A 576,716-nucleotide genomic window follows, 5' to 3' on the forward strand; every position below is an offset into this window, starting at 1 on the left:
TTACTTTAGTTAACTCTCAGTCCTCATTTTACTTTGGTAGATTTTGGATTGGAGTGACTTTGTACTGTGTTGATATAGCTAAAACTGGAATTGTGTTTCCTAGAATTCCCTTCCCGATACGGTTCTGCTTTAAGGTTGGCCAAAAGAGAAGCCTTCATGAGATCTGGAAGGAAGAAAGGCAGCAGCAGCTGTATTACATGCTGAAGGACAGTGTAGGAAACCAGGCACTGTGTCAGCTCATGCTCCTTGTTGACCTGCAGGCTCACCTTGTTTGGTTTGGGGCAGCAGTTGCGCGTGCAGATCCCTCAGCTCCTGCCAGACCTCCTTTATCCTCTCACACTGTGTGTGTACAGGTTCGTGGGAGGCTCTTTTGTGAAGCGTCTTTCTGCAGATCACTATCTGCATATCCCTTGTAGTGTAGAAGTTGGAGGTGGTGAGAAACAGATATAGGTAGAGACTGTCTTTTGGGGAACCACTTTATCCAGTTTGTCCCAGTTGATGTAGGTAGAGACTGTCTCTTGGAAGTCTAATTTATCCTGAGGATTCTAGTTTGTCCCAGCTGGCTACCAGTCTACCCAGCTTTTCATCCCAAATGCCAGTTCTGCTGATCTTAGTGACTTTAAGCCCATCGTTGGAGCAGTGGCAACAGGCTTCCATCGCCTTCTGTCAGCTCCCACAGCTGCATACAGTCTGGTCCCTGTAATGAATCCTTATCCCATATTACTCATATTGATTCTGCCTTTCTAGTGAGATACACACTTACTTTAATACATTTTGTAGAAAGAACCAAAGGAGTACTGAAGATTGGATGCAGATGGTGAGGAAAGAGAAGAGTCAAAATGACTAAATCATAAATTAACATGATAATTTTAGTAATTCTATTTGAGCTATTTCTTCCATTTGGCTTCTGGGACACCATCCTGTTTTTATTCCTTTTTCCTTATGCATTCTCAGTCTCCTTCGCTGGATTCAAATCACTTACATGACTCCTGCATCTGGAGTGTTCCAAGACTCAAGATTTAAACTTCTGTTTTCTATTTAGCTCACTTCTTTGATGAGCTCATTGAGGCTCAGAGGTTTAGTACCATCTGAATGCTTATAACAACCACATTTGTATCTCTAGCCCTGACCTCCTAATTCATGCCTAACTGCTTACTTGTCATCTCTGCTTTTTCATAGAAGCATCTCAAACTTAAAAATATACAAAGCTTCTGAATTCTTCTGAAACCTCTCTGTATACAGTCTTCCCCATCGTAGTCAATGGCAACATCTACTCTTGCAGTTGTTTGTGTTGAAGACCTTCGAGTCATTTCTAGTTTCTCTTTTTCTCTTACAATGCATATCTAGTTTGTCAGTAAATCCTGTTGGCTTTATTGTCACATGACAGAGTATTCAGCCACTTCTCCAAACTTTCACTTGCTATGACCTAGTTTAAGCTACCATCATCTTTCACCCAGGTTACTGTGACAGCTTTCTAACTAATCTCTACATCTACCTCTGTCCCTCACAGTATAGCCTCAAAACAGAACTAGCATGTTAAAATCAAAGTCAGATCATGCCACTGTTCTGCTCAAAATCCTACGATGACATCCCATCTCACTGAGAGTAAAAGAATGGTCTAAGGCCTTGCATGTCATAACCTCTGCCCCCAATCTTGATCCTGTACCACCACTACTGTTTTTCTGTTGCATTTGTCTCTGTGCATTCTCTTCCTGGATGCATGCAGGAGAACTTCCTTACTTTCTTTCAGACTAGCTCAAATGTCACTTCAATGACACCTTCTCTGGCCATTTTGTCTAAAACGGTAATTCCACACCTCACACATGCTCAGATCAACTTCTGGGCCCCTTGTCTGCTTTATTTCTCCTTAGTATTTATCTCTAAACCAATGTGTATTATATGTATTCTTATTTACTGTCTGTTCCCCTCCCCAGAATAATAAAAGATAATGAGGACAGGGATGTTTCTTCCCTACCCCTCTGCCACCCTGTCTCTAGAGGAATGCCTTGCATAGAGTGACCCTCAGTAAGTATTTGTTAAATGAAGAATAAATCATGAATAAAAGTATCAAGTCATCAATTCAATGACAGAAGCACACACAAGAAATAAATCAGGGGACAGAAAGGGCTTCAACATGACCTTCACTGACTATCCTGGACAACAAAAACAATTCTTGTCATTTTATACACACTTTTAAAAGATTTTGTATGGGATTTTTTTCCTAATTAATCTCAGTATTTATGAGGCATGTGGTAATTGAGAAATGTGTCTTCACAGTAATTCTAAAAGCAGATGGCATTCATTCATTTATTCATTCAGTCCACAAATATTTATTGAGTGTCTACTATGTGCCAGCAGCTAGATACAAAGGTGAATAGTGAAATATTCACAAACTTTAATTAAACCTTGGCAACGTGCTAGGCAGAGTGCGAAAGCACGGAGACAGAGAAACAAAAGTTACAGTACAAAGAGCTGAGGATCTAATAGGAAAGACAAATAAATAAGCAGTTACTAAACTTTGTGAAAAGGGCATAGCAAGTGCAAAATGGAATGTTTTGTATGATTTAAAATAGGTATGAATAATCCAGATTTAAGGGCTGTTATCAGGGAAGGAATTCTATCAAATGTTAGTGTCTGGCCTGAGTTCTAAAAATTATCTTGTTTCACTAGATAAACTTCGTTAGGCAAATGGCAGCAAAAAGATTATTTTATTCTTTGTGTTTAATAAATATTTGTTAATTTTCTAGTATTCAAATAACCTTGTATTTGGAAGTATTATTTAAATAAACATTAAATGTATGAAACTTTGTACATTATATTTTTTTATTTTTATTTACTACTAATTTAAAATAAGATGCAATGGACCACTCAGAAGTCTTAAATGTTCTTCCAGATTCATATGGACAATATGGAAAATATTTATGCCACTTATATATTTGAGAATCTCTGCTCATGGAAAATAACACTGTGGATACATATTATTGGGAACAATAAAAATAAAATATTACAGTTCTGTAATTTCTCTTTTTTCTTGAGGCTCGATAGGTGAGGAAAAACACAATTTTCTGGTCAATTTGTAATTTATTTAATTTTGTATTTAGTTGCTTACATCAAAACATTAAGTTTTTGGTTTTGAAATCCTATGTTCAAGTAAAATGCCTAAATGGAGAAGGTAATGTACTGTTTTGCAGAAGCATTGTATGTTGGAAAAGTTGTTTAAATTATACATTTGGTGCAAACCCTGGGGCTGCTACTTGGGGGACACAAATTAGAAGCAGACAATCATCAAGTTTAAATTGAATCAATTTTTCCTGTACTCAAATGGTGATGCTAATGTGCATATTTCACTCAATATTTTTATACGTCATAATTTTTTTTGAGGCAGTTCTATTTTTGTTCATATCCTGCATAAAACAACAGCCTCAAAATATAGGTCAGGGTGTTACTGATTGCTTAGAGCAAGCACACACTTGGGAAATTCCTTCTCCTTAAGATTCATCTAAAGAAAGATAGGTGTTTGAACTTTTTGACATTTTGATGTCAAGTTATAAAATCTCTAAAAGTCTATATGTTTTATATATGAGCATCAACTATAAACAATGAGCATCTGCTTAAATGCGATTCATATCTAAAATTTTAAGGATTATGCATTAACTTAGATCTTTTAAGAATACCACAGCCTGATAAAATCAGATCATACAGATAAAGCATTAGTTACCCACAAAAAATTTCACTTTTTTCTTATATTATAATGTCCAGATTAATGCTATTTATATGGACATTAATGTATCTGGACATTTATTAATATATTATTTGCAATAATATGACTCACCTGCTCTTCCAATTCAGGGCATGAGACTGATTCTTCTGTTATCTGTTCACTTTGATATTTTTCTTCTAATGAAGGTACATCTATGCTCACTGTGTTAATGTTCAGTTCTCCTACGAAAAGTATGCCTAGAGCCTAGATGATTAACTACTTCTTGAAAAATATTTTTTAAAGGAAAACATAAGTGCTGAAGCATATAGAATATTAAAAATATGTTCATTAACAAAAATAAATTAAAAATGAGAGTGGTTTTATATCTCCAGGGCAATAGCAAGTTATGCCTCAACAATCTGCATGAATTTATGGCCCTAAATGTTGTTCTATTTAGCACTCTACAAAACCTGTAGAATCTTATCAGTATACCTAACATTTTGGGGAGACATCGCTCACTAAAGGTGTTTTTCTTATTCCTTAACTTAAAAAATTTAAGGCATTATAGGTGTTTAATTCAGGTAACTGCAAGTATTTGATTTTTTTGCAGAATATATAGCAGAGGTATACAAATACCTCTATATAATGCTTTTCAGAGGAAAGGACTCCTTGACATAAAATAAGTGAAGCAACTGTTTTTAAGAATAAATAAAATATTTCTTTGTTTTGTATACTTTCAATAGCTTATGGTCTTCTCTTCCTTCTGCTACTCCTCTTTCTTCTCCTTGATACCATTCCTCCCGCTCCTATTTCTTTCTCTTTGTCATTATGATTGACTTCCTTCAGCTGAGACCTTGCTCATATGGTGGATACTGTGTTAGTTCTTCTAATGTCTTAACCAAAATAAATACATTTTGAAGTAAAATCAAGCACAGGATGGACTCTGCCCTTATTAATTCCTTGAATGGGTTAAGCACATAACTCTGTACGAATTAAGCTACCAGTTGATAAGTACACTATTTACAACATCAGAAAGCCTGCCTCCAAATTCTTAGAACATTTTCCCATAGGATAATGTAATATACCAGACAGAGTTTATCAGGGAATGTTGGCTGCTTAGGCAGCATTCTACTGCCATCAAAGAAACAGAGTCACCATCTGAATTACTTCCTTTCGCATTCTATAGTCACAAACTATCCTCGCCTTGGTTAAAAGAAAAAAAGGTATGTTTAGATACTGCACATCTCTACCTTAACAAAACAAAACAATAACCAAAACTAAAATTGGAGGGGTAGTGGGAGGGATCATATACCCTGTTGCTTAAATAGAGGGCACATCTTATGAAAAATTTAAAAATATGGCCCTATTGTGTAAATAAGGGAAAGAAATACAGGCATAACATCCAAGAAGAGGCCATACACGTAGTGATTGAGATCACTGGTTTTGCAGATTCTACAGAACTGGCATCAAATCCATGCTTCACGTTTAATCAGCAGAGCAACTTTGGATGAGACAGTTACCTCGCGAGTCCTCAGCTTCCACATACATAAAATGACAATAGTTACAGCCTGTACTGTCACTGGGTGTACAAAGGAATTAAATAAGAGGGCATGCGAGTGTTCAGCACAGTACCTAAACAAGTAGTCAGTATATGGTATCTATTGTTATTAATACGCACTAAAGCTAAATTGCTAAATCAATAAATATATAAATTTCTCTAACTGTGCAACTAAATATGTAGAACTTCAAATTACCCTTTCTAACATAAGTAAGTAGTGAAAAACGTGAATCACATTTTTTTTGGCATTTGCCAGAATACAGCTAGCTTTATTTTCTAAACATAACATCTGTTAAGAAGAAACATGTTTCCAACTACTCAATACATATTTATTGAACACCTAGGATTTGTCAATCACTATTCTAAGACCAGATTGGAGATAAAACAGTGGACAAGGAAGGTAGGACTCTTGCTTTCCTGGAGTTTACTTTCTAGTCAGAAGAATGGGGTAGGGCAGGAAAGCAGAGAGATAAGAAATGAGTAAATAAACACATAAGATGATTTCATGAAATGCTATGATGTCAAGAAAGCAAAATATTAGGGCATGATTGGGTGACTTTGGTTTGGGTGTGAGAGGAAAGGACTCTTTGAAAGTGTATTTAATTTGAGGTCTGAATGACAAGGAGGAGCCAGCTACAGCAAATTTACAGACTCTAAGGTGGAAACAAGTCTGCTATGTGCCTAAGTAAGAACAGGAACTAGGTCAATGTGTTTGGAGCTTACTGGTCTAGGGGAAGAATAAACCTCAAACAATTTGTTTTATGCTTCCATGTGTTTTCCCTTTTCTGGTTCATTGACCACTTTCTATTTAAATGGCATATTTATTCTTGATGTTAGAACAAAAGCATTTCCTTTTAATCTAAGATATTTACAGCATCCCAGAATACGCCCACCATGTACTCTGACATTATTAGGAAAATTAAAAATTCAACACAATTTATACATCAGAGGCAGGACAATTGTTCCTGGGTGTTTATAAAGGCTAGAAAATATTGTTCCATAGAGGCTTAAAGAGTTTATGTGAAAACTAATAATCCTCTATCTCAGTTGTAAGTTTCAGTGGGTCTATTTCCACCTGCAGTAACAGAAGTAGGAAGTGGGGGAAATGAAGAACATAGAATTGTAGTATCCTCGCCCCACTGGCATGCAAATCATTCAGCACTGCACCGCTGTACTGAAGCCTTTACTGGCAGGGGTCCCTGAGCAAATCATTTCCATTACTAGTCTGTTCTAATAACCCCTTTGCTGATTCAGCTACCTGAATGTAAATATCATAGAAATGACTAGGAAATAAAAGCCAATTTGAAACACTGAAAAGAGATCTAAAAGAAAATGGTTCCTGCATATGCCTTCATTTTCATAACTCTTTGTTTAAAAATCTGCTTATCATAGATAAAGTCTTTTGACTCTATCTGAAGCCAGTGGAAGAAAAATAATTTTTCACACATCACTATATGTTGCTTAAAGCTCCCTATCTTAAATTGACAGCTACTTCACCTATACTAACACAATACATATAGAAAAGCTTCTAATTCTTCATGTATGTGTATGTATTTACTCCAAGTGAAATTGCCACAACTATTAAAATAGCCACAGTGAATTCCATAGGATTACAGTTAAAGTTGTTCATTGTCTATTCAATAGAAGTCTTAGTGAGTTGTCTTGAGGTACATATGAGATCATGCACTGTTTATTTGTTATACACAGTGTTTTTTTTTCTCTGTCTGAGCTTCTGTTCAGTCCTATATTCAGCCCTCCTCCCAACCCCCAATAGCCTTTTAATACTACTAGCTGTTGAATTTAAAGACTGGCCTCTAACGAAAAAATCCTTTGTGTGATCTGTATGATGACAATATTAAAGTAAAAAAGTGAATGAGTAATGTAGTTCTTGAAATTCATTCCAAGTAATATTAGTGATGTAGTTTGAATGTTACTACTTTCATATCTAAAATACAAGATTATCTTAGAACTATGATTATTACAAATTACTTTAAAGCTGCATAATTATATATGTTAAAGCTGATAGGAGTACGTTTAAAAGACTATAAATTGCAGAGACATAACCAGCTGCCTTCAGAAAGAGTTTGTAATTAACAAACCTTCATAGTGTTAAGTTAAAATTTCATCACAATTAAACTTAAGGTAGTAAAATACATTTTAAAATATAAAGGCTTAAAGAAAAGATGTTCATGATGAAAACGTAGACTGAATTTGTGGCTATTACAATAAATAAGGAACACTGAATTATGCCAGAATAAATTGTATCACTGAGTGTACAAGTGGAATTTTAATTGGTTTCTATTGTTGTTGTTGTTGTTGTTATAATACATACATGACATCAATTCATCCTCTTCCAGTCTGGTATGAGTATGTGCACATTTTTAAAAAGCAGAAAGTTCCCTTTAAAATCAAGATTCCAGAAGTCTTTTTGCATTTGTGCTAATGATTCAGGTTGAACCTAAATAGGACCTGTTTAACCATCAGCAATATCTTGTTTGGTTTCTAAAAGGCATGAGTAGAAGCTGAGGTGGAGGTCACCCTGTGAAGACAGCTCAGTATGTGTGGGAGTGGGATGGTGGGGGGGGAGGATGGAGCAGGAGCTGATCATGTGCATTCGACTCACTTTTTGCCTTTAGCAGAAGATAACTGCAGCTATTTATAATGATGGCAATATTAATAGTTTCCATAAATACCTATTTTTGTACTTCTTTCTTTCTAAATATATATTTAAGTGCTTTTCTCTGTTTTATGTCACTTAGAATTGGCTTTATAGAATTTATAATCTAGCACAAGCACTCCAAAGGAAAACAACAATTTCTTCTGGAGTTTTTGCCGCCTTTTTCCACACAGTGGCTGCAAGGATGTTAGTAGAGATAAAAATTGAGAAATAATAGGCAGAGTATATGTTTTAGTTAAAACAGGTTGCTTGATTGAGAAAAAGAGCTAGCATATGCTATTCCATTAAGCCATCACAGCCAGGTGTGAGAGCTATTAAAGAGGTTACGAAATCTGTGGAAGCAAGACTCAAATTCAGAAGATGTAGCTTCCTGCTAAGCTTGAATGGGGCTCAAGTGAGGTTAAAGTTTGGTAAGTTAAAGAGAGGTGAAAAGGAAAACATCTGACATGAAACTGAATTTGGTTCATAGTATTGTCAATTGATAATGTTTATCATTTAATCATGCTGTAGTAAAGTTGCATAAAAATGCGAAGGGCAGAAATTTCACTAGGCTGATGATTAAGTAATATGACAGTTAGCAACCAAGTGTTTATTTTGAAGAACTTATTAACCCTAGACCAAGAATACAGTGTTTCTAGTTGGTTTTTTTTCCCTACTTCAATAAATGTTAATAATAAACATAACATGAAGTTCTTTTGATCCTTTAGTGTTTTACTTTATCAAAGATGTATGCATGTCATAAAAATTAAGTAGGGAAGTAATCTAAGTATACATATTTTTTAAAAAGACTAAAGGAGACCTGCCTTTCCATTCGATGGCATAGTCTTCCTTTAAATTGGAGAAGGATAAACTTAAAGGTAACCTCTTTTTCACTGGTCTGAACATCAGGAAACAAGGGCTTTGTCAGAAAGAATGGTAATTGTAGTGCCTCAGTCAATCCTGAAAACTGCTCTTCTATTAGCATTCTAGCTAATTTCAGCGGTCAGAATAGAGTATGGGAAAAGTGACCTTGAATACTGTATCTGGCCATGCTTATTTGGAATATTTGCCAAACTCAACAAATTTTGCAAAACTGTATGGCTCTGCACACTGAATGAAAAAAGCAGATAAAAGTGCTTTTCAGATCTCAATCATCTCTCTTATCTCTCTGCCAGCCCCTCTCTCACTGCCAGGCCCATCCACTCTCATATTATCTTTTCTCCTTCTCTTGGTCTCCTGGGCTCTTTCTCTCTCTCTTAATCACAAACAAGACATCTAGTTTTATAAGGTCCTGTAAAACATTACGGTTTCCCCCACTTTGTTACTTTTAACTTCCTTTTTATTTCCTCTCAATTTTTCCTAAATGGTGTATAAATATAAATACTGAAAAAGAACAAAACTATAAGGGAACAGGAGCTACCCTAAATATAAATAAATAAATAACTACAACATTCACCTGAGCTGGGCACACTACAAATTAGGGATCCTGGTCAAAGGAGCAGGAGAGTTTGCAGCTAGTTATTTTCTAGAGGTCTTCTAACCCAGCAGTCCCTAGAAGGCATAACTCCTCTCCCACTACTGTGCACTGATGGGTTTCATGCTGGAAAGTCACAGGTTCGCCTTGGTGTTAGTCCCACTCTTCCTGGTCCTCTACTGGCCCAACATTACGCCCTAATCAAACCTCCCTTCTAATGAGAATGCTGAAAAATCACTTCTGGATAAAAATGTAACCAAGATTTGTGAAGGATCATATCTATTCACAAAAGCTACTCTCCAAGTCTCTCTTCAGATGAATACTGGAAATCAGAGAATCTACAGTAGTCTTCTTAAATCCTACTAAGAAATCAAAGACCCTTAGGAAAACGCTGGGAGTTTTGAGCGAATATAATTCCCTTGCTGGCACTATAGGAATTAGAAAACCTCCAGAAACTTAGAGGAGTTTATCTGCTATCCTAGATATTAAATGAACTAATACTTCCAGTATGGTTAAGTAGGGTTCCAGTACAAGGCAGTCAGGAAGATTTGATGCATTTTAGTGAATGAATGGATAAAAATGAGTGAATGAATGAGAAAAATGCGTAATTTGAGGAGCTGAATAAATGAAATTCATAAAATGTTCAGGTTTTTCTTTAGTGAGAAATGGTGTTTCATCTCGTTCCCATCTGGCTTCTTTATGATCTGACATGCACATGGCCTTTGTGGTGAATGGATAGAAAGCCACTGTTTTCCTCAATTGTGGCAACAGTCTCTTGCCAGAACTGAGGCACCAATGTGCAGATTAAAGGTATAATTCCCAAAATTTGCCCTCCAGTCACCAGAATTACACCACCAGATAGTGGAAGGTCACCTTTCCCACTTCAGGTTCCATAATGGAATGGCACCATCAGCCTGTTCCTCTGCTGGGATTCCAGTCTGAGGTGGCTCCAGGCTCCAGTCAGCCCTTACTTCCCAGGTCTCTCTTTTTGTAAAAAAAAAGGGACATATTATATCAAAAATAACAATCAATATTGGAGATTTTCAGGGGTAACATTCATGAAAGAATTTGAAATAAAAGATCCATTTCTATTTTTTACGATTTTTTAAATCAACAATGATTACAATGATATTTATTCTTTTCCTCAAAATTTCAGTCCATGAATGTAGCTTTTAGAACTATTGAAAAGGTAAAATTAAATGAATCAAGGTACTTAGTGAACATATATGGAATCATATTTGTGAAAACCTAAATTTGGAGATATTAAATAATATGAATTTTTTCATTATACACATGTTTTTAATTTCAGCTTAATTGGCTATTGTTTGGGAAGAAAACATTGCTCATGCCAGATCTTTCCAGTTTTCTACATAACATATTGATTTATGGTTCATTTGGAGTTCATAATGGGAAGGTCATTACATTAATTATACCTTCCTCACATCCTTTCCAAGTGAAATTAATTTTTCCTTCCACTACAGATTATATTAAATCAATAAGATTATTGTTTTATTTGTATATTAAGTTTCTGAATTTAGCATGAATTATTTATACAGTATATACGACTATGAAGCACTTGCTTTTACATAAAACAATTTTATCCTCATTCATTTGTTCAGCAGTTTAGGCAAACATTAAATTCAGGAAAACTTAGGAAAATTATCCCATTTTAAACTTTAAGCAGGGTCAGGTCTAAATTAAACCAGAGACCTTTCCACAATCAGGGGTGTAGTGTGATAATCCCTGAGACTTCAGTCTGAGGCTAACTCACTCTCCCCCTTCCAGACCCATAAAGCCTTTGTTTTATCATCAAAAATTTCCCAATTTAGAAACTGAGGTCAATAAAAAGCAAAGTAAATACATTCATCACATATATTTTTAATGTATCCATTTCTCAGTTTTTCTTCCTGTTCCATATACAGACTTAAATAATTCTTACATAATAACAAAAATAGCTAATATTTACTGAATGCTTACTGTTTGACAAACATGATGGCTACTAACTTATATGCATTGTTTTATTTTATTCAGAACATAGACTTATGAAGTACAAATGATGTTATTGCCATTTTATAGCTGAGAAAACAATTCAAATAACTTGCTGAAGGCTCACAGCTAGTAAATGGAACTAAATACAGATTGGTTTGATTCCAAATCACTACACTATGTTTCCTGTTTGTGAAAAGCATTATATTTTCTATTTTTTTTTTTAATTCAGGGCTTTATTTTTTAGAATCAATTTAACTCATAATGAAGGTATGCATATAAAGGAAAATTTGTTGATAATGAAAATGAACATCTTTTGTTTTTACCTATAACTAGTGTAGATATTTGAAATCTGAGATAAATTTGAAAGGAGCTGACTCATCTAAGCATCATTTATCCTAAATCACATATACAAACATAAATGCATGTGTAGTTCATAATGTAATTAAGAAAATTTGCACAGTGATAAAATGATAACTTTTAGGAAAACAACATACTCCAGTGAGAATAGTTTTACCATTTCCAAGCATTTGAGATGAAAAGCATTTTCCTCCCTACCTCGTGATAATGGAATCCCAGCACTGAGTTGTCACGGAAGAAAGTCAAGATCAACATATTGACCAGAGATGGAACAATTCAACAAGAGGTAGGAGTGGGCTATGAGAAAGTTGCTCCTTTCAGGAAGTAAGGCTTTGTGACTTTGGGAGTTAGCCTTTCTCTGCCATTATTCTAGGAGTGGTTAGCATAGGGTCAGAATCGGGGACAAAGGAAGGGTGTTTTACAATCCTCTTGCATGCTTAACTTCCTGTCTCAAATCCCCTGTCACTTCCATATTGTTGAAACATGAATGTTTTTTGAATAATCTGTTCATGCTCCAGAATTAATAATTTCCTTAAATTAATTCTCTCAGCCCCACTTACAAGAGTATCATTATCAGGTTGTAAAAAATCTAAATCAAAGAAGAACCTACATAGAAATTGTAAATAATGCAAAGGGATAGTTTTCTATAAAAGTCACTTGTAATAAATGAGGTTTGAAGCTAAAATGCAAGAGGAAAAATCATTGGGGTGTGTATACATGGTATTTGCATGTGTTGACTTTGGGCTTTCTTTAAACTATAGTTTCAAAAGCTATTCTTTACATTTTCAAATACGGCTTTCACAATGTTTGGTATTTGCAGATATCTTTCTCATATTAAAAGAAAATGATGCATTGAAAAAAATGCATAAGACCTTAATGTATCATATATAATACCCAAGTTTTCATTTTCTCCTTCAATTTTTTAAAATTAAATTGCGGGTGTTAGGTTTTAAGTGCAAGCTAAAAATAATTTTCATTATATGTTTAATATTTAAAGGAGCAGTTTGTGGTTAAAAAACCATATTGGTGTGATGAATTATAATGTCTTATCTTTGTCTTAGGAAGATCCTCTAATTAATTAATTAGGGTGAAATCATTTCTTTGAAAATCAAGTTTTTCAAAGAAACTTTTTTTAAGACTTTAAAAAAATTATGTTTAGTTTAGTATAGCCTATAAAGTACTGACATAATTTGATAGGTTTGAGATATTTTTGTTCTTAGTAAAAAAATCTCCAAAGAAATTGATTTAAAGTTTTCTACTTTCTTAGATCTTGCAAACCAATATTATCAAAAAGAATATTTTAAAAATATTTTAGAGAAAAATATTTGTTGTAGACTCTCATCCCAAATCAGTGAGTTCTTATTTTATCCCTCTTGATAAATTACTTCTAAGCACATAAGTTGAATCAACCCTGAAAACAAGACTGAGCTACAGTGTCTAGAGGCTTGCCAAGATTCACTCAATATAAGACATTATCCGTATTTTTGTAATCTCTTGGCTTGATCAGTCATTTTTAACCTATTTTCTTTTTCTCCCTTCCCTCTGAATACAAGTTACTTTCAATATTTAGAGGTCAGTGGTTGATTTCTTCAACATTTTTATCAAAAGTGTTCCACTCAAGTAATAGAAAGTAAAACTGAGCAGGACCCTGTGGGGCCCTCCCGGGTACAAAAAGCCCTTCTGTGTCCCCTGTCTCTTGTTTGTAGAAAAAGGCTTTAGTCTTCTAGACCTTCCTGAGTTCCAAAGAGCCAACTCACGCAGTTATTAGTTATAGAAGCAATGGAATACAGAAACAAAGGAAAAGCAACTAAGCAAGTTAGTTTGAACAACATTCAGTGATTAAACAGACTCCTAGTTCTTCCTCAAGGAATATATATGACAATCTGATGCATAGCTTTGAGTTGTTCCTCAGAAACTCAGACCCATACCCAAGTGGAGGATGATGACAACATGCTGACTACAAGTATGTAGACCCCAGACTGGTTGAAATAGAGGTTGATGGTTAAGATTCCAGAAGCATCACCCTGTTACCTCACCACCAACCAATCAGAAGAAACTCCATGAGCTGCAACCCCCACCTCAAATGTTTCCTTTAAAAATTCTAACTTGAAAGCCATCAGGGAGTTCAGGTCTTTAGAGCAAGAGCTGCAAGTCTCCTTGCTTGGTGCTCTGTAAATAAATTCTGTACTTTCCTTCACCAAAACCCAGTGTCAGTAGATTAGCTTTGCTGTGTGGTGGGCAAGTGGACCCAAGTTTGGTTCAGTGACATAGGTATATTAATTTGTTTGAAAAGAATGTTGCAGGAAGTAAGGTCAAATGCTTTACTTCAAAATTTCAAACATCTGGGCAAGTAAATGACAATGGAATATTAAGATTGTTAGTGTTTAGAGTGCAGATTAACAAAAGTCTTACAAAAATGCCCATGCATTTATAGGACATATCCAATAATTTAATTTGAGGAATATAAACATTTTTTAAAAGTGTATGGTCATTGGAATATGAAAATGATTGTAAATCTTATCAAATGATTCAGTGGAAAACAGGTTTCTTGTATTGTACCCCATTGATTATAAAGAAAAGCCTAAATGTACCTAAATTTAAAAGACCTTGTGAATTCAGATGTAGTATTTAAATAGTCAACTACATAAGTTTTCATTGCAGCAAATCTTAACATTGGCTTCTTTGTGATGATTTAGGTGGGACAGGAAATCAGAGTGTGAGAGGACATCTAATTTGCATATACCACTCAGAATCCTGATTCACCAGGACAGGTGGCCAGAATGATATTTGCATGAAGACCTAGCAGACCTGCTAAGAAAACCATGAGCCTAACTCTTAGATGACTCTAGGACAGTGGTTTCTCAATTACAACAATGTTGCTCCCAGGAAATATTTGGCACCAATATTCCAAACTATCCAGATTACTTTGATCATAGGTACTTTAATTTAGATAAGATCTACTCTCAGTTTTATATCATCTATACTTTAATAATATTTTCATGCGTCTATGTGTTATCGAGCAGTTGGTGTGTTTGGCAGATACTTTGAAGTAAGTTCGTTTGATATTATTCATCTAAGAGTAAAAGAGCCAAATAAAGCCAAATTCAAAATTTTGTGGCACAGAACTAAGACTGGCCCTCCAAGTTGATGTTATCTGATTAATACAGTTGGATACAATTTCCAAACCAGATTCACATGGGGAAATGAATCTAGCACTGTGCTGAAATCAAACTCATTATGTCTATGACACTTTTCTCATAGGTAGAGACACCAAAAAAAAGCCTGTTAGTCCTGTGCTTTCTCTTTTTGGTGAACCAATTTCTACTTCTATTAATGATTATTACTGAAAATGTCATTTCTTTTCCCCCAATACACTGCATGATTTACTAGTCTCTCACAGATTTTCACGAGTGATATAAGAATCAGCTTCTCATCATTAGAGAACAGCAAACAGTCATTATAAAGACAAATTTGGATGATTTCCAGAAATGAATTGATGGTTGGACATTCACAGACCTTTATGGAAACTTTCCATTTTTACGGATGATACTAATGACATGAGGCAAGAGGAAAAAACAAAATTGAATATACAATAAATAAATCTTTTTAAGTTGTTTATATATTTGAAACACTTAAAATCCTGGATATCTAAAAGAAAACTCAATTCTCTCAAGTCTCTGAAAACTATTTCCTAGGTGTACAGTATTAGGATGTGAGGACCAGAGTTTTAAGGGAGTGAAGTCTACTCAGAATAGTACTTAGCAATGTTTCCTGATTACCTAGGTTAAAACACATGTTCTTTTTGTCTATATACTTACTCTGTGCTTCAATAATGCCCTGGATGTATCTCTGGCATTGTGCTTCTAAATTGTATTACTACATATACCTTTTAATATTTCTGTTTTGCTCATGTGACTGAGAATTTTGAAAAAACGTTGTTATTCTTCTTTAGACCTCTCGTGACTATCTTTATGCCTGGCATACATTTGATGCACATAAATTTTTATTGAAAGATAAATGAGTGAACATTTTTCATAAAGTTGGAAGCAACTTGTTTGTTTGTTATAGAATAGAAGTTTCATGCTTAGGGAAAGAAACCAAAGTGTGAAACAACTTTAATGGTGCTGGGCAATCCATTAAAAATGACTCAAAGGGGTGATCATGTAGCAGCATGATTACATCCTTCTGTGCATTATTTTCTTTTAATTTTATGTGTGTAAACATTACCTTCTAAAAATATATTATTAATTATCAAATTAATCTCCTTATTGTTTTCCCTGCTCTGTCTCTGGCAGTTTATTTACAACAAAGTATACAATGTATTCATATTATAATGTAGGTCAAGCGGGGAGGGTACAGCTCAGTGGTAGAGTGCAAGCTAAGCATGCACAAGGTCCTGGGTTCGGCCCCCAGTGCCTCCATTAAAAAATAATTATAATAAATAAAAAACTAATTACCTCTCCCCCCCAAAAAAACCCCAAAATAAATAAATAAAACTAAAAATAAATACATAAAATAAAATGTAGATCAAGTAATATCACTCCTCTGCTCAAAAGCCTTCCATGGCTCCCTAATGAAGAACCAGGTCTGCCGTATCTTGCCCCCTTCTCACTTCTCTGACCTCATCCACCTTGTGTCTCCTATTCTCTAAGCTCCCTCGGCTTCATCATGCTGATGCCACGCAGGCACAGTCCTGCTCGTGGCATTTGTCCTTCTGTCTGGGAGACCCCTCTTCTGGGAAATCATATGTCTTGCATCCTCACCTTCAGGTCTTTGTTAAATGCCACTTTGCCAGTGAGGATTTTCTTGTACCCTGTTTGAATCTTGAATTGCCACCATCCCCTGAGACCCTCCCCACTACACAGGCACAAAGTCCTGTTTCCTTACCCTCTTGCCTCTTTTTCTTACCGTTTATCATAACATGCTATATATTTTACTTATCTTTCTTATTGTTGTCTCATCACAAGGGAAGCCACCTCAGGGTTTCTTTTTTTCACTGTTATGAATCCTAGGCCAAGCACAGTGTCTAGAATTCGATAGACATTAAAAAAAAATTATTGAATTGATGAAAAAATGAATACTTGATAGCAGATACACTTTAGTTATATGTATTGTGTTTTTGATGATATTTTTATTTCTATATTTAAACATACCTTCAAAAATGGCATACGTATTTGATACATAAAGGAAATTTCTTTTGAAATTTAAATATTAAAACTAAAATTTCCAAGAGACTACCTTTTGCAAGGCAAATAGGAATAAAATATTCAACATTGATGGAGGAATATAACTTTTACTATACCCTGGACTGCTAACTGGTCTTTGGAAAGAAATACGTTTCTTTTTAATAGTGTTAAACCTAAAAAGTAGCTCTGTGTAAGAGATGGACGTGTCCTTTACGAAACAGATTTTCAGTATAGACCATCAGAGAATCAAGACCGTTAATAGTGAAATATCTATCTTTAAAATAACTTCATAGAGTATAATATGCACCAAGAGCTTTACAAAAAGAGCACCAGTATTGTCAATCTTTGTTTTTAACTGACAATGTATCATGCTAAACACTAAAATGTGAGTCAATGTCAAGGCAATGATGAATGCCTCTGTACATTTAATCTGTTTCCCAGGACAATAAATGATTTTCCAGCTTATCATAGGTTTCACGTGTGCCATGAGAATCAGCTGTGACCACCACATCATTAGAAAAAGGGCCACAAACTGGCAGTAGACAAACCAATCAGGATAACTTCCAAAGACTCAGGAAAGGAAGACTTAAGTCCTCCTGGCCCAACCATCCCTCTGGCCAAAGGATAAAAAAAATATTGTAACTGAGCAAAGCATGATGGACTTCCTAAAATAGTCCAAAGATTTTGTTTTGAAAATGAATGGGTAAGGGAAAATGTGTAGGAAGTAAGGGTTTTAGTCAAGCTAGCCATCTGTTTTCAGGCCTTTATGCTTTTATGAAGTTTTTTATACCTTTTTGATAATGAAAACAAGATGTGCATTCCTTACAAATACCTAATCTTACCCTGTGACCTCAGCCTCATCTACAATCAAACCCTCTACCCTCAGCCAAATTAAATGCAAACTCTTTCAGAACAAATATGCCTTTGAGTCAGGAAGACCTTTAACATTACTGTGTGCAGTTATTTGATGCCTGCACAGCTGAATATTAGTCATCAGTGCAGTAGGTTAACCCTTGTCCTGCTCCTTCAGATAAGGACAATGTTGAAGTAATTGGATCCAACACTTTGATAAACCCCTTAGTTTAGCTCAAACCCCCTAGGTAGTCAGAATATTGCTTGGATCACATAGAAAGCTGATATTGGTGCTATTTTCCAGGCCCAGAGAGAACACAGATCAGGAAAATGGAACAATATGTGTGGGTGTTTTACTTAATTGCACTAAAGTCTTTTTAGTGTGGTATATGATCATGACTTTTATATTTTTCTGGGTAATAATATTTACTAGTACTAATGCTTAAAACACAGGAAAGAAAGAAAAGAAAGAAAAGAAAGGAAAGGAAGGAAGGAAGGAAGGAAGGAAGGAAGGAAGGAAGGAAGGAAGGAAGGAAGGAAGGAAGGAAGACACTTCAACTCCAAAGCGACAGTGAGTTAGGGCCAGCACACAGCCAAGGGGAAGGACGCTCCAGGAGGTCCTGGCATCGGCTATCCCCCCACTACTTAATGTCAGTGTCCCCAGGCAGAAAATGAAAGAACTGGGCTGTGAAATGACCATGACTTAAATATTTTTGTTTCATATGTAAATATATGTCACGGAGAACATTCATTCCTCTTTTTAAATATTAATATTTTAATTTAAACTATCATTTTATACTATTTGTTTCCCTTTTTCTTTTCTTTTCTTTCTTTCTTTCTTTTTTTTTTTTTTTTGAGAGAGAGAGTCTAAAGCTAGTACTCTGGAATCTCCCTGAATTTCAGAAATATTATAGAAACTGAAATTTGATGAGCCACCAGAAAATCATATTTATAGAGAGGAAACAAATTCAAAATATAAAATCACTTTCTGTTAAGAAAGTGTCATTTTTTGAGTACAGGAAAAAGTCTTTGTTTTGTTTCTTAACACAGCAGTTATGAATAATCACCATCCTCATGTATCATCCATCTGCCTCCCTGCCCTGCTGCAACTCAGATTGTGACTGGGACTAGATGTCATTCTGAATAAAATAAAACCCACAAACATGCCAAGGTGCCTGGAAAAATTTTCTCTTAATTAAAAAACCTGTAGGAGAAATACACCTGGTAGCTGTTGCTTTCAGGGAAAACCTACTTATTATTTTAGTGAATTCTTGGATGTATCTGAAGAAGGCACCCGTAGGCAGCCATGGGTTGAACTTCTGGGATCCTCTTAATTGGAAGAATGAGGGAAATATTTTTAGAGAGATAAAATTTGGAAGGAAATAGTTTGCTCTTCGTCTAAGGAGAAATTCTAAATAAGGTTGCAGGGAGAAATAATAGAGTTTTATTTTTTTGGTTTTAATCTAACTTTTTACTGAGATCACATGTACTCAAGGATCAGAGGGAATGCCACAAAACATTTTCTTGGGTGCCATCAAACTATGTATGAACACTGAAATTGATTCTTTAAAATATATATATAAAAGGTGCACCTGTTTCCCCTGCCATCCAAATCCCACCTTTCAAATCATCATCTGTCTATTGTCAGATATTTCCCTTTATTATGACAACTAACAGCAACAACCCACATTTTCTTTCATACTGTAACATGAATCACTGTGCTCTAAGTTTTTGGTAAGAAAAGATGCATCTATATTCTTTTTCCACATCTCCTATTTGAACTGGCTTGCTTTTCTTTTGGTGGCTTCTAGCTGTCTTAATACAAATTCTGGCAAACGAGAACAGTTGAGCGCTATCCCAGCTGGCTTTCTAATCAGGTGTGTGTAAATATGAAGGCCATTCATCCGTAACAGACAGGTTACTTTTGCATTCTGTTTATGAGGGCAAGTCCAGCTTATTTCAGATTCTTGCTTCAGGAATTTAGAGTACTTTTAGAGCACAAAAGCAGCTTTAATACCCTCCCTTGGAAGACAGCTTTGGTTAGACCATCTTGCCCATAGCAGTGATACTGAATAATCTCCATGATTTATCTCTACCATTCACTTAAGAACAGGACGTATTGGTTTTATGTCAATATTTGCTTCTGTGAAATAATTATTTTGTAGCCTAACTCCTTCAGAATCTTATCTTTAGTATTCATAAAAGCTACTAGTAGTGATGTTCATTTCCTGACACTCCATAAAATCTATAAATCATTTCTGGCACCTCTTCACCTGCAAATTAATGCCTTTTTTCTTCACATGGATTTAGATCAATAGCAATATAGAGAAAGCAACTCTCCAATCTAAATACTTTGTGTTTGTGATGCACAATTAACCTGTAAATTACATGAGATTTGAGAAGAAAGACAAGATATTTGCCAATTTTCCCCATCAGTAATAAAATCAGCCTTCTTCATATATCACTACAAACAAACCAGTCATTTCATGAATCATTTCATGTATCATTTCATGAATGTCATAAAAAATTTTTTTCAAGTTTAAAGTGAGCAGAAAGTCCATCTTTTTAATTTGGGAGAGCAGTGACAATATTTGGCACATCTTTATTAGTGTTTTAAATAGTTTTAATAGCAGTTCTGCATAAAATAAAAAATATATATTTATCTAAGTCTCAGTAAGTCTCCCCCATTTCAATTTCTTCTATTTTACCTAATAAAGTAAAAATAAAGATAAATAATAATTATATTACAGAAGCTAATAGAACATTGTTCCAGTTTTTATTTACTGTTTCCTTGCTGTAAAAACAGGCTGGCAATGGTTTCTTGGATATAACACCAAAGGCACAGGCAACAAAAGAATGAATAGATAGATTGGACCTCATCAAAATTAAAACATCTGTGCATCAAAGAATACTACTATCAAGAGGGTGAGAGGACAACCCACAGCCAATCACATAGCTGATAAAAGGTTAATATCCAGAATATATAAAGAATACCTTCAACTTAACAACCAAAAACCCCAAACAACTCAATTCAAAAATAGGCAAAGGATTTGAATAGACATTTCTCCAAAGAAGACACGCAAATGACAAATAAGCACATGAAAAGGTACTTACCAAAGTTAATCATTAGGGAAATGCAAACTGAAACCTTAACAAGATACCACTTTACACCCATTAGGATGGCTATAATTAAAAACAAGCAAACAAAACCCAAAAAATAACAAGTCTTGATGAGGATGTGGGGAAATCAGAACCTCATGCATTGCTGGTGGGAATATAAAATGGTGCAGCCATGACGGAAAACAGCATAGTGATTTTCTCCAAAAATTAAACATAGAGTTGCCACATAATTCAGCAATTCCACTTCTGAATGTATACACACCCCACAAAATGAAAATCATGGACTTAACAAATATTTGTATATCAATATTCATAGCAGCATTATTCACAATAGCCAAAAGGTGGAAACAACCCAAATGTCTGTCAACAGATGAATGCAGTTCTTAAAAAAAAGTGGTATGTACATACAATGGAATAGTATTCAGACTTAAAAAGAAATTCTGACACTAGCTACAATGTGGATGAACAATGAAAACTATGCCAAGTAAAATAAGCCAAACACAAAAGAATTATTCCACTATTTTAGGTATCTAGAATGGGCAAATTCATAAGCACAGAAAGTAGAATAGGGGTAACCAGGAACTAGGGGAGGAAAGAATGGGGAGTTATTGTTTAATGCATATAGTATTTCTATTTGGGATGATGAAAAAGTCCTGAAAATGGATAGTGGTGATGGTTGTACAACATGTGAATATACTTAATGTCACTAAATTGCACGTATTTAAATGGTTAAAATGGTAAATTTTATGTTACGTATATTTTATCACACTTTTTAAAAATCGGACAAATTTGAAACAAAGTAGGCTGAACAGTACTTTGAGCTAGTATTTTCAGCTGCCTGCTTAAGATAGTTTTCATTTTAGAAAGTGAGGTGAGTTGAACTATCTCAGTTTGAGGAATTAATCTTCTTCTGTGTACATCTATAGTTCCTGTGTATTTTCCTGATTTTTAGTCCTTGTTTGGTTTTGACCCTGGACTACTGCCCAGGTACTTCCTTTTGCATTTTCAAAGCTCTTATTGTCATGGGAACAATCTCTTCTCTTTGGCTTTCATCTTAGATGTCAATCCTATTCCATAAGCTTACTGATCTTGTGACATGCTCTCTAGTTTTTCACAATATACAGCCTGATGTTGATAAATCCAATATTACCACCACACGACATGACCTCAACTGTTCAATGTTTGGATTCATAGAATTTATGTTCATATATATGTCGGTTAAAGGGCAAAGTAAACATAGAAAGCAAGCCATGGACATAACACTTAGCTATTGTTTCCTCGGTGGATTCATGTGATCTATATCAAAATTGGTAACTAACTTAAATATTCCTGTGAGATTTTAATGAATGAGACTCTAGTGCACCCCAAAGCACTCAGACTATTTCTCATTATTGCTCTCTCCCTGATATGATCTGTTCAATTTTTTTATTCTCTCATGAGACCCAGGGTTAGAGACTATATGTTATTCATCTTTATATCTCCAATGCTTAGCAAGGTGCTCACTAACTCTTGATTGAACTATACCATCTAATAAGATAATAATAATATTTTCTGTTTCATACATTTTCACATGCATTATTTGTTTTAACCCTTAAAAAAACTTTGAAAGTTAGGCATTATTATTATTAATTTACAAATGAGAAAATGGGAGCTTGGATAGTTTTGACATCTTAAAGGTAAACAAGCATCTGAATGGTAGAACCAAACTGCTAATGTCTCTTGATTTAAGAGGTGATGTATGTTCAGTGGCATCACATTTGCCTCCCTGATTATCATTCAAATAACACTGTTAAGGGAGAACATGTCATCCATATTCCTCATGTGTCTTTCCACACAGAGGAAACTGAATTCATTCTGCCTCAAAGGAGAGTGTGATCCACCTGACCGGTCAATTTGAGAAAACAAAAATTAAGCATTGTTTGCTTAAATTAGCTTATCTCTTTTTTCTTCTGGGAGCCAGATGCCTGCAGATAGCACATATTCTCCTCAGTACTTCAACCCATAAGTCTTACCCAGAATGAAGTGCTTAGGTCTGTTTAAAGTCTAGTTGTATCCGATCTTAGATGTTCATCTCATTCACCTCTTATGCTGAGTACATTCTCCAACATAGTAGTAAAGTAATAAATGCAGTAATAAACTTGATACTTTGTTCCCCATCTGCCTTCCTCTTTCTTGTCAATTTGTTCATATTCCATGCAAGTTGTTATTAGACCTCCCATAAAGGTCCAAACAACCTTCGTGAATAACTCAGGCCATTGGAAGTGTAGTGCAGGAGTATGCGCAAACATGTGCAGCACTCCATCACCGGACAGACGTTAAGTGGATACTCAAAAATGCCACTAGGTAACCAGGCGACTTATATTTTTTCTAATAGAACTGAGAGATACTGGCCATCTTACAAATGACATTTAGAATATGGGCATTAAGGTCAAGGAGAAGGTAGTATACTTTCTTGCCAATTAATGGATTCCAGGTACATAAAAAAAATTGTATCAGATCTTAGATGTTCATCATATCTGATCCAAACATTTTTTACTGTTTAAATGAAAAGGAGATTCTTCTGACATATTTTTATATGAAAATTACATAGAAAACAATCTAAATGATGATTGGTATGTCTTCCCAAAAAACTAGTAGGACACATGAATAAACAAAGTTCATTTAACAAATAAGTATTAGACACTAAATTATTTATCTAATTTTATAAAATACTGCTAGTTTAAATGTATTTGTTTTCTGCTAAGAATGTAAAAATGTAGATACTTCAATTTATTTACACTGACAAATTTCTTAAATTATCATCTTAATTCAAAAATTCCATTGTATCTGAATTACTCAATATATTTAATCTTGAACTCAGTGAGCTGGAACTAATTTTTCAGCACCAGGTTCTTCGTTTGTTTATTATGCTTGACATATAGCAATCAAAGGAGCTAATTTAGAAACCCTGTCAACTGAATGAAACCTTGCCAGGGACTTAATACTCCTCATACTAAAGTTTAGTGCAGGTGACAATACATTTAAGCAAACATTGCCGTATACCAATATGAAATCTAAAGACTTTTTGTTGTTGTTGTTTTCTGTTTTACTTTAATTATCAGCTTGGACTCCAGAGAAGTTAAGAGCTTTCCACATATATAATGTAATTTCTAAATCAGGGTTTCAAAAATTTTAAATTAACACATTAATTGAATTTACTTACTGCAGGACTGCTCTGAGTGGGTAGTCATTTTCTAAAAAGAGATAATTGGGGAGGTTCCCCCAAACTTTTTTGACCAAATATCGGGAGGACAAAGTTTGACAAAACTTATTTTAGAAACTATTATTCCAAATCATCAAGGAGTAAGAAGTATTGACATGTAAGCCAAATTTGCTTAACAATCTCAAGTGAAGCAGTGATTAGAAGCTAAGTGTTTAAACTTGGATTGTGTACACTTAATTAATGTCATTATATTATCATGATATATGTTACCTGTAATTGGAAGGTTCTGATGATTTCTTAGAGAATCTCAGCCACCTTCTTAATTCCAGTTTTCATATAGCCAAACCACAATCAGGTAGAGATATCATGGCTTAAAATAAAAGAATAAATAATGTAATAAGAAAATTTCATTAAGGAACAAACTGATGGCAAAAAGCATGCTGACCAAAGACTGCACCTCTAATTCAATGTAATATGAAAGCAATTTGCCCTAGAAACTTTTACCACTGATTTAACTTAATTTCTTCAGACAGAAATCTATGCTACTTTATAAAATATTTTCTCTTACAAAATGTAAAAAACAACAGACTAAAAATGTAACTACCATTTAAACATTTTACAGATTTTCTCAATACAGTTTTTAGCTATTGTAGTGGAGAGAAATATTTTTTAAAGATTGGTTTGTTAAACTGGCTTTTTGTGCTTGGTTGCTTGTCCATAAATCTATTTGCAGACTAGGGGGGAAAAAAAGCTATTCATTTTATTAACTATGTGATATATTTTTCCCTAAAATGATTAAAATCAGATAAGTTTTAAATAATACTAAAACCAAAGTTAAATTCCTTTTCTATTCATTTTAATTTTTTAAAAATTTCTAATGTGTAAATAGAAATAACTATGTAATAAATATGCTTTGTGTTTCTAAAAAAGAAGCTAATAAAGTATTTTCAAATAACTTTCTACTTGTTCTAAATAAAACAGTATTTCTGGGAAATGACCTAAAAACTTTAAAATGTTACAACTTCTATTAAGTGAAAAAATCTGGAGTAGAAAATTGATTTTCTTCTAGTTCTCACACAAATGAAAATGAAAAATTATACACATCTTAAGATAGCCTTACAGTCTATGTTCTCTCATGGAATTAGAGGACAAATAGGGAAAAAAGGCACCATTATGACTAAAAAATGCTTATACAAAAATAATATACTTGACTAATATTTTTATCAGATATATGAATATGCGATAACAAAAACAAACAAGTAAAAACACAGAATTCCTCTTAGGGAATTTCACACTTTAAAGTAATTAAATAAATTTTTAAAGTAGGTGTGAGCTCCTTAAATATAAAGTCAAAGATCTAATAGTTCTCTAAATGTAACTAAGGATAATCATTCAGAGCAGTCTCTGAGACAAATACTTCTAGTTGCCAACCCTGGCTCTGCTACCATGGATCAGTGTGACCTTAGGCAAGTTATTAACCTGTCTGAGCCCCAGTTATTCCATTTAATAAATTTAGCATAAAAATATTTATACTCTTTCTTCAGATGTTACTGTAAGGATTTAATGAGATAATAATAATAAATATCAATCATGCACTTAATTTGTACTTATATCTGCCAGCAATTATCTAAGATATAATAGGTATAAAGTATTTAGCAGACTGGCATATATTCAATAAATAAAAGCAAATTTGTCAAATAAATATAATTTTGTATACAATAAGAATTATACTTTTTCAATAGTGAAAATTTTGAATAAGATAAATATTATGTATTGCTATAATTTAAGATACGGCTTAATTTTAGTTCAATAATTACACATCTGACTATATACCCAAAAGAATTAAAAACAAGTACTCAGACATTTGTACATTGTTGTTCATAATGGTATTAATTCAAAACAGTCAAAAGATGGAAACTACCCAGATGTCCACCAACAGATGAATGGATAATCAAAGTGTGAAAAACATATACACATATACATATATAATGGAATATTATTCAGCCTTAAAAAGGAATGAAATTCTGACACACGCTACAAGATAGACAAACCTTGAAAACATTGTGTTAAATGAAATAAGCCAAACACAGAAGAACAAATATTGCATGTTTCCACTTACATTGACTATGTAGTATTGGCAAATCATACAGACAGTAAGCAGAATGGTTGCCAGGGGCTAAAGGAGAAGGAATGGGGAGTTATTATTTAATGGGCACAAAAATTCTCTTTGGGATTATGAAAAAGTTCTGGAAATGGATATGGTGATAGTTACACAACATTGTGAATGTATTTAATGCCACTGAATCATACACTTAGAAATGTTTAACAAGGTAAGTTTTATGCTATGCATAATTTACCACAATTTTAAAAAGTGTAAAACAAAACATGATTAGAAGAACAAAATCCCAAGGGTGGCAAACTGTTCAGAGATAACGTTTTCAAGGTAGCTTTATACTTATTCTCTACTTAAGATTTTGAGCACCTGATGTATTTCTGGCACCAACATGTCCCTGCAGGTGGATAATGGAAGATTCAGGAGGTTGTGATGTATGACACAGAGATTCATCTTTGGAGATGAAAGTTTTCCTAAGTTGCTGGGAGTGTTGTGGACTGACAGTTCTCAGTTCTCAGCCCTCTCAGGGAATTACCTTTGGCTGGAGAGCTACCTTTTCCAAGGTCAAATCCCATTCCCAAGAAAAGCCTTCACCCAATGGACAGATGAAGGGGGAGTAGAAAAGGCCTGTCTCCTTTCCATAATGTGGGACAACTTGAAAGGGTTACTGTCAGAGCTCCACATAGGATCAGCTGAGGTCTTTATTGAAACTGCAGTGTAGCCTAACTTCTCCCTCTGCTCAGTCTTTCTTCATTATCTGCCCTCCCATAGATATTCAAGTCAAGCATTCCCTACTAAACTTCTAATGTGCTCATTTCCATCTCAGAGTAACTATACACTGAGGACAAGAGAATACCTAAACACTCCCAAGTCATTGGTATAAGATCCTTGTTGACATTGGATCCTGGGGAACTAAAGGAGCCCCCTGTTGAAGAAGGGGCATATAGGGCCAGGTGTTAAATGCAGCCTTGGCCAAGGTCTAGCCTACAATGGTCCACTTAGTTCATTAACCGACTCAGTAATGTCCACATTTCCCAGTTTTATGCTTGAAATGGACATATTCAGTAATCAGTATAGCCTCTGTATTGTTTCCCTTGCCTGAATCCTGTAGTCATGTGGAAAGTCAAGTGGGACCCCTGAAACTGCTCTCCCAGCCAAGACTGTAAATTAAAACCAGTACCACACTGCGGGCGAGATGGCAGAGATTAGTACCCCTGGAGAAGGCAGAGCTTGTGGTCCCAGCCTATCTCCATTTAAATCACAAGTCTGGCGCCTACAAAATCGAGATGTTTCCTGGATACTAACAGTCAAACTCAATCAAGCAGTAGCCCTCATTGCAGTCACTATGCTAGATGTGCTAGCTTTACTGGCACAGATAAACATAGCCTCAGGTACAAAGCCTTTGATCTGGAAAATGTGTTCTTTTTTTACCCTTTTCAGAAAAGAGGAGCAGAAACAATTAGCATTCACTTGGAAGTGACAATAGTATCCATCTGCAGTCTTGCCCCAGGGTTATAATAACACTTTCTTCCTCTGTCAAAGAAATCTGAATGGGCTGCACATCCTGAAGAACACCCTGCTGGCACATGATACGGATAACATCATGCTAATAGAACCAAAAACAAGAAATGACAACTATGTTGGAGGCTTTAGTGAGACAAATGTGTTTCAGAGGGTGAGAGGTAAATGAAGTTTCAGGGGTCTGCTGTATTTCTGAAATTTCTAAAAGTCCTGTCACCTCAGGAATCTGGGCCAATGTCTTTGAAGAAAAAAGTAAATTATTGCCCCTCACAGCTTCCACACATAGAAGGAAGCACAATACCTAGTAAGCTTCTTTCAGTTTTGAAGGCAACATATGCCACAGCTGAGAATATCACTCTGGTCCCTATACTTCGTGACATGAAGAGCTGCCATCTGTCATTAGAGCACAGAACGGGACGGGAGTCCTGCCCAGACCCAGGCTGGAGTGAAGGGACAACTGCTGCTCAGGACACGTGGTCCTCAGACTCTGAGATACTGTAGGTATCTGGAGTGAGAAAAGATGATGTATGGGGTTTATGGTAAGCCCAGGAGAATGGTGATTATGGCCCCCTACCATTCTGGAGCCACCTCAGAGGAGAATACGGCTGAAAAACAGTTGCTGGATCCTGGTAAAGATAGAGTGCCTGACCAGGGGTCTTTAAGGGACTTTGCAGTCAGAACTGACCAACATGATCTGGTTCTGTCAGGTCCACCAATCCCACAAAGGGTAATTGACTTGGATCATGGGAAGACATGGCTGTGGTTACAATGGGGTTATAAGGAGGATCCCTTTGACGATTCTTGGTTAATAAGACAGTTCTTCAGTTCTAGTGGTTCAGGAGCCATTGTGGGTGGTCCCCAGGATGTTAAATGATAAGACGCCTTCTCAACAACTGATCTGCTTAATTCATAGCAGAGCATTCTTTTGACTGATTAGAATTTACAAATAATAAACACTCCACTTAAAAGGCTATCACCTTTAAGCATTCTGATAGTTGGTGACAAAGTACAGACTCAAAAATCTGATTTTTCTGTGTTCTAAATGTCAAAATTAGATTACTATTTCTATTGTTGTTCTTAGTTACTGCTTAAATTCCAAGCACTATTCTAGGCATTATATGTGCAATAGCTCTAACCTCAAAATAAGCTAGCAAGATAGATATCATTAACTCTAGTTAACATTCATAAATATTGAATCTCAAAGAGTTTAAGCATTTACACATAATTATCCAACTTGTAAGTGGCAGAGCAAGTTGGAACATAATTCTACAAATTATAAAATTCTCTGAAATTTTCATCTCTTCTTAAAATAAAAATTTGCCCTAGCTAAGAATAGCTGTGAAATGTTTCCATAAAAGTATAAAATTTACTTAGACTAACCAGACTGGCAGTTATGGTATAGTATTAGAAGTAGTGAAAGCAGAACCCAGATTGTAGAAAGCTAGAATAAAATGAAAGGTAATGAAGTAGCTACAGGAGAGCAGAAAACTCTCAAGAAGCTTGGTTTTATAGAGCTCATACGGTAGCCAGAGAGACATCTGGATCCAAGAAAGCTATTTGTAGTTATGTGTGCATTTTGTTTTGTCTTTTTGTAAGATAGGAAGAGTGGACCATGCCTGTATGCTGATTCAGAGGATTCCCAGAAAGGAAGAGATTGAAATATAAAGAAAATAAAAGGAATGATTGATGAAGGAGATGGAAAAGGATGGGATGTAGCTTATCTCTGATACAGAGTTACACTTTCTCATCGCAGTGTCCTTGTAGTGAGGTCTCTAGACCAGCAGCATTAGAATCACTTGGGAATATTAGCTACACAAATGATCAAGACCGATCCAAGACTTACTGAATCAGAAACTCTGTGATGGAACCCAGAAATCCAAGGTTTAATAAGCTCTTCAGGTGATTCCAATACACAGTGCTCTGTAACAAGAGATAAAAGTCAGGTGCAGAGGAAGGTGGATTTGCAGATCCATTAGCAGAAAGCTGACAGTTTCCATTTATTACATCTCTTGGTTCTCAGGCAGCTTCTACTTTCAGGATCTCCTCTTTCTACAGCCATCCCCACCAAAAAGGTGAGGATTTCCATTGGTTCCTGGTGGAGAATTAAGACTGAAAAGATGTGAGCCAGTCATCGTGATCACTGGCTAACGAGCTCAACAACAGGTTACACAGGCATCAACCAGGTAAACAGAGACAGAGCAGAGCAGATCCCAGAAACCATGGTAGGTCTGAGCATCTTTTCCTTTTAACTGATGCTGACTTAGACAGAAGAGAGGAGATTGTTTGAGGGACCAAAAGTCTGAGAAATCTTATTAAAGGAGAGTAAACATTACATAAAGAGACTGTTAAATTTTACTCAAATTAAATTTAAAACCAATTGGACGAGTTTTCCTCCTATTACCCAGAAAACCAGGGCTTTTCAGTTCAGATTCGAAGTAGGCAAAATAAAGGGACAATGTGTTTACCTTTCTTTTAAATTCCAGTGTGTGTAAATCTCTGACACAACGTCATATATTTAAGCAAGTAACTTCTTAATAAATTAGAGGGGAAAAAAAGGAGATACAATATTCAAGTTAATATCCATTCTCACATTGATATTCTTAGCAAAATTAACATGAATTAAAGTTTTCTGTGTATTAATGAACACAAAAATCTTGTAGAGGGTGAAAATAAATTTATTATTTTATTCTGTGACAGAAAGATAGGCATTATAAATGCAAAGAATAGAAACTGCCTGAATCAATGGAGGACATTAAACTTAAAAAATGAAATGGTCAAATGCTTTCTAAAGAAGAGAAATTGCATAAATATTATATGTTCAACAAATTTGCTTATAACTAAAAAGCTTTATTTGTGTATTGTGATATTATGTGTATATAAATTCTCAGTGGGGAGAACCATATGGCTTCGTTACGTACGTACATATCTATTATATACACATATGATATCCATATCACTTTAAATGGTTATGAGTCTTCAAACGTTTGTAATGCATGTTAACATGTGTGCAAGTTCTACACAGAGCTAAGCAAGAGTGTTAAAAGCAGGTTAATTCTGGGAAAATGCAATAGAACCTGCTATAGAAAGAAATGAATGAATACTAGATTGTACAATTTAAGGGACTGCCTACTGCCTAAGAAAAATCTAGCATATTAAAACCAGAACCTAAAAAAAAAAAGATGCTTCTGTATCAGATCAGAGTATTTGTCTTTAAACATAAGCATATATTCTTTGGAATCATAGAAGTGGGAGAGTAGGCAACATTCCATGTACAACTTGATCACAATTTACTTTCTAAACCCTTCCTTCTCTTCAAATCAATTTGCTGCATTTGATTTTTTTAGCTTGGGTGAATTTATAATGCATTTATAATTGCATTTGTGATGTAATGGGTTGGGGGAATTCTGATAACAAAAAAATTATGCTATCTAAAGGAGACAATAAAATTATATGTTGGTAATGAGAACTGGATTGCTTATACCATTTTGTACCCTGCTGCAATCTTACATCAAGCCCCTTTGAGCCACACATGCAACTCCTATTACCACTAATTGCAGTTGCACTACACAGGCACATCAAAAGAAAAGGCACAGACCTCCTTTGTGCTGTGCGTTTTGTGATTCTGTTTATACTATATAATGAGATCCCATTCTACATTCACATTTTAGGTACTGGTTGTTCTTATTCCAATATTTACCCATTTCCAGTTTTCCTCCTTCATTCTTTGAAACTCTTGGGGGTGTTCAGATAGACGCATTAAAACGAAAAGAGCTAATTATATTTTTCAAGATATGATTCTTGATTCTAAAATGAAAAGAAAAATTCTCACGAGGATGTATGTCTTTTTTATCTTGAGGATTAGTGTAGTTAAAAGCACTATTGGAACCTGAGATCTATGAAGGAATTTCCTTAATAACAAACATTTTCAGAAATTAGTTCATGATCTGTAGTCATATGGAGGTAGCTTTTTCTAGTTAAAAAATAATTATTTTAAATAAGTAATATGATGGTTCAAAATGAAGTCTCCTAGACTCTGTTGGGTGCTCTGCCCTAACGTCTCTGAAAAACCTCAGATTTTCAAAGTTTAATACTTTCTATCCTCTACCAACTTTTCAAGACCAAGGAGATACCCACACCAAGAGGTGGCAGAAGTCCATGCCACCTGCCCCCGCCCCTCTGCCACACTCCCTATCAGAGGTGGCATCACCATCCCGTCTACTGCACAGGCCAGAAACCAGGCAGGCGTCCCTGCTGGCCCCATCTCCTCTGCCCTGTGTTTCCCAATATCACAGACTGAATAGTTTTCTCTTCAAGAGCTCATGAGTTCAACAACTGTTCTTCTTAGCGCCATCATCAAGGATCCTCCAGGATCTTTGGCCTCATTTCTAGACCATGTCGGAGGCTCTAACCCGGGATCCCTGCATCTGCTCTGCCCCTTCCCTCTCTTTCCATGTCAAGAAAGGGTCTTGATGAAAATGCAAACATTGTTATACTTCCCTCCTGGTTAAAATATTTCAGTGGCTCCTCATGGCTTTTCCGATAAAGTCAAAATTACTGCAAGGCTCTGACACAACCTACTTTTCCTGCCATGTTTTGCACTTAAATTGCTCTTGGCCTTCTTTTCTTTCTTCATATTTAACATGTTCTGTTCGACCACAGGACTTTGCACATACTCCTTGCTCTTTGTGAAACCTCAGCTGCTCCCTTCCTACACACACACACACACACACACACATTACCCCCACCCTCTGTCTACTCCTTTAGGACCTCATCCATTCTACAGATTTGCAATTCAAGTATGACTTCTTCAGATGTTTCTGATTTCTCCTATCAGGTACATAAAATACATTCTCACAGCACTCTGCACTGCCATCAGAAGCCCGTCTTCCTTCCTCTCTTCTGTCAACAAACATTTAATGAATAATTAAATTATAGGACAGGCAGCCAGGATTCCAGGCACTGGGGAACAACAGTCAATTAGTCAGATAAGACCCCTGCTCTCAGGACCTTCTATTCTAGTGGGATACATGCAAAAAATAAACAAAAATGCAAGTCAACAAATAAGTACTAGGAGGCCCTTCTCCCAGGGTGGTAAGAAGGCTAGAGACTCCTGAGGGGAGGAGGCCACACCACCAGTGGAGATGGGAGGGGTTCCCTAGGAAGATAACTTTGCTGAGACCTGAATGGTAAATCAATTACATTTTCCTGGTGGATTACTAGATTAGTTTCTGCTTCTCCCACTCAGCTGCAGACTCCACGATAGCAACGATCATGGTGATTTTGTTCAGAAATTGTATGTCTTAGAAGATCCTCTAACAATACTTTGAATAAAGAAGTAAATATAAATATCACACGTTTTATCTCAAGCCTATCTGCATTTGAATCTCGTTCTTATTTTCGAATCAAATTATTAACACTCCTAACCTTCAATGTCCTCATCTACAGATGAAGAAAATAACACCTATTTTTCAAATAAAGTCTTATACATACATACATACAATCAGCTTGTGGTTTCAATTAACATAAATCCAAGGGTGTGGGTCCTTCCTGATGTGTTTCTCCTCTCATGTCTGAATCAAGAATGTGATTACTAAAAATTTAATGTAAAGCCTCTGGCACTTAACTTTTCTCCTTTGTTAATTAAAACAGTGATACCTATGTCTCATGGTTGTTTTGAGAAATGAATGAGGCATTAACTTATGAAAGACCTTAGTTCAGTTTCTGGAGTGTTATAGCCTTTAAATTTTATTTAATTTGACTAGGAAAAGCTTTCAGAGTACACGAGAGAAAAGGCACTCTAGAAGTTCATAGAATTAGTATCAGACAACAGTTTTTAAAAATGATTTTGCTATGAAGAGAAGGAATTGATTTAGATTGTTACAGTGTCTGTGTGTATGCATATATAAATATATACGTAATGTGCATTTATGTGTACATATATATGCATACACACACACATATATATGTCTATGTACTTCCTGGGCAATATTATACTTAACTGTAAATAACATTTACATAGATTATTGTTTTCAAAACACTTCTGTGAATATTCTCTTGTTCAATTCTCAGTAACAAACCTGTGAGGCAGGTATGGCAAGTTATAAGGAGGCTTCGTGCAGAAAGAGCTAACAGCGGGTAGCCAGGCTCTTAGGTTACATGACTTATCCTGTTACTAACAGCGAGCAGTGCCCTGATTTGTCAGCAGGTGTTGGTACAGAGCGCTCCACCTCTCAGCTGCTGGGCAGGCAGAGGGAAGAGGAGGTAACGCCATTGCTACTTCCAGACTATGGCCCTGGCAACACGATCAGTTGATGATGGAAGATAGATTATTTTACCCTCACATCCTCCTAGTTTTTTTTTTTTTTTTTAACAGTTCACTGCCTAAGCCTGCTTGGAACTCTACATTTATTTAATCCTTCCAGCAGAGAACAATCACTGTGAGTTTCCCCACTGACATACTTTTATTTGCTGAAAGTTCATTCTTTGCAGGTTGAGCACATAAAAATTTAAAGAGACAGTGTTAAAACGAATATAAATCACCTCCCCCAGCCCATAAAAAATAAAGCACCCCACCTTGAGAATGGTTTAAAAGTATTTCCAGGAAATATGTTTTTGTCTAAACACTTCAAAAAATAAAATAAAATCAAGAAAAGAGCTAACCTTGTATTTTCACAGATCAAAATGTTCATTTAAGTAGTATCTGCAGAAAAACAGCTGAGTGTCCATGACCCAAATGGTGCCACATTCGTCATGTTCTCTTCAGATCTGAAAAAAGGAGTTGTGATATAACTAAAATTGGTTGACCTGATTTTGAGTTTCTGTAATAACGTCAATAAAGCTCAATTAATCTCTAGTTTCAAGCATTTGTGAATATTTCCATTTTATACTGGATGTTTATATTTCTGAAAAAAACAGACAATGGAGAACAAGTTGTATTTGTAGATAGGAGGGATTGGACTAATGTGTTTTCCTACTTATTCTCTAATAATTTCAATGATTCCATGATCCCTGGTCATGTGATTAAAATTTACAAATGTTTTATGTTGATATCTCAATTTAGATAAAAAACAGAAATGATAAGAAATAATATTGTAATATTTTCTACAAGTTGGCATCAGAGAGGAACTTTGGACAATTGATTTTTCCTTGGTCCAGGCTGAATTCTAAAATTCCATGATGAGAATACGCCAAAGGTGAAAGGAACTTGCAGATGTAAGTGAGGTCCCAAATGAGTTGATTCTGAGTTAATCAAAAGGAAAATTATCCTAGGTGGACATGACTTAGATGAAAGCCTTAAAGAACAGTCATCCTGACACTCTTGAAAAAGCTGGCTGCCATGTTATAAAAGATGAGAGGGGTCCCCAACTGACAAGAGCAAGAAAATGAGGACCTCAGTCCTACAACTGCCAGTAACTGAATTCTACCAACAGCCTCTTGAACTTGGAAGAGGACCCTGAGTTCCTAAAAAGAATGCAGCCCACTCACACCTTGCTTGTCACCTAAGGAGACCCAGCACAGAGGAGCCAGCTGGGCCGTGCCTGGACTCTGACCCACAGGAACTGTGAGATAATAAATATGTGTTGCTTTAATCTACTAAAAAAAAAAAAAAAAGCTATCAATGAACTGTGACATCTCCGTTAGTTAGATCCACATTAAAATCCTGGATTTATTTACCAAGTATTTATTTAGTGGCCACTGTGTCTCAGGTAGTGTGCTGGGATCAGACACTGTGACAGATACTGAAGACTACATTTCTGAGTGTAAGTGACACTAAGAAAAACAATGAGCATCTCCCTGGAATTTCCTGGGTGATGGGAGAATCCTTTGTTCTAAGGAGGTGATGCTTGGTGAGCCCCCGGACGAAGGCCGGTCTCCAGAAAGATGAAGCCATGATTGGAGGTTTGGAAATTTCAGCCTCAGCCCTACCCCATCCTTGGGGGAGGGAAGAGGGACCTAGAAATTGACTTAACAATCCATCATGATAAAGTCTCCATATCCCTAAATGACAGGGCTTACAGGCTGGTGAGCACATCCATGTACCAGAAGGATTTTGCATTCCAATTCCATGGAGACAAAACTCCTGCAGTTAGCATCATTCATCTGGCTATTTATCTGTATTCATTATAGCATCCTTTATAAGAAACCAGTAAACCTAAGCAAAATCCGAAGTGTGACTAATCTAGGGACCTACTACTTGGCAATTGTTGTCTGAAATGGGGGCAATTTTGTGGGACTGAGCCCTTAATATCAAGCATCTGTGCTAATTCCAGGTGGTGTCAGAAAGAATTAAATTGTGGAACACCCAGTTGGTATCCATAAAGAACTGGAGAACTGTTTGATGTGGCAAATTCACACATTTGGTGTTAGAAGTGCTGTGAGTGGACAGTTTCCCTTTAATTAGCGTCTGTCTTTTCTTGACTCTTCCATCCCTACTTCATGCCCCGCACATCTGAGTCTCTGCCCCGGCATGATCAACGCCTACCCTGGGGCTCTTTCACTTTGTTTCAATTATATACACAGGGAATATTTTTATTAGGGGCAGAGCTTGTGTCCTGGATCACGACACAGACTTTTTACCACCCTCTTATATTATTTTACCAAATTTTTAAAGGTTTACATGTTACAAATTGCTCACGTGAACCTAGGATACTTATTTTTATCTGAATAAAATTTACTTTCCTAACTTAAAGACTCATTTCTTGCACGAATGGCCCCAGATTTCCCTGTGAAATCCAATCTGTTTCCTTTGACAGAAAGTCTTACTGGCCAAATCCCTCTGAAGCCAACTTTCTGGTCCTGGGGCCGCCTTGTTAAACCTGTCCTGTTGCCTCTTGGGCTGCCTCATTGTTGAAGTCTATTAGTATGAGTCATTCATTCCTCAGTCCTTTGTCCCTTGTCATTAAAAATTGCTTTCAGCATCTCTAGGAAATGAGAACCAGATGTATTGTAGTTACATTAGACATTTCTTGTTCTGCAACTAATTTTGAAACAAATTTGGGGTATTTGATTCTGGTCATTTCTGTTATAAGATAGAGTTTTTGAGATATTAACTTAAGTTTTGTGGGGGGGGGGTTCTCCCTATATTTCTTCTTTCTTCCTTTTACCCTAACCTACCCAAAACACGAAAATCCCTGCACTTCCTTGCCTTTGAGGGCATTTGAAGCAAGCTAGGAGAAAAGAGAGAGAGAGAGAAAGAGAAACATTTACTTCCCCCTTTAGCTATTTCTCCCTCAAAGCTTAAGGCCATGCTGGAATTCCTGCATGTGGTATTACAAAGTGAAAAGGCTTTGTCTATACCAGGAAGAGATTTTTCCAGGGCTGAAGTAAGGAGAGCTGAGAAGGCCAAGACTGTGGGTCTTGGGAGCAGAGGGGGTGCCTCTCAGTGTTACCAGGAGGTTGGCAGGTTCTCAGTGAGAAAGGTGAGCAAAGGCCTGTGCTCCGAGAGCAGCAGAGGCACAACGTACAAATCCCCCTGCACTGGGTCTTCACAAGCTCTTTCACCTGTGTTGAAGGTCCTTCCTTCTATTCAGCTGTCCACATCCCACTGCTCTATAAGCCCATTCTGATCCTCTAAGCCCTTCTCTTAACCTCCTGCCCTTGTGTGTGATCCCTCCATTGAACACTCCCCGATTTTATTGGTGTCACTCATTCAGCACTTAATCCTACTGCTTTCAGCCTGACATCTGATGCTTTGTATTCTTCAACTCTTCATCCGTTCATTTATTAATCTGAATTAAATTGCAGATTCTTAGAGTTAAGGACAAGGCTTTAGGTCTGACTTTGTTACAGTGGTACCCACCAACAGTTTATGGAAATGATGCATAATGGAAGAATATCAAAAATGTTCTAAGAAGAGAAATCACACTATTCTAGCTCTAAAATCAGTTTTGAAACACCTATAAAATAGAATTTTATGGTCAAATTATGATCATATTAGGGTTTCATACATAACAACACAATACGGCAGAATCTCATCTGGAGGCACAGGGTAGAAGACAGGAGAATAAAAGCATTGTTCCTCATACACGGCAGACACCTAGCATTATGCATTTCTCAAAATTCACAGGATTGTACAACACAAAGAGTGAACCCTAATGTAAACTATGGACTTTAATTAAGAATACTATAGTGATGTTGTTGTAACAAATATATCACACTAATACCAGATATTAATAATGGGGAAACTGTGTGTGTGTGTGCGTGTGTGTGTGTTTGCATTGTGTGTGTGCGTGTTTGCCTAAGTAAGTGGGTGTATGGAAACTGTATTTTTGTGTGTTAGGGGGAAGGTTGGGGGGAGGTAATTAGGTTCATTTTTTTTTCAGTGGAGGTACTGGGGATTGAACCCAGGACCTCGTGCGTGCTAAGCACACACTCTACTATTGAGCTATATACCCTCCTATCTCTCTGTACTTTCTGCTCAATTTTTCTGTAAACTTAAAAATGCTTTACAAAATAAGTCTATTAAAATAGAAAACACATTACAGAAATCACCCTTCTCTAGAGGAATGCTATTCCAAAAATATACAAAATCCAACCACGTAATTTTTTAAAGGCAGCAAAATTTGAATATTGCACCTTGATTTTTTCCAATTTTTGATGGCCCTTTTTCTCTGTATACTGAAATGGATCTTTTATTACAACAAGACAGCAGCAGTTGTTCACTCGCGGCTGGCCAGATGCGTACTACAGCAGGATCATCATATCTTATATCTACTTAAAAATCATGCCTATTACCTGCTAATTGCCATGTATTGATTTACTTAAGCATCCATGGCTGCTGTATGAGAAAGATAACACTTGGCTCTGGGGGGTCTGGAAATTCTTTACACTGTCAGTGACCTTGACGGAAAAGGGTAATTAATCTGAACCTCCGGGTGGAATTAAGAGACTTAAACCTTTCATTCTTTATGAAAAGCTTCATCTTTAGTGATGTGAGCTCACAGTTCTATTTACTGAGAAAACATCTTATATTAACTTATCTCCTTCTCTTTTGTGATCAGCTACCAGATTGCAGGTTTTCTATATCCAAGGAAGAGAAGGGGAGACAAAAAAAAAAGACTTGGTTACATAGCAAAGAATTGAATTTTCTCTAGGGCTGTGCCCACTCATCCACTGAGTAGCCCCATGGCAATGAACAGGCCACTTTATTTTCCTGCTTCACTTTTTCATCTGCACAATGAAATTATACAAGTTAGTACTTTTATGAGAGGAAAATGAAACAATAAATCTAAATTTTTAAAACTATGTTATAAATCCAGGGTTTTTTTTCTCTTTTTGGGGGGCACAGGGGGGTTTGTTTTTTGCAGGCACAGAGCCACCTGAGAGTTAAAAATATATCTAGGTTCTAGATATGCTGCCTCATTTTTTTGGTCTTCATTTGTCTTTTGGCTTCTTGTAAGTGAAAACATGCAGGAGATGTCAGACACTGTGACATAAACGTGAAAAAAACTTCACAGTGATGACAAATCAAATAGCATACATAAACTTTAAAAAAGGTAGAAATGTTTTGAGATACAAGTGTCCTTTAAGGTGTTCTAGTTATTGTTTGTTGATGCTAAATAGGAAAATGCAACAACCATTTTTCTTCTGATAGGTATTTGTATATGCTGTTGGTCTGAATGATACTTGTAATTTGCCAAATGACATTTGTTTTTCAATACAGAATTACTGATTACAATTGCTTCCAGCCAGGCAAAGAAAGTATAGGGGGCGTTGAGATGTGGTACCCAGCAGGAAACGTCTTGACTTTCAGATTTTCTCAGGCAATCTGTTTTAGTCAAACACAAGCGCATTTCTAGTCATTTTCTTTTCTGATCGGCAAACCACCAAGCTTATTGAGGATTCCAGAGCTTTAAGATTTCTGAAACAAGCCATCTTCCTCCCTATTGAGTATTTTACTTTGTAGCACTGACACTTCTGTCTGTTTATCAAATGCCACTTCCAGAACTGCTCTATCTCTTCCTCTTTTTATTTTATTTCCCTCAGAGCTTCCATAAGGGTGCATTTTTGCATGTACATATGTGCCTGTATTATTTTTCTCTTCAGTAAAAGTAAATAGCTACCAATGGATAATGGGACTAATTTACTGTGGAATAGACTAACATCTTCTGCACCTGTAGAAAACACACTGAAATTTATATTGAATTGCCTGACTGCATGTTGAGCAACAGATAGAGAACAGGGTTCTAGGGAACGGGAAAGGAAGCAAAGGGCTACCACCAGTCCCAGTTTTTAAATTAAGCACTTTGCTAGCAGGGTAGAACTAAGGGTCCCTTGGAATGTGGCATACATGAGCTAATGACTGCAGAACATCAGCGAGCCATGCCTTTTCCATCTGTGGTTCTTAGGAGTGAGAGGAGTGATGGAGGAAGGAAGGGGTGGAGGCCCGGCAGGGGGAGGCAACCACATAACAAGAGGGAAGGTACAATACATGAAGCAGCCCTCAAAGGAGACCTCTGCTGTCAGTCCCTTAGGTTTCAGTCTGCATAGGCTTTCACAGCTTCCTCTTCAGAGACTGCCAGTGTAATAAAGAGAGTAAATGCCAGTGTGGACAAGCACATGTGGTAGAAGCAGAATCCTGCTTCTCCCCAATACCTGGAGTTTTGATATAATTCAAAGACAGTGATTATCAAATTAATTTTCTATACTATACCATGTTAAAGGAGTATAATCATTAATTTTAACAGAATTCTGAAACGAGTTTGAAAACCACAAATTCACTGAATCTTTTTTTTTTTTTTTGGTTCTGCATTACACTATACAAGCATCTTAGTTAGAAATATATGTATAAACAAAACTTTTGCAAAATTCTTTCTTAGTCAATACCTACCTCAGGTGGGTGCAATTAGAGGATAAGAGAAAATCCCTTAGAACAAATGAATAGATGATTTAAGCCAGTGTGAAGTACCCAAAATGTGTTAGCAGGCAACTTCTCCTAAATTTTTTTTGGTATCCATAATATAGTTATCAAGATATGTATAAAGTGTGAAAGTCTTAAAAAATGTGAAAGATAAAATGAAAAGAGGATAACATGGTCATAAATGTTTGCTTGTTCAGTAAGTTTCCAGAAACTGGACTTTACCTTGGTTGATTCACCATGGTCAGGGTCTGAGCTGCATAACAAGAGAGAACTTCTCATCTTCTCTCATTTGCAGAAACAGACATATTAACCAGCACACAAAGGATGACACATAAACCAGAACATCAATACATTCATTACTTTACAACCATTGATTTGACCAGAACACTTGAGTTGGCCAACTGCAGTAGTAAGCTTCGCATCAAAACAAGAGAAGTAATTTATCTTAAGTGACAGTTAGCTAAGGCAGCCTGAGTTGTTTCACCTACCAGAGGGATACTCTTGCAAAGGACACCTTCATACTTGAGTCTGCTTAGCAAAGATTCATTCCATCCAGAGCAGGGAGTGGAATGGATGCCCAGCCAGTGTTTACTCTGAGAGGTTCCTTCTCTCATGCGCCCAAAGCTCAGCACCTTTCTGCTCCCACAGTCTTCTTCCAAACAGGTTCAACCAGGTCCATCTCTGTGTGGTAGATTATACATACAAGCAGCATTGTCTCGGGGGGGATTCTCAGATCTCCTGTGTTCTTAACATTAACTCACAATCAATGGGCAGTGCTTTGCAGGCGCCTGAGGTGCTGGAGGCCTTTCAGGTTCACGGGTTCATGGATTCCAGCTGACCGAAGAACACTCGAGGAGCCAAGGAGCCGTCGGTATCTCTGACGTGCCTTTATCGCCGAGCAGAACACACAGGCTTCAATGGCGGTGGCGGCAGCGGCGGTGGCGGCAGCATGTCCTGGCCGCTTTATTCAGCAAAGCAAACAAAGCCGCCATCTAGCCAACTACGTGAACCCCGAGGCTCACCCAGTGCGCTTGCGCAGCGCCCGTCATTACCAACAATACAGTGGTACTGCGCATGCGGGATAATATTGCGGCGCCACTAGCACCAGACGTCCAGCGAGGGAGCCTGTCGGACTCCATTTTCCCTACAGGCAATATTTTGATTTTCTAGCGCAGGTGGCTAATCATAACCATTCTAGTCGGATTTGATGAATTGAACTCTCCTGAGGGCAATCTTATTTATAAATATTGGGAGTGTCTCGCCATAACCCTATTATCCTATTTGCAGTGTGAGTTGGCTGGAAGTTTGGGTTTTTTTTTGTTTGTTTTGTTTTGTTTTTTAATTTGCAGATGCCAACATAAATGAAGGAATAAATATAAACACATGTATGATGTTAAAAGTTACACTTAACTCCTAGAAGTCAGGTTAGTACTGGGGGAGAAGCATGGGCTTTGGCATCTGATAGAAATTTTTATTATACCTCCAATACTTATCAATTCTTTGACCTTTATCAGGCTATTTAAACTCTCCATTTCTTCGTTTCTAAAATTGGCAGTAGTGGTAATAATAGTGGCCTTATGGAATTGTTACTAGGATTAAATGAAGCTAATGTTTCCTGGAAAAAGTAAGTGATGGGTAGATAATAGTTCTTGCTAATTATGAATAAACTGGTTATAATGCAAACTGATCAATGATCTAAACATAAACAAAAAGTTTGCTTTTTTAAACTAAAAAAAGTATTTTTATGGCTCTAGTCATAAATCTGGTGCTTTATTTTCAATCGTTGTTCTCAACTTTTTTTTTTATTGCAAGATGTATCTTAAAGATGTGATAATATAATAAAGAGACAAGGATCCAAATGATTTCATTCTTTCTCATAAGAAGAAGGGTTTATTCCGAAGTAACAAGTGTTCTAGAAGATTATAACTGTCTCATAGTCTCTAAACTTTTAGATCCAGATTATAGCTTTATTTTTTAACTATCTTCACTGTTGGGATTACTGCAAGGGGAAAACAGCAGAGTACACATCACCAACTTTACTCCCAATTCTGTGCAGAGAACATTTCTTGTTCTCCTACCAACACACAAGAATAATCACCTACTTAGCATTTCCTTCCCAGGCAACATGGCTCCTGAACTCAGGTCTGCTAGGTAGAAGAATTCTGTGAGTCTACCTTAAGACGGAACAAATTGGTAAAAGATAGACAAAGAGAACTTTGTGTTCTTCTTCTCCTAATTGTAGATTCTGAAATACTTCCCAGGTGGAAGGTTTACGTCTATAGCAGGATGAATTCAAGTGGTATCATATAATATTCTTCACTGCCCCTTACTCCATCAGTCATCAAAACTCCAGAAGATATTAAATTGCTAGGAAACTGGGTTTCAGAGACCTAAAGTTTCCATGATTTGTTTCAGGAAAATGGCATTGAAATCATATTAACAAAGCTAGGTTCAAATACTAAATAAATAAATAAATGAAGAACAGGCAATTTTTAGACCCATTTCTTTCATTTACCTGGAATATAACACACATTTAATGTCATTTTCTTAAAGATACCTACTATTAACCCTGCAGATTGTTTTACCCCTGTTTACACAGGCTCATTAACTCCCTGTCATTTTTCTTCCATGGCATACATTGTAATATTCATAATGATTTGGTTAGCACCTTAGTTCTATGTACACTTTCTGTTAAAATTTAAGTTCTTCGATTGAATTAAAAAAAGAAAATGTAGATAAGATACCAGTATTTTTCCAAGAATAGAGAGAAGAGCTGATCAATCTAGTTGATCCCCAGTCCATCTTGGATCCAGGGCAGTTGTGGAGATCACACCAGGAGAGCTTGTCTGTCTTCTTGTAGGCACTAGTATGAAGTTACTTAGCTTCAAATACCATCTAAAAATCCTCAGAAAGTAAATCATTGGTCTATTGCCTCTTCTACCCCTCATTAGACCAATGATAATGGCTGACTAGAATGTAAATAATAATAATTGGCTTATCCTAGGGTAAACACATGTTGGTAAAGAACAGAGAGAAGGTACTGGCAGACCAGGGCAGTTGCTACTCTCACTATGAGGTCCGTAAAAGTAGGAATTGTGTGTCTATGTGTGTATGTCCACCAGCAGAGCTGTCATGTAAGGCATGTTCAATAAATGTTTGTGTAATGAACTAAAAAAACAGATATGGAGGTACCATAGATGTCATTATTCATAAGCAAATTAGAGACCCCTCTGCATAGTCTTCCTCCCCAAAACAGCTTCTTCCTGGATGCCTGAGTCTACTATTAACAAGATATTCATTATGTTATGCATTGCCTCCCTCCATTTGCTCCTTAAAATTTGCATTCACCTTTAGATATATTTTAACCAATCCTCTGACATCTGTTGTAAATGTATTCATCAGAATGTTTTCTCTAGAACTGGATATTCGAGGCACCAGAATCTCAGAAAAGAATGAGAGAATGCTAAAAATTGGGGCTAGAGAGAGTAGAAAAAACAAAGGAACAACAGCAACAAAACGGCATAGAATTCTCACCAAAAGCTAGCTGGTATAAATATTGTGTATTTCTGGTTTTGTACACTCACAGTTAAAGATAAATTCTTAAATAATCAATAATTTTCTTTTAGACCTGAAACACTATTCTGGACTTAATGATATTCCAATTACTTTTCCCTGACATAATTAATATTGACACATTAGGGAACATATATTTTCAAAACTTATGGTCCAGTTTTGGTTGTTGGTGAATTTCAGCAGCTATGCCTTCCACCGTGCCTTGTCAAGGCCATGGCCTTCTTCTCTTTGGCAGTAATGTCTCAGGTGGGGTCTCATCCCAAATCAGACTCCTGATACATGGCTCTAAAGACCCTTGCTATGAAGTTCATTAGTGTTTAATATAACATAAGCTCTGTGAGAGCACAGAATTTCCTCTTGTATACAGTCTGTGTAAAGTGGTGCCTTATAAATAATTATTGCTCAATAAATACTTGTTGAATGTTTGATTAAGTTAGCAAATGAATACATTTACACTGAGAGCATTTCTTAGCATCATCTCCCATAGTTTAAGGTGTTGATCTAGGCTTATCACAGACAGTGAATGAGTGATGGGAATGCTAATGAAGGGTCTGGAAACCTCCAATTAATAGTTATTTCCCCCTCAGTCCAGGTGATAGTCTGCCGTTTGAATCACATGAAAGGCTTTAGAAACTTAGGTACCTTTACTGTTCAGAGTGGGGTTACATCAGGTAGCTCTAGACACCGCTATAGCACTCAACTCATAGTTCATAGAACTTCATAGTTCATGAAACTAAAAAAGAATTTAGTTCTAACATTACGGACAAGGAACTGTGGCACTAGATTTCCCCAGTGTCCCGGTTACAGTGTAAAAGGCAGAGAAGAACTGAAACCTAGATCTGCATATTGCTTTTCCAGAGCTCTTTGCATCCCTCATTGACGAGATGCCATCTCATCTAGATGGATAGAGTATACATAAATTTCATTTTCCGGATGAATGTTCTTGTTCACTGATACAGAAAATTGAACGATTGCTTTTTATTAAGAGAAAGTTTATGGTAGCTTTGCCAGTGATGACCACAGTAAGTTTTGGATGCCAGTGGCTTTTTTTTTATTGCTTCTAATAACTGTCAACCAAGAAAAACCCCCACATATATTGTGGAAAAATTAAAACTAAGAATTCGTTTACTTCATTACTGTACTTAAGGTGTTATCACTTCCTGGGAAGAAAGATAAATTAGAAGTTCGAGAAACTGGTTGCCACTTCAAATTCAATCTCTGAGTTATTAGGACAAGTTTTGAAATATTTGTTCAGATTTTTAAATTTCCTGTAACACTCCCCAACCCACTGGTTAACAATGAAAATAGCTGTCTTAGAACTATTAAACTAAAATATATTCGTGTATTCACAGTACTTGAATTAAGCAGTTGTTTGTTTTTTTTTAAACTTGAGAAGAGACTTTCTCTTTAATCAGTGTTCTCACTCACACTCGCTGTGGGTTCCACACCACAGCCTCCTCCCCAATCTCCTTCTCAACTATTGACACTTACTATGTGAAGGAAACTAGACTTCCTATTAGAGCACTGATGTGCCTAAATTCGATTCTTTAACCATCCCTGCGGGCCTATCCTCTCACACTCAGATATACTCTGTGCTCCCTGGTGTCCACCAGTTGTTTTCACAGGGTGTGATTAAAAACTACGCTGGCTGAAGCTTTAACCAGAGCAGAGCTTTCAGAAATGTCTTTTACTGTCACATCCATATGCCTCCAGCACTTAGTGAGACTTGTACTCCAGAACTCATTCCCCTTAGTGGGACATTTACATAAGCCAGAGTGTTATTAAAAAGTGCGACTGCACCAGATCAGGGAATTGTCCTCGCCCCCTCCTGCTCCTGCTCCTGCCCTGCAGGATCTCTTAACATCCTGAGGATTTCAGGCCCATCAGCCTCAAGGGATGTATGATACCACAGGTGTAAATTGCCTGAATTTTTAAAAATCTAATTAATCAGCTGTACTGAAGGAAACCTTAATAACTGGGAAATGGAACATATGGCTAGTATCAGAGTTACATATTCTTATGCCTTGTTCTTGCTGAGGTCAGGAAAATCTTATTCTTTAAGTCCCCAAAACCTGAAAGTGTCAGATATTCCTTTTCTGATCCTTAAACAGGTGCAGGCACAGGTGCCGATACTCTAAATCTGGAGTATAGATTTCTAGTATTAATGAAATGTTTCTTAATCCCTTCAGATGGAAAAGCTTCTTACTCTGCATCCATATATACACAGGTAACTCACGGCATGGAACAATTAAATTGAAGAGACTTTTGAGTGACTGTTTTGCAAGCCCATGCTCTAAGTTATGAGAGAAAACACAAGTATTTAAATGGTCCATGTGCATAATTCATATTTACTACAAAAACCTGGTAAATGAGATATCACTTTATCTTGAATCTTAAATTGATATTCAAACTGAGATATCCCATCGAAGTGCTGTTTCAAAAAATAAGCTTGGTGAGTAACAAAAATCCAAGGCTGACTTGGAAGAGAAGAATGTTAAAGCAGTTCATCTAAGGTGGCTGACATTTAACAACCTTATTTATTCCTTATTTCCATTGTGATGGAAATCGCACACGCAGGCTTTGTGATTCACACCTGGGTAGATGTGAGGCTAGTGGGATGTTCCCCTGCAGAAGCGCCACTGTGTTTCTATAAACATTTGACAGTTTCCCTCCTCTTAAGACAAAGGATAGGCTTTTCTTCACGTCCCGGAAGCACTTCCTATGAACACCAAATCTTAAACATCCATTTAGGCAAAATTCATACAATTTTGACAGCATGATAGATGTTAAGGAATGCCCAGGATTTGTTATATTTGTTATATTTTGCCTCTTTTTTTCTGAAAAAGAAATACTTATATTGTACTTTTGTTAGTCCTCTTACTGCTCCCTTGTCTCACCCCCATTCTAATCAGTAATTATTTACTAATTTTCAAGAATTCTCTTAGGATTCACAAAAATGCAGAGTTCCAGTGGCCCCCAATAAAAATGACAAAACTAGTGTCCTCAGTTCTACTGCATGGTTTCCATACTCCTAATTTCAAGAAAATATTACTCTACTTTTGAGAGGACTGTATAACCAATATCCCTGGTGGTTTTCCCATATTTTTAATAAAGAGGTTATTCACAATATGGATTATTTGTTACTAGTTCCCTCTTGCACAAAATCAGTGACTGTATATCTTTATTACCTGTAAGGATCCTGGCTCTCTAATTAAGGTCCTCCATGGTCATAGATTTCATCCTAATGTATATTTTAGTTTGTATAACTCCCCATTATAGGATCTGGTCTATTAAGTTTCTGACTGCACATGACTTAGATCTTTCGGGTATTCACAGTGCTTACAATGATTTTGGAAAAAGAGAGTAATGGAGAGAGGAAGAACAAATCGTAATGTATCTGAGTATTTATGTCTTGGCTCTGTGACTAAATACCAAATTACTCAACTGTTTTTAATCTCTTAATGCATAAACAGTGATAATAAAAAAAATTCCTCAAGTTTTCTAAGAGGACTATTTTACAAAATAAGTGAGATAGTATGTGTGGAAATGTTTTTAAATTGTGAAAGGATACACAGATAAAAAGTCACCTCATCATTCTATATTTGCATATGAGATAAAGTCCATATAGTTTGACTAAACATTCACATCTTCAGGGAAAGTTAGGTCTTAGAAATACTGTGAAATTATTGAAGCGTTGTCATGTGTATTAATCAGATTGGACTTTGTTATGCTGCACAATAAACTCAATCACAGTGGCTGAAAACAAAAGGTTTATTTTTCTTTCAAGGTACAGGTCCTTTGAGAATTGACTGGGAGTTCCAGAGCAGTCAGCTCACCCACCTTCTGGAACATTATATGACCAGGTCAAAAGGAAGGAGGATGACAGAGAGTCTTATGTTCTGACATAGAAGTAGTGCACACTATTTCCATTTGCATTCCTTGGCCAAAACTAGTCATATGATTCACCCAACTATTAGGGCCACAGGAAACACAGTCCCTACAAGGAGCGTAGAAAGTGGAGAATGGGAAATATTTACCTCTAATAACTATCTTAGATCCCCAGCTTACAGGGACTAATCCCATATCTTTCTTCCAAGTACTCTCCCTTTCAAATATTCAACTCGTATGTCATTTTTGTAGGAACCTCAAGGCTTGTTATTAAGATTCAGTATTATAATAATGTAAACACATACAGAGAATAATTTTATTTTCTAAAAGGCATTTCTGTTTTAACAAATGGATCTTAAACAACAACAATAAAACAGTAACAGCCAAATCTTCCGAAATCCGTTAATGAATCCTTACTCTCTGCTTTTAGGAATCTTGCAATTTCACTTGCTTACTCCTGAAAGAGATATTTTAAAGCAAGTGAGTCTCCCCTTCACAGTTCAGGTCACAACAAATTGTTTATCCTCTTTTATGAAACAGGAAGCTGGAATAGATGTGTTCCATTTTCATCATCATTTAAAAAGTTGAACCACTGCATGGATTTGTGAAGTGATCTGAGAGTACCGCCTCTGACTGGAAGCTCACAGGTCACCATGTCAGGGAATCAATTAAAACACTGACTTAAAAGAGTAGAATAAGAAGGTTAAATTGGAACAAATTTATTGCTTTCATTCTCTACTATTGTTCCAGCTATTGTTTCACCAGATGGTTCATATAAAGTGTTTGTGTGTGTGTGTGGTTTAAAATAGACTCTTTTTTCTTTTGCTGTTTTATTTTAAACTATTGTTTATTTAATAATCTTCTGCAAAAAGACAGGCATATAACAGTGATTTGTTTCATAATAAGTACCCTCTTTCATAGTTTTTAAACTTTTGTGATTTTTCAACAGTGAACATAAAACAAACCAAGCTAACTAAGCACAAACAATATTTGTGGAAAATTGTTCAAGATAAAGATTGACTAATTTTTTCTCCCAAGGAATATATAATATGACAAGCATCTTCCTACTTCCATGAAGGCAACAGCAGTTGGTTAGTATCCAGGACAGTGATCTCACAGTCCTCTAGTAGCTTATCAGGTAACAGATGAAGAGTCACATTAATGAGTTAAATAATGCTATGTAATGTTTGTAGACAATTAAATTGTGAGTGTGTGGGTGAGATAAATATGGCTGAATGAACATACATACACAACAGAAAATGTTTAAAAGGAGGTCTCTCTGCTTCTAAAGAGCAAAATAAACAAGTATCACAAGAATTCACCTCTAGTTTCTTTTTCAAAGTCTAGCTTCACCTTTGGTCAATAGTTTGGCTAGGTCAATATGTATAAATTGCATTCAACAAAATGTGAAAATATTAAGTGTTTAGCATTTTATTTATTTTTTTATTGAAGTATAGTTGATTTACAATGTAGTGTCAGTTTCTGGGGTACAGCAAAGTGATTCAGTTACATATATACATATTTTAAGATTCTTTTCCATTGTATGTTATTACAAGATACTGAATATACTTCCCTGTGCTATACACTAGTTATGGTTGTTTATCTATTTTATATATAGTAGTGTGTATCTGTTAATCCCAAACTCTTAATTTATCCTTCCCCTCACCTTTGGTAGCCACAAATCTGTTTTCTATGTCTGTGAGTCTATGTAAATGTCTATGTAAATAAGTTCATTTATATCATTTTTTTACATTCCACACATAAGTGATATCATATGATATTTGTCTTTGTCTGATTTCCTTCACTCTGCATGATAATCTCTAGGTCCATCCAGGTTACTGCAAATGGCATTATTTCATTCTTTTTTATGGCTGAGTACTATCAACAGCATGGTACTATCAGAAAAAACAGACACATAGATCAGTGGAACAGGATAGAAAGCCCAGAAATAAACTCACGACAAAGATGAAGAATATACAGTGGAGGAAAGAGTCTCTTCAATAACTAGTGCTGGGAAAACTAGACAGTTACATGTAAAAGACTGAAACTGGAACATTCTCTAAAACCACATACAAAAATAAACTCAAAATCGATTAAAGATGTAAATGTAAGACCAGATACTATAAAACTCCTAGAGGAAAAACGTAGGCAGAACACTCTTTGACATAAATCAAAGTGTTTAAAAATTAATAGAATTGCCCTTTTAATCAAGATACATCTGTGTTTAATTATTTACATATAAATTTCAAATCTTTTGAATGTCTGAGTTTAACAGAATACCAAAAAGTTGTAGAAAGAAAAGGCCTCATTTTTACAATAAATTATTTATTTTATTAGTATTACTTACTATTGAGTATATACTTTTTAGCATTTTTAGCATTAAGCATTACTCAAACTCATTGTTTACAGATCCCTAGGACCTATATGCCAGCCTCAAGTGTTTTTTAAAAAATACTTTTGTTTGTTTTTGATGAATAATTTAAAAATTAATATAAGTATACTCTTTATCATATGGGAAGATACCTAATGACAAAGTTCATGTTTACTTTCTTGAGAAGTTAAATTTAAATTATTACTAACATAGAAATTACTTTTTATGACTAGTTAGATAAACAGAGGTGAAATCAATGGATGCTTCCTTGAGAAAGAAAAAGGTTAGTAGGAAGGGGTGAACAACATGCCCAGTTTCTCATTCCAAACTCCTGTCAAATTAAATCACTACTTCTCCCAGGGGAAGAACTAATGTGAAGGTAGAGAAAGGCTAGCGGGTTACTCAGCATAGTTCCCTCCTAATGAAAAAAGAAAGAAAAATGACAAATATAGGGAAAAGTCATTAACCACCACCACATCCAATCTTCATGTTAAAAATAAAACAAAAACACCAATTTGAACAACGTTCTGTGCATGAAAATACCTTCTTAAGAACTATAAATATAGGTGAGGGATTACAGCACCTGGGTGAAGCGCAGAAATATGAAATGCATAGAGGATAGGAAAGATAGGTTACCCCCACCATCCCTCCTCCAAGTCCAGCAGCCCAGTGCAGAAATAGACATCCTCCTCATCGGAGGAGAGTGAAGTGGCACCCAGCTTCACCACACAGCCCAGCCCTGACCCACTCTAGCACAGGCTGACTCCTTCAGAAAACAATATAGTTTCCTAAAAAAATTTTAAATAAAGTTATGGTAGGATCCAGCAATCCCACTTCTGGATATATGTCTTAAGGGAAATAAAATCACAATCTCAAAGAGATATGTGTACCCCCATGTTCATTTTACATTATTCACAATAACAAAGATATGGAAATAACATAAATGTCCATCAACAGAATATAGATGAAAAAGCTGTGGTGTATACATACAATGGAATATTATTCAGCCATAAAAATGAAGAAAATTCTGCCTTCTATATGACAAAATAAATGGAACTTAAGGGCATTATACTAAGTGAAATAGTCAGAGAAAGTCAAATACTGTATAATCTTACTTATATGTGGAATCTAAAAAATCCAGATTCATAGAAATGGGAACAAGAATGAGATAAATAGGAGGGTAGGAGGTGTGTGGAGTGGGGAAATGTTGGACAAACTTCTGTCCTTTGGTGAATAAATTCAGGGATATAATGTATAGCATAGAGACTATAGTTAACAGTACTGTATTATATACTTGAAAACTGCTGAGGGAATAGATCTTCAATGTTATCCCTATAAAAATGGTAATTATATGAGGCAATGGAGGTGTTAACTAAGCTTATTGTGATAATCATTCTGCAATATACACATGTATCAAATCATTGCATCTTATAACTTAAACTTATACATGCTCTATGTCAACTATATCTCAGTAAAGCTAGATTTCTTGCACCCTCAGATTACCTTCTCTTATGGAATATATTTTCCAGTGACTAACATATTTGTGTATGCTGTCCAGAGCATTTCCTTCCCAGTGTAAAGGTACCAGGAATTCTAAGTTGTTAATCAAAATATTGTTTTGTGAATATACTCAGAAAAAAGAGAGAGAGATAATATCAAGGTTCATTTCATTTAAGCCATGGGTAAAGCCTAAGAAATTACTTGTGCTCTAGAACAAGTATACTGTCTAATGACTAGTCTGGTGATGTCCTTTGGGTTTAAGATTTCCCTATCTTGAACATTGCTGGATGGAAAAACATGGCCAAATCCTTGCAGATTCCTCTTTTTAAGATCCAGGTGAAACATTTCAATTCTAACATCCTTTATTATTATTATTTTTTGCTTCATAGCATTATGACAATTGTAATTATTTATTTGTAATATAAATTATTTAGTATCCAGCTCTTCCATTTAACTCTAAACCATGAGGTTGAAGACTGTCTGTCTTGAATTGTATACTCAGCACCTGGCTTGGTGCTTAGCACAAAATAAGCTGTCCATTAAGTCTTTATCAAAATAGTGATTGAATGAATTCATCTCTCACCCAAGTCTTAGGAAGAGAATATGTAGGAGGCAATGTTAAGCCTTATATTGGCTTCCGTGTGTGTGTCAATCTCAAATTTCTAAAGAAAAATAAAAAAATATGTATTTCATAAGTGTTAAGTCAGATGTCATTTATGTATTCTAGGCAATATTGAGATTAGCCACAATAACTTCCCTGAACCTGACTAGAAATTGTACACATTACCTGAATCATAACTTTTACTTTTATTTTTTATTTTATTTGAATTAAATATATGCCTTGTAAGTTCCTGATTTCAGTTACCAGAACATTCCTTTTCTTCCTGGGAAGCAGGAATAATGTGTTCTCTTTAATGCTGTCAGAGCAGCTGGTTTTGAGGATGGAATGTAAAGGGTCTATTTTTCTTCTTCTGGAACTTATTTCTAACCCCTGGCAATACAGCTAGTTTAAAAAAAAATTAAGCTTTGGTAACAGTATTTGCAAGGAACACGTTTAAACTGTTTAAAAGAACAGAATCTAAAGATATTATTAATAATTAATAAGCCATGAGAAATGAGAAGCTGTATAAATCATTCCCTTTTATCTATTAAGTTAGTGCTTCTCAGGACATTTCATATCACTTTGTTAACCTACTTTTGATATCTATGTGAACATAATAAAATCAATCCCCTTTAAAATATTTTTTGTGATTCAGAATTCCATTTGTCCTCTTTCACTCTGTAAATTAGTAAAATTTTACTGTAATTTTACTACAATTAAGGACAAAACAATAATGATAATTTTATTTCTGTATTTATTAGATCATGGCATCATTAAAGACAATAAAAACTATTAACAGAGAAAATTTATTTTATTTCCTATGATCAGATTTTTGAGAAATTGCTATATTCAGATATAGGCTTCATTAAAGGTTTTCTATGCAATCACTTTTATTGAGACATAAAAGTCAATAGATCAAATATATATAGCTTTAGAATTAAATTATTTAAATTGAATTATAATTAATAAACCTGTATTTTTTTCATAGCATTTGCTCTTAGTTAAAAATTCTATATTAGTATATGTATATATAATATGCATGTAATTATAATATACAGACAATATTAATTAATATATCAATGGGTTATATGTCACATTAAAAATTCCCTAGTAAGAATTCTGCTCCTTTCTATGTTGGATAATTAAAAGAGACATTTTCAATTTTTCATGACTATATTAATGAGGTTCACACTAATTTGTTCCATGTAGTCAATTAGCCTAGTTAAATTTCTCATGGATAATAACATGAGATTTATTGGAATGTTTTAAAAGACGCATGCAGAGGTGCACATATTTAAGAACATTTTTATTTTTTTCCCCACTACACAATCATACCTGAGACAAATATCACAGTTTAGGCATCTGGGCTTTGTGGCAAAAACAACAAGACTAAATATATTATAATTCAGTTGAAATAGTAAAATTGCTAGTTTCCTCTGATTAAAACATTGTAAGCTTGTCTCAGCTATGGGGAGGTAGTGCTGCTCAACTCAAGAATAGCAATGCATGGAAGTATAATAAATTCTCTAGATACAATAAATTATCCTTATTAGCAAACTTGTCCTTTTCATTGTTTCTATTTATTATTTTACTTTGTAATGAGTACTATAGTCAGTTTGCAATGTAATGAACAGGTTTATAATACCAATGAAAAGAATAGAGGCACAGTTTTTTAAAATATAGTTTTACATGGTATCTTTTATTGTTTAGAAATAAGAAGCAAATTTACAGTTCTAGAATGTATCACCAACCTCTTTAGAAACATGGCCTTTTCCACCCTTCAAAATACATATGAAAGAGTCTACATCTTGTTGAGTGTTATAGTATTAAAACATTTACAGTATTTGCAAGGCACTGTCATCTCCTAAAACATTAACACTAAGTAAATTTTCAGAAGAGTGGCAGCACTGAGTCATTGAATTATGGTTGTAAATATGCCTTTAGCTGGGGGACGTATGGTCAAGAAAGCTGCTTAGACTGAATATGTTGTTGTTAAATCTATTTGAAATAAAAAATGAATTCTATTATTGTTTTAGCTTGGGCTATAATCTATAACAATGCAATAACAGGTAATGGTAGATATATATCTGTTTCATGCCCACTAGAAAAGGTTATGAGATTTAGTAAATAGGAGAGGCACAAATTTCTATCAGCTGCACCGTGTAAAGGGCACTCACTAGTATTTCGAGGTAACTAAATTTGTTTTTTAATTTTCTGAAACAACATTTCTAAATGGATTATCTACCTACTCCATGGATTACTCTTTGACAGCAGCAACACTCTTTAACAAGATCTTAAGGCCTTTCTATTCCAGCCTTCAGATTGAGTGGAAATAAATATAATGACATTTTTAAATAGAATGTTGATATTAGAATGCTTTATTATGTAATAGGAAGCTAAGACTTTTATATCCACCTGAAGATGTTAATTATGCTTTCCAGGGGTCTTTTCTTGATAAAAAAAAAAAAAAAAGTGGAAAAATAGCCCATGGAAGAAAAGAGATCAAGTGAGAATAAAGAAAAAAAAAAAAATAGGCAGATGCCTAGAGAAAGAACTTTTCCATGAATTAAATACTTTAGTTTGTCTGAAAGCTAAATAAAATCAACTTGTCTCTTGGATTCTTTGCCTTAATTCCTCAGAAAAAAGAATTCTAGATAGGCCTCTGATCAAGTGTTTTTGGCAAAATTTATTATAAATCATGTTATTATTTAATAATAATTTTTATTTCTATGTGTAATTTTCTTTTTTTTTGTTTTTTGTTTTGTTTTGTTTTGTTTTTGTTTTGTTTGTTTTTTTGTTTGTTTTTTGTGTGTGTTTTTTTGTGTAATTTTCTTATAAATCAAAAAGTAGCCAAGTTATACACTGTTTCATTAAATGTGTTTGTCTTATATTTCACCCACTTTTTGTTTTTTTCAGATTCAGAATAAATTCTATTCAGGTAAGGCTTTGCTATATTGAAGACAATACGTGGTAACCTGTAGCTTTACTTTGCCAACATTATACTATTCTGGCTTATGCAGTGATGGACTTTGTATGACCGGAAATCAATTACACAAATTAGGTAAATTGAAAAGAATGGTAGAATTCTCATAATTATTTACATCGTAGAAAAATAGTAATTGTTAGTAATAGCAAAACTAATATAACTTCTCAGGTTTTCATTTTAAAGTGTAGAAAAATTAGGAACGTTGGACCTAGTTTTCCTAGAGAATTAGTATAGACATATTTTTGGATTTGAGCACTATATTTTAAGGTAAAATATTTAGAATTAGACAGAGAATAGCAGAATTCCAGCTGTGATTTTTTATCTTTCATGCAGCTGTGGCCCACCTGCTCCAAGCATCAGTGGTTTGGACACTGGGCATTCTTGGCTCTGGGATACACTTGTTGGAAAATGTTAAAGCAATTAATAGAGGCAATCAAAAATGAGAAGACCCAAGAGAATTATGTCTGTGAGGCTGTTGAATAAAACATGTCATCTTAAAATCTTTGCTTATTTTTTTCTGTATAATATTAGCACAATTAAAAGAACATGCTCAGTTTTGCCTGGAGTGAGCTATTTTTAGTCCTTCAATTACTCTTTATTCCAATAGTTATTATCATTAGTTAGCATTTCCATAGCAATATATGCTTTTTAACGCAAGTGTTTTATAACAAATTTTAGCAATTTCTCTCCTCGGGGATTTATGAGGTAAAAGTTAATTCACATGAGATTCACAGGAAAACACAGTAAGTTATATGGATACTACGTCTCATGTGGATACCACCTGCAGTTAGCTTTGCCACAGGCCACCATAGATTGCAGTTCTTGCTGAATCAAGGGGAGGGTAACTAATTTATGGAAGGTGAGTCACATCTGGAGTGAGCCTAAAATCCAGGCATAACCCTCTGTCCTCATTATCCGTGGTCTTGTGCCCTCCAAATATTATCATAAAGATTCAGAATCCAATTGACAATAAAACCATAATGTGAACATGTACAATCAAATATAGCATTATCACTAGCCTCACGTAATGCATGGGCCACGCCACCCTGGCACAACTGGAAGTGCTAGTGATCCCCAAAGGTCAGTGGAAACCAGGGCATCAGCCCCAGAGTTGGATAAAGCCCTGCTAAGGATTGACTTGCTGTTACCTGAGACAGGTTACATTGTTCTCTATTGGGATTTCTAATACAAATTTGAAATAGAAGCAATAATCAACATATACGTGTGTGTATGTGTATGAGTGTGTGTGTGTGTGTGTGTGTGTGTGTGCCAATGGCTGTTTAAAAGTCAAGCTTATTCATTAGAAAAAAAGAAGTCTCAAAACTCTTAGAAATGTGACTTTTAAACATCTCAAAGGCAATTCCTTTTCACACACGTAACTATTTGGTCTCCCGTATCAACTCCTCTCTTTTATCTTTACTTCTCAGAAGCTTCCGGGGTGCTAAATGTTTCCTGAGTTAGAGGCTTTCCCGAAAGACCTGCTTTGGTTTTTCTCCTCTCTCTCATTTTACATCAGTAGAAAGATTTGCCTATATAAGTAGGATACATCTTTTATCTCTTCCCTTGGTTTTCTCACTTTAATGAGAGAGTTGAGATTAGGAAACTAAGACTTACACAGTGATACTCTAGCTGTTATTTTCTAACTGAAAAAGATCATCTTTTGGAAATTATTTAATTTTTCTTTGTTGTCAAACAAAATGCCCATTTCTAGGGGAGAATGTATGTCCTCTATTTAGGAAGCAAAATGTGCTGAGTAGGGCAAAAAGTAAGGTATCTGGGCTTGGCACGTACTAATATCACCCTCTGTTCTAGTCACTGAAAATTGAAAACATTTCAAGATTCCCACTCTCCTCATAATTTTCTCTCTAATGGATTATTGTTAAAAAAAAAACTAATACAATCCATATTACAATGGAAAGGAAGAAAGGAAAGAAAGAAAATAAGTTAATATAATATATCCAATATATCAAGCCCACAATCATCTTAAAAGCTGATTTCAATAAATTACTATTGACCCATGTGACATGAGTCTGTTTCCAAAAACAGCTTCTATATTCCAAACCCTAAATTCTCAGCTGCTGTTACCACCTGGAGTATTGTTTTACTCATCTTTACATCTTTTATCTAAAATACAGAGGAAAGCTTCTGGTTTGACAGAGTATGGCCAAATCCACACAGACACAGAAAGTAGTGAAGGACAGTCAAGTTCTGTGAGTTCATGGCCTCCTGACACAATCTCCAGGATCAGTCCTTCTCTGCTCTAGAACCACAGCAACTAACTCTCGCTGGGAAGAGACCATGCACGGTTGGTGGGTTTTGGAAGCTGCACAGCTTGGAGAAGGAAGACTGTCCCCACCTCCTGCTGTCCTATGTCTGCCTGCCCAGCCGGTGCCCGGTCCAGCAGTAGCGTGGTGGGGTAGGGTACGGCGTGAGGGAGGGGGAGGCAGCAGTCCTAGCAGGGGGCTACCAGTCTCCGTTTCCGGATACATGCCCAAATCCACTCCGGGGAGACCTGCTGGGCCTCGGGGTTCTTGTCCCTGCTACCCAGCACATGTGTGGCTGAGGCCATGTCAAATTCCTGCACCAGGTTCCCATCGAATGCCACAAAGTAGCGTCTCAGACGACTGAAGTCTGGAGTGGAAGGCGGCAGGTAGAGCCGCACCCCAGTGAAGATGTCCAGCAGCACCTTTGCTTGGCACGGGGTCTCATCGGGGGCCTTCCGCTTCTCTCCCACTTTCACAGGGGAAGGCTTTGCAGCCAGCTTGGTGCCGCCTCTACCGTCGGAGCCACTCAGCTTCTCTCCTGCCTTCTTGGCACTGGCCGAGGGCCGCTTGGGGGAGGCCCTCGGAGCCTTGTGAGAGACAGCTGGCCCCGAGGTGCCCTCGTTCTCTCCGCTGCTGCCCCCTGTGGTGGAGCTCCCCTCATCTCCGGCCACTAGGGTGAAGGCCGCCTGCTCCTTGGACAGCTGGTACAGTTCCTTGAGTTGGGGGAGGTTAGTGGCAGACTTCCAGTCCTTATCATCACGGATTCGGGTGCAGCGAGGGAATCGGATGGAGATCCCGTCGGCTGTGTGAGCCTCAGATTTGGAGAATTCAGCCCCTGTGATCTCCCACACGGCAGCTTTCTTTGGGTCTGGGACGATGAAATCAGGGTAGTAGATCTTATTGATTTTCAGCCAGCTGGGTATCTTGCTGGGATCCTTGCTGATCTTCACCATGTCCAGTTCCTTCTGCAGCCGGGCAAGTGTCGCGTCGTCATGGCCTCCTGCACACTTGGTGACTGTGCACCACTTCTGGCTGCTCGGGTCATAGCAGCCCATGAGGAAGATGGACATCATGCCACCTTTGCTCCCTTGCCCATAGAAGGCCCCAAGGACCACCAGGTCAGCTGTGTCAGCCATGGCCCCCTCGTTCAAGTTTGCACACAAGCTTTTGCTGCTTCTAAACACACCCAGTGATGACCACTGTTCTGAGTTGTTTTCTCAGGTCCCTTTAGTACCAATTTAGACACAACACCCGGAACCACTGAGGGAAGTTCCTGTGTTTGTGCGTGGTTCCCCCAAGCCCCAGGGTCCTTCTCCTTTCTACTGCTATATGGTTGAGTTGTACTACTGTGTTTCCACTTTGGTCTCCATTTTTAAGTTCTCACTAGTTTCACTTATGACGCCTCAGTCCCTTTGAGAGACTGGACTCTATTTAGGTTGAATGATTGAGAGTCACTCTTTTCCTGCTCCTCACCAAGTCTGGAGACTTAGCTGCTACCAAGTGCCCTAACTGAGACCCTGATAAGTGGACAGATTTTCTAAATGGAACTACCTGCCATTGAAATTCCGCTGCCTGAGATTCTTATTATTTAATCTTCATTAACACAAAGAGTATAGTATATCTAGGAATCACTATTACAAGTGAATTGTCTCATTAATAAGCTCTCTCTCTCTGATTCCCTTATCTGCCTCTACATACTCCAGACTGTAAAATCCTTGACAGAGAGAAATACAGCATTCATTTTTTTGTACTCTAGAACCTGGCCCAGTTAATGCTATAGCTGAAGGCATGAATGAATCAATTTCCCCACATGGCAGGCTGAATCATGGTTCTCCAAGATGTCCCTGCCCTAATCCCTGGGACCTGTGCAGACGTTATGTTACATGGAAAAGGGGACTTTGAAGATGACTTTGAGGCTACAGGTCTTAAAATAAGGAGAGTAACCTGCATTATCCAGGCGAGGCCAATCTAACCACATGATCCCTTAAAAGCAGAGAATGCTCTCTGGCTGGAGTCAGATAGATATGGTGGAAGAGGGAGGCAGAATATGAAGAGCACAGGGGAAATCGAAGACTCCAAGTATGAGAAAGGTTTGATATGGGTGGCTTTATGCATGAACTAGATAGAGGCCTCTAGAAGCAAAGGGGGGCCTGCTGCTGACAGCTAGTATGAAAATGGAGATCTCGGTCCTGCAGCCTCAAGGAACTGATTTTGGCCAATAACATGAATGAGCTGGGAAACAGACTCTTCTGCAGGGCCGCAAGTAAGAAATGCTGCCCTGGTGGCTATCTTGATTTTACATAAATAAGGCCCCTGTGAGACTGTTGATTAACAGAAAGTGTGAGATAATTAAGCTGTGACCTTAAGTTTGTGGTTATTTTTTATAGCATTCATAAAAAACTAATACACTCTGCTTCTGGATTTCTCTGGTGTAATTCCTCAGTGTGTCTCGTTCCTTAAATCTATTCTCTTCCATATCTTCTTGGATATCACGCTTGGGGAGAATTGCTATTAGAGAGACCCAATCCAATGCAGGCCAATTTAATATAAAATATTTCTTTCCATTTAACACACTCATCACATATGAAAACTCAGATTCTCTACATACACCAAACTCTTACAGCATTCACTCCTTGATGCTTTTATTCCAGCAGTTGTCTGAAAGTTTAAAGCATATCAAAAACCACTTGGAGGGCTTGTTAACACACAGATTGCTGCACCCCAAACCCAGAGTTTCTAACTTAGTAGGTTTGGGGCAGAGATTTTTATTTCTATAACAAGTACCCAGGTGATGCTAGTGCTTCTGGTTAGCTGAACATTCTTTGAGGACCACTATTTACTAAAATCAAATGGTTTCTTTTGTTATAAAATATTAATCCCTTTTATTCATGCTTCTTTTTTCACCTATTGCCATACATAGGAAACATTCATCTGGGTATGTGCCCTTCCATAAGAGAGTAGAAAAAAAAATGCTATTCAAGCCAGCAAATTTTTCTGATGATGATGTAGGTTATTAAAATTATTTGGAGATAACTTGTGTCAATATTTCTGAAAAAGGAGGCTATTGGTATTTAAAGTAGGGTAATTCTCCATTGCATCATATTTTATTAAATGTCCAGTGTGCTACTTCTGGTTCTGTCCACCAGATGCCCATAGCATTCCCCAGTCATTTCCAAATGTCCCTGTAGAGGATGTATGAAACTAATTGAGAACTATAAATCTATGTTACTCGAGATTACATGCTATTCTTCCCTAATATTTGTAAGGATTTTCAAATTTTATTCTCATGTTTTATTCATAAGTCCAGTTTATTCTAAATATTTTAATTAATAGTATATGTTACTATACTAACTCCCTGAGGCTGCAACCAAGAAGAATATGTGGCTGGTACCAAGAACCAACTCACTCAGAAACATATTCCTTCCACTTTTAAGTGTACAGAGGCTGGAAAGTAAAGGCCACACTTACCAGACTCCCTGACATTCCCCTGTATGATTTAATTTCCACCAATGGTTGGATCCTCTTGACCTGGAATTGGAAGAAAGATATCTCTGAAGAGGAACTAAGCAGGAAATATCCATTTTATTCACTCATAGTATAGTAATAGTGGTATGTTCTGAAGCCAGAAATTGTAATAGTTTCCTAATTTATGAGTCAGCTTCCTGACTCCACACGTTCCTATCATTTCCAGATCAGAAGACTCTTGAGCTGTTCAGTTCCAACACACTGTACAGCATCAGGACCCTTTCCTGGATGTTGTTTGACTTTAGGACTTGTACCTCAATGTTCAGCCTTAAATCAGTTTCTGTAGCATTCCCCCAAATTCTGCAAACCATTTCATAGCCAGGAGTAAACCTCTTTATGTTTAAACCAGTTAGCAAGGAGTGTGCTCTCTACAACAAAACTCCACCCAATACAGAATACAGATAGAACTAAATAACAGTCAAGAGAACACCCATGGGTTTGCGTTTGTTTGTTTGTTTTTAAACCTAAAGTCAAGGTAATTCAAAGATAATTATTCCCAGAAGCACTCATGGAACAAAAAGGTTATAATAGGTACATAATGTTTTTTTTCCAGATAGAAATCTTGTGGTAATTCATGTAGGCAAGAATAAAAAATATTTGACTATCAGTGGGGTTGGAATTACAGATAAACTAATTAGTTTTCATCTTAGTAATTTCTCTATTCTCCCTCTACTTCCAGCTGTCAACGTGAAGCTTGTTTTGTCATTAAAGAATGATCTTTTTAGCTTTTTCAGGCCTTTCTGTCAACATGCAGTTGTAATTAGAATTTAAAGACTACCCAGATAGAATTTACCATTTTTTATTAGTGCCCCATGGTATTCAAGAATGTGGGAGAAAAGAACTAGATTGTACGTCTGGATGAATAAGGACACTGAACTAAATCACTGAATGTGAAATTTGGTTCCAACAGAGCCATGAGAGTTTATCCAGCCCCACCTGCCTCAACCTAAAACAGACACCACACACATGAACACAGTCACTCCCTCTGGCCCTGGGAAGGCAGGGACATTCTGGTGAGGTGGGTGAGCATTCTACATATTTTAAAACTGGCTTATATGCCAATCTATCTAGTGTTTAATGGGCAGGGTTACACTACGATGGCATCTGGTTTTCCCTTATGAATCAAAACTTAAAATTGAATGCTAGCTTTTTCCATAGGGGACCAGCACCAGAAAAACATTCAATTATGTCATGTTCAACTTTGTTACTTTTTCAGTTTTTCTTTTGGTGTTCTCCCTATTTTTACTAATATTCTAAATTGATCATTTAAAGTACACATATCTATCCACTTCTAACTATACTCCCCCTTTTTTTATTTTACTTTACACACTCAAACATGCACACACACAAGTACACCACAGTTATGCTCCCAGGAAACTTTTGTGTGTATAACAGATAGCTAAAATTCTGGGGCTTGAAAATGTGCATTACTGCAATACAAACTAAACTGAATATTAAATATCATTTCTTAAAATTTCTATTATTTCCAAAATTCATGCTTTAGCCTCCCACCATTCTGTTTGTCTTTCTTATTGACTCTTCTGCTGTTGTTCTGGTTCTCCTTCCATTGTTCTCTCTTCTGGCTCAATCTTCTATTCTTTTCCCTCCTCTTTTCTTCAGTGTTCCTTCTCTTTCTTCTCTGCCTCACTCAGAGTACCCCTCCCCCCAAACCAATCTGAACCAAACCAAAACAAACAAAACATGAACAACAAATCCTTCATTTTTCTTATAAATTAATTCTCTTTGGTTTCTATCCTTAAATTCAGTGACTTTTTGTATGTTCTAAGAATTTCTCTAAAGAATTCCAAAATCTCCATCTTACATGCTTTGATAATTGGGGTTGGGAGGTTGAAGGGTTGGAAGACTGTGGATGGTATAAAAGGATTCAAGGAAGCTGTCATGTTTTCCAGTTACATAGAGGTTTACCTTTTCAGTTATTAGTATTGGAATAACAATTTTTAATTGTATGTTGAGATAAATATTTCAAATTGGGGAATTGAGGGAAGATATATAACTATAGGTTTTATATTATAGGAATTGTCAAATTAATTTTAGCTGATATTGGATGAGTGATTTCTTTAATTATGTGTCTTTCCATAAGCAGCTCCAGTCAAATCTTTATATCTATCTATGAAAATATTTTCAAGATATGTTTCACACCAAGTAAATTCGGAAAGGTTATTAACACCTCAATTTATTATTCTAATGCTTTAATGCTTTTTACTTGCTTTATAAAGTTTAGTTGTTTTTCTGCCTTCTTGGTTCATTGTATCTATCGCTGTCCTGTAATTTCTCATGTTGCCAAAATCACATTCTGTTTTCTAATCACACAGCTTGACAGTATGTCATTCTTCTTCACTTCAATAGTCCATTGCAGCTGCCTTTGGAATCCTCACAGATAATGAACGTGAACCTAGTAGACACGCTCCTCAAGTCTGGTGATGAGAAGGGAAAAGTAAACCATCTCATTCAGGAGCTGACATTATTAACTGAGAATTTCCTCATGTCTCATTTAATGAGGTAATTCATGTTCCAGCACATCCAAAACTATACAATGTTATGTAAATGTTGGTGATTATTTATAATAATAACAAAACACTTTCCTTCCTATTACCATATACTTCAGAAGCTGATTCAAAAAATAAGTGGAATGAACTGTGATTTCCTTTCCTAAAGGCTGGTCAGAAAAGACCCTAATAAAAGCCTAGTTTTGATGGTAAAATATAGTAGAAAAGGCATCTATGATAACAGTCTTTTTCAAGGATTTTGGGGATCTGGGAAGATACTTCCTAGATAAAGATATAAACATAAATCATAAAATGGCTACCCAATGAGAATGTTTAGTTCAGGCTTACATTAAAGAACTAGCTGCCATAATTCATTTAAAACCAAGTCATTTCACAAGATTTACAGTGGTAGACATATTTGACTTTTATTAGATTTTCAGAAAAAAAAAAAAAACTATGTTACCTGTAAAATAGAGCAAGGGAAAAAATAAGTGGGTGTGGAAAGCAAGCAAATATTTGTCTTAAAACCTTCAAAGTTGCCCCCCAAACCTAGAGATATCTGGTAGGGCCATTGGCAAGGGGTTGGTAGGAAGGGCAGAAAGTTTGGGAGTGGACATTTACCAAGAAACTCATGAAAGTGTCAAGGAGAAGAGGTATCAATGCATGCCCTAGCCTTTCATCTACTGGGAATCCTGGAAAGTCAAGATACCACCATGGCTAAGTATGGGGAAACAGCCCTAAAACAAACAATCAACCAGAAGTCTTCAGAAAACATTTTGTTGGGTTTTTTTTTTTTTTTTTGGCAAAACAAAGCAGTTAATATCTGTAAAATAACTTAAAGTGTTTTGTAAAGACTATAATTTGTCTGATTATTTCTAAGTTCATTAATTCTCTGGGCGGGGCTTTCGCTTCCTTTTAAGTTTATGTATGAAAGTAGTGCCAAATCCAAAGACCATACAAAAACAGCAACAACAGCAACAGTCTGGTTGAAAGGAAGCTATCTGGCTAATATTCTAACTGTAAAATCTTCACGGCTCTGAATAGGCAATTTATTGATTGTTGGATTTTTCCCCCCTCTTTATGATTTTTCTCTCTGCTGTTTTGTCAACATACTGTTTCAGTTCCAATCTGAATTTTGGGTACATGTCATATCCTGAAATCTTCCTTTTGACTCAGTCCTAAATCCCCTTTGGAATGTTATGAATGCTATTTAATGTGATTATTCCTGATCTAAAAAACTATAGCATATAAGATTTTTATGATCCATTCAGGTACAGATATATCCAGGTCTTTTAAAAATAAATTGCTTTCAGCTGTATAAAAAATTATACCATAAAAAGATGAATGCAATAAGAAATAAACATAACTAGAGCAGGGAAAAAAATCAGGAAAGGGGAAGTTCAAAGATAAATGCATGAAGTAATCAAATTAACAAGAATGTTTTATAATGGCATAATTAATGAACTGCAATTTTACATTAGTCTCCAGCAAAAAGAAGTATGGAGAAGGAAGGGCAATTATGTGCTAATGAAGATTATGATAATAGAGTAGCAATATTAGAGAGCTGTAATGGAATTAAATTTTGTAAAGGAAAATTCCAGAAAGGCAGCAGATAAAGCAACATAATGATATGAGCTAGTCAATTGTTCTGAGAAAATTGTACCTGTTAACTTAACTACAGTATTAAAATTTCAATTTTACTTATAAAAATACACAGGTAAAAGGAAAACATTATCATGGTATAAATAAATTAGTCATTTTAATTCCTTTAGGTGTTATAATTTTCAAGGCTTTTATTTTTACTTAAAAAAAATGTATTTATCCCAAAACAACTCTGATAGAGGTTTACAGATGGGGAAACTAGAGGCTCATAGGGATTAAATAATTTTACAAAGGTACACATGTCTGTTAAGCAGAATCAGGCCCATTGATCCCAACTGGAGTTTTCCTCTCTTGATGCTCAATTGTTTTTCTACATTACTACTTAACCTCAACCTTGGGTGTTAACCTGAACAATTTCCTTCCATTTACATTTTCTTTCTAATTGTATTTAAGATGAATTTAATCCAACATTGCCAGACTTTCTAATGTTATGTCATGATGAAAAAAATCACTTTTAACTCCAATTTATTTGTTATTAGAAATGAAAAGATGACATACTCTAGCACTATCTTTTGGCATTTCTCCTTTTCTATTTCTAGAAGACAATAAGTCATCACTTTTTGAAAGGTAAATTGTAGCTAGAAGGAAGTCAGTGATATGTAATTGGTTCTTTCAATAATACAGTAGTCACTCTTCACATATGTTATAACAGTAAAATTATTCATGCTTTTATGAATATAATTTCTCTCTTTACAGATAAGAATTGTAGTACAAAGTTTGATGGCTTCTTAGGGGTCTTGTTTTGGTAAAATAAAAATATAAAGTGGAAAAATAAATTTTAGAAAAATGAGATACAGCTAGGTAAGCAGATGAGGCCATTTGCTGTTTAAATTATCAGTAGCTTCCAAAATAAAATTGCAATTTAAAATGAGCTAATGATACAATTTCTTTGTACAATTATTTCCTTGTTTAAGATTTCATACTAAGTAATAAGTGAGGAAATTTAAGAATATGATGTATTTTTGTTGAAACATAGAGGAATTAGAATTTGAAATGAGTCTTTAATAAGCGATTAACTATCTTTCATCATACAGTTGCCTTGAGGTGAATGGTCTATATTCTAAACTAGAAAGGTAATGAAAAAGAAAAGCCATTGTTTTCCTCACATAATGCATTGCACATCAAAGAGAAATAAAATTTAACAATAAAGACTTTACTCTTAGGTGCTTACAATGACAGACCTTGACTGTCAAAAAATGTCATGATCATTGAAAGGAAAACATTGATTAAAAGAAACGATAATATATGAGCAAGTTATTCCTTTGCCTCTGTGACTACCTCTGTAAGCATTTTAATTTTTTGATGAGGTTTTGAATTAGCTTTTATCCAAAGAATTTAAGATACCACATATAAAAGTAAGTCTAAACCATTATAAAATTTAAAACATTGAAACAAAAAAGGGAAATGGAGAAGAAGGATAGTAATGAAAAGCACCCAGCATGCGAAAGAGTATTGAAGAATCCTACTAACCTGGTAAATATCAGTGGGTAAAGCACTGCTGTCTGCATTTTGAGTGAATATGTTTCACGTGAATATTGCTTTCAGGTTTTTCTCAGGAAAAAGAGTGACTGAGAGACTCAAATTGGACACTATGAGAATTGATTTTTTAATGCCTTTTTAAGTCTCTTTGAAAATGAATAGGTCAATATAATTCCCCTTTGTTTATTAGGAAGACGGCAGGCAGTCAGACCTTTGAGCAGAAACAACAGCAGAAATAAAGAGTTAAACAATGCCCTTTCTCTTGAGGAAGACTTAGTGAAGGTGAGGAAAATCACGATTTCTCTTGATTTCAAACAGTTTCTATCCCGGGAGAAGCTGGTGTTAAAGGACCTTTCTAAATGTTACAGTCGCTTGCATTCAAATTTGATCACACAGATGCTGGCTGTTTTGGGGGGGAAGTCATCCTCAGAAGTAATGTGTCAAGATTTTCCCTAAATGCCCAAGCCGAACATCAGCTGTGGCTAAGCTTTTACATTTTTTCTTGCTGGATATGAAAATCTCTCAGCTCATGCCCGGAATTATCACCTTGTTACCTAAATCAATTTAAAGTAAAACTGGAAAAAATAAACGTCATCAGAAATTGCATTACTGTGAATAAGGCTTGTCACACTGGATACAAAGAGATAACCAGTGCCCTATCAGGCCTATTTCCACTGGCTTAATCTTCTTAGAATTTGGGGCCTCCGAGTCCACTCAAAACAGTTCTGCCCAAGAACAACCTAAGGGAAGCACTATAGCCGCCTTAATCCTGACAATTTTTATGCTAAGAATTTCTTCAGTGAAAAGCACAATGTGCAAGAGACTGTAATGTCCATCTCTCGCAGATCCCAAAATAGAAAGCTGACTGCTTTCTAACTGCCCTGCATCTTCCTCTGGATTTTTCTCACAGCTTTTATTTCTTGGACCTCTGCTCCAAGAAAATATTTATTTCAAAATATATAAAATCTCCATCAGTACACCTTGAATTCCATGTTGAAATATTTAGGTAGGCTTTACTGATTTTTACCAAGTTAGTAGAATTCTTGAATACTGTCTCCTGTCCTGGACGCTTTTTCTCTCTGACACTTTTTGGGTTCACTATGTGTGTACTCCTATTAATTCTGATAGCAACCAGATGGGGTACATATTATTTGCTGTATTTTTTGAGATAAGGGTTATTTAACTTACTTGAGGTCACAGAGCTAAGAAATGGGGAAGCCAAGTTTGAGATCACATTGTCTGACTACAAGGCTGGGCTGTTTCCTATAATTAGGTTGCCATGCAGAAATTTAGGTGACAGTTTCCATAAGCACTGGATTATAAAGAACCTAGTAACTGGATAGAGATTAGGAAAGTAGATTTATTAGGGAAATACCATTAGATGGTGCTCATGAATTTAAATTCAAATCAGTTGTCAAGATTGCATGTATCCAAGGAAACCATTTCACAAACAGAATTGTATGAACTTGGTATCTCATAGTGCCTACTAGAAAAAAGGTCACTTAGTAGCTGCTTAATAGCTGTATTATAATAGGTATGTTCTTAATATTTTAATTGTATAATAAAGTGCCACTCGTTTCTGTTCCCCCACCTATAAACACTTGTCTGCCCGTATTCACCACTTATAACCCAATTCAGGAATGCATCTCTGTTCCCTCATATCTTCACTACATGTAGGTCTACCCCTTGTTAACTTATCTCTAACTCTCTGAAGTAGCTGCAAAACCTAGAACTTCTATGCCAATCTAAAACTTGCTAAAAAACAGATCGTAAGGCATTGGCTTGACAGCTCCAGTTCCTGGTACAGAGCAGATACTTAATACACTTTTGTAGGGTTGTTTTGGCGATAGAGGTGCCTCACTCCAACCAGACTGCTAGGCAAGGAAAGATGAGCTAATTCAACACTTAAATGTATTTTTTTTCCATAGCCAGTCAGATAATTGTGTTAAGGAAAAAATTTGGGGGTGCACTATTCTTATTTCATGAATATTAACAAAGAAAAGAAAAAAAATATGGGCAAAAGAAAAGATATAATAAAACCACTGACACAGGAAAAAATGAGGCACAAGACAATGGCCATGTCCTGTCTCAGACAAGTTCCCTGGGACACTCCCCACCAAGGGAGGGTCCTTGGCTTTGCACAGGAAAGAATTTAAGAGCAAGCCATAGTTGAGTAAAGGTAGATTTATTCAGAGAGATATACACTCCATAGACAGAGTATAGACCATCTCAGAAGGCAAGAGAAAGGACACAAGGTGTGGGGTTGGTTGCTTAGTTTAAAGTGAAAATAGATACACACACCATACACAGAGTGCGGGCCATCTCAGAAGGCAAGGGAACCAGAGGCTGTGAGGTGTGGTGTTGCTAGTTTTTATGGTCTTGGTAGTTTCATATGCTAACAAGGGGGAAGATTATTCCAACTACTTTGGGGAAGGGGCCGGGATTCCCAGGAATTGGGCCACTGCCCACTTTTTGACCTTTTATGATCAGCCTCAGAACTGTCATGGTGCCTGTGGGAATGCCACCATGTTAATATATTACATTGAGCATATAATGAAGCTCAAGGTCTACTGTAGGTCGAATCTCTTGCCATCTTGGGCCTCAAGGTCTACTGGGAGTTGAATTTTCCACCATCTTGGTGCTAATTGCTGTGTTATTCCTTTAATGGTTGTGCCGCCTCCTCTTCCTTCCTGTCTCACCACCACATAAAAACTGAAATGTTACAGTAAGTGAAAACTGACCAAAGTAGTATATAAAGTTGTCAGTAACAAACACAGTACAAATTCATTTTCTCAGAATAATAAGATGATATTTGCAATTTTAAAGCAAATATTTTTGTATCATCTTATATGGCTATATAATTGCTATTTGCTTTACCTATAAAATAGATTTACAACTTATCATGTTCAAGGTAATATTTATCAATTCTAAAATGATTAGTGTAGTCTAAGATTAAGTTTTCAAACTGTTCATTCCCCAGAGTCCTGGAGTCCAGAAGAAGGGGACAAAAAGGGAACTCCCACAAAAAGGCAGTTTGGAGGAGGGACATCAAGCTCTACATTCATGTTTCAAATGTGTCCTACACAGAAATCTACCCAAAAATGGTTTAGAAAAAATGGTTTTGCTTCTAGTATTTTAATTCAATTATGAAGGTTATATTGTCATAAAAATGTTATTCAATCCTTCCTAAACTCTTAGTACATTGCAATTCTCTTACAGATTTAAAAACCATTTGAGTTGTTGTTAGTGAATGTTTAATAAAATATTTGATAACATTTTGAGAATATTTAATGAATATCAAACTGAGCCTGATATTTCTGAAAATATTACATAGTTCATGAATTATAGATGTTTCCAAATATGCATATTCATCATCTGCTAAATCTTAGAATTTAACAGATTGTATTAATAAGGCATCAAGCTATATGTTGTCTATGCAATGACAGTTGAACATGATGGTTAAGAGCCCATGCTCTGTAAAGCCAGTTACTTTTGGTTGTAATGAGTGATTTGATGTGTTGACTTGATGGACCATGGGGTACTCAGGTTAAACATTACTTCTGGGTGTTTCTGTGAGGGTGTTTCTGAATGAGATTAGCATGTGGATCAGTGGACTCAGTAAATTGCCGTCCCCAATGTAGGTGGGCATCATCCAATCTGCTGAGTGCCTGAATAAACAAAAAGTGAAAGAAGGAGAAATTTGCCCCTTGTTTTTCTGCTTCAGTGCATGAGCTAGAACATCTCATCGCACCTTCTTTTGCCCTTGGACTGGGACTTATACAACATTGGTTCCCCTGGTTCCCAGGACTTTGGATTTACACCAAATTACACCACCACATTTCCTAGGCCTCCAGCTTGTGGACAGCAGATCTTGGGACTTACCAGCTTCCGTAATTGTGTGAGCCAATTCCTCATAACAGACCTCCATATATTTCTCTCTTCTATTGGTTCCGTTTCCCTGGATAACCTTGGCTAATACATTGGTCAAGTTACGTAATCTTTCTATGTCTTACTTTACTCCTCTATAAAATGGTAATAATAAAACACTCCCCATATAGGTTTGTTGAAAGATTCAATAAGAGAACAGATGTAAATCATTATTAGAATTTAATGTTTTACTCAGAACAGTGTCTTGAAAGCATAATATCCATCATTTTGAGAGTGTTTGCTATTTGTTAGGTAGGTAGGTGTTAGCTGTTTTATCATTATTTGTTTATTTATTCAAAAGAAAATGATGACACTGTGATCATTTACTTGTCAATCACCACTGGCAGTAGGGTATTAAACAGTGTTAGAGCAATCAGGCACTTATGAGATTACAAGTAATGTAACAAGGTCTTTTAGTGATAAGGAATGCTTAGCTGAAGGCTTGTGATTATTAGTCATTTAATAATAAACTTTCATGTGCTTTGGTTCTAATTTACTTTATCCTTTAAGAAAATAAAATATATAGGAAATTTCTCTTAAAAATAAAAAACTCACCTTTGTATGAAATTGGGGGAAATTTTTAGATAACAGGTCAGTTGTCTTCCATTTAGTTGAATGAAGGTGATTTTGCTTTATAGGATCAGCATTTTGCTCCTCATGGTAAATAATATGGCAATTTTGGGACATCTATCTCAACCAGAATTATTATCTCATTAGTTTTTACAATTTCTGCAAGAAAGTCAACATTATCAACTTTCATAATAAGGAAATCATATGGCAAAAAGTCTTAGTAATCTGTCTGTTATTTCAAATCAAACAGAGAGGCAGAGACTTTAATTCCAGTAAGGTGGTTATACTCTTATCACTTTATAAATATTACAAACTAATAATTACTTTTCTTCTTGGAAACCTAGTATCAACGTATGTGTAGGTCATCAAAAAGAAATGATATGTTGTTTACACTCCAACCTGTAAATTGTTCTCCTTTTTTCATTGCATGTCTGCCTATCTATCCACCTAGCTATATATCTATTTATCTTTCAATATTTCTAGTAGCAATATTTTCATTTTTTTCTTACTTAAAATTGTAAATCTGAATATGTTAAAGACTTGATTTTAATTTATATTTGTTTGTAGTATTTTATATTACTTCTTTGCCTTTTCCAAAAACAAACAATATTTTTGGTACATTTTTATTTGCTTCCTTCTGTATTCAACTCAACCTGAAACCATTCCATGCTGTAATTTTCTAAATCATTCCAAGTATGTCAAAACTTCTGCCTAATACACCTCATATAAAACTTCCTTTTATTGAGAAATAAGGGGTTTTCAGCTTTCCCTTTACAAACTGTTTCTGTTTTCATATATAGAAGTATGTTTTTAGGTAAATTTTTTGTTTGCATTCTTAGCAGAGTTGGATGGATGTTAAGATGGGGATTATTTTTGAAGTGCCCCTAATTAAGGTTACTAGACAGACTTAGTGCTTCTGTGGGTGCATATGAAGCCAAGGACAAAGATATAAATGCAATGAGATGGAAACAAATAGACCAATGTATTTTTATCCTTCTTTTGCCATCCTCCCTTTCTCCACACCCTTCAGAAGCTGAAAATGGTTGAGTAAATGATAAAGCAAAACACAATGTTCTACTTAATTTAAACAGAATTTTCCTGGGATATTGAAATCACAGCTTTCTCATTATTTCATACCAACCACTAAGAGCTATCAGACATACTTGAATGTTCATTAAGAATTCTGAATCACCCATCAATGGTGTTTTAAAGCACAACCTCTGCTTTTTACTGCTATGTTACGAGAGAATAGGAACTCTGTCTGGTTTGCTCACATTTTATAGACTCATCACAGCCATTCAAAGAGATTTTTCATGATGATGATGACGTGTATTCTCTTCTTTATGTGCTTCATGCTTTTACTACCAGTCACGTGCATTCTTCCCTTCAAAGAACTGTGTGGTGTTGAAAACTGTTACTGAAAACCTAAACCCACTTGACCCAACCCTCTTAACACAAAAGAGTGTCTTTCAATGAAGGCTAAGTATTTAATAATAAATAAGGATAGAAAAGGGAAAACACTGCTGCTTTATTGGCCGTATGTATTCATGTGCATAACTACATATGAATGAGAGTAGAAGACAGTCTTGTTTCCCTTTGGATAAAACAGGAGAAAATGTCCTTACATTTTCTCTCTCCTTCCAGCACTTTTTTCATTACTCACTATATGGAGGTTAAGGTAAAGGGAAACAGTAAAACATACACTCTCTGTGTACAGGTTACTTTGAGTTTCTAAATTTTATTTTGTGTAATTCATAAGGCTCCTTTTTTTAAGTTGAATATAAATTTATTATGTAAATTATTGTTTATTGTAGTATTTAATTCAGGGACATGTCCTAATAAATACTTTTTAATTTTATTCTTCTATGGTTTTAAATTTATACACACACACACACACACACACACACACACACACACACACACATGATTCCTTGATGTTTAGCACATTTAACTGGAATTTGAGCATGAAATAAAAATATTTAAATTGTTGAAAATAAAAGTCTTAGAAATTATAGTCATGTAGTCTTAAGAAATTTGAAATTATTTTAACTAATATGATCTTGAATCAATTGAATTGTATATTTGATTAATTATTTGGTTAAAGAAAAACAGTCTAAATAATCACTAGGGAGATAACATTTTAGGCTTTCATATTGGCAGATAGCATACTGACTGATTTATAAAATTAACCTGATAAAAGCAAATTAGAAAATGCAGATGGCATTCAACTGAAGATGAAATCTCAAGAGTTTGGAATTGGGGTGGCCATGAGCCATTTGGTTTTAAAAATTTATTTTCAGACTTTTTTACTATAAATTTTTGTTATAATAAACCTGGTTGGAGGGTTAAAACTACTTTTAGACTTCTGGTTTTCATTTTCCCATGTAAGGAGCTTGGAAGTTGTCACTGTGTCCCAAAAAGAAGTAAAAAGCTGAACAAACTGACAACTCAACATCTCTGCTTAGATCTGTCGGAGAAATGAGGTCTCAGGGCAAACTGCTGCCTCCGAAATTGGAGAGACAGACAGGCTGGATACAGAAAAGCAGAACTTATTGGAGAAGAAATATCCAAGTGAAAACCTTTGCAGGAACCAATTCTGGGGTAGAAAAATCTAAACTATAGTTGATGAATTGTTGGGGGCTCAGATTAGACAAGTCTATGGGTTAAAAACACCACTGGGACCCAGTCATAGGAGAGTCCTCACACGTTTGTAAACTTAGTTCCAGGAACTCTCCTTGATTCTCACAGTGATGAGTGGAGAAAAATTCCCTCATGTTTCTGGCAGGAGAAAGGTAAAAGAAACAATTTTGAAATACACCAGAGCATGGTGTTCTTCTTAACAAGACCAGCCCACACAAAACTATTTTACCAGAGCCTAACCTATTGGAATTTCATCAGAAACCAACTGACCTGGAGTAAGAGAAATACTCAACTCGAGCCCTCTTCAGCTTTCCAATGGGGAAAGGGAAATACCCAGTTTCACCCACTTCTAGTCTTCCTGTCCCACGTAAGGCAGCAAAAAACAAAACAAAACAAACAAAACAAAACAACCTAAACAAGAAGCACTTGTTCACAGACCAGGGGTACAGGCTAACTAGAAGGCTGCAAACTAATCACAGGACTTGTAGAATTCTTCCTCTCCCCTATACCTTACCATCATATCACTAAAGCCTATTTACTGCCATTCTCTTTACCCAGTATATCATGTCAGGCTATCAAGAAAAAGATTACAGGTCATATGATAAGGCAAAAAACTGTTTGAATAAACTGAGCTAGCATCAGAACCAAGGTTGCAGTATACAAGGTTAAAAGTCAATCATTTTCTTATATACTAGCAATGAAAATGTGGAATTTGAGATTAAAAACACAGTATCATTTATATTAGCACCAAAATTTGAAATATTTAGGTATAAATCTAGCAAAATATGTATAAGATCTATATGAGGAAAATTGTAAAACTCTGACAAAATACATCAGAAGGGACTAAGTAACTAAAGAGATGTTCCATATTCATGGATGGAAAGACTCAATATTGTTAAAATGACAATTCTTACCAAATTGATCTATAGGTTCAATACAATCCCAATTAAAATTCCAGCAAGTTATTTTGTGGATATTGATAAACTGAATCTAAAGTTTATATGGAAAAGTAAAAGGTCCCCCAACAAAAGCCATTTAATATTGAAGAAGAAAAACAAATCTGGAGCACTGATACTACCATACTTCAAGGCTTACTATAAAACTACAGTATTCAGGGCTTAGTATAAAACTAGTGTGGTCTTGGTGAAAGAATAGACAGATAGATCAGTGGAACAGAATAGAGAGCCAAGAAACAAATCCACAGAAATTTAGTTAACTGATCTTTGACCAAGGAGAAAGTCAATACTATAGAAAACAGATAGTGTTTAACAAGGGATGCTGGAGTAACTGGACATACACATGCAAAAATAAAAATGAATGTAGACACTCTCTAGAACATACTTAACTCTCAAATGTTCGGTATTTACATCAGCTTAGTAAAAACTAGTAACAGGAAAACTCTGTGGCCATATGTTTACATATTGTATTGAAGATTTTCATTGATAGAAAAATAAGCTAATATAACCAACATTTTATCTTATTTTCAATACACTTAATGAATAGATCACAGATCAGCCATGTATTTGCAAATAAAGTTTTATTGGAACACAGTCATGTCCATTCATTTATATATTATAGTTTTAAACTAAAATGGCAGAGTTAAATAGTTCAGGCAGCGACCACATGGCTAGCAGAGCCTAAAATATTTACTATTTGGCCCTTTTCAGAAAAAAAAAGTTTATAATACATTTTTATTTGAAAATCTTGTTGTCTTCCACTGAAGAGTGAGCAAGTCATGGATGGTTCAACCAATGCAGTATTTTCCCCTCCTTAATTTTCTTTATAACATTGAGAATTCCACACTTCATCTCAGAAATGTTTATGATGAGTTTGAAGAGTAATCTCAATAGGCAGAATATGAGCTAAATTTTGCAAACTGCATAACCTATACTGAGAATGAGGAAGGGAGAGGTATGGAAAAGTCTATACTTGCTATATTTAACTTACATAATAATATATTGTCCTACTGTTAAAGATAAACACATTGAGACCTAGAGAGGATATGTAACATAAAATGCAAAATGCCATGCAACTGATCAGTGGCAGAGCCAGGATTCAGACCCAGGTTCCTCAGTTTCATAGCTTGCACCCTCACTTCCATATCATGCAACCCCCTGCATCTAACACATGTAGGGAGATAGCACAGTACTTGTTGGTGCCAAGTGGTTGTGGGTCTAGGTCCATGAAGACTATCATAATTCCAGTGAAAAATTTATTATTCAACCTTTATATAGCAGGAGATGAGCTGGAAAGGGGATGTTCTTGTGTGGTTTTCCAGCATTTCTGTGAACTAACAAGGGGGGAACTCAACCCTCTAGGAATAATTAGAAAATAGAATCTCTTCTCTTCTCACAACTCTTCTTTCTTACTTTTCCAGGGAAAATAGGTGCCTCTTCAGCTTTTTCTAGTGTCTGTTTTTCACATTGGCTTCTTTGTAGGGAGTACAAAATCTTTTCCTGCTTCTTTCCCTAAAGATGTCCTCTTGGGAAAAGCAGCATCATACAACTGCTCTGAGTGTGACTGGGGTGTTAGTTCAATTGGGGGAGGGGCTTACAAACAGCAGGTTGAAGTACATTCACTACTTTGACTTTGTCACCATTCTCTCCCTAATTTGGAGGAAATTAGGATGTAATCTAACTGCCCACTCAAAACTCTAGAGTCAAAGACATTACCACATGTACTTTTTGTCACAGAAGTGCTACTTTCAGTTCTTAGACAGGTAATCTGCTCTTATTGAGTCACAGGATCTTATGACTGTAATGGGGATCTTAGAAGGCATTTAGTTTAATCTTCCTTGCAGTGCATAATTTTACAGTTCTTATCTACTTAAATCAGGAAATTTATGTATGTTTCCCATAAAACTGTTCTACAATAAAAAAAGTTATCAAACATTTACTCTGCTCATAAAGTCACAGTTCTTGAAGCTTTGCAAAATTATGATCACCCTAAATGTGCAACATTCTAACTATGGTATTAGAAACCAGCTTTGAATCCTATTGAGGCAGGAAGGGTAAGCACAACAAACAAGAATTGTATATATTTATTGCACTGCTCTTTGAAATCCCAATTTTCAAGTACATTTTTGAAGCAAAAACTAAAAACAAAAACATGAAAGAAACAAAAAAAAAAAAAAATGAAGGAGGCAACTTGAAGTGGCAAAGTCTTAAAAGTCTATCCTCATGGCTCCTGTGTCTCCCAGGAATCTTCTTTGGCTCACAGGTTACTCTGCCGATAGAAAGTCTTCAGTGATCAATGCTGGTTTATTGACAGAGCCAGCATCACGGGCATGTGACCTAGGCAGTTTCATTTAGTTTAATACTTATCTGTCTCCACCTCAAAACTGTTAACAATTTTTGAACAGGGAACTCCATACTTTCATTTTGCATTGGGCACCACGAATTAATGCAGCTGGTCCTGGTTCTTGCTAATATAGATGTTTGCTCTATATTAACATTACTCAAATAACATGGAATGTGTTTGTATGTGTGTTTTGTTTTTAGAACAAGTAAGTGACTTTTTAAACCAATTCCAAACGAAAACATAACAAACAATTAAATTACACTAGCAGTGAATATGTTTTGTGTGTGTTTTGGTTGGGTTTTAGTTCATTGCAATTCTAAATCTTCTTTGAAAAAGCAAAAATAGAAAAAATCTTTTCCACTGAGTTCAGACACATAAAAGAAGAGCATAGATTCATTTTCAAAACTGAAACGAATGAAGTTCTGGAGCTATAATACTTATGTCCAAATCCAGGGTAAATCATTTCTAAGCTATGTGATTTTGGGTAAATTAGTTAAATTCTCTGTGTCTCAATTTTCCCATCAATGAATACAGATAATAATAATACTTATTTTGGTGGGGTTATTTGGGGGAAAATGAGATATATGTAAAACAGCACAGTATTTGGCAAAGAGAAAAAGCTTACTACTGAGATACTACTATTCCCAAATGCCCAAAGTTCTCTAATATAGTGCTTTATATGTGCTAAAATAAATAGTAAGAAAAACTAAAAAGATATTGAGATGTAGCCAAGGACAACTTTTCATTGACAAAGATTCTATAATTGATACTTATTCTTTCAATAGTGATTCAGTAAATAGGGACCTTAGAATATTGACATTTTTATTGCCTATAAAGCCCTTGGTTTTTCTTAAAAGAAAGGTATACATAATTTTTTAGACATCAGACAATATTATTTATCTCCTTTAAGTAATTTCCATTCATTTTTAAAGCATCAACAAATAGAGAGGATATAAAAAATAACCCCCAAACTTGATCCAAGTGATATTTTTAGACATCAAATTTAAAAGGTTGACTCGGATATATAATTAAAGATTGAAACATGTTTGTGTGTGGCCTGAATCTACTCTGTACAAAATAAAAACAACTTAAAACCCTGCACTAGGAAATATCAAGAAGTTTCCTACCCACTTGATAAAAAGTGCTGGAGGACTAGTGATCAGCGGACCTTTCTGCGTGGGTATGAGATTTGATACAAAGGCTTTGAAAGCACGAAGCCTCCAAGGCAAATGAGAATAATAATCAGAATCCCAATCATAAGCCTAGTAACACAGGGGTGATTAAATGTCACTCTCTGGGGAAGAAATAGATTGATTCTGTTTCATAAAGGGGAAAAAACCCTACATCTTCCTCAACTATGGCATTAAAGATATGGCTAAAGTTAGGTTTCAAGCGGAGACTGGTAAATTGAAGAGAGATAATTAACTGCTTCTCTGAGGTGTGAGCCCTTACCACATGCAGTGGTGGCTGTATTGACTGAGCATCTAATTTGGTATCAGCACATTTTAGCTTCTGAATAGACGTGGTCTTCCTTTTGTTTCCAACGTGCTAGCAACCACCTAATTAGATTCTGTCCTCACACCTCCCATCATCACTACGAAAAGGGCCCTTCTGTCAAGCTCGATATACTATCTTTTAATAGCAGACCTCTGTGGACTGGCAACTTTCTGGTGGCCATCAGAAAGGTAGCCAATGCTGGGGACCTCCCTGTGTCTTCTCTGCCTTTAGCCAGCTCCATTTCTTTAACTCTAATAAATTGGTTAAAAAAAAATTCTTGTCAGGGGTTGCAGTACTTTCTCTTCCGTGAGTGTACAAAGTGCTCCGAAAGTCACCAAATAGGGGATGTTAAAGGCTGAAATTCAGTATTTATTTACATATTTATCACAAGCCTATTCTCATCTGTATTTTTCTCATTTGACCATTGTTTAGGAAGGAAAGTATTGAACTGATCATTTATTCATGTTATCTCTTGTAAGGATTTTTATCACATTGTAATTATAACATATATATTGTACTATTTAGTCATTAACACAAAATCATTCCCATAGAGGTAACCAAATATCCACTTCAGTATAAACAGGTTTAGTTTACACCACGGCAGATTTGAGATAGGACAGAAATAAATATATATCCACAGTATCCACCCACTTCAAAGGTGAGCAATACCTCAAAATAATATGAATAATTTAAAAAGCTACTCAGGTAAAGTATTCTTTTTTCAGCTCCTTCAGGCGAAGGTATTAGTCGACTTGACTTAATCACTTTGGGTTGTTGATTCACACAACCTGAGGTCAAAAAGAAAACATGAACAATCATAACTTAAAAATTAATGTATTGGTTAGAATGATAAATGCACTCATTTAATTGGTACAGTATCGATGTTACGTCAGTTCTCTTTCTCTATTTCAGGATGAGTCAGTCATATAGTGGAAAATCCCCGTAGTTTCATACCTTAAGGAACCACATGTTTCTTGTTTCTCCACACTTCCTTATTGCCGAAGGAGAAGTTGATTGCTGCACATTTGAGAATGTCTGTACGAGCCCAAGTGGTACAAGTTTTAAATAATTTGTATTTACACTACCCATTTAAGCAAGGCTGTAAAAATATGAACCAGGTTTTGCTGTTGTTCTGTTCTTTTGGAAATAAAGTAAACTGAGACTTACAGAAAGATGACTGGTTGGGCCAATTCCACACTGTAAATTATAAAAAATTAGGAGCACTGAGTCCTGGTCAAATACCTTTTCCTTTAGGCCTTAGTGCACAATGCATGCTACAGTATTAGCATATTAATTTTCAATGATATTGGTCAGGCATTAAAGTGAAATGAAATATGCTTAAGGCATTAGCTGTAAATTCAGTGAACATGATACTTAAACCAGTTATACAAAAGGAGAAAGAAGGAAAGACAGAAAAAGTAGAAAGAACAGAGAGAAAACACAAGGGATGGTACCAGAGAAGCATGGTTTGAGCCTGATGTTTGTCAGCTAAGGAGGAAACAGTGCATGACCAAGGTACTCAGAGCATGTACAATCTGGTTCTTCATAAAGTACTGAACCTTCCTGATGATTCTGCGTTCTTACAATTTCTCTTTTCTACTCAGCATTCCAGTTCCTGGGTGTCATGCAGATTCAGTGTTTTAAGACTGTGTAGAGTCTCTACTTTATAAAAAAAAGAGAGAAGGACAGAAACATTAAAATATTCTGGGCTATAGGCACTAGGTCTTTTAAAAATCATAATTAATAATTATTACCTACAATGATATATGTGGATATTAACTAAAGCTATACATAAATATGTAAGTTTTAAAACTCTTAACATTTTTAATTGCTTAAGCTTTTTAGACCTGACAAAATATTTGGTATCATTAATAGTAATCCTAGTAGGCTTATAATTGGGATTGCAATTGAGATTGGGCTCTGTTGGAAAAGACTTTATTTGAAAAAAAAAAAAAACTCTTTATGGAAGGAGTTGTTGAAATACATTGGGGTTCACAATTGGAAAAGACTTTATCTGGAAAACAACCTCCATATGAGTGGAAATAGTCTCATATTCTTAGAGTGCTTTTGTTTCTTTTGTGCTGGAACCTTGTCTCTTTCCACAATAATCACTTTTAATTATCTCTTGCTAGAAAATTTTTAAAATAGCAGAATCTAAGCCTTGAACTAAACCCTTTACTTAGATTATTATTACTACTTTTCTGTAGTTAAGGTTCAAATAACTTTCTTTTAAAAAATAAGCCCAAAGTGTCCTAATTTATAAACCTCAATTTAAAAAAAATCACAGCGGCTCTTGTTGCACATATAGTAAAGTTTCAGATAATCTGTAAAGATTATGAATCATCCTGATCTAATGCATTAGAATTTTTTAAAAGCTGATATAGCATTTGAACTTCCATTTGTGAGTTCTTGGATTGGATTTGGTGCAAGTCAGGCAGTACAGTGGCTTATACAAATCCTTAAAATTTATGCTGCTGGAGATTGATATCATCACATGAACCTATGACTTCTGCTATTCAACATTACTTTTCCATTTTAAAAGCATAACCTTCTGATGTGTGCAGGCACAACATATCTGCAATTATATAATTACATGATGCATATGCATAATGTTGGAATTACAGATGCTTCTCTGTGCTCACAGAGCTGACAGTGTGAAAAATGCTACTGTTCTATCTGTTCATTGTAAGCAGCTAGAAAATTAAAATGCTCACGACTCTTCTTAAGCCATTAACCAAAATGGTCAACAGACTGATTTTTATTGCTTCTTCTCTTGGAAACATTTAAATAACTGTCCAATTAAATTCAACAGTCTGCATATGTGTTTATTATAGTAACTTTAGGCTAAAACATAGATTATTGGTTGTTCGAATTTTTTGCTAATTCTACAAATAAATGAACACCTAAATAAATGTCAGTTGACCACTTCTTTGTTAATTCTAGATCCAGAATCAAATACCAAAAGTAGAAAGCCCAGATCAAAATATGACAAGAACAAAATGAGCAATAAATTTCCCAATCAAATTCCGGAGAGAAAAAATAGATATATTAAACTGATGTTCTGGTTCAGTGGCAGTAGTATTCCAGTGTCTTTTGGTTTTCTTTCAGGCATTAGACTTTTAAAAGAAATCTTAATGCATGGTGGTTGTTGTTTCCTTTTTTCAATTAGATGCAGTTCAAATAAGGTGATATGCTATACAGCCTCAAATGAGGCTTCTCAAAAATTTCTTTTGTAGATTAGAGGAAACAAAGGATATGTGTATGTGCCCTCTGCTGGCAAAGTTAAGATCATAGTTTCTTTCTAGAGACAATAGAAACAAAATGTTGGAAGCAGAACAGCATATTATATTCAAAGACATTTTACAGAAGGAGCAAAACAGATTTGAATTAATTAAGTAAATGTCTCGAAAGAATTGCAGGCAAGTTTGGTATTGCGGTTTACAGCAAGGCTAGATGAAGTTACGGGAAAATAACAATGTTATTTTTTACTCTTCAAAATTTTATATTAATTTGTTGAAAAGTGATGATGCTTACACATCTAATCTGGTTAATTCCAATAAGATTCTAGAAGACAAAATAAAGCAAAATTACTTTATAAGATTAATTCAAACTTTGTAAGCCTCCGACAATAATTATAGTCTATTTGTCTCTCAATCTTAAAACCAGATAAATTTGGTATTCCTAGAATCAGCAGAATATTGATCTTTTCAACTGAATTGACCTGATCTAACATTTCCATTTTTTTAAAGTCTTGGAAATGATATTAAAAATGAATTTGCATAAGCTTATCAATTTGAAGAAGCAAAATTTAAGGAAAAAAATATAGAATAAAGTAAAATGAATTTGCCCCAGGAATTCTATAAAACATTGACAAATGTCCTCCAAACTGAAAACACTTGCAGAGAATATAAATGAGTAATAGGGATGTGATCAATGCATTAGTGTCAGCTCAGGAGAGTGTGACAAATGGGTCCTGGAAGAGTTGATTTGGGGCCTCATGTTGGTCTATCTTCTCTTCCAGTGCCTGGATGATAAAATGCAGAACATATTTTTTAAATCTGAAAGTGACATTAAGGAGCTGAAGATTGATTCAGTCCGAATTTGGAAAATGGTGTTTCGGAGGTAAAAGGTGCCTCAGGAATTAATCTAATCAAAGCCTTTTATTTTGCAAATGAGAAAATTGAGGCCCAGAAAGATTAAGGTCATAAAGATTGGAAGAAACCATAGGTTAATAAAGAAATCATCAGATACAGAATGTAGTTCAATAAAGACGGTTGTGGGTCTGTACATTAGGAGAGAAAACAAATAAAATATTCCATAAATCTGGAAGAAAATGGCTTGTGGTCATAGTTCATGAGAAATTGACCATGAATCATTAATCTGAGAGTATAGTATAAAATTTTTTCTTAAAAAATCCAAACTCTACAGTATTAACAGATTGAAGAGAATTCAGAAAGGAGGGAAATGTCTAGCTAAAAATATATAAATGTGTATAAAGGGTCAGGGAATCTATTCCTTATGCTGCTACCAAACAGTTAAAAACTTTGATCAGTTACTTAATCTATTTGACCCTCAGTTTCTAACTGTATAAAATAAACAAGTCAGTTAAGTGATCATTCCTTCTCATTAGCTTTTTAGGAACTGCTCTAATGGCAGGCACACACCTACTGAAAGGGGGGTTCCTGAGGGGTACATACAATGATACATTATTTTTAATTAAAAATTATATAACTTTATAAATTTGAAGAATAGTTGCAAAACTAACGAGTCAGGAAGAAATCAGAGATTTTTAGAGAATTCAGATTAAGGGAGAAGAAATAGAAAAAGAGAAATGTGAGTTAGCCATGTCAGCACAGAGTTTTTATAACTAGAATGTCAAATACTCCAATTCTTTTATTTCAGTTGTGAAGAAATGGAGAATGGGAAAGTTAAATGATATGATTGAAGTGAAAAGTTAACAAATGGCAGAAAACAAAAATTTAAGTCCAAGTCACATACTTGCCCCTAATAAAGTAGCAAGCTGTACTCTGTTACTGTGGCTAGAATGATAGACTTGAAGCATAGAGAACTTAATTCCGAAGCATTCTCTCTACCTCTTTTAAGAGGAAAACAAACCAACCAACAGACAAGTTAATGTCTAGCATCTAGCAATCTGGATAATAAATAGAAATTATTTGATGACCCATTTTTTATATTTTAATTATTCTTTTTTTCATTTTCACTTCACTTGCATATTTTCTTAATGGCATTGCATATTTCTCCTTGTTAGTTATACATGTAGTTAATTTTTGAATGTTAAATAAAACTTTCTAAGAGAGAGTAATGAAGTCTGTTTTACAGAAATATTTTAAGTTTACTATATAGCCACATTTATAGTCAATGAATCAGAGTATAGCAGACAGTAACACTTCATCTGTGGGTTTATTTCTTACTGGCCTGACACCTTTAACAGCCTACTTATTCAGGTTTCATGTTTCTGTTTCCTCAGAAATGTATATGTATATAATCTGCCAAAAAGTAATGTTGAGGAGACAGGCAATGATTTTAACATATGTGGAAAATACACATATAATAAACTCTCCAGAACAAAGGCGCATGCCTGTCTTGATAAGTGAAAAATCATAAAGGACCATTTGCCAGATTGAAGAGTAATGCTGCAAGATGTAAAAGTGTCTTGAGATGAGGAAATACAGCAGGGGTATGACACAGTTGGATCAGAAAAAGGACCATGCAGATGGAGTCGAAGTTCTGATGAATATAACAAAATACAGTCAAGCTGTGTACCAAATGAAGGGAATGGGAACTCCAGGGGTGACAGCTTAGCATTAGATGGCAAAAGCACATAAAAAGAAAAGTACTGATACAACTACTGGTATTCACATTCTTTGGAAAAGCTGAAAGTCAGATTTGAAACAATGTGTAAAACCTATTAACAGCAGAAGGTGCCTTACTGAGCGAGGCATGATCAGATCTTCACACTTGCAGGCTGTCCAGGCCATTTGCAACCAACTGTAAACAGTGGTAAAATCTAAGTAACACTGAGGTAAAGGGAAGTAATGGCTGCTATGTAGGAATGGAAAGCAAACCCAGTTGTAAGTCCTCCACTTAATAATATACACCGGGCTGAAGTTTCTAGAACATGGTAAGACTTCCTCTTGGGACAGTCATTTCTTTCAGAGGGATTTGGATGGGAGGCATGCTCTGTGTAGTATAATTTCAAAAGAGGAAGCTGACAAGTTTTACTGCCAGTGAAAATGTTGCTAGTGGCCAGTTTTAAAGGGCCTTTTCCAGTGCACTGTGTAAAGACAATGTGACTGCTTTTAATATCACTTCAAATATCCAAGAAGTGCTCTGGGGAACCACAGCTGGCCATCCACATCAGAATTTTATAGGCAGTTCCACGCTTTATTAAGATCAAGGATTCTGGGTTTTATTCCCATTCTTTTTATTGTCTAAGTTATTCTGGTTTCCTATGAAGTTCAGTGGTGCAGGTTAGTTATTGTAATACTCACTGCTAGTAATTTTCATATTTCTTAAAAACAAATTATAATTTTCAAGTAAATTAAAATTCTACAGTCAGAGGTGATTTTCATTTTTAAAATGAAACTAATTTTATCAAGTATTCATACATAATGGAAAAAAACCATAGCTTTGTATATTCAGGTAATCTATATTTACAATACAATTTTCTCTGGTAGATAAATATACAAGGTATTAGAGAACTTTAGAAACAAAGTTCTATTGGTTTTGATCAACAGCCTCAGTTGTTTCAAAAACTGATGATTTGTTCCTGAAAATTGTTCCCGACTGTATTTCACTGATGGTTTCCAATCAGCAACTCTATCACACTCTCCCTCTGGTCTAGCTCTGTCCTTGTCCACGTATCCACTCTGGACCCCTAACAGCTGAGCGTTTCTCTCCTCACATGTATAGAGCTGCTGGTGAGAGGGTGGCTCTGGAAGAGGTAACTCACATGAGTGACACAGTGCCTGGGTGCCCCCAAACTTTCAGCTCTTAATTTGAGGCTCCATTTCCTGGCAATTAGGTAAAATCTTCACTCTCTTGAGAAGAAACAAAATGAAGTTCATATTTTAGGATATTCTCATCCATAGTGCTCTAATAGGTATGTAATAAATTATAAAATTATAATTAACCTGCCTATCTTGGTCTGTTTGGGTTACTAAAACAAAATACCATAGACTGGGTGGCTTCAACAACAAACACTTACTACTTGCAAGCTTCTGCACAGCAAAGGAAACCATAAAAAAAACAAAACGACAACCTACGGAATGGGAGAAAATATTTGCAAAAGATGAAACTGACAAAGGCTTGATCTCCAGAGTGTATAAGCAGCTCATATGACATAATAGGAAAAAACAAACAACCCAATCCAAAAATGGGCAGAAGACCTAAACAAGCAATTCTCCAAGGAAGAAATACAAATGATCAACAGGCACATGAAAAAATGCTATCACTAATTATCAGAGAAATGCAAATCAAAACTGCAATGAGGTATCACCTCACACCAGCCAGATGGTCATCATTAAAAAGTCCACCAATGATAAATGCTGGAGAGGATGTGGAGAAAAGGGAACCCTCCTAAACCACTGGTGGGAATGGATTTTGGTGCAGCCATTATGGAAAACTGTAAGGAAACTCCTCGAAAGACTAGGAATAGACTTACCATATGACCCAGAAATACTACTCTTGGGCATATATCCAGAAGGAACCCTACTTCAAAAAGACACCTTGCACCCCAATGTTCATAGCAGCACTATTTACAATAGCCAAGACATGGAAACAGCCTAAATGTCCATAAACAGATGACTGGATAAAGAAGATGTGGTATATTTATACAATGGAATACTATTCAGCCATAAAAATGACAACACAACACCATTTGCAGCAATATGGATGTCCCCGGAGAATGTCATTCTAAGTGAAGTAAGCCAGAAAGAGAAAGAAAAATACCATATGAGTTCGTTCATATGTGGAATCTAAAAAAGGAAAAAAACCCATAAATACAAAACAGAAACAGACTCATAGACATAGAATACAAACTTGTGGTTGCCAAGGGGAGTGAGGTGGGAAGGGACAGACTGGGAGTTCAAAATTTGTAGGTACTGACAGGCATATGCAGAATAGATAAACAAGATTATACTGTATAGCACTGGGAAGTATATATAAGATCTTGTGGTGGCTCACAGCGAAAAAGAATGTGACAATGAATATATGTATGTTTGTATATAACTGAAAAATTGTGTTCTATGCTGGAAATTGACAAAACATTTTAAACTGACTATAACTCAATAAAAAAATGTTAAAAACAACAACAACAACAAACACTTATTTCTCACAGTTCTGGAGTCTGGGAAAAGAAGGAATGATTTTCTAAATTTTTGTTTCCAAAACAATAATTTCTAATCACATTTAATGTCAATAAAAACTTTCATTTATATAATAAATAATAATAATAATCTGTATGCAATATAGCTTAAAAAGAACTACATTTTATTTTAGGACTGGAAACAAGTCATGCTATCTAATATTTTGGGCCCATCCAGATTACCTCACTTTACCTTAATTAGCCCTTTAAAGCCCTATCTCCAGATACAGTCACATTCCGAGGTATAGGGTTTTAGGAATTAGTATGAATTTTGGAGGGTTCACAACTTGGCCCATAGCAAAGTTTATGTAGAATGATACTTCTTGGTAAAAGCATTAGAACAATTAGGAGTATATTAACTCTTTAATATATTGGAAGGCAATGTATTAAATCTTCCTCATAAAATCACCAAACTATATATCCTCATGTCATCTCTGAGATTGGTCAGTCCAACTGCCCATTTAACGTGGAAGAAAGGGAAGCCTGGCAGGTGGACGTGACTTATTCAAATTCACTCTGCTGCGTCTTTCCATAATAAGTGCTTCATCTGTGTTTCATTCACTGATGATCTCAACACAAGTTAGTGCACACTTCCTAGATTTTCAACACTGTGATACACGCTGTGGAGTTTGTGGCAGGCATAGGCAGAAATAGTCCTAGTCCTTGTGAAGCTTACAGCCTCAGAGGAAGTAAAAGTATTACAGAATAATCATGCCAAAGATATTAAACCCCACTGTGATAAATAATTCAAGAGAAATCCCTAGTGCTGTGAGAACCTGCAGTTCGGTGACAATGTAATCAGGAAGATTTTTCAGCAGAAGGAAACTCGAACTGAAGGCTGAATTATGAGCAGGAATTAACCAAACAAGGAAGGCAGAGAACGTTCTGTAGAAAGGCCCCCCGGGGCGGGAGGTCCACCAAGCCTTACCTGATGTGCAGCTCCCATTACCTCTCTGCCCTCTCTCCACTGCTCCCCCTTCACCCGCTCAAGCTCACTCACTGGGTCCTCCTTGCCATCCTCTGGACAGCATCTTAACGTTCTAGTTCTCCTTCTTCAGATATCTTCTCAGCCAACTCCTTAATGTACATCAGATCCACATTCTCAATGAAGTCTATCCTGCCCACCCAATTTTCTATAAGACTAGAACTTGCTCCGCTACATCCTCCAGGACTGCTTTATCTGGCTTGATCATTCTTTCTTCTCCCCATAAGATATCCCTTTTTCATACAGTTTGTCATTTGTTTAAATACCAAATGATACCAAATACCAAATGATACCAAATACCAAATGTTGTGCATTGATGGACTTTTCAGCTAGAACACAGGCTCTGTTGATGGCAGCAATCTTTGCCTGGTGTATACCAAATTTGGGGAATGTATACCAAATACCACAGACAGATACATAGTAGTCATTCAAGAAATACTTATTGATTGAATTGACCGATTTATTGATTGCTGAAGCAAGGCTTGTGTCTGGAGCATGAAGTTTAGAGAGGTAGTTAGGGGCCAGACCTTACAGCCCTATGATATTTTGTAACTAACAGAGAGAGAGAGCTATTAAAAGTTTGTGAGAAGGGGAACGTGAGCAGATTTAAATTTTGAAAAAGTACCTCTGGTGTTAATTGCTGGAGTCAAGAAAAATTTAGGAGGTAAATCCTTGGTTAAGTTTACTCCTAGGTGTTTTGTTGTTTTTGATGCAATGGAAATGTTTATGCCAGTTATAAAATTCCAGTTTTTGAAGTGAAAAAAAAAGTGATTGAAGGGCCACAAATGGCAAAATATCCTTCTTTTCTGTGGGTGAGTTGTATTCTGTTACATATATATATACTACATTTTCTTTATCCATTCATCTATTGATGTGCACTCATATTTTAGCAATTATAAATAATGCTGTTGAAAAAAATAAAATAAATTACTTACAAAGCCAAAAAAACTAGGAGGTAAAATGTTGATTACATGAAGAATGTATGTGTAGCCAAGAATGCATCCTTTTTCTTGATTCCTAGTCCATGTTCTTTATATTACAGAGGGAGAGAGAGAGAGAAAAAGACTTTATATTCAGTAGGTTCTCAGCTTAAATCCTGATTTCAAAACATACTAAGTGACTTTGGACAAGTAACTTAACCTCTGAGACCCTCGAATTACCTTCTGTGCAAAAGGAGTAAAACTTGCTAACAGGCAGATTTTCTATAAATACTAAATTAGAAAATGCATGTCAAGCTCCTAGTAGTCAACAATTAGAAGTTATTCTTAGTAGCATCTTTCTCTGAGGAATAACTTTCTCTAGGGTAAAAAAAGCTGTTTTATAAGGTTTGATTTGCATTTTGGCTTTTCTTCAAAATGTCACTTGCGAATATTGCAATATTAAATGTCGTGTCGCTACTTCTGTCAGAGAAAGTGTTTACTGTAATTGTCACCTTCAACAATGCCTACTGTTTATGGTAGACTATTGCAGTAATGGCCTCCAATTGTCACCTCCCACACTGACTGCAGACTTGGCCACATGACTTGCTTTTGCAGATGCAATAGCAAACATGAATAAGCAGAGGCTTGCAAAGCACTTGGGATTGCCCTCTTTGCTGCTCCTGCAATCGCTGTGACTGTCCCCTGTCAAGAAGTCCATGCTGGCCTCCTGGAGGAGGAGTGACCGTATAGAACTGAGATGTGTTATGTCAGCTGAAGCCCCCAAGCTCAAGCACACTGCCAGTGGCCATTTTCAAAAAGTCATCCTAGACCAAACAGCCCAACCAAGACATTATGTGACCTCAGGGGTCACACAAGTGGATTCAGACCAGAAGAACTGACTAGTGGATCCCATGGCTCATGAGAAAGAAAAAAAGTGTGTTGTTTCAGGCCACTAAGTTTTTGAATGGTTCATTGTGCACCAAAATCATTTAATTGACATATTGTATCTCCAGTCCCTACCAAGGTGCCTGGAACATAGTAGATGATCAATAAATACTCCAAGAAGTCTGAATCTTTTCTTAATGGCCTTAAAACGCTGTGTGGTTGGATTAATTGCTAAAGCTTAATGTTTTGAATAAGAAACAACTTTTATTCAGCAGTTAATACAATGAGCTATCCTTTTTCTGCCTTGACAAATATTGTTTGCTTAAACTTGTGTGTGATTTATAAGCTGTAAAGATCAAGTATCATTTTGGTTCTGTGTTAATTTTAAAGTTTTAATTTGCATGAGCTAATTACTAATTATGAGTGTCAGGAAAAATATTTTCGCATACACATCCACATACTCACTTTAAAATGCATGTATGTATGCATGTGTGTATACATGTATATATGTGGGGGTATGTGTATATAGGTATGTGTATATATATGCAAGTGGTTACATTGCACATCGTGAAGATTAAATAAAATTTTGTTATACAGTTTGGAGAGCAGCCACAGTTGAGACAAAAAGTTGGCTAAAATCAGCTGTGGAGAAATTAGAACATATCTTGAAGGCTGACATCTCACTCAGCATAAACATAAAGTACTTAGAGTACTTACTATGACTTATAAGGCCCTACATACACTGTTACATGTTACTTTCTGACTTTGTTTCTAACTATACACCTTCTCATTCTCTCCACTACAGCTCTGATGGTCCTCTTTTTGTTCTCCAAACTTTACAAATATGCTTGCCTCAGGGCCTTTGTACTTTCTAATCCCAATGCTTAGATAGTTTTCCCAAATAGTCATATGGCTAATTCACTCACTTCCTTCAGGTTTTTGCTTAATAGCCACTTTTGCAACAACACCTTCCCCGGTTGACCTATTTAATTTCTCAACTGCCTTTCAGCATGTCTCTGATTTCTCCCACCTCTCTGATTTCTATTTTCTCCTTAACACTCATCTCTGTATCACATCCTATGTATTTTACTTATTTATCTTCTTTATTGTCTACCTCCCCACACCAGAATACAGCCAAATAAGGGTAGGAATTTTATCTGTTTTATGCTCAGTACCTAAATAAAATGGGCTGACATATAATAAAAGCCCACTGATATTTGTGAAATAAATGAAAGACAGGGGTTCTTATTCCTAGGTATTTCAGAGCCTCTGTGAATTAGCTGGACATTTTATAGAACTTTGATGTAAATGTAAATATAATTGCAGTGTTATTGGGAAAAGGTCCATAACTTTCAGCAGATTAACAGATTGCTTGGAATAGGTACCCAAAATGTTGCAAATAATTGATCTAAAGAATTTAAAATATTTTTAGAAATGGAGAGTTAAGAGTTATTGCAGCTTTTTGAGAAGGGGAGAAGCAGAATAATGGAACTAAAGGATGATTAATCAGACAGAATGATGGATTCAAGTCAGGATAGATTAAAGACAAAGGGACAAACAGGTGGTTGTTGTAGTACATAAGACAAGAATTAATGAAGTCCTGAACTGGAAGCATGGTTTTGAGGAATGAAAAGAAGCTTTCGATTTCATTATGTGCAAATACTGTCAGTAACTGTTACCATGCTGCAGTGTGATAGCATTGCTGAAATGGAAATCAAGTATCATAGTAAGAAATACATAGCCTTTTTTAAAGCTAAACCAAACTTCCAATAGTGCGATGTTGTGGACTGAGATAACCTCACTGCATTTAAAAGAGAAAGCTTTTACCACAATGTCCCGACCAATTTCAATCTTAATCCAGAAGTCATTTTTCTCTCTGCCTATCGATGCCACCATGAATGCATTTGATGGGGAGAAAGATAATGAGACATTATTTACTTAGTCCCATTAGAGGTACTGGAATAAGACAAAATAGCACATTATGTACCAGTTTCACTCTTTTAATTTGATTAGCCATGAATATATTTAAATGTTTTCATTTTCAGCTAGAAAATTAAAGTAACATTATTTGGGAAATATCTTAATGGAAATTATTTGAAATGTCTCACTGAATTATTCCCTGTGGCAGAGAGGAATAAACATGTAACCTTGAGAATAGACCTCTCACATCAAGTTAATTCTAAATCTGGTGTTTCATGTGCATTTTGTGTTCTCATCAATAATTTATCTGTGTAATTTTGGTAGAAAATAATACTTAAAATTATTCATTGGTTAAATTCTCATGGAAAAATTCTTTAAGGATATTGATAGTATCATTATAAACCCCCAGCACTGGATGCTATGTTTTAGAAAAAAAAAAAAGAATTATTTTCGTTTTCTCAAATTACTACAAAAGGGCTACAATGTGGTGAATCATGAGCTAATATAGTTAATAACTGGAAATTTAAAACTAGAAATGCTAGCTGCTATTATCTGAGAAATTGTTAGCACAGCAACGCAAGTCAGCGTTGGGAAGCAGATGCTCTTCACGCCAATTAGATTCCTTTCACACTGCTGTGCATTTGATGCCCTTACTACTCATTCCTACAGCCTGAAGTCAAGTGTCCCTTCTCTTCCTTGATCGAGTCTTAGATTCTATCTTTCCTCTTGAATTTACCTGTCCAGGTGCTATAGTCCTTCAATTTCTACAGTTTTATACGTAAGTGATCCAATGCTTATGTCCCTTATACTATGTTCATGGATGTTCTTCTAAAGGAGGCCCCCACCCCTAAACATGTATATATTCTTTCCTAAATGGCTCACACTCCTGGCCCTTCTCCATTCTCATCAGTACTTCTCCATCTCAGTGAGCTCTTTGCATCTATGTCCTAACTGCCTTCTCATCTCTCAGCATTCAATTCACCTTCCATGTTGCTGGAAATATGATCACACTTTCTCGTCTCCATTACTTTTATAGGTTGTGCTTTTTCATTCTTTTTTTTTTTCCCTGAAATAGCATGCTGCTCTCTCTACCTGCTTAATGCACTTATTCCTCATCTTAGTTTCATTGACTCTCTTCTCTTGCCTAAGCAGGTTCCTCTTTTCTCATTTCTCAGTACTTTGTGTGTTTCTACTGAACATTATCTCATTATATAGTACTGGTTAGACAATCCCTCGGTCATCTTTTATATCTGGTGTCTAGCATTGTGATTGGTGTGTAATTTGATTTTGCAATCATAACACTGTCAACCCAACACGATTCTAATGATGGAAATTCCAGGTTGCACGTGTGAGAAGGTCAAGAAATGTCTTTCAAACTGTGCCACCAATGTTTAATGCAGGCTTAATCACAGCTATTCAACCACTACATTTAGGCAACCTCAACCTGCCCTTGGCCAACTCATTTTCAGGGTTCTGGCTCCCATAATGAGGCCATGTGGATATCTAAGAATGAAAGAAGAGAGAAGGGAAGGTTTTCAGGAATGAATCGAGGAAACTGCTACTTGGCTTCTACAGCCTCATACATAATGGCTTCTGGAACAACAGATAGCTGGGCAGGAAAAGCACTGGCTCTCAAAGGAGATAAACAAATGCCAACCATTTCAATCCTTGCTGTGACTATGCAGGTAAAAAATAAATAAAACAACAATACTAACAAAACCCCAGCCTTTAACTAAGAAAAGCTATTTGGCTCCCTTTGTATCGAGGAAATTTTAGCAGACAAGACAGCTGCCTTCATCCAGCTATTGCTTTCTGGGACACAGATATTGGACCATACCAGGAATTCTTGGCTGCCTGACAAGAGTAATCTCACTGTCTGCTCGAGCTAACCACCTGGAAATGGAACCTGCTTGCTAAGATGAGCCACCTTATGTGTATACATCCAGGCACACTGGCACAGGAGCCCTGGTCCAAAACCAGGGTCCCTATATCTTAAACCTGGAAGCATACAATAGGTCCAGATGCTGGAGTTACAGAGAGAGCTGTAAGTTTCTGGAATGAGACCCTAATACCTCTGAACTAATAGTAGACTGAATTTCATTTGTTAAATGGTCAAGTTTCATTGAAAAAATGAAATGATGATTGTTATTTTAAAATAATGGCGTTCAAATATTGGGGAATGTATATATTATAGATGCTTTCTAAATTTAAGCATATTCTCTGTATTTTACATAAAACCAAATTTGAAATGCACAATAAATCTACTTTTTAAAAACATATTCCACATTACTAGTTTTCTTTTTTGATTATGATTTTTATCTTCAGCAAAGTGATATACCTGGTAGCAGGACTTCCATATCTTACAGCAGAGAAGCAATGAAGCCATTTCAATAACCGTTCTATTGAAAAAATTGTTATATTTATCCTCCCCTCCCCACAATCTAATGAGAATTTGAAGGACAATACAAAAAATAAAGCATGTGCTAGATTCAGTGATCCCCCTTCTCCCTTTCCCTCCTGGCCATATCTGTAAATCATGCTTCATATACAATTTGAGAAAAATAAGAGAGAGACTAAAATAATTCATATACATAAACATAACAGTGTAATCTTTGGTCTTTAAATTTTGCATACCATGTATTTTATCATGCTGGCATTTGTTTGTAAGTTTCTAAAGTGGGTCTGTATAGCTCTAATATATACATTCTAAAGTTAGATTGCCAGAGCATCACTTAACAGAAATAGCACCAATTAAGGAATCTGTTTCATCTAAAATTTATCTAGCTCTACTGCACTACGTAGGGAAAGATATATTCTTGGTTCTTGTCCTCAACCTTTTATAGAACCCTGCTTCCTTCTGAAAGTGTTCTGTATTTTTATTTATTTATTTGTTTATATATGTATTTATTTATCAAAGTATAGTCAGTTATAATGTGTCAATTTCTGGTGTACAGCATAATGTTTCAGTCATACATACTCATTTTCATATTCTTTTTCATTATTGGTAACTACAAGATATTGAATATAGTTCCCTGTGCTATATAGAAGAAATTTGTTTATTGTCTCTTTTATATATAGTTGTTAGTATTTGCAAATCTTGAACTCCCAATTTAACCCTTCCCACCCCCTTTTCCCCCAGTAAAATAAGTTTGTTTACTATGTCTGTGAGTCTGTTTCTGTTTTGTAGATAAGTTCATTAGTGTCTTCTTTTTTTCTGTATTTTTAAAAGCTTTGGTCGGTGTTACAAACTTACATGGTAACTATATTTCCATTCTAAGTAAATAGCTTAACATCAAAACATATTAGTTGAGCAATACTTTCCTTGATAAAGGAGGAAGAAAGAAAATAAACCTAAATCTGAAATGAGAAGAGGATTTGCCATTGTGCTCCGATACCAAAGCCACACCAGCTTCAGTGGGCAACAGCAGAAATGTTCTCATTATAAGATTTTAGTGCTGGCATTTGTGGTGCTTGTTGGCACCAGCTGAGTCAGCCTCAGCAACAAGCAGTGGTGACAGAGGTGAGGTAGGTGGCAGGGAGGAGTGGCGCTAACATGATGAAGACGTTTCACATGAGTTCCTCAGTGATGGAGGTCTCAGAATAGATGACGTATAGAAGGACACATGTGAGCCACTTCTTGAGACTCCGCCTTGTATGCAAAAAAAGTCTTCGAAGAAGATAAAGATACTATACTATGTAAGAAAAGAAATTTTCACAGGTTGAGGTATGGGGAAGTCTTTCTGGCTTATACATGAGTTAACTTGAGTTTTAGGCTAACTTAAAACCATCTGTTTGTGACCTATCAAACAGGCATTGTACCTCTGCTTTAATTATTAAAGAAAAGGACACTCTGACCAGAAGTGAAAAGTGTCCATGTTAAAAATAAAGGTTAAATGCCCCTCTTCCTGGGATGCCAATGCTACTACTCCTCTGAAGATGGTAAGACCCCCTTCCCAGGTGCTAAGGCCGTATTGACTCATTGTGTACGTGCTGGTCTGTTTTTTGTTGTTGTTTTGTTTTTGTTTTTGAACTTTGAAGAAATGTATCCCTAATTTGTTTAATATTCTTTATTCTGACAAGATATAAAACTGTGCTGAACCATGCTTCTCTGGAGCAGTTTCTCACAGTAATCTGGGAAGCTGGCTTCCTCAGTTTGCCTCAGCTGAAACTCTTTTCTATTCCTATTGTAGACTGTTGATTATTTTTATCAACATATGTTTTAAAGAAACAGTTTTACTTATCCCGACCATGACGCCATGCTTCTATCTAGACTGGAGTAGCTAGAAGAAATGGAAGTTACATTTGTGAATTTTTTTTTTTCCTAAAGGAAATTAGACTGACAGAAATGAAACTTAAAATTCTAAAAGTGATTTTTTTGGAAAATTATTTACCTTCAAGAGGCCATAAAATCCAAAGCCAAAAGAATCAATGTCTAGTTTAGAGATTTCTTTCTTTAGGAATCAATGTAAGATATTTGTGAGAGATACAGAGACACTTTGAGTGCTCCTAAAGTCACAGTCCAAGTTTGCCTTCACCATAACCCATCATGAATGTAACAGTCACATGAAGTCTACTAAACAACACTGCCTTCCCAGTTGATAGTTCTCTGTAGAACTTTCTTTACAGACATGTATTCATTCTTCTCCTTTTTAAAAAAGTTCATAGAGCAGTTTTAAGCTGATTAAAAGAAAAGAAAATCCTTCTTTCTCAAGAGATCTTACAGCTACTAACTGAAACTAAAACTTCACTCTTAAAGGGAAGAAAGGACCAGTAAGAGTAGATGGAAACACTTTACCTTTCACGTACTTATTTCAACTCAGGTGAGTTTCATAGTAACTAAAAGCAATTTCATTTGAACTTCTCAGTGACCTTTATGAGACTGGGTATTGGCAGCTGGCGGTACCTCCTGGAGGAACTGGCCGTATTTCAAAAGCTCCAACATAACTGGCCCTCCTTCCAATAACCTTCTCAGAGTCACAAGGTTAAGTGGAAACAGAGCAAACCAAACATTCACAATGGTCTTTCTTGGACAAGGTTAAAATCTTTTTTTGTTTTTTTGTTTTTGTTGTTGTTTTGTTTTATTGTGTGGTTATTTTTCATAACAGGGAGCTCTGTCTGAAATTCTGTCGATTTAGAAACTTCTAAAAATACAGAAAGAGAACAAAGTCAGTCCAGCATTATGTTTATATTCTGTGCTGTTTATAGTCACTGTAAGAGACTCACAGAAAGCAATTACAATCTGAACACAAATATGCCCATTTATTAAGTCTCTTCATGGTCAAAACACTACAAATCATAGGGCTAAGTGTTGAATGTGAGAAAAATCAAGGGTGCTTTTTTTTTCTTTTTCTTAAATGGCATGAAAGTCATGGGGCTGACAATGTATCATTCTATTCCTCCATGATTGGTAATTATTAGAATATACCACAGTAGATTAATTGGAGGCTTTTTTTTTTTTAATCCTAGGCATAGGGAAACTTGGCTTGCTCCTGGTTCTGGTCCACTGTGTTTTGCCATCTGGATGGCCACCAACTGTTGGAAGTGCTCCTTTCCCCTCAAAGAAAAAATAAGATAAAAGCTTTTGAACACTACCTTATGCCTGCTCAAACATCAATTTCTGGCTATCCGCAGTAGCTCTTACCCCCCTCCCCCTCACTCATTTCCCCTCCCTCCAACTATACTGACAAGGAGAAAGAAAGACGGGAATCTTACATGTACCACATTCCCATTATGCTCCCCAGTGTGGTGCCATTAAATAGTACCCTGTCTGAGTGGGTCTAATTGGCCAGTATATGGTACTTTCTATTGATGGTTTTTAGTCACTCCAGAGTTCTATGTACTTACATGTATATAATTCATCACATGAAGGTCATTTTATTCAATCTTCTTGTTCTGCCATTTAAATAGTTATTCTATGTGAATTTCGATGTAATTCACTGGTTCGGTCGCAATTTCAAGCACTTCAGAAAGACAAAGGGAAAACTGAAAAACGCCACATTTGTGAACTGGTTTACATTCAGAAGGATTACTTGTCGTTTCCCTAGACCACCAGATGTCAGCCTAAATTGAAGAACGGAAAAGAAACTGTGTGTCATAGTGTTAGTGTCTAGTGTGCCAGATGGAGTTTTACACAACCCTGCAGGAAGAGTGAGCCAGCAGTCGTTAAAATTCAGTGTTAGAAATAACACAAGTGACACTGCATGCACTGTAGCATTTTTTGATTATGGAACTTAATTGTATCATAGATCACTGATAGCTTAATTTATGAGGATTGATTTTGTTAATTCAAGCAGTTCAAAAGTCACTGTTACAGCTTCAGTCTATTTAATTGTATCTGACTTAAGCTTTACTCATGCTCTCCGAAGACAAATGGCTGCACAGAGGTAATACATTTTTTTTCTGCTGTTTATCCATTTATTCCTACGTGTATCACTGACCATGATTTACATTTCAATGAGTAGTATTAGATATAGGAGGCAGATTTTTCTTTTTGCTCTCAGTTGAGCTAAAAAAATGCAAATATTAAGTCGTGTTAAAGTATGTCACTTTTCACAACATTGTAAACCAATTATACTTCAATTAAAAAAAAGAATAAAAACAGTAATTGATAAAATGTTAAACAATGAAAAAGAATAGATATGTCACTTTTGATTTTACTACCATGGGAGAACCAGCAACCACAGAAGGTTAAGATTTTCCTGTCAAAATTATCATCCATTTTTTTCAGACTGGGAGATTACATATTACAGATTACTTCTTAGGACCACACTGTTGTGTTTGGGGCTAATCTAATAGAAGTGGTCTGCTATATCTTTCATTAACACAGGCAACATTAAACATGTAGGGAAGTTCCGTTAACGCTTGCATTCAGAAAAGCTGTCAGGAGTACTTCTAATTTTACCTATCTTTTGAATTTAACATAGAAGCATAAGTAATAGATTAAACTGAAAAACAGAGGAATGAATTTAAACAATTGACCCAGTGTGTGTGTGTGTGTGTGTGTGTGTGTAAAAGAGAGAGAGAGATGGATGGACAGAGAGAGAGAGGAAAGGAGAGGAGAGGAGAGGAGAGATGTATGTTTTGCCTGGTAGTTTATTCAGGATTCAGTCTTGCTGAGCTGGTTCTCATCACTGATGTATCAATGAAATGAGGTTTTCCTCTCTCCATCCCTTCACCTTCTCCTTGAATTTTTAACCCTGACGTTTATTTGAACACCAGTAGCCAAGTTCTTATCTTTTTTCACCCCTCTGAGCTGTGAAAGCCAAATTCCCTTTGAAGCCAATGATAATGATAATGATAATGATAATAGAACCTCACATTTGCTTATCATTCTGAAAATAAAAGAGCTTAAAATACTCTACAGACACAGCCTTATTAACCTCATAATAAAGTCCTTTTTGACATAGTGAATGCAAATTTGAAAAAGGTTAAAGCCCTGCTCCGTGGTTGCACAGTGTACCAGTGGCAGGATCAAATCACACTCCCTGCTTTATCTCAACAGTGGGTTTGACATCTGAACTTCATTTTAAAATCAGATCAGCAGGAAAGAGGAGCCAAACAAGAAGCTGGCCCTTTACTCAGTTTTACTTAATCCTTAATAAGAAAGTCTTTTATAGTGATTTTCTATAGTAGAAAATAAAACCCGAAGACAGGTTTGGTTATATCCTACTTGTTATGTTTGGATATTTTGAATCTCAAATATCTAATCCATGTCTTTTATTTGTAGCCAATATTGAAATAACCCTGAAGCATATTAATCTCTAGCACATTACAAACAGCCTAGGGTACATATTTTGTATTATTTCCAAAATAAAAGAAATCTTCAAATGGTAAAGATAATGCTATCTAAAAGAGGACAGAGTGTTCTCACTACTTTCTCAACACAACCACGACATACAGAAAAAGTAAAGAATAGGCTTGATTTGATATTTGTAGTTTCAGAAATAAATTACAAAGAAAATCAGAGCCAGAACGCCCAATACAATCCTACCCAAGTTATTCACACCAGTAGGTGTGGAAGTGACATAATGGGTCCCATTACCACAGGTGTGATTAGAGACTGAGTCTGAAGATACATTTTCAGGCAGGTAGAGAGGTTTTGCTTTTGGTTTTGGTTTTGTTTTCCTATCCAAAGTGGCACAAGAAGATTTAGGGGTTTCTCCTTGCCTGTCTGTGTTCTCCAAAGTCTCAAATCAAAAACAAAACAAAACAAAACAAAAACAAAAACAAAAACAAAAACAAAAAAAAAAAAGAAAGAAAAGAAAAGAAAGAAAGGAACATAAACTTCTTACTCTGTGCAAGTCACAAAATGGTTGATAATAGTTGGACTATTCTGTGTTGCACCAAGTAATTGTTGATTGTTTAGACCACAAATAGCTTTGAGAATTTCCCTGAGGACTTCTGTTTTGTAGATGAGTTCATTCCCATACTCCACACAGCTTGATGCAAATGAAAACTGGGAATGCAGAGTCTCTTCCCTCCTTTCCCACTCAATCCAGCAACAGCACAAATCCGCCACAGATAGAAATGCGCGACGGTTTCCCTTCCTGTCAATATCACATGCCAATCATAGCTCTTCTTCTTCCAACTCTCTTTCTGTCTATTCTCTCAGTCAAGGAAAACAGGTCTCAGAAATGGCTTTCATCCCCTTTACTCTCTGCTCACCCACCCTCCACATTATGCATCTTGGAAGATAAAATCTGCAACTTTTTCCCCCCTTTCCATATGCAATGCTCAACAAACATTTGTTGTTAGGCACTGAAGAGGGAGTTCAAGGTGAGTTCTTCCTCCTGGAGCAGAGAATTCAACAAGGACAGCGGTGGTTAATGCTTTATCAGAGTAATAGCACTGCTGGGTGGACCTAGCAAAAGGAACAACCGATTCTTTCCTGGATGTGAAGATGACTTTGGGAAAGACCTAGCAAAACAGCCTTGAAGCAGGGGATAAATGTCCCTCTGTGAATACTTTGGGAGTCATTCTACTAGATATCAAGGGCAGATATGCATAAAAATCAGGAGGATGTTGAGAGATCCTTATTCGGAGAGTATTCTGGGGGAATGATAGCCCTCAACACTGCCTTTATCTAATTGTTCTACTGTAGCTTAGAAACCTTCTTTGAAAATGTGTTCATTTATTACTTAACCCTTACTTAACACTTAACTAAGCATTAGACTGGAGGAGGGGGGGATATGCAACTGTCAAATAGCTGAGCATTATAATTCAATTCTCTTCCATTCTTTATAAACCTCACAACATTCTATTTTTATTCATTACCTTCTATGATTTAGGGAAAGTTAGCAGCTCCATCCTCTACTGTCCATTAGAGTCAACTAAGGAGCTAAAAAAAAAAAAACCCCAAAAAACGAAAACAAAAACAACCCATACCTGGAGCAATTGGACCAGTTAAAGCAGATATTCAAGTTATTTTTGTGTGAGAACCTCTGGTGTAGGCTGTGTAACTGGTCTTTCATGTTGGGCAGAACCAAGGCCACTGGAAAGAATTTGCAGTTCAAAACCCTATCCTGCCCCAGGGCCACGAGTGTGGGACAGTTTAACCTCCATCAGTCTCTTAAAGCCCTAGCTACTTTTATCTTTCCTGGGTAAAATACTTGGAATATCTGGAATATCTTTCACTGGGTCCCCAAGGACCTCAGGATAAAGTTAAAATTCTTCACAGAGCGTTCAAGAGCCTTCATTAATTTCTCACTAGATGCATATTCATCCTGAGCTGCTGGTGCTACCTTGCACAGACACACACACAGACACACACATCTTTTTGCCCAGTGATGTAGACACACTTGCCATTCTCAGAATGTGCCAGGATCCTCAAAACTTCCAGCTTTGAATGTATCTTCCTTCTTCCTAATCTGGTCTTAATCCCTTTTCACGTGGCACCTGTGCATGAATAACTCCTTCTTTTAGGCTCTGAAAACAAGTATTTCTTGTTCACACCCCACTCCTCAGGGTGAATTAGGTTCTCTACTTTCTGTGTGTAGATATACTGCAGTACTTTTTTCACTGTATTATAACTGCTAACTTTTCATTCCTCTCCTCACTAGAAGGTGAGCTGTGCTGAGTGGGCAGGAGGTTACGTTTACTTCTGAAAACCATTGTACACGATGCTTGGCACATAGCAGAATCTCAAATGGTTACTGAAAAAACAGTGTATGACTTCACTGAGGCATGTTACTATCCCAAAATATTTCCAAATTCCTGCACTGTTGCTGAATGGTTTTTAAACTCTTGGCACATTAGGGAGCCAAATTTGTGTAGCATGTTTTAGCTATTGCTAGACATATGCAAAGCTTTCTGTGAGTAAAACCCTCAGTTTTAGCATTATGTTATTTTAAAAATTATTCTATAAGTTTAAAAAAGCTGAAAATATGGACTCAGGAAATGTTAAATAATGTAGTGATTTCTTCTTTATATCAATAACAATTAACTGGATAACTTTCCTTTATTTGGAAAGAAATTGCATGCTGAGAAGGAAAGATCTTTTCTTTGCACTTAATTCACTGTTGCTGTTTCAGGCTTAAGGTAAAGGGAAGTGAGAAAAAGAAATTTATTTAAATTGGATAAGCAATCTGCAGATCAGTGAGAAAGAACCTAACCTCCCTTGAAGAGCCCTTTTCTTCAGGTTTCCCCCATTAAAAGGGTAAAGGAGCATTGCAATTGCATAAATAATGCTAATTAATATTTAATGAGTGATTGACCAAATGCCAGATGTGAACCTACCGTGACCAAAACCAAAGAAATATCTTTCAGCAGTTTTCACAGTCAGTGTCTTTTGGGAATCGTTTTTCAAATAGGTTGTTAAAATAGTCTTAGTTTTCATAATCAGACATTTATCTTCTGCTTTTATATTTAGGTAAGAAGTAAGAATCTGTTGGTTTGTAACCAATGAACCAAAAATTGTGTCTCATTGGCAGTACCACATTGTGTGCTTCAAAACTTCTGGGAGCACAAAGATAATTTAAATCCTACTATGCCATTTTGTCTGCTGTAGAGAAATATTCTTGTTGTGTAAGGAAACTTTTCTGTTTGGATAATTTTCTTCCTTACTATTTTATCTCCATCAGTTGCTTCTAGCTCTTATATTACCAGGCGGATACTGCCAAGGTGCCACAATTAAATTTTTCATTCTTAAGTGTTGAAACTCGATTTTTCCCCTCCACACTTCACTTATCCTAATTTTTGTTTAGAGTATCTCCACACTATTATTTTCTCCATTTCTCCCAGACATTTTTATCTTACTCATTATGTATTTTTCACTAGGAAAGGACTGTGGCAGGTTGGATTGGCTGGGAAGCAGACTCTAAGATATATTTTTGTTCATTAAGTTTACTAGAGTGGTTTCTGGATTAACAGTTGTGAAAAGAAAGGAGGAAAGCAGGACTGAGCAGAAGGAGACGTTGAGCTGCTTCAAAATCATGCCAGAGACCTCAGCTCAGTCAGTCAACTAGTCCCAGCGGGAGCCCTGAAGCTGAGATGGCCTGTCAGCGTTCCTGAGTTTAAGTGAGAAGGCGAGGCCTATGTACCTCTACATGGACCAACTGTCAGCTCTGGGCTGCCCGAGACTGGGCACATGGCCCTGGTCAAGAAGACTGTCTTCACCTGAGCCAATTCTGGGGCTCACAGAGACAACATTACCAGTGGCTAGGGGAGAAGCTCTTCCTTCCTGACAGGGCATCTTGGTGACACATCATAGTGCCCACTACAAGACCAAATTGGCTTTTAGCAAAGAAAGGTAGACCAATACTTCCTAAAGCAATGTAATGATTTTTGCAAAGTAAGGACTTTAGATAATACACTGATGTATGGCATAAAACTGTCCTTTAGAAAACAATTTGAGGGACAGAATTAGGGGAAAGAGAAGAGCAGAGAAAATGAAATGGGAGTGAGAAGGACTGAGTGAGGTAGTTTAAGTATGGGCACTATGTGGAGTAAAGTGCCAATGAGAAACCCCAAGTGGCAAGGTAGCCAAGTGGATTTTAAACACTGGTTGTCAGTATCTGATTGGAAGACATTGGTGTTGCTTCAATGTAAGTCTCCCTCGACCTCCTCAGTCCCACCAAAGTCTTTATTTAAGTTTACTTCGTGTATGTGTGCTGCATGAATGATGTAATTTTAGTGGGAATTAAGGTACAAACTTGAGATTTATTAATGGGTTGACATAGTGTGTGCGCAAATAGGAGACCGGAACCAGAGTAGGTTTCAAGGGTGATAAAACTCCATGGATTTGCTACATGGATTATAACTGTGAAAATATACACGGTAGTTTTAAAATAGTTAAGCAATGAAATATTGGTAATTCAGAATTTAGCAAAGGAACAGCTTTTTGAACTCATTTGCCTCTGAAATAGCAAACACAATAAATACATGAGTACACACTGGACAGATCCATACTGCCAGAATTCCTCTTCTTGCACGGATGTTTGTGTCAACAATTTATTAAAGGCATAGAGCAATGAAAATTGGATTGGTAAAATCTGTTTGAGAAAGAAAACCATTGAAATTTTAAGACTGAACCTAGAACAACTGGAGAAATAAAAAAACAGACAAACAAAAATGCTGTGCACTTTTATTTATTAAGTACCTGCTGTGCACCAGGCTTGAGTGAAGTGTCTCAAATCCTTATGTAATGCTGAATGGTAGATGGTCTCATTTTGCGCGGAGGAGCCGAAGGGTTAGAGGGGTTATGTCACTTGACTGAGGCTGCACAACTAAGATTCAAACCCAGATTGGTCTGGCTAAAGGCCCATGTTTTCTCAATTGCTGAGAAGTTTTGAAACTTTCTCATCAATCCTGATAAAAGGAAATGGTCAGTCTGACTGACATGTTTTGGCAAAACCCTATGGTATAGATTTTGTGTTATTTCCAAAATCCTATGCAGAATATAAATTATCATAAAATGAAGAAACGGAAGGTGAAAGAATGAAAGGGTCCTCACAGAACCATTAGGGTGTTCAGGTGTTTTCAATGACTGAGTAAGACAATATCAGTGCTTAGCAAGAACTTCATTGTAATTATACCTGCACATTATTTGAATTTGTTATAAAACATTTGCTCTGGTTAGTAAGTTATAACGTGTTTATTCAATTATCCAATTCCAATTCCATAATGTTTCATCAATGATTATCAGTGTTATTTGGTTGACCTTGAGAGAGATACCTATACTCATGGGCTAAACTCATAACTGTAACCACAAAACCGGTGTAATGTGGGCTGATCAGGAAAGTAGCATCCTTTACCTAGTGATGTCTGATTCAGATCAGCCTATGCTTTGTTCTATTATACCTTAAATTTATAGATGTCAGAAATACCTTATTTCTAACATATCTATTAATGGCTATAATAGAAAAAAATTGATTTTGTGTGAATAGCTAATCACACTACATCTCTATACTGGCTAGATAAATTTGTTGTGAATTACCATGGGCAGGTTTTATTTAAACTGGTTGATAAAAAAAATGAATCTGTGTGATATGGAAATACAAGATTATATTTAAATCTAATTAATTGTGGAATTCTGAGAGTTAAAGGATATACTCTTTTAAATTTTTACAATATTTCTTCTCCAGAGAGGCATTTGTAATAGCTATCTGGTGCTCTTTATGTAAATTTCTTTTGATTCTTATGCATTCACCTCCCACCTCACTACTTCAGTACAACTATCCAATAATTTTGTATCCACTCTTCACAGAACTACTTGATCATTTTTTTTCTATGTTCGTGGACTTTCTGTCCTTGTGACTTTGTTTATCTCATTCTAATCTGCAACTCATAAAAATTAATTGAGCAGGGGTAACCCTAGAATAGTTTCCTACCACAAAGCCAGCATCAATGTCTTCATCAACAGAAGATATTACCGCACAGGTTAGAGAGAGCAGATCTTTACCAATCAAATCAGGGCTGTCCCCTCTAGGTTCTAGCATCACAAAAGCTTGACTCTCCAATTACCCAGAGTCTGGTCTCAAATAAGCTTTCTTTTTAGGCAGGTTTTCTGTAACAGATCCCATGACCACAGGACTCTCCCTGGGGCAGGAGCAAGCACAAAGGTGCTTTGTCTTCCTCTTGAACAGGATTCAAGGCAACAGCCCTGGTTTTCTTTGCTTGTAGGTTCTCCAAGCTGTTCAGCATGACAGGAGGAAGCAGAGTGTGTCTGGGGTCCTCCCACCTGTCACAGCACTCAGAGTCAAGGGGAAGCCAACCTTGGGGTCCCTCATCCCACTTCTGAAGTCCTGCTTACAACTCTTAACTGGAATCATTAAAAAAGCACGCTTTCCTTTGGGTATATTTGTGTGGTTTCCTTGGTGTGATTTCCTGGTAAGTACATCGAAGAGTAAAGGCACATTATTCGGTCTCAGAGGAAGGACATGTTTAGGAAATATCAATACATACAAATTAATGTTTCTACAGGTTATAAGAAGAAAAAATGCTTTTTTTCTTTATGTTTTACATATGTAAACGTCCTATATAGCTTGTCTTTCTTACAGGACCAACAAATATTGATTGCACTCCTATGAATAAACACGAACAAATGACAATGGGACTGAAACCCCAAGAAGGAAGTGTGTGTTTTGTCAATGAACTACAGCCTTTAGGAATGATTGCTTTGTTTGTGTACAGTGTGTGTTTCCTTGATTATTTCTGCTACATTAGGCTTTTTATCCTCTATCCTTCCAATTTATCTGGCAAAAGTTGCCAAATGCTCTGTGTTTTCCCCTTTGTCATTTTCTGAATTTATGTTTGTCTTACATTTAATTTTCATTGTTCATCATGTAGTGCAGTCTTTTTAACTTCTCTTTCTAATTCTGAGGACGTGCTCTTTATAATATTTCTCTCCTGTGTTCATGGTTTTATAATCTTTCAACGTTTCCTTCTAACTTTTAAGGGTTTTATTCCGTGCTTAGTCACTTTCATCCTTTCCTTCTCTCTTTTTTCATTCTCGTTTTTGGGTTTACATTCCTAGACTGTGATCCTGCTGGGCAGCCGCCTGTTACAAAACACAGCACAGGAATCTCCCGGGAACCGGCTGTCAAAATTGTCTACTTGGCGATCGGTTACAATGCGTGGCAGGTGGTGTGTGACTGATCACTGCTTGAGCAGAAATGTATTAAACTGATATGTGGCCACATTAGCGTCACCTAAACAACTGATTCTAGATAATAAAGTAGCCATGGAGCAGAAAAAAATTAGATGAACAAAAAGCAAAATTACCAATGAAATCACATAAAATGATGGGGAGATTTCAAAAGATGAGTCAAAATATTCATGTTTTATTATTCTGAGACTTACATTTTCTTGTGCTATGAAATAATTTGGTGTATATATGTGAGACAGCATAGACTATGAATAGACCTGTTTAAACTGTGATTCAAAAAATATATTTTCTAATTCACATCCTTGTATTTCTGTTCCTTATTCTCTCTCAATATTCACTATAACGGACCTAGATACTCGACACCAAAAGCAGTTCACAGGAAAGAAAACATGTGGCATTATGAGAATGGAGTGGGAAGCGATAAAAACAAGTAGGAATGTTCCCAGGATCCTAATGAATCCTGGCATCTCATTTAAAGAAAACAGGTCCCTGTAGTATAATGACATGGCATTCTACATTTGGGCCTTAATAAAGTCAGAAACTATTCCTTTGCATATATTGAATAAAGAGGATCAAGAAATTCAGTTTTGGAAAAGTAACAAAGGAACCATATGAAAAAGAAAATCCTTTTCTAATCATTTATTCTCCTATAAAACCACTAATTATGCTTAATCACAGAAACGTTTGATTAAAAGACAACCAAATGGAAAATAACAGGTGTTTGTGAGATTATGGAGAAATTGGAAACCTCGTACTTTGCTGGGGGGAATGTAAAATGGTGCAGTCACTGTGATAAACTGTTTGGCAGTTCCTCAAAAACTTAAAAATAGAATTACTGTATGACCCAGCAATTGCATTCCTAGGCATATGCTCGAAAATTGAAAACAGGTACCAAAGGAAATACTTGTAAATAAATGTTCACAGCAACTCTGTTTATAATAGCTTAAGGTGGAAACAGTCCAAATGTCCATCAACAGATGGATGTATAAATACAATGGATACATATACATACGATGGAATATTTTTAGTTAAAAAAGAAATAAAGTACTGATCTATGCTACAACATGGATGAACCTCAAAAATATTACACTAAGTAAAATAAGCCAGATGCAAAAAGTCACATTTTAGCATGATTCCATTTATATGAAATATTCAAAATAGATAAATACAGAGTCAGAAAGCAAATTGGTGGTTGCCAGGGGCTGAGGAGAGTATGATTTCTTAGTGGGTACGAGGGTTTTCTTTGGGGTGACAAAAATGTTTTGAAATCAGATACATATTGGTGTTGTACTACATTGTGAATGTACTAAGTGCTCCTGAATCGTTCACATTTTTACCTGGTTAATTTTATGTTAAGTGAATTTCACCTTAATTTTGTTTCAAAGGGAGAGAACCAAGTAAGTCTTTTTTGGCGATCCAAGAGAAAGGTAAAATTTTTCCTGACAATGTGATGAAATACATATTTTCATAAAGCTTTAATAATCATCTCACATTTGCATGAACAGATGAAATTATAGTTTTATAACTTCAGAAAATTTATTCATCATTTATTTATTTAACAAATATTCATAGAGTACCTAGTATATTCTAGTTATATTTTAGTGTCACTTGATTCATCCTTCTGGGGCAATTTTTTTTAATGCAACATTAGCTTTTTGAATAAAAAGAAATAATCATGCATCTATTTTAAATCTATTTGCATGTAGTCATAGACTTTAAGGGTAATTGTCAAAGAATAATTTACTTAAAAGTTGAATAAAATTGGAACTAGAATCCAGTCCATCATGTCTGCTTCCCTTTTTCCTTCCCACAGTTTTTCCTTTTCTTACTTCCTTTTTATTTCAAAATTATTAAATCAGGTATATGAGAATATTCTTAAATGATAGCTACAGAAGTTTAAAACATTATGGTTTTGATATGCTATATAGTATACTTGAACATAGCTGTGTGTGTATTTTAAAGATGTTTCTTTTTTCTCTCCTTAGAAGACCAATGATTTTCTGATTTATTTAGAGCAGAGTTCCGTTTTTAAACTTAATCTCATGTAGAAGCTCAATATAGAAAACAGATAAAACTGGAGTTGATCGCTTTGAAGCTGCCTCTCCTTTGCCCTTCTGCAAGTAGCCTCTGACCTTGGAACACAGTTTGAAAACCGTTACTTCAACTAGTTCAATATATTTAATGACATTTCTTGTTTCCCTATTTCTATATAATTTGTTGGGCCTGTTACTACAAGAAAGGAACAAATTGGGTATTTTCAGTAATACATGGACTCAGGGATTCCTCCAGAATGCATTTAGTAAATTACTTCTAGTGAAGTAATTTGTACTTTAGTAGGCTGAAAGAGATCATGAAATTCAGAATTAAAAACAGCCTATGTCTCATTCAATTCTTTCTGTTGGGTTCGGGGCATTCTGTACAGTTTGGGTTTTTAAGGTTGTTTTTGTTTGTTCGTTTTGTTTTCTTTCCTATTCTCATCAGACTAGGTCAGGGATCACATATTATTGGTCCCTCTCCCTAATTTTTTATTATTAACCTTGCAAAACATCTGCCAGCTATATCTTCATCTAGGCACACATGACTTCAAAACTCATCCTTGGGAAACGACCAGACAAAACATAATTAATTACAGCCATAAGAGGTAAGGACTGCATTCATCGATCTAATTACAGCCACCAGGAAGAATTCATTCTAGCATCTCCATAGGGGCTGGAGGAAGACAAAAATTGAGTTTACTGTAGCTGCTTGTGTGATAATGTATCAAGTGGCCTATTGAGACAACTGTGTACTAATTAGGAATTCAGGAGCTGACCAACATCTACCCCTATGGAGTCCTAAGACATCTATCTTCTGCAAGCATCAGAGACTGCTGCTCTTTCCGCAAATTAGTAGAGACCAGGAAATTACAAATGACATTACTTGCTGCCCACCTGTGCTGTGATTTAGTTGTGAGTCCCATGATTCAACACAGAATGTGTACTTTTGGAGAGGTCTAAGTCCTTCTGCCTCCCTGCTCCCTTTCCTCACCCCACCAGCAGCACACAACTTTGACTAATAATTCTGGAAAGTATCCATACTATCCTCTATGCACCACATCCTCTTCGACTGCCCAGCTTCTTTCTTGCCAATATCCATAATAGCCTTATCCTATTCTCTTTTTATTACTCAGTTTTGCCAACTCAGCTACCTTTATCCCTCCTTTCTTTTCATAGAGTGCCCGGATTAATGGAAACAAAGAAGTTCATACTTAGATACATAGTGAATATGCAGAACACTCTGGAAAGAGAAACTTCTGTAAGCTTCCAGAGAGGAAAAGAAAACCAAAAAAAGGAGGGACACTAATAAAGCTTAAGGGTCAAAACAACTTTGAATTTCTTCGTGGTCACGTTGAGAGCCAACAAGATCATGGGTCACATGCTAAGACTGCTGAAGGGTAGTTGTTTTAAATTGAGAATTTAAAACTAAACCACACTCAATCAAGGATGAGGATAGAATAAAGATACATTAGTCATGCAGGGCAGCAAGGAATTACGCCCCTTGCATTCTTTCTACAAATGCTGGAGAATTTGATCCATTGAAACAAAGGACTAAGACAAGAAAGAGGAAAACACTGAATAGATTCTGTTTGGAAAGACATGGAAGAAATCTCCAGTATGGAAGTTCAAAGAGTCCCTGGATGGCAGCTGTGCATCAGGCCAAGAGGACAATGAGACAAGATTGGAGTCAAAAAAAAAGAAACTGACAGAATGACTCATAAATCTGATCATTTAGGAGATTTAAATAATTGGCAAAGGATTTGGGATTCAATTAGTAAAGAATACAGTGAAAACTAAGCAAACAAATGATTAACTCCAGAGAAAACGCATCTGTACCTAACATTTGCATAATCAACATAATGTAAACAAAAATATTGATCTAATCAAACAAATGACACAGCTCTATTGGGAGGTTTTGTGATGGGAGGGTTGTGTATTTGTGGGGCTCATCTTCCACAGTAGCAAGTGATCAAATGATTGCTAAAACTGAAATATCAAAAAGTAGGAATACAGACATGTTTATGAAAATCATGAAGTTAAATGCCACAGTAATCAGCTAGAAGTGGTGAACATCATACCCATGAGAAGGAGGAATGTGGGAAAGGCATCCAGGGATTGCTGCTTCATCGTTATCAAACTTAATGCACTTAGTTCTTTTTAAAATTTCTGTACATGTAAAATTTTAATAAAAATGAAAGGAAAATACAATAAAAACAAAACCTGAACAAAGACTAATGAGGTCTAACCCCTGTAAGTCATAGAACTTTCAGTCTAGTAAGGGAAACGGATAAATAATAAGCACATAAATAGAATAATGGAGTAATTTCTGGAAAGCGCTAAGAAGGAAGCAAGCAGGGTAACTGACAGAATAACGGGGGAGGTTTCTTCCTTCCTTGGGTGGTCAGGGACAATTTCTCTAAAGAGGTAAAATGTAAGTTGAAATCAGAATAAAAAGCCATACATGGGAATAGCTGGAGGTGGGGTTGTAGGAATGTTCTGTGCAGAAAGAAATGTCGATTAGGAAACTAAGGCAGGGAAAACTTGACATTTTAGAGAAACTGAGGAAAATCTTGAGTGTGAATTAGGCATGTGATGGAGAGTTTGAGATGAGTCTGGAGAAAAAGAAAGGTGCTAGATTAGGCATAGATTTCATTTATAAAGATATATTTAGAATGTTTAAGCAAGCAAGTAAACTTATCTAGAGATCAGCTTAGCTGCCTTGTGGAGAATGGTTTGAAATTAGTGGCTTTCAAAAACAGAAAATTATTGTCACAGTTCTGGAGGTCAGGAGTCTAAAATCAGTATTATGGGCCAAAATAATGTGTCAGCAGGGCCATGCTCCATCTAGAGAATTTAGGGAAGGATCTGTTCCTTGGAAGGGCTCTGGCGTTCCTCGCTTGTGGCTGCATCACTCCATGGTCTCACTGCCTTTTCCTCTTCTGTATCAAATATCCCTCTGCCTCCTTCTTGTAAAGACACTGTGATTACATTTAGGGCCCACAGATAGTCCAACACAATCTCCCAATCTCAGGATCCTTACCTTAAGCACATCTGCCATATGGATTCCAGGGGTTATGTCTGGGGGAGAGGAGCATCGTTTGACTTACCACACGTCCTCAGAGATCATCAAATGTAACTGTCATTTTTGATGAGGGAAAAGATGCAGAGTTGACGTGAACTGCTAAGACTTACCTAATAACACACAGGGCTGAAGCCAGGTGCCAGCCTCTTGCTGAGGAAATCTCACATTAAATTAGAAGCAGAATTTTCTGATTTTGTGTAGGCAAACTAGAGGTCCATGAATTATAGAAACTGAGAACCAAAAATTCAAAATGAAATCATGAATTTTGTGTTTTTATTTGGATGATAACCCTAAAAATTGTTTTTAAGAGTTATACAGGTGAAATTTATCATTTATAGTGAAATCCATAATTTAAAATGTTTTGTTAGATTAAGAATTTAGTGTCTTCAATTAGTTTCTCAACTGCGAAGTGTGGACAATCTTCCTGAGGGTTCCAGAAAGTTTTCTTCCTTTAAAGAAACAGTGTTTGAAAACAGTGGTATACAACAGTGTGTCAGTGCATTAATCATTCAGATAATTAAACATTATTTCCCTTGGTCACCTGGAGAGATAGAAATAAGCATTGTGTGTACAAGATCCTTCCTGTTGAAGGAGCAAGGAAGGAGAGCAGGGTTTTCACGCTTCCAAACCATTTTTAACAAACACATCAATACACTATGTTCCATTTTATTTGTATATTTGTTTCACACATGAGGTTTCCTAGCCAAAGGGAGAAATAAAGATAAAAACAATGTCTTGGATGATTACATCATACCACAGAGGGTGCTGGAATGATAAAATTGCTGTTGTCAATCATCACTGCAAACTTTTCCAAGTGTCACATCAGTCCAATTAGGTGAAAAACTGTATAATATAAGAGGAAAACATTCAAATTCAAGTTGTTTACTTGACAGACACTCAAAGTTGTCACAGGGAGGGATGAAGAGATAATATTGTCATATCGTCAAAATATATGGGTCAGCCCTAAGGCTGTTTGGAACTCTCATTTGTAAATACCTATTGAAGAAATTTTCCACTTACTAATGTGTTCAGCCCCACCATACTTTGTCTGAAAAATGAGCTTAACAAATAACATATTCTGAGTCTCACTTTATGATTTTGTTCTCCAGAATATCCTTTAGAGGTACCCCCTTGTGGACTGCGTGAGGCCTTCTGTTGTAGTGGGCTGACTACTGTGGGTGGTCCAGAAGGCATGGCTGGCCCCTAGTCCTGTTGGTTGCCAGACTCTGCTTTGTGTGGAGGCTGCCAGCCACTGGTTGGAGGGGCTGGGTCACAAAGTGGTTGCTGCAAAACCCCAGGGATGGGGGGAGTGGGTCCCAGGGCTAGTGCTGGCACATTGGTTGGTAGAGTCAGAATCCAAGAGATCCTACAGTTGATGTCCGCCCACAGGTGGGTGAAGCCAGGTTCTGGGGCTGGTGCTGGCCCATTGGCAGGCAGAGCTGCATCCTGGGCCCTGGCTGCAGGATCCTGGGGTCCCAGAACTGGTGTCAGACCACTGGTGGGTGGAGGTAGTTCCTGGCACAGCTAGCTGTGGGGTTTGGGATGTCCAGAAGCTTTCGTTGATCTATTGGTGGGTGTGGTCAGGGCCCATCCAGCCCAATGGCTGGTGTTGGCCTGCTGGTGGCTGGGCTGGGTTCTGCTTTAGCAGGATGTGGAGTTGTGGTGGTCCTGGGGCTGGTGTCCGGAGGTGGGGCTGGGTCCTGTGGCCAATAAGCTGGAGGGACAACTCCAAAATGGTGTATGCCAATACCAGCATCTATGTGGTAGAACGAGCTCCCCCAGATGGCTGCCACCAGCGTCTGTGTCCCTGGGGTGAGCTCCAGTGGCCTGTCTCTGGGGGAGACTCTCCAAGGTCAGCAGGTAGGTCTGTCCCAGGCTCCTATCAAATTATGCTTCTGCCAGGGTTCCTGGAGCGTGTGAGATCTTGTGTGTACCCTTTAAGAGTGGAGTCTGTATTTCCCACAGCCCTCTTGGTCTCCCTAAAGCAAGCCCCACTGATCTTCAAAGCCAAACATTGTGGGGGCCCATCTTCCTGGTGCAGGACCACCAGGCTGGGGAGCCTGATGTAGAGCTCAGACCCCTGGCTCCTTGAGGAGGACCTCTGCAATTGTAATTATTCTTTTATTTGTGGGTCACCTGCCCAAGGGTCTTGACTGTACTTTGACTCTGCCCCTCCTACTCATCTCCCTGTGGTTCCTTCTTTATATCCTTAGTTTAGAAGATCTTTTCTGGTAGGTTCTGGCCTTTTTCATCAATAGTTGTTCTGTAAATGGCTGTAATTTTGCTGTACCTGTGAGAGGAGGTGAACTCAGGGTCTTTCTACATCACCATCTTGGGAACACTTTCCAAACATTAATTTTAATATCAAAATATCAGATTTTTTTCTATTATGATCAGGCTTATATAACCATTTTAAATACTTGATTTTAATCACAAAATCAACCAGTTGTATAAATTTAAATAACGGTTTAGAAAAACCTGGTTTATTAAATAACATCAACCTTAAAATAATGAATCTTCAGATGCAGAGCCCAAACAGAATTGATTCACAATTATTTTAATGAGAGTTATGTATTAGTGTAGCATAGTAGGTAAAAGAGTGGATTTTGGCATCAGACATGATTCATCTTTTCCCTGACATCTAGTTCAGATTAGTGAATAGTCTAAAATTTATGAGTCTCTCAATAACTTCTTATGTAAAATAGGGGCAATACTGCCTAGCTGGTAGGCTCATTTTGAGTTTTAAATTGTTATTGTATATAAGATCCCTTAATATGTTATTCTAAGATCTCACTTTTGTAAGATTTTAAAGAAATAAAGTACCAAAATATTTTAAACCTGCACTGTAGTACAATCCAGTGAAGTTTCCTGCTGTCACTAAATATATGAATCAAAATGTCCCTGTAGCTGTGGAATAAATACAATTCATATGAAAATGAGAATTATAAAGCACCATTCAGGTTATGGAGTGATCCTCACAATTTTACTTAAAAAATGACACTCAGGTACTTAATCAATTTTTAAACTGCTGTTTGAGAGGTGAAAAATAAACTCATATATTATCAACATAATAATGTCAACTGAAACTGTACTTCAGAGTGATAGTCTTGGAAGGAAAATATAAATTAGATTTTAACAATTCTGGAGTCACCTTTACTCAAGAATTAAATCACATGGGTCTTAATGGAATGTTTAAAATGAATGGGGAAATGCTCGGCAATATTAACAGTAAGGTGTCACATATATACAGTATATACTGCATGAGCAAAGCATAAGCCTTATTTAAGGAAAAGCATATGCTCTGTAAGAATGTGAGGACCCATGATCAAGTGTGTCAAATAGACAGGTCCAACAGTGTGGAAGTTGGCAACATGCTGTTACCAGCATACATGAGCAAATGATTGGTACAGTCCTTTGAAAGAGGCCACCACCATGCTGTGGGACGATCAAAACACAAACAGAAATTTCTCATTAAGGTTGTTAGGTTGGAGGCAATTCTGTAAGTGTGTTGTCAGAACTTTTTAAAATGTGCTTGGCTAGAGAAGCCAAATTGCTTGGTAGCAAAGTAGAATTATATATTCCCCACAAGCTATCTATGAGGAATGATCTCTGCATTCTATTTTTTTTTCAGTTCACAGTTAGTGTTTTCCAATATAGACAAAAACTTCTAAAAATTTACTTGCTGACATAAGTCAATTATATTGATCTTAATATTGTTTCTTCCAAGGGAATTCACCCTGTTGATCTATATCTATCTATTTATAGATAGAAATAAGATATAAATGATATAGACATATATTTAATGTTATCAAACCCTTTTAATGATATATAACTAAATATGTAATATAAATATTAATGTTTATATTTATATGTTGATTATTATATATTAATGTATATGTGTTATATGTAATTAATATGCACATGTATATGGTTATATAATAATTATATGAAAAATTGTATATAACATACATGTATTAGTTTGCTAGGGCTGTCATGACAAAATTTCACATACTTAAGCATGAGAAATTTATTTCATCTGGAGGCATGAAGTCTAAGATCAAGATGTTCTCAGGTTCGGTTTCATCTGAGGTCTCTCCTATAGGCTTGCAGTCGGCCCCCTTCTTGCTGCGTCCTCATGTGGTCTTTCCTCCGGGCATGTGCTTCTCTTATTTTAAAGACATCAGTCAGTGGATTAAGGTCCACCCTGAAGATCTCATTTTAACTTACTCACCTCTTAAAGAGCTTATCTCCAAATACATTTTAAGGTACTGAGGGTTATGACTGCAACATATGAATTTGGAGGGGGGCACAATTCAGCCGATAATGATACCTCTTATGCTAATTATGTACCTAACAACATAATTAATAGAGTTTGATTATAGTTTATAAGTTTCTCATTAATTTAGTTCAGTGTTGCATTCTCATTTATAGAATATCCTAAGGTGAAATGGCTCTAAATTCATTTTGGGTCTCAGCTGCTACAACAGTGGGGAAAGATGCCTACAGTCCTATCTGAAATGATACTTGAGTGACACTTCCAGGAAACTGTAAGTGTTGAGGGGTGGACATTGACAATCTCAATGTCAAAAACCTGACACCTCTGACAATTCCTGTTAGGCACAGCTCCTGAGCATCCTACCATATGGTGTTTGAATTGGTCCTTGGAGCACAGCATTCCCTTCTGGGTGTGAGAATCTAAAAGAGGCTTTGACAAGCAGCAGCAAGAACACAGACACTATCGTCTACATGACTCTACACGACAGGACTAAACTAACTTGTGAGAATAACAAGAAAATGTGTTTTACCTCAATATTGGGAATAATATATGTGCCTCAAAATAGAATGGGCTTCTCATTACGTAGTTAACCCCTGGTCCAATAAAGTATCCACAGGCAGGATAATCCTCAGACCAGCATCTATGAAATATTCTTCTCTTTCAATTTCTACTATTAATGTAACTGGATCTAACCTGTGCGGGTAACGCTGACTGATTCCTCCCAGAGAAAATAAACCCCAGATAAGTGAAAAGCTTACATCTGATAGCATCAGAGTTTCTGGAAGTTCAAAGGCTATAAAATGTAATAGCATAGTTACTATCTTCTTCCCCTTCAGCTTTTTAATATTTTGAGGATTTTTAATTGTAAAATTAATTAAGTAATTTTAAAAATCAACAAGAGAATTACTTTTTAGTAATTTTTTGTATGATGCTATTATGTTCTCTTCAGTATAAAAGCAGATATGTGCTGATGTATTATTTTTTTTTTAAGAGAATTAACTGTGAAGTCCATTGTGTGGCTTAAGAGCTATGATAGCCTAGTATAACATACAAACAGATTTTTTGGAATAATCTTGACATCCTCTGATTGGACATTTTCTCTTTGTTTTGTCTCTCAATTCATGACAAATCAAATAACTAAACCAAAGTAACTGGAGAAAGTTTTATTCCCAATGATTTAGAAAGGACTCTGCGTGGGGAGCTCTGTCCACAAGAGAAGCAGACCTAAGAGGGAAGAAGATGGGGTATGAGGAGTGAGAGGAGAGACTGAGTTACATTTCCCAGGGTTTTGTGCACCTTGTATAGAATCATGAGTTCAGAAGTTAGGTTTAGCTTGAGGGGAACCAATACTAGGAGAAAGGGAAATGGATCTGACACCTGCATTCGCGGTGTGAGATTCACACTGCTACATCTAGCAAGTTATTTGATCCTTCTCACTCATATTTGATATAAAGTTGAATTTTTTCCCTAACATTCTGATACAGTAAGTGAACAAACAAACAAATATTGTCTTTCCTCAAAATCAGAGGTATATAATAAAAATATTTTAAAGGTATAAACATTCACATTATAGTTCATGTCTATGTTATTATTTTCAACTCTAAATGAAACAAGAGTTTTACTTGCTTTATACAACAGCATAAAGTGGAATTCTGAATTTCAGAAAATAATTTCCTATTACATCTTCCTCTCATTTTGAGTATCCAGCATTTTCCCAAAACACAGAATGTCTGCTTTCCTAGAGGTTAATAATACATAAACATAAAACGGGCAATCCAGATTGCAAAATTTTCTCTCAGTGTTTTTTTTCAATATTTCAACTTTTCAGATGTATATGTATATGACAAAAGAAACTGTATCTTTTGTTAATATGTTGTCAAGTCTCACCTTATGAATTTTCTGAGAATCTCAGAATCTCTTTGAGATTAGGAACAAATATTTTGTTAGATAATAAATTGAGGTGTACAGCTCTGAGCAACACTGTACTGATGCACAGAAAGTTTTTTTTTTATCACTTTTTTAACTTTGAGATTATTTCAATTATTTTTTGTCATCACTTTTAAGTGAAATTCCAGAAACCCCAATAGTGAATACCTCAAGAGTACTGATTATGCCCCAGTTAGTATTCTAAATGCTGTATGTCTATTAGTTTAATCTCTGCACCAACCTTATGACGTAAATATTATTACCACTAATTTTACAAAAGATGTAACTGAGGCTCAGAGAGATTAAGTAACTAACCTTAGGTCACACAGCAAGTAAGTAGCAGAGCCAGGATTTGAGCTAAGTAATCTTGCTTATAACCACTATGCATTCCACATTTTTAATAAAACCTTTCAGTTAATTGTTCCACTCTGCTTTTTCTTTAGTGTCTTTTCTAGTGTGCTAGAGCAGGAGGAAATATATTTAATCCACCATTTAAAAATTCTTACTTTAGATAAATCAAGAAATTTTAGTGAAGCATCTTACCACTGCTAAACCAAACAATTTTTAGCAATATAAAATGATTTTCTTAATTTTCATGCAGTTTTGATGTATTAGAATAGATTGTGAAGTTCAATAGTTTATTCTACATGTTCAATGTGATCTGTTATTTTGACAGTTATGGTTAATATAATGCTTAAAAAAGGAATGAATACTATGGTAAAACGGATTTTAAAAGGCCAATAACCAGACTAAAAATGTATTAAAAAATTTATTTACGCCCTTGAAGCTAATATAATGTTATATGTCAATTATATATCAATTTAAAAATTTACTTATGTGAGAAATTCTTTTTCATTTGGCAATAATTTTTTTCGTATCCTTTTGTAGTACCACTGCGAGGTTTGTGTCACTATGACATAAAGAAAGGTGAATTAATACAGCGTTTGAAGTTCTACGAATAATTTCCTGTTGCATTTTCTTCTTCACACACACTCATTTCCTATGTCTTTCCCCAAACACTGATGTATTACCTCAGGCTAAGAATACATTTTATTTCAGAGGTATGCAATCCAGTGTGCAAGGCTTTCTTTGTACCTATTTATTTCTCTTTCAGTTTTTCACTCTGTCTCATGATGACTGTGCAAGTTAATTCTGGCAACATGGTATCTTTTGTGCTATCCATTTTCACATGCTTTATTACTCTACTAATCCTTTTCATTTCGTTGCTTTTCATTTTCTTTGTTAAAACTTGAATCCAACAATAAGCAGTAGTTGAGAGCTTGCTGTTTGTCTCCTCCCCTTTTCTGTGCTTTCCCTTTACCCTTTGCAATCTTCTTTCTAGCATCACAGTCCTAGCCAACCATTTACTGAGCATTTGCTACAAGCTAATCATTATGTTTAATGTTTTACATGCACCATCATATTTAATCTCTATAAAAATCCTAGTAAGCAGGAATTATTTTTATATCTATTTACAGATAAAGAAAATGAGGAACAAGAGTCCAACGGCTCATGACTGGAGTTTGAACTCAGTAATACAGGCCCATAACATCAACCCCCTCAACAGACTGCCTCTTAGGTAAAGTAGATGAGACCTCTGGGTTTGACCAACTGAAAACTGATTTCAGGTCTTGTTAACAAAGGAAATCCTAATCATCTTGGCACTTAAATCTGTGATTAACTCTGGTCAGAAAATTTGATTTAAGGCAAATAAATAATAAAATGAGAACTTTTCGTTAGCAACATGCAAATAGTAAAGCCGTAGTTTACCAATGATTTTTATAGCCTTGAATATGGAGTTGACCCAGTTCCATAGATTTGTTACACAGAACAGACATACAGGGAACTCCAGTTATATGAGGGAGATTGTTTTCATAAACATTAAATATTATACTTACTATTTCACATATCTGCATGTGTAAATTATGCAAATCTTTATGGCATTTTTCTGTTTGAAGTAATTTTAGGTGCTTTCTGAGGCAATGTGATACATTTGTGCACATCTCAAACATGTCCTTTGAAACACTTTACTCAGATGTTTATTTTTCAAGTGAAGCACACAGTAAACAAATACTAAATAAATACCTACTATATGTTGGCCATTGGGCTAGTCCATTACAAACAAGAAAAAAAAAACTCTGTGAAAATAATTCTCTCTGTGAAAAGTAACTCTCTGTGTAATAGCTTTGATAAATATGACAAATAAGTGAGTACTGAAGATTTCTGTTTCTGTTTTTTTTTTCCCCCTATACTAGCTATGTCTGAATGTAGACACTGAATACCACTGTTGCCTTGTAATGAAAAGCAACACATATAGGGTTTCAGAAATCTTTTCTTTTTTAAAATTTCAGGCGTTTGCAAAATAAGTCTGATTATTTAGAGAGGTCTATAAATTATCTTTTATTCAAAATATCTGTAATTTTAATCACGTTATTTTAGTTGCAGTAGGTTGTAAATTTGCAATAAAATAATAAGAAGGGAGGCTGAAACAGATGTTCTGTCAACACATGTGATTTCATCTGAGACAATCAGCATTCATCATGCTTAATCTTCATCAATTGAAATGTACTGATTTTCAATAACGTAAGCTCTGTATGTTCAGAAGGCTCCTGATGTTTAGGAAGAAATTTTTTGACTGGGACTTTTTTTGTATAGCAGCTAATTTACTGCAAGGATTACTTCATCCCCTATTACAAATCATTTTATTTAGTTGTGTATTATTTTCATATTACTTGATTATAAAGGTGTCTAGATACAGCTTTTTTTTTTTTTTGGTCATCTCATATATTTTTTTGCACAAGACAAATATTTCGCCTAAATAAGTAAAATCTATGCTTAAACTGGATGCAATTTGTAAATAATGAGGTTAAATTATTTCTTTGAAATATACTACCCAAATGTCTGTTCAATTAATTTAGACAGTTATACAATCCTGCTGAACAGCACATTAGTAGTAATACTTTCAAAAAGTAAATATGACTTAGGCCTGCCTCACAGTTCTGTATCGAATGAAAATAAATTTCATTGAAAATACAGTATTTCCTAGGGAGTATTTTGGATTATTCCTGGAACTTAGAAAACACTGCGCAAAAAAATTGAATAGGAAAAAAGAAACAGCAGGATTTTATAAACTGTGCCTTCTTTAAATGATGGTTCATGGAAACGTGTGTAAGAAATGGAGAGTGGACGGGAAAAGCAGGACATGGGAGAGAGCAACAGAGATGGCGGCGAAAGCGAAAGAAGCGGACAGCAGAGGTAAATAGAGAAAACCCAGGCAGTTAGAAAACCAACAGGAGAAGAGGAAGAAGGAGGAGGATGAGGCGGCGGGTGAGGGCAAGGGGAAAGGGAAAGAGAAGAAGGGAGCTGCAAAAGGAGAAGCAGAATCATGAAAGTTCAAGACCAAAGCATTTCTGTCACTCACAAGGCCACACATCCTCAGGCTGACGCTCAGAGGCTCCCGCACAGCGCCAAGCTGTCGGGTAATGAGAAGGTGACATCCTGCATTGAGGCTTTCTTTGTAGAAAAGGATGTGTGCTGGAGAAATGAATGCAGGTTCCTGCCAACGAGACCTGGGGAGAGACAATTAGGTCTTGGCTGGTGCTCAGGTACTGCAAACGCCATTTGTCTGCCCCTGGACCCATCTTGGTTGCTGGGTAAATGACAGCTGTATGAGAGGCTCCTGAGGAAATGCGGGGAGTTGCCTAGAAACACAGGGAGGGTGAATCCCGAGGTCAAAGTAAGATTTAAACAGGGCAAAAAAGCATGGATGGACCGAGGGATTATCATAGTAAGTGAAGTAAGTCAGACAGAGAAAGACAAATACCATAAGATGTTGTTTATATGTGGAATCTAAAAAAAAAAAAAAATACAAATTTTATTTACAAACCAGAAATAGACTCAGACATAGAAAATACAGTGGTTTGGCGAGATGGGGGGGTATAAATTAGGAGTTTGGGATTAACAGGTACACATTACTGTATACAAAACAGATAAACAACAAAGACCTATTGTATAGCACAGGGAACTATATTCAATTACTTGTAATGAGCTGTAATGGAAAAGAATATGGAAAAAAAAGTATGTGTACGTATAACTGAATCTTTGCTGTACACCTGAAACTAACATTGTAAATTGACTACACTTCAATAAAAATAAGAATTAAAAAGAAAAGTGGGCATAAAAGGAGCAGAATCGCCCTTATTTCTTTGCCTTTTCCAACAAAGGGTTGGAAAATAAAATAACATATCTTCCTGAATATCTTTCCATTTATGCTGAAAAAAATGTAACTTTAATCCTGGATGATGTTATAAAATATTTTAGGAAAGGAAAATCAGAATCATGTGCCTCTGATTTCAGTTCTGAAATTTTATGAAGAACTTCTGCTCCCAAACTCCACCCCCAGTTATTTATTTACATATTTGTTTATCAGATTCTGTCCTTTTCTAAAAGAGATGCAGGCCATAATCAATGAAGTTTTAATTTAGGTGGAAACTTCATTTTCTTTTATCCTTTAAGAGCTGTTTGGGAAGTAGAGAAGTGCATATTATTACAAAATATTTTCTCATGCTTTTATAACTCAGAAAACATATAAAAAGTTTAAATACGTTTGCTAACTTCCTACATTTATTCAGCACTGGTACCAGTGTAGAAACTTGGCAATTTCATTACTGGAGCGGAAGCTTCATTTATTGAAATGTGCCCACTTTACCCATTTATGCCTTTTGTTTTAATGTGCAGACCTGCCTCAGAGGACTGCAAAGAGTATGCTGAATAAACACACTGAAAATGATGTTATACCAGGAAATAATTTTCGAGTTCCACTAAAAGAAAATTTGAGGGAGTATTAAGGTTTTATCTTAGTAGAAGTGTTGCCAGGTTTCAAGAAACAAGAGGGAAAATATGAGAACACAATCGTAAAGAATTTTTGAAATTAAGGTGTAATCCTTGTCCCTTTTCCTCCTAATCTGTGAAGCTAGTGTTACATTACTAGTAGAATAGTATGCCACTAAACCCAAAAGAGAATGTCAAATTTTTTTTTGTAGACAAAGGTTTTCAAATGGCAGCTGGAGTGCGTAGAGACAGTAATGACTGATTTCCCTGTCATAGACTTTCTCTGCTAGTTTTTTACTTTGAAAAGGTGTGTAAAACATTGACCAGCTTAAACTGTTTTGCCTCCTTAAATAGATTATTCATTAATCAAACTAAAACAGCAGCTAAAACATTGACCAACTTAAGCCAGTTTTGCCTCCTTAAATAGTTGATTAATCAAATCTTGAGTTATTTTACATACAGCACTGAGCATGTGCAAGATAGAAACTCAGAATCATCCTGGAATCAAGGATCTTCAGTCTACAGAACTCAAACTGTGGAAGTGTTGTCACCAGAGCTTTTTAGGAAGCGAAAATTCCTTCAATAAGGAAAATCTGGCTTCCAGCAGCTTGAACAGCTGATATGCACTGATTTGAGACTAGCCAATCAGCTTCCAAGTCTGAAATTCCTCTAACCCCTTAAATTTCAGCCTGAAAGCTTGGTTGGTCAGGAAGATAGATTTGAGTAGTGCCTCCTTTCTCTTTGCTGGTGGACCCTGAAATAAAGCTCTTTTTCTTAAAAGCTGCTGCCAAAGGACTGGCTTCTGCGTGCTTGGGGCAGCAAGCCCTTGCTGGGTAACAATGTCATCTAGGCTTAGAGGTAAGTTGATGAAATGGTACGAGTATCTTGTATGTCAGATGGTTTTCATCCTCCATGCTCTTTCACCCTGGTCCTGACCATACTCTGTCGGCGCTCACCAATTTGGCTCCAATTTTTTCTTCTGTTCCCTCTAACCTCCCACCTTCATGGTTGGTATCCTCCTCTTATTCGCCTTTCTTTTCCTCTTCCTTATTTCTGTTTTGATCTTTCTTCTTCCTCTTGTCTCCATATATTTTTTGTCACATAGCCACCAGCAGCAAGAGGGAAAGGAAATATTCAGGAGCTTTCTCTGTGCAGATTGTGTGGCTTTTGATTTTACAGTCGCAGTGGAAAATGGTGTTACAACTTGTAAACTGTAGTGATATAAGGCAGATTAGTAACTGGTGTGATGTGTGCTTCAGAAAGAGACTGGCAGCTCAACTTCTGCATAATTGCTTACCAGTGGAAGTGGTGGTTCTCCCTGAGGTGGTAGCGTTTGCCCTCTTGCAGATAGTTTCCTCACAAGGTCACTTGCTAAGATCCTTTTTCCATTGGTGTGAAGAAAATATATCTTGTTGGCAAAATTGTGTCAGTGTATTAAGGACATAGCTAGGGCATGTAAGTAGCTGTTTGTTACAGCCCAGAATGACTGTAACTATTTTAAGAAAATTCGATGCTTTCATAGGCCTAAAACCTCTGTCTAACAAAGATAACAACATTAGCCAAATATAGATATCACACTTTAATTCTCTACATTAAAAAGAAAAGAAAAATCAAACTTAGTTTTGGGATTGGTGATCACAACTTTGAATAGTCAAATTATTTTCTTCCATTAGCGTAAAAAGAATTTTCCTAGAAAATTTTCTGAATTAGCAAAATTTAATTAATAAATGTAAGACATTTAATTCTGTCCCATTCCCAGCATGTTCTGTGCATTTACTGATCTCAGTAATCTTCCACTAGCTGCAGCGCCAAGAACTTTATTGATGGGTAAATGGTACCTGACCTCATGGAATTCTGAGATGCCCTACAGGCATCTTAGTCTTCCCATTCTTCAGAATACACTACAGAATCAGTTTTCAGATACCAATATTGCTCCAGGAATATTTACAATGTATTTTTCAATGTAAAAAGACAGGTTCCTTTGTGATACTCAAGAGTGCCTTTAGGGTATATAGGTGGTGGTTGTTGATGATGTGGTTGCTTTCTCTAACACGTTCTACTTGAGTATACCACATTGGATGACAGAAGCCAGAATTACTCAGAAATGCAGGAACGATCTTTGTTTATTGCTTCCATTCATTGCACGGGGTAGAGCTCACAGTGTGCTGTTAGCATGGATATCGGTGACTGGCTAAAACCCATACATGACCTGTCAGTTTGCCGACCACTTTAAAGGAAATAGAATTACTGTTTATGAAATAGAATCATGATTCAAAAACATAATGGCAAGCTTCAGAAAGGGCAATGAAAGTCACATTAAAAAGGCAAGAAATCTCTGGAGAGTCTTTTAAATTTCATGTACAGAATAATTTCCACACTATTTAGCTACCTCCTCAGCAGGATTAAAGAGATCTAAACATGTTTGTTTCGTCCATCTGCAATGGTGGGAGAGGGAATCAGATGCAGTAGGGGATTGAAAGAGGGTTTGAAGCAGTGGGAGGCATCTCTGTAGAATATTCTTGGTTAAGCACAAGATTATTCTGTGATAAATCATGAAAATTAGCACATGTGAGTATATCTAAGAAATTAGGTTAAGAAAAACAGTATTCTTAACATATTTTGGATGTATAAGTAGCAACTAATCATCTTTGTCAAAGTTTAACATTTTTCCTGTCATGTATTATTTGTCTAGACACCTCAAATGATTTTTGGAAATGGCTACCTAATGCAATTAAGTGTATTTCTTTTACATATGTTTTCTGGCATATTAAGCACAATTCAGTGTGTTGGTGGTGATGATGGTGAAGGCAGGGATCAATGAAGGAAAGTAAGTTGCCAAAAAAATTTTAGAAACTATAATTATCTGTTTCCTGGTCAGAAGAATCTCGTGAGTCAGTTTCTTCACTAGTTGCTAACGTCAGCAAAGTAGACTAGAAATTTATAAGAACACCCACCCCTTGGGTTGTGTCATATAGTATTTTCATTCATAACTTGAGTGCACTTTATATAGTATTTGTTCGAATGCAAAAGATAGGAAATTCAAGTAAGTATTTGAATCCAATTTTTTGGATGGAGATTTAAATACACTGAAAAACACACTGACTCCTAGGTTGTGGTCAGGGAGCATTTTCATTGTAATCTTCTATGGGCTCGATATAAGTATGTATTTGAATCTAACAGGAGATCATGTTGCAACCAGGATCTGCCATAGAGTGATATTTTTTAAAATATGGGAACATTTTAATATATTCTAAATATTACTCCATCCAATCCTTGGTATCTGGGAAATGTTTTGAATAAAGCCTGGGCTTTTTGACATTTCGTGAAGCTACCCATAAATAAAAGTAATAAAATTTGGACTTTTTCCAGAGTTTGAGATTGTTTAATTAGGATGTCAGCCCAGAGAAATGAACTCTACTTGTTGGTGTTTTCCCCAAACACAAACACAGTACAGCTCATTGGAGATTCTCACTGAGCTGTGGTGAAATCTCCCGAGGGAGGGTGCCTCCTGACACCCCTCTGCTCTTGGATGAAACCTTGGGTTTGAAACCACTGGGGCAGCAAGAATCTCTGCCTTCAACAGGGCAGATCCATGGGACTAAATGTACAATCTAGGAAAGGCAGGCTACCATTCCTGCCTTAATGTTTCCCATACGTGCCTTGCAGGGACAGAGGACAGGCAAACAGCTTTGAATAATGAAGAAAATTGTATTACAGTAAAAATTGCCTTTGATGAAGACAAAATTTATTAATCAACTAGTTGGTAAGGGGAAAAAGCTGACAGCAATTTTTTTTTTAAGGTACCAAGTTGTGAGCTCACTTTCTTTAGACTTGGATAAAAAGCACATGATAAAAATCTTAGGTTTTTTAATGTATAATACACAATTTATATATATGAGATAGAAAATATATCTATATTAGGTATATATTAGATAAAGGAAAACCTTAAATTGTATATAAAATATAAATGTATATACTTACATAATAATATATTTGTGTATGTTATAACCGAACTTCTATAAATTAGAAATTCATTCAAGTTTATGTTTTGAAACAGATGAACATCAAAAAATCCCCTTTAAGAGGATTAAGTAAACTAATCAACCAAAAATCAATGTCTTATTTTAATCATTTCTTAATGCTCAAATGATATTAGCCCATTCTTCCATTCTTCTCATTCTACCAAATGAGAAGTTTGGTAAAGGAGAGTAGAAAGAGTCCTTTAGGCACACTTGGCTTGGAATATGAAGTTCCTTAATTCCTGGAGTGACCCAAAAGCGAGTAACGGGAGTTTGGTCAGGGCTGCAGAATAAAGAGGGCTTGGTTATTAAAGATACATTTCTCATTCTTTTTTTTTTTTTTTGAAGTATAGGTGATTTACAATGTTGTGTTAGTATACACTTCTCATTTTTACAGAGCTGCTCACGATTTTGGTGGTAGTAAATCCCAGCTTGACTCTGAATAATGTATTTCAAATGCAATATCTGTCTGTACTGATTTGCTTGATATTTATTTTTGTATTATTTTAATATATGATTTATCTTGCCTGTCACAAAGTAGGTGTTTGTTAAATAGTTGATGATTGAATGGGTATGAAATTGCTATCAGTAATTAGGGTCTTAGTATGCTTTGGGAGTTTGCTGGGCAGGAAGGTCTGGTGAGAGAGAAGAGCGTTGGAATTCAATCTACAAAAAAAAATCCACTAAAGTCTGCTGTTTCCATACGAAAAATTAAGAAAATCCCAATGTTCTATTTTTTTAATTAAAACCTTTTTTGGGTTTTTTTGGAGGGGTGAGTAATTAGTATTTATTTATTTGTAACAGAGGAACTGGGGATTGAACTTACGACTTCATGCATGCTAAGCATTTGCTCTACTGCTGAGCTATACCCACTGCCCCCCAATGTTGCATTTTTTTAAACATGGGTATATTTGATCATGACAATTAGAAATATATTACTAGATTGTCCTATATTATATTGGATGGCTTTTAAAAAAATAACCAAACAAAATCACAGCAACTCAAAAGTAGCTACAATGCCTTTTGGCTATGGGTAGCAATTTGTCATTAAATTGTATATTTCTACAAATACATATAAAAATAAAGACTAATATTAATAATTAAAATTCCAAACACCAAACCATCATTTAATGCCAAATGTTCAAAATTATCTAATTACAAAATCAAAGATTCAATTATGCATGGCAATGACACATATTGTCAAATGATTTACTTCCTTTTGTTCTGCTACTAATATTAAAGAAAAGGCAGTGCGTTGAAATAACTGGTATCTGTTGAAAAGTATATTTGGAAGACAAAAATTCTCTTTAAACTAGGAGTACTTGAAGAAATCAAACAAAACATTTTAGATTGTGATGTAATTTTAGGCAGGGACTAAAGAAATTATCAAAACGTTCCAAATGTTTTTGAAAGTCACACACTTCCACATAACAGAATGGAAAGTGTCAGTCATTCAGCCTTTGCTTGTCAGCATTGAGCTCACACCTGTTCATGGAGTCCTGAGCTGGGCTGGGCTGGGAAGGTACAGCTGTTTGGGCTCAACATGAGACATCGTGATGGGCGGTACTCACGTCACTCTTCCCTGCAGAACTGTCCAAGGTTCGTTAGGCTGCCATTTGGACTATCCTACAGCTTGTCATGTGACTCACGCGTGTTGCAGTGTGTTCAATCCCTTTTATTGATTGGCAGTCCTCTGCTATATGGATATACCAGAGTTTGCTTTACTATTCATCTATTGCAGGACAGGTGGGTGGAACCAAGTTTCGGCTGTTACAAATAAAGTTACTCTGAACATGTGTGTACAACTTTGTGTATGGACGTATGCTTTCAATTTCAGCAAATCTGAAAAAATTTCCAGTTTCTGCTACAGGGAGAAACTAGTTTCACATTCAAGATAGGCAATATTTAAAAAATTGTGAGTTGTGATGAGTATGTGTTGGGGGTAATGAGTACTCTTTAACATGAGCAAAAGAGGTCTATGGATTGGTACAGGTCTTTTCAAAGGCAATTTGATAGTAGTCTAGCTAAATAAAAATATAGGCTTATCCCTTGTTCCTGAAATTCTCCACAATTTGCTGAACTACTGGGAAAATGACTTACCCACTAGGTGCCTCTGTTCCTCATCAGTGTGAAGAGGCTGATAATACATGATATGTATCTTATACAGTTAATAGGTTATTCATAGCACTACAGTAATCAGTAAGTAAATTAATTTGTGGAAAACATTTGCCATACCCCAAACTTTTTCATTAGTATTTTTATGATAACTTACAGGAATCTATTCTTCAGAAATACTTTGTCAAATGTGTAAGGGATGTATGTTTAAGGATGTTCACTACAATAATATTGTTATAATGAAACATTGGAGACAATCTCAATGACCTTCATAAGGGCTTATTACATAAATTACAGTACATCTGTAGGAGGTAACACAGAGAAAGGATGGATGTGAATGCTGGAGAAGAAAGGCTGATTCTAAATCCTGCCTCAGTCCTTACTAGTTGTGAAGCTTGGTCCATTCCTTCATCACTGTCTCTGTTTCTTCAGCTATAAAATGATGGTAGTAATACCCACCTTATACAAGGTTTTGAAAGAAATCGATGAGACATTGTATATAAGTTGCTTAGAAGAGAATCAGGGCACAGTGAGCATCCCATAAATCGTAATATCAGCCTGGAATACTATGAACCTGTGATAAGAATACGGTCAGGTCTGCTTGTGTTGCCATAGGAGACTCACTGGAGGAAAGTTTTATTTTTTCCCCTGTAGATACTGTAAGGTGGAGGCAGGTAAAAGATGCACTTGTATATCATTAGACTTGGGTGTAAATGTTCAAATGTGTCAATTATTACTTTATTCTCTAATTACAGGAAGGGAACAATAGTTAGGCATATTTCAAGTTTCTATTTCAACTTCTTAATTGTGATTATGAATGAAAATGTTAGTATGTAAGATCGATCAACTCAACAGTAAAGAATAAAAATCAAAGTTTAGAAAAACACTTTCTTTGAGCAATTTAATTTATTTGAATTTGTGAATTTAGGAAACATGTTATATATTTACATACACATGGAATAACAAAAGCATTTTACTGGAAAACTACTGTGACTGACAATACTGAGTGAGTGTCACTTTATAATATTACTTTACATTGAAATGCCTTACGTGAGAAAACAAAAAAGGAATGCTAACAATCGCACCTTGTTTTCTATGCCACTAAGTCTCTTTAGGAGCAATAATTCCTTTATATATAGGTTGTCCAAAAGAAATTCAAATAAGTTTATGAAATAAACTTAACAGCCTTCCTCAGATTAAAAAAGAAGTTGGTTTTAATTCATGTAGAAAAACCAAAAACAGAGCAGATGTGCATGCAAAGGAAAATAAAAACACAGGCTGCTTTTCAGTCAAGGTGACAGTCTGTCCTTCATACTAATTTATGTACGGTATAACAAGTAACCACTAAATGTAGTAGCAGGGGGAAATTTGGCTGGAATCGTTCCTCTGACAAGTCGCAACCACACTTCCTGCCCATAATTTAATTCTAATAAGGCATCCCCAGTCACAACCCTATCACAGCGTATCTCACTGTTAATATTTTCAGACTCAAATGCAAGCTTGTCTACTCCATCAACCACTAAAAATCCAGAGATATGAGCACTGAATGACTCAATAGTATATTTGAAAACATACACCCCAAGATAGGGAATTCTGAATTTTCCAGTTCTTGGAGTGTAGGAAGCTCCATAATTGACATCCAAGTTGTTAAATAGGATAGGACCAGGTGTAGTCATTCCGTAAGTATGGGATGCAAAAAACGCCACCATCGGTGCGTATCTGTAAGAACCTTTTGAATAATCTGATAGTGGAAAAAAGATAGAAAGGGTTAATTTTCATGTTTTGATATTGTTTTGTTTCTATCTTTATTATTTTCTGTCTTTATCACTTTATCTCAGTTAACAAAAAGGGTTAGCAGAGGAAAAAAGGTCATTCACTAGATTTAACAAGGGCATAGGGGCCTGGATACCCGCCTTTTTTGTGTGTGTGACTTACCTGAAATTGCTTATCCTCTCTGGGACTCAGTTTCTCCACTTAGATCAAGATAGAATGATAGTAACACTTGATACCTCCCTCATAGAAATGCCTCAAAGATTAATTTGCATGTGGCTTTGATCTCTCCAGAGACAAAGGAATTCAAAGCACTCTGATGATTATGGTATGCCAGAATGTCTTAAAGCCTCTTGCAGGAATTAAAGCTGACATGACGTGGAAACAATTTTTCCAGCACCTTGTCAAACAAACAGTTTCTAGAGGCTAAAACGGAAACCGAATGAAATCATACGCACTACAGAGTAGACAAAAGCAATCTTCTATGTAATTAATGCCATATGTACTTACAAAGGCTGAGATTTCAGAACAGACTAAAGATTGTTCTTTATTATGCAACATATTAAGAAAAGCCTGATTTGAAATATGTTTTTTTGCCATCATTAAGGAGAATATTTTAAGTGCTGCACACACTTTCTTGTATAGGAATCAGAAAAGGTACACTCTTGAAGTAAATCTATAGCAACCTATACTTATAAAAGTAAACGGACAAAAAGACACCTTGTTCTAATCAGTCCACCTGAGCATGTTCCGACAGTCCTCAGCCAGTCACAATGACACTATTAGCTTGACCTTCATAGAAGACATACTGCTATGCACTTATTAAAGCTTCATTGAAAGAATCAGATCTGATATGAATCAAAGATATATTCGTTAACAACTTATTTGAGGAGAAAAAGTTGGTATTACTTGGACATATATTTCTGTTTTTTTTGTTATGGACTGCCATTTACCTTTTTAAAAATTAAATTAAAATTTTTATTCAAGATAGTCAGTTTACCATGTGTCAGTTTCTAGTGTACAGCATGTTTCAGTCATACATATACATACATATATTCATTTTCATATTCTTTTTCATTATAGGTTACTATAAGATATCGAATATAGTTCCCTGTGCTATACAGTAGAAACTTGTTGTTTATCTGTTTTATATATAGTAGTTAGTATCTGCACATCCCGAACTCCTGATTTGTATATTCTTTTAAGAAGATAAAGAGGGGGAGAAATTCATTAAACTGCCTGTATTATACCAATATTGAAAATTTCAATGAATATATATCAATATGACTACCTGAAAAAAAGATATTTCATGTGTGTCTGTAAATCCTGTGTTATTAAGTTTCAGAAGTAAAAGGAATTCATCCTCAAGGGAGTCCACATTAAGCAGGTCTAAACATTCATTTGTAAATATTTTCAAAAAATGTTTTTGTTTATAACATTGAGCAAATCCAAGGGGGCATGTACTTTCTCACCTGGAGCCAAAGCATTTTCTTCCACCACCTTGATGGTGCAGTTGTCACCAGTAAAAGGATGTCGACACGCGCAGACGACACTGATCCTTCCATTTATACACGTGCCCCCGTTCTGGCATGGGGACCTGCTACAGTCTGAATACTCCTTTGTCACTGGAAAAGAATCACGACAAAAGAGGGTAAAAGTGATCTATTTTCCTATTGATCTCTAATCATAGTCTGCAGCAGAATGGGAAAAACATTGAATTAGACATAAGGAAAATGTGTTTCCAGGCCCAGATTGCCTACCAATGTAGTTATGAGACTTGCATCCAAATTCCTTAACTCTCTGGGCTTATTCTGAAGACCTTTCCTGCTTCTTTGATGTGCAGATAATCCTGGGATCCATTGCATTTATTTGTGTTAAATATTAAGATTTTGGTCAATGTAGAATAGAATATCTGGACACAAAATCATGTATATTTAGAACCAGTATATGATAAAGGTAATGTCTCAAATCATTGGAGGAAAAAAAAAATGTCTATTCAGTAAACAGTGCTAAGCTAATTAGACATCCATAAAAACAAATTCCACAGGTACAAAACTACTAAATGTGGGAAAAAATCATTGCATTACAATCAAATGAAAAGAATATCTTTGTTGATCTTTAAAATTTTGGAAATTTTTAAATTTTAAAATTTGTGTTCTAATGCAAAACAAAACAGACAAAACTCAGAAGTCATAAGAGAAAAATCCTCACATTTGACCAATTAAGAATTAAAATTTACTTGCAATGAAAGCCACTCATTACTGAATTTCAAAGATAAGTGACAGATGAAGAGGAAAGATTTTTTTTAACAGATTCAACAATCTAATGAATAATATTTGTAAAACATGTAAAGTTCTGATTAATCCAAAAGAAAAAGAAGGTAACTGTGTAAAAAAAAGTGAAAAATGGCAAATAATATGGGGTAGTAAATCAATGAACAAAAAATACAAAAACACTAAAATTCTCAAAACTTATTCAACCTGACTACTAATTAAGAAATGATAAATTACCACCAACATTTTTATATCAGGTGGCAACATTTAAAAAGAAAATAGTCATGCAATATGAATGAAAACGGATATTTTCATACAATATTGGTTAGAGCTTATATTATTGGAACCTTTGAAAAGGACGAATTGACTGTACATACCAGAATTTAAAAGGTTCATTTGTTTTAAGCCAGAAATTTCTCCTGGCAGAATATATATTCCAGACACACTTGCTCATGTATACATAGATAATTGTTCAAAAAAGTTCTTTATGACATCATTTGCATTAGTGAAAAATTGCAGGACACCTAAATGACCATTGATGAGGGACTTGTTGAAGGAATTACAGTATTTTTTCACCAAGGACAGCGGTAGAAGAATGAAGTAGATCCCCAGTATGTTTGAGTTGCCACAGATGGCAAGTTTCAGTTCACGTATTAGATATAGAATAATTTCATTTATTTAGAAAGCCTCAATTTATGAATATTGTAAGCATAATATATAGTTATGTAAAGAGAGACAAAATGTTGGATGAACACTTACATTACTGGCCACAGTTTCCACTATGGTGCCACCTTGTGGAAATAATGTTAATTCACAATTGACTCATTTCAAATCATGGTCATTGTTGATTTTTAAATTTAGGCTTATTTGCTTTAATATTTATCTCAAGAAGTGAGATTTATAAATACTTTAAATACATTCTAATTCATATTTAAATAATTCAAATTCACATAATATGTGACCAAACTGTGTGCTTGTATTAGAATCGAAAATGATTTTTTTGAACTATAGTTGATTTAATGTTATATTACTAGTTTCAGGTGTACAACAGTGATTCGATATTTTTTTAAATCATACTCCATTTAAAGTTTTGATAAAATATTGGCTATATACAGGGATGTGCTGTACATTACATCTTCGTATCTTATTTATTTTATACCTAGTAGTTTGTACCTCAATCCCCTTCCTCCACTTTGCCCCCCCCCACTACTAGTTAGTTCTCTGTATCTATGAGTCTGTTTTGTTTTATTTATCCATTTGGTTTATGTTTGCAAAGAAATATATATTACTATGCAATTAGAAATTGATTTAAATTCTCTGGATAAATTCTTTGCAAAATTCTATAAACTATTTTCTTCATTAAGGTACACATAAAAATTATTATAGAAATGTAATATCTTTTAACAAATATTTCAAACCAGCCCACGTTTCTTTAACATCATTTCTCAACCACTTGAATAGATTACGAAACGCTTCCTTTTGCTGTTCTCTGTCATTCTAAAACCTAGCTCATCCTTAATCTAATACTCTAACCCTTCTTCTTAGTTTCTCAAAGATTGAGTAGAGTTTGATGCTATGATATGTCATTGGCATGTTTTTCTAGGGACATGGAATTCTTTCCAGCAAACTTTCCACAACTCCTCTCCTACCCTGGGCTTCAATAACCTCTTAAACTCCTTCCACTCCAGGTATTTTCTTTGATGAAAATCAGTGCAATTAGTTCTGCCAACTCAACATTCTACTATCTTGTGCAAATAGCATAACTAATCTTTTAATATTCATTTCCCTGCTCTGAACATGACTAAAATTCTTTTGCCACTGTCTTGGAATGTTTCCTAAGTCTCAATTTGTTCTGGTCTTTGCTTTCTGGATCCTAATATCTACTCGAGTTACATTTTCTATTAATCCTACTTCCATATTTCATAAATGCTCATGTTAAATTTGAACTGATTGAAGGGCTCCTTACATTTTCAAAGTGCACTGTCTTTGCCAGTATTTGCCATTCTTTATTTTAATTACTTGCTTAATGTGTGAAGTCCATGGGAAGAGGGTACCACTCTTCCCATTTACCACTCTGTCTACTCAGTCTTTCTCAGTCCTCATTCAACACTTACTCACTAGGTATTTGATGAATAAAATGCAGGGGCACTTTATATTTCTGCCTTCTGCTTTTATTTCTATTTTTATTTATAGTATACACAACACGTTATATATCATATGTTTTACATAATAGAATATTTTACTTTTATTTATTATTTAAATTGTTGTTTTATTTCATTTTTAATGCTTAGTTCTACTTTAGCATCAAGATTTTATTTTATTTTTTATTTCTTCATTTAAAAGATAACATTGCAGAGAGCAGAAAACTCTGATCCCTGCTTAGGGCAGAATGGAGTTTCCAACAGATTAGGGAGGGGACCTATCACTTTCTCTGAGCGAGTTTTGTCACAAATAGAGGAAAGTACTGTACAAATCCACCACATAACTCTGCTCTAGATACTATGTCCACACAACATTGTAACTTTTCTTTATCTTTCCTCCTGATTTCGGTGCTCTCTAACATGTTTTCACCCTCATACCAATGAATACATCAATTTTCAGTGCTATTCTGTTGCATCATTTATCTGACTTATTTCTATCAAATAAAGCTTATCCTTCCATTGCTCTAAAAATACTTCATGCACCTCTTTCTAACAACTTCTAGAAATGTGCATAGTTGTTTATATTTAATTTTCAAATCCATTGTTCTATTCACTCCTATTCTGTTCGTTGGTGTATAGTTGGATGGAAATATTGTTTCCAACTATCTTTACTACTTTTCCTTCAAATTATCAGGGTTTTTTTTTATTCTTTTTATATCACATCTATTTTTCTTGATATTGTTTCTGAGGTCTTTTTTCTCAACCCTTCAAGTGTAACTTAAAGCACATTTAATCATATCAGCAATCTTTATCAGATGCATTGGCCCTGTCCCAGATGATCTATTCTAACCCTTGTCATTAAGCTATTTTCATTCATCTTAAGCCATGACCCGGGACATTTAATGTTTTTTACTTGGTATTGTCATCTGTTTTTGCCTTTTTCTTTAGAGTCATAATCTTAAATCAAAAGGAGTATTAAAGAATGGCAAATACGCTGAAATATGCTCAATAACATTAGTCATTAGGAAAATGCAAAATAAAATCACAATTAGATACAATAATATACCACACAAGTGGTAAAACAAACAATATTAACAAGTGCTGGCAAGACTGCGGAGCAATGAGAATTCTCATACATTACTAGTAGTGGAAATGGAAAATGACTGGCCAGTCCTTCTGAAGTTCAACTGTACTTATCATACAACCAAACTATGCTATTGCTGCGTATTAACTCAAGAGAAATGAAAAGTTTCCATACACAAAAACCTGTAAGTAAATGTTTGTAGCAGCTTTATTCATAATCAAGGCAAACTGGAAACCACCAAAATATCCTTCAACTGGTAAATGGATTAAAAAACTGTAGTACATCCAAAGGATGGACTGCTACACAGTAATGAAAAATAATACATGCAACAATGTGGATGAATCTATGGATGAATCTCAAACATGGTTGCCAGTGACCAGGAGAGGAGGGAGGATTTGACTACAAAGGTACAAAAAGGAATTTTGGGGGGTGATGGAGATGTTCTCTATCTTGATTGTTGTGGTAATTACATGACTATACATTTGTCAAGAATCATCGACTGCACATCCATAATAGTGGATTTAACTGAATGTAAAGTATACCATAAACAAACATCTCCCCAACATTTTTACTTCTATTATTTTGTTTGCACAAGTCCTCCTTTCCTTCTATACCACTATGTCTTTTTTTTTTTTCTTAAAGACTTTGAGTTCATAGACACATGCACTTTCCTGGTTCTGATCACACTTCTTCTTTTCTGTCTCTCTTTCTTCTGCTCTCTTCAAATATAGGAAATCTCCATGCCTCTGTCTTCAGTTCTCTTCTTTTTCTCTAGCTACCTAATTTACTTCTGTGCCCTCAAATATCATCTCCGTGCAAATAATTCCCAATTTTTATCTACAAACCCTCTTCTGGTTCCAGACCCAGATTGCTAACTGACTTTTAGACATTTCCATAGAGATAAGAGCTCTTTTATGTATCACAGACTAAACTTCCCTTCCTGTGTTCATCTGCACTTCCTCCTTAACCTTCCAATTTCCCTTAATGGAATGACCAATTTCCCATCACTGATGCTTTTTTTAACTTTGGTGTTATTCATTATTCTAAGAGTTTGTATTTTCAATTAGCTGTTTTCTACAAAATATATATTCACATTTAACTACGATTCCCAGCTTCTATTTCATTCCTGTCTCTATCACCTATTTGAGGTCTTAATCTATTCATGCAAGGGCTGCTGTAATGATTTTCCAACTGATCTGTTAAAGAACTCAGAATAAATCTTAATAATGCACTTATGTGATTATGTCCTACTCCTGCTCAAAAATCTTTAATTGTTTCCAACAGAATGGATTTAAACATATTACACTCAATACAGGGAGTGAATGGCTGATTGAATGAATGCTCAGCCCAAATCTACCTCTTCCAAGAAATTTGCCCAAACATCCAGTTCTTATCAAGACACCAAACTCTTGTGATAATGAGTCCCTATAATACTCATTTAAGTGCTTAGTATATGGTGTGGCATGTTTTCTTTTCTTTCACATTCAGAATAACTTTATAACAATATAGTGTTCAAAAGCACATGGAAAAGCATTTTAAAACATAAAAACCCAACAGCCGTAAAACCAACAACCACTAAATATCACGTTACTCATCTGGGTACATCTTCCACTGTCAACTTTTGTTACAACAAAGTTACAAAGTTTCTGAGCCAGGGCCTTGCTTTCTATTCCTTTCTATTCCCCGTTTCCTGCAGAGTTCACTATTTTTCCAAAAACTGAAGCTGATCCTATCATCTTATTTAATAGTACTGCACTCTGCTCCCAACGCACCCCAGCACATCCCACAATTCTCTGATTCCCTACCTTTCTCTGCTTTTTCTTTTATGCATAATATTTGTCACTTTTTAACATATATAATTTATATCTTATCATGTTTTTTCCCTCTATCTCCAATAGTGTAAATTCCAGAAAGACAGAAATTTTTAAAAAAAGTTATGATATATCCAAAGCATGTATAACAGTACCTGATTTTATTTGGCACTTAATTAATATTTGTTGAATTGAACAGTTATGAATTATCACTATTTTCAAGTAATAGCAATAACTCTAAAGACAGTTAACAATCCTAAGAGAAAAACTGCTTAAGTGAGATTAAGCACAGTATTTTGAGTTAATATGGCACTGAATATTAAAAATTACCTTGCACTTGTATCTTTAATCTAGGAAGGTATTTTCAAAACATTTTCTTGAGATAGATCTGTAGTTTGACATTTTCAAGCAAACTTCTTGGTTTATAATAAAGTCACTGAGTTTAGGTTCTGTTTGAAAGGTCGTGTGATGTCTCCTCATTATTACTCACATAATTATTGGACTGTCTGAGTATTTTTCATAACTTCTAATTTAGTCTGGCGGTACTGAAAAATAACAGTCAGAGGCTGACGTCCACATAAGGTGTGTTCATCCCACGACCTCTTTGTTTCTTCTCAATGTTCTCACCCAACTTCTCTCCCTCCCAACTGCCCTTGGAGAGGCTGCCCCCCGACTCTCTCCCATCTCTGGTCTCCCCACAACACACATATATTATCCCGACTTATGTCCCCCAAACCCAGAGTTTCAAAACACCATCCTTGTGCTGATGCCTGTCCGATCTAAGTAGCCATGAAAGTTTGTAAATTTAACACTGGCTAAAGATGATAAGACCTAGAAAAGAGTTCTTAAAGGAGTGGTGATTAGCCATAAAAAAAAAAAAAATTGGTTTCCTTTTTTGTAAAAGGTCAGTATGTATTCTGGTTCCTATAAGACCTTGACACAATGACAAGCAGTAACTTTTTTTACTGACTTCTTTTTTTCTCCAAACACTGTGTAACAGTTTTACCAGTAATTTGTTTTAGCAGTAAACAGACTTGAGTTTAGATTGAGCAATGAGGTTATCAATGAAGTGTCATGTGATATTTTCCCCAAAAACAATGATATTTAAAATAAACAGCTCTGGTGTGTGCCCGGCTAGCTCAGTCGGTAGAGCGTGAGACTCTTAAAATAAACAACTCTGAGTAATTCCAGTTAAATTTATAATAAAATACTTATTATTTCTTTTCAGATCCACTTTGAAGCTGTGCATAGTAAAACTGGCAATTAAGAACTTTTAAAGTATGTGTTTCAAATTTCATATGCAGTTAATATACAGCAGGGCTATTTCTTCATGCTGCAATATTTTTGTCAAGATGCAAGTATCATCTCCACTCAGACTGCTGTGCAACAAGCTTACAATTGGTGACTTAATAATCCAAACACCCCCTTTTTTGTGTTGGACAATCAATATGGCACAAAACAATACTATCACATGAAAATTTGAGTTTATAGTGTTAAGGACCAGTGGAAAGACTTCTTTTCATTGTATTTAATTATAGACCTGTTAATTATCAAATTTGGTTTCAAGTCTTTGGTGTTAAAGAAACAGTCTATTGTTGAGAAATAGCTCCTGTGATTCTTGTTAGGAAACAAATCCAGATCTATGCAGTGACTATGTAAATGGCACCTGGTATCCTTGTCCCATTTCCTTTTTATTGTCAGACCATGCATTATAAATTTTGGTTCAGATGTGAGCATCAAACACATGGGTTTCTGACAGTTCACCTTAGAGATCATGGTCACTCTATTGCAAGACATGGTGCAGGAAAGGATTGTCAATTTTTTAAGCATCCTCTCCTTAACTGTCATCTTTCCGTACAAAGGGGAATCCTCTGGAAAGCTACTGGAGTCTTTTCTTCTGCCAATGAACAATGAACAACAACTAGTTCATTTAATATTCTCTTCAACACTGATATGTTTTATTGACACAAACTGGGGAGGCTATCCCAGAAGATAGTCTAGCTAACCAACCCTGACACAAAGAATATCTTTAAGATCATGAGCAGAAAAGAGTCATCATAGCCAGCCTGAGACTGCTACTTTTAGAAAGGCCAGACTGCTAGGATTTGCCCTTAGTCTATACCTGGGAACTTGGCTTCTCTCCATTCTCTAACTAAAAAGTGTCATTTGCTGTGCCCTGACTCTTTGTATAAACAATATGGTTTATGCTGAACTGAACTTTTGCTTTTCTCCGAGAGTACGGAGTTTGGGTAGGTGCTAGGCAGAGGATGCTTATATGACCAGTCCTGTTATGGACCGAATGCTTGTGTCCCCTACAAATCCATATGTTGAAATCCTAACTCCCAGAGGAGGGTGTAGTTCAGTGGTAGAGTGCCTGCTTGGGTTCAAACCCCAGTACCTCCTCCAAATGTAAATAAATAAATAAATCGAATTACCTCCCCCTCATAAAACAAACAAACAGAAACAAGTAATAATAAATAAATAAGTAAATAGACCTAATCACCACCCTGTGCACACACACACACAAAATTTCTTTTTAAAAAAAGAAACCCTCACTCCCAATGTGATGGTATTAGGAGGTGAAGCCTTGGGGAGGTATTTAGGTCATGAGGGTGGAGCCTTCATGAGCAGGATTAGTGCCCTTTTGAAAGGGACTCCAGAGAGCTCCCCAGCTCCTTCCCTTATGCCCCATGAGAACAAAACAAGAAGATGATAGTCTCAAATCCAGAAGACAGCTCTCACCAGAACCTGAACATGCCTGCCTGATCTCAGACTTCAAGCTTCCATAACTGTGAGAAGAAAATTTCTGTTCTTTATAAGCCACCTTATCTTTGGTACTTTGTTATAGCAGTGTGAGTCTGTTTCTGTTTTGGAAATAAGTTCATTTGTAGCATTTTTTTAGATTCCACATTAGTGATAATATTTATCTTTCTCTCATGTACTTCACTTAGTATGATAATTTGAAAAAACTCTTATTAAAACTTCTTGCAGATTTTTTTTAGTGCTTGTCAATGCACATGCATTTGTATACAGTTAAGCCTTTATATTTTTTATCCTGTCATTTTTGATTTAGCATTTTGTGATAAGCATAAGCTCATTTATGAACATGTGTTGAGTCTAAAACACAGTGACTTATAAAAGCAAAGATAGAAAAATAGAATAATATGAGCATTTAAATTATGTTGATACATGGAAATAGATATCAACTATTAATTGAAAATGTTATAGAATATAAAATATAAACATTGAATATAGCTAAGAAAATTATATAATCACATCTACCTTAATAATATACTGTATGCAAGTTATTTCTTTGATCCTCAAAATAAACTTTGTAAGGTTGATATGTTATTCTTGTTTTATAAATGTGGACAATATGTTTCAGAAAAATAAACAACTTATTACAAATAAATACATTGGTAGACAGGACTTAAACCTTAATTACCTGATTTCAAATCCAGTCCTTCTTAATAATCACAGCAGCCTCTATGCGGAGTCACAAAATTTAGAAATGGTTTTAAAGTGGTATAAACCAGCTAAGTATCCACTAAGTTCTTATTTTTCTCTTTAAAACTGTTTAAATTCACAGCAATGATAATTTAAAAAGATGTGTTTGGTAAGCTACCACACCCTTTACAGAATGTAATTTTTCTTATGAAGAGTAGTTAAAGTGATAGTTGTAAATAAAAGAGATTTATTAAGGAGAGCTAAGTATATCTCGTAAATACTAGAGAAATGGTTAAAATAAAAAGTCAACAGCCTCACACACAGGAGGCGCACATCCTCGGCAAAGCTGCTGCTGACACTATTAGAAGAAGATCCATCTCCTCTTGGAAGGCAAGCAGCCAAACTTTCTCTGCAGGGACAAATCTGCCAATTGCTGTATAAACAAATCTTCAAAGATGAAATAAAACCCTCTTGGTGTCTACTGGACTATTGTTTAGAAACAAATCAAATAATTTGTGATTCAATCAGAACGTTTTGTCCCATTGGCCTAGGAAGAATAGTAATTAGCATAACTGGATGTGGGAATGGCTCTGAAGAAAGTGAAAGGGATGAGGATTCTGAATTTTACCTCCTACATCAGCTTGAAGATCTTATGAATAACCACTGGTGACTTTCAATGACACCTGCCCACTGGCTGTATCACAGAAAAGCTAAACTGAAAAATAGCAGCTTTACGTCCTTCTTATTAGTGCAGAAACAAGTGGCAGAATTTGGATCCTCAAGAAAGCAAACTCCCTGGGAGTATCAGCTCTGGCCATGTGGAATATTTGCAGATGGCCAGACTCTGAGATTGTTATGATGCAGGGAACACAAGCAGAAGGAAGAGAAAAGCAGGTGAACACACTTCACAGTCTACTTGAGTGCAGCGGATGAGCTGAGCCCTGAGTTCAACAGACCAGGAGTCAGCCTCCATCACTTGCATGTTGCATGACCTCAGGCAGCATATCTTAGTTTATCTCTTCAAGGTTTAGTTTACACATCTTCAATATAAGAATAATGATAGTGATCTCATAGGTATTAAGAGAATTGCATATGCAGTATAATTTGTGCAGTGCCTGGGGTATAGTGTTAACAAATGGTATCTAGCAGTATATTATAGTAGTAGTAGTAGTAGTAGTAGTAGTAGTAGTAGTAGTAGTAGTAGTAGTAGTAGTAGTAGTAGTAGTAGTAGTAGTAGGCTTCAAAATAGGTTATCAGTTATTAAAATTAAGATTAAACTTTTAAAACTATCTTTACATGGTTTTTCTTTCTCCAAACTGCCAGTATTCAGCAAATCATAGTGGCTATCACCTGAATATTACTGTGAGATTTGTAGAATGATGATAAATTATCTTCTGGTGTTCGTGAGGTAGGGGGGCAATGTGGCTAGATGGTATTTATAATATCATAGCAAAGGTCAAAGGAAACCAAAAGCCAAATTTAATCAGTATGGCAGTGTGTCTCCCCCCTGGTATCAAAGAGTATAAAAGGGAGGGAGGGTAGAGTTCAGTGGCAGAATGAGTGCCTAGCATGCACAAGGTCCTGGGTTCAATCCCTAGTACCTCCATTAAAAATAAATAAATAAATAAACAAACAAACTTAATTACCTCCCCCCACCAAAAAAACAAGAAATAATAAATTAAAAATAAAGTGATGTTATAAAAAAAGGAAGAAAAAACTAGACATTAAATTTTTTTTTAAGAGTATTAAAGGAAGTAGTTTGCAATTGGTTTCTTCTTATAGCCGAGTTTAGCCTGAGTCCGCTGGTTTCATTGCTTTGTATAGACTTTACCTGCTCAGCTGTCCAATGAATGCCATCAGTTTTATGACCATAGAAGCTAAGCTGGCTTAATGAGCGTGAGTATCTATGCATCCACTTGAAAGCGCCTCACACATTATATTGCTGCTCCTGCACAAAGTGAATATCAACCCCACATAGGAAAGTAGGCCAATGTATCCTTATGGCCTTAATGTTGTTATTGGTTACTTGACAAAGATAAAATAAAGAACTTTTAATTAATTATTAACTTTAGGCCTATAAAAATTCTACTTACAGTAAATAAAGGAACAGGAAGCAATTTTATCAAGGCATCATTGGAAAAAAAGAGAATCAGAACTGAGTTAATTATTAGCCCATTAAGTCCAATATTGAGCCAACTGTTATATAAAAAAAATCTAAATGCAATTTTTATAAGTGCCTAACATGCATTCTTTATCCTATAACAGTTTATTAGTTCTTACATTCTATTAAATCTTTTAACTCAATTAATTTTTAAGGTATTTAAATTTATACTTACTGTAGAGATACAGGTATTTTTTGGTTTAAAAAAAATGACATGGTTTGCCTATTGCATGAGCACACATCCTGTAGAGCTTAACTGAAACTCATTTGCTGTGTCCACAAGAGGACCAAGGACTAAAATAGTATGGAAGAAGAACAACTCATTATTTTTCCTAAAAGTATTATTGTAAGAACATCTTGTACTGAAATACCACTCTTTCTCTTGGAAACATGTACGTCTAAATAGTTTGTTCTGTGATCCCACAGGGCAAGATTAGTCCTCCTGGATCAGATTAATTTAGAGGGAGTCATAAATAAATACAATAGTTTAAATAGTCAAGAGACAATTCAACATTGTATTATTCTGTGACTTTTAATATTATCAGAAAATTCAGAGATTAAATATGAAGAGTCATATTATGTTAGGATAATGATTATCCTTTTTAATTAAAAAGCAATAAAATACAAAGTTCATCCAAATGATTATATAATTTAACAGCAGACTCATATGAAAGGAACGCTGCTATCTCTTTTAGTAAGAACCAGGAGCTATTCTTTTATAGTAGAAAGATTATTTAATATCACTCATATGCCAAACATATTAATAAAACACTTCTTTAATACAGAGAGACTATTAAGTGGTTTATATGCACTGCATTAAATTCCTCTTTGCTGCCAAATTTACACTTCTCCTTTGGTGTTTACAACATATGCCAGTGATACTCCTAACCTCTCATTTCCCAAATGCAAAAAAACCCACAGAATATTCTAGGTCTCTCCTCTCCCCAGTGCTGTGCATTCAGGCTGTGAACAGCTCACATTTTTTCTTTCTTTCTTTTTTTTTTTTTTACAGTGGTTCAGTTTGCAACATAATTCTGCTAATGAGCTCAGCAAAATGCCTATTGCAACCCAATCATAAAAAGAAGCTGAGACCCAGAGAGGTGAACTTACTCAAGGCTACACAGAAACTTACTGAAACAACTAGGGTCAGAATCATGATTTGCTATTCCTCAGATCACTAACTTTCCCACAGTCTTTCTGTTTCTGTTGGTTTTACTTTCATGACTTTACTCATATCTGTCTCCTCCGCTTCAGCTACCTCTTCCTTAGATCTAGCTCTGACCGCCTGATCTTGCTGATAATGTCCTGATTGGCATCTCTAATTGCATTTTTTGTAGTCATGCTACGCACCACTGTCTAGCTTCATGCTTCTGAGACACAGTTCTCGTCACACTCAACCCTCTCCTGGAAATGTTCAAAGACTGCTCTTTACAGAATCATGTCTAAATGCCTTGTAGGTGTCTCCTCAAAATTCCTATGTTGGAATCCTAACCCCTAAAGCTGATAATTTTAGGAGGTGGGGGCTTTGGAGGTGCTTATGTCATGAGGGTGGAGCCCTCATGAATGGGATTAATGTCTTATAAAAGGGACCCCACAGAGCCCCCTCACCCCTTTCACCGCATGGGGACAGAGTGAGCAGTGAACCAGCAAGGGGACCCTCACCCAATGTGACCATGCTGGCACCCTGATTTTGAACTTCCCAGCCTCCAAAACATCAAGAAATAAATTTCTGTTTTAAGCTACCCAATCAGTGTATTTTGTGACAACAGCCCAAAGGGACTAAGATACTTATCTTGGCATTCAAGGTCCTCTGTGATCTGCCCTGTTTGAATTCCTGCTTACTATGCATTCATTCAGTTAGACAGTCATTCCACAGATATTTATAGAGTTTCTCTTGTGTACCAGACACTTTGCCAGGTAACACCAAAATGAGCAGGACACAATCTGGTCTTATTTATCAAAAAGCACATCACCTAATAGCTTCCTTTAATTATGTATGCAAAAAATGTTTTATAAGAGCAAAGGGCAAATTTGATTGTTTTATAGGGTCTTGTCAGAAAAAAGTTAAAGAACATGTAGAGAAATACTTATAAACGTGTTTTGTATTGATGCCTGATTTACATAGATGAAACCAGATTCAAATAATATATCAGTGACCTTTGAGTTACTTAACAATTTACCCAAGTTCCAGTAAGCGCCTTTTAGACCATATGATCTTGCTAAACCATACAGATCTACTAAATACCATTTAAATATGAAAAGAGATTAAAAGCTATTTTTTGGCAATAGCTTACCAGGAAGTAGAACGTTGTCTGTGTTTCTTTGGTTCCGGCCTATCAGGGCACGGGTAAGATTCACTGCTGGTTTCTTAAGTGTATTGGGTTTCTTCAGCAATGGTTTTATTCGCTCCTGTGACTTGACAAGGTTTGCAAGACTACCAGACAATGACTGATTTATATGCCGAGTTAAATTAGATAGCACAATTTGCATTTTTATTTCAATTACTGATTCCACAAATTCTGTCAGACCTTTCTGAAGAAGTTGAGTATCTGGTAGGGAACCTTTTATCCTCTTAGATATGGTAGCATTCAGTTCTGATACACCTGTAGAAGCATTATAACACATCACTAAAGCTTCATAGAGAGTTTTGTTAAGTACAGAGAAACTAGTCGAAAGATGGATGGATTTTGCTTCCAGAGCTTTAAATCTGGAAGTGAGTACCTGCTGTTGAAGGGCCTGATCTCTTTCATTTGTCACCACACTGCCTTTTTTTAGTGAAACGTAATAAGGTATGAGCGTCTTGGTCACTTTCGACTCAATGCCTTGCAACCGGGTTTCAAAATTTTTGGAAATCTTTGTGGCTGAAAGTATTTTTTCCTCCAAATGACTCATGTTTTGCTGGTATCTTATCACTTGGGAACTGGTCTCATTCAACATTTGGTAAATATTTTCAAAATTGGACAGACTCAGTTTTTCATCTTTAGATATATATGCAAGGGCTTTGGCAACTTGCAGGACAAAGTTATATTTCTGATTGTCATTGACCAAAATCTGAATAGAATTATTCAAATGTTGAAACTGAGAAATAAATGTCAAAATAGTTTCCATATTCTGGGTACATTTATGATGGACTTCAGGATTATACTTTATTGTATTTAAAGTCTCTTTTAACACGTAGTTGTCTTCAATGAAATCAATGGCATTATTTATAATAGTTACTGTCTTATTCAGACCATCTTCCATTTCTAAGGCTTGTTCATTGATACGTCTGTCTAAGGCATCACCACGACTCTGTACTTCATTTCTAAGTAAGTTGTATCTTTTTGTAAGTTCTTTGATGAGAAAATTTAGACTGTTGACAGCACTAGTCAGATTTTCCACTTTTTTCTTCATCGCTGCTGCTTCTTTTGGTTGTCTGTATGTCATTGTCTCTTGAAATGATGCTCCCTGCTCAAGCAAGGGTTGAAGAATCTCCATATCATAAGTCAGATCATTTAGTTGCTCATTCATTTTATCCATCTTATTGTCCATTGGAAAGAGAACCTCAGCCAATGTTTGGTTTAAAATTTGTAAATTCTCTTCTACGTCCTCAATTTGAAATTTAAAATCATTTCTGCACTTGGATAACATGTCTTCACATTCAGTCCTGACAGATTCTTTCTCCATTTCCAAAGCAAGGGTGAGATTGTTAATCTTGCTCTCTTGGATGTGCAAATCACCAAACATCTGCAGCATCACTGAACCCTGCTTCTTTATCTTCTCATGTAGAGTAGACAGGTACTCAGTGACATTATCACTAACTGATTCAGCAGCTGGAACACTCATCTGACTGGGGAGTTGCTCAGTTGATAAAAGGTGCTCCTGTATTTCCGTCATTTTAGAAAGAGTCTTGTTGAGGGATTCATAATACAAAACACTCCTGGAGTGTTCCTGTTCTAAGGCACCTTCCAAATGAGTCTGCTTTGTTTCTAGTTCTTTAATAGGCTTTCCACATGTGAGTGTCATTTCTTGTCTTATATTCACAATGTGATTTTTTAGCTCCAATATATCAGTCGAAGTGGGCCTATTTTCTTGTATTAAAACAGACTTTTGCTGGACTGCTATTGAAACCACAGATTCATTAACTTGTTGAATTATTTGTCTGGTGTCTTCAAGCTCCTCTGATACAGTTGATACTGTCTTGAAGAGCTGTGCTATGGTCTCCTGCATGTCATTTTGAAAAATTTTAAATTGTTCTCTTACTATGTCCTTTACCAGATCAGTAATGCTTTTGGATTTTAGACCTGGAGAAGGAAAGGGTAAACAACAATAAGTGACACATGATTTCAATTATGTAAACTTTAGATATCTTTAAAAATATAAACGTTCGAGACTAAACACTAACATCATAAAATAATAAAAATACTTCCTCACTTTATTTACTTAAGAATTTTTTAAAATTACTGTAGTCCAGGGGGGGAGTGCCAAGATGGTGGAGTATAAGGACACATAGCTTATCCCCTCCCACAAATACACTGAAAATTACATCTACAGACCCATCAAATTGCACAGAACACCTACTGAACTTTGGCAGAGTATCTCTTACTTTGAAATACAAGAAGATTTCTCATAAAATCCAGTAGGGGGAAAAAATAAAAAGAAAAAGGAAATTGGTGCAGGACCCGTCCCTTGAGGAAAGAACAGCAACGGAGGAAACACCTTCACGCTGTGACACCCCCTCTCCAGCACGGAGGTCAGCTCCACACAAAAACTGCTAGAGCTGATAACAGAATTTTGCAAGGTAGCAGGATACAAGATCAACATACAGAAATCAGTTGTATTTTTTTACACTTACAATGAAATATCAGAAAGAGAAAGTAAAGAAACAATCCTCTTTAAAATTGCATCCAAAAAAATAAATTACTTAGGTGTAAATCTGACCAAGGAAGTGAAAGACTTATACATGGAGAACTACAAAACATTGATTAAGGAAATTAAAGATAACTTAAAGAAATGGGAAGATATCCCATGTTCCTGGATTGGTAGAATTAATATTGTTAAAATGGCCATACTACCCAAAGCAATCTACAGATTTAATGCGATTTCTATCAAACTAACCTGGACACTTTTCACAAAACTAGAATAAATAATCCTAAAATTTATCTGAAATCACAAAAGGCCCAGAATTGCCAAAGCAATACTGAAGAAAAAGAACAAAGCTGGAAGAAAAACACCCCCAGACTTCAGACAATACTACAGAGCTACAGTAGACAAAACAGCATGATATTGGTACAAAAACAGCCACATGGATCAATGGAACAGAATAGAGAGCTCAGAAATAAACCCATAGACTTACAGTCAATTAATCTTTGACAAAGGAGGCAAGAATATATAATGGAGAAAAGACAATCTCTTCAGCAAGTGGTGCTGGGAAAACTGGACAGCCACATGTAAATCAATGAAGTTCGAATAGTCCTTCACACCATAGTCCCTCACAAAAATAAACTCAAAATGGCTTAAAAACTTAAATATAAGACAAGACTCTCAGAAGAAAATATAGGCAAAACATTTTCTGACATAAATCTTAGTAATGTTCTCCTAGGGCTGTCTACTCAGGCAATAGAAATAAAAGCAAGAATAAACAAATGGGACCTAACTAAACTTGTAAGCTTTTGCACAGCAAAGGAAACCGTAAGCAAAACAAAATGACAACCTATGGAATGGGTGAAAGTAATTGCAAATGATGTGACTGACAGAGGCTTAATTTCCAGAATATATAAACAGCTCATAAAACTTAATAACAACAACAACAACAACAACAACAAACCCCAAATAGGCAGAAGACCTAAAAAAGCAATCCTCCAATGAAGACATACAAGTGGTCAATAGGCACATGAAAAAAATGCTCAATATTGCTAATTATCAGAGAACTGCAAATCAAAACTGCAATGAGGTATCACCTCACACCAGTCAAAATGGCCATGATTAAAAAGTCCACAAATTATAAATGCTGAAGAGGGTGTGGAGTAAAGGGAACCCTCCTACACTGCTGTTGGGAATGTAGTTTGGTGCAGCCATTATGGAAAATAGATATGAAATTCCTCAAAAAACTAAAAATAGACTTTCCATATGATCCAGCAATACCACTCCTGGATATATATCCAAAGGCAACTCTAATGCCAAAAGATACATGCACCCTAATATTCTTAGCAGCACTATATACAATAGCTAAGACCTGGAAACAACCTAAATGTCCATTGACAGAGGACTGGATAAAGAAGCTGTGGTATCTTTACACGATAGAATACTACTCAACCATAAAAAAGAATAAAATAATGCCATTTTCAGCAACATGGATGGACCTGGAGAATGTCATTCTAAGTGAAGTAAGCCAGAAAGAGAAAGAAAAATATCATACAATATCACTCATATGTGGAATCTAAAGAAAAAAGAAGATAGTAATGAACTTATCTATAGAACAGAAACAGACTCACAGACATAGTAAACAAACTTATGGTTACTGGGGAGAAAAAAGGTTGGGAAGGGATAAATTGGGAGTGTGAGATTTGCAAATATTAACTATATAAAATAGATTAAAAAAACAAATTTCTTCTGTATAGCACAGGGAACTGTATTCAATATCTTGTAGTATCCTATAATCAAAAAGAATATGAAAACAAATATATGTTTGTATATGTATGACTGGGACATTATGCTGTACACCAGAAATTGACATGTAACTGACCATACTTCAATAATTTAAAAAAAATTACTGTAGTTCATAGAAGGTGATCACCTTCTTAACTGATATGTCTGAGGGAAGAAGTCAGCTGCAGTGTTACACACACTAGAACCATAAAACTAAGGTGCTCTAGACAAAAGACATAGAAGAACTACTATGACTTCAGTTAGCGTATTTTTGTATGCAATGATTCTAGGTCCAGTCTTAGTCTTGTATGACAATAAATGGCTTTGGGCTTTCTGCCTTAGAAAATAAAACATGGTGTTAGCTCATGAGGTTAATCAGTTTTCTTATAAAGTTGACCCATGAACAATGCAGGGGTTGGGGTGCCAACCCTCTGTATAGCCAAAAAGCTGCATATAATTTATAGTTGGCCCTCTGTCATATCCAGGGTTTCTCTGAATCCAGAGTTCCACACCCTCAGATTCAACCCCCAACTGTGGATCCCATAGTACTGTAGTATTTACTATAGAAAAATAGTCTGCCAATAAGTGGACCCAGGAGGTTCAAACCTATGTTAATCAAGGGTCAACTGTAATTAGATTTTTCAGAGCTTGTGTTTTGAGCTCATAAAAATGAATAAATTGTCAATAAAAAATGTTAAAAAAAATGAATAAATTGACTTCAGAGAAGAAATTTAATGAGATTCCCAAATGAGGAACAGTATGAAGTAATAATAATAAAATTCAACAATAGTTTATAACAACAATAAAATAAAAATAATGAGAGGTTTGGGCATCACAACACTAAGTCAAATGAAAATAGGAATTTAAGATATACCTCAATTATCATAATAGGACATTAATTCTTAACAAAAGAGGAGAGAAAACCTGCCACTAATAAAGTATATACTAGTATCCCCATATTAGAAAGAATAGATTGATCATAAGCCAGAATTTTGGACAGCTCTAAAAGTAGTATTTAAAAAGAAAAGGAAAAGAAAAAGGGTCTTGAACTATTTAGAATCATTTAGAATGGGAAATGATTATTTAAACATGTAAAAACACCCTGTACATAAGAAACCAGAAAAATGGAAAAAATAAAACATGTTTGAGGAATATTGATAGTACATAGGGATGAAGCAGATACAAATGGAAGGTCTGTCCACTCAAATCCAACATGTAGCCAATGCCGATAATATAAAATATTGGCAACATAATACAAACATTTTAAACAGGAAAGTCTGCACAATAGGGTGCTGTGAAATGAGTTATGGCGACCATGAAGCCTATTCAAGAAAGATGATTAAAGGGTAAAAATGTATAGTCTCTATGTGTCTCTGTTTTGTACACAAGTTTTCAGAAGTTGAATGAGAGACCTACATAAAACGCATCGTGAAAGAGAAATTATACCAAATAGAATGATGTATTGCGTGAGCTTTCTGATATTATGGTACAAAGACAAAGTTGTGAATGGATAAATATTTCCCCAGGAATCATCGACCCTAAAGATAAATGTTGTTAATTGATAACAGGATTTCCAGAGTACAAAAATTTATTTTACATTTCTAAACCTAGTGGACACTAAAAGAAACTTAAAAGTCTAGAAACTATAAGTAAGTAAAAATCAACTTGTCTATAATAGGAAAAATAAAAGCACGTGAAGTATGAAAAGGTAATCAATGACACACAGCACCAAAGTGCTAAGGAAAGGCCAAATTAGAAAAGATTAAGCAGCTACCATTAAGACCAATTACACTGAAACAGTTTGCATTTACTAACATGAATAATCACACCAAGAAAGGTTTCAACGTATTTCTATTTTCTAAAATTAACTTAGCATTTAACACATCACTCATTTATACAGGAAATATTCATTGAGTATATTCTAGATGCCACACAGAAAACAAAATTTGGAAAATTAGATTTCTAATGTTTAGAATATGTCAGCTTCACTGAGTTTAAGGCACTACTCAATAGCGAAGTTATATTTATTGCACTTTCTACAGGATTATTTAATCATTTCCTGTTAGTTAAAATTGTTTTTATCTCATGACAACAACAACTGGAAGAAACACAATAAAATATTTAAGGTTAGGAATTAGACTTTCCTGGAATATATAGCCTAGTAATTTTGGCTTTAAAATGTTTTTCAAGATTGACAAGGTAAAATAAAACTTAAGCGTAACTGAATTGATTAATTAGTTGTGGACAATCACAATAGGTTTTTAACGTCAGCAAGGGAAAAACTACATGATCTAAAAGTTGGAAAAAAGAATGAAAACACTGTAAAAAGGTAAAATTCAGTGCAGAATCTTTATCAAATAATTAGGGGAAAAGTAAACAATAAAAATAAAAAATTAGGAGGTACTTTAGCTGTACCTCCTAAGAGCTTTAAAACTTAAATGGAAAAATACATTGGACAAAGGGTAAAAATCACAGCAGGATCTGAAAAGGAATCAAAAAGGTTATAGGGTTAAAATTTTGTTTCAGGATAAGAAACTTTCCAGATAATATTTCTATAATTTTTTACTAAACAAACATCTATGTAAGAATCTGATTTTGCAAAATTATGTCAAAGTGCTTTATGTCAGTATCTGAATGAGCACATCATTTTACCTCTGTTTGATTCTGTTTCATGTGACTCATGTGCATTTACTTCCTAAAAAAATTGATAACGTATTTGGTGACTTAACAGATATATTTGATATCAGACACCTCTGCATGCCCCTTCCCTGGTTGTGAGCAGGTGGCCTATTCAAAAGGTTCAGATGGCTCTTACAGCACTGGGGCTTTTGATTTTGAACAGTTGCCCTGACTGCTAGCAGATTAAAGTAGTGTCTCTCCACTTCGATGTGGAGTAAGAGAAGGGATTGTGGTTTTGCTAGGAAAGTGCAACACCTTGAGGGTGAGTTTAGTTTTTGTTTCCTGTATGAACATTCATTAACTACAAGCCCTCTGGTTCTCATAATTGTGCTCAGTACATAAACTGATGCCTACTATTGAAGAGGGAATTTTGTCATTGTCATTGCTATGAGTATGTTTTTTCCTGTGTCAGTGCCTGAAGTTTTGTTAGTAGGTTCACAAAAAGCTGTTGACAGGTCTAATTCTCTCAGGTTATGATAACCAAATTTACTAAACAAATTTTATTACTGTGGTTATAGTCAATTACATGCTGCTTCTATTTGACTTCTTCCTCGTGCTATCACTTCAGGTGAGATGTATTCCTCTCTCATGCTTGCCATGGGTAGGTTTTAGCCAAAGGGAATATGCCAGAAATGGGCAAGGACAGAGTCTTTCTTTCGATTGGTTAATACCACCAATAATTTAAATGACTTAAAAAAAAAATCGTGATTGCTCTGTACTGGTAGATGATATGGAAACCCCCACCTTTTCTTTTTTATGTTGTATTACTTGGGTTTATATATTTTTTGATTGACCTCTACCTTTTTCTCTCTCTTACTTGTGAATCACATTAAAAAAAAAGAAAAAGAAAAAAAACTCATGAGTGATAGAAACGGCATGTACAGTGAGTATTTTTTAATGTATAAAACAAAGTGAAAGGGACCAGCAATCCTAATACTTGGAAACATACAATAAACCCAGTGAATTGAGATGCTCCTGGTAACCAAAATACTTGTCTAGAATATCCATGCCCTACCTGAAACCTCTTTGCCTGTTGAATTCCTCTGATCTCTTCATTTCTTATCAGTTGAGATGGTTTCTTTTTGTAGAAGCCTTCCCTGATCCCCTTAGACTGTATTTGTTGAAACGATCAAATAGTCCCATTGTATTATGCACAATAATACAATTACTCCCTAGATATAAATCTCCGTGGTAGGCAGAATAATGCTGCCCTACCTAAGATGCTCACACCCTAATTCCCTGAACCTGTGAATATGTTACCTTACAGGGCACAAGGACTTTGACAGATGTGATTAAAGTTAAGGACTTTGAAATGAGGAGATTATCCTGGATTATCCAGATGGGTCCAATGTAATCATCTGAGTCCTTAAAGAGGAAGAAGAAGGCAGAAGAGTGGGTCTGAGAGCCGCCCTGTGGACTCAACAGCTGTTGTTGGCTTTTGAAGATGGAGGAAGAAGGCCATGAGCCAAGAGACGCAGTGCTCCCTAGAAGCTGGGAACAAGCCACAGTTTCTGAACTCAAGAAAATGGGACCTCAGTCCTACAACTGCAAGAAAATGAATTCTGACAGCTCGAATTAGCAAGAAATGGATTATCTGGAGGATAATCCAGAAAAGAACACATCGGCTATTTCAAGAGCACAAAAGTCAGGCAAAACTGATTCACCTTTCTATTAATGATCTGATACACTTTAGAATACATTTTATTGATTATACTCCCTGAGCTAGATAATTGTTGGGATAATATTGGGCTTTATATTTATCCTTAATATCTTCATCAATATTATTGAGATAACCATGGATCCAGCTGCCTTAATCATCATCCCTCAACCTCATCTTTATCTTGAAATGGAAACTGCAATGGAAGCAGATTAAGTACAGCTCATTTTAACTACAAAGAAATACAACTAGGCTGTAACTAGGTACATAATGTCAATAGGTCAGATGAAATATTCTAAGATTTGACTATATTATTAAAAATATTTAGATTTCTCTAATTATTTCAGAAATTGAGGGACTTAGAAGTATCTTATGCAAAAAAAATCTGCCTTCGACATCTATCCCACCCAATCTAAAGCAAAGATCCCAAAATGATGTGAGAAGAGATAAACAAGTCATTTGCCTTTTGTCTCAACTGAAGGAATAATTTATTTTACTTTTACCTTTTAGAAAAGATTGGAATTCCCTGCCTTTATCTTCACTGATTTTCCCTTCTAGGGAGGAGTACGTGTTTCTGACATCACTCAGAGCCAAGGAAATATTGTCAATGGTCTTCTGCAGAAGGGTCAGTCTCATTGCCTGGTGGTTCATCTGGTCAGACATTTTTTGTGTCACTGCTGCATGTAGAAGACAAAATATGAAACATTTAAAAATACACATTTAAAAACACTTGAATTTCATGGTAGGTTGAAAGGTAATTCAAATAAACCCTGTGTGTACTTTATATTTGAAAATATAGACTATATGCACTTAGCAAATGCAACCTGAATTTTACACTATTTAAGGGTAGAAATTTGTAAAAAGCAGTCTAATATCTTAGAGTTCTAAAATGTTTTAACTTCACCCAGAAGTTTTAGTCTTTCTTTTTAACCTGAAAGATTTATTGTTAAACTTTCAGTAGATGAAGAAACTGAGGGTCAGAAAAATCAAAATAACTTGCTTGAGGCTACAGACCTATTGACTCATATTCTGCTTTCAAATACAATGCTCTAGTATAAAATAGGTGTAGCCAAATAGATAGATAGATAGGCAGATAGATATAGATAGATAGATAGATAGATAGATAGATAGATAGATAGATAATAGATAGAATTTGTATCTATATTCTGAGAAATTTATTCTTCACTGAGGTATTCTTCAATGAGATAATGAGATTCAGAATTTAGTTTGAATCACTTTATAGAGCAGTGACACTTTCCATGCCTTTACACATGCATTTCAATAATTCAAGGAGGATTTTATGGTATTTTATGAAAATACTGAATTTCAATCTCTTAAAAAAAAAGTTTGAATAGAGTTTCTAAGATACATTCACCTGCATTCTTAAAGAGAGCCCCTTGTATCAGATTTCTCAATTTGAGTGCCTTGTTTTGTATGACTAGATACATACTAAACACAGTGAGATGTTTTTAGCAGTTACCAACTTTATGTTTCTAAGAGATGAGGTCTAAAAGAAATGGAGAAATAGATGAAAAAGATGAGAAAATATGTGCCATGTCAACTTTAGGTCAACAGGAGGTTCTTGCTGATTCTGAGCCACAATTCCTGGCCCTAGTCGGCTATCAACACCTCTTGGTGATCTCTTATCAACCAGTGGAAGAGAGCCTTCTTAGAGCCCTTAAAATGATCGAGTCCTTCCATCCACATCAAGCTTCTTCCGAGGTTCTCCTTGACTTTATTTTGGAAACCTGTGATTTCCTTACAACCTAGTGTGACGGCATTTTTAGTCTCCTTCTGTGCCTGCACACAGAACTTCAATACTTATACATGGTCCCTTCAGGCTGGGAACCTGCAGCTCACGCACAGTTTCCCGCAATGTGCAGCAGTAATAGAAAAGGACTGAGAGGGATGTTAATGTCACCATCAAACATTTGACAGCAAAGCGGTCTCTTGTTTGGAAGTCGTCCTAAGTAGCGTTGACAATGACTGGGTTAAGAACAGTAGAATTACAATCTGTGACCTGGGTCACCGCAGTCTTGGTGCTGCTGTTGCTGCTCCGGTGTCCCTCTGCCAACAGCGGTGGGACTCTCAGCCTGGTTGCTCTGTATCAGCTGCTGCTGCTCCTGGGCTGGACCGAAGCAAAAAGAGAAGAGAGAGTTAAGCATGGGGGCTGCCTCATTTTTTCCAGTCCTGAGCAATGATGTGGCCGACATTCATTATCCCGTGTACTGAAGCACGATGCTCTGCGAGGACTGCAGCGTCAAGTGTTCCACCCCCATCCGCAAGGCAATGTGCTGCCGCGTCGGTGTCGGAAGTGCAAGACTCTGGTTCTGTTTGGAAAAAAATAAAATTATTCGAGTTTCCTTTTAGGTGAACCTGGACATGGGGAAGCTGTGTAAACTGGCAGACGTAAACCACCTGCATAATTGAGGCGACTCAAAATCAGCCGTGTTAAAAGCTATAGCCGCTTTATAAGCGGACTGCCACAAAGACTGCTTGTTTAACAATGCAATTTCCAGCTGCTGCCCACTTGGAAGGGAGAACTACAGGTTCTTTACTGAAAGAATACCTGTTTAAGTGATAGTGCCACAGATTTTTAAGAAATACATAGGCTCAAAACATAAGGACTGCAAGTCAAAGTAAACCATCACCCGGCACGTCTCAAATAAAAAGTGAAATTTCAGAAAAATAGAAATTCTTATCAAATAAATCTACTCTACTAAAGAATTGCTTCTCATTTCCCATGAATCAAGAAGTATTTTAAATGGCAATATAATTTTTCGAGGACAATTTGGAAGGAAGATTTATTAAATATATTGAACACATCAAGTAATGTATGTCTGTAATTTGCAGACTTCTAATGAACACTATTTATTGAAGCCTGTGGATCAGACATGAGAAAACAAGTGTTTGGTGTCTGCTTGCTTCTTCCCCTGTGAAATTATGTACCAATGAAACTGTACCTCTGGCACATGTTAATATGCTCCCTAAGGCATATGTGGCTGTGACAGTAGTACTAAAGCATCTCTACTCCATAGAAAGTATGATATATTTGGCACTAATCTGAGTTAGTCTCCATTGTTAGATTGAATTTTGCATTGCTTTCTTCAGGGCATTGAGCTAAATTAATGAATCTTCATTCATGTCCAAGGTTTTTGTTTTGATTTCATTTCTTTTTTTTTTTTCCTCTCCGCTGCATTATAGAAAGTCCTGCATAATTGTTGATTTATTTGGTGGAAGAAGAAAATCTGCCACTGGGGAAAAGTGTACTTATTCAAGGGGGCTGCAGTAGGTGGTGAAAAGTGTTACTTTCTGCTAAGTCCTAGCAATAATTCTTATAGTCCACATTCAGCTTAATTTATACAACTATGTCTATTAAATAATTCTGTAATTTTTAAAATCAAGGTTCCTTCTTGGATAATGTAATAAAGCATTTTCCTGGCAGCTAAAATATATCCACCCAACAAGGTAGCTAGAGGGTAAAGCTATGATTCTCAAACCAGGGGCCCTGAATCAGCTGTATCAGCGTCACCTGGAAACCATTAAAAGTACAATTTCCAGGCTCCACCCCAGACCTGCTCATTGAAGAAACTCTGGAGTGAGGTGGCAATCTGTGGATGAACAAGCTCTCCAGGTGTCTCCAATGCACACTGAAGTTTGAGAACCACTGGAGCAGAGCATCAAGATAAATCTTCCTTAGTGACTTTCCACCTCACTACCTTCCAGTGTTCTCTTAGCAGTGGAAGAACGTTCAGGATACAACCTTGTAAGTATTTATAGCAAAAGGAACAGGTGGATTTAATGGGATGAATGAATGGTCTTTTCATTTTCTTACTGTTTACCTTTTGGAGCTAGATCATAGGAAAACAAAGAGATCTGGTGCATTGAAAGGCATATCACAACTTGGCAGGAAGAGGGAAGCGGTGCACAGTTATGGTAAAATCAAAGACCGTATTGTCTTGTGGCATACAAAACACGGTTGCTATTCAAATTTCTTTTTCTATCATGAAATTTTAATGCATATTACGTGATTTTGCTTGTTTGTTTTTTTACGCTTTTTTTTAGAATAGTGTTTTTTCATCATGGTTAGAAATGAGAAGCATCTGTAAACTCTGGAACACGAAGTGTCCGTGTCGTCCATTCCCCTACCTGGGGATTATGATTCAGTAGATCTGTTCTGGGGAATTGAATATGTGTGTAGTTTTTAAAACGCTGCAGGTGATTTTGATGTATGACCCTGCTTAAGAAGCACTAATTTAGAATCTTCTAATTCTAGTAAATAAATTCACTGTTTTAAGGCAGAAAATACCAGATATTTTTAGGTTAAAATTGCAATCCAGAAATTGACCTTCATAGATTTTTAAACCAACACACGTGCTTGTTGATAACAAGAGCATTCATTAAAGGCATGATTTATTAAAACATTGGTGAATAAAAACCTTGAATCTCCTACCTACAATTCCATAGAGAAGCAGGCCTCTTTAAGGAGTAAGTGAAGTGGGGCAGGGGTGGAGTATGGTTAGCACATTCCCAGACCCCTCGTGTAGGTAATGCTGTCCTCTCTGTTGTTATGACACAAGCTCCCTGAAGGGGTTCTCCTAAGCATGAAAGCCTGTGAAGTGTTTGAGTTGCCTTCCCAGCAGTCAAATTTAGAGCCCGCTGACAATGTCTCAGAAATAAGAGGGCCTTTCCACTCAACACTGAGGCTCTGGCTCCTCACGCCCATCTGGTACACTCCACATACTCCAACTTCAAGATTGTATTTAGTCAGTAAGCACCAGTGGGACCTACCAATGATTAAAATACTGAAATACAGCCATACCTATTGGCAAATATATAAAGTGTAGTAACTGATAAAGAGCTATAAAAATTATAACATTAACTTATTGCAAGTTAATTGTGAGCGCATAATGAAAGAGATATCTTGTAGGGTATGTGATAAGTGGAATTCCTATTGTAACAACATCTGAGAACTGTTTTTCAGAACTAGCAGTTTGTTGGCCCATTTCAAGCACTACATAGATTTTATGAAACATTTAATGTTTTAGCAGAATCATCAATTTACCATTATGTATGATTTATGTAGTAGTTACTTTCCAAATTGGTGCTGACTGTAGTTTACCTGTTAGTACACACTTACTGTATCAGTACATAGTTTTTTCTAAATAGCATTAAAAATTTTACGATCAATTATTAAAAACACTGGAAAAGAGACAAAGGTTTAAATTTTCAAAGCATTTCTTTTAGATATCATAGTATGAATTTTTTGAATCTGAGGGGAAAAAAATATTATCAATAATGAAACTAGTCCTGGATTATTTAATAATACACGGCAAAAATGAAGTTAGTCTGGAATATCTTTTGCTATGTAAAATATCAAAATAAAAAACATCAACAACTAAATATAAAACATAAATTTTTTTCTTCCTGGGTGGGGGTAGGTAATTAGGGTTTTTAAAAAAACTTTTTTAGAAGAGGTACTTGGGATTGAACCTAGGACCTCCTGCATATTAGGCAAGTGCTCTACCACTTGAGCTATATCCCCCCCTCCTTGTGTTTTTGAAATAAAAATCAACTTGATTTTCAACAAAAATCAGTGGGTCGTTTTTACTTGATATGTAAATGTTGGTTTCAAATAATGACCTAAATTTGATCATTTAAATTAAAATTACTAGATTTATTTTTTCTCATAAGGATATTCAATTTCTGTTAAAGTTCATTTGCAGTCATCAAGAGAAAAAATTAAAGAACTTTATGAAATTAGTCTTGTGAAATAAACTTTTGTAATAATAAAAATGTTCAAGTAAAGCAAAGTTTCTGAAATAATAAAAGCTTTAAAAATACTTTATCAAATGTCAATAAAAATCAATAAAATAAAAATATTTTGGAAAAAGATTAAACTTTTAAACATTATCATATAATTGGAGTAGTACATCATTTCAGAAAAGGAAAATATTATGGAACCTACCTGACAGAATAATTCTGATATAGGTATATCACTACTAATCAGTTTTATGTTTAGCATTTGGAAAACAAGCTTCTTTATAAAAAGCAAAATGAGACTTGGTTTTCAGAAGTGATATTCTAAAAGAGATGTCAATCATTTTTTAACCTTACAAGGGGAAAAATGTTCCGCTTGTTGAGTTGGAGACATTTGGAAACTGAAAAAAAGATTTTAGATGTGAAAAATGTTTATATATACTATTTGACACAAATTAATAAGGGGTAAATTATAGGAGAAAATATAGATTTTCTAGTAAATCATATGAAAATGGAATTTTTATGACAAAACTCAAAAATATAATAGATGTTTAAGTTCCTTGATTTATTATGCCCTAAATTTGGCCAAATGATGTTTGCCAAGCTCTATGAATTAATTAAATAGGATATTCCTCCAAGAATTTTTATGATTTAATTGATAATAAATATACTGAATATTAAAAAATGAACACAGTATTTAAGGGCTAAAAAAATGGAATGCAACCATTGTCAATTCAGCATTATCTAACAGATAATTCAGCAGTATGGAAATATCATTGATGTTAAAAGAAACTACAAACTTACTGAGATTTCATGTCACCCAATGGCTCTAAATCTGGTGAAGTCTTTAAAGGAAGTTTAGGCAATTTCCTATATTAAATCATATCTCTGACAGGGACATCATTTAATTGGTGTCATCTATGTCAAAAATAAAAGAGCACACTCATAATTTGTAGAAGTTAATAAATTGTTTAGAAATTATTTGAATGATACAGTGAGTGATTTGTGTTATGCTTTAATATTCCTTGGTATGTAGTTTTGTAATATAGATAACATATGCCTTAACGTATGAAAATAAAAAGTAATGCATTCTTAATTTTTGATTTTTATATTGACTTATACATTTATACTGAGTTAGTTGTCAAATGTTTGAATATGGCTCCTTCCCACCCCCTCCTCATAATCAAGAGGCAGATTGGCTGAGGTGCTCATGATCCTGACTAAAGTGGAGTGACCTCAATAAAAGTCACAACAGCATTTTACATAGGGCTTCCTTTCAGGGATTTGGAATACTTTGCTAAAGCTTTATTATAAATAGTAAAGCATTATTTTATATTGCATTATCATATTCTGTTGAATTCAGGTCTCTTTCATCTCCCTCTTTACAAGGTATTGCATGTTGTATATTTAATATGAAGATTATAACATTGCATTTCATTCTGTATGCCCCATTTGAGAAGGACTAGGAAAGCAGGGAATCTCACACAAGCACACAGACACATTCACACAAGAGGAAGTAGCAGGTATATTATGTGCGCTAGGGTCATATTTGAGGGAGTACTTCATCAAGTCATAGTTGTCTCTGTGCCACCAGTCCAGGCAAGATCATGAATGGATAAGAAGTAAAACCAAACCTGGGTAAAAGGTAAAGGGTCAAGAACAGAAAGGAGATAAAGGGAGAGAATTTACGTGTAATTGCCTATTGACATTAGGTTCAAAAGAATTTCAAGTAAGTGTCATTCCTGCGATCTGGAGAAATGTTATTGCGTTGCAAATGAGGGAATACAAAGTGACATGCTAGAGAAAATAAGCAAATTAGAAATAAGAACTAAAAAGATGAAAAAAACTTTAAAGTCAGTGACAAGTGGGACAGGAAAATTAAGAAAGTTTTCAGGAAGAAAAACGATATATCAAAAGGGACAAAGAATAACACATAAAATTGAGAGGAAATATTTAGTTTTCTTGCATAGTAGTCTTTGGTGGGTCACACCTCCTCATGTGCTAACATAATATCTATGAAATAAAAATCAAAATTTCTCCATATTTTTGTAAAGTTATTAAAAGACTGCTTTGAAAGAAATATAATTGGAAAAATCCTTTAAATACTGAATGACAAAAATTAATGTAATTACGTGTATGCGCATAAAAATTTCCATTTGCTCTTAGCCATAGTTATTTTTAAATTAATTGTTTCAGGAGGAAATCAGTGAGGAAATTGTACTCCTAAGTAAAAGAAACCACTATTAAGCATCAAACAAAAGTCTCTGAGATCCAGTTGTCACAGGAACCTCTTTTCTCTGGAATTCATTAGATGGAGTCTCTGCCCAGGCTGTTAAAAACCTGAAATGCCTGTTTAACAAATCCAATAGTTTGTTATCTTTTCCCTTAGCTCTGTTTCTTGACTGAAGTTCAATACTTGCATTCATCCCAAGTTCTTTCACGGAATTTAGCCAGTGGGAAAGCCCTGATGTAATCTCTGACAGTGGAGTCAGTTACTCTCCTGTGATAAAATTCCAGGTTGATCTATGCTCTTTTATTTTTTCATTTAGCAATCTTTCTATCTTCCCAATGTAGTCTCTACACAGGACTGCCACAGATTCTGGGTTTTCCAGGCAATCTATCTTATCTTACACTTAAACACAGACCTTTGCTTTGTTTCGTAGAGTGCAAAAGTTTAACTCTCTTTTTCTTGGTCCTTTCTAAGAGATTGGTGCTGAGACAGACGGGTATTTGTTTAAACCCAATATCTTTAAAAGATTTTGTGCACTTCAGAGTTTTTAAAAATTTAAAAATTGGAGTTCTTTTTTTCTGTTCTCCCAATACATCTTTTTTCCTGGCACTAAAACTCTGATCTTGGCAGATCAAGGACTCAGAGAAGCAAGGTCAGCAAGTGTGAAGAGCAGCAGCTTCCTTATTAGGTGCCCTTTCTTTCTTCCTTTCTTTTCTTTAATTAGACAGGTGTTATTTGTAAATGTTTTTTTCTTCTTCCAGACCTTTGAGGCATGTAGAAGAAGTCATTAATGACAACTCTGTAATGAGAAAGCTTACTCATTCCCCTTAAAACCAGAAACTTTCCTATCTGGCTTGACAACACCAGTTTCTAGTTGCTTCTTTGATATCCAGTGAGTGCTTGCATGGTGATATTCAGTACATGTGGAAAGATTTACTGAGATTTAGTAGTTAAATAGAATTAGACAATTTGCTGCAACAAAGAATTAAGGTACCTGGTGTTTTTGACTAAATGCATCATAATTTCATTAAGCAAAATGTTTATAGGACATAATGTCCTTTTTCAAGCATTAATCACCACTGGGAAGAATTAGATATGCAAAAATGTAAGAATACAGGGTTTTTTTTCTGTTTTAAATATTATAACTTTTATTTCATATTAATTGTAGTAATATTTAAAATAATCTTACTAGAGAAGCCCCATATTTAAAATGTTAGTGACAATAACTCTTACATAATTCATTTAGTGTACAACATTTATGAAATGAAATATTTTTATATATTCATAACATTCATAACATGGCTGGATCATTTTATTCCATTTTTTTCAACATTTATAGTAATCATGATAGATTTCATAAAACACAATTTTATAAAATACCTTTTTCCTAGATAGAAAATCTAATTAAAGCTGAGGATTTTTTAAATACAGATTTACAAAGTTTTCCTTTCCTCCTCTCTAATCTAACATTATTTGAACTTAAATTCCTGTCTTTCCTGTCACTAGAGCAAGCCACAACTTCCTTGTATTACTTCAGAACATTTTAGAGACGTCTACTGGAAAAGCACATTACTGCAAATTTTATAAAATTGGTTTATAAAGTATACTGTTGCTGACATTAAAAAAAAAAGTCTTAGATATCATATCACAAAACTAGGTCCCTTTTTGAAGACAGACTTGTTGACCCCCCCCCAAAAAGCATAACAAATGTAAAATATATCAAAACTGTTACTTTGCTGTTGGACTCAATGCTTTTTTTTTATTCCCAACAAAATTCTATTCACTTAGACTTTTTAAAACTTAGTTTCCTTTTGACAGTATGACTAATATTTTTAAGAAGCTAATCTAGAACTTATTACCAGGATTTTGATGATCTGAGTTGCAGCAAAAAGAGTATGTGTGGTGGTTCAGTAATATAATAAACAGCATACTGGGGAATAAAACAGGAAGAATTGCCCCACAGATTTTGAATCACAACATCCCCTCCTAACAGGCTGGGGATGGGTCTAGAGAGAGAGAGAAGGAAACAGAAAAAGAGAGGAGTGGAAAGTGGAAGAGGAGAAATAAATGAGGGTATAGTTATCAGCAACTCCATTTTATGACTGATATAATGATCTTTTGTATATTTAAAAGACCTCCCTACTGCAATTTAAATTAAAGTGAAATAGTAACTTTCCTATTATGAAATTTATTTTGTTGTGGGAAGGAAACTTGTTGGGAAGACAAGAATTTGTAAAATTCACATAATATTTTACACTTTTTTGATGAATCAAATAATTTCCTTTTGTTATAAAGGGCTAGCCCTGAAGTAATTATCCTGGTAGCTACATAACCAGGTTATTCCAAACCCTTGAGGGCTCTGAAGAGATTTAAAGGCAGATCGGCCACGCTGATTATTCTTGCCATATTTGGAGGTGCTTGTCATACGAGACAGCATGGAGAGTGCTGTCAAAGGAAACATGACAATTTTCTCTCCCACATAAAAATAAAAGACTGTTGGCACATATATAAAATGTAATGAAAGGGGGAGGGGGAACTTGGCGTGTAATTGGGTAGGAATCAGAAGGAAAATATACGGAACCCCCTCCCCCACCCCAAGGGTAGATGAGAAAATGAGGAATGGTTCAAGGGACAGAGAGACACAGTAGTTCTTGATACTACCAGTGCATCAATCGCACTGATAAAAAATTCAACAGCTTCTCAGTACTGCAATAAAAGTGAAGACTATGATGGTCAGAATATTGGAAAGGGCGACAGTAGGTTCTTCTGGAATCACAGTTGTATAAGAATTGATTGTACGACAGCACAACACAATGGGCATATCTTCCATCAGAAAATTATTCCTGCCATAGATTTCAATAGAAAGATCTTCCCGCAGCAGCTTAATCAGCAGATACCTGAATTATAAGTAATTCTAATTACCATGTTGTAACAGAAAGTCATAGTCAGAACTATTCTGGGACATTTTTGTCAATGGGGGTTCACGATAACAATTTGGAAGAGATTTCCACAGGTTGCTTCCATCAGAACACAAGGTGTCATTAAACCATGAAACCTAAACTGAATTCAATTCAAATATTTCACATAATACTTAAAAAAGGCAATAACAGCACATGGTAGTTATTTAAAACTGTCAACGAGTTCTATTTTCTGTGTGTATATTTATAATGATGGAACTGTAGGTTTTTTTCCCCTCCTAGGTCTATAGAGTCCACCATAGTGATTAATAATCGATTAGCGGGTATAAAAGGAAGAAGCAGGAAGCAAAACAGTCCTCATCAGCTGGAACCCATGACATTCTTTGACATACAGACTTTGCTTCCTGCCACATGTCCCCATTCAGTCTCTCATGTACAATAGGGTGTGTAATGACATTCTCAATTTCTAGAAGAGTATGTTGTGAACAAACACTGAATCTTTAAGAAATGATAATGGAATTGCTATTCCTAAGATATCTTCTTCATCAGAAGAGAAATACAAAAATTAATCTTAGGCTTTAGAAATATAATTCTAAATGCCCTCCAGAACTCTTCACCATCTGCCATATAAGGTTATAAACAAATACGTTTTACCACTCTGAGTATATCTGTGCACCTTGTGGAAATCAGCAGTCCTTTGAAAGCAGGGTCCTTTTTTGGAGTTTTTTTTAGAATATGCGAAATTACCTTGTTTCCAAATATTTTGATATTAGGTGATACTTTGTTTAAAACTTTTTTTATCTGATTATAAAAGAAGTGCATATTCATGCTGTACTCTAAACATGCATTAAATTTTTTATAACCTCTCTGAAATTTAAGCCAGACCCAGAATAAATAGTGTTACAGTGAAATTTGCCTACAGATTCTCACTGAATGGGCTAGAACCATATACAATAACCCTAACTAAACTGCAGGTTTCCTAGAGCTTTTGTATTACAGCTTTCTTTTTTTAAAAAAATGTGAATCATAATGGTTTCTCCACACTTACATTAATTTTTAATCACAGTCTCTTACACTGCTGATTGAATCCCCCACTGCTGCTAATGGCCTTTCTTGTAATATTCATTCATTTAAAATATGTATGCTGATGCCATGTCTTATTTTCCAAAGGAAACCTGTTTAAAGCTGAAAGCAAAATAATGGTCACATGGATGTTAGGCCACAGCAGGTTACCATGTGTTTGATCAGCCTGCCACCAGAAAATCCTTAAAATCTGTTGAAAAAGTGGCTCCATTAGGATATTTTGAAAAAAGCAGAATTATTCATGACACATTCATGTATTCTTTAAAACCAAATTTCATTCATAGACCATATTGTTTCAAATAACTGAACTGGAACAAAACTAGAGGGTAAACCTATTTTTACATGGAGTCACTTCTAATGATAGTTTATTTAAAAGTATAAAATAAAGAATTCTGATATTTTAATAAGGCACATCTCTATGGCATATAGCTAAGAACATGTAAGATATTTAGTCAGATCTCCAGTTATCCATCATTGAGACCAACATAAAAATCAAGTTAAAGGATACCTTATGAGAGTTTAGGGTGCAAGAATAGCTCCCAGGTTAGGAAGCTCTAGAAAAGTAACAGTCTTGATCATTTCGCTATGTGTTAATTAACTTTGGTTCAAGAGGGAAATGCAACCCTTAACCGAAATCAGTTGCTTATTCTTCAGAAGTTTCAAGCCTTTAATTGTTACTACAAAACTAACATTAGAATTTACCTTTTAGCTGACATTTTGGGCCACTGAATCCAGGACAGCATTTCCATTCCAAAGAGGTCACAATTTTATGTTGCATCCTGTAGATAGGATTTGATATCTTCTGTGATCTAGAGAGGAGAGCAATTGGGGGAAAACTGATCATTTGTCTCACATGAAATTATCAATTGGAATAATTAAAGTGTTTGAAACAATGCCTGAAATATGAGCGTCCAGTAAGTGTTATTTGTTATTCTTCTTCTCATTATAATAATGAGAATTTGAATTGAATTTCTTTAGACACATTACAAAAAAGATTAAGGGTTATACTCGTTGGTATTTTAAATTCATACCTATCATTAAATTTTTTAAAGATATGATAACTTTTCCCCTGATAATGCTTTTCACTAAACCAATGTTGAAACTTATTTTAATCTTAATTTTTAAATAGTTTAAGAGGGTAATTTATTTTATTTCAATTCTTATTATATCTCTGAGAGAGAAGGGGTAGGAAGTGATCTAACGTGAGAAAATGTTTCTGGGAAAAAAACATAAAAGGGAAATGAAACTGTAACATTTCAGATTAACAATCAATATAAGTAATGAATGGTACAAAATTGCAGGCTTTATATATACAAATGTAAATCATAAATACAATTTGGCCTTATTCTTATTCCTGTGACTTCAATTTTTAGCTAAAATTTATCGAATGGGTCTATGACATGAATGTATATTATCTTGTTTAATCCTCACATTAGTTCTATGAGGAAAGTATTATTATTATCCTGATTTGCTGATGAGGAACCCAAGGGAAACAGAGATGGAATAATTTGCTGGAAGTCTCATGTCTAAAAGTGGTCGAGCTGGGATTTTAATCCACACTGTGTAACTTAGCCTCCCCTCTTATTTTCCAGACTTTGTCATGTATGACTATGTGGAGACAACAGTAGTCACTTTCATGGATAAAACCTGATTACGTGGGGGAAATGCATTATAACAAACTGGGTTTTAGGAGACTGGGTTTTAGTTTCTGCTATAACTTGACAGGTAATTATGTGAAATTATTCCTCAATTTTAAAATGAGCTATAAGACTCCTTTCCATCTCTGAAAGTAGGCTAATCATTTATCTGTGTTTATTTCCATAAATTATACCCAGCAAATGACTCTGTGCAGTGAAATATCCTCTCTAGTCCAGCAGCTAAAGCTAAATAGAAAATAAGGTGGTTTGGGAAAGGACTCTTTAATCAGGGTGAACTCAAGCAGTTAGTTGCATTCTTGTTGGACTCCATGCTCCCTCTTTTGCAAACTGGATTGCTAGTGTATGTGGCTCAGATGTTTTTTAAAAAAAGGGAAAGTGACAAACACTGTGCATGTACTGAAATAGTGACTAAATGGAAAGACCCATTCAAAGGTAGAGAAAGATAAGAATTGAGAATAAAAATACGTATTTCTAGTTTGTTTAAAGAGAAAAAGAGCTCACTGTGAATTCAGAAGGACTGTATGATAGGGGTTATTGTGCTTATATTTTCCTTACTAAGGAGTTAACAATGCATTCTTTGTATTTCATGTCGACAAGGAAATTGTCACAAAGGGAGTAAATGCTGGAAGCAGAACTGGAGCTCAGTGCTCCCAGATCCCTAAGATGTGCTCAGCCTCAGGACCATGAGCCTCAGCTATTCCTCAAGGGACTAAGGAACACCTTGATTTTATGTATCCTCACTGCGCGCTTTTCCAGACTGCCGATTTGTCCGATTCACTGCTTGAGTTATTTGTATGACAATTTGCATAACATTAGCCATCATGGCCTGAATGGCAATTATAGTTTTTATTGTAGGCTTCCCTGGAACACCCCCGGCTGAGCTATTGTGTGAATTCAGAGAATTTATCAATTACTCAGCCCCACATTTTAGGATAATTACATAATTTTAAAAAAGAACCTAAATAACACAAGTCATTAAAATTGACACAAGAAGAAAGGCCTCACTTAGCTGCTCTCCCATGTATAATTGCAATTAGTATTTTGCCAAATTATGGACTTCTCTTTGACCTAGTAGGAAAGGGAAATTACCAATAAACCTTTAAAACTGTGTCATTTCATAAGGGATTAAAGGACAGAGTTGTTGGTCAGGTTGTAGAGTAAAAGTCATAGTAAGATAGTAATAGTAAAAATAGAAACAAACATAAGTGGTAACATTCACTGAAGACTTACCAAGTACCAGACACCAGGCTAATCATATTCCTTTATTACCTCACATACTCTAAAAACATCCATAAGAGGCAAGTATTACTAGTTTCTGCATTTTGACTTATTTAATATCATACACTGAGTTTCAGGTGATGACCCCACCCTGACCCTACTATACCTACGTGTACCTGGGATGATTAACTTTCTCTATATATTCCAGTCCACACATTATGGTGCAAGCAGTGACTATTTTCAAGAAACATCACATACCTCTGAGGACAGGATCCACTGTTCCAGCCACAGGGCCCTCTCCCACTTGGGACGTAAGTGACGTGATTGTCCAGTATCACTGTGGGAGATAATCTGGTATGTACATAAGCGCACCAGTTCCTGAGGAAGAGATCATTTCATTAGGAAAAAAATCATTGCCAAAAAGAATTATTTTCATCAAAATTATTTTCATAGACCTGTATCTACTGCCAGAACTATATAGCAGATAACTTGAAAAATTGATATCTAGCTTTAAAATATCTAGAAATGAGAGAAAATATACTTGTTACTATATTACTGTACATTATAAAGAAACAATATAAGATCAAAGTAAATTAAGAATAAATCAGTGCTAAAACCAGAATCTGTATTGTTTAGCTATAATGCTAAGTCAAAATCCAAGATTGCCCTTATGGCAAATAAAAATATTAGACTTAGATTAGAGACTCAGACCTAGATCCATTACTTCTTTTGAACAGTGTGCAGTAAGATGAAAGTTAATAAATTAAATAAATAAATCAATATTGTAAGGATCAAAAAAAGAGGAAAAAGTAACTGTTATTACCAGCAGGTGATATGATTGTGAATAACAAAAATATAAAATAGTCTAGATGTGAGTGATTAAAATGAATAAGAGAGTCCAGCAATTTGGTTAAGATCAATATAAAACTTTTTACAATGAATAAAAAAGTTTAGCCATATGGTTAAGATCGGTTAGAGTTTGATGTACTAATAGCAAATTCAAAAAGATACTATTTCCAATAGCAAAAATAACATTTCTCTTGTTAAATCTGAAACAGCACCTAAAACATTGACCAGCTTAAACAGGTTCTGCCTCCTTAAATAGGTTGTTGATTAATCAAACCTGGAGTTATTTTTCAGAGACGGCACTGGGCGTGTATGCAAGACAAGGACCATGTCTCCAGGATAATGCCAGAACCCAGAATCTTCAGTCTGTGGAACTCGAAGAATAAAAATGTTGCCACCAGAGCCCTTTACAAAGCAAGAAGCCCTTAACAAGGAAAATCTGGCTACCTGCAGCATGAGTAGCTTATATGGACTAATTCAAGACTAGCCAATCAACTTCCAAGTTTGAAATTTCCCTAATCCCCTAAATTTTGCCCTGAGACCTGGATTGAGGAGACAGATTTGAGAGCCTTGTCTCTTGCCTCCTTGTCAGTTGAACTTGGAATAGAACTCTTTATTTTCTCAAAAGCTGGTGCCAGCATCTTCTGCGCACACTGGGTCATGAGCCCTTGTTCAGTAACGGTTTTGGGGGACCAGAAAGGGACTGGGGTCTTGTGATTGCTTGCTAAAGGCACTTGCCACCAAACCTTAGTGATCACCTAAACGGAATTTGTCTGGAGAGTTGGCTGTCCCCACTGCTGCGGTCCTGGATCAGATGTCTTTGGGGTGAGTACCTTGTTAAAATGTGCCTGTGCTAAATTGTCTAATAATCTTGTCAGGACTCTGGATTAGAGGCCCAACACGGGGAGATTTTCACTGGGTTAGAGCCCAAGGGAGATGATATAAAAGTTACAACTGCTGAGGTACTCAAGGAATTGGGTTTGAGTCTCAAACCCTTGGTTAGACTCCCAGGACTTTGGATTTCTTGGTTCGGGTTTGTCTGCCTACTTTGTTAGGATTGATTAATAGGAGTTGGCTCTTGGATAACTGTTTCAAAACTTGATTAAACCTGATATTAATGAGGGTCCTCTGATTCAAGAGATAGAAGATATTGTTCCTTGACTATAAATTGCCTTATGGTTGTTTGGAGGGGGGTTCACAGCTGTGCCTAATATGATTGCCTGGCGGTATTGATACAGGTGTGTATTCTTAGTGGAACTAGCCCTGATTACCTTGTTGGGCGAGAAGGTAAAGGTGAAATGAGAAAGTGTAAGGCAGGGAAACTCTACCCCCGAAGACTGTGGCTGAGTTAGAGGAATTTCAACCTAGGACATCTCCTTGGTGTTCATTTTGCTCTAAGTCACCTCGAGAGAAAAAACTTTCCCCAAATGGGGAATGTTAACAGTATATTTGCTAATTTAATAGGAAGGGAAATAAAGGAAGAAAAATGTGATCACACCAGTGAGTCTAAGGTAGAGAATAAGCATGTTAAAAATAAACAGGAAATTTAAGGAGTAAAATTAGTGAAATGGGAGCTAAGAGAAATCACCTATTTCCAGATGGGTGACCAGCATGGATTAAAAAGCCTTAGAGTGATTTAATAAAAGGCAGAGATTAAAGAGAAACAAAACAGGTGAGGGTGACGTTATTAGACAAACAGGTATTTAAGGAAGGTTGAGATTGTTTAGGCAGTTATCAGGGCAAACAGAAATTTTATACCATTACTTGCAGTTTAAATAAATACACTAGTCAAATTTGGCCTCCATTTAGTCAACTGTAAAACAAAGCAAAAACTCTTCCAAAACCCAAACAAAACTTGCTAAAAAAAATTTTAGTGGAGTTGCTGAAAACAGCTCTTACATGTTAAATACATCCAGAGATTGGCCTGAGGAAGCTGAAGGATCTTGAAAATGGAGATAATGTGTCTAATGTAGATAACACTTAAGAATCATCTGGATTTAGAACTCTATCAGGAAGTTTGTGCTTTGTTCTGTTAGTACCTGTCCTTTCTGATAACAATATGGTTTATTGTGCTTTTATTCTCTAGACATTAGTATATTATTATGTTCTTGGTGTTCTATATAACTACTGTATATGGTGTACTGGAGTTATGAAAAAGAAAATTATTTCCTTTTGTTCACACTGCCTGGCCCCAATATCAACTAGAGTTTGGGGAAGGATGGCCCGAGAATGAGTCTTTCAGTTATATTATTTTACAGTTAGACTTGTTCTGCTAAAGAGAGGAGAAATAGGAGGAAATCATCAGATCCCTGTTTTATGCAAGGAAAGAGTCCTTTATACAATTGGACACATTTTGGTTTTTCCTCACTGAGAATTTTAACATTCTTCTGTATGAGCCCACCATTAACGTTAAACTGCTTTTAAGCTTTATATATCTGTTAAAAGGGAAAGTCTGCCAGGAGGAGCAAACATCGATGGTTGTGCTAAATACTGTGGGCTATATGGAGGCCTCGGACTGAACCTATTTGACCTGGAAATTGCCCAGATTTCTAGATTAGCTTATTTGTGATTTCTGCTGGGGAGATAAAATGTTTTGGTCATTGACCGGATTAAACTCCCACATGCTCAGAAAGAAGTGAGGGCTTGGTTATTTCAGCCTGTCTCCTCTCTCAAAGTCAGCTTTGACTGCATCTAAGGCAGCCTCCTCACTTCACTTTCTTCAGGGTGATACAGTCGCCTCTTCCACCCACCTCCTTATTGGGGTAAGTTTCTCAAGGTGGCGAGTGAGACACAGCCTGGACATTCCAAGGCCCCTCTGCAACAGGCAAGCCCACCTTCAGCACATCAGGGAAAACTATTAGGATCCTCTGACCAAACTGGTTACAGTCTTGGAGCTGCTTGGACAGATTCCTGGGCATCTGGGTAGCGTGCATTTGGTCTATAGGCCTGATGATTGCCTCTAATGGAAAGCTTTTTGGTGTGCCCTAAGTGAACCCTCAAATCCCAGCTGGTTATCTTTGAGACTGTTCATTCTCCTCAGTGGCTTCTCCAGGAACTCTCAGAGCCAAGTGGTAGACAGTCACTACTGCACTGGCTTCTTCTTTCCAGAAACCATAACTAGGAGATGGAACTGGTCCTTAAATCCTAAGGGTCTTGCTTTCTGTCTCACGCCTCTGGAGGCTGTTTGATTTCTCTCTGTTTTTTTGAGGAGAGTGAGGGAATGCTATTTGCTAGAGATTGGCGTCCACAGACTGTTCTCAGATCTTGGGTTTGAAACCTGGGGTAGTGACCAAGCCTTTGACTTGGGGATCTCTCTCTCTCAACCTCCATTGTCAGAGCAGCTGGCTAACCTCTCAAAGCCAGCAGTAAGGGGGAGAGTAGCTGAGGGGGCAAGCCCCTCGTGTACCCAGGTACTTCTACGAAGGAACAAAGTGTGCTCTGAGCCCCAGATTAGTGCTTTCCTTCAGCTCCCCTGAACTGGTGGGTCTTCCAGGTGCAGCCAACACTGCTGCATCACACAAACCTGGAGTTTCTGGTAAAACTATTGGCTGATGTTGGGCCCAGTCCGTGAAGGCTGGGAACAGCAGTTTTTCCAGGCTTTTCTGTGTTTTTGCTGGCCGAGAAGTAAACTATGTTGAGCACTACTATGAAGGAAATGCAGTCAGCTGAGCACAGGGCTCAGACTTGACTAAGTGTTTGTTTTTCTTAAGAGAATAGACCCTCAGACTGAAAACTCAGGGCTGTCCTACCATCCGTGTTGCCTCGTGCAATGGTTCTCAACTTTCCTCAGACCAAGAGTAGGCAGGTACAAGTAGTGGGCTGACAATGTTTGACCTCGACTGGTTTTCCTGTTATTTTGTACACTTCTTTGCAGCAAAACCAAACTGGGTTTTTATGTCAGAATAAGAATTTTATGTCAGAATAAGGAGAGACATAAAATTGTGGTTCAAAGGGAAAACCCTCAGAAAAAGCTCATCTTGCCTGAGTCAGCACCTACTGATGATCTCGACCCGTCCTCTGGAGTCTCCAGAGGTCCTGCTGTGTGAAGGGGGAATCCCTGCGAGTAGTGCTGACTGTAGTTTACTTGCTAGTACACACTTGTTGTATCAGTACATAGTTTTTTCTGATCCCCATGTCTTCTCAATTAGAGCATATTGATCGATGACTTTTCTTGAGGCAGTTTCTAAAAAACTTTGTTTATATCCACCCATGTATGCTTAGTCTCCTCCACATGTAAGATAGTACAGGAATATGAATTGACTGTGTTCCAGTGAAGCTGAGAAATTTTAACACCATCAAAGTAAGTCATTTGCCACAAAAAAAAAAGTCATGATCAGACAAATATAGCCTTTATTAAAGTACTTATGTTTGGATGGCATCCTGGTAGAAACCATCCAAAATGATAAAGATATTTAAAGATATTCCATATCTCAAGAAATCTTACATTGAAAATAAACATTAATGCTGCGAATGGAGTTGTAGGGAATGGAGAGAGAATTAAATGTTACTATGAAGTAAGTGAAGACAGAAAATATTAATTATGTGCAAATGCATAAAAATAAGTTATTACACAAATCATATAAGAAAGAAAATTATCTGACTCTAATGGGTGAAACCTAGTTGCTAGAGCTGGAAATCTGGAAAATGTTTTTATGTGCTTGGAGTATGTGTAATAAATTACATCTCTAATTTGTGAAAGTAGACATTAGAATGGATAGGTACTATTTAGGAAAAGAAGAAGATCAGCCTCATTTTTGATTGCAATACCAAAAGATCTCATACCAAACTATAGAAAGTTCTTAGTAACTGTAGGTTAACTGAATGATTGGATTATATATGATTTTTTTTTCTCCTTACTTTTCTATTTCTATTATTTTCCCTATTGTGAATATGTATTTTGTTACATTTAATTTATATTCTTCCCTCTCATTTGTGATTGAGGTTTTTTATTGGGGGTGGGGCAAGAATGATTTACAGAATTTAATATTAAAGGAAATGTTATATAACTGTAAAATCAAATCACTGCAAATTCAAATCAGTATGAAATGAATGCCTCTAAATCAGTATGGATGTAGAAATCTATGCTGCTTAAAATAATAATTATTTTGATTATAATTAAAACAATGCAGAAATCATCCTAAATATTAAAGACCAAAGAGGGCACACATTTTCCCCCAGAGTAGAGCCAATGAAGTTAGTAAACATTTTCTTTGGAATATTTAAGCTTCTTAGGATCAAATGGTCTTTGACAAACAAAGTTGACTCAGTGATTTCATCTGTCTAGGGCAGATACATTGGGCTTATTGTGCAAAGTTCTTTTGAATGAGAAATCGGAAAATTCAGTTCCATAAAGACATAAAAAGACACTGGCACATTTTATTCAAGCATGGTGATACTTGCAAAAATAATGTGGAACAAAGAACTGATAAAAACAAAAAATAAAAGAATTAAAGTTGAGAGGACCAAAATAAAGGGATATTAAAAAAATTAATTCATGCAAATCCACTGATTATCCTATTACAGTGAATGAGTAACTTCAGCAGAAGTGCCAACAAATTGTCTGTCACGTGAGCATTGGTGGAATGACTATGGAGGGTGGATATGAGGCAGGAAGAAGGAAAGTACCACTGACCCTATGTATCCTGGGTTTTGGGAAAAAAAAAAAAAAGATGATGGATAGACAAATACTGTTTGTGAGAATAGATCACAGTTCACCTGCAGAGGTTGTTTAAAATCCTAAATAGTAAAACCATCACATGACGGAAATAGTTGAGAGGCAAAAATGCAGGTCAGCAGATTGCTGGTGTCCCAGCCATCTTTGATCCAGTGTAAATTGGAAGAACTGTCCACAGTCAAAGAGCTCCTGGTGTGACTCATAATTAGGTTTATGCTCTCGATGAAATAAGCTCATTAAGGGATGTTAAAAATGTAAATACAATTTTAAAGCCAAATAATCTGAAAATATAAGTTTAAAAACAGAAAACTCAGCATGATGAACTGGTGACAGGCAGTATAAAAGCAAATGTGATGATCCCAGACAAGCATTTTGCTTAAATCTAGAAATCCTTTGTACCTTTCCAGACTGATTACAGCAGACAGAGAGCAGTTTCTTTGAAGTGTCTAGCTTTCCGTGGGGTCCTAACCCTCCAAACAGCAGGCTGCATTTGGGATTCTCTTTCAGGGTAATAACACTGTTGCTTTTGTGCAGTAACATGTACTGAAAAAAGCTTGTATTGATTCTTGGGATTTTCCAAGTTAATAGGTAAAAGTTTGTTCTAGGAAAAAGCAGACGTCTTTGGTTATTTATGAACACGAGCCTTACTTGCAGAACTTACAGAATAAGAGGTAGAAAAGGATTCTATTTTGACTTACACAACTTGAAGACTTGTGGATAATGAACTTAGAGAAGCATTGTAAACAATCTACTGTACTTTTGATTGAAACATTTTAGAAATCCAGTCTTCTAGGAATCCAATGAAAACACTAAATAATAACAGAAATTCCATTAATTGGTCATTTGCCATTTGAAGTGTACCCTGACCAAAAATTATATCCATTTTTATCCTGAATTGAGAGTGGATTGAAGCAACAAAGGATTCAATTAAATCATGACCATGACAAATATTTTCCTTAGGAAATAAGACAGCAATCTAAGAATTAGCATTATTTATTTATACTAGTCTTTAGAACTCAGATTAATAAATTGCTTGTCATTTTCTTCATAGAAGATTGAATTTATATTGATAACCTGTGACTTGAATTGACACAAGAGCATGAAAATACCAAGTCTTGAGAATATTCGCTAGAAATCAAGGTAAACTAGCAGATTTGCCACCATGAATTAGCTACTGGTATGTAATTTTCTCTCGGATGTTGAAGATTAGGTGCTTGGGGAGATTATGTTTTTAGGGACCTCTATGACTTTGTTTCCTGTCATGCCCTTATTGAGATGAACTTAGGGTTTCAGTGAGGAGCAAAAGGAAAATGATACGAAACAAGGTAGGCAAGGCTACTTGTGAAAGGATTATCTGGTGACTCTCCCTTCAAATTCCCACAGTTCCCTAACATCCACGTGTGCCTCCCCCATTTAAGAAAATGTACGAACTCAAATAATCATTTCTTTACCTTGTACCTAAAGGTGACTACAAATTACAAATGACAACAATATATATGTGTGTGTGTGTGTGTCAATTCATAAATGCCTGAGGGAAAGGACTAAGTTTCTCTGTGGGATTTTATTAGACAGAAAAATATTAATTAATCTTTTAAAGGAGAATAATTCATTCATGTTGTCACTAATTTATCTTATGAGGACCACTATTGTTTTAATTATAAGTCTACTGTTGCATGGAAATATATCCCAACAGAAACCTATCTGAGCTAAGTTTGACATTACTAACAGTAAAATTATCAAATTACAGGATAGTACATCATCGCACACTAACCCCTTCAATTGCATAGCAGTCAAATCCCTACCAAATTCAATGACGATAACTGGGATAAATGTATTCTAAATATATCAAAGGTAGTCATGTATTTTAATGACAATAACTTTTGTAAATCTAACCTGCTGTTTTCTTTCTCAAGTCTATAACCAGCCCAACATATGTGACCAGTTATTATCTGTATCTTTTTTAAAAAATAAATTAGTAAAAAGTAATTTGTTATAAGAGGAAATAATTTTCTAAAGGCAAGATTATATCCTAACAAACCTAATTTTGTTGATGTCAATAATTGGAGAGAAAAACATTCAAATAAAGTCTCATTTGGTCCAGTAGTTCAATTACTAAGTCCTTGAGGATAAAGAAGTGTTCTGGGTTTGTAAGAAGAGAACAGCTTTCAGAGATCAGCAGTCAGAGGAAATGTTCTCCCCAGCACACTGTCCTTGTACAAAAGCATCAGTAAAATACCATAGACAACAACAGCCAAAAGGTGAAAACAATCCAAGTGTCCACTGACAGATGAATAAATACACAAAATGTGATTTCTGTCTGTCTACTTACCTACCTACTTGCTTATCTACCTATGATGGAATGTTCTTCAGCCTTAAAAAGGAAGAGAATTCTGTCACATGCTACAATATGGATGAATGAATTTTGAGACATTATGCTAAATGAAGTCAGTCAGTCATGGAAGGACAAATACTATATAATTCCACTTATATGAGGTACCTAGCATAGTCAAATTCATAGAGACAGAAATTAGAATTGTGGTTGCCAGGGCCTGGAGAGAGGGCAGGAGGAACAGGGAGTTCTCATTTAATGGGTACAGAGTTTCATTTTGAGAAGATGAAAAAATTCTGGAAATGAATGTTGGTGATGGCTGCAAAACAGCATAAATATACTTAATGCCACAGAACTACACACTTAACACAAAATTTACCATTTTTATGATTTTTATGTCCATTTTACCACAATAAAAATAAATCCATTCATTCTGAAGAAAATTACCATGGGAAGCTCTACATCATTTTGCATGCCTCTTGCCAAAATCAGAGGTAGCTGATGAAGAAGAGGAAGAAATAAATGCAGGACAAAATGAAAAGATAGACAAAGGAGAGCAGTAAAGGGACAGAGAGAGAGAAGAGAGAAGGGAAATGAGGGGTTCCTCCCAGCTGCGTAGCCATCACAGATACATGCTCTCTCCGCCCTAAGTCAGATTTAGAAGGTCATTTCTGAGGACGACAGGTTGCCCACTGAACGAGATTTTCATTCTCTTCTGTTACTCCATACACGGGGCCATATGAAGAAGGGTGTGCCTTTCTGTGTCTGGAGCTTTTCTTTCTTTCTTTTTTTTTTTTTTTTTTGTTCCTACTGTTGAATTACACGAAAGGAGAGGAGCAGGAGTGGGGATACCCGCATAAGCGAAACAAAATAATAAAGAAAAATTTTCGCAGAATAGAGAGGCCTGGAACATAGTTGTTGACTTGGTGCTGGAGCCAGACTTCCTGCTTTTACACCTTGACTCCACAACTTATTAGCCATTAGCTTGTTCATTAAATGTAGCTTCCTCATCTATACACTAAATGCAATAATATTACCTACCTCACGGGATTGTTGTGAGATTAAATGACTTAATATAACATATATAAAACACTTGCTGCTGCTGATAATGATTACATAATTCAGAGAGTTCAGTAGGATTTTTTGTGAAGGGGAATAGATATCCATACATATACATGTATTTAAATATCTCCGTTTTTCTTTTTTTTGCTTCATACACAAGTAGAGACGGTTCCTTTCTTGCTTCTTTAATGACCTGATAAATTTATCTTAACCATAATTGCTTATTTATATCAGGTCAATAATAATTTCCAGAAAACCATTAAAGAACACTATCACTGTATAAATGATAATAAATGAGCTTAGCTCTCAGAAGGAATATATTCAAGATGTCTCTATAGTCTTAAGCAGTTACAAACATAAAGCCTCCCCAAATGTTATGTAATCTCTATTTTATAAGAATATTTATTTTTTTAAACCAAACTAAGAAGAAATTAGTAATTTGAGAGAGACTAGGATTTACATGTAGTTCACCAGTCATGAATGAGAAAGCAGCCCAAAGGAAATACACACAATATGAAAGAAGAAATAATAGAAATTAGAAGTAAAGATTTAAATTTAGTACAAAAAATTTTAACGTGTAAAGCACATACAAATAAAGCATTAGACTTTTATATTCAGTTTTGTATTATTCCAAAAAAAGTCTGTCTCGATACTAATCTCATTAAGAAAATGACTATTTTCAAATTAAAAAATTGTAGTTAATTTCATTTTAGTGTAAATACCTCTATATAGTCCATCCTCTTTCAAAATTGTGTATAGTATTTAAACTGGATAAAAGTATGAGTTTTATAGAAGAATCATGTAAATAAATATTTGAAACAAATTTTGAGAGGCAATCATGAAAAGCTCAGATCATGGGGAACTTCTGACACTTTTCTGGTTATTTAAGGTTTTAAGAACAAACCCCTTTTATATATCAACTTTTGCAATAAAAAGTTTTTGTCAGGCATTACTGATTTGCCTTCCACAGTGGGCACAGTAGGGTGAATGTCACTGAGTTTTTTGATGACAGGTGCTGTACAGTGCCTCAGGGTCACAAGTTACTGTGTACAGACAATATTCTCAGTGTAAAATTTTAGGAGAATGAGCTGAATGTGTCCCCATCCTAGGATATGCATGGGGTTTGCTTTTGGGATCCAATCTATTTTCCAAGTTTTAAAGCCAATAATAGCACGTTTCAAGTGGTATATTGAATTAGATACGTATAACATGCATTACACATGTAACAGCAGCAATTCTTAAAGTTATTTTAAAACAATTTTTTTCATAAATTTGTTTTATTTTACCTAATTTAATTTTTGAAAATTTTTTATTTTTTTCTGTTTCCTTTCTCCACACTGTGACTTCATCATATTCACGGACATTGTAAACTGTTTCTATTCCAGTAGGTGTCAGACTTTCCCAGCGTGCAGACCACAGAGCCTCTGGAAAGGCAGGCTAATAGATGCTGTGATGTGTAATTCTTCACTTAAATCACTTGTTCTTGGATACTGACTCTTAACGTTTCCCCCAAATAATACATTTTAAATTAACATTTTCATATTTAAATAAATATCAGGTGTAGAAATATAAACATTTGTCATTTAATGACCTGCACTATATAAGCACTTGTTAAATTCCAGTATGTATAATATAGTATGTATAATATAGTATGTATTTATATGTTCAGCAATTTAGTGAGTAGAAATATCAAAGAAATAGAAGGAAATTATTAATGAAAAAATTCAGATACAGAATATACTTTATTTAGTGTTTTTACGGGCAGTAATGTAGTAGATGCATTTATTTCTCAGGGACATAAAAAATACTCTTTAATATAATAATGTGTTTTAGAATTTTACAGCATGTGAGAATAATCCCTTTGGATGTTATTAGGTCTTGATAAGAACTTTGCAAACTACACATGATATAGGCTGAATGTTTGTGCCCTTGCCCAAAAGTTCCTATGTTGACATCCAAATAACCATTATAATAGTATTGAGAGAGGGGGTCTTTGGGTAGTGCGCTCATGAAAGGATTAGTACCCTTACAAAAGATGCCCTAGAGAGAACCCCTCCCCTCTCCCCCCATGTGGGGATACAATGTGAAGCCAGGAACCTGAAAAAGGGCTTCACTGACCATGCTGGCAGCCTGCTCCTGGGCTTCCAGCTTCTGGAACTGTGAGAAATAAATTTCTGTTGTCTATAAGGTGTCCAGTCTGTCATTTTGCTATAACAACCTGAATGGACTAAGATAGCATGAGTTTAATTGACCAGATTTTTTACATCTAAAACCTACTCACAATTCACAGAAATAAGCAGGAAAAAATGCATATTATAATAGGCCACTGAATTAATTCAATGGTTTGTTTTTGTAATTTTAAACCATTAAATTTTAAAATTATAGTATTTACAGTTTCTATTTACAAGTGGTCTAATAAAAGACTTTGGTCCAATAAAAGAATTATAGTAGAACTTGTCATTTTAGACATTATATTAGAAATCATAATTCATTTAATTCAAGCCTCCTATTTGTTCATAAAGCAAGTATGTAGATGATAGAAAGAACAAATGAAATTCTAAAAGAAATCAAGTCATTAAACTCAGCAAATAAAATATTCATCTTGTTTCATATTCAACTTTTATTTCCCTTCTGACCCCTTTCATTAACATTTTATCATATTTATGACCATTCTGTATACAAACTAAAATACAACAAAAAGTGAGAAACTCTCTGGTCTAGCCCTGATGTGTGCTCTCTCTCCCCTCCCTTTTTAAAAAAAACAAAACAACAACAGCAAAAAACCCTCTTCAACTGAGCATCCATACTTCTATAGAGACCATATCTCCCAAATTTGTCTCTCTAGCCTTGATCTCTGTTTTGAACTCCAGATCCATCCAATAATCAGTCACTTATTGACATAAGTATTCCTTTTACTTAGAATCACTATAAAAATGCCAAGAGTAGTAGGGGAAAAAACTCCCAAAACCTAAGGTGAGTTTATCCCAAATCAACCAGGTTTTATCATAAAGAAACAAGAATTTTTCTTCGAGGAGGATTCTTCTTTGTATTTGCATATTGGTCCATAGATTTTACATTCAGTTTGTTAAATATCATGTACCCACTGTAAGCCTAAGGCTTTACTAGCACTGAAAATGTGTCCCTGTACATAAGGAAATCACAAGTTCTCTATCATTACAGTGCACTGTTGTAAGTGTGCTGATAGACAGATTCAAAGAGAGCTATGTGAACAGTTAGTGGGGCCACCTAAGTTAGCCTGAGAAGGCGTCCTGGAAGTATTATTAGGTGTAAAAGAAGCAGGTGATGGGAAAGGAAGACCATGCCCACCAGGGGGACAAACAAGGAACAAAGATAAATTTAACAAATGGTGTGTAATGGACTAGAGAACTACACATTTTAACTGCCAGAAAGTCACAGAAGCTGAGGCTGGAGAGGTAGGCAGGAGCCCGGTCAAGGATGGTGTTGTGTGATGAACTTGGTATGAAGTCTAGATTTTATGCTAGAGGTAAAGAACAGCCTCTGAAGGCTCCGAGACAGGGAAACAAACTGGTCAGTCTTCTTTTCCCAATTGGGATAATAGACTGTATTTGCTGAAGGAATGTAACAGAGGGACTGAGAGCTACGTCTCTGAAGCCAGCCAGCCAGAGTTGGAATTTCTACCTTGAGACTTACTAGCTGAGTGACCTTGGTTAAGTTTCTTAACCTCTCTGTAATGAAATAATAACAGAATCATCATGGAATTATGGTAGTGATGAAATAATTGAAAATATAGGTACACAGATATATTTACTCAGAACCCAGTACAGTACTAGGAACAAATGCCACAAAGTGTTTGCTCTTATTATTTGCTAATCAAATAAAAATATAAAAAACCTCTTTTGACCTTATCAAGGTTTCTTTGCATCAGCATTGTGTCCATATGAGATGGACCTAAGTTTTCTCTAATACCATTATCAGTTGCATGGCTGAATATGTAAGAAGTTGGGACTTACTGGAAAGGGTTCCTAAAAGAAAACCTCAGATCTCTAGGACCTCAGGTTGTAGAATCTCTAAGTACCATTTGTACTTTCTCTATAAATAATTTAAAATTATTTTCATTGGAAAATCCATCGGATGAAGCTCTGTTCATCAAGTTACACCTTGAATGTCCTTCTAACACATATTGAAATTTGAAAAATCTAATAGATATGCCAGTGCATACTTTTTAAATGACAGATTCCTTGGAAGTAGGAATTATTCTTATTTAAAAAATTCTATGTAACCCCAGGGATGAGCACAGTGTTAGGCACATAATAGGCAATATATAAACAATCATCAAATAAATAAGGGTTCATAGCTTTGAAAGTGAGGACTTTGGATAAAACAATTGGCATTTACTTAAAAACTAGTATATTCATCAGATTATCAATCACTAGTTCTGATTTTGAAACAACCATATGCCACTTTCTATATGCTCTGTAAAGTTTAAGTGATATTTTAATTTAAAGTATCCTCTTCTTTTGGTCGTATTTACTGTTCTATTGAAAAATCTCTTGACGACAGCATCACTAAACAGTGCAGATCATTTCCTGTGAATGCCTAAGAGTTCTATATAATTGGGTTTAAAAATTGTGGAGTCTAACAAAATATGATTAATAGAAATGATCTTGCCAATGACTTAGAAAAGGCTCTCAATGACATTTGTTACTATTATTTAACTAACCACATTCTATTGTTCCTAAACATGAGAAAGTTTAATTTATATCTGTTAAAAGATCTGTTATAGACAAAGTCTACCCAAATTTTACAATTTGTAGCATTTCTTTTACAGTAAATTGTTCCAAATTCCACCAAGTTAAGAAGCTTTTAGTTAAAATCAGATTCACTTTCATATTAAAAAATTCTATATCCTTTGAAGTACAGTGAAAAATGGATTTGAATAACAAATAATACATAAATGTGACTCTATTGGCTTATATTGTTCCCAGTGTCCCCTCCTCTTTATATGAACAACAGTGTTAACACACCATCTTGCACATAGCAGGTGCAAGTTGCTATTATTAACATAAATTATCTTATATAGTTAGTCAGGTGTTTAACTCAAGCTCCCAAGGCATTATTTGGTGTCTTGAAACTATTTTATTACAGGTAAAAGGCATAGCTTTCAACTTCATAATACTAAACCTTTAGTATTCCAAACATGCAAATAACTTTGAACATTAAATGAATAAAACGCTGACTTGCATTTTTCACAAGTTTTTTCCTTGTTTTTGTTTTGTTGTTGTTGGGTTTTTTTTTTTTTTTTTGGTCCTCTTGAAAGTCTTTTTTAATGATACTCTTATAAGCGTTATTATTTTGCTTCAGTTCAGATTGAATTTTCTCTAATTTTAAATCAAAATCAATTTGAAAAATTGTCTTTTTTATTCAACACATTCCTGATGATGGCATAACTCAATGTAACAGTACTAGTAAAATATGGTTTGTTGAGCATCTATTCTGTGAGAAGCATGCATCTAGGCACAGTTCATTAATTAGAATCTTGCATGATAACCCTGCAAAGTTGGTATTTTTATCGGTACTCACTATATCATATCTGTATTTTACGAATGAAGAAACTGAGATTCAGGGAGATCAATTGACTTGCACAAAGTCATGGATCTAGATAGCACTGGAGCCAGGTTTCCAACCCAGTTCTGAGCACAACCAACAAACCCTTGAGTTGAATTAATTAAATTAACAGTCACTGTGGTGGTACATTGCTAGTGACTATCCCCAGTTAAAGCACCTCTATTAGTGACTTCACCCTCTTCAATTACAACAAATTGCTGCCTTTTGTTTATTCATCTTTTCCCTGTTAGATAAGGTAATACTTAATTACCTGACCTAACTGAAATATGACCCGGTTTCATCTTGAACATGAAATCGTTTTCTGGGACTGAGATAGTTTAATTGTTAGCCTGTAATCTTATAAACCTTATAGTTAGAAAGAAGAAAAAAAGAATGGTCCTTACTTTCCTCTAGTCGTTTCAAAACTTGGTTTTTGATAGCTGGTTCTTTGGCTGCCACTGCCGTCACCTCTGCTGAGGTATGTTTCCCGTGGGGATCGATTTCCCACACCTCCAACTGAGTTTAGAGAACTGGTTTGTTCATTTGACTTTCTGGCAAAGCTCTGAAGAAATTTCAGTGTGGAGTTGGGAAGGACCACAGACTCTGCTTTAGGACTGAACTTGATGCTAGAGCTGATCAGGAGGGCAGGAGTTTGTAACTTCAGCACCCTTTCTGGCTTCTCTGTGGGCGCGAGCGTTTGGTTTTTCACAGCCTTGGGAGATGTGCTTGTCTCCGGGGGAAGCAGTGTTGATTTCAGAAGACCCTCTTCAGAGGCACTGGCCTCAGGAGCTGTGGCCATCTCAGCAGATGTGGTCTGAGTGGTCGGCAGCATCTGGCGACTTTGTATTCTGCTTAGAGGAACTGAAGTAGAGGTCACATTCTTCTGGGAGTTCTCATCCTCTGGTATAGTCCAAGTTTGTGTAGTGTCCTTTAGCCCAAAGCCCCCACTCCATAAACTAGAAAGCAGGATAAATAGCCTTGCTCCTTTCATCTCAGCAGCTTGAAGCAAGAAAGCTATGTGAAGTTAGGGGATAAGATCCTTCTGGCTTTTTTGACAGCTGCTTCCACACTGGATCTGCTAAGACAGAGCTCTGCCAGTTTGAGATGTGTAGAGGAAGCAGGTTTCTGTGTTTTGTAGTGGACTCAGGAAGTTTGATTTCCTGTTTCTGAGGTTTTGTGTGATCTGTGACCCCTGGTAGGATGATCTGTGGAAGCAGTGAAGGGTGTCTGATGAAGCTAGGGGTAAATGGGAAAACACAGGCAATTATTATCAGGAAAACCCATGGGAAAAACATGAAGTAATTTTCCTTTCCTAGGTTCACTCATGTTTCATGTGTTGATGACTTTGAAGAGAAATTTCACATTGACGATGGAATTTTGTTTGCATAGGCTGAATGAAGGAGTTTAACATTTTGTTCTACTCTACAAGGAAATTGAGAAAAAATTTTGTAACACTTCCTTTCCCCTGTGCCCCACCCAGAGAGCCACATTTTGTTCAAGGCTGTATATGCATGCATACAAACAAAAACTCATCTATGGTGTCTTTGTTCTTTCATGCAGCACAGGCTGAATTATGAAAAAAATATATACCCCTATTTTTGTATATACACTTCAGCTGCAGTAGCATTATTTGAAGTTAATCTCAATGATGATGATAAAAGCATAAATTATTGAATTATGTCAGTATACAAAAAATTCACTTTAAATTTTGCTCTTAAAACTTCTATCAGAACCAATTAATGGAATGATAATCAGAAATTTAGTTCTTCTATTTTCTAATCCTGATATTCTAGTGGTTGGAGGTAATTAGTATTTTACCATTAAGGAATGGATGAAGAAAAAGTGGAGTCACATGAAAATAAATTAAACATGGATCATATGTAAGGCTTTGTACTTATATTGCAGTACAAAAGTACACCCCCTGCAGATAGTAGAGAACTAAATTAATCAAAGACTTTTCTATGGTTGTTTTCCCACTTGAGATGCTTCATGGAATTTATGATTTCACTACTCCAGCAAATTTCTGATTCTCAAGCTTCCATCAAGCTCTCTCATCTGTAAAATATTCCATAGCAGACATATAAATAACAAGTTAGAACAGTTCACCCATCCAGACCTTCCTTCCTTCATTCATTCAGTAATTACCCAAACCCTCAGTGAGCTTCAGCAAGATACTTGCTTAAGTACTGAGATTATAAAGCAAGAATATTCTTGGCTCTCAATTTGCTATGGTCTATTATGTTATCTGAAGGCTCGATGTATGTATAATTAATCTTTCTGTCAACTTCTGTGCCAGGCATTAGGTTCCTGCTAAATATTCAGTCATGGAATGTTTTCTTTCAGAATTGGAAAATTGGAAACCTCATGACTATTTGGTTATATATTACTATAAGTATATAGTATTGTCTCTAGTCCCAGATACAGGACACCAGGATTTGAAACAAGACCTATTTTTTCTCTGAACCACTGACTTTTTGGTCTTAATACTTTTTTCTCCCCTTAATCTTTGCCGTTCACTTACATAAGCATCTTGTTGACATATTAGAGAGTATATAATATGAGGTTATTTAAACTACAACCAACATTCATCAGCAGAAACTCCAGTTGACTTTCATATGGAGTACGAAGCATCTGTTTTTCGGATATACCACAGAACAATCCCACAAAGCCTGAATTAGTAAAAGATCAAAAAGGTCCAGCACAGACAAGCCAGGCAGCAATTTGTTACTAAAAAGAGCAATGAAACTGCATAATTTTCACAACTCTAACATGGTTTTTCAGTACTAAGAAAAAGACATTACAGCTTCCTTATCTGGAAAAGACACAAGTAACTGTCTTTGGCTTAGAGCTGAAGAGTATTTGGAAAAATCCAAGCAAAACGTTTCTGTTTAGTATACAATTTAAAATCCATCTTCTTAGATTTAGTAAAAGTAGATGAAGAGACCATCCTGAAACCTTAAGAAATAACCAGAACAATGTGACACACATAGGTTTTTTGGCTTATCTGGTTTGAAAAAAACATTTTGATCCCTTTTAGGACAAACGAACTTTAGTGGTAAACGGTCACTCATTGGATCTATAACTGATAGCATATGTTTCTCAAATGGTAATAAAAACTGATGAGCTGAGCAATTCATTTTGGCTCCTGTAAGGTATTGATAAATAACGACTTTTGGTTACCCCCATCCTAGCTTGCAAGTGATCTTGTGATCAAAAGGCCTGAGGTTCTATATCTCATTATCAATCCACTAAGCCATCGTGTGCTGGAATTCCCCAGAGAATCCCCGGCTTGTCTAATGGCTTTAGGTGTGTGGATCATCCTTTAATTGGAGACATAAAATATCTGTTCTCCAGAAACTGTCAGAGGGCCTAACCTCAAATTCTGTTCTCTGAGACTTACTGATACTCATCAAATAACAGTTAAAAAAAAATAATATTCCTGGCATCACTGCCTGAAGAATACTCAATCCATTCTTTGAACTATGCTAAATACTAACCTTGGATTAAACTGTATCATCAGAGTTTTGTATATCTGGACCCCACCATTCTGTTACACCCCCATGGCCCACTAAATTTTTTATAATGAATTATGTTTTACCCTATTTTTTCACTGAGTAATTTATAAGAACAAAACTGTGAAACTCATTAGATTATGTTGTATCAAGAGGTTTTTATGTCATATTTCATGGTCCCATAAACATAGAATTGAAAACATACTGCAAAACATGTTCTTCCTAGATAATGAGATAATGGGTTATTTCAGTTTTCTTTTTCTAATTTATTATTATTTTCATACTCTTTTTTAAATTACAAGAAAATAACAAAAAATGTTATTATTTTGAAATAAAAATATAAAGAGTTAAAAGAGACTCTTAGATTGAGGATTTCATTGTTTGTAGGTGGTGCTGTGTATTACTTAAAGCCACATGAAAGGCTGCAAAAGTTATTATTCTTTGGAAAATGTTGGGCATATGGAATAACTTCTACTAGATTAATAGATTTCTTAGCAGCTTCTTCCTTTCTTTCTCACATGAGAAATTCTTTTCTTAAAATAGTATAAAACATTTAAAATAATATTTCATTATAGTCTTCCATAAACCGACATTGTCAAAAGATAACTGCAGGAAGCAAAGTTCTAAGCTTTTTTCAATTTTATGTTGGTTGAAAGTATTAAAAACCTGTTAAATTTATATGTGGACCAAGGGGATTATAAAGATACAGTAAAAGGGCTGGAGGAAGAAGAGTAACAGATTTACGTGTGATTTTGATGAGCCAAACAACATGCTAAGTAAGCTAAATTTGGCACATTGTTTAATTCTCCCAATGATGTAAAGTATTCTACTTTAATTTGACTGATAGAAAGTCAGGCTCAAAGAAGTTAAACAACTTCCTAGGGTAACACACTGGTAATTGATAGAACAGAGACTTATGTCCAATTCTGATTCTTTCCACTATGTAATAATAACCCCCCAAAGAAATAGTAAACATCTAAGTTTACAAAAATCTAGAAAAATAATTTTCAAATTATCTTAAATTCATTTTAATTATTTTAAGCTTTTATCTTTCTGCTAAAACATACATAGAGATACCACTAATAATTGAATGATTTCTGTTAACTTGAATTTATGAAATTAAAGAGGAAATTTTGTGTTCTTATATTTTCTTTTAGTCTAATCTTTCCTGTTTTATTCTTTTTGGTTGGATGCCATTTTTAATTCTTGTGCAGTATTGTAAGTGATGACCTTGCCTTATCCTTGACAGCACAGATAAGGTGCTCCTTTCATTTGCTAGAATGGAACCTGCAGGGCAGTATAAGACTACTGCACCCCCGGCATCTAGGACAGTGTTTGGCAGGCACTCGATAAATATTTATCAAATAAATGAATGAATGGATAAAACTATTAATGTACTTCTATATATCTGTAATAATAATACCTGTCAGGGAATTAAATAGGGGAGGATCTATTTCCCCAACTCATAGCCACATTAAAGAAAGAAAAAAAAAAAAGCAATGTAAATTAATACAAGGTACTCCCTCTATGAATATAGTTCTGTCTACTAGAACACCCTTTTGATCATATTACCTCTTGTAAGTCCTTCCTAAATAAAATTCAGAAAGCCTATTGCTTCTACTTCTTCTGTTTGCAAAATATATTTCAGATGGGTTATTTTGAAAGCATTACAGGCACATAAGAGTCATAAAGCAAAGTCTAAGAGCTGTATAATAAAGGGTAATAAAGTAGTAGTAATGGCAGAAAGACCTAAGATGTGCAAACAAATTGAAATTAAGAGCAAGATTTAGGTTTGAGTGGGCTGGTAGAAAAGGAAATATGGAAATATGATGAATCATATAATTCTTAATATTAAGTAAGAGAAGCATATTAGTTTGTCAGGAAAAAATACAACATATTTTAGTCTAACATAAAATTTTTAACTTTCTAATTAAGAACATAAAGGACAAATTGATAAAAGATGACCAAATATCCCTCATAAGCAAATGTTTATATTGATAGGCTGCAAAATTATCCTATTGCTTATTTTATATTTCTCATTTAAGGAGGACAACATACTTGAAAGAGTTAATCTAAAAAATCTTTAAGACTAATTTTTTTGCACACTTTAAGAAATAGCAATATTTTCTTTTCCTTCTTGAAGAAAGTTGTCTGGTCATTGAGTGATTATCATTAATGCATTAATGACTTCTGCTTCTGGAAATATGGAATAGGTGTACTTTTCCCTATTCTTCCTGTTAAGTACACCTAAAAATCCTGGACACTATATGTGAAACAAACATAAGAAGACTCTAAAAGGTGAAGAAAAGAAGGCAGACTGGCTAGGAGACCCGAGGAAAACACAGCATTGGGTTCTCTGGATTTCCTTTTTGCCTCATATATCCTAGACTGGGTTCTGGAGAAATTGGCACACTAGAAACATCTACGACATAAACAACCAAAGCCACAAGAAAAGCCAAAGGACCAGGAAATGGTCAGCCTAGACAGAAAGAAATCTTTCTAGACAGTAACTGCTCTACTCCCACCAAATATCACAGAAAAAAACTGTGGTGCTGCCCCTGTCCCTGCCAGCAAAGGCTGAATGGAGAGCTTAGATTTCCACATTCACAAGGTTATAACAGGCAGCCTCAGCCCCCATCCCTTCCCTGGGGTAGTGACAGAGAAGTCCAACAGAGGAGCCAGAAATTTCATCATCAAGAATACTCCACTAAGTCACTGCCATAACCCAATAAGACTGGGTAAAGGACAAGAGAACTGGAAAAAACATAAACCAAACCCTAAGGCATGCCAAGTCTTCACTGGGTACATGTCCATAGTCTCCCAAAGGCTGGAGATAAGGCAAAGGTTGGAGAAATACAGAAATTCAGGGGCAGGTGTGGGAAAAAAGAATTCATCAGAGATTTAAAAAAAAAAGATTTTTTTACAGTAAAGTTCAGATCTCCGACAGTGTTTTCATCAACTCCTCTTCACTCCACTCCACTGGAGAGAAAGGAATTCCCACCCTAGGGTTATGGGGCTAGCTGAACACATGACACCCAACACTGAACAGATGAGATTGGTAGCAGTTTGCACATATACTCACAGCCCTGGGGAGGAAGACACCACACACCACACAGGGCCACACAGGGCTTGCACTCCAGAACACAACAGTAAGAGGCAGGCTTTTTAATGTGAAGAGTGAGGGTTGCCCCTGGCTCTCACTGGAGGATGCAACTGGCTTGCTTGAATAATTCTATGGGCTGTCAGGGAATTGAAACCCACACTCAAGGACAAGCAGGAAATATGCCTGGTCTCCTTGATAAAGAGAATTGTTTGGCCAGGGGACCTTATCCACTGGAGCAGAGTGGAAAAGGGAACTTGTGGTTAGGCCATACTCTGGGTGTCACATATCAAGGCAGCATATAATAGTACAACTTAATTTTAGACCTTATACCACACAAAGTTCAGAGAGCTTTTTTTTTTTTTTTTTTTGGCATCATAAAGGATGACAGACTCTTCCAGAGTTTTGCTTGTGCTCAGATCTCAAGCTTAGTTAAAAAGAAAATCCTGATCATGCTCTTAAAGTATTTAAAAACTGTGGTAAGTTAAAACTATAAAAGATACAACAACTTTAGATTAGACACAGCTCAACTACAAACTGGTGCAACTCAGCCCCAAAACCAGAGGCCAGATAGGAGAAAGAGTATCCCCTTTCCTGAGGCGAATATTATTTACTAAAGTTCTTTTACACGTAATGCCTCTTGAAAATTATGAGACAAACAAAGAAACAAAAAATGTGACCTATAGTCAAGAAAGAAAACATTAATAGAAAAAGACTCAGAAAAGGCTCAGCTAGCTATTAGGGACAGAGAATTTAGTGTAACTATGCTAGAATGAGAGCAATATGTCTGAACACAAAGGGAGTTTCAGCAGAGGCAAAAAAACTATAAAGAAAATAGAAATGCTAGGAATAGAAAATATGATATCAGAAATAAAGAATTAATTTGATAAGCTGAATAGCACCGTGGAAATATCAAAGAGAACAATTGCCTAACTTGAAGACAGGTCAAAAGGAAATTGTTCAAACTGAAAAACTAAAAAGATAAATATGTAGACAAAAGGAACAGTGTCTGAGATCTGCAAAACATTTTCATTTGGTGTGACATACATATAATTGAAGTAAATAAAATAAAAACTAAAGGAGAAAAGAAAGAAATTAGGACAAAAGATAAAATTTTAAAAGATAATAGATTCTTCCAAGATTGCTCAAACACATTAACCCAATCACTAAAGAAGTTCAGAAAACCCCAAGAAGGAAACTGTGCCTGGACATATTGTAAGTAAAATCTTGAAACACCAAAGAAAATATTAAAAGCATTAAATAATTTTTTAAAAGCCACATTACATAAAGGATACAACAATTATGGTTGACTTTTCATTAAATACAATGAGAGAAGACAATGGAATGACATCTTTGATGTACTCAAAAGAAAAAAGTAATCTGTTAATTTAGAATTATGTATCTATCCAGTAAAAATATCCCTAAAAGTGAAGGAAAAATAAAGACATCTTTAGAAGGCAAAACCTGAAAGGTTTTGTCTCCAGAAGACCTACATGTCAATATATTTGACAATTTAAATGAAGAGGATATATTACTTTTTAAAAAAAATTTACTAAAATTGATAGAAAGAACCATAAGCAAATCTAAAAAGATTCATTCATAATAAGCTTTCCAACAAATAAAACTCCAGGCCCAGATGGCTTCACTATTAACTTCTGTCAAATACTTAAAGAAGCACTATCATGAGTCTTCATGAACTCTTTCCAAAAATAGAAGAGGAAACAATATATTCAATCTCGATTCATCAGGTAAGAAAAACATCAATACCAAGTATTGCAAGGCCAAATACTTCAATAAAAACAAACCACAGACTAATATCCTTCATGGACATGAAAACAAAAATACTCGTAACTAAATATTGGCCCTTTGTAAAATACTATTATATCATGACTCCATGGGGATTATTATAGGAATTCAAGGTTGGTTCATGTTAAAATCCCTCTACATATTAGGAATAGAAGGGCATCAATAAAAAAAACTGCAGATGACATCTCTATTAATCATGAAACACTGAATGCTTTTCCCCTGATATAAAGAACAGCAAAAAAAAATTTTTTTTTAAATCTTAATAACTTCTACTCACTCTTATATTGGAAGTTCTAGTCAGTGCAACAAGGCAAACAAAAGAAACAAAAGTAGGGTGACTGGAAAGGAAAAGTAAAATGCTGTTATATAGAGATAGAGATGACATACCCATGTACATAGCACCTCTGTGTAATCCTCAAAAATTAAAAAAAAAAAAAAACTGATCTACTAATTAATGAATTTAGGCAAGTTCACAATACAATTGGGTCTAAAAGGGTCAGGCAGTTTTCAAAAAGAACTAAAATGAATAGCTGACACTACATGATTTCAAGACAATCTATAATAAGAATAAAGTCATTTTGTTATTCCAAATAATTTAAGGCTAAGAGAGTTTTCTCTAAAATTAGAACACCTGAAAGAAATAGTCTAGAAATCAATCCACAGTGATTTTGGACAAAGGCACTGTCAATTCAACAATAAAAAAATCTTATTAATAAAAGACACTGGAACAAATAAATATATAAGTTTTAAAAAATGACCCTTTAATGCCAATACACTCCAAACCCAAAATTAATTTAAAAAGAATCATAGACTAAATTTAAAAACTAAACCATAACCTTCAAGAAACAAACATTAAGAGAATATCCTTATGATCTTGGTATAGAGAAAGATTTCTTTGATAGGATACAGAAACCATGAACTATAAGAAATTAATACATTGAACCCCTTTAAAATTAAAAACTTCAGCTCATCAAAGGATACAACTAAGGAAATGCATAGCAAGCCCCACATTGGAGAAAATAATAGGAATTTAGACATTTGAACAAGTTACCTATTTAGAATATAAAATGAATTCCTATAAATCAATAATAAAAAAACAAATGATCTAATAAATTGACAAAAGCCTTGAACAGACACAGAACAAAAAAATACACAAATGGGCAACATCAAAAGGTGCCCAGCAATTTTAGTTATCAGAGCAAGGCAAAACAATTAAAACTAGAATGAGATACCAGTTCACTACCATTAGCAGAACTAAAACTTAACGAGTGTCACAACATCAAATCCTGGAAGGGACTAAAGCAGTCAGAACTCTTGTATGTTTCCAGTAGAAATGTAAAATAGTACTACCACTTTGGAGAACAGTGTGACAATTTTAAAGTTAAATATCCATCTCACCCTTGACAAAGGAATTTTACATTGATATATTTACCTGGGAGAAACAAAAACATGTCCACAAAAAGACATGTACAGGAGTATTCAGAACAGCCTTACTCATAATAGTGGCCCCAAACTGGAAACAACCCAAATGTCCATTAAGAGAAGAAGATATAAATCAAGAGTGAAATATTCAAACAATAGAACACTACTCTGCATTAAAAAGGAATGAAATACTGATATATACAATAACATGAATGAATCTCAAAGTCAATATGTTGAGTGAGAGATTTGAGACAGAAAAGAACATCTGTTACAGTTCTATGTGTGTGAGATCCAAGACCAGGAAGTACTCATTTATGGTGGTAGAAATCAGAAAGTCGTTTTTTTCTGGAGGTAGGAGGGTTTATTGGAAAAGGACATGAAAGATATTTCTTAGATGATTGATATATTTTATATTTTGCTTTGGGTTGAGGGTACTGAATATATAAAATTGTTAAATCATTGAACTGAACACTGAAGAGCTGTACATTTTATTGTAGGTAATTTACACATTAAGTTTTTTAAGTGTAAGAGAATTTAATAAGCTTAAAATCAAGAATGTTCACCCCTGCCCAGCAGTGTGTTGAACTTTCTCAAATTAAGTGTACAATCTTTCCTTTATCAAATACAACAAATCTAATACTTACATTCATTTGTAGAGCAGAAATCTCCTCCAGGGCAGAAAGTCATTTTAAATTAAACTGATGTTTACCAAAAATTTAATATGTCTAGAACATAAAATGAAGGGAAAAATATAGTAGGACACTGAAAAAATTTCACTGTTAAAATCAGGATTAAAATCCAGGTTTTCTAAGACCAAGTCAGTGGTCTTTGTATATGTAACACTGTCTTCGTATGCATTCTCTTAAAACCATCTAAACCCAGTTAAATTTAGAGATAAGAAGATTTGTTCTAATTTTATTAAAGTGGGGAAAATGTTAATTCCTGTTTCTAACTGTATATACATATATATCAACATATATATTTATTGTTAAGTCCAAATAATGTTGATAAAAATGATTCAGTATCAGGAATGTGGATTTATAAAAAGACAGCAACAGCAAAGACCTAATAATAGTAGTTGACTAGCAAATCCAACAATTCTTTTTATGTTTTTTTAACTGTAACAAAACTCAGAAAGACGAAAAGCCAATAATATCCCCCTACCTTAGAGGAATTAAAGAAGAATGGTCATTCAACTGAAATGCGATTATGACATATATATATCACCAAAATATAAAAGTAATTTTTCTGAGAGGGTTGCCTTTCTAAAACAGCAGGAAAATAGTTAATAGAATACCCTAATTTAAAGTAAACTTTGCTTAAATGTAGAGATATCCCAGCTGCTAATAAACTCTCATTAGTAATAAATTTAGGAAATGACCAGATGTTGTAAACAAGTGGTATAATCAGAACAAAAATAGCTCACAAAGCACTTTACAGTCATCTGAAGGATTCTCAGCAGTTGTGATGCATAACTTATTATACTCAACTCCTTCATTAGTTGTATCATTACTGTTCAGTTTCCAAATGCAAAATTATAAATGGAAAGGTAGGCCTGTAGAAGTGGATTCAGTACACAACTTACAGTAATAATCAATGGATTGAAGAAGGTGTACAGCACTTAACTGGGTAAAAATGTAAATCAATGCTAGTTGAGCCATTACTAGAGTAGTAATAACAGCCCTGATTAGATAGAATAAGACATCTTACATTTACCATGGGCAACTTTGACAAACAAAAAACACCTTTAACGTTACTGTCTCAATCCTTCATTAAAAAAGAAAAAAAAAGCATATAATTCATTCATACACACAAAGCACTCACACAAAATGAGAACACTCGCTTTTACAGGTAGAAGAAGTCATTTTGACAAAACAAGTACATCTAACAGTGATTCTCAAATTTCAAAGATTTGTATGTCCTAACTAGAAAACAGCCACATTCCTTTGGGTTCCTTTAATATCTTAGAATAAATAATTCCTAAATTAAAGAAAAATGTATCAAATGTGTTTGCTTCAACTTTACAAATACAATTTTAAAGTATGTATTTGCCAGATTGGAATTTAAATATAACTAGACACTTGCATACACTCTGATAGAATCAGGAAATTGCCTCTATTGGGAGTTAGTTCATTGCTTAGTTTACTGTATGCAAATCAGTTTATCACTGGCTAAGCAGGAAAGGGAATAACCCATTAAGGAAAAAAAAATGGCAGAAAACTATCCCTTTTCTCCAAATACTTTAACTATTTCTTTCAGAACCATAGACAGTACAGTGTAGAAAGAAGGCAGCATGGCAAAGAGTCTCAAGTGTGAACCTGAGATCTTCTCATCCTTGCTCTGTCATGGATTGCTGTTATGATCTTAGACAGGACCCTGGATCTTGCCAAGCTTCAGTTATCTCCTCTGTATTCTGCTGCTGATGACATGGGTCAGTGCACATGAGACTTTTTATACAATGGAAGGTACTATATTGGTCAAAGTTGTGATATTACCATATCAAGAAATCAGAGCTATATTTTATCAATCCTATGCTTAATTTCCATTAAATTTTCTTTACTTTTGCCATAGGAAGAGCCTGGACCCACCTATTCTTGAATTCCTTTGATCTTCAAGGAAGGATTGTTCTTACTCAAAGCACCAGAATGCCTTCTGTGTGGTTCACTTGTTTTATAAATTGGTTTTGAACAGATTATAAATTTTCTAGTTTCCCTTCTCAGGCCAATAGTAAGGCAGATTAACTCTGATTTAATTTCTCCTGATAACTTTAATTGTTAGCTCAGTACACACTAATTTTGTGCCAAGTGTTATCTTAAGTGGCATATAAACTGTATTACTTAATTTCTCTAACACCCCTGCCACTGTGACTTATAATCCCCATTTTACCAAGATGTCAAGGAACTGCCCAAGGTATGGCAGCTGAAAAGTGACAGAACTGTCTTTTGAGCCCAGGTCCTTTAACTCTGAGGCTTTGTCCTCTCCCCAGGGCACCCTGATCTCATGCCTCAATTTAGATTCTTAGTTTTTGTTGATACACAGAGGTCAATTTCTGTTATATTAGCAAGCTGGTGGAAATAGCTAACCCAGAGCTTGCTTTCGAAAGAAAAGAGAGCAATCATATCTGCAAATGCACCAGCTGTCCTTCCCCATGGTTTCTACACCCAGAGCAGTGAGAATATCTGTAACATTAAAGGCAGCAACATTCTACGTCCAAAAGATGAACAGTTTCACAGTACAAAGTCTACTGATTTAGTAGTTGATTAGTCTATCAACTAAAGAAATAACTAAATAATTGTGCCATAAGCAATAATAACACAATAAGAATTTTCTACATAAACGATTTTCTTCAGGGTATTTTCATATATATTATTAAATTCTGCCAGAAATTTTTCTCTACTCACGCTCCTCCTGGATTATGGTAAGTGCCACGCAGTTTAAAGGAAAATTAATGCTTTAAAAAATGAATTCATTGTATGTTCCACAAAGTGCTAACACTATTAATACTCAAAATAGACCTGTAATCTCATCAGAGGCAACTATAGCAAACTTCTGGTTAAAAAAAAAATTCTTTCAAGCAGAATGTTAATTTAGAAACAATCCTTGGTAGCGCTTACCTTAATATTCTTTGCCCATGGATATAAACTAGATGCTCACGTGTGGAACCTCTGTTGGCCTCTTTGTAGGCTGTCTCCAAATAGTCACTTATTTTCAGAACCAGAGAAACAGGAGCTGGAGAGGGGTTGGGGGAGAAAAGCACCCTCACAATAGCCCTGCGGCTATTCTCTGGTGAGTGCCTAGCAACAGAAGCCCGGAGGCCAAGAAACTAAGATGCCTGAGGGCACTGACCCCCCAGCCAGCCTCCTGTCCTCTGACTGTTGCAGGAGCCCAGAGCTCTTACTGAAAAGTGTTATCCAACCTGGAGGTTTAGTCGCCACTGTGATGAAAGTGTTCTGAGGGATGTAAGGCGAAGAGAGTTTTCTCAGAATTCTTGATGGCATTATATTTTGTTAATTAAGAATATTGAAGCCTGTCTTGAAAACAGACGTAACATATAAATCTTATCTATTAAGATGTAGACTTAATTGTATCAGATTTAGAAACAAGAAGAAAGTGGTGTAAGCCGGGGTAATCTATGCTAGCTTTTTTTTTTTTTTTTTTTTTTTGGTTAACACCATTATTGCAGGCCTGGGTTGCTTTACTGAGAGCCTTTCATATTCAGCCATACCTCACTGATAAAATCTGCTCTAATTCTTTGCTAAAGCATTCTGCAGTTTCTTATACAGCTGCAGTAAGCGGGTGGAAAGTGAGTTCTTGGGAGTCTGCATCTCAGACAGAACTTTTCTGGAGCATGGAGAAATTTCAGTCAGCTGCATCTCTTTACACTTCTGCCTCTGTTTCAGCATTTGTTACATTTCTTCTGTTAAGTAAATGTATCTTCCTCTGCAAGCCCGCCTGAAGGGCCCTGTGCTTTGTTGTCTTTTTAATACCTCAGGCCCAATCTTGCACATGATTGGTGATCAATAAACATGTGTTGTTCGCTCTTGTAGCTGAAAGCAGTGGAAGCTTTGACATAAGTTTGAGTTCAGTCCCCATGTATATTTTGCTTCCTTAGAGATCTTTCTCTCTCTGATCAGCTGGAACTCCCAACTAAGGAGTTTCCTGTTTAAAAAAAAAAAAAGTCTCCAGATTTTACCACATTCAGATCTCTGTCTAAAACACTTTTAGAGGTTGAGAGGCATATGGATGGACGTATACCTAAATTCCAGTGAGTTTTCAATGTTCTTGTTTTGACATATACACACAGTCTATTTAGCAAAAACAAAACAAAACAAAAAAACCCCAAATAGAAGTATTCTTTTTTTTTCATTTAAAACCCATTTATAGTTCAAATATTTGCATGCCTTGTGTACAAAAATGACTTATACTTCAAGAGGAGAAAGAATAGTAAGAGTAGTCATGAGTGTTGACTCCATGGAGTCAGTCAAATATGAATTCAGCTGACTCTTACCATTTATTTGCTATATCTTAGGCAAGCCACTTAGTTTTCTTACCTCTTAAATCGAATGTACATAATAATGCTTTCTTTACACATCGTAGTCTCTACTAAATTGACTCGGATCTTTCAGTCTTTCCTAATTCTTGACATAGGTTGGCATAACCCATTTTCTGCCTTTACATCCTCAGAAGCCCAAGTGCTTTACATCCTCTCTAGTGTAGCTTAGTCAACTCAGTATCTCCCCATCTTTGCATCTACTTCTGTTCCTGCATGACTCCAAGACACACAAAGACATGCAGAATGTCTTCATATTTTTAGTGACTTTATAATATTGCTCACTTAAAAACTGATATAATTCACATGCTATAAAATTTACCCTTTTGAAGTCTACAGTTCATTGGTTTTTAGTGTATTCACAAGGTTATACAACCATCACCATTATCTATTTCCAGAATATTTTCATCATGCCATAAAGAAATCCCGTACCCATGCAGTACATCCCTAAAACCCCCAGCCAACATACCTTCTATCAGTATGAATTTGCCTATTCTATACGTTTTGTATAAATGGAATCATACAATATGTGGCCTTATGTGTCTGGCTTCTTTCACTTTCATAATGTTTTCTAGGTTCATTCCTGCTGTAGCAGGTACCAGCACTTTATTGTTTTCTTAGGCTGAATAATGTTCAATTGCGTGTATATACTACATTTTGTTTATCCACTCAACAGTTAAGGGAGATTTAGGTTATGTTTTCTTTTTGAGCTATAAAAAAGGCTATAATAAATAATGCTGCTATGAGCATTTGTGTATAAATTTCTGCAGACATATGTCTTAATTCACCTAAGAGTAGAATTGCTGATAAAGTAACTCTATGTTTAGCTCTTTGGGGAAATGTCAGATATTTCTTTCAAAAAGATTACACCTTTTTACACATCCACCAGCATAGTATGCAGGGTTCCATATTCTCCACATCCTCACCAGCACCTGTAATTGTCTTTTTGATGATAGTCATTCTATTGGGTGGGAAGCAACATTATTTTTGTATCCTGCTCTTAAACACAGAACACAACAGGAGGCAAGGAAAATATTTTTAATTGTTACCAAATTACTCCAAAATTCTATTCCCTTTTCTGGTAATGTTCTTTCCACATCTTATTTGCCTTTCTCGACTACACACACACTTTTCATTTGCTGCCCTTTTGAAGACTTAACTAATGCTTCTAACTCATAGTTATTTATTTATTTATTTTTTTGTCCTGAACTTTATGTCACTTACTTTATGTCCATGCTGCTCATTTATTTACTGCTTTGCTTTATTATCTTCTTATTCATACACCTTATCTTCCCAACTCTATCTGTTTGTTGTTTGATGTATAGAACCATGCCTCATACTTCTGATTATCTCCTATAGCACTTAGCATATACCCAAATTTATTTAGTGGAGCCAAAGTAAAAGCCTTTGGATATTGTTTTATTATTAATTTGGGAATAGCACACTTTCCTGATTTTCTCTTGGCTTTTTTCTACATTATTTTCTAAATACGTCAAGCATTATTTTAGCATCAAAGTTTAGATATTCTTAACTCAAAATATTTATTGTCACACTTTTCATTCTATAGTCTTTTAGGATGTAAGGCAAAACATTTTTGATAAAATGAAATGAAGTATTTCTTTCAAGTAAATTTTTAGCCCTTTAAAATTATCTGTCTACTCTAAGGCCATTTTTAATAACCTGAGTAGTTTTGTTAAGATTTGGTAAATTATTTTTAAGATACCATTTGATTTGTGTTTCAGTGAACCATCAGGTAATATTAACTAAAATAGATAAAATAAAAAAATTTAAAGTTGGCATAATCATATATTGCTATTTTTAATAGAGTTCTGTGTTGATGTAAATATGGAGAAAGAAAGGAAGAAAGGAAATCCTTCCTAAACTTTGTGCATAACATAACCCATTTCTCTGGTTTTTACAGAAAACCAGTGGGGACTATACTCCACATGTCCACTTCTTCATCCCCTAGTCTTTCCACACCCACCCCCCTGACCGGAAAGAAAGGTTTCTATTGCTTCTTATTTCAATGGAATTAATTATTCTCAAGCTCCCCTTGATCTGGCTCCATGGTAACCTCTTTTTGCCAAATAATAATGGTCAATTCTCAGGCTTTCTCTTATTCTAATGATCAGCAGCATTTCACATGGTTAGTAATCCCATCTTTCTGGAAATGCTTTCTTTGCTTGGAATGTGGAAAATAAGATTGCCTTGCATTTTTATCTTACCTCATTGGCCACTCTTTCTCGGTCTTTTCCTTACTCCTCCTATGCTCCCCAACAGCTGAAGTTAGAATGTCCCCTAGCTTAGTACAGTATATGTCCTCTGCACTCCCTAATCTCCAGCTAGTACTAAAAGATCAGCTCGTATATCAAGATTTTTAATACCACCTATGTCCATTTAAGTCTGAAATTTATGTCTCTAATTCAATATTTTCCCTCTGAACTCTCCACAGCCATAGAAAATTATGTGCTTAAAATATTCACTTAGGTGTCTAATGGGTAAGTTCAAAACCAAGCTTTTTATTTTTCTACCCTCATATTAAAAAACAGAACGCAATACCTCTTCTCCGGCTGTCTCATTCATAGTAAAGGACCACAATTCACCCAATTGCTTTCTCTCACCATTCACATCTAACACACAAACAAAAGTGATACCTCTACTTTTGAAATATATTTAGAATGTAACTCATTCCTATGACCTCCACTATTTCCAACTTAGTGTAAGCCACAGTCTTCTCTCTCCTAGACTGTTGTGGTTCTCACCTCTACACTGGCTACACTATTATAAGTACTGCACAACAGAGTGAATTTTTGAAATGTAAGTCATATTCTAAAACTGCTTCTCAAAACTATACAGTAACTTCCTAGTACACTCACTGTAAAATCCAAATTCTTTGTCATCATCTTCAGGGCTCCTCACAACTCTCTGCCTCATCTCATTGCCTAGAACGCTCCATCTCCATTCTCTTAGCTATATTGATGCTCTTCCTGCTATGAAATCACATCAAGCTAATCCTATTTCAGGACTTTTAATTTACTGTTTCCTCTGGTTTCATCTCTGTGGGCTTTGCTCCCTTACATTTACATCTTTTCTGACATGTATCACCTTTTCCAAATGTCCTTTTATGACTAATCTATTAATCTATCCATGTGTATCAGTCATAGTTCTTAGTTGCAAATCATAGAATTCACTATGGGCAGCTTAAGAAGAAATATATGTATTAAAAGATATTAAGTAATACACATTACACCAATACCACAGCTCATATCAATGAAGCCAGGATCCCATTTACATGAATATTTTGAGAAAATAAATACCATAAATTGCCAGTACTGTTCTCTAGACTTTGTACCACCACATCTATGAAGAAATTCAGTGTACTGAATGAAACAAATATCTTTAGGACGTTCAATTCCGTATTGAAATCTTATGTCAGCGAATCTGTTGACAGAATCCAAGATATTGCCTGCATCCTAGATGACAGGTAGCTGAAAAAGTAAGTTTTCTTTTTTCTATTTTGGGGAAGATCAAAACTCGTAATGGAGAAAATTAACAAAATGTAATGCGAGTGCTCAAAAATATTGGTCATCCTTAAATGACGTGTTCATTGTACATGTAAATGGCATGTATTCCCCACTCCCTTTTTTTTTTTACTGCGCTATCATTCTCTGATATTGTAGGCTAAGCCTATTTATTGCCTGGTTTTCTAACTATTGAAAAACAAGGTCCCTGAGAGCAAAAACTTTGTGCGCTTATATCACTGTATATTCAACTCCAAGATGACACTCTTTGATATTCTATGATTCTGTTAGCACATAGGTAGACATACTTTTCAACTTGGAATTGAATACCATGAAGACTATTTCTCATTTAAGTCATTGACTTTCTTGAAAGACAGAGGTGTCTGTGTCTTCAAGAGCAGTATTAGCAAAGTATCTGGCATCCAAGTTAATCTCACTTTGCCATCCTCAGTTGCCTCATCAGTAGAGTGGAGAGCCCAGAAGCACCTGCTTCATAGGACTGTAGTGAAATATAAATGAAATCACCTAGGACTTAGCAAAAGGCTTTCCAACTGGAAAATGGTTAATAAATATTAGATTAAGTTATTATCAGTAATAATACCTATTTTATCTCTACCTTTGTATATCACTAAGCAAAATCTCCAGCCTAGGGTGGAGAATTAAACCATCCATTTAAGAAATACGTCCTTGGGTGAACACAATAACTCATTTTTGAATTGAAGACATAAGTTAGTTGAAAGCAATATTTTTTAAATTAAATTGTCCATAGGAACTTTTACAGAAAAGAATCCAGAGACTACACTGAATCATAGGAAAGAAAAAATATATTAAAATCTCAAAAATTAATTGATGTAGAACATGTTTATAATAAAAATTTATCTGTGAAAGTGGAAAACCATCCAATATTTTACAATCCATCATATCTGTGAAGGTGGAAAAACAAGTCTAGTTGCAGGAAGTTGCAGAGATCAATCCATATATTATGAAAACTTTATATGGTGACTTGGATATCTTAGAATTTTCAAATCCCTTTTGCCTCAAACTTAAAGGACATGGATAAATTTACTATCAGTCAGCATATGATTGTTGGGGAAAGAGGAGAAAATGATTAAGATTCAGTCTCTTTTGTTCTGTTCAGGTTCAGTAACTGGAAAATGACACAAAATCATATTTTTCTGATATTTGAAAGATAGGGTTATAAGCCTCAAATAATTTTGAACGTGCTCTACACCAACTGGTTTGCTATTGAAGAATGTTTAATAAAGGTAAAACAACACATACATAAAGAGAAAGAGAGTTGCTATCATTGATTTTGTGCTAAGAAGGGAGAGAAACATTTAGTTTTTATAAAAACACATGTGTAAACTTTAGGGAAATATTTGAAAGAAAAATTGAAGGCTTTGTAAAAATCCTGACAGATTTTATTGCCAAGTCTTCATGTGACCTAAATCAAATGCTGCTTTGTAAATGTGTTGTAATAATATTGGAACTAAGATGTAACATTTCTAATTGTAATGTGTGGAATAAATGCTTATTTGAAAGAACCCTGGGCCTCCACTATCCCTGCTGGGGCCATTTGCATTTTTCTGTACTGTTATCACCTGGCCTGCTTTTTCCATTTTCTTTTCTCTAGCTATTTCATGTAAAGTTTAAACATACTTAAGCTTTATGTAGACAGCTAAGCCCTCTATGATTTAAAAAAAAAAAAAAAACAGATCTGTGATTTAGACGATAGTATAACAAATTAGTTGCATTAATATTAACAATAATAAAAATATACCAATGCATTATTTTTGAGCCTCTTCATTTAAAGTTACAGACAGTATAGAAAGCAAGATGCTTATAATTACAATTAACTGCTCAATTCTCTAATACTTAAGAAGATCAAATATTTTAAAACAGGTAGATTCAGGGCAAAGTGATATGAACAGTAAAATAGTCATTACTCTTAAAGAAATACCACTGAGTTTGAGTATTGGTGCAAACCAACCAACTGCAAAAACACATTTGGGAAAATCAGGGGAAATGTGGTTATGGACTGAGTATTAGAAAAACAGGAATAATCTGATATATTTACACATGATAATGGTTTTGTAGTTACATAAGAATATGGCTTTATTTTTATAGAGATTCATTTATATTGGTAGAGATACAAATTAAAATTTAGGGATGCAATGACTAGATGTGGAATTCTTCAATAAAGGAAAAAAGAATAAAAACCAGAATTTTGTCAAAATCTTGATACTCATTTGGATATACGGCATGTGGGAGTTCATTTTATTATTATTTTTCCAGTATTTTGTTATTTTTTGTTACTTTTTAACTTTTTATTGAAATATATACTCAGTTTACAATGTTGTGTCCTTACCTTAGGCGTGTACTCAGGCTGTTCCTTCTGCCAGGAGCACTCTTCCGCAAATAGCCACATAGCCTGCTCCCCTACTCCTCCGGTCTTTCCTTATTTGTCATGCCACTGAGGCGTTCTCTGGTTATTTAGTTTTATGAATTTAATTTTGCTATTTTTTAATTGAGGTGTAATCAACAAATACAATTGTAAGATATTTAAAGTGTACAATGTGTTTAAAATAACAACACTCACCTGCTCTGCCCTAGTAATTTTTATCTGTTTCCTTACTGTAATCTTATTATTATCTCGTATATTATACAATATACTTACAATATTGTATGTTGTTGGCCCCCTCCCAACAAAAATGTAAATTCTATGAAGGCACTTTAATATTTCCAGTATTGTTGGCCAAATTAACAGGGCAGATTCTGAAACATAAAAGAGTAGAAATACAGCAATTGTTATATTTTTTACCAATGGTTAGTAGACAAGAATTTGGAGAATGGGAGAGGGTATTGAAGGAAGAAGGGCAGTGTTGCGAACATGGTTCATCCCAGACAGGCTGGAAGCACAGAAACATTCTCCTGGATCAAAAATATCTCAGACAAGTTTCACACCGTAAGATTACATCTGAGAAATATTTTGGCTAGGTGTAGAGTTCTAGGTTAATAGTTTTTTTCTTTTGGTACTGTAAAGATGTTACTCCAAGGTCTTCTAGCCTTCATTTTGTATCGTTTCTGACAAAAATAAATCTACTGAGATGCTTATCTTTGTCCTCCTATTCAGAAGTATCTGTTCCTTGGCTGCTTTTAAATTTTTTTCTTTATTTCTAGTTAAAAGTGATTTGATAATGATATGCATTGGCATATTTCTCACATTTTCTATGCTTGTGATTCTTGGATCTGTGGGTTTAAAGTTTTCATCAAGTTTAGGGGAAAATGACCATTATTTCTTCAAATACATGTATATGTATATTTTTCTTTTGTCACCTTTGAGGATCCCAACAGTACATACATTTGGCTACTTGAAATTATGCCACTGTTCATTGAGGCTTTGTTAAATTTTTTTTCAATTATTTTTGAATCTGTCTTTCATTATGGATAATTTCTGTTACTATGTCTTCAAGTTGACTCATCTTTTCTTTTGCAATGTTTTCTCTGCCATTATTTCCATTCAGTGTATTTTCCATTTTAGATATTGTTTACTTGGGGATCTTTTTTATATACGATGTTTAATCTTACCTCTAGATTGACCATATTGACCATTTTAATATAGTTAAAATTATTTGGTGTCTTTCGCTACTAAATCTGTCTTCTGCACCATTTCAGGATCATTTTAATTGATTTGCTTTTTCAATATTATTTTTTCCCTTTATTTTTGCATGCCTGGTAAATTTCAGTAGTATGCCAGACATCGTGAATTTTTCCATGTTGAATTCCTTTAGATATTCTTCAGCATTGTTCTGGGATATGGCTAAGCTACTTGGAAACAGTGTGTTCATTTCAGTTCTTACTTCTGATCTTTGTGAGGCAAAACCAGAGAAGCATTTAGTTGACCGCTGAGGCAAGACCATTCCTGGTACTCTGACACCTTGTGAAACGGGTTTTCCACACTCTGGGTATTAGGAACAGGCACTATTCTTGGCCCTATGCAATCTTAGGAGTTTGTTTCCTCTAAATCTTCTGCATGGTTTTTCCCCTGGCCTCAGTTACATATTCTTTAGTACACAGATTCTTGAGCATAGTCCTTGGCAGAACACTGGAGTTTTCTCTTTGTGCAGGTCTCTTCTCTCTAGTACTCTGCCCTGCAAACTCGAGCCACCCATGCTCTCCAGTTTCCCAGTTCCATTTACTTAACTCAAAGATAACCCTCAGCTCCCTATGCCATGGTCTGGACCCTTTCTCTAGGTAGAAATCTGAGACAACCTTAGGGCTCACCTCATTTGTTCCTCATATATCGGTGATCACTGTTGCCTGAAGTTCAAAGTCCAGAAAGCTATTGTTTCATAATTTTTTTCTTATTTTTTAGTTGTATCGACAATAGGATAGAGCCTATCCCTGTTACTCTATCTTGGATGGAATCAAAAGTTTGCTATTTTTATTTCCTTTGGGGTTTAGATCTGCTTAAAAGATGTAAGACTGAGGACTTGTTTAAACATTTGGATTTGTATACTAATTTGTTGGGTTATATTTAAAATACTCTAAAATCAATTCATTATTATGAAAAAGTTACTACTAATGAATCTTATACAGACTTAAACATGAAAAGAAAATAATCTTCATGAAGTCTTTCCTTATGTGAGCTATCAGTAGTGCCAAGGAGATAAACATATTTCTTCATTCTGGAAAAAAGTGGGACTTTTCTATTTTTTTTACCATTTAGAGCACTCTTAGAATAACTATAGATAAGAATCTAATTCTAAAAGTAGTTTTACAATTCCACTTGTAAATGTAATGATGTTAGAAAAGACTCTGACTCAAGTCAAGTTGAAATTACCTACTATGGAATTTTAAACTATCTCTTTGTACAACAGCATAAAGTAACTCAAATTCTCACTCAAACTAATGATCCTTAAATTGTTTAGAACTTTCCTGGAATAGCAATAGTTATTTAATAAGCTGATTTTGCTGTTATCAGTACATAAGATCTTCTGGCAATTAAAAGCAAAAACTATAGCAATAAAACACATACTCACATAAAAAATCTTTTTAATTTCTTATTTTCTTGCAGATAAATAATTAAGAATACACTTATGTTTTACAGAAATTATTTTACATAAAAATTTTAAATATCTTTAGTGAATTAGTAAAGACATTCCTTAGTTTTGTCTGCTTATATAATATTAATCACATAGAATATTTGAAAATTTCTGATATTTAACAAAGGGAAAATTACATAATTCACATTATTAAGCAAGTTGAATATTTTAAAATATTTAATTTTATTCTTCCATGTCTAAAATATGTGTTTATGTGTTTCTATGGTTACATAATCATTCATAATTGTTTATGTTCCTTGTTTGGAACAAAAAACTATTCTCATCTTTAACATTCGTATACAAATTAAGATTTATTGTATTTTGAAATACTCCTTATTACCCTTATTATCTCCTGTAGGTAGTATTTTGCTTTTCATTTTTAGTTCATTTTCACTGAACTAAGTATCTTTTAAAATAGTTGCTAACTTTTAATTAGATACTTACATAATTATATTTATAGCAATTTCAAAGCTATGACACATATTATACAATATAAAGGAAATCATGCATGCAACTGAATCCAAATTTAGAAATATAGTGTGAATAAAGCACCATATTTTTCTTTCTTTAATGGATTGATAACATGGGTTAAATTGATCCTTTGTTATTTTTTTAAAAATTAGCTAAGAAATTGTAGCTTTAAGGCACATGCAATTTTGTTTTTAAACAACAGATGGCAGTATCAAATTCTAGATTCACTTTACAATTTTTGTCCTTTTTTTTCTTTTTTAATCTTTTTATTTTTAAGCTCATGATGATTGTCAGCTTCAGAAACACAATTATCTTGAATTCAGGAAATACGGTTTTACTGACATTCAGTCTTGAAGAAAAATGTTTGCAGTATCTTGAATAAAATACTGTTCTTTCAGAATTAATAACTAACAATAGTTGAAAAGCTGGTGGATCAAATTTTAGGGGCATTAACATCAAAACAAATGAAATCAAACTCATAATCTAATTGGTCATGCTAAAAGTACTGAAACACTCCACTCCTTTTTCTTTTTTTTTTTTTTTAATTATCATTGAAGTATAGTCGGTTACAATGTGTCAGTTTCTGGTGTACAGCATAACGTCCCAGTCATGCATGTATTTCATAAAGCAGGGTATCTCCTCTGAGCATCAGTAGAGATTAGGATGGCCCATGCGGGAAAAGACCAAACTGAAGTTCACTAGGACCAAGTAGCCACTGGGAAGCCCAAAGCCCGATAGTCACGTAGATCTTAAAAGGTGAAATCAAGTATAAAATATGCCCAGTTGCCTTTTTCTTTCAAGAACTATAATCTAGGGTAGAAGATATGGGGAAAGAGCTGAAGAGAAGGAAGAAAGATGAAAAAAAGTTTGTCCTCACAGACGGGGGACAGTCCAGTCTGGTAGAAGAACAGATACATTTATTGCAGAATTTTACCATGCACGTGAGTTCTTTGGTAGAGGAGTTTAAAGTCAGCAACTGTATCCTGTTAGCCCCTGTATTCTAGTCCATTCTGGAGCTGCCAGCCAGCACTAGACGGAGAGTGGCCAGTGCAAGGTGCTTCTCTGTCACCTGTTCTGGTACATCCCACTGCCAGGGATCCCAGTGACGTTCTGTTGTGCCAGGTGTTTTTCTTACAACAACGTTTTGGGAATTTAGCCTGAAATAGTCTCTTGAATAATGATCATGATTATAGTTATCCTATTTCTCTTGTCCTTTTTCTGTAAAAACACACTTTCCTTCCCCATTTTCTTTATCCCTCCAAAGTCAGCTGTCATCTATCTCTGTTCTCATCACTTAGCAAAGTATTAATGTGTTTATCTTTTTCCATTTCCTAACTCATTCTTTTCAAATTCTTACTATACTTGACAAAATAGATTTTGAGTATGACTAAACTGTTTTAATCCCACTTAATGTATTGCTTCTACTTTTCTATCAGAATACCTCTGCGTGTATAGCTTAAAAGAGACCCCACTGCAGTTTATATAGTCACTGTCTTCACTTCTCTCCTGAATTTGTATAAACGGCTTGTTCAGTGACTTTACTCTAAAACAGAGTACATTTGCTCTTCTGATTTAGTAGCATCTATTTTATCTATTTTCTCAGAATTGAAACACAAAAAGCCTTAAGTAAATCACTCCCCGCTCCTGGTTGTGCAGTACTCCAGGCTACTATTATCGTGGGATGTCATGATGTTTTCTGAAACAAACCAGCAAATGAACCAACAAACCAAGACAAAACTCAGTAGAGTCTAAGGTGGCTTGGGAGCTCTTGGAATGGGGGTAGGGCTGACAGCACTGACACAGTTGCTGGGGTCCTGTTAGCAATCTATAATCCACCAAGAAAATAAGAGCAGTAGCAGAGGTAGCAAATTCAGGTGTTCATAAGCAACAAATAAGTAAGTACATGAATGAAAGAAGATCAATTTTCCTTGAAAAATGTAGATATCTAATGCTATCTTTTCTATTTCCACTCTGCATAGAGATGCGGAGCATTAGGATTCCTTTCAACTGCAAACAATAGAAACATGCAAAATAACAATGACTTAAGTAAAATAGAAATGATTTCTCTCTTGTGGAGAAATTCAGAGACAGTCAAGTTATGGGATGGCAACTCTGTTCCAGAAAGTTCTCAAAGACAAAGCTACATCTAATCCACGGCACTGCCATCTCTAGTGTATGTCCTCATGGTCCAAAACGGCAGTAAGCATCAAAGCACAAAGCAATAAAAAGCACAGCATCTTATCTGTGTTTCAGGAAGTAGAATGAAGAAATGTATAAAGGAGAGAAGGAGGCAAATGTGTGCACCAGCTGTCTTTTAAGGAAGGTTCTGGAAGCTGTCATGTGACATTTATCTTAACATTTAATTGTCCAGAACTTAATCTCATATCACACAAAGCTGCAAAAGACTATAGGCAATTTCTCCACTCTGCCTGGACATTATCCCAGAGGTCTCAACACAGAGACCTATGTCACCAACATCAAAAAACCAGAGTGGAAGAACAAATGAGGTACTAATTGTCTCTCTCAGTTTTGGTTGTCGTGATCAAATCCAAATGAGTTTGATTGAAACTGCAAAAAGGGACAATGGAGTGTACACTGTTGTTATGGTAACTGGAATAGTGGAAATATGTGCATTATTTTCACAGCATAAATGACACATTTCCAAGCATGTATTTTTAAAAATTGCTGCAGGGTTTGCTTAATAGCCACAGTATAAAGGAATATTTGTTTCTCTGTTGGCAAAAATCACACTTTTGACTAATTTGACCAATTTTTAGCTGCTCTGTAATTTGTCTGATTTTATTAAATTTTCATCTATTTTCACAGTGAGTAATTGGAAATAAAATTTAAAGGTCTAAACAGGAGAAATTTAAGTTTGAATGTGTTGGTTGAACTACTTATAATTTTCATTTGCAATTCACTAACAAATAAGTCATTTCACTGGATTGAAGCCATCTCAAAGAGAGTGTGATCAATTGTAATGTCATTAGGTATTTAAAGTAACCTGTGATTAAAGTTATGTTCTTATAGTCCACAAAATGTTACAGCCTATACACTGGGGCAAATTACATTTTATTTATGACATGTACATGTATAAGATGTACATATGTATAAATGGATATAAAGTCGTGAAAAGTAAGACAAGTTTTAAACATTTGATCATGTTGAAACTTCCAGATTTCAAAAATAAAATTTTAAATATTTAGTTTTTTTATAAATGCCCCATAGTTATAAGATGTTAACGTTAAGGGAAACTGAATAAAAGATATACAGGAACCCTCTCTAATTTACAGCTCTCTTGTAAATCTCATGTTATTTCAAAATAAAAAATAACTTTAAATGTCCAGTCTTTAAATATATTTGAAATGTTTATTCAAAGTTTTATTAGTATTACAGTGAATATATTAATAATATTACACACAGAAAGACAGGGAAATTGTTTGAATATGACTGTTTTAAGTCATTCACATTCAGCCTTATCAACTTTATCTTAATCGGAATATATGGCTTTCCAACTTTGATACATGGTTACACTCAATATTTAAATTAAATAGCAGGAGGATTGAGATGGTCAGGACTCACTACGTGTCAGGAAATGATAAAGTTCCACAGCCTCTTTGCACCTGCTCCAGTTTGTCTTAGAGAAAACACATCCTACATTCGTGAGCAGTGATCTCGAAAGGCAAGTGCGGAAGGAAGTGTGTATCCCAGTGATTCATTAAAATGTTATAAAAAGAAAAACAAATTCAGCTCTCCTCATAACCCAAGTTTTTTCCTACCTTCTTTTTCACAATTAAAGCTACCTCCATTTTCCCAGATGCTGAAGAGAAAAACTTAACGCAGAAATGTATGATTTGTGTTGCTGAGATACAGATTTGTTGTTTACATTCAACCTCTCCTTTCCATTAAACCCTCTAGTCAGCTTGCTTTTTAAAATTTTTTTTTAATTAAAAACTTATTGAAGTATAGTTGATTTACAATATTGTGTTAGTTTCTGGTGTGCAGTAAAGTGATTCAGTTACACACACACACATATATATATATTTTCATATTCTTTTCCATTATGGTTTGTTACAAGATACTGATCACCTCTAGGTCCACCCATGTTTCTGCAAATGGCATTATTGTGTTCTTTTTTATGGCTGAGTAATATTCCACTATATATATATATATATATATATATATATATATATGTATATATATATATCCACACACATACACACACACACCATATCTTCTTTATCTAGTTATCTGTCAGTGGACATTTAGGTTGCTTCCATGTCTTGGCTATTGTAAACAGTGCTGCTATGAATATTGGAGTGCATGTATCTTTTTGAATTAGAGTTTTCTCCAGATATATGCTCAGGAGTGAGATTGGTGGATCATATGGTAAATCTATTTTTATTTTTTTAAAGAACCTCCATACTGTCCTCCATAGGGGCTGAACCAAACTACATTCCCACCAGTAGTGTAGGAGGGTTTCCTTTTCTCCATACCCTCTCCAGCATTTATTATTTGAAGAAATTTAATGATGGCCATTTTGACCTGTGTGAGGTGATACCTTGTTGTAGCTTTGATTTGCCTTTTTCTAATAATTAGCGATGTTGAATGTCTTTTCACATGCCTGTTGTCCATCGAGTTCAGCTTGCTCTTGATGTGAATTGTTTCACATCTGCCCCTGAATGGTCTCTACCTTTTATTGTTGTTCACACAGTTCATTCCGTGCAGCACCATCAGTTTTTGGTGTGCCCATCAATATTTTTGGACCTTCTCACCCACCCCCACCTTCCCACCCCTGAGACACACACACTTACACACAAACATATTTAAGGATTTTAAGGCCCAACATTGAACTTTGGTACTCAGTTCTATTCAGTTCAACAAATTTAAGCATATTTTACTCCAGGCTATGAACTAAACACTTTTTCTCACGAAGAATTAATACCAAACTCCTGCACTTGCAGAAACAGTGGGGAAATTGGTCATCTAACATTGTACTTTTTTGTATTGTCCAAAATTAGTCTATTTTAATACAAATGGATGATGAGTTTTCTAGATCTACTCTACATGTCCCTTTTCTCTTCACTTAAAATGCCTCCCCTTTCTCTATTATTTTCTTTACAATTATCCATCAAGATAGATCTGAAGGGCTCTCTGTTGTGAATTTTTCCATTAACCATACAGCAACAAATGATCTCCTCATTTTCTATTAAAGAAAATTTAATTAAACAATTACCACATGCCTCTTAAGTTCCGAGACACAAGAGACTTGCCTTTGCAGTTCCCTAATACCATTGATCTAATGCTACTTACAGAATTACAAACAATCCTGCGTCAGCTGCCTGTGAAGGAACACTAGCTTCTAAGGACTCTCTAAGATTCTTACTATGTTTTGTCAGTGAGGCCCTGCAAGTCTTTGCATGTGCAGGGAAATGTGAACAACAGTTGCCTTCTCCCTCACGGTAAAGTTATTGTTCGGAATTTTGTATTGTGACCTTAGAACAACATACCTTTCAGTTATGTCTTCTCTTGAACTCTTGAGGCTATGACCACTAAATTCCAGAGTGTGATCTCCTTCAATATTGATCTCCTTCAATATTGATCTCATCCTGCCTCCTACACATGTAAACGAAACAGGTCACCTGCCATATCAGCAGACAAAGGATGTTGTAGCCACCAAGCCATCCCAAAGGTGCACCCTGAGGGGATTCAAGAAGCCATTCAGGCCCTAGATAGTTAAGGTGTATATCAAAAGCATGATTTCAATGCGCCCAGACCCTCGCATCTTCCCACACAAAGAATTCATTAACTTGAGAAGTCTCGTTTCTTTAATTAACAGTAATCTTTTGAGGTCCTGACTACGTTGATTTTGTTGCAAAAACTTCTGTATATCCTGGCTCCTCCCTTACCTCCTTCAAGCAGTCCCTCAGAGATATCTGAGAGGCTGCCTCCTGGGCTTAAGTCCTCAGAATAAAACTTAATTCTCAGTTTCTAGGTTGTGCATTTTTTTTCCAGTCAACACACCACTGCTGGAGGGGAGGATTGGGGAGGAGCCTGGATAGAGCAAGAACAGCAGTCACATTTGTACAAAAATGTCTATTCTCAATTCTAGCTTCATTTAAGACCATGAGAACATAACTTCACTATATTGAGGAGAAGCAAGGGAGAACATCAGAGAGACCCATAGGCGATGTAGAGTAAATGTCTTAAAAGCCCTCAGCAGAGGTAGGTGCGGCTACCCTGTAGGTATGGCTGATGAGTGGCATGGAGCCTGCAGTGAGTGACCCAATGGCTGTAGGACACACGGGGCAAAGGATGTCTTCCAGCCCTTCTGCATCTCCTAGTGCTATAGACCAGAGATGGCATCCTGAAGGAAACACGGATAGGTGAGAGTGCTTACAAGAGCTCAGACATATGGTGCAAGCCCCAAGTACCAGCCATAGTTGGTTGCTAGCCCACAGCCTTGAACTGGACCTATGTCCAGTATGAGTGGGTCACCTGAGTAGGCATATCAGCAAGATCCTGACTGCCCAGTTGTGCACAGTCTCACTAAAGAAATACTTCTCCAGCAAGTAGGAAGTGATCCATTGGGTAGAGTGCCCTCCTGGACCTGTCTTGACCATAGGGCTCCAGAACCAAGCTGTAAAAGTGAGCCCCAGGATTTTTAGGAGCATCTGGTTAACTCCACATGGACCAGGACTAGAAGGTTGGAGAGGAAGAAGGGACAAGCCAATGATATCCTTTTCTAGGTTGTGAGCACCCCTTCTGGAAAGCTCTGCTGATCTGACAGGTCCCAGCCCTGGAGGGAGAAGAATTTAGAAAATTTTGAGGGAGGCACTCAAAGTGTGGCAGGGTTAGGGGTACAGAGTTCGTCGTGAAGAAATTTTTAGAAACTTTAAATAGACTTCCCCTGTAGCTGGTATCCAGCCCCTGTAGCCATCTCCCTTTCTCTGCTCATATCTAGCTATCTGCCTGCTCTAAAAAACTTTAAAAACTTTAAAAAGCTTTCCCCTGTAGCCAGTGTCCTGGTTCTTTTCCCATCCCAGAAAGAATTCAGAGACAGGACATGGAGGTTAAGAAAGTAAAGTGGGGAATTATTAAGGGATGGAGAGTACACTCGTAAGGGGAGAGCGGGCAGGCGCAGGTGAGCAGGTGCCCTGAGTTTCTTTGGCAAGTTGGTTACATAGGGTGTAAAAATGAATGGGCAGAATATTCATTGAGGAGGGAAGGGTTTGGGGTCATATTCCCTGGTTTTCATCCTAACTCCACCTTCCTGAAGGGAGGAGGGATTTTTGTCCTTATTTAGTCTGAATCAGAAGTGTCATGGCATCGGTGCATGATGGGTACTTCTAATATGCAAGGCTGATTTTACTGAAATGAGGGCATAATGAGCAAGAGATTATATTTGGACACTGGAGATTCCTGCCTTTTCTCAACTTCCTTTGTCAGCCTCTAGGTCACTTGTCACCCCCAAAAGTGTGACTACTTATCAGCCCAGAGGTCCCTGCTTTTCTTTCTCTGCCCAGGGACCCCTGGTTCTTGTAAGATGTATGGTTCCCTGCATTTGGCCCAAGCCCCTCCTTTTTGCCCAATTCCTCCATTTGGCTTGCATCTCCCTTTCTCTGCTCATATCTAGCTATCTGCCTGTTGTAACATCCCAAGTGAAAAGAAAGTTTCTTTTCTTGAGGAAAAGTTGAGACAAACCTAATAATATATTTTCCCCAGTTTTAGCCATCTCCCCTGGACCAGAGAAAGCATTAGGGGAAGAATTCAGGAAAGTTTAGGGGTAATCCCTTCTTATAGAAGGAAACCCAAGGAATGTGGGAAAACCATTTGACCCTTACAATAGAGATGGCTACCTTTTCCTTCAGCCACAAAAATGAAATTTAGGAAGCTCATACTCTTTTACTTGTACCCGCTAACACGTCGGTCTCAATAACCCAAAGTGAATCTCAAAGCTGTTTATATGTGATGAAGAGTGTTTCTGACATCCTCCCTACTTTCCAATCCTTGTTCTCTTCTGATCATCTTATGAATAATGCCTAAACAACTGGCTTACTTAAATCATGATTTTTAGCTCCCTTGCTGTCCTTTTGAAGGTACAAATACCTCAGTCAAACATGTTCACTTCCTATGTCAACATAAAGTGTGATGATTTGAAAAGATACCTCACTGAAAACCACCTGCAAAAGGCTAATTCTTCTTCTCTGCTTTAAATAATCTCTGGGTTATGACTGATTTCAGCCGCAAACCTCCCCTGACTTCTGAGAGGCAGTTAGCCTTCAAACTGGAGCTGGGAACACTGTCATGCATTCCTGAGATAATGCTCCCTGCTTCTCCACTTGAGATCTTTCCACAAACCCTATAAACAAAGTTACAGGAGGCTCTATTGTTGTCTAGGGAAAAAACTGTGGACTGTAAGAGTAAAATACACAGTGCTGTTTAAATATATAAATACTCGTAGCAGCTTAATGTGCATTTTATTGGACTAACAACACGCGGTAACACTGTGATACTGCCAAAACCCCCCTGGTATTTCGAAGCAGCAAACATTAGTGCTAGAAAAAGAGGAGCAGTAGCTCCTGGTTCTGTCCATGAGCCCATTGTGAATACATTGTCGTCTTCATTGCCTAACGCAGAACAGAAGAGTGTGTGGAAGAGAACAAGACTCTGGATCAGCCCAGCCAGGGTCCTTCACCCTAATCTATGGCTTTGTAATTCTGTTTCCTTATCTGCAAACTGAATATCATTATTAATACCCAACACAGTTCAGAGGATTGAGTGAGGTTAATTAATTTATAAAATGCTGCAGTCACTGCCTGAGCCTTAATAGGACATCAATAAACACTTCTTATTGATGTTTGTGATCTTTACTTTCACTTGAGTGATGCAATCATTGTACATTTATAACTTACATATTTACAAGATTAGTATCAGGAAACACTAATTTTCATAAAATAGTCTGAAGCGCTAGAAAAATTGAAATTAAAGTAGTGCAACTGACATTTACTTTAGCTTGTGCTTCCTTGACATCAGCCACTTGGACATCTGTCAGCTTAGTTCATTGGTTCTCCAGGTGTGCTTCCTGGGCCTGAAGGATCAGCACCACCTGGGGAATTAGTTACAAATGCATATTCTTTGGTCTTACCCCAGGCTGACTGAAAACCACTTATTTACTACAGTTAGAGAAAAACTAACCAAAATACTTTACTTAGCATCATGTAGAGAAAAAAAAGAAATTTGACATCAATAAATATTTACTTCATCTTTAAATATTTCTACTTAGAGAAATCAGATCTATCCCCAAACCTTACTGTACTGTACACCCAGAATCGGCCTATTTTCTACCCATATGTCTCTCTTCTCACCCACTCCCCTCCCCTGCACCCCAGTCTCCTTCCTGTCTTCACATAACTCTCTTCCTGAGAGCCCTGCTCTGCTTTATACTTTCATCCAAATATGCTCACTGACACAGTCCTCTTCTCTTCCGCAGTCCAAATGACTGGAGCTTTGATTGCTACTGGAGAACTCAGAGAAGCTCCAGGTGCCATTATCCCAAAGACAAAGTCTCTGGAAGAAATGGAAGAGTCTCTGTCTTAGCAGTGGTAGCTCTGTGTTCACACAGTTCTTTCTCCCTAGAACAGTATTTCTTCACATTTTCACATCTTTAGTTTGTCTCTTCTATTTAGGAATTCTCCAATCCATTCTTTTGCTTTATTTCTTTTTAAATTAATTACCTCTACCTTATATTATATAATTTTTAATTGAATGCCTCTGACATTAGATTGCTAACAGGTATTTGCCCCCAACCAGTAAATGGGAAATAACAGGCACACCATGTACTCCAGCCAGCATGCTAATTTAAAACTTTGAAATGTCTTTTCCTATAAAAATAGTGTATACACAGAGCTCACTTGAAGTCACATTTATTGAGTCTCTAATGCCTTCTGGGCATTTGAAAAAGCACTGGGTAGAAAGAATAACGGCGTATGTTTCCTGCATTGGAAGAGCGGGGACCCAAATAGTCATAGGTATAGTAACAGAACAGTGTGCACAGTGATGTGTGAATACTAAGGTCAATTTCACAGGTCAGGAAAGGTTTTTAAGAGGAAATGATAAAATTTACATATATTTAAAAACTGCTAAGTATGTTTTCAAAAGGCAATAAACATTCACATTGTATAACATAAATAGCACGCTTTATTCAAATAAGTACAGATCACATTTTCACATTTTCAATAGCAAAGTAGATTTGTCTCATTTACTCTTTCTTTTAAATAAAAAGTTCATTAACTTAAAAACATTACCAAATATATCTTGAAGCCATTTTCTTGTTGGAGGCCCTAACTTCCTCACAGACTTCCCACACAGAGGTCAGAAAGCCATCTGACTTCCTCTCTCCTTCGGTTCTCACATCCAGACTATCCTTATACCATATCCGTTGCGTCTCCTAAGTTTCTTGTCCATTTTCTCTCTTTACATTTCCGCTGCCAGTGCCTTCTCCTTAGCTCCCATAATTTCTTTGTAGATAATTATCACAACTTCATAATCGGTTTCCCTGAATGTACTTTTCATCCCCTCCAAACATCTACAGGATAACATTAGAGCATGCTCGCTTTAAGCAAAATGAATCAGATGACACTGACAAATGAAATCGGAAATGAAGACAAAATGAATCGGATGACATTTCTCCGTTGTTTGAGCTCTTTATCATTCTCCCATCATTAGAATGAACATACATTCTGAATGTTTGTCCAAATGTAGACAACTTACCTGCTGTCCTCATGTGATCATTCTAGTGCCTCCTTTTGCTCTCACAAGTGCCTGGTTTGCATAATAAATTATATGAGTATCCTTTTCATTGCCTTCATTATTTAGTTTGAATTGTATATTTTTTACATAACAGTCTTCATTCATAGTATGAATCCTTCTATTAGGAGAGACAAGATTGATCTCACACCCTAATTTGTCTGCTATAAAATCTGAGTGCATCAAAATCATAGATTGTGTCTTAAGTATATTTGTACTTCTAATATTCAACACCATGTTTGGCACTGAATAGACATTTAGGGAGATTCATCAAATTTTGAATAGTTTCATTTAAAATTAAAATTTTGTTATTCATGGTATTTATATGTATCATCCTTAGATTACTGGTTATAGTCATGTGGTTTTGACCTTCTATTTAACATGTTTATTTACTCTTTCAACAAACTATTATTGACCACCTAATATGTACTAGTTGAGTAATGCCCTAGTAATGCTTGGAGCCAGAGAAACTGAAAAAACAAAAATGTAATCAAATAAGGGCATAAGTGTTGCAAAAAGATGCTGTAAGTGGGTACAGTTAGGGCATAAAAGAGGAAGTGATCAAGCATCAGGGAATAGAGAGAAAAGAATGGCTTCATGAGAGAAAGGACTATTGAGCTGGGTTCTGGAAGGTGAGCCATTGTTTCTCAGATGGACAACTAAGGCGAGGCTTTTTCAGGCCTGGGCAAGAACATATGAAATAACCATGCACATTCAGGAAGGTGTAACTATTCAGTAGAACTGAGTAGGACATAAAAGGAACCATGGATGACACTAGACAGGTACATGGAGGCCAGAGTCCAGAGAGGATTATTGGCCAGTCACTATAAACAGTGGTCAGTCTCTGGTGACCGTCATTTGAGAGAAGGGCATGAGAATTACAGAAATTCAGAAAGATCAGCCTGATCCCTTTGGAGAACATACTGAAGGAGGGAGATACTTGCCCTTGGGCCACAAAAATTATTTCAGAGATCCAGAAAAATAAAACAGGGTGCAAGTGGAGACTCCACTGTGGAAAAATGGGGAGAGATTCAGTGATGTCTCAAATACTATGGGCATAGATTTGAAGGACTTACTGACTAATTGGACATGAAAGATGAAGAAAGAGATGATCATATGAGAAGTTACAGATTTTTATTCTGGAGAGTTTAGTCTTTGGTGTCCGTTGCCATTCACCAAAATGAGAAGATCAGGATGAGAAGCAAATATTAGAGAAGTAATAAATAGACAGAGAAAGGGGAGTCTCTAAAGGAGACTAAGAAGCAATACAGAGGTAGGAAAAAAAAATCAGAAAAGAACCATGTTGTAGAAACTTAGGGCTGGAGGATTTCAGAGTATAGAGGCTTATCAACAGTCACAAATGTTATAGCCCACTCTAGAAACTGGAAGGATTGCAAAGAAGAAGAAGTTTATTCAGATTTACATACCTGAGTTCAATAATACCTTAGACAAAACCTTGGCATAAGGTGTAAATGTTTATTCAGTTACATCCCACATTTATTATAGTTGGTTCTTCTAGTTTTGGGGTTCTGGTGAGGAACTATGAACCCTGATCTGAATGGTCCAAGCTCTGCCTCAAGGACTCTTGGCTCCAAAGGGCAAGGCAAACATGTCAACCAAGGTAGCCCCTTGATAGAGCAACCACACCTTGGTTGGATATAAATGTGAAGCTTTTACAAGGCCCCAGGCTCAATCCCCAGTACATCCATTAAGTAAATAAATAAACCTAATTACCTACCCCACCTCACCCAAAAAAAAACCCCACAACAAAACAAAAAAATAATTTAAAAAATTAAGTTAAAAAAAAGTAAAGCTTTTACAATGTTCTTTATTGCCTTTAACCGTACTATGTTCACTTTCTTTTTCTGAACTTTAAAGTAATTTGGGTAGAAATGGTAACTTTATGACACATTTCAATGATTAAATTTAGCCCAAGAGATATTAAAGCTTCAGTAGCATAACCAATTCAAACTTCCTCTTCCCCACCATTAGGCCACACCTGTAGCTCCAAAGACCTGTAGAGAGAAGAGGGAGTTGGTGTCTCCAGAGACACTCCCACCCCACCCCCGACTCTGGAGTAGGCAGAGGTGAATTTAGGCACTGATTACCTGTATGTGGTGTGAGCACACTGGCCCACTTGCTTGCTTCTGACTCTATCGGTTAGTGGTCGTCTTTGCTGATACGTGGCTCTCTGTGCGGTGTTTGTGGGCAGTATCACTTTCTCCTGGCCTCGTGTTCCTTATGGAGAAGTGTCATCTCTCACCAGAGGTTTGCACATTGTAGCCCTACTCCAGGTGCCTCACTGGGGACTGTCTGAAGTGCCCTACAGCTTCCTCTTGCAGCCTCTGTGCTCCTTCCCTGGAGGTGCAGGAGGTGCTGGAGCGGTACCTCACAGGCCCTGGGGCTGCAGGGACCTGCAGAGGAGAGAGGCTCATCCAGGTCCCCTCAGGCACATACCATCACTGTCCCTTCAGGGACTTCCGGTGACATGTGCTTTCCACAAGTAGAAATCTCTGAATAAGAAGCTGGCCCCAGTCATTATGTCTCTATCCCCCTTCTAACTCAAAAGGATGCATGTCAAAACTCAATTTTGTTGACCACGCCAGGCATATTTGTAGGTCCTTCAGCTCAGCAACCATCCAACTAGGGCAATAGACTCAGTTTCTGGTTCTGGGCATCTTTGTGAGTGATTTTCTTGGATGAAGCTCCAATTTAACTATCCAGATCTCTCCTTGTCTCAATGGTATAGAATTAAAAGAAGTAGTTTTGTCTTGAAGTGAATTCTTGAAAAAAATGTCTGACCTCAATTGTTGGTGAATCTCTTTAGAAGGTGAATGCTTACACTGTTCATTCCTCAGTTTGGGGTCTTTGACAAAATTCTGGGAATAAGGGAAAGTCACACTCAACAACTTGTTAAATTACTATCAAATGCCATGTTCTATATGATTTTGTATGAAAGTATAAGCAGACACAATCTGCACAGGATAATACTGAGGAGGGGGTGATTAACAATAGAGAAAACAAGAGGAAAGAAGTTGTGCAAATCAGAAGAAGCTTCCCAACAGAAGTCAAGCCTGAGTTGGGTTTTCAAGATTGAATAGGAATCCTTTAAGAAGATTGTGGTGTTTATGCTAAAAATATCTTTTTAATAATCCATTCTGACTACCCTATGTAAAATGGAACTTAGGTATGCAGGCTAATACTGTATAGCTTAATTCTGGGAAGCATAAGCAGGTCTATGAATTTGGAAAAGTCACTGGGCAGCTGTTCTCACTCACACATTCCCTCTCTGGGGCCACATGATTTTACTTTGATTCCTCACTTCTCTCTCTGTAAGTTGGCTCTTTGCTTACTCAGTCTGCTTGGCCAGGGCTAATCATGGCTACCTCAACAGAAAATTTAGACCGACTTTCCAGTTCAGTTCCCCAAAGACAAATGACTAGCCAGTTCTCTCTCTAAAAATCCCTGAAGAAAAATGCTGAGTACCTGAACAGGTGTCATGGATCCACTCCTAATCCAATTACATAAGGCCAGGGTGTGACTAGAAAGGGGCAGAAAGTGGTTTGTGGGAGGAGGCTGTGGACAAAGCAGTCACTGCTTTGAGGTGTGAATGGAAAGGAAATGGTCGGGCAGCTTTCACAGGAGGAGAAAACAAACTTCAGACTAATGAAGAATTTGGGCTTAGGTGTAGGTTCAAGGAAATTCATTGCATGTTCTGGGAACTCCAAGTTACTGTCTTTTTAATGGTTGCAGCATAATTTGTAAGGATGGTGGACATGGCAGTAGTTGCGGTAAGAAAGGCATGAGGTTATGCTCTAAAAGTCTCATTTTGAAGTTATGCTTGATTTTATTTATGATGAGGACTGAATCTATGAATAGGCAAAATAAGAAACTATCTACACAGTATAATTTAAGAGTGGGCATTAATGGTGGCAGTTAGACAGGGTTTAATTGCTATAGAAAACTTAGGGGACCCAAAATGATAATGTTCACAAATTTGTGTTTTATTTCAGGGAAGTGACACAATATAGTAACTATATTAAAATTAGTAAATCATCCAGAGCCAAAGACTGTCTCCCAACAAGGGGTCCAGAGAGGTTAGGTGTTGGCTCCTCTCCCCTGAAGCAGTGAGCATAAACAGTGAGCATGAGAGTCACTAAACCTCACAAATTTTTTTATAGACACTTTGTTCCATAATGGCAAATTCCAGCAGCCCTGGAATTGGCCTTAATTGTTGAACTAGAGTAAGAGATGTATCTGCACGTCTCTGACACCTGGTGAACAGCATTGCTCTGTAACCACAAGTCTGAGGTAAATTTCGGGGGAGGAGAACTGGAGGGGATTATATAAACTTGTCGGTACTGTTTGTCAATACCTGTGAGCTCAATGATTTCCACCTAGCTTCAGTGAGTTCCCTGGAGAGTTATGTCATTAGGGATGGTTACAGAACACAAATATACCTACATGAACAGCAGAGTCTAAGAAATTTGACTTGGACTCCATTCACATTCCCTGGTTCAGAGGAGTTCTGTGCATGGATAGATTGCTCCCAATGCAAGAGAGGAAGCAGATAGCCCTTCGGCAGGGAGGATAGTAGGAACCCACTCTTGACCTCTCTGGTCCCCTTACTGGAAGACAGTCTTTGGCTCTGATGAATATACTTTCTTTAATGTTGTTGCTATATTGTATTGCTTTGCTGAAATGAAACAGAAATTTGTAAACATTATCATTTTAGGTCCTGCAAGAATTTTCTGACAGCTACAGTTGGTAATAATATTTATTGAATTTAACCGGAGTGGCCACAGTTTAGCTATTCCAACCATGTGCTTATGTTACCTAAAGCACCACAAAGCTTTCCAGTAGCGTGCACATTTTGAAGGTTGGTTGATGAATGGGTCTGGACTGCTCCTAATCCTAAGAGCATAATCTACTGTATGGTCAGTGTCAATTGGATGTGGGGCTCCGGGAAGAAGGTATTTCTAGATAAGAGAAGAAATACTTCCTTAACCTGGTGATGACACCATCACAAAAGGTCTTGAGCCAGTAGTCTTATATAGAGTTATTACTTTGAGGGAAAAATATCCTTCTTTAACCACTTGAAATGTTATTCTTCTTTCTGGTGAGCATTTCATGTTTACTGAGAAAGTTGTTGGAAGTGGCCATTTGTCATTTTGAACACTTAAGACCTAGCTTTAAATCTAGCATTATTAATTCAATATTTTCACTTCAGGTTCCTCTGAATTCAGCCTCCTCCCTGGATAGAAGCTGTCTGGCACTTTGTCCTGTGGGAGTCATTCATATCTGAGGTAAACACTGAGTGTTAATGCATATCAAATCTCCTCTTGCCACTTTGAGATTGTTAACACCTGCTAGCTCTGAAAGTTAAGATGTTAAATCAGGTGAAAAACATTGCAATATTTTTAAAATTGAAATCTCAAAGAATTGAAGACACAGTTCAAGAATTTTTAAAGTCTGAGTGTTTTGTCAACAAATATTGAAAAGTAATTTGTTCTTTTAAAGAACAACAACAAATGTGTGAGACAACTGAAGAATTCAGGCAATGGCTCTATTTAATTACTAAAATGAGTTCAAAGAAACGTAAGACCTATGCATTAATATATTTGACTGTTTCTGAAAAGGGTGTGAGTTAAAACTTTTCTCAACAATTGCTACTAAACAGAATGCTTGTTCAGAGACAAATGAGAATTTAATTCGGTATTCTTGATGATAATCATATACTTTAATTTAGACTGTGTGCCAATTAAAAATCAGAGGGATCTACTGTGAGACTGGCCATTTTGGAAACTAACATAGGTGAGGAAATTATGACAGTTGTTATGAATTCCTACTGATCACTAACCTGGCCATAAATACAGGTACTTATATACAAGCATGTGTATTTCTATGTTGACATAGACATACAGATATATATTTAAAAGTGATGTGTTACATGATTTAAAAAACATAACCATGCATCAGTAGGAAAACAACTTTTGAACTTTTCACAGATTTTAAACACAAACATTTGAGAAATGAATGAAGAGGAGAAGCAAGACAGGGAAAAGGGAGGAAGGAGAGGAGGGAGATAGGAAATTGCCCCGGGATAAACAGTGTGAGCACCAACTGCATTTGGAAAATGTTATGTAATAGAGAAGGGACTCATGTTGGCTGCTAGAGGTTTGAATGATTCTTTCATGTGATGACTGTATTAAGTACCAACTAGGCTAGAAACGCGTTAGCAAAAAAAGCACCAGGATTGGAGGCAGGAGAGCAAGTTCAAATCTGGGGCTGATACTTAAAGCTTCGTAAGAACTCCATTTCCTTATGTTCCAAGTAAACGAAAGAAAGTAACTGATGATTCAACCTCAAAAGGTAATATGAGGATTAAATGCTATAATGTAGCAAAGAGAATATTGCCTTCTGTAAGTTAGTGTTCAAGAACTATTATCCCTTCTCTTTTTCCCTGTGGAAAACAGAGATAGGTTCTTAATCTATACATTTTTTTGTTTGTTTTACACATAGGCAGGGAGAGGCAAGACACTATCTTGAGTTTTTTTAATCTGTGATTTACAGAAAATACTTCCAGTTAAATTATCCTTGTTATTTAACTGTGCTGTATTAGATAAAAAGAGCCTTCCACTGTGGAATTCTAAAAGAATAACACTTTTTTTGCTCATATCCTCTTAATTCAAATTTTTAAATCAGTCACTGAGGCAGAAACTAAAATTTACTTTTTGTTTAATGTTTAAAGCTAACATTGAAAAAATACTAAAATAATATTGTGCATTTGATTAATTAATATGTTTAATAGTAATGATTTTAGGTATTAAATAAGACCAATAACCTAAAAGCTTTGTTTATTCAGTCTGTTTTGTTGTTGTTGTTGTTGTTGTTCTCAAGATAAACGTTTTGTAAACTATCCTGTCATTTTACTTTCATTAGTTCAGAATAGTCTTAACTTTGTTTTACCTAAATCACTCAGCACATCAATGAAGTTTGAGTCAGGAAAACAGGAACAGGAGTAGGTTTTTCAACAGAGGAAATTTAAAATAAGAATTAGTTCAATTGTATTGAAGGACTGAAAAAGGAAATAATGGGGTAACACAAAGATTAATAAGGGCAAGAAGGAGGTATCACCCTTTAGATTAGGGCAATGAAGGGCAAAGGTTGGGGTTGTCAGAACCTAAAGTCTTGAAGCAGGATGCTTGCAGAGTTGGCATTCACACCCTGGGGAGAGGGTGCCACCAGGCTGATGCTGGCATCACGGGGGCTCAGAGCTGCAACTGGACCCATGAGGAAATCAAATCCAGGAGGAGGGAGCATTGCCTGGATGGCTGGTGCTGGTAACTCTGAAGCCCAGGAGTCCCACATTGTGGAGCTTTAGACATCTGAGCAGAGTGTGCTGCCCTCCTCATCCTGGAAACCCTGAGAAGAGCAACGAGATTGTTTCTGGAAGTAAAGAAAGAAGCTAGAGATTAGAACCGATGGCTGCTGCTGGGTTGAAGGTAGATGGCTAGAGGGTGGTGACACTGACAACGGCTGTCAAAGATGGATCACATCCCTTCTCCCCTGCTTCCTCTATGCCTCTAGGGTCTTCATTTTGCAGAATCTAAACAGAAAATCCACTGGTTAGGGAGCATGATTTGTGGAGTACCAAAGAGAAAAGAAAGGAAAAATAGATTTAGACATAACAGCAATAATTTTGTAACAGGCAGAATGACATTTCATAAGTTTAGCAAAATCTTCTCATTATCAGTTTTGTCCAGCAAATTCAGTTATCTATGGATTTAATGTGTGCCTATTTGTAATACTCCATCAACAAAGAACTGAGTATATGGTGTCCATGGAAAACAAATTAATATCTTAGTATAATTTTCAATTCAATATTAAATACCTTGATTTAAATACAATCAGAGAACTGTTGAATTATCATCATCTGTTCAATGGATTACCCACATATGAAGATCTAGTGGTATTTGGCATGAATTCTGGTAAATTATTACTTTTTATCAAACTTCAAATATTCATTAATAAAATATACTTTGTTTTAGGACTCTGTAAAATGGTAAGTGTTTGATTACTATAAATTATTATAATTAATAAATTATTATTATTGTTATTATTATTATCTGCTGCATAAATACCCTCCTATGGTATAAGTTTATGCGGCAGAATCCTGTATCTTGAGTCTGCCCAGTGTTGAAATCAAGCTCCTCTATTTACTGTGTCCAATGATGGAAAATGTGACAGTGATTTGCTCAGGCACATAAATGTTTGATTTTAGTGTGTAAAGAGACTAGCGCTTCATGTTGCAAAAAATTGTTCCTGCTTCTGTAATCATCTCTGTTCCTGGTGCTTCTTTTCAGCCTATGACACGGCATTTATTTTAAAGTTTCACTTGAATTACAGTTTTGTCACCGAGTACACACAGAAAAACACAAAGCACATTATACTGCAGCTGGAAAGATAGGAAAGTTGAGGACTATAGTACAAAACTAACACAGTAATCAGAGAAGTCTAATTTTTCCCAAAGGATCTATGAATCTACACCCTACTGGATGGCAGCTTTCACATTTTCATTTTCTTTTCAGAGTTTCCAATAACTCTGTCTTTGAAAAGTGTTTTTGCCAGGATTGATAGCTGCAGAACTGAGTCTGGGAAATAAATAATCCAGCATCCAGGTGAAAAGAATGGAGAAAGATGAGTGAGTTCTTTAAAGTTGTTCTTTCCTATTTTCATAAGTTTCTTCACCCTACATAAATAAATAATTTTACTGTCTGGATAAATTTGTTTTATTAACAAGAGAACAGGAATAATAAAATCAGTAAAGTAGAAAACTGGATTAAAAAAAAAGAATTAAAATGGCTGAATCAAACTTATTCTAGTGAAAATATCAAACAGCCAAACTAGATGCTGCAATAATTTTTTATTGAAGTATAGTTGATTTACAATATTATGTTAACTTCAAGTGTACAGCATAGTGATTCAGTATCTTTACAGACTATACTTCACTAAAAGTTATTACAAGATAATTGCTGAAATTTCTTATGTTACATAATGTATCTTTGTTGTTTATCTATTATATACATAGTGGTTTGTATCTCTTAATCCCATACACCTAATTTGCCTCTCCCCTCTGCCCTCTCCCCACTGGTAACCACTAGTTTGCTTTTTATATCTGTAAGTCTGTTTCTGTTTTGCATATACGTTCATTTGTATTATTGTTTCAGATTCCACATGTAAGTAATATCATATAGTATTTGTCTTTCTCCGACATATTTTGCTAAGTATAATATTCTCTAGGTCCACCCACATTGCTGCAAATGGCAGAATTTTATTCTTTTTATAGCTGGGTAATATTTCATTGTATAGATCTACCACATCTTTATCCATTCATCTGTTGATGAGCACTTGGGTTGTTTTCATATCTTGACTATTATAAATAGCACTGCTATAAACATTGGGGTGTATGTATCTGTTAGTATTGGTATTTTTTTTCTGGGTATGTAACCAGGAGTGGAATCACTGGATTATATAATAGTCGTACTTTTATTTTGGGGGAACTTCCACACTGTTTTCCGTAGTGGTGTGCCAATTTACATTCCCACCCACGGTGCACAAGGGCCCTATTTTCTCCACATCCTCACCAATATTTGTTATTTGTAGAGTTTGATGATAGCCATTCTGACATGTGTGAGGTGATAACTCGTTTTGATTTACATTTCTCTACTAATTTTTTCAATAATATTTGAATCACAATCAAAATAATGTCTAAATCTCTTCACAAATGCAGCAGTCTGCCTTTAGAAAGCTTTTGGAGCAAATTGCCAGCTTCTCAAGATAAATACTGTCAAGATCAAGCAGGGCCCTAGTCCCCACAGGATTCCTTTGGGTAGGTACACAGTTTCCTACAAGAGGAAACAGTGGGATCCATGCACAGACTGAATCCTGTAGACTAGAGAGAAGAGGTAAAAAAGTGCTTGAGAACCCCCTGGGTGCTTTCTCTGGACACATGCCAGGCACCAAAGATGTTATAAAGTGGGCGGCCCTCAATTATTCAATAAATAACCATTGATTTGAACTGAATATTTAGTAACACAAAGGTCCACAATCAGAATTTCAAAGCCCAGCAAAATACATTTAAAAGACTAATCCCTTAAAATATAAATGATACCCTCTATCTTCTGTGCCCTATGTTAGCAGTTAACATGCACACCCTCTACTGAATTGCCTGGGCAGTTTGGAATGGAAAGCCCTATAGGTTAGGAAGTTTAAGAGTTAATGGATGCTTTTGATCTTCCAGCTGGTTCTAATAAGGGTAGTGAAATCAAACAACACAGTTCTTTAGAACCTGATTGTAATTCAGCTATTCAAATTCTCAGGCCTCAACTTTGTTTATTACACCAGTTACTTTTAGATTAACCTCCCCAGTCCATGTTTTTAACGAATGACAGCTGAAATGATACAAGTCATATGATATTGGATAGGCTGATTTTAGAGCCTTAAATTCAAGCTTCCAAACTTTATCTTTGTGGCACATGTTTATTTTAAAATATTCATAGTGCCAGCTTTTGTTCTCTGCCCCCAGATTTTGTTCTCCTCCCTCTGTACAAAACAAGCACTTACGAAGGAGGAGAGGGACTGATGCTAATTGTCTGTATTTTATTCCCTGACATATTTAACTAAGAGAGAGTAGACAAATGGATTAGTGTATATGGTAAAAACCTGGCTTCCCGTCATCTACTAGGTTGATACTAGTTCTACAAACTTCAGATTCCCTGGGGAAAGTATGATGCTGAGGCTCATTGTGTAGCTATATAGTTTTACTGGAAAATAGAACTGGCACCCTGATGTATTAGTCAGCTAGGGCTACCATGACAAAGTACCACAGACGGTGGGGCTGAAATAACAGAAATGTATTTCTCATTATTCTGGGGCTGGAGGTCTGAGATCCATGTGTCAGAGGGTTAGTTCCCAGTAGGGTCTCCATCTTTGGCTTGTGGATGGCTGTCTTCCTCCAGTGTCCTCACAGCATCTTCCCTGTGTGTGTGTGTGTGTGTGTCTGTATCCTAATCTCCTCTTCTAATAAGATCACCAGTTACATTGGATCAGTCCTACCCCAATGACCTCATTTAAACTTGATTACCTCTTTAAAGATGCTCTCTCCAAATACAGCCATATTCTCAAGTGCTGGAGGTTCGGACTTCAACATATGAATCTGAGAGGGACATAATTCAGCCCAGAACACTTGGGATGTTAACTCGACTAGCTAGTAGTGCCTTGGTAAATGAATTTCTACTGCTTCAATCAACACCAATATTTTAGAAAGAAAAAGTCATGAGAAATCCAAAGATAAAACTGAAAGAGAGAAAGAATAAGGTAGAAGAGGGAAGGACAAAATTCTGACTAAATGACAGGCTCCCTAATTACGGGACACTTCTATACTCTATCCTCTGTGCATTCAGAGAAATTTCTGTATTGCTCCTTACCTTCAGTAAGGGTCTCAACGTGTCCAATCAGAATACACAATTCACATATGGGAAATTTCCTCCTGATGCCTTCTCTAAATCTGTAAAAAAAGTGAATTTGCATATTTGGCAAGCGTGCAGAAGCTCAACACCATTCCAACAATGACAGAATAATTCGAAAGGATTTTAGATGAGACTTGTCATATTATTACTGTCTCTAATTAGCACTCTAAAAGGTATAACATTCTTTCTGTGCAATTAAGCTCTACTCAGAAAGGTGTTAAATTCATTTTTTTTCTTGGGAAAAGAAAGATGTGGAAGCAATCTTAAGAAGTAGGATTATAGGGATCATGAGGGGGTAAGTCATCCAGGCCAAAACCCTGGTGCTTTCCTAGAGAAAAATACCGTGTAAAAATATTCCATGGATGTTGCCAGCTAGTTATTACAAGCAAGAATTGATAGAACACATGTGCTGCAATATTCTTTTGTTTGGGTAGGAATTAAAGAGCATCCTTCTCTCTCTGAGAGGGACAAGTGACTCTGTCTAGACGATTCTCCTTGGAGAGCAGTCTTTGAGATGCTGACCTTCTCTATGATGGGGAGAAGCCCTTGCCTGGTTTCACTGCTGCTCTCCTCTGTCTCTCTGCTAGGTCGTTTGTAGACCCTCATAATACAAGATGCCTGTGAGCCTCTGCTCATGTTCAGATAAGTCTCTGTGTACCACTGCAAGATGCATCCCTAGCTTTGTAACAAAATCGGGAACCTCGCCACTTGCGACATTCTCAGTCAAGTTTCTAAACTTGCCAAAGAAAAAAGTGTATTTTAAATACATGCATGCTAAACAAATCTTACTTATATACACATATGTGATCATTAACTAAATATTCTATATATACAAACAACATTGAAAGCACTTCGATTATTTCAATTGAGGACACCCAAGATGCAGCTGGTGGTACTGATGCACTCTGATAGCTCTTGAAGGAAGCTATTCTCACAGAGCTGCCGTTAATGATGATAGGGAAGGGAATTGTTTCAGATAGATTTTTTTAATGCTTTTAAATATTTTTATTTTTTAAACTTTATTTGTTTATTTATTTATTTATTTTTATTATTATTTTTTTAATGGAGGTACCAGGGATTGAACCCAGGACTATTTTTATTTCTGATTTAAATTTTGGCTCCTCTAATTTGTTTCAAATTTTAAAACTTTCTTAGATTTCTAGTTTAAAATATGATAGCAAACTCCATGGGTGTGTTGTGAATGGCTTACTTTACCTCCTTTAGCTTCACATCTTGATGCCAATCACTTCTTAAAGAGTTTTAATTTAATAGACAATAAAATTGAATGACTTGAAATAAATTATTTTGAGAAATTAGTAATAAATACAAGATATACTTGGGTCAATTCTTCTTTGCTTCTAGGAAGAATCTTTTTGATGCTTGACTTTTTTTTTTTTTTTTTTTTTGGTGTGTTTTTGCCTAACTGGAAAAGTTTTTATAACTTCATTTTCTTTTCATAGTTAGTAGCTCTTCCATGTCCAGAAGTAAAATCCATCCTTTACTTCTGCAAACATTATTTTATATATACAGCATTTGTCTCAGGAAAAGAGCAGTAAAATGATTGATTAGGGCATCTGGTTGTTTTTCCCCTAAAACACGCTTTATGAGTTAAGTAGAATTGGCTCTTTCACCATCATAATAATAGTTTAGAATAATACCATCATAATAGTGATTTACGTACATTAACTCAATCCATTTTCACTGATTTATTAGGTAGGTATAGCTAACCCTTATCTCTTTAAGAGCAAAGAGCAAGTGGATAAGGCCAGCTGCAAGCACTGGGGGCTGCATTGTGAGCTGAGAATATGGAGACAACATGGCTCATCATTTACGAGTTGTGTCATGTGTCATATGAAGAGTAATTGACCTTAGATAAGTTCCTCATCAGGATTTTAATCTGGAAAATTGCATTGGTAAAAACTTTTTATGGAAAATGCAGGAGCATTCTTACAGCTAAATAAAACATCATTAAACATACATTTCATCGAGAATATAACTTCTTATTTTCTTAGGATATGTTTCTGGAAGTGAAATTGCTCAGCCAAAAAGCATGGGCATATTGAATGTTTTGATGCATATTTTTAAATTATCTTTTAGAAAAGCCAGTTTTTAATAGGGGAGTCAACAGTTCACCTCATGTTACTGGAATACTGATATTTTATTTGTTTTTTCTTTTTTCTTTTACGTATTTACTATAATGAGCATATACTATTCACGTAACAAAAAAATAAAGGAGAGTTATATTTATAGAATACTATTTCAGCCTATCTTGTCATGGCGATCCATTTGATTTTTAACATATCTTGAGAGTGTTTTTTTAATTATTTAAATGTTCCCTCCAGGTTAAGACCATAATCCAAGACGATCAAGAAGACTGAATTCTCAATTAGTTGATTGTTGTTATAGACACACACACAGATAAAGTAAGACATTAAACATAAGTCCCTTTATATAGAAAAGACTTAGCAAATAGCTTCAATATTATTTATTCTTTCTTTAGTGTACATAATATCTGCCTTATGCATGTGTGTGTGTATGTGTGTGTATTATATTCTTTTGCCTAGGTCTTAATGATCTTGTAAATGTATATTATTTCCTTACTTGAAAATCAGTTGCACACATTTGAGTCATATCAGTTAGATTTTTCACATAAATCAGTTTTTCCTTTTGGTAACTCCATTACGCGAAGATGTTTGAATGTTATTTTTTCTTTCCTACACATGTATTTGAGGACATATCTGAAACAACTAGTTAGATTTCCTGTAGAAATTGGAGATTTACCTGTTTAAACAGGTCTATTTATGCACTTTATATTTTGGAAATGTTAAATAAAAATACACAACTTTATTTTTTAACCATTTTCAAATGTTTAACAGCCAGTACTATAAAAAAAAATTCCTTCTTTGTGGTAATCTGATTACTTGGAGTGTCTCCTTATCCTGATCTAAAAACAAAAGCAGAAACAAAAAACAACATTTAGTCCAATATTTTAAGGTGATACGTTAAGGGGAATTTAAATAGAAATAAACCCAGAAAAGAATCTATGATTTAAAGCACAATTGATCTTAACATGGGGAAGCTGATTTAAAATTAATGCATTCATAATACTTAAAAATATATGAAAAATGATTAGACTAAATATACAGATAAGTTCTTGTCCTACTCTTGAGAATATAATAGAAAAAATTCAAATTATGTTTATAAAAAGTAAAAATAAAAATAATTTAAAAATAGACAATTGATTAAATACATAATAAAATATAATATTTTCAGGCAAAATGATGTTACAAATCCGTATTTATTTATATGGATATGTTTTGATGTTAATGTATTTATCAAGTAACCATTAAGAAATAATTTCTCATTTCCTTGTCTTAATCTCTTAATAATATACATTTCCAATTTTAGGTGTGATAACAAGATTTCAAAACATTAATGATGTGCTTTTTATATAGTGTTGAAGAAAATTTCTTAAATGCCATCGAATACTGTCAAATTATCTACAGAGGAAACTACATCAGACGCTTGAGTAATTATGATATTATAAGAAACATGCTCATTTTGCTAATTTGTTATGATCTCTCTGTTTACAAAGGCATTATAACTTCAGTTTAAAACATCACAGAAAAACATTATGAATTCCCCTGAAATGTTTTTTCATCCACTTATTTTCTGCTTTTCTGCACACAAATGCTGTTGAAAAGTATGAGTAGATCTGTCACTGCCTTATCAGTCTGTCCAATCCTCACTCACCTGGAACATAGAGGCTGAGTTTATCTCTGAAATGGATATTCATCCTGAAGCCTTTCAGAGCCACTGTCACAATGAGTCCAGCTAACTCTGAACACCATTTGTTGTACCATTTTATTTTTCTCCCTTGGAAAATGAACATAATTCATACAGAGCTCTGCTACCACACCGTTAAAAAAAACCAGGTTCCAAGAATGTAAAACTATCAATGAAGACAGCAAATGTCAATTTTATTGCTCTTACTGTATTTCTTCAGGCTGCTGAGCAAATTGCTGTGAGTGATGTTGTTATTGTAATCCATACATTAAGGAGAGAGAAGAGATACTGGCAGCGTTTCAGTTAATGACCCCTATTAATGTCTCTTGACTCCCACACTCTCTTCTGCCCACAACTTCCACCCCTGGTTGAAAATTTTTTGCTTGTCATAGTTAGCCAAAGTTATTGATGGGGAGGCATCAGATATGTGTGCTGTGCATGGGAAAAGAGTTTGGGGAGGGTGGGGAATAATGTTAACTACTGCAATTTAAAAAAAAAATAGTGTTTCCTAGGGCATCCTAAAACATGAGGGCTCGGAAGAGTAATGGCTACTTGCATTGAGAGATTCCACCATGATTGGCTCATTGCTAAGAAGCATATTATTTATTCCTTACAATAATCACACAAGTAAAATATCATCCTCATTTTACAGATAAGAAAATTGAGATTAGAGAGTTTGGATACTTGCTCTCAGTCCTGCTACCAAGTAGTAAGAACCTTGATAAGTCTCTGCTTTTAACTTGTACCCAGGACCTCTACTCTCAGAAGTCTACTATGCTCACCAGTGTTTGGTGTATTTCTTGAGCTCATAAATATGTTTTTCCTTCTAATACTAAGTTTATTTGAACTTTTAGATCCCAAATATTTAAATATCTTTCTATTTGGCTCTAAAGTCTTTAATCCTGGGTTTTTGTATATCTTCGTATTCTTAGCATCAAAAACCACAGGGATATTTAAAATGATATCAGTTGAATTCTACATATTTCACATGTAAAATTCTTGTAGTCACAATTTGTGACTCTACATTGCTGAGGATTCACTACTGTATTAATAAATATGATAAATTGTGCTGGAATGAATGTCTATTATTATTATTATTATTATTATTATTATTATTATTATTATTATTATTATTATTATTATTATTATTCTGCTGCCTATGGTATTATAGAAACAACATGAAACTGTCCACAGGGTCAAATTGAATGATCTTCTTTGGACTCTGAAGTCCTCTTTATTGTTCTTCATATCTCTTTGGAGTAACCCTACTGCCCTGTTTCAAGCTCACCCCCTTTCCAAAATCATATACAATGCCTTCTCAGCTGTATGCCTTATGCTCTCCCTTCCATGCCCATTATGAAATTACAGGAGAGGTGAGTCTACCAAGATCTGGCTACCTCATGTTTTCATACATCTGCAGAAGATGAAAGGAAAGTGCAGACAGGGAATAAGAAATAATCAGCCCAAGAATCAACATTCCATTGCTCCTTGTGTTCACAACAAATACACACTATTATACAAAGATGGTAGAGATTATACTTTCCTCACATGGCACACCTAAAAAAATCAGTTGTTTTATGGGGAAGACAAAGAAAGTTTAGGTTAATCATGCCTTTCATAGGATGTTTATCTTTAGCTAAATGACTGTATTGAATGCTGATAAACCATCCTATTAAAAAGTGGCAAAATATTTATTTTTCATTTATCAAAGAGAAAATCAAATATGAATGTAGTCATTAACGAAACATGCACGTTAATAATGCCTCCCACTAGGCTATTCCTCCATGTTCCTTATGAGGTACAGGCCATTCAATGAGTTATTGGGTTTTTTTAGTTTAAAATTTAAAGTTATATTCAAACAGTTAAACATTTACTCAAGGCTCTGCTGTCAACTGAATGATGAAAAAAAAAAGTTCTTAACTTCCGGTTCCCTTCTTTGTCCTGGAGTAGTTCTGCCTCCATGGGAATACTGAGCTGAGAGACTGTAGGTGGAACATAAGCAATGTCACTATTGCCATTCCCAGCAATTATAAGTTTATTGAATGCTTACTTTGTTCAAGGGACTTTGAAGGATGAAAATGAATAAAATATAGTCTTATAAATGAAACAAAATTACTTTACAATTTTCTTTTTTTTTTTATGTGGGTGATGGGAAATCATCTTCCCCTACAGATAATTACCAATATAGAAATGGCAAAATTTCAGATGTGAATGCGATGTTTTGGGACATAAGTTCTCCTTGATTTCCATTGTCACATCGAAATTCAAAGGCCATATCTAACAGCACTGGGTCCCACTTTTTCCTCCTCCCCTCTCTCATGCCCATTCTCTAAATTTCCATAGAGTACTGCCAATTCAGAAGATAATTGTGCTTTTTGTAACAGTTCTTGCTGGATTTTCTCAGCTCTGTCACTTAAGAGCTAGGACACGTTTGCATTTTACCAGAATTCTTTGAGTGTCAGATTTCCTATCTATAAAAGGTACAAAATAAAACTTAACTTACCCTCTTGTTATGATTAAATGATACAGTACATTAGTCCTTTGCCAAGCATATAAAGCTGTGAAATCATGCTATTTTATAAGAAGCACAAAAATGTAACAACCACTCCAAAATAATTCTCTCCTTGGTCTGCCACAGGATCTAAAGTATCTGTCACTTCATTCACCCCTTTGACTTTTCCAGGAGGTCCCTGTTAAACTATAAATATGTCACACAATTGAATATTAAATATTTATATTAAATAGCTGTGATGGATTACAATGGAAAACATTTATCAAATGCAGTAATAAAAAGAAACAATCAAAAGCAATAAAAAGAAACAATACTGATTCATGCAACAGCATGAATGAATTTCACAAATATTAGGCTGAGTGAAAGAAGCCAGTTAGATACAAAAAATAGTTCACACTGTACATGGTTTTCTTTTTATGAAATTCTAGAATATGAACAACTAAAAAGGGCACAAGGGAACTTCCTGGGGTGATGAAAATGTTTTATTTCTTCAAAATTGTGAGGATTACACTAATGCATGTATTTTTCAAAACTGATTTAAAGGAACAGTTAAGATCTGAAGATATCACTCCATATAAATTTTACTTAAATTAAGAAAAAAAGCATATCTAAGCATTATTGTGTTTATTTTTAAATAGTTCTCACATTTTTATGGATGCATTCCTAAATATTTACAGATGAAAAGATATATGCAATTCTTGAGATTTAGTGAAAAAAAACTGAGGGGAGAGCATAGTGATTAAAAAAAAATGAGTGGATGAGAAAATAGATGAAACCTGATGATGCATTGGAAAATGGTGCAATTGGGTGATACTCCATTGAGAGTTCTTTGTTTTCTCTATCTTTGTGTATGTTTGAACCTTTTCCATAATAAAAAGTTGAAAGGAGAGAAATCATCTTGGTTTATCTCCCTTTACAAGAGAAAACTGAACAGAAGGACATAACTTGTTCAAGCTCTCAAAGCCAGAAAGCAAACCAATTGCCATGTTTAACCCACTGTTTCTGATCCCAAGGAAACAAAAAAGGAGCATTTTGGAAAGGCTACTTTTAGAAAGGGTAGACGAATAGTGTGAGGAGTTGTTTAAGGAATATATATATACTTGCTTCTTGTCTCTTTTGGCTTCAAAATTGTTCTGTAGATATAAGTTGCTTTTTCCTCACATTTCAGAATGTGTATGCAAGGATCAGAAAAAGAATTTTTTTCTTACAAGAATAAACACAAAACAAAATACAGCAAAGATTTGTTTTTCCCTTCCAGTTCTAAAAGCATCCTCCCATTCCAGGCAAAGAAAGCACAGGCATTCTGTTAGGGGAGGAGCTTGGTTCTCCATTCTGGTGTGATCCAGGAACAGCTGTTTTCCCTCCAGCTCTGAAAGGTGAAACTGTATTAAGCAAAGCGGGAGGGTGGGGGTTGTCTTGAAGCCTGCGAGCTTGTTTGTGTGTCCGTGTGTAGGATGGGGTGGCGTGTCAGCGCTAAAGACAACGTAAATCAGAAGTCAGAAAGGTGAATGGTGTGTACATTTCCCTTTTCAGAAGGGGACGGAGGAGAAATTGCAAATGATAGTTCAGGAGAATAAATCGCGGTGGATTTGTCTCTTCTATCCAGGAACGTGATTCTGGAAAGTAAATTCCATTCTGAGAACGAAAAGCTTACAGCCGCTTGGTTTCGACGGCTGGGGGATATTTATTTCTTGTTCCACTGATGTGAAAGTCAGCGTCTGGCAGCCGCTGATTGGTGGAAAAGAAAATGGTGATAGTGGGGTGGGAAGAGGATTTGACGAGCCTCCTCCTGCCTCCTCAACCTGTAACTCTTCTTTACTAGTCTCCTCTCCACCTGTGAGACCATTTCGGGCTCATCAGAGGTTAGGAGCAAACGCAAATCTGAAGGATATTTAAACAAAAGCATCCTTAACGTTGTGTTCTACGACCCTTAATCACATTTCAACGTTCCGAGAGAAACGTGCTCTGTGAGCACACTTCCTAAGCCGCCTGGCTTCTTCAGCAGCTCCCCGACAGATTGGCTCTATCTTCGGTGGTCCCACTTCCCCAGGCTGGCTCTGACGTGGGGGTCCCCTTGAGGAACCAGAGGGAAAGGCGGAGACAGGGAAGGAGGGTGGATGGGAAAAGGGCGAGACGGCAGCCCAAGCATAACAGCTTTGAATCTCCAGAAGAGCCCCTGTGACCCTGAACTTGAGGTGAAGTGAAGAACATCCCACCTACCCGCCCCCGAGGACCAGGCGGGAGGCTGAAGCTGGAGGTACAGCCTTCCCCCACCCCCACCCCTATCCGAGGAGACGAGTGAAGTGCACGCGGCGGGGAAAGCAGCGAGCGCCGGGAGAGGGGCGGGGAGAGGCGCTGACAAATCAGCTGCGGGGGAGGTGAGCCGAGGAGAAGGAGGAAGAGGAGGAGGACCCGAGAGAGGGGGCGAGCGACCCAGCGCAGAGACGCGGGGTGAGGTGTGTGCTGGCTTTAGAACAGACCCTGGGACCGAGCCTTGCCTTTAGCATCCTTGGCGCTCTCTCCCCGCCTTCCCTTCTGACCTTCTGTCTTTTTCCCTCGGATCCTCTCGTGCGAGGGACGGGGAGTGGCAATTCGACTACAGGTTGGCTGGTTCGCCTCCGACGCCCCCCAGCCTCTCATCACCGGGCTGTGCTGACAGCCGCCGCCTCTGGGGACCATCCCTCTCCTAGTGCCGCCTCCACCCTTCCTGTGCGCTTTTTATCCTCCCTTTTCCCATTTAAATAATATTTGGGGACTGTTTAAAAAAATTTTTTTAAGTAGGGGTGGGGGAGGAATCAGAGTTCCGAGGAGCCAAGGGATTCAGGTAAGGACCTGTGGATCTAAACGGCAGATTTGGAAATCCTGGAGAAAACCTGGTGGGAGAGGAGTCATTGCGGACACCTGGGAGGGGGCTGGTGCTGCAGTGAGGACCCACTGTAGTCAAGTTTTTCGAAGGTACTTATCCTTTTGGTGAGCTTAATAAAAGTAGATTGACCTGGCTTTCCACCTGCTTCCAGTACTCCCGTCTTCCCGTCTTCAAAAACTGAGAGATTAGGAATCTCTGATATGCTTTTCCTTGGAAACGCGAGGATGCTCAATCGAATATGAGTATTCAACTTTTATTTCTCTCTTTACTTAAATCCCCCAGTCCGCCCTCTCTGTTCTCTCTGTAAACAAGCTGTGTTTGGCAAATCATGGAAGCGCAGAGGGGACAAGTCAACAGGTGGTAAGGGGTTAACAGGTGAGGGCGGGGGGTGGTGGAGGCTCAGCATACTGAGAACGCCCCCTCGAGTGACCGGCGAGCTTCTGAAGACTGCCCGCGAGTGTGAACTTGAGCCTGCCTGCCTGCCTGCCTGCCTGCTCCTGGTAGAGGGCGAGGGCTGGGTGAATGGTCGAGTGGGCACGCAGTTGGCCTGAGGTTCAGCCACACCCAGAGTGAGTTGTTCTCTTCCCTCCCCTCTCCATGGTCAACCTGTTAAACATCTTCTGGGATTTAAGAGTGTCCCTGACCCCATGCCTCCAGTTCCCTTTCTTTTCCTGTGATCTGTCTTCTAAACGCACTTCTAACTTATAGTCACGTTTTGGACCCCGGGAAGTTGAAAGGGGTCCATCTTTTCATGCAACTCCACTTGGGAAACGCAGTAAGAACAGCTCAGATGATTCATCCTAATCTATGTTTAGGCGGCTAGACTTTTACCAGCCAAGATGGATGGGAGATGCTAAAATTTTAACGCAAAATCTAAACAAAACAAAACAAAATGCTAGTTGATCCAGTGGTTGAAATGAAGGTACTCTTTTAAGAGTTTCACACTTTGGGAGATTCTGCTCACTTTCAGTGATTTTTTAACCTTGGGTAGTTATAATTTTGTTTTGCTTTATGGAAAAGTTATCAAAGTATGTTTTATGTTCTCCAGGGTGGTGTAAAGGAATTCATTAGCCATGGATGTGTTAATGAAAGGACTTTCAAAGGCCAAGGAGGGAGTCGTGGCTGCTGCTGAAAAAACCAAACAGGGTGTGGCAGAAGCAGCAGGAAAGACTAAAGAGGGTGTTCTCTATGTAGGTAGGTAAGCCCCAAGAGTCGTGTTGATTTTTATTTATGACTGATGGTTGGGATGATTGATGCTTTAAATGCTGGTGTTTCTCACTCAGTTTTGCATCTTCACTTGTCAAAAAGATGGACTGAATCAGAGGTATGTGTGGGTAGGTGAATGTATATGTTTGAACTAATAGTAAAAAGTGGGGCTAATCTTTTCTTTTGCCAGATTACTTAATTTTGCAATAATACTTAGGACTCTTTCTTTTTTAAAAGGAATATGCCTATGCAGAAGTAACTATCGTTCTGAGGACAGTTTTTGAAACTTAGTCTTTTAAAAAAATACTCAAGAATTTGTTAAGAATCAAAATCACTCATGGAATTTGATTTCTTTTATCATCATGATGAATATTTGCTAATTTGGGCGTATTCTAATTTTAAAATAAGACTTTGATACGGCCTTGAGATATGTAAAAAGAGGCCTACTATGGCTCTGAAAAGGAAAAGACAAAAGGTCTTTGGTGTAATTACTCCTTGTGACCACTTGGTAAGCTGGGGACAAAGTGCTCCAGAAAGTGCTTGAGGGTTGCTAATATCTCCGAGTCACTTTATAGATAATTTATTAAACAGCACACATAATAAATTGAAATTGATGCTTATCATTTCTACTTGTTTATAAATTCCCACGTTGGAGTATTCACACAGACCCTGACTTTCTTCTCCTTATCTTGAGCTGTGTTAGGTGGGGTGTTACCTTACAAACTCCTTCAAATTCTTTGGGGAAGAAATAGGCACAAATATAGACACACGCTCATCCATAGGGACACGCAGACACATATGCATACACTCACCCACTACCTTTTCTGTCTCTACTCTTTCTCTGAGCTCTTCCATATTCTCTGGTAGCAGCTATGGCAACAGTAGCCACAGGATGAGCAATAAAGTGGAGGATGAGCATACTGGGTGGCATACGACTCTGTGGGATGAGAAAAAGCTATGCTGTCACTCCAACATAGATGGCTGGAGAAAAGTGATGATTTGGAATGATTTTTCCTGAATGCTTCTCATTTGAAATTTTTATTTTTATTGTTCATAGACTCTTGGCTTGATCTTACCACAAATCTTTAGATGAATTATTCTGTATCTTAAAACATATTTTCAGAAAACCATTTAATTAAAAATCTTATAAGAGGAAAAAATTGATGGGTTAATTCCAAGGTTTTTTGCAAAGTGTGAATTGTATCTTTTTAGGTGGAATTTGGAATATTGAATCAATGACATGCAAATAATCAACATCTTTCTTTATATTTGTCCTCAGTTTTCTAAGTTGTGCAAGTGCATGCACAGAACTATTCTTCGATTTCAATTACTTTATAACTTAGTAACTTTAAAGATTTTTTAAAGGATGATAATATTTACTCTATTAGTTTATAATGAGTCCAGAAATGACTGAATATTAAATTAACATATTGTTCCTTTCCAGATAATAAACAGAATTATCATCTGGAAATACTTTTATTTTTATTGTCAACTATGAGTTTGTATCAGTTATGTTTGAAAGTTGGTAAAAAGTTGAACACAAATAACAGAATTCAGGATGAAAGGTGACCATGTGAAGACACGGTCATGTAGTTTAGGGGTTGGTAAGCTTTTCCTGAAAAGGGATAGATAGTAAATATTTTAGGCTGTGATATCTCTGTTTTAATTGTTCAATTCTGCTCTTGCAGTGTGAAAGCAGCCAGAGACAATAATTAGGGTGGCTTTGTTCCAATAAAATTTAACTTACCAAAACAGGTGGGGGAGTTTATTTGGCCCTTAGGCTGTAGTTTGCTGACTCCTGATAAAGTAGGAAAAACAGACTTGATGTCAGACCAACCTAAATCCCAGTCCAGGCTGTATCACTTACTGCCTCTAGGATACTGGGGGAGTTACTTAACACATGTAAACATCACTTTCCTCATTTGTAAAAATATGATTTGGATAAATCCAAGTACCTTGCTGAGTTTTTGTGAGAATGTCATAATAAAGCAGAACACATGAGTAATAAAACATACTTTAACACTTTATTTTTTAATAACGTTTTGAGTTAACAGAGAAACTAAGAAGTACAGAAGTTCCCATGTACCCCTGGCCCCACACATGCATAGCCTCTCCCATCACCAACATCCTTCACCAGAGTGGTGCATTTGTTACAACTGTTGAACCTGCACTGACACATCATAGTCACCCACAGTCCAGGGTTCGCTCTTGGTGTAGTACATTCTGTGGGTTTGGACAAATGTATAATGCCATGTAGTCATCATTATAGTATCATATAGAGTATTTTCACTGTCCTAAAAATCCTCTGTGCTCTGCTTATTCATGGCCTTCCCCCAGCCCCTGGCAACCACTGATCATTTTTCTCTCCATAGTTTTGTGTTTTTCCAAAATGTCATATCATTGGAATTATATAGTATGTAGCCTGTTCAGACTGACTTCTTTCACTTAATAATATGCATTTAAGGTTCTTCCATATATTTTAATGGCTCATATTTTTATTGCAAGTAATATTCTACTGTCAGCTGATTTCTTTTTAGTGCCAAATAATATTCCATTGTCTCGATGTAACAGTTTGTTTATCCATTCACCTCCTGAAGGATATCTTGGTTGCTTCTCAGTGTTGGCAGTGATGAATAAAGCTGCTATAAACATCTGTGTACAGATTTTTTTGTGGACATAAGTTTTCAGCTCCTTTGGGTAAATATCAAGGAGCACAATTGCTGGGTCAAATGGTAAAAATACATTTACTTCTTTTAAGAAGCCATCAAACTGTCTTCTAAAGTTGCTGCACCATTTTGCGTTTCTCCCAGCAATCAATGAGAGTTCTCCTTGCTCTGCATCCTTGACCACATGTTCTGAATTTTGGCCTTTCTAATAGGTGTCTAGTGGCATTTCATTGTTATTTTAATTTGCATTTCCTTGATGATATAGAATGTGGAGTATCTTTCAGATGCTTATCTGCTGTCTGTACATCATCTTTGGTGAGGTGTCTGTTAAGGTCTTTGGCCCATTTTGTAAGCAGGTTATTTGTTTTCTTATTGTTGATTTTAAGAATTCTTTGTCTATCTTGGATAATAATTCGTTTTCAGATGTATCTTTTGTAAATATTTCTTGTGTGTAGATTGTTTTCTCATTCTCTTGACATTGTCTTTCACAGGACTTTTTAATTTAAATGAATTCTGGCTTATTAATCATTTATTTCATAAAGCATGTCTTTAGTGTAACAGCTAAAAAGTTATTGCCATACCCAAGATTGTGTAGATTTTCTCTTATGTGATCTCCTAGGAGTTTTATAGTTTTGTACTTTTCATTTAGGGCTATGATTCATGTTGGGTTATTTACTTGTGAAGGGTGAAATTTGGTGTATAAAGTTATTTTTTGCATGTAGATATCAAGTTGTTCCAAACCATTTGTTTATAAGACTATCTTTGCTTCATTTTATTGCCTTTTTTCCTTTGTCAAAAAGAAGTTGATTATATTTATGTGGGTGTATTACTGGGCTTCCTTGATCTACTTGTTTATCCTTTCACCAATATCGTACTGTCTTGATTATTGTAGCTTCGTAGTAAGTCTTGAAGTTTGAGAGTGTCAGTCCTCTAACTTTCTTCTTCATACTGTGTTGGCTATTTTGGGCCTTTTGCCCCTCCACATAAACATTAGAATCAGTTTGTCAATATCCACAAAACAACCTTTGGAGATTTTGATTGAGATTACATTGAACTATAAATCACATTGGGAAGAGCTGACATCTTGATACTGTTGAGTCTTCTATCCATGAACATGGAGTATCTCTCCATTAATATATTTCTTTGGTTTTGTTCATCAGTTTTGTAGTTTTCCTCATATAGGTCTTGTATATATTATGTTAAATTTATACTCAGTTTTTTTTTTTTTTGGTGCTAATGTAAATGATATTGTGTTTTCAATTTCAAGTTCCACTTGTTCATTGCTGGTATATAAGAAGGTGATTGACTTTTTAACCTTGTATCCTGTAACCTTGTGATAATAACTTATTAGTTCCAGGAGAGTCTTTGTAGATTCTTGACAGTTTTTTTTTTTTTTCTCAATTTGATACATTTTATTTCCTTGCCTTATTGCATCAGCTAGGGCTTCCAGTATGATGTTGAAAGGAGTGAGAGGGGATATTCTTGCCTTGTTCCTGGTGTTAGTAGGAAAGCTTCTACTGTCTCGCTATGAAATATGATGTTAGCTATAGATTTTTTTTTATCAAGTTGAGGAAGTTCCCCTCTATTTCTAGTTCACTGGGAATTTTTATCACAAATAGATGTTGGATTTTGTCAAATGCTCTTTCTGCATCTATTAATATGATCATGTGATTTGTCTTTTTGAGCCTGTTGATGTGATGAATTACTTAATTGATTTTCAAATGTTGACCAGCCTTGCATAAGTATGATAAACCCCACTTGATTGTGGTGTATAATTCTTTTTATATATTGTTAGATTTGATTTCTTAATATTTTGTTGAGAATTTTTGTAAAGTACACTTTTATACATAGGAGACATCTTTATTATTGTCAAATAGACACTCCAACAGAATAATTATTTTGTCAATGTATTTTCTTTTTATCATTTCACCCTTCGTTGCAAGAACTGTTATCAATAGCGAGCTTGAAAGATTAGAAATGACTAAAGAAAAATTTTTAGTTTCACTTATGGCTGAAGAAATTTGGCACATTATTTTCATAAGCCTCATGAGAAATAATCTCATTCCTTTATATTATTATACTTTTGATAACTATCTCTTAATTATTTGAAGAACTACTGTAAGAACCAGTGCTATTTTGTCTTTTTTTTTCCCTTTTGTGATATCTTTGTACACAAAATTTTAATCAAAATACTTCAATTTAATGGACAAAATTTTTTTTTCAATCAAATGATTTAGAAATTATAAATTGAGAGTCAAATTCAAAAGTGGAAAAAGGTTAATTCTCTTTATAGAATGCCAAGTAATATAACAGTAAAGGCAATAAAATGATCTTTAAAACTCTTCTAAAGCCACTTTACTCAATAGGCACCAGTGGTCAAGATTGTGGATTGAAATTATATTCCTAAATCACAATATACTTCACCTGTACCATATTGAGAAGTCAACATAACATGCACAGCAGTATAACTGAGTTATTGCAACTCCCAGGCATTTCTGACCTTCTTCATTCTGCAGCCTTGTAAAGTCATGAGAGACAAGTTGGGATGGGTGTGGGCCACCTCTGCTCAGGAAAGCCATCAGATTTAGTGTCCCTTCAGCTATATATATATATATACACACACATGTATCCTGCTAGTCACACAGCCTCTTGGCCCCTATTTTGTGGCATATCTTTTCAACTACAGATTGCTCATCAATTAAAGGTTAATCATGAATAACATGTACTCATGAACAATTTTGACAGCCAAAACAAGGTGATGGGTTTGATACAAAGCAACCTCATCAAGACTTTGATGTATCTTTGATTCAGGATACATTCCATGATTTAGTCAAAGATCAAATTATCAGGATAACTGAGGCAGAGAGGAAAGACCACAGGCCACTGTTAAACATTCCTTTCTACTAGTCATTTTTAAAAATAAGGGATGCAGGGAATGGCAGGTGGGCAGTAATAAGAAATACTCTCTTAAATAGAGGCTTCTCTCACTTTGCATAATCCAGTATGCATGAATTTCAGTTACCACAGTTAGTTAAATAACACCAGTCCCTAACAACATTTCAATTTCTATTACCACAGCTTATAAACTGAGTGATTATATAAAGTACAAACTTTGCTCCTAGCTCCTCAGCCCACAAATCACTACATAAATACCAGAAGCTCATTATGATCCACGATCAAATTACATCACTCCTTTCAAAAGTTGTTGGTGATCAGACACTGCACATCTGTTATTCAGTTCAGACAGACAGCAAAGCCCAGAGTTGTATTGCCGCCTTTTCTTCCAGTGATAAACACACATGATATTTTATTAAAATGCATAATTGAAAGAGGAAATTGGCACCCCAAAATGAATGTCCAGCAAATAAAGTGAAAAATCCTACAAGTAAAATTTGAGGCAAACTTAAACTTATTTATAGGAAAAGTAGCTGACTGTAGGAATGTCGACACTGCTCCCATTAAAGAGACTGTAGAAGTGCAGCCAGAGGAACTTACTGAAGGTGCAGGTATCAATAGAAATGGAGAGTATGGTTGTGATTAATAGGGAGAAGATGTCCCAGAGGAAGTGGTCCACATAAACACTTCACATTGAAGGAACTACCAGAGATATATTGTGACATTAAAAGTACAAAAGCTAAGATTTTGGAAACTGACCCAAATTTACAAAAGAGTATGACAAATTTTTAAGACCTAGAAAAGATGTTCAGCACAATATCGAAAGTTAAACAATGAGAAGAAAAACACTGTTTAGACTACTCAATAAGTTTTTTTTTAGAAAGAAACACTTTAATTCTCAGTATTTTAAATTACAGTATACAAAATAAATATTAGTTATATTAGCTTTTAATTTCCCTATAATTTATAAATAACTAGGAGAAGTTTTAATGTTTTTGACAAAAAATTTTAAAGGCCATGGAACAACAGTGATTTTTATTGCTGATTAATCAGAATTTTCCTCATTGATTATTAAGATCACTTTCTATAGCTTCATCTCAGCTTGTATGCAGTCATTTTCTGATCCACAATACTATGCAAAGTGATCATTGCCTGAAACACACACACACACACACTCACATCATATTGCATACATGTAAAATACCATCCTGTATCCTTTACTATGTTTAACAACTGCACAACTTCATTTATATGAATTTGTGACATGGTGATTTGTCCCTTGTTTTAAACTGAAAATCACTTTACAAATATTATATAAGAAGAAGAATAGCAGGTATCACTAAGTATTTACTATGTACTAAATACTGTTTTAAGGACTGTACATGTATTATTTCCTTTGATCTTCATGCTGATTGTATGACGTGTATTTATTATGCAGTGAAGTGAAGATTTAAAGCCAGAAAAATCAGAATACAGAGCTGCCTTTCCTCACTACAAAGCTGTAGTTTGTTTTATGTTATATATTTATTAGAAGTCCTTAAATGTATTCAAGTTGGAAATTCTTAGATATATTTAAATTGCTTTATCAAATGTAGAAACTTTTCTTGACTGTTCTGTGAAGTGTAAGTTTAAGAATAATGCATGCAAATTTTACTTAATGCCATATTTATATATTTTTATAAAAAATTCAAAGAACATTTACAATATGATCTTATATATTTACTTAAATCATCTTATAGATCATCATATTATTTAAATCATAGGTATGTACTTCTAAATAAATTTGGAACTAGAAACTGCCTCAGACCAATATTTCTCAAATTTGATCCATGAATTACCTGCATTAGATCATGAGGGTTATTAAATATGCAAATATCTGTACCTGTTATTTACTGAGTATTGAAACTTTAACTCAGTAGTCAACATTTTTTAACCTTACTGCCACCCAATTGATTCCGCTGCCACCCAGCTGATTCTGCTGTACTCTCCAGTTTAAGAACCAGCTTCTTAGTGATTATTTAATTAATCCTATGTATTCATTTTATTGATATGGCAACTGAGGCTCTCTTACACTTTTTTCCTTGGTTGTAAAATGTGTTTACAGTTATTTCACTAGTATACTATACTTATAAAGCTTATAAGGCTTTATAAATCAGTGCATTTTTAAACTGAAGATGGGTAACTATCTTAATATCCAAATAGAGGTTTAAATCATTTCCCAATTTTTAAATCCTAATTTCCTCATATTCTTCTCTGTCTAATAGAACAACTTTATTTGACTTATAGGGTAGTTTTCAAGTAAATCTTCAATTTGTTGTCATTTTTTCCAAAAATAGTTTATTAAACAACTGCTATGAATTACACTGAAAAATCCAACACTAGAGAGTTTATGAGTAAAACTGTTCACAAACTTAGTTTTAATGACACATGTTAATAAATTATTTATGTATATCTTGCCCCTTCTTGAAGCTAGCATTAGTCACACTTGAATGGTAAAACACTATCCTTCTAAAGGTTTTCCTGGCTTAGTGGAAAGAATATAGGCTTAGGGTCACAGAGCCCTTAATTTGAATGTGCTTGTAGTCAGTTATTACTTGTGTGACTTTAGGCAAATCATGTAATTTAACTTGTAATTTCTTCATATCTAATAAAATGGGCATAATATAAAATGGTTATTACAAAGATTAAATGAGATGAGATACGAAATACCTTTTACATAATAGGAATTTGTTGTTACTGTTCACCCCTTCTCTCCCTCCCCCTTCTATTTGTGTTTCACGAGTTAACTATTCTCTTTTGTACTGTACTTTAGTAAAGCTTCTGCAGTTCTGAATCCAAAAATCACCTTCCCAGATAGTCCCAGTGTTATCTCACCTTTTTCTCCCTTCTGTAAATTGGTATGTGGTGGGACACAAGGAGTTGAAAAGTCATTTTTGTGGCTGAAAATTATAATTGGAGAGCATCGTGTTAGTTTTGCTTTTTTCTGTGTGTTGTAGCAATTACTGGATTTCTTTGTTTTAGGTTTTGTGCCCCCTTAGGATACCTTAATATAAGGGGTTCTGAAGACTGAGATTTTGTTTTTGCCTTAGACATATTTAAAAGCAGCTCACCAGCAGCCTGCGTGGCCAGTTTGAGACTTATATTTTGAATTTGTTTGTTTTTATAGGCTCCAAAACCAAGGAAGGTGTGGTTCACGGTGTGACAACAGGTAAGCTTTGTGGAACTTATATCCAGGGATGATATTGAAAATATCTAGCAAGCAGTGCAGCCCAGCACTGCTTATTCAGAATGTAATTGTAGACAACCACACTGCCCATAGAGGAGCATTCTAAGAGAACAGCAGCTTCGTTTAATCTTGATTCATTATTAAATAGTTTTAAATGGATATTTGTTATAAATAAATAAAGCACAATGTATGTAACTGTAAGAAGGAAGACTGAATTGACCAGTTTTATTGTTTAATTTTCATTGTAGTAGTTTAATTTATAGTAGCCTTTTAGTCTTCGGACCAACTTAATGTTCTGGCAAACTGACAGCATAGATATCATATAAGGATTACAATCCAAAGGATGAAAGCAAAATTTTCTGTAGAGTACAGTGAAATATTCTGACATTAAACTATGCTAATTATAATATTTCCTTGATGATTCAGAAGACATTTCAAGAAACACCCTTAGGATGATCAGTAAATTATTATTGTATTTATCTCTATTTGGCCTAATTTCACCAAGAATTTGAATAGATTTAGAAGAAGATTACAATAAATGAATAGCAAGAATGATGAAAATTATGGTGGTGATGATGAAGAAGAGGAGGAGGATAGTGATAGAAATAGAAAAATCTAGGGAGAATCAAAATTTAACAACCTTAAAAGCCCACAGACTTGCTGTAACTGAGTTTCTTGTTGCATGTACTCCAAGCTTCCTGACAGGTTTGGTGAAATAAGAGATAATAAAAAAATGTAATTCCTATGATCAGAAGACAGTAAACATAATAGTGCTTCCGAAAGTAACATGCTCCTACATTGCTGAATTATAAAATAGAAATTGGGAAAATCAAACAGGAATATTAATACAATATTGTGGTAAAGACCATAAACACTGGAGACAGACTTCTCTAGTTCGAATTTTTGCATATCCCTTACTAGCTGTGTGAATTTTCTTCAAGCTTCATAACCTCTATGTGATTTAGTTTCCTCTTCTGTAAAAGAATTAAGTGGATTAATATATATATAAAGTACCTAGAATACTGAAGGCAAATAGTTGCTATTACTTTACAGTGAATCTATCTTGAGAACATTTTTACAGCTAGTAGAGAAAAGCCTTTATATGACTATTTTATGCATATTTTTATTTAAAAAGCTAGGCTATAAAATTAAAACAGAACTGTTGAAACAGATTCTAGCTAGAAGCTAAATTAAAATGTGCAGTTTACATTCGCTCTGTTGCAATCCTAGATGTATATAAACTGCCTTCTAGGGGCCTTTTGTACATGTGATGTTATAAAGCCTGATTTCTATAAGAACTGGCTATCAGACAGTTGTAGACTATGCTGTTTGAAGAGGGCCTCCCTATATTAATGATTTTCCATTTTAGTAGTCGAAGGAGAATCCGTGTGGTGAGAAAGCAGATAAGCATGTTGCAAGTTTCAGAGCCTGTGGCAAAAATTAAAGAACATAACCAATACTGTCATCTAATAGAGGCCTGGAGATGGGCTGCAAGGATAACTGCTGACAAAGTTAGAATTTTTTTGAGTCTTCTTCAGAATGACGGAATGCAAACATGGGTTTAGGGGGCTGAGAGTGATGCGTGTGTGTGTGTGTGTGCACACATGCATGCATGTCCTGGCACAGGTGACTGAAGTTTGTACAATAAGAATTATTTTGCAAATTGTTTTCTGAAAAACAGTAGCCCACCAGCTAAAGTTTCCCTGGTTTTATAATGCTGGAAAACTTTGCAAATCATGTCTTCCTTTTAGCATATTAAGGAATCTGAGTTCTTCTCCATTTAATACATTTGCATTATTTTATTTAACCCAGGATTTCGCAAACTTATTTGACCTTTTTAAAATAGTTATTAGGGTTGAATTAAACTAATGTTCCCCAGAGTACTATGGAAAAGCCACTAAGCAGGGAGACCATGATAATTTTGGTGTGGGCAATATTTACAGCCATTGTCCCCATCAGCCACCCTTACAGTAGTAAAGTATCAAAAATGTTGTCATAAATAGTCTGCCTATGAAAATTGCATTGGAATCAGTCAGCTGCAATAAGTATCATTCCTCTCTCATAACAGATAAATGAATTATTTAATTTGTTGAGTAGAGTTATTTAATATAAAATTCCAGATTCAAATTATAAGGATAAATAGATAGTTTAAGGTAATTACCTCAGTGGTTAAGGAGAGAGAGAATTAGTTACTTATTATACTTTTTTATTATAGGTAAAATGTTTATTATAGGTACATAATGCTTATTATAGGTACATAATAAATACTAAATAATTGTTATTATTGTCATTACTCTTAAATCAGGGAAGTGAGAAACTGTTACAAAGTATATAACATTATCAGTTAATGTTAAAAGAAAAAATTCTTAAGATTCATTTCATTAACTATTTTTGCAGAAGTATAGACATTAGTAAACTTAGTAAGGCCAGGAGTTTTATACCTACAATACCCAGGGAAGATTAATTCTCCTAGCTAGATAATCTCAAGATAAAATCCAGGAAACCCTACCTTAATCCCTGGCTTTTTGATTTCAGGACATTATTATTTGAGTTGTCAATGCATCACATTATAAGAAAATACAACAGTGTACTTAATCTGGACTTATTGAATGACGTGTCTTTGAAGGTGCTTTAAAAAATACATTTTGATATAAGCTTACTCATTTTTTCCCTCCAAAATGTATGACGTAAACAAATTCCTATTATTGGAGAAATTCTGCCGGCTTTGATTCTTATAAGCAGGAATTTATTATATGATAATGAACACAGTTAATTTTCAACCTGTAATAGCTTAAACTTCCTTGTTAAACTACTTTAAAATATAAATTTATTTTCCTCAAATCTGTCATTTGATACCAATTCTAAACTAGATCTTCCTAATTTTATAATTTTATTACTTTAAAATTATAGGTACATTTTACAAGTTTAGATTTACTGTATCTATTCTAAAAGTTGGTGCCACATTTCCTTTTTGGAATTTGATTGTTAATTAGACTGAAATATAAATCTAATTATTGAAGTTAATGTGTAAATTACACATATAGACAAAATTTCTTTTAATGCATTCAAAATTATTATCTACTGTGAAATAATATAAAGAAAAATAAAACAGGGTCTCTCATTCTAATGAACTCAAAACATACTGGTGGAGGTGGATAGACATACTGGGAAATGAAGTACTATGGTGCAATGTAAAATGTTCAATAGTAAAGACATACCGAAAATGTTATGGCATCACAGGTGGAGGAAGAAGGACACCTGTTGAGGGGAGAGGTTTTTAACATGGATTTTGACATTTGAGGTGGATTTTAATAAAGTGTTTGAATTTGCTGAAGAAACAGAGAACTTTCTAAGAGGGCTTCTGGCCAGATGGACCTGCAAAATGGGAAAGATTGGAACATTTGGGAAAAGGTAGTGAATTAAAATATGCTATCAATTGGTTAAATGTATCTTTTTGATCCTGGTTATAAGGTCTTGTCCCTTAAATACCATTTATCAGATTCAAAATGCAGTAATTTGAGTGTATCTCCTCTCCTTTTGTTTTGTCACTCTTTTGTGTGGAATGTCAGTGAGCAGAGAAAGAATGTAAAAGGCTTTAACGTGGGAAAATAAGGGCTCAAGGTTAGTAGATACCCCACTAGATAAATCAGGTCCCACAGGGATCTTTAAGTATGTGTCTGTCATTGCTGCTTGTACACTGCCATTTTGTAATGTAACTAATTTGCTTACTCTTAAAATGATAAAATTTAATGAAATTATAATAAAGTACAAAGTGCATTTTATTGTGCAGTTGATGTGTGTTATAAAAAGTATATACATATATAAAACTAGAATTGTTAAAGTTTCATGTCTGGCAGAAAAATGAATCTGTAAAAAGATCAAAATTTATTTTTGTCTTTGAGATTTTGTAAGAAGAAAATGTTCACTTTCAAGTAAAATTTTCTATTCATGTTTTTAGAAAAAAAAGAGAACTTAAAGCCCATAATTCTCTATTTTTAAAGCATCAACATTCTGGAAATGTTTAAAAACATGAGATTTCCAGTACTGCTTTTCACCGGCATTTAAATTGAACTTTGCATTGGGACTAGCCATTACTAGTTAGCAGGCAGCGACCGTATCCCCAGAAGTAGCAGAAGGCAAATATCAAGCCACAGCTGCTGCGAACCCTTCCTAGTTTTAGTCTAGGGTCACTTCACCTCCCCAAGGTGCCTAGACTGGGGAGTGAGACTCTGTGTCCTTATAGACCACCTCAGCTTCCATGACCTACATAGTATATTCAAAATGCCATTGTTTTGTCCACATTATTACTATTTATTCATTGGCTTCTCCCAACTGACGACAGGATATCTGTGTGATAATCACGTGACTAGCACATAACCTTTTACAGCTAACATCGTGCAACTCATGGGATTCCTCAGACTGAGATTTATGTGGAGAGGACGTATACAGACATACACAGAACAAGATGTGTCTCTATTTGCTTAGGAAAGAACTTGAGGAGGAATAGTGCTAAAAACCCAAAGTTCCTGAAATGTGGAGGGGAAAAGCAGACAAAAAATGAGTTTGTGGGGCCAAAAAAGAAGGCAGACATTACATAGATATAGATAAGAATGCATGCCCAGACTTGATGAGTATAAATGTTATAACTTTTAGGTGAAGGATTGGGTTTTTTTCTCTTTTGACCTCGAAATTGTTGAAAAAGCAGAATCTCATCTTTAAACTCTTAATTTAATTGAAACACACATTTTATTGGAACTTCCTTTATTTGATATTGGCATGGAGGTCATACAGAAAGATTAATTCAACAGTTATATCAGATATAGTCTTGGAGAAATTTTGATGTGAGATTAAATCTCTTCTAAATCTAATTCCAAACTATTTACACCATCTTAAATTTTTAACTTATTTTAGAAAACTACTGAATCACCATATTTTGTTTAATGAAAAGAAATTGTGTGCTCAATAAACCATTTCATTTTCATATTTTAAGTCTAGCTCTTTTGTTCCCATTAAAATGATTGAATATCAATCTTATTACTAAAAACCCTTCTGTTTCAACTACCTAATGTTTTGTAAAAAGATCAAAGTTCCTTCATAACCATGCCTGACTGTTATTTCTTTCTGATGGTAACGTGTGAGAGCAGATATGTGTTGTGTGACTCAGAAGGTGTGGTGAAACAAACATGCTGAGTGAGATCAAAGAATTGGCATTGAAATTGAAATAAAGAAAGAAATTTCGTGTTGAATTTGATACAACTGCACCTGTAAGCATTGCTTTCAGTAAAATTTCCTTAATAAAATGTCAGCCAAACTGAAATTGCTCATGGCTCTAAATCTGTGATTGCTTGAAACGCCTTTTGACATCTGCATGATTACAACAGGATATCTTAGCAAAGATTCAATGTTTGGCTAAGTCATGCCCACTTAGAAATCTGTCACTTTTATTACATCTGACTCTTCAGTTATCTACATGTGTGTTAATATAGGTCTTTAGAAGTTGACGGCTCGTGGAAGTGAGATTGTCTTAAATTGCTGTCGGTCCACCATCCCTTAATCTGTTGTTCTTGATTTATCCCAGTGGCTGAGAAGACCAAAGAGCAAGTGACCAATGTTGGAGAGGCAGTGGTGACAGGGGTGACAGCAGTAGCACAGAAGACAGTGGAAGGAGCAGGGAGCATTGCAGCCGCCACTGGCTTTGGCAAAAAGGATCGGTTGAGCAAGGTATGGCTGCAAACATTTTCTATTACATTTGTAGGCTTGTGGAATCCCGGTGCACTTTCAGGCAAGGCACGAGGCAGGAATGAGATGCTTGCTTGGGGGAGGGCCAACTGACCTTTCTTCATAGAAAAAGTACTACCTTTACATGTGTATTCTTCTTGGAGGTAATTCACCCAGATAAAGGCTGTGAAAACTGTACAATAATCGTGATTGTTCTGTTTTCTGGAGAAAAGTTAGTGAAATGAGCAATGTAATAAATGCCCAAATGAACAGTGACCTTTCAGAAAGAATGGGTGCTTTCATGTTAGCTATGAATCTTGGAATTTCTCTGTGTTGAAATATAGCAGATGCTTTGTGCCTGATCTCTAAATTTTCAAAATGAAGATCTTTTACTTGATTTCTTTGTAGTGACATCATCTCTTATTAAGTGGCTTATTTGCTTACTGCATAAGAGTTCATTGCCAAATATGTTTGTGGAAACTGAGAGACTTAAGCTATGTTACCAACCAGAGGGCATGGTTTTAGGGTGATTTTTAAAATTTTCAGAATTCTGACTTTGCCTTTCTTGACAAATATGAGACTCTAGGAGGATTATTCAGAAGATATTATGACATTCATTTTAAACAAGCAACAGAAATGAGGGGTGAACTGGAAGGTGAAACTTTACAAATTTCATGACCACAGCAGCAGAAAGCTTTTTGCTTTTTCCCAGCCGCAGTGGCCTCCCTGCTAGTCCTTGATCACATCACAAGTACTCTTGCCTGGGCTCCTCCCTCTGTCCGGAAAGCTCTTCCCCAAGATCACACTTGTCTATTCTCTCATCTCCTCAGGTCTTTGCTAAACAACACCTTCTCAGGGAGGTCTACCCTGACCTATTGAAAATGGAAACCATTTTCCTTACTTCTGGGGTTCCTAATTTCTCTACTCTTTATTTTTTCCTTTTTTTTTTTTTTTTTTTTTTTTGTTTGGTCAAAACATGTATCATCTTTAAAAATAATCAATAACTTACTTGTTTTTATGCATGATGTTTATTTTATTTCTCCCCTTCTGAAATACAAGTACTTCCTGAGGTTAGAATATATTTAGTTTGTTCACTGATGTTTTACAAGTATCTAAGAGAGTGCCTGATGCATAGGAGATGATTAAGGAATATTTATTACATTAAGGAGGAAAAGAAGGAAGGAAATAAGGGATAAGCAGAGTGACTTTTATTTCTGTGTCTTTAATAGTTTTACATGCGCTACAGCAACCTTGGTTATGCAACCATTCAAAGTTATAACCAAAATATTTTGGAATAAATATCCTGAAAACTATAAGAAAATATCTTTCTTTGCTGACAAACTGCTCTGGATTGTTTCTGCTTGATATAACTGTGTGAAACAGGCCTCCCTTGATGACTCATTAAAACAATGGTAATAAAAAGAAAGGACTAACAACCTGTGACATACTGAGATTTTATCACATGTAGTTGCCTTGTCTGGGACAGTTGATGCTAATTGTGGAAAAATCCGGACTGGGCTTCTGGTGGAGTTCTTCAGCTAGCACTTGAATGTGTGATTGGTGAGAGTAGTATTCCTTTGTGCAGAATATGCTTTTCAAATAATCTTATTACTCAGGCCAATAATTATACTAGTTTCTATTGTCCATCTGAAATGATAATTCTATTTATAGCTTTATTCCATTTCCAAAATTAGGAAGGACTTCATATTTTAGTACAAAAGCAATTCATGTGTTTTTTGTCCCAGATCTTTGTCAATCTAATACAATCTATGGACCCTCTACCCAGAAAAATGTGCACTCACATACACACACCAAAGGACTTAGTGGGATCTTGTAAGTCCATCAACAGAGCCCATGATTTAGAGCAATTTCCTGATTGTCCAGATGAGGAAATCTACAAAGGGGAAGTAAGCATTCCAAGGTCATATAGCTGACTGTAATAGACTGAATACCAGCAGTGATTTTTCTATTCACTATGTCACTTCCCCAATCCCTTCCTCAAAATTTACCTTCCTTTTGGGTTTTTAGAAACTGAATTATGGACAGCCAGATGATTTAACTGGGAAAATTTCTTGCTCCAGAATATTAAGAAAACAGGGAAACGTGTACCATCCCCATCTTGCCCCCATTTAAGGCAGACAATATACATTGCAAATAAGACATGAAAATATTTCATTTCTTACAAAATTGGGCTTGCTTTTTATCCTTCTAAAATACTGCTATTTATTTTAGTATTTTAAAGCAGAAATATAAATGATGTAGCAAAATTAACCATTTGGAGATATTTCTCTTATGGGTACTTACAGGTTCTTCCAAATTTCTGATATGAAAATGAAGTCATAAACCTAGAAATTGCAGCATAGTTATAGCAAAAAAAAAAAAAATTGAGCTGGGAGTTTAAATGGCTGATTTTCATCCCTGCTCTGTCACCAACAGTCTGAATGACCTTTTGAAGATTTCCTAAGACTCTGTCTTATATAATGAGGGATCTATCCTAGAAAATTGTTAAGGCCCAATTTAGCAATAAAGCTCTGAGTTTCTATAATAACTCAAAGAAGATGCTAGTAAACTTTCATTTAAGCCACATTTATGAAATGCAAAAAATTCTAGAGTTTAAACAAAATCATTGAATTTGTTCATTATGAAATTTGAAATAATTTTGTCAAACTCTGATCAAAGCAATTCTGGTGAATGGAAATAAGCAGTTTATTGTTGCTCTAACCATTTGTTAATGACCCCCATTTTGACACTCATTATTCATTCAAGAAATAATGCTTGCTCACTCTGTGTCCAGGAACTTTGCTAGATATTGAGGTTAAAATGATGAGAAAACTATGCACTGTTGTTTTCTTCTTTGAACTTATAGTCTAGTGACAAAGAGCAATAGTAATCAACTAATCACCACACAATGTGTGTAATTATAAACTGTGATAAATGCCATGGAGTGCATAATGCCAACAATATCTCAAAGGAGACTTGACCCAGCTACCTCAGGGTCGGAATAGGGACGGCATCACAAAGGCTTCCCTGGTGAAGTGATGTTTGGGCTGAGATCCAAAAAATGACTGGCAATTATTAAAAGTGGGAGTTAGAGGGAAAGCATTCTAGGCAAAAGCAACAAGAGGAAATTTAATGCAGTAGGAGGAGACCGTGGTGAATCAAAGAGGACAGGTGGAGCCAGAAAATATAAGGACATAGCAGGGGCTATGTCACAGTCAGTCATGTTAAAATATTGGTCTTTATTCTAGAAATAGAGGAACCTATTAAAGCATTTGAAGCCTTTAATATGGATGTCAGGTTATAGGTTTGCATGTTTTTTTTAAGCACCTTTGTTGTGGTATGATACACCTATGAGACCACCACCACAATCAAGATAGGTAATATTTCCATCGCTCCCCAGGAGGTGCAAATTTCGAACTCCCAATTTATGCCTTCCCACCTCCTCTACCCACTGATATCCGTAAGTTTGTTCTCTATGTCTGAGTCTGTTTGTGTTTTGTAGAGAAGTTCATTTGTGTCCTTTTTTAAGATTCCACACATAAGCGGTATCATATGGCATTTTTCTTTCTCTTTCTGGCTTCACTTGATGATCTCCAGGTCCATCCATTTTGCTGCAAATGGCATTATTTTATTGTTTTTTATGGCTGAGTAGTATTCCATCATATGTATGTGTATAAACACACACACACACACACACACACACACACACACACACACACCCCATATCTTCTTATGCATGTTGAAAAGATGTCTCTGCCTGCAGGGTGGGAAACAGATTAAAGGGAGGAAGGAGTGGAAACCAGGCATGGGTTGGTGGACTGTGATGGAAAGAGAGGAGATGATTGTGAATTCCAAGGTGTTGTTGAGGGAAGAAGAAAGAAATGCATTAATTCAAAAACTATGCAGGAAGTGGTATCAACAAGGTGTAATGATACAGTTCACAAGCCCGGGGGGAAGAGGAATGTGATCAGCATGGCCACTGTTAGCTTGTTGAAGTGGATCAATGGCTTTGCCATTCTCTTGTTGGGTGGTGCCTCGTGAATACCAGGAACACTGCAAGAGGAGTGGCTGCATTGGTGTTCAGCCCTCATGCCCTTTGAGTGTATTTGGCTCATCATTTCTTGATTGATGAGAGGATAAATCTTCTTTTCTTCCTTCTTTCCTTCCTTCCATCCACCCATCCATCTATCCATCCATCCTTTCCTTCTTCCCTTTCTTTCTTTCCTCTCTTTTGTGGTTTCTGGATTTGTATTCTTAAGCCAAGAGCTCTCATTGTTCATTTTTATTTTTCTCTTTTTATTTTTGCTAAGTAAATCTCTTGAGCATGCTTGCTTTGGTGTACTCATCTCCTTTTGATGTTAACAGAGAGATATGATCACAGATACCTAAGTGTTTTTGTGAATTTGATCATATGAATGAAGCTACCCTTAGTAATAATTTCTAATTATAAGATACTAGATTAAAGGACAAATAGAATGTCTTGAATTTTAAAATTTTTTAATCAAATATTATTAGCTTCTTAAATATATCAGAATAATACATCTACTGATCTATATTTTTGCCTGTATGCACACAAGAAGCTATTAGCTGTACAGCTCATTTCCTGAAGCCCATTCATTTGACTGGCACAAAGAAACATGCTACAAATACATTGGCAGAGGCATTCAAGTTTTAAGTTCAAACAATGATGTCATAAAACAAAATTTATGTTTCCTTCTATTGAGAACAAATGATCCTCTTGTACTAAGAATATTATAAAAGAAAGTCACTTGAGTAAGAGTTGTTATGTGGTGCATGTATATTTACAATTACAGCTGTTCACTAGAACATTTGCTCCATCCCAATCTTTTAATAGTGCTTTGCATGTATTTACTCCTCAGATAAATCCTTGTTGAACAAATGAGCATTTCTTTAATGCTATCTGGAAGTCCCTAGAAGAGTTGGATCCTCAGTGTCCCTGAGGTTTATACTTCTGTAATTTTCTGGACATGTAAAAGTTCTGAATAAACTGTAAAGCCACTGTCTGACAAATAGTACAGCTTCATTATCACATCCCATTTAGGACCTATGTACCTGGAGATATCTTTTGTGCAAGATATAAGCTTGAAATATTTATAGCCTCAGATACTTAAAATAGATTATGTTTCATCTGTTTATTTTTTTCTTAAGAATCAGAATAAAGTTCCTAAACCATGCCATTTTGGGAAAATTAGATCAGATTATAAACAGTTTTTACTATCCCCAGCACAGTTATCCAGAAAATGTTGATTTCAAATGGATAGAAGCATGCATTCTCCGTAATGCTGCCTTAATTTATAAGAGGCTAGCTCACCAAGTGTGTGTCAGATGAATAAAACAAAGCAGGAATGAAAAATGTCATGCTTGATATTATGATCTATAACATTTAAGTGTCCTTATTTCCTTTGATTTAGCAGAACTGTCATGTTCAGTTTGATGCAGATTTATTTTAAACACTTGAATGTTACAGACCTTCTAATTAAATTATTAGTCAGATGATGAATGTTGCCATCAACTAACTCATTCAATGCTGATTCCACAAATAAGCCAAAGGTCTTAGACGGCCTTTTAGGTTTCTTTGCAGAAACATCCCATATCATAGACATGATCATAATACTCTTTATAAGAAACTAGTAAGAGATATCAACATTAGCGAAACATTTTCATTTACAGTAAACCTTTTCCTTAAATGTTTAGGAATGATTGATATATTATCTCAAATCATTAGAAGTTTGAGTCTTGCTTTGTACTTGACCTCAGAAGGTAACTAACAAGATTGATAGTTAAATTTAAACCTAATCTAAAAGCTTTGTGACATAGTGAATTCCCTGATTTGTATTTGTGGTGGGAGTGACGTATACTATTAATATCATTATAATCTTAGGTGAAAGCATAATGTGGTAATTAAAAAACCTAATTGACCTAACTGATTCGCTTCAAAATGTATATAATCAGTACTATCTCGCAATGTGGTATGTGAAGGCAATATTCTATACTCATGAAAGTCTACTAATATTACGTAAACTGTCTCCACTTAGGAACACATCTTTTATGATGGGCTTTCTATGTATCTCATAGTATTTTCCTGGGTTCAGGATGGATGAATCATAATTCCTAATGACCCTTAATCTTACAAGGTTGTAAATGGGAAAGCACTCTATACATTACATATAAAGTTGTAAGGAACATAGGCTTACAATTTACGTTTTCAGTAAAATTCAATAGCATTCAGTCATTTAATGGATACTTTGTATGTGCTGGGCGCTCAGCTGGGCATGTGGGGAATACAAAGGAGGCTAACACTTGGTTGGCTCCTGCCTTCCAGAAATGTGCCGTCAAGGCAGGGCCACGATATATTTACCCCTGGGGAAAAGGAGCATCTCTGGTCTTTGAGAACAGGTGTCTGTAACAAGTATATATCCATCATAGGAAAAAATGCTTTCTGTTAGAAATGAGAGACGTACCCTGTCAATAAATATTGTACTTTAAATTTTGTTTTTGTCGGTAGACTGAAATTACCTTGCATATATGGAGATAAAAGCCTCCACACTTTGGCTGTTTAGACACAGGAGCATAAAAATACTTCCACCCGAATCCTAGAACCAGTGGTTAATAATTTGTAAGCATTTAACCGTTACTATATGTACATAACTACAAATCCAATTTCAGTCTTCAGAGGGCCAATGGTGATGATAGTTTTGTTTGTTAGAGAAATACATTATAGGAAGAATGTGAAAGAACTACTCCAAGGCACACTGATGAACAGCTTTAAATCATACTTGTGCAGTTGGTTTATTCCTTCATAAATGCTCAATGTGGATTAAAATTCTGCAGAATGCAATGTAAGAGCAGTGCCCGTACTTGTATGAGCTCATTTCCATTGTGCATGTGTCTCACATACATTGCTGTTGCCCCTTCAAATGCAAAGATACCATGATATTTTTGATAGTGTTTCATTAATCAGATACTTTTAAACTGTCAGATGATTTTAAACTTAGGTGTTTCCTTTAAACCTCTATTACCATCTGAGCCATATTTCTACCTTATAATTCAGTGGAAAACCTGGAAAAAAATAATAATTTTAAGTGACAAGAATAAAATGTGCTTATTTATTATGATATGCAATAATCTTATCCCAAACTTCAATGATAATCAAGTTGAATATTCCCAAAAAGTGAGAATAATTTGGTTTTTTTGTCCCTTCAAATACAGGCTTTTAGTTTTCTAACTTTCAGGGAGACATTTGACAGTGGTATTTGTTTTATCAAGAGACAATGGAAAGGTTCTAGTTTCTCAAAATATTCAAAGCACACACAATCTAGAAAAAAATATGTTTACTTGAATTAAAAGGAACAGAAATAAGGTAAATGAGTTGCTGATTGTGTTTTGCATACTAATACATAATTATGGGAACTAGAATTTGGTGATATATTTCATCAATCTAATTGTTCTTCTATGAGGGGAAAATGAGTAGTTTGCCAACTCAAATATGAGGTAATTCTTTTATAAGAAACTATTAAAACTTTACAAAGCATTTATATATTTAAGTTACAACTTAAATATTCCTCTTTACCAGGTAATTCTGGTATCACTAAGCAGATGTTTTGAAAATTCCAAAAGTAGTATTTAATTCTTATTAAGACTATAGTGTACATTAATACAAAGAATGCTGAAACAGAAATTATGTTTGTTGAATAAATAAACAATTCAATGAACAAATGAAAAATAAAAAGAAGGAATATATAGAGATTTTATTTTCCTGATTAGAGGTGGAAACTATCTTACTTTTTCTTTTGTATTCTTCATACCAACACAGTATGATAAATCTATTTGGAACTCAATTCATAAGAATGAATTCAGTTGCAGCTTTGTGGGTAGTGAAGAAAAATGTGAATTTTGTGTTTAAGGAGATCAAGTAGCACTTAACTGTCAGTGCTTACAGGGGAATGATATGTCTGGGAAGCCGTATTAGCAAATCATCTCCAATTCACATGTGTATACATTTTATTCTATTTGATTGTTGGGAATCCTGAAAAAATGCAGAAGATCCTTTCAATAGACACTGTCCTATTTCATGCCACGTGAGTTTTCTGAGCAGGTACATACAGTTGTGCCTTAAGGCCCCAGTTTTTCCTCAGTGGATTGTATGTAAGTTACTATCTGTAGCAAAATTAGAAAAGGCGTATGCTTCCTACTTCTGTTGCTGCATTTGGGGATCAATATAATTGTCACACAAAGCATGTAATAGCCTTAAAAGTACTTTAACTTGAATGTTATGACATATCTAAAATAGACACCTTAAAAATTACCTTCACAAAATACTAATAACTGCATATAATAATAATCCTTCTTCCTGCAAAGGGAAACTAACATTTGTGTCTGAACCAAAGGCAGGTGACAAATGTTCTGACTAAAGCTGCTCTAACATCTGTTGTTGGACCCACATGGTAGCCAGCTGGCCTCTGTCTCTGTGCTGGGTTCCTGGTTTACCTGCACCACTGGACTTGGTCATGCATAGGAGACGCCTGGCTTAGTGTAGAGAGCATGGGCTTTAAGTCAGGGAGCGTGGAGTTGGTCTTGTCTTTCTCCTGGGGCTGGATGATGTCATCTAACCCCTCTGAGCACAGATTTTCTCATCTGTGAAATAAAAGTGTTGGAATAAATGAGTTCAAAATGTTTTAAGTCTGTGCTTAATGGCTTGAATTTTAGGCCAGTTTGTTCAATTATGCATTGCCAGACCTCTGGAAACTCATTTAACCTTTCTAAACCAAACCTACTGGTCTATAACTGGCCAGCCACTGCACAGGATCAGTGTGTGAATGAAATGATATATTGCAGACAAAAGATAAACAACCAACTGTAATGCACTGTGCAGTTGCAACCTTTTGCTAAGAAGGGCCTACATTTTCTCTGAGTTGTGTTAGATATATGATTATAGAAGTTCACTTGCATATTTATTTATATTTTGATGTTATTTAGTAAGTAAATTGCAAACACAAAAAGGAGAGAAAACATTCACTGAACAGTCTACTTTTTTAGCTAAATAAAATGCCATCATATTACTATTATTTTTTGTCAGATTTCCCCCATATGTTTCCACTGAACATTACATACATGTTACAACTGGAAATAAACAGTTTTGGGAAACACTAGATTAAACAGAGTTAAAATGTTTCTCTTTTAAACTGAAGAAAATCTAGGAGCCCTAATATCTTGTGTTAGGGGTAGAGTTTTTGTCTTCAATCATGTTTTTTTGATGCCAAACCCATGGAGAACAGTTGTGGGTACTCCGTGGAACACAGGTGTGAGACGCCCCAGGCTAATGGAAACTATCCCCGCTCCCTCTTTTCTTCCTTTTCTTAATAAGTCTTGTTTTTTAGGTTCTGGATTAGAGGCATTTAGAGGATTATCAGGACTCAGCATCCCATATCCAAATCCTATTCTTTCATAGTCATTTTCTGTAAGCTCCCTTGGTACAAGACCAAAGAAAGGACTCTATTCATAAGAAGCTTTTGTACCAAATCCTGACAAAGCTCCCTGTTGACCTGGATGGGGGCAGGTCTAAGTAGTTTGCGACTGTGAAAATTGGCTGAGGCATCTTCCTGGCCCCTTTCCCTTTTACTCAAAGGCAAGGAAGTCCAGCAAAGGGAAGGAAGCCAGAGAGGTTCTCCTCACTCTAATTTTTCATGCCAAGACTTTTTAGAAGGGGGGCAGGTCCAGAGGAGGAATGACCCCAAGCTCATCTGACTTGAGCACCTTCATGATAAGCACTAAGACCTAGTGTATAATCTTTAAAGCCTTGTATTTTATCTTGTTTCGTTATTTCCAGGGTAAAACAGAATCGTTATATAAATGTTGGATCAAATTCAAGATGTATTTGCGGCCAGAGCTTGATAGAAGCTTAAAGTTCCCTATCCCAAGTTCACTTGAGATGGGGTTGTACATCTGCAAAGGGAGGCCAGGACAAGGAGTGGGAGCAGGAACATTTTGCTCTTGGGTCTGGTCTTCCCTCCACCCAGACACTTACGTCCTGGGTGACTGATGTGGTACTCTGTGGTCTGAATGTGGCTGGCTGGTCCTCTCCTCACCTCAGGGGTCTGGGACAGCCAGGCTCTCCTGCCATGACCTCCACATTCCAAGGCCTGATCTGGACCCATGGGAAACCTAGGAATTCCTCTTACGGCGGCCTCGACTCTCAGCAGTCAGGGTGTGTGGGGCTGATGGAGATCGAGCTTGAACTCTCCCACAGGGTATGTCAGACCCCACGTCTTGGTGTTGGTTTGCTCACACACTGTTAGCATTGGGAGCATCCTGCCAGGGAATGAGATGCTGGTCTTCCTGCTCACAGACCTCCCCCAACCTCATGAGTCACCACCTGCCTCTGCAGAGGAGGGTTCTGAGGAAAAGACAAACTAATGTTCCATTTGTTTCCCTGAAAATCTCTTCTTCTTTCTTTTTATGCTTCACTGATGGAAAATAATGAAAGGGTCTGGTACTTGAACTTTTATGATTTAGTTTCACTGTCTCAACTGTGAGCTTATTTCACAGTAGTCCTTGTACCTTCTACTTAGATGTGAGACAGGGAAGGGACCAGCTGTTACCTGGGGGTACAGTGCCCTCAGTCGGTGTTTCACATTGTAGGCAACTTTACGTTGAGCTGTCCTTTCAGTCACCAACAATGTGGTTATATAATAAATTGATACAAGTCATTTTTGAGGACATGCTGGAAATCTGTATTAAAAGAATTGAAATTATTTATATTCTTTGAATCAACAATTTCACTTCAGAGAATTTAAATGACCGTAAACTTAGATATAAGGATGTTCATCTCAGCATTGATTATAATATGAAATTGAAAGAAATGCTAGAAGTTTGACAATGGGGACTTAGTTAAATGCATTATGGTTGATCCATACAGTGATCACACTGAGCAGTCATTAAAATGTTGGTGCAGAAGAATAACTGATGAGGAGGAAGGATGTTCTTGCTGCATTAAGTGAAAGGAACAGATTATAAAACAATACGAATAATTTGGATCATATAACCCAGTTTTAATTAAAAAAACAACTGTGTGTATTATATGTATGAATAAGGGCCTGAAGTAGTTGCACCAGGCTCTCTGTTTTTCTCAATGAGGCACTCTGCATTTCCAGTTGGATAATCCTTTGCTTTGGAGAATGCTCCCATTCAACATAGGATGTTTCCCTGTCCTGGTCTTTACTCGTTAAATGCCAGTAGTGCTCCCCAGGCATCGTACCAGACACAAAAAGCCCTCCCACACTGTCCTTGAGGAAACACTACAACTGAGTGACTATTTCTGGGGCACGGATTGCAGTCATCTTACTGTCTCTCTTTGCTCACTTACCCTTTCTCCAATTTCCTATAATAAGTATGTATTGGATTCCTAACAAAAGCATAATAAATAGTATTTGTAATATTCCACACTATTCAGCATTTATGTGACTAAGCGTTCTTCTGCTTTCACTGTAATTAGAACTCAAAGAGCCTAATTTTCCTTCTTAGTCTCCTAGTTCTCACTTACATTTGTTCAACTGATTAAAAAAAAATCATCTCAGCTTCATAGATACGGAAAAATACAGTTATAGTGTTTGCTGTACATCCATTCACCTATGTATTTATTCATCCATTCATCTGATATTTGTTAAAACCATGCTATGTGCAATATACTACGCCAGGCATCATCAGAAGAATTGTGCCATATAAGACCAATTTCTAGTGCTCTAGGCATTGACATCTAGCTGTTAATCATGATGCATATATGTAGTCTACTAATATTATGGACCTTGTTTGAAGATTTCTTCCCAAACCTCTTTCTCTTCCTTTCAAGTTTGAAATAAGGCTGTCTCTGAGTGAGGTATCATAGCATTCATGGTCTCTTATTATTTCTCAAAAAATCAGATTATAATTCACTTCTTCCATTTATTCCTCTTGATCCTAGTTATCAAACCAAATTAAGATACCATGTCAACAATTTTCTTTTTGCTAGTAATACTGGGTTCCACATCTGAATTTCAAGATAAATTTTAACAAAGCTCTTCAAGGAGGAATGAGGTGACCTGCCCAAGTAGATTGAATAATTTATTTGCTCTCTCATTTTTGGCAGGCATATCTGATCATTGGGGGCCTAACTCACAATTTGACTTTGCAAAATCTTATTACTAAATCTTAGTATAAATATTTTGGGTTCTGAGATAGCTGTCATCCTCTTATCTTCTTGTATCCTTAAAACTTTACCTTTTGCATTTTAATATGCTTTATTTACAGCATGCCCAAATCCCCAACTTGACAAATAACCTTTCAGTATTTTTGTTAACCTGTCTGATAATATATAAGAACTTGTAAAAGTGTCACTTCTTTGAAATACTTTTTACTATGGTCAGTTTATTTCTGTTGGAGTTAGATAACCCCATCTGCAGTATTCAGTTCATTTTACGTATGAGCACAGGCCTTGTCCTTGGACTAGGAGGACCTTTACAGTCTTTGGCCTCTCTGTAATCTCTGACTGTTAGCTTGTTAGTAGTAACTAGTAGGTCTGATCATCCCAAATGCCTGGGATCACATTTTAAAGTAAATTGTATTTTTGGACCTAAGAGTTTACTAAAATGTAACAAGGATCAAACCATTGATGTATGTATTTGGAAGAGATTTCAGTTGCAAGTAGTAATTAGTTTTTCAGATTTTAAAAATATGGGCAACTATGATTTTTTTAAAATGAAGGCTTTAGGGGAAAATAAATTCCCCAGAGTACCTATTTTTCAGGTAATAAATATCCTGGAACTATTTGAGGAAAAAAGTATATTTCTTATATCTGACAAATATTTGTGTTTTCATCATTTATGGAAAGAATGAAATTTCTTCCATCCTTCACACACTCTTTCTTATTTGAAACTAATTGATACCTTTTAAAAGGAAACTACAAAAGACTGACTTGGGGTGGGAGGGCGTATCTTATGACTGATGGTTCAGTGTGTTTTTTATATATAGGTGTGGGTGTGGCACGTGTGTGTGTAAAATGCAATTTGTGGTAGCATTTTCTTTAGAAATCTTGATCTTTTCAGAATTCAACCATATTATAAATGCGTCTACATTGATCTCCATCTTCAGAATACATGAAATGTTTTTTGGCAGTCCTTCCTTTAATAGAATATCCTGGGAATTTGGAAGTTACTAGCCAAGTTAGCCAGTGGCTGTCCACGACCCACAGAATCAAGCCCCAAGGCCTAATCCTGTTATTCAAGGCCCTGTTTTATCCAGTCTTCCTTTCTTTTCAACCAAATATTTCACAATCATTTAACAAAACTCTTCAGTCAAAGCAGACAGTGTCTTCAAAATATCTCCCAGTTACCTAACACAGCCTGTAACTTTTCATTCTGCCTGACCTGTGAGAGGGCTTTAAGCCTCCTGACTGAATTTTACCCAGGCTAGAAAGGCCCACGCAAGCCTTCAGAACTCTGAAAACTTTCCCAATCTGCTGAAATGCATAGTCATCTCACCTTACTTCGCCCTCACAGCATCTGAATATATATCGTACATATTTGGTTGCTCAGGCCAAAACCGTGAAAGCATCCTTGATTCCTCTCCTTACACATCCTCCCTCCAATCCTCTACCTAATCAGTGTACCTGTATTTGAAAATATATCCCTGATCTCCCCAAGTCTCTCTTCCCCATCACCACCACTCTGGCCAGGCCTTCATCGTCTCTCATCTAGACTCCTTCCCTCCCCTCTTACCTGGCCTCCCCGCTTCCACTCACACACCCTGGGTAGCCTGTCTCCACCAGTCAGAGTAATTCTTTTGAAACACACCAAAGCATCCCTCCCCTGCCCTCAACCATCCAGTGACCTCCTGTCACACATAGGAGGGTAGGCTGTGGTCACAGGCCATACGATATCTGGTTCTCAGTAATGTCATTTCCTGTCCCTTTTCTCCTTGGGCACTGCCCTCCAGCTATACTGGCCTCCTTGCTGTTCTTCAGAACTGCCAAACACATTTCCAGTACTCAAGAAAACATAAAAGAGGAGGGAGGAGGGTATAGATAAGTGGTAGAGTGTATGCTTAGCATACAAAGAGTCCTGGGTTCAATCCCCAGTGCCTCCATTAAAAATAAATAAATAAACCTAATTATCCACCCCTGCAAAAACCAAACAAACAAATTTTTTTTTTGAAAAGGAAACATAGAATTAGTTTTATTCATTTAAATGTGGACTATTTCCTTCTTCTAAAAGCAAATATAAATGATATTGTCTTCTTTAAAAAAAAAAAAACAAACCTGACTACCCAGAATTTCTGATCTTTTTTTTTTTTTTTAGAAGAGAGAAAAATATAATGATGTACCCATGTGCCCATTATCCAGTTTCAGCAATTAACAACTCATGGGTAATCTTATATTCTATTTTAGAGAGGTAAAATATATATAGCAAAAAAAATTTGCCGTTTTAACCATTTTAGGTGTACAATTCAGTGGCTTTAATTACATTCATAATGTTTTGCAACCATTACCACTGTCTACTTCTTTTTTTTTCACAATTTTTCAGTTATTCATGGACATACACACTATTGTCACATTTTTTTCTCTGTGAGTTATCATAACATTTTGTGTATATTTCCCTGTGCTATACAGTGTAGTCTATTCTACAGTTTTGAAATCCCAGTCTATCCCTTCCCACCCTCCACCCCCCTGGTAACCACAAGTCTGTATTCTCTGTCTGTGAGTCTATTTCTGTCCTTTATTTACGCTTTGTTTTTGTTTGTTTGTTTGTTTTTGTTTTTGTTTTTTAGATTCCACATATGAGCGATCTCATATGGTATTTTTCTTTCTCTTTCTGGCTTACTTCACTTAGAATGACATTCTCCAGGAGCATCCATGTTGCTGCAAATGGCATTATGTTGTCGGTTTTTATGGCTGAGTAGTATTCCATTGTATAAATATACCACCTCTTCTTTATCCAGTCACCTGTTGATGGACATTTAGGCTGTTTCCATGTTTTGGCTATTGTAAATAGTGCTGCTATGAACATTGGGGTGCAGGTGTCATCCTGAAGTAGATTTCCTTCTGGATACAAGCCCAGGAGTGGGATTCCTGGGTCATATGGTAAGTCTATTCCTAGTCTTTTGAGGAATCTCCACACTGTTTTCCATAGTGGCTGCACCAAACTGCATTCCCACCAGCAGTGTAGGAGGGTTCCCCTTTCTCCACAGCCTCTCCAGCATTTGTCATTTGTGGATTTTTGAATGATGGCCATTCTGACTGGTGTGAGGTGATACCTCATTGTAGTTTTGATTTGCATTTCTCTGATAATTAGTGATATTGAGCATTTTTTCATGTGCTTTTTGATCATTTGTATGTCTTCCTTGGAGAATTGCTTGTTTAGGTCTTCTGCCCATTTTTGGATTGGGTTGTTTATTTTTTTCTTATTGAGTCGTATGAGCTGCTTATATATTCTGGAGATCAAGCCTTTGTCGGTTTCACTTGCAAAAATTTTCTCCCATTCCGTAGGTTGTCATTTTCTTTTACTTAATGGTTTCCTTTGCTGTGCAGAAGCTTGTAAGTTTCATTAGGTCCCATTTGTTTATTCTTGCTTTTATTTCTTCTAGGAGGAAATTTTTAAAATGTATGTCAGATAATGTTTTGCCTATGTTTTCCTCTAGGAGGTTTATTGTATCTTGTCTTATGTTTAAGTCTTTAATCCATTTTGAGTTGATTTTTGTATATGGTGTAAGGGAGTGTTCTAGCTTCATTGCTTTACATGCTGCTGTCCAGTTTTCCCAACACCATTTGCTGAAGAGACTGTCTTTATTCCAATGTATATTCTTGCCTCCTTTGTCAAAGATGAGTTGACCAAAAGTTTGTGGGTTCATTTCTGGCCTCTCTATTCTGTTCCATTGGTCTATATGTCTGTTTTGGTACCAATACCATGCTGTCTTGATGACTGTAGCTCTATAGTATTGTCTGAAGTCTGGGAGAGTTATTCCTCCAGCCTCTTTCTTTCTCTTCAGTAATGCTTTGGCAATTCTAGGTCTTTGATGGTTCCATATGAATTTTATTATGATTTGTTCTAGTTCTGTGAAATATGTCCTGGGTAATTGGATAGGGATTGCATTAAATCTGTAGATTGCCTTGGGCAGTGTGACCATTTTAACAATATTGATTCTTCCTATCCAAGAGCATGGAATATCTTTCCATTTTTTAAAGTCTTCTTTAATTTCCTTCATCAATGGTTTATAGTTTTCTGTGTATAATTCTTTCACCTCCTTGGTTAGATTTATTCCCAGGTATTTTATTACTTTGGGTGCTATTTTAAAGGGGATTGTTTCTTTACTTTCTTCTTCTGTTGATTTATCATTAGTGTAAAGAAATGCAACTGATTTTTGAACGTTAATTTTGTAACCTGCTACCTTGCTGAATTCTTCAATCAGCTCTAGTAGCTTTTGTGTGGACCTTTTAGGGTTTTCTATATATAGCAACATGTCATCAGCATATAATGACACTTTTACCTCTTCTTTTCCAATTTGGATCCCTTTTATTTCTTTCTCTTGCCTGACTGCTGTGGCTAGGACTTCCAGGACTATGTTGAATAGGAGTGGTGATAGTGGGCATCCTTGCCTTGTCCCAGATTTTAGTGGGAAGCTTTTGAGTTTTTCACCGTTGAGTACTATGCTGGCTGTAGGTTTGTCATGTATAGCTTTTATTATGTTGAGATATGTTCCCTCTATACCCACTTTGGCGAGCGTTTTTATCATAAATGGGTGTTGAATTTTATCAAATGCTTTTTCTGCATCGATTGAGATGATCGTGTGGTTTTTGTCCTTTCTCTTGTTGATGTGATGTATTACACTGATTGATTTGCGTATGTTGAACCAGCCTTGTGTCCCTGGGATGAACCCCACTTGGTCATGATGTATAATCTTTTTTATGTGTTGTTGGATTCTATTTGCTAAAATTTTGGTGAGGATTTTGGCATCTATGTTCGTCAGTGATATTGGCCTATAATTCTCTTTTTTGGTAGTGTCTTTGCCTGGTTTTGGTATCAGGGTGATGATGGCTTCATAGAATGAGTTTGGGAGTATTCCCTCCTTTTCAATCGTCTGGAAGAGTTTGAGAAGGACTGGTATGAGTCCTTCTTTGTATGTTTGGTAGAATTCCCCGGTGAAGCCGTCCGGTCCTGGACTTTTGTTTGTAGGGAGGTTTTTAATTGCTATTTCTATTTCCTTTCTAGTGATCGGATTGTTCAAGTGTTCAGATTCTTCTTGATTCAGTTTTGGTGGACAGTATGTTTCCAGAAACTTGTCCATCTCCTCTAGGTTACCCAGTTTGGTTCCATATAGTTTTTCATAATATTCTCGTATGATATTCTGTATTTCTATTTTGTTTGTTGTAATTTCTCCATTTTCCTTTCTTATTTTGCTAATTTGTGCTCTCTCTTTTTTCTTCTTTGTGAGTTTGGCCAGAGGTTTGTCGATTTTATTTACTTTTTCAAAAAACCAGCTTTTGGTTTGGTTGATTTTTTCTATGGTCTTGTTAATCTCTATTGTATTTAATTCCTCTCTGATTTTTATTATTTCTTTCCTTCTGCTGCTTTTTGGGGCTTTTTGTTCTTCTTTTTCTAATTCATTCAGGTGGTGGGTTAAATTGTTTATTTGAGATTGTTCTTCTTTTTTGAGGAAGGCCTGTATCGCTATAAACTTCCCTCTTAGCACTGCCTTTGCTGTGTCCCATAGGTTTTGAGTGGTTGTGCTTTCATTATCATTTGTCTCAAGGTATTTTTTAATTTCAGTTTTGATTTCCTCATTGATCCATTGTTTTTTCAATAACATATTGTTTAATCTCCATGCTTTCCTTTTTTTCTCCTTTGTTTCTCTGTTGTTGATTTCCAGTTTCATGGCATTGTGGTCAGTAAAGATGCTTGAGATCATTTCTATCTTCTTAAAATTGTTGAGGTTTCTTTTGTGCCCAAGTACATGATCGATCCTGGAAAATGTTCCATGTGTACTTGAAAAGAATGTATATCCTATTTTTGGGGGGTGTAATGCTCTGAAAATATCCACCAAATCTAGTTTTTCTATTGTAGTATTTAATTTCTCTGTTGCCTTGTTTATTTTCTGTCTGGAAGATCTGTCTAGTGATGTTAATGCAGTGTTAAAATCTCCAACTATGATTGTATTCCCATCAATATCCCCCTTTATCTCTGTTAGTAATTCTTGTATGTACTTAGGTGCTCCTATATTGGGTGCATACAGAATTTCTGATCTTAACTTTCAATAGACAAACTGCAAGGATGTGTAAAATGGCAAAGATATTCTCTACTTCAGATTTCCACGTGACTCTGGTGCATATTAGTACTTTGGTATATTGTGGAATATGAGCCTATTCTAATGAAATTACTTAAATACATCATACTTATCACAAAATTTCTTGCTTTTCCATACTTTTATAGCAACTCCTAGTGGATGGTACATGGATACATGAAATTAACTTTCTCCTTAACAACAAAGCAATGATTTCACTCATAAGATAACTCTTGGAGATATCAGAACTACTTATCACTATGCATTATTCATACTGCAATAAATGTTTTCTTAGTAAACCACATAAATCAGAATGACTGTTGGACAGATGGGCAGAACCACATGCATCCACTATTAGGCAGTTGGTGAGCCTAAGATGCCAGAAAGAAGATTAAGACTAGCAAGGCAGGAAGCTTCCGATTGCTCTTAAAAGGGGATGATCTTGTGCTCCTGACTTTCCACTGTGTGTTTTCCTTTGAAAGTAATGTCTTCCAAAACAACTTTCCACATTTTATATCCAAACACATACTCAATGCTTTCGTATGGTAATTGATATATAAATAACAAAATGAAATGTTTAGGCAGATTGAAAAAAGAACTTCCCCTGCTTCTGCCTTTTATGCGAGGATGACATCTATGAAATGTATTTCCTCTGCAAGGAATGTGACAGTGTTCAGTTGCAAGAAGATGAAAGGGAGCAAAGCCTGCGCGCTGAGGAACAATGTGTCGTTTGTCACCGTCGGGGCTCATCAGCTGTGCGGAAGTCTGAGCAGCCCCGGCTGAAACAACAGGCTTCTTGACTTATTTTCCCCTGGAATACTTTAGCAGTAATGATTTCATTAGGAGCAGAGAAAAACCTTTAGAACTAGTTAGCTTTTGTGATGCAGAGCAGTTGTCTCTGAATTTTGATCAAGATTCAAGAGAAAGTAATTTATTGTAATTTATTTTATCCATCGGTTATACTGGTTTATCTAGAGCATTCTAATTTCGGGAGCCATCTTGGGGTGTGATAGATTTTCTGCACAGTAAGCGAAGATCCATTCAAAAGCACAGATAAGTTCTGCCGACTGTAATGTCTGATCTGGTTGAAACCATTTTGATTTAGCAGTTCCTCCTTTGTGGGAGGGAACCAACTGACATCATACTGCAGAATTATGTGTAAGAACCACTAGCTTCACATCCAGTGCAAATTTTGCATATATTTGCTCTTTCTTAATCCAAAATAGATGTCTCAGACCTACGTGCTGGGGAAAATTATGTGAACAAGATGGTTTGAGGGCCCAGCCCTTTTCAACTTCCTGTGCTTAGACCCCTTCTAATAGATAGAGTAAAATTTGAAGAGCCTTAGAGTAGATCCTCGTGTCCGACCCATACTGCCTCACAAAGGTAGGAGTGATGGTACTCAAGGTGATAGTGACTATCTGTGCTTTTTTATGCCCAGACAAATTTGGATGTTTGCTTGGAATTCATACTTTCTACCACATTAAAAATTTGGGGAAATTAGTTATTTCCCAAATACAGATATATGTGAATATGAATCAGCGTACCAAATTTTATTTAATTTATCCATTGTTCTTTTTTTGTGTGTGGAATTATTTCAGCCCAAAATGTTCACTTATTTTTTCTCTACCCAGTCTTTGAACCCAATCAGCCAAACACATAGAAAGAGATGGATTATGCTATCCTCAATATAAATTCTTCTTTTAAAATTAATTTTTAAAGTTTAGTAAACTTTGCTTTTGAAATTGTATATTCCTGTAATGTCTTTGTGAACTTTCTTCCTTTTTACTTTGTTTGTTTGTCTATATTATTTATTTTTCAAATTGATTTGAAACTTGCTTTTAATGTCAATACCTAGGAGCTTCTCTCTCAATTCTAAATATTTCTTTCTTAATTTGTTTTCTATATGTTCATTTTCTTATTGAAAGAAGATTTATTAGTTTTTTTAGCATTAAATTTGTTACTTTAGGGAATATGTTTTAAAAGATTTTCAGTGCAATTCCCAGTTAATACAGCACTGAGGTTTTTCCTGTTAGAGTTACGTTGCTTTCTGTACATCTCGCTGGGAGAGAACTTGGCATAAGACTGATGTACTTGCTGATATTAACTTTGTCTTTGAGAAAACCATTGTTTGGTTTCATTCAGGCACATTTCACACAAGCTGATAGAGCCAACACTTCTTTTCAGGGCCAATTATTGTCTAGATATTAAAACTTGCTGTCTTTTATCTGCTCATTTCCAGCCCTTTATGTGATCTATATTAGACACATTTGCATTCTTAGTTTTCATTCTTTTTAAACGTTGTATTTTCACTGAAGGTTGAAAGTGGTCCCTTAGACAGCAACTGGTAATGACTCTAACAGCAAAACTATTTAAAAAGCTACCTTATGGGCAAATATAGCGCCTATAAAGACCCTACAAAAATTATATGAGGTCCTATTTATCTTACTACCTCCTTTCACATCTAGTATTCAACTAATATTCAGTGAATTTCTGTGCAGTGCCGTATGCTATGATAAATTTTAGGATACAAGAATGAACAAGAAATGTTCCTAGATTTTGGGGAAAAAAGAACATCTCTGTGTAACAGTTATTCTGACAAATCTCATTAAAGCTAAAAGAATGGTTTTCCCGGATCTATTTTAAACTCTGGACGCTTAGTTCAGTGTCTTTTTCTCCTTATCAGGCTGGAATCATTACAAGTCTCTTAACTTTAAGAAAACCATGGAAATGAGACAGACAGGATACTAAGTCTGCCACAAATTTGTCTTCATATTCTCTTGGGTCTTGCTTGGTGCTGAAGGTCACAGATAGGATGAGGTGGTTGTTGTGTCTGTTTTCTTTCCTTTCTTTTTTTTTTTTTTTTGATAAAGAAAAAATTAAAACAGCAATATGAGCATAGGACCCATGTCAAAAACTGATTCTCTAGTAAATAGGAATCTTGCCCTTTAGGATCTCCATGTAAAGAGTTCCCATATTTTCCCACTGTCAGCAGCTGTAATCTGTTGCATGTGGTATAGTTTGAATTCCAGAAATTTGAGTTCTAGCAATGGCCCCTGCAGTTAAGGATATATGAGGTAGCCTTCTCTAGCTCTCCATTAAGAATGGAATTACACTAAACTCATTAGCTATGTAACCATGAACCGATTGTTTTGTTATCCATTTATATCATCTGTATGAAATGAGAATAATAAAATTCACATCTCAGAGATGTGGTGACCACCTGGGATAAATGTGAGCCCAGAGCCTGGCACAACCAAGCTTCCTATTACTAGTCCTCTCCTGTTCTCCCTTAGTCCTCCAGAGGACACTGGTGGCACCATGGCTGCAGCACTGATCATACTCTACTGGGCTTACTTGTCAACTTCTCTGCCCATCGTGAACTCTTTGGAGTAAGGACCACCACCGATACGACCTTATGTTATAGGTGGTCCTCTGTGATTCTCAAATTGTTCACATAGTTTCAGGTACACAGCATAGTTATTAAGGGCTTGTTGTTGTTACAACAGCTTCACAGTAAGATAGGAAGAAAAAAAGAACGTGTTTTCCATTTTTTAAATTGATTTTTGAGGCTTGATGAAATCAAGTGAACCAAGGTGACATGATTAGCGAATGGCTCAGATGGAACAAACTGAATCCCAAGGATGCTGAGCTCAGTGCTTGCCCTACTATATCGTAGAGATCGCTGCATGTCCCAGGAGAGTTTCACATGTTGTATCCCATGATTCCCCTCTGTTTGTTTGTATATATTAGAAAAGGCATCCTGCTACTCAAAATTGCTAACAATGAACAGGTACTGACAGCTATTAGCGCTTACATCTTTACCAAATGAAACACTGACATCAGTATAAGAATGGACAGGGAAAGGTTTATAGCCTAGGTACATCATTAAGTCAACTTTCTTTAACTACTTATTAAACTGTTAGTTTAACTGTTAGAAAATTCTTCATATTTAACATACAGCCTTTTTATAATTTCAACACATTTCCTCATCACTGTAATAGAAAAGCAGAACCTTTGATCCTCTGATCTTTTCTTGGCCAGTTGCCTATCCACAAAATAGCTCTCAAACTGTAAAGCCTACCTATTAGGATGACGAAAATCCAGAACATTGACAGCACCTAATGCTGGCAAACATGTGAAGCAATAATGATGACCAGTTGTTGCTGGTGGGAATGCAAAATGGTCCAGCCACTTTGGAAGACAGTTTGGCTGTTTCTTACAAAACTAAATATATTCTTCTCATATGATCCAGCAATCATATCCTAGACAGTTACCCAAAGGAGTTGAAAACATATTCACACAAAATCCTGCACATAGATATTTATAGAAGCTTTATAGATATGTGCCAAAACTTGGGGAAAATTAAGACATTCTTTAGTAGGTAAACGGATAAATAAATTGTGGTACATTCAGACAATGAAAGATTATGTGATAAGAAAAAGAAATGAGCTCTCAAACCACAAAACCCATGGAAGAACCTTAAATGCATATTTCTAAGTGAAATAAGCCAATCTGGAAAGCCTACAGTACTGTATGATTTCAACTGTATGGCATTCTGGAAAAGACAAAAGTATGGAAACAGTCAAAAGACCATTGATTATCAGAGGTTGGGGATGGGACAGAGGGATGGAAGACTAGGTAGAGAAGAGAACATGTTCAGGGCAGTGAAGCTATTCATATTGATACTATTATGATGGACACATGACATAATGTATTTATTAGAACTCTTGGAACTGGACAACACACAGAGTAAACCTTAAGGTAGACTCTGGACTTTAGTTATAATAATGTACCGCATTGTTACCACAGAACAAGAGTAGAGTAGAAGGATAAAAAGAAGTACACTCCACAAAAGAAACCAATAAAAATAGCAGACATGGGAAGAAATAGCAATGAAAATATAAAAGTCTCAAAAATGGGTTTGGTAGTGTTTTATGGAATGTACTACAATTCCACCTGGAGTGCATAATATTTGGCAAGCCAGGTTTGTGTCTGGAGAAGTCCTTGTAAGATTTATGCAAGGATTCATTAACAATGAGCACACACAATACTCAGATTCCAGTCAGTCTTGCTATGCAAAACATGGACAAGAATATAATAGAAGGAAGGAGTTCATGACCACACAGGCAGTCCTGTCCTGCTTTCAGTTATGTTCCTCTGAAGGCTGCTGTGTACGTGGTAATACAGACCCATAAGATGGTTACCTTGACATTCACACAGCTGTATGTTTGCACGCACTAATACGCGTGGCCTTTCTACCTAGTTGATACTTGATTCTTTTACTCATCTCTAGTTTATTCCCTAGAGCATTCTCTACAAAAATGGTGTCTCACAGTTTCTCAGTTTAGACCTTTAATCTGCTGTGTAGTTTCTTGACTCCCTCTCCGAGTTTTGCTTTTTTTCCTTTAGCGATGTCATACATGCTCATGACTATTCCTTGGCACATTTCTAGCAGGAGCTCTTTCTCGTATTTCTTTGTCCACGGCACATATTTACTTAGATGTCACACTGTCACTTTGATTCAAAGAGTCTAAAATTGACCATAACCTTTCCTGCAAACAAGGTGCTCCTGCATGTAAGTTATTATTGACACCAGTATTTTCCCAAGACCCGCAGTATGAACTGTTGGTGTATTTATAGTCCCCTCTTTCCCACATTTAGCCATAAAATGATTTTAGGATCCTTTTCTCTCCTATCTCTTTCATTACGGTTTAGGTAAGACTCTCATCATCTCTTGCCTACATCTGTGCATCAGGCTCTCAGTTCACCTAGCTGTGGTTTTCCCTTTCCTCCCAATAAACTTTCAGCAGCCAGATATATAACTTCACACATACAGACACATTAAACTGATTCCTCCTTCATTAGAAGCCAGTTTATATCATTAGATGGATATTTCAGTGTTCACATTTTGGTTCCAATGTTATATCTTCCTTCATTTGTTTATTCATACACTTATGAGCTGGCTAACCTTTAAACCCCCACCAAATTCAATATCTACCATATGAAATCTCTAATGCTGGCTCACCCATTGTCACAAGAACACATCCATCTTTTCTAACCTTTGTGTATATTTTATGCCTAAAACCCTTTCTTAAATCTCATTTATCCAAGACACACACTTTTGCCCTAGATCACAAAAATCCCTACCATAAATTCTTACAGAACCTGTTGCCTATGCGACTTTGCCAAACTTCTCAGAGATGGCTGCTCGTGTCACCTTTTTGGTACAAAATCTTTTTTTACAACTTCATTGTAGTGACTTTAGTGGTGCATTGTGATATTTTTCCTCTTGGATTCCTCAGTAGCTAATACACGTTTTTTGCATATGCTAGGTACTCAATAAATATTTCCTGTTGATCTCTATACCTGCACTGTCCAATATGGTAGACGCTAGGCTCATGTTACTACTGAGCACTTGAAATGTAACCAGCCTGAATTGAGATGCAGGTGTAAAACACACACTTGATTTCAAAGACTTAGTGTGAAAAAAAAAAAAAAGCCATAAAATTTCTCAATAATTTGTATACAGATTACATGTCAAAACTGAATGGTACATTAAATAAAATATAAAATTCAACTGTTTCTTTTTACGTTTTTAATGTGGCAACTAGAAAATTTTAAACTACACATGTAACTCACATAATAATTATATTGGACAGAGCTGCTTAGACAATAATATGCATGAGTATTTAATGCATACTATAAGCAATGTGAGCAGTTAAATATTCATATTGCTTGATGGTATATTATTTTTAAAGTTGGTTCTTATGTATAGGTGTTTATAAATGGCAATATGAGAGTGCAGGTTAATTATAGGTCTTCATCTTTGGACTAACTTGTAAAGCTACAGGAGAGGACCCAAGTTATCTGAATACTTAAGTAATGTGTTCACTTGCAGAATTTTGAGAATGTTGATACACCTTCATATATTGCTTTTAATTTTCTGTCTCAGTGAAAATTTTCCTTTAAATGCACGTGTAGTATTCAGATGAATGCTTGTTTTCTACAAACCTTGTCATGGCACTGTGATTGCCAGGAACATTCTGGGAAAGCCTTTAGACCACCCCGCAGGTTTGTGATCTGTGTAGAGGAAGGCAGAAGGGAGAATTGGGCAGGAAGAGCCTCAGGCTGCAGTGTGGCTTGGAGGATATCTTAGCTTCCAACAGGGAGTTCTGGTATAAGGATTGCTTGTGGGAGTTGTGCACTGGGCAGAAAGGTCCAGGTCCTAGTTTTACTGCTGTTCTGGGTCATTGCCTGCAGCCTGGCCATAGTTCTTATACTGCAGTGGATCTCCAGGCTGCTGCCAGAGATAGACAGCACTCCTGGCCCCCAGTAGACTTTTGAGTACAGATCTCAGAGGTGTGCCTTCACAGCTACCACTCTGGGCCACGGCCAAGGTAAGGGAGGGAATTAACTACAAAAAGACACAAAGGAAATTTTAGGGAGATAATGAAAATACATAATTTCTTGATTGTGGTGGTGGTTATATGGGATCATTATATTGAAACTCTAGAAATGTACATTTAAAATTATGTATATTATTGTAGGCAAATTATACCTCAATATAGTTGACCTTTTAAAGTTACAGATTCTCCTTTATATATGAGAGAACCAATCTAAGACCACCCTTCCCACCAAAAATTAGTTGCCTTGTGATCGGCACAGTGGACGTTAACTTGAAGATAATGAATGAAACATGTGACATTCAGCAAGGGAGGAGAAGATGGAGCTTGTCCTGAATTACAACCTCAAAAGGTCTACTAATAACATACGTTTGAAAGCATTATAGTATTTTCCCAGTATAAAATATCAACCTATAATGGGGTTAGATTATTTGTCCAGGGAAAGAAAACCTTGAAAATCTATTATGGGGTCTAGAGAAGTAGAATAGGAAGGACCTCTTTACTGGGGAGATATTTCGCGTTCAGATCATGTGGAATGGAGTCGTGTTGGTTATGCAGGGATGATTTTCTATCACCGGTCATGTGATGAGCTGATCTTCTTCCCCCTAATTTTCCCCTCTCCTCCTCCTGCGATCTGTCATTTCAGACATCTTCAATTCTTCCTCTCCCTCCCCTGCTTCCTTCATTGTAGGCAGTTGTAACATTCTGTGATTTCACTTTCTCTATACCGTATTTCTGGAATTCATCTCAAGACTTCAAAATCTCTTAAGTGGACAATTGCAGTGATCTCCAACTAGTCTTCTTTTCTTTTCCTGCTGACATCCAAATCCATGTCTCATAATTGTCCAAGTTGTCACCCACCTAACCCCCATGGGTGCGTCTCCTTTGGATTCAGGGCGCGCTCCTGGGTATCGATCTGGCTGCACAAGCGCTTCCATGCACAGGTCAGGCTTTCTCTCCCACCTCCTGTGTTGCCTCTGTGGCTCCACATTTTCCTGTCTAGTTGCTTGGTGCTCCCTTAATGTGCTCTGCATATCTTTTCATCAATATTATGGCTTTTGATACATAGTAACTTTGTCAAATAATTTATTTCCAAAATTTGACAAGGAACTTCCTGAAGGCAAGGGTTGTACCTTTCTCATTTAAAAAAAAAAAATCTGCAGCATTTTACAAAGACCTTAAATACAGAGGAGCCCCAGATGAACTAAATCGCTTGTTATTTAGTGGGTTACTTCTCTTTTGCTTTATACATTTTTTAAATAAAAAGTAAAAGTTATGATCTTTTTATTGTGTAAAATAGATAATGCTGAATTTGACACAAATTTTAGGAGAACTGGATATACTCCCTTCTAAAAGTTTTCTTTCTGTAATTATCCTAAGTATTTTTCCATAAGGTGCAAAATAATGAAAAAAATTAAGAATTTCAGTATCTTTCCATGAAGTAATATTATGACAAACAAGGCTCAGGAGTTCTTTGCATTCTCACCACTTTAAGTAGGGGTAGAGATCAAGCTAGAGTTTTCTATTCCAATGTAAATTAGTTTCATTGAAGTTTTCCCAATTGGACTTTTTGTCTGCAGTGGGGAGTCATTTTCTCTGGGGATGTTGAAGAAGAGGGCTGAATTTTTTCCAGTCTATCCCTCCAATATATATTTGAACCAATTTTAAGTGTCAGTCCTCCATCCAAATTGAGCAAGATTTGCTCTGAAATACTGGTTACTTCCTGTGAAGTGAAACAGCTGCTTTTTCTCTCTATCTGGTGATCAAGTAACTCAGGGTCCTCCCTGACACCCTATCAGTAGAAGTGGAAGGAATATTATATTCATTGCATGACTTGCTGATATCTCTGGTTATAATACTGTATTGCAGTAGTAACTGAAGCAGTTCCATGGGAACAGGTATTATGGACTTTTTACCAGTTGTTAAGTCTACTTTTTATGGGTCAAAGAATCCCCAAATAATAATCCTGTGGTGCATGAGGTCTGGATGGTAATGTGCTGAAAACTAAAATAGCTTTAAGTTTATTATGTGAGCAATAAATGGAGGAAAATTTCATTATAGTGCTCCCAAACTTTTATTTCTTTCTTCACAGTTTCTTCTCATTGCCAATATTGTTACTGCTTTCATTTTATGTAAAAAAAAAAAAAAAAAAAAATCCCAGAAACAGGTCTACAGAGGATAGAGCTATTGGAGTCAGGGACGATTTCTTCTTCCTCACTCTCCGAAACACTCAGACTACTGACTGGGCTTTGGTTAAGTCTTTGCTCTGACTCCACCACTACCATGTCAATTCAGGTCTTCAAAATATCTCTCCTGGCCTATAATAACAACTTTCTGACTGCTTTCTGTCAACTACCATAGGCTTTTCCTGCTACGTCAACATACTGCGTCATATTAGTCACACACTATAACCTCTGGGCTAAGAGCCGTCTTAAGGTTCTTTATCTGGGACTTGTGAACATCTGTTAGACCAATGGGTAGTAGGACCTCAACAGGCCTTTGGACATTTATGCAAAATACTGTGCTGTGGTAGGGTGTACTGTTTGAGGGACATGTTCATGGCTTTCATCAGGTTCTCCTAGGCTTAAATAACACATAAAACATTAAGAACTTCTACAACAGGGAGAATTCAAAGCTTCGCCCATCCCCACCAGCGACTCCATGACCTCTCTACGTCCCATTTTGAGTTCTTAAACTGAATCCTTATGAACACGCAACTGAGTCATCATAATAGTGGGTGCAGCTTTAAGTGGTAGAATAAAAGGCCAATAAAGTTTTTTACCTACACACAAGTAGCACTAATTCAACAAACATTTCTTCAGCTCCTGCTCTGTACCAGTCGCTATTCTAGGTACTAGAAATACAGACGTGAAGCATATAAAATTCTGCTTTCATGGGACAATTAATAAATAAGTATAGAAATAAACAAACAAGGTGATTTGGATAGGTGTAGTTGCTATGAAGAAAATAAAACAGAATGCTATTTTAGTTAATAATAATAATGCTATTTGTTTATACTGCATACTCAGCCCTATGCTCCAAGTATTCATAAACAACCTCAGTGAATCCTCAAAACATCTTGGTATTGTTAATACCCCCAGTTTACATAGGAGAAAATTAGGCTTAAAAAGTTTACCTTCCCTCAGCTCACGTAGTTATTAAGTGGCAGAACAAAAAATTTGGCTCATTCATTCATAACCCATGTTGACTGAGTGGCCGTTGTACATTAGATATTGTTCTAAGACACTGGAATATAGCTGTGAACAGAATGAATAAAAAGCCCTGCCATCAAGGAATTAGCATTTTCACAGCAGTTAGGCCAAGAATAAATACAAAATAAGTAAAATATACAGGATACTGGCTCATGATAAGAGCTAAGAATGGCCTTAAGCTGGAGAAGACAAGGAAACAGATTCTCCCCTAGAACTTCCAGAAGTCAGCACAGGCCCGCCAACACCTTGCTTTAACTCCGTGAGACCCCGGTCAGACGTCTACAGAACTCGAAGCTAATAAATATATGTAATCTGAAGCCACTAAATCTATGATAATTCATTACAGCCACAATAGAATAAAACTACATGGAAATACTTATATCAGAACAATAAAATGTAAATGTGACAGGTAATACCTATGGAATGATTGTAGATGCTAAAGAAGTGAATGGATTGAAGCACTAAGAACAGTATTTGACAAAGTTATACATACTATAATTTTATCATCATTATCAAAATTTAGGCACTAAAATAAATGGCATGCGTGTAAGGAGGTATAAGATTTCCTCGCTGAAGTAGAGTTTATAATAGAGGATGTAAAGGTAGATAATAGCTATCAAATTAGGGAAAACTGAATGTCTTACTGGGTTAAATCTAATTTAAAAGGCAATGCAAGATCCGTGGTACGCTATTAAGAGGAAAACAGAAGCTAAAGAATAGGTTAGACTGACTATTCTTACACTATTCTGTATAAGAATGAGGAGGTGATAGAAATATTAAGACAATAGATTGAGACACTTTTTATACTAGTGACAGAGTCATGACCAGGGAATTAGCAATGAGGATAAGTAACTCTACTAGAAATAAACCAAGGAGATTACGTTAATAACAGGGACTATCCACAGAATGATTCTCTGGTCAGATGTTGGGCTGTTGTGAAGGAGTTTGGTATGAACTGCATCACTGGGTTTCACCAGGGAGAAATTGAACAAGACAGGCCTAGTAAGCAATTTCTACCACATTAGTTTATGGCTTAAGCAAGACTCTCAGACTCATTTACCCTCATTTTTTTGTAACTATGAGGACATGTTACAAGATCTCTAAGATTCTTTCCAGCTGTAAACTTGTATAATTTCATTGTTTCCACAATGGAAATTTGCTGTTATAGTACGAATATCCTAAATGTGTGGGATGTCAGGAACACTCATATGAAAAACAAAATATTAAAAAAAGCATTCTAGAAATAACACAGATAACATTTAGATTTGATATGCCTTTATTTCTCCTTAAAAGTATCCACAATACAAACTATTCAAAGGTGAGAAATGTTTGTGATATCATTAGTACAAGTTGAAAGATTTGATTTCCTGAATTTGGAAAGCCCTTTTCATTTTTGAGCCCTTTCCATTTTTCCAAAGAAAAGCAATCTGGAGGGGTCAATATTTATGTTTGAGGGTAGTCAGGTCAAAATTACTTGTTTGCAAGATAATTTTACCTCTAGGAACCATTGCTACATAACATAGAAGCCAGTGTTTCAGTAGTAGGTGTATTTACACCAAGCTTGAAAAATTTATCAGCATTATTTTGAGGCAACAGGATAGCATTACCTTTGCAAGTGGTTGAGGTAAAAAAAAAAAACAAAAAACCTTCACCAGGCTAAGTGGTGATGATGGGGGAGGGTGGCCAAGGGAGGGGATTTGAATTGTGTTTTCTTTGTGGAAAAGGAAACATTCTTCATTTTTGTCACACTGCTGAATCACAGCCATGCAGAATGTATGAATGTATTCTTCTGAGGTAAGAAAACAGCCACCAAAGGAAATCAACAACTTGTTCTCTTCACACCCCGAGAACAGGAGGAGAAACATATCTATCAGTGACCTGACAGTTGACCTGTGGAGTAACTCCTCTTAAGAAAAACAAATTAATTCAGTGACGATCCTACTTAATCTCTGACCTTTACTTTATGAGAGATTTTTCCATATGCCATGCTGAGTTGTCTCAATTATGTCAATGAGTCCCCTGAGAAAGGTGAGATCAGACCACAAATATTACCTGGCACAAAATCTTTAATAGGAGTTACATACCAAAGCATTACTTAAATACGTAGAGTACACATCATTCTCACTAATGTCAGAGAGCATGGCATAAAATACTGAATTACAGCAGTTAAAAATGCTGAGTAGTTACTAGTATCTTGAACTAGCTTGCAATGTTCCGATTAGTATATTAAATTGATACCTGATGAGTGTACGTGCACATATATGCACAGTAGAGGTGGTTTTCCCGAGGCTGGGATTCAGTGACTCACATAGGCTACTGCTAGAATTCTCCTTCCACCCTTCTGTTGTTCTTAGCCATCGCCTGTACTTCTCCTCACATTTCTTTGACCATCACTTGTCACCAAAGGTGTGGTCCCCTCCCTGCCAATCACCGCTAGGGACCTAGGACACAGAGATTTCAGCAGCAGTCACTGCCTACCAAGAACTGGACCGCGAGTACTGCCCACAGTTGCTCATGAAGACTCAGTCCCTTTCTGCAGTACCTCTGCTCTTACCCAGGAGCCCCCTGCCCTGCCTACAACCTTGCACTTCTCATCTCATCTCATTACCGAGAGCTAGGAAAACTGGTTACTGAAAACTAGGATAACCAGTACAACTAGAGCTAGCAGAGAAACCTGGGTCTTGAGAATGGGCTTTTGGTTTTCTTGGTTGGATAGTAGTACCAAGAATACAGTGTTATAGTCTTGTGACCTAATGAATAAGAGAGACTGTTTTGGATTTGCCTTGGGAAATGAAGAGCACCCTTAACGTAATTGTTGTGTTGGAAATAAGGTCTTTGTTCCAGCAAATGACTTACAAACACTTTTTTTTGGAGGAAACACATTCATAATTGAGGAGACAGTGCCCTAGGTAACAATGTTCTCTTCCTGTTATAATTGTGAGTCATATTTTGTTTTCTTGTTTTTCCTCGCATATATTGGTTCTTTTCAGCCCAGTTTGGTGGTAGTATTATTACAGATATCAAAGAAAACTTTTATTTTTCTGTTAATTTATCAAAGTACTTGATAAATTACAATTTTTATATAGTACATTAATCAGGAGATTTTTATAAGTTTATTTAACATAAGTAAATGTTGAAATTATTTTATAAAATCTAAATTATCTAAATAAAATAACTGCTAATAAGCCCTGTCTTTATTCACTTGTGAGAATGTTTGGCATTTACGATGAATAATCAAGGAAGGGAGAGTATTTTTAGCAAGAATCTTATACCTCCTACATAGAAATGAAGCATTTGCTGAAAACATCCATGAGAAAACATGTTTCTGAATGTGTACTAAACACTTCCTATAAACCTCTTTTCTTCTGTAGCTAGTTTTCAGAGAAAAGCTTTAGTTTGTCAAAAAAAATCATATTGGCTTTCTCATATATGTTATAAGTAAGCAGCATTTTTGTTTGTAATAAAGGAAATAAAAAAATAAAAACATTAAGCCCACATAATTAGGGCCTTGTTGGTAACCTGAGTTATGCTCCTGGACAATTGAAAAGAGTATTCAGTGTTCTTAGGCCGCCTGTGGACTGTCTCAGGCCTAGGAAGATATTTTACAATTAAGGGAACAAGACAGGAAAGGTTCGGATTTCAATCTGAGTGAAGCATTCAGCTACGTGTGCTTAATCCTCCTATTTAGAGAAGTAGCAAAAAAGATGCTGGTTGTCGAAGAGAATTATAAATCTAGGCAGCCAGTTCTGATTTCTTAGTCTTCCCAGTTATTTTCTCAATTTAGATAGAATTCTGAGACAAATACAAATGTCCACATGAGGTAGTCTCTGGGGGATGTTTCTACTACCAACTTTCAAAAATGTTAGTTGTTAACATTTCCCTTCATGTAGTTTTAATTAATAATGAGTTACTTCATCAATCTTCCTTTTTTTTTTTTTTTTTTCTCATTCCCCTTTCCTTTTCTTACTTCCCTCCCCTCTTGGTATGGGGACACACTAACATGGGTGCCTGATTCATAACAAGCCTGAAGGGAGGGGTTGCCCAACAGAGGGAGTGGCCAGCAGCCAAAGAAATGGGAGAGGGGATGGCAGGGTGCAGAGATGGTGGGTGAAAGACGCAGCCAGAATGATTATAATATTTGTTACTCTGAACAGATACTTGAACAATCAGTATATAATAATTTGCAATATACTCTGCCTAGGATAGTAGTGTTGTATCACTGCTGACCTCCTGGTTTTGAGCTGTATCATGTCAGTGTAGGAGAATCTTTTTGTTTGGGGGAGGCACGTATTGGAGTATTTAGGTTAATGTACGCACCATGCCAAAAAAAAAAAAACAACATACATGCATGCGCACATACAGGCACACCCACACATACCTGTGGAGGACAAGGAGAGCAAATGAGGGTAAAATGCTAACAATTTGGTATTCTGGGTGAAGGTGATACTGGGATTCTTTGTACTGTTATTGACACTTTCCTGTAGGTTTCAGTATATTTTGAGGTTTTTTTTTTTTTAAATCAAACCATAAAAAATGAACTATTACATTCTGTGACTATCTGCTGAACATCTGTATGTTAAATACCACAGGGCACATTTCTATAAGAAGACTCTAACAGAATAAAGGTTTATTTCTCATTCCCATGAGTACACGGTAGGTGTTTTGGGCTGGTGGGTGAATTTTCTCCAGAGGGTAGTTGAGGGATTCAAACTCGTCCCATTTTGCAGCCTCACCACCCTCCAAGGGATGTGTCCATTCCCAATTTGAAGTCGCATATGTTATTTCCTCTCCCTCAATTGGATACTGGCCACCATTAATTCAGGGTAGACTGGAAAATGTAGAATATAGCCACCTGCCCTGACAAAGAAGGGAGAAGAGGTTTTGCTGGACAGCTAGAAAACTTTACCTGTTATGAAGTGTTGCTTGTAAATAGAGGCTAACTAGAAAGAGGTTCTTTTCCCTTCAGCAAACATATATTGAACACTTTTTCTTTGGTTTTTCTTTTGGAACTGAGCTAAGTGATGAGGATATCAATGTTGTAAGCAGACATAGTCACTTCTGTCAGTGAGCTCACAAAGGATGAATTTGTGTAGTACGATCATATATACATAGGACTTGTAGCACTTAAAAAATGAATATTCTTGAGTACAATTTTAGTAATAAATTTCTGTTGAATGGTTAAAAGTCATCTTTGAATATTATATCAAGGAGAGAAAGAAGGTGTTTTAGTTTGGGAGTTAATAATTGTAGTAAAAAGCAGTTCTTAATTTTTTAGTCTTAATTTTCTTGCTTAAACATATTTATACATACTAACATTCATGGGGTAGAGACTGTGTTTTTATAACCATGGTCAGTAACACAAGTTCTACAATTTTTACAACTAACTAATCATGTTGACTGCTTTAAACTGAATTGATCATTAAGGTTGATCCGGCTAAGTGTGCAGACATGGCCAAAATGTGTAGAACCCATCTGTGTTGCAGGATTTCTTATCTGCTCTTATTACAGTTCTCCTTAGGTTTTTAGTACTGGATGTATTTTGGAGGTCAGGCATCCTCTTGGCTAGATCATCACCTTTATAACAAATCTATATGCTATTCTTACTAAAATATATTTATGTGTTGCCCTGCAAGGAATTTTCTCAAGTAATTAACAAATAGCTTTTGTACCAGCTTGAACTTGGCTTCTTGGAAATAATTCATTCTTAGCAGCATCTAATACTATGGATGTTAGAGGTTTCTTTTATCTATTGTCTCTGAGTTGTCTTTTCTCTGTCATTCCTCTTTGATTTTTCCTAAAGGAATCCAAACTATTATTTTGGTGAGTAACATTTATTTATGAAGAAAAATCAAATCAAGTATTGACTTTGGCTTATCCCTAATCTTTTAATGAACTTAATTTTGAGACCCTTTTAACTCAGTCATTTAGTTGTGATATGAATGAAAAGTTCTGCATTCAGTTTTTAATTCCTACCAGAGCATCACCGTACATTGTGACTACTGATTAAGATAAAGAACTTGTCAATGTATTTATTTTTCCCAGCTTTATTGAGATATAATTGACAAATAAAAATTGTATATATTTAAACTGTTTAACATGGTTTTTAAGGTGTGTAATATGATTTAACATATCTATATATTGTGAAATGATTACCACAGTCAAATTAATTAACACACCCATCACTTCAAACAGCTACCATTTTTTCTTATATTTGTGGTGAGAACAAAGTATATCAATACAATATTAAAATAATACTAATAATTCAGTATTATTAACTATAGCCACTATGCTTTCTATTAAATCCTCAAAACTAATTCATTTTATAACTGAACATTTGTGCCCTTTGACTAACATGTATACACATACACGTATTTTCTTTATCCATTTATTCATCAATGGACACAGATTTTATCCATATCTTGGCTCTTGTGAATACTGCTGCAGTGAGCATGAAGGTGCAGATATGTCTTCAAGACACTGATTTCATTTCCTCTGGGTATATGCACAGAAGATATGGATTACTGGATTACATGGTAGTTCTATTTTTAGATTTTTGAGAAACCTCTGTATTGTCTTCCATAATGGCTGTACCAATTTAATTCCCATCAACAATGTACAAGTGCTCTCTTTTCTCCATACCCTTGTCAGCACTTGTTAGCAGGTGTGAGGTGATACCTCATTGTGATTTTGATTTGCATTTCCGTGATAGTGATGCTGAGTATTTTTTTATATATCTGCTCACCGTTGGTATATATTTTTTGAAAATAAAAATGTCTGTTTAGGCCCTTTGCCCAATTTTTAATTGGGTTATTTGCTATTGGGTTTTTTTTTTGCTATTGAGTTGTATGAGTTTTTATATATTTTGAATATTAACCCTTTATTGGATATATGGTTTGCAAGTATTTCATCCCATTCCAGAGATTATTTTTTCAATTTATTATTTCCTTTACTGTGCAGAACCTTTTTAGTTTGGTGTATTCCCACTTGTTTATTTTTGCTTTGGGGGTCATATCCAAAAAATTACTGCCAAGACCAATATCTAGGAGCTTTTATTTCTATATTTTCTTCTAGGGGATTTATAGTTTTCAAGTCTTACATTTAAGTCTTTAATCTATTTGGAGTTAATTTTTTGTGAGTAGTATAAGATAGGAGTCCAGTTTCATTCATTTGAATGTAGATATCCAGTTTTCCTAATACTATTTATTGAAGAGACTATCCTTTCCCCATTGTGTGTTCTTGGAGCCTTTGTGAAAGACTGGTTATATATATCTGGGATTATTTCTGGTCTCTTTACTGTATTCCATTGAACTATTTTATTCCAGTACCATACTATTTTGGTTACTATAACTTTGGAATATAGTTTGAAATCAGGGAGTAAGATGCCTCCAGTTTTGTTCTTTTGTAAGATTGCTTTGGCTATTCAAGGTCTTCTGTGATTCCATAGGCATTTTAGACTTACTTTTCTCTTTCCATTTCTGTGAAAAATTCTATTGGAATTTTGATAGGGATTGCATTGAATCTGTAGATTTCTTTGGGTAACATTATTACAATATTAATTCTTTTAATGCATGAGCATGGGGTATCTTTCACTTATCTGTGTTTTCTTCAATTTCTTTCATCAAGGTCTCATAGTTTTCAGTATACACATCTTTCACCTCCTTAATGAAATCTATTCCTAAGTGTTTTATTCTTTTTGATGCTATTACAAATGGTTTAGTTTTCTTAATTTCTTTTTTTGGATTGTTCATTGCTAGAGTATAGAAACACAACTGGTTTTTGTATGTTCATTTTTGTATCCTAGAACTTTACTAAATATGTCTATTAGTTTTAATAGTTCTTTGGTGGAGTCTTTAGAGTTTCCATATATATATGATTATATCATCAGCAAACAGAGACAATTTATCTTCCTTACAGTTTGGATGCCTTTTCTTTCTTTTCCTTGCCTAACTGCGCTGGCTAGGACTTCTAGTGCTAAGTTGAATAGAAGTGGTGAGAATGAGCATACTTGTCTTTTTCCTGAACTTAATGGAAAAACCTCAGCTCTTCATCATTGAGTATGATGTCAGCTGTGGGCTTGTTATGTATAAACTTTACTGTGTTGAGGTACATTTCTTCTATACCTTGAAAATATTTTGAATGTGAAATGTAGTGTCTAGCATTTGGTACATGTGGCAGCATAGCAACCTGCTGTTGGGCTGTGCAGTACTCATCCTCCCTTGCTTTTAACTTAAAAGAATAAAAATTTTAATCACAATTATACATAAACCCATACCCATATTCAATAAACAACTTGGAAAGCCATCAGTTGTACAGTTAGAGTATAAAGAGTGTCCTGGTAGAGAGAGTTCTGTATTTAGAGATAGCTAACATGCATTTGAGTTCCAAATCTGTCCCTAACTACTGTTGTGCCTATGATCAAATTATGTGGCTCTCAGTTGACTTGTGGATAAATTACTACAATTTAGTTGTAATTTTTTGTATTATAAATAATGTTTTGATGAAAATTCTTAAATTTAAGTTTTGGTTTATATCTTCACCAATTCCTTAGGAAAGTTAGGAGAAGTAAATATTTGCTGCTGAAAATATTGGAAATTCCTGATGTACAATAAATGTATTATGTTCAGTAAATATTTCTCATTTTTAATGTATTCCCCTTCTTGCTTTTGCAGTAGTTTCCTAGACAAACATATATGAGATCACTAAAAAGTTAGCAGAATTTTACAAAAGTATATAACTAAATATGTCTTTAGATATCAATGAAAGTAGTCTGATCCTAAAATTAATTTAGGAATTATAATTAGCACATTAATTTAAGGGTTCTCCAACTTTATTCATGTCATTTATCCTCCCTAATTTTTATGTGTAATAAGAAGATAATATTATCTATCTAACAGGGTGATTGTGAGAATCAAATGAAAACATACATGTTTACACTGATGTACTTTACAGGTTGTAAAACACTATATATTTTTCATTATTGTCATTAATTTTTGATGAATAAAATGGTCAACTTCATTGAATGATCTTTAATTTCAATTTCAGGTTATATTGGTTTTCCTCTAACATTTCTTAAAATCAATGAATAGGACATTTCTTTAATAAATATTTTGACCTCTTTTGATAAATATATTAGATATATTTCTATAGTAATGTCAGAATATGGTGAAATTTTGAAGCTCTTTATATGAGGCAGATTTATGAACAAGATTAAAAATAATAAAATGAACAAATGAATTTTTATGAAGCATCTTCAAAAACTTTTGACTCTAGGAGGGACCAATTTTTCGAGACAAACCTGACTTGTTTTTCATGGACATTTCAAAATAAACCTAGCTTGTATGATACAGTTTTAAAGAAGGAAAAGGAACAGAACCATCTGAGAATCTCTGGAATCCTGCCGAAAGATAATTTGGCATTTTATCCCACCTTCTGGATGCAGTTGATTGGCAGTAGTTATGTAATGCCAGAGGCATAGTGGGACTAGGAAGAGAAAACCAGAGAATTCAGTGTTCTTTCTCTTAAAGAACAGCTTGTCTCTTTAATAATAAAATTTTTCCACCCAATCTTCCAAACTTATACTATATGATTTGTGGGATCAATCTCTTTATGTTGCTAGACTTTTATGTTCTCTTCCCACACTATCTCAGAAGAATAAACATTGCTTGATAAATATTGGTTAATTATCCCATTCCATATTTCTAAAAAAGAGTTACTTTAAGGTGAATTTATGCATATAGATTAAGATGACTAAGTAGCTATTCAGATTTTTTTAAAGTATATTGTTACTTTAAAAGGAAAAATTGTTGAATTCTTAAATTTTGTAGTCAAGTAGAATGATCATCAGTTCTAAAGGAGTTTCTAAGATTTGTTCAGCTTCCACAACCTTGAGAAGGAACAACTTAAGAGGAATTTTAATAAAGACATTTCTTCACACATGTGACAGTGTTATTTAGAAAATTCTCCCAAGGGTATTTTATAAACATACATGAAATTCCTGGTACCCTTGGGAAGTTTCAAAAATGCCAGGGAAGTTTTCAGATGTAACTGTGGGTGCAGAATCACCAGTCTTAGCACTGGCATGGACCACCATAGCTCCCTTCTTCAGATTCATTTTCAGACCCAGAGTAATTAACTGACTTGCCCAAGGTCACAAAACTTGAAGGTAGTAGAATGGGCACTAGAATAAGTATTGTTTTCCCTAGTGCTGTAGTCTTCTTGTTTTAAGAAGCCTTTTTTGTTTTAAAAGTATTGAAGACCCTTTCTCCTGTTGACATTCTTTCCTTGATCTGTTTCATAGTTTTAAGCAATGGAGATATATCGCTCTCTCCCCCATTTCCAACTCATCTTAGAATTTAAAAGAAATTTATCATTGTCCTCCATCCTTTTACTGCAAAATGATTGATAGCAATAACACCCAACATAAATGTTTCTCTCCAAGGCAGGGTTTCTTTGTTGATTAGTAGAAATATTACACATTATCAAGTATATAAACATTTTTTTCAACAAGAACTTTCAAGCTCTTTTTTTTTCTTTCCTTTTTTATAGCAATCTGAGTGTCACAGTAACCATGTTCTCCTAATGCCTGTCTTTAAGTCTGTTTATTCATAGATGAAGGAAACATGTCACATGGGATTTGTCTAAGAGATTTGGACTGCTTATTCAAGTTGGCCAAAGGTCACCAGATGCAAACATCCATCCATCTATCTATCCGGCTGTCCACCTATCCATCCATCCCTTCAGCTAATAATTATTGACTACTATTGAGTTGCCCTTAGATTAGTTTCTGTCATTCTGTCATGGAGGAATATGTGGAGAAGCCATAGCATACTCTTTTCTTTTTCTTCCTTTTTTTTAGTGTATTTCTTTCTATTTTGTCTAGCCTGACCTTGGCCTCTTTGTTGTACTTCAAGTTTCTTATTGTTTAAAGTTATTTCTTCACCCTAGAGTATTTTCTTGGTCACTTCATTTGTTTTTTTCAATTATAAAATTAACTCAGAAAAATGATGCAAAGATTACTATAAATCACAGGCCATAAACTATAATATTGTCTATGTCAAATGTATAGATTAAAGTGTTTCAAATACAGACATTGAAAAAGAATATGTCTCATAAAAATATGTAGTTTTTATTACTCCCCACTCCATTCTGGAAGTCAGTATTTAAAAAAAAAAAGGGGGGGTCGGGGTAGAATAGCTGTCTTAAGACATTCATCCTAGAAGAAGGCCAATCAATATAAATGAAGATCTCTTCATACAGTTTATAAACCCACAATTAAGAATGTAGTTTCTTAAGCATCTATTTATATGTTAGACTTTTCAGGTTGAATGCACATATTATGTAATTCTTCAAAAGAAACATTTTAAAATTTTGTTAAAGATAGATATAGAAGCAAGAGATAATGAAATGTTCAAATCTTATTTTTTCATCCCATATGTGAAGGAAAAAAGATGAAAAGTTTTTTCTCATAATGTAACCTTAACTATACTTAAATTTGGAGTCAAGAAAATATGAGATGTCTTTTCTGCCACTCAGAAGTCATCCTTATAGGTGCTAAAATTTGGTATGAATGCAGAATTTGTTTGGCTTGATTGCCAGTGGCTCATTCACATGACCACAAGAACAATAGTTACAGGTAATGATAATGAAATCACCTAGCTCAAGTAAGAGTCTGATCTACAAAAAATATGTATATAAAGATTAGGAAGAAATGTGTATTTTCTCCAGCCACCTTTGGAAAACAAAATTTAAATAGGAGAGTAGAAGTCTGACCTTGAAATTTCACTGCAGACCCAATCTATTTGTCTTTCCTATTCCCTGGTGAAATGTATCAAATAACTGAAACCTGGAATTACCATTTCTCATTCTTAAAAATCTTTCTTAACATTCTGTTGATAACTGGAGTAAGCATAATATGTTGTCTTACCTGATTCTTCCAATATCATAATGATAGGAACTTGAAGTGGTCTTAGTTAACAGATAAATAATAATTTAACTACTGATGGAAGGGGAAACTTAATCCAAAGGCCATTAAAATTAGGCTTGGAATTCTAAGAAATAAAATAATTCAAGAAAAAATTTGTACTTAAAGTGTTAGTATGACACAATGTGTTTCCCAAGCACACAGAAACAACCAGGTCCACGTGGGTGCACCTTGTATTCACAAAGGACTAGCCACATGGGATCTGCTGTTGCTCCAGAGAGAACAGCAGCAAAAGCACTGTTCTAAAGGTATAAAGACAAAAGAGAAAAAAAAAAAAGACTTGTAACTGTTTGTTCAGCTAAAGCAGGATATTTTTAGTTGGTAATGGCTTTTAATAATTAAAACAAGTTCAGCATGTAGGTCATTAACCTCGGATATATTATATGCTGTCATGATTATTAACCATCTGTTCTCAAATCTAAAAATTTTTTTCTTTTATAGATCATACTCATTCTTATATTACTAAAATAATGCCCACCATGTTTAAAGACAAGAAAATTATAAAAGTAACACCTTCCACATTATTATTTTTAATGATGAATTCATGATGAAAGACTCCCCTCTGAGACTGAGGAAGGAACCAAATGACATTTTGGCTACTTAAATTGCCTAGTTCTAAGCAGTTTCTGGCTGTGTTTGTAAAAGACGTGCATCTAAAAGAGAAATAGAAAAGTCAGGTATTTGACTGTATCTCCTTTGAGAATTATATTTATGAGATAAACGTTAGGAAATGTTTTCCTTTTTCTCCTTATTGATAAATAAGGTATAAATTATTTTTTAAAATAGCTAAGGCCAGTATATAATCTTAAAGTAAAGGAAAGATGGGTGCTACTGTCATTAGGTTAAATACTGTACTATTGTCTTACTATAGTCATTAAACTGAGAACATAAGAAGAGGGCCTCTGGCTGAACATTAAACATGAGTTATAATCAGGATTCTGCACTCCCTGGGACACGTGAATTGCTTCTACAAACAATGTAGACTGGTGCCGAGACATCTACCTTTCTTGTGACCACAGCTTGTCTGGTGATGCAGCTAGTCAGGATTAGAGATGCTCTCCCCTTGTGTCAAAGTGTGATGCCTGGTGTGAAGTTATAAGTCTATAAAGGTTTTGTCTTTATGAGTAGAGTACAAACTAGGAAACCATATGAATTCCAGTTGCATTTTTACAGATTAGAGAAACATATTTCACACTTTTCCTACAAGATACTATTCATGCAAGCCTTGTTGCAGTCTACACCCAGTGCATCAAGCAACCAACTGCTTTGCTGTTGATTTTGTGTTATATGGAAATGCATATGAGAGGCCCTATCTGTGAAGCTCTCTATATAAAGAAGTATAATTGAATTCAGCAATCATTTGGGCCTCTACTCAACTGCCCTTAAGGCTTTACAGTCTAATTGATAAGGGGAGATGAATTAATTAATTTAAAAAATCACTTAATATGATTAATCTTTTAATTACTTAATCAAATAATCATAAAATCAGTGTATTTATAAATCAAATAAGTAGTATATGAGTCATAAATAATTTTGGAGAAGGATAAATAATTATAGTAAAGAGTTGGTTATCTGGGAACTACATACAACAGGGAAATTTGATCAGATCCTTAAAAATTTTTAATGAGAGAAATAACATGATGAAATTGAAGCTTTCAAGTAACAAATCTGATGGCAATGCACAGAATGCTTTGAAGAGAGAAGTTAGGGGTAACAATGATAATTTGAAGTCTAATAGATTTGTCTGAAATCTCAAGATTTTGGAGTGATATATTCTGACAGTCAAATACTTAAAAGATAGTTTCTTCAAGATAAACAGAAAAGTGCAAACCACGTGTAATAATTTAAAAAAAGCATTTTCCCTATTTTATGCAATGAATTTAGAAAGACTTTTGAAAAATGATTTGCATGTTACTAATTGATGGACTTTAACAAACTGAGAATTTGGTGTAGTGTTTCTTAAGGTCCCCGTTGTAAATAATATATGAAATATTTGCTATTGGTTTTGAGGTATTGACCCCAAACTAATCTGCACATCCAGATGTTTCCTAAAAACTTTGGAATTTTTGTCATCTTTAACATTTGTTATCTTTGTGTTCAGGTTTAGACTAGGGATGTACATCTCATAACAGGAAGCAAAAAGAACCAGTCTAAGATGTATAGCATTGGTCAGAAAACCCAGTGACAGCAGAGGTCTACACTGACGGTTTATCTAAAGGTGGCAGAGCCTGTGGATGGGATCCATAAAAGGTCCTCCTCAGGAATCCAGTGAAAACCACACACCCTCTAGTAGGCATCTGTGCATCACGGAGGGAGGGCCATGATCATACAGGCAGGCATTCTGGATGGTCGTTACAGCGTGGGTTTCCATTTCCATAGGAACATGGCATGGACACAACCTGGGCGAGTATGGGGACTTGGGTCACACTGTGGGTTTGAGATACAAAACTGAGTAGAGGACAAGGCATCTCAGTCAAAGTATTATAATAAATGTGATAGAGACAGTAATAAGAGTCAGTATAAAGTGACGTGAGAACACTGAGAATTGAACTCTGGACAAGAAGACTGAAAAAGCTTCACAGAAGTGTCATTCGAACATCAGCAGCACCGAGCTGCTTCTAACCAGGCTTCTCTTACCTTGGTGCCACTGTGCTGCTCTCTCCTTGCCTTCTCTCCCTTCTCTTACCAACCCTTCCCTAAACTTCAAGACTTCCCGCGAGCATTGCTTTCTTTCTCCAGGAAGTTTTCCCTAACCCTCTCCACCTCCTAGCCTGACTTATGATTTATCCCTTCGCTTTGCTTCCATGGTCCTGTGCACACTCCTGTCCCTGCACCAGCCAGTGCACAGTAATCTGCTTGTGCATCTCCTCAGCTAGATTCTGAGCTCGTTGAGAGCAGCGGCTATTGCATTACCTTGTACCCTCAACTCCTTGCTGAGAGCCCAAGACGGGGTACCTGGAGGTGAAGCTGGGAAGTGGCTTGGGCCGTGCAGTGAGTGACTCTTTGTGTGACACGAACTTTAGTCAGTAGCCATATGGACACACTGACAGTTTTTCAACAGGAGTGTGGTGAAATTAATTTTGGATTTTAGAAAGAAAGCTCTGATGGCAGACGTAGAAATAAAAGAAGAGATTAGGTAGGAATTCCAATTAGGAAATTTAAGCACAAATATAGGTTAAGAGATCACTGAAGGTCTGAACCAGATTGCAAGTGTGAAAATAGAGGAAAAAAAGTTAACAATTTGGGTGTAAGAGGGGTAAGAGAGAGAGAGAGGTGTAAAGAATGACTGAGTGTGGAACTGTTTTTACGGAGTGAATGAAAATTTGAGTATTTGAGCTAATTAGGCCTAATACTCACTTTTGGACAAAGTAAAATGCTTGCAACTTACCATTTCAGCCACAGACTAAAAAAATGTATAAATCTTCACTTTGCAACCTTTATCATACACCTTATTTGACACGAGTCCAGCCAGCTCCACTGTGCCTAAACTCCATTACAATCCTAGGCCAGCAAAACAAGGGAATTCTACTTACCCCCAGAATTCTAGATAAAAGATTTATTGCCTTTTTTCTCCAGTCATGTGTCTAAGTGTGGGTAGAACTTCTACCTATGTTTTAATAAATTTTTACCATAAACATTTATCTTCATAAATGTTTCAAATTAAGTAAATTATTTTCTTAACCTGAACAATTTACAACCGGGTAAAATATTTTTCCCATAAAAAACAGAAATGTCATAATGGGTATTTTGGAATTAATTAAATAATTTTGAAATACTCATATGTAAAAATATTTCAGGTTACTTGAAATGTGCTATGATTATAAAAATACTTCAACTTTGTCTTCTACGTATTTCTAATGATAGTTTATATAATTTCGCATTTTTATACCACCAGTAGTGATCTTTTCTCCAAACCTCAGTAAGACATACTTCTATGTACCTCTCACCACCATACTGAATCTCCATTTACATCAGAATAAACAATATTAGTTGAAGGCTATTGCTAATAAAGTTGTAAGAATATGCATGAATTTTACCTTCAGATAAAAAGCTTTTATTGTATTTTATGTGCGGTCACAAAGCATAGAATTCATTTTCAAACCTACAGAATGCTGATGAAGGAAATGGTCAGAAAACTGTGGCGTAATGATTACATATCTCATAACCTTTCCTTGGTGGATTAGTGGATATTGAGTAGGGAGACGACCAGTAACGATTCAGGCTGGCTGCCATAATCAAAGGGACACAGAACTGTGCATGATCCAGCAAAGCATCGGTATCTGTGCTCTCTTGTAATGTTTCCCTAAAATTTTAAAGGAAAACTGGCACAGCACTAGATATTTATAGCTATAGGTCTTGAAGAATAAAAAATGTAAATAGTCATAGTGCTAGTGATTTGTCCGGGCAGGACTGCCTGGGGCTGCTTTGCAGCAAGGCTGACTCTGCCTGAGAGAGGTTAAAGAAAATAACACTTGCTTTAGTCCCTTTTTCCTGCAGACCATACTTTTCCCCAGGGTAATATCTCTAGATGGGGAGCCTGAGACAAGGTGCCTATCTTGTTTTTCTCTCTCCCTCAAGACTTATCGTAAGTTATATTGGGGTGATATATCTTGCCAGACCTTGGCCATGTCTCTTCTTTTGTGAGTCACCTTCCTTCATTTTCTTTCATTTCACAAATATTCCTGAGTTGTCACTCAGTATTAGGTGCTATAACCGTTACAGGTGTGTTTTACAGGTCTGTTTCTTTTTTTTTTTTTTTTTTTTTTTTTTACAGGTCTGTTTCTTAAAGCTCGCGGTTTAACAAAAAGTCCACAAATGAGAATTATGAGTTCGTTTATTTACTAGTCACCCACTGAACATCTGTAATTTGTTAGGGACTATATTAACACTGGAGACTCAAAGGTGAATAAGAGAAACCTCACACTTAAAGAAATTTCTTTAAGATCTATAATAGAAGTAGGTTTGGCAACCTGGCAACACAGAAGCAGGTTGTGTTTAAACAGGAGCTGGGCCTTCTGTTAGCTTTGTCAGATTCTTCAGAAGCAGTCTGAAGTCAGTGGAGAATGCAGGTAGTTGGTTTGGGTGGTAATCCCAAGGAACAGGAAAGGGTATGGCAGGTAGGGAGAAAAAGCTAGTATAAAGGTAGTTTATTGGCAATAGGGCCTTTAAGTCCCTGCAACCTCTCAAGAACTGTATAGATGGCTTCCCTGAATTATCTGCCTGAAGGACACAAGGAAGAAGCATTTATCCATCAGCTCCTGTGTCCCATTGATTGAGAGCTGCCACTGGGATATTAACTCTGCAGTTCTGTAGGGTCCCATCTTATCTTTAGCACTAGAGAAACCCTAGGCAGACAGCAAGTAAGCAAAGCATACTTAAGGCAAGATGCTGGCAAAAAATGAAGCAAAGCCCATAAGAAATTGTGCATCAGCACTGGCTGACATCAGAGGAACTGACCAGGGACTGTGAGGAACAGGACTTTTGATGTTCCTTTTCTGATCTGTGTGGTTTCTCCTGCATACACGTTAGCAAATGCATGCTGGACCACTGGATTAACATGAGCCAAGGCACGGAAGCAAAGAGCACAAATTAAATTTAGGAAAAGCTAGACGGGTTGTGCCTTTACTGAGCCTGAGTCAGTTGGAAAGGAGAGGCCTGTGGAAGAGAGGCAGGAGTTGACATAAGAAAGTCAGGTGGGGCTAGATCTCCTATCAGAGAGCGTGCACCTTATCACAGGTGAAGAGGAGCTCCTGAAAGATCTTTAAGTTTGTATTTCAGACCTTCTCACCAGTGTTTAGGTCTGATTTAGGGGCAGCCACACCAAAGGCAGGAAGACCATTTTGATGACTAATGATGCAGGGATGAGAAAAATGTCATCTTAAACCAACGCAGGATGCTTATGATGTATAATCAAGAGGATTTAACAGATGTGATATGAAAAGAGATGGAAAAAAGGAAATCATTTGTTTATTGTTCACTTATTTATTGTTTGTTTGTTAATTTACTCAGCCCCTCTTTCTAAGTGTGGACGAACTCTAGAAAAACTTATATCAGAAAATTCTGGGCATTCATACTGATGTCTGTGTTGAAACAAATAAATCTTTATATATTCAGAAATGTATAAACAAATGTAAATATTAGAAATAAAAATTTTTAAAAGTCATCAAACAAATTTCTCTGGGCAGTTGAATTCTTCGCTGGCAGTATGCTCTGTGACTTTTGTATATGATCTGTGTGGACTCATTATTTTGCTACTTGGAAAATGTTCTCTTTCAAATCTGTGCTACCATTGTCATATGCTTTACTATTTACTTTTCTGCAATCAGAAATCAGTCACTGATCCAAATGATTCTCTCTGACAATTTTTAAAAACATTTTAAAAACCTGCAGTCTTCAGGGCCAGTATGTAGTAGCACAAAGAAGAAAATGCCATCCAATTCGAGAAGAATCTGTAAGTTAGCCACCTGTAAATGCGGTTCTAGCTCAGGAGAAACACAGCTGTTTATATGTTTCAGAATCAAACTTCCTGAAATGAATACAGAGGAAGAGTTATAACTGAAGCAACAGTCAGCTGTAAACATAAGACCATCCCAGGAAAATTTTCTCAGCTTTCATTGCCTCAGTCTTAAAGTTGGTCTTTTTCTGTATTAGATGAAAGCGAAATAACTGAAAAGAATCTGTTACAATTTTGAAATATCTTGAAAATATATTGAGGTGAAGCTACTTTCCCTTAAGTGAGCGACAATTTGCTGGTTGTTTTGCTCTCCAGACAGATGAAAGTAATGCCCTTTCTCTCTCTTCTTAGTCTCAACATCTCTTCTGTTACTATGTGTCAGGAAAGCAGGACACCATAAATGGAGGTATGATTGGTGGAGGTACTCTGGTAGGTAAATGAGAAGATTGGTGTGGACACAGGTGATTTGGGGTTAGGAGGATGATATGGAGCCAAAGAAATAATAATTAGCAGAACCTGGTGCATATGTGTTTGTCTTAGCAGAATGCAAGAAAGAGAAAAACAGGCAGAATTCTTCCTTAGAAGAATGATTCGTCTTTGGTGAAATCTTGGAACAGTTTTATAACTTGGGGGATAAATAAATCCTTGACTACTTCTTGTAGAATATTGGTCACTTGGAGATATGATATAAACATGATTTATACTGCATACTAATTACAAACAAACAATTGCCTAAAGAATTCCAAGGGTATGTGGCCCAGTGATTTTTAGAGCTACTGTAGTATAATAGTTCCAAAGACGGCGTCTGCTGCAGTGGAAGGAATATAGAGAAATGGGGAGAAGATGACTTTTTAACGTGTGTTATAGTAGACTTTTTTCCTATGATTGTGGGAGGGATCTGGAATTAAGAAAAGAAAGCCAGATATAAATCAGCTACTGATTGGTAAGAACTATAGTAAGCAAGTGTCAGATGCAATACAAGTGCCATTATTTAACATGGAAATAGTAGGATTAGTTAGGATGTTTTACTGCTAGTACTGGTACATTTTACTGCTTAACTAGTATTTATTATCTTAATTTCTAATTAAATTCCTGAGAGAAGTACACAACGTAATACTGAAAAAAAATTATTATTTACAAACATTTTGTTTTTCTTTTAAGAATAATATATTAATGTTATAGGCAGACTAATTTTCCCTTTTTTACCCCCTTCCCACCACCTAAAGAGGTCCACGTCCTAATCCCCGAAACCTGTGACTATATTGTGTTAAGGAAAAGGGGAATAAGGTTGCAGATGGAACTGTTTGCTAATCAGCTGACCTGGAGATGGGAGGGTACCTAGGATTATCCAGGTGGGGCCAATGTAATCACAAGGGTTCTTATAAATGAAAGAGGGAATCAGAAGAGTCAGCGTTAGACGATGACACCTGAGAAAAACTCGAACAGCCTTTGCTGGTTTTCTAAGAAAAGCCCTACGCCAAAAGAGGCATATGCCAAGGAACGCGGGCAGACTCCAGAAGCTGGAAAACACAAGGAAATGGTTTCTACTCTAGAACCTCTACAAAGAAGTGCAGCCCTGCTGACACCTTCATAATAACCCAGGGAGACCCATTTCAGACTTCTGACCTCCTGAATTGTAAGATACACATTTCTATTATTTTGGCCACTGCATTTTTGGTTAATTTGTTATAGCAGCAGTAGGAAAACTTAATATTACCTAAAAATCATAAGGGATAATTAAGTGGGCAGAATACTAAAAGAATTTAGGAACGATCATACAGATTTTGTTGCCAAAATAGGAATTTAAAATTCATGATTACTTTAAAAATATAGTTATTTGAACTATGTGAGTATCCTTTTCCAATTTCATAAAGTACTACTTGTCAAATTGTGAAAAACAGAATGAATTATAGTAATTTAAAATGGAAGTTAATGTTATTTAAAAAGAAATGGAAAGAGCATAACACAAAGAAAGGCTTTCTAATGGATCTTTGTGTTACACACCTGTACACATGTCCATATATTCAGAGGTGGGTTATGAGAAGATTAGAAAACAAAAAAATTAAGGGAAATATATATTTCGTTCAATGAAAACTCAGTACAACTGTTATAGGCCAGTAAACGTGACATCTTTGGAACATTAGACCATATTAATTATACTTAAAATTTTAGGAGAGATTAAATTAAAGTTGGTACTAGATCCTTACTCATTTAACACCTAGCTAAGATGTGGAACAGTTGTTTCATATTTAAAGGCAAAAAAAAGCTTGAATAAATTGAGCTACAAAGTTGTATCATGAGGTGGAAGATACTTTGTATCTCTAAATTTTACCAATTATACATTAAAGGAAAATGCTTCACTTTATTGTCATTTGGAAAGAAAAAAATAGGATTTCTACATAATGTTAAAAGAACTGAATATCAATATTAAATGTATGAAACAGGCAGAGTCTTTTATTCACTTCTTCTGCCCCTTTTACGAATAAAATTCAATTTATTTGTAAAAGATCAATTGAAGACTCAGTCTAAGGAAAATCTAAGATACTGATTTTAAATGAATCATTATTCTAGTTTAATATTTTGTTTAAAATGTTTATGTTCTGTCTTCCACCAAGTTTAGGTTTAAAAAACAAAAAACTTACCCACTTGGACTTTAAGGTGGAAGAAACCAGCTAAGTAGATGAATAATATTACACTTTCTTTCCTCAATATCTTGTTATTTTTAATTTAGAAACAGGAATTGTATGGATTTAGTTTGTCTTGGGATCTCACAAGTGTTAGCAATTCACTCTCCCCCCATCTTGACTGTGACTTGAAATAGGATCTCAGTAGTTGAAGCAAAAACTGGGCTCTGAGATTTGGTTAAAAATTATTTGGCTGAGAGCCTGTTGCTGAGGGAAAGAAGTAACAAATCCTAAGCATATTTTTGGAGCCAAATGCCAAATTTTCTGTGCCTAGTGTCACAGCTCCAGATTTACCCTTCAAAATGATTCTAGACCAAATGCCAGAAATGTTCTGGTTCTGGCTACAGGATTATGTTCACCAGTACTAGGAGGCAAGAGGCAGCATCACAATTATATGTGAGCCCTCTTGTTTTTCAAAGTTAGGGGCCTTTGCTTTTTTGATCATTTGTCATTCAGATTTTCTGAACATTTCATAATTTGTAAGGTGAGTACTTTAATGAGAAGCACTCTGTATATGTAATATTTTAAGCACAAAAATTTCTGAAAGTACTATCAATCTTGTAAAATAGATGTGGGGGAAAAAAAGGAACTTAAAACATTCTTTCCCCATGCTGCCCTACTTTTGACATCTGCATTTAAAAAATTTTCCATTATTAACACTTACTTTGGTGAAAGTAGCTGTTACCAAGGCAACTCTATAACTCCACCCAGATAAGCATGAATCTTGAAGATGGCTTCTATGCCTCTGAGCATAGATTCAAGATACTTTAACTCATTAAAGGCAAATTTGAAAATACAGAACAATATATATATATTGAAGAAGAAGGGTTAAACATATTTAAACTTTAGATTTTTATCAGTCTAAAGCTATTTATTTTTATTCTTGGTTTAGATAACTTCATAAAGCAATTGCTTCTCCACATAAATAGCAAGTGTATTTTCAATGGACTGAGCAACTTACAGGGTCACTTTTGTAGCCAGCTATTTGTTTATTTTGTTTCTGTCTTGATTTCACTATTCGATATTTCTGTTTAAATCTTTCAGCAAACATTAAAATGCTTGTGAAATCAAATGACAAAAAAAGTTTCAGCCTAAGATAAAATAGAAACAGAATGCCACTTGTTCATGGAGGAGGAGAATCTCCTTCTGAACTTAAAACAACTCCTTTTGTTCTGTGTTCTCAAATCTGCCCTTGCTTGATCAATTATAAACACATATAAGGATACAGTATAGTTTATATACCAAAGGATAATTAAAACAAATGATAACTTAAAAGAGGATATCTACAAAGAATTAAATGAATTACAGTAAATTCTCATTATTTTCAAACATAGCTCCGCACTCATTTTCCTGTTCCTCAGATTTCGTGGGAGGAATATCCAGCAAGAAATTTAGTTCAGTGAACATTGCAGATGTCAAGATTCTACCCATGTGGGCAATATCTATCTAAGTAAAGAGTTTGTGTCTTGGCTCTGTACTCTCACCAGCAAAACGGGGAACATGGCCCCTGAATACAGCCACTGCCTGGCTATCTGATTCTCTGACACTGGACATATTCTTAGATAAGCAGGTCTTTCCCTGCACACACTGATCTGTGGCTCAGAGAGATTCCAGGAGGCAGGGAATTTGTGATTGGGATCAGTGCCCCTTTTATGTAAGGAATTAACAACGTCACTACATTTGAGTGAGAAAGAACCCTCAATATTTTTAAGACTATGGAAATCATACAACTTGGAAAGTCATAAATTGGTTATCTACCAGTGCTTGTGCATTTTAAGTGCACTCAAAGTGCAGTGAGAATTCCTTAAGCAAATCCTTCCCTCCTCCATATTATTTTCGTTCCTTGGATCCCCATCTATTGCTGCAGACAACAGCTGTGCTGTAAGAATGTCTTCATGTGTGTGTTACCTCTCCTAGACTAGAGCTCCTGTAGGTCAGGGATAGCATCTTATTCTCAGAATCTCCAACACTTAGCATTATGCTGGTCACAGGGCAGATGTCTGCTGAAGAGTTGAATAAGAATATGTGCAAGAAACAGAATTAGCTTTGTTCAGGGAGACGTGACAGGATAAAGAGCAACTTTGGAGGTTAAAGCTTCAGAGTAACCAACAGCATCTCTTCATGTCTTGGTTAATTGACCTTTGATTTTTGCCGTTGAACCAAACGTGCAGCGTAATACTTATTCCGTATATTCTTCAATCTAACGCCTAATAATATATACTACGGATTTAATAATATTACTGGAAGACCTTGAGAAGACAGGCAGAGAGGGAAATATACACACTAATTTTAAAAATGTATCCCAATATCAAAAATGAAAAAAAGGAAAATTGTACATCATTGAACCAAAGGAACACAGTATCTTAAACTGAGTTTACTATGACTTGGTTGCAAATCATTATAATTGCTGACATATATTGAACATTTAATAGGTACCAGACACTGGATTATGGCCTTTACATGCATTATTCCATGTAATCTCCACAATAACCTAGGATGTAGGCATTTTGAAAAGTTAAAACAACTTGCTTTTGATCAAAGAACTAATATTTAGAATTTGCAAGGACGTGTAGCTCAAAGCCCATGCTATTAACCATTATACTCCCTACATTAGCTCCCAAATTTGTTTGCAATCCAAACATTAAAAGAGAAGTCATAAATTTAGTATTATCAGTGTTTCTACTTAATAAGCTTTACTTTCAAACGGTGGTTTTATCTTAGTTTATAGATTAACAAGCATGGCATTGTTTTATCTCTTCATATTATATAACAAGGTTTTATTTGTAGCTATTGAAGGTCATGGTTACAGATACATCTATTTCCTGTGCTTCTTCACAGTGGTGAAACACAACAGCGACAACAAAATTAAACAATTTGCAGATACTCATAGGCCTGTGGTGTCTGAAAAGAAAGAAACACACCTACGACAGAAGGAGAAGGCATGTGAAGTATTCCAGGGAACAGAGGCCACTCAGTCACAGATTAGGGAAAATAATAACCAAAGCACACTTGAAATTTCTCATGCCAAGTTCATCAAAAGACCACTTTGTTTAAACCAACCATATTCTCTTCGTAAAATAGTTTCTGTTGAATATCAGATTTTTTTTCTCTGAGATTTCTTGTGCCTGTTTCAAATTAATAGGACATGGTGTACTTTTAATTTGCTCTGAGTTCTTAGGAGGCTTATAGTGAAAATGTTAAGACAGTGGTCTATGGTTGCATTGCTGGGGTTAGAGTTCTGCTTCGTCATTTAGCCACTGTTCCATCCTGGGCCAGCCACTTTGCTTCACTCCCAAATCTCCCAAGTGAAGGACAATAGGAATAGTAGAAATCAACAAATGTAATATGTAAAGTGTTTAACAAAGTGACCAGCGTGTAGTGAGCTCTCAGTGAGTACTGGATTTTCTTACCTCTGGAGATGGGAGTGGAATTACCAAAGTGATGTGCCTAAAGTCCTCCAAAGTGGCAGAAATGGAAAAATTACCCGTCTGTTTAAGAGAGTTTTTCTGGAATCTTGACACGTGTTCTTTGGACAAGACAGCCCAAATCCAGCTTCAAATGAGAGAGTCCTTACCCCTGGGTATCAAGCTCCTTCCTCCGTCTTGAGATAAAGAAGTGTTGATGGGGAAGAGGGAGAACATTTGGCTGCAGAAAGTTTCTTGAAGGAGGTAGACACCCTCCACTCCCAGCTTTGAGAGTCATCTAATCCAGCCCAGGTGCCTGGCTAAGTAAAAGCAACTTTCCCCTCTATGCAGTCTAAATTCTTACACAATTTGTAGAGATATTACGTCAGGGGATTTTGTGTGTGGTGGGCTTTTATTCCATAGGCCTGCACTTCCTGGGAGTATTCGAAGCCAGCACCAGGGTTAAAGTGACCACTTACATGCAGCACCTTGCCAAGTCAGCTTGTGCATTGCTTGTGTCAAGCCCTAACTGTGGCTGCCCTGACTTTCGTCCGCCAGCTGTTGACGAGGCAACTCCTCTGTGCCGCTCTCTGTGCTTGTCCCTGGCTTATCTGCCTGTTCTTTATTTTTATTTCTTTATTGTTGTCTTCTGCTCCCCCTACTCTGCAAACCATAAACATAGGAAGTAAACCATTATTTTAATACAAATTATATTTTCATCCAAAATACGTATTTTATCCTGTTAATACTATTGCTAAAAGTTTTAGGAGTACCATTCTAGAAATGTTTCTGTGTGTGCACATAGATAAACGTACTCGTATATATAACTTTTTTGAGGGAGCAGTTCTCATATTAATGTATTGTTTTGCACCCTGATTTAGTTCACTTTGCTTCGTACCTGATCTCTTGATATTGGCTTAACCTCATTAAGCATTAACTGTGTGACCCTAGACTCCTGACCTGGCTAACCTATCTGGTATGAAGCATGACTTGTCATAGGATTTCATAACTGAGCTAAGAAAAGCACATTTGAAGCTCAGCTTTTCTGCTGAAGTAGTAGAGGTGAAGAGTTAAGACACCACTGCATGCAAACTAAAGTTCAAACCTCTTATTAACACATTCAGGTACTCTAGGCCTAGCTTTATTTCTTCTGCAGACCAAATTTTTGAAGATTTTTTTGTTTTGTCTTGTTTTTATTTATTTATTTTTTTGGTGGAGGGAGAGGTAATTAGGTTTATTTATTTGTTTATTTTTAATCAAGGTACTGGGATTGACTCTAGGACTTCGGGCATGCTAAGTATGTACTCTACCACTGAGCTAACACCCTCGCCCCTGCAGACCAATTTTTTAGCAGTCAACTTCCAATGCAAGTGAAAAGATTGTGCCCATGACTGCGTGATAAATCAGTTTAAAGCTGAAGATCCCAAATGTAAAGACCATGCAATGAAAGGTTTATAATGATACCATAGGAAGCCTTACAATAGGTGAAAGCTTCATTTTTACAATCAGACCATTTGCCAACTATGAGACTTTGGGCAAGATGCCTTCAATTTCTTCAGCTATGAAATAAGGATAAAAATTACCCCCATGTCATAGGATTTCCGTAAAATGTTTGCCATAGTACACTTGCTAAGTGCTAAGTAAGTGTTTAGTATCAAAATTGCAAATCCAGTGGTAGTTATTATAAAGGGAAGACTATTCATTTTATATTCATGCTTAAAATATTCTGATAGATATAAAAGTATAGCTACAAAATAGAGGTTAGAGAATTATCCGGAAAGAATTGGTTACAGGATGATTGAAGACAGTGATGGAAGAATAAAAGATAAAATAAACAAAAGTAAAATGTAAAGCTACAACAAGAGGAGGAATGAACCCCAGGTCTTGCAGGATCTGGTGGGAGGGAAAGACAGCTCAAAAAGATTATTCTTGTCTTTTTGACCTCTTTTGCCAAAATGCACATTAGAAATTTGGGACTTAAAAATTAGGACCATCATAGCATTTGGTTTCCACATAATTCTTATCCCTTAAAATAATCTATGAGAAACCCCCAAAATAAGAGGCAGCTATGAAGTGCACTGAATTTCAAATCACCTCTTAATTATTAAAATGATAATTTAATTTTCCAATATAAAAATAAAATTTGTAAATTAGAAGAAATGGGTTCCAAATTTGTAACAGATGACATAAGGATAAAGCCTATTAAGATAAGAATCCATCTATTTCTTTCTTTCTTTTCTTTTTTTTAATTGAATTACAGTCAGTTTACAACATTGTGTCAACTTCTAGTGTACAGCATAATTTTTCAGTCATACATGGATATACATATATTCATTTTCATATTCTTTTTCACCATGAGCTACTACAAGATCTTGAATATATTTCCCTGTGCTATACAGTGTAAACTTGTTTATCTATTCTGGGTATATACCTGTCAGTATCTATAAATCTCGAACTCCCAGTCTGTCCCTACCCACCCATCCATTTCTTTAGAGATCAAATATGTGATTTATCAGTGTCCAATCAAGCCTTCAACTAGTACATTTAAACTCATCATAATTTCAAAATGTTACTTAATGATGCCAATTAACAGTACAATATCTCTGGATACCACATAGCCCTAAAATAACTTGTTCAGTTTGATAGTCAGTAAAACTAATCTACAAGGAATATTCATACTCTATGTGAACTCATACAGAAATGGAGTATCAGAGAAATAATATCTGTTGGGATTAGAAAATGGGAACTTTCCCATCTTCCTACTTCCTTTCCCTTCAAGGGTACGCTGTTGCTTAAGATAGCTCTGCAGAGTAAGGTGTATATAAATATTCTTTAGCTAAGGTCTAAAAAGATATCTCACTGGTTCCAGCATAGCTATTAAAATAAATTAGTAGTTAGGCAGAAATTATATCACTAATTATAGGTTTGGTCCTTTTGTTATTTTCCATTTGTTTTTAAAGCTGAATGTCCTTTGATGTCTGTAAGCTTTATTGAAAGGTGTCTTCATTTGTCTGGGTCTGCTGGATTTTATAATCATAATTTCACTCTTACAGATTTCTGGCGGTAGTTCATGTGACTTAAAAATCTTATGTCATACGTGAAAAGGCTTTTCGTCACAAATAGCATATATTTATCTAAAGTTTCTCAAAAGACTAATCAAAAGTGTTACAGCCTTAAATGTTCTGAAATTTATATTTTAAAATTTACATGTTAGAAGCTGGGTATATTAGAAGCTATAGATAATGCAACCATCAACTCTGTAACTCTCCAACACCGCCTGTCTTGAATGAATGATGTGAAATTTAGTAGTGAAAATTTATCAGTGAGCTAACCCTACATAATTCAGTTAATTTAGAGATGAACTATGTACCCATTTTAAATTCAGTCTACAATTTACAGTACAATTTCCCATTCAAACTTCACTTATTCATTTACTGAACAAATATTCCTTGAGTGCCTGCAGTGTATAAGGCATTGTCCTTGGCCTAAAGTTTACACTGTTCTGTGGGCTCATCCTTGAAATATTAGTGAAGCTACTGAGAAGAGAAAGAAAAGGTCTCAGAAAAGACAAAGGGTTAATTCATTATTAAAAAAAAAAAAAAAGTACCTGAGGACTTTTTTGTTGTTTGTTTGTTTGTTTGTTTGTTTTGCAAGGCATAAAGTTACCATCTTTATTAAAAAGAGATGCGTCAGATTTAGGATGTGAGACTCAAGTTCCAATAAAGCTTCACTGAACAGCTGCTGCACTGATGACACTGTTACATGAACGCTGAGCAGTGCTGCACTGTGTGCTTCAGCTTCCATGATGCTTAATTCCTTCCATTCTCATTAGCGATTTTCTGAGCTTTGGGATTTCGTATAGTACCTAGGGTATAAAGGCCTATTTATCTAAATGAAAAACAGGATAAGATGTAACAGATGTGCATAAAATACAAACAGCTTCATCCCTTTATTGTTGTGGAGAAGGGATGTGAGAGACATTAGAGCTGATGTTAGAACGTGAGACTGCTTTTCAGCTGGAAGATCTCTTGTGCCAAGTTTCCTGCACTTTGGGGTTGAGGCAGAAATGAACTTTATTTTTCTGCACTGTCCTCTCTTTTCTTGGAAGAGCTCTCTGATGAGTGAGTGCTGTAGAGATAGAGTAGATATGTAATTATAGGCTTTCTTGACCCAGTTTTTAAATAGTAGGTGCCATTTTAGTACTGCCTTTAATAGCTGTGCTTTGGCTCCAAGCCATATCTAGACACACATCCGGCCCACTTTCCTTGCTCATTTCTATCCACTGTGACCATGCTGTTCAGATAATACTCCTAGCCCTCTATTTACATAAGAACCAACTGGACCTTAGGACAGTGATGGCTGTGCCTGCCCAGGTTCATGGTGTTTATCATTATGCTTTCATGAGGAAAAGCCGCAGTTCTAGGTCAAGTGCTGCAGAAAAGAGTAACCCACCAAGCAGCTGACTGACCCATTCATTTGCCATCTCTTCACTTTCAGCAGGCCTCTCCTGAACAAAGATCAAAGTTAAGTTTAGCTTGTGGTTCTTGGCAAACCCCTATCTTTCTTGGCATAAAAGAGTTTGCCTAATACTGGTAGATTGTATTTATACATCTTATTAAAGACAATAATTATATCAAAACATTGCAAATAAATGGGTTTGAAAGGGTAAATTAAATGGAAGGTGTGTCAACTATAAGTAATGAAAACAATGATAGTATACTTTTATAAAAACATCCTGTTATGAAAGAGAAGAGGCTGTATTATAAATGAAAGAATTTTTTAAAATAATGAGTTCAGTCACAGGACTGGAAACATGAATAAATAGGTCTGCAATTTAGATTGTTCCCTCTGTTGCCTTTTTCTTCTCAGAAAAAGAATGCCAAAGTAAACAATGGGTTTTTTTTTTCTATAAGTGTTTCTATATGGATTCCTGAAAAGAAGGATTATTGATTAGATTTTCTTACTCCATGAGAATATGAAAAGTGTCTCAGTTAATTCAGCACTTTTTTTTAGATTACTTGCACTGTGTAATTTCTTTTTTTTTTAACATTTTTTTATTGAGTTATAGTCATTTTACAGTGTTGTGTCAAATTCCAGTGTAGAGCACAGTTTTTCACTTAAACATGAACATACATACATACATACATACATACATTCATTGTCACATTCTCTTTCACTGTTAGCCACCACAAGATCCTGTATATATTTCCCTGTGCTACACAGTACAATCTTGTTTATCTATTCTACATTTTGAAATCCCAGTCTGTCCCTTCCCACCCCCATCCCCCTGGTAACCACAAGTTTGTATTCTATGTCTATGAGTCTGTTTCTGTTTTGTATTATGTTTTTGTTACTTCCAGGGGCTCTAAGTTGGGGAGCCATTCCCAATGTGAATTACTACAAAATTCACAAAATTAGTGTTGACCTGTAGGCAGAGTTGCTGATAGAGCCCAGCGAGGGCTTTGGTCGCTTGTTTGTGATGACACAGCACAGTTAGAGAAATCTGTAGTGTTTGTCTGAAAATTCTGTAACAGGCACTTTTTCACATATTACATTATAAAAAGATCAAATGCCAGGCTCATTAGATGATAGAGTGACTGAGTGAGAACTTTAGACTATGCACCTGAGCATCACTGTTTCAAACCACAAGTCTGTTTCAGGCATTGTTCACTCACACTGAGTCTAGTTGGATTCTGCTAAGTAGATAATATCCTTTTTCTGGAATTAATTTTTGTCCTCTCCTATAGTGTTACTAGTGGTGCACAGACCAGCACTGAACAATGGTTATTTTCTATGGCTTCCAAGACATCTCTTTTATAATCATCTTTAAATGTTTTAAAGATCATTCTTAAAGTACAGGCAAAGACCATCCATGGTGGGGCTCACACAGACAAAATGTAAAAGAGGTTCTAATTGAAGGTCATTGTATTATCCTTAGATAATGTTAATCTGATTGAAAACAAACCTGTCACTGAGCAGAACTCAAAATACCAGAGCCATTTGCCACATGTGATCTTTTGAAATAGGAGTTCTCGCAGTTAAGTGTTCTGTCACACTTGAGAGAATCTGGGTCCCTGAAGATTTATACAAATGCTCAGCTATTATTGAACCATCTCCTCATAGACGACTTAGTAAATGTTTGTTTTTGCATCAGATAATGGCTTATGAGTTTATCTCCTCCTGCTCCCCATTACACACATGCACGCACGCACGCACTCGCTCACTCACTTTCTTCCTCAACAGCTTATCAAGTAAAGAGGAAGGCTTGGATTTCTGACTGTGTAATTGATGATATCACACAGCTACCTCTGATCACTCATCACACTGACTGACTTTCACAGTTTCAAAGACACTGAAAACTGTACGTTTATTAGGAAATAAGCAGTTTTCTGAAAGAAGTTTTATTGTAGTTTTTAAATTACTTAACATTTATTTTTACCTCATGTTTTATAATATTTGATAATAGAATTGACAAATTCAGTTTTGAACTCAACTGTTTAGAATAGCTATCATAGCAATGCCCTCATGCCTAAATTTCAGATCTGCCTTCCCTGCCATAAACATTTGGATTGTAATGGGTACCGTGGCCAGCGCCAACAAATTTCATGTCAGGATTTATTGCATTACAACAGGCATTGTTTTAAAGCCTATTTGTAGCCAAAGCTGTCAGTTTTAATTCAAGCATACCTTAAAGAGTGACACAGAACAGTGAAGTCCAACCTTTCAGAACACACACATATTGTTTTTATATAAAGACAGCATTGCTCTTTCCTGGTATATTACATTATGCATGCATTCCTTATAGTCGTAGAATTTTTATAAACCATTTTAGCATCTCTGAAATAAATGTCTACATCTATATTTTAATCTTTCTCACTCCATCAAGAATGTCTTATGTAGAGATATTTCTGCAAGTGTGTACACTTGTGCTTAAGAGATTGATGGTGAAGAGAAGTGATAAACCAAACCCCCAGTATAAATATGTGAAGTGTTGTTTAAGGACAATAGACTGAAATGGCTCCAGCAAGAAATATATTTATCCAGTCTGGATTGCCTTAGCCCAAGATAAAGATCTTTTTCCTTTTATATATATATATGTGTGTGTGTGTGTGTGTGTGTGTGTGTGTGTATAAAAGGAAAAAGATGTACACACACACACACATATATACTTGATTTAAAAAATTTTTATTGACGTACAGTTACTATGTGTACAGCACAATGTCCCAGTCATACATATACATACATGTATTCATTTACATATTCTTTTTCATTAAAGGTTATTGTAAGATATTAAATACAGTTCCCTATGCGATACAGAAGAAACTTTTAAAATCTATTTTTATGTATAGTGGCTAATAATTGCAAATCTCAAACTCCCAATTTATCCCTTTCTACCCCTTTCCCCTGGTAACCATAAGATTGCTTACTATGTCTGTGAGTCTGTTTCTGTTTTGTAGATGAGTTCACAGTGTCCTTTTTTATTCTTCTTTTTTTCTTTAGATTCCACATATGAGTAATATCATCTGATATTTTTCTTTCTCTTTCTGGCTTCACTTAGAATGACGGATCTCTAGATCCATCCATGTTGCTGCAAATGGCATTATTTTATTCTTTTTTATGTCTGAGTAGCATATACTTGATTTTATTGAATGACTATCTGGCTTTATTTATTATAGACACAGAATTTCTGTTTCTGGCCATCTTATAATTGGTGCCTAAAAGATATTTGGAGAATAATAATAAATAATAAGTCATTAGAATAAGAACACGTCTATACAAAGGCCCTCTTTATCTGGGTGTAATTCATTATTTTGAGTTGCCAATAGCATCTAAGGATGACAGGCACAATTATTTGAATAAACCATTATGTTTATTATTAGAATATTAGATAATTTTTAAGCCCAAATAATGCATAAAAATCTTATATTACTGTTGTTATCAGATATTGATTTAATATTCTTTCCAATTATTCCACTTAATTTTTGGCTTACCCTTTGGTTGAATGTCAAGATATCACAGGTCAAAAGTGGGGAAGGCATATTGAAAATTTTAAACAACTATGCTTAAAATGAAAACAAAAGCATTGTTTGTAAATATACTTACTACATTGTGTGTCATCTAGGGCTTTTAAAATACATTATTCTTATAAGTCTAGGTTTCTTATAATATTCATTTACAGTTGAGCACATTAAAAGTATATATAATTGCTTTTAATTTGCCTTTGAGAATACTAAATTAGGGTAGCTAACTCTGTAGTCCACGTTTATGTCCAAACATTTAATTTTAGCCATTTTGTAGGCTCCCTAGAGAACGATCTACCATTTACTCTTTAAAAATGTGAGGAGTAGATGACAAAGGGCATCTTTCAACTTTCCCTGAACTCTATAAACATCTTTCTCTCCTTTTTTGTCAAAAGTTCTGGAGGATTGTAGTTTAAGTCTCACAAAGCATTTAGGAGAATATTTAAGCTTAAATTATTTTAAAGTGGTTATTTTCAGGACAAATTAACATTGTATGTTTTGAGGTCATATGTGTTCTTAAGATTTCAAGTTATTGGTAAAATAAATTTCCTTTATTAAATATACTTAATAATTTAAATTATGAGTATCTAAGTGTTCACACTTTCCCATGCTAATAATCATAAAAAAATTTTTTTACCCTGTGGTCATATAGAGTATACTTCATGTAGGTTTCTTTTTTGTATTAAAAAAAAATCATATATTTGCCTTACTTAGTAAAACTGATGAAATAAAAATAGTATAATATTAGCAAATATATGCTAAGCTATTTTCTATTTAAATTTTATAACTCTATTTAAAACAAGCATTTTAAATCTTCCAATTTATCTCACATGTATATATTTGTGAATTTTTATTTTCAACATGGGTAACTTTTTAGTCCCACTGAATAATTTTTAACATGGGTCTACAGGTAGTGCATCATTTTTGGAAATTTATCATCATAACCACAAATTGCAGTTGCCTGTGCTCCAATTGGAGACTAAATGGATGACTGAATGTTGTTACTTTGAACCCCCCACTGCTGTGCAATATGGCCACACAAGCGAGTATAAAACCTGTCTGACTCACTCTCAGTGCTATAAATGTTTTAATAGTTTCCTTGGAATCTGGAAATGGAGCTGTCCACAGACAGTGCCGTTTCCTTTGAATCTCATTATTGTCTCCTTTACGGTTAATTAATAAAAACTTAGCTGTTAAATTAGCACTTGATGAAATTTACAAAGCCTTACTATTTTGATTCTGTAGGTTAATAAAATTCTTGGAGAAATGAAAATCTTGATCAAGTTCAGGAATACCCACACATATCAAACACATTTTTAAAGTTTAAAAACAATTACTATCTATTTTTAAATATGTTAAATGTGATTTAGATATAAAATACCATTTGCTTTAACGTGTTCCCAGATTAAAAAGTAAATGCTTAACTATCTGTTTTAAATGGCAATCCTAGAGATTAAAACAGCAATTTGCTTGTCATATTTCAGTTAAAAATAATTTTTACTATCCATTATAGAACGTATAGTTTTTTCATCGACTGGGGTGATGTTTCAAGTAGTTAAATTTATTAAAAAATAATAAAAATTGTTCCTATGCTCTGATGAATTTCTATATAAGCTAATTTATTTCATATTGGGGAAAAAATCTAGCCACTGGCCACAAACTCTGCCACATGCACTTGCTTCTCAGATGCATCCTATTAGTCCCTAGGGAACTAGGAAAAATATAAAATAAAATACTTCATGATAGTCCATTAATACCACAAGGAAAAAACAGATACTGGAAGCACATGTTGCACTGACAGCATCATATGCATGCAAGTGACAGCATATTACTACCATCAAATCAGCTGCAATTTTCCACGGTTGAGAGTCAAATGAAATGCTTAAGTGCATTGAGTAATTGGAGTTAGAGACGAATTATGGCTAGATTTATGGCTGTACTAAATGAAACTAGCTAGAAAACAGACAAAATTCCCTGACCATACCAAGTCCGACTGTTGACTCACCTTAAACTTAGAGCATCATTTATCCTCACTTCTGTTTGACAGCTTGCCAGTATCCATTAAGTAGCTATAAGGAAAGGGAAAATCACTGTTAGTGCATGACAAGACATTGGGAATGATTTGTGGCTTTTGATAATTCCTGGGTGCTGTTATCTGGTTTAATATAGAGACAGATCTGTAACTGCTGATAATCACTGACTGTTATCATCCCAGGGGTCATTTACTTAACCCAAGAAGCTTTGGACTTGACAGCCTGAGGATAAGTAGGATTCCCCTCCATTGCAGAACTCCATCGGCAGGGCCTAAACCTCCCCTCACGGTCTCCCAGTGACTTATTACCATCTCCAAGGGTGTCTCCTGTGTGCTTGAGAACAAGTCTGCTCACTTTGATCTGCTTCGTTTTCCTGTTGCCCCCGAGTTACTGAGGGAGGAATGGAGCAGCTGCCACCCTTGTAAGTGACCTTTCCTCTTGTGCCCTAGAACTTCAATTACCTCAATCAAAACAGCACCTTCAGCATTTGCTGCAGTTTTCACTCTTTCCCCCTGGCTAAGATCCCTAGAGCCGGCGAGGGGGGAACAGATACTGTTTCCCCTTTTGCACCTCCACATCAGTGCTTCCGTTCTCTTGAGACCGCCTTCCTCTCATTTTTTCCTCCCAAACAAAGCATTATAAAATAGATGCACAGAGAGCACGTAGTGAGAATAAAAACCCATCAGCTGTTTGGATTCAGTCAGTCCAGTTTACGGAATGTTTATACAGGAAGGTCTCATTTCAGTTGAGATCGGAAAAGCAAGAAGGGGCCAACCATGTGATGAGAGAGAGAATGTGTGGGGTTGGGGTGATTAGAATGTGGGGGCAGAAGGATCCAAGGCAGAACAGGCTGACATGTGAAGGTGCTGAGGGTGGGAGAATCCGGTGGTTTTAATGGCATGAAAGAGACCAGAGCGGGTAGAATATAGAGGAGGAAGAAATGGAGGCTGTTGATACAAACTATTTCAGATTGTATAGTATAAAGTTTGAGTTATGTAGAGGCTGTGGGAAGGCCTTGGAATTTTATGCAGATGATTAACATTGCCCTATTTATGTCATTAATACCAAAAATGTGCAAGAAATAAACAAAAAAGAACAACAGTGGAACTGTGGTGATGCTTTTGACTACAAAATGCTATATATCAATTTTCACAATGTGAAAACTTCCTAATGTAAATTTAGGTATGTATGAATTTATAAACATTAAGCTTTACTGGGGAACATTGCTGAACATGGATTTATTGCATGGATGCAACTTAACCAGTGGGAAACATCTCAATACCTATTAAGTTAATGCATGCACATTTTTTGTGTTCCTGGAATGCTGTGAAAAGAAATTGTTAGGTAATGTACATAAAACACCAATTTTTTTTAAAGAAAGTAACTCTGTGGATAGAAAAATTATAACTTGTAGGTCCTGACAGCTTCCAAAGTCATCACTCAAAAGTGAACATGGAATTTGATTATTGAAATGGCTCAGATACAGCCAAGTTCTCAAAAGCATTCGCTTTCATAGTTTTCTTCTAAAAACAAGGACTCTTTAATTTAAATTGTAAAGTGTCCATCTCAGAGAAGAGACATTTTAAATCTGACTGTATTTTGTTTTGGGAAAAAACAGTTTTTATAACTGTATTATATGAAATGATTGATATTACACTTAAAAGGAATATCATTCTACTTGTGTCTTAGAATTATGGGTCTGCTTGTAGCATCCCAACCATCCCTTTGTTGAAGGTTGTCAGATCTTCAGAGCACACTTTAATAGTAGATGTTTCAGGGCCAATTGTTCATTTCATGTAAGCTTCTTAGAGTAACAGAACATTGCCACAAAAACTGGATACTTAGTACAAAATTTCATTGTTTTGTTATGTTTCTGTTTTTCAAAAGTATGTTTTTTTCATACTTTAACCTCAAATATCAATTTCTCTTGACTTTAAGCAATAAAGTTCAATGCTTGTTTGCTCTCTCAAAATATCTCCCTCCCCCTCCATGAGTTTTATACTTATTCACTAAGGACTATTCCAATATCGGATGCTATTGTCTGTGTGTCTTCCTGGAACAAGTGTTAATTAATCTCATTGGGTGTGTGTGTAAACTGGGAACATGGAGGGGAAGATGAGTAGTTGTCTGGGGAGTTAGCCTCTTCTCTATAGGAGAGCAGACTGGTGCTCTGTTATGAAAAGCTTTTGAGAGGGGAAATGAGTAGCCACTTCCCCAGGGCTTCCCCAATGATCAGACCCCTTTATTGCTTTAGATGCTCTGGTTTTTGTCCTTCCAAAGCCACTTGACTGGCTTGGAATTGGGTAACCGTTGTTCTTGTTCATATTTTGTCATACTTGTACTCTTCTGAAAAGATGCTTGGAGTGAGAGGAGATACATGCTTTCTCTGAAACCACCAGAGTATGTAATACATTCCAAATAAAAAGGGAAATGAAAAAGACAATACAACTTATAAAAATAACTGACAGCAACACTCCGTGCAGTGTATGTTTTTTTTAAAATCCACCTATTCTTGCTGAGTTCCTAATTAAGGAGTCAGTATATTGAGTATGGCTTGGAGATTTGGAAAATAGTTCTTTCTTTTTTATGTATTTACCTTTAAAGTATGAAAATTTTCAACGAAATCTATTTACCTAATTTAGGTAACAGATTATACTCCTTAGGAAGACTATAAATATAAGCCCAAAATATTTTGAGTTTTTAAATAATCTAAAATTACACAGAATGTTAAAACTTAAAGAGGAAACAACAATTCAGTAATCCTTCAGGTAACTCTCACAATTGGTCTTTCTATAGTGTGTTAATGTATAGTTTTCAAAAAGTAAAAAAAAAAATGTTTCACACAAAAATGAAATGAATACATAGTAAAGATTTTATTCAACTGATTAATATGGAAAACAGAAAGCTGGTAAGACTGGTTCAAAGGAGAATTTGAGGAAGAAAGATTCATAGAAACAGTGAGTCAGAGGACTTCTGAAATGAATTGGCTAAATAGATACAAAACTGGTAATAGTTTACTGGCCAACGAACTATAATCTTTGGGATTACATTTCCTACTGGACAAAAACTATGATTTATAACTTCAAAGTATTGGGCTCTAGTCAAAAAGTTAATCATAGTCTAATTCAGATGTTTTCTTTTAGGTATTTTAATATTCATTGGTGAGCCTGTTAAAAGTAACATTTAAAGGAGATATAGTAATCCTTTCTTTAGTCTCAAGTTTTTAATTTTCTCATGTGTGCAAGTACTATGAAAATGTAAGTAACAATAGACATCACATAGACCCCAGGCCCCTCCAAGAAAGCATTCTAGTCTGATATATGTGTATGTGGTTGTGTATGTGTATATTTACATATGTATTTGTGTGTGTGTATTAATGAAACTAAACATGCTAAGAGACTGATACTAACTACTTTTAGCGCAGGTGGTATGCTCTAAAGAGAGATATTAGGGAAATGAAACAGTGTTATAATAGTGGCTCGCATTGTATTCAATCTTTTTTTCCTTTTCTAAACCATTTAGTAGAAGTCAGTTAGAAGATACTACTTTCTGAGAAATGTGGCAAGATTTAAAGTCAAATTTAGAGACAACGAGAGACTTATGAGTAGAGGGTAATTGGAGAAAGTTTTTTTCTTCAATATTTCTTGTACTTGTGTTTGTATCATACAGTTATAAAAAGTTCCCACCCAATTGCTACATTTGAAATGTACTGCTCAGATATACAGGATACAAATTGTTAATGAATTCTGCTAAAATCTGAATGGTTGAGAAGATACAAATATTTTCTCATTTGCCTAAATTCCAACCATTAAGGTAAACGTTGGTAGATAGCTTTAATACAAGTAGCACCCTGGTATGCATAGATGCCTAAATACAAACCCACACATATTCAGGCTTGCTTTGAAGGCCTTGGGGCTTGGTCATACAGATACAGCTCCTGGAGCCAAGCTTCCTCGTTCCACTTCCTACATGGTGAGAGAACGGCAGTAAACTAGTTATGTCTGTAGAGTGGACTTCATCCTAGCACCTACCTCCTAAGGTTATGGTAAAGCCTCTAATAAGTACCTGACAAGTGGTAAGTTTAAAAAAAATATGTATATATACACCACACATATATAAAAGCTACTATTGTTATCTAGCCTACAAGTTCACTTTATTGTCAAGACACTTTCATTAAACATTGTTTACACTCATTCATTTTTTGTAATTCTGAAAACCAGTCCTTTTTAAGTACTTGAAGACTGGTACTTTCTTTCTTTATCCAGATTCCTAAGCTGGTGTGGGAGTTCCCACAGATAACCCCAAGAATAGAAAATAGACCATCTGTAATGAGATTTGGGAGCTTCTCTTGGAAGGGAGTGAGGGCAAAGGAGGGAAGTTCGCTCTCACTACGCCTTGGGTGATAGAGTCACAGGAACAAGACTTTTCTAGAAGTGTGTACTCTCAGAAAAGCTGGTTATCTTTTTTTCTACACAGAGAAAATGTTCTTTTCTCAGAAAGAGGAAACTTAACAGCCAATGTGTATATAAAATTTTGCAGCAATGGATAAAAAGTCAGTTTTAATCTCTACAGATCACCCAAATAGCCCAAAGCGCTTATTTTTTAAAATTCAAATTTCTGTTGGTACATCCCCAAAGATGCTGATTCAGTAGTTAAGGGACAAAGCCTGGGAATCTGCATTTATAATGAGTACCTCAGGTGCTGCCCATGCATACTGGTCTTAATGTTCTATAACTAGCTATGCGTACAAGGTAAATAAATTAAAAACCAAGTGTATGATAACATGTAATATCAAACAATGTGTTTTGACCTATCATACAACAAATTGTGATATCTTTAAGGGATGACAGTATTCTTTCTCCTTGGATCTGAATCCTAATTTCTGCTACAAATCACTGAGGGACTCCTATTTTAGAACACTTAAACTGAATTAATTTTTTAGTAACTGATTCTCTGTTTTATCCACTGGTGTTTTATATACATTCATTCAGACATTCACTTAAAAACAAATTTTACTTGGCGTTATTTGCTAGGCACTGGGCAAAGAACTGTGGAAGGTAAAGATGAGTATGATGTCATCCTTGCTCTTAGAAACCTACAACCCAGGAGAGCTACACCAATAAATTCGAAACAGGGCAGTTTCTGCTGAACTACATCTCTGGGGAAAGTGTTTAGGGGTGAAGAAGAGAGTGATTAGCTCTGATAGAGGATATCATGGAAGAATTCATAGAGGAGGTGCAGTCATTCGATGAACACTTACAAAGCAAGTGCTAGGTGCATGCACTGTTTTGAGATCTAAGGATAAGACTTTTTGGTTACTTCTCTCAGATCCTTTCTATTCTAGTAGAAAAAGGTAATTAAGGAAATTGGTGAGGAAAATGAAGCAGTTCTTATCACTCAGTTTGCTTGCTTTTGGTTGCATTTTTATTTTAATGCAGCACAATGTAATAAGACATCCTCCAAAGTATTGGAATGAATGCACTTTGGTTCGCATTCCTATAGCCAGGAGCCGAGTTCTCCCATCACTGCATGAACCCGGGAAGGCTCCTCTAGGCAGCTCTGAATTGCTCTGTGGCTAATCAGTTGTCAGCCTGAGTCTTCTCTTGCTAAGCGTTCACACTTTAGAGTTGTGATACAGTGTAAATATAACTTCAGCATCTTGATTGCAGCAAGCACCTGATTCCTATTTCTTTACTAGCTCAATTGAAATCAAACCAGAAAAGTACATAAAATAAAAGTTATAAAATATGTGTAAAATTCATAATGACTTCCTTTAGAAAAACGTACAGAAATAAGATTAAAGCACATTCTAGAGACCTTTTTGAGAATATCTGTACATCAGAAAATTTGGCTGAGAAGCAACCTATTTCTTCATGCATTTCTTCTTTTGATAATGAGGAACTAAAAATACTTAAAGATGCAGAACAGCAACATGTCTCCAGTGATCCTGTCTTAATTACCGTGATGATCTATGCAGAGAAAAGGGACAATTGCAAGAGTCCCTTAATAATTATCTAGCCAAGGGCTCCAGATAATTACAGGAGGAAGATTTTCAAGATACAAAACACCCTGTAAAAATCTGACCTCTCATTTTGATTCAGGCATTTTATTTGAAAAAAATCTTTTCTTTCATGTTGATGTTAAGCTTCACAAAGTCAACCTAATGTCAGATGGATCCCTGGAAATCAAAACATTGCTGACTTCCCAGTTGGAGGACTTCAATATAGTAAATCAAGCTTTTAAAAATCCTATAGTGAGAATAAGAGGATGGAATGAGAAGAAAATCAAGACATTTTCAGGTAGAAATAAACAGAAATGTGGAGTAGAATAATAAAACATATTCAAAATAAGAAGTATTAACTCTTGGCAAAGAAAAAATAGTCTCAGACAATGATATGTTCCATTTGTAAAGATGATCATTAATTAGCAGTCTTGCTGCGGAAAACATTGGAGAAAATGCTGAACCATCACATTCATGAATATTAAAACCACCCATTAGCAAAACTTCTTTTTGCTTAATTTCACAACTGATAGTCCAGATAATACTCAGATTTCCCCACTGCAATAAAAAAAAAAAAGCTTAAGCTGTCAGCTGAGTTTCTGGACTTCATAAATTCAGTCAGTCAGAAAATGTATAGATCTTTTTTTGTTGTTAAAAGCCAGCTTACCTTCATGATCTTTTAAAATCTGTTTTAAAAAAATCTCCCATCAGCCCTCTCTCTAACGTGAATAATGGCAGCCTTTTCTGAAAATAATAAACTCAATTTTCTTGGTATGCCTCCAGGTAGAATGTGTAAACCATCCGGGAGATTGAGCTCTCAATTCTAAATTGTCCTTTGTGATACCAGACAAGGACATGGCTTTGTATTAAGTGCCCACAGCATGAAGTACAGCCAGAGGCAACACTGAATTTTCTAAATACCTTATATTCTTATTAAAATGACTTCCATATAAATTAGACTACAAGTAGACAAACGCATAGATGTTATATTTCCAGCTCCCTGTCTTTTTTCCTTAGTTATTTCCCCATTTTAGCAGCCTTTTTTCCTCAGGTGCCTTGCACTCCATGGTGGTGTGTGTTCACACTCACCAAGGCAGTTGCCCTACCTGCCAGAAATAGCTGTGAATTTAAAGAGAGGACCAGAGGAGAGAGGTGTGCTTAACACCTAAGGCTGAATAGCTCAGAGTGAAATTGGGATGTCAGTTACAGAGAGATTTAGGGGTAATGAATGTGCTGGTTCATCTTTAAATAATCTATGGAAATGATTTCTGTTCTGAGTGTGGTTAAAATGAACCCATGTCAATCTTGTTCGTTAATTTATTAATTCATTCAATACATATGGTGCTAGGCCAGGAAAAACATAAAGTAGAAGGTGTAAGTTTTTACATTTAGATACTCCGTGAGCGCTTTTTTTTTTACAGCACCTGTGTGTAACTGGTGCGTAAATGTGCTTTGAAAGTCATTTTACAGGTATGTAAATGAAATACAGATTAGCTAATCTGTCAAATTACAATAATTTATCAGCAGTTAATTGAAAATGGCTTCAAGAAGTTTCTCAACCAGCAAATAATATTCTGGGCTGCCTTTTCCTGAAGTAACATATTTATATCTCTCTTTTGAGAGAAACATTTACTTAGTTGATCATTGTGGTTTTCACACTTGCTTCAAGGAGCTCTGTGAGTTCCTTTGATGTGCCTGAGTCCCCTGTCCCAGGGGGAAAAGAACAATGGGTAGGAATCATTTTTATCTATTTACACAGTGAATTTTTTTTAAGTTTCTCATAAAGAAGTAGTTATTTTATACTTGTGATAAAAAAAAGTTAAAAATGATTGCATTGTCAATTCTGGGCAGGAATTGTTCTGCTGTGTTAACAGTTAATCTTAGAGATGCTCCAATATGCTATTTTCTGGGCATGAGCATGTGAGAACACGAACATAGTTCTATCCACTGGTTTGGTTTTGTTCTCTTTGGAACATCCATCAGCTTTCAGATATTCCAGTTGCCTAGTAAAACTCAACAGAGGCAGACATTCTTTTCCAGGGTAAGTCTGCTGAGTCGGCGAGGAAAGTGTAACTGTGTGTACTGGCTCTTCTGCTCTAGTGAACTTTCTAATAAAACCATCTTTGTGCTGCCTACGTCTGGTTTCCACAGAGTGCTCCACACCTAGTTATAGTTTGAGATGTGAAAAATGGGAATGCGAAGCCAAACAACAACAACAGCAAAAGAATGCCAGCCCTAAAAGTGTTAGAGTGAGAGAAGATTGTGCAGTTCCCTGGACTTAAAATTCAGAGATATCAAAATTAACCCAAAGTAAGAGAAATCTCAAATGAGGGTATTGAAACCATAGAAGTTTATATAGAAGGAGGATGCAAAACACATACAATATTCATTCCAAATAATTAAATATAGATTTACATTGAATTGTTTTTAATCTCAAAAAATCAAATTTCAATTTTTTAATTTCATTTAAAAGTGCATTATGCGCAGTCTCCTTTATGTATGTCAATTTTATGTCAGGGTGACTTCTTGTTTCAAAATACTTGGAATTACTTAATTAAATTTTTATTGTATGATATACAAATTTGAATGGAATGTGGTTTTGTGTACAAATCTGGTATTGTATATCTGTTTTAGATTTGGCTTTTAGTTTGCATAACATAACTGGGTCACCCAAATTATTTGTTTACAAACTAGCTATGAGGCCCAGGAGGTCAGTCTAGAGGAGAAACTGGCAATAGAACTCTTTGCGGGTAGTGATGGGGGTTTTTTTTCTTTACCTCTTGAGCACTCTTACGTTATTGCTGTAAAACATTTCACAATGACCTCAGCCCACGTGAAAGGTTCAGAACGTAGACTAAATCCTTTACCTGCAAAGAAAATCCAGATATTTGGGTGGGTTGGCTCAACTAAAAAGCGATGGTCCCCAGATTCCACATGGCACTCACTGCTGCTCGGCAGTTGTTTTCTTTCTTTCTAATTGATATTTTAGCTTATTTTTCAGAGACCATTATAAAACTTTTCCACTTCCCTTAAGAACACAACCCCACCACAACAATTAAAAACTTACCTTTAGCATAAGAATGATACGGTTTTGGACCCAAATCTAGTCCCTGACTACAGTGGTTCAACTTACAATTTTTTGACTTTCTGATGGTGTGAAGGTAATACACATTCAATAGAATCCATACTTTGAATTTTGATCTTTTCCAAGGCCAGCAACATCCAGTACCATACTCTCGTGGTGCTGGGCAGTGGCAGCAAGCTGCAGCTCCCAGTCAGCCACATGACTGTGAGGGAAAGCCACCAATGCACTTAACAACCATTCTGTCACCCTACGACCATTCTGTTTCACTTTCAGTACAGTATTCAATATATTACATAAGATACTCAACACTTGACTAAAAAATAGGCTTGTGTTAGATGATTTTGCCCAGCTATGGGCTAATGTAGTTGTTCTGAGCACATTTAAGGTAGGCTAGGCTAAGCTGTGGTGTTGGGTAGGTAAGGTGTATTAAAGGCATTTTTGACTTAGGATGTTTTCAACTTTCATAGGGTTTATCAGGATGTAACCTCACTGTATGTATGTAAGATCTGTAGTAATGTTACACTGTTGGTATTTGTCATTTCTAAGATCTCAGTACTCTATATCCACCACCCTCTCCCCCTGACCCACCGACCCATATTGTATTTTTTATGTGGAGGTTATAACTGATAAAGAAGTCTAGAGTTTCACAGGTACAGTATTTACCCTATTGTGAGGTTGACCCAAGAGTCTACAAAGGAAAAGTCAGGGCTTTTAATATATATCTTGTTTAGCTTCAATTATGATAAGCTACTTATTGCAAGGATAAGAGGTGCTTCTTTACCAACATTATAAATATCAAGAAAAGTATATTTATCTTCAAGCACTGGTTCTGTGAATCTTTCTCGCCCTTGGTATGGTCTAAATATAACACTGCTTCTGCTTAAAAGTCTTCAGTTCAAGACAGTTAGAACACGGTACTTGTAGCATTTGCACTGATAGCTCCGTAGCATTTGCTTCTTATCTGTGTCACTAGGATGGGACGTACCCAGGATGTAAAAGGCCCAACTAGCATGCAGTACAAAAGGCTTCAGCTGTATCCTAGGCAGCTGAGAGAAGGGGAACCAACAGTCAGGTTTATGCACCAGTGTGAGAAAGGGAAAATACTGCAGCTCATCGGAGAGTCACATGTGGCTAGTCAATGAGATAAGGCAAAGGCTGCCATTCTTAAAATAGATTTTTTTTTTTGTTTCACTCTTTTCCAAGAAAAGCTTTTTTAAAAAATAAGATTAGCAATAAGATGAAAGTAGAACAACAGTGGGTAATATGCATTGAGAAAATATATGATAAACATTTATTGGGACACCTAGGTAACAAAGTACTAAGGCCAGTCCAGCACTTAGCAGATGCTCAGTAAATATTCAGTGTTGTTATGACTGTGTGCTGGTCATTCTAGGCTAATTTATGTAAATTATCTCATTTAGTACAACACTCTGAGAAAGGTTTTATTATTACCGTCTTCCAGCTGAGACATCTAAATTGCTCAAAATCTCACCTGGACCATCTGCCACCAGGTCAATCTGCCACCAGATGCCATGCTCTTAAAAGCATATTTTCTCCTGGACTTCCAAACAACAGGCAGTACGCAGAGTTGTTGGAGGAAGGGGACTACACACAAGATATTTAGAGTGATTGTGCAGCCGTTTTGCTTCTCAGCAGTGACGGAATTAGGAATCATCCTCAATATATAGGTTTCCAGCACACACATAGAGTCATGTATCCATCCCACCTAATCTTTGAGACAGCTGATTCAGTTGCGGCATTAAATACAGAATATTCTATGTGTTCTTTGTTTTTCCTCTCTCTGATATATAGTTCAGGAGCTTCCATAGAATAAAAACCAAAGACAGATAGAAATGAACCAAAATAAAGAAGGGAGAATAGTTGAAAAAAATAAATGCAGAACTCTATATTGATTTACTGTGAGGTCAATAATGTAATCAGAAATAATGGATGCTTTAAAAGTAATTAAAAGAACACAAATAAACATTTAGTGTTTAATTAAAGGAAGAAAAAAGACATTAGACAAAGCAAACACTATTCATTTGTTGTGATGAGGAAATAATCTTTTATTCAAATCCTCTGTGGAATGATGCAGAGTCAATAAATATATAAACATCATGACTAAGTGTAACATCTGCCATGGATTTATTGGATCATTACTTTTTATTATGAAAATCAAAATGAACTTGTTGCAGGGACTTGGGAGAGAAGACAATTTCCAGTGTAAAGCTAAGAAAGAGAAGGCCTGTGACCCAGGCAAAGCTTTATTGGTTGTTCAGAAAGAGTGAAGAGAGAAACTCAAGCGATGTTTCAAACCATTCTGAAAACTGTAATTTTTCTGACACATATTTAAGGGACAAAGTGAACAATTTATTTCTGACAATTTTATCATCTTTATTCTGTTAGAAACACTCTAATGAAAAGGCCTAAGCCAGAAAAAATGCTATGCATAGAATTCATAATAAGCTATTTTACCCTGTAATAAAAAGTTAATCAACTTACTCTTTGCAGATTTAATAACCATGTGGTTAAAATTATTCTCTCTCTGATTTTTGCCCCTGTAAATAGGTCACTCACATATATGTCAACAATTCTTTCAGCCTCTAATTTTTTTCTGATAAAAGTGGTAACAAACATTTAGGTAGTAGCAGAGGTAGCGCAGGTATTTACTCATACAATACTTCACGTTGCATTTTGAGAGTTTTAAGTTTTTGAAGCTGAATTTTATCTTTTGTAAGCAGATCAACTTAATGTTTTAGTAAGAATTTTTTTGTCAAGGAATTGGATAAATAATACTTCACTGTAGTTAGGGCTCTGGAGCTAGACTGCCTATGTCTGTTCATTCATTGAAAAAATAAGTAATTGCAGTAACTTCTACCAGTGGTTGGTTTCTTAAATGAAACAATGCATGTGAACTCTTGGAACAGTTCAAATACAGAGTAAACACTAAATAAACCTTAGCCATGATTGTTATCCCATGTCAGAGTAAGATGAAAAATTAAGCATTTAACAATACTGTATCTGAATGACCTTTTAAGGATATATCCAGCCCATTATCTTTCTTGGTAATCCTCAAGAAAGATATCAGATCTGTTGAGACAGGGTAGAGAAAACTTTATCTGAGTAACCAAAAGAAACTAACAACCACGACTGGTGCAACAAAACAGTGGTAGAATTTCCAGTGTAGAGAAACTGCAACACCTGTTGAAATTGACTGCTGTGGTCAGCAGGGCATTGTTCCCTGGGCATTCACTGTCTCAGATGCTAAACAAAGATATTCCAACTGGAGAGCTGAGATCCTGCTGAAGTTTTCCTTCTAGATCTTGAAAGCCCTGCATGTGGGCTGTTCCCAGCAGCATGGAGTCTGCTGGAACCTCAGGTTATCACAGGTACATGACAGTGCTGTGTTCCAGCTCTGCCTTTCTTACAGCTTCTCCCAAGTCTTTGCTCTCTTAGATGAAAGAAGACAAATCTTGTTCTTTGAGAGTCATTTTCTGGGTTTCACATGCATTGGTCTTGAAGCTATTGCCTTCCCTCTCTGCTTCTGAGCCCCATGGGTTCCTCCACCCTTTTGTGTATGAGCAGTTAGTTTTGTCTGAGGTATTTTCTCCCCATCAGGTATTAACACCAGTTTCCCATTTGTTTTTTGAAAGCAAACACCTGAGCCTTGGCTTGCTATGCTCTTGATAGCAAATTTCCTGTTTCTCAGAAGCCTTTCAGCATTTCCTCAATTCCCTAAGATACGGAAGCAGACTCTGTTTCTTTGTCATAACCTACACTCCCCACTGATTATTCCTCCAGATGTTAGCTTTAAGACTTGCCTCCAAATATCAATGCATTTGCAAAGATGAAATGGCTGGCTCCTTCAGAGCTCAATAGAAGAGTATATCTTTATCGGACTGACCCACTTTCCCTTTGATGTCTTATTCAGTCACCACCCAAGGGGCTGATCATCAAGAATCCTATCCATGCAAACTTAAATAATAAGCAAATATACATATGTTTAAATGTATATAATAATATTTATTAATAGAAGAGGATTAATCTTTCGACATGAAAACTGAAAATAGTTTATTCTCAAACTTCCTGTTGTGTATTACTATTTGCAACTAGGTCTATATCCAAGTGACACGAGAAAAGCTGGCAATTGTTGCTCTGCTGTGAAGTCTTATTAGGTGAGTCAGCTAATTACATGCCACTTTCATAAACGTGGCCGTCACTGAGCTACTTGTTATGCTTACCAACGAGAATGAAGATTTATGATAAAATACTCTTTGCTATATAATGAAAATTTCTTCTGAAAATGATTTCACACTGATTCCTGATTTTTAGACCAATAAATAGATCAATTATTTTGTAACTTATGGCTGAATGTATTTAAAACTAGATTCAGAGATACTGATAAATAGCATCCAAAATAACCCAAAGATAGATTTAATGTTTTAGCTTTTCTCTCTCTTTTCCCAAACCTTTTAAAAACAAACTAGTTTTCATTTCATTGGTTCCCTTTCTCTGTCTCTCTGTCTCTGTCTGTCTGTGTCTCTGTCTCTCTCTCTCAGGTGATTGCCAAGCCTAAAGAAGCAGTTAGAAAGGCAACAGGCACAAAAATGAGTAATATGCTAATAGATGATCCAAAGTAGAGCATGAACAGCTTCTAAATACGTATTATATCTGTGTAAGACTAGTTCTCTAAAAGTATTATTTCATTAAAATATAATTACATTTTTAACCTGAAAAGATTTCTTTGTAGGTATGAACCACGTACAGTATGTGTTTACTATATGACTTACAGTTTTCATCAGTTTGACTGTTCCCAAGTGATCCAAGATGGTTGGTGATGTAGTAATTTGCAAATTGCTGAGACAAAATCCGAGTAGGTGTGTAACACATCTAATGAAGGAGTAGGTCACTTGGCCAGTAAAAAAGCCTAGTAGATAACCAATAGCCACATCTTCACTCAGCCTTGTTGCTAGGTTTTGCTTGTTGGTGGTGTATGCAATTTACGATGAAAATTATATGTTGTAGGTGCACTTTTTAATTAGGAGATTCATGATGGTCTCAGGACATGATCCCAGACATAATCAGTGGTCTAGTGTTTTGTGTGTGTGTTTGTGTATGTTTTCCTACATCCTAGAGCACATCTTATACAAGTGTGTAGTAAATGTTGATAAAAAGGTTATGGACTAAGACATCTAAAACACAACAGGAGACTATGTTACCAAATCTTGCAAATTTTTTTGGAAAAGTTAGTTCAACAAAATCTAACATACAGCTACATTGAAATAACAGTGCAAAAAATTTCACAATCCTGTCATTATAGACTTTTCTCTACAACTGCAACTAGGCCTGTCATTCTTTAATTCTTGCCAATGCCTTGTCCTTCCACTTACTCATTCTCTTTACATGTATCTCACTACACATATAATGTTTCAACTCTTTGCCCTTTGTCTACACTTATTGCCTTGAAAAGAACAGATTAGTTCAATGGGCTTCAACCACAAGGCCCCTAGAGGCAAATAGTCACTAAGGCTGGTCCTGCCATATTTGCTGCATTATTAAGGATACAGAGTGTTGAATGGACCAGGTCCACTGGTCATTTTAATTCTGCCCTAGTTCTAAACCATAGCTGTACTTTATCCAAAAATAAAAATTGAATTTTAATTTAACCCTACATATTTGGAAAAAGAGATGGGGATTCATTAACTTCTCTTTAGCATGATTATTATACTTTGGTGTTGTTTACACCAAAACATGCCAATTTTCATGGTTTTTCATGTCATTGCATTTAATTACTAGAATGAATCTAAACACTCTTTATAGTTTGTAAAAAATATGATCATTACATTATTTTTATATTTATTTTCTATACATAATGTTAAGATAAAATATAGTGGTATTTCTGAACTACATATGCTATTATGGTTTTAAAGATTAACATTGTCCAAAGTATTTTTAATTTAATTTCTTTTGTTTATAAAATTCTTAGCTGTTTTAAAAAATTGAAATTAATCTGATTTTGAGTTAGATGTCCTTTGCTCCCCAACCCAAATAACATTATTAGAACACTAAGAATTGACAACAAAAATTGAATATATTTTAACCTTACTTTTGTACAAGATTCTCATATTGCCCAATTCAGTTTTTCAATAAAATAAATGATACTTCTCTTAGTGAAATATACTACCTACGCATTTATCATGTACTCCCCCTTTTAAGATGGAGAGTATATGATATACACATTTTTAAAAGTCTGTGCTACGTTTATTTAAACAGGAGTTCTCAGCCAGGTCTCTTATCAAAAACACTGAATGAATGCTGAGTTCAACCTATTTTCCCCTCTTAAGTTAGAGTTCTTTATTTAGTTTCTTTCTTTAGTTTTAGGGTTACTATATCTCTCCTCCATCCCCATTATTTGAGCTGTTGAATTATTTGCGGTTGACTAACATTGTTCCAGAATGCACCAAAATATCTTGCAGTGTAAAAGCAGTGGGAATGAGTTCTTCTGTTAGTTTGATTGTGAGAGATAGATGCTAGGTAATGGATGAAGCCCTATTGTTAGAAGTATCACCATGTATTTCTTCTCAAAGCCTCTAGAAAACCCTGATGATGTGCCAACAATATTTTACATATGTCAAAATTGAAGACTTTATAAAAAAACTGATGTATTCACACTGACAGCAAGTACATTGGTATGCCCTGCACCAAGTTACATCAGAGTTTAGAAACAGTTGGTGAGGTTTAGTAGTGGTTTTTAAGGAGCATACTAAATCAGGCATTCACAGCGTCTTAGAAACCTGCATTTTTAACAAGGACCCCAGATGATTGTAAATTTTGCTTAAGAGTGTGGTTTGGGGAAGCAACTTTATCTTCTTTGTATGTTAGATTAAATATACAGTGAAATTAAATATGTCATGCAACTGAACAAAAATAACTTTTATACACAATATTCATATAGCTAAGGATACTGTAGTTTGAAACATGAAGCCAAATGCACTAGTATGTATATAGTCGTAGTCATAATGATCAATATGCTAACTGAAAGTTACATAACAATATGAAACATTAATGACAAATCTAAACATAAGCAAAGTTAATGAAATTTGAGTTGCCATTTGAGTCAGAGTTTGATCAAGGAACCAGATGACACTCTGTTTTCCAAATATGTAAGTTTTTAAGACAGGGAATTATCCCCTTACACAGTCAATAGAAAGACTGTGGGAGGTACTGAGTCAGGGGAGCTGCCATCAACTTGCTCAGGTTGTAACTGTAAGTTGAGTGGCTCCCATACCCCTGTCCAGAAGGGAGCCAGATGGTCAGCTGTGTCTCTCTCCCCAGATCGATATGCTTCCCAGCCCCCCTTGGCTAGTTCCCTACTCCCTCACTTTCCCTTTTTTGGAACTGTACTTCCCAGGAAAACATTTAGCAGTTAAGCCTCATCTTATTTTCTGTTTTATAGAGAACTTCAGCTAAGACAAGCATCAATTGGTAATTGATTATATATTAGCTGTTTGACAATTTTGTTTAAAAAGAACTTGAGTTAGTGTTTTAGGGGAGAAGAGGCCAGTTACAGCCATTTCTTTTTTTTTTTTTTTTTTGAGGTATAGTTTACTTGCAATGTTGTGTTAGTTTCTAGTGTACAATATAGTGAGTCAGTTATAGATATAAATATATATATATATATTCTTTTTTGTATTATTATAAACAATTGAATATAGTTCCCTGTGCTATACAGTAGGACCTTGTTGTTTATCTATTTTATAATTAGTAGTTTGTATCTGGTTTTCCCAAACTCATAATTTATCCCTCCCCACCCCCCTTTCCCCTTTGGTAACCGTAAGTTTTTTTAATATGCCTGTGAGTCTCTTTCTGTTTTGCGAATAAGTTCATTTGCATCATTTTTTTTAAGATTCCACATATAAGTGATATCATGTGACATTTGTCTTTTTCTGTATGGCTTACTTTACATAATATGATAATCTTAGTCTAGCCATGTTGCTGCAAATGGCATTATTTCATTCTTTTTAATGGCTGAGTAGTATTCCATTATACATATATACACTACATCTTCTTTATCCAATCATGTCAATGGACATTTAGGTTGCTTCTACGTGTTGGTTTATTGTAAATAGTACTGAACATTGGTTGTGCACTGATCTTTTTGATTAGAGTTTTCTCCAGATATATGCCCAGGAGTGGAATTGCTGGATCATAGGGTAACTCTTATTTTTAGTTTTTTAAGGAATCTCCCTACTGTTTTCATAATGGCTACACCAAATTACGTTCCCACCAACAGTATAGGAGGGTTCCTTTTTCTCCACATCCTCTCTAGCATTTATGGTTTGTGGACCTTTTAATGATGGCCATTCTGACTGGTGTCACGTGATACCTCATTGTGGTTGTGATTTGCATTTCTCTGATAATTAGCAGTATTGAGCATCTTCTTATATGCCTGTTGGCCATCTGTATGTCTGCATTGGAGAAATGTCTGTTTAGGTCTTCTGCCCCCTTTTTTTTTTTTTTTTTTTTTGATTGGATTGTTTGTTTCTTTGTTATTGAGTTTTATGAGCTGTTTGTATATTTTGGAAATTAAGCCCTCAGTGACAGCAATTTCTGCTCCGTTCAGCTTCTAATAAGTAAGTCTGTACTTTCCTTATTTGCAGTGGAGGGCCATTCCATTGTAATATTTTGATGATCATTTTTATTTTCATGGGTCATATGCAGAGATAAAATACTAAACTTACACGATATCACTGTCCTTAAAGCAATCCCATCAATAAAAGGAGACCAGAGATATTCTAGAAATAGTGCCTATTACAGAGAGAAAAAAGGTCTTCTTTTACTATATCTACGTACTTTACCCTATAGAACCTACAGATCACAGGTTCTCTTCCTAAACATGCAGGTATATATCAGAAGCGAGAGTTTTTTTCTTCTATTTTACTACCCAAATGTATTCTGGCTTAATACATCATTATAATGAAAACTTTGGAACAAAATATGTTTTTTCAAAGGTGTTCAATATTTATTACATTGATTTTTTTTTCTTTGTGGTAAAAATTAATAGAAGCTGCATTTCATATTGTCAAATATGATTGTTTTGCAAACAAGCCCTTAATATCCATAAGATACAAATTTTCAATGTTCCTTTTTGTAACATTCAATGCATAATTAGGCACAGTTCTAAATTGGAGTTGAAATTTATTGATCTTGGTAGATAACTTTTTTTTAGAGATAGTTTTATAAAACAGTAAATGTATATGTATAGAGATAAAATTCTAACTGGTGATTATCTGAAATGTTTGGTATTATATTCTCTTTTGGAATAGATGCCAAATATTTTAGTATGTTTAAAAATCTATTAATATTATGGGGTTGACAAATTTAGATTATATAATCATATTCAGAAAAACATTAGAGTTAGAGAAGAGCTACTGAAATGAATATATACACTTCTAAAAACTTGTAATTAAAAAATTACCAACATGTGTAGGGGTGGAAGAATGTTCCCTTCTTCCATTTTAGGTTCTAAGGCTGGTCTAATAACTAAATTGACATAGGACAGATTACCAGGAGAAAGACATTTAATTTTGTACATACGGGATCCCCACCAAGATATGAGATTCAAAGACAACCAGGCAATTGAGGTTTATATACCATTCTGAGCATCCAGTGAATTACCTTCCTCCCCTTGAAGAAGGAACAAGCAGATGTTCGATAATCACATGTTTGTTTTACCATTCAATCTATAAGCCCAGTTTGAGTCCTGTGGGCAGCCCACTGAGAATATTTCTAGCTGTCAGGGCCAAAGCATCTTTTGCAATGTGAATGTCTCTGATGTCATTGGGTGTTCAGGTAAATTTTCTAAGTGCCATGAAGACTATCCATACATGAGCAATTACAGTGATTTCTGGGAAGTTTATATCAAGTTGTTCACATTTAGTTTGCAGGGCTTCATGAAAAGGGTAGTTTAGTTTGTTTGTTTTATTGAAGTACCATCAGTTACAATGTATCAATTTCTGGTGTACAGCACAAAGTCCCAGTCATGCATATACATACATATATTCATTTTCATATTCTTTTTCATTAGAGGTTATTACAAGATATTGAACATAGTTCCCTGTGCTATACAGAAGAAACTTTTTGAAATCTATGTTTATATATAATGGCTAGCATTTGTAAATCTCAAACTCCCAAATTTATCCTTTCCCACCCCCTTTCCCTGGTAACCATGAGATTGTTTACTAAGTCTGCGAATCTATTTCTGTTTTGTAGATAAGTTCATAGTGTCCTTTTTCCTTTAGATTCCACATATGAATGATACCATATGGTATTTTGCTTTCTCTTTCTGGCTTACTTCACTTAGAATGATGTTCTTTAGGTCATCCATGTTACTGCAAATGGCATTATTTTATTCTTTTTAGGGCTGAGTAGTATTCCATTGTATAAACATACCACAGCTTCTTTATGTAGTCATCTGTTGATGGACATTTAGGTTGTTTCCATGTCTTGGTTTATTGTAAATAATGCTGCTATGAACATTGGGGTGAGTGTATTTTTTTGAATTAGAGTTCCCTCCAGATATATACCCAGAAGTGGGATTGCTGGATCATATGGTAACTCTATTTTTAGTTTTTTGAGGAGTCTCCATACTGTTTTCCATAATGGCTGCACCAAACTACATTCCCACCAACAATGTAGGAGGGTTCCCTTTTCTCCACACCCTCTCCAGCATTTATTATTCATGGACTTTTTAATGATGGCCATTCTGACTGGTGTGAGGTGATACCTCATTGTAGTTTTAATTTGCATTTCTCTGATGATTAGCAATATTGAGCAATTTTTCATGTTCCTACTGGCCATTTGTATATCTTCATTGGAGAATTGCTTTTTTAGGTCTTCTACCCATTTTTGGACTGGGTTATTTGTTTTGTTGTTATTAAGTTATATGAGCTGTTTATATATTCTGGAAATTAAGCCTTTGTCAGTTGCATCATTTGCAAATATTTTCTCCCATTCTATAGATTGCAGTTTTGTTTTGCTTATTGTTTCCTTTGCTGTGCAAAAGCTTATAAGTTTAATTAGGTCCCATTTGTTTATTTTTGCTCTCACTTCTATTGCCTGGGTAGACTCCCCTAAGAAAAAGGCTAAGATTTACATCAGAGAATGTTTAGCCTATGTTTTCTTCTAGGAGGTGTATTGTGTCTTGTCTTATATTGAAGTCTTTAAGCCATTTTGAGTTCATTTCTGTGTGTGGAGTGAGGGAGTGTTCTAACTTCATTGATTTACATTGCTGCTGTTCAGTTTTTCCACACCACTTGCTGAAGAGATTGTCTTTTCTCCATTGTATATTCTTGCCTCTTTTGTCAAAGATTAATTGACCTTAGGTCTGTGGGTTTATTTCTGGGCTCTCTATTCTGTTCCATTGATTCATATGTCTGTTTTTATGCCAATACCATGCTGTTTTCATTATGTAGCTATGTAGTATTGTCTGAAGTTTGGGAGGGTTATTCTCCCAGCTTCATTCTTTTTTTTCAATATTGCTTTGATAATACTGGGTCTTTTGTGGTTCCATGTAAATTTTAGGATTATTTGTTCTAGTTCTATGAAAAATGTCCTGGGTAATTTGATAGGGATTGCATTAAATCTATAGATCACCTTGGGTAGTATGGCCATTTTAATGATATTGATTCTTCCAATCCAAGAGCACAGAATATCTTTCCATTTCTTTAAGTCATATTTAATTTCCTTAATCAATGTTTTGTAATTCTCCATGGATAAGTATTTCACTTCCTTGGTCAGATTTTTTCCTAAGTATTTTATTGTTTTGGATGTAACTTTAAAAGGGATTGTTTCTTTACTTTCTTTTCCTGCTAATTCATTGTTAGTGTAAAGAAATGCAACTGATTTCTGTATGTTAATCTTGTATCCTGCTACCTTGCTGAATTATTTTATCAGTTCTAGTAGTTTTTGGAGCTTTTAGGGTTTTCTATATATAGTATCATGTCACCTACATATAGTGACAGTTTTACCTCTTCTCTTCCATTATGGATCCCTTTTCTTTCTTTTTTCTTGCCTGATTGCTCTGTCTACGACTTTCGAAACCATGTTGAATAGAAGTGGTGAGAGTGGACATCTTTGTCTTGTTCCAGATTTTAGTGGGAAGGCTTTCAGTTTTTCACTGTTGAGTATGATGCTGGCTGTAAGTTTGTCATAAATAGCTTTTATTATGTTGAGATATGTTCCCTCTATATCCACTTTGGTAAGTTTTTATCAAATGCTTTTCTGCATCTGTTGAGATCATGTGTTTTTTGTCCTTTCTTTTGTTGTTGTGGTGCATCACATTTCGAGAAACTTTGCCTATGTTGAACCATCTTTATGTCCCTGAGATGACTCCAACTTGATCATAGTGTATGATCTTTTTTATGTGCTGTTGGATTCTGTTTGATAGTATTTTGTTAAGGATTTTTGCATCTTTGTTCATCAGTGATATTGACCTATAATTCTCTTTTTTTGGTAGTGTCTTTGTCTGGTTTTGGTGTCAGGGCAATGGTGGCTTCATAGAATGAGTTTGGGATTACTCCCTCTGCATTCTTTTGGAAGAGTTTGAGAAGGACTGGTATGAATTCTTCTTTGTATATTTGATAGAATTCCCCATTGAAGCCATCTTGTCCTGGACTTTTGTTTGCAGGGAGGTTTCTTATTGCTAATTCTATTTCATTTCTATTGATCAGTCTGTTCAAGTGGTCTGTTTCTTGATTCAGTCTTGGTAGGCTGCATGTTTCGAGAAACTTGTCCATTTCTTCAGGTTGTCCAATTTGTTTCCATATAGTTGTTCATAGCATTCTTTTTTTTTTTTTTTTTTTTGTATTTCTGCAGTATTGGTTGTAATTTCTCCCTTTTCCTTTCTTATTGTTTATTTGTATTCTCTCTTTTCTTCTTGGTGAGCCTGTCCAGAGGTTTGTCAATTTTGTTTACTCTTTCAAAAAAGCAGCTCTTGGTTTGATTGATTTTTCTATTTTTTTTAATCTCTATTTTATTTATTTTCTCCCTGTTCTTTATTATTTCCTCCTTCTGTTGACATTTGGTTTTGTTTGCTCTTCTTTTTCTAATTCTTTTAGGTGATAGGTTAGGTTGTTTACTTGAGATTGTTCTTCTATTTTGAGGAAGGCCTGTATCTCTATGAACTTCTTCTCTCTTAGGACTGCTTTTGCTGCATCCCATAGATTTTGTGTGGTTTTGTTTTCATTGTCCTTTATCTCAAAGTATTTTTTTAATTTCTTTGATTTCATCATTGACCCATTGATTTTTTTTTAGTAGCATGTTGTTTAATCTCCATGCTGTCATTTTTTTTTCTCCTTTCTTTTTCTGTGGTTGATGTCTTGTTTCATGGCATTGTGGTCACAAAGATGCTTGAAATAATTTCTGTCCTCTTAAATTTGTTGAGGCTTCTTTTGTGCCCATGTACATGATCTATCCTAGAGAATGTCCCATGCACACTTGAAAAGAATGTATATTCTGATTTTTGGGGGTGTAATTTCCTAAAAAATATCAACCAAGTCCAGCTGTTCTATTGTGCATTATTTTCTCCTTTGCTTTATTGATATTCTGTCTGGAAGATCTGTCCAGTGATGTTAATGGGATGTTAAAGTCTCCTACTATGATTGTGTTCCTATCAGTTTCTCCCTGTATGTCTGTTAGTATTTGCTTTATATATTTAGGCACTCCTATATTGGGTGCATATATGTTAATGAGAGTAATATCCTCATCTTGTATTGCTCCTTTAATCATTATATAGTGTCCTTCTTTCTCTTTATGGCCTTTGTTTTAAAATCTATTGTGTCTGATATGAGTATTGTTACCCCTGCTTTCATGTCTTTTCTATTTGCATGAAATATTTTTCCCTTCTCTCACTTTCAATCTATGTGTCCTTCACCATAAAGTGGGTCTCTCTTGAAGGCAGCATATTGTAGGCTCTTGTTTTATTATCCAGTCTGCCACTCTCTGTCTTTATTGGGTCATTTAGTCCATTGGCATTTAGAGTAATTATTGATAGATGTGTGCTTATTGCCATTTTGAACTTAGTTTTCCAGTTGGTTTGATATTTCTTCTTTGTTCCTTTCTTTTTCTTTTTGTGGTTTGATAATTTTCTTTTGTATTATCTTGGTTTCTTTTTGGGGTTTATGACTCTATTGTTTGCTTTTGACTTGTGGTTACTTTGTTTTTCAAGTATTTTAACTCATTACTATATCTTTTTGCTTTAAACTGATAGTCACATAAGCTCAAACTCATCCTAAAAAGAACGAAAAGAAAAAAAGAAGAAAATCTATATTTTCTTGCTCCCCTATCCCACCTTTAATGATTTTGATGTCCTTTTTTACATCTTCATGTTTATTCTGTTGCAACTTATTGTAGTTATCACCTTTCCAATTATGGTTTTCTCCTTTCTATAGCATCCTGCTTCTTTTCTATTTAGAGTAGACATTTCAATATTTCTTTTGGCATAGGTTTAGTATTGCTAAATTCTTTAAGTTTTTGCTTGTCTGTGAAATTCTTTAACTCTCCTTCTATTCTAAAGGATAGCCTTGCCAGATAATGTATCCTAGGTTGCAGCTTTTTATCATTCAGAACTTTGACTATATCTTGCCACTCCTTTCTGGCCTGAAGTGTATGTGTAGAGAAATCAGCTGAAAGCCTTATTGGGGTTCCCTTGTAACTAACTCTGTTTTTCTCTTGCTGCCTTCAGAATCATTTCTTTATCTTGAACTTTGGCCATGTTGATTATAATATGTCTTGGTGTAGGTCTGTTTGGGTTCTTCTTGTTGGGGACCCTCTGTGCTTCCTGTACTTGAATATCTGTTTCTTTCTTTAGGTTTGGAAAGTTTTCAGTCATGATTTCTTCAAATACCTTTTTGATCCCCTTTGCTTTTTCTTCTCCTTCTGGGACCCCTATTATGCATAGGTTGGCGTGCTTTATATTATCCCACTGGTCCCTTACATTGCTTTCATTGGTTTTTATTTGCTATTTTGTCTGTTCTGATTGGGTGACTTCTGTTATCCTGTCTTATAAGTCACTTATTCATTGCTCTGCATTGTCTAGTCTGCTTTTGACTGCCTTTAGCTCAGCTTTTATCTCAGACTTTGAGTTTTCTGTTTTTAATTGGCTCCTCTTTATAGTTTCAATTTCCCTTTTAAAATATTCTGTCTCTGTTCATAGTTTCTTTTCATTTTTGAAGTCATGATCCAGTGGACTATTGAGGTCTAATTCATTGATCATTCTTTCAGGGGATTTCTGTTACTCCTTTAGTTGGAAGTAGTTCCTCTGCTTCTTCATTTTACTTATATCTCTCTTGCACTATGGCTTATGGAATATCAATTACCTACTGTGGTTTTTTTTTTTTTTTTTAATGAGGATGCATTCCTGTGTAGACTGTGCACCTCTAATAATTTTGTCTTAAGGTCTGTTTTTAGTATGGATGGTTGCCATGTCTTTCTTACATGTGTGTTGACTGTTATCTCTTTGATTAGGGTTAGATGGTGTTGTGGTGACCAGAGCCTGCCCTGGTTGTTCTGTGGTTGTCATAGCCCTGACAGGGGCCAGATCTGTTCCCCTTTTGTTGAAATGGAGGCTTCCAAACCTGTTTCCGAGCTGCGGTTCATAGTAGGCATGGTTGGAGCACTTTAAATACTCTGTTGACTCTGCTCTTCTCCTAGCTTTAGCCACAGGAATGTCAGTGCACTGCTCTGGTGTCCCCCAGGTTACCTGCCCTCAGAGCAGTAACTACCAGTGCAGTTCCACTGACTTCTGGCAATCCAGGTGTGCAACCCAGAAGAATCAACAAAATTTCAAACAAAAAGTCATAAAAATTGTTAACCTCATTAGTCCATTCAGTCTCATATAATTAATTCTTATTGATCTTTTGTTAGCAGTTTTATGGAGCCATCAGTTTCTCGATTAGATTTATGCAAATTCTCACTTAGTTCAGTGGTATGTTCTGAAAGTTATCAAAAACCTATACTTGTTAGAGTCCTTTCTATGAGTCTCATTGAAGATGAAGCACTTTGCAAAAGCATCAGAGTAAAACAGTTACTGTCTGTTAGTGACAAAAGAAAAAGTCACAGTTAAAGATCTAAAGAGAGTTCATTATAATGCAGTTAACAAGGAAATTTGATTATTTAGGTAATAACTGGAATTATAAATGAAAACACTACCTATCAGATATTTAGAAATTTTATACAATTTCTGGAACACATATCACTAACAAATATTCAAACAAATACAACATAAAGCATGTTTAGTATTATTTCTTGCCTGACAATGCTTATTACCGTGTAATTTAATATCAAATAAGCTTAATTCATTTAACATATCACTTTCTTTTTTTAATAAGGAGAGAGAATAAATCTTTTAAGATGTTCCAGGGACCCTCTTAAAAATCCCAGTTATTTCAAGGGCAAAATAGAATTTGATTTTGTGGATTCAAATAGGATCGTAGGTCATTGTGATACAATACTTAGTTATCCCTTTAACCAAAGTGACAACAAAAGACTTTGGAGGCAAATACAGAAAGTTACGTAATTGTTTAAAAAAAAAAAAGAAATCAACTTTCCTTTTCTAATAGAGAAGATTCAATTTTCTTAAGTAATCAAAGACCTGATAAAGACAACATGAAGCACAATAAATTATTTTGATAAAACACAGAATCTTTATTTTCTAGGCAGATTACTTAAATGGGCAAAGAAAAACTTTTCACAGTCTTATCAAGAGCAGATCACTAGTCTAAGAAAACCTTGTTCTTTTAGCAAATGAAAGAAAATTTTTATTTTTACACATATACTATTGATATTAAAGCTTATTTTTTAAAGACAAAGTGAATTCATTCAATTTTAGGTAGCTCAACTACATAAGGCGAAATTTTCTTTCCTTCTCTACCTCACTTCCTCCTCAACTTCTATATCCATTTAGTTTGTTTTTTAATTTTCCACTTTCCCATTCTGAAATAATCATTACTTTAGGACAACTTTAGTCTTTTCCCTTTAATGAACACAGCATATCTCATACCTTTTCTTAGCCAAAAACAAATGTTATTTCTTTGTATATAGAGTTTCTTTCTCTTATTTCTAGTCTAGTAGTTTTAATTATATTTATTAATTAGAATCCTTAATTCTTGGACTTTCATTTCTAGTGAAAACTGAGTAAGCAATTGTGGACTGTCACACCAGCATTCTGTAGACTGGCAAATTTAGGAATCCATTTCATAATTTCTAGACACATACACTTTGTCCTAGTACAATTTTTTTTTAATGTGGCACAAGACAAGTTACTGACAGATCCAAATATCTTTAGTTTCTCTGTAAGAAGAAGCCTACATTCAATAATTAATGTTTCTGTATTTTATCTTACTTGGAAATGACCTTAATGAATTTCCATCATTTAACTTAACATAGTAAAACTCTAAATCACCAGATTTAGAAAACTATTTAAGTAGACATATCATAAAACATAATTATTTTTGAAAAGCTCACTTAAAAAATTTATCTCCCTTATAATTATTTAATTCACTTGTTCTTAACAATTTAGATTACTCATAAAATTTCATGCAACACTAAAGCAGCTAGCCATCATCTTAAGTTATTTTTCTTTCTGACAAATTTTGTAACAGAGATAACATGAGCTTATTTGACCATTAGTAAACCTAAGTAGAATAGATTATGTTTATTGCTGGTAACTCTAAACACATACCTGTTTTAATTAAACCAACAAACTTAAACTAGTTTTTATTTACCAAAGATTACCCCAGATCACATGAATTGGAAAAGCATTTGATTTAATGTCTATTATATTTCTGAGCTTAAAAATATTTAAATTGATAAGCATGTATTTTTCTTTAAGCCATTTAATCAAAGCCAGTTTTTTTTTTTTTAATCAACTAATTTTGGCAATACCATCCAGAGGTAGAAAAATATCACATATGCATAACATTCCATAGACATACAGAAACACAAACAGGGACCCTGTAGTTTCTATTCCAAAATTTTAGCCAAGACTTGGTACAATAATACAAAACTCACTAGTTCATAAATAACAGTTGAATCTAAATTGTATCTCTGGACGATGGAACAAGTTAATTTTACTCACTTAAATGGCTAAAGCTTTTTACTAATTTTTGTGGAGAAGACTTTTAGGTTTGTATTTGTCCTTAGCAAGTAATCTTATGGAATCTGAGGATTACATTTTGGGCAAGGAAATATTTACAGCAGTTTGTATTTTATTTTAAAAAGCCTCTCCCCCACCCCCACTTTTTTTCCTTCAGTCCCAGAGTATTCTGGGCTGCATTTTGGTTGTCTCCTTGGAGTGTTTACATTTCAAAGACATGACAGATTTACATCTTTAAGGGACAGAGAAAGAATGCAAGTCATCTCCTAGGAGTTTTGGAGTATATTTCTCTGTTTAATCAGAAGTCTAGTGTAATTAGTATTTTCCTTCTTTTTAGGACACTTCTGTTCCAATGTTCTGATCTTTTACAGTATGTACAAACATCTTGAGATGAATAGGGGAGGTCTTGGGGTTGGTAAAGATAGGTGTATTTTTTTTTTCCTAGAGCTGCATTCTTGTTTTGCAAAGATTTGTAAGATAAAGATTTTAATTCCTCCAAGAACTGGGTTGCAGCCCAAATAGTACCAAAGGGCTGACCCACCCATCCATCTGCATTATCTTCAATTTGCACTCTTCTATCAGGGATATTTCCAAATAAGATGGAATCAAATGATTTCTATATTCTGGAGCTCCAGGGTTTAATGAAGTATGCCTTTCAAAAGTCTGGGCAAAGTCTTTAACAAAGACCTTTGAATTTTTTTTTTTCTGAACATACAATTCAATCTACCATTGAATTGTATCAGGCCCTGAGTATTGGCCTCAAGCTGATCCATTTCCTGATTATTTATAAAAGGGCCTGGGTCATCTATAACTTTTGTGAGAGTTTATTTTTCCCAGGGAGCTGTCTGGTTTGTCTGTTAATTATGAAGGGAAGAACACACCTTAACAGCCAATCAGGGTCCCTGTAAGTGGGACTGTGCATGTCCACTAATCTTTCTGAGTCCTTATATTTGCTAGAAACAGAAAATGGAGATAAGAGGGCTTTGTCATTTGATAGAACTGCTGCTGTCCATAGACATGGACTCTGCATTTGGGGTCCAGGCTATATTTGCAGGGAACATTGCCTAGGAAATCCGAAAACTAGCAGAGCCTGATGACAGAGCCCTACCACCTGTCCCAAGTGATTCTGCTAAATTCACTCCCTGGCTTTCACAATTTACACAAGTAATCTTTATGCCCTGGGCTGGTGATCAGGAAAGAGTGCTCTCTGTAAATCTTAACAGAAAAGGGAAGTTAAAATAGGCAGATGGGGCTGAACAAGGCAAAAAGCGTATCTGTTATTGTTGTGTGCGTGCTTTTATAATATAGGGGAAACATAGCAAACTTGTCTAAAGAGATGCCAGTCTGGTGAGAAACCTGAACTCACAAGTCTGTAAGGCCAGCTCAAACAACAAGCTTGTAGGACCTCTGCCAGTATTCAGTCCTGTGATTTTCCTCCTTATGACAAACAACACAAAAGACAAAAGAAAACAAAGACCATTTCTAGGAATCAACAGAAAATAAGCATTCTAATATATCTTTACCAGAGTCACTATACAAAAAGAACTGAGTCACACAAATATTTTCTTCTGCTAATCTAAATCCAGAAAAAGGAAAAGGACTCTCACCACCCTCACTTTCACCACAGGCAGAGATCCAGGAGATGTAACTGATGTCTTACGTTCTACCAGAGGTTCCAGGATCTCTCAGCCACAGCAGCCCCAGAACAAGCAATGTCCAAAGGAGAGCCCCGCACTGGGTACCAAACTGTTGGGAAGGCGGGCGGAATTTTCCCTTCATTCTTTATAGGTTCTTTGCCTGGTCTATATCTAAATTGACATAAGGCAGATTAATAAAAGAAAAAGAAATTTAAGTCCATACATATGGGAGTCCCACAAAGATACGGGACTCAAAGGCAGTCAGTCAGGTGAGGCTTACATGCTCCCCTGAGCTAAGGTATGATGGGAGCCTAGAGCTTCAGAGGAGGGGAAGGCAATTCACAGGAAGATGAGAAGAGCAGATGTTTGGTAATCAGATGTTTGCCCTCCCGCACAGATAAGTCTTTCAGATTAAAAAAAAAAAAAAAGTTATTTCTGGTAATATTCTCTTCTGGTACAGGCCTCCTAATCTACATTCTTTGAGGCAGTTATGGAGGAAGTAAAAAGCTCTTCCTGAGTCTGCTGGGTCTTGATTGCCTTCAGTTCCAAATAATACATCTGCCAGTGTCACATTTTTGGGTGCATATTCTGCTCCCCATTGAATGCGACCAATCACCACAACACCACTCCTGTTTCTTCTACAGCCTACTCATTTCTCTCCACCCAACCCTGGATAATTTCAAAGAAAATACCTAGGTATGTTATTTCATCTGAAAACATTTGATTATTTTTTAAAGTTTAGGACTTTAAGTGAAACTCCAATATATCATATTTTAAGAATAAACAATGGCTGTTTAATTAAATATCAAGTTAGTGTTTAAGTTCCACCAACTCTCTCATATTTCTCATTTTCTTAAATCAGAATTCAAAATAAGAATGAAATAAGATTCTTGAGTTGTAATCTTTCTGATGCTCTCTCAAGTCCACTTTATAGGTGTCCCCAAACTTTGTTTTCCTTGTAATTTACTCGCTGAAGTAGTTGTTATTGGTTCTGTATTGTTTCCCACAGTCCAGAACTTGCTGATTGCATCCAGTGATGTGAACTTGTTCTTCATTCCCTTATATTTGCTATAAATTGTCGGATCCAGTGATAGATACCAACCAAATTCAAATGTTTGTCAAGGATACTTTATAGGTGGTGATATGTAGTGCCATCAGGGCACATGATGTGTGATTATATCTATGTCCCCTTGGCAGCCATTGGTAATCATTGCCTAGATTTCCTTGTAAAAAGGTGATATTCTAGTTCTATCATTCCTTTCCTAGAAGGAAAGATTACATCCATAATGAAAACTTGTACTTATCAACTATTTGTTTACACTAATGTATAGTTTGTACAGGAAAGGTAAGATAAATGTTTGATGGTTTTCCTGTGATGACATTTCTCCTGGTCAACTCCAGTTCTGATTACTTGCTTCCACTATATAATCCATCTCCTCCTACCTATGCTGTGCTTTCCTCATACTGCAGCATCCATTCTGACCACTCTATAGCACTTTAGTGAATATTTAGGGTCAACAGGCTACATGTGAAGGGTATGGTAAGATGGTGAAATTATATTGCAGCACAAGACTGGATAGGAAATCGAATTCCTGTTCTTAAAGGATTTTGAGGACTTGAATTTCTGTTCTTAAGGGATTTTGAGTACTCATCTTGTATACTGCAACTTCATCCCCACTATTTCCTTGCCTTTCACTAGTTTCTCCTGCCATACCCTCAGAGTGATTTTTCCCCCCCACACACTACCAGAGTTTTGAAAAACAAAAACTAATTCTCACCTGTTCTTTGACTAATACTTTTTGTTTGTTTTTCCTTCTGGGTAAACTTTTATAGTATTAAAAATATAATGGCCCCATAGAGCATTCAATGTTTGTGAATGGACCTCTTTGATGGATTTCAGCAATGAAATTATGAGATAATTTTGTTTACCAGGAATAGACCCTGAACTAGGTGCTAAAAGAATAGGCAGGGTATAGTCAGGGACATGATAGGATGTCCTGTTTCTCAGTTTCCAAAATCTATAGATAATTAAAACATTTTGAATGCCAAAATTCTTTTGGGGAAGAAGCTCAGGACAGTGGTTAAGAGCACAGAGTCTGAAGTCATCTCCGTTAGTTTGAGCAAATTTCTAAACCTCTTTAAAATCAAATTTCCTTGGGAAGATGTGGCTGAGGATAGTCTGCCTCTTGAGGGATCTATGAGCTATTTCCACTTCATGTAATGTAACACAGTTAAAGATCTTAATGACAGTTTATTAATATTAATGTATTTAAATGAAATCAATTTCCTTCTCCAGAGAACAACACATAAAGTCTAGCAGTCAGACTTGTGAAAGCACCATGTATTTATTCTTTTAGTAAGTAAAGGCTTCTGAAAATATAAGCCTCTTCTTGTCACATGTTAACACTAATTGAACATCCTGGGATTTATATTTCTTTTCTCCCTGGTTTTTTTTTTTTTTTCCATTTTCTGTGTGTTTTCATTCTTATAGCTGACTTTCTGTCTCATCACTTATTTGACCTCTTTTTAAATATTGTATAAGCATTTCTCCTATGATTTTTCAAACCCTTGCCCCCAAGTGATACATATTTACTTTATAAACTATAGACATTCACAGTGCAATTTTAAAAGGATTAGGTAAATACATGCTCAGAAATGCTTGTATTTTTAAAGATAAGCAGTTATTATACACTTGCCACCTAAGTATATCTGTTAACAGGGATAGATTGATCACATATTGGGATCAAATGAAATCTAGCCAGCAATTCACCAGCAACATTCACCATTACTTGGATAAACTTTGAAGGATGCAACAGACACACCCCAATACACACACACATCCAATAACATTCACCAATCTTAGTTGTATAGTTTGCACCTTATTTGTGATGGTCAGAAAGCACATCAGTTCTGCCATATTTACTTGTCCAATCTGTATCAAAATCTTAACAAATGAGGTTAGAAAAAAAACTACTAAAAATTTAATAAGACAGGAAATTTGCCTTATTTTCCTATACTTGACTATCACTAGAAGTTATCTAAATACTAAGAGGGGATTAATGATATCATTGGCTCCTCTCAATTAGAAAAAGGTATTGCTGCCCCATTTTATCACTAAGGCTATTTGATGCTTAGAGAAAGCTTAAGAAACTTGTCCAACATCACAAGAGATCTGGAATCTATGGAAGCTAGGATTTGAATGCAAGTCTTATGATACTACAGCCCTCGTGTCTAACCACCAATCACAATACAGAACCTGTATTCTTGATTTGTACCAAAAGGTGAAACACTGAAAACAGTATGTTTACTCCACATTTAGAAGTGAGGTATTTGAGGGATGGTTTATATCTTATTTCATTTATAAATAACTTGGAGTTTTAAAAATTTATAAAATAGGAGTTGGGCAGAGGAGGATGGTCTATAAGCTTCTCTGCCTACCTAATGTGAGCATGGATGGGCTTTAGTTTGACTTTTTCTCACAGTCAACCATTTCCTTATCCCTCTGCCTACCTATCATTTTCATGATGAAGACATGGGGAGATGATATTTACATGAGGCAGAGTTTCAAACATAAGCCACCTTGAGGGACTGTTTGATCTCTTTGAGTAAGTCTATATAATCTCATGTTGCCTCTCTGCTCTTTCAGATTTCAATTCCTTTTCTGGAATAAATACAAAGCAACAAAAAGTATTTACTCCAAAGAAGTATTTAATGAAGAATACTAATAAGACCATGACCATTTCAGGTTGAATTTGTGGTATCTGATTTCTAAGGAGAGATACTTAGAAAATTGACCAAATACGTTGATTTTTCTTCCTCCAAATATGTATGATTTCAATCTTGAAACCTCAGGAAAAAAGATGTGTTCCTTTGCCATCATTAAAAATAAATTATAAAATATGTGATTTTAACTTATAAATGGTATTTTTAAAACTTACAAAATGGTAAAAAGAACATGCATTACTGCCCAACAAAAAGTACTTTTAATGCTTTGTTGTACCCTCCTCCAATCTATTTTACCCTTGTATCTGAATTCTGCTTAGGTTGAGTCCACAATATGTACAATATTTATATGCTGCTAAACATTATACCATAAAGAAATTCTTATTCTATAATAAAATTTTTGTCATAGTAATACATGTTTTCATAATAATCTATTGAACATTTGAATGATAATTCTAACTCTTCATCATCAATTGAACACCTAAGTTAACAGGTTTTTATTGCTATCATTGATCCTATGAAAAATACCTTTGGAATATTTTCGAACAGTGAATTACCTGGGCAAAAAAATTGTGCATTCTTTGGGTTAATAACATGTTACCTCAATGTTTTATCGAAGGCACTGTATAGTGTAGAATGCAGGGATACCGAGTGCCATTTTTACCACATTCTTGCCAGTACTCTATGTAAGATCTTTTCAAAATATGATTGTGATTTTAAAAAGTGAATGCTCCCTCCTCATAGTCTGTGTGTTTTTCATTTAAATACCAGAGTGAAGAAGGAGCCCCCCAGGAGGGAATGCTGGAAGACGTGCCCGCGGAGCCTGACAACGAGGCTTATGAAATGCCTTCTGAGGTGAGAGTTTATGCACATAAAACTCCGAAAATAAAATTTAAGAGTTCAAGTTGGCTCGAATAATCAGTTATTTCCCTTATATTTGTCCTTAATGAGAGTGATTTACTCTCTAGATGCTAAGTTGGCCAAATCCAGGACATGTATTGTGTGGACAACTTGCAGTTTAAGAATGCTTTTTACATTTGTAGTGTATTGTTAAAGAAGAAAAAAAAAGGCAGCAGCAGTGATGAGAACATATGTGGTCCATACAGCCTAAAATATTTACAGCCTGGCCTTTTACAGAAAGTTTGCTGAGCCCTGCATTAGAGAATTATTAGAAATTTTACATTATTCTAAACCAAATGCCAAAATGGAAAGTTAGAGAAATTAACTAAATGCCAAAAGAAGATAATTATTTTTGCCATATATTTCCAGTGGGATATTTGCACAATATAATAAAAGTTACTCAAAAAAATTAAAGTAGAAATATGATTGATGCATAGTTTGCAATAATTGGTATATTTTAGTCCAGCATTTTAAATGGCATACTTTACTTTGAAAACAAGTTTCTTTAATAGAAAATGCATCACAAGGAACATTAGGAAATATTTTTAGACAATGAAACTGACTCATGAAGAAATAGAAAATCTAAACAAATCTCTACCAAAGAGACTGAATTATTTAAAAAAAAAAAAAAAAAAAAAAAAAAACCTACCCGTGGAGCAAATCCCAGGACCAAAAGCTTCACTGGTGAATTTTACCAAAAATTTAAAGAATACCAGCTAATTATAATAAATGCCAATTAATTTATTATCTAAAACAGTAGAAGAGGGGGGAGAAACCCCTAACTAATTCTATGAGACTATTACCCTCTTACCAGATCACCAGAAAATGTATTAATTTCTGCAAATGGAATGATTATCAATATGCCTTTTAATGATGCCATAAAGAATAATACATTGAGATTAAATTATTTGCCTAATTTTTTTACCAATACTTTGGGGTTTCTTTATAAACGCATGGCACAATGCTAAATAAACACTATAGAAAATACAATAAGAGTAACTGATAGGACCAGGACACAAGGAGTTTACATTCTAGTAGACTCAATAAAAATAAATATATTCATTTATATTGACTGCCTTCTTCTATACTGACTGCCTTCTATTTCCCAGGCATCCCAGGGGCAAAAATATACACGATACACAAAAACGTTAACATTTTACAGTATTTATGTCAGTCAGGAGAAGCTTTATAGAAGAGGTGGGGGAAGGGGTGGGCAATAAGATAGGCCAAAATAAAGGAGAACATCCTACCATATCTTAGCTATGTCTGAGGAGCAGTGAGTAATAAAATATGATTCAAGCTCAGAATAGTGACAGATTAAGGCTACTGAGATGGATCGAAGACAAATTGTAAAATACTAGAGAAACCTTGCCATGTAAGTTTGTACTTAATTTGGAAAGCAGCTTGAGCTGTTGCAAATAGGTTTGTTTTATAAGCAGGATTCTGACATTATTAGAGTTGTTCCTTAGGAGGACTCATCTGGCCACTATGGTTAAGACCATTAAGATTTTTCTTGTGTATGTCATCCAAACATTGTATGGGGAGAGGAGCTTCGAAATAGTAATAATTGAAGAAGCCCTAGATGAAGATGAAGTTTCCAAATGGGAAAGTAAAAGGAGAGAAAATATGATTTGCCTCGAAATGTCTTAGTTTCTTTCTAAGAAACCACCTGATTTGGTTCTCACATTTACTGGCAGAAGAAACAAAGCCGGACAGACCAACTAATTTGTCCTCCAGGACTAGGTCATATGATTGTTAAATGGCACATCTGAAAGTAGAATTCACATACCCTAACTAACTCTGACCACCACTATAACTCACTTTTATATTTGACAGGAAGACAAAACTATTCAAAAGAAAATGATATTGGATGTAGCAGAACTGTTCCAGAACTCTTAGGACTATATAGCCTTTATTCAAAGCAGCAAGCCACGTCCTGTCTCATTTGCCCTGAGGCCCTGATTACTGGCCCCTTATCCTAAACCTTCACGCTGTCTTTCTGATTTTCCTAATATTAGGAAGGGTATCAGGACTACGAACCCGAAGCCTAAGAACTATCTTTGCTCCCAGTTTCCTGAGATCTGCTGACATCCTGTACAAGTGCTCAGTTCCAGCGTGCCCAGTCATGACATTTTCTCAAAGTTTTCACAGTGTATTTTGAAGTCTTCCATCAGCAGTGATTGGAGTATCTGTACCTGCCCCAACTCAGCATTTCGGTGCTTCCCTCTCACTGAACATATGGTAGCAGGGTCATTGTGTGCTGTGGATATTGTGGCTTCAAATCTAAAATGTTAAAGCAAATTAAAAACACCTAAGTGACTACCACTTATTTCTAAATCTTCACTATTTTTTTGTTGCTGTTGTTGAAAAATTGTGAGTGATTTACTATCATATATTATAGATTTTAAGGTGTCTTTTAATGATTCTGTCTAAGAATAATGATGTATTGTGCAATTTGTTAATATATACAATACTTAAACATGTGAGCATGAAACTATGCACCTATAAATATTAACTATAAAATTTTATTGTTTTGTGATGTTTTATTAACTCGTGTTTTCATAAAAATTGTGACAGCTAAAATGTTACGTCATTACGAAAATCTTTCTATCCCATCTCACTTTAATGATAAAAATCATGCTTATAAACAACATGAAATGAGAAGTGACACAATAAAATATAAAGTCCTTGCCAGCCATTTGATGAAGAAGGAATTTTAGACGTGTTAAAAAGGCCAGATGGAACATTAACCCTCTACCTTGGGAATTCCCTGAAACCACCACCACCCAATGTTCTGATGGCACTGGTGCCTTAAGAGGCTCTACTAAAAAAAGTGAGTTCCATGGACTAGAGAAGTGATTTTGAGTACATCCCCTTAAGATATTCATACGACACATTACCATTTCATGCATTAAAGACTCTGAGGGAACCTGGTTAACTTTAACCCAGCATTTTCTTTTTCTTCTTTTTTTAAATCAAATCTTTTTCCTTCTAGGAAATACCTTTAAGCATTTCTGAGAACTACCAGAGAATCACCTTAAAAATGTCAGCTCTCTAGATTTTATGAAAATCTCCTACTCCTTTAAATTTTGCTAGATATATAAATTATAGGATATTTCTTTAGGAAAGATTTTTCTACTTAGGAAATGTCTGTTAACTCCCCATGGGTGCTGACAATAAATGTGAATGTCAAAAGACCTGTATAAATCAATTATTTAGTTTGTCTTTTTAATTATTCAGGAGAAAAATGGCAGAGTCCCTTTAAAAAATCACCAGTAGAAAGCAGAATTTTTAGACAGAATATTCTAGAAGCGCTAGGCACATTCTATGTAGTCATGAGTAATCTGATGTATATTAGGAATTGGCAAGGAAGGAAGACAGAATGAATATAATGACTATAAGCATGATCACCATAGAAGCTTCCTTTTTTACCTAATTGGAAAGAGACTACCAAGTGTTAAGCTGCCTGTGCAGTCTTAAGCTGGAGAGACGTGGTTAAGTCTCTTATTTCATTTAGATGTGTTAATGAGTATTCCTAAACCACATGGAACAGTAAAATCTTTTGTACAACAAGCATTCTATTCTAGTACTAATATGAGCATAAAAAATGCCATAGGAAGATATATACCATAGTGGTTGTCCTGAACCAAGCATTTAAACAAAAAGTTGCACAAGGGAAGAAGCCTTTTCAGGAAGATGGTCTCACAGCCACTGCTGAGACAACCTGACCTGAGGGCTAGTCTGCTCCTAGGTTTAATTTGCAGACATCAGTCCCCTGAGTCTGATTTATTCAGCCTCATATGTTTCATGAGGTCTTCAGCAAAACAGGTCAAGAAGAGCTTTGGCACACGACTGGCAGCACAACAATCTAATATATGGTTTAGCATTCCAAGTCAGAGCTTCCTTGGTCGCCCCACCAGTATGAGATGCAAATATATTCCTCATCCTTCTGGCTCATCCAGTGGGTAACTATTGGATCAACCACACACAGATGTACACACAGACACACAGACACAGGCTTCAAGGACAACCATTAGTTCTCAGGGACAGTGCTGTCCACATCCATACTGAGGAAGAAAAACAGTTTTCTAACTACAAACTTGACAGATTCCTCTGTCGACTGCACTGACAGTACTCTGCATCCTGGGGTGCGTTCATCCTACTGTGTTCTGTCTTGAGCGGGAGCACAACAGAGCTGGCACTTCCCTGTTTGCCCTGTCCCTGGAATCTGAATTGAAGATACTTTTTTTTTTTTTTCTCACTGTGTCAAATATAGAGGTAAGTGATTTGTCAATACTAACTCAAAAGTGATACTCATGTGTATGGAGATATATTTCTAATTCTAGGAGAAATTAGCCAGCTCCTGATTACTCTGACTGATCCTTCCTTATAACTAAACTACGCATATCCTGTCACAAGAACTAAGTTATCTATTTTAGTGAAAGATAAAAATATTATTATAATAGTAGTCACAATAAAGCAGGCTGTGTCATTTCCCTGTTGCATCATGTGTACTTAGCTTCTGTCAAATGGCAAAAAAATACATATATATAAAGTATAACTAAAATTGTTCAATTTTACATTTTTATAATGTAATGACTGAATTTATAAATGAATAAACTAGAAAGGGCATGAATTAATAATTTGTATTTTTAAATTATGTTAACATCTTAACATTTTATAAGAAGCTTTGACTTTCTAGGTGTATATTTTTTTGATATAGTAATACTGTATTTTATCCTTTGAGTAAGCCTAGATTTGAAGAATCCGAATGCAATAGAATAGATATAACACAGAAACTATTCCTAAATATTATTTTAGTTTCAACATCTCTTATACAATTATCTAAGATTTTTTTAATGTTTCTTTGCTGCTACAACAATATCTTTGATCATTTAAAATCCAATAGTTCAGATGGTATATTGGAAGCAGCTAAAAAAGCATTCTTTCAAAAAGTCCAGCTTGAGCCTCTAGTAATTTTGCTGATATAATATACTTCTAAAGTCAGGTAGGATTGCATAGGGGATTTCCAAAGTTGATCCTGCAACTATAGTTAATATACTGGGATAACTCTTCTCATGAACCTTATGAAAATGTATTCTTAGATTCCCTTAAAGGTCAGTGACCAGAAATCCCCACTGTTTCTATGGCAACACAGCAAGATATGGTGCCTTGGAAATGTGCTGCATTTTAATTAGGAGTTCCTCTAGGGCCTCCTAACAGCCTTTTGCAGGTAAACTAAATACCAAGTTGCTTTATATCTCACAGTGAGATGAAGGCTAGCCCATCTGTAAATGTCAAAGCTAAGCTGCGATCCAGTAAAGCCAAATTTAAACAAATACAGTCACAAGTCTATGTGCTTATCTTACAAAAGACTATAGTACTCTTTACCTAAAATAATCAGGGATGCTTGCCTAATTAAGCTGGCAGGAGGAGTAGTGAGGATCCTGGATTCTAAAACTAGACAATGTAGGTTTTGTTTGTTTGTTTGTTTGTATATCACTTATTTAGACTATGTAGGTTTGACTCCCAGTTACGTCATTTGCTACCTATGTTACTTTGAGTAAGTCATTTAATGTCTTGGTGCTTCTGTTTCCTTGTCTGTAAAAATGCAGATGATAATAGTACCTCACAGCATTGTTGTGTGGATTAAATGAGTTAATATAAGTAGAATGCTTAGGACTCTGACTGGCCTATGGTAAGTAATCAATAAATCAGTGATGCTATAGTAGCAGTAGTGCAAGAAATGGTGGTAGAGGTGGTGGTAGTAGTAGTAAAGAACACTGTATTTTTAAATGTAAATAAGAAATACATATTTAAATGTTTAGATAATTCATTTATACCACCTCTTAATATAAAACAGTTATAATAGCCAATGCAATCTTGAAAAAGAAGAACAAAGCTGGAGGCACCATACTCCCTGATTTTAAACTATATTACAAAACTATAGTAGTCAAAGCATCAAGGCACTACATAAAAACAGACACATAGACCAATGAATGGAACAGAATAGAGAGCCCAGAAATAAACCCATGCATATATGATCAGTTAATTTACAACAAAGAAGCCAAAAATATATAGGGAAGGGAAAAGATAGTCTCTTCAATGAATGGTGTTGGGAAAACTATACAGCCACACGGCAAAGAATGAAGCTGGCCCATTATCTTACACCAAATGCAAACACTAGCTCAAAATGGATTAAAGACTTGACTGTGAGACCTGAAACTATAAAACTCCAGGAAGAAAACATAAGCAGTAAGGCCTTGATAATCAGTCTTGGCAAAGATATTTTGAATTTGACATCAAATGTAATAAAAGCAAAAATAAATGAGACCACAAGAAACTAAAAAGCTTCCACATAGCTAAGGAAACCATCAACAAAATGAAAAAGCAATCTACTGAATTGGAGAAAATATTTGCAAACTATGTATCTGATAAGGGGTTAATATTCAAAATAAAGATTCATACAGCTCAATAGCAAAAACCAAATAATTCAATTAAAAATTGGGCAGAACATCTGAACAGGCATTTTTCCAAATAAGACATACAGATGGCCAACAAGTACAAGAAAATTTGCTCAATATCACTGATCATCAGGGAATGCAAATCAAAACCACAATGAGATATCACCTCACATCTATTATGTTATTATCAAAAAGACAAGAGATAAGTGTTAGCAAGAATGTGGAGAAAAGGGAATCCTTGTGCACTTTTGGTGAGAATGTAAATTGGTGTAGCCACTATGAAAAATACTATGGAAGTTCTTCAAAAAATTAAAAATAGAGCTACCATAAGATCCAGCAATCCCACTTCTGGGTATTTACTCAAAGAAAACAAAAACACTAACTCGAAAAGATAGATGCATCTCTATATTCATAGGAGCATAATTTACAGTAGCTTAGATATGGAAGCAACCTAAGTGTCAATTAATGGATAAATGGATAAAAAAAAATTTGGTATGTACAGTTGACTCTTGAACAACAGGGGTTTGAACTGTGGGAGTCCACTTATATGTGGCTTTTTTTCAATAGTAAGCACTATAGTATTACATGATCCACAATTGGTTGAATCCACGGATGCGCAATTGAGGATACGGAGGGCTGATTACAAGTTATACACAAATCTTCGACTATGCAGAGGATGGGCGCCCCTAACCCTTGCACTGTTCAAGGGTCAACTACACATATAATGGCATGCTATCCAGCTATAATGAAGAAGGAAATCTTTCCATTTGTGAAAGCATAGTATCGTCAAGGTCCATTCATGTTAAGTCAAATGTGTCAGACAGAAAAAGACAAATACTGCATGATCTCACTTATGTGTGGAATCTTTAAAAAAAAAAAAAAAAGCCCTGGAGCTCATAGAGAATAAATAGGTGGTTGTCAGAGGTGGCAAGTCACTGGAGGTTAGGGGCACTGGGCAAAATGGATGAAGGAGGTCACAAAAGGTACAAACTTCCAATTATAAAATAAATTAAGTCATGGGGATGTAATGTACAGCCTGGTGACTACAGTTAATAATATTATGTAAATTTGAAAGTTGCTGAAAGAATAGATTGTAAAAGTTCTCATTACAAGAAAAAAAATGTGGTAATGAATGTTCACTAGACTTACTGTGATCATTTCACAACATATACAAATATAGATTATATTATACACCTGAAACTAATATGATGCTATATGCCAATTATATCTAAATAAATAAAACAGTAATTAGGATTGGGTTGATGGTAGAGATACTTCAGAGACTTGAGCTGAGACTATTTACTAATAGCTATGGGACGATTTTGGTGGTTTAATAACCAGTATGGACATTCATAGCACCTTACTTAGCACCAAAAAGGTTAAGAAAGCATTACTTACTTAGAGGTAAATAAGCACCAAGTCCATAAACACTATTTTTATGGAACACACATCTATCTTTAGACTCAGCTATACTCATCAGGTCACACATCTTCACTTCTAAGTAAGATGTGTTCGATGTTTATATGATATACTCATATATCCACTGATTTTGGTTCTGGTCAGTAGAAAAAAATACTTCATAGATAGATAGATAGATAGATAGATAGGTATAGGTATGTATATAGATATGTATATATACATGTAAAACTCACTAGTCTAAAACAGATTTTTATCAACCACAAAGGAAAAAAAATAGCCACTTGAATTTCTATTTCCCAAATTTTATTCATTCCCCATTATCTTCCCTGACACTCCTCTCATTTGATAACTCTTATTTTTGACCCAAATGAGGCAATAGTTTGCATAAGAACATCTGCATTATATGGGAAATAACAAAAATTCCAGCAAGTCATAATGGAAAGATAACATTTGTTTTCTCTTTATGTCTCTAGCGAGTCCCTAGGATCATTGCCAAAGAAAAGCGTGTGAGCTGGTAGGATGCCATGATTCTGTGCTGTCAGATCATCCTGTGCAGCATGTTATGAAAGTCAATCAGCAGGAAAAGCACACTTGTCCTTTTACCCTCTGGGCTGTTTGAAACAGCTTAGGGAACTAAGTTACAGTAGCAGAAAATTATTATTGAATACTATGTTTTCTAACAAAGATCAACTCTTGGGCTAAAAATAACCAGACTAAACCCAGACAGGTGAGCATCTAGAACATATTATTTGTCATATAAGGCCTGACCCAATTCTCTACGGAAATGGTCAGGGCAAGTCTTGAGAGGCTGCCAAGCATTTGTAATTCAGCAGGACTGACTCCTGCTGTTGAAGATGGAGTGCCATGTTGAATGATGAGAAATCTGGCAAGTCTTCTTGGTACATTTCCCTAGCTATCAGCCGTGGGCACCCCTTCTGGCTTGGACCAAGCTTTTGACTAAGCCATTTGCCTGAGAATGATGAGCAAAAGGGTGAAGCTAAGACAAAAACCTTTTCCACAGTTTTCTTACTGTCATCTAAACCAAAAGAAAACATACTATTCAAAGCAATGGTACCTTATCTATTATTAATAATTCATACTGAGCTCTGATTATTAATGTTTGGAGAGGAAATGTTGTGGATACTTGGTGTCATTCTGAAAAAGATTCTCATACAACACAGTTTTATCTAAGAACAGCTCTGCAAATCAATATTAAGGGGTTTTGATCTAACTGTTTTGTCACTGCCCATGGTGAAAGAGACATTCAAATGCTACACTCAGTCTTTTTTTCACCCTCATACCTAGTTCCAGGCCAGTAGGCATAGCTTTTAGTCATTGTATTCATGCCAACAATTCCTGGATGCACTAGAAACAGTTTACTCAAACTGTTCGGGAATAACAGGAGTTTCCACATAATAGTCACCATTTTATAGATGATAATTCACATTGACAGTGTGTAATTATCTGAATTTCTTGAGGAGATTCTTTACTGACAAACCCCTCCATCCCTGCTTCCACACACCCCATCACCAGCCTAAGATAAACCCACCTTGTAATCATGAACATTTAACTGTGGAATGCATGCTATATGATGTCATTGATGTTTTGATCTTTAACACTTAATACCTATATGTTTCTGATTCTGAATGCATTTTTATTCATATCTAACTTACATCCAAAAAACTCAGATCTGATTTACAATAAAAACAAGCAAACAAAAAAATCACATTGGACTATAAAATAAAGTCAAATTTTTAAAAAAATTTGAGACATCATTTATAGAGCGTGGAGAAATAAGCCTATTGAGAATATTGTGTGAAATAATACATTTAAACCCTACATTAAGAGCTAAGTTTCTTGGTAGCCAAATCTGAACGGGAAACACAAAGATTATATAAATTTCAACATCTGCAGAAAGAAGGTATTTTGTTGTTGTTTGTGATTATTTTAATAATTATTATTTTGCAGAAGAGTGGAAAAGCCATTTTTTCAATTTTTATGTCTAGAACAAACTTATGACCAAACAGCTCTTTTAAAAACATAACACAGTCGTCTACAGCCATATCACACTGAACGCACCCGATCTCGTCTGTCTAAAAACGTAACACAGTCAAATGGAACCCTTCCAAATCATAACTCCCTATATAGTCAAAGACATTCATATCCAGACTCTCCTGAGGAAGAAACAGTGAAAGTCCTCAGCCATCCTAAGGACTGGGCAAACCACACTGACTTCCCCTTTAATGCAGGTCCACATTATGGCCAGAATGGACAGGGACAGATGCTTTCTTTGTCAGCTCTTCTAGATTTCTGGAAGCAATGAGGAAAAGCCCCAAGTGCTGCCTCCCCAGTGACAGAATTAAAAACATTACTTTTCCTTAAGAGAAAGGCCCAGTCGAGTGATCCGTACAAATTGTGAAGGGGCTTCATGACATTCAGGTAGACAAGGCTCAGATCCTTTGTGGTACAGAACATATTGGAAGAAAAAACATTCTGAAATTTACTCATCTGTGGGATGAAGGAAATGCTGGGAAGAAATCTACATATACAGGCAATGGGGAAAAAACATCCAATAAATGATAACACACTAAAGGTCCAGCAAGAAGTAGCCAGAAGCATGTGGGTGACACACAGCCGTAGGAATGAGAACAAGTACTGCCCATCCAGGCAGCATCAGGGAACTCTCGCAGCACAGAGCCCTCCTCCCACCCAAAGCCAGGGGCTCAGTAGAGGGATTCTGGAGTCTTTGGTGAATTGGCAAGACCAAGGTCAGGCTGCAGACCAAAAGGCTGGAGTTCTTAAGAGAATAAAAATAAGCTCTACTTAAGATGCCTTATCACCATGTCGACTGCGTAGTCCAAAATTTCAGCCTTGACTCAGAGGCATTTGGCAAGGTAATCAGCTAAGCTCTTGCCATGCTCTTGATACTTCGAAAAATTTAAAGAGGTTTGTTTTTTTTTTGAGTCTATTTCTTTTTATTTTTTTTTAAATTTCATACAATTTTATAGGTTACTTTCCATTTACAGTTATTACAAGATACTACCTGCCTTTTAGATTCCACATATAAGTGATATCATACAGTATTTATCCTTCTCTGTCTGACTTAGAGAAATTGAAAGGTTTAAAGGATTTTATGTTGAGAATTTTGTTCAGAACCAAATGACCTCATATGTTTCTTAGGCCAAGGTGAAACAGAAATATGAAAAATATATTTTACCACGTGTTTGGGCCTCACAGTCTCTAAGATACAATACTCACTTTGCAGAAGTTCACTCTCTGTTTTGGGAAAATAAATCAAAGCTCCCTAACAAACGAATTCCAGGAATCTGATTAATTGGTATTACGCTTTATGAAAATTCTCAAAGCACACATGTGATAAAGTTCAAATGCCTGGGTGGACTCTCAACTGAATCTGTGTTGCCTGTGGTTATCTAGTTATTTTTCTTTTTGGTGGATGGCTTCATCCTCTTAAGTTCAGACAGAGGCTGTGAGTGGGATTGCTATACTGAAATTCCCCAAGTAATAGCAAAGAAAGAACAGCTCAAGAGAGTCCAGATTGCTACAAGTTACAAAAAACTTAGGAGTGAGAGCAAGTCAAGGTTTAGGATCTAACACACATGTAGGAAGACAAGCCAGTGTCAGCAGTTCTGTGTATCAGAGCTTAGCAAACAAATTAACGCTGACAGCTCTCGCAGAAGACTGATCCTACCCTTTGTCCCCAATCAGCCCTTCCCAGTGGTAAAAACAAAACAAAACAACCCTGCCTGATAGCTGAGGACTGGCTGAGGATCAGAAAATCACTTTATAATTGTCTAATGCCTTCATCTTATAAATGAGCAAACACCCAAGATCTCACAGTCTTTACATTTTGTCTAGAATTAAAATAAACTTTCAACTAACAATACTTTATTTCTGCAAAAATGACTCCAGATGAAATCCACCCTAATCCATGGAAATATTCTAGTATATGCCTCTAGAAGGGGTGAACGTTATTAACACTAAAATCCAGCATACCCCGGAAGCATAATAATTCTTCCAAACCTTGACAATTCTCCTACACAATAGATTTAAGATTCACTGTCTCCTTCCTCTGAATCACTAGATCCACTCCCACCCCTAACACCTTCCTTATTGCTTGTGGGAAGAAACAGATATAATTTTTAAGTAACTTAAGTATATAAATTTATATATAAGTACACAGGAAAATAAACATAAAAATGCCATATCTAAATTTTAAGCACAAACAATAGGAAAACAGTATTTAAGAATGACCCATATACCCACACAAGTATAATTTCATCAAGTTCCTTACTGAACATATTTTTGAATTTTCATAGAACAGTTCCAGGTAGAATCTTGCTCAGAGTGAATATCTGAATGAATGACTCAGGCTATTAGATATTGTTCCTAAACATCAAATATCTTGTACTAGATGTATTAAGATTGAGATGGAAAGAAACCCATTTGTATACTTGCTATATGTGAAAACATGACTAAAATTTGTTATATAATTCAGGTGTACTATTAATGTCTTGTAAGTAGAGCATAGTGCCTACAATCAAGTTGAATGATATTTATTTTTGAAGTGCTATTTCTCTGTTCTTTACACCATGATCAAGTTGTCTTGATCCTTTAAATAAGAGACTCTAGGTCAGTGAAAACAAAAGAGGGGAGTGCTAATCTTTAGGAAGAGAAAAGCCTCAGTCATCTCAGGACACCATCAGCTTAAAAAAAGACAGCACTTTTTTGGGAATATGTTTGACATTTTCCACATATTTCAAGTAGGTCTTCTGATCTAAAATTGTAGCAGATGGAGAAGCAGCAGGTGTGAACTCAGCAAATATACAACAGACAAGATTACAAACTAGGCTAGCTACTTAAAGCCTTTCACATTTGAGGTTAGGGAACAGATACACCTTAGAAAAGATAAAATTGTGTGTGTGTGTATATGTATGTGTGTGTGTGTGTAATACATTAAAAATTATGTAAGTGTTATCCTGTATGACATGCCATGGATCTAGATCCTAGGACATAGGCAATAAGCAAAGGAAAATGAACACAAGAGTTAGACACAAAAGTATAAAAAAGAAACTGATCCCTATTTTTGTACAAACTCACTCATTATTGTGCCTTTAACTTCAGGAGTATGCTTCTCTAAAGGCAAACTTTTATTTATTTCAACAACAATATCCCCTAAACTTGTCCTGACAGCTATTCTGAAATTATTTTAAAAACAAAAACATGTTGACTATTTTCAAATAGTTTGGTTTAGGTTATAGTTCAACCACATTCTAGTTATGTGACCCTAGGAAATGGCTTTTCTCTCTGAAAATTAGATGTAAACTAGAAATAATGGTATTTACTTGGGGGAAGGGGATAGCTCAGCGGTAGAATGCATGCCTAACATGCACGAGGTCTTGGGTTCAGTCCCCAGTACCTCCACTAAATAAATAAATAAGCAAACCTAATTACCTCCGCCACAAAATACAAAAAAGAAATAATGGTATTACTAGACTTTGTTACAACGATTAAATGAACTCCACTATAATTAAATCACTCTTAACATATCATTTCCATTTACTCATCTTCAATGTTATAAGAAAAAGCCAAATTTTTAACAGTAAGGTGTAATAGAATTTAAATGATATAAATATTGTTCAAATAAATATGCAGGCCAAATAAATATATATATTTGGGCTTAAAGTATAGTAATTCCTTATTTTACTATGGTGAATATTATAAAAAGAGAAGAATAGAAACAAAAACAAAACTTTAAACAGTAAGAAGTTAGAGCGAAAGAAACCAACGGGAAAATGTTTGGAATAGTTTCCAATTTCATTATCAATGCAGAAATACCTTCTTGTACATTGTGCTGGAGAAAATTTAGTAATTTTCAAAATGCCTTTTGATTCAGTAAGACATATATAGACATAGAAATTTAAATTAAATCGTAAAGGAAAATCTATTCATTTATTTACATCATTTTAACTTACATGGAAGAAAAGAAAAATAATAGAAAAAAACTATTAAAATATATTTGAAATAGACTTTACACTAACTAAATATATTCTGCACTTTGCACTTTAGGCTACAACAAAGCTCAGAATTTTTTTTTTTTTTACAGACTTGAACTTGCTCAATATTATGCTTCTGAATATCAGTCATTTAAATGGAGTAAGGAAATTCTAATACATATGTGAACTTTATCCACGAAAGAAATGCATTCAAAATTTTATATTCCTAAATACTAGTTCAGAATATATACAAGGGTAAAAAAAATCAACATTGGCTTCCTTATTCTTGGCCCTCTGATAATGTCTTTAGCTTTCCAACTGCAGGTGATTCAAAAGGGCCATGACAAGGGCAAACAGCACACAGTCCATTAAGCAAAGGGCAGTAGTAAAACCCTGCAAAATTTTAATCAACAGCTAATGTATTTTATGGTAGCAGTACCAAAAGGGGAGCTTAATTTGTGAGTGAACCAAAAGTTTCAGGCTTTCTTAACATGGTGCCAGTGGTGAATTTTAAGAACCACCCTTAAATAATATGCAATTTCCATTATGCAATATGCAAATAATATGCATTTATAGTCTTCATCCATTTCTAAATTAGATATGACTCAAAAGAGGTTAAGTAATTAAAGAATAATATTGTACTACCAGACATAGAATGACTGACTAAATTCTTATTTTCATAAAATTTATTCTATAAAAGACTAGTTTCTAGGGAGTTAAACAGAGGTAAAAAATTGGATGGATAAACTAAACTTCTATACTACAGTATTTTTCAGAGCCATTTACAGTTTGAGCATTGTTCGTCTCTAAGCGTGTAATGTAAGACATAGTGTTTCAAAAACTCACCTACCCAGGGAAACTTCTTTAGGAAGAACTGTCAGTTCCAATAGTTTAAGGATAACACTTGGGGAAATGATGATTTGAGATTGCACTTCCTGACCAAATATTCAGTGACTGATAACCAAGTGAGGATTTTGTAATTCAATTCAAATCAACCAAGTTTTATTGAGTAAAGCAGTGCCATACTGCTCTCCAATGAGCAATAACCAGTTTTGCACAACTGGTTAAGTTGACTGGTAGGTCTCAGTTGGATGAGTAAGTCTTCACCTATTCTTTCATCATCTGGGCAAATTACCTTTGAAAAATATATTGCCTGGCTCTGTTGTCCCAGGATCCTTACTATTTCTTCCCTAGCTAGTCAGCAAGTATATAGAAAAAACAAACAAAACCAGATCAGAACAGTAAAAAACAGATAAGGAAAAAAAAAAAAAAAAGAGAGAGAGAGAATGTTTTACCTCAAGCTCCAGGAATTATAGAATCATTGGTGAAATTGTGTAATTGTGAAAAGTATAGCCAAGAATAATATTTTACATGTCAGTTTACTAGAATTTGAAGTTTAATCCATTGTAACCCTATGTCAAAACAAACTCACAGAACTGAAAAGAAAGAATCAAACTCTACACTAATTAAACTTGAGTATAATGGATCTATGGTGTCATACTTCCTAAAGCTCAATATTCTATGGATCTGCTTCTACTGTTGTAGAGACCAAAATGATTGGTGTTCCTTATAGTGAATTTGAAACACATTTTATTTCCACAAGGATCACAGCTGTAACTAAAGAAAGAAAGATTGCACGTCATCCTTTTCCTTCCTACCTACTTTATCAGCTGCTCAATTATATCCATGGACTCCGTTTAAACTGACAACTGGTATTTTTCTTGTATTCCCTTTGCTCACACTAATGTTTTATAGCTTCTGTGTTCTCCTCTAGCTGCACCATCTTGTTTTTGCCGCATCTGTTCTTCATTAGCCTCCCAGAGAGGTGAGTATGAAGACTTATTCATTCCCTAATATTCATGGAGCAGCCATGATGATCATGAGACTGCATATATGCATTTGGGAAGATTTGTTCCAGGAATAGAAGAAGCTGACAATCACACAAGGGAACAAAGGACAAAAATAGCTACTACTTTATCCACCAAGAATAAGATGAATTTTTGATAACTGGCTTTCGTGTGTGTAGTAAATGAGATGGAGAATCATTTACTTGATACCTCACTATAAAATGCTATTTTTATGTTGCCTAAAGGTTGCTTTGGAAGCTGATATTACTCCTTACTTGTAAAATGGCAAGAGGATGTACACTTAAAAAAGGATTATGAATATTTTTAGAGAATCTCTTTTGTTAAAAATCTATGTTACACAAGTAACATTATTTAAAATGCTCATTTTTATTACACTGTGTCCTTTAACAACTACCTTTTACACTGCTGTCATTAGATAGAACACTGAATTCTCAAAAATTAATGTGGTATACTGAGCAGTAGAAATAAACTTTCTAGGAATATAGTTATACAAAAATATAACAACTGAATTTATTTAAATTAATTAGATTTTGACTGATTACCTTCTGTATAGTTTGACTGAGGGCATATTTTGTCAGTAATATTCAATAAACTGAAATATTAAAAGATAGGTTTTCTAATATGGATACCTTTGAAATTTTGTTTCATAATGGTTTATGCAAAAATTCTAATTTGAGTACAAATTTTTGGAGAAAAATATTTGTTGTACATTTCTTAGTAGGCAGGAGAAATGTACAATGGCATTAATATTTACAATGTGAAAACAATTGTATATGCATTATACAATTAGACAATACATTAATTGAGTTTCATTTGGTTACAAGTAACGGATACCAACTGGAGCCAGATTAAGCAAGTGAACATACTCTTAGGAAGATACTGGCACATCTCACAAAGGCTTAGCTAGAGCTAAATAACTGGGTCTCAGCTAAAGCAGGTATCAGAGCAGGTTCTAGTTGCTGGAGTTCACAGGTGTTGGGGCAGTCATGAATACAACTCAACTACCAGCAGCTCACAGCCTCTGTGTCTCTCAGTTCAACTTCCTACATTCCTGGGATCATGTAATGGCTACGGGTTAAATGAGGTGTCCACCTCTGACCCAACCAGCCACAGCAGATGAAGTGGCCTCTACAGCACAGCCAGGACCAAGGCAGACCCTCTTCTGTATCAGAGGCAGTTTCCAAAGAGGGAGAATGGTTGTTAGCTGGACACTAACCCAAAAGCTATTTCCTACAGCCAAAAAGAAAAGAGTTAGAGTTGACCTAGTTAAATTTTAATGATTATCAAAGTTGATGATTGTATCTTTGAGAATTTTTGTTTACCAGTTAAGAGCAGATTATTTCCCAGTTCAGTGATACAACTAAAATACATGCTCAGTCTTCCTTTGTAATACACAGAGAGAAGCATGACAAAATGCATTCTGTTTTATTTATATAAGTATATACCTAAACAACCAAAAAAAGTCAGCTCAATAGGCTTTAACATTTCTTTTTTTCCTCTTTGTTCTTTTCATGTGGAATGTAATCATTCAACTCTATTAAATCTGATAGAAAGTTGAAAACTTAGTGGTATGATAAAAGAATATCATAACTTTTCTATATACTAGCATATATATCAAAATTACATGGGTTTGATGTCTTTTTAGAAATAAGCTAGGGTTTCCTTTTAAGCAGTACAGGATATTAGCATCTCTGAAGGCTTTTAAAGAATTTTACTCTGTCACTGTTGAAGTTAACAAAGAAAGTCTTTTATTTGCTCTCCATAAAAATAATCATGTATCAGCCTTACTTGCTTTTACATTCAGAACTTACCAAGAAATTCAGTGATTATACAAGTGGCACATAAAGAAGCAAAGAATAAAAGGAAACACTGAGTTCTTCAAATAATTACATAATTTGTCCCTGGTCTTTTAAACACAAATCATAGTTACTCTTCTGCCCGTTCTATGCTGGCATAATGAAGTGACCGGTAGAAATTATGGCTGATTCTTTATGATGACTGTTAAGTCAGGAAAAAGCTGACTTGAGTGGCTGTTGTGAGAGACCTCTGTGGTCAAAAATAGCTAAATTTGTTTTCCTCCTCTGATAATAACCAAGCACTTAACTCCTTTAATGAATTCCTTTTGTTGTATCATGGGAGTTGGGAATGGAAAGCAGGAAATTGCAAGATGAAGAGACAGGCTCTCATTGTCTGAGCAGCTGACTGCTGAGCTGCAGCAGCGTCAGTGGGGCTCAAGCAAGAACAGAAATGACAAAAAATACAACAGATTCCTTTATACATTCACTGGTGTGTTAGATTTGGGGCCAGATACCAGCAGTGCACAGAAGACAGGGACCAAGCATGGATGTCGGCGAGGAGATGAAAGCTGGGCTGTTTTGCACATTGGCAAATGACATGTGTGCAAACACCAGGGATTTTCCACAAAGCTCCATCTTTCTTGTCTTTCTTTAGAAGAAGGAAATCAGTTAAACTTGGAGACCTTGACCTTCACCCTCAAGGACAAAAACTAGCTATAATGGCATTCCCTCCATGATAGCATGCCATTCTGCCTTGAAAGGAATTATACTGGAAAGAAAAGGCAGAGGTTTCTGTGAGTATAGACAAAAGAGGCTATGAAAACAGATTCCATTCTGTTCCACAGGTTAAGGCAACATTACCAGAATTTTGCTGGTATCCATTTTAAGTCATAATTCAATTTAAAAATTTTAATAGGAAATGTGTGTGTGTGTGTATATGTATGTGTGTGTGTGTGTGTGTGTGTGTATAAATAAAATAACTTCTCCATGTAAATAATATGGTTGATGCAACTAATGTTGACATAGTTGATTCTAATTTTAACCTAGAACTATGACTGAAGCTTATTTCATTATATGCAGAAAGGCTTCTGTCAAGAATCCTAATGTCTACTTCCAATAAGCTTGAGCAAAGGCTATGGCCTGCAACCATCTACATCAGACCCTGACACATCACACCAGGCAGATTTTAGATCAGCAATAACCATTGGCTTAGCTGGAAACTATTTCCAATAGACAGAATCCAATTCCAATATATAAGCTATTTAAATTAGCCCTTGTTCCATTTGTATACTCTTAAAAAGGAATAAATTATTGGAATTAGTGAAAATCATCACACAGCCCCTATAAGAAATCTAATGTTTACATATTTAATAAATAATTATGTTGTGCCCAACACTGAAGTAGGGGCTTACAATTCAGTTTGAATTTTGCTTAGTGAAAAAGAAAGGTATCAAATAAGAAAACAGAATGAAGTTTGATGCAATTAATCATTATTATACTTTCTCCAGCTGAAATTGATGAAACCCCAGAAAAGGGAACTGCATGGGCTGTTCAGGCTTTTGGAAAGTTCAGAAATAATAATTAGAAGGACAATGGAATCAGATGGCTCTTGTTGAGTGTAATTGATGCATTGCAGAAAGACACTGAAAGGCTGAGGGTAATTTCACAAATCAAAAGCAAAATGTGAAAGTCAGAGGTCCTCCTAGGCCACATATAAAATAACTCTTATCTTTTATAGTCTAGGACAGAAAAAGCAGAGGATCTGGGCCAGTAGCTCATCTCTAAAGAAGGCTGAAGTCTCAGCTACATCAAGTCAAGGCTCTAGTTGGAGAGCGGTAAGACTCTGAGACATGGGGTGGGGTCATGTGGGTAGAGATTATTAAAGCTTCAGATCTCCTTGAACCCTCTGGATGTACAGTATGCTTCCACACCTCCCTGTTAGAGGAGGAATCAAAAGGTCCCAGTTTTCCCTTGCTGGAAGACAATGCAGCAGCCTCTAGATTGTACCCCCATCCTACCATAAGAATCTACCCCTCTCCTTTCCTAGCCACCAGACCAAGAAGTAGCATCACACCACAACAGAACATGGACAGTGAAGTGCTGGGACTGGAGGAGAGGAAATGGACTATATCATGAAAAGGTTGCATGATTTCCCCAACACATATCAGCAGAAGCCTGGAAAATGATATGTGGGACTGGATACTGAGAGTGCCAGTCTGTGAAGTTGGGTAGGGGGCCTGGATGGAACAGAAGGCTGAAAAATGAAGAGTTTATTGGCATAAGGGTATTCTCCCATGATACAGAATCTAATAATCTGGCAAGGACCTCAGAAGATGGTGCTGATATGCTAACTCTTAATATGCTAATTATATGGTTATAATTTTAATTTGAATGACACTTATAAGTTTGGAGAGAGCATTGGCCCACAGTAAGTAAAATAGAAATGAAATAACTGCAGTAGCAGATGGCAGAAGTAGATATGCTAGATGGTTATCTATGTAAAGTTAGAAAATCTACCAGCTGACCATGTTCCATGGGTGGAGTTGGAGGACACTTCTACCAAAGTGATAAATTATGTGCCAGTGAGAGGGGAACTAGCATTATGAAGAAATCCAGTGGTGACTTTTCCACTGTAAATGGGGGAAACAGCAGGAGATTCTGTTACAACTAGGCTCAATAATAGAATTAGGAATGACAGAATTCTAAAATAGTGGAAGCCAGGTAGTAGCGCTTGACTGTCAGGAGTTACAGTGAACTCAAGGTCAAGCTGTTACAGTGAACTCAAGGAGCTGCAAAGCTGGAGTGGCAGAGATGGATCCGAATCACAGGGCACCATGGAAATGGTTACTAAACATAGTTTCCCTAGAATCAACCTAGATGGGTAACCAACAATCCATGTAATCAAGAGAATTCAAGAAAGAAGGCTGAGGGCACCTGCCAATAAAATATTTCAAATACTTGCCCAGTTTCTGGACCTGAGCCATTTTGCAGATCTGAAACAAGCTGACTGAAATCTTCAGGAGGAAGGACCCTGCAAAACCATGAAAGTGAGCACGTATGTAGAAGAATGATCCTCACAGTTTTTCCTCAAAGAAACTTGTAGCCATTTACTCAAGTAACCATATGCTAAGAGGAAGGGAATATGGAAGTATTTCAAAGAAGGTTAGACACTGGGTCTGAGTTAACTTGATGCTCAGGAATGTGAAGCATAAAATATATACAATCCTATCCCAGGTTGGCTCAGGGAGATCACTGGGTCCCCAGGACCACCCAATGATCATTTCTCTGCTACCTGGCCCTGAATATATCACTAGTATGGATACACTTGGTTGTTCTTAGAACCTCCACATAAGCTCCTGATTAGTAGGTTATATTGTAGTGGGGAAGGCCATATGGAAGCATCTGAAACAGTCACCATCCCACTCCACTTCCACTGGCCAGGTTAGTAAATCAAACAATACTGGATCTTGGAGGGAATGGCAGGAATTAAAGTCTCAAAGAATGCAGGGGTGATAGTCCTCACTATATCCCAAATTAATTCACTAGTCAAGCAGATGAATTCTGTGTGTTCTGCAGGATGTGGGTAATTAACATGGGCTTAGATACATGGTGTGTGGTCATTGATCTAGCAAAGGGTTTCATTTCCATTCCTATTAAGGAGGAGGATTAAAAAAAAAGTTGCGGTCATTTGGAACAGATAGCAGTATACTTTTATGGTCCTGCTTCAGGGGTATACTAACTCTCCTGTCATCTTTCATAATATATTTGGAAGAGATCTGGGCTATCTGAACATTTACAGACCACCACATTAGTACACTAAATGGATGACATGTTAATAGAACCAAATGAACAAGAAGTTGCAAATGTGTTAGAGCTTTCGGTTAAATGCGTGAACTCCAGAGGAGAGGAGATAAATGCTATGAAGAATCAGGGCCAACTATACTGGTCAAGTTTTGAGGGGGTCCAATGGTCTGGGCCATGCTGAAACATCTTCTACAAGATTATTGCATCTCACACCTAAGAGGACCTAGGTGTGTAGAAAGTTGAGAAGAAACCATCTTTGGGTCTACAGCAGAATATTCTCTTAATAAGAAGAGTGCTCTGACCTGTAGTGGGTGTCAGGAAAGGCTGCCAGACTTGAGCGGGATCTAGAGCAGGAAAGTGCCCTGCAGTCCATCCAAGCTGCTATGAAAGCAGTTCTCCCACTTGTGTCAGAGACCTGTGAAACTACTCCTATTTTTACATTTCTGGATGGTCCTGGCTTTCTGAATAAAGGATGACTGAATAGCAACCCTAAAAAATATATCCCCTCCCCGGGACCATTTGTTTATATCCCAAAGTGGTGGAAAAAAGCTAGGGACTCTTTCTTCTCCTCCCTGAAGAAAATTTGTTTATATTTCATAGAGAAGTTTCTCTCTGGAGAGGAGGAAGGCAGATGGGTCAGCTGCCCTACAAGCTCTAGTTGTCCTAATTTCAGGGTTCCTCTTCCATAGGGCAACCACTGCATGCACAAGTGATATCTAGCCCTCACTGTGTTGCCCCAAGGGGAGTTAGGGCACTGCTAGGATGCTCTGTGCGTAAACTGTCTGTTCTCTCATCCAGAGGTCTGCAGTTTCTGTTATTAGGTAGAAATATGGTAGGTAGGTAGGTAGATAGATAGTTAGAGAAAGGCCAGCTAACTTGTTAACACACAAGTAGAATGGCATCTCAGGTCTTTCACAGTTTCAGACTTAAAAACATGAGCCACCATTTGAGGTGGAAAAAAACATTTCGTGTGGAATTTTTGGCAAGCTCCTGGAGGAATTTCACAGCATAAATCCCAAGGGTTTTGGAGCTAGACCATGTTATCTACAGAAAAGAATTAAACATCATTAAAACAAACAAACAAAAAGCTTCTGTGTTGTTCTGTAGCCCTAAAAGAAATGGTGATCACCTAGGAGTTGGCATGAACCATGAAATGACACATAATCTTTAGAAAAAGGCAGAAGATAAAGGGTCTAAATATGATAGAGGAGTACACATATGCTCAGATGCTGCCTCTCAACTCAGAGATAAGAAAGGAGAGAATATGCAGATTTGCTTGAAAGAAGAAAAGGCCAATCAAGGTCTTCTAGGGAAAACAAGATTTCATTTAACTCCAAAGTGCACAAAATATTTTGTGAAGAGTTTTAGGATCTCTGGAGTTCATTAATAATGGAATGGAAGACTTAGAGAAGGAACTTAGGGAGAATAGAGAGAGAGGGTGGAGTCAGAAAATGGAAGTATAAAGCAATATTGATATGAAAATAAGACAAAGCACTACTTAATCCCAGGAGTCTACATTTGAGTGACAGTTGAAAAAAATAAGGACGTGGGACAGAGTGACCTTGGGTCCCAAAGATAAGAGCTTGATAGTGAATGACAGGCATTTGGTTAATATGACAGGTAATTTTATGTGTCATCTTGATTGCCCTAAGGAATGCCCAGATAACTGGTAAAATATTGTTTTTAGATGTGCCTATGAGAGTGTTTGCAGAAGAGATTAGCATTTCCATCAACAGTTAAAAAAGATCCACCCTCACAAAAGTGGGCCAGCATCATCTAATCCTATAAGGGCCAGAATAGAATAAAAGAGGAAAGGGAAGGGTGAATGCTTGCTCTCTTTTTGAGCTGGGACATCCATCTTTCCTGCCCTCAGACACTGGAGCCCCTGGTTCTCAGGCCTTCAGACTCTGGGACTTACACCATTGGGTCCTCTGGCTCTGAGGTCTTCGGGTTCAAACTGAATTATTCCACTGAATTTCCTGGTCCTCCAGCTTACAGATGACAGATTCTCGGACTTTTTGGCCTCCATAACCACATGAACCAAATTTCTACATTAAGTCTCCTCTTATATTCTCTCTCTGTATCCTATTGCTCCCATTCCTCTGGAAAGCCCTGACTAGTACAGTCAGTCTGGGACTTAACTGTCACCAGGATGGAAGGTGATGTGTAAGTGTTACAGCTGTTAACTCCAGTTAAGGACTCGGTGGTAAATGAACAGGAAGCATTCAGATGAAACCGCCCCTGGGGCCACAAGGCTTCTTTCTGGCGGAAAATTTCTTTTCAACTTTCAGTTCTCTTATTAAATGTTACTTCTTTTAAGAGTTTTCTCTGACTCTCAGAATTGATTAAATTGCCATTTTATGCATTATCATAATACCACATGGATTCCCTCCAAAATGCATATAGCATCTAAGTATATATCTGTATAACTATTAAAATTCTGTACCCCACCTTACAAAGGGTGCAGGGGCTGTTTTTGCCTCCAGTGTTCTAATTCTGACATTTAGCAGACAGACAAGTCATATTTGTTGTATAAGTTGTTACTCCAATATAGTGCTTGTAAGGGGCTGAGGCACATATGCACTCTGAGTCCCTTCAGGCACAGAAGGTCTTAAGTGTTTCTACCCCAGAAGACTGGAAGGGTGATGACAGAAGACTGTCCGAATAGTATGGTTTACAGTTTTGCATTTATATTTTCATGATAAAGTGTGTGTGTGTATGTGTGTGTGTTTAACATAAGTAAGTAATGCATCTGAGCACATTTTATTGTAAAATTACTTTTCTTCCTTTGAAACATACAAATGACTCCTTCAAAAGTGTCCTTGCTTCTTTCTCTGCCGTGCTTTGCCATCATTTATCACTCAGAGAATGAGGCTGTGGTACAAAAGGTGAAAAAGACAGGCAGGAGTCCAGAAGACAGAAGCTGTGAATTTAATCCTGACTAAATGGCTGGTGGGCTGGGTGACCTAGACCTGGACATGTTTTAAATCTTCTTAGATCTGTGGCTCTGCAAAGCCCCATAAGCAAAGTTTTCCTGATAGAAACAGATGTCCATATATTACCAGTTATGTATGTAGTGCAACTTAATATCATGAAAGCAATGACAAAGACATGGAGATTTTTTCAGGGGCAGCATGCTGTAATAGAAGAGAAAGAATGAGGGCTATTATGTCAGGTAGACCTTAAACCTGATGCTTCCACTTTCAGCTGGGCCTCATCTAAAGTGGTCTACATTTAGAATTAAAACATACAAAGCATATAAAACATACCATATAAAACACACTTTACATATGTATGTTTTGACAAATTATAATCCCTTTACCTGATAAATATTAAGGAATCAAAGCTATAGTCAGCTGTTCTATATTTTACCTGAATCAATGTAACTTTTCCACTTGTAACAGTGTACTGTATTTTTATGAGATATTGTCTTCAGAAGACACTGGGTAAAGAGCCCATGGGATCTCTCTGTGTTACTTCTCACAACTATGTGTGACTCCACAATTATCTCAAAACAAAAAGTTTAATTTTAAAAAGTCTCTAGTTAGTGAGAGGGAGGATAACCTCAATTAATAGAGTGGCATAGCTGGGGGAAGCTAAAAATGCAATTATTCATTCCCCATCATTTCACAAATGATATAAGGAGTCATTCCACAGATGATGTAAGGAAGCCCAATGCAGTTAAGTAAGTGACCTGGGCAACACTTAACTAATTACTAACAGAACCAGCAAAACATGCTTAGGGTCCCCGCTCCAGGTTGGGTTTATTACACAAATCTAAGTGTATTTTTGAAGAGGACTCCTTAACATCTAAGTATTCTTTACTGTTCCAATTCTGGGGTTGCTGTATTTGTATCTATAGCCTTTTATAGAGATGACTATTTTTTCTGAACAGTCTTTGTGATCCTTAGTACTATTAGAGAATTTCATAAAATCCCTTCATGTTGTGCTTTAGGAAAGCATCTTTTGGCAAATAACCTTGAAATCTTGGATACAAGCTTGAGTAAGTAATCAGAACTTAGGAGTTCTGGTATCAATCTTCTGTTGCTGCTCTGTGGCAGAAATGCCTTTGACAGGTTGTCCGCATCAAGTCTTACTCTTATAGGACAAAAATAATGCTATAGCTAGTAACATATTCATCCCCTCTTTTGTTGGAATATAATGAATGAGAAAGATGCAACATTTACAAATAAAACAAATTGGATGTATTAATTTTAATATTTAATTTGAAACATTATTCAGGGCCAAGAAGGGCTTTTGTGTAATATGTCTTACAGGACCCCAGCAAATCCTCCCTCAAAACACTACATCTTTGACTGGCTTCTCTTTCTCTAAGTTTCCCATTGTTTTTATTTACATTTGTTACATCTACATATAAGCATATCAGAAAAGTTTTTTTTTTTGTAACCACCAATGTTTTATGTTGTTTTCTAACAGAAAACTCGCTGAAGCCAACATCCTGGGGTTATAAAGCACATTATAATTAAATTCTGTTGGAAGGAACATTAAGTCATGATCAGGAAGGGCTGGTCTTCATGGGCCATGGTAATGGGAATCTTAGTGCAGTAGCAGGTCTGAGTTAAGGGTGTGTATGTGGAAAAAGCAGTAAATCAAAATAAGGAGAGAAGTATTGAAAAGGCTTATGTGAAGATGTCTTAGAAATACATTCTACTATTTTACTGTTTCATTTAATGTAAGTATTTAGCATCAATGTATTTATCATCAACATAATGACATTAAAAATACACAGATAATATTTTCCTAAAGAATATCAAAGGGAATTGGAGAAATATAAAAATACCATGTATATAGTAAAATAAGTGTCATCACAAATATTAGGTGTGACTCTTAAATCAGAAACATGCTAAAATTATTGAAATTAACGTGCAAAGTGATAAGGAGGTACAAGATTTAAATGTTTTCCCACCAGAAACCATTTGTGTATATTAAAGGAGAACTGGATATTTTTTAATGCCTTAACTGTGAGCTCTGATGTTAAAACAAAATCTCTTTTTCAACAAGTTGACTTAAAAGTTCCAGCTAGAATAATTTGTGTATACTTTTCACTTCTACAAAAATAATTATTCAAATTTCTCTTCCATTCTTTTGGCTGCGTACTAGAGTTCTGTATAAGGGGATATGTTATCTTGAGCCCTAAAGAGATGAATCAGGGTTAGAACTAACAGCACTACCCAGCAGTTAGAGATGAAGACCAGCATGGTAGTTCATTCTGTGGCTGTTTTGGTACAGCTATAATCAAGCCCATGAGTGAATTCTATTTCAATTCACTGTCTAGTACTGCATTAGAAAATATGAAAGCATTCTTTTATGTTCTTTCTCAAGTATGTGCAATTCCTTACTATTGAGAATTCCACATCTAAATGCAACCATGTTTGAGGACAAAGGCTGCATGACATACATAATTTCTTAGCATATGTGGCAATGTTTACCAAACACCATTTCCCTGATATGAATGAAATCTCCACAATGGTGGAAAAAATACTTAGGGCACTGTTTCTACCACTACCTTGCTTCTTTACACTTCCCTCCCCTTTTTTAAATCATAAAAAGAATAAAACTAACATCTCAGATAAAGAGAAAAACATGATAGCCTCTTTTAAACTTTTCCATCTAAGTTTGATCATTATAAAAGTTTACTGTGTATCCTTAAAAGGCAATTTCTTTTCAGTTACACATACCTACAGACCTTACACAGACATGTACCTGTATGCACACACACACTTTATCATCATTTATATTGTTTTGTGACTTGTTTTTTCACCTAGTAGGTTATACAGATTAAATTTTTATGATAGTTAGGGTATTGTCAATTACGTGCTATTACAAACATAATGGTATGAGTATCCTTTTACTATATTATTTCTATATATGTAAAATATGATTATCATGTCATTTCTTTAAAATACAATGTTCTTAATCAATTTTTAACTTTGATGGATACTGCCACCTTTCTCTCCACAACGACTAGACACATTTATACCCCCACCAGTAGTAAGCCAGGGTCCCTTTCCCACCACCTCATTTTAAATCTTATCAACTCTGCCCAACAGAATTTCCTGCAGTTATGTAAGTGTCCTATATCTGTGCTATCTAAGATGGTAGCCACTAGCTACATACAGCTATTTAGCACTTGAAATTTGGTTACCACAATCAAGGAATCAAATCTTAAATTTTATTCAAGTTATTTTAAATTTAAATAGCTACGTGTGGCTAGTGCCTACCATATTGAACAGCATGGTTATACACAGACTAGGATCTGGTTTAATTTGTATTTTCCTGTTACTCACAAGGTTGTTCCTTTTTCACACTTTTAAAGTGGTTTATTTGTCACTTTAAACTATCTGCTAAATTGTTTGTATACTTTGTTATTTTTCTATTATATTTTATGTTTTTATTTTATTAATTTATAGGTAATATTACTCATGCGTGTTTGTTTCTATTTGATGTTTATTAATACTTCTCCTAACTTACTTTCTAACTCTTTCTCTTATTCCTCTCCTGTTCGGTCCCATTTTGTGTATGTGGTACACTTGATGGTGTCCCACATGTCCCTTGGTCTCTATTCATTTTTTTTTTTCGATTTCTGTTACTTAAACGGGATAATCACAAAAGATCTATATTAAATTTTACTTATTCTTTTTTCTGCCATTACAATTCTTTTGTTAAGTCCCTCTAGTAAATTCTTCATATGTTATTTTAGTTTTTAAGTAACAGATTTCTACTTAATTATGTTGTTATTTTTAGCTCTTTATTGATATTCTGGTTTGAGATCTCATTCTCATACTTTCCATTAATTCTCTAGGTATAATATCCTTTAGTTCTTGAAGATATTTATAATAGCTGATTTAAAATCTTTGACTATTAAGTCCTATGTTTGGCCTTTCTCAAGGGCAGTTTCTGTTGACTGTTTTCCTCCCTGTGCATGAGGCATATTTCTATCCTATTTCTTTCTTTGTCTCATAATTTTATTGAACAATAAAACATTTAAAATAACATATTGTGTTATTCCCAGCTCTGGGAATCAGAGAAATCAGACTCCCTCCACTCTCAGAATTTGCTGCTATTTCTGTTTAGTTTTTCCTCTTTGTTTATGACTTTCCTTTTGTTTGTGACTTTCCTGAACGAACTCAGTTAATCTGTGTTCTCTGCTATGTGCAGCCACTTAATTCTCTGTTTTGGTTAGCTTAGTCATCAGCTAATAATTAGACCAAGATTTCCTCAAATGTCTTTGACCAATATGTTTTATAGCCTTTGCGAGGGCAGCTGTGTTTATGTTTGGGCACATCTTCAACACTCCAGCGGATAACTGACAACTCTCTCTTAACCTTTAGTTTTTCATTGTAGAGACTCAAGGTCAGCCATTTTTTTTTTAACACTTTCCAATAATCTTTGTTTTTAATATCAATTGACATTTTTAAAAATATAGAGGCGTTTGACACAGAATAGCATCACTGTGTAGAAGTCAGGCCTTCTCAGGTGTTCTCTAGGCATGCTCACAATCCTGCAGGAATATAGAGAGCTTTACAAAGCCCTTTAAAGTCCTCTCATTCCCTAGTTTTTCCTTTAAAAAAATTTTTTTAAGTTAGTCCTAAGTGGTATTTCCCCTTCAGGAAGCTGTAATTTTAAACAATTGTCAGTAATTGTTTTAGACACATATTTTGGGGATATGGCTATTCTCAGAAAATTTTAAATCAGGTCAAGTAAAGATAAGACCTGATGATGGAGCTTTTCAGGTAGCTTCCATAAAAATCAAATGGTAACGGTAAAATGCAATGCGATTTTGAGGACTTTCAAGCCTATTTTTGCCCCTCCATTGACTTCTATGCTGATGGTTTTTACAGCGACCTTGGTTGCAGTTTGAGTCTGTTGCTTTTCAAGGCTACCATGGAGCTGGTTAGAGGGGAAAGGGAATGAGGCATCTGAAACACCATGAAGTTCACAGCTTATACCAAGATTCAGTGATTTTTCTGAAATACAGTATTTTTTGATTGTTGAAAGCTTTTGGTTAGTTTTCAGAGTTCTAAAGAAGTTGGTTTTGACAATTTTGCTAGTGTTCCTGCTTCTTTTATGAAGAATTGGTTTGGAGGGTTTTGCTCCACCATTCTGTAAATGCTTCTCCCTCTTCCTCTCATTTTAAAACAACTACAGAGGATTAGGAAAATATAACTAGCCATATAGAATAATGAAAGGATGTATAATTGCCATCACTTATAGTTAACAAAATAAAATTCAAGGTGATAACATTAATGGCAACAACTAGACATCTACATGCAAAATAACAAAAAAAGACACAGACCTTACATGTTTTATAAAAACTAACTTGAAATGGATCATGGACCCAAAGGTAAAACACAAAACTATAAAATTCCTAGAAGGTAATATAGGAGAAACCTAGATGACCTTGGGTATAGTAATGGCATTTAGATATAACACCAAATGTGTGATCCATGAAAGAAATTACTGATAAGCTGGACTTGATTAAAATTGAAAATTCTTGCTCTGTGAAAGGTAATGTCAAGGGAATGAGAAGACAAGCCATGGGCTGGGAGAAAATATTTGCAAAAGATATCTGATACATATCTGATAAAGGACTGTAAACCAAAATACACACCAAAAAAACCTCTTCAAACTCAACAATAAGGAACAAACATTAAAAAATGGGCAAAGACTTTAACAGACACCTCACTAAAGAAGATATACAGATGACAAATAAGCATCTGAAAAGGTACTCCACATCATATATCATCAAGGAAATGCAAATTAAGACAAGATACCACTACACACCTATCGGAATGGCCAATATCTAGAACACTGACAAAATTAAATGCTGACAAAGATGTGGATCAACAGGAATTCTCATTCATTACTGGTGGAAATGAAAAAGAATACAGCCACTTTGGAAGACAGTTTGGCCATTTCTTACAAAATTAAACATACTCTTACCATATGATCCAGTAATCAGGCTCCTTGGTGTTTACTCAAAGGAGTTGAAAACTTATGTCCACACAAAAATCTGCACATGAAATATTTATAGCAACTTCATTCCTAATTGCCAAAACTTGGAAACAATCAAAACAGCCTTCAGTAGGTAAATGGGTAAATAAACTGTGGTACATCCAGACATTGGAATACTATTAGGCACCTAAAAGAAATGATCTATCAAGCCATGAAAAGACATCTTAAATGAATATTACTAAGTGAAAGAAGCCAATCCAAAAAGGGATTTTGGATTCTAACTACATGACATTGTGGAAAAGGCTAAACTGTGGAATGAGTAAAAAATATCAGCAGTTGCCAGAGGTTGTGGCGAAAGAGGGATGAATAGGTGGAGCATAAAGGATTTTTAGGGAAATGAAAATACTCCATATGATACTACAAGGATATACACGTGTCATTCTACATTTGTTCAAACCCATAGAATGTACAACACCAAGAGTGAACCCTGATGTAAACCATGGTCTCAGGACGATTATGATGTGTCAACATAGGTTCATCAATGACAATAAATGTACTTCTTTGATGGGGGATGTTGATAATGAGGAAGCTATGCATGTGTGGGGGCAGGGAGTATATGGGAATGTTGTATTTTATTTTTAGTTTTGCTGTAAACTTAAAACTACTCAAAACTGTCTTCAAATAGGGAAAAAAATTATTAATAGCTGAATAGATATTTTATTTTGATTAAACAGGAAATAGTTATGGGTCTTTGTGTTGCAAACAATATGCCTTTGAAACATATAAATGTAGAGGGAAGAATATACAAAACTACAAGGGTCAAAACTTCAACATACCACTCCCATAAGTAATTACACATAGCCTACAATAATATATTATTACAGTATTATACAGTATTGTAACAGAGCTGTTTCAGAAATCTTTACCCTTACAAAAAATAATTTACATTTTTTAAATGTCATGAATAGTTATAAAAAAACTCTTCAGCTAATAAGAAAATCTCTAAAAATTCTCAAAAGTGGAATTTCAATGCATTACATTTTCTGAGCACAATAAAACTCTAGTTTAATGAGGAAAAGACAGAAAAAGTAATTAAATAAACCTACCTAATTTGAAATACTCTTCTAAATAACACTGAAAGAGAAAATCAAAACTGAAAAAAAAAAACATTTTAGAAAGCTAAGACACTTTTAACTTTCAAAAAGCTCTTTTCAAATAGTAGCTATTATTCTTTTCTGGATACAGTAATTTCATGACATTCTCCAAGGATACAAATTTCAAATAAAAAGTTGCTCTCTTTTTATCTCCTCTTTCTTAAAAGCAGATTTTGACAGTATTAAACATTATAACATCTATAATTACATTTCCCAGAGGTAACTACTTTTTCTACCTCTACTTTGTGCTATTCTGGTGGTTATCTCTTTAACGCTGAATAAAATAATTATATCTCTGTTTTATGGATTAACAACTTTAGGTATTATCTGTTTCCTCCCTTTGAAAGATTAGTATTTGCTCACATTACCCACTGTCTCTTCTTGACTTTGTCCTTTTCACACTGGATATTTTTAACTCCTCTGTGGTTACCTTAGTAATTAAAAAAAAATTCCTAAGCCAATCTTTCTTATAACAATAACTTTAGACAAGGATCTAAACTACCCTCTGTGTAATGGGAAGATATTACTAATCCTATCATTTAATTTTCTTCTCATCTCAAACTTCCATGTAGATACCTCCATTATTATAATGTTAAAGGACAATAATATTACATTTAAGTTATATGTGCTTCATCAAAAATTTAAGCAAAATATTCAAATTCAACAAACTGTAATTTCATTATTATATCTTTGTTCACTCCTGAGCCAAGTAGTATACTAGAATTTAAATTTCCTTCTCAATAGGTCTAATGCCATGACCCCCATGACTCTAAAAATATCAAGCTCAAATGGATTTTTTTATTCTTATTCTTTATTCTTATACTCCTTTGACAAGTCAAAATCAGGCCACATTTCACACTTCGCTTAATATTAGAACCATTCTTTGTGTGGCTTTTTGGTTTTTTCCTAGTAGTTTTTATTACCTTTGTGTTGTTGTTTTAAAAAATGTATTTTTAACAACACTTCCTCAAAATTATTCAGCCTGTTAGAGAATTTTTACTAAAAGTTATAATCTGGTTGTGTTTCTTTTTTGTGCTATTGATTTTTTTGCAAGTGTCTGGTGGTTATTTTTTTTCTTCATTATAAAGGGAAAAATAATTTGATTAATACTGACACTGGCACAGGGTTCTATTGTCTTTATGTATATCTGTTTCTCTAAGTGTCTTTTTTTTTTTTTTTTTTTTTTGGAAGGAAAACAAGCAATCTCTGGGTGCATAGGAAGGCATGTGAATTTTTAGGCTTTATTTTAGAAAATTCATGGGCAGGTAGCAGCCAGGCACACTGCACTCCACCTCAAAAAAAAAAAGGATTTGTATTTGTTTCTACCATCTTGGGGAACTACTAATTAGGGACTATGCCAAATCAAATTTGTATTGGGGCCATTTTGAGCCCCACAGGCATTGTGAATTCAAAACTCTCCTGGGAAGACTCTAATGGTTCCCACATCTGCTAAAATTTCTTTCTGTCCATTTTCTGCCTTCTGATTTCTCTGCTTAATTTCTACCTTTGTGTGTCATTTAAATATGGCTCTTAAAAACAGCTAATTATACTCTTTGTCTTTGATGGGGAATTTATCTAATCAATATGTTTAAACTTTTTGCTGCCACCTTGTGTTAAGTTTTCTGTTGTTCATGTTTTTAAATGTCATTTTAAAATGCCTTTTTTGCATTTAATCTAACTTTGTTACTTCTTTCTCCCTAATGAATTGTATATTCTATATTTTATTTCTATTATTTGATTAGTTGCCCTTAAATTTGGAACAGAATATTTCAATGCATTTTTTCTATCAATGTCAAGAATTAATCATTTCATGCTCAGTATTTCTAATTATCAGAGAAATGCAAATCAAAACTACAACAAAGTACCACCTCACAACAGTCAGAATGGCCATCATTCAAAAGTCCACAAACTAAATGCTGGAGAAGCTGTGGAGAAAAGGGAACCCTCCTACACTGTTGATGGGAATGTAATTTGGTGCAGCCACTATGGAAAACAGTATGGAGGTTCCTTAAAAAACTAAAAATGAATTTACCATATGATCCAGCAATCCCACTCCTGGGCATATATCCAGAGAAAACTCCAATTCAAAAAGATACATGCATCCCAATGTTCATAGCAGCACTATTTACAATAGCCAAGACATGGAAGTAAGCTAAATGTCCACTGACAGATGACTGGATAAAGACGTTGTGGTATATTTATACAATGGAATACCACTCAGCCATAAAACAAGAATAAAATAATGTCATTTGCAGCAACATGCACAGACCTAGAGATTGTCATACTAAGTGAAGTAAGACAGAGAGAGAAAGAAAAATACCATATGATATCACTTATATGTGGAATCTGAAAAATGACACAAATTGAACTTATTTACAAAATAGAAACAGACTCACAGACATAGAAAACAAACATGGTTACCAGAAGGGAAAGGGGAGGGGAGGGAGGGATAAACTGGGAGTTTGGGATTTTCAGATACTAACTACTATATATAAAATAAATAACAAGGTCCTACTGTATAGCACAGGGAACTACAGTCAATACTTTATAATAGCCTATAATGAAAAAGAATATGAAAAGGAATATATATATATATAAAATATGTAAGTGAATCACTATGCTGTATACCAGAAACTAACACAACCTTGTAAACCAACTATACTTCAATAAAAAAGAAAAAAAAAGAATTCATCATTTGAATTTTGATAAATATTATAATTGTTTATTACATTATGGATCTTAAGTTTTGTGAATCCTGCTTTAAGAATTGTATTAAATTTTGGAGTGGCAGCCTCAATAATTACTTAGAGTTAACTGAACATTTTTCTGGCCCCTTGGCTCATCACTGTTTCTTGAATCCAAAATTTTTCTCTTCCCTGGGATGTAGTTACTTTTCTGATAATGTTTCCTCAAGCCAAGTGTATGGCTGTCATGAGCTGAACAATGGATGTAGAAATACTCACAATAATGCTAAAGCCTTACTTAAAATTCATTACTATGAATCATATGTAGCTCTTCATGCTGATCTGTGTTACTACACTATTCTATTCCCTCTCCTATTCCTCTAGATCTGTGCTATCCGATAAGGCAGCCACTATCCACATGTGGGTATTTAAACTCTAATTTAAGTGAACCAAAATTAAAGTTAAAAATATCTTGTTTTCAGCTGCACTAGTCATATTTCAAGCACCCAGCTACAATATAGTGACAGCGGCCACACTGGTAGGATGAATAACCGCCCCCCAAAGTTCAGTCTACACCCCAATCCCCAGAACCTATGAATGTTACCTTACAAAAGGGATTCTGCCAATGTGATTGAGGTTCAAGACATTGAGGTAGGGATATTAGCCTGGATTATCCAGGTGGGCCTAATGTAATCACAAAGATCTTTAAAAGTAGAAGCAGGAGGTGGAAGAAATGATCAGAGTAATAAGATGTGAGAAGTAATCAACAGGCCTTACTGGCTTTGAAGTTGCAGGAAGGGACTGAGCCAAGGGATACAGCTGGTCTCTAGAAGTCAGAACAGGTAGATTCTCCATTAGAGCCTCCAGAAAGGAAAGTGACTCTGCCAGCACCTTGATTTTAGTCCAGGCAGACCATGTTGGACTTCTCACCTATAGAACTTCAAGGTATTAAATGTGTATTGTTTAAGCCACCTACTGTGAGATCATTTGTTATGGTGGAAATCAAAAACAAATACAGATACTGTACCAGATACTGCAGATATAGAGCATTTCCATCATTGTAGGAGGCTGTATTGGAGAGCACTCATTTATAAAAATTTAAATGATAAAAGGTGTGGTACATGGGGCCCTGATTCACTTTTCCTAGCTTTCTCTTTTTTTATATATGTTCATTTTCTGGATGATCTCCTCTAGTCTTGTATCTTTGCATGGATAACTATAAAAGCTGTTGATTTCCAAATTTATATCTCCAGTTTGGACCCCTCTTCTGAACACCAGATGCATATATATATATATATATATATATGCACAACTGAAAATTTGACATCTCCAATGGGGTTTGTAATAGAGCTCTCAAACACAGCATGTCCAAAACTGAATTCCTGATTTCCTCCACAGTACTGTTACTTTACCTATATCTTCCTCATCTTAGTGGAAATACTATTTTTAATTTCTCAGGAAAAAGCACAAGTCATTTTGACTCTGTATTTGTCTCGTAACACTCATAGTCTCTATTAGAAATCTTGCTGACTCAACCAACAAAATGTATCTTGGATCTGATGACTCCTCATCACTTCCATTGCTACCACCCTTTTCGGAGCCACCATCATCTTTAGCCTAGACTAATGTAATGTCCCACCCTGTTAGTCAAAGTCCAGTGGAATAACAGAACCTACTTTGCGGAATTAATAGAAGCTATTTACCAAAGTGTTAGAATATCTGGAAGAACAATTAGAAGAGTTAAACTAATCTGGATATCAATTACTACAGGCAGCTGCTACTCTAACCCTAGAGTCAGTGTTCCTGGAACCCAAGAGCCAAGACCATCCAACCGAAGTGGCAACCAGAGTAGGTCTGTCCAGCCAGGACTAGCCATGGGACATGTGCAGCAGCCACTAGAGGTACAACCCAAAGCGAAGAGAGAGGGAGCTTGGTTCTCCCTTCTTCCTGACTTTAACTTCATGACAGTGTTTATCCTTGATCAAATTCAGCCTGAAACCTTTTGGCAAAGGAGCCTAAGAAATACATTTACAAGGAGTATACATCTCTAATATATAGATCTGATCAGAGGAAAGACAGGGAATGGATTTACGAGAAAAGAGAACACTTCCGAGTGTGTTCCCCAGCTTCCATTATATAGCTGTCTATCCACTGCCACTCTGTAACACACATGTTCTGTTCTGACAAAGCAAGCAAGTGATCCTTTTATAAAGAAAAGCAAATCATTCCAACATTCTGCTCAAAATCCTATCATTGGCTTCCCATATCTCAGAGTAAAAGTCAAATTCATTACAGCAGCCTGTAACACCTACGTGACCCGTCTCCCAATTCCCCAACCCTTGCCTCTCTGATCCCACCTCCTTTTTTTCCCCAACTCAATTTTCTCCAGCCACAGTGATCAGCTTGTTTTTCTCAGAGAACGCAAAGAACCTGCCTAACTCAATCTTTCCAGCTGCTGGGATTTTCTTCCACTGATATTTGCTTAGCTTACTCCTTTACCTGCTTCAGTCATGTTCAAATGTTTTCAGGCTAAAGACTAATCCTTGGGCATCACATCATTAGTATGTGGAGAACAGTTAACAAATACTGCATTGTAAAAGAGTGAAACTAGGAGATCTATGCAGTGCCCACTGCTTTTACTCTCGCTGATGACTCCTTTATTAAACCATGCCAATTTAACTCAGCTTCATTGTCTTCCTCTATGATATCTAATGAAAAACATGACATTATCAAAATAATAACTGTAAAAAGAACTGAACAGAAATGAACACTCAAATGACACCCAGCACATTTTTGTTGTTGATGTCGTTCAATACAATTCATTTCATGGTTCAACTCAGCAAGTATCCTGTTTGAACAAAATAATAATAGAGAAGAATACAGTAGACTAAAGCAACAATTTCATTATATACCAGAAACAAGTGTCATGTCAAAGAATCACAGACTTGACAGATTTTCAACAAGAAACAAATTGAGTAAAACAATCTCGGCTGTCTACATGTTGCTCTCTTGTGTTTTTCTCTCATTTCAAGGATATTCTTATTAAATGCTGACTGAAGCATAGAGTTGCACACTGCCACATTTTAAAAGTATTTCTTAGTTTCCCTCAATAAAACAGTAACAACAAAACAACATGTAATTTAGAAGTAAAATCTGTTGCCAAAGCCAAAATCAATGTATAGGCACTTCTCTGCCTCACACCCGCCCTGAGTCACATGAATAATCTCTTACCTGAAAGTCATGTTAGCGAAGTTGTTGCTTTCAACCAAGATCCGTTTTTTCATTGTTGACCTGCAGTCTTCTTGGCCAACAAGCAAGTGTGGTAGTTTGTAAAAGTGACCCAGAATCCTCATTCCTTTCTGTATCCGTGCCCGTTTCAGTGTGATTTTCAGCTCCTCCCATCCAAAGGTGGAGGCTTCTGGAGATAAGAGAAATGAGGGGATGCCCACTGAAGAGAGGAGATATTTCAGCTGAAGCAACCCTGGTTCAACCAGCCCACAACCAACTCAGCAGCAGACCATTTACCCATGATTAGCCCAGAAAAACCACCCAGCTGAGCATAGCCCAAATTGCTAATTTGAGGATACAGGAGCTAAATCAAGAGTTGCTGCTTTGTCTTTATGTTTTGGGATCGATTGTTACATGACAAGTTAGGTCGGGGTCTTTCTTTGCTGGCAAATGGAAAAAAAAAAAAAGCTCCTGATTTCATCCTAAATTACAGGTTGGGTTCTAACAGGAAGAAGCAGTAGTTCTCTTAGTATCAACAGATTAGATAAAAGAAATGACTTGTTTGTTCCTCCCAGTGTCTCCTCACAAACAACTCTAGATGCAGGTGGCTGGCACCGAGGCCCTGAGTAGCAATACAAGGAGTCAGTCCCCTTGGTGCAAAGTTACTTTCAGAGCAGAACTGGCTCTGTCAAAGATGCTCAGGCCACCAGTAGGGAAATTCCAATCTTATCATTGTCGCACAAATGTATTGCTATTTCCAACTTTTGCTTAATACAATCACCTCTTTTGTGAATAAGGAGGCTAAAATCAACCAGACACAAGTGACCACACAAACTGATGAAAGAATTCCTAAGTCAAATGCTAGCACTAGGACTCGGCTATTTTGGCAATGCTGATAAGGGAGAGAGGTTTATTCAACAGAATTTCAGACTGGAATATAGTTGTTGCCATGGCTACAACTTTGGGAAGGGTAGGAGATACTCCCCTGATACACTCTGAGAAGAAATGGGCTGTGCAAATTCCAACCTCAGTGGGAGAGCCAGTATAAAGCACACAAAAACTAATACTGGAATAAGATTAGAAAAACAGATTCAATCTTCATCTGAAAGAATTTCTGAGAAGAAAAAGTTTTTGCCATGTACTTCCTTAAGTCTGATGGATTACCCCCTGCCTTAGTAAGTGCTGCCACGTGGCATGTTTCCCCCAAGCTCTTTTCTGTTTCTTTCCAGCTTGTTGTTAGATTTTCATTTTAAATGCTGATTTTTTTTTCTTAAGAAGGGCCTTCTGGCCTTCAGCAATTAATTTCTGATCGTGAAATTATTTCTTTGATTATAATTCCATTTGAACAAACCAGCCAAATCCAATCCCTTTAAAAAGCTTCCTGAAAGCCCCGACCACTGACTTGCATCACGTATCACTGGTCAGGACTGTGTCACCTGACCACTCTTAGCTTAAAGGACAATTGACATTCTCTACCAAGGTGGTAAAAACCCATTTTGTACTGTGAAAATAGCTAAATTGATCATTAAACTACAGGAATATACAATAAATAAATGAATAAGTAAAGACAAATTTGTGCATGTAGCCCTCCTCCCCCATATTTGGGCACTCTGTAGTCTCTCTGTGATCAAAAAGAACCAAACTGACAGAAATTGACTTGAAATATGATTAGTTTCTTGAGAAAATTTCAAAAAGCTGAGGGAAGTGATTACATCCAGGAAGATGGTGAATTATGTTAAAAATAGTTTAATTTTTAAATAGTCTCTTAATCAGCTGTACAAACCTAACCACCACAAATACAGCCCACTCACTTCTCTGTTGCTTCAAGTCTGCCCACACCCCCTCTTCCTACCCAGTATTCTCTATTTTTAGTGTAAAAATTATCCATCCTCTAAGTTTTCTACAAGTTCTCTCAGTTTTAGTGCACTTTATGTTGATCAGTATTTACCAAACAAAAAAAGCCTTGAGCTTAATACAAAAAACACAGAATCCTTGTCTTGTCTCAACTATTAAAACTGTGCTGAGAGTTGAATAAACCAATATAAACTTGGGGGCTAACTCTTTCACTCTGTCTTAAAGCATTTTTATTCAAAACCTATGCTTAATTTTCAGAAATAGACTTATCCTTGGCTTTGCAGCTTATCATTTTGTACATCACATTTACTTTTTAAAAAAACACGTTTGAAAGAAAATAATCCAAACTTGGAGAAAAACTATTGCAAAGTCAGTTGTCAAGAAAGAGATGCCCTTTCTCTAAGCACAATTACAGATCCGCTCAGTTGAATCAGTCTGACCTCAAGGTCTACCGGCCACTTCTGAGATGACAGTCACCTCAGCTTGTCTCATCATGGTCTGCCAACCTTGTGCTCTTACAGACCACTTTTATATTAATGTGTAAAATGGAAAACCTTTCCATATAAAACCACAATATCATTTCACATATGTCTTTCTAATTTTGTAATATGCTAAATTGGATTCTTGCCTTTTAAATTAATGTAGTTCAAAATAAGAATTAGAATCAAAGAATAAAGCTTAGGATCTTAGAAGTCATTTGATAAACATGAAGCCAGTCTGTCTTAGTCAGAGGCTTAAGGTCTGAGATCCAGGTGCCAGCGTTGTTGAGTTCTGATGATGGCCTTCTTGTGGGTTACAGTCTACTGATTTGTCAATACACCCTCACATGGCAGAAAGCAGAGAGTCTAAGCAAGCTCTCAAGTCTCTTCTTACAAGGGCACTAATCTTATTCATGAGGGCTCCACCCTCATGACCCAGTTACCTCCTAAAGGCCCAACACCCTAACACCATCACACTGAGGGGTTAGGATTTCAACAAATAAATATGGGGTGGTGGACATGGATATTCTATCCATAATACAGTCCATATTTCATTGAAGGCTTCTATTATTTGTTCACCACCTCTTAATGAGGTTTCATCCTTGACCTTGCTTTAACAGCTATAATAATTCTTCACAGCTTCTTTGCTTAGAATCCAAAACTGTTTCACTATTATTATAACTCATGCCTTCTGCCAGAATCTGTGAAACTGGCAGGAAGACTTACTAGATTTCACAAAAGGTAAAATCACAGACTTCTCACAGTTCTTAACACAGAAACTAGAAAGTGATTGCCTTTGGGAAGAAAACAAATACAAAGGAATACAAAGGAACTTTCTGTAGGAAATAAACATTCTATTTCTTGTCTAAAGAATCACTCTTACTGATAATTCTGGATGACAGTATTATTCACTCCTGGCTTGTCTTCAATGTCCACAGTACATCATACTCAACACTGAAACCATCTGACTACCATTCTTCCAGCTACAAAATTCTCCATATCTCCATCCCCCAGGATCCAAATCTGTAGGAAATCCTTGTTCTGCCCCCTGCTTCCAGGAAAGCAAGCTCCACCACATTTCCTGTCACGGAATTATTAGCATTTGGGATATCCTCTTTCTCTCACTCATTCATCTGAGGTGTTTTGGACTGGAGGCATTCTCTTTGCTCTTAAGTCTTGCCCCTGACTTTCTGCACTTTGAGAGCTCTCTCTATGCCTGCAGGCAATACGTTTTGCTGGGTGTTTTCTCAGCCTTCAAAGTATATGGATTTGAAGTTGAACCCTGAATCTATTACTTCAAAGCTATATATCCATATAACTTTGGGAAGCTTGCTTAGCTTTTCTGAACTGCAAGTGAGGTTATTTATTTTTAAATGCTAAAGACACAGTAGACACTTGGAAATGATTAGTTTCTCTCATTTTATAATTTGTCACCAAATGTGAACACATGGTAGAAACTCAGTAACTAGTTGGTTTGCTCTTATTTTTGTTACAAGAAAAAAATTCTCCGATTAATAATTGATATTAGACTACATGCCATCTGTCATTGAGAAATGACCATCTTGGTAAGAAGAATGTCAATCAGTGAATTATCTTTAAATTGCTAGCAATGGTGAAGTCATTAGAGGTGAGTTTGAGAAGGAAAAGGGAGGCAATTGGATAGAAATGTGTCATGTTTTATGAAAGGTCCAATAAGGATGTATGTGCTTATAAAAAATAAAAAGAATGAAATGTGCTGTGTTTTGAAGAGAGACAGAAAGGAATTAATCCAATAAGAATGACAATTACTAAAAATACCAATCATGACTGTGTTGTATTTCTGCCTGATCCTTTGAAAAAAAAAAAGTTGTTTTTTTTTTAAACAGATGGCTATTTTAATTTACTGGGTGAGTTGTCACAGCTATCACCTTTCTGGACTTCCTCCCAAAATAAAGAAAAGCTATTCCAGTGTAATGAAGGAAAGCTATGCAGTCTACTGAATTGTGTCCTCATGTCTCTCCTGAAAACTCTGTAATGGCAGATCATATGGCTTCTTTGACCTGGAGGTAGAGGGTGGTAAAATTAGTTGTTGGCATTATTTTCTTTATGTATCCGATAGCAGTTGCTAGGGCTTGCCTCGTGCACAGATGAAGTGTGCAGCCTTGCAGTAATCCTTTGTATCAGACTTTACTGGTGCATCTGGAGGGAATGCATCTTCCCAATACTCCATAATGCAGATCGAAATAGTGTTAGTTCTCATAGGGCCTGTAAAGAAATTCTGGTCTATTTCAGTTTTTGTAGATTAAAAAAATCACACAAGAAAAAGAATTTTTCACTTCACAAATCTCTTTGCCATAGCTTACCTAGGTACCTGAAATTCCACTTTTAAAGATTGATTTGCACATCATTTGCACATCATAAGGATTTCAGGCACCAGCATCAGGGATCTTTAGTTAGAATGCAAAACAGCCCTGCTAGGTGTAACACATTCACCCTACCCTCCTCCAGCACAGGTAAGGGTTTCCCCAGCGGGATTAGTAAGGGAATAAACACAAGCAGGTGGGAAGACAGGAGGCTAGGTAGTAGTTGGGAGGGACAGCATGAGTGTTCTAGGCACTTGGGGCAGTGGGTCTGAGAAAGAAAATTACATGAATTTGAAAAAAGAAGAGCCCAAACCAAACTTTTTTTGCCTCACCATTGTAGCTGGTTTTTGTCGGAAAGAAGTAAAAAATTAAGAAAATTAGGTTTTATAATAGGAGATAAAAAGATCTCAGGAGAAATGGATTTATTAATATTTTAAATCTGATCTCAGAGCAGAGGTATTTTTAAACCAAGACTCCAGGTCCACTAGAGACAGGAATCCTCCCTTTGCTTCTAGGACTTCCATCTCAATTAAATGATGTTCCAAGCAACTTTTATTTCTGACCAAATGATCTGCTGATGTACCGAGGCGCATAATGGAAAGGGAAACCCCACTGATCTGTCTGCCAGCACTTCTCACCCTGTCCCCTGCCACCCTGTCCCCTGCCTCCCTTCCCCTGTCCTACAGGAATTCCCCCCTCAGATCACCCTGATGACCTGCAACGCTTAAAAACTCCTGGCTTAATATAATGTTCCCAAGCAGCCACAGCTCCTGGAAAAATACTGCCTTTATAATAAAGTCTGGTTCCTATAAGAGCTGCATACACTCACAGCTGAACATGACAAAGTTTCTTTAGATACAGCATTGCTTTGTCTCCACCCAGGTGGAGAGAAATGACACAAACGTCAGGCAAAGTATCGATGTCTGCTGAGTTAGTCTGCGCCTGCCCCGTCACCCTTCTCTGCCGTTTACTGCCTTCCCTGCAGCTTTCTCTTTCACATATCAAATCCCTTATTCAAGGCTCAAATCCTTTTTCACAGACAATGTGCACTTTGGAAGAGCAACATCCTATTTCTACCTTTTTATACCATAGACCTGTAATTTCCACTTGGACTTTTCTACTATATGTTCACCACATTCCATTGGGTCCAGTCTTATGGCCACTCTACGGGAACTCCCTTCCCACAATTCTCACAACCTTCGCCATGGTCATCAACCTAGAGCAACATCATTGGCCTGCACTGCTCCCATTACTATCCTCCCACAGACACAAGAGCTTGGAGTTTAGTTCTAGCCCTTCTGTGTGCTATAGTTATAGTCTTTAGAGAAAGGTAATTAGTGCCTCTGGGCCTCAGTAACTTCACCTGTAAAATGGGTAAAAATGTTTACCTCATAACAATATTGTGGAGACAAATGCATTAACATACATAAAGTGCCTTCAGGTAAACAGTGGACAGGCCAGTCTCCACAAATTAGTTCTAACAACGAATCGAAGGAAATGACAATTTCCAGTTCCTAGTTTTCATCAACAGCAGTTTTCCCTCATTGTGAGGAATATTATGGTATACTTTACAATTTGTAGATATGTTCAGGGTTTTTGATAAGTTTTTTACCATCACTGTATTATTTTTCCTAAAACTCAGGAGATGCTCAGAAGGTTATGGCTGTTTCCTCATTTCCACACATAGTCAGTCATTCCTTTCTTTGTCGACTTACTGAATTTTGTACAGTACTACTAGCTTTATTGTTATTCTGCACATCATTATTGCTATTTTTTCTACACTTTAGTATTAAAGTATTAAGATATATTAACTCAATATAAATTAACTCTCTTTAGTCAGAGAGGTCCTAAGGACAATGATACCCATTTTGCCTGGTAGGTGAATAATGTTTAATAAATGCTTATTGAATTGGTGAATAAATTATCTTTAACAATTTCTGGGATGGTTGGAAGTAAGTGGGTCATAATATGACAAATACACTTGTATAAATCAAATTTTTTTCTTTTCTTTTTTAATTGAAGTATAATTGATTTACAATGTTCCAGGTGTATAGCAAAGTGATTCAGTTATACTTATACATGTATATTTTTCAGATTCTGTTCCATTATAGGTATTACAAGATACTGAGTATATTTCCCTGTGCTATGCAGTAGGTCCCTGTTGTTTATCTATTTTATATATACTAGTGTGTATCTGTTAATCTTAAATTTCTAATTTATCCTAACCCCCCTTTCCCTTTTGGTGATCATAAGTTTGTTTTCTTTGTGAGTCTGATTCTGTTTTTCAAATTAGTTCATTTGTATCTTTTTTTAGATTCCACATATAAGTGATATCATATGATATTTGTCTTTCTCTGACTTAACTTTATGTTAGTATGATAATCTCTATCAAGGTCCATCCATGTTGCTGCAAATGGCATTATTTCAGCCTTTTAATGGCTGAGTTATATTCCATTGCATATGTATACCATATCTTATCTATTCATCTGTCAATGGACATTTAGGTTGCTTTTATGTCTTGGCTATTGTCAACAGTGCTGCTATGAACATTGGGGTGCATGAATCTTCTTGAATTAGAGTTTTCATTTTTTCTGGATATGTGCCCAGGAATGGGATTGCTGGATCATGTGGTAACTAAATTTAGTTTTTTGAGGAATCTCCATACTGTTCTTCATAGTGGCTGCACCAATTTACATTCCCACCAACAGTGTAGGAGGGTTCTCTTTCTGCATAACCTGCAGGGATATTTCTTAAATTATAGCACAAAATCTTATTTATGGAAGAAATGAAACCATAATTTTATTTAAATAGCATAATATAGTGCTCAATATCATGGATTTTGTACAGATTTCTACTTTTTAGCAGCTGGGTTACCTAAGCAAGAAACTTAACCTCTCTGTGTCTTAGGATACTAATTTCTAAAACAGAAATAATATTGATATTATAATATTTTTATAATAATAGTGATAATACTTAATTCATACAATTGTAGGGTTTTCTACCTCCTGAGTCATATTGATACTTTATATTTTCCTTAAAATTTATCTATTTCATTTAGATTCTCAAACAAAACACTAAAAATTATATGTAAATTTCTTTGTATTCAAAATACAAATTTATCAATAGCTCTGTGAGGTAAATAGTTTATTCCCAAAATTTGACATATTTTTCTTTTTTTCTTCATAATGTTATCCAATGATTGTCTACTTTCTTCATCTTTAAACTAACCAGCATTGGTTTTTATTGATTACACCATTTTTTGTTTTAGTTTGTTAAGTTTTTCTGTATATTAATTTTTTCTTATTATATTATGTGAGTTTAATATATTCTCTGAAATGCTTGACTTATTTGATGTTAAATGTTTTTATTAACAAATGTATTTTTGGCTAGAATTTATATCTTAACAATATTGAGTCTTCTGATCCATGAACATGGTCTATCTTTTCATTTATTTCAGGCTTCCATTTTTTAAAACATGTTTTACATTTTCTGTACGTATTGCACATATTCTGTTAAATTTTGATGCTAATGTGGACAAGTTTTAATTTTAGTTTTAACTGTTCTCAATCTTAAAAAATTTTAGTTTAATATATTATATATAGAGAAAACACTGATATAATTTCTACTTTGAATAATCTCTTAGTGACTTAATGTACAGTCAACTTTTATAAAGATCCCTTGGGTGCTTTAAAGGATATATATACAACAGTATGTACCTTTAATATATAACAATAAATAAAGCTTTATAATTGCTTTACACAATCTTTCACTTTCTAATTTATTTTTGTAACTTTAATCTGTTTATTTCTGAGAAAAATATGTTTATATCTTCCAATTGAGAATTTATTAAATTAACTTTTTCTACTAGATTTTGCTTAATTTGTCTTGTTATATTTTTTATGTCAAAAATGTATGGCTGTTATACATTTTTTGTACATTATTTATTTTACTACTTGTGTTCTTATTGCCAATCATCTGAAATTTCTATTTTCACCATGTTGTTTTCGGCCTTTTAATTCACTTTTTATTAGGTATGCCTCCTGCAAACAGCTTGTGGTTGTATTTTTCATTCAGTCCAAAATGTGACTAGCTCTCTTCTATTGATAGAGTAATTTATGGAATTTTTATTATGGGAAGAGACAAGTTTAGAATTCTTTAAGCAGTTTATATTATGTTTTTTCATTCACCATATGTTTTGTTCTTTCTCTCTTACTTTTACTACAGTTTTTTTGAAATAATTATGTTTCCTTGATTGTGTTTCTTGGTTTAGAAGTTAATCTATTTTTTATTCTTGTTGTGACCATCTTAATTCTATGTTTAATTCTACATAAGTAAAATTATACATCCAAATACATCAAAAGCATCATCCCATTTACACTTTACTACTCTCCTAAATTATCACCTGAAAGATTCTTGGGTTTAAATTTTAACATGATAATAATTTGTTCATAATTCCATAAATATTTGTATAGATTTAACTATAAATTTACTGATTTCTCTGATCATCACTGTTTTTGTCTTCCACCTTATTTTCTCTTAGATTCTCTTTTCCTTTTGCTGGAATAAATGTTGAAATAATCATTTCAAAGGCTCTAATAGTAAATGTATTAATTAGAAATGGCTATCTGCAAGTAAGATATACATATAACAATAGCTTAGACAAACAGGAATTTATTTGTGTCTTATAACTACAAGATGCTGGTAGGGCTATGTAATATTAGTCCAACATCTCTGCAATTTACTTTTCCTGATAGTAACAGAATACCTACTGCCACAGTTTTCATGTAAGCCTTCTAGTAGGAAAGATGAGCAAAGGAAAAGAGTAGAATTTGCATTAAGAAATTAAAAAAAAAAATTTTCCCAAGTACTCAGTGAAAATTTTTCACTTATTAGCAGCCAGAAATGTATAATGCTGCTGGCACACATTGGCTGTTACAAGTCAATGGGAAAGAAGGATAAGAATGGTGGTTGGGTCCACCAAACAACAGCAATTTGTCCAAAGGGCTAATTTTTAGAAGACTTACACGACTGAAAAAACTATTTTGTCCTCATTTTGAATAATAGTTCTTTTGGGTATAGTATTTTAGCTTCAAACTATATCTTCTCAATAGTTTGAAGACATTGCTTCATTTTATTCTCCCATACAATGTTGTTTATTACTAGACAATTGCCAATTTCATTTTTACTCCTTTAAAAATAACTTGTCTTTTTTAGTGACAAACCTCTGGCTAAACTCACAAAGAATAAAGAGAGCACAAATAAGCAAAATAAGAAAGGAAAATGGAGAAATTACAACAAATAACATAGAAATACAGAATATCATACGGGAATATTATGAAAAACTATATGGAACCAAACTGGATAACCTAGAAGAGACAGACAAGTTTCTGGAGGCATACAGTCCACCAAGACTGAATCAAGAAGAAACTGACCACTTGAACAAACCGATCACTAGGAATGAAGTCGAATTAGCAATAGAAAACCTCCCCACAAATAAAAGTCCAGGACCAGAAGGCTTCACTGGGGAATTCTACCAAACACACAAAGAAGAACTCACACCAGTCCTTCTCAAACTCTTCCAGAAGACTTAAAAGGAGGGAATACTCCCAAACTCATTCTATGAAGCCACCATCACCCTGATAACAAAACCAGGCAAAGACACTACCAAAAAAGAGAATTACAGACCAATATCACTGACAAACAAAGATGCAAAAATCCTTACCAAAATACTAGCAAATAGAATCCAACAGCACATAAAAAAGATTATACATCATGACCAAGTGGGGTTCATCCCAGGGACACAAGGCTGGTTCAACATACGCAAATCAATCAGTGTAATACATCACATCAACAAGAGAAATGATAAAAACCACATGATCATCTCAACAGATGCAGAAAAAGCTTTTGATAAAATTCAATACCCATTTATCATAAAAACTCTCACCAAAGTAGGTATAGAGGGAATATATCTCAACATAATAAAAGCTATATATGACAAACCTACAGTCAGCATAGTACTCAACAGTGGAAAACTCAAGTTTCCCACTAAAATCTGGGACAAGACAAGGATGCACAATTTTTCAGTTATACATGAACATACATACATTCATTGTCACATTCTCTTTCACTGTGAGCTACCACAAGATCCTGTATATATTTCCCTGTGTTACACAGTACAATCTTGTTTATCTATTCTACATTTTGAAATCCCAGTCTGTCCCTTCCCACCCCCCAGTCCCCTGGCAACCACAAGTTTGTATTCTATGTCAGTGAGTCTGTTTCTGTTTTGTATTTATGGTTTTTTTTTTTAGATTCCGCATGTGAGTGATCTCATGTGGTATTTTTCTTTCTCTTTCTAGCTTACTTCACTTAGAATGACATTCTCCAGGAACATCCATGTTGCTGCAAATGGCATTATGTTGTCCATTTTTGTGGCTGAATAGTATTCCATTGTATAAATATACCACCTCTTCTTTATCCAGTCATCTGTTGATGGACATTTAGGCTGCTTCCAGGTCTTGGATATTGTAAATAGTGCTGCTATGAACATTGGGGTGCAGGTGTCATTTTGAAGTAGGGTTCCTTCTGGATATATGCCCAGGAGCGGGATTCCTGGGTCATATGGTAAGTCTATTCCTAGTCTTTTGAGGAATCTCCATACTGTTTTCCACAGTGGCTGCACCAAACTGCATTCCCACCAGCAGTGAAGGAGGGTTCCCTATTCTCCACAGCCTCTCCAGCATTTGTCATTTGTGGACTTTTGAATGATGGCCATTCTGACTGGTGTGAGGTGATACCTCATTGTAGTTTTGATTTGCATTTCTCTGACAATTAGTGATATTGAGGATGTTTTCATGTGCCTGTTGATCATTTGTATGTCTTCCTTGGAGAACTGCTTGTTTAGGTCTTTTGCCCATTTTTGGATTGGGTTGTTTGGTTGTTTCTTATTAAGTCATATGAGCTGCTTTTATATTCTGGCGATCAAGCCTTTGTCGGTTTCATTTGCAAAAATTTTCTCCCATTCCGTAGGTTGTCGTTTTCTTTTACTTAATGGTTTCCTTTGCTGTGCAGAAGCTTGTAAGTTTCATTAGGTCCCATTTGTTTACTCTTGCTTTTATTTCTATTGCTTGGGTAGACTGCCCTAGGAGAACATTTTTGAGACGTATGCCAGATAATGTTTTGCCTATATTTTCTTTTAGGAGATTCATTGTATCTTGTCTTATGTTTAAGTCTTTGATCCATTTTTTAGTTTATTTTTGTGTATGGTGTAAGGGAGTGTTCTAGCTTCATTGCTTTACATGCTGCTGTCCAGTTTTCCCAACACCATTTGCTGAAGAGACTGTCTTTATTCCATTGTGTATTCTTGCCTCCTTTGTCGAAGATGAGTTGACCAAAAGTTTGTGGGTTCATTTCTGGGCTCTCTGTTCTGTTCCATTGGTCCATATGTCTGTTTTTGTACCAATACTATGCTGTCTTGATGACTGTAGCTCTATAGTATTGTCTGAAGTCTGGGAGAGTTATTCCTCCAGCCTCTTTCTTTCTCTTCAGTAATGCTTTGGCAATTCTAGGTCTTTTGTGGTTCCATATAAATTTTATTATGATTTGTTCTAGTTCTGTGAAATATGTCCTGGGTGATTTGATAGGGATTGCCTTAAATCTGTAGATTGCCTTGGGCAGTGTGACCATTTTGACAATATTGATTCTTCCAGTCCAGGAGCATATTTACTTCATATATCTCGCATATTTACTTCATATATTTTGTCTTCTAATGCATAAAAGGTTAAAATTTAACTTGAAGCCACCCGTATACTTCCTGCATTCTGGTTTCCCTTCATTTCTTGACTGTATATTTTTTTTTCCTATGATGCATAAAATTATTCCTTATCTTCCTCCTAAATCAAGCAAAGATATTGGCTTTACCTCTCTCCTCCCACCCAGCCAATCTGTTATTATTAACAAGTATTTTAGTTTTCTCTTGTTTAGCTCCTAGATTGGTTATTCTTTTATTTTATAATTAACAGTTAATTAAATTTGCCAATGTACTTTTACCAAATTTCATGCTTTGTTTTTTCATGCTTTTTATATTTTTCCTCTGTATTTAATCTTCTTGCTACAGTATATCTTTGAATAATTCTTTCTAGAAAAATATGGATAGTAAATGCTTTTACTTTCTGTGTGTGTGAAAATACATTTTCCCTTCTCTATTGAACATCTCCTTGGTGGACAATTAGCTTCCCTCAGCACTTTAAGCAAGTTATCAGTGTCTTCCGGCATGTTTTGTTGCTCTTGCAAAGTCTAGCTTTTAGTCTTCTTGTGGTACTTCTGTGGGAATGTGTCTTCTCTGTTCGATTTCAAGGTTCTCTTGTTTTTTGGTATTCTGAAGTTTCGCTTGGATGTGTCTGGCTATAGCCATACTTGGAGTTTTCCTGCTAAGCCCTCAAAGTTAATTGCCATGATTAAGACTCATATGTTTATTAAAATTTAGAAATATTTAATTATTATAATTTTGAATCCCATTTTTTTCTTCCAAAATAGAATAAAATAGAATGTTTCATCATTTAAATCATTTAGTGTGTTGACTTTCTTTTTTAATTTTTCCTCGCATGGTCACAAACATTGATTTGCAGGCTCATATTGAACAAAGTTACCATTTCAACTACACCCCTCCAGCTTAGAGGTGTTACAGTTGCTCCTACCTGGCAACTGGTGCAGTACTGGTGGGTTTCGAGCCCATGTGCACAATGATGTTGACAATATTTCAGGCCAGCCATTGAGCCGGTAGACAGCTGGCTCAGATCTGGACCAGGAGGCTTCTTCCTTCTTGCTCCTCAGACCACAGCTGCAGGGGCAAGCCACAGCTCCTCTGAGCTTTCTTCCACTTGAATGGAAGTCTTTACTTTCAGGCAAAGGACAGGGTTCTGTCCCTTATACCACAAGAGGTACATTTAGTTTCCATTATCCAAAGGGATCAAAGTTTCCTGGCAGCATTGGCTTGCAGGTTCTACCTCATTTATCACTTTCCTCCATCTCTAGTCCACAAAGATCATTGTCTTGCCTCTGAAAATAGCTAAATCTTTATCATGTTTACTTTTCATGTTAAATCTACCACCCTTTATATGTTAGGGAGGAAGAGATCATCAGAATGTATACTTACTGTGTTTGGCTGAAGCACTGCGAAGAACAACCTTCATGTTGTATCCTAGTAACTGAATTACATTTGAAAATATATAAAAGTATATGTCTATAAATGTATAGTCATATACTTTTTTACATTTTCAAGGCTGATAACGAAGCCCTCAAATCAATATTTTAAAAATTATCATGTCTTTCCTTATACTCATTATTTGAAAAACATCCTAAGTCCCAGAAGCAAGTATCTGTCCATTCTTGAATGAGGAAATCTGCATTAATTTTATGCCTCTTTGTGGTATTTGCATACAGATCAATTGAGGGAGACTCACATTTGTGAAAGACACCACACATTTTCACATCCAGCAATTAATTGCTTATTTTTATGCCAAAGTGTACTGTTCTCACTGAAGTAAACAGTGCCATCTACTGGTTGAATTTTTTCTCATAAAGACACAGAATTGAGTAAAAATAGTTGGTGGGAAAATTCTCTTGCACCAAAATTGATTCCATACTTTCACCCTCATATAATGACTCAGTGAAGAATTAGAAGTAGAACCTTGACTGAAAACATACAGCCGTTTCAGTTCAATACTGGTACCATCTTTATGAGTAAGGAAATGGGGACTTAGACTAGCTATATTTGGGTTGGTAAACAATTTTTCATAGCACATTAGCTTTCCCCAATTTTTTTAAAAATTATTTCCTTCAGTGGAAACATTTTATATTGAAATATAATAAATTCAAGGTACTGAGTAGTCTTCAGTCTTCCCGTAACATAAGAAGACACAGTTTAGCTTCTGAAATAAGGTGGCAGGGCAGAATGATCTGCATGTTTAGAGCATCCACCGTTAATGACTTGCTCCTTCCAGGAGTCTGGGACTGGGGCTACTTGGTATCTTCATCAGCTTGAGTGAGAAGGAGGCAGCAGGTAGCATGGCTCAGACCATGAACTCATAAATACTAACGCAAAGAAAACAGCTAAATTTTATGGCAGTGATATATCCCAAATAAAAGGTTAGTTTACAGGTTAATGAGCTTTAGACTACAATGGTAATTTTCCCATAAAAATCATGTCATTAAATAGTTATTTACAAGATAGGCTTACTCTGTCTCATTGGATTTGATTTCAGCCAGCAGTCCCAAACCCCACCCCTTAATAGTTACCTTCCTTGGTCCCACAGCCCCCGAAAGCACTTCATTGTTCACTGAACCATAAGATTATAGAAGACCTTAATATTTCATTTTATCAGTAATATGATTTCTAGGCAATATATCCCTCATCACAATCCTCAGATACAATCAACTATAGTCACCTAGAACCATAACTGTAAGACTGATTAGCAATCAGTCAAATAAATCTAAGATTAGAGATTCTCAAAGACCCAAGATTATTTTTTAAAGTAAATGTTTTAAATCTCTGCTCTCTCATAAGGCAGATCTTAATTTTATTTTCAAAATTATTTAAGGCAGCAAAATTACATATTAATTTTAAAGACAAAATTCAAAAGTTCTTCCCTTAGTCTATGATCATTAGGGTTGAGAGTCATAAATTTACGTCGTAAATAAAATAGTAAAAATATCAGCTACTTTTGGAGTTGAACCCTTGATGATTCTGATCACTTAATCTCCATTAAAGATATATACTGATATTTGAAGAAGAAAATCATTTCAAAATTTTGGGCTTAAGATGATGATAAGGCCTGATTTCCTACATTGTTAAATTTGAGTAAAATATAAGGTAAACAAGAAGACATAACAGGAGAAATATTTAACGAACTAATAACTACATCTAATTATATAATTAAATAGTACTAGTAATTAATAACTACATCTCCATTAAATGCTAAAGAAAAATTTTGTTAGTTGCCCGAAGAGATAGAAAATGAGGGTCAGAACAATTAGACTCAATTTTCTCATCTAAGGGAAGAAATTTCCCAAGTAGCAGAGACTGAGGCGAGGCAGTCAACACTGGGTATCACAGGGGGACCATCTGGTGGAGCCTCACAACTCACGCACAGATACGTGCCACCCAGGCTAAGGAGCCCCAACAGACAGCTTGAAATTAAAAGTTGGTCCAGAAAAGCATTAATCAAGTGGTACAAAGCTGCTGCTGTCAGTAGTCAGTACTAAGCAATCAGTATAATGACTGTCCAGGTTTTTCATTAAAGTCAAACATTTTCCACATGGTATTGAGAGCTTTGGCTGACAGTATGGGAGCACCACGGCTTCTGGAAATAAATGTAATAATCATAAACATAATGGAAATTATCATTGTAAAATAGGAGAGAAAAAGGCCTTTTCTCAAGTAAAATGTGCAAATGTTTCTGTCCACAATGGAAAGCCAATGAAAAAACCCTTATTTGGTGACATTATAATTTTCCTTCAACAAATGAAATTAAAGTTGTTAAGGGTCCATTATTTGCAAAATGATATAAATGAAACAAAACAACATAGGACACGTCTTTAATATTCCTTGTTGGAGCAGGAGGTTGGGAAATGAGACTGTGAACTAGAGAAACTATGTTCTTTTGGTTTTAACTAGGTTCCTTGATTTAGGAGAGACTAAATTCTCACTATAACTTCTACCCTATTTCTGGTCTCCACCCCCATTTCTGGACTGAACTGCATGTCTCCAAATTATATATATTGAAGCCCTAACTCCCCATGTTACTATATTTGGATGTTGAGCCTTTAAGATAATTAAGGTTAAATGAGTTCATAGGGTGGGGCCCTCGTCCAATAGGACTGGCCCCCTTATCAGAAGAAGAGACACCAGAACACTCTCTTTCCCCACATGTGCACAGAGGAAAGGCCATGTGAGGATACAAAGAAGATGGTGATCTACAAGCCAAAATCAGAGTCTCAACAGAAACCAACCCTGCAGGTGCCTCAGTCTTGTCCTTTCAGTTCCCAAACTGTGAGAAAATAAATAAGCAACAGAAAGCTACCTGCTGTTTAAGCCATCCAGTCAGGATTTTACTATGGCAACCCAGTCAGACAAATACAACCCCCAAATCCCATGTTAACATAGTTATGCCTAAATAGTACAACAGTTAAAGTATTAAATAAAAACCATTTGGAGAAATGAAAAATTATTCCAATAAGTGACTAATACTTAGTCTGATCCCTGCTATCTGTTCTCTTCCTCCCCCCCTCCCCCTCGGCCTCAGCCTCCTTTACTGTATTGCTGCTGCTGCTGTAATCACTATTACTAGTACTAGCCATAGTCAACACCTGCCATATTCACTCTGTAGCCCCCTCACAAGTGTTCAGACACACAGTAGTGTGGGGACTAATTTTTGTAAACCAGGTTTTCGGTAGGTGATATATTGCTATCAAATTCTGAATTGTCATGTCATGTCTAATTAAATATAAGAACAAATTGTCCAAGGTTATAAACTTAGTATTTGGGAGAGCTGGAAATCTACAGATTTAGGCTTTCCTTCAAACTTATGGCCTGTTCACTACACCATAATGCCTCAGGAGCACAATCGGCCCAGACTATTTCCAAATTTGTGTGCTTTACCTAAGCTTATTACATTAGCCCATTTAGTTGGAAGGTAGCATTAATGGGTTCGAGTGCAGAGGTCTGATTCCTGTTAGTTTTAATATCCTATATGACCACAATCTTACCAGAAACACATCCAACTATTTTTTTATGTTTTTAAACAAAATAAGTTAAAGTCCAAATATCAACCAGTTATATTTCTGAAAGAACATTTAATCTCGTAATTGGATATCATTTTACTTTTGAATATACAGATATTCTTATGTCAAAACTGCAATTTGGAAAAAAAGTTATCTATCAAGTATTTTTTTAATATATGATAGGTCTTAAAAATAGTAAAAAATATTTTATTTCAAATTACAGAATTTTTTCCTGATATTCATTTGTGGATCTTTTTAGTTCTACTAAGTTATCAATTTCTCAAAATTGATTTGATTTTTTTTAAATAGAGGTTGATATTTTAAAAATTCTGTCACTACAGAAAGGCATAAGAAAAGAAACAAGCAATGTCACCACCAAAATTTTTCATTTTATATTGACAGATTAGCACTAGAAAAAAATTCTTCTAGTCTAAAAATACTCAGGAAAATAAGTGATGATTAAAGTATGGAGAAAATGTTCTATAATATCTGCTTGTTGTAGTTTATTTGGGTATTGTTTGGAGAAAAATTCATGAGTTTTATAAATACAACTTCATGTAAAATAGATATTTATGTTGAAAAAATGATCATTCAAAGCTATAACCAACTGGAATATATAAGCTGTTGTGGGTTTTGGGGGGACTGGTGGGAGGTTAGTTCTAGAAGAGATTCTGGTGATAATGAATGTATCTCTTTCTTGGAGAATATAACAATTACTTTTCAGATATCCCTTTAGGTAATCTTTTTCTATTTACTTTTTGGATATTTTTTCCCCATTGTCTTATCATTCCTGTTCCTTCTGAATGATTTTATAATTATGCTGGGATAAGTAAGGACTTGAATGACAGCAATTGCATTTCATACTAGCAAACTAATTAAAGACATAGTAGGTCCTTGCACTTCATTACAGCATGTATGCAATACATCAAGAGAAGCTGAAAATTCTCATTCCCTCACTCCAGACACAAAAATAAACTCAAAATGGCTTAAAGACTTAAATATAAGACATGATAAATCTCCTAGAAGAAAACATAGGCAAAACATTCTCTGACATAAATCTTAGCAATGTTCTTCTAGGGCTATCTACCCGGGCAACAGAAATAAAAGCAAAAATAAACAAATGAGGCCTAATTAAACTTATAAGCTTTTGCACAGCAAAGGAAACCATAAACAAAACAAAATGACAACCTACGAAATGGGAGAAAATATTTGCAAATGATGCAACAGACAAAGGCTTGATTTCCAGAATATATAAATAGCTCATACAACTTAATAACAAAAAAACAAACAACCCAATCCAAAAATGGGCAGAGGACCTAAACAAGCAATTCTCCAATGAAGACATACAAATGGCCAATAGGCACATGATAAAATGCTCAATATCACTAATTATCAGAGAAATGCAAATCAAAACTACAGTGAGGTATCACCTCACACCAGTCAGAATGGCCATCACTCAAAAGTCCATTAACAATAAATGCCGGAGAGGGTGTGGAGAAAAGGGAACCCTCCTACATTGTTGGTGAGAATGTAGTTTGGTGCAGCCACTATGGAAAACAGTATGAAGATTCCTCAAAAGACTAAAAATAGACTTACCATATGATCCAGCAATCCCACTCTTGGGCATACATCCAGAGGGGACTCCAGCTCAAAAAGATACACACACCCCAATGTACATAGCACCTACCATGTGAAAAATAGACCTACCATGTGATCCATCCATCCCAATTCTGAGAATATATCTGGAGAGAAATCTAATTCAAAAAGATACATGCACCCCAATGTTTGTAGCAGCACCATATACAATAGCTAAGACATGGAAGCAACTTAAATGTCCATGGATAGATGACTGGATAAAAAAGTTATGGTATATTTATACAATGGAATACTACTCAGCCATAAAAACGAATAAAATAATGTCATTTGCAGCAACATGGATGGATCAAGCGATCGTCATTCTAAGTAAAGTAAGCCAGAAAGAAAAAGAAAAATGCCATACAATATCACTCATATGTGGACTCTAAAAAAAAAAAAAGGATACTATGAACACAGTTACAAAACAGAAACAGACTCACATAGTAAACAATATTATGGTTCCCAGGGAAAAAGGGTGGGAAGGAATAAATTTGGGAGTTTTAGATTTACAAATGTTAGCCACTATATATAAAAATAGATTTTAAAAGTTTCTTCTGTATAGCACAGGGAACTATGTTCAATATCTTGTAATAACTTTTAGTAAAAACATGCAAAAACAAATATATGTATGTATATGCATGACTGGGACATTGTGCTCTACACCAGAAATTGACACATTGTAACTGACTGTACCTCAATTAAAAAATAAATAAAAGAGCTATATTGCTCTCTTCAGTATTTTGGCTAAGATACCTTACAGAGTGTGCTGAAGTACCATCTGTAAAACAGGTTTAATCTCTCCAGTTAGAACTAATCACTCCATCCTTTGTATATTTACATAGCTTTGAAAAGATCTCTGTTCAGGCTATAGCAAATGCTTTCATATTATGTGCATGTGTGTGCTTCTGGGTTAAGTATGTATTTCTAGAAATCACCTTGTATTTTCAGGTGTTGTGTAAGTATCTAGAATGCAGGTGAAACAGAGAACTTCTCCCAATAATAAGAATCATATCTCTTTGAGAGTCAGCCCATTAAATAGCTGTAATTGTTATACAGTGTTGTTATACTGACCTGAATTTTCTCTCTTTATAGGATCTAGTTATAGACCCTTGTTCTTTTCTTGAGACAATGCACAAACCTTGTTTGATGTGAATTTATTTCATATGCAATTATTAAATCAATCGATGACATTTCCCCACTCTATTTCCCTCTTCTGGATGCTAAATATCCCATTCCTAGTTACTCCAAACTGAAATCATGGGACATAATTTCAATACTTTTATAAAACCTCTTGGTTCTTTTCATTTAAAAATATTTTATATATATCCAGATATCTTAGAAAAATGGTTCTCAGAACTGAAATTGTATGTATTTAAACATATAAAGTAGGACTCATCTTGTTCCAGGAACTTTATTCCCAAAAGGAATCACCAGTCTGTTACAGGTTTACATGTAAAATCTGACCGTATACTCCTTCAGACTGGGAAAACTATCTCTCATGGGAAGATAATAGGTGCTGTATACATACACAACACATATATGTAACTTGTTCTTTGGTCAAATTAGCTTGGAAAGATTTCAGTTAATTTAGGTTTCAACAAGTCTAAATTTAACAGGTTTTTTAAATTGTAGAACATACCAGAACCTTTGCTATGCTACTGTGCCTGAGGCCCCTCTGAGGGATGAATATAGTTAGGTGTTTCCCAAGTTTTTTTTAACCCCAAAACCCTGTTCACAGAGTGTCTTGCAGGATACATTTTGGATTAAAATATTGTTACTCCCTGGAGCACAAAAACGTATAGAAGATACAGAATCACCTGAAAGGGGAAATTGAAGTTATTCATGCAACAGAAATCTCTCTAATTATTGTAGATTCATGATTCTTAGTCCTAAATTCTGAACTGAATCCGAGAAGACAAAGATGTCACTGTGTCAAGAGAACAAGGTATTCAGGCAGTTGGTTCCTGAAAAATCAATCAAAAAGTGGCATTCTCCAAATAGGGGCAAGCTAAGAGCTAAAGGAAGCTTGGACCCTGTTTTTACAAAGTTCTGAGCTCATTCAGAATAGAAGGCTCTTCGTTTCTTTGGGACAACCTATATACTAAGGCAGTGTTTGAGCCTTGGGTTCAAATCTTGTGAGTCAAACTATTTTCGTTTCTTGAAATCTCTGATAATTTCTCTTTTGTGGTCTTAGTGTTAAATAAAATCTCTGAAAACTCCAACCAGGCTCAGTTTGTGATGTATATGCAAAATAAATATTTCTGTCCTTGCTTGGATTGTACGCGAGTAATGCACACTGGCCTTCAACTGCATGATGGCCTCTGTATGCTAAATGACTGAGTCCTGAGGAAAAAGCAAAATGTATTGACAATATTTTAAGAGGTCTTTATCTTGAGTTGCCTATATTATAATACTGAGTCCTACCACTGTTCACAGGGTTTTGGAAATTTGCGATTATTTTATAATATTCCTAATTTTTATGAAGGATTTCTTTAAAATGAGAATTAAGTTCCTGCTTTTTTCCCAGGCAGAAACTCTCCTCTCCTAGGCACTGTTAATTAAAATTGGGACCCTGGGATAGGTGTGGAAATAAGGCAAATGAAAAGCCCTATTCTGGACTCTAATCAAGAAAGAAACAGGTTCCTTTTAGAATTCTCTCTTATCTTAGTCAACCCAGAGAATTCTACTCTTGTTTTTCAGAAATTAGAGCTGGGTGAAATCAAATCACCAAATGTCTCTGTGGTGATTCATGAAGGAGAAGCATAATGCAGTGTGAAAATCAAAAGACCTAGATCTTGTTACAGAGCAATCTTGATCAAGACACTCAACTTAGGTAAGTTGTTAATGTCATTTGAGAAATGAAAGAGATAAGTGATCCCTAAAGTCTTTAAAAGTCATAACATTATATAATAATATGACTCTAACTAGCAAAGGAGGACTCTGAAGATTAGGAGTATAAAGGAGTGAGCTGATTCGCCAGGCCTCTAGTGAAATAAGTGCACCAAGTAATATAATGAGATGGTATACTTGCAACTGGATCAACTTCGTTTCCCTACCCCTGAAGTTTCAACTCGACATTCTAAAATTGTCTTTGTAGTCTTAATGACTGAGCATGGAAAATATTGAGAAGTGCTAGCAAAGCTCTTAATGCTCTAGGGGGTTATAGCAGAAAAATCTACTAATGGAAAATGTTTCAAGGAGTCTTGAACTTGAGTCCCCAAGCACATTTGGTCACACATGATCTCATTTACAATTTTAACTTTAAGCAGTTTAAATGAATTTTTTATTGATTTGAAATATAAATGTGTTTATAAACAAATGAAAATCTTTTTTATTGAAATAAAATTTACCATGAAATATATAAATAACAAATTGATGTTTTGCAACACATATGGCAAATAATTTGTTTAACAAAAGACAAAACAATGAGACAATATATAAAATGCTAACTCATAAAAACATAGTGTGTGCAAATTCATTTGTAATTGAGGAAATGGAAATTTTAAAGAAAAACATAGTTTACATCTCAGTTTGGAAAAGTTTTAAAAGTCTGTTAATATTAGATCTTAGCAGGGATGTGAGAAAACTAATATTTTTATTTTTTGCTGGAAAGAATATAAATTGGTACCATCTTTCTGGTAGACATTTTAATAGTATATATTACTCTGAGTCAGCATATTCTCTGAATTAACAATTTTACTTCTAAAAAATTATGCTTATTATGTGTGTATGTGACAATACTTATGTATAATATTTTTGCTATACTATTATCTATAGTCTGAACAATTTGGGGAAAGAAAACAAAAATCCAAAAATAGGGATAGGATAAATATTCTATGATATAGTAGAATACTAAGCACATAGGAAAAAAAACCCCTGATGATGTAGTTTTATTTTTATTGCCACTGAACACATTTTTTAAAAATATTGTTATATTTCAGGTTTATTGTTGTTATTAATATCAATATTTTAGTTCAATTAATTATTCACCCATTCAACAAAACTTAGTGAGAACCTATACATGCCAGGAGTTGTTCTCAGCTCTAAGGCTCCAACAGCGAACTAAAAAATTCCAGCCCCTACTCTCACTCATGAAGCTTACATTCTAGTGGGGATGACAAGCAGTAAGTAAGCAAATAAATAATAAACTCATTGAGATAAAATCGGATAAGAGGTACAGAGAGTAACAAAGTGGGAGATGGTCAAGAAAGGTCTCTCTAACAAAGTGATCTTTGAGCTGAAAGAAATGAGAAGCTAGTCATGTGGGTATCTGGAGGAAGGATGTTCTAGCCCATCAAACAAAAGAGCAAGTACAAAGGCTTGCAGGAAAGCACGTGGTAGTGTGTTCAAGAATGGCAAGGAGGCCAGGGTAGCAAAGGGTGAGCAAGAGGAGGGAAAGACAGGGGAAAGGCAAGGAGCGGTGTAGACATAAAGGCCTTCTGGGGCAAAATGTAAGGGTTTTGACTATTCTAAGATGGCAAACCTGTAGAAGATTCTGGGCAATGAAGCTTAAAACTGATGTACATTTACAAGGATGGTACTGGCTTCTGTGTAGACACTGGACTGTAAGGGGCAAGGGTGAAAGTGGAGACACTAGGAGGAGAAATGACAGTGGGCTGAGCTAGAGCAGTAGCAGTGAACGTGGAAGGATGTAGTCAGACTCTGGACGTGTTTTAAATGTTGGCTATGGGATACATGGGAAAGAGAAAATCAAGAATGACTGCAAGCAAATAAATATTATTACATGTGTGTATTATATATATATATATATGTACACACATATATATAAAGATAGAGAGCTATTATAAAATGTTTTAGTAGTTATTCAACAGCAGAAATTTTGATTTGCTATTTTTCCTCATGAATATAATGTTTGTGAAACAAAGAAGCAACAGAAGGCACTTTGCCTCAGAATGTACACTTGATCCAAGTTGCTGGTTATGCGTCCCCCTTCCTTTTGCACTTGCATGTTCTCTAAGAGGACTTTTAAACTCCACAAAACATCAAAATTTGACAATCTAGGTAATATTTTACTGATAGCAAAAATGACAACAAAAATATCGAGAAGTAAGTATCACCTTCTTCATAAATTTAGCAAAAAAAAAAAAAAGGAAAAATATTTCACAAGTGAATTTGAGAAACAGAAGGTTTGTGGTGGCATCACCTTCAGATAGTCTCTACTTCTCACCTCCATGCTGAAATATTCTAAGATCCATTGAAAATAAAACAAAGAAGCTTGGGCAAGATGGCAGAGTAGGAAGACCAGAGGTCATCTCCTCTCACAGGCATATCAAAATTACAACTATTTGCAGAGTAATTTATGATGAGAAAGGCCAGAATCTAGCAGAAAAGATCTTCAACAACTAAAGATATAAAGAAGAAACCACAATGAGTTGAGGCAGGAGGGGTGGAGTCATGGTATAGTAAAGACCCATATCTCTGAGTAAGTTACACACAAACAGGATAATTAAAATTTCAGAAGCTCCCCCCAAAGAGCAATGGGTCCAAGCCCCATATCAGGCTCCGCAAACACTGCAGTAGGAGGATGAGCCCCCAGAATGTTTGCCTTTGAAGACCAGCACAGCAGGTCTTACTTTTGGGAGAGTCAGAAGGCTGTGGGAAATAGAGACTCTACTCTCAAAAGGTGCAACAAAATCTTACACACTCCAGGATACCCAGGGAAGAAGCAGTAATTTGAAAGGGTTAGATCCACCTGCTATTCTTGGAGAGTCTCCCAGAGAAGCAGGAGGCAATAGGAGCTACCCTGGGAACACAGACAGTGTCAGCAGCCACTTTTAGGAGCTCATATTACCATGTGGACACTGGTGTTGGCAAACACCACTTTGGAATTCTCCCTCTAGCTTATTAGCACTGGAACCTAACCCTGCCCACCAGCTTGTCAGCACCAGTACTGGGAGCCTCAGACCATGCAATTAGCCCAGTGGGAACACAGCTCCACCCACCAAGAGGAAGGCTATCTTAACCCCCTGAGCCCAAAACCACCCCAGGACACAGTCCTGTCCACCAGAGGGCTGAAGACTTGGTCCCACATCCCAGTAGGGTTGCACAAACCCCAGGACCCCCAGGGTCCTGCAGCCAGAGAACTCAGGACAGAATTTCACCCACAATTTGGAAGCCACCAGCACCAGGACCTCCTGGACCATACCCCAGCCACTAGTGGGTTGAAACCAGTCATGGGAACCCTGGACCTGGTGGCCAGAGACCACAGGATCTGGCTCTTCCTATGAGAGGGCCAGCATTAGCAAAAGGACCAGCTCCACACACCAGTGGGCAGGCATCAGCCTCAGAATCCCCAAGGCTCCAGCCTCACTCACTAGCAGGAGGGACACCAGCCCCAGGATCACCACAGCCGAGCAGCCAACCATGGCAGGACCCAGGCTACCCACCAGCAGGCCAGGACCAGCTCCAGAACCCCTTGGATCCAGGCCCCACCCAATAGCAGGTCAACACCAGCTCCAGGACAACTTGGACTCCTCAAAGAGCTGCCCCAGAATTCAGTTCTCTTATCAACAGGCCAGCATCAGCCTTGGAACACTCTAGAATCTATAGCCAGCTGTGTCAAGAGTTGGGCCCAGCCACCAGCAGGCCAACACTAGATCCAGGAATGCCAGCCCTTCAACCACCCATGCCAGAACCAAACTCTGCCCACCAGTGGGCCAGCTCTAGCCCTGAGAAATCTTAGGTTTCCACATCAGCTACCTCAAGACCTGGCCCCCCAACCAGTGGCCAGAAGCCTTGGCACAAGGCAGGGCCTGGTAATCAGCTGAATTGGGGTCCAGCCATGCTGGCCAGACTGCCCACAGTAGTCACCATACCACAACAGAAGGAACCACACAGCCTACAAAGGGGTGCCCCTAGAGCATATAGCTTTGGTGACCAGAGGGGATGTGCTGCAGGAATGCAGAGGACATTTCCTATAAAAGGTCACTTTGTCAAAGTCAGGGAATGTAACCAACATTTCAGATACATAGAAATAAAAATAGCAAATTAGGCAAAATCTGAGGTGACAGAGGAACATGTTCCAAATGAAGGACAGGATAAAAACCGCAGAAAAAAAACTAAGTGAAGTGGAGATAGGCAATCTACCCAAGAAAGAGTTCAGAGTAGTGCTTCTAAAGATCAAAGAACTCAGGAGCAGAAGGGATGAAAACAGTGAGCAATTTAACAAAGAGTTAGAGTATATAAAGAAGAACCAAACAGAGCTGAAGAATTCAATAACTGAAATAAAAAATACACTAGAAGGAACTAACAGCAGATTAGATGATGCAAAGGAAAGGATCAGTGAGCTGGAAGACAGAGTAGTGGAAATCACTGAAGCTGAACTAACAAACAAAAGAAGAATAAAAAGAACTAAGGACAGTTTAAGAGACCCCCTAGAACAACATCAAGCATACAGACATTCACATTATGGGAATCCGAGAAAGAAAAGAGAGAGAAAGGGACAGGGAGTATATTTGAAGGTATAATAGCTGAAAATTTTCCTAACCTGGGAAAAGAAACAGTCATCTAAGTACAGAAAGCACACAAAATTCTAAACAGGATCAACCCAAAGAGGATCACACCAAGACACACTGTAATTAACATGGCAAAAATTAAAGATAACACAAGATTATTAAAAACATCAAGGGAAAAGCAAGAAATATTGCCTAGTTGGGCTTGTAAATGATAGCTCACCTTTTGATGTGAAGTTTTAGCTTATTACTGGTTCCAAAGTTACTCTGTAGCAGATTATTTATGAGAGGACTTTTAGATACTCTCTAAACCCCCATCCAAATAACTTCCTTTTTCTGATTTCTTCCCTCAGTTATTTAATTTTTCACCTTGAGCTATTAGCTTAACTACTTTAAGGCTCTCTAGAATATGGGAATTTTGTTAAGCACGTAGTAGATGCTCAAAAGTATTTTTTGTGGTGGGTAGACACTATGATGCTTCTCAATGATCTCTGCCATCTAATATTTAAGCCTTTGTGTATTTCTCTCCTCTTGAGTATGGGCTAACGTAGCAACTTGCTTGTAACCAATGCTAGCAAAGCAACAGAATATCATTTCTGTCATTAGGTTACATAAGAGAGTAACTTAGCTCCTATCTTGCCAGCAGGCTCTCTTTGCTGGCATTGATGACACTATCGGGATAAGCCCATGTGGCAAGGAACAGAAAACAGCTCTGGCCAATGTCCAGAAAGCAACTCTCAATCCAACAGAACTAAACCTTGTCAGTATTCATTGGTGATGACAGGTGGACCCTTCCTCAACTGAGCCTTGGATGAGGCTCTGGCCCTGGCTGACTCCTGGATTGCAGCCTGTGAGACCATAAAGCAAAGGACTCAGCTAAGTCATGTCCAGATTCCTGAAACTGAGATAATAAATGTATGTTGTTCTAAGCTGCTAAATTTGTGAAAATTTGTTACACTGCAATAGATAACTAATACATTTGAGGAATAAATAAATTAGTATCTCCCAGTCTCCATCTGTAAAGTGAGAAAAAAAGTAGTATATTATGGGCTTTTTGTCAGGATTAAATAAAAGAGAATGCTATTCATGGAGTAAGTGCTCAAAAAATATTATTTGCTATTACAATTGAGTAAAAACAATTTTTTCTATATTAGTTTTCTATCTAAAATATCTAAAACTGCTGTCTCAGTGGCATGTAGCTTAAGCCAAAAGTAAAATATGAGGAATCACACTCTGTGATTTCAAACTGTATTACAAAGCTATAGTAATCAAAACAGTATGTGTTGGAACAGAGTAGAGAGCCCAGAAATAAACTCATGCATACTTTGTCAATTAATTTACAACAAAGGGACTAAGAAAATACAATGAGAAAGAAACAGTACCTTCAATAAATAATTAACTTACAACAAAGAAGCCAAGAATATACAGTGGGGAAAGGACAGTCTCTTCAATGAATGACGTTGGGGAAACTGGATATCCACATGGAAAAGAATGTAACTGGGCCACTATTTTACACCATACAAAAAATTAACTCAAAATGGATTAAAAACTTGAATGTAAGACCTAAAACTATAAAACTCCTAGAAGAAAACACAGTGGGAAGTGCCTTGCCATTGGTCTTGGCAATAATTTTTTGGATTTGACACCAAAAGCAAAGGCAACAAAAGTCTAAATAAATAAGTAAATAAATGGGACCACATTAAACTAAAAAGCTTCTGTGTAGCAAAGGAAACCATCAACAACACCAAAAAGGCAACATACTGAATTGGAGAAAATATTTGCAAATCCTGTATCTAATAAAAAGTTAATGTCCAAAATATATAAAGACTCTTACAACTCAATAGCAAAAAAGAAAAAACAACAAATTGATTTAAAACTGGGCAAAGGATCTGAATAGATATTTCTTCAAAGAAGACATACAGATGGCCAACTATGAAAAGGTGTTCAACATCACTCATCAGAGAAATGCAAATTAAAACCACAATAAGGTATCACCTCACACCTGCTAGAATACCATTTTCAAAAAGACAAATAACTAGTGTTCAGGAGAATGTGGAGAAAAGGGAACCCTTCTGTATTATTGCCTGGAATGTAAATTGCTGTAGTCACTATGGGACAGTATGGAAGTTCCTCAGAAAATTAAAACTAGAACTACCATCTGATCCAGCAATCTCACTTCAAAGTATTTATCCAAAGAAAACAAACAAACAAAAAAAACCCCCACTAACTTGAAGGATATATGCACCCCCGTGTTCACTGCAGCATTAGTTACAATAGCCAAGACACAGGAACAACCTAAACGCCCATTGATGGGCGAATGCATAAAGATATTATATACACAAAGGAATATTATTCAGCCATAAAATAAAGAAAACCTTGCCATTTGCAAAAACGTGGATGCACCGTAAGGGTATCATGCTAAGTGAAAGAAGTCAGACAGAGAAAGACAAATACCATATGATCTCACTTATATGTGGAATCTAAGGGGAAAAAAAATTAAGCTTATAGGTACAAAGAACAGATCAGTAGTTGCCAGAGGCAGGGGATAGGGAGTGCGTGAAATGGGTGAAAGTGTTCAAAAAGTATAAACTTCAAGTTATAAAATAAATGTCATGGGATGTAATGTACAGCATGGTGACCACAGTTAATAATACTATTTTGCATATTTGAAAGTTAAGAGTAAATCTTAAACATTCTCATCACACACATTCACAAATTGTAACTATGTATGGTGACGGACGTTAACTAAACTTATTGTGGTGATCATTTCACAATATATACTAATATCAAAACATTATGTTGTACACCTGAAAGCAATATAGTGTTATATGTCAGTTATACCTTAAGATTAAAATTAAAAAGTTGAATACCGGGGGCGGGGGCGAAACCTGCATCCGCACCGAAGGGCTTAGCAGCCTCAAAGGCCAGACTGAGACTGGCCTGCAGCCCGGGGCAGATAGGATCCTTCCATCCTGGTCCCTCAGAGAACTTGCTCCACAAAGACAAACAAGGAGCTGGGTTTTGGCTCGGAGCAGGGACAGGGCTGTCCCTCGGTCTTCCCCGAGCCCACCCGCGGAGCGCCGACCAGGGCGGAGCGCCGACCAGGGCGGAGCGCGCAGCCGCACAGAAAGCGGAACTACCGGCGACGCAGGTAGAGCGAGAGCGGCCCCCTGCCTTTCAGGCAGGAACACAGCCCCTGACCGAGGTGCTGGGAGGGGGCACGACCCGCCCTCCTACCCGGCCAGTCTGCAACATCTGACTGCGGCATCCAGAGGGGCAGCGACCCGCCCGCCCACAGCAGAGGAGAGCTGCACCTGACCCAGTGTTAGGAGGAGGCGCGATCGGCTTGCCGACAGGCGCTGGGAGCAGCACAGAAGAGGGCGCCAACGGAGGGCCTCTGAAAACAGCAAGCTGAGCTTCCAAAACAGGACGAAGACAGAAAGACTTCACATTAAAAGCACACAGACTCCAGGAGAACACTGACAAACCGCCCCCCCCCCTTTTTTTAAATCTGTTTTTACCTGTTCTATTTTCTATTACTCTCTTAATCTTTACTTCTTAATTCATTTCTATTTCTCTTGGGTTTTGATGTCCTGCTATTGATTAGACACAGGTTTCAAATACATCTATTCACCTCCCCCCCCTTTTTTTGTAAAGGTTTTAAAAGGACGTCTCAACCCGATTAATACTCTGCTTCAACTCACTCTTCTATTAATCATTATACACTGTTTTCAAACCCTCTTTCTCCCTTCTTTTAAACGTCTTTCTCTCTCTATTTTTTTTTTCTTTTTTGCCTAAGTTCTATTCCTAAATAGGCATCAGATAGATAATATCCTTAAGGACCAAAATAAACAACTGATACTCCATAAACCACAGTGCCAAAGAGGTATGAGCAAGATGAAGAAGCAGAAAAACCTTTCCCAATTAAAAGAACAAGAGAAATCCCCTGAAAGAAAGATCAACGAAATAGACATCGATAGCCTACTAGATCAAGATTTCAAAAAAGGAGTGATCGAATTGCTGAAGGAATTAAAACAGATAGTGTTTAGAGATATAAAATATGTCAAAAATGAAATTGAAGCTATAAAGAAGAGCCAAGTAGAATGGGTAAACTCATTGACAGAGATGAGGAATGATCTAATAGCTGTGCAAAGCCGACTAGATAATGCAGGGGAACGAATTAGTGATCTAGAAGACAGGGCAATAGAAAGCACCCATTCAGAAGAACTACAAGATAAGCAAATAAAAAATAATGAAAATAGCATAAGGGACCTATGGGATAATATAAAGCGTCCCAATCTTCGCATAATAGGGGTCCCAGAAGGAGAAGAAAGATCAAAGGGGATTGAAAAGGTTTTTGAAGAAATCATGACTGAAAACTTCCCAAACTTAAAGAAGGAATCAGATATCCAAGTACAGGAACCTCAGAGGGTCCCAAACAGGAAGAACCCAAATAGACCCACACCAAGACATATCATAATCAAGATGGCCAGAGTCAAGGATAAAGAAATGATTCTAAAGGCAGCAAGAGAAAAGCAAAGAGTAAGTTACAAGGGAACCCCCATAAGGCTCTCAGCTGATTTCTCTACACAAACACTACAGGCCAGAAGGGAGTAGCAAGATATATTCAAAGCCCTGAATGAAAAAAAGATGCAGCCTAGGATCCTTTATCCAGCAAGGCTATCCTTGAGGATAGAAGGAGAAATAAAGAGTTTCACAGACAAAAAAAAAAAAAGCTGCAGGAGTTTAGCAACACTAAACCCATGCTAAAAGAAATATTGAAAGGGCTATTCTAAATAGAAAAGCAGCAGGATGCTACAGAAATGAGAAACACACAACTGGAAAGGTGATAACTCATGAATTACAAATAAAGTAAACATGAAATTATAAAAGAAGACATACAAATCACTGAGAGTGGGAGAGGGAGGCAGGGAAATATAGAATATTTTTTTCTTTCTTTTTTAAATTTTTTTAACAGTAGGATGGGTTTGAGATCATGTTACTATCAGTTTAATAAAAACAGTTATAGTAATGGGTTGACAGATTTACAAAAAAGGGTAACCACAAGCCAAAAATTTACAAAGGAGTCACAAAAATTAAATAAAATCCATGATAATACAAAGGAAAATTACCAAACCACAAAAGGAAGAAGAAAGGAACAAAGAGGATATACCAATTAAACTGCAAAGATAAGTTCAAAATGGCAATAAACACACATCTATCATTAATTACTGTAAATGTTAATGGACTAAATGCTCCAGTCAAAAGACACAGAGTGGCAGACTGGATAATAAAGCAAGAACCTTCAATATGCTGCATACAAGAGACCCACTTTAGGGAGAAGGACACATATAGATTGAGAGTGAAAGGATGGAAAAGGATATTCCATGCAAATGGAAAAGCCAAAAAAGCAGGTGTTGCAGTACTGATTTCAGACAAAATAGGCTTTAAAACAAAGGCCAAAAAGAAAGATAAAGAAGGACATTTTATAATGATTAAAGGAGTGATACAAGATGAGGATATTACACTCGTTAATATATATGCACCCAATATAGGAGCACCTAAGTACATACAAGAATTACTAACAGAGATAAAGGGGGATATTGATGGGAATACAATCATAGTTGGAGATTTTAACACTGCATTAACATCACTAGACAGATCTTCCGGACAGAAAATAAACAAGGCAACAGAGAAATTAAATACTACAATAGAACAACTAGATCTGGTGGATATTTTCAGAGCATTACACCCCCCAAAAATAGGATATACATTCTTTTCAAGTGCACATGGAACATTTTCCAGGATCGATCATGTACTTGGGCACAAAAGAAACCTCAACAATTTTAAGAAGATAGAAATGATCTCAAGCATCTTTACTGACCACAATGCCATGAAACTGGAAATCAACAACAGAGAAACAAAGGAGAAAAAAAGGAAAGCATGGAGATTAAACAATATGTTATTGAAAAAACAATGGATCAATGAGGAAATCAAAGCTGAAATTAAAAAATACCTTGAGACAAATGATAATGAAAGCACAACCACTCAAAACCTATGGGACACAGCAAAGGCAGTGCTAAGAGGGAAGTTTATAGCGATACAGGCCTTCCTCAAAAAAGAAGAACAATCTCAAATAAACAATTTAACCCACCACCTGAATGAATTAGAAAAAGAAGAACAAAAAGCCCCAAAAAGCAGCAGAAGGAAGGAAATAATAAAAATCAGACAGGAATTAAATACAATAGAGATTAACAAGACCATAGAAAAAATCAACCAAACCAAAAGCTGGTTTTTTGAAAAAGTAAATAAAATCGACAAACCTCTGGCCAAACTCACAAAGAAGAAAAAAGAGAGAGCACAAATTAGCAAAATAAGAAAGGAAAATGGAGAAATTACAACAAACAAAATAGAAATACAGAATAGCATACGAGAATATTATGGAAAACTATATGGAACCAAACTGGATAACCTAGAGGAGATGGACAAGTTTCTGGAAACATACTGTCCACCAAAACTGAATCAAGAAGAATCTGAACACTTGAACAATCCGATCACTAGAAAGGAAATAGAAATAGCAATTAAAAACCTCCCTACAAATAAAAGTCCAGGACCGGACGGCTTCACCGGGGAATTCTACCAAACATACAAAGAAGGACTCATACCAGTCCTTCTCAAACTCTTCCAGACGATTGAAAAGGAGGGAATACTCCCAAACTCATTCTATGAAGCCATCATCACCCTGATACCAAAACCAGGCAAAGACACTACCAAAAAAGAGAATTATAGGCCAATATCACTGACGAACATAGACGCCAAAATCCTCACCAAAATTTTAGCAAATAGAATCCAACAACACATAAAAAAGATTATACATCATGACCAAGTGGGGTTCATCCCAGGGACACAAGGCTGGTTCAACATACGCAAATCAATCAGTGTAATACATCACATCAACAAGAGAAAGGACAAAAACCACACGATCATCTCAATCGATGCAGAAAAAGCATTTGATAAAATTCAACACCCATTTATGATAAAAACGCTCGCCAAAGTGGGTATAGAGGGAACATATCTCAACATAATAAAAGCTATACATGACAAACCTACAGCCAGCATAGTACTCAACGGTGAAAAACTCAAAAGCTTCCCACTAAAATCTGGGACAAGGCAAGGATGCCCACTATCACCACTCCTATTCAACATAGTCCTGGAAGTCCTAGCCACAGCAGTTAGGCAAGAGAAAGAAATAAAAGGGATCCAAATTGGAAAAGAAGAGGTAAAAGTGTCATTATATGCTGATGACATGTTGCTATATATAGAAAACCCTAAAAGGTCCACACAAAAGCTACTAGAGCTGATTGAAGAATTCAGCAAGGTAGCAGGTTACAAAATTAACGTTCAAAAATCAGTTGCATTTCTTTACACTAACGATAAATCAACAGAAGAAGAAAGTAAAGAAACAATCCCCTTTAAAATAGCACCCAAAGTAATAAAATACCTGGGAATAAATCTAACCAAGGAGGTGAAAGAATTATACATGGAAAACTATAAACCATTGATGAAGGAAATTAAAGAAGACTTTAAAAAATGGAAAGATATTCCATGCTCTTGGATAGGAAGAATCAATATTGTTAAAATGGTCACACTGCCCAAGGCAATCTACAGATTTAATGCAATCCCTATCCAATTACCCAGGACATATTTCACAGAACTAGAACAAATCATAATAAAATTCATATGGAACCATCAAAGACCTAGAATTGCCAAAGCATTACTGAAGAGAAAGAAAGAGGCTGGAGGAATAACTCTCCCAGACTTCAGACAATACTATAGAGCTACAGTCATCAAGACAGCATGGTATTGGTACCAAAACAGACATATAGACCAATGGAACAGAATAGAGAGGCCAGAAATGAACCCACAAACTTTTGGTCAACTCATCTTTGACAAAGGAGGCAAGAATATACATTGGAATAAAGACAGTCTCTTCAGCAAATGGTGTTGGGAAAACTGGACAGCAGCATGTAAAGCAATGAAGCTAGAACACTCCCTTACACCATATACAAAAATCAACTCAAAATGGATTAAAGACTTAAACATAAGACAAGATACAATAAACCTCCTAGAGGAAAACATAGGCAAAACATTATCTGACATACATTTTAAAAATTTCCTCCTAGAAGAAATAAAAGCAAGAATAAACAAATGGGACCTAATGAAACTTACAAGCTTCTGCACAGCAAAGGAAACCATTAAGTAAAAGAAAATGACAACCTACGGAATGGGAGAAAATTTTTGCAAGTGAAACCGACAAAGGCTTGATCTCCAGAATATATAAGCAGCTCATACGACTCAATAAGAAAAAAATAAACAACCCAATCCAAAAATGGGCAGAAGACCTAAACAAGCAATTCTCCAAGGAAGACATACAAATGATCAAAAAGCACATGAAAAAATGCTCAATATCACTAATTATCAGAGAAATGCAAATCAAAACTACAATGAGGTATCACCTCACACCAGTCAGAATGGCCATCATTCAAAAATCCACAAATGACAAATGCTGGAGAGGCTGTGGAGAAAGGGGAACCCTCCTACACTGCTGGTGGGAATGCAGTTTGGTGCAGCCACTATGGAAAACAGTGGAGATTCCTCAAAAGACTAGGAATAGACTTACCATATGACCCAGGAATCCCACTCCTGGGCTTGTATCCAGAAGGAAATCTACTTCAGGATGACACCTGCACCCCAATGTTCATAGCAGCACTATTTACAATAGCCAAAACATGGAAACAGCCTAAATGTCCATCAACAGGTGACTGGATAAAGAAGAGGTGGTATATTTATACAATGGAATACTACTCAGCCATAAAACCCGACAACATAATGCCATTTGCAGCAACATGGATGCTCCTGGAGAATGTCATTCTAAGTGAAGTAAGCCAGAAAGAGAAAGAAAAATACCATATGAGATCGCTCATATGTGGAATCTAAAAAACAAAAACAAAAACAAACAAACAAACAAAAACAAAGCGTAAATAAAGGACAGAAATAGACTCACAGACAGAGAATACAGACTTGTGGTTACCAGGGGGGTGGAGGGTGGGAAGGGATAGACTGGGATTTCGAAACTGTAGAATAGACTACACTGTATAGCACAGGGAAATATACACAAAATGTTATGATAACTCACAGAGAAAAAAATGTGACAATGAGTGTGTATATGTCCATGAATGACTGAAAAATTGTGCTGAACACTGGAATTTGACACAGCATTGTAAAATGATTATAAATCAATAAAAATGTTAAAAAAATAAATAAATAAAAGGTTATTTTTTTTCAAAAAAAAAAGTTGAATACATTTCTATACCAATTACTTATTCTCTTGCATCAGTTATGCAGAAGTATTAGAGGCAGTAGGAGTAGTGGTGAAGATTATTGATTGTATTCAAATCCTGGTTTTACATTTATGAACTCCATGAACTTAAGGAACCCTCATCTCAGCAAGCCTCAGTAAACAATGGGAGCAACACTACTTACCTGACAGGCAGGACTGAATCAAATGAAGTATATAAGCACTTAGTACTGGTCCTAATTCAGAGTTAGCAGTCAATAAACACCGGTAAACCTCCCTATTGTTGTCATAAATACCTTTGGTAAAGGAAGTCTTTGGTAATTCTGGAACTGAAAACTTTCAAGCATAATGAAATGGAGAACTGGGACCACATTACTCTATACCTTTCATCGTGCAGTTAGACTTGCAGCACCCCCTTGCCCTCTCTCTTCTACCTTTTCCTATTTTTCGCACCTAGCAGGCATCATTCTCCTGTAACATGGGGCCTCTTTGGGTCAGTTTATCACCATCCAATATGGCGTCAGTTCATCTTTGATGCAGGGGGCCTTCCCTGTAGCCAATCTAAGTGACTTATTCAAGCGAATTTAAAAATACATTATGTCCCAGCTTGGAGACTGTCTTAGTTCTATGGTTTATCATTGTGTGACACTAAAACCTTTGCCTTTGGGCTCAAGATTTCATATTTGTGAAAAGAAGATGATATTCACCTTAAAGAATTTTGGAGAGAATTCAGTGATATAAAATGCCACACTGCTACAAAGCAGTTACTGTTCAACGACCAGCACTGGTTGCTTAGCTGTTAATATCAATATTATCGTCATGTTTGCCATTATTTTTGTAACCCCAGGGCTTAGCAGTGTCTAGAACAATATTTGTACATGAATGAATGAATGTAATATAGTCTTACTGCTCCTCTAGTTGAGTCATCTGGGTCTTTGAGAGAGAGCAATGTTTTCTATGGAAAATATAAATGTGTATATTAGCAGCATCCCTAGAACATATGCACGGTTCCAAGTGGCACCTATTTGTAGCTCCTGACGGCTGTGTAACTCAGCCTGGTGGCTCAGCGTACCAGTCAGCCCTTGAAAATGCAGCTGGCTTAGCTCCTTTAAATAAAAGTGACTAGACAAGAAAAAGTGGAAAACATATTTATTTATAAACCATCCTACGTAGACACAAGGTGCAGTTTTGTTTTCATGACACACCAGCAACTCTTTAAATATTTATTGTCAACCTGGGGAATTCATGTGTAGACTGAAGGTATATTTAGGCCTTTAATATGCCATCTCAGCAGGGCCTGCTTAAGGCTGCCCATCTGGAAGATGAAACTTAAGAGCCAATTTTAAAGCATATTGTCGAGGACAGATAAAACTGTTTCTAGCTGATTTTTACCATGACATATGAGAGCAAACCTGGGACTTTTGTATTTGGGAGTTAACATTTAAACTAGAAAGACATTTCTTTTCCAGAACACCTGTAGCAAACTCCTACATAATCTAGCCTAATTTAAATGCATTACTATAAAGCCAGCCTGAAAATAGTGTATAAATAGTTTAGAGATATATATTTTTCCATTATGCCATCAAAAACAGTAAAAAAAAAAAAAAAAAAGAATATAGAGTTTTATTTTCATCCCTTCTCTTTAGACTTCATAGATAGGTTTAATGTGTTTGACTCTGCCAATTGAATAAAATTCCTTAGAATTTTATCATATAAATTTCTAAGTGTAATGAGGCAACATTACATTTCTCTTTTTAGTTATCACTTTACCAATTGTTTAAATGTCTTTTAAACAGTTAAACCTCTGTCTTAGAATCTCAAATGCCATAGGACTTGTCAGAATCAGTTCGTTCAGTCCATCTCTCAGAAACACATCTGGGATTTGAAGGGATATTGTGGCTTCCTTCCCTCCCCCATTTCAATCTCCCCTTTTTTCTTTTTCCTTCTCTTCCTCCCACTGTTCCATATTTTCTCCCTCCCTCCATCCATCCTTTCCTGCTTCCTTTCTTTCCTTTTTTGTTTCTTGAACTCTTATGAGCTTATAAAGTTGGTATTCGAGTGTGAACAATGTCTAAATATTGAAAACCCCCCCCCCAGTTCTAGATAGTTCAAATTATTTTCTTCCAGAAGCTATATTTAGATTGTTATTTCTCCATAAAATAAAATTATAAAAAAAATTGTATAGTACCTAATATGAGGCAGAGGAGACATCTATGAGATTGGAGGAATGGGGAGAGGGAGAGAGAAAATAAGAATGAGAGCAGGAGCAAGAGTGAGAGCTAGACTGAGAGTAAAAGTCAGAGAGAGACACTCACAGAGTTCGTGGAAGCTCCAGAAGACGCCTATCTTACACCATACAAAAAATTAACTCAAATAGATTAAAGGCTTGAATATAAGACCTGAAACCATAAAACTTCTAGAAGAAAACATAGGCAGTAAGCTCCTTCATATTGGTCTTGGCAATGATTTTTTGGATTTGACACCGAAAAGCAAAGGCAACAAAAGCAAAAACAAACAAATGGGACTTCAATAAACAAAAAACCTTCCATATAGCAAAGGAAACCATCAACAAAAGGAAAAAGCAACCCACAGAGCAGGAGAAAATATTTGCAAATCCTATACATGATAAGGGATGAATATCCAAAATATATATACTCATACAACTCGATAGCAAAAAAATCCAAATAATCTGATTAAAAACTGGACAGTGGATCTAAACAGACTTTTTTTTCAAAGAAGATATACAGGTGACCAACAGGTACATTAAAAAGCTGCTCAGCATCTCTCATCATCAGGGAGATGCAAATCAAACCCACAGTGAGATATCACTTCACATCTGTTAGAATGGCTATCATCAAAAACACAACAAATAACTGTTCACGACAGTAGAGAAAAAGGAACCCTTGTGCACTATTGATGGGATTGTAAATTGGTGCAGCCACTATGAAAAACAGTGTGGTGGTTCCTCAAAAAATTAAAAATAGATAAAAATGGAGAACTACCATATGATTCAGCAATTCCATTTCTGGATATTTATTCAAAGGAATTAAAACACTAACTTGAAATACACATACACACACACACACACACACAATGTATATACAGTATATTTATTCAACCATAAAACAGAGGGAAATCTTGCCATTTGCAACAGTGCAGATGGATTTTGAAGGCATTATGCTAAGTGAAATAAGTCAGACAAATACTGTATGATCTCACCTATATGTAGAATTAAAACAAAACAAAAACAAAACCCAAGCTCGTAGATTCACGGATATAGAGAATAGATTGGTTGTTGTCAGAGGTGGGTGGGTAGTGGGCAAAATGGGTAAAACTGGTCAAAAGGTACAAAGTTCCAGTTATGAAATAAATAAGTCATGGTACGTAATGTACAGTATGGTGGTGAGCACAGTACTGTATTGCGTATTTGGGAGTTGCTAAGAGAGTAAATCTTAAAATTTCTCTTTACAAGAAAAAATAATTTTTGTTTGCAACTATGTATGGTGACAGATGTTAACTAGACTTATCATGGTGATCATTTCACAATATATACAAATATTAAATTATTATATTATACACCTGAAACTAATATATATGTGTCAATTACACCTCAATTTTAAAAATTAATGAGCAAATTAGTCCCTCTAAAATGATTCTCTGCAATCTGAATTTCTAAAAAGGAGTTTTACTTATTCTAAAATGATCTTTTCAAGATTCGGAAGAAACATGTGACATTGCTGTCTCTTCTCAGCCCTTTGAATATCACTTTCTTAAAATTAATACTGGAATCAAGTACCAATACAATCTGATAAAATTCAGGACAGTAGCACTATATGACAGGAATTTCCCTCTAAATGTTATCTCTCTTTGAATGAGATCTGATGTCACTGAAACAAAGGGCAGGAGCTGATTTTCCTGTTTGCTGTGTCTGGTTGCAAATGTATACAGCTTCCTAATGAACTTCACAGTTAGGACAACTACTCAGGAGACCTGAGTCAGTGGGTTTCCATTCACCCATTACCCCAGGGTTCGTGTATAGTTGACTCCTGAACAACAGGTTTGAACTGTGTGGCTCACCCTATGCTGGATTTTTGTCGACAAATATATTGGAAAATATTTTTGAGATTTGCAGCAATTTGAAAAAGCTTGCAGATGAACTGCGCAGCCTAGAAACATCAAAAAATTAAGCAAAAGATGGTTATGCGATACATGCTTAAAATATATGTAGATGGCAGTCTGTTTGATCACTTACTACCACAAAATATACACAAATCCATTATAAAAGTTTAAATTTATCAAAACTTATGAACACAAACACAGATTTTACATGGATCTGTTCGTAAAAGTCAAGATGCAGTATTAAACCATAGCTACATAAAATTAACCATAGTAATACTGTACTACACTAATAATTTTGTAACCATCTCCTGTTGCTACTGCAATGAGCTCAAGTGTGGCAAGGATTCACTTAAAATGCCATGTGATGCAAATCATCTCCTTTTGAGCAGTTTCTCTCTTCAGTAAATTGTGTACAGCAGTAAAAAGTGATTTCTCTCAGTTCTTATGTACTTTTCCTCATGTTTAGTGCAATACTGTAAGCCTTAAATAGCACCATGGGACCCACATGAAATACCAATCCCAGTGATGCTGGAAGGCCTCCCCCAAAAGCAGAGAAAAGTCATGACATTACAAGAACAAGTTGAATTTTTGCCCGATACATACCTCAGATTGGGGTCTGTAGCTCAGGTTGCCCATCATTTCAGGATACATGAATTCAACGTAAGGACCTTTGTAAAAAAAAAAAAAAAAGAAAAGGAAATGTGTGGAGTCATCACTACAGCTATGCCAGAAGGCCCCCAAACCTTGCACTATTGGTGGAATACCTTTCTAATCTTGTATTGAAAATGCACCTTACGTGGTTGCAGGATTGCTAACAGAAAGGATACCTAGAGACTCTAATATAACTCAAGAAAAAGCAGAGTCATTGCATGACAACTTAAAGCAAAAGAAAGTGATGGATCTAAAGCTGGAAAAATTAATGCTAGCAGGTCCAGTTTGATAATTTTAGAAAGGGTTTTTAATATGTCAAGATAACAGGAGAAGCAGCTTCTACCAACCAAGAGGCAGCAGACGAGTTCCCAGACACCATTAAGGAAATCATTGAGGAGTAAGGATGTCTGCCGGATATCCTCTTTTAATGCAGATGAAAGTGCCCTATTCTGGGGGGGGGGGGGGGGAATGCCACAAAGGACATTTATTAGCAGGGAAAAGAAGTGAGCACCAGGACTTAAGGCAGGAAAGGACAGGCTAAATTTGCTGTTGTGTGCAAATGAGGTCTGGTTTACAATCAAGACTGCCTTATCTACAAAGTTGCTAACCCCCGAGCCTTGAAGGGAAAGGATAAAAACCAGCTGACAGTCTTTCGGTTGTACTAGAAGAAGGCTTGGATAAGAATATTTTTTTCTGGAGCCATTCCATCTATGCCTTGTCCCTGAAGCCAGGAAGTACCTTACTAGTAAACAGCTGCCTTTTATAGTCCTTTTGATATTGGACAATGCCCCTGGCCACACAGAACCCCATGAGTTCAACACCAAAAGTCACTGAAGTGGTCTACTTGCCCCAAAATACAATGTCTCTAATTCAGCCTCTAGATCAGAGGGTCACAAGGACATTTAAGGCTCATTACATATGGTACTGTATAGAAAGGATTGTCAACACTATGGAAGAGAACCCAGACAGAGAGACCATCATGAAGGTCTGGAAGGATTACACATTGAAGATGCCATCTTTGTTATAGAAAAAGCCAACAAATCCAAAACAGCAAATTCTCGCTGGAAAATATTGTGTCCAGATGTTCTGGATGACTTCACAGAATTTATGACAGAGCCAATCAAGGAAATCATGAAAGAGATTATGGATTTGACAAAATGGAAAAAGATTATGGATCTTGGAAAAAATCAAAAGCTAACAGACCCCAAACTAGAGGAATTAACAGAAGACAACTTGATGGAGATGTGTGTTTTTGAACCAGTGTCCAGGGTGAGGAAGAAGACATAAGAGAAGCAGTGCCAGAAAGCAAACTGACATTAGACAACCTGGCAGAAGGGTTCTGATTATTCAAGACTGCTTTTGCTTTCTTTTATGACATGGACCCTTCTATAACATGGGCACTGAAACTAAAGCAAACAGTGGGAGAAAGATTGGTGCTATTTAGAAACACTTTTAGAGAAACAAAAATTCAAAAACATCAGACAAAAATTATGATGTATTTCTATTAAATTACACTGAGTGTACCTGCCTCTCCTGCCTCCTTGTCCACCTCTGCCACTCCTGAGACATCAAGATGACCAACTCCTCCTCCTCCTCAGTCTAACAACTTGATGACAGCGAGAATGAAGACCTCTATGATGAGCTGCTTCCACTTACTGAATAGTAATAAACATATTTATTGTGCATGTGTGAGTGTCTTTGTGTGAAAATTTAGTAACTGCAGTGCAAGAAATGCACAAGATGTCTGTGTGTCATTATCATCATTGCCCAGGTATTCACAGTGTAAAACTTCCCATGTAAAACTTGCATTGAAGTGAATAGCCTATAATTACATAGGCATAAAATGAGTGATAATTAATATAAAGTTAATAATGTGTTAGTTTTCTTACTGTTTTATAACTTTGCTTTCAAAGAATTACATTACTGTACAGGATGCCTCTCTCTCTCATAATTAGAGAAGTGATGTTAACAGCCTATCAGCACAGGCTTTTTAAAAATGTAACAATGTTTCCAGTACTGTACTGTGAATATGACTGTAATACTGTAAGGCATAAAAATTTTATAAAATTTATTCATTGATATATAGGCTAGTTTACAATGAAGCAATCATATCAGCTTTACCTACTGTAAAGCACTTCTTTGTTATCAATGTATAAATAGTTATATCTGTAAATAACTATAAATTTTTTTCACATTATCTTTTCATTTCTGATGTCTAGTGTTGGTAATCTGTATAAGACTGACAGCGTTTTGTACCACATAAGGCACTACTGATGTAGATACTGACAGATGATTCATTTTGTAAACAAACAATGTAAACTTATGGTATTAATAAATATAGTACTATTTTCTCTTCCTTATGACTTTTTAAATATCATTTTATTTTCTCTAGATTATTTTATTGTAAGAATACAGTATATAATACATGTAACATACAAAATACGTGTTAACTATGTTATTGGTAAGATTTCTTGTCAATGGTAGGCTATTAGTAATTAAGTTTGGGGGCAGTCAAAAGTTACAAGTGGATTTTTTGACTACACAATGATCATTACTCCTAACCCCTACACTGTTACAGGGTCAACGTTAGTTTGAAAATATTGACCATCATTAACAGATTCTTCACTGTCCTCTGTGCTAGTTCCAGAAATGTACTTGCAATTGGAAAATCATGTAATTGGGCAATGACTACCCTTACTGGAAAGGGAATATAGGAGAGCTATTTTTGAAGAGCTCACATAACTAGATTTCTCTTTTACTACATTTCTTATATAGTCTTGAGGGAAAAAAATCTGTTTGCAGTGTGTCTCAAGTCCTTTTCTCCCCCTGTTGTTCTTATTCTGTTTCTTTTTTAATATAAAATGGTGCACTGTAGTTCAGTATTATCTAATGATTCTCCCTTAGACATTTCTACAAATCTGTGGAGACTAGAGTCTCTCCACCTTAAAACTGTGAGCTGATGGTTATAAGCTTTGCAGACCACCTCTGCTTGGACCCAGGCGCCGCCTAGTACACAGAGTGAGCTCATTCATTTTCTGTAGGATGGTGTCTAGAGATTTATGGATTTTCCTAAGTAGATCTAACTTACACCAGAAAGAAACTTCTGTCATGTTTAAACTACCCTTTTACTGGGTTTTCTGTTTTATTGAACTTATCTTCTGATGAGTTCTGATCAGCTGGTTATCAAAAATAGGCACAGTGAGTTTCTGTCTTCCTAGGGGAGGTAACACTTAATTTGAGTCTTGAACTAGATCATTAGCCAGATGGAGCTTGGGTTGGTGGAAGGCAGTTTGTTGGACTTGAAAGAATGGAGATTAAATGGGCATTTCAGGCAGGATATACACTATGTGCAAATATACACTTGGGCTTCAATCATTAAGGCTTGCCCAGGAGGCACCCTAGATGGGGTTGTGGTGGGTTTGTCTACCCTCCCCTCTTCTCCATCTTGCACTATGCCAGGAGGCTCACTGGATCAACAAACTCCTTTGCCTCCTGGCTTGTGGTTGGGTTCAGTCAATGGGAGGTCCTAGCAGAAATCAGAGCAAAAGAGGACAAAGAGGTTACAGTATTTATCCTCCTACCTTTTTTTTTTTTTCTTCACCCTGCAGAGCCACTCAAGGCTGGCTGCTTCCCCTACCAGTGGTCACAGCCCCTGTCAGATGGCCTTCTCTCTTTGGGCTCCAGTGCTTTCTCTGTTTCTTTTGTTCCTTTAAACCTAGAGGTGGTAACAGCATCCTGTTGCTAGCCCAGAAGATTTACACTCCCTTGTGATTTGCCTGCATCTTGTTGATACTTTTGTAAATAGTCCTTTTATTAAACACTCCTCAAATAAACCCAATTTTAATATTGTATTTTGTTTCCAGATGCCACCCTGACCAATAAAGAGTTCTATATGCTTTATTTTTCTAATTTTGAGCACTTATTAAAAACAGTAGGAGCAAGCTACTCAGTAAAAGTACTATAACTTAAAAATACCTGGAGGGATATTGTAAACACAGCAAGAATTTTCTAAGAGTAATTGGAATCACTACAAGAAAACTGTGAGACTTCTTGTCCTCTGGGTCCTGATGCTCCTCGTGCATGCCCAGTACCAAGTGCATGCTGTCTGTCAGGGAGCATCACTTCACCATGTTGGGAGACTTACTGTCCAGTCCCTGTTTAGTTTGTTTTAAGAATTAAGTCTTAACCAAATGATTTCCACAGAGATTTTGCTTCCCTTCCTTACTCTCTCCTAACCCACCTGCTCTGCAAACTGCTTGCTGTCTAAATACTTTCCTTGTTAACCCCTAAAATGGCTTTCTTCTTCTTTGGTCAGAACTTTACTATATTTCTGTTTTGTCTCCTTTGCCATGTTGCTGGAGAGAAGGAAGGGTTTTCTTCATTTATTTTAGGAAGAGTCAATATATTCTTGCAATCAGAGTTGAAAATAGAGTTTCTATTGCTCAGCACTCCACAGTTCTCATGAACAGCATTTGGGGGCTCCATTCACTGAAGTAGCAGCAGAGGTGTCTTAGGGTTATGTCAGATACATACACAATGGCACTGATGCACGAGAGAGGACATCACTGTCAAAGAAATACACTGATTGCATGCAGCTAAAGATTAAAATGGGCATAAGGAGTCACAGAAGATGAAGATGGAGCGGTAACAAGGTGTTTTTAGGAACATTCCTGACTTCTTACACATTATCTTTTAGTAAAGTCAAGCAGCAGAGATCTAAGTCAGGAAACTTCTTGATGGACAGCAGGAGCTTCACACATTTCTAGGACATCCATGCACAGCAATATACTAAACAAAAAGGACCAACAAGAATCCAAATAGTCATTGAAATACTGAGTACTCGCTATGTGCCAGAAATGATGAGGAAATTTACCAACTTGGCTTGTTCTGCCATTATGTAGTTCTTCTAATCCTTAAAACCACTTGAAAATTCCTTTTCTATGTCTAACAGTAGATGTTGGTCTTAATTCTCCAGGCTTTCATTTCAAATCATTTTGATGAAGTGTTGTGATTTCTTTTGGAAAAACAAATCAGTACTGCAAGGCCTATTTTCCATTCTGCTCTTCTGATTCTGTCAGCTCTATTGTGGTCTCAGGATGGGTGTAGCAATACCCAATCACATACACATAAGGAGCAATGCCAAGAGGCAAAACAAAGAGGGAAAAATTCTTATGAGCCCTTTTAAGATCTAGAAAATATTTTTCAGAATCCCTTGCCATTTTCTCCTCAGTCTTATTGACTCAGTCTTATCGACCTGAATTAGGTCACAGGATACCCCACAATCAATCACTGTCAATAAGCAATGAAATTACCAAAATTGGCTCAATCAATCCATAATTATCCAATAGATATAATTGGGTTATCAAGATTTCTGCCTGGCTTAAGGGCCAGCTTTCCCTGAAGCATATCCTCACATATAGGGATAAAGACAACCAGAAAAAATACAAACAAAAAAGTTCCATTAGTAGGAAGAGAGAAGTAGTGATGAAGCAGATGATGTCTGTGAGAGTGACGGAGTAATCTGAAGACTGAAAACACAACGGACTATATCTGAGAAGAGAAAACACCAGCAGTAGTCGCAAGATTTCAAGTAATCATTGGATAGAGGAAAAAAAAACTTTCCTGGATAGTACCTTCATCCATCCCCTAGAGCTCTTTATTTAAGAAGCATTTTATCTTTGTTGGTAAGAAAAAAGAAGACAGTGGCTGGGGAATATTTATGTCCCACATCAAAGAAGAATTGAATTTATTTTTATTTAATTTCTTGTCCTGAAAGATATTCTGCAACTCATCTAACCATGGGTCAAAGTAAAATCCAATTTTCCTGCTGAGCTCATTGACAAATTCTCATCTTAACAAGATTAAGACTTTGAAGCAGAAACTTCTCTGATGTTTCAAAAGGCAGTCGCTTTTCACTGATTTCCTTGCACATTTGACCATTGCTTGTCTTGTAAAGTTGCCATTTGTTACTTAAATATCTTTATCACCCTTGCACTCTTAGTCTTTTCCCTTTTCAGAGGCAATAGTGCTTTCCATTTCCCCTTTAGATGACTGCGAGTCCAGAGTAGGCTGTCTCTTTGGATATGTGAAACTGTATTCTGAAACATCTCTAAGATACTGGAAATATTACAAGGAAAATGCGTAGTGTAGGGTTGTTCTAACAGCAGAACAGTGAATCTTAAGCCTAAATTCATGACAGTAGTACAGCATAAGTACAGGAAGTAAAGGAAGATCATGTATGTGAGTACAGTATACCTGTATGTATAGCAAGATCCTACATGTGTGTTTAACCATGTACTTTCATCCAAGAAACTAGATATCTTGTAAAAACTGTCTTAATTTATCTTTCAGTGAGTGGCACAGGGGAAGATCAACTTTTTCAAAGGCTTTCCCAAAAGCCTTTTTGGTGTGTGTATCAGTCAATTTGTAGATCCATCTCCAAATAAGGGAGTTGGGTTCTCTAGAGAGCTGACCCAGTTATGGAAGGAAAGCTTAAAGTTATCTGTCTGCTTATGAGTAGAGGTGATCTAATGTTAGCTTCTGCATGATGGAAAACAAATTGCCCTAGCCATTAAACACTGCATAAGACTGACTTCATAATGCAGAAATGATGTTAAATTAGTGATAGTTTTATCTGAGGGAAATACACAATTACATTTCATCCTGATTAATCAAAATTTCATTTCTTTGATTAAATTATTCTTTTTAATTCTTCCAGAAAAGTCTGGTTTTCAAGTCTTCTGATTTTATTAGAAGTTTGAGAAAATGTGGATGATCATGTGCATTGTAATTATTTTAATGTCAACAGGGGGTAAAAATATGAATGCTATACAAAATATAAGGAAATGTCTATCCCTGACCAGAAACAATCTTTCTGCCTAAAAGAAAGTAAATTTAAAATAAAAATGGGGCCTACATCATTCAAAAGTCCACAAATGACAAATGCTGGAGAGGCTGTGGAGAAAACGGAACCCTCCTACATTGCTGGTGGGAATGCAGTTTGGTTCAGCCACCATGGAAAACAGTATGGAGATTCATCAAAAGACTAGGAATAGACTTATCATATGACCCAGGAATCCCGCTCCTGGGCATATATCCAGAAGGAACCCTACTTCAAAATGACACCTGCACCCCAATGTTCATAGCAGCACTATTTACAATAGCCAAGACCTGGAAACAGCCTAAATGTCCATCAACAGATGGCTGGATAAAGAAGAGGTGGTGTATTTATACAGTGGAATACTATTCAGCCATAAAAATGACAACATAATGCCATTTGCAGCAACATGGATGTCCCTGGAGAATGTCATTCTAAGTGAAGTAAGCCAGAAAAAGAAAGAAAAATATCATATGAGGTCACTCACATGTGGAATCTAAAAAAAAAAAAATTACAAAACAGAAACAGACTCATAGACATAGAATAGAAACTTGTGGTTGCCAAGAGGGCGGCGGGTGGGAAGGGACAGACTGGGATTTCAAAATTTCTAGATATTGACAGGCATATGCAGAATAGATAAACAAGATTATACTGTATAGCACAGGGAAATATATACAAGATCTTGTGGTAGCTCACAGCGAAAAAAAAATGTGACAATGAATATACGTATGTTCATGTATAACTGAAAAATTGTGCTCTACACTGGAATTTGACACAATATTGTAAAATGACTATAACTCAATAAAAATAATGTAAAACAATAATAATAATTTAAAAAATAAAAACAGGGCCTAAAAGATGTTTTGGTCTGCAGGCTTGGACCTGAAGGAGTTTAATGGGAAAATCATAGTAATTTGTTTGAATGTATGCATCTAAGTTAGACTGCCTGGGTTCAAATCCCAGTGCTGTGATTTTGGGGCTATGTGATACTGAATTTCTGTAAAGTCTCTGTACTTTAGCATCCTTATCTGCAAAATGGTAATGATAACAATAATGACAGAATCAGATTATTGTGACTATTAAATTAGGTGATATAAAGTACTTTTAGAGCACATGGTTCAGTGTTAGGTATTATTAATATTTTTTAATTTCCCCACCAAGTCTAAGAATTTCCTTATTTCCTTCCATGTTAGTTTTTATAATTTCTAATATGGTTAGAGTCATTCTTATTCTGAAAGTGCTTTATTTTTCTTTAGTATAGTCACACACTCACTGTTTTACATTAGATTTTAAATAGAAAGCAGTACCTCATTCTATCAGTATGTTTTACTAAGGTCCTTGTATGAGGTAAACCCTGTGCTAGACATTAGGTAGAAATGCAGGAAGATACAAAGGAAACCAAATAAGCACTTTGTGTGCAAAGAGTTTATGTTGCAGTTTGATCAAATACACATGAAAAGAATAGGCAATAAACTATAATTATAATATATACATTATGCATACCTCCAATATTGCACCTCCTGCATGATTTAATTATCTGCTGGTATCTGTCTCCTCCCATCCCCCAAATCTGGAGATTAAAAGTTCTTTGAGGCAGCTATGAGGTCCTGACTGTCAGAGGTCTAGGTGTAGAGCCATGTACTCTGTAATACAAAATGAAAAGGTTAACCTAAAATCTAGATTACTAGTATTCTTAGGCTCCCCCCCCCCCCATTTTTAAATAGAGCAAAAACATTCTTCAAAAGAAGTCTTATGAGTGAAAACAGATAAGAGTGGAGGTCCACCATCAGCCTTGGGATTGCAGAGAAGATGCCGGGGGTGAATCAGTGTTGTCACCGAGTCCTGAAGGATGAAAGGGAGCTAGCCAGGAGAAGAGTGTGGAAATGAAAGAAGATTGATCCAGAGGCTGGAAAGAGCATGGAACCAAACTCCTTTCCTTCTGGTTGAATTCAAGAGTAAAGGAGGAATGAAAAAGATATAGAACTTAATAAGCAATGCCAGATCAGATTATACAGGTCCAGAGAAATCACACTGAGAACTTTGGACTTTACCCTGAGGTCAGCAGACATCCATTAAACGATTTTTAGTAAGAGAGAGCCCTCAAATTTGTTCTTCAGAAAAATCACTCCCCTTGTAGTGCAGAGAAGGGATTTGAGAGGAGCAGGATTCAGGCAAATATGTCATCTAGGAGATAGCTGCAGTAACTTTATTAAGAGAAGATGGTTATGTAAGCCAAGAAAGTGGCATCAAGTCCTTGATCCTCATCCTCCCTTGATTTTCTTACCTCTTTTCCACTCACCTATAGGGCTAATACCACAACCCTGGCTAACTCTAACTCTATCAACTCCAGTCCTGTACTTGAGAAGTTAGATGTGACTGCGGATAAACTTACAATTAAGCCAACTGGTCTCAATTTAAATTCATAAAAATGGCTGCCAGTGGGAACTTCAAATGTTGCTCAGGAGTCATATTCTTCATCCTTCCATGTTCTTCTGAATGTCCTAAAAACAAAACAAAAAACAGTTTTACTTTTTCTCCCCTCTCTTCAAGCTCCCAATGTCTCCTCAATTCTCCTTCTCAGCTTATCTTCTGTCTTCTTACTTCTCCAAGAAGCTGAAATAGTCAGAGGGAGACTTTCACAAATGCCCACTACTGCATCTAACCAACTACCAGCGTCAGCACCTGCCACCTTCCTTTCTTCTATCCAGTTACTCCTTCCTGTCCAAAGCCAGTCCCTCCACAGGAACCCATCTCTTCTCACCTCCTTTGGGACATCACTTCAGCAATTCTCCCCTCTCTCCTTCATTATGAACTTTTTCATTCTTTCCAAATAATTCTTATCATCATTCAAATACAGATTTATCTCTCTCATCTTAGAAAAATATTTACCACAAGTCCACTGTCTTTGCCAGCTATTACTCTAATTTCTTTGCCCCTTTTTGCAGCAAAATCCCTTAAAAGATTTGTCTCTTCTTCCTTTCCCCAATTTCTCACTTTCCTTTTCTTATAAACCCACTCCAGTCAGGCTTTTGCTCCCACTACTTCACTCAAATCACTGTTATCCACGTCATCAACGACCTCCTCCTTGCCTCTCAGTTATTGGTCCTACTCTTGCTTTATCTATCAGTAATAGTTAACTCAGTTAACCATTCTCTTTCCAGGAAAAAAAAATTATTAACTTGGCTTTCAGGATAACACATGCTCTTGATTTTTATCCTACCTCATTTTATTGCTCCTTCTTGGTATCCTTTTTGTTTTTCTCTATCTCAGTATTAAAGTGCTATTTTGCTCAACCCTGACCCTTCTCTCTCCTCTGTCTACACTCCCTTAGCAATCTTATCTAATCCTACAAATTTACATATCCTCTACATGCTAACAATTCCAAAATGTCTATCTTCATTCCAGTCCTCTCTTAAAAATTTAATGGCTGAAGCCACTCCGAGTATCTCATCAACTGGCCACAGTAAGTGATTTCGAGATGAGCATGTAATGTAAGCCAGTTCAATAAGAATAAGCCTTAGTACCTATTCTGGGAATTCTGGGGCATAAATTCACATGTTCTTTACTGGACATAAGGATTTGGAGCTGGAAACTGCTGTAGTCAGTATTTGCCAGAGACCCCAAGATAAAAAGAAACCAGATCCTCGAGATGAATCCTGATAACCTTATTTGAGTCCTGGATGAAGTCAGATCTCAAGCCAGAACTGCTCTTGGAATATTCAGTTCCACGAGGATGAAAGTCCCTTTTTGAGTTGGGATTTCTGTTGCTGGAAAATCCATGCATTCAATCTGATGCACATATATTTTCTATGAGTTAGATATTATATCCACTTACTCTAAGAGGAAAAACCAGGCTAAGATGCCTGCATGACTCTCCCAAAGTCAGTCTTCTAGTAAGTGATAGCACCAGGACACAATCCAGATAGTCATCCTTTATACTTCCCTTACACTTCACATTCATAATTACCTTTCCCTGTGGGTGGGAGTTTGGAGATACTAGAATTCAGCACTCTATGTGAGGTGTTCCTCTAGAGTGTGTGTGTGTGTGTGTGTGTACTCTCACTTTAACCACTATACTGGAACATTAAAATAGATGCTCATGTTTCCTGAAAAAAAAAAAAAAACCAAAAAACAAAGAGCTGATTCTCATTCATAATTTAGCCCAGTCTCCACTGAAATATCCTGAGAACAAAATCAACTTTACTCTTTGGTCTGTGTCCTCAACTTTTATTCTATTCTTTACAAAAGAATGAACACAGTCTTCTCACCTCTAGATTTGGTGTTTTCAGATTTGCAGACTGTAACCAAGAATCTGGTTTCCTAATGTTTACATTTTATGAGACAGATTGCTCTTTCTACCCTGAAACGATGTTCACATAAGTGAAGAGTCTCTGAAATGAGCACAGAACAAGGAATCCAGGAAACCTAGGTTCATACACTGACTCTTTCCTCATGTGTGACATCAAGCAAGGTCTGTAGTGCCCTGGAATGCCTTTCTCCTCTGTAAAGGGTGAATCGCAAACATCTATCTTCCAGAACTGCAGTGATGATTAAATGAGACAGCAATCACCTGATATATAATGAACCTTGCACAAATCAGTCTTTCTCTTCTTTGTGGTTATTCAAAATTCTGTTGGAATATAAATCTCTGTATTAGCAAAATAAAATCCTCAGCACCATTTCATGCACATTTGTTTCAATAAATGTTGATTTTAACAAATGGTATGGTGCATCACAAGACGCACCCTTCCCCCAGACTCTTTTAATAAGACATTAACCCTCTTGACAGGAAGCATTAAAGTGTATTGACGATGAACCAGAGGGAAGAGCTCAGGAATATCCCTGGCAGAGAGAGAAGGCATTCTGGCATTCAAAAGGGTCCAAAGACGACACAAGAGTGGATTAGGAAAATTGCCTCCATGGACATTATGTGGATGTGCCCTGTCCATTCTGTAGCTGAAAAAATCCACTTCAAACCTTGCACTGCAGAGAATTCAATTTCACGTTGTTTAGTATCCTATGGGGTGAATGGGAAACTTATTGCCTCTGTTATTTTATCTCAGAATGGGAGTGTTTTTCTTTAAGAATTCTCAGAAGGGAGTGATTCTTTGATAATTGAACTCCCTGTGGTGTTGGTCAAGTGGAAACAGTACACAGAGGCTTCAAAGAAATGAAAGCTTCAAGCACAGAACAGAAGCTTTTCTGGCAATGATGAGAAGAGGCATCTCTTTGACCCTTTAAGTAATGAAAGCCAATCGTTTAGTGACAGCCCAGGCAGAAGTCCCTGAAGAGAGCAAAGGAGAGCAGGAGTGAGCAAAGCGTGGACTGGGGAGAAGTTTAGCTACAGCTCAAGGATCCTCATTAAATGGTTCATATCCTTTTCAGTGTGATGCTTTTGTTCATAAGAAATATTACATAAACCCAAAGTTACAAGCAAATAAAATTAAATAATGTATTTTTTTAAATGCTGTTCAGCCTGAAAGAACTGCCTCAACTCAGCAAAAAGAAGAGAGCTATTAGGAGAGTAAATGAATAATTAGGTAGTCAGAACAAGTTCTCTGCAGGAGGACCACACTTTGGCAAAGACGAATGGAATTTCACTGAAGAAATTCCTTCAAAAAGCAAGACATAGACAAATAGGATTATGGAGGTAGTTTCATTGTATCTTCAAAATTTTACTGTATCTTTACTAATCTCTCCTTATAGCCAAAATTAACCTGCACAATTCTTCAAACAAAAAACAATTTCAATCCTTTCTACCCTTGAAAAGAAAATTAGACACCTACATTTTACTTCCTAATTCATAACATGATAGTGGGGAGAACAGAGTATGGTAATGAAATGCATGCATGGGATTTGTCACAAAATGGGATCATTGCTTGGGTTCTAAGCCCAAGGAGTCAATTCAGGGAAAGGTAAGTGTAAAATTTCGGGAAAGAGTCAGGATATCGAGGCATTTTTTTTTTTTATTTAAAAAAAAGAAAAGAAAAAACACAAGTCATGTCTGCTGAGTACGCAAATGGAACCAGCATCACCCAGAAGAGTTACAAGTTTTCCTTCTGCTGAATAAGGCTGAGATTATCTGACATAAATCTCAATGGCTTTATCTACCTGGTATTGGAAATATATTCCACTAGGTTGCTACAATTAGGCTTTTCACAACTAAACCATTTATCAGTGATGCCAAAACATTCATCTTGTATGTGTTTCATTAATATGTGGGGGCATTCTGAGTAATATTAGGACTATTCTTTCAGAGAGAACATTTGACTTGTATGGATTTACTCACATTTTCTCCTCCGTTTACATTCTTCTTATTTAAGGAAGAAGTAAGTATCCCCACCCCTGCCATGGGATAACTTAGCATGCTACGTATTAGCACCCCTTTGGGATGCTGTGGTCCCAACAGCAGCGGTTTGGCATCCCTGAAGGCTTGGTAAGAGTCTTCACTACTTGAAGAGCAGTGAACTGAGTTTTAGTCTGATTTCTGAAAATGGATGAAATATTTAACAATGGATCTGAAGAGAGCTGCTGTTCCTAATCACCACAGCTCCCAAGAGGAAGTCACACCATGTTCTGGGCTGTTGCTAAGGACTTTCATCAGTGTCAGAGCAAATCAATCAACCAGCTTGAAAATAGCTATTGAAGGGTAAGGCATCTTCATCAGCAACAGGTATTTCTTCACTGAGCTCACTATGAACAAGGTAACACTCTTGGGCAACAGGGCTACAAAGCGACTCAAGTACCTTATATCCAATTGGAAAGCTCCTCATTTGTACTCGTTTTAATGATAAATTCCGTGGCAGAAAGTGTGAACGTTTTCTGACATGTTTTCTCTTTCCTAGTATATCTCTAAGCCAGTTTTTCAAAGCAGCCATTATCAAATGTACAGGGGAATTAAATGGGGGAAAAAAACTTACTGTCTAAGTGCCTTCCCAGCAATATTATACATTGATTCAGTAAAGGGAAGCCACAAGGCTGGGGCTGTAGTTAGCCATTTCACCATGAGATTAGGAATAGAGTGAATACACAGCACTAAAACAGTTCATGGTATTTGCACTTACTGTATCTATGCCATCACAGAACATACATTTACCTGAAAATAATTCATCACTGTTTACATTGTAAGAGAAATGTATGACTCTTACATCGATTTGAACTGGGCAAAGAATAGACATTAAAAATCGCATGGGGACTAGAAACAGATATTTAACCACCCATTTAACATATGCCAGGAATAAAAGGCGGGGTGAACAGCTGTACAGTTCTTTTTAATGCAAGCTCCAATACAAAAGCTAATTTTACCTTTCATTGCATAGAAAACAGCATTACTCCCTTCATGCTGGCAACCATGCTCCAAGCATCCAAATCAGCAGTCTGCCCCGTCCTATTACACGGACCATAATTTGCTGCAGCTAATAATTTGCTGCAGCTAATAAGAAAAAACCACTGCCAAAAGCATTGGCTACCAGACTGGGAAACACAAACCATGTGTTTCTTTAGGTGGCACCCATCCAGTAATTATTTAACCTTTGCTGTTTGAACCAGATCAACAAAGGTATTTTTTGAACTTTGAAAGTGAGAATGAATTCTGCTCCATTCATTAGTACTCCCAAGTGCTTCAAGGTGATACATTAACAATAATAATAACAATAACAGCATCTTACACATCTTGAGCATTTACCATGAGAGAGACACCAGGAGAAGTACCTAACATACATTATCTCATTCCATCCTTACCACAAACCTATGAGGTCAGTAATCTTGTTAAGCTTAACTAACTTTCATTAGGTCACATAACTAATATGTGATGGATCTATAAACTCAGGCGATGCCCAACCTTTTAAACTTTGCCTCTTCTGCCTCACAAAGCTGCTCAGATGAACAGGAAATCAAGCAGGTTCCAAGTAGGAAAAATGTTTCTGTTCCAGCTGAGAATTCTGCTCTAAGGACCTACTGTATAGCACAGGGAATTATATTCAATTTCTTATAATAACATAAAATGGAAAAGAATCTGAAAAGAAAGCATATAGGTATGTATATGTATAATTAAATCACTTTTCTGTACACCTGAAATTTAAAAAAAAGAATCCTCCAGTATTTGAAGCTTCCAGCATTTAGGTCTGGCTCACTATTTTCAGAGAGTAAGTCCTTCTTAAAATTCAAGCATGGTACCTGGAAAAGGTAAGTAATTTAATCCATTTGCACCAATGAGATGAGATAAATATCTTAAGCAGGAAGGAGCATAGAGGGGAAGTGTCCTGAGAATGTCAACTCTTACACAGGGACATTCAGAAGAGGGTAAACCTGGATAGAAAGAAGTCACTGGACTTGAAGCCAACGTGGAAGATTAGGATAGAGGAGATGAGAACAGAAAAGGAAGGAGCAGGTGAAGCGGTGCAGTAAGGTGGAAGATTAAAATAACCTCAGAGTATTCTTTAAAATAATCAGTTTCCTGAACCAGTTAAAGATACAGCTTCACCACTTAATATCCTCTTCTTAGGCAAGTAGTGAAAGACTTGTTGAGAATTCCAATCCAATTTCCTTTGTAACATGAAATTCGTACTTTTAACAACTTTTACTTTGAAAGATCAAAATCTTGTCTAAGGGAGAAAGCATGATGTTTAATAATTGCATATTAAAGTGATTAATTAAAAATCATTCAGATTATTACAACATAAATGAAAATTAATGTCTCACAAGTTTTCCTAAAACAAAATATGAAAGCAATCTTTCTCTATCTCAGCCCTCTGTACTCACACGAAGACCATGTATACTTTTCATGTGGGAGCAATCTACCACCATCTTCTTATATGATAAAACAAGTTTACTAACTTGTATTATTAGCACTGTTTTGCAAATTGGCTTTCTGACCTAGTCAATTTTTTGTACGCTATAATGTAGATATTCAGGCTATGCAGAGTGACGTAAGCTGTGTTACACCCCTTTTGCAGTTTTGATACAATTCTCCTTTTAAAATTTATTTTAGTAAAATAGCTTTTAATGAAGTTTATATTGAAGCTTATTGTTAATCCAGCTTTTCTCATTAGTTTAATTTTCAGTACGAGAAAGTCCTACAAATTATTTATAAAGTTTTCACAGTAACGTCATCCTATAATGAATTTACACAATGAAACATTTTGAATAAACTGGTAATAATCCCCAATCCTGGATAAGAAAAAATTAAGCACACAGAATTTTTTTAAGTCTTCAAACTGAAACTATAACTTTGTTTCTGTAGAAAAATGTAAAGTATCACCACATGAGTTATGGAAAGAAATTGGACTTTGATTTTGTACAAACCCAGGTTCAAAATATGCCCATCTCTCTCAGGTAACAGGTGTACTGAGGAGTGAACTCAGTCAAGAGTATGTGATCATCAGCAACTATCCATTCTTCCAGTCACCTTTCAAATCCTTTCACTGGGCTAGTTCTTTCCCTGGACGTGGATTTCTTAACCCCTTTTAGTTACATTTCACAAAAGCAGCATCATTGCAATATGAACATGCAGCCCCTTAAAATAATAGAAACATCTGTGTAGTGAAAACTAATCTTACCTAAAGAGAAGTCTGGCTTTTTGAGTTCTCCCCCCACCCCCACCCTGCTCCTCTCACGCCTGGGAGATAACCTCTAAAATCCTTGGAAATTCCCAGGTGATAGGGGTGCCTAGGACATTCACGGTGGGGCCCCTGGACCACATCTGATAGTTTATGCTATTAAGATGGCTCAGTGTGGGCAGAGCCACATCAGCAGTCCTAGGACAGGGATGGCCATGCCAGAAAGACAACCACAACCATGTGATTAGAAGGCTGGAACTTCGAGCCAAGTGACATCAGCTGACCTTCCACAGGAAGGGGACTGGAGAACCAGTTCAACCTCTGGGGCCATGATTCAGTCAGTACAGCCTCTGTAATGAAGCTTCAATAAAATCTCTGGACACCAGAGTGAGGTGAGCTTCCCCGGTTCACGTTAGCCATGCCAGAACAGTAATGTGTCCCTGAGGACATGGCGGCTTGAAGTTTGGAACTCCCAGTTCCAGAGTCTGCCCTTTGCATCTATTCCTTCGGCTGGCTCTAATTTGCCTCCATTTGTTATAATAAAGTTACAATCTTACACTGCCTTCCTAGGGGGGCACTCTTGTATCAGTGTAACTTATGGGCAACCAATGACTGATCAGCAAATTTTCTTAAATGCCTTACTCCTTTATTTTCTACCCTTTACCAGGGGATCTGTGTGTGAAGGCATGTTTTCAAACTTCAGTCAAAACCTGTTAAGTAAGGGGTTTTTCTGTTTTGTTTTGTTTTTGTTTTTTTAATAATCCATTCAATTTATTCTCACAGTTGCTTTATTTTTACTTCCCTTCCTAAAATTCTACCATATGGACTGTAAAATCAGCATCTTTAAATATATTTGAATTATTGAAGCTCAAGGAACCCTGAATGCTCTCATCAGTGGCATGAAAGACAATTTCATCACCACTGTGGAAGCCAGATGATCCAACTGATTTTGAACAATTCACCTTTGGATTGAATCAAAAATGCATGACTGGATTAATGCATAGGAATTGAAAGTGAACTTGTGAATGGATAAGAGGTTCAGAATAAAGAATAACCTAGCCTAATACATTTGGCCTGAAGCAACACCTAGTTATTTTGCAAATAGCCATCTGCCCGGTAATGTGAAGCACGCCTCTCTTGGAGTTGGGAGGTCAGAGGGTCATCCCAGGTCTTGTGCTGCTGAAGTGACCCTGAGGAGTGTTGGCTTTGAAGCAGAATTAGGCATAAGAAGCAGCAGGGCCTTCAAAAGGCACCTCTAGCACAGATGTGCACAATGTGCATCGAAATGTCTGCTTTCTCTTGCCTTTGCTTTTGCATGTGGCCCGTCATGCCAACCAGGTCCCTGGAATGTTCAGTGACTCCCCGTTTTGCACATTCCCTCCCAGGATGTGGGCACTGTGTGTTGGCATGGTGAGTCCAGCCACATTCTACCACCTACACCATTGCTTCCTTCTATCTTTAAATCCTTTAACCCAACCACTTATTTGTTTTTAAAAATTATGTATATCCCATAAAACAGAAACTATTTGAATATCAGCTTTCTACCAGTGGCCAGATTCCCATCAGGCCATCCACCTGTGCTTCCGGGGCGCTGACAGACCTTGGCAGGCTCTAACTGCCTCAGAATCAGCAGTATCACAGAGGTTCATGGAAGGCTTGTTATCACAGCGTGTTTACCAGTTTCATCTTCCTCCACATACTGTGTTTATTCCTGATGATGCAGACTATGTATTAAATTGTTTTTATTTAAATCCTAATAATCAGGCATATAATAAAAAATGACCAAAGGTATGAGTAGGTAGTTACTAGTAGTCGAAAAAAAATGCAGATTATAATAATAACCGCTATCCCTGCTAGAAATGAAACAGTAATAACACCCACTACTGGCAGGGATGTAAGAAAAAAAGATGGAAATGTGAACTGTTGCAACAGCTTTTTGGAAAGACAGCTGGCAGTGTCTATTAAAAATTTAAAGTGTACATGGCTATAGGCCTAGCAATCCCACTCCTGGGAAATTACCCCATAGCAATAAAAGTATCAGTGAGTAAGGCTAAATATACAAGGATGATTATTCCGCATTTATCACGGCAAAAGGCTGAAACAAAGAGAATGCCATTCAGCAGGAGAATAAAAAGACTAATACATTTCTACCATGGGGTATTAGACAACCATAAAAAAGAATGCATTTGAGCTCCACTTAACGAACCAGAGGGGTTTAAAGAAAAACATTAAGTTGCAGGAACATGTATATAATTCCACATTCATAAAACAATGACTGAATAAATCCTTATATATATATATATGATTTTCAGCATGATAATATATATGGAAAGTAACACATGAGGTTTGTAACATAGATCACCTATTGGTGGGACAAAAGAACAGAAGAGGAAAGGAAGAGAGCTATTTAGGAAAAAAAAAGCTTGAAAAGTTAAAGTGTTCATAGAAAGTAGTGTATTTGACGTGACCCAGATGAGTAATACAACATATGCACATGTGTGTGCAAAAAGGGATGCGCTAAAAGAAATAATCACCAAGTGGTAAATACAGTTTTCTCCTGGTAGGGTGATTTCAGGTAAGTTTTACTATTTCCATAGAGTTTTTTGACTTTTGAGTTTTTAAAATGCACATGCATAATTTATATAATATAAAATTTACTGGAAAAGGAGCATCCATGATTGTTAGAATGGTTTTTCCATATCTATTCTGCACCATTTTATTGTTTCCATGCCATTTTTTAAAGTAATCAGTGAACATAAACTGATTTGCTGGTGGCCTTACCATGTGTCCTGGGTCACCCACTCTTCTCGCTCTGGGTGTCTGATACAGTACATATTTGTTGCCCTCTCCATGTCTTCTTGAACCCCTGAGTCTAGCTGCAAATCTGTCAGATCGATCTTCCTAATTCTGGCTTTATTATCTCTAATGTGGCTTGCTACCTATACTAACTGTAATTTTACCTGATAATTTACCATCCAGTTATCACTTTGAATGTCTAGACCAATTTTGTCATAATAAATATCATTATTTCACTCTTTAATGCTGTCTACCAACTAGACAGCAGTCTCTTCTTTTTCATTTTTATTGACATGGACATTGTCCACGTTCAACTAAGTGAGTATGAAGCACCCAGAGATGGGGAAGAGTCTGGGGATGAAACTATTTAGGCACCAGATGCAAGATTTGAGAGTGCTTAGTGTGGGAAGGAGAACACTTAGGAACGGCATTCTGTATGGACATACATAATACATACTTAAATGGAAACGGCATCCAGAGGAGAGCCAGGGCAGATGGAAGTTGTAAAGGGTAGCAGAATCCAAGGCTGAGCCTTTTCACAATAAGAGTTACCCCAAAATAGTTTGGGACAGAAAGGAGTTCATGCAGAAAGGAAATGTTCAAATGGATACATGGTTTTCATCATCAGTAAAAGGACTTCATTTGGAGACAGAAGTTGAATCAGATGTTCTCTTATTTCCTTTTCACCTTGGAAATTCTGTGAATTCTACTTAATGATTTACACATATGGTTATTTATTTCAAAAGCTGGTTGGGTGAACTCATATCTTCTTTGTAAATACTGGAATTTGGATCAGATGATCCATTTGGGGTCATAGCATATACAGATCAACCTTCTCTTCTCCTTCCTGTGTCCCCTAATTCAAAAAGTGTTCAAAGCAGGTTGGACAGAAAATGTTCTCTGGTGGATCTTCCTTTTTTTTTTTGGCTTTCATACTGCCCCACACCATTGAAGGTCACCTCTGACTATCTGGCTACAGTGGATATTCCAGAAAATACATATTTGTAATCATAAAAAAGGGCTTTACATCCTAACATTTTCCTCATCCTTTTGTTCGATGCCTAAAATCTGAACTCAACGTCTTAGAAGTAAGACCTGCTGTTAATCTTCCTAATGTTTCTCTTTTGGAAACTTCTCTCCTTAGCTTTTCAGAATCAAAATCCACACCCAATGCAAAGGCACTACTGGGCAACAAACATAGTCCCCCAGAATTTCCACCAAAAATCTCATTAGCTTCTTAAAAATGAATGGTCTTTGTTCCTTTCAGCATCAGTCCCTTTCACCTCCCAAACTTGTAAGGTCTTTGCCTGAGGAAGGTGTAGACCATTTAGAAAAAGATGACTGCCAATACCTCCTTGCAATCCTTCCCTTGACTGTCGTCTAAGGTGTCCTGAGTTTTTATAATGGATCATCACTCTCTCTCTAAGTGTGTGTGTCTCTGTCTACCTCTCTCAATCTCTTCCTCATAACACCCTTTTCTCTCTGTCTACTTTGTCTCATTTCCCTAGCTACTGTGGCTTCTTATGACTGTCTGAATCCTCCAAAAGTGTTTTTGAGTTGTTGGAAGTAGGGATGGGGACCATTCCGTACTTCATTTGCTCTTCTTGATCCATCGCTTCATGGCAATTTTTCTTCTTCATTTTTCTTTTAATGTATTACCTTAGCTAGATAATTTCCTTAGTAATTTGCAAATCTTTGTTACTCTACAATAATCTGAGTATTATGCTCTCTAACTAGCAGCTCTTTAATAGTCTTCACCTACTAAATAAATGGCTCTATATGACCAGTCATACACATGAAATACATCTTTGGAGCCATTCTGCACCAACTTCTTTATTCTTTATAAATTCATGCTTTTAAGTCCCTGATTTCTGTATAATCCAAACATTATTAGAAATAACCTACTAAATTCATTAACATTTAGGGGAAATGACAAATACAACTCTATGCTTAAACTCTTCTCTGTAAGCTGTTCATGATTTAATGTAATGCATTTCTGGCATTAGAAAACTAGTGAATTAGAGGTTAAAAATGGAGAATTTGAAAGATGTTTCCCTTCAGGTGGGAAGACCATATTCTAGGAGAGCATATCCTAAATATGTAAGGTGTGAAAAAACAGTAAAAAAAAAAAAAAAAAAAAAAAAGCTGAAGAAGTTCTGGATTTAATAAAAATCAAAATCTTTATATTACATTCCAGGGCTGAAATTTGAACAAATAACACAAAATAAATACTTGAATAATAATAAATAAAATAAGTGAAGCCAAAGAGAGTCCATGAGATTATGAAGTTACCATAAATATTTAAGTGAGACTCTAAAAAAGAGGGGCATCCTATCCCAAACCTATGAATTAAAATTGTCCTCAGCAAAATGTGGAAAACTTCTAACTTTGAGGTGCTTACTGAGCATCACTTGCCCATGATTGGCCAGCTCTTACTACAATTTATCATCCTTTGCTCTTATAAAATACTTAGAAGTACTTTTATTTTAACTTACAGCAGTATCCAATTATTTCTATTTCTGGAAAAAACACACAGCATGAAAGACAATTTTCAAAGCCAAGAACATGAAATAGATACAGTTCAGTTTAAATGGAAATGACCTTTTCCCCCTCCATCTCTATAGATAAAGACATATATAAATACAAAGAGGAAAGAGACTGACTATAGGGGAAGAAAGCAAAAGTAATTTGGGGAGATTTCTAGAAAAGCTATGTCACTAAAAAGAAGTTTTAATAATTCACAAAACTTCAGAGTTTTTAACATTTCTCACCATCTTAATATAACTTTTCACTGAATTCAGACTGGCTCACAAGTTTCAACTGTGCCTTCATCATCCTTTTCTAAGGATGATTATTAAGAAAAATAATTAAAATACATCTGGCTTGTGAAATCTTACAGAAATTTTTGAAAGGATACAAGTCAAGCAAAAATGTACTGTAAATAGCCTAGAATAACTGACAGAGGACACCTAGTGGTGGTCAAGAGTAATGCCATATTCTTCTGTAGCACAAGCTTTGTGTTTCACAATTATACAACAGAACTTAGGAAGATGTTGTCATGTACCTGCCATCTATGTCACTTTCAACTGGACCAGAGGTGCCACAAACAGAGAAGCCAATTAACAACAACAAAAAAAAACTATCATTTAACTTCTATATGAGAATTTGTCCCAAATACTTCAAAAAATATATGTATATAGTCTGATAGACAACAAAACAGTATTATATACACTAAACTTGCTAAGAGATAGATCTTAACTTTTCCGGCCATTAGGAAAAAATAATTATGATAATTGTGACACAACAGAGTGTTGGATAATGCTACAATGGCAATCATATTGCAATATAAACGTATCAGATCATTATATTGTATACATTAAGCTACCCATTCTATGTCAATTATATCTAACTAAATACTTTTAAAAAATGTGTAGTCTGGCTAGGAAGTTGTGGAACCTTTGATCACACAGTAGATAGTCCTACAACAAACAAATAAAACTTGCTTCTTTTTAAGTGCTAGGTTAACGTCAACTATGTTTTTAAATGAGAAATGTACTGAGTAATTTCATAAGACAATGTTATCATTGTTATTCTATGTCAACATTGTGCCTGCTATGAACCAATCATTTTGTGTGAGGTGCTGGGAATACAGAATGAGTGGATACAGCCCAGGTTCTAGAAGGTGGAAGAAGGAGACAGAGAGAGGTGATATGAAGTTTCAGGGCTTCTGAAACAAAAGAATGTACAGTAAGAACACAGAGGAAAGGACCATTGGTTTTACTTCTTGGGGAAGTGAAGTCAGGAAATGCTTCAACAGAGGAGGCAAGATTTGGGGTTGCTATCTTAGCACGACGTGTTGTGTGGTCAGCTTCCTTGGATGCCGCTTCTGTTTGTGAAACGGGGAAAAAAGGATGTATTGTAGCTCCTCGTTCTGGCTGCATCAGACTTGCTGTCTGATCATGGAGATTTGTCATTAAGTTTCCTAGGTCTTAAAACTAACTTAGCAAACTTTTACTCTATTCCGAACACATAGGAAGAATAGATTAAAATATTTTTTTAAGCTCATGTATTTGGAAATGAAAAAAGCAGGAGTTTGGGATCCAGACAAATAGGGGTCTTGCCTTGTGTCTGCCATAACAATCATGAGTTTTGGTGAAACCACTGAGACTCACTCTGTTTTCTTTTCTGTCAAATGAGAGTTTGGTTTATGGTGCTGTCTCAGATCCCTTTTTCTAATTCTAAGCATTAAATCACTCACACACACACACACACACACATGAGTCTAACCCATCTGTGATGGTTTTCAAATATATCCACAAATCCTTTTTCAGTCCTTCTTTCAAAAGGAGCCAAATTCCTCTCCCTGTGAGTGTGGGGCAGGCTTAGTGACTGACTTCTAACAACTAGAATGTGGTGGGAGTGACAGTGTCTGATTTCCCAGATTAGGTCATAAAAGGCATTGCACCTTTTGCCTGGCCCTCTCTTAGATTACTCGTTCTGGGGGAAGCCAGCTGCGTGTCATGAAAACACTGAGGCAGACCTTTGAAAACCCCACATGGTAAGGAACTCCAGCCAACAGCCACGTGAGCAAGCCATCTTGGGAGATCCTCCCTCCCCTGTCAGCACTGAGATGACAGCAGCTCCGCCAACGCCTTGACTACAGCCTCATTAGAGACCCTGAACCAGAACCACTCAGCTAAGCTGCACCAGAATTCTTGACCCACAGAAACTTTGAAATAATAAACATTGTTATTTTAAGCCTCTAAATTTTGTAGTAACTCGCAGTAGATTATGAATACACCATCTCCCAAGCTATCTCCTTCTTGGCTCATAACCTAATCCAGAACTTCTAGCGGTCAAACCCAGTGGACAATAATGCAGATGCAGAATAATTGTTTTCACTTTAAAGGTCTGAGCATTTATTTTTCTACCTCCATCCTTGCCACAAGATGGAAGTCTTAATACTCTTAATACTCACCCTGTCTCTCTAGACCTTTCTTTGCCTAACAGTGTTATTTCTAAAAGGCTCAGTTGCCATTTGTAATTTACAGCTCTTTTAACTAGTGTGTTCAGTCTTTACCATTTCAGAAAGCAAATTTGGACAATGACAGAGCATCATATCTTTTCAGTTCCTTTAGGTCTTTTCTGCAGCTTCAAAGTGCACTCTCCACCAAGCCAGGATAAACAAACGCTCACTCTTCCATAGGTGCTTTGACTTCCTATGACCCCTGAACAGCAGCCCTAACTCAGGGATTCAGAACATAAGGCAAAGGCTCAGGCTAGTTTTCACGTTTTTTACATGGACACAGGGACTCTTGTCAACGTAACTACCTAGGTCTCCCAAGGTAATTACAAACACTAAAACCTTCAGTGACCTCAGATTGCAAGGTTAAAATGGGGCAGTAGGAAGAATATCACCTACGTCACCAGAGCTATTTACTTGCTCTCTGACTGCAAACAATTTATTAAACTGCTCTGAGCTTCAATTTCCTCACCCAGACAATGAGAGTATTGATATCTGCTTTACAGACTGGTTATAAGGGTCTAGGACTGTATTGAACATGAAAAGTCCTTTATAAAGTGTTTTACACGTTGTAGTTATTATTTTTATTATATTGAGTCACCCAAGAACACATACAAATCACTTAAAAATTGGTCAAATTCCAAGATCTAAGAGATTTGTAACACTGCCAAATCTATCCCCTCTTCCGATACAATGGAAGCGCGGAGTAGCGGGTGAAAGGAGGCCAGAAAGTCGGATTTTAGACTGCCCCCACCCACCGGGCATCACCATGGCATGAGGCTTTCCTCAGCTAGGAAACAGGGCAAACAAGTCAGAGAATGTTAAGATATCTTCTTGGATGCTAGTAATTGTTAAATGACACTTGCGGTTTAACAGAGAAGGGAGAATTTTTTTTAAAAAAGAAAAATAATTAGCATATTTTTGACTACTGTATTAAGAGGAAGAATTTTTACTGTGTATTCATTTCGTTTGAAACAGTCAGCATGAAAAAGTTCCTATCTGTTTTGATAAGTAGCCAGCTGGTGTTGAAGGATTCATTTTCTTTGTAGTTTGATGCAATTGAAATGAGCTTGCTAGTCACCTCTTGAAACCTATGGAGCTTTAAAATCAATCACTTAGAATATGAAGATCCTAGTGAGGCTATTAAACTCTATGACTTTTAAATGTTAAAATCACCAAAGCCCCTTTAATTTTACTGGTAATGACATATACAACCTTTTATAGTAGATATTAAGTATTCATATTAAATTATAATAAATATTCATGCTGAACCGTAAGCCACCTGATATTGCAAATGGTCGTTTATGTTGTCACTGATGGACCACTGTCAGATCTGCTAGGATAATGTTTATAATTTATTTAGCAATATGTCACAAGAAAATGTCCAATTCCACACTATTTCTATCTTAGTAGCAATGGATGTTGCCAGGGCATGGTGAAGTATAAATTATTTCTCAATTTAAACATGAAGCTACTACAATAAAATGCCCATGGCTAAGAAAGTCATTAGCATGCACTATAGAACAAGCTTGTGACACACAGTACGTACACACACAAGTAGAACACTTGGTATTATAGACAAAGAAGAAATAAAGAAATCAAAGCAGAATGTCCTCTGATTTCCAGCAAGCACAGCAGGGGTGGATGGGAGCCTTAAATGAGATGCACAGGAAAGGTTAGCTCTTTATAGGAAGCCAAATACTTTCTATCAGCAAGGGAGCACACTTCAAAGCCAGGTCAGCCAGGAAAACCTAGAGCTTAAAGGAACTGGAAAACAGACATCTTCTGTGAAAAAAAACTATGGCTTCCAAGGGATGACTACATGACTACTAAAAATGGAAGGCCTCATTAATTTTATTTAACTCCTAATCACCAGATGTTGTCAGCCATATGGAAAGAAATTTAATGTTTTCAGACCTGTGATGTGTGTGTTTTGTTGGGGAGGAGGGGTGGGGTGGGGTACGTGTTTGTGATTGTGAGTGATGGGCGCATGGAGGAAGAGGGATGGTGGTGGTGGTGGTGTGTGTGTAAGCACAGTACAAATGTTTAGATTCTCCTAAAAATATTTGTTTTACTAGGTCTTTTAGTTCATCAGTAGAGAAAGAAGCACTGATATTTGTGATAATGTCCTCTTAGCACTGTATATTTTTTAGTTTCTAATGTATTTCCATAGGCACTATTTTATCTGCTTTTTAAAACAATGTTATCACTAATACTTTATTACAGAAGAAATTCAAGTCCAGAGAGCACAGAGTCACAAAATTCAGACATGGCAAGACCAGGGCTTGAACCCAGGAGACCCACACTCTCCGCCTAAGTCTATAAGAAAATGTGGAGAAAAGGCTTAAGACTGAAGTAGTTTCCCTGGTGCCTTAGAAAACTACAGTGGGTTACTTCTTACTACCTCTCATTTAAATTATTCAGCCTCTTAATCTTGTCCCCTTGTTGTGACACCAGTTGAAGAAATGGCTCCTCCATTCACTCCACATTTTTGGTACTTACTATCTGCCTAGAAACGTGTTAGGTGCTGCAAATGCATCTCTGAATAAAATGCCATGCCTGATTTCAGGCTGCATACGCTCAGGACTACTAAGGAGAGGGTCAAGTACTTTTTGGTATTACCACCCCAGAGGGTGTTCAGAATTCCTCCCAGCTCTTCCCAAAGATGCACCAGGAACAAAGGCAAATACACCAAGAGGGCCTGGGTATCATGGGGCTAAAATAGTCTGTGATGTGCTGGGTTTAAAATTCAAAGTTCACGTATAGGTTCTTATACACATCCTCTCATTTTCTTCATCCTCTCCCTCCCCTTTTTACTTCTTTTTCATCTTTTACTCTTCCTAAGTCTCAATTGACACCACTATTCTACCTCATGTGACCAAAGTGTGTATACTTTCCTGATCAGTGTCTTAAGAGTCCAAGAACCCCCACGAGTGAAGCTTCTTCTTTAGGGAGGCCTCTAGTGGCGATGTCTGGAACTGCAAGGAATTTGACAGTAGTTCTTGGGAATTAAGATAGCCTCATATTGATGAGACCTGAGGGTCCTTACTAAGTCTGAATCTGGATTATTTAGGAATGCCAAACTATAGGGACAGCTACATGCATGAGTAAAGCTCCATAGAGTACAGAGAAATCTCTTATGATCTCAATAAGAAAGAGTCAAATATGCTTATTTAAAATAAACCAATCTGTTTTCAAATTTGAACCCTCACTTGGCCAGGCTGAAATTTAACCTCAGTCATCTTGTCCTAAGGACCCTCATAGTTTGATCATTAGTGAGGCATTCCAGAGACCCATCCAATTGTAAAGCATCTGTATTAGTTACTACGGAAATGCCCATTGTACCATTGTCTCCCAAATTCGGCAGGTCTACTGCTCTCATCCCTGAGTAGAGCAAATGAACCTTTGGGAACCGTACAGCCATTCCTCTCTCTACCACCTACATGGGGGTCCTGAAAAGGAGCAAGGCATGCATGTCTGCCATTCAAGAAACCCAGAGATTTCATCATCTCCCAGTCTCAGAAAATTACTCTTTTCCTGAGGAAGATTCTTTTTCCTCCAAGATTCTCTTTGCGATGTCCCTCTCTCCACACCTTCAGAGAAGACCTTCCACAATATCCATGAGGGCTTATACTCAAAAAAAAAAAAAAAAAAAGAAAAAAGAAAAAGAAAAAACCAAATCCAACGTATATGTCCTGCATTTTTGCATGTAAATTCTATTTTCTACCATGCGATATATCTCCCATCAGCCAAAGCAGCATAGAGTCAGATAGTTGTTTGAAGGCAGGGGATGAGAATAAGGAAATATAAGAAAAAATACGGATTGCTATGTCACATTGGGGATAAATTTGTGGGGAGTGGCCACAATTCAGTCCATAACATTTAATGAGTTTTTATTAAAATGTTTTTAGACCATGGGAACATCACTTCAGCTTTGAAAATGCTGTTTTCTGAAGGAAGAAGTGCTTAAGAAATAAGCTACATGGAAAAATTTGTTCCTGAGTTGTGTGGTAATCTGTCAACCCTGCAGAATCTTAGATTTAAGATACATGAAAGATTTAAAATTAGATTTATCCATCACTGGAAGTGATTAAGAAATTCTACCAGTTCAAGAGGAAGGTGGCCCAGATACAGATGCTAAAGAAGGAATCGAAACCACACATGTGACCCTTTGGGTGGGCTGAGAAAAATAAGAAGGAATGAAGGAAATAAGACTATTTGTACATATTTTAAAGTTTTAATTTCTGAGTATGTCAGGAGCGGTAAAAGTCACTTGAAGGACTTTCTGTGGGAGCAAATACTTGATTATAATATAAAGGGGGTCTGGTGCGATTATGTGCAGGGTGTCAGCAGAATTGAGGGTTTGAATTATTTGAGCAATGGTGTTAAACAGCATAAGGGCTGAGAGCTGGGGCTTAGGAGCCAGACTACTTTGATTCAAATCTTGATCTCTACTTATCAGCTTGTGTAAGCTACTCAGACTCTGTGTCCCTCAGATTCTTTGTCTATAAAATAGGAACCAGAATAGTAACTACTTCATAAATTTGAGGTGAAAGTTCAATGAGTTAAAATATATAAAATTCCTAGACCGCTCTCTGGTAACACTAACTGTTCAACACATTTTAACTTCTATTACTGGTTGGACACCATGTGAGGAGACAACACCCAGAATGGTGAGGTGAGCAGCCCTGCAGACCCTCTTTGCTGCAAAATAACCACAACTACTGAAAATTACTTTTTAAAATACCATTAAAATCTCTTTAAATTATCCTATGGGCACATAACAAATGAAGAAATGTTCACTTAAGAACATCTACTAAATATTGCTAAGACTGGCCAGAGTGTGACATTTAAGCCATGATCCCACTACCTATCCCCCCACCAAAGTAGAATGGAAGCTCCGCTTTGCATGACTGTGGCAAGATGGAAATTCCTCTCCCTCAATCTGCAGTCCATGGCTACACTATCTCTCCAAGAGGGCCAGGCTACCAACATTTCTTATCATTTCCAGCTCTGTGTCAGAGAGGCTAAATGCAAGCAAGTGTACACAAGTGGTCAAGTGTCCCTTTCTGCTATATGGCTCCCACATATAGGTCAGAGGTTCTACCGTAGATGCAGCAGGATGAGAATACTGGGGTCCTAATTGCCCTTGTCCCAGAAAACATGTAGGGTGGAGACATGTAGGATTCCAAGAAGATCCTTAGTTAGTACCCTGCTCATAAAGCAGGCATGCTACTCTAAGAGAAGTAGCCATTGACCCTGCTTCCAGTTTCAGAACAGTGATGCAGAGATTTGCCCAAGGGAAAGACAAAATATAAAAACAGAGTTCTGAAACCCTCTCCACAGGAATTGACTTTATTTGGAATAGAGTGTGAGGAAGTCCAAGTCCAAGTGCATCATCAGAAATAATGAAGACTTTGGTGATAAGCAATTAAGAGGAGCCTGGTCATTCCATGAGAGCAACAGGTATAACTGTAGACCAGTGGAAGTTTACCAGAGATAAACAAGAAAAAAGACTGCTAAGGAGAGCCTCATCACCACCCTGGACTTGGAACAAACCACAAAGACTTCCTCCAAAAGAGACTGAGTTTAATTGGATCAGAGTGTGGAGTAATTTATGCCTAGAATATTGTCAAAAAAAAAAAAATAGAGCAAGAAACACTAAATTAGTGGAGGCTAACAGCTGGGTGTGATACCAAAGGATATAAACAGCTTAACAGAGATATTAAGGAGAGAGACAAAGAGATCCCTGCTAGAATCACAATCACCCTAGATGACTGTGAGCATGCCGAAGACTGCATACTCTGAGGAATGACATCCTTAACAATGAGAATGAATGATGAGGGAGAAATAAACTTTCCTAAAATAGTCCTGCTAAATCACTAAAATATTAAGCAAGCAAACAACAACAAAAAGCCTCAGAAAGGAGGGATCATTTTCCAGAATTGTTATGATATATTATCTAAAAAGTCCAGTTTACAACAGAAATTAAAAGACATTCAAAGAAATAGGAAACAGTATAATCTCTAAGTAGGAAAAAAGGCAGGCAACAGAATCTGCCTTCGACAAGATCCAAGCATCCAACTTAGCAAACAAAGACTTCAAGCAGCTATTATTAATATGTTCAAAGAACAAAGGAAACCCTGCTTAATAAGTAAAAAAGGTATGATGACAACATTCAGTTAAATAGAGAACATTAATAAAGAGACAGAAATTATATTTGTATATACACACATATATATGAACATATACATATTAAATGAAAAGTACATAACCAAAATGAAAAATGTATAAGAGTTGCCCAGTAGCAGATTTGAGCTGGCAGAGGAAACAATCGGCAAACTTGAAGAATCATCTTAAGAATAGAGGAAAAATGAATGAAAAAATAATTAACTGTCTCACAGAACTACAGGACAGTATCAAATTCATCAACATTCGTGCAATGAGAGTATCATAGAGGAGAAAAGATAAGAGCTAAAAAAAAAAACAAGTGAATAAATAATGGCTGAAAATTACCAAGTTTGATGAAAAACATTACCTACACATCTAAAGTAGCTCAATAACCGAAATGCAAGAGATTGACATCCAGACATATCATAGTGGTAATGCTGAAAACAAAGAGAAAGAGGACTCCTGGAAGCAGTAAGAGGAGCAGACTCACCACAAACAGGGGAGTCCTAATAAACTAAAAGCTGACTTCACTTGTGAAACAATGAAGGACAAGAAGCAGTGGGATAACATATTCCAAGGGCTAAAGGAAAAAAAAATCTATCCACCAAGTATCTGTATCTAGCAAAACTAACATTCAAAATGAATGCAAAATAAAGTCATTCCCATGTAAACAAAAACTAGGAGAACTTGTTGCTAGTGGACTCACCCTACAAGAAGTTCTAAAGGAATTTGTTCAGACTGAAAGCAACTAGAACCAGAGAGTAATTCATATCTACTTATAAAAAAACAGAATGCCAATAAGGCAACAATGTAATTATAAAATACGGTATAGTTGCATATTTATTCCCCTTTCTTCCATTAGCTGATTCAAAAGAAATTGCGTAAAACAATATGTATATAATTGTGTCATAAAACTAAAACATTTTGAAATACAATATATTTGACAATAACATCACAAAGATTGTGTGGGAATAAAGCTATACTGAAGTGAGGAAATGGAACCAGATAGTAACTCAAATCCACAGGAACAAATGAAGAGAACCAGAAATAGTAAATGAAAAGGTTAACATAACAAACTCCATAAATATATTCATGTTGTCACTTCCTCTCAACTTCTTTAAAAAATATAAAGTTATATAAAGTAACAATTATAAGAAGGTGTTGTTGGATCTGTAGCATACATAAATGTAACATATATAATAATAATAGCACAAAAAAGCAAGAGGGAATAGAGCTATAAAGGAGTAAAATCTATAGCTCACTGGAATTAAGTTGGTATAAGTTTGAAGTAGATTCTGGTAAGTCAGGTACATATCATAAGCTCTAGAGCAACCACTAAGAAAATAACTCAAAAAATACTGAAATACAATTAAAGGAATTACAATGTTACACTAGAAAGTATTCACTTTACGCAAAAGAAAACAGTGAAGTAGAAACAATGGAACCAAAAAAATGTTGACATATAGAAAACAAAAAGTCAAATAACAGATATAAATTCAACTATATCAACAATAACATTAAGTATGAAGGCATCAGACAATCCAATCAAAAGGCTGAGATCACCAGGCTGTATAAAAAAGCAAGATCCAACTGTATGCTGTCTACAAAAAACACTTGTAATTCAAAAATACAAAGAGGCTGAAAGTGAAAGGATGGGAAAAGATTCAACCAACAATCAAATCAAACTGGAAGATATATACTAATAGACTTTAAAATCTAAAATAGAATTTAAAATTTAAAAATGTTACTACAGATAAAGACATTTTGTATTGATAAAGGACTCAAACCATTAGAAAGACATAGCAATTGAAAAAAATGTATGAACAGAGCCCCAAAATACATGAAGCAAAAGCTGACAGAATTAAAAATGTAGACAATTCAACTATAGTAGCTGGAGACTTTTAATAATGGATACAACTAAGCAAAAAGTCAATTTTAAAAAAAACAGAAGACTTGAACAACGCTGTAAACCAATTAAACCTAACAGACATCTATAAATCACTCCACCCAATAACAGCAGAATACCATTCTTTTCAAATGCACATTGAATATTCTCTAGGATAGACCATATGTTAGGCCATAAAATATGCCTCAATAAATTTAAAAGTATTGAAAACATACAAACACGTTCTCTGATCCCAGTGCAATGAATTTAGAAATCAATTTCTACAGAAATTTGGGAAATTCACAACTAAATGGAAGTTGAATAACATACTCCCAAACAACCAATTAGTCAAAGTAGAAATCACAAATGAAACTAGAAACTCATTTGAGATGAATAAAAATTAATTCACAATATGACAAAAGAAGAAAGATCTCAAATCAGTATATTAGCATTCCACCTTAAAAGACTGGGAAAAGAAGAGCAAACTACAGTTCTCCTTCTGTAAAGTCTTCCTTCTGATTAAAGTTTACTTTAATCTATATTCTTAGAAAGTCAGACTACCAAAAATGACTCAAGAGCAATTTTTTTAAAGTATAAGATCTATAATGAGTTAAAAGATTGAATTAGTAATAAAATTTCCCCCCAAATAAGCTTAGATCCAGATGATTTCACTGATAAATTCTACCAAATATTTAAAGAATTCTTTGCAAACTTTTCCAAACATTAGAAGAGGCAACACCTTCCTCATTCCATGATGCCAGTATTACCCTGATACCAACATCAAAGGCATCACAAGAAAACTATGGACCACTACCTCTTATGAATATAGACATAAAAATCCTCAACTAAATACTAGCAAACTAAACCCAGCAACATCTAAAAAGGATTACATAACCACGAGCCAGTGGAATTTATCCAAGGTTGGTTTAATACCCAAAAATCAATTAATGTAATATACCATACCAATAGAATAAAGAAAAAAAACACGTGGTCATCTCAATAAGCAGGGAAAAATAGATCTGACAAAATTCAACATCCCTTCAAAATAAAAATAAACAAAAAATTAGGAATAAAAGAGAACTTCCCCAGCCTGAAAAAAATCTCTCTCCAGTGCCTGGGATAAACCAGGGCCAGCAGTACCATCAGGGTGCTGATGCAGACCAAGATCCTGGTGGTCACTCATCCCCATTTTTCTTCTTCAGGGCATTATACAGCTCTACCACCACCACCACCACCACCACCACCACCACAATGTATGAGATTGACTACGGAGCCAGCCAGGGGCCCCTTAGCCCAATTTCAGAAAGTGACCTGGTGATAGGACCACTCTCACTAGCTAGCATGAGGTTTATTTCACTGCATCACAGCATGGTGCTCGTGTGCCCATACTGAGTGAGTCTCACTCACAGCACACACTAGGCAAGTTCAGGGCTCTGAGCTACCTTTGGGTATGAGCCATCTGTTGTGTGCGTTATCTCTCATTCTTCTATATGTCAGCTGTTGTTGACTGCAGGTTCCCTCTCTGGTTTACAGAATCCAAGAACAGTAGTAGTATCTGTAGGTCTCCTTTATCCTGAGAGTTCTCTACTGCTAGAACCCAGGACAGTTGTCCCATCCTCTCTGCAGGCTTCACGCTATGTGTCAGACAGTCCTCCATCTGTGGCTGCACCAATCTCTTCTGAAAGGTTTGAAGACATGTGCCCTGTGATGCCAACCAACCTTCTGATAGATGCCTTCTCTTGCCTGTAACCTATGTAGTGACATTGTACTACAGTGTCCCCAATCGGCCTTAAGCTATAATAGAAAGAGGGCAAAGATTTCTAGTGTGAATGGGACAGTTTTCACTCAGTACACAAGTGCTTTCTCTGCGTTCCCCACTGATGGCCTGATGTGGGAGGCAGGGCTGCAATCGACATAAAGAGAGGTTACAATCTAGGAGTATTGTTATTACTATTCGAAGAGGTCTAGAAAAGACATGGTTCTATGTTTATGCTATAAAATTCTGAATGGTAATTTTATCATGATCAGGAAACAAATTATTATTCACACTTTTCCAGAGACCCTGGGTAGAACTTGCATGTGTGGCTATCATCAATGAAGCACAGTAACAACCTTTGAGAGAGTCACCAAAAGCCACTGTACACCAGCAGCTCTGCTGGGAGATAAAACATCCTTGGATTTCTTAGTCTTTCTGCAAAGAAACTTAGCCTCCTGAGATTTTTCATAGGCCATGAGAATTAGACCATACTCGTCTGTCTAGCTAATTGCTCTGATACAGCTTGTCGGAGGTGCCCCAGGGCCCCAGGAAGACTGAAGGCTATCTCCCCAAGTATTTAGATTTCAAGATGGAACGAAGCCCAGGAATTTGGAAAGATACTTAGTTTGCAAAATCAGAGACACCAGGGAGTATTCGGCTCCTAGAGAGATTTTATTTACACATCCAAGGTTGAAGTTAGGATCCAGTCCCATTACTTTTCCAAGGAGGAGGACAGTTCCTTCCTTCCCCTCTTTAAGCAGAGAAATACTACTTTTTCCTGATCTCTCACCTATGGAGTGTCCAGCTCCTCATGTAGGACATTGAATCTGGCCCTCACTGTGTCACCCAAGGGTTAGCACTGGGGCAAGAAACTGGAGGCTTATCCACTTGTATCACAAATGCCCCTAAAAGTTGTGTGCCAGGTAAGTGGTTAGGAGGGGGAAAAAAGCAGTGAGGAGGATAAGCATTATTATGACAGGATTACAACTTCAAACAAAGTACGCGGGCTTTGTTTAAGGGCTCACTGAGGTTACATTTGAGTGAAGACCTGAAGGAGATGAGAGGACCAGGCATTCTGACATCTGAAGGAGCAACACTCCAGACACAGGGTAAGTGAGAGCAAATGCTCTGAATCTGGGCATAGCTGACAGTTTTTGAGGAAAACAAAGAGATCAGTGTGGTTGAAAAGGAAAAGAAGAGGAGGAGAATGGTAGCAGAAGGGACCAGAATGGTGTCTGGAGCCAGACCTTCTAGTACCTGCAGGACATCCTATTTAGATTCAGAAGAAACAGCACTGACGATTTACAGAAGTCATAAGCAAACAGGATTATTTTAGTTGAATTATTGCAACCAAACCGCACACAGGATTATTTTTTTCAGTAATAGATTATTCCAAATTCATTCATAAGGAAAGTAATAGCTTAGGAAGACAGGTTTAAAGTCTATTGCAACTCATAAACAGTCTTGGTTATGGATAGTAAAGGATTCTGCTATTGATGATCAGATGATGATCTGGGGATATGTCACAGGCAGCAAAGAAAGTGACTTGCATTTCACAGTCAAAGGACTTTCTAAAATTATTTGAAAGCCATATAAACGCTATGACAAAAGTAGAGGGGACATGTCCTCATTTATAAGCTAGTGCTCTATTTTCCAATTAAAATTGAGAAAGAGAAAGAGAGACTGAGCAAGAAAATTGTCTTTTGCAGAACAGTAATTATCTCTGGGGAGAAAGACATGTAAAGAAGGAGTGGCTGTCATATTTTGTTTTCTATCTTTCTGTACTATTCAACATTTCTGCTTCTATACTTTTGTAGACTTTTAACAACAGCAAGAGTTATCTGCTGGGAAACTTATGTTTTCTGTTTCACTTTATTCTTTGTGTCCACTGTATTTTAAGTGAATAAATGTTACATTATAAGCACTAAAATTAAAAGTTGTCTCAATATTAGTATTTCACGAGCAATAACAATAAAAAATTAAACTATTCAGAACATTTCAAATAACGGCAAACATTTCAACAAACTGGTCTTTAAAAACACTTCCCATCTTCCCAAGATATGGCAGAACAGACAGAGCAAATGAGGATGGGTCTAGAACCAAAGAGAGCTATGCAGGAAATATCTTTCCTACAATATACCTTCCAATAACTCAAACTGCAGGAACAGCGCATGACACTTCCATTTACACTAACAAGATAATGGTTCTCCAAGTTCCACAGCACTTCATATTTCTTGTACTCATTATTGCATCAGAAAGAAACCACTTAAATGCCTATACGCTTCAGTTTCTCACCTGTAAAATGGACACAATCACGTCTACATTTCAGAATTGTAAAAAGAATCTAAAACTCATCAGTAAACTGTAACATAGCACCTAACAGCGTGCTCAATAGAATTTAAGCAAATTAAATGCCCAAGTTTGAGTAATTGCCTGAGTTTCCATAGCTTTTTAGAGGCAATGCCAGAATAAGAGTTGCTGGTGGAGGGCTTGCTTTCTGTTACACCACAAGCGTTAGGTTCTGGACCTCCTCCCTGCTCAGTCCGGCTTGTATTGGTTCATGAGAGCCAACTGTGTACAGCACTTCACAACTCTGCATTTGGTGACATTATACTGTTAATTAGAAATTGACCCTGATGGGTGTATTTACACCACAGAAATCAGCAAATGTTATAAATCAATGATTTTCTTTATAGGGAAGCTATTCATGGGCAAACCTCCAATTGAGGCTCATACCACTTATCTAGGCTTGTAGATGTGGACCAAATGCACAGGTAGCATCTATCACTTGGCTCAACATAATGAATGTGATGCAGACATCATCTTTTGGGGAGGCCACTAAGGATTTCAAGTCACAAGGTTCCACTTATAGTTGACAAAGTTTCTAATATGTATTTAATTATCTTGGGGCAACTTCCAAACTAGCTGATTCTCACGCTATAAGTCATTAGATGTCTTTTTAAAAATATCTTAGAGTATTTGTTTTCTAAATGTTGTCTTGCCCTATATTTCTTGAAGCCAGAATAAAAGGCTTAAAATCAGAGCATTGATTTTTTTTTTTTTTTCCCATCTCTTTTATGTTGGCAGTTCAGTGAAACTTCCCCTGGAGGCAGAATTCATTGTTCAGGCCTCTGTGCTCCCCAGCATCTTGCTCAGCTGTTAATACTGCACTTATCACATTGTGTAACTGTCAGATTTTTCCTGTCTCTTTTCTTGGCAGGATCATGGGCAACTCAAAAATCTCTCATTCACCTTACCACAACAAGCACCTAAAACGCTACCTGGCTCACAGTAGGCACTCCAGAACTGTTGAGTTCACTTGAGCTAGCGCAGAAGGAAATAGACGTGATTAACTTCTTTCGATAGATATACCTCAATTAAAAGAAGGCTGCATTTTGGAAGGCTAACAATAAATTATTCGTCTAGGGATAATTGAACGATTCCTTCTATAATGACATTCAAACCAATAACACATGCAATAAGAGAAGGAAAAGATGGAACAGGGAGATTTTTGCCCAGGAGGTATAGAGACAGTGCACCTCAATTCTATGTGTTACCAGAAGACTTTGTGTTTTAAAACCACTGGCCTAAAGAGACTCTGTAGGCTTTTGGTAAAATGAGGATAATCATACCAACCTGACTTAAATCCCAAGGCTGATATGAGAACTAAATTAAAAAAATGTTTCTGAAAGTCCTCTACAAACTCTAACACACCAAATAAAAAGTATTTTTCTATTGACTGAGACTTACTTTGGAGGAAATTTGGAAATGTCTAATATTGCTATAACTTTGAGATCCTGTCACTTCTTCAATATTACCTTTGGAAGCCTGTCTTTCCATGCCAAGATACACACTCACCAGGAGTTACCAATGAATGAATTCGGTTTCCTTTTTTCTTTTTTGTTTTGGTATTTAAAAAGCACTTGAATGGAACTGTAATATCATACTAACTAATTGGTACTGCCATCTAGTGATTTTCATAAACCAATCAGCTAACTCCATAATATTTAGCTATCCAGATATTTAAACAAATTAAGTACACAAATAACTAATTTTCTGAAAATGACATTTACTTCTCATTTATGTGAAGCTTTCTGACATAAAGCTGTTTTATCTGAAAGCTGCTGTTAACATTTCTTTTAAAAATAACTTGCCACTAACATACTAACAATGTGTTGCATAGCTGCTTTGAAGCATCATAGCAGTCATTATTGAAGTATAGATGACTTATAGTGTTGTGTTAGTTTCTGGTATACAGCATAGTGATTCAGTTATGTGCGTGTGTGTGTGTGTATTCTTTTTCATTATAGGCTATTACAGGGTTCCCTGTACTATACAGTAGGACCTTGTTGTTTACCTACTTTATATATAGTAGTTAGTATCTGCAAATCTTGAACTCCCAGTTTATCTCTCCTCACCCTCTTTCCCCGCTGGTAACCATAAATTTGCTTTCTATGCCTGGAAGTCTGTCTCTGTCTTGTAAATAAGTTCATTTGTGTCCATTTTTCAGATTCCACATATAAGTGATATCGTATGGTATTTTTCTTTTTCTGGCTTACTTCATTTATTAAGACAATCTTCAGGTCCATTCATGTTACTGCAAATAGCATTATTTCATTATTTTTTATGGCTCAGTAGGATTCCATTTTATATATACACACACACACACACACACACATACATATACATGCACACACACATATGTACATATACACACATACACCACAATTTCTTAATCCAATCATCTGTCAATGGACATTTAGGTTGTTTCCATGTCTTAGCTATTGTAAATAGTGCTGCTATGAACATATAGCTGTCATCATTAACTTTGCAAAGTTCTACCTGTTTCTGGAAGATTACTAAATCTTGATATCCATATTAGTAGTATTTCTTTTTCTGTATCAGAAGAGGAAGGGATTGTTTGGTGCCATTACAGGTAGAATTATTCCGGATTTGTTCAAACATTGTCAGTATGTCTTTCTCAGTCATCCAAATATTTGACTGTTAATGACAGTGATCAAGCAGTTGAAATCTGAATAAACTGCCATCCTTCTTATCTGATTTGTCAGGAATGTCAGCCTCTTGCCCAAGGAGCTTTATCATTAGAAGTGGAACAGGGGATCGTGTCCTGTGCTGGGAATACCACCTGAGGTCAACGTGTCATCACTGGCGGCTCACACAGTAATACCAGGACTCAGCATGACGTGAGGCCTGCAGCCTGCATTCTTTCTAAGGCATGTGGCTTAAGAGATGTTTCCTGAGAGAGCTGATAGTGACCTAAGCAAACCTGTTTGTCCAAAACCTCATAAATCTGGAGTCTACTTTTAATCACACTTTTCTCATATCACACTTTTTACCCAGCAATTGTTCAAAAACTGATAGTAAAATTTTTCTCCATCATCACTGATTTTCCTACATGGAACATTGTATCATTTCCTATATTTTAAAAGGATAAGGTAACAAAGCAAAACAAAAACAAAAACCTAGTTTCCCCGAATGCTGAAGGGCTTGTGCTTTGTGTTTTTACTCTGATTCACAGAAGGAAGTCAAGTCCCTCTCTCTCATGTGCTTTTAGCACTCTGTCTTACTGCCTGGAATTATTTATCAAAATAGTAATTTGATTAAACACCTGCAACCCTGCTGGAGTGCGGGCAATTTAAGAGCAGGGATGCACAGTCCCAACCTGGGCCATCTCTCCCTCCCCAGAGGCTAGCACAGCGTCTTCTCGCATAAGTAGGCACTCAAAAGAAAATACACTGCATGAAAAATAAATGAAGAAATGCCTGAAGATAAGCCTTAAAGTTATATTTCTGTACATCACCTCTACCCATTACAAACCACACACAGTCTCTCACTATCATTTGTTTCTGAGCCCCGCTCTATGAACCCAGCTCTTTCACTAATGAGCTATTACACCCTGTCCAAGCCAACTGCTCTCTTTGTGATCAACTTCCTCATTTGTGAAATCAAAATATTATAGTAAAAAAAACTGGTAATTTTAATCTCTTCCTTCTGTTTTGTAGATTATTGCCTTGGCCAGAACTAAAAGAACAGTGTTAAATAACAATGCGGATGGAAGGATGAGACCCTGGAGTTTTAAAGACCTGGGTGACAAGCACTGTGATGTGACCAAAGATGTGTTGTCAGAGTTCTTTTTGAGAAGTATCCTTCTAAGGGTTCTAAGATATTTTAAAGTCTTAGCGTCTAAGATGAAAATGAAGAAAATCGGATAGAGAAAAGGCATAGTTCCTTTTAAACAAGCTGCTATTCTAATGCTTTAAACCTAAATCCTGAATTATAATGCAGCAATAAAATCATTTGAGTGCTGGCAATTAGTTGTAAAAGACAGATGATCACACAGCCTTCTGAGGTAATAATTTGCAGGAAAGCCCATAGATTCAGTGTTTTAAGTACTCTTTTCATATTTGATCAATGTAATCTTCTTGTTCATTTTGATGATGTTAACATTAGGCTGCCTGAATCCTTTGATTTACTGCTAATTGTCAATTTCCAGGCCATGCTCAGCACATGCTCATGCCTGCATTCATAGATATAATTATGTGAATCCATCTCTTTAGCAGTCAAGGCCATAGATTTAAAATGTAGGTAAAATAGTAGCTTTGGGAAATGATTGTTTTCAAAACCTAGGGTTTCTTTTCATGATTTTTTAAAGAATCTATCTGACAATGTATAGATAAATGCTTTGCCTTTATAGAACCAACCTAAATTCTTTTCCTCCACATGCAGTCTGGTATTTTCCAAACATTTAACAAGGGTTAATAAATTTTAAATGATTTTCTCTCTGTCCATTGCTTCACAATGGAGGCCAGTTCTCCTCAGCACCTCCTCACAATTACTCACCACTTCCAGGAACTTAATGAGATTCAAATTCCTTCGTAGCTCAACCTCTCTGGTCTTTGCTCAATGGGCACATATACAAAGTAGCTGGGGATTTGGTAGAAAGGCCAACTGCCAACAACAAAGGTTAAAATTGAGCCCCTGATGTAGACACATTCCCAGGGTGACCAGAAGGCTGAAATGGGAATCTTTCAATCTGGGAGGTAGCAGCCATTTTTGTCACCGGCATAGATATGTATTCTGCATACAGATTTACTTTCATTGCACCAGAAGTCTCTGCCAACACTGAGATTTCTAGGATTCCTTATTCCTCATTGCAGTTTCTCACATACTATAACCTCTATAATTATTTTCTTACAGAAAATAATGAAGTATGAAAATAATGAACAATGAAGTATGGCAGTGTGTCTTGCCCAAAGGATTCCCTGCTATAGGAAAAAATCAGGTGGAGTTACATCAGCAAGATCGTAGACTAGGAGGTCCTAGATCTTGTCCCCCACTAAAACAATGACTTAACAACTTCCAGGATGAAAATACCTCTGAGAGAGCTCCAGAGACCAATTAAGAAGCTGCAGCAACCCAGGAGAGAAAAAGAACAAGGATAACCATATGGAAGAGGGTGGAAAGAACTTTTTGATTTTAACTGCATCACCCCATTCGCCAGGCTGGCACAGCTCAATGGTAAGTTTCCTCATGGGGGAAAAGAAGAACAGAAGGACCCCAGCAGCCTGTCCACTTCCAGGGACCTCCACAGTCTTGCTGCTGAGGAATCCCACAATTTTCACTAATGAGAACCCCAGCTTCCAGAGCTACCAGAAGCCCAAGTTGGTACATCTTCCTGGAGCCAGAAGCACCACCAGTACCACCATGCACTACCGTCCAGCAGACACCACTGTGCATCCTCAGGATTTGGTGCAACCACACACTCACTGGACCCAGACGCCCCACGTGCAGCTGCCCTGGTGCCCACATGTACCTTTGAACCAGGTACTTGTCATCCCCTGACCAGAACTTGTGACCTTACACTCCCCTGAATCCAGCACCAGAGAACCTATATGCTCCCAGACCCAGTGCCACCACACAACCCCACCCAGCTGGCATCCTCATGCCCACCCACAGCTGAAAGTCCTTCCCTACTGAAGTTGGTATATCAAGTCTGGAGGAGGTACTACTTCTTCTCATGAGCAGACACCAATGTAAGGCTACAAGGAACACAGGAAATCAGGGAAATATGAAACCACCAGGGGAACACAATAAATTTGCAGTAACCAACCCCTTAAAATGGAGATCTATGAACTTTTTTGACAATTAATTCAAAATAATTATTTTAAAGAAGTTTAGTGAGCTTCTAGAGAACACAGATTGGCAACTCAATTATATCACAAAAACAATATGGGAAACAAGTTCAACAAAAGGAGAGAGGTCATAAAAAAGAACTAAACAGAATTCAGTTTCTGATAAAGGTTCTCCTGGCTTGAAGATGGCCACCTTCTTGCTGGTTCTCACATGGCCCTTCTTTTGCATGTACTTGTGGAGAGAGAAAGAGAGCAGCCTGGTCCCTTTTCCTCCTCTTATAAAGACATCAGTCCTATCAGATTAGGGCTCCACCCTGACGACCACATTTAACATGAATTACTTCCCTGAAGGCACTATTTCCAGAGTCAGATAGGATGTTAAAGCTTCAACATAAATTTTTAGAAGGACACAGTTGATACCATAACTTTCTGCCTCTGGCCCTTCAAAATTCACATCCTTCTAAAATTCAAAATACATTCACCCCAAACCAATAGCCCCCCAAAGTCTCAATACACTGCAGCATCAATTCAAGTCCCTAATATTAACTATATATCATCTAAATCAGTTATGGGTGAGATTTAAGGTATGATTCACCCTGATACGTAATTCGTCTCCAGTTGTGACCTTATAAAACCAGACAAGTCATGCACTTTCAAAATACATTGATGGCACTGGTACAGGGTAGACATGCCCATCTCAAAAGGAAGAAGTAAGAAAGAAGAAAGGGGAAATAGGACCCAAGGACGTCTAAAACCTAGGAAAGCAAATTTCAATAGGCCTTAAGATTTGAGGATAATCCTCTTTGGCTAAGTGATTTGTCTCCAGGCCCACTGGGGTGGCAGCATCACTCCCATAGCCCTGGGGCATTAGCCCCACCCTTCTCAGCTCTATGCAGGGCAGCCCGGTTGCTGAAACCAAAGAAGTGGGCCCACCCTCTGGAACTAAGGAGGAAATGGCCTTGCGCCTGGGTCTGTGATGCAGGTGGTAGCCCTGATGATTTCTGAATTGCCTTTACGGCCATTCTTTCCTTTTCTTGCAGGATATAGCATGCCGGCAGTTCGTAACTCTATTATCCCATACTGCAGAATCCCAGAAGTCTGAAAGTCTTCCTTTATCTCTTCCTATCTCTGTCCCCTTCAGTTCAAGCTAGCAGTATCTCTAGTGGTATAATCCCATCTCTATCCCTGGCTCCTGCTGAGATTCTTGATTAAAATCCTGGGTAATCTCTTTATGTGATTGCCCAGCCACATCCTTGGTGTTCTCTCCAGAACTTGCTTTCTCATTTTTTGCAATATGGATAGGCTGAGATTTTTCCAAATCTTCAAGTTCTGGTTCCTTTTGGCTTAACAGTTCCTTCAATTTATCTCTTTCCTTTCACATTAATATAAGCAGTGAAAAGAAACTTGGCCATATATGTAATACTTGGTTTACAAATCTTCTCAGTAAATAAATATTCATCACTCAGAAGACTAAAGACAAGGAATTGTACATAAACACTGTTCTTGAATGAGGAAGTCTTCCCATGTGTACATGTTAATAATTCTGAAATCATAATTCATGTGTTAACCTGAAACAAATAAACTGCCAGATGTTTCTCCAGCAAAGATGGGCTTATTCAGAATCAGCAGAGAATTGCAATTTGGGGTCTGCAACCATGACGAGCTATGTGCAAGTCCCTGAATGGCAAGAGAAGGAGAACACTTACAGAGAAGAAAAGGAAGTTGGGAGGACTACAGTAATCTAGTGTCCATGGCTTTTCATTGACTCAGTCCTTGCCATGAAAGAAGAGGAGTCTCTTCTTCCAGCTGCCCTCTGCTATGGCTACAGGGCATGAGAACTCCCCTTTCTGGTCTACCAGCTCTATTTCACTGGGGTTTCTGTTTATTAATTCTTTTTACAAATGTAGAATAGAATTGAACAATTAAGTAAATGAATGTTAATGGTAGGAGCCAGTTTTCTCATCGTTGGAGTGGGAGGTTACAGATGTGCAATGGAAGAGGGCTAGATTGATTCATATGGTAATGAATTAGAGTTCCAGCTCTGTCAGCTGAGAGGACCTGAAAGAAATGATACCCTAAGATCAATGAGACTACCCAGTGCCCAGATCTTGCCTTCTCATACCATTCCTCTATAAAGAAAACCAGGGTCCCTTGGAGAAATGGCTCATTTTAGGACTGGGGCAAGAAATACAAAAGATAAACTTTTGAGCAATGAACAAGTAAAACTGTGTTGGATTATAACCCAAAGTATAAAATAAATAGCCATGAATTCATTCTGGTATAAATGAATGATTGAATAAATACATAAATGGGGAGAATAGATAAATCACCCATGCAGAATTCTTGCAAATAATTTGTGTAGATACCTCACCAGATATTACACTCTCTAGAAGGGAGAGGATAACTCTCCACTCCTTACGTGTGTGCTGCCCATGGTGACTTCCTTCCAGAGATTACAATATGAAAAGAGGGGGAAAAGAGAAACTTTACAGTGGACAGACCTAACAAAGACTACCTTACCCAGGTGATCAAGGTTAACAACAATCGTGACAAGTTATGAGGATATAAGATACCCTTGGTAAGGCAGGATGAGAATTACACTGACCTCTGTTTTCTTCCTCTCAAAAAAGCCTCAATCCCTGTCTAATAGTAGGACAAACAAATTCTAATTGAGGTACCTTCTACCTAATATCAGACCAGTTCTTCTGACAACTGTCAAGGTCATCAAAAACAAGGCAAACCACAAAAATTGTCACAGCCAAGAGGAGCCTAAAGAGACACGATGATGAAAGGTAATGTGAATAGACAAATGGGCATTAGGTAAAAACTAAAGAAATCTAAATAAAGTATGGACTTTAATTAAGATGTAGACAATAGAGGAAATTGAGTATGGGGTATATGGGAACTCTGAACAATCTTTGAAATGTGTAAATGTACACAATTCTGAAATAGAGTTTATTTTTTTAAACCATCAGTTAGATCACTTCTCTCAAATTAGAAATATGTCTACCATAGATAGTTAAGTTAAAAAAAAACCTGATTTTAAAAGACATTATAGTAAATAGTAATGACAATAATAATTAGAATTCTCTGTCAAAATTCAATAGAGACATTTATGAAAGATAAGGAATTCCTAGAAATACACTAACCAGAGGTTTTCAGTTCTGCCACTGCCTTGCCACATAAACACAAACGACTGCCAAGCTGGGTAACATTTTACTCTAGAATAATATACTTAATTCATTTATGCATCAATTTTTAAAGTGATTTTGTGTATTTCATTATATGCACTAATGACAAGATTTAGGACATTTTTAAAATTTACAGTCTAGAGCCATACATAATGTTGCAGTATAATAATTCATTTTTTATCATTATAAATGGAGAAAATAAAACCCATATGGTTTGAATTGGTGCCCCCCCCTTGGTAACATGAGTTATATCTGCCTTATTAACATACATCTGTACACACATCTATGTACCTCTTGTAAATATCCATAATTTGAATTTTAGCTGCATAGTGTTAAGTGCACAATGAGTAAGGGATCACTAATTCCATCAGGAAATGTCAGTGTCCCTCAAAATGTTAAATTTTTGCCAGATGGAGGTAAACTTTCCCATAAGACAAAGCTCTAAGCCATTTATAAACCTAAGTGGCCACTTAAATCTTTTCGTGAATGGTGTGGGTAGACAAATGAATAAATTATATGTAAAATTTTTCCATACTCAGAGTCCCTGAGCACTGGAATAACTTGAAGACTTATAAAAACTCATCTTAGTCACACTTACTTTTAGCATTTCTAAAGTCTCAGGAAAATGTAGTTGGGTGAAAACATACATGTGTTATTTGATGATGCTTCTATATATAGTATATCACCAAATAGCAAAAGAAAATATAAAGAGAAGTATAAAATGATATAACAGAGATTAATTTTAGTTTTATGGTTGGAAAGAATCTAAGCAAAGACTCCACAGAACAAAAGAAAGAAATGCTATAAGACATGTATCTAGTGTATCAAATAGAATGGGATTTACTCAACTGCAGTAACAACTTAGAAATGATATAAAGATAAATGTGCAATTATCAATTACATACACTAGAAGACAATTTTAAAAATGGGCTTACTTATACTTATGAGAGACTTTTCACATAGTGTTAAGATATGATTAATCAGCCTGCATACTTGGAAAGGGGAAGAAACTAACCTTTCCTTGATTGTGTCAAAGATCACAATTATGAATAAAACAGAGGGTCTGTATCTTGGGGAAAAATCAGCACAGCTCTCTCAGGCTTTTTCCGTACACATCCAGCAGGTTTAAGAATTGTTCAAGTACTCAATAATTCAACCAAGTAGCTTATCTTGCACCCAAGCTATTGTTTGAATTTGAACTTTTTTATTTTCTTTATTTGTATTACTCTAAACTGGTTATATGTAAATTCATGAAAGCTAAAGATCTCAATTATGTCAAAATCATTTGGCATTATGCAAAGCAATTCCTAGAGTGTTAACTGATGCCTTTCAGAGACCTTCATTCTCCAAGCACTGCCCTGTGTGTTCTTGAGCCAGTGCCAGCCAGAAGAGGCCATGCTTTTACCAGAAAGTTTACTTCTGCTGGCTGGTGGGATCTTGGTTAATTCTGGCTGCCTTTAACCCAGTTTAAGCTACCCAGGCTTAGTGGCGGTGCCACATTTCCACTAAACCTCAGGCTTTCTGTTAAACCCAGTAGGCTCTCTTTATGCCCATGACTGTACTTCTGTTGTGACTTTCTGATCTATACCTGGTCTCCACCTCTGGGATTAGACTCTTATTCTTGTCATAGAAATAAATTAGAAAACTTCATAAAGTACATAAGAGCTGCTTCCTCAGACTTGTGCCACACATGATAAGCTGTAAGGACTTGGTTATGTGGTACATTGGAACTCTTTCTATGACCAATAGAGAAGAAAACTAGGGTACTGATTTCATTTTTCTCCAAAAATGCAGTCAACCATCCAAGTCTTAAATGGTATGGTTAGGTCAGGTTTGGAATCTATCAGTGTCAGTATCCAAAAGCCCAACTCCAACAGAATTGAAGCCCCATTCCATTTGATATACCATCTACATGTTTTACAGGATTTCTTACTTTCGTTCTGCATTGTCTTTGCTTAGCTTCTTGCCAAGTTGGAAGCTGGGTATGGTCTGATTTAAAAGAGAAGAGAAAAGCAAAAGAAGGAATGCTTTTTGAGTCATGGCATTGTAGCTCCATGTAGTCCATCTAATTTGGAGCAAAATCCTAGCCAGAGGAAGAGATGTTGACCTACTTTGTTATTTACTTCGGGTGTTGTGAAGTGTTCCTTTGATCTCAAAACCATTCTGAGGCTGGACTGCATGGCTCATGACTTTAGAAGTGTTGTAATTATTTATTTGACATTAAAATTTCATTCTCCAAAAACAATTATTCTTATTTGATTCTTCAGCAGTGCTATCTTAGTTCACATAACAGTATATGATAAAATCCTTGCTGTACAACAAAAGTTTGTGTTCTTTCCATAATACAGAGTTGTTGCCAGGATGCTGCTGCTCAAACAAGGGCTACAATCTCCAATCAATCTTGTATCCAGATATGCCCATGTGCCTTATTCTTATCAAGGATAACTTCGTCCTACACCCAAGACCTGCCTTACAATTCATCATATGCAGCAGCCTCTGGGAACCAGGCTAGTTTCTGAACAGAACAGTGGAAAAGTGTTTAAGCTGAGCTCTCACCAATATATCAAGTCCCAGCTCTCCAAAGTAAATAGGCCACAATTTTTTTTTTAAATCTCTTCTAGACAATCATATAAGATATTCTCCCACATTTGATTCCCAACTCAATACATGAAATCATTTTCATAGCTTGAGACTCCTGTTTCCAAATTCATACTAAATACCAACTTCTGGTTCTAAGTCTAGTTACTCTCTGGTTACTCCTACTCTCTCCTTTGGTACCCCAGATGGTATTCTCTATTGAGGACTCTGAGATCTTTCTCTGTTCAGCATACCCTGTTCTATAAAATAATCAAACCAATCTCTACATCTTCTTCTAAGATTATAGTAAAATCTAGAGGAGCAGAGAATTCAAAATTCAAGAAAACAACATTGCAGAATATACTGGTATTATTCTCAGAAAAAAAGATCACCATAATTTTAACAGATTAAACAATTGGAATCCAGATGTTTGAGGAAATTAGAAATTAACATTGGAAAGCCTCTACCTTGTTCATTTTGGTGAAACAAAGAGAAGAAGTGGTGTTAACAGATCTCAAAAGTTAGAGTCAAATGACAGTAGCTGGACAAATGTCAGGCCTATTCAGATGGAGCTGAAAATGATAAGGAGATACAGTCACTGTCAGAGAAGCACTTCAAGGCAGAGAAGGACAAAAAAGAAAAATAGCCTGGTTGATTCCTCTTTGCCTGCCCACCAGTCACCCATCAGTACCTCCCATTAGTCAAACCCAGATGGAAGGCAACCCACTCAGGAGCTCATGAAATGGAGCCCAGAGGGCAGCCCCCAGAAATATGAAGCAGAGTACAGACATGATGGGCAATAAAGCTGAGTGCAGAAGGGCTCCAGTAAACACAGCTGAAGATACTCCAGTTTGTGGATGCCTCTCATTTCATGATGGTTGAAGATACTGGGTCTCTTCTTGGGTCACATCTCTTATTAGCAGCCATTGACCACTTTCTTACTCAATGCTTCTGTTTTCTGGGTTTCTCCAGAGGCTTAATTGCGGCCACCTCTTTCCTGAATATTAAAATCCCCAGACAAATTTTCCATCTATGATATGGGTCAGCTAGAGAATGGCTTTGCTGGGTTATCCACCCTAACCCCTCACAACCTAGAGACACTATAATCTGTTTTCTTTATAAGAGGCCATTACATGTCCCGTGTCTCTTTTTCCTTTGACTAGCATAGGAGTCACCTAGAGTTTCCCTTGAAGTCTTTTTTAGTAACCTAGAGTCATTTTACTCCACACCAGATTGTAGCTCTCTTCAAACCAACAAAATAACCAAATCAGTCTATTTATATAGACTGAAGGACTGGCTGCCTGTATTGGAAAGATATCAAAACTTATTTTTAGGTTGAATATCATAAATTACTGGATAAACAGATATACAGAAAGAGTAATTGAGAAATAGCCTTCAAAATGTCTACAAATTTTAGACTAAAAATTTCATGAGGGGAAAAATGATTGTATTTTGTTTTAAAAGTAAAGAATGGTGAAAAATAGTACTTATGTAGCACTTATGAAAGCATTCTTGAAATTTCAGAGAAACTTCTATACCTCATCCAAGACTCGCTATATGACATTTAAACCATTTCTATTCTCCTAAAAAGTTACAATTACTTAAATAAAAGAGGATTTTTATCATATAGACAAAACAATAATAATCTGACTGAATTTAATTTAAAATGATGTTTCAATAATCCCATCAATTTTAACAGTTGAGGATACAACTTTCTATAGGAAGAACCTAGTTGGTAGGGCCCTTGGGATGACAGAAAAAGAAACCATTGCTCTTAGGAGAACTCTCTCTCAATGACAGTCTTAAAGAATCCACAATAGAGTTGCAACAAATAAGATGTCACAATTTAAAAAAAGAAAGTCACAGAACGCATCAGGAAATAAGCCACCATGTGTAAAAGTCAGCAGAAAATAATAAACAACAAACCTAAAACCATAAAGACATCCAATATTGTGATGTTTGGATACTGAATACAAGTAAGAGTATTTACTATGGGAGAAGAAACAAACATGAAAATTGAAACCATTGGAAGGAAACAAAATTAGATACAGAATCTATATTCCATCTTAATCTAGAAGTCTTGACATTTGCAGAGAACTTAGAAGTAACTCTCTCTATACTGCAGAAAACTCAAATGGCTGAGGACAAAGGATACCAGAAAATAAAGTGACAGAGAAACAGAGATGAAAAATAATGAGAGATTACAAGACATAGGGATTTGTGGTAAAATGTCCAATCAACCTCTATTTGAAGTATTAGAAGAATACTCCATTGGAAAAATGTAAAAAGAAGTAATATTGGGAAAAGTAATGCTGAAAAATTTCCAGCATTGTTATAAAACAAAAATCAACATATTGAGAAAGCAAAAAATCCCAAGTAAAATAAATAAAAAAGAAATACATCTAGACATTATACTGAAACCATACAGAACACCAAAAATAAAGATAAGATCTTAAAGCCATTCTGAGAAAAAAGTTACATTAGCTCCAGGGAAATAGCATTTAGACTAAACCTGATTAGACAACGACAGCAAAAACTGGACAATAAATCCATATACAAGTTATTATAATATCAAAACTCTCTTTTAACTGGAGAGTGCAGTTAAAAGACTGGATAAAAATGACAGAAATCAATAAATAAATCCAGCTATGTGTTATTTATGAGAAACACCTACATCATAAGAACACAGCGAATTTGAAATTAAAACTACAACCAAAAGAAGTTAATTTATCTGTATTACTGTGTTAGTCAGGGTTCTCCATAGAAACAGAACCAATAAGCTATACAGATGAGAGAGAGAGAGATTTATTATAGGAATTGACTCATGTGATCATGCAAGCCAAGAAATCCCACAATCTGGCGTCTGCAATCTGGAGAACCAGGAAAACCAGCGAGGTAATTCAGTCTAAATCCAAAGGCCTGAGAACAAGAAGAGACTATGGTATAAATCTCAGTCTACGGTCAAAAGTTCCAGAACCAGGGGCTCTGAGGAACAGAACATGGATGTCCCAGCTCAAGAAGAGAGAGCAAGAACTTTCCTTTCTTTTTTTATTTTTTTCCATTTGGGTTTCCAACAGATTGGATTGTGTCTGCCCACATTGGTGAGAGTAGATCTTTTTACGTAGTCTACTGAATTCAATGCTAATGACAGACACAGCCAGAAATAATATTTTATGAGCTATCTGGGCATTCCTTAGCCCAGTCAAGTTGACACATAAAACTAATCATTACAATTACTATTTAAAAACTGACAAAACTATAATATAAAAGAAAATAGACTTTAAAATTGAAAGCAATGCCAGAGATTGAGAGTCATTATAATAGAAGTTTCAGTTCACCAGGCAAAAACAACAATTTAAAATCATGCTGCATCTAATAACCTAGCTTCAAAAATTGAAAATCAACTAATCCACTTCATATTGGTACATTTTAGCATCCCTAACTTTTTATATAAGCACACACAACTACAGAATCCCACAGTATCTTCAAACTCATTTTTGGAACATTTACAGAAACCAGGTAAATATGAGAACAACAACATCCCCCACCAAAAAAGGCTTAAAATTTTTCAAATAATGTATCTAATATTAAACATGTTTGATTTTCTATAATCTATCCTATAATGTGTATAATACAATTCATGTGAGGTAGTGGTGGAAGTACAACCTTGTACAAGTATTTTGAAAGTAATTAGGCATTATCCACTAAATTTGAAAATAAACATGCCTCATAACCCAACAGTTCCCCTCCTACGTATACTTTTACACATATGTACCAGAAGACTTGTATACGAATTTATTGTAGTAACAGAATTCTTAATAACCTTTGGGTTTTTTGTAGGTTTCTTGTTAATTGGCTAAATAATAGATAAATAGATTAAAATGCAGTTATGCAATGGGATACTATAGAGCAGTGAAATGAATAACTCATAATTAGAGCAATCCATATGCACAAATCTCAGAAACATAATATTGAGTGAATAAAGCAATATAGAAAAAATACATGCAATATGAAAAAGTTCATAAAAAAGCAAAATAAAGCATTATATTATTTTAGGAGATATATATGTAGCAAAACTAGAAAGAAAAGAAAAATAATATAACTGAATCACTGTGCTGTACACCAGAAACTAACACAACACTGTAAATCAACTATACTTCTGTTTAAAAATTTTTAATTTAATTTAAAAAATAGAAACAATAAATGTAAATTTCAGGTAAGAAGTTTTTTTCTGGAGCTGCAGGTTCACAGAGTTTGTGATATAGACTTTTATATATAAAATATTTTACAGTTTTGAAAGAATGAAATATTTGCAAATAGCCAATAAGCACATGAAAAAGATGTCAGGTGTCATTAAAGAAATGCAAACCAACACCACAATGGGATACCACCTCACACCTATTTGGATGGTTATTAAAATAATAAAGAAAGCAAGAGAGAAAGAGAAAGAAAAGAAACAAAAAAAGGGAAAAAACAAGTGTTGGTGAGAATGTGGAGAAATTGAAAGCTGCATGAATTGTTGGTGAGGATATAAAATACGGAAAATAGTTTAGCAGTTCCTCAAAGAGTTAAACACAGAATTACCACAAAGCAATTTCTCTCTTAATTATATACCCAAAATAATTGAAAGCAGGGATTCAAACAGATACCTGTATACCAATGTTCACAGCAGCATTATTTACAATTGCCAAAAGGTGGGAACGACCCAAGTATCCATCAACAGACAAATGAGTAAACAAAATGTGGTGTATACATACAATGGAATATTATTCAGTCATGACAAGGAGTGAAATTCTGATACATGCTGTAACATAGATGAACCCTGAAAACATGCTAAGTGAAATAAGACAAAGAAAAACAAATATCACATGATTCCACTTTAATGATACACCTAGAATAGGAAAATTCACAGAGACAAAGTAGACTAGAGGGACTGAGGGAAAGAAGAAATGAGGAGATACTATTTAATGGATACAGGGTTTCTGTTTGGGATAATGAAAAAGTGCTGGAAAGGGATAGTAGTAATGGTTTCACAATACTGTGAATGTACTTAATGCCACTGAGTTGTACATTTGGAATTGGTTAAAATGAAAAATTTTATGTTATATATACTTAAATACTATAAAAAATTGAAAAAAGGGCAAACATGAAAAAGATTCTTTAAAAAAATGGTGCAGATCCAGAAATACTGACAAGGAATAATTTCTTAGACATGTGAGTAAGTTAAAAATGCAAGAGGTAGAATGGTGTGTATAGACTACTCTACCACTTTTAAAGAACAAACACAGGGCTTTCTATACACATCTGTACACACCCACAGATGCATATGGAAAGATTTTCTGGACAGATACCCAATAAACCGATAACTGTTTCGATGAAGTAAAGGATAGGGTGGAAGGGTAATTAAAAACAGATTTGGAATTTACTTACCACTAACCAACTTTTCTTATGAACTGTCACATATAAAAAAAGATAGATTTGAAATTAGAGACTTTTGTCAATAGAATGGTGGGTATTTTAGAAAAATTGAATGGTGAGAAAAGAGTATGATTAATTGGATGGGGAAAGATCAGAGTTATTGATGCCAGTTCAATGATTGTTTAATATTGAAAATATGTGACATTTGGCATCTGAACAAAAGCGTTGGCACTGGAAAGGAAATTTAGAAATATCTTACAGATAAGTAAATATTGATTTCTTTATTTAATGGAATAAATACAGATAAATATATAAATAATATATATAATATATAAATATCTATAAATAACAAATATAAATATTGATTTATTTGATATAAGGGATAAAGAAGAAATAAAACTACAAAGAGAACTCTGAATTTGGGGGTCTAGTTGACTAAGAAACTAACTGCCAATCCCTTAATTATGAGTAAATAATAAAGAAAATTCTCTACACCTGTAGATTGATTCCTCAAACATTATTGAGCACCTATGTGGTGTTGCCAGGCACTGAGCTAGCCCTGGGGATACACTGATGACCAAACACAACCCCTACTATCAAAACACAGTTTCTGGGGGAAGACAAACGTGAACAGAAAATTACAGTATGAGATAAATGTCATGGTATCTCAACAGTCAGTGTAGAGAGGACACAGAATAAAGGAACTCAATTTGCCAGGGGGGATGGTTAAGAGGTTTCAGAGAGGAGGTAGACTCTGCACACTGCCCTGAGGGGTGAGCTAGAACCTCAGTAGGCAAGGACAGGAAAATCAAGGAGAAGAGATGAGTTTGGCAGTTTTCAGCAGTGATGCAAACCTCAGGATGTCCAGAGCAGGGTGCTTGTGTAGCCAAGTGTATCAGAGGGTAGGAGAACGTTAAGTACCCCAGACCGTTAAGTCAATATATCTAAAATGACAATTCATGATTTAGCCATAAAAACCTACTGCTTCTGCTGAATGAATAATTTGGTTTTAGGCATAACAGTCTAAGCATATCCACTGGTGATTTATGCTTTTGATTATTTTGTTTTCTTGCTAATGCCAGGTCCCTCTCTTAAGTAATTTTTTTTTCTTCCTTGAGGCCTTAAACTCCTACTTGTTAAGGTGGGGTGATGGGGGAGGTAAATTATATGTGAGAATAATAATCATTCTGTCTTTATGCTTCTAAGCAGGCTGAAGAAGAGGGAGATTTGGGGGGAGAGTATAAATACATTTTAAAAAAAAAAAAAACTCTCTGAATACATAGCCCCATTCATTCCTCAGTGCTTATTAAGAGCCATTGGTGTGTTCACCCAGGCACAGAAAACCCAGTGGTGAGCACCCTGGAGTTCTGTCTCCTGCCTCATTGTTAGGGCTGCAAAATCACTTTACTCAAATAATGACATGAGTACTTAGGTGAGGCATCAATCAATAATTGAGAGAATTAACATAGAGACACAGGAAAACATTCTCAGTGGATGATTGCTGTGTGCAGCAATATCATTTTATCATTTCTGATAGGAGAATGTTAATTTCCACAGTTCTCAGGCTGCCTTCCTCCCTCTCACCCTCTTTTCCTTCTCTGTGGTACAGACAGCCTATACTAACACTGACACAAGATAGAAATCAGCGAAAGTATTTCAGATAAAGACCTAATTGATACAAGTAATGCACTGTGGGTAATAATAAAATTCATACTAACAGTAGATGATATTTGAGAACTTACATTGTTCTAAGTGTTTACTATGTTTTGTTTTGTTTAGTCTAATATTCACTACAAACCTTTGAAGTAGGTATCATTATTATATCTATTTTTAGAGTTGAGAAAACTGAGTCGCAAAGAGGTTGGATAAATTGCCCAAGGTTACACAGCTAATAAGGAGCAGAGCTAGAATGTGGACTAAGACAGTCTGGCTCCAGGGCCTAAAATGTTAATAAACTGACACTATGACACTCTTGGCTAACATCTGTTATTCTGAGCCATCAAGGGAAACATGGGTACGACCTTAAGAACATTATAACAGAGCATTTTAATTGGTAAACACATTTATAACGATAGGATCACACAGGATCTAGTACAATGGTCAACATATATATCTCCCAACTTGGCCATGGAGATACTAACTTTCTTTCACAAATTTATAAATCAATTGCCCTATACATATGTAACCCCTGAAGTCAAGACTTTCCGTTATGAGGATCTCAGATATGTTACATTTTTGTGATTAGTCAGAACTGAAATATATTAAGTATCTTTTAGAAAGAAATAGGAAATGAAATTTGAAATAGACATTTCAAATGCTTTTTTTATAAAACCTACTGTAAATTATATTATTTCTTAGCAAATGATAATACCATAAAACTATAAAAACTCAAACTTGAAGAATCTTAGATTTCTTTACCTTTATCCTTTCTGCCTTTACTGTCCATTATTTTTTGGTTAATGACCAAAAGGCAGAGGTAATATCCCTTAGGATTTTAAATTTGTGAAAATCTTGGAAATAACTGCATACATTCATGAATGGTATTTTTTTTTTTCACTTTTCTTCTCAGTATTTTCTCTTTTCAAAAAAGCCTTTATGCCTTTATGTTAGCTTGTTAGAGACCAAGGTCGTTCAGTGTTTCAAAAGTGCCTCGTGTCATGACGACATTTTGTAAATGGCACATTTGCACCAGTGCCTGAGTTTAGCAAAATACCTTTTAGTACAGCTCATGATTCTCAACAGTGCAGACTGGGAAAGGGATGCTGTCACCAACAGGTATTCATTATATTTCAAGAAGGCGACACAAAGTCAAAGGAAGGAGACCAATTTCTTGACACCTTACACAAAGGAGAATGTCCTTGGGGATGGATGGCTCAGATTGTAACATGTATGCTATAATTAAAATTGTAACCATGGGTTCATGATTTTCTACAGATACCACAAGCTTCATTAATTGACAAGGTAGAACTTCAAATTAGCAAAGTACTATAATCAAAATGAGGAGGGTTATAATTAAATGTGTTTGCTAGGGGGGATCACCAAGTGAGACAGAACCAGATTCTGTCTGTGGCTTTTGTCCTTCAGATGGTTAAAAATAAAACTGTGATGTAATAATTTAAACTAAAATATTGACTTTAGTGATTTATTAGAATTCTAAAGGCATAAGGTGGGATGAACATAGCTAAGTGTGTAACATGCTGAGTTTAAACCTCTTTAAAAGGAGAAGAGAATTTTGTTATATTGTATCATTTATGTATATGTATATTACATATAAACATACAATGTTTTTATGTATTCTATACATTTACAAAAACATATACTATGTAATATTAAATATATTTTTGGGGTCATGTGGTAACTCTATTTTTAATTTTTTCAGGTATCGCCACATGACCCAGCAAATCCATTTCCAGGTTTATATCCAAAAGGATTGAAAGCAGGCTCTGGAAGACTCATTTGTACACTCATACTCATACCATTATTCACAACAGCTAAAATAAAGCAATGCAAGTTCCTATTGATGGGTGAATGGATAAGCAAAATGTGGTCTATACATACAATGGAATATTCTTCAGTCTCAGAAAGGAAGGAAGTTCTGATACATGCTGCAACATTGATTAGCCTTGAGGACGTTACTCTGAGTGAAATAAGCCAGTCACAAAAGGACAAATACTGTATGATTCCACTCATATGAGTTACTTAGAGTAGTCAAGATCATAAAGACAGAAAAATACAATGGTGGTTGCCAACATCTAGAGGCAGAGGGGAATGGGGAGTCATTGTTTAATGGTTACAGAGTTTAAGTTTTGCAAGATGAAAAGGGTTATAGGGATGAATGGTGATGATGGTTGAACAACATTATGAACGCATTTAATACTCCTGAACTATGCACTTAAAGATGGCTAAGATAGTAAATTTTATGCAATGTGTATTTTACCACAGTAACAAAGAAAGAAAAAATATATACATTTTGTGTTTTAATATATCTATCTATATATATATGTGCTATGAGGATATGTGTGTATGTGTGTGTGTGTATATATGTGTGTGTGTATATATATATATATATATATATATACCATAACCCACTGCCCATTTGGGAATATGAATGAATGGAAAATGTCAGTGGTCATGAAGATGAACACTTTTGTTACTTCACTTGCTTTGTTTTTCTTTCTTCCCCATTGATAAGAGGAGAGTACGCTGGAGGAAAGCCAAAATGTTCAGAACTATTCACACTATTTAATAGCTTTACAGTTTCAAATTTCAAGCAAATCTTCTCCAGAGCCCTCTTGTGGACTCAGAAATGGTGATTCCCAGGAAGTGACAAAAGCTTGCCTAGTTGCCAAAAGTGTTTGTGTGGAAAACACAAAGAAGGTGAAGGAGATGGAGAGTAAGGAAAACAATTCTCTATTCCTAGACTAAATAGTCACCTTTCTAAGCCCAATAGAAGAGACGAATTGTGGGATGCTTTTCCACCTTTCATCATATGACTCACTTCCTCCTTTCCTCAAACCCACTTAAATGCATTTTAGATATTGTCTTCCTCTTATCTCAGCACTTACTGCAATTGTTTTATATTTTTTGTCTCTCTCCCCACTCTAACGTACATTTCATGAGGGTATGGACAATCTTATCTTGCTCACCATGGAACTGAACATGGTACAGAGTGCTTGTGTCAGAAAACTCATGTCCTTTCAGCCTCACCTTCATTCCAGCCAAGGATTTGATCAGCTTCCCCCATCTGTATCTGTCGATATCCCATGTTGCTCAGTACCACACACCTTCCTGACCCAGGACTTCCGTGCTCCAAGGTGCAGCTGGCCCACATCTTGAAGGGAATTCTTTGATGAATTGGATCAACACTCCCAAAAGGGAGGACTTGAGTGCTGTAAGGAGCAGACTATACTGAACTCTTTGCTGTACCATTTCCTTTCCTCTCAGTTCTGCCTCTTATTTCAGCCCCTGGTCCTTTCAAGAAGCCAAATTTGCACTGGCTTAATTAACTCACTTTGGCCACGACTACCTATTTCTCAATTCCTGCCCTACGGCCTTTCTAATGCTACAGTATGAGTTTCCCAGGTGAACCCACTCAAACATGTACAAGCCAGGAGTATGAGCTACTGAAAATTTGTAGGATTACCCTTGGTCAATGGAAGGCAGGATTTCACAGATAAATGTTTCTCTTTTTCAACCCTGGCGTACACAGTCTTGAGAAACATTCATAGAGTTCCTCAAACAGTCCCAGAGGATTGAGCATGGGTTAGGAACAATGATGGCCATCTCGACAACACATTCTTACTTTACTCCACTAATTCCTCACTTCTGCTCTCTGGGCTCATGTCTAATTAGATTACTGAAGGCATATTTTCATCTCAGACTCTGAACTGGGATCAATCCAGACTAGGAAATATTCATTGAATAAACCAACAAACAATGAATATTGATTATTCTCCAAATTCCCTGAACAGTCCATCTTTTTTCATTACTCTTTCTCTGTCCAACCTTAAAATGTTGATATTCTCCAGACTTCTAATTTACACTGTCTTTCCTTCTAGGCAAATAAAATTACCCTGAGCATTCCCATACACAGCAAGGCTGCAACTAATCTCCATTCTGCCTTTTATCTCTTACCCTGGACCCTCTCAGAAACTCCAAACTATACATGTATGCATGTGCACATCAATATAGAGTGAATACACTTCCACATATAATATCCTAGTTTTTCCACTTGAATATTCTGTAAACACTTCAAGCTCAGTATATCTAAAGAAGAAATCATTATCTTCCTCCTGAAATCTACCTCTCTTTCTAGGTTCCCTATATTGAGGAATGGTATCACCATCCATTCAAACCCCCAAGTCAGAAATTCAAATCTTTATTCTAATCCATCATTATTCATATCCAATCAGTTACCAAGTCTTACCCGTTATATCTCTTAAACATAATGTAAATTTCTCCCCAATTAAAACTTCCACTACCACTTAGTTAAATTAGAATGTTTCTACTGCTGTGATAACATCATAACTAGTTTCTCCAATTTTATTCTCATGCCTGTATCCTGATACACTGAATTTCCTAAAATTCTTGTCTCTTTCTTCTTTTAATTCCTGAATGGTATCTTATGGCCCCTAGTTCAAAGATGAGATTTCTTAACCAAAATTTCAAGGTCCTTCATCATATGGACCTTGTCTACTCCTCTCATTCTTTATCTTACTGTTTCTACATATACTTTTTTTATCAATCATAGAAAACTCCCAAATAAGCCATGCTCTTTTCTACTTTTGTGTCATTTTTGTTTTCTGTAACAACCTTCTCTCTTGCCCACTCCCACTATCTGTCGTTCTTCAAGAAGTAAATCAAATTTTACTTCCACCAAAAGATTTTACCAACTTCCCTCCCATCTTCCCCACCCCAAGGCTAGATTGGCTGTTACTCCTTATCACACTCTATCTTCTTTATCATGAATGTGTCTCCTGTGATAGTATTATCACAAAGTATCTTAACTATTTATGTTCTTAATTTTTTTAGACAAAATGTGACTTTAGGTTAGGGATTTATCAACTCTGTATTTTTGAGATACATCAGAGTATCTGAATATAACAACTCCTCAATTAATAGCTGTTGAATAACATAATCAGTGATAAAAGGGGCTATTGATTGTGTAACACTTTCAAAAGTAGACTCTAAAGTAGGCATTATTTCCCACCATTTTCTGGGAAGAAAATAATTTTAGAGAAAGTGAGAGACTCCCTCAAGTACACAGCTGAGAAATAGCAAAGTCACTTTGTAAATCTTTGTCTCCACGAATACAAAGCCCATACCCTTACTATATGCTACATCATCCCTCAAGGGCCAAATAAATTCTGTATGAAGAGAAAAGAGTCAGTATTATGAGAGGTAATGAAAAAAAAAAAAGATAAATTCTTAGGCCACCACAAATCTTTTTTTCTATTAATATTATTATTATTATTTTCCTGTTGGTTGTTATTATTTAGAGGAGAAAAGAGCTGTCTGGATCTTTTAACCAGCCACACTGACAGCAAAATCTTCAAATGACAAATCTCTCAAAATCATCAAGATCTACTTTGTCTTACTTATCTTTTCCGAATTTTGTATGATCAGTAAATGTCTTGACCTGAAATGGAACTGTTCCTTTTAATACTCACTACTCTTTATAATTTGACAAATAGAAAATAAAATAGACCAAATAATTTTGTTAAGCATAGAAGAAAATAGGATCTAACACAAATAAAGACAAGAACACATTTTTAATCTTAGAAAAGATTGTCTTTGCTTGTCAAGCTGGTCAATATAAGTAAAAATAATAGCTAATTTTTTTCTGTTATTTTCCCTTAGAGCAGGAGTTTTGTTCTGAGCTAAAAGTTGCATTTGTTTTCAACACTCTGTTATTCCCTCTTCTTTTCTAGGTGTATAGATTTAAAAACCCTTTGTCAGGCAATGCAAATAGTGCAGACATTCATAAAAAAATGAAAAGAAATAATATGACAGTCATTTTTCTACTGTATGGATTTGTGTGGAACTGTACCTTGGAAAACATTCTTAAAGATATTAAATTCTAGATGAGGATATACATTCTGAAATGTTAAGGGTACTGATAAAGCAAATTACTTTGAAAGCACCAACAATTATTTGATATATTAATAGAGGAATGAATATAAGATGGTTACATAGTTGATAAATAATTATAGAAAAATATCAATTGTAGAATCTTGGTGATGAGCTTAAGAGTATCCATTGCATAATTCTTTCAACTTTTATGTATTTTGGATAATATTCATAATAAGATATGAAAAAATATAATTGATCTCATGCATAATTTCCAGACATAAGCCAGTTCTCAGATTCAGAATTCATTGACTGAAGAAAAATTCCAGCGTAACTAAGACAGGAAAAGAATATATAAGGAGTTTATAGTAGGCTCCAATAACAGAAGATTCTGAGGGTTCTAGAGAAGTGCTATGTTATCTATACTATAGAAAGGATAGTCTCTTCAACAGATAGTGCTGGGAAAACTGGATATCCACATGTAAAGGAATGAAATTGAACCCCTACTTCATGCCATACACAAAAATAAACTCAAATGGATTAAGGACTTTAAGATGAAACCATGAAACTACTAGAAGACACATAGGTGAAAAATCTTCATGACATTGGTCTCAGCAACGGTTTCATGGGGACAACACCAAAAGTAACGGCAACAAAAAGCAAAAATAGGTAAGTTAGACAACCTCAAATTAAAATGCTTCTACACAGCAAAGGAAACAATCAACAACATTAAAAGGCAACTTACAGAATGGGAGAAGAGATCTGCAAACCACCCATCTGATAAGAGGTTAATATCTACCATATGTAAGTAACTCCTACAACTCAATTTCAAAAAACAGATAATTCAATTTTTAAATGGGCAAAGGATTTGAATAGACATTTGTTCAACAAGGACATACAAATGGCCAATAGGTATATGAAAGGATCCTCAACACCACTAATCATCAGTGAAATATGAATCAAAACCACAATGAGCACACACCTGTCAGGATGACTAATCAAAAAAATAATAATAATAAGACATTAAATATTGGTGAAGATGTGGAGAAATGAGAACACTTGCACACTGCTGATAGGAATGAATATTGGTGTAGCCACTGTGAAAAACAATAGAAATGTTCCTCAAAAAATTAAAAATTAAACTATCACATGATCTAGCAATCCCACTTCTAGGTATTTATCCAGAAGAACTGAAATTAGGATCCCAAAAAGATATTAGCACTCCTATGTTCATTGCTACATCGTAGTAGCCAAGATGTGGAAACAATCTAAATGTCCTTCAACAGATGAAAAGTAAAGAAAATATGGTATATACATACAATGGAATACTATTCAGCCTTCTAAAAAGAAGGAAAATTCTGCAATATGCAACAACATGGATGAACCTTGAGGACATTATGCTAACTGAAATGTCAGTCATGAAAAGACAAGACTGCATAATTCCACTTATATAAAATATCAAAAATAGTCAAATTCATGGAACCAAAGAGTGGAATGGTGGTTGCCAAAGGCTGAAGGGAACGAGCAATTACTAATCAAGGGGCATAAAGTTTCAGTTAAGCAAGATGAATAAGCTCTAGAGATCTGCTTTACACCTTTGTGTCTATAGCCTACAAAAATGTTTTATACACTTAACAATTTGTTGAGATTGGATTTCATATTATATTCTTACCACAGTGAAGTAAAATGAAAAAAAAATTTCATCAGGTAAATGGCTGTTAAATGGATTTAATCTTAGATTTGCCTAACTTCAAATTCTGTGTTCTTTCCATTAAAAATACTGCTACCCTAATTGGTGCAGCCATTGTGGAAAACAGTATGGAGATTCCTCAAAAGATTAAAAATAGACTTACCCTATGACTCAGCAATCCCATTCCTGGGCATATATCCAGAAGGAACCCTAATTCAAAAAGACACCTGCACCCCCAAGTTCATAGCAGCACTATTTTCAATAGCCAAGACATGGAAACAACGCAAATGTCCATTGACAGACAACTGGATAAAGAAGAGGTGGTATATTTATACAATGGAATACTATTCAGCTATAAAAAATGACAACATAATGCCATTTGCAACAACATGGATGTCCCTGGAGAATGTCATTCTAAGTGAAGTAAGCCAGAAAGAGAAAGAAAAATACAATATGATATCACTCATATGTGGAATCTCAAAACAAACAAACAAACAAAGCATAAATACAAAACAGAAACAGACTCACAGACATAGAATACAAACTTGTGGTTGCCGGGGGTGGGGGTGGGAGGGGACAGACTGGGAGTTTGAGATTTGTAGATACTGACAGGTATATATAGAATAGATAAGCACGTTTATACTGTATAGAACACGGAAATATATACAAGATCTTGTAGTAGCTCACATTGAAAAAGAATTTGAAAATGAATGTATGTATGTTCATGTATGATTGAAAAACTGCTGTACACCAGAAATTGACACAATATTGTAAACTGACTAACTCAATAAAAAAAAAAAATACTGCTACCCTAAAAACAATTTTGATTACAGAAAACTCTAATCTTACCAATGTTTGTGATCTCTGTGAAGAAAGATTAAATTAATAGAGTGGCCTGGATGGGATATATGAATTACCAGAAAATGTTGAAAGAGATAACATGAATTTGGTCATGTATTTATCCAACTCTCTTCAAGGTATAGAAATATATCTAGTCTTCAAACGCCTTCCATTCCCTTGGGAAAATTTATTATTATTGTTTTGTTTTGTGTTTTAGTTTTGTGATACACAAGTATTTTATTAGCTCTTAACAATTTCTGGACAAAATGTCCCTTTGAAATTATCTAATAACATTTCCTAGTGTTTTATTTTCCATAAAATTATTAGGTTTATAATTGTGTTTCCTCAGTATCTTTAAAACAAGAAGATGTGCCCTGGGTAAAGGAAGTAAGTGCTCTAAGCACTGCAGGTACATTGCTTTATTATAAAGAATTAGGATTATTTTACTCATCAGTGTTTCATGAGTCTATTTGATGAGTGAGATTTTAAGGGGCCTATTCACAGAGTTTCTGGACTTACAAAGCTGAGGACCAGCACCTAGGTAACAGAAATTCCATGTAAATAATATCTCCCAGCTGATATTTTCTAAGAATTATCTATCTTGACTTTGAACTACATCTGACACTTTCACTAATTCAAATTCAATCTATTATTTTATTGATGCTCTGCTTAATTATCTTTAATTGACAGGGATATAATTCTTCCCAAAGAATTAGTGTTTGGCAACTGAAAGCAATCAAGTACAATTCATGTTTCTATTCAAGTGGGAGTGATTCAAATGAAACAAATCAGAAACATTAATCAATAAGTCTATGTGCTTCAGATAATCAACTAAGATTTTAACTATGATTTTCAAGTTGATGGAAAAGCAGAAGAGTTTTGCTGTGTTATTTTTATTATTGAAAAGTACCGAAATACTATATTGGTAATATAAAAGAAGATGCTTGGAGTGAATGAGACTGAACTATAAAGAAAAATCACACTATGTTAACAAATCCTATTTTAAAATATTCAATTCCAAGTTCTCTATGCACTTTTAATTGATGTGTAAACAGAGATAAAATCATGAGCGAAGTCGGTCTCATCAGAACGATTGGTGATCTGTCTGGAATTTCCAGTACCTAAAATGACAGGGAAAAGCACAGAGCACCTGGAGTGAAGCTCTGGCTTTGCCATATAATTATTAGCCTTATGATCTTATGGTTGTGTACCTTAACCTCTCTGAGGGTCAGATTTTTTTAATCTCTAAATGAAGACAGAGTACTTATCTCTCAGATTTTTAAGGATTACAGAAGATGATCCGTATGTCTATTGCTACAGAGATAATACAGTTACATTTCTTCTTGGGAACACAGCTAAATTCTATTTTCCAACTTTGCCTAGAGTTAGGTATAGCCATGGGGTTTAATTCTGGACAGTGGGATGTTAGTGGAAACCACATAAGCCATTTCCAGTATAGGCTCCTACAATGTCCTCCACAATCCTCCAAACTCTGTCTCCCAAGTGCTGGCTAGATGACTTCAGGACTTTAAAGAGCACAGAATATTCACCATCAAACCTGGCTGCTAAACTACTGTAGTTCCAGAAGGCCCTCATTAGACTATGAGGTGAACATAAAGCAAATTTGACTATGGCTGTGCTTGCACAAAAGTTAGCTGACACTGTCAAATACTACAGAAATGCTGTTCTTTTCTTTTTCCATTATTAACTCGTAGCTTCTGAGTTGCACATAAAAGTAAAAGGAAATCTACTGTCTGACAACCCAAGTGTCACTGATCTGATTTAATTAACTTATTTAACCCCATGTGCCAAGGAAGTGTCTAGACACTGAAAATAGAGAAATTCAACATAGTTAATGTCCTTATGTAGCAATTATTCTTGTGAGTGAAAGGACAATAAGTAAACAAATTTACATATACACACATACAGCAGGCACACACATGTTTTATATAGTTCATATATTATGTATGTTACCTGTCATATATACATAATATATGCTATGGATGTATACATATTACACACAAATATATATATATACACACAGGAAATAAGTTCTATGAATAAAAATCTACCTATGAAGAGCATATGGTGCAACAGGAGACTGCATTAAAGCAGGGGTGGCTCTGAGACGTCTCATTGTGGGGTGAACTAAAGTATGAATGAAGTGAGAGGATGAACCACTCCAAACAGAAGCAACTGCAAATGCAAAAGTCTGAACAGAAATTTGCTTGATACCTTTGAGGCATCTCAAGGAGGGAAGAGTAGAGACCAGAGGGCAAGGGCTAGTGTAGTAGGAAGTGAGGCCACACACTTGAACAGAGGCCAGATCGTGTAGGAACACGGCCATAACTAGGATTTTGGATTTTATCTGAAACCCAGTGGGAACAACAGAAGAGTTGAGACCAGAGAAACTATGCAGCTAACCATCGTTAAATATAGCCACTGTGGCTGCTGTGCAGAGAACAGACTGCCAACAGCAAGAGTGGGAAGGAGTCAGGAGGCCTTGGGATGGTCCGCATGAGAGATGGTGCTGTTACTGAACCAGGTTCTTTTTGCACCTTATCTCTTCTTGGTCCAAATTTTACTCCAGACTTTGCTTCCACAAAGCTTTGTGTGCTGTGACCTGACAGCTGCCAGCACCTCACCTCGCTTGCCCCACTGTACTGCCCTGGGGCTCCCCAAGGCCTTGGTGTGGGACACCTGTAGGAACTCACACCCCACATGGGACTGGTGTGAATGGCTCAATGTGTGATGGAGCTAACATGCCTCAAGTCAACCCAAAAGCAAAGGAGCATGAGAGCTAATCGGTGAATATTCCCTCCTTCCATCCCTCGAGTGGGCAATTTTGAGGCTCTTTCTAATAGTTCCTCAGAAGTTCAAGGCAGGATCAAACTCTAGGAACACATTTTAGTAATCAGTTTATAATATACTTTGACAATGGCTTTCCTTCCTTCTCTGTTGTACTTTCTCCAGTCCCTCAGTCTTTCTCCCTGGAATCATGTCCCAAATAAATCATCAGTATGCAATTAGAAAGCAAATCTTCACAACGGGACACTGAAGTAGATCACTCATCAAATATAGGATGAGAGCCATAGGATGTGCTAATATGTTTCACTAACCCTCTGCTATTATGTCGTTCCCAGAAACCATTGTCAGATACCACCTTAAAGACTTCGTGATGGATTGAACTTGATTAAAGGAAACTGTGGTACAAGCTATGAATAGAGCTGAACACCTTCTATACCCTCCCTCACCTCTTCCTGGCCACCCATCTTTCTGAGACAACCAGCACCAAGTAGATACAACCAGACAGCACCTGCCCCAGCTACACTGCCTACCTCTTGATTTCTTACTCAGATTCTCTCTAACACAACCTTGAGGGACTCTTGCACCAAGTTCCTTGGCACTCACACAGCCTGAGGAAGCTGGCAGGTTGACCACCAAGGAGCCAATTCTAAATCGTATTTTCCATGGCTTCTCAGAGGCCACAGGGCAAGATCAACTCCACTCACTTGCAGTCATGATATTTGCACTTACTCTCACTTCCTCTGTTACACTCTCCAATTCTTAATTTTTATTCATGTGATCAGTTCCCAAATAAACCATCTGTATGCAACTTTTATCTCAGGTTCTACTTTGGGGGAGAAGCCAGGCTGAGACAGTTCATTCGACAGGCAATATTGCTAACTAGCTTTGAGAATATCACTATAATTCTTGGTTACACAGGTTCTACCTTTGTAGAAAGAATAAGGAGATGCTCATTTCAGGGCCAGCTTTTGTTAATTCCTAAATGTGATGACCACAGTAAATAAAATGTAATTTTTTGTACTCAGCATCCATTCCCATCTTCTCTTAGTGGGCTTTTTGGAACTACAGAGGCTGGGAAGCGAAAGATCATATTTCATAGACTCTTTTATGCCCAGCATTCCCAAGGTGAATTCAGTTTCTCCAGAATTTGAAGGTAGAAAAAAAAATAGAATTTATCTTCCTATTGTTTGGGACTATTTTCTGCTAGGAGGTGGAGTCCTGAAGGCACAGGTTTTTCCACAGCATCTGCTTTTCAGTCACCAAACTCCTGAGTTTTGAAAGCAGCTGGGGTGGAGGCAGCAACTTCCTGATTTTCTAGAGACCACAGTGGTATGTTCTTCAACTCAGTAATCCTGGAGGCAGACTCCTAACTTCCTACCATCAGATGCTGGCAAGGCTCCTCTATCAGTCAAGTTCATGGTACTGAGGAAGTTATTCTGATGAGTCTAGAACCCACTCCTCTAGTCCCTTCCACAATTTTGTAAGCACCTGCTTCTGTATATTATATCCCTTTTTGTTCAAAATATTTTAAACAGTAAACATATATAGGAGATATATATATATATTATAAGCTGATACATGCAGCTTATTCCTGTTCTGGGTAAATATTTCACTCCAGGAATCAATAATTTCGATGTACAGCATAGAGACCTTATCAGAACTGCTGGACATTTATATGGCCCGTCCTTCCCAATAATCCCCAAACCTGGGGTAAGTCTGAGGAATGATGATGGCTACCCGAACTCAGGAAAATTACACCCCACAAACATCACCACAACCCTAGCCCCTGGCACAAGCCTAGATTCCCATTCTTAGGGCAGCCATATTAAATAGGAAAATATTAAAACTCCATTTGAGACAGAAAGCACCATAGTCACTCCATAATTAAAACACTCTAGCTTGAAGTTTCATTGGAGAAACGAGTCCCAAGTAAATACATTTCATAACAGGGGAAGAAAGGTGTTAGAGGAGAGTGTGTCTTAAAGGGCAAGCTCTTTTAACCATCAAATGTCAAAAAAGCATCAACTGATTTGAAAAGAAAATCTATTTGTATTATTCATTTTCTTTTAAGCAAAAGTTTCTGGATATTAGTTGACCTCTATTGAAGCTCCCTAGTGATTCATCAAATACAATGTCAATCTCAGACATGACAATTTTATCCTCTACACTTCTTTTATTAGTTATTCCCTGTTGCAGACCCTCTTTACAATGGTCTTCTACTTCAGATAATCAGATCTGCCAAATTTTGTGTAAATTGGAATCAGGAAGAGCTAAATGAGGAATAAGTCTGGGGCTCATTCCTTGTTAGTCAAGTAATTGATTTTGAAATGCAATTTTATATTGAAATGTAAAATTTCAGTGTCTAGGTAATCCTTTTAACAATTTCAGCTGATCAAAAGCTATTTTAGTTAATACTACTGATTTCCATATTTTGAGCCACTGATGGAGTGGGAGCTGTTGAGTTATTTCAAGGAATGTAACTTTATTAAATGAACCATTATGCTTTGCATACAAAGATGCTACTCATTTTAAAATGGATGTAGATAATATTTGGAGTGAAAAACACAAAATGATCTAAAAGAGTATCTGAATTCATAGTAGTGTTTGATTAGTATGCATTTTCTCAATAAGTAGGTAATAAATACACAAGTACTGTCACACAGAGACTCTGTGTGTGTGTGTGTATACATTTATGTTAAGAAGGAGTCATAATACTTAGAAATGTCAAGTTATTGTGCCAGAGAATAGAACTTGCCAGAAATGTGTCTGATAAGTAATGCAAAGACAAATACAAATTAAAATAAGAGGCTTAACTGTCCCTGTTAAAAATAAGAGAACAGATTTACCATCACTTTTTCTTAGAGTATTTACTTTAGAAAACTTGTAATTATAAGTTTTTTCTCTTCTTTTTGAAATGTATACAAATCCTTTTGAAAACTAGACGGGACTTTTGCCAACTTTATGACCAAACTTGTCTCTCTCAAGGACCTGAAAGACATCTCTTTAAAATGTGAACGTTAAAAAAAAAAAAAAAAAAAAAAAGCTCATCTCCCAGTTTCCATATGAAGGTAGGAAGCTAACTTCAGTGGATGTCTTGCTCCAAGCTGCAAAACTATCACCTGTTATAAAGATATGGGAAGTTAATTTTTTCTCTGGTAAATCCAGTGAGTTAGCACAGATGGTCACCCCAATTACCAGATGAAACTAGGATGGACTGCGTGTAAGAAATGGTGCTATTAAGTCCTCTTACCTGATGATTAGTTATTGTTTCTCTTGAGAACATGTATGTAATGGGTTGTATCTGTGTAAGTCTATAAAAGGCTGAGATTTCTTTCTATCTTTGCCACCTCTTAGTGGCCTGCCTATGATGTACATCATATTCTTATGCTTATTCAGAAGTAAAATTATTTTCTTCAGTCTTTGTGGAGAGAATTTCTGGGTTGGGAGAAGATCTTGTTTTTAGTTGTATTTCCCCAACAGTAAAAAGGAAATTACTCTAAATATGAATCCAGCACTTAGATGATCAATATCAGTAGGTTTCATTTCAGAATTTCTACCCTTGCTCCCTCATCTCTGAGGTGCAAATCTTAATCGTGCAATCACTATTGAGCATGTAATGGGTAAGCCCTCTACTTACCTGTAAACCTTCACCCTCCTCTTCTGATTATGGTCAGGCTGTTAAAAAACATGTGATTATTCTTTCACTTTTCCTTCTTCTGCCTTTCCTTGGTCATTCTCAGTTCTTCAGATTTGTCCCATTGGAAACTGGTTTTCATCTCAGCCCTCACACTAAGCAGATACTCTGTCCCTGATTTTCCCTTCTGATTTTCTACTTCTACAGTCCCAAATTATGGCCACGGGATGGAAATTCTCATCCTCATGCTTTGGCATTAACTTCATTTCAAATGGCTCCTCCCTTACCCCAGTTTCAGAGTTAGAATAACTTGCACATTCAAAGAGATGCTATACTCATGTATTAGTGTTTTTCTTCTAAGGGTGCTAGAAGGTCCAAGATAATTCCACTGTGCCTCGGGCAGTCTTTTTTTTTTTTTTTTTTAATTTTATCAATAGGTCAGAACTACATTTCAATTGGCAATTATCAACACATCAGCTGACATAGTCTCTTGGGTTCTAGCACCTCGTTTTCAAACTGTCACCAGTACTGTGATATCCCACGTTTAAACGTCACTAGTGCTGATAGGGAAGTCTTACACGGCACACTGTATGGTCGGTGATGTTCATTAGCAATGACCCTGTACGTATTTCCCAAATGTGATTCCCAGACATAAGTAACATCCAGAACACCAGCTTGTTTAATTGGACTGTTCTGTTAGGCAGTGGCTCAATCAGGAAAGGAAGAAATAACATGTGCACTTTCAGAATTCACTGACTTCTGAGTCACACTCCTCCACAATGATTTAAACGCTGCCTAGGGCTGCTTTTGTGTTCAACAAAATTCCTCTTATTTTTGATGGACGCCCTAGTTGACAGTCTCATGAGGGAATACTGTATGACCTTTTTTGCTATTAGCAGCAATAATAACAGAGTTTCCTGTCACATGTATCTTTTTAATTTAAGATATCATATCCAAAGTCATAGTTCATCTTTTGCTTTTCCATAATAATTTTTTAAATTATAAACAGATCACTACATCATTTTTGAACTTATATATCAGTGATTCTTGGACTAGGAGTTACAACTCCATAGCACCTCAAAATACACTCTGATATGGAACAAAGGAAAGCCATCATTTTATTTTACCTAGAGGTTTTTAGTGCAGCCATGCATTAGGATGGATGTCCAGAAACCTAGCAGTAATGTTACCCAATTAATACCTGGGTTCACTGAACCACTTTGAAGTCAACACAAAAAAATGTTTTAAGAAATCATCTCTTGTAAAGAAATTGAAATTCTTGTACACTGTTGGTGGGAATATAAAATGGAATAGTTGCTACAGAAAACTATATGAAGGTTCCTCAGAAAGTTAAAAATAAAACTGTCATATGATCCAACAATCCTACTTCTGAGTATTTATCCAGAAGACTTGAAGAGAAAATAAAATTGATATCTGCACTCCAATGTTCATTGCAGTGTTGTTCACAACAGTCAAGATGAAGAAGTAAAATGCCCACCAGTAGATAAAAGGGTAAACAAAATGTGGAATATACATACAATGGAATATTATTTAGCCTTAAAAAGGAAATCCTGCCATATGCTACAAAATAAATGAGTCTAGAGGACATCTTGCTAAGTGAAATAAGCCAGTCATTAAAGAACAATTACTACATGATTTCACTTATATGAGGTATCTTAAGGAGTCAGACTCATCAACACAGAAAATAGAATGGTGGTTTGCCAAGAGATGGGAGGAGGCAGAAGTAGGAAGTTGCTATTCAATGTGCATAAAGTTTCATTTGTGCAAGATAAAAAGTTTCTAGGTGTACAATATTGCACTTATAGTTACCAAAACAGTTATGTACACATTTGTTAAGAGGATAAAGCTCATGTTATGTGTGTTTTTTTATCACGATGAAAGAAAAAAGAAATCATCCTCGTGACCACTATAGTCAAAGAATAAATGCCATTATGACTCATAACGAGTTATGACCTCTGCCCACAAACATAATGATATAGCTACCAATGATGGTCACATTTCTCACCTCTGTCTATGCTTTATGACCACCAAAGTTTGCAAGTTATGAAAAAAGAAGAAATAGAAAAAATTCACAAATCTTTTAAATTCTCAGTTTCCTATGTGTCTCAATGAGTAATAATACTTACCCTTCAGACTTGCCAGGTATAATAAATGTAATATATTTAAAGAATATGACCAATTTCTGATACATGAGAAGTAAGCAACTATCATACTACATGAATTCATTTAATAGTATCCTTGTTTATATAATTGACCTCGATATCTCTACATTTAATTAGAATGTTGTTCAAGGAGGTGACTCAATCATAAAGGGAAAAATAACATGGAGATTTTCATAGTGGACATAGACAAGTTTCTATGAAATGCATTAGCAGTTCTAAATTCAATTAAAATAAATTTCTTTAACTTGCACGGTGTTGCTTTGTTTTTTCAAAATAATTTACTGATTGATTTTCTGGAAAAAAAATCAATCTTTCCAAATACCAATATGTATAAGTTATGCCACAATTTGGTCTTGCCAAGGGTACTACCAAAGTATGGTGCTACTCTTTGGCTTCAACTGAATATGAACTCATATGTGATAAATATATATGATTATGCAGGTAACCTTTATATACGGTCACTTTAATATCATTTAAAAAATGAGTAAGTTGCAGTGTACACTGTGCTACATTCTTCCTGCAGCTTGGAGTGTTGACTGCTGAGGCTCATTGCTGAGTCCTTCCCCATGAGTTGCCTCCCACTGAAGGAAGCTGCCTTGCCCAAGGTTATACCCACTCCCTGCAGTCAGACTACTTCTATAACTGGTTGAATTGGGGTTTAAAGGCTTTGGTCCCTTGACTCACTTGGTACTCTAAAGAGTTTTGCTAGCTTCCAAACACCCCTTAAGATCAACTGAAGCCTCTTTTGCAACTTCTCCCTGTACCTTATTTTGCTTTGCCCATCCCTCACAGGCATCATATCTGAACACTCCCAATGAACTTTGCAAATCCGAGTATTTTTCTGAGTCCTGACCTACAATATAAGGCATATTGTTTTGAATTATTATTTTTCCTGACTATAAAAATTTTCAAACATAGAAAGGTTGAAAAAGCATTACAGTGACACCATGTATCTACTATTTAGATTCTACATTTATAAAAATTTTTACTATACTTGCTTTATCAGATGTCTATCCATCTATCTTAAATTCATTATGAACATTTAAATATTTAATTTAAAATATTGGTAATCACCAAAAAGGTAAAATTGCAATGAAAATCTACATCAGCAAAGATCAGCTACATGTTATCAAGATATTTTAAACTTATCTTGTACTTATTTAGGATGTTCAACCAAGACAGAATGAAAGCCATTACACGTTCAAAGGTTGTATGAACAATAGAAAGCAAACCTTACTACATACTTTGCAGATAACAATACCAACCACTCAGGATATACTGACAACCAGTGGTTGCTTGCCAAGCTTTCCTTTATTGAAACCTGCTGAAGAAATCAAAACAATATATCACAGGGTGGGAGTGTTTCTTACACGTTACCTAATGGACAGACCCTCTCATCATTCCTCTCCAGGGAAATGTCACACTTGCCAACGAGAAACAGAAACACTCATGGCAGATAGGAATTCAAGAAAAGTTTTATTATCCTGAAAGTCAACCATATTTTTCTATTGTCAAAATTCTAGTCCCTGGTTTAAGAACAAATTCTTCTCAAGTGATTGTGTGAAGCAGAAAATGCATGTGAAAATACTAGAGATGGGGAGACGGAGCAAGATGGTGGAATAGAAAGACTCTGAGCTCACCTCCACTCACAAGCACACCAAAATCACAACTATTTGCAGGACAACCATTAATGAAAAAGACCATAACCTAACAGAAAATATCTTCTACAACTAAAGATATAAAGAAGGAACCACAACAATCAGGGTAGGAGAGGTGGAATCACCCTATAGTCAAATCCTAAACCCCTAGGTGGGTGATTCACAAACAGGAGAATAATCACAACTGCAGAGGCTGTCTCAAAGGAGCAAGAGCCCTGCGTCAGGCTCACTAGCCCTGGGATCCTGCACCAGGACGACAAGCCTCCAGAGCATTTGGTTTTGAAGGCCAGCCAGGCTTACTTTTGGGAATTCCAGATGGCTGGGGAAAATAGAGACTTCACTTGTAAAGAGTGGACACAAAATCTTGCACACTCCAGAACCCAGGGCGGAAGCGGTAATTTGAATAGGAACCTGGGTCAGACCCACTTGCTGATCCTGGAGATTCTCCCAGAGACGCAGGACGCAACTACTGCTCTCCCTTGGGACATAGACACTGGTGGCAGCCATTTGTGGAAGTGCCTTCTACTACATGGACACTGGTGCAGGAAAGCGCCACTTTGGAATCTTCCTTCTATTTTATTAGCCCCAAGACACAGCCCCACCCTGGCCCAACTATCTGCACGTGCCAGTGCTTGGATGCCTCAGGCTGAGCAACTAATGGACAGAGACACAGCCCCACACATGAACAGACAGGCTGCCTTAAGAACCCATGAACCCATATCCACCTCTGAATGGTTAAAAAGAACAAAACCTATATAAAAGCTGCCTACAAGGGACTCAATTCAGATCTAAAGACACACACAGACTGAAAGTGAGGGGATGGAAAAGGTATTCCATGTAAGCATAAATCAAAAGGAAGCCGGGGAAGCAATACTTACATCAAACAACTGGATTTTAAAATGGGCCAAAGACCAGAATAGACATTTTTCCAAGAAAGACATACAGATGGCAAAAAGGCACATGAAAAAATGCTCAACATTGTTAATCATCAGAGAAATACAAACTAAAACCACAAGGAGACATTATCTCACACCTGTCAGCATGACTGTCATCAAAAAGACCACATAACAAAGGCTGGCAAGAATGTGAAGAAAAGGGAACTTTAGTACATTGTTGGTGGAAATGTAAATTGGTACAGCCAATATGGAGAACAGTATAGAGGTTTCTCAAAAAACTAAAACTAGAACTGCCATATGGCTCAGCAATTCCACTCTTGGGTATTTAAAAAAAGGAAAACATAAATTAGAAAAGATATGGAAGCAAACTAAGTGTCCATCACCAGATGAATGGATAAAGAATTGATGTGTGCACACACACTCACACACACACACACACACACAATGAAATACTACTCAGCCATAAAAAAGAATGAAATTTTGTCATTTGCAGCAATATAGATGGACTTGGAGGGTGTTATGCTAAGTGAAATAAATCAGATTGAGAAAGACAAATAATGTATGATATCACTTGTAGAATCTAAAAGAATAAAACTAACTAGTGACAATAAAAAAACAGAAGCAGATTCACAGATATAGAGAAAAAGCTTGGTTACCAGTGGGGAGAGGGAAGGGAGGAGAGGCAAGATAGGGGTAGGGGTTGAAGAGATACTACTATGTATGAAATAAATAAGCTACAAGGATATATAGTACAACACAAGGAACATAGCCAATATTTTATAATAACTATAAATGGGATATAACCTTTAAAATTATGAATCAATGTTGTACACCTAAATCTTATTATTATAAATCAACTATACCTCAATAGAAAAGAAAACATTAGATATAAAAATGTGAGATTCACAATTGAAAGACTGCTTCTGAAAATTTTCAGACAGCATCTTCTTCAGGATGGATACAGAGGATCAATTTGTGGGACTACATCATTAGCATCACCTCATCATCACCATCTAATCTAGGAGCTGAAGAGGTGGGAAACTTAGTTATAATTGGGGGAGGAGGGTCAATGACTCGGTTACATTGTTAAATCAGCTGTGCCCTAGATTATAGGAGCCAAACAAATGAATTTGCTCTTCCACAATCTCAGCTGAAAATGAAGGTTCATTTAGTCTCACTAACATGAAATACAATTACCATAGGAGCATCTACTAGCTACCAATGCTGAAAAAATGCTCCTACTGTATAATGTTAAGCCTTAAAGTACAATGACTAAAATTATAACAAATTTAAATAATTTGACTTTATTTAATAACATTTATTTTTCCATTTGACATTTTTTCTATATTATGATATCCATCTTGGCCATCTGTTGATTTTAACATTTGACCATTCAACCTCTAGCCAAAATGCATGTACATTCAGTACACCTCAGTGATTTCACTGCTTTCCCTTTGTTAAGATGCCAGACTGAGTCTACATTGAAAAACTATGTTCTATATTTTTATGTTTAAAATTATGTAATATTCCTAGAAAAGCCTATTCCAATTTACTCAGAACCTTCAAGTACTTTTGAAAAGTACTATTAAAATTCATTCTCTCAAGTATCCCTTTTGGAATTAGTGTAAGTTTCTACAAAATTTCAACAACAACCCAACAAAGTCAACCAGATTTTATTATTTAGAATATGTACACTCATTTTAGAGCTTGTGTAGAGTAACTTTTGGTTTTGAAACTTTTGCTAAAATATTTTTCAGTCTTCTGTAGACAGCATGCTTTGCATACAGCTCTATTTTTTTTTTTTATTTTGTTAATGCAGAAAGTCAAAAATTAGGTTTTAAATATATGGCTTTACTAATTAAATATCCAATACTCACCAAGTGTGGACAAACGAGACAGGATGAACCACAGAGCTCTTGCGAGAGAAATCGGATGTTTGTACAACAGGGAAGATGCTGCTGTGGACATATTGGCACAATGAGCCCTGACTCACTCTCTTATTCAGAGCAGGTGCACATTTGGGCAGTAGCCTATGTCCATTTTTGAGGCTGTTATAAAAACAGCTAGATAAATATTTCATGAATCTCAGGAAAGCAACTGGAAGAGAATAACTGATGAAAATAAATACCGAGGGCAAAGGGTATTCGACTAAAGTGTGGACATAGGGAAATTTGCCAGTTTAAACAGGAAACAGAAAGAGAAAGGAACATTAAAACTTCCTGACCTGAAGCAAGACTCTGTTGTCCAAAAGGAGATTCATCTTCCAAGTGAAAAAGTGACTAGTAGGTAAAGAGCTAGCTGACCCTAAATTTAACAATTTTACTGACCCAGAAGGAGATAAGTTCTGATGACACCTGATAGGTAGTTTTCAAAGGAGCTGTTCACACTGACAGTTGTCAAAATGGCTGAATGAGAGTGTTCATTATAGCATGGGTGCACACACAATTAAGTACATAAAATCTCTTTTGTTTTTAAATATAATCTCTCTTGTTTTAGCTAATGAGAGAAAGACTATTTCATCTTGCCCTTGTCATAATGGAGATGCAAACCCTTTTCTGAGTAAAGTATATTGGCTCTTTAAAAAATGATCTCCACTCTTTACAGAAGAAACCTGAGCTTTAATTCCTTGTTAAGAACCAAACATGCATGTGGAATACTTTGGGCTCTATATTGTGGTACAATTACACTTCCTCATAACAGCTTTCTGGTAGTGAGTATTGGCTCACACTTTGTTTTAGAGCAGTAATGATTTTTTTTTTTTTGCAAAGATGCACACATTATCTTTTTATTGAAATTCCATTAATACTTCATGGCTGAAAATTATTGTTTGTTATTACACAGTAGACATTCTTAAAAATTTTGACATTTTCTGAGTATTTTTTTCATTTCTTCTTTGAACAAGATATTTTTGAATTTTCTGTTATTTAAAATGCATAATTGTGTGGAACTCATACATGATGATTGTTTAATTTGATCATCGTTGATGGTTGTACATTTTACTTATTTGATCCACTAACATAACAGAATATGACTGTCATTTTGTGAAATTTTGTGTTTAGCAATAATTTTTGAGGACCTTGCATCATTTACATCATGTGCAAAAGAAATCACTCCTGGCTTGAGAGTGAGCTCTTGTGTCAAATGGCTGAAGTTCGATCTTGAATCTACTATCCATTAGCTGTCTGATATTGGGCAAATGACTTCACTTCATCTGTAAAATGGGGAAAACAATATTAACCACCTCACTGAGCTATTTTTTCATTTAGTCAATAGTTGATTTTGAAGGTTTGCTATGTGCCAGACTTTCTTCTAGACACCAAGGATACAGCAGTAACCAAAAAGAAAACCTCCCTTCCCTTTGGGCCATGTTGGTTCTATTGAAGGAGACATGGTATAAACACATACTATATAAAGTATGTAATAAAGAAAAGTAAGAGGAATAAAGAAAAAAATATCAGGAAAAGGAAAATAGATGGACAGAGTTTTGCTACCTTAGATGGCCAATTAGGGAAGCCCTCCCTGGGTGAGAATGAAGAAAAGGCAAAACCTAGGGGAAGACGATCCCAGGTAGAGTAACATGTACAATCACCCTGAAATTAAAATAAGCTTATGTTTTGAAAGAAGCACAGAGCTTACATGAATTTAGTCTTTACTATGTAGCAGGCTCTGTTCTAAGCGCTTGATACTTGTTATCTGTTATATCTCCTCCATAATTCTAAAAGTTAGGTGCTACTATTAATATCAGCCTCATCGTATAGATGAGGGATTCAAGACAGAGTGTTTTTAAGTAATCTGTTGAAGGTCACACAGCCAGGAGTGGATAGGCATGATAAAAATCCATGTTTGAATCCACGAACTGTGGTCTTAACCACCAAGCTCCTATTACATGCCTGTGGCACCTCCCATGTAACTGATGAGGGAAGAAAGGTCCAGATAGGAACATGATTTGCCCACATTCACATAGCAAGTCAGGAGAGATGTTGGGACCAGCATCCAATCTTAGTGTTAGAACTAAACATCTAGTCACTCCTTTCCTAAGTGGTCACTGAGCCTCCTGTTACGAAAAACCTTGTACCAGGCACCAGGGGCAGAGGAGTAAGTGTGAACCACAGAGAACAAGCCCCTGACCTCGTGTTAAAAATGAAGTAATTTATTCAGCATTATTCTAATTTGGTGGTGACTTTCTCTCCCCTGCTACATTCTACCTTTCCCCCATGCTATCCCTGCCCTTTCCTGGCTATGTCTGTCTGGTGGCATGTTTGTCTCCCTTGCTGAACTGTGAGATCTTTTATGGTAGTAAGTGGGTTTGTTACAATCAGTCCCCATCCTGGCACTCAGTAGACAAACAGGGAAGAGCTTTTAAATAAACATGTATATGTGTAAGATGATGTTGCTCAAGTATATTTATAGTAGCATTAGTTATAACAACAAAAAGTAGGAAATAACAAGTATCTATCTTAATGTAACTGGCTAAAATTATGAAGGTCAGAAATTTAATGCAGCCATTAAAATAAAAGACATTTTTATGATTTTTTAAAGCGTAACCACCATGCTATATTTTATTCCATCTTTTTCATAGGATTCTTGCTAAGTTGCTATGGGTTTATAGGCAAGAACTGCTAATAGCTCATAGAATTTTTTCCAGTGACTATTGTTTTTTATTGAAGTAGAGTGATTGGAAATACTGCATTAGTTTCAGGTGCACAGCATAATGATTCAGTATCTTTAGAGACCATACTCGATTAAATGATCTTACATGATAATGGTTATAATTCCTTGTTCTGTACAATATATCCTTAAAGCAGTAATGATTTCTATCAAAGTTTCACCAATAACCTTTCTCAGCTATATGAATGGGATATATAAAGGCTAGGGCGTTTCTGGCAGCCCAGATGTCAAATGTGTCACCTTCTTGCTCGCACAAATCTGATGACACCCCCAAAGACCTCAAGAGGAAAATCCTTCTTCTCTGAAGGGAGTATTCACATTGTCAGAGCAGATGCAATTGGGAAAGCTAAGAGTATACAGTCCTGAAGATTTTGGCTTGCCTGGACAAAATATATTTTAGCTTTTGTTGGTTCCAAATTTTGCCGGTTTTTCCCATCTTTGTTATAGCCATTTTAATTCCTCTACTTTTCAAATGCTAGGTCTGCCTCTGTCCCCACGTTATTTGAAGTACGTGAAGACAAAGACAGCACAAATAAGTTCTCTTCCACTGTGATAGATCCAGGAATGGATGCATGGATTAGAGGCTGCATACTCAAGTGCTACAGTTTGGGAGATAGTGGCAAAACCTCTCCCAAACTCCAGCCTAAATCACCTTGGACATCTGCCTTCTTGTCTGAAATTATACATATAAAGATTCCTGCAGGGTCTCCTAAAGCATTCATACATGTACCGCAAGAGAGAATCAGCATTTGGTACTTTCACTCAGAGGTCACAACCAAGGCAACTGTCAGAGTCAAGAGAGGAAAAGACCAACCCCAATTAAATGCATCATTTGACTGACCCTTTTCTCCCATCTCACTTTTCTGTCTTCAGTAGAAGAAAAAGTGCTTCAGAAAAGGGAAAGGGAGGATGGGAAAAAGTCCCTAAATCAGATCTTTTCACTTTCCAACTCCAACTCTTTTGAGCCAAAAGTCCTGTTCCTATTGGAAGGATGAGAAAGATTTAAATTGGGTACAAGCTGGCCCAGACTGATGTTTAATAACTGAAAGTGACAGGAAACCTATGGGATTTCTCCCAAGATATCATTAAAGGATAGAAACGGAATGTCTACAGAGAACAGTTGAAGGAAGTAATTTTTAAAAGAAAGATTAACAATTTTATCTCTGTGTCCCATCAAATTCACCCTGTTCATTAATCTGTATCTCATATTTAAATTAGTCTAATCCTTTCCTCATTTAGTAACCAAACATGAAGTCACAGAGGAAATGGGGGTACCAATGAGGGAAAAGAAGTAAGTGTGAATTAGAAATGCAGTTTTAGGTGGACAGCCTGGGTGTTAACAGTCTTAAGAGTCAGAGCTACTATGTAGCAGACATTTCACCAGCATCGTTTGGGAATCCTGACAACTTTGTAAATTAACTAGTATTTATCCCAGCTTGCAAGTAAGGAAAGGATCTCAGAGAAATCAGGTGAATCAGCTAAAGCAATAGGTTCTAGAGTCAGGACTTGAAGATAGAGGTTTTCCTTACAAAGTCCAATCTTTGGTCATTATATATACCTCTGGAGGGGAAGGGGGCAGGGGTATTCGGGGTAATAGTGGTGGGGAAAGAAAAGAGAAGACTACAACCCAAAGAAGAAAAAGAAAAGAGAAAGGAGAAGTAGGAATATGCTGAAGGAAACTTTCCATCTTTATAATTATGACGAGGACTGACCTGAAATATTTAACCTCACTATAGTTTATCCATGAGCAACAGAAGTACTGACTTAAAAACATGTAACATTCTTAGTGCTTTTCCCTTGTCAACCTACTCTTGGTTGTATATAAATGGCTGTCTTTCAGAAAGGAAATTGTGTGAGCCTATTTAGTCACAAAACCTGCTTCCAGAAAGTTCAGTATTCTAGTTTCAGATAAGCTGTTTATGTCTATGTTAGGGAAGACCTGAGCCAAGAAACAGAATTGAAAATGACATAAATTCCTACTCTTTCCTGTCATTTTGGGTTCATTCCAAGATTTTTTTATGTTGCAAAACATCAGACATAACAATATTTAAGTATGACCACATAAATACATTATTGAGCAAAAATATTGTAGAATTTATGCCATTACAAAGAATCTTAATCTACAGCTTTCTTTCATTAATGAACACATGTGAAAGCTTTTAAAGTCCTTTTGTATGAATGCAATATTAAAAACATAGGAATAACATTATTCTTTCTCCTGTGCCTAACCTCCCCTTGAATATCTGCAGGCAAACATAGAACTTACCGTTAGATTTACCCATCAGTGATTTCACATTTACCAGCCCAGCCAAGATCGTGTGCCCTCATCGTGCGTGCATTTACACATTCTTATGTGTGTATTCACACACCTGTGGAAAAGTGTTCATCAAGAGCAGCGTATCTCTACTTTCTACTCTATACTGAGTTACGCTGATGAGTCCAGACATCCTATCAGAAGTAACTTTTGTTCCTTCACAATCACACTTCAGATCTTCTCTGGAATCAAATTATGAAAATGAGTACTGCTTTGAAATCTGAGACCCAAAATGATTGAAGATAAACCTTAAGGAAATCAAGAAATCATATGATAACTAAACCAAAAGTTAGTATGGTCTGTTTAAACTTTTTTTTTTTTTTTTTGGTATAATTTACATGGACGTAACATGAAGACTCTCCATACGTCTGCTGCCCACCACAAAGTCATTTGTTCTCTTACCCTGAGAACATAAGGACATGAGCACTAGAGAAGACTAGATAAACCCTGGTTTGACTACAAGCTCCATCGTTGGACACATTGGGAGGATAAAGTTGTTGCTCCCTTGGGAGCTAGACTTTGACACTCACAGCTTAGGGACTTGGGGCGGGTTACTTAATACTGTGTGTCCCACTTTCCTCATCCTTAGAAAGGAGATAAAAGTAGCATTGTCATATTGGTTGGATTAAATAAAACATTTTAAATACTTAAAATAGTTTCACAGACTAAACATCAGCTGCTATTACTTAACAGCAAGTCAATGTTTAGCATTAATATCTATCATAAAAAACTAGAAAGTTTTATTTTTATGAGGGAAAAAACATTATTTTTCCAAAAATAGAAGCAGAAAACACAACAAAAGATCCATGGGAAATGACATAATGCACCATGGTTTCTCCACTAATTCTACCTCTAGCCTTGCCTGGAGAGACCGGGAATTCACCCAAGCAGAACACCCAGACGGGTGAATTCCAGCTGCTCTGTCCCCCTGCCCCTTCCCTGTTAGCTGTTGCCTAGACGGGCCTTCCAGAGCTCACAAAGGGGAAGTCCTGCAGGCAATAGGCCTGGGTTAGTTCTGCCCTCTGGGAAGGAGACACTTTCAAGTGTTCTGCCTTTCATCTTCATTGTGGACCCATTTCAGCTTTTCCAGATCATTTATTATCTATTTCTAGGTTTGCCCTTCCTCCTAGTTTCTGCCCTCCAGCACCCTCAATCCAAGGCCAGTGGTGAAAAGGTTTACTCTGTCCTTGTTGCTCAGCCAGGGTTTCCTGCCAAAATGGAAAACAAAGAGATGGTGAAGAGACTGAGAGTGTTCCTGCCCACACAGCCCCTGACGTCAGGGGACTGGGCCAGGCCCTTTGTAACGCAGATTTAGGAACTAAAGTTGCCAAATGTGCCTCAGTACAAGTGAGTAATTTATACACAGAGAAAGGAAGGAATCTCATTTCTGGACAAAAGTAAAAATTCTATAATGAAACAACTGTCTGTAACGGAAGGAATTAATTTGATATTTTAACCCTTTTGTATGTACCATGCGATCAAAATATGCAAAGCAACTCCCTGGATAGATATGCACATACCAACAATGTAACCGGGATCATCTCATGTAGCTATACATTTTTTTCTCTAAGTCTCCATTTCTGTATATACCAAAATACGCAATTCTTTTACAACAGAGCAGTAAGTTGAATTAATATTAGTGACAGCTAGACTCCAGGGTGGACCCCAGTGACCCCTGCCTCCTGGTGCTGACATCCTTGGGGAGTTGCCTTCCATGCTGTGCCAGAGTTGGCTTGTGTGACCAACGGGGGAATGGTGATTAAAGGTGATAATAGACTACAGCTTCTGCCTTGGGTTCTGTCTCTAAGGGAGAGCTCACTTGCTCTGAGGAAAACCATCATCATGTCATAAAGACTCAGGCAACCTACAAAGTGACCCACTTGGCAGGGAACGGAGGCCTCCAGCGAACAGCCGAGGAGGAACGAAAGTGGCAACCGCTTGGCAGTGGGTCCTGCAGCCGCAGGAGGGGCCTGGAAATGACCCAGCTCCTGCCAGAAGTTCTCTGCAGCCTCACCAGAGTCTCAGCCAGAACCAGCCAGATTCCTCACCCTCTCAGATTCTTGAGCCTCAAAAACTGGGTGATAATAAATCTTTGTTATTTTATACTGTTACATTTTAGGATAATGTATTCCTCAGCAAGAGTTAACTATTTTTTCCTATAATATTGAAGATAAAGACAAATAACCAGATGGAGAAAGTATCTTTTTTTCCTTTCAGGTGGCTTGCACACTTGTCCCTGGAGGGGACAGGGGTGAGCATTATTCACCTTTATTCATGAGTCTCCAAGTCTGGAACAATTCTTCCAAAGTCAAAGATCTAATTGATAAGAGGACTCCCGAAATTTCTTCATTTATGTTCCTATCTGTGAAGAAGGAATCTTTTCCATCACAGATTATATCTAGACTAATAGAAAAACTTGAGGTGAAGTGAATCTCAGTGTGGGGAAGAACCCTTAAAGTTAAAGTAATTTTGTACCCACTTAGGAATTTTATAAAAATAGCCTATGGCTATAGTTTTATTGAAAACTAGAGCAAAGGAGCAAATCCAAATTGAAAGTATTGAGCTATTAGTTTCCTGCCCTGATAGCAAGAGGAAACCATTCTGCATCTGGACAGGCCCTCGGGCCCTCCCTGACTAAATAGTACATATGAGGAGGCTGACTGAGCATGGTGTTTTATACAATATTGAAGCTTTACTGAAACCTGTCTAGAAGATGAAGCTAATTTTTTAATGCCAGTTATTTCCTTGGAGAAATAATAGAAATAATCTTCCAATTCTTTTCATCTATACCCTTGATACCTTTCCAGATGGGCTCCAGTTGCCTTTTAAAGAAGACAAAAGATGAGATGACTTGGCTTTTCAATTTTTGCTACTTGTTTGTTCATTTTTAGCTCCTTATCTCTTGAGAAATAAAAAAAGAAAACACCCACAGCAATTTGGGATGACCAAATCTCTTCATTTCACATTATTGAACATATACAGATGTAGGCAGAATGCCTGGAAGCAATCCACGTCAGACGGTTGGACACACACATGGCCACCCTCAGTCACTACATCAGCAGAGTCAGATCCACCACAGGTGCCGTGTCATAATTTGACCTGTCAGGGCCTACAGCCAGGCCATCACTTTCTGCCATCTTTCCCTGAATTCTTAATATGACCATTTTGCTCTCTTTTTTTCCCTCAATTGCTTTGTCAAGACGTTTCTTACATCACTCCTTTATTCTGCCTTTTATTGTTGTTATCTATTTGTCTTTATTACAAAGATGGATTGCCCATGATTGTCCTAGACGCTGGGATTATAATGATAAGGAATGCATGGTTCCTTAGCAGGAGCTGTAAGAATCCAACGGAGATCCACACAGTCCTGCAAGAACAGCCCCTCTGCTTCCCTGCCCCATTTCAAAACGTTGCCTGTCTCACCCTCTAACAGCCAGAGAGACCAGCAGCTAGAAGGAGACTGCAGTTACTCTTTATTCACTATTGTTCTTCCTTGTAAGAAATCATACAGACTAGCCTCTTTGCATTTACAATCTTCTTCCTTCGACACAAGAGCTCCTAGTCTTCCATACTCTTATCTCCCTCTGTATAAACCCCATAGCCTCCTCAACCTCCCACCCCAGCTGCCTTTCCACTCACTGTGCCCTCCAGGATGGCATCTGCAAACAAGCTTGTATCCTTAAGTCCTCTGAACATTCCTGTAACTTTCTCTTCTGTTGAGCCTGGCTACTTGCTGAGGACACTACCTTCCCCACAGGCCTCGAAAGTAAAGAATGCTCTCCTCTTCCCACGTAACACGATGGGCAGGAGGGGCTGGCAGCCTCCTTGCTCCCCATCATGGCTTCCGGATCAGTGCTCCACCCCTTGCCATTAAAAGAAATAAGCAAAGAATCCAACCTACTTGAAGCAGATGTCATCCTTACACTATCTTTCATTTTCGTGGGCATCTGCCATTTACCTGGTTACTCCCTATACTCATTGAAGGTTTTAGCCCTTGGCTTCATGTGTTTACTCCTACAGAATTCCTGTCACTGTTCATGGTGCGTTTGGAATTGCTGATTGTGCTGTCATTCTCCCTCTATTACCCAGCCATCGCAGGAGCAGCAGTGGGGTCTTGATAAATATGCATCTAAGACCCCCAGTGGTTAACCAGCCCCCACTTCACTCCAGAAGAGTATCTGTGAAAAGAGTCATCCTTGCCACTCTAGTCAAGTACCCATGAAGGATTATTCAGAGTTCTCACATATTAATGAATTACTCATCACCATGTTTGTCTTGCTTTTTCTTTCAATCTGATTACATCATTGGTATACACTGAACTTATTTTTTATAGCTCTAAAGACTTTCTGGTTCCAGTTTGCCTACAGATATGTTTTCCCATATTTTTCCTGTGCGTGTTTCCTCCAAAACTCATATTTTTAAGATAGCATCATTAGGTTTATTTCCAAGTAGATAGTGACCAAAATAATGATTAAAATGTACATCTGTTAATTTCCAGGATATTGGGAAAGGATATGAAAAGTGAGAGGAGGATGCCTATTTAAATTGTGAAGGGAGCAGGATTATAGAAATTGTGACACATTTGAATTTGCACGATGAATTATTTCAGTGTTATTATTGTAGCTTAATATGTACTTATATACATTAATTTGTAAGTAATGGCAAAAGTCTAAATTTGAATCCTGCACTAAATGCACTTCCTGACCCTTTATAGGAAAACTGGCTGCATGGTTTTTGGAAGACATCTAACATTTCTGCACTTTAGTTTTCTCATATGTGCAGTGAGAGCTTTTGCTTAGCTATTCCTAAGGGCTCTTCCTACACTAAAATTCTATTAGTCTGAGATCTACTCCCATTCTTCCTCTCATATTCCACTGAGGTAAAAGTCCCTTTAATCTCATAGCCATCTTCATCTCTTATTGAACAAGGATGGCTCTGTGTCCTCAAGTCTGTTCTAAATGACTCTTAAAGAGAAATCAAATTTTTTTAGACAATTGAGTCCTGATTGACTGAGATCTTTACATCCTAACGATAGCTATTTGATACAGTCATGGGATAAAGCAGTCTCTTCTGTTGATATGTCTAAGTGTCTGTGAGTTCAGCCAACCAAAAAATCCATTCAGCTGAGCAGTCTTAGTGCTGGAAGAGGTCTTATCTCAAGGGGATACACCCTATTGTAAGATAAGAGAAAATGTTGGGTAATCTTTGGTCAGAATCTTTGTGAATCCAAATGCCTCCACTGATAACTTGGCGGGGTGCAGGGGGGGAGTGTGGCTTAGGAAGATTTATATGTTTAAAAAGTGAATTCTATAGTGTCAAACAAAACAGCAGTCATTGATGGAATAAAGTATATATCAATACTGTAGTAAAAGCTATAGAGGTTAGTTCTGTATTTCACAAAAATCCATATGGTGAGAGAAACAGAAATATACATTTTAAGTGAACTTACACATAATGAGGCAGTATTTTTATATCTAAATAGCTATGGAAGCAAAAGATAAAATCAAGACATTATTATGAACTATTAGTCAAATGACTTAGTGGAAGTAAGCTATTTTATGATAAAGGGAGTCTTACGTTTCAAGCAGAAACACTCCTAGTTGGAGATGTATAAAGGCCAAAGAAAATCCCAAACAGAATTTTTAAATATCTATGTGATAAGAAGTTTAATTTATGAGGCTGCCAACATTCTCAAAGCACCTGAATATCACTTTTAATGGTTAATTGATATTGTTGGCATCTAGCCCCATGTCTTTTCCTAAAAGTTCAAAAGATATATTGCTAAAACCATGAAATCTTAAGCTGCCCTTAACAAGCTGTGTAAGATGACTTTCTTCCACCTTTTTGTCAAACTGACTCTTATTTATTCTTAAACGTTTTTTCTCTGAAGTCTTTCCTAATCCTATTTCCCCTGGTAGATTAATCGCTAGCACTGTTTTTTCTTTAAACAGAAAGCTTGGATGCACTTTTAACATGCATGCTTTAATTGTCTGCATATCTGTCTCCCTCACGATGGTGTCTTACTCATTTCTGTTTCCTTAATACCAGGCACGAAGCCTGGCATACGGAATGGGCTTAATAAATACATATTTTTGAACTGCTGAGAAATACAAGACCCAGAAAGAAGCTATTTTGACAGATCACATAGCTCATTAGTAACAGTACTTGGGTTAGAATTCAAATATGCTTCTCTTGATGTGATGATTTTCACATAATTCATAAATATTTACAGAATTAATGAATCAATAGGTTGATAAATTAATGATTTCTACAAACTTTCCATTGTTCTATTCTGATCAATAATAAATATACCATCTCTCTTTTTAACCAGTCTTCTGGCTACTTGGCTTCAATGAGACAAGTGATCAGGCAATGAGATTAATATACACAACAAAGGGACCAGATATTTCACATACATTTGATTGTTTTGGTTTCATGAAGACGTAGTCAATATCAATCATACAAGCTAACATTTATCTGGTAACAAAAATCTACTAGTGATATCTAATGATCTAAGCCAGTCATCTGAGAGACAACTTTCTTACCAGTTGAAAATCTATCCTGTGAATATAACTACTGAAGAGTTTTTGTTTCAAAATGAATCTTCTTGGACATGAGCCAGTCCACGTATCACAGGTGATTAAGGGAAGGTTAAATAGCTTCCCTGTTGCTCTGAAAGCAGAGAGGTAAACTTTTTATTGACCTGGACACTAAGGAATTACCAACTTGACCTCAAGAATCATAATATGCTTTGGATATATTTCTTAGAAACAAAAGAAGAACACTCTCCCCTTGGATGTCCACAAGGCTTACTCTCTCATGTCAACCAGATACCTGTGCACACATCACCTAACCAGAGAGGTCTTTTCAAATCAACCTTTTCTAAGATAGGACTGCATTCTGGTTTTCTCCCTTCGTCCCCTTACCCTGCTTTTCCTGTACCTATTATCACCTGATATACTATATGCCATTTTTATGTCTTGTTATTACATATGTATATATAACATATATGTTCTATCCACATTTTACACATTTAATATTTTTGAGTAATGAGTGTGCAATATCATAGATACATCAGAGAGCCTACTTTGCATAAAATTCAGCGTAAAGATTTAAAATTTGGTAAGGACACTGTAGTTAGTCATATGATACAAACCATTAATTTTATAAGTATGAAATGAAATAATAAAACAGATAATTGCACACTTCAAGAGCAAAACACTGAATAAAGTGCTTTACATGCATAAACCCATATGATACTTATGGCAGTTCTAAAAGGTAGATCTTATTACTATATGTCATTGATTTAAAGATATGCATTTTTCTATTTCTCATTTAATATCTTTATCAATATTGAAATCAGAATAATTATCACCTCAGGATAATTATCATAGAAGTTATGTGAGTTTGAAAAATATAAAAAGGAAAGGAATTAAAGATAATTGTATTTGTTCTTTAAAAAAAATAAACTTAATTACTGTGTTTACCAATGTATAACTTTGTACAAAAATCTCTGAGATGTAAAAATCAATTTGGCAATAACATAGTTTCTAGCTTTTTCCTGATTTTTTCAGGAAAGAAGTGTTCATGAGCCTCCAAAAAGAACCACTACCCCATAACCTGTATCATGTATAATATGTGAGACATCATTTGCCCAGTGCTGGCATGAGACTCAGTTATCCATGTGGAAGAGTGGCTCAAATGGCCAAGGTTGTGGATCCTGAGCCTGTTTTTCAGGGTGATAAGGTCAAAGCCAAGGATCTTTTTTCTGTAGGAGCCCAAAGTTAAATTTCAGAAGTTCAAAGTGGGTAAGGATAAAGGACAGGGAGTTGCTGTCCAAACCTACACAAGGCAGAAAATATGGTTAGAGTCAAAGACTGCAGTCAGTGTTAAGAGAACCAAACTGGGGAGGGGACAGAGCAGAATATGACCATGACACTCCAGCCTGCATTCAGGGTTTAATCAGACCGAAAAAACAGGAGAAATGAGTTCAAATGAGAGGTGAATTTAAACTTGGGGACTGAAAACAAGCAATTATTCCCCCTAAAGAACCAAGCATGAGTGATTTTTAATTGTAGGACACAGCTGTGTGCCCCACAGCCCCTGGTTTGGGGAACAGATAAGCTTCCAAGATATAGTCTGCCCCACAGGGAGGAGACACCAGTGACCACACTTGGGTGGGTCCTCCTGCAGCCCTAGTAATTTTAACAGCCAATATCTGGTTAATGAAATAGATGAAATTCAAGATCCACCAAGAGACCCTTCTGGATGTCAAGCATAACCTTTGGTGAATATCTCTTCACATAAACATAATGCACAACAGCCTTCTCCTTGGCTCTCCAGAGGACTCGAATGACAGATTGCCATGTGCACAGTAATCCAAGTCGATGACATTCTGTCAAGGCCTTCCTCATTACAGTACTGCATTTCTGACACAGCAATAAAAGAAGGCCATTTTTAACTATATCCCCTGTTGTTCTGTTGTCTAGTCATTTAATTTCCAAAGAGAACTGTCTCAAAAAAAAAAAAAAGCCAGTTTGTCTAATTGAAATGATCAGGTTAAAATAGTAGCATGTGCATGTATTTATCAATTTATGAATATAAAGGCTTTCTTCTAACACAGAAAAATCTTAATGGACACAATCTACACTGGGAAATCCTTACTAGTCACTTTTATTGAGTATTAATACCTGTTTAGGAAGAACTACACTTAGTTTTTATCAGTTTCATTTGTTTAAAAAATCTTAGGAATTAATTGCTGCATCTATGCAGCAATGATGACTGATGTGGAGAATTCAACCTCCAAGAATATGTTAGCCTAATGTATGTCTTTATTCACTAGATAAATGCTGGCTTCTCCACACCACTTTAACAGGGCAGCACTGAGTCAGGGTGAAGATTGTTACTTCAGCATTTGAAATGTTGACTACAGTTTTAAGCTGCTGTTTGGGGATATTTTTGGCTACTGGTTGCAGCTAACCTTTACTGAATGCTTACTATTTGCCAGTAATTTTTTTAAAGACATTTGATATATTTTAAATGAGACTTTAATTTATACATCAGCCTTCAGAGTGGTATTACTTTTTTTCATTTCACAGATAAGAAAATACAGGATTTTGGAAGTTAAGTAACTTATCCATGGTCACACAATTACATGCAAACAACAGAAAAGTGCCTCTCCCCGGAGAAGGAGTATGGAGGTAGAGAAAAGGTGTCTGGGGAGTAGAATTAGGGGAAATGGAAAAATTTGCTCTGTCTGGATTAAACTAGGAAAATCTATACGCAATATCTGTTTATGCCTTTTATAGAATTAAACCCCAAATTGATAATACATATTTTCTTTCTTTTTAATGTGTGACTGAAGAATTTGTAAACATCAAAATCTTGGTTACCAGGCAGTTATCTTCAGAAAAGGTATAATTGGCATAAGATTGAAATTTTGCAATGAGAAAATTCTCCACGTGCATGTACTGTGTTGTGAGTCACTGCTAAAAGGAGGAACTGCCACCCCAAAGGACCAAAGAAAAAACTCAAACTGCGAGAAACAGGCTACGCCCATCTGGAATTTTCTACTCCTGGAGGCAGTGATGGTCTTGCCAGAGAGATGGAACGTTAGGTTACTTTGACGGCATGCCATGTGACAGGAAAATTGTGAAATTGCCCTTGTTTTGAACCATGCTCACCAGAAAGGCTTCTCACTGTACTATTGCTTCCTGAGTATCACATTTGATAGGAAGGATTCTACTAATATAAGCATTCCAGTTTGCTTATCATTGCATTTCTTACTATAAATGAATAAATCAGAATTATGGAAGTGTACCAGTTTCTATGAGCTTGAAGAACAGGAGCCTGCTCCTGAAAGACAGATCAGCTCTTTCTCTGATAAAACAGCAGGAATGAAAGGGAACCAAACTCTAAATATGATTAATTCACCAAATCAATATACTTTATATATCGAAATATGTAACAGGCCTCTTCAACCCAGGAAGCTCTGCACAACTTAACAGCCAGAAAGCAGTTCTACTGGAGAAAACTAACCCAGGGATAAGTTCATTTTCAAAATGAGGTGTTTCCTGCTGCCAAACCTACGCCCACCATAATCCACAATCCCATACGCCTTATAAGAATTCAGAAGGAAATAAAACAGTAAACCAAACTAAAGAAAATAATGTAAGACAGAAAACCCAAATAAATATATCTAATACATAAAACAAAACTCTTCCCTTAGGTAAATACCAGGCATAAACGAATACAGTGGTATATTAGTAGCTACTGGAACTTCAATAGTTGTGCTTTTTAAAAAAAAAAAAAAAAAAAAGCTATTACCGGATGCCTAGATCTTGGGTTCTGATACCATTCTCCAGTTAAAAAAAGAAAAAAAGAAAAAGAAAAAAAATCAGGAGTATTTGGAGAACTGTCTGGCTCTAGACTGAGGCAGGGAATAGACAAATCAGGAGCAAGTTCTGGGCACCAGAAAGTAAGGAAGTACTCGGAGAACGAAAGGATGGGGCCTGTCAAAGGGAGTCAAAGTGAAAGAGCTCCAAATGGCCAGAACTGGAATAATTTGAGCAACAGAATAAATAGCAGAGCTGGAAGATAACCCAAAGCATAGAATAAATATTTCAGGTCCATACCGATACAAATAAATGATACAATAAACAAATGAGGGAGAAGAGACAACTCTTTCTTAGAAAGAATTTCAAATAATTTATTTGGATGCTCCCTTTTCCAGGAAGTGGGGCTTAAATCACCCCCTACTTTTAAGTGTGGGCTACACCGAGTGACTTGATTCCTTAGAGCAAGGAAAATAGGCAGAGGAAGTAAGCTCACAGTGGAGACACCTGGCAAGCACTATCTTGGCCAGATGATGAACATCATTACTGCTAAATCACGGACACAGCATGTAGCCTGATGTGATGTGATGTGGTGAGAATTCACCTCTCTAGTCTTCCTCCCTAAAGCCCCTTACCCTAATCTACAAATGAGAAAAACATTAGACAGACCCACATTGGGAGACACTCGACAAAATATTCCTCAATACTGACAAGGACATAAAAACCAAGGAAAGCTGGAGAAACTGCCACACTGGAGGAGACTGGGGAGATGTGATGACTAGACGCAATGTGCTATCCTGGAGGGGATCCTGGCACAGAAAATGGACCTGAGGGAAAAACTAGTGAAATCGAAACAAAGTCTGCAGTTCAGTTAACAGTAACAAACCAAGCTTGTTTTCTTAATGTAACAAAGGTACCATAGTATCTTAAGATGTTAATCTTAGGGGAACTAGAACTCTCTGTACTATCTTTGCAATTTTTCTGTTAAGTTTACAAGTATTTTTAAATTAAAAGTTTATTTTTTAAAAAAGAGAACTATTGCTTTCTTCACGTTGTGGCTCTATGGATTTCTTAAAAGCTATGCAATGAAAAATTCTACATCAGATGGATGTTGACATTTCTAATTGTTCTGGTGTAGAAAAGTCACCTTGAAAAGACTGCATTCAGATTGAGAAACATAGCAATTCAATTATATGCCACATCCAACCATCTCTATTCAGACTTTGCAAGACACAAGATTTCTGACCTCAATTATAATAGTGGGATCCTCTTTTAATCTGGCTCCTTAGTTCCTAGTAAGGGCTAAACCTGGTAATAAAATAAATAGATGGTAAATGAAGAAAAACAAGATCAATAAAACCACCTTGTCAGTAAAGATACTCGACTTAGTCTGGAAGAAAATGAGCAAGATACATTTTGAAAGGTGGTCCCAGGAGAAGCAGAGTTGTGATGAAAAGTTATTTATTCCTTCAATCATCTGTTCAGTACAGATGTACTGCTTGCCCATAGTGAGTTTGATATTCCAGAAACAGACAGAAAGGATAAAGCCCTTGTTATCATCCTCCTGGAAGTCACAATCTGGGGGAAAAGACAGTCAGGAAAGGGAGGACTTAAATATACTGATAAATGCTAGAGCTGCCTTTTTCCTCCAGTGTCTGTGCTTTGTAAAATATGCCGGCTGCTGCCTCAGCACATCATCTCACCCTGCACCGTCAGTGGTTACGAATTCAGGAACCATTCTGGATTTATGGAGGGAAATAATTTTCAAAAAGCTACCTCCAAAACCCTTATCCCTTTTTTATAAAGCCATGACCGAATGGTAATTTCTCTGTCTTATTTGAATATTGCCCCTGCTACAGCCATCTGGGCTTTTATTATTTAACCATTTTACGCTGACTTATGAGCAAGTAACCAAGGTGACCTAATGGTATAGCTTTATCCTTAAAAGGAAATTTATTATTCCTCAAGATTTATAAAGACAACCCCAAAATAAGTGAAGAATGTGTTTTTGCCCAATGCCATGTACATTCTTTGTGTATCCAGTTGGACTTGAAGTCTGTAAAAAAAACACGTTTCCTACCCGCAACCCGACCTGACCAGTGAACTATGGCACCATTTGGGATTATTTTTTTCTTTTAAGTCAGTTTTATTTAGGAATAAAATAGACTCACTCTAAGTATGCATTCAATAAGTTTTGACAAATGAATATACCCATGTAATCACTGTAATGATAAAGCCTAGAACACTTTCCCATCACCCCGAAAAGTTCCTTCCTGCCCCTATCCTCTGATCCAGGCATTCATTGGGTTAATTTATATCCTCAAGGAAGTAGATGCCAAGACAGAATCAGCCATGAAAGAGATTTAGGGGAAATAATGAGGAGGATAAAGGGAAGAGAACTGAGAAGGCATGGAGAACCTACAGAGCAATGCAGCTCTGACACCTGAGAAAGAAAGGAGGAAGGTGGGAGGAGGGGTAAAGAGGGATTCTCAGGCTGCAAAGTGCAACCCAAAGAAAGCCTTGGCCAGGCAGAGGGGGCATCCTCCAGGAAGTCTCCCATCAGAGGAGTCCTATGCCTCTTGGGAGTGGGCGGGAATCAGCACCTCCTCTATCCTCAGCCGTAGGTAGGGGTATCCCACGTGGGATGAACCATGATTAGTGTATCCATTCACCGGCTGCTGAACATTTGCATTGTTTCCAGTTTGAAGCTCTTATAAACAAAGCTGCTACGAACATTTATGTACAACTCCTTGTGTAAACATGCTTTCGTATGTCTTAGGTAAATACATGAGAGTAGGATTGCTGGGTCTCATAAGGGTGGTTTAACTTTGAAAAAAAAAAAATCTGCCCAAACTTTTTTTCCCAAGAGTCATTGTGTATTTTACAGGATGCCCAGTTGCCCACATCCTCTCCAATACATGGTACTATCAGTCTTTTTGATTTTAGCCCTTCTAATGAATATGTAATGATATCTCATTGTGGTTTTAATTTGCTTTTCCCAGTGATGAGAAGCATCTTCTTATATACTTAACCACTGCCTTCCTAAGGTTCCCAAGAGTTTCATCCCATTAGAGCAACAGCTCAAAATCATTTAAATCAGGCCCAGGTGTTAAGGAGGTTACCAGGTGTAACCTGTTAAGCACAAATCCTGATTGATCAGTGTTCCCTACTGAGGAAAGAATAAAATAATCTAAAGAAAATAACCTCAAGGTTGTAGGCCATTGCTTTGAATATATACGTATTTTTTAAATCTTCCATCACCTAGCTGTTATATGTTATCAGTTTATAACAGCAACTACATTCAGCTGCTAAAAACAGAGTTCCAACAACAGAGACTTAAAATTCACATTTTTCTCACATAACAGAAGTAAACAGTTGATGACATTGATTCAGAAGTTCAGGAATATTAGTACTGAAGTACCTGTGATGCTCTTGATATTTTTTTCAAGGTCCCACGGTGGTTGCTCTGACTTCGGCCGTCTCAGCCCATGTCAGGAAGGTAGAAAAACAAGGCTTCCGCCTGAGGCAGCCCTTTTAAGAGCTGCCCTGGAAGCCTCAGCCAATGGCCCAGAGCTGCCCTGGAAGCCCCAGCCAATGGCCCAGAGCTGCCCTGGAAGCCCCACCCAGTGTCTCGTGATTATGTCTCACTAGCTACCTAATTGTAGTGGGGTCGTGGAGATGTGATTTTTAAACTGGGCATATTACCGTGACCAATAATATAAGAGCGCTGTTACTCAGTTAGAAGAACAGAGTTGATATTAAGTAGGCAACTAGGAGTCTTTGTAGTTTCCTTCCCCTTACACTTGAGGGTCTGAAAAGAACAATCTCAAATTACCATTATTTGATCACTTTCAATTCACTGCTTAATACATGTAGCTTCTGGCATCTAACTTCTCTGTAATTGTCTGTATTTAATCCTTTTAACAATTATACCCCTCTACCTGGAGTGTTTATAATTAAACCCCTTCTTTTAAAAATTACTTCTGTGCTTTATAGCATAGTATTCAATGCTGATTAACCACTGTCAGGTGACTCCTCAGTTTCCTGTTTTGGTTCTTTGCTCCTCTTCCCTTCTTATTTCTATACGTTCTTTCTAGCAATACCGTTCACACTTACGACATCAATTTTTAAATTACCTACGTACCTTCTAAATCTCAGACTTAAATTGCTAATCGCCTATGAGTTACTGCCTTGATTTGCCAAATACCTACTAGGTACCGCCACCTGGGTAGCTTAACAAGAAAACAAGATTCAAGATTTTCAAACTGAAATTCTCTACCTCCCCTCCTTTCACCCCCAAATCTCCCATATTTCCTGTCCCAGCTGATGTAACAGAATTAGTAAGAATAAAAGGGGAAAAAAGACATGACCAAAAATTATAAATCCCCTATATGGGTCAGAATCAATGTTAAAATGTTTTTATGCCCTATATAATTTCCTTGTCACAATAACTTTATAAGATGGCACATCTCAGGAATGGCTTGATTTGGTGGCTAAAAGACTTCATTAAGAATCTGTCAGCTTTGTCCTAAGACTGGCCCCAAGCTGATTACCAGCTGCAACTGAAAACATGTATGCTTTTCCCTTTAGTACAAAGGGAAAGTGTTTGCCATCCCAGTTATTGACTAAAAGTTCTGGGCTTTCCTCTGAGTGTATCAACTTCTGTCAAGTTCCCCGAACCAATCACAGCCAGAAAGAGTTTATGTTTTCACTGTCTGGCTTCTGCCTACCCAGAACCCTATAGCTCTGAGGGAGGCAGGGAACTCAGGAACTGAAATGTGGACTCATTAACTAGAAACTTCTTTAAAAGCTTAAAATTAAAGAGCCACCTTAAAGGAATGGAAAGCCCTGATGAGATCTACTCTATATGACCACATTGTTTAAGGGTCTCACTTGCTCAATCTAGCTTAACCACATAGTTTGAGGGTCCCTAGTTACCTAATTTTATTTCTGCAGAGTGTTTGTCCACAGAGCAGAACAAACTGGAAAGCAAGCAGGAAAAGGACAGCCAATGGAAAGAGGACAAGAAGCACCAAAGAAGATGGATAAAAGAACCCTGTTAAGACCCAAAGGACGGGAGTTCTTGCGCCTGGTCACCTTGGCCCGAGGCTCCCCCAGTTGATCGCCTTTCCCTTGGGCAATAAAAAGCAGCTTTTCATTCTATCTTTTGCCTCCGCTGTGAATTCTTTCATGGTAGAAAGGCAAGAGCCCACACTTTGGGGGTTTTCCCCATGGGGAGGCCCCCTGCCCGCTAACAGCTTTACCCAACCAGAAAGCAAAAGTGAATACTGGAGAGGCAATGAACCATGTCCACAATGAAAGTCAGACTGAGTAAGGATATTTTAATTACTGCTTTATAAACATTATCAAGGTTAAGGAATATATCACTATCATATAGGAAAAGAATATAGTAAAGAACCCACCACATTTACATATCCATGAGCATATTTTTATGCTTCTAATAAAAACTATGGTGACTAATTCTAATCTGGACTTTGTAAATTGACAGTTTTTCTACTAAGAGTTCTCCTGTTGAAGAAAGTTAAATTGTCCTATCTGTAGGAGCTCCTAAAAACCTTCCTGAAAAAAATGTTTCTCTATAAAAGATTAAATATTTATGGGGGAAAATATACATCCAATCTATTATTCCAAGAAATTACCCCTAATTCTATTAGCTTGCATTCAAGATCTTAAGGGTATTAGAATCTATTTTACTTGATTAACTCTTTGTTGACATAAGCAGAATATTCTTTTACATGTGGAAATAAATAGGGGAGCTCTATATTTGAGGGGGAGGAGTCCTAGATTAAAACAGACTGCATACCACACATACCAATCCTTTTTTGTTCCTTCTCATTTCAGTAAACAGCTTCCCTTACCCCTAGAGGAGTCCTTGAGAAAGCAGAACATATGGGTAGTGTGTGGAGAAACTAGAGGGTAGTTTTTGGCTTTTGAAGAATCAGGTTTTACAGATATGGCTTCAAGTTGTTGGTATGAATTATTGGAAATTCCTAGATCATTAGCTATATTCCAAAGGAATTGCCCAAATGAATTCTAAATACAATATAAGTGATTTTTTGGATTATCTGCTTTTGTTCCTCTCCAATAGCTTGGAAAATTAAGTCAACTGCATGTGAACCTCTTATTCACAACTAGACAGAACATAGCCTCCTCTGAATTATTCATGCTAATTGTGGGCAAGGAGAAGAAATGTCATGAATAAATTAAATTCACAGATGAACAAAAATATCTATATTGTCATGGCATATTGCGTTTATCATTGAGAGAGAATATTTCATAACATATTATATTTATAATGTTTTGTCTATTAGACTTGAAGTTTTGAGGGCACCCAATGATAAGGAACTGAGGCAGACACCAGAACTATAAATAAATATAAACTATCAAGTCACAGTTGGTCCTCTCAAGAAATTTATTGTTTCATGAAAGACACAGATAAGAATACTAAGGTTTACAAAACAGTAAGACAGTCACTTCAGGATACAGGGGCAGAGGGACAGGGAGCTTTGGGGAGTCAGGAAATTCCAAGGATAGGTAAATGAGCTAAATGTTAGAGGATAAGTTATCCAGACAGCTGATAAAAGGGCATAAGTAGGATAAGACGACCTCATGAAATTGCTGGATCACATGGCAGTTCTATTTTTAAGTTTTTGAGGAAACTCCATGCTGCTTTCCATAGTGGCTGCACCAATTTACATTCCCACCAACAGTGTACAAGTGTTCCTTTTTTTCCATAGCCTCACCGACAGTTGTTATTTCTTGTCTTTTTGATGATGCCCATTCTGTCAGGTGTGAGGTGATAGATATCTCACTGTGGTTTTGATTTGTATTTCCCTGTTGATTAGTGATGTTGATTACCTTTCAGTACCTGTCGGTCATTTGTATGTTGTCTTTGGAAAAATGTCTATTCACTTTCTCTGTCCATTTTTTATCAGATTGTTTAGGTTTTTGCTCTTAAGTTGTGTGAGTTCTTTAAATATAGACCCTTTGTCAGATATAAGATTTACAAATATTTTCTCCCATTTCATAGGTTGCCTTTTCATTTTGTTGATGATTTCCTTTTGCTATGCAGAAGTATTTTATCCATTTTCTTGTTTTTCCTAAATCCTATTGGAGGGGACACCTCCCTATTTTTCTCACTTAGAGTAACACCACTGTAGGAAAGTCCTTTTTAAATGTACCCATACCTCTCAAACATGTACTGCGGATAGTCACTACCTGTTTGGCAGCACATGCCAGAACTGGTAAGAAGAGACAAAAGGGACCAACTCATCCACTGACTTGATGTCCAGCTGTAACAGAAGGTGGAAATGATCTGTGACTAATCTCCACTTGCTTTGGTACAACAATGATAGAAAGATAAGAGTATTAGAGAAATGGCTGTAAGAGGACAATTCCACACATTTGCTGGCTGAAATAATGGAAGTATCAGGATTTTTAGTACATGTTAATCAAATAATAATGGGAGATGAGAGGAGGAGAAAGAAAAAAGCAGTAAGTTATTCTTCTTTCTCTTTTGTTGAAAATAATTCTCAGCTGTTTGGAGTCTGGGGCCAGTGTTATTTACCACGGGAAGGAAGGTTGTTGAACAAAAGAAAGGCCAAGATCGCGCCTGATTCTGTGTGTGGTTAAGTGGTGAAACCACCACCCTTCCCCACAGGGTTCTCTCCAAACTATTTCTACAGAATGACAGGAAGTGAAAAGGGAAATGCGCAATCCATCCCAAAGTCTCCCTTTTGTCACTTTCCAAACAATGTCTTCAGCCCAGAAACGAACATTCATTACATTTTGTCCTGACAGGAAATGAACCTCATAAGATCCTATTTTGTTCTTGGCCTTGTATCACCAATATCACCAAAAGCAATCGTGATTTTGCATAAGATATTATATGTAGGAAATCAAAATACATTTACACCTTGTTTCCATGATGTTAAAAAGCAAAGTCAAATCATCATACGGATGGGGCAGGCAAACACAAGATGAGCTGGTCACATCTGGTGCCAAAAAGGAAGGAAGGACTTTTTTTAAGCAGGTTATGTCAAACGGACGAGGGAGCCCACCAGCAAGGGGTTCCACTGATCAAAACTGAACAACTTGAATAACAAAAATAATTAACGTAGTACTGGGTTATAACCCAAGGTATGATATAAATATCCCTGAGTCCATACAGATATAAATACATGACTGAATAAATAAACCAATGGAGAAGAAGAGACAAATCTTTCTTACAGAAGAATTCCAAATAAGTTACGGAAACATTCCCTCCAGGAAATGGAGCTTAACCCACATATTGCTTGAATGTGGGGTGAACTTAGTGACTTGCTTCCAAAGAATAGAATAGGGAAAGGGGAAAATAGTAACTTTACAGTGGAAAAATGTGGCAAACACTACCTTAGCCAGAGGATGAAGGTTAACATCATTAGTGATGAATCGTGATGAGAGCATGCACCCCCGATGTGAAGTGATAACTAGGTAAGATGTACACTGAACTCTCCATACTATCTTTGCAACTTTACTGAATATCTTAAAGTATTCCAAAAGTAATATTGTATTCAAAAAAAAAAAAGGACAAGTCAACATTATAAAAGCATGTGGAATGAAACTATTAAAAAGCATTTATTTGACACATGATATCCAAGAAAGTTTTTTTAAATGTGTGAATAAGGTACACTTTAGAGGGAAAAAGCCAAAGATATATGATGAAATTTTTATGCATAACATTTTAAATATTTCCACTTTTTTGCGACAATTCAGGAAGGCTTCCTATATCAACTTACTACCTTTTCCTAAAACAAACAAAAGAATAGTGTCAGTTAAGTGCTTTCAAGGGTAAATTTTCTCCAAGCTATAGTAAACCTGAGATCATTATGTAAGAGGATAAAAGCATCAAAGATTTTGCTCCAAGTACTCACATGACATTTATTATTTGATTTGAATCCACCTGCAGCCCCCCTTCCTTTTCTGGTTAATTCGCAGTGTTCCACGCTCTCTTCGCTGGTGTATGCTTTACACCAGGTGAGGTCTTGCAGCATCATTAACTCTTCTGTTTCTCTTCCCCGCCACCACTGCTTTGTCTTTATTCTGTTGCTGGGAGAGAGAGCAACAAAATTCGGAGGAGGGCTTTCTTTCCCTCATTAATTTTATAAATTTTGATTCGTGTTGTACAGTCTTCAGAGTTACTTTGATCAGCTTAGTCATGTTTCAAGGTTGGTGTTTCTTAAAGAGTGGTGTGAAATTACTGAATAGAAAGTAAATAATAATAAATAACATTCATCCTCTTTCTCCATTAACCCTTTCCCCAGTTCTCATCCTTGACTCTAAGAACCCACTTCCCTTACCCCTGGGGAGAGAGAGGAGCTCTCTCTGTTGATTGAGAAAGATTACATCAAACGTTGCAAAATGTTCCTAGTTATAACCCTGAGCTCTAGGGAATCTTCTGATCAGACCCAGATTTGATGTGTCACCTGTAGACACCTGTACACAATGAAAACTTCCCTCTCATTGAACCAACAACCACAAAAAGAAAAGTGGCGTGAAGACCAGCTGCACTGGAACCACCTAGGGTGTTGATTCTTGACATAGACCTACGAACTTAGAATCTCTGGGGCGGAGCCAGAAACCTGATTTTAACACTGGCACCCAGGGGACTTTTTTGTCCATCAATACAGGAGGTGGACATGTCTCTGGACATCACAGAGGCATTATCACTCTTAGTTTTAGCTTCCATTTATGGAAGAACTTGAAACCATTTTAGCCATTTCTGAACTCCAAGTGGATACTGAGGTGCTCCCAAATTCAGAGGCTGAGAAAGCTTCATTCTTAACTTTGTATTTGGAAGAGTCTATCAGTCTCATAACAAAGTACTCATAGAAATAAATTTTCTTGTGATTGTTTTTCAACCTCAGCATTTCCAAGGGCCATTTTCAAATAAGGCACTTTCCAAGACCTGGCTACAAAAGGCTATATTAAGTACTGTTCTTACATATCTAAACATTATTTCCATCTACTTGCTTCACTTTCTTAAATGGATTTCTTGCCACATTTTCTAGACTAATGATATAATACCAAGAGTCACATACATAATAAAATAGAGAATTAGACTGAATCTATCTGAAGAATAGATCATTTCAGCTGACCCCACTTGGTTAATAACTCCCTGGAAAGATTTTTTTTTCTCAAAGTTAGAATAATGTGAAAAGTATATGTGGTTTATACTCATTCCACTTTTCTTTGATGGCTGAAATTCCCATTGTCTGCCTCATTGTGACACATTATTCCCATTTTCTTCTCATTTCATTTAAAATGGTCACGTTGTCTTTCATGCTAATTAGCTTTAAACAAGAAAAATATCCCTGTACACATAATAACCAAATCCAATTGGCCATTATGTCATTAACTTCATGCTTTGGAGACATAATGACTGCCTGTTACAACAAAGCAGAGCTGGTGTAAATTAAATCTCAACGGGTCATTCATTAAAAAGGCATTGTAAAATGGCCTGAAAAATAAGGTTCTTTAGCTAAACTTAATGGTATTTTTCCCATAAAATTTTCCTAATGTTGCCCTTGTAGTTCAAACACATCCATTTTAGTCAATTTCTAAATTCTTTACTCAAAAATAGTATCTTAAAAAAAGAATTTAATGCTGATTAGACCTTCTGACAAAACCAACCTAAAACATCATCTTTAATGTTTCTAACCAAATGCTACTGAGAACTGTACAGATATTTTTGTGCATGGATTCAATATTTCCTAAGAAAGTAAAATGCAAAAAGCTGATCATGGCCACTGAAATATCAAATTTAATTATTTCCTAGATACTAGTCATTTTTAAAGCAAGTAATTCATTCCTTTACTATTCTGAATTCTGAAGTAACAATCTCAACCAGGTTACAATGGTTAATAAAGACCTTTATACAAAAACCTTTCACAATCTAAAAACCCTTCTGGCATTTTTTTTTTTTTTCCTGTTGGGAGATATATGTGTTTGCATGGTATTTGGATCTATTTTAGTATATATAAAGGGAAAGCTTTCCAATTATAGAGCATATAGAAATTTAGTTACGAATTTTTTGAATAAAAATTCTTCCATTCAATCATTCAACAAAAATCGTCTCAACTCTTTTGCGTGCAAAGCACTACACCAAAACCTTTGAGAACAAATGTGAATAAGGCAGACATCCTCCCTGCCCTTATGGAGATTGAAAACTAGTGCTATTAATTCACTTCCAAAAATATAATGACTTTTTGTCATTTTTGTGCTGGCTGAGTTCACCTCATATTAAGCAATAAGATTTTTTAGTACCTAACTGTTACTGTTTCAACAGAACAAAAACAAATAGGAAATTTTAAACATGGTAGAAACCTACAGCACATGTTATACATAAAATTATTAGTGAGCATTATGGGTTTTACAGAATTTGTGGTCACTGCATTTATGATATAATTTAGTCAAATATGTGGTAAGTTAGAAAACAGAAAAGTATGTGAGAAGTGTATCATGCTAAGTCTATGATATGAGCCACACTCCCCCCTAAATTAGGAGACACATCTTTGGGGAAGTTTATCTCTGTAAAACAGAAAGATAAACCCTGAACCCAGAAGTTTCAAGATCTTTTCTTTCCTAAGTAAATAATGACAGGATGTAAGTATGTGGAGGAGGAAAGGCTATATCGTCCTCTCTCCCATAAAAGTGTAAAGTTCTTAACTTCCTATGATTGTTCCTATTTAGAACGTTATATTCTGTAAATTATTTGAAAAAGGAATTGTGAGTAATTCATAATAATCTCAGAAATTGGTTTTTCATTCTGAGGTTAATACTGTATACAGACATATTAAATTTAGAGTTTAGCCATTTTTTCCACCTAAATAATGAATTCAAGGATGACCTAGAAACCGCTTTGTTTCTCCCAACTTTTAGTTCAGTTTAACCTTCCCATTCACTGCTACAGTTTAGTAAAGGATTTCTGCTGGTCGTCAAGGAAACTGAAATATAGAGAGGACTGAAGATGTTGATAATCTCGTTTCTCATAAACCTATAAACAAGAGATAAACTGAATAGACAAAGCACAAATGCATCTACTGTCCCATTGGAGAAAATAGGTTTGAAATTATCTTACAAAGAGGCTCTTCAAAAACAGGGCCTGCTGTTTTACAAAAGGGGAAAAGGAAAAGTGAGAACGTGAGGGATTCTCTAGAGGTACTGGGATAAACGAGGAAAGAAATGGAACATGAAGAATAAGAGTAAACATTCATTACAAATGCAGGAGGAATCTTTTTTCTTTTCTAATTTAAAAATGGGAATCATGAGCCTGCAATTCTGCCCATCTTCCTTTGCCTTTTTGTCCAGCCAGATAATTGTATTCAGTAGTGCAACATGAGCAAATTTCAGGAAGGTTTAATGAAAACAAAATCTCCACAGTAGCATTTTCATATTTCACTGAATGGTTTTAGAAATATCCAGAATTGTAGGACAGTCAGGTAAGTGGGGGCACCAGGCAGATAGGTGGAGGAGAGGGAGGATGGTCCAGAAGATGGTGGTGTGCCCGCCTCCAGCACAAAGGGACTTTACTTCTTCTAAATGAGTGCCAGCAAGAAACCAGTGAGAACCCAACAGACACGACTGCGTGGTAGCAGAAAGGATTTAACTGGACACGACCCAGTGTTCGTTGTATTATAATTAGCACCGTGGGTTGGGCCCTCTCCCTTAGGTTTTCCTGTGTACACCGTGGGTGAAAGCATTTGCAAAGGAGATGCGCACGCCTAAGCATTCAAGGGACGTGAACCGTCAATCAACCACAAGAACGCCCCTAAAGCCAGGACATAAGGCAAGAGAAACAAAGGAGTGGCACCATTTTCCTCTCTTGGGTTGGTCCACCTTCAATTCTTCAAGGTGTACTATGCTGACTTTTGCTCTACTAATGAAATCCTTTGTTTACAACATATTTAGTCTTTCGTTTAAATTCTTTTTCTCGGGTAAGACAAAGAATCGAGGTTTTTTACTTCCTTCCCCGTGGTAACAGAACTATCATGCTGTTAAAATTCTCAAATGAACTTAAAGGTGTAAAAGTTTTCATTTCTGAGTTTCCAATTTTGAAATTATAAAATGGACAAGAAATCTCTGACCCAAAAGTAGGAAGAGGAGGAGGAGAGGAAGAGAAGGGAAAGGAGGGAGGAAGGAAGGAAGGAAGGAAGGAGGGGGGAAAGGAGGGAGGGAAGGAAGGAAGGAAGAAAAAATCAAGTCAAAGTTAGGAGTAGGGATGAAACAGGAAAAAAGCAAGTATGCAAACTATCAACAAAAAGAAGAGATACCAAAATTCTTTCAATTATTTTACAATTTAGATCAGAATAAATCCTACCTAGATAGATATTTTAACACTAATTGACTATAAGATATAAAATAACACTTGTATATACTCAATTAAATTGAATTTACATGATTGCGTATGCTTTCTATGGTCCTTTGTTCCACACTGCTAATGTCCATCTCTACAAATACTAAAGCTGAGGTCCTTGAGGCCCAAAGTATAGATATTTCTGTGTATTTCTCCTATGATCCAAGCCCTCTCTCCACAAGTAGCCAGCAGAAAACAAACACATGCTCCAAAGACAGAAGTAAAATAGACAGGAATGGGATTGATCTTTTTACAGACCGGGGAGAAGTACCTTTTCAATCTTGAATTTTTTGCTTCTTTTAATAGAGTGGTGGGGTTCAGAACACACCACCCGCAGAATATGGCACCTTGGCATATTGAATATTTAAGCTGAAGGAGTTTGAGAAAATAGCACAAGCAGGAAGGTCTCTCTGACCCTTCTCTGAAACGTCATAAAAGCCTCCTGTGAGAGGTGCCCTCCCTATACTCAGAGGAAAGGAGCATCCTCATCTGGGAAGACAAGTGGACACTGAGAAGAATCTGAACAAACAGCCCTTGCTAAGTTTCCCGCAGTTTACTACACCCACCACACACTCCCTAACCCATCATATTCCTCCATGGCTGTCCCTTCTTCATCAAAGCTAACAAAATAATACACAGGTTTCCTTCAGGTCTTCATTTCCTTATGAAGGCTCCCGTCATGTAAAACTCATTTTAATTAATTTGTATGCTTTTCTCCCATTCATCTGTCTTTGTCAGTTGAATTTTCAGACTCAGGCAGAGACATTAAGAGAATGGAGGAAAACTTTCCTCCTCTGCAAAAGATACATGCTCATATCTCCTAAAGTCAGTTTTTTTAGATGTGCTCCACATTGAATAGTTTTAAAACTAGAAAAGTCTTAAAAGTGGTTTAACAGAGCTATCAGGAAGGTTTAAAGGTTTAAAAGTAAAGTTCAAAATCTAATTAGGTTAACTTAGATTTCCTTTGACAGATTTTCTTTAAAATGAAGGAAGGCAAGGGAAATGGAACAATATAATGTGCAAAGGCTTTTTCTAGGATAAAAATGGCTCATCCAAAAGCAAGTTTGATGGCCCACATATTTTTTAACAACTAGTTTAAATTGCTATGTGGAACATGCTGCCCCTCTGCTGCTTGGTCCCTCGGTAACCATGTGTTCTGCATCTCAGTGGTCACCATGTCTCCTCCCTACTGGTGGGCATCCCTGCAGGACTGTGAGAGGCAAGAGAGGACGATCCCGAATTCATGGCTAATTTAATGTGCAGATATTAAATCATTAGTACTTAGTTTCAATTTTTTATAGAAAAAAAAGGTAACTTTAAGTAATTTTAAATTTAAACAATTCTAAAAACAACCATGCAAGTCTGTACCACGCTTCACCATTTGTAAGTGAATTTTACATTTTCTCATATGATCATCAGTACAAATCATTGAAGCAGACATACAGTTATTATTATTTTCACTTGACAACAAAGGGAAATCTGACTTAGAGAAGGTTTCACTTGTTACATCTAAATGTTTAACTGCAAAAGCATTCAATAACACTTAGAACTGCTCGTTTGTCTCTTAGAGATTCTTTTTATAAACTACATGGTGATCATTGGATGGATTAGAACCTGCTGTAAGCTATACAAATTATCTCCTATTGTTACTATATTTAGTGATGTAAAGGAAAAGAATTCAATAATTTAACTAGAACTCCAACATGAACAATATTTGCCCTAATAGGCTTTACTCTACTTAAGGGGCAACTTAATTTTTGGTATAACCAAAAAATTAAGGAAGTCAAAAGAATTTAATAGCAACATTTGTATACATTTTAAGATCAAACCATTACTAAGTGGCCATGGAAATACATTGTTAATATTCTTACCAGAAATTGCCTATTATCCTGTATGCTTCACCCGGAACTAGTACAACAGGTAATAAATTTCCTTTTAACAAAGTTTAAAAAAAAATTGTTTTCCATTGCTACGACCAAATATTCTACTAGTAAATGTCAAAAGGTGAGAACATTTGTTTGGAATGGTGGAAGGACATCTTCCTGAAAAAGACACTAGCCAACTACACTGGAAATTTTGCTCTTTAAATGACCCTGTATAAATCCAGATTCAGCACCTTGTCACCTTACCTAACACATAGATAAAATGGGAATATTCTTATTATTCTTTTCTGCATCAGTCTTGATACATTTTATAAACACATGTAGAAGCTGAAATTTCACATTTGTATTTCAAAAATAACGATATTATTTAAAAGGTGAATCCAATGTTATTAAACATGTGTATGAACCCTGGAGTTCAATCATGAAGCTCCCATGGGGAACATTTTTCTCCCAAATGTCACAAGGGCTTTGGGTCACAGATTGTCTTCCGTTGTTTTCCCTCCTGTCCTTGTCAAGATCCAGCCATACCAGCGGGGAATGGAATCAGAAGGGCGCTTGGCAGCCAGCTTCAAAAGGGCCACTAATGAGGCGCTGAGAGGGGACAGCCACAGAGCCTGACGAAATTCTACTATGAAATCTTTGATGCTTCCAGGTACATTTTCCACTAGAATCAGATGAAAGTAAGGTAATACATAAAATCATGTCGAACTACCACAGCCAAGTAGAACCACAAGATAGAGACACAGCTGTGAAACTGACTTAGCTTGATACAATTGGTACTCCAATGTTTTCAGAGTGTTAAAGTTTTAAACTACATTGGCCATTATTCTCATTTTCCAAAAAGTTGCCTTAGAAACCAAATGAAAATCATTTTCTGGCCTAAAGATTCATGACTAACAAGATGAAAGTATTTTTCTAATTGAAACAGAAAACTGAATGATCTGACGTCCCACCAAAACACACAGACTAACTTTGTGCCAGCAAAGGCTCTGTAGATACTGTGGTGGGAAGAGGCTCACCTCTGTTCCCTGCTGCCAGGCGAGCACCTGCCTGCGGGCAGAACGTGCGTCAGTGAGCACTAAAACTAACTTTGAATCACAGGCCTGTGGCAACCCTGGGGTGGGGGAAATGAGGGTAATAAAGAACATTCCTTTACATTCTTTTCTTTAGCATTATTCCATCATGATATATCTATTCCATGCTTCCAGTTAATTGGAAATTATAAACCAGGTAGCTTCAAATTTCAAACCTTGAGTCCAGACAATTTAAATGTGGGGCAGGGATTGTCTATGTTGTCATCACAAAGGTTTAGACCCGTGGGCTCACTGGGAGTCCTGGTGGTGCTGACCAAGAGCTCACAGGCACAGCCTCCTGGGAAAGACTTCATCACCTGGCTTTGGAGGAGACAGAACATTCAGATCTCCCCTTGCTCCATTGTCTAGTCTAAACCACATGTGGTTTGAAAAGTTATAAAAGTTATCAGGAGAGAATTCCTACAAGAGAAAAAGAAATCGATTTTACAGAGAAAACCTTATGATACACTGGGAGCACAATGCTGGAGTGCTCTGACACCAAAGTTAAGGTTCTTGGGGCCCTGATAAATACTTCTTTCTTGGAGCATTGCACACAACCCCCTAACAGGACTCTGTGGGTATTTCAAATACTCAGAAACACTCCCCAAACATATGACTTTAAACCGAGTCCTCGCACTTTACATTATTGGGAAAATTGGAGAAACCTCAAAGAGGTCAAAGGATAAACTAGATAGTGGTATTAATTTCCATATTTAGATGGCTGTTCCACATTTGGATGTTAGATGGCTGTGTAGTTTATAGAAAATACCTAATAAAGTACTTGAGGTGAGGAGCTATCAGGTCAACAATTTACTTCCGAACTGTAGAAGAAAATAAAAGTTCTTGGCACTAAAGTTGAAACTTTTTGTGAGTTTGTAAGTTTAAGATTGCTTTAAAAACATGTATATATAATTATATATAATTTTATTGTTATAAATGTGTGTATAGCTCTATGGCCTAGCTTAAACCTACCACTCTAGCACTTTTATTCGTTATTCCCCCTCATAAATCCTGTACTCCAGGCAGCTAGTTTACTAGCTTTCTTCTAACACAGCAGGCTGCAGACTAGCCCACCGATGTGACTATTCCCTGTTACCTCCACCCAAGAAGCTTAAATAAATAAATAAATAAACAAACAAACAACTGCCTGTCAAATTCTACTCATCCTCGAAGGCACCTCCTAAATGACATCTCCTCCATTAAATCTTCTACTAGACCCTAGCCTAATGCCTCACATACAGTCTGCGCTAAAAATGCATCTAGTGAAAAAAATTCAATCACTTAGGACTTGAGTGGTTAGAGATAAGCTCATAGAAATTGTACGTGAGCCAGACCTTTCAAGATCAGCAGAAAATAGCAGTCCAAAGGTAGATAAATACTTAATTTTTATCCTACAAACAAGAAATAAAGAAGGAGATCAAAAAAGGAGCCATAAAGGGGTTATCTGAAGGTAGATTTGAGAATGCACTTTATTGATCCATGAGAAACAGTGTAGAAGAGATTCAGATCATTGTAACTGGAAGTATAAAAACTTAGCCCTACAATATTTAAGGACTGGCTAATAACCTAAAAGGCTAATAAACCAAGGAGAAATAAAGAGATTTCTTTCATGTGTAAGCTGTTGAACAAAGCAAGACAAGATTTTTTATTAAATATAGGAAGTGTCTCCAGATTTTATTTTGTTCAGTATCTCGAAGGAACACAGGGTTGGGTCACAGGCAAAGATGAGTGATCATCCTAAAACATTGTGATGGGAAGAACAGCCAACAAAGAATTACATATTCTGGCTGCATAGTTATTCTGGCTAGACCACTTTCCTGGAAAAAGATGCTCTAAGTTGAAACTATATTAGTATTCATAGTTATAAGAGCCCAAACACATACCTTCCAAAGAAACAAAGCATTCTTGCTTCTCCCTGTATTTCCTGTATAATAAAACCTAAAAGACAATGATGCGTCACTCCCATGTAGCTAGAACAGTTCATCAGAGAATTACCAAGAATTGTGCAGACATTACTGACCACTACTTTAATACGAATTTAAGGAGACTTCCTCATGGACAGGGAAAAAAGGATATAAGCAATTTCAGGGTTTGAAGGAAAATATTGGAATAATGCCAGTTTGCAAGAATCAGCAGTTTGCCAAATGAAGGTCTCACTCAGGAAACAAAAAGAAGCAGTTTCATAATCAAACAAAATTGCCAGCCTGAAACATCTGTCACTTCACCCTTAACCCTGCACTCTTTCGCTACAACATTTTAGGAGATTTGATATTTCTATGAAGCTGTGGATCATGTTTCTTTTTCAATTCTTTCATTCCACTAACAATTTCACTACAATACCAAAGTAACGAATCTCCTAGGATCCTCACAAAGAAATGCATTTTGCAAAGATTTCCCAAGTGTACTGGAATTGATCCCAGGAAGCTTGGCAATTCTCCTTTCGTTGATGTCACCCTGTTTCCCTGTTTCCAGCCTTTTTCACAGACTGGTCCCTTGTTTCCCTTACTAAATCTCTTTCTGTTTCTCACAGCAGTCTCCTGAGACTAGTGTGACTTGAGGAGAAGATCCTTGAGATACCTTCCCTCCCTGAGATCCTGCCATCTGTGAGTATGAGGGGTCCATGATAAGATCATAGAAGTATCCATAGCAAGTCTTAGGTCCTTTTTGCTTTTCCTCTTCAAAACCTAAAACTAAACTTAAACTCATTAGGCAAAAATAAATCATGTGACCATTTTTTTCAAATTATCATTTCCTTGGGGTGCTTCCCCAGAAAGGAATTAAAAAGAAAGGGCCCGTTTGCACTCTAGGAACAAATAATAATGGCTTATAATGACCATGACAATAAGCACCAGCTTATGGAGTCTAGGGCTGAGAATAAATCAGGGTGGGCCTAGTATGAAACAGGCAGTGGTCCTGATAGGTAGTAGGCAGAGGACCTAAGGAGAAATGCAGTGATTTCTGTCACACTTTTCCATCAATCTGTGGTTTGCTTTCTGTGGTATTGTTTGGTAGTGAGCTTTAAGAAATCTCTTCCACATACATGCTCCCGTTCTCTTACCTCTCGATTTGGAGATCAGCTAGATGTTACAAAGATCAAGAAGAAGAAAATTATGTCTGAAATGTGTGAAGAAGAACTTAGGAAATATTCAGTCTATTTAATCTATTAGAGTGAGCACACTAAGCCTAAGAGATCGATAATTGTTGTAGGAGGGTTGTGTGGGAACACACTGCAAATTGTAGTAAATCTCTTTCTGCATAAAATATTTCCTGAACTGAATTCTGAATGGCAGAGTAGATACATCTCATATGTATGAAGTTGATGAGATCATCTCATCTCAAATTCTTTTTTTTTTTAACATTTTTAATTGAGTTATAGTCATTTTACAATATTATGTCAAATTCCAGTACAGAGCACAATTTTTCAGTTCTGCGTAAACATGTATGTATTCTTGTAACATTTTTTTTCGCTGTGAGTCATCTCAAATTCTTACATAAGGAAAGAAGAATCTCATTCTTTGATCTATAAACTGGAATAGTCTAAAGACAATTGTGCCCACACACAAAAAAAAAAAAAAATCATGAATCGTGGCTTCAACCAGTCTTTTGAAAGAAGAGAAAACGAACTTGAAAGCAAATGTTAACATTTTAAATAGCCAATTAGAAACTAGTATTGAAAATCAGCTGTTTGGTTAAAACAAATTGTAAGCAGACAGGGTAGGGGATCCCCAGAGGAAAAGAACCAGACTTGGCTTCAATCTCTCTCTCTCTCTTTTTTTTTTTTTTTTTGACATAAAAGAAGCCATTTTGGCCAAAGCCATTTTGTGATCTTAGCCCGGCTACCATGCTTGCCCTTCAACAAGTCAACAGGTCTCAGCAATCAATGATCTTAAGGGAACAAAGGAATGCAGGAACAGAGAAAAGGCAGTCAAGCAATAGTGCAGTGATAAAACAAGAGTTCTCATTCCTCCTCAAGGAATATTCATAATAATATATCTTTGAGTTCTGCAGGAACTAAGGTTCCCACCCAGGTGGAGTATGGAATGATGATGGCCCTCTTGATTTCAATTAATGCATCAACCCAAGACTTGGACTCTGGATCTCTGCCCTAATTCTATGCTGAATTCTCCGTTCAAGCCCCTTGTGACTATGCATGTACTTTTAGCTTAAAAATTCCCCAGTTTTGCTGTTTGGGGAGATATTGCTTTGGGAAAGATCCTCAGTGTTCCTCTTATTTGCTGCAAGTGATAATAAATCCTTCCTTCTTCCCCTCTTTGACTTGGTTGTGTCTTTTGGCTTGACATCCACCAAGAAGCAAACCCAGTTTTGGGGTAACAAATTGTATGTTATATAAAGCATGATTGATTTTGTTACATTATTGGTGGGGGGGGTACTTCAGAACTTGTTCCTTGGTATGTAGAGTTGGATGTTAAATAAGTAAAGGAAAAAACATTCTAAAATTCACAGAGCTGAGCAGTATTATGTCAAAATATACTATACTTCCAATTGCTCCAATTATTAGCAAGTTTTTATTTTTAGTTACTCCCAATTAAATTAGTTAAGACAGTAAATAATAGCATATTTGTAGCAAGTGTTTCAAAGTTAATGAGAATTATTAAAGACAATTTTTATCACATGCCTTCCCCACAAAGCCAGGAGATTAATAACTAAATAGGGATGTTACCCACAGCTTGGCTGCCAGGAAGAATTATATGAACTAATTAACAAAAGACCTTGGAGGAAAGTGGTCTCATTTACAATCTTGATAAAAAGGAGGGGAGAAAACATACCACAAAGGAAAAGATAAACAGATGATTCTGTGAACTCTCCTTTCTTTATAATACAATATATCATAACTAAAATAAAAAGCAAAAGCTAATAAAACAGTATCAGGAAAAGACATGAAATTGAAAAGAAACATATAAGAAAAAATTAGTGAACAAATAAATGAAAAAATAAAAGAAATTGGAAATTAAAATTTTGAAAACGTGTTATACCTAATAAGTGTGCAAAATAAAAATAAGGTAATATCTATGCTGGTAACGTATATATGTAAATGGATAAATATTGTAGAAATCATTTTTAGTATGTAGTCCAAAAATTATGTAGACAGTAGTATTCTTTGTATAGTAATCTCATCTGCATCAGATTTTCCTAAGAATTATCTAAAGGAAAGAATATCTATACTTATTGCAAAATTACTTATGTTAGTGTGAATGAAAAGTACTGCAACCATATCAGTAAACAAAGAATGCTGAAACCATCAAGTCATCAGCGGCTGCTGCCACGCCCCAGTGAAGACAAGCCTGCAGCCCAGCCTCTGCAGCCACTCACAAACGGTGCACTCTGAAGGCCCTCAGAATAATAAAGGACAGGATACTGGCCCTAGATAGCTAGGTGCTTGTCAGGAATGAACTCAATGAGTCCAAATGTTTGCTCCCTCTCGTACATAGAAAAGCACTAAATTCTTTAACTTGAGATGTCTAGTTTTCTTTAGATAATGAGTATTCTTTTATTGTTCCAACTACCTGGTCTTTGTTGTAAAGCTCCTATATATCCTAGACCCTCCCCTACCTCTTCAGAGCAGTCCCTCAGAGGGACTGTCATCCCAGCTCAAGTCCTCCTGCCAAACGAAACATAACTCTCATCTTTTAGGCTCTGCATTTATTTCAGTCGACAGTAGCAAAAAAGACTAGATATTTAGCAACAGGAAATGAGTAGTTAAATTTTGATCTATTGATTTGATGGAATAGTATTGGGCAACAACTAAAATGTTATTTGTGAGGATTCTGTAGCAACATACCATAAATGCTAAGTGTAAATAGCTATCGAAAAACTACACAGCTGTAGCGAACAGAGAGAAATGTAGAAAAAGAAAAAATTTGGGGGTGGAAATATTGCTCATTCTGAATCTAATTTTTATCCACGTATTTTTATCACTTATTTGAGGAGAAAGATAATACAGTGGAAGACTGCTCAGACTTCTACTGGAATTCAATCATTTCAAGATAGTCAAATATAAGCTCTTCTAGTTAAACCTGCATTACAATTTATTTCAGAAACAATATCCTTCAGTTATATATGTGCTGTGACATTACACTCAACAAAATACTTGATCAGGGCTATCAATTCAGGTATAGGAGATTTCACAGGATGTTTCACTGAACTAACTGATGTTTTGGATTCTAGAATGAGGACTGAGGTCTGGTGCAGGTGGAGGACACCAGAAAAGGCAATACAGACAGAACCAGTGTGAAGGAAAAGCCAGGCTGGGCCAACAAGATAACTCACAAGTCTAAGAATGTGAAAGAAAAGCAGGGCTGGGCCAATAAGATAACTCACAAATCTAAGTATCAGAATACTGATCTGAGTTCTGCTGGACTAACTCGTAAATCTAAGTTAATTAGTGTTGGTTTGCTGATTCCCTGTTCATGTTGTTTTTATTGTTGTTGTTTTTTGCTAGGCAGCTGGATTTTCAAAGAGATATATCTGGCTTTGGAATGTTGGTTTGCTGCCTCCCTGCCTCCACTTTTGTGATAATGATGCTGCTAAAGCTGTTTCATGACTATTGGCCGAATACCCCAAGCTTGTACTTAACCCTATAAAGCCACATGCACAAGTCTTGGAGGTGCTCAGAGCTTCGGAGCAGAAGCCCCTCTGAGCCCACCGGCATACTACATCTGAGTACTCCAACCCTCCGAGTGGTGCTTGTTTCTTGGCTGGCCTGTCATTTCCGTAACACCAGAACTGTTCTAATTAGAAATCATCTCAGGGTGCTTAGAGAAGAGAAAGTGAAACAGACATCAGAGCTCTCCTCTATATCCTTTATAATTTTATCCTGCATAATATCCTTTATAATTTTACTTGTATGAGTATGTGTAAAAATTGCTGCAGGAAATTCATTACAATGCCAGCTCAGTCTGCCTGTACAAATCCTTCGGTTGCTTTTGAAAAAGCCCAAGTTAGTGATTTGTCTCTAGATATTATACATAAATATCCAAACCAAGTATTAGATCAGGGGTCAAAAGCTCAAGGCCTGGGGGGCTAAAACTGGCTTACAGATGAATGTTTGGGTGGACACATTTTGGACAAAAGTTTGAATTGGAATGCCGTATGGTGGAGCCAGCAGTCTGGACCAATTCAAGCATTCTTGTCATTTGCCTTGTCGACTGAAGTAAATGCACAACCTAGAAGTTGAGAGTTACGTTTCGTTTGGCGGGGGGACTCAAGCAGGGATGACAGCCTCTGAGATCCCGCTGAGGGACTGCTCTGAAGAGGTAGGGGAGGGTCTAGGATATATAGGAGCTTTACAACAAAGACCAGGTAGTTGGAACAATAAAAGAATATTCATTATCTTAAGAAAACTAGACATCTCAAGTTAAAGAATTTAGTGCTTTTCTATGTACGAGAGGGAGCAAACATTTGGACTCATTGAGTTCATTCCTTTGACAAGCACCTAGCTATCTAGGGCCAGTATCCTGTCCTTTATTATTCTGAGGGCCTTCAGAGTGCACCGTTTGTGAGTGGCTGCAGAGGCTGGGCTGCAGGCTTGTCTTCACTGGGGCGTGGCAGCAGCCGCTGATGACTTGATGGTTTCAGCATTCTTTGTTTACTGATATGGTTGCAGTATTTTTCATTCACAGCCTGGATCCCAGAGCCATTCAAGCTGACACATTTGACACCTATATGAGAAACAGATTTTTGGACTCAGAACTAGTGGGAAAATGAATGTATTCTAAACAGTCTTGTGAATAGGCCCCAGCTCAACTTTCCCTTCAAGGCCTGGGGCTGTGGCTACTGGGTTTGATTTCCTCAAAGCAATGTGGTTGCCGAGGTTGGGGAAGTTGTATGACCTCGCCCCTGCCCTTTGTTCTCTTAGCCCAAGGTGCTGAGACAGTTTGCAGCTGTTGTCTTGGGATCAAACCATCAGTGCAAGGTTGGAATTTGTCAGCCTTTGGTAAGTTGAAAAAGCCACTGGGAGGCCCTTATCTTCTTTCTCTGCCTCCTGCGGAGAGAAGCAGCTCTCAGCAACCCTTAATTGACTATTATGCAATAATATTCAAACGTGATGATGTTGGCATATAGTGAGAATCCCTATTTAAAAGAAAAACACAATGATTGTGAGACAGGAAGGGGGCAGCGCACAGCCTTTCAAGGAATGCCACAGCAATTAACATCAAAATGGTGAAAGATTCATCCCCCAGTAGGCCTTGAGGCTCAGGATGATGAGAGATTTAACTTCTAGCAGATCTTGAGCTTCATTATATGCTCACTGTAATATATTAACATGGTGAATAACACGCCCCCAGGCACCATGGCTGTCCCAAGGCTAGCCACAAAATGTCAAAGAGTGGGAAATGGCCAACTTCCTGGAAATCCCAGCCCCTTCCCCAGGCTACTTAGACTGGTCCTTCCACTTGTTAGCATATGAAGCCACCAAGTCCGTAAAAACCAGCAACATGGAGCCTCTCGGCCTCCCCTCTCTCTCTGTCTTCGGAGATGGCCCACATTCTGTCTATGGAGTGTGTACCTACTTTTAAACTGAGCACCCAACCCCCACATCTCGTGGCCTTTCTCTTGCCTTTCAATGCATCTCTCTGAATAAATCTACCTCTCAACTGGTTTGCTCTTGAATTCTTTCCTGCACGAAGTCAAGGACCCACACTTGGCGGGTCACAACCCAGGGGCTCAGCCAAGACCTGGGACACAGCCCTCCTCATGCCCCACATTTGTTTTCCTGCATCAATTGGAACATAGTGCAGTTAGCCTGTGTTTTATTTAACACCTTTCACCTAAGAATCTCAGAGGTGTTATAGCAATTAGCTGGTTAACTTTTAATGAATGAAGTATTTTCATTCTTATAGCCTGCAAACCACATATAAAACTCATAACTGAATTTTAAAATGTAGAAAACTAAAGGGATAGAACAATTTTAAAAATAGGATAAAGCCCCTTCACTGGCTTTAAATCTGTCCAATAGGAAGAAACATTGCATTTAATAGATAAAGGCATCTGTAGGGCACGGTCTGAAAAAACACATTTTCTCCCTCTAGCATTTTTTCACAACTAGATTGAAATAATACATAATCGCTCTTGTGTACAGAGCATCTGCTGCTCAGGCATCTTTAACTTTTTGGCGACATCTACTGTACAAACAGGGAAATGCTGTGGACTCATTCTGTACCCAGAGCATATTCTATAAATTATTTTATTTTTTATTTACAATGCTACAACTTTTTTGATACTTCCCTTCAATATAAGAAGGCCTCACTTTAAAATTTTAAGGATATTTAAGTAATTTCCATATGTATTACACCACAGAGCCATAGAAATATCAGTCTGTGCTGACAAATTCAAACTTAATTTTCTAGTAGATACTTTAAAGATCATTTCAACTTAGAGACTCTGCTAAAACTCTATTTGAATATTAGGGAAAATACTAAAGTGGATATTTAAATGCATTTTCTTATATTTAAAGAGAACCATTCTGAGGACTGAATTAAATATTATTTAAATATGTATTACTTAGTTGTATTTAATTTAAAATAAAATATTATTTAAATTAATATTATAATAGTAATATTTACAGTAGAACTTGAACTTTAAACGAAATAAAAGCTACAAATAGTTGTCAGTTTGCCTTCCTATTTCTCACTCTGGCTATAAAAAATAGAATTACTTGGTATGTACCAGCGTTATTTATACTCTTAAATTATGCTTAACCTGTTCCACAGTTGATGGTTTGCAAAAGACTGAAACAGTTCATTTCATAGCTCATGACTGTAAGTAGGGAATTCTTTCAGAGGCATTTGGTTGTTATGGAAACGACAGGCCAATCAAGAAACAAGCACCACTCGGAGGGTTGGAGTACTCACATGTATTACGGTGGCGGGCTCAGAGGGGCTTCTGCTCCGAAGCTCTGAGCACCTTCGGACGTGCGCATGAGTTTTTATAGGGTAAAGTACAAGCTTGGGGTATTAGGCCAATAGGCATGGAACAGCTTTAGCATCATTATCATCACAAAAGTGGAGGTGGGGAGGCAGCAAACCAACATTCCAAAGCCAGATATGTATCTTTGAAAACCCAGCTGGCTAGCAAAAAACATGAACAGCAAACCAACACTAATTAACCTAGATTTACAAGTTAGTCTAGCAGAACTCAGATCAGTATTCCAATACTTAGATTTGTGAGTTATCTTGTTAGCCTAGCCCAGCCTCTCCTTCACATTCCTAGACTTATGAGTTATCTTGTTAGATCAGCCGGGTCTTTCCTTCACAGGTAATTCAACAACAAAGTAAACAATTTTTCACTGAGCATCTGTTAAAGTATTATGCTAGATGCTTTCACCAATGTTGGAAAGGTATAGCTCCCAAAGAAAACCCAAAATAGGAGGGCCCCCCTGTTCTTTGGCACACCTAGTCTCACCCACTGTAGTAAGAGGTAAGGAGATATTTCCCCCAGCAGTTATGGTTCTCCAGGTCTCAAAAACAAAACAAAACAAAAAAACTCTACTTTTTCAACCTGCCTATTGTAATCCAGTGGACAGACAGCCATTTCAAGTTTGCTGTGGTGTAAAAACCAGATATGATAGAAGTAAACAAACCTAGAGTCTCATATAATGTTACATGAGCGTATTTAAACTATTAAGTAATCCCTTCACCATTGTGATTTCCTTTCCAGTCCTCAGTACCTTTTTTAAATTAATGACCCCAAGGCCCAATAATCTGCCTGAAAAAATAACCCAGGTCAGTGAGTCATTTAATTACTCTGTCATTATTTTTATAATTTTAATAATTTAATAATTAAATATAAAATTATTAATTATTCTGCAAATATTTTTGGCATGGCTGGCTCACCCTGTAAACAACAAAAACATAGACTTTTTCTCAAGGGTTTTCAGCCTAGAAAAGGGATGCAACAGTTCAAATCAAATCAGAAGGTAATAAGTGACTGAATGAGATATACAGTAATGAGATTAGGATTTAGAAGAAGGTACAAGTACTTCCAGCTGAGGGAATCAGAGGAAAATCTATAAAGTGATCCTTTTGATCAAATATGAGGAGTCTGTGCAATTTCAAACACAGGTGTGGATAGTCTTGGATAGTCTAGGAAAGGAGGAATTCAAGAGCCAGGCCAACATGGAGACAGGGAGGCCTGGACAGGTACTCAACCCTGAGCAGCCCTGTATGCTCATTGGATACATGTTGGCTGTTACAGAAGTGACAAGGAAACAAACAGAGGCTAAGACATCTCCCAAAGGGCCTTGACTTGGAAACTGAAGAGTTTGGATACATTTACTAGGAAGTTGAGTGCCTTACTCCAGATCCCTAGATCATGGAAGGGAAATGTCTTCAAATCTGGGTTTCAAGTCAATTTCCTTTTAGCTTCATCTCAAAGCTGTTGTGCCAGGTTGGGTTTTCCCCAACTTCTTTCTTCTTATACTTTTGATTTCTTCCTGACCTTAGACTAAGGCTTTTTGGCAAGTTACCATACATAAATCTTTCACATTGGATTGTGAAGGAAAAGCTGGGCTGGGCCAGCAAGATAACTCACAAGTCTAAGAATGCAGGCTAACAAGATAACTCACAAATCTAAGTATCGGAATACTGATCTGAGTTCTGCTGGACTAACTCATAAATCTAAGTTAGTGTTGGTTTGCTGTTCATGTTTTTTTTGCTAGCCAGCTGGATTTTCAAAGAGATATATCTGGCTTTGGAATGTTGGTTTGCTGCCTCCCTGCCTCCACTTTTGTGATAATGATGCTGCTAAAGCTGTTCCATGCCTATTGGCCGAATACCCCAAGCTTGTACTTTACCCTGTAAAACCTCATGCGCACATCTTGGAGGTGCTCAGAGCTTCGGAGCAGAAGCCCCTCTGAGCCCACCAGCGTAATACATGTGAGTACTCCAACCCTTCAAGTGGTGCTTGTTTCTTGGCTGGCCTGTCATTTCCATAACAGGATCAGTTTACTTTTGATCAGAACTTTTGATTCTGAAAAATCTTTGTTTCTCCCACTTCCTCTAACAATTGCATCATTATTTTGCCCTGGGAAATTATTGTCATGCTTTCAATTTTTAAATACTTTGGATTGTCTTCTCCAAATACATTTTATCATATTCATGCCTAGAATTTACCTCACCACTTCTGGTAGGTGAAAGGATATTGTGGGAACATAACACCATCTTCTCTGACTACAGAAGATGGGAAACTAATAGCACAGAAAAAGGCAGAGATGCAGGAGGAAATTTTACCCAATTTAGTTACTTTCCCCCACCTTCCAAAAACCCCTCAGTTCACTTTCTCTTAAAGTTTGAAATAATCTTTTTTATGACCTGTCAATGAAATACACAAACAGCGTATTTGAAATGCCTAATATGTAAGTACAAATATATTCGGAGCTAATTAAATTCAGTTGACTACTCAACTGCAAATCATAAATATATACACATTGAGATTCTGCCTAGAATTTAATTTTCATCCTAATTCTAGAAATGATTAAACATTTTTCTACAAGAGCAAGTTTGGAGTTCTCAACTCTACATTAGGCAAGAACAATTTATAGTTTCTAGTCTATGAGTTTATTATTATTTTTTATCATTTATCACTATTCTTCTATTAACTTCAGCATATTAGTAAAATTAAATCACCATCCTTTATTTTTCATTTATAGTTTCAGTCTAACATCATACATCCCATAGAAGGAAGATAGGATAAATTCAACTGACAGAATAATAAAGATATTTTACATTTCTATACTAATTTTTAAATGTCTGCATGAATCAGGCAGCTTAATTTCAGCTCTGTACAAATCTATCTCAAGAGGATGAAATGGACACAAGGAAGCCACACTTCTCTCCACAGTCCAGTTATATTCTCTGTGATATATATTCATGCACTAAACTGGTTTTCCCCACCTGCATGACTCTCCTTACATAACATTGTCAGAACTGCCATCTACTGACAGAGCAGGCTGCACCTAAATGAGATGATTTAAGAATGACCATGTAATTTGTTGTCCAGATCAGGACATATTTGAGAGTTAACAAAATATTTTTTCACATTGTTCTCAAAACTATATAAATTTTTCTAAAAATAAAACTGGCATATCTATACACTAAGACAAACAAATTTTAAACCTCATATTCATGATGTGAATATTAAAAGACAGCATAAGCAGAATAAATATTCTTGGTACATATTCACATTCATTAATAGATTTCTTAGTGGTATCTGTCTCTAACATGATAGCCCTGAATTTCTCTGAAAAGTATATTTTAATCCTATTTTATTCTTTTTATATTTTAAAATTATAAATACCTTGCTGAATTTTTTTAAAGAATATTTTATGTTCAATAAATTTGAAATTGTTGATAAAGTCAATTGAGTCTTCTCTAGCTAAGAAAATTCTTTCTCTGCAGGTGCTGAGGCACTTGAGAATTTTCAGAGTAAATTTTGCAAAATAAAAGACATTGTTGTAAGGTCTTATACTGCTCCCAGTAAATTTCTCCTCAAGATAATAATACATGAAAAAGGGGCCAAAAGTGACAAAGTTTTATATCTCGTGTGGAATACTGTCTGATAAATCAAACTTGCAATTTGTGAAGTAGATAACAATGATACATTTTAGATGGAATGTCTCACAAACTAACGGCATTATCTATTTAAGGCAGTGAGGGATCAGAAACCATTCAGATCAGATCTTTATTTTTTAACAATAATAGTGTTTTCAGTCAGAGAAGTGACCTAAAAGGCAGAAGCAATGCCCCAGGTAATAAAGGCTAGAGAACTGAGCTTGCTGATGAAGCCTAGAACCATAGTTCTATGGTCAAAAGTCCCATTCTTGAAGTGACACCTAAGTTGTCCCTGTTATTGCTTTAATTTAAAAATGTCTGAGGACATTCTACTCTATAAATGATCATGTGTCCTATGACAACATTGTACTACCATAGTATGCAATTTGTTCAAAATAGGCTGAAATTTTAATTAAAATGTTTTATAACCAAAGCTTTAAAAAAAATTCAACTTTTGTGGAGGGTTGGAACTTTCCCACCCCACCAACATCTGGGGAGCAGAGAGGGGCTGGAGGCTAAATCAGTCTTGCCAATGGCCGGTGATTTAATCAATCATAGCTATGCAATGAAGCCTCTGTAAAAACCCAAAAAGTATGAGGTTCAGAGAGTTTCTGGTTCAGTGGATACATGGAGACTTGGGAGAGTGGTGCACTCAGAGAACTTGAAAGCTACACGCCCCTTACCACCTAGCTTGCCCTGTGCATCTACAGGAGGACTTATATACATAAAGCAAATACTGACAGACATAAGGGAGAAATTGACAACAATGCAATAGAAGGGACTTTAACACTCCACTTACATGAATGGATGGATCATCCAGACACAAAATCAATAAGGCAATAGTGGTCTTAAATGATACAATAGACCAGTTGGACTTGATAGATATTTACACGGCATTCCATCCAAAAACAGCAGAATACATTGTTTTTACATTCTAATTTAGAGCTGTGTAAAGCAGAGATATATTTTCACCCTCCTTTTTAAATTAAAATCTTAATTATTTCAAACTTTTTTTAAAATGCCAGATGTGAATCTTCGTGCTATTAGTCTTCTCTTTACTTATTAAGTGATTTAGCTTCAGTGGGTACCATTTACCATTTAACTACTGCAGATACCAGCTGAAGATGAATTGCTCTCAAACTCAGTGCAGCAATTTTGGAAGACATTTTCCAAAGTGTACTTGACTTTATTTCTTTACACTTGTATGCATTTTGCTACAAGTTCATCCTAGAAGGTCCATCAGGAAGTTATGTTGCTTAAAATCAAATATTCCAGAGAGAGATTATTGAGACTTTCCACCATCAAACGAGTCGTTATTAATATCTTCCTTAGGGGCCATTCTTCAAGGTACAAGAAGAGATTTTTGTTTCCTATTGTGGATAAAACAAATTGAGATATTGATTTGGTGCCCTTATTTGCACTGACACCAGGAAACTCAGATCTGAAAATGAGGCCCATCCTTAATAATTTTAAAAATGAAAGATAACAAGTGTTGGCAAGGTTGTGGAGGAAAGGAACACTGTGCACTTTTATAAGGAAGGTAAATTGGTACAGTCATTATTGAATACAGTATAGAGGTTCCTCAAAATATTAAAAGTAGAACTACCATATGATCCAGAAACCCCACTTCTGAATATATATCCCAAGGAATTGAAATTGGGATATCCAAGAGATGCCTGCACTCTCATGTTCATTGAAGCATTATTGACAATAGCCAAGATATATAAACAATCTAAATGTCCATCAAGGGATGAATGAATCAAGAAAATGTAGTATATATATATACAGCAGAATATTATTCAGCCATAAAAAAGAAGGAAATCCTGTCATTTGTGATAACATGGATAGACTTAGACAGCATGCTAAGTGCAACAAGCCAGGTATAAAAAGACAAATACTACATGATCTTACTCAAATGTGGAATCTAAAATTGTCAAACACATAGAAACAGGGTAGAGTGATAGTTGCCAGGATCTGGGAGGAGGAGAAATGGGAAGGTGTTGGACAAAGAATACAGTTTCAGTTATACAAGATAAATAAGTTCTAGAGATCTACCTTACAGCATGGCACCTAGAGCTACCAATACTACATTGAACACATAAAATTTTTTTAAAGTGTAGATCGTATACACTGTTCTTACCACAAAAAATAACAAAAATAAAAATTATAATAAAGTAATAATAATAATAATGAGGGTAGGAGGAAGCTTTACAAGGTGATGGATATATCTATGACCTTGATGGTGGAGATGGTTTCATGGTTGTATACTTAACCTCAAACTCATTGAGTTGTGTACAGTGGTCCCCCCTTATCTGCAGGGGATACTTTCCAAGCCTCCCAGTGGATGCCTGAGACCTCAAGGCTATTGAATGTATCAACCAAGGTACTGCTGACAGAAGTAAATGTCTGTTTACTAAAGTTTGGAGAACATAAACATCTGGTTTTTGCCTCCCACCTGAGAAATTCCAAAGGGAAAGTCTGAACTTGGGTCTGCAGGGTAAAGAAAGAAGTCTATATTTTCCACCACTACTAGGTCACAGAGGCATGGTTCCTATGCCCAGATGCAAATTTTGAGCCCACAAGGCTCATTTAAGAGGAACACCCTCTACAAGAGCATTTGCTGCCAGGAACAAGGAGCCTTGAGCAGGAAGAGAGACCAAAGATACTGTCCAGTGAAGAAGTAGCTGGAAGACAGGGGCCATGTAGAGGATAACTTTAGGGGAAACATTCCTTACAGCATAAGAGCTGAATTTTTGTGTCTTTTCCAAAGGGGAAAAGTCAAAGAAACTCACAAAAATATTTCAGGAGAAGAAGAATGAACACTGGGAATCTGCTGTACTTAGAGGGCATAAAGACTTAGTTATATCTGCCTCTGCCAACTAAGTGTGTTGTCATGCCTCCTTTGCTTTCCTCCAGAACCAAAGTGATATTGAGAAGGACTGGAACAAGGTGGGCAAGTGGAGAATTGGCCACACTCTCTTCCCCTCTTGTGATTTTATGTGTCAGTTTGTCTGGACTAAGGGATGCCCAGGTAGCGGATACACGTTATTTCCAAGTGTGTCTGTGAGGTTGTTTCCAGAAGAGATTAGCATTTGGATCAGACTGAGTAAGGCTCACCCTTACCAATGCAGGGGGGCTTCCTCCATCTGTTGAGGGCCTGAATAATAGAGCAAAAAGCCAGAAGAGGGGTGAATTTGTTCCCTTTGCTTGGTCCAGGACATCCATTTTCTCTTGCCCTTGGACATCAATGCTCCTGGTTCTTAGGTCTTCTGATTCAGACTAAATTACACCATTGGCTTTCCCAGCTAGCAGACCACAGATCCTGGGTGGTTGGACTAGGATTCTTCATCTGCAGGAGCAGAGGGAAGGGGAACTTGTGGTTAGGCCATTCAAGTTTCTCCCCACTTTACAGATGTCAAGATAACATTAATATTGTGTCTTAATTCCAGCCTTACACCTCAATGGAAAAAAGCCAGAGAGAAGACATTGTATATACTTAGGGTCTAACTAGTATTTTAGAATGTCTGGAATGTGGAGCACAGAAAGAGAAAGGTCTGAAGGAGACTGGAGAAATACACAGGGACCAGAATCTAGAGCCTCAAATGCCTGTTAGAGTTTTCCCAAAGGGATAGCATTGAAGAGTCCTACACAGAGTGGTATCGTGAGATTTGTTTTCATTTAGAAGTCTTCTACCTGTACTAAAGTGAATGTCTGAGAGTAGGGCATGGCCAGAGGTAGGTAGACAAATTAGAAGGCTGATGGATTGTCTAAGAGAGTGAAATGTACCAAAAGTAATTTTGGAAATAGAAAAATATGGATGTATCTCAGAAACTTAAGCAGAAGGAAAAACGAAGTTTTCTGTATTTGGCAACTAGATAAATGATATATCTTTCACTAGAGTAAAGAAAACCAGATAAGCACAATTTAGAAATGGAAATGTACTTTTCACAAAATTATGATAAATTCATCATACAGTGGGGAGGTGTGAGTCATTTACATGTATTTAAATGGTAGATTTTCCCACTTCCTGTGTTTATTGATTATTAAAATACTGCATAGTGGAATCAATATCTAGGTAACAGGAATCAATCAAAAAACACTTTCAACCTACACACTCAATATTAAAGATAGTACTCTCAAAGAATTTTTACTAGTTGAGTATATTCAGACAAAACTCATTAAAAGACTATCAGCACATTGTGGTATTTGCTAACCACCAAATGATCAGACCAGAAAATGAGTTTTATAAAAGTATTCAAAAATGGTAATACCAGGGAAAACTTCTTGCTTCTAGAAACTTATGCTAGGAAAATAGTAAAGAAATTATGAATAAAAAATGTGAGGTAAAAGAAGTGATAAATAGTGAAGTTCATGTTTTCTCTAAGGTTTTTGCTTATAGAGGCAACATGCAATCTTCTTTTCAATCACAGTCAGGTCAAATGAGTACCCTCTGAAGATTAAACAAAAAGACCCTATTAAGCAATTGAGGTGTTTTCCTATCAGTTCCTCCTCTTCCTCTTTACTTCATCCTCTAGGGCTGAAATCTATGCGAAAATACAGAGAAAGAATGAAGACAAGCTGACCATCATATCTGTTTTTCTTTAATACTGATACTTTCTGGTTAACAACCTCACCTCTAGTCTGCTTCTCCCACCTTCAAAAATAACCTTGTTATATTCCTTTATAATTATCTTTGACAGACTCCCTGAACTTAGGAAGTTTCCCTAAATGTTTTTACTTTCAGACGGAGCCTTAAAAACACAAATGATTTTTTAAAAGTAATCTTTTTAATTAGAAGTTCTGCTTCTAGGAATTTATGGTAGGAACATGGTGAAGAAATCATGAATATGTATGCAGAGAATGGTGGTCTTTGAGTTTTAACAGTGAAAACTTAGCCATCACCTATATTAACATCAAAAATGGTTTGATTATATAATAATGGCATAACTTTACAATGGAATATTATTCCATCATTAAAAATGATAAAGTAGAACTGCAAGTATTATAAAAAAAGACACAGACAATATATTATTACATTGAAAAGCAGCTAAAGGGAGAGTATTAAGGGGTGGTAACGTCTTTCTATCTGTATGTGTGAGGAATTTGGAAAGGAATTACCCCACAGGTCAACGGTAGTTATCCTGAAGGATGTGGGATTGCAGAGTTAGTTTCACTTCTCTCTACCATCTGAAATTTAGAATGACAATATGTTACCTGAAAAATATATATGTAATGAAAGGATTTCCATTGTCTTCTGAAGAGCTTTCTGGACAACCCTTCTTTAGACAAAGAAAAATCAGACAGGCCAAATGACATAGAAGCTTTCTTCTACGTTTGCATCCTGTCTCCTACTACGGAAGATCTCCCAATCCCCAGCAACTAGAATGAAAACTGATACACTTGCCACTTTGATGGGGTTTGATTTTGGCCAACTCGTGATCTCTTAATGTTATTTTTCTAGCTTCAGATAATGATAAATTATACAAAGGTATCTGGCCATTTGACAAAACCCCCCAACACATGGCTTCACTATTTTTATTGAGGTAAAACATTCTCTTCATAACCAAAGTTCAACGTTACAGAACCATCTTTAATTTCTTCTTTGTCCCCTATGTCATATCTCTAACAAAGCCACTCCTTTTCTCCCCTTCCCTTCTCTTCTTTACAACAGGGGTCAGTAAACTTTTTCTGTAAAAGACCAGGTCATTAATATCTTAGCACAACAACATACTTAGATCTTAAATGCACTTTGCCAAGTGAAAGAAGTCAGACATAAAAAGGCTCATTTTGCACTATCCCATTTATATATAGCATTCTGGAAAAAAAAGGAAAACTATAGAGATAGAAAGCAGATTAGTGGTTGCCAGTGATAAAGGCATGAAGAGAGGGGTTGAATATAAATGAGCAACATGATGGAATCAGGGGGCTAAGAAAACTATTCCATAGGGAATTGTGATGGTAAACACATGAGTTCTTGCATTTGTCAAAACTCAAAGAGTTGCGCATCACAAAGAGTGAATTTACTGCATATTAACTTCGAAGAAATCAAATCAAACAGGATGTGGGGAGGGATGCCGACTGTGACAAATCCAGCTGTATTACAAAGAAATTGCATAACCACAAAAGGCTGCTGACCCAAGTAACTCTGGCAAACAGCTATTTGACTGGATACTTCAAAGCTAAACTCAAAAAGAAGTGTACACCAACACTGGGCTCTAATTTAGGGCTTAGCAAACTTTTTCAGAAAAGGACTCATCAGTCAATATGTTAGGCTTTGCAGACAACAGTCCCTGTCACAACTACTCAACCCTGTAGTTGGAGCACAGAAGCAGCCACAGAAATACATAAACAAATGAGCATGGCTATATCCCAATGCAACTTTATTAAACAGGTGCTGGGTTAGATTTGGCCTGTGAGCTGTACTTGGCCAATCCCTGCTAGAGTTGATAAATTTATTCCTCACAGAGGTATGGACTGGCAATTCTGAAACTATTTTTGCACTAGGGTTGAACTAATAAATAAATACATTGTGGAAATTGAGAATTGGGTTTCTCACTGTCAAAGAAAGAAGTTACAAATAAGGAAAGGATGGATGCTGGCATGAACCATGTGGTACTGGACTGGAGATGGGAGTATTCAAATGAATTCATGATTTTTTTTTAATACCTACAAATAAATAGACAGAAATATGTTTATAGGCATGAGTTAGGGTACATACATATATTCCCCAGTTGTATCCACTAAGAGGTACTAGAAGAAGTATTAACCCTGCAGCAGTGAACTTGGTTTCTAAGTATCATTGTCTAATAAAAGGAACCAGGGCTCCTGGTACAACCAGTTTATCCTATGGCTGGGGCAGGGAAAACATTAGATAATTCTAGAACAGCTTGTGATGCCAGAAAGTAAGGAAGTGATTAAAAATAAGTAATAGGAGATCAAGACGTATTGAAAGGGCACAGGAGACCTGAATAAGTAAAACTCCCAATAGCCAAAATCAGAACATTTTCAAGAACAAAGTAAGTTAACAGTAGTATTGGACTGTAACCCAAAGAATGATATAAATATCCACAGGGATATAAACAAACTCTCCAAAAAGTGAATAGATAAACAGACAAATTATTAAATGGGGGCAGGGGGTAGGTGCGGAGGGACTAGTCTTCCTTACAAAAATTTCCAATTAAAAACATAGAAAGAATGAGGAAAATCACCATCCAAGCACCACAGCCATAACTGCCTCAGACAGGACCGGTTAAACGCCTCCCACACTGGTTCATAGTGCCTATGCTGTGGAATTACACTTAAGATGCTGCCTTACAGGTAAGATAATGTTGCTAAGTCAATCCATTTATTTTGGGCTTGAGGTAAAAGATCATACGATAATTGTCTTTAGGGTCCAGTTCTGAAGAAATTAGACAGACGTAAGAATATCAAAGATAATGGCCTGCTTCCCCTGGTACAACTTGGCAGAAGCCCCAGGTCTCTGTGAGAAACCCGGTGTTTGACTTGACATCCAACTCAGCCCAGAATCAATAACAACACTTACGCAGGGATGTTCTCAGCAAGGTAGGCCTAATAAATACCAGCTCTCCGTGTGCCCCATATATGGTTTCAGAAGTGTCCACATAACCCAAGATACAGAGTATGAGAGGACCAATAATCTGGTGAAGGTGTGGGGGTCATGGCTGAAATATTCCAGGATTTCAACACTACAGGCAAATGACTGAGACCATTGACCTCAGAGCAGGTCCAGCACGTTGTCTCAAAACACCACACAGACGTGATCATATCCCAGTGGATACCAGTCAGGAGCTAGATAAGATTCCACACTGCACAGAAAATCAGCAAGTGTTCGTAGAAATCAATATGCCTTCAAAACCCTCTTCTCCCCTGTTCCCACAAGGTAATTTAAGCCTCCTAAAAACCTAAAATATCTGGAATTAGAACAGGAGGGAGAAGAAAGAAATTTAAAAGGCTAAAAAGTTACACCAAAAAGACTGAAACAAGCCAAAGAGGTTATTTATGCTGGGAGAAATTGAGAGACCATTACTTTATATTCTAAAGTGGGATGCAGAAAATAAAAAAGTTGTGCTTTATTTGCACACGTGAGAAGCAATTACTAGATTATTGAATTTACAGTATGTGTTTAATGTATCATTAGACTGAAAGTTCAGTGGAAAATGGAACTGCACCTTTTTGTTCTTATCATTGAAAGCCTAGGATGGTAATAGATATTTGATAAATACTTATCATATGAATGAATGGAAGAATGAATAATAAGTTACTTTCCTAGAGCTCAAGACCTGGAAAGGCAGGCAGACATGTAAACAGATACTTAAAATAAATACAATAAAAGATATGATAATTCTCAACCATCTCTGCCTATGAGGGGCAAAAAAACTTCGGAGAGGAACGGTGTAGATCTTGAAAGATTAATAGGGTTTGACAAGGATCTTCTGAACTAGAGAGAAACTTGGAAACTTTCTTGAGGTTAAAACTATTGATTTTATACTTCTTAATATTTTTTCTGAGCCCCAGCACAGTAAAAGGCATTCAGTAAATGCATTGGTTTAAGTTTCAGTTTGCAATTCATTTGTCAAAAGAAATTGACATTGCCTAGAACATATTTCCAACTGATGATGTCAGATGGAGTGCTTTTTCTAAGCTAAATTGATCACTACAGTGATCTTGTATAATGAGGTTTATTTATGAAATTACCTACCATGGGATCAAATCAAATAATGATCATGGATAATCATATAATTGGATTTTTTTTTTTTTTGCTTTTTAGGTTTAAACATATACAAATTTAATAATGATGGACTCTACCAATACTTTAGATTGGATTCTCCAAACAAGTCTTCTGTGTTTTTCATTTGAATTTCTCTACCTACTTTATTAAAATCTCATTGTATTTATGTAATAAGTACTGAGCTTTAAATGTTATAAAAGGCTAATTTGATGTCTTTTATCACCATTTAGAATCTTCTTACTCTTGATGAATCAAAAATATTCATCTCAAAATGGGAAAAAAGAGAGGCAAAGAGAGGGAGGCAGACAGAAGTTCAATTAGAGGCATATACTGATCACAATTAGATCAGATTTCCTTCAGATTTTGGATTAAATTATAGAATCATAAAATTCAAATTGTACTTCTGGAGGCAAACTTAGAAACCATCTACTCAATTCCTTTGTTTTACATATAAACTTTATTAAACTAGAAATTGGATCAATAACCAGAGAAGTATCCTAAATGTCTTGATTTGAACTATTATTTTTTAATAACAACTTCATTGGGATATAACTAACATACTATAGAATTAACTGTTTTAAAGTGTACAATTCAATAGGTTTTAGTAGATGAACAGAGCTGTGTAACCATCACCAATGTCTGATTTTAGAGCACTTCCATCACCCCAAAAAGGAACCCAGCATTCATTAGGAGTCATGTTCCATTCTACCTTCCCCCAGCTGCTAGCAAGCTAATTTGCTTTCTGTCTCTATAGATTTGCCTATTCTGAATTTCATGTAACTTTAATAATACAATATGTTGCTTCTGTGGTGGGATTATTTCACTTAGCATGATGTTTTCAAGGTTTATCCACGTTGTAGCATACATTCTTTTTTAGCCAGATAATATTCCATTTTAAGGATATGCCACATTTTATCTATCCATTCATCACTTGAGAGATGTTTGGGTTGTTTCCATTGTTTGGCTATTAGGAATAACACTGCTATGTACATTTGTGTTCAAGTTTTTGTTTGGACATGTATTTTCAACCTGGAGTATATACCTAGGTATGGAATTGCTAGGTCATACAGAAAACTCCAGGCTAAAATTTTGAGGAAATGCCAAAGTGTTTTCCAAAATGGCTGAGCCACTTTAAAATCCCACCAGCCATGCATGATGGTTTCAATTCCTCTGTGTCTTGGTCAACACTTATTACTGTCTTTCTTAATGTATGGTTATCCTCGTGGATGTAAATTGGTATCTTCCTGTTTTAATTTGCGTTTCCCTAATGGCTAATGATGTTGAATATATTTTCATGTGTTTATTGGCCATTTGTTTATCTTCTTTGGAGAAATATTTATTCAAATCTTTTCTACATTTTTAAGTTGATGTTATGGACTGAAGATTTGTGACCTGCCCCCTGCCCCAACGTGATAGCATTAAAAGTTAGGGCTTTGGACAAAATGTCAAAGAGTGGGAAATGGTCAACTTCCTGGGAATCCTAACCCCTTCCCCAGGTAGCTAGACTGGTCATTCCACTTATTAGCATATAAAGCTACCAAGCTCATAAAAACTGGCAACATGGCTCTTCACAGCCACCTCTTGCTCCCTCCTCTTCGGAGACTGCCTGCACTCTGTCTATGGAGTGTGTATCTACTTGAACCTGAGCACCCATCCGCCATCCCTCGTGGACTTTCTCTTGCCTTCTGAAACAGCCTACACTCTATGCAGTATGTATCTCTCTAAATAAATCTGCCTTTACTCAGAAAAAAAAAAAAAAAGGGCTTTGGGAAGTTAATTAGGCATGAAGGTAGAGCCCTCATAGATGGGATTAGTACCTTTAGAAGAGACTCAGGCTAGCTCTCCTGATCTCTTGCTTCTGTGTGAGGAGACAAGAAGTCAGCTGTCTGCAGCCTGCAATAGGGCTCTCACCAGAACCCGACTATGCCGGCACTCTGATGTCAGATTAACAGCTTCCAGAACTCTGAGAAATAAATTCCTGTGGTTTATAGGCCACCCAATTCATGGTACTTTGTTACAGCAGCCAAAACTGACTAAAACGGTAGGATTGCCTTTTTAATTATTGAAATGTAAAAGTTCTTTATACATTCTGGATACCAGTACCTTAGCAGATACATGATTTGCTAATATTTTCTCTCACTCTGTGGTTTGCTTTTCACTTTCTCGATTGTTTCCTTTAAAGCACAATTTTTTTTTTAATTTTCACAAAGTCCATTTATTTTTTTCCTTTTTGATCACTTGTGCTTTTGGTGTTATATCTAAGACACCATTGCCTAAGTCAAGGTCACAAAGATCTATTCTTATGTTTACTTCTTAGAGTTCTATAGTTTCAGCACTATGATGCATTTTTAATTAGTTTTTGTATGCAGTGTGACGGAGGGGTTCAACATCATTCTTTTGCATGTGGATATCCAGTTGTCTCATTTCTTAAAAAGAATATTCTTTCCACTCATGAATTGTCTTGGCACACTGGTTGAAAAGCAACTGACCAGAAATGTAAGGGTTTATTTCTGTACTCTCAATTCTATTCCATTAATTTAGGGTTGAGTTTATAATAATTCTGCTAGTACCTGACCCCACAATGCTTATTTTCTAACCAAACTATTATAAAATTAAATTCAGTCCTCAAAATCAGGAGAAGTCACTTTTCCTCTGTTTTTGGTACTAGGGCCCAGAAAGAGTATGGAAAAGTCTGATTCAAAGAGGTTCATTGTTCCTGTTTTTACTTATATCCACCTTCTTTCAATTCCTTGGGAAAATCTAAGCCATCTGAAGCCAAATTGCCTTACCCAACGTACAAATTAGTTATAATTTTTGTTCCTTGTCTCTTTCCCCTTCCCTTCTCCCTTCCCTTCCTTCTCCATCTCTTTCTCCTTCTTCTTCCCCCTTGTTCACACGATTTCTTCATAAACTCAATTAGAAAAAAGGTCTGTATTTAAAAATTGGTTATTTGATATTGTGGGCAAATTCAATTTATAATTTGTAAAGAAAATGAAATTGTGTAGAAAGAGCATCTTTAAATGTTTGTAATTTCAACTTAAATCTAACAAATAGGGGATACGTATTTGTATACTTCTGATCAGAACATACACAAGTTGGTCAATGTCACTGCATAACTGCCCTGGTTGCTGAGGTACAAATGTGTTTCTTTTAGGTTTGAGATTGTTGTTTGTGGTGGTGTTATTGGCAGTGTTGTTGTGGTAGTGGTGGTGGTGGAAAATAGCTCTTTATTTGGTCTCCTTTATTACATGCAGATCCCAAACTGTTCAGTGACAGACTTGATAACTCACATTCCCTGCTGACAGTTACTTGGTAAGTATTAGCTTTTGCAAATGTATCTGTATTGTATTCACTTCCTTTGGTGTCAGCTATATACCAATATTATAAAGAGAAGGGAGAAAAGCAAGATTTTCTGTGACATTTAAATTTTAAATCTAACATAATTAAAAGAGAGCTCAAAAAGCCTGAATATTTATTATTATTGTGATTATTGTTATAATGACAATCAACAAAGAATATTTAATGCCCCATTATCATTCTTTAAATTCTTCTAATAGATTCCAAAGCTCCTTAAAAACTTTATGAATTAATTCATTAGCCTAACAAATATTTAATGAGGTTCTATGTAGTTGGTATTATGTTAAGTATACAAGGATCATGATAAAAGAAATAGCTGATACTCTGGTAGATAAGAAAAATTGATACTTTAAAAAGCATAATATAAGTGATGTGGATTATTTAAAGGGTACAATAAGAATGAAGGGGATTAAAGTAGAATTGTGGCTGGAGCAAGTGAAAGATATCAGGGATCACTTTATAGAGAAAGTAAAATAATATAGAAACTTTAGAATTTCTTTCACTTCCCTCTAAATAGCATGCCTGTAGGTCAAAGGAGCTCTTCCCATTCACTCCAACATTCCTCCCTCCTCTCTCTTACTCTCCCACCCTCTCCCACCACCTCATCCACCCTTTCTCCTCTCTCCAGATTCCTTATTTGCCAGAAGGCAAGTTGCAGTGGGGAAGGAGAGTAAGAGGGGGCAGGGAATGGATCAAGCTGGCGGAGGATTTGTAGTGATGGTGGTATTTCTATGTTGATATGAACATCATCATCTTTAAGTCATTATAATTTTAGCATCATAGTACTTCATTGAAGACACTGACAATTTTTTAAATTGTGCCATACAAACTGAAAAAAACCCATGGTCCGGATTTTTGTGTCTGTCTGAAGCTTCCCATATCAATGGAAATTTTGAAAACATTATTTAGTCTTTAATAAAAAGTGGACAAAAACATGTGAATTAAGATTCAAATTACGGGATTTTTTTAAATTGCTGAAAACATGGTAACTGCTAAATTATAATTTTGACCCATAAGTTTAGATAATGAATAAATCTAAAATGAAACTAGATTAATTGATTCATATTTTAAGCAAATGTGAAACAAAGAAATCAAATGTATAGCTATAAAACTTCAGAGATGCTGAAGTATTGCTGAACATACAAAATAAGAAATTATTTTTACACATAATGTGGACAGCTGGAGAATGATTCATTGCCATTAGATTTTTCTATCTAATGAAAAGTGAAAGCTTGCCTCTTGTCCTAAGATAGAAAGTTGATAATATTCCCTCTGAATATTCTGTATATTTTCCTTTATATACTGAAAAACGAGTAAATCCCTACACAATAATTTGTTTATGCTGTCATATGCTTTTAGAGCACAGGATTTGGAACTGGCAACACTGAGTGAATGGAGTAAGGTATTGTACCATACTTGCCAGTAAATGCTAAAAAGACACTTTTACACCACAGAGGTTATTTCTATATACATTGATCTTAAAAACTAGTTGGACCTTTTTAAGAGTTATGTGGGGCGGGGGCAGATTGTAATAAAAAAGAAAGACAAATGCTTGTACTGATTGGCCAGATTATAATTTAAAAAAGAGAAAGAAATGCTTATATTGAAAACAATGTATTAGATAAGTTAATTGTCCAAAGGATTATTTATCCAAAAAATCATTTAATATAATTTTTACACATAGGTGTATACACATTGCCAAACATTTTAAATTTTATCTAAAACCTTATTTTCTTTGCCAAGGTTTCTTGCTCAGATCTGTGAAGAACAATCCCTTTCTTTGCTAAATAGCTCATTCTTTACAATAATGAACACGGCACCCTCACAAATTATATTTGCAAAGTGTTTTCAAGCAAAATTAAAGTGTCATAACTATGTCACTAAATCTGAAAATCCCATGTAAAGGAATACCGGAGCTGCATGTTAACAATGCATGTGGACCTCCTTGAGGTTGATTTTCTGAAATGGGAGCATCAAGGAATCAAGAGGGACTCCTGTGCTCTTGATCCTTGTCTCTCACCTCTCCAGGGGCCTTGCCCCATCAATTAATTGCACTTTATCTTCTGCATTCTGCCCTTCAACCCACAAAAACACTCAAGTCTTTCCTATCTTAAAAATTCCCATTCTCTCAAATTCTTTTAGACAAATTTTCCCATATTTCTACCAAATGTTTTGGAAAATACAAGGCATTTTCCTTTTTTTCTCATAATCCATTTAGACAGAGATTGTTGGGTGCCTGTCAAGAATCCACGCTCCGTTCTTTGTCTCTAACTGAAGCCTGATCAGCATGACCAGCTAAAATATTTTATTTCCCAGTCTTTCTGGCAGCTGAGTGTGAGTGTTCAGTGGGTTCTAAGCAGAAGTTAGGTTGACCTCAAAAAAAGTTTCAACAGGGAGTTTTAACGTATTCCCTCTTGTCATTAGTTCTTTCTCCTCCCTCCTGTCTAGAACACACGTCTGGTGTCTGGAGCCCCAGAAACCCTCTGGGACAATGAAAAAAATCTTTAGATTGGGAGCCATGGCCAAACACAGTAGAGCAGGAAGATAAAAGAGCCTACAAACCAGGTAACTATGGAGTCCCCTACCAGCTCTGGGATGCTTCTTCCTGACTTCTTTCAAAAAAAAAAAAAAAAAAAGAAACACTTTACTTTTTGTTTCATTTCACTATCACTTTTTAAATTACCAGTCCTCTCCTTTAAACTACTCTTTATCTTCTTTTACTTATCGATGTGTTGTTGAATGCATATATTTAAACACTCACATATGTAGTAAACTGTGTATTTAGATACACAGTTTTAGTTTTAATATATAAATAATATTTTAACATAAAATAGTTTAGTCCATATACTACACTGATTTTAATTAGTTGATATTTTATATGTATGCATATATATGCAAGAATATAATTGAAAATGATTTCTATGAAGCAGCTTAGGAATTTTTTTAGACAGAAAAAAATTACTAAGTATGTTCAAGGTCTCAAAATCAAATAGAAATCATAGAAATTAATCTCAATTTGATCTTAAAGAAGAATGGAATCACTGAGATATTTAAAATTCATCAGACTAATAAGATATTTTAAACTGTTACTCATATGTAAATGATTATTTTTAAGCCAAACTTGATCTTAGTTGACAAACTTGTGCAACACTCAACCTCTGAATTTTTTTTCTCATTCTTTTCCTCTAAGGAAGCTTATCTCTTAAAGGTCATTAGTTAACCCAAGTTATTGAATCTAATATTTAAATGCTAATTGAAAAGCCTCATGTCATTCATCTTCTACCTTTACCACATGTACCAAAATCTCTTTACAACTCTGTTCTTCTTTATATTTCTTCATTGTTCACCCTTGGATTTTCTCCTATTTCTCAGATCCATCTCTCTTTTTCATTGACTCTTCTTTTCTAGCTCCCTACTAAACATTAGCTCCCTTATATTTCATGCTCAGTTATTTCTTCTTACTGTATACCTTATACAATGCCAAAACTTTCTCTTATTAGAATGATAGGCTAACCAAAATTTAGATCTCAAAACTGATATTTCCTTTGACCTCCAAACTCATGTTTCAGAGCACCTGCTGTCCTGCTATCTTATAAACAATTTAAATGAGTGTAAAATTTACTATCATTCTATTGAAGTCAGTCACCCTTCAGACTCTGCTCTGCCCAATGACTGAGACAGAAACACCAGAAACAGTACTATAAGATCCTCACACAAGAAGGGAGAAGACAAACACATAGTTCGTATGAGCAAGGGCTTTTCCTGCTGTAAGTAAGAAAATTCCAAATCTACTCAGTTTAAGCAGATAAAGGAACATACTGACTTATATATTTCTTTCATAAACTACCTGTTGACATGGTTCGATCTAGTTGTTTAACCCTTGTCTTCAAGAATATTTTCCTCTCCTCTTCCTGTGTCACTTGGTTTTGTTTCCAACTTTGCTGACTTATTTCTCAATCATATTCATCCCAGTGGCAGCAAAGATAGGCAACAAAATCTAAAAGCTTATATTATACAAAGTTTAAGAATAGCAGTTTGCATAGCTTTGGGGAGCTTATCTTCCAGTTCACTAATCCTTTCTTCTGCTCAGTCCACTTTAATAAAAGCCCAACTATTGAGTTCTTAATTCTAGTTATTATGATTTTCTATTTGAGAATTTCTGTTTGATTCCTTTTTGATTCTGGTTCTTTGGTAAAACTCTCCATTGTGTTACCTATTTTCTCAAGCATATAAATAATAGTTATTTAAAATCTGTATCTGACAACTCCAGTGTATGGATCATCTTTAGCTATATTTCTCTTGTCTTTCTTCTTGTTCGCATTGGCTAGGATTTCCAGTATGATGTTGAAAGAGAGTGATGGGGGACACCTTTGTTTTTTTCCTCATCTTAGTGGGAATGTTTCTAGTTTTGCATCATTAAGTATGATGTTAGATGCAGGTTTTTATAGATGACTTTTATTAATTTGAGGAAGATCCTCTCTACTCTGAGTTTGATGAGAATTTGTAAAATAAATGTTGGATTTTGTCAGATGCCTTTTCTGCATCTTTTGATATGATCATGTGATTTTTCTTCTTTAACTTTTTGATGTGATTAATTGATTTTCAAATGCTAAAATACCTTGCATTTCTGGAATAAATGACACTTGGTCATGGTATATAATTCCTTTCATACATTGTTGGATGATTCAATTTGTTAGTATTTTGTTAAAGATTTTGCATCTGTGTTTATGAGAATATTAATCTCTAGTTTTCTTTTCTAGTAATGTCTTTGCCTGGTTTTCAAATTAGAATAATGCTGACCTCCTAGAATGAGTTTGAAAGCATTCCCTCTGCTTCTGTATTCTGGAAGAGAATAAAGAGAATTGGTATAAAGTCTTCCTTAAATGTTTGGTAGAATTCAATAGTGAACTCATCTAGACCTAGCATTTTCTTTCTTGGAAGATTATTCATTATTGATTCAATTTTAAAATAGGCATAGGAGCCTATTCAGATTGTCTGTTTCTTCTTGTGTGAGTTTTGGCAGATTGTTTTTCATTCAATTGGTCCATTTAACCTAGGTTATCAAATTTGTGGTCGTTGAGTTGTTCACTGTATTCCTTCTTAGTCCTTTTAATGTCTATGGGATCTGTAGTGATATCCCATCTTTCAATTCTGACATTAGTAATTTGTGGCTCCCCACAAATTTCTGAAACCTACTCTTCACTTGGCCTTTAAACACCAATCTCTGGGCTGTCCTTTGGTCTCATAGGCCAGCCTAATGCTTAGCTGGATCACCCTTATCTTGCTGACCTCTAAAATTTGGAGTGCCTTGTGGGTCCTCTGACCTCCTCTCTTCAAACTACACTTACTCCCAAAGTAACATCTTTTAGTCTCAGTCTTTAAATACCATGTATTTTCATATGACTTCAAAATGCATAATCTTTGGCCCTGAACTTTTTGATAAACTCAAGATTTTTGTATCTGACTCTCTACTAGATAGCTCTAATTGATTACCTAATAGTTCTCTCAAACTCAACATATTCTAAATGAAATTCTTTATTTAATTAGCAGCAGCAGTCCCTTGCCTGCAAAAAAGCTTCTCCTAATTTCCCACCTTGTGGTATTCTCTACTCCCTATTTTTTATACTTAGGCCAAAACAACTCTATTCCCTAATTTTATAGTTGCTTAGATTAAACATTAGAATAATTCTTCATACTTCTCTTCCTCCCACTTTATATTAGCAAATCCTGTTGGCTTTCTCTTCTAGATAAATAAATCCAGATCCCAGGTACTCATCAGCACCTCTATTACACTTAATGCAGTCACAATCATTACTCATCAGGACTACTACAAAAAGCACCGTGCCACTACTCTTTCCCGCTCTGTTCTAACATAGCAACTAGAGTCATCATCCAAGATACCAACCAGACCATGTTACTATTCTGCTTAAACCATCTAAAGCTATCACAGTTTACTCAGAAGAACAGCCAAGATCTTTACTGTAGTCTTTGTACCACACCCTGGCCAAACCCCTAACTCAATCCCTCTGTAGCCTGGTCTCCCAGTATTGACTCATTCACTCACTCAACTATAGCTTTTCATCTTTTTTCAGATCAAAAGCCAAAATTCTCACCATGGTCTCCACATTCTCTGAGTTTGCTTTCTGGTGCTTTTCCTGCTTGGTCCCCTTACTTGGTGCTTGCCCTATTGGCCTTCTTGTTCCATCCTACATCAAGGCTCTTGTATCAGCTCCTCCCTCTGCCTGGACTGCTCTTTCCCCAGATAGCTACAAGTGCAAGTCTTATTTCCAGTCCCTTCAGGTCTCTGCTTAAAGAAAACTTGATCAGGAAGTCCTTTTTTTTATTATCCCATGCAGAATAACAGTCCTATTCTCACTTTGTATATTTCTCTATAGTGATTAATACCAGAAGAACATGTTTTTATTTATTTCCTGTGCTTTCCTTATAGGTCTGAGAGGTCAGGAAAAGTTCTTCTGAAAAAGTGGTACTTCAGCTAAGACATGAGTAGGAGAAGACCACCAAAAAAATGGAAAGAAGCACATTCAGGCAAAGGGTTAGAAAGTATAAGGGCCTGGACCTAGAAAAGGCAGACTCAGGAAATATCTGAATGTGAAATTACCATGTTAGTCATGCTAAGGACTTTGCATTTTATCTCAAGCACAGTGAAAGAGTTAAGGAGTAGATTATATGATTAGAATTTCACTTTGATAAGATGATTTTAGCTAGTTTTTAAGAAGAGGTGGATTCAATGGAAGCCAAAGAGGTGTAGGAAAGCCAGCGAACGACTCTGGCAATGGCAGATGTTGGTGTGTCATGGGAAGACTCCTGAGATTCATCTTCTATAGTATTAACCATGAATCTCTTGCAACCTCTGGGTCCAAATGTCTCCTACTTATTTTGAGATACTCATGTTTTTCCTTGGTTTGATATTAACCATGTATAATACCTTAAAATGCAGAGTTAACTTTTACATGAGCATATGAATTTTCTTTCATCTTTAAGTATGCAAACAAAGACTATCTATACCTGGCTTAATTTTTTATTTTTTTTTTTATTTATTTTTTTTTTTTTTTAGTCAGCTGAGGTTTGGGATGTAGGGAGTAAATAGGGAATTTGTCCCAGCATCCCCTCCTGTTGCAAAAAGAATCCAGTATAAACAGACATGAAAAATATAGCATAGATTTTATATTGTATTCATTTTGCTGTGAATATATTCATGCCTGCAATCCACAAAAGAAACAATTTTCTCTTACAGGATAATGATGTTCATGAGATGGAGTTCTAATAGGATATTTCTGTGGTCAAAAGAAATTTGTATATGTTCCCATTCTTTTTTTTTTTAACAAATGTGACAAAATACCCTATGTCCTTGATAATCCCAACTCTTATGCTTTTAACTGGCAGCTCTTTCTGTAGCATGTACAGGTTCTATTTGCTGCTTTCAGCTTCAGAGGTACCTTTTTCAGCCATCTGAGTTCGACCTTAGTCTGTCATTTTTAAAACCATAAAATAGCCAGAGAACATCTGCTAGGGACTGGTTCATAATAACTGAGCCAGTAACTGCCTCAACTAGCACATGATTCCATATGGATAGTTGGCATATGATCTTAAGTCAAGGGTGTTCTGTTTCAGCAAGAAATTAATTGAATGTTACCTTATCCCTAGTCTATTTTTACATGTTAAAATTATAACTACACATAAATTCCTCTTAGACATAATAGTTAAGGATGAAAAATTCTGTGAAGTACAGTATTTTGGTTTAGTGAGTCTGTGTGCATGTGTGTGTGTATTTAAATTTCTTTACCATGTATAGATAGTCTTTGATTTCATACTTAAAATCTATAGTCATGGAACAGTTACCCATGAACTTAAACTCAATGTATGTGTTACCTGTCTGTGAAGAGTTAGAATACAACATAATTGACCCATCTACCACAACTGCAGTGACCAGAGTTTAACCTTTTAAAAAATATATAAATTAAATAATATATTTTAAAATAATGCTGACTGTTATCCCAAGGAAGATGAAGAAGGTACCCACTTCCTCAACAGCCCATCCAGAGCTATTCACTCAACAATTACCTGCTTTGTTATAATGGCTTTCAGGTAAAATTTCACTTAAAGAATGCGTTCTGCAGATTTAAATGGTCCAATTATTTGGAAGATTAAATAATTTATGTAAAGAAAAGTACTCAATAAATGTTAACTCTTTCTTCCTTCTTTCCCATTCCATATCCCTCTTCCCCTTTCTCCCATCCTTCACTCATGCATGTTTCCATGTCCCAAATAATAATTTTACATATAAACAAAATAGAGAAATAGAAGTATTTGATATTGAAAAAATCCTCCCCAAACATGGCATTTAAAAAAAATAATTCTTTGATATGATATAGTTTATAGATTTTATTCACCATAAATAAAAAATATTTCTGATCATTTGATCTTTCTAATTGCTGATTTCTGTATTAATCTGTGATGACTATATCAGGCCTTTCATGTCAAAATATCATAATAGAATTAGGAATAAGTAATCCTGATATTAAAAATGTTTTTACTATAAAAATACTTATTAACATGAGGTAGTATTAATACTACTCAGTGGAAAGGCAGGATATAACTAGTACATATGTGCCAGTTATTTTGACCACTCTCCCACCAGCATTAATTCTCCTCAATATTTTTTATTACCTTATGATCTCTGGTGCCCATCAGCCATCATGGAAGATGAGAGAGCCTAGATCCTCTTTTATCTTCTCATGTTGGTCAGGGATCCGCACATGATCTAAGCTGAGCCACTCAGCTCAACTCTGAGCTCACCCTGGCACCTAGACTTTGGGTGTCTGACATAAGAACATGTCATGATAGTTGAATGTCAGGTCATCTCAGCAGCCAGGACCGAGTGTCAGCAATGCTGGGGGTGGCACCTTGACCTTAACCATCCTGCAATGTGACTGTGGCTGTTCTTCCCACTGATTCATCTTCATCATCCTTGTATCTCGCCCATTCACCCTCTCTCACTTCCAGCTCCCAGGTGAATCTGTGGGGTCCCATTTCATTTCAATAAACTCTTTCTCTTTTCCTACATTTTTTTCCTGTAAGATAAACATACTTGGTTTCTATATTTGGAACTAAGATCCTTGATACAGAAATTGGGACTAAGAGTAAGGTTAACATTAAAAGACTCTAAAATATGTTCTTAGCTGAGCCAAGGAGGTTGGGGGGAGGCCAGGAACCACACTTTGAGAACCACAGCCCTAGGAGAATGAGCAAAGCAGGGAAATGGAGGCTCGCTGCCAAAGAAACTCTGATGGTTAGAACTGAACTTCAAGATTTCAACTTATCAGGATCTCTGACTTTGGCTGCTGGACTATGAAACAAATAGTCTGGAAGCTTCTAAACTTTTAATGAAGCTTTACTGCCAAATAAACTCCAAGCCTGTGATTTCCTAGAACCTGAATATAATCTCTAAGCTCCTTAACTAATAGGAAACAAGCCTCTAAGCAGCACAGAGAGAGGGATGACATACTCAGTGCCCATCTGAGAGATGGCTGAGGAGAGATGGCTGCCATAACCAAGCCAGAGGTGAGCAGACTGGCAAACTCAGGAACTCACAGGCCAGGGAGTCCTGTCATATCATGGATATCAGGACCAGTCATCCCTAAATGATGTCCTTTTTTCCAAATGGAAGTTTTCACTTTAGTCACTCTTCTTTCTGCACCATTGCATTTTCATATGTGCTCCTTACAGACAGGTGTGCACTTAGCCATAAATTAGTGAATCATATATTTGGACCCGAGAAAAAGAATGTACCTCATCCAGGGTCAACTGCTCACTCTCTGAAGAGCTCCCCAAAATAACTTACTGCTAAAACAAGTCAAGCATACGGCTTACCACTGGAAAGGAAACCACTGATGGGATATTAGTAGCATTTCAGAATAATAAGTTCAAATGGTAAGGTTTTATTCTGATTTATGATATTTGGGGATATTTCCATATGAGAGCTAGATGAGGATTGGGCCAAGTTTAGTATGTAATAGTTCAGCATTGGTGGACCCAGCAAGGGGAAAGTTTTAAAGCAAGCCTTGAAGAATTAACAGTCTAATGATCACAGGTAAGTGATCTATTGAGATCCCTCCTGAGGGCAAGTTGAGAAAAGTTATGTGCCACTTCATCTTCCAAGCAAGACTCTCTGGGAATTATGCAGACAATCAATCAAATACAAAGCATGTTAATGCAGACTATAAGCTGTGTGATCATATATGGCTTTGCTTTTTATCAGAGCTCCTAGGATCTGGATTCAGTGACTGGATCAGCCTTTGGATGAGGTGAGGTGTGTGCCCGTAAGATCTGTGTGAGGCGTGTGCCTATTCTGTGTAAGCCTGAGCATGTTTTAAGCCATGTGTTGAAAGAGCAGCTTAAGGAGTAGGCTAAAGTGGACATCTGTGTTTGTCTCCAGAATCCATTTCCCTTTTATCAGTAGTGCCTGACTTCCATTCGGGATCCATGTAGTTGTAAGGAAGCTAACTCCTCCCGGAATCCAGTGGTGGATGTGACAATAACTAAGCAATTAACACATTTTATTCTTCTCATAGTAGCAGGGGCTCATGCTGATTGGTTCAGTTGCGTGACCTAAGCCTGTCTCATCAGAGTGGGTCTCAGAGCACTTACTAAGAATGCTCCAACAAAGACATTCTCTCTTGGTCTGGCTGATGTGGTGTTTGGATATGAGTCAAGAGAACAGCTTCAGCCATTCTGCTAGCCAGAAGGAAGCCAGTGTAAGGACAGGTCAACAACATAGAGGAGGACACAGCAGACAGAACCTCTGAGAAATGCAGAACAAGCCTTCAATTCTTGGATTCCCCCAAAATCATCTCAGTGCTTCAGACACCCTCCCAGCACTACCAAGGACAAAACAAGGACATCCAAGTCAGATTGCTTTGCTTTGCTTTCCTCTTTCTCTCTTTCCCTTGGTTTCTTCCCTAA

General features: G+C 36.1%; 3 protein-coding genes across 10 annotated transcripts; 1 reads left to right on the forward strand and 2 right to left on the reverse strand.

Annotated features, from left to right (window-relative positions):
- Positions 1-57,777: 57,777 nt before the first annotated feature.
- Positions 57,778-58,917, reverse strand: LOC116157863 (DNA ligase 3-like). Its single transcript, XM_064484861.1, has one exon. The coding sequence runs from the start codon at positions 58,904-58,906 to the stop codon at positions 57,959-57,961; it is 948 nt and encodes a 315-aa protein (XP_064340931.1). The 5' UTR covers positions 58,907-58,917; the 3' UTR covers positions 57,778-57,958.
- A 64,840-nt stretch (positions 58,918-123,757) lies between these two features.
- On the forward strand, positions 123,758-356,122 carry SNCA (synuclein alpha). Of its 8 annotated transcripts, none has more exons than XM_064484887.1 (8): positions 123,758-124,084; positions 171,018-171,548; positions 225,401-225,476; positions 241,914-242,059; positions 250,799-250,840; positions 256,437-256,579; positions 353,466-353,549; positions 355,613-356,122. In XM_064484887.1, exons 4-8 carry the CDS (start codon positions 241,939-241,941, stop codon positions 355,643-355,645), a joined length of 423 nt encoding a protein of 140 aa, XP_064340957.1. In that variant the 5' UTR covers positions 123,758-124,084; positions 171,018-171,548; positions 225,401-225,476; positions 241,914-241,938; the 3' UTR covers positions 355,646-356,122. The 8 variants fall into 8 exon arrangements, with proteins under 8 accessions (XP_064340957.1, XP_031325344.1, XP_064340953.1 ...); XM_031469484.2 differs by lacking the exon at positions 123,758-124,084 and adding an exon at positions 157,136-158,776; XM_064484883.1 differs by lacking the exon at positions 123,758-124,084 and adding an exon at positions 170,090-170,188.
- MMRN1 (multimerin 1) lies at positions 130,257-198,917 on the reverse strand. The gene is made up of 9 exons (XM_010999746.3): positions 198,829-198,917; positions 185,779-186,610; positions 170,136-170,255; positions 167,704-167,810; positions 157,031-157,138; positions 155,514-155,687; positions 146,342-148,330; positions 132,603-132,755; positions 130,257-131,101 (listed from the first exon to the last, which is right to left on the reverse strand). The coding sequence occupies exons 2-9, from the start codon at positions 186,363-186,365 to the stop codon at positions 130,680-130,682; spliced, it is 3,660 nt and encodes a 1,219-aa protein (XP_010998048.2). The 5' UTR covers positions 186,366-186,610; positions 198,829-198,917; the 3' UTR covers positions 130,257-130,679.
- Positions 356,123-576,716: the final 220,594 nt, after the last annotated feature.

This window comes from Camelus dromedarius, chromosome 1 (assembly GCF_036321535.1).
Source record: "Camelus dromedarius isolate mCamDro1 chromosome 1, mCamDro1.pat, whole genome shotgun sequence".
Classification (NCBI taxonomy): Eukaryota; Metazoa; Chordata; class Mammalia; order Artiodactyla; family Camelidae; genus Camelus; species Camelus dromedarius.

What these genes read in the sequence shown, in the direction of transcription:
- SNCA (XM_064484887.1), top strand. Translation starts at nt 241,939, where the DNA reads ATGGATGTGTTAATGAAAGGACTTTCAAAGGCCAAGGAGGGAGTCGTG. An exon ending in AAAAGGATCGGTTGAGCAAG is followed by an intron (nt 256,580 to 353,465) that starts GTATGGCTGCAA and finishes TTTAAATACCAG; the next exon opens with AGTGAAGAAGGAGCCCCCCA. An exon ending in CTTATGAAATGCCTTCTGAG is followed by an intron (nt 353,550 to 355,612) that starts GTGAGAGTTTAT and finishes TCCTAATATTAG; the next exon opens with GAAGGGTATCAGGACTACGA.
- LOC116157863 (XM_064484861.1), bottom strand. Translation starts at nt 58,906, where the DNA reads ATGGCTGACACAGCTGACCTGGTGGTCCTTGGGGCCTTCTATGGGCAA.
- MMRN1 (XM_010999746.3), bottom strand. Translation starts at nt 186,365, where the DNA reads ATGAAAGGAGCAAGGCTATTTATCCTGCTTTCTAGTTTATGGAGTGGG. An exon ending in TTTGAAACGACTAGAGGAAA is followed by an intron (nt 170,256 to 185,778) that starts GTAAGGACCATT and finishes TCTCTTCCTCAG; the next exon opens with GAACTGGTGCGCTTATGTAC. An exon ending in AGAAAATGCTTTGGCTCCAG is followed by an intron (nt 131,102 to 132,602) that starts GTGAGAAAGTAC and finishes TTCCACTATCAG; the next exon opens with ATTATTCAAAAGGTTCTTAC.